Raw genomic sequence first — 453,799 nt, 5'->3', positions numbered from 1 at the left:
CTTTTATGTACTTACGATTCCAGATACTTCTGTGGGGTTTCTCCTGACTTACACTCATAAGTCAGATCAGAATCAGGTTGTCCATGAAAGAAAGTGTGCGCTTCACTATACAATTCTGTCTTACAAAATGTCAATTTTTTCTGCAACCATCAGACTAATAGAAATTTAAAAAGACAGGTGGTAGGTCCACACTGCAGCCTGTGACACTTAAATAGATAGATCAAAGCTAGTTTGAGTAGGGGTCCTGGGTTACCGCATCTAGCTCATGCAGCCATACCGTTAGTGCTAATTGAGCTAGCACAACAGATTAGGGATGTTAGATATTGTGAAACTGAAGAGTCATGTAACCGCACTAAATCTTAGCAATTACATGACTATTTGATAGGCCCCAAGGACTGGCATCCAGCGTGCTGCTGTTCCTATTCTTGGGACGCACCATGCTGCTGCATCTCTGACAGAAGACAGCTTCTCCCAGGCACCAGTTCCCCCCCGATAGATATACCCAAAGAACTATGTAACGGAAGTACAGACACAACAAACTGAAGGGTGTAAGTTAAGCTCAATGGGACCTTAGTTTGGGATCAGCAGTGGCCTCACTAGATCCCCAGTATTACATCGCACAGTAATGGTTTAGTGTTCAGGCATTGAACTCACAACCCAGAGTTTAGCAGGGCAATGCTCAAACCACTGAGCTACTCCTGCCCCTTGGTTGAGATTCTATGAACACTAAACCATCACAGCTGTGCATGCATATTCAAATAGACCCTCCTATTCCTCCAACTCTAAAAATTTCAGATATCACCTTGGGATTGCATCAAGATATATACTTGGGGAAGTAACACAAATTTATGACTGTGGTGAGACCATAGCCCCACCTTTTAGGATAGAAACTGTTTGTCTAGTACCTATAACAATTGGAGGCTCCTATGATGACTTATTAGTTAAAATGTACTTATCTAGTGGATTATGCTATCTGACCTAGTTTTAAAACAGGGAATATGTACATTTAAATAATATGTAAGTCTCATATTAATGAGGAATTTTCTGTTATTTTTTTCAATAGAAAATGCTCCATCTTCAAAAATCAAACTTTTCCACTGCAAAAATCTAAATAAAGTATTTTTTTTACATTGGATTAGCCCCAAATAAAACATCCTTGTTTGTCAAAGCAAAATTAATTTAAGTGCATTCAACATTAATTTGCCTTAGCCAGTGATACTTTGATACCTGATGGGAGCTGTCGTTTGAGTCCCTTACATCTTTGTTCTCCTCCATAGGTTGGACTCCCTGGCCAGATTATATCCTTCAAAACCCAGTCTCCCCTCTGAGTGAAATGATTCAGTGCACCATGAGAGATTTAGCCTGGTGGGGCCTTAAGCCCATAGAAGAGAGTGAAGTACAAGACACAAGCGACCCTGAGGCACTGTAGGAGTTCATGCAGACACAGTTTAACATTAGACTGAGCCAAAACAAAGTTTCCAAAAAATTTTTCATTCAGCCAAACAAAAAGTTGAAATACTTTTGTGTGATGATTTTGGACAAAGATATATTGAGATTTTCCAATGCTTGACCAGCTCTACTGTGAAAAAACAGCCATAAACGATTGCAATGTTCCTTTGTTTCATGTTGCATTGAGGTCACAGTAAAACCTGTCCTGCAGTGCTACATAGCTAGGCCTGCTTTATAAAAGCCAAGTCAGAGGCTTTACCAGATGATGAATGAAGTTTTTAATCCAAATAACTTGCATTAAACATGAACTAAAGAGGATTGCTCTCAGGGATTACAAAATGGTGGATTACACATGCCACCATTTTTCAATACTCTTGGCAACCCTAATGTTGCTATGATGGTTATCACAGGTGGCCATCTGAAAAAGCACTTCCTAGCCACGCTGCAAAGTGTGTCCCTAAGTACTAGTCCATTCCCCTCAACCCCAAGGAATCCAGACCAGATTCCCCCTCCTCTCCACCCTCAGTCAAAAACGGACCTCCTGCACTCACATTGGGATTCTACACCAACCATTTGCCCTTCCTAGTTAAGAGCTATTTCCTTCCAGATGCTTTTAGCCTCTAAGGCAAAAGGACCTTGCTTACTGCTAAGTTTAAAGGGAAAATAGACATTCTAAAAAGCCATAGCTGCATTTTGTAGAATCCAAACAGCGCCCTACTAAACATTGCATAAGAACGGCCATACTGAGTCAGACCAAATGGCCGTCTACTGTCCTGCAACAGTGGCCAGTGCCCCAGAAGCAATGAAAAGAACAGGTGATCAAATGATCTGTCGTCCACTTGCAGTTTCTGGCAAATAGGAGCTAGAGACCCCATCCTAGCCAAAAACAATTGAGGGACCTATCCTCCATGAACAGGGCTTGACAAACGGCGGCGAAAGCCGCTCACCAGCCCCGCACTGTGCATGCGCCAGAGCTCCATTGCACATGCGCGCGCTGCCAGTAAATGGGGCGCGCAGCTGAAATCTACTCGCCACGGGCAAATAGATTCCATAGTTTGTCGAGCCCTGTCCATGAATGCATCTAGTTCTTTTCTGAACCCTATTATGCCTTCACAACATCCTCGGACAGAGTTCCCCAGGTTGACTGTGTACTGTGTGAAGAAATACTTCCTTGTATTTGTTTTAAACCTGCAAACTATTAATTTCATTTGGTGACCCCTAATTCTTGTGTTAGGGGAAGGAGTAAATAAAACTTCCCCATTTACTTTCTCCACACCAGCCATGATTTTATAGACCTCCATCATATTTCATCTTAGTCATTTCTTTTTCCAACTGAAAAGCCCAAGTCTTCTTAATCTCTCCTCATATGGAAACTGTTCCATACCCTAATCAGTTTGTCCTTTTGACACCTTTTCGTATTCCAATACAACTTTTTTGAGATGGGGTCCCCCTGCTTTACCCTGTGTGGTTAACAGCCTGAGCAACAGTGTTCTTTCTCCATGGTCCAGGGCCAGCCTGTCTCTAGAATAATGGCAATGATCCACACAGGTAAATCTTCCAGCAGCTGGTTATGATGCTTGCAGGCCACAATAGCCACTAGCTATTTAAAACAGGGCCCCTTCTCTTCAGTTAAATAAACTGACTTTAATTTTCATCTTTAAACAGCAGCAGCTGGTTACCCCAAGCACACAAGGGGAAAACACTGTCCCTTTGTGAAGGTCGACAGTTTTCCACTGAAGCACCAGTGGAAGGAATATCAACACATTGAAAATCAGGTCCAGCATTTAAACAATAATGAAAAGATGAAGCAGAGAGGTAAGGACAAGGATAGGTAAAAAAGAGAGGATAAAGGAAAAGGGAGGCCTCAGCAAAGAACATATGTCGCATCCAGTCAAAGGGACATCTCTCTCTCTGTGCAAACCTGCAGAAGCAGCTACAAGGAAACATACACAGCTTTGCTTAAAGAGGATTACCGGAAAGCATATTGCAGCAGATTAATGGCCTCTCACAGGAAAGGAAGGGGCTCAAGCCTTGCAAAGGGCTAATGAATGAGTTCCTTAGTTGTGAAGTATTGTTTAACGTTTCTAATAGTTTGTTCAGAAAGTGAGCAGCTTCATTATTTACTTCTATTCCTGTCAAAGGGAAGAGAGACATAAAGATAAGAAGTTTACGATTAACGGGAATGTTTGCTGTAGCTTCAAAAAAAAGCCATCCCGAAAGCAGCACTCTATTTTTTAAAACTGCTGTAGAGAGACAAAGGACTGGTTGGGGGTTGATTAAGGTTCCTTAAAAGTTCAGCAGAACATAGCTGCAGCTTATTCGTTTTTTTGACTTCGTCTTCTGTGTGTACCTTTAAGAAGTTTGCCATGAGTACCTGCTGCGGAACAATAGATTATGGGGTTCCTATAGAGCTCTTTCACCTTATGAATACTGGCACAAAGAACAATTTGATTATCACCCATACTTTCTCCCCTCCCCCCAGCATAATCATGTTTGTAATCTAAAGGTAAAGTTTGGCCTTTAGAGATTCTGTTCTGGTGTACTTACATCACAAGTGGAAGTAGTTAATGGAAAGACACTAAATTTAATACTTAGTACACACAACCAGATGAGTGTACAGCCAGCAGGTAATTTCAGTTCCACCAGCAGTCTATGGCTGTGTCTAGACTGGCCACTTTTTCCGGAAAAACTTGCCAGCTGTCTACACTGGCCGCTTGAATTTCCGCAAAAGCAATGACAATCTCATGTAAAATTGTCAGTGCTTTTGCGGAAATACTATGCTGCTCCCGTTCGGGCAAAAGTCTTTTTCCGAAAAACTTTTGCACAAAAGGGCCAGTGTGCACAGCAGAGATTCGTTTTTCCGCAAAAAAAGCCCCGATCGCGAAAATGGCGATCTGGGCTTTTTTGCGGAAAAGCGCGTCTAGATTGGCCACGGACGCTTTTGCGCAAAAGCGTCCTGCCAATCTAGACGCGCTTTTCTGAAAATGCTTTTAACGGAAAACTTCTCCGTTAAAAGCATTTCCGGAAAATCATGCCAGTCTAGACATAGCCTATGTGTTTCAGCCTATACCCAGAGCTTCCCTAGGATCCTGTTTGTAACTCGCGAGTGAGTTACAAATGTTATACCATAATGAGAAATGTGCCTTGAGTGAGCAGGATGGTCTAGATACAATACCCTTTATCGGGTGTCACCGATCCATAAAGCCTGAGCGGACACAAAATCTGTCTCCATGCCTGCAGATGAAAAAATGAGTTCCGGATATCCACACTAACATCTGCGGGTGTGGATACCAGCAGATATAAAGCAGATATCTGCAAATGTATAGGGTTCTAGATAAATGATTTGGATTTGATGATCTGTCATGCAAGTTAGATATGGAGCTGAACTCCCCTTAAAGTTCAGAGGAGTATGGGGTCCGGTGTTTCTGGTTCATGGACACATACGCCTTTTGACTTTCACTCAGCAAGGACTGAGAAAATAGTGCTGAATTTAGGGCAGCAAACTGATCTAGGCTCTGTCTGTTCTGAAATGGACAACTCAGTTTCTGGGAACAGTGGCTTCTGGCCTAACCCAATACTAAGTTCCTGGTTGCCATCAGACACAAACTCCAGCCAAGTTTCTGGCTGATGTCATTTTCCCTTGTACAGAGCTTTTTATCAAAGTGGGACAGACGCTGTATCTGTTGTTGATCCAGACCAGTTAGCCCCCTCCTATCTCTGCTTGTATGACTGCCAGCAGAGAGGGATGAGCCTTTTTTAAATTGAATTGAGTTCTACATTAGGGGCTTTAAAGTTAAACCCCTCTTAATATAGTTTCCCTAATAAGAGGGGAGAAAGTTCAAAGTGGTGGGGTTATGAGATAAGTCCTAATGCAGATGAACTGATGCCATGTGCCTCCTAAGTGACCCTAGTAAGGTGGGAAGAAAGTCTAAGAACTGAAGCAATCCTCTTGAAAAGTAAAAGCAAGCATTGCTTGCGTACTAACTCTATTTCTTTAGAGGGGTTTACATATTTTCCAGGAAGGCAACAATCCACTCCCATATTGAAAACTCAAGAGGTAAACAGGACTCTTGAGTTCTATCTTTGCCTGAGATACTTACTGTATGACTGGATAAGTCTTCTGTGCCTTTGTTTACCTATCTGCACAATGGGTAGTCTGCATGCCTACCTCAACAGTGTTGTGAGGCGTAGTTAACTGATTACTTATTATTTATCAGAAGCTGTGAAAATTCAATGTGAAAGAGGATGTGTAAATGCAAATTATTTTATGATGGGAATTTTCTTTGGCTAAACATTACAGTGTTAAATATTATGTTAGTGTTTCACGTTGACTGCCATTGCACTCTTGCTTTTAACATTATACAATTATCCATTTTGGAAGCTCAGTAAACCCAGAGGGGGATTTTGCTATCCATTCATGGAACGTGTCAGACAGCACAGCTGAGCAGTGTGCGTGTCATCGCAAAAGCTGCGAGGAATACTGCTTTCCTCCATTAGTGAACATTGTGTCTAATTCAGGGCTGTCCCAGAGCTGGCTGTATAATTACAAATTGGTCCGTAGTATTTTAAGACCAAATTGGTCCATAGTATTTCAGATCCATATGAGCAAACCTTTGCATTAAAAACATCTGTTCTACTATTCTGTGCACAATTCATTGTAATAGAGAAGACGTTAAAACCAAATCTCTCTATGAAGAGTCGAACCAGCGTAGAGTCAGAACTTAGGGCTTCATTGGAAAGAGAAAAGGAGGAATTCAGGTTCATATTGATTTCAAAATTTAACACTTTGGAAAGTCTTTTCCCTCCCACCATTTGGGCTTTTTGCTACTAAAAAAATAAATAAATAAATAGCATAAATTTCTTCAGTTTAATAATCTTAGTTGTCTCCACCTTCTTAACTCCCTCTCCTAAGTAAGCCTTTCTATTTATTGGCACCACCCACAGACAAGACTATACACCCACAGACAAGACTATACAAGACTATGCCACTGTACTGGTATGTAAAACTCTATCTCTTGAAATAGAAACACAAAATCAAGTCATCCTGACCAGTCCTTTGTCGTGAGAAATCTTCCTGCTATTGCTCTGTCTCTACCCTTCCTTTACTCAAAGACTGAGAAAATAGCTGTCTCCCTCTCATCTGTCTAATCATCTTATCTATTTTTCCTTTCATAAAATATTACGAGAGCTTGTTTGGAGAGCTTTGTTCAAAGCTGCATTGTATCAGAAGCACAGTTAAGTATCTCGACAATATAGGATTGTTCTCCTAATCATTTTGATAGGATTTTAGAAAACAGATGAGTACAGAGGGAGGTCTTTGTTGGAGGGGGGAATGCATACATTTCTCATTAAACTAATGAGCCTCCTGTACTTTTATATTGATTGTCTTTGAGCTAATTGATGTGCTTATCTGCAGATGCAGCACAGGGCAGTGACATTGCACCTTACATGGTTCAACTGTGTTTTGAAGGGACCCACCCCTGTGAGTCAGGTTCAATGTCTAGGCTCAGTCACTCCTTGTTTCTACTCAGAACCAACTGTAATGGCATCCAGTGAGACAGATGCCCTTCCAGTTTAGAATGGAGCAAGACCAATTTATTTTACATAGGCCAGAAATAAAAGGCAAAAGTAAATGCCTGTCACTATCAATGTGGTTTGGATTCATGCCACTTGGTCATTGTATCCTATTAGAAAAATCCCCCAATCCAGGCAATTAGCGCCAAGGTATACATATCTGACGTTCTTCCCAGGTTCCACACACTGAAATTCTGAACATGAGCTAAGTGATTGAGTCCTTATTCCGGTATAGCTCTCACTGGTCTTGGGGTAGACTTCAGGTTCAGGGGCAGTGTATTGTAGGCTACATATAAGGAGCTATCATAGTTCTTAATCTAGGGCAGGCAGAATTTTCTAATGCATGTGTGCACATCTGCCTTAAGCGCCTTACGTTGCAGTGTGTTTTAGCTTCCACATTGCAAAAAATGGCAAACTCCTGACGGAGGCACCTGTTAAATAGATAAGTGACGGGTAAGACTGCAGAGTTCAAAGGGACTCTGTGCTGTACTTTCCCACCTTGTTGTTAACATTGGTTCAGCTCCATCAGTGTTGAGCTTGGGCGCCCTAGCATAGACGAGCTGCTACTTGGAGCACCTGCTTGCAGCAGCTCTGTGATGATGCTCAGAACAGTGGTGGCTGTGGTGGGTTGCATACTGTAGGTCTCCCAAGGGCAGAACCAGTCCTTGCAATGCTGTGAAATGTGTCCCTCATGTGGGCAACCCCTTACAGCCAAATTCAGTGAGAGAGACCAAACGAATGCTCTGTTTAATGTCTCTTTCTCATTAGAAAATAGTTCTCTTAAAGCATTTTCTCTAGTTCCAGAGCCTGAGCCAACTTCATAAGATGTTTACAGCTCATATGATCTTTTCCTCATTCAAAAGAAAAATATTTCACACAAAACAACATATGGTCATGATTATAAATGCCTCCTATTCATCAGTATGGGCTTGGGAAGTTTTTCCATAGATTACACATTTCTTGCTTTTATTCTAAAGAATTTTCTTTGACTGCTTATTTGAAAACCTGAAACTTGGACGCTGACTATAATTTTGGCATCCTTCCAAGAGAAGGACAGTCACAGAAATGTTTTGGAGATACAAATACATCTATCTGCTTTTCTTCTGGAACAGTCTTTTGATGACAGACGGGTTTTTTTTTAAAGAACAATTATTTCTACAGATAAATGGAAGACTTCATCCAGCACCACTGAATCAGTACTAAGAGTCACACAAGAACAAATTCAACACAGGCAGCTTCAATGTAACCTTCCAGACCATTTGTTGTTTTTTTCTGTAACAGACTAACTCGGCTACCTCCTGAAGCTTCCCTTACACTGTCGCTCTAACACAACTCAGTTCTTTTCTGGGAGCATCACTTCTGGACCACTATGCCTACTCATTGTTTTTTCTCTGCGCTGAAATTGCCAATCAAGGTACAATTTGTTGGTGGACTCCTATCCACAAGCTTAATTATTTTAAGGGGTACTGAATGCTTCAGAGGATTATTAGCATATGGTGCCTTTCACCTCCTGATTACTGGTTCAAATCCAGCTTGAGCAGCATGACTGAAAGTCTTTGCCATCTGGTGATTTACTAGTTAATATGGAATAAATCAGTAGCCACAGTCCAATTTATTGTGAACACCTGTTCACATCACAAAAACTACCCATAACAAATCATCATAGTTGGAAATTTTGTTGGCACTCTCAGTAGAGCGGTCAAGGACCAAATGAGCCCCATATGCTGAAATCCTGCCTCTGTTGCATCCCTAACTAGTCTCTCTACATCAGAAATGAGAGAAAAAAAATGAACTTGGCATCCCAGTACCCATGCTTAAAAGTCTCAGAAGGGTGGCCATATTAGTCTGCAACTTAAAAAAAAACCCACCTTACAAAACAACCAATTGTGCTGTACCACCTTAGAGACTAACAAAAAAATTATATATAGATAGTATCATGAACTTCCGTGGGCACAACCCACTTCAGAAAAAGTGGGTTGTGCTCACAAAAGTTCATACTATCTATCTCTATATATTTTTATAATTAGCCTCAGTCTGGGGCTATGTCTACCCCTCTCCCACACAAATACAGTTAAGTGAAGCTTTCAATGCAGATGAGTTGACTCATCTAGAACTATAGACTAAAGCCCAAACGAGGCTTTTACTTGAGCTGACAATCCATCCACTCTACAGTGAGGGCACAGCTAAACAACTCAACTGCTGATAGATGTTCAATGCGCTCACAATTCCCCCATGTGCCTAAGAGGACAGAAATTCTCTCACAAGTCACTGGGAAGGAATCAGTGTGTCTCAGTTTACTGCAGCACAAAGTACCGTGTGATACGTCTTCCAAAGTGATAGTATGCAGGGCAGTGCAGCTGTGTCTGCACTGCGGCTGGAACTAAGCATGCCTTTCAGCCTGGTCAGCAAATTCACATGGGCAGGGCTCAAGCGAATGCCCTAAATTAGCAGTGTGGTCACTGTGGCTCTGGAGAAGACTTCAGCTAACCTCCTGAGGTAAGACTCAGATGGCCCCTCAAGTGACTGTGGAGTTCCCCACCCAGTAACATCCCAACTTCTATTTTTAGAGTGCTAGCCTGAGCGCAGCTGGCACAAAGCTATCTACCCACATGAGGAGGCTCCCTGCTGCATCGTAGACATACCCATTGAGGATCCATTGCCAAGTCCTACCTGAGTTCTGTGGCTGTTCACACACACGCAGGCACCAAATCACCCAAGTTACCTCTGCAATGTAAACAGTCCCTGAGGGAAATGGCCCTACCTCTGTACCATAGAACAAATGGAAAAGTAAGTTGTATTTTATAAAAGCACAACAATATTTATAATCGCTTTTGCTATTGTGAAAGCTTTAATTAAGGTTATACTCGGGCTTCCATTATAATCCCCTTATAAAATACAACTAAGAGACAAATAAAAGTTGGAAAAATCATTCATTATTTCATTTAACTTCTTGCCATATTTGCTTACTGTTCAAAATGCTCAAATGTTGAAAGGGAGGGAGGAAAAGGGGCAGTTGCCCTGGGATCTGGCGATTCAGAGCAGTGTGTGACATACTCTGTGCAGCTCTGAGGGCTGGGGTGACATTGTACTGCCCCAGCCTTGCCCCTTCCATCCGAGGGCCTACCCCTTCCGGTAGCATGGAGTAGGCTCCCCTGTCAGCATGTGGGGGAGAATTTTTTTGTTTTGTTTTAGTCAATTTCTATAAGTCATTCTTAGTCTGTAGATTCCCTGAAAGAAATTCTTCCCCCCTAATTCACATTCTTTTTGCAATGAGGTACTCTGCAGTCATATATATTTCTATGGGACTGGTCATGGACTAAAATACACTTCAGCCTATGTAAGTGTAGCAGAACCTGGCCTTCCACAAGCTGTTCCAAGTGTACATGGTTTGTAATCCCATGGTGTTTCGGACATTACATAGAATCATAGAACATGAGAACTGGAAAGGACCTCAAGAGATCATCAAGTCCAGTCCCCTGCCCTCATGGCAGGACCCAATACCATCTAGACCATCCCTGATAGATGTCTGTCTCACCTGCTTTTAAATATCTTCAGTGATGGAGATTCCACAACCTCCGTAGACAACTTATTTATTCCAGTGTTTAACCACCCTGACAGTTAGGAGGTTTTTCCTAATGTCCAACCTAAACCTCCCTTTCTGCAGTTTAAGCCCGTTGCTTCTTGTCCTATCTTTTAGATACCTGAAAATCGCTATCATGTCCCCTCTCAGTCTTCTCTTTTCCAGACTTTAAACAAGCCCTGTATGGTCCTTCAGCCTATATGTTTTTTTCCTTGAAGACTAGCTAAGGATCAGCTTTCTGGTAGGAACACTTAACCTTACAGGTTCGCAGTCTTGTTTTGTGATAGTCAATTAGAACCATCTGGCTCTGGTAATTAAATCCTTCTAGTAAATGCTTTTGCTACAATTTTCAAGGAAAGCAGCTTCCCAGCTCTACTTCTCACTTTGAAAGGGGGAAAGGGAAAAAGAGTCAATTTTCTATGCTTTGTCTCAAACTTTTCTATGCTTTGTTTCAAACTGCCCATATAGTGGGGAGGATAATTCACTCAGTTATTTAGTTGCTAGAGAAAGACATTTTAACTCAAAAGAGCATACAGTTTTGCTCACTAATAGTTTTGCTTACTAATGACTCCAGAGTAGCTGCATAAAAACTTCCAGACTTGACTCTATCCGCCCCAGAAAAGGGGCGGGTCACACATGAAAAAACAAATTAAGTTATACAGAGAACAAAGACATTGTACACAACATATTTAAATCCCTTCCAACGGCCTGTTGGAGATCCCCTTTAGTGCCACGAGCTTACCGAGTCCCCACAGGGTGCATACACAACAAGGGCCTAGCAGTTGAAAAGACCATAGTACTGGCTTCTGATTGGCACTTAATGAACTCTTACATCAGGGACAGGGAATCGCAGGCCCAGGGGCCAGATGCGGCCCTCAACTTGCCTGGATCCAAGCCCCAAGGCTCAGGACCCTCCCCCCAGCATTGGGGAACCCATGCTGGTGCTCCAGCCCTCCCCCCAGCCACTCCACCACAGGGCTAGAGCACACAAACTCTACTAGCCTAGGAGCCCCTAGGCTCTGGTATGCAAGGAGAATGTGGGGAGTGTCTGTCTCCTTGTGTGCGCCCCCCGACTGATTTTTCTGTGGGTCAGCAGCACCCGGCCCAAAAAAGGTTCCTCACCTTTGACTTACATAGTAGTCCTCATTGTGACTCCATCAAAAGGGGCAGCGTGATCTGCACAAGGCTCAAGTTTAGTCCCCGCCCTCATCTCCCGCCCTCCAAGGGACAACATGACGGTTTTCCCTCCCAACTGTATTTCACTTTTCCCTTTTCCCATTGGAACTACTTGCCTGAATAAGAATGAAGATAATGCATTAATCATCCCATAGCTGCCCTTCAGTGGCAGCAGGGCCTAGAGCTAGTTTCATAGTTTTGAAACGTATTTCCATATGCACTAGCCATTGCTACTCCATTTCTGAGCTACTGAGTTTTGAAAGATAGTCTGAACAGCACCCTGGGGAGCTATTTGGTCTTGGCAACTGTATGTGACCTCCAAGTATCCATGCCCTGTGCTGGAATAGTCATGCTCATGAAAAAGCATTTCAGACAGCCTCCCAACCTCTGTACACATCCCAGTTCATCACCTATGCTAAGACATTACTCGTTAGAAAAACTAAAACAGCTACCAAACCCACCTTTCTTCCCAAACTGCTTGGAGTGAGAAGCTCTGAAAACTGCTCTAATTACTTATGGTTGCAATTCTTAATCCATTCTTAAACAGACTATCAAACATAAATCGGTAAGATAATTAACACTAACGAGGATCTCAGCCTTACTGGAAAGATGTTTGGGTTCTACTCAAAAGCTGATTTCCAAGACTGAAAGCAGATGGATACCAGGTGTTGGGAATCCAGGGTTGTTGTTTTTAATTTTAAATATTCCCAGCATTCTTTGATTGGGGTGACAGAGAACTGTAAAGTAAGTCAAGCCAAACTTAACATCATTTTGGATAATCAGTTTAAATAACTGTCACTTCAGTTATAAAATTAAAGAGGTCATAGCCTTTCCACCATCTGTTTTTCTGACATATAAAACTCCCTTAAATAGTTTGTCTCCAATGTGTTTTTATCATTATATTTCAGTTTTTTCTTATTATCCCGTGTGTGTGCAACAATGGCTCATATCTGATATGAGCACCAAAAAGCCAGACCTGGAATAAGTGAGTCTAGTCTGGTAGTGAAGGGGATGATAACTAAGTCACAGAACCACATCTTTATCTAAAAAACACACAAACATGGCTTAATTGGATGGACACTTTAGAGGAAGAAAATTTGGTGGCTTTAGTGCAATACAGTTTATTAGGAGTTATATTAGGAAATATACATATTTCCCAATGAAATCAGTAGGGCTCAGTGAGGACTAAGAAGCTATATGGGGTTGATTCACTCGGTTTCCTCTTTCTTTGAGTCCCTTCCCTCATCTTTTTGGGGACATCAATTTCCATGTCAGTCACCTTCATGCACCCTCCGTTCTTTCCCTAACATCTTTGTTTGACCTTGGAGTTCCAGATCACATATTTCCCACTTACCACGATGGTCACTCACTCAGCCTCATCTATCCTGATCTCTCCTCTGATACTTCAATTGCACATCTCCTACTCTATGGGTGTGTCTAGACTACAGGGTTTTTATCGACAAAAGTGGCCTTTTGTCAACCAAGCTATACCTGCGTCTACACTTCTGACGAGTTCTGTTGACATAATGTCGACAGAACTCAGCAGTTTCGTCAACAGCGGTAAACCTCATTCTACAAGGAATAATGCCTTTTGTTGACAGAATTCTGTTGACAGAAGGTGTTATTGCATCTACACTGTCCTTTGTGTCTACACTGTTATGTTGACAAAGTGGCTTGCTTTGTCGACAGAACTGGATGTAGTCTAGATTCTCTTTGTTGACAGAAGCTTTGTCGACAGTATCTGTCAACACAGCCTCTGTCAACAAAAGCCTGTAGTCTAGACATACCCTATGGTTGTTACCTCATCTCTTTCAGTGTTGCCCATGTGGACTTTTCTCACCTCTCCACAAGAACTTCAGTGACTGCCAATTCATTAATACACAATACTCTTCAGTCATGCCTGCTAATATATCCTGGGAGGATGTTTGCGCTCTCTCTCTCTCTTCTTCTTTTTTTTTTTTTTTTTTTTTTTTTAGGCAACAGTATTACACCGTTGAGTCATATTTAGCTTATGGTTCGTTATGACCCTCAGATCTCCTTCCGAAATACTCCTTCCTAGAAAGACATTTCCCATTTTGTCAGCGTTCCTTCCTAAATGGAGTACTTTGCATTTGTTCTTATTGAATTTCATCTATTCACTACAGACCATCTCGCCAATTTATCCAGATTAAATTTGCCAGCTCTAGAGAAATGCAGGCAGAGGTGGTAGGGAAGGAATGGAAATAAATTTTTAAAACTTTCCCATGATAAAGTACTGAGAAATACAACGATTCCTCATTTTAGCATATTTTTGAAGTTGATCTTGGTGTTGTACAAATTGTTTTGCCACCCAGTTTAAATCCTTGTTCTTCAAAATAGGGAATAAAGGGCATGCTTGAAGTTAAGGAATCAGATTGTGATTCAAAAGATCTGGACTCTATTTCCAGTTTTTCCATAGGTTTCTTGTGTTATCCTGGACAAGTTAATCGGTTCCTGATTTTTTGGAATTCTGAGTAGGTGCTAGGGATGTTAAAATGCAGCGAGGGAGGGCGGGAGTTGGCTCCACGGGATCTGGTGCATGCAAGGAGCTAGCTTTTAATCCCATTCCCCGCACGTATTGGGAGCTCATGTGTATCTGTAAGTTTGACCAAAGAGCCCAGGCTCATCAGTTAACCAAGTGCATGGTTACACTTTCAACAGCCCTAGTATGTGCAATTCCAAATTAAAATGACTGGGAACTATAAATACTCAACATTCTTGAAAAAGCAGATTTACCCTCTGCGTTCTTCAACTGCTCCATCTATAGTATGGGGATGAGAATAACTATTGAAAAGGAATTAAAATTTGAGAGGCGCTTACACAAGTGCTGTAAAATGACTATATATAAAATATAATGAGTCAATATGATACTCTAAAGTATTAGCGGCGAGGAGTCCTGTGGCACCTTATAGACTAACTGAAGTGTAGGAGCATAAGCTTTCGTGGGCAAAGACCCACTTCGTCAGATGCATGTATTAAAATGTGAAGAGGCAGGGAATATATGAAAAATCTTGTCAGTCCCAGAATACGTATGTTATTTACTCTTATGCTACATTGCTTAGAAAAACACTATAGTGCATGCTTTTCACCTTTGCTGTTCTCTCTTCTGCCCAGACATTTAACCTTGTAATTCTACCTTATTAGCTGTGATCTCAGAGCTTAGTGTCCTGGAGAGGAGGGTCAATAATGATCTTTGGTTTAAACCTGAAGCTCCACCTACTATCCAGTGCTAGCAAATGAGTGGAGCTAGATGGGATACAAGACAAAACTGGCCAATCCTCACTTTAGTTTTCATGTACTCTAAAGACAGACAGCAGAACAGATGGTATGATGTGACATTCCCATATAACTGCTGAGTAGACAAAACTAATCCATTAATCTAAGAGCCTTATTTCTACTCCACGTCTCTGCCTTGTGATCGAGAAATAGACTTTTGCAAGGTTCCCCCTTCTTACAGGAACACTTCTCCAAAAGCCCTGGAAAAGTTTAAGCTTTCCCGTCAGATCAGCCTCTTGATCCCATTTGGCAGACAAGCCTTTGTTAAATATAGACAATCTGAGGGGAAGCAGCCATCTGACAAAGCAAGCGTGAGAGAGAGACATGTGCCTGAAAGGACTGATCTCAATGTCAGTTAATCACCTCCTGACTTTTCAGCAGGACACCGCTGAAGAAGAGATGGGAGTATACTTTCAACAGCATAGAAAATAAATGGGAGATTTGTCTTTACCTCGGCTCCTTGAAAAACAACAGCAACAACAAGAAAAACTCCACTGATACTACAAATATCCCTTCTGTCAAGGAAATATTTTTAAACTAACTTGCCCCCCATTTTTCACACACTTCTGACTTTATTGAAAAATTTAAAATTTCTTTTTTTTTTTACTCCCAAAACATTGACACAAGCCCCACACATCCTGTCAGCCTATCTTTGGCAGACAGGCCCTCGCCAATTATCACAAATGTGTCAAGGCAGATATTTGCATCACTGAAGGTAAGTTCCTTTCCTAGAGAGGATCACCAGTTTAACATCAGGAACACAGTGCTCACGGAAGAAGAAAGCGGGCAATCAGTAGATACAACCCAGACTGAGTGGGCAGACAAAACACATGCACATTAGGTACATGAGTAGTGGATATTGCAGACCCTTCCCCAAACATCCAGGCACAACACTGCCCAAGCTAAACCCCAAGGCTCCCTCCTGCCTTCCATGCTTCCTCTGTGGTCCCACTCACCCTACCTTTTAAATGGACACAAGAGTTTTTTATTGTTGCTTTTACTGTAAGCACTGAACCTGTTACAGAAATCCTCATAAAGGGGAATGCAGTGTATTCTATCTGCTACCCATGATCTATAAACTCGGAAATACTAGACATCCCATCATCTCAGGTGTTGGCACCCTTACAGTAGGATTATCCAACTATGTTGACACTCTCCTCAGACCCTCCACTACCAGCACTTCTAGCGATCTTCAAGACACCACAGATTTCCTGAGGAAAACTGCAGATTTCCTGAAAACACCTTTCTGGCCATCCTGAATGTAGAAACTCTTTACACCAACATGACAAACGAGGAAGGACAAGTTGTCGGGAACACTATCCTTGATCATATCACAGCACACCTGGTGGCTGAGCTCTGTGACTTTGTCCTCACCCACAACTATTTCCAATTTGGGGACAATTTGTACCTTCAAGTCAGCGGCACAGTTACAGGCACTCGCATGGCCCCACAATATGCCAAATCTTTATGGCTGACCTAGAACATTCCCTCAGCTCCTGCTTCCTAGCACCCTTCCTCTACTTATGCTAGATAGATGACATCAGCAAGAGCTGGCTCCTGAGAACCACCCTAGTTTTATATAAAGTCCAGTGCATGTGGAGATATAGAGCAGAAGCATCAAAGCTAGTTACAGCTGTAGCTCCTCCAGACATCCCAAACAATTCAAAATTACTAGGAATGTATTCTCTTTCTTTTATCAGTAATTTACCAAAACTGGTACATTAAGGGACAGATTTTCATCCCCTATGAAAGTAAATTGGAAGTAATTCCACCGCTAATGGGAGAACACTCTGGCCCTAGGACTCCAAACCGAGTGTTCTCTGTCAAAGTATAGACTATGCAGCCATTCTGCAAGAGTGCAACAAAGTTTAGGCCCCTCCCTACAGTGGGAGGTGAAAGTCAAATCCCTCTTCAGAGACAAGGGAAAGTCCCCAGGTGTCTGCCTCAGTCCTTTACTACAGTCTCTGAAGGGATGGCAGACTCCAGGTAACAGTAGCTGCTGAAAGGAATAACCACTGTGAGGTTTTGGGAAGTTGCTTTTTCACCAAAGTACCAGATAAGAGGACCTTGGATTGGACTGAGAGGCACCAGGTGAGTCTTCAGCTTCTTGTAGTGGGGAAATGGAATTGTTTTCCATTTTGTCCTGGAGAGGAGCTGCACTACTTTACATTTCCTCTTTGCTACCCTATAGAAAGGTACTTGTGTTGTAAATTAACCAGCATATCCTCCCCGTTAGGAACTGGCCTATGGAATGGACTAAATCTCTGATGCTGCAACAACCCCTTGCAGAAAGCTGCAGAGGCACAATTTATGACAATGCATTCCCAGACCTGCTTTACATGACAGTGACACTATCAAATCGCACAGAGTAAACATAAAACCTGAAACTCAGGTTTTAAGCATCAAGGTGAAGGATGCACTTTACTTTTAAAATTGTGTGGACAATGAACTGCTTAACAGGCATTTTGTTAACTGGGATTTTCAACACTATTTAGGAGACTTTTTTTCATTTCCCTCTGAAATATCAATTTTGCTGCTCGTAATGACAAACGTGTACAAATAAAAAAAAACCGGATCTGTCGATGAAAGATGACAAAGTGAAAACAAGAACTGCCAGCTTCCCAGTCTGATGCCGTAATTCACATGTGTTAGGAAGAACAACAGTTTAGGGCATCTGTAGTACATACTTCCCACTAGCCTGAGACCTGTTGTTTGTCCATATGTTACTCCTCCTATTAAGCACAATAAGGACCTGCTGATCCTATTTGTGGAGTTGCATGCAATCAAACTAGATTACTATATCTGTGCTGATGAGGCTCAAATGAACATGTAGCCTAGTCCTGGCCAGACAACTGTGGAACATAAGACCCATTTTAGGTAGAGGGAAAAAAGTAAAGCTGAAATACAGCTGCTATTGATCTCAAGGGCCACCGATACTGCTGCTGGTTATAAGAGCTCCACAGGGAAAGCCCAATTGGCAATGCAATGCTGGGATCAGAATTTGGGTCTTAAAAGTCCTACCAGGCTGGGCTAGGAGAGGGATGAATGAGCTGCTAAGAGAACGCCCAGCCGCAATAGCAAGGGGAAGAGCAGCTCACAATGCTTTTGAGTAACCTCATTCTACCTTCTGAGCAACTGTTTGAGCAGCACTAATAGGCTTTGGGGCACTCATATCCAGACCAGTGTGAGTGAAGTGGGGAAAAGAGGGAGCTTAATCAGACTACATTACCAGGTGGAGACAAAGGAGAGGGCTTTACCTAGCCTTGCCTACACTGAATATGTTATAACCCACTTTAAACATACCATAGCCTCACAGCAGCAAAAGAGTTAAACTGGATTGATATTCAAAACTTACTGAATCCAGTTTTCAGGATTGTAGAACAGTTATACAAAACTATACTAGAGCCTGTCATTTAGCTACAATAAATGCATAAAAGCTATAAAGGGTGTTGAATAAATCAATAATAATAAACCCTGATCTAGAGTAGTATACGAAGTACTGGGTCACCCCATTTCAAAAAAGACATTGCAGGCTTAGAGAAGGGTCAGAGAACGATTGGGGTTATGGAAAAACCCTCACATGAAGAGTGTTTATTTTACAAAGGAAATTATTAACAGAAGACATCATAATGTATAAAATAATGAATAGTCTGGAGAAGGCAGATTGAGAGCTGTTGTTCTCACATTGCGACACAAAACAGGGAGCATCTGATGAAATTTAAACAGCAGCAAATTAAAAACTGATAAATGACTAATTAGACAGTAGAACTCCATATCACAAAATTATCACTAAGTCCAGGAATTTGGCAAGAGTCAAAGAGGATCTGGCATTTATATGGAAAAAAGACATTCAGAGTCAACAGGTTGTTGATGGGGGGGAAAAGGAGAAAAACCTCATGGTCTTGCTTTAACTCAATCCCCACCTACCAGGGATTAGAATGCAGCCTTTGGAGGGAGAGCAGATTATGCTCTCCTCCCCTTTCTGCACCCTGTGGGCTACTTCCATCTTTGTTTGAAGCATGTGGTACTGGTATCAGAGACATAACACTGGACTAGAACCACCACATGTCTAATCCAGTTTGGTGATCTCCTACATTCCATCTCTTCAAAGATGGAACCCAACTGAGCACGGGTGCAATTCCAGCTATTTTACTAGATAACATAAGGAATTAAGAACAAATGCTTTTGAAAAAAAAAATCTATATTTTTGGATGAAGGAGGGATGCTCAACAAGCAAGGAAACTCATCCTCAATCCCAATCCTTCTACCTGCTCTAGTGATTTTATTTTCTCACTTGCCCTCCACAGCTCCGCCTACCTAATCGCTCTCCTCACATTACAACGCAATCACATCTCCACATACCCAGAAGTCAGACTCAGTCCCACTTCCCTTTTTATCGGCAAGTTCACTGCATGAACAGGCCACACTCAACCTGCTGTCACCCAGGGCTAACAATTTTCCTGCACCTATTTCTTAGTCTTTACTCAATCCTTGTTCTTCTCGATCACTTCACTGTTTTAGAATAGTTTTATCATGTCCTCTAGCATGATATCTCGTGTTCCCTTAGCTTTTAGCAATGCACTCACTGCTGGCCAACCTCAGGTTTTTTGATAGGTTATGAAACATTTTGCCTCAAACCTACCATAAAATGTCTCTCGCAATAGTCTTCTTCCTCACGCCTCAACCTCCCCACTCAAAACTGCACATCTTGTGTGTTTTACTATAGATATTTAATTCAGCTTAAAATACACATCTAAGAAATAGGAATATGAGCTACTCTATGTGATACGCAGAAGTAGTCCAAGGTGGTCAGGTCCCTCAGAGTGCAGAGTTGCAGTATGTATTCAAGCTTTCTGCAGCTGCCTTTAGCACACATATGTCTTGATAGCAGCATATCACACTAGTGGGGTTATGATTTGCACTCACTGCCCACTCTTTTTGGCTGAATAAGTCTTCTGTAAGTCTGTGAATACCTGAGCCCTGGTCCACACTAGGGAGTTATTTCAAAATAAAGGCTCCCCCCCTTATTTCAAAATAATAAGTGGAGTGTCCACACCACCAAGGGTGTGTCTAGACTACAGGGTTTTTTCGGAAAAAAAAAAAAAAAAAGTGGCCTTTAAAAAAAAAAAACTTCCTGTGCATTTACACTGCTGCTGCATTCTTTTGAAAGTAAATTGAAAGAACGCGGCAGTTTTTTTGACCGCAAAAAACAGGAATAACGCCTTTTTTTGAAAGTGCTCTTTTGAAAAAAGGAGGTTTATAATGCAAACTGTGCTTTTTCAAAAGAGAGCATCCAGACTGCCTGAGTGCTCTCTTTCGAAAAAGCGGCTTGCTTTTTCGAAAGTACTAGTTGTAGTCTAGACGCTCTTTTTCAAAAGAGGCTTTTTTGAAAGTCTCTTTCGAAAAAGCCTCTTTTGATAGAGATTTACAGTCTTGACACAGCCTAAGATGACTGAGTATGGGCATGTTCACAACACAAATCGAAATTTTGTACACTTTGAGCACTTATGTTTCTGTGACCTATCTATGCCTTATACCACCAGAGAGCAGCAGAGGTTCACAACTGCTAGGTATTTTGTAGAACTTCCTCAACAGACAGGCAGTCAGAAAATTAAATACTATGACCGTCAAACTTAAAGAGAATGAATGAAATAGATCAACTGGAGTGCTTGCCCAGCAACTAACGTGTCTACTTTATTCTGAATTCTAAAGCTACCATCCATGTGCTTAGCATTAGTACTTTTTGTATGTTACAGGGTTGGTATGGCAATTCCTATTGAAGTTTGTGCTGCCATTGCCCATATTACACCAGTGAGCCATAGAACTCTGTATCCCATTTGACAATGGCAAGTGCTATCCATTTGAGAGGAAGGTTCAAGAAACCCTACAGTGAACAGTAATATATTCCATAGGGAAGGAGGGTTTGTCCTAACCTCAGTTAGAAGCTGGCCAAAGCCTAAAGATTTCAATCTTTCCTTTCTAGTTAACTAGACGTACCTATGCATGCATGACTTCAATTCTTCTAAGAATTCCATTAAGCTTTTGGCCTTAATGTTAACAGTGAGTTCCATAGGTTAGCGGGGGTGGGTAAAAAAAAACAACACACAGTTTTAAAACTTTCTGACTATGTTGGACTGAAAGGGCTTTAACTTGCACATATGGGGTCAGGCAGGCCCACTTCTTATCCTTCTTTCTACTGCTCATTAATTGTGCGAACTTCTACCTCATCCCATCTTATTTTGTTTTCTTTTAAAACAGGCTTAATGCCCCCACATTCTTCACATGGAGATTTTCCATACTTCCAATAACTTTTCATTCCTCTTTATGCATTTCTACAGTCTTTGAAGCCAGCTAGGGCAGAACACAGAAAGGAGATAAGGTAAAATAAGTAAGCATTTAAGACCCATGTCAAGCTTGCAACTGGTTCTCATTTTCCTGAAGGGGATGTGGAGAGAACTCAGCTTTCAGAAGTTTGGCAAAGGTCATTCTCCTCTCCACTGCTGAATGCTGAATAGAGGTGTTTCATGAGTATTCCACTTTCTGCATTGACTGGCTTCCCTTTTTCTCCTGTCATTCTGGCTCTTCTCCCAGACCTATTGCCTTGGCCCTGAGGAATGATGATATAAATCAATCTCCATCCTTCAAGAGGGTTAAGAGTGGCAGTTGTGACTATATTTATATCTAGTAAGAATGTATAGGGCCCGTTTAAAACTATAGCAGAAAAAGCAGGAGGTGGCCAAAGAAAGCCATAGGTAATGTCACTGTAGTACAACAGTAAGAGAGGTGTAGCCGTGTTAGTCTGATCTTGCTAAAACAAAAGGAAAAACTATGTAGCACTTTAAAGACTAACAAGATGGTTTAATAGGTGATGAGCTTTCGTGGGCCAGATCTACTTCCAATATAATCTGAGGAAGTGGGTCTGGCCCACGAAAGCTCATCATCTATTAAGCCATCTTGTTGGTCTTTAAAGTGCTGCATAGTTTTTCCTTTTGTAGTACAACAGGGAGAGAGAATGACTTATGACTTTAAGGATCCCACTTTTCTTATTTAACTCACTTCTAACACTGAAAAAAGAGTTAATGATTTACTATTGTTGCATGACGTGTTTGTTGGGAAACGGACAAACCATCAAATCTGCTTACATTTGCCACCAGAGAGCCAGGCCAGTTGTTAATCCAATCCACCCTAAATCTGCACTGGAGTTGGCAGGGTCCTACTGAGCTAGCCCATTGCATATTCTGTCTTTTTCTTGAACCTACTTGTATTTGCTAGGGATGCATAGGGCACTGGTTACCAAACTTTTTGGCATCACACCCCCCATTTTTATTTTTGAAAAACCCTCACTGCTCCCCTCCCCCCCAAATAGCAGCAAAACTTGAGGGGGGGGGAGGGGGAAGGCAACTGAACAGGGCAGCAAAACTTGATTGTGGGGTGAGGGGAAGGCTGGGTCGCCTCATGCCCCCCCCCGGAATTTCTTCATGCCCCCCAGTTGGGAACCCATGGCATAAGGTATAACCGAACGTAGTAACACAGTGAGCTGAAAGACCTCTAGTCTATAAGGGCATGTCTATACATGGGAGCATCCACACTATCAAGCCTGTTATTTTGAAATAACTCCTGCTTATGAAGAAGAATAAGATTATTTTGAAATAGTTATTTTGGAAATTATTTCAAAATAAGCTATGTCTACACTAGCAGGTTAAGAGAACAGTTTAGCAAATCAAAGCATAAGGCCAAGCCAAACTTAATATTAGTAGCTAAACACGAGTAACCTCGCATTAGGGACATAAAAAAGTTAACCAATAAGCTTCCCAGTTAACCGAACTGTTTTGTAGTGGTGAGTGACACTATGTAGAAATAGCGTGTATAAGAAACTAAGTTCTGCTGCTGTCTCTTTGCCCTCTAAGCGATGGTAAGCAGGAATCTTTGACGGTAACTTAGAATTGGAACATCACAGTTGTATTCTCAACCCCAACCTGTGGTATGACACTCAGCAATTTAAAAAACTCCTGTGCCTCTGTTTATCCTTTGTGATATGAAGATAATTTGTCTGCCTCAAAGGATATTGTGCAGTTAGTAAAAATCGTAGAACGTAGAATACTAGAACTGGAAGGGACATCCAGAAGTCATCAAGTCCAGTCCCTTGCCCTCACAGAAGGACCAAGTACTATCTGAGCATCCCAGACATGTGTTTATCTAACCTGCTCTTAAATATCTTCAATGATGGAGATTCCACAACCTCCGTAAGCAATTTATTCCAGAGCTTAACCACCATGACAGGCAGTTTTTCCCTTATGTCCAATCTAAACTTCCCTTGCTGCAAGTTAAGCCCACTGATTCTTGTCCTATCATCAGAGGTTAAGGAGAACTATTTTTCTCCTTCCTCCTTGTATCACCCTTTTAGGTACTTGAAAACTGCTATCAAGTCCCCTTCTCAGTCTCCTCTTTTCCAATATAAATGAACCCAATTTTCTTTCAGTCTTTCCTCAAGGGTCATGTTTTCTAGACCTTTAATCATTTTTATTGCTCTTCTCTGCACCTTCTCCAATTTCTCCACATCCTTCCTGAAATACGGTGCCCAGAATGGACACAAAACACCAGCTGAGGCCTAATCAGCACAGAGTAGAGCGGAAGAATGACTTCTCGTGTCTTACTCACAATACTCCTGTTAATGCATCCCAGAATCATGTTTGATTTTTTTTTGCAACAGTATCACACTGTTGACTCATATTTAACTTGTGGTTCGCTATGACCCCTAGATCCCTTTCTACGGTATTCCTTCCTAGACAGTTCCTTCCCATTTTGTATGGGTGAAACTAATCATTCCTCTCTACATGCCCTCTAAATAGAAGATACCTGAAACAAGGAATGGGTAGCAGTAAGAATGAATAAAGTAAGGCTGCATTTTGTTAGTTTCATAGGTACCACTTTGTAATCTAAGTTTAATATTTAAGATAGTCATTCTTTTATTAGCAAAGCTCTCTATAGGGAGAGATTACAGGCAGTATTGAAATTCCTTTTGTAAGTTTAAAGTAAAGATGTTAAGTATCAGGTAATTGACCAATCGAATAGTCAATGCATTTTTGCATTGGCTTTTCGATTAGTTGATAGAGCGCCTCTGCCTTTGAAGTGTGGCAAAAGCCCAGAGCACTTCAAATGCGTAAGCGCCAAAGCGTCAAATGAACCGTGGCATTTCAAAGTAGCAGTGCTGCACAGAGCCCGGGATCAGTGTGGGAGCCCCCAGCTGACCCCGGGCTCCCCGCAGTCCTGCCGCTTTGAAATGCCGCGAGGAGCAGCTGCCACTTTGAAATACCCCTCTCTCCTTCCCCCTCCTTTACTGCCTCTATCTTATAGAGGCAGCAAGGGGGGATGGGAAAGCGACTAGTCAACTATCTGATAAGCAAATGCTTATCGGATCGTTGACTAGTCCTTCACATCCCTAGTTTAAAGAGGAACAAGTCAAAACACAGCAGATTAATAACAAATCAGGTTAAAAAAAAACCTAACAACAAAAGGTTTAACGATGGGGTCACTGAACCACATACCCCTGGCTTTGCAGACTGTTAGCTTCCAAGCCAGAGGTTTCTCTCACTTCATTGTCCAGTTGGGCAGTGGAGCAAATCAGCACTGTGGGGCTAGACTTTCAAGTGCTTTCCACACCCAAGGTTCTGAGCTGTTTTGAGAATTCTGGCCTTAGAAGGCAGCAGACTCTTGAAGGTTTGATATTATATCCAGCAGAAAGCAGCTGTATGCACACACTAGCCCACACGTTATGCATTGCAACCCGGGAATGAAAAGCACTGCACCCTATGACAGAATAGTAACAAACCATACTGATTTTTTTTATTAAGAACATATATTAAGGTTACAAAAGACTGCCAGATGTTTCATTTCAGCTGAACTGGATTCTAATGCTGACAGTCATCGAAAGGATCACAGATAACAGTACATATTTTATTAGTAGATCGTGCATGATTTTAAGGAAGATTTATAGAAAACCCTTCTCACAAAACAGCTGTTAAGCTGATACATAACCACTGAAGAAACTACCCAGAGGCAGCTGTGGCTGACTAACTTTCACAAAGTTGGATGTTTAAGCAATGAACAAGGGTGTTTAAGAGCTAATTAAAGCAGTGTATTTGTAGAACAACCTGACAGGCAGTTGGAATTTGGCTGGCATATTGTACACAATGGAACATCTCAACTTCACTACTGTCCATACAGTTAAACTTCAGATGTAAACACTTTAATGTCATCAGTTGCATACAATCTAAGAGCAAAAGATAAAACTTAATTGCTCCAGAATTCACTTTAACATACTGCATTTCACCTATCTATATATTACTAACCCCTGACATGTCTAATTGCTGCCCAGGATGTTAACTTAAACTGCTGTGAGAAAAATTATACACTTTAAGGCTCCTTTCAGCTAAGACCTTGCAACAAGTGGCAACAGCACCCCATTTAAAATCGGGCATCTCATTTATCCTCAGTGTCTCTATTTTCTTAATGTCATACAGCCCAATCCTGCAGCAGCACCAGAAACTGAATCCAGCTCTTCAAATTATTTTTTTAGAAGGAGAGAGCAATAACAGAACATAGGCGAGGGAAGCAGTGTTATCCAGACTGGACAGCATTTTTGGGTTGACTTGAGGAACCAATGAAGGTTCCAACAGAATCTTCTATATTGTACTTCTGTTCTTTCTTCTCCCTATGTTCTCTAAGGGTCGGCCAGCACAGAGATTTTGTTTTGGCTTAGCTATTTTAGTTAGTTTATAAACAAACCCCCCATACCCTGATGATAAATATATTGGTACCATTCCTAGCATGGGCACATTTATACCAGCAGGAAGGTGCTGAGAAGGGCTGAAGTATTTCACCAAACCAGGAGGGAGCAATGCCATGCCAGAGACTGTTTCAGGGCACAACTAACTGCATAAACTAATTAAATAATAAAAACTAAGTTCTGCTTCTGACCAAAGCAGATTGGGCTTCCCAGAGGCTTTTCTCCTCTCTGACTCTCCTGGTCCTTACCCTGACCCAGGGGTTCCTGAAGAACATAAGAATGGCCATACTGGGTCAGAGCAAAGGTTTATTTAGCTCAGTATTCGGTCTTCTTGCAGTGGCCACTGCCAAGTGCGTCAGAGGAAATGAGCAGAACAAGTCATCATTCAGTGATCCCACCCATTCCCAGCTGCTGACTAACACAGTCTAGGGACACCATTCCTACCCATCCTGGCTAATAGCCATTGATGGAAATATCTCCCATGAATTTATCTAGCTCTTTTTTGAACTCTGTTATAATGTTGACCTTCAGAACATCCTTTGGCAAGGAGCTCCAAAGGTTGACTGTGCATTTTGTTTTGTTTGTTTTAAATCGAGCCTTTATTTCCTATCTTTTAGCCAATTAACTGTCAGGTGCCACCCTACTCTTCTCTAGTTCCAAGTGAGTTCTTGTTGGCCTTTATTCAGACTAAGGCTACATCTACACAACTGCAGGGAAATTGGGAGAGTGGGAGATGGCTCAACCAGTGGTTGATTTAGTGGGTCTAGTGAAGACTAAGGATGTTAAAATGTGGTTAACTGACTACTGGAGTCAATGGAATTTCCGTAGACTAGTTGATAGGCACAGTTGGGGCTCTTGTTCATTTCAAAGGAGGAATGCGGAAGTTCCTCGTATAGCCCGGGGCCAGCGGGAAGTCCCACTGACTCCGGACCACACACGGGTGCCTGCTTTGAAATGCATAAGAGTCCCCAGCGGGGGTTCTTGTGCATTTCAAAGCCATGGAGCCTGGGGTCAGTGGGGGACTCACAGTGCCCCGCTGACTCTGGACTCCATGCCATGCTGCATGCCGCTAGGAGCTGGGATCAGCTGCCCCCTGGCTCTGTGGCTGCCCCTTTAAATATCACAGTAGCGGCATTTTACAGGGGCAGCCCACTGCACAGCTGATCCGCGAATCAGCTGTGCAGTGGCTGCATTGGGGTTTCAAAGTGACAGCGTCACTGAGACGCTGCCACTTTGAAGTACCCCTTCCCCTCCCCCCACTTTGCTGCCTCTAGCTCAGAGGCAGAAAGGGGGGAGGGGAATATCAACTAGTCAAAAGAATATCTGATAAGCAAATGCTTATCGGCTAGTCAACTAGTCTTTAACATCCTGAGTAAAGACCTGACAAATCAACTGCATATCACTCTCCAGTCAACCCTGTTACTCTACCCCAGACAAGAAGAATAACGGATGTTGACAGGAGAGTTTCTCTTCTTGACCCTCCCCGGTATCTCAACCTAAGATACGTTAACTTCAGCTACGTTATTCACAAAGCTGAAATTGCATACCTTAGATTATGTCTATGCTACCACAGAAAGTCAATTTAAGTGCTCTACAGACTATCACTTGACCCTTAACTTCAGAGCCACACCTGGGAAGCAACATCGTCTCAGGTGGGGCTGGGCCCATCTCCCCTTACAGAGGTCAGTCACCTTTTGACAGATGCCTTCCACTCTTATTCCTCTTCCCATACAGAAATAAGTTATACTGGTATAAAGGTACTCTTATAAGAGAATAACTGCCTCCACACCTGGGTTTGGTAGGGATGGAGGCGTATCAATTTAAATTATACCATTATAATGAGGAAGAAAAAAAACCTCAGTATCAAATATTAAAATGTCTTTGCTGCAGGAATACAGACCATACAGAGCTCTAAAAAACTCAGGCATAAAACAATACCAATTATTGGCAAATGGAAATAAAGGTGAAAAGATTTAGTCAGTATCAAACAAGAAATATTTCTTGGTAATCTCAGAAGAATCGTTAGCAAGTCTAGATGATAAGTCTCATCTGACTATAACAACTAGCAAAAATCCACAATTGTATTTGGTACAGGTATTGTGTAAGCTTTTATTATCCATCCATCTTACTTAGACTAGGAAGACTGAAAAATACTAATTCAGATTAAGGGCCTATTTGCTGCCAGATGGTGGATAGTGAATTTTAGTTTTGTGTTGTGTACCTGCTGTTTCAATCAGCCCACATATCCGTCACTGTCATAAAAGATGAAACTGCTTTAAGTATTTTAGGTCAACCTTTTCCTTTATGACTAGAATTTGTGAAGCTCATGAAGTTGCCAAGTCTCTATCTGGTGAGTCTGATTTTTGCTCTTGTGCAATAGGGTAGTGTTTGTATATATTTGGAAAGGTCAAATCAGGACATTGTATATTTTATCTAAACTTATTTAAAAAAGAACAGTCTAGCTAACTTATACTACACCCATTGCAGAAGGATCTGAATGCTATTTAGCAGACAAGCTTTAAAAGCAAAAAAGGAGAAACGCTGATATTACACTCCTCCCTGGCATATGCCATTTGGACGCACTGCTTCCTAACCCATTCTCCCACCCCAGACAACGAGAAAGCTACTGCAGAGAGATTTCCTTAGTCTCAGTCTGAATGTGGTGCAATCCAGCAGAACTCTGATGTTCTATGAGGTACATATCACATTCCCTGCAAATCTCATTCTGTATACTGCGCCTCAAATTAAGTTTCAATGGTCCTGGGATACAAATAACAAAGTGTCTGTATTGAGAACTGGGATAAGATTGAAATCTCTGGCATTGGCATTTAGTGGCCTGTATTTCCCTCTCTAGGTAGGAAATCACTTTTGTAAATGTAGAAAGGTGTAAACTGGAATTTAATTCACATGAAAATTCTTGAGGTGGTGACTTTAGTTGGCAACATTAGAGCTACAGCAACTCACTACCAAAGAGAAAAATATGTGATCAAATTTTGCCTGCACGCGCGCGTACACACACACACACACACACACACACACACACACACACACACACACACAATCAGACCCATGGTACATCTGTCCAGTCTCTTGTTTGAGAGTGGCCTACTCCAGATGCTTAAGAGAAAGATGTAAGAAACTCCAATTAGGCAGATATGGGATCATCAGCTCACAGCACATGTAAGAAGAATTTGGCTCTTAATCTTTAGAAAAAAAAAGGAGGAAAAACATTTAGATCACTGGCAACTCTGTCTCTGGGGTACTATCACCTCACTGAAAATAAACGATAAGGAAAAGTTTATCTTAATTCAAATTCACTGCTCTCTAAGGGTGAGGTCACCGTGCCGTATAATAAAACTCTACTGCATTTTTTTCAGGAAAATAAAGTATAAATGGCTAACTAGAAGAAACTTCTCCATTTACATCAGATAATATGTCTGAAAAATAAACATTATTGCACCAATGCTGCTTATCACTTTATTGATTTGCCATTAGTTACCACAATGGTTCAGTTTAAAAAATAAAAGGATGCCAGGAAAATGCATGTTTAACACTATCTCATGCCCAATGTCTCAGCATCAATGGTTTTGTTTATATTATTTGCAAGTGTCAAACAGCAGGGTTGTCTTTGGAAATTACACAAGGGAAAACATCTGTTAGTGTTGCTGTTCCAATAAGGAATGTGTCCAATCCTGTTCAGATGTCTGCAATTTCAGATCAAGCTCATAAATCCAGTAAGCTCATATAAAAGATATCAAGCCCGTTTTCAATATCGACAACATAAAAACCAACATCTAGGAAGGGTTTTTTTTTTTTAGAAAATATTTATTCCTGCAACAATACCTACACAAATATTTATGATATGGCTAGTATTTAAGGTTGCTAAGAAACCAACACGCCTTCTGAAGTTCTTTGCTATGAAGCCTTTGCCCATACTACACACCTGAAGTTAGGCAGCTAGCATCCTGTGATCCCTGTTTGTCATGTTGACCAACTGCATCCAGTTTTCTTCCTTATGCTCCCTGTCTGCCCAAACCTACTTATCGTCTCCTGTATTGGGCCTGACTGACAATTAAAAGCTGTATCACTAAGGGATGTGATTTTTACTCAGGTAGCTATGCCATTCGAAGCTCTACCATATACTGCTATAACTATGTTCTCATCTTGCTTGCACCAAGATAAGAACTTATATGGACATCAAACTGCTTCCACAAAACCTCATTTTGCTAGTCTAGGTAGAGCCCTGCAAAGCCATGGATGTCTGCTTTATATCCATAGATACCCGCATCTGCGGACAAGGTTGCAGATATTCGCGGTTCATTTTTGCACATAGATGTGGATACAGATTTTGTATCTGTGCTGGCAGAGATGAATGTAAGCAAGTGTGCCCTGGCGCACGGCTCTGACAAGAGCCAGCAGGGAGCTATATAAGAAATTTTAAGTTACTTTCACTGCGGCGGGCGGGGGCTCTATGTGTAGACCTAGTCTACACATTAGAAAACGAGGCTGGCATAATTACTGTAACCCATCTGGCAGGTGGAGCCAGCTGCAACCAGGGCTGGTTTCAATATACAGCAGCTCTGTTTCAGAACTGGTTTGAGCCTCTACCCAGTAACCTGGGGAAATTACGCACCACCCCGGTGCACTTTTCAGAGGCAATGCTTCCCCTCTCGCAATCACACAGTCTGAATGTAGAAAAAGAAACTTTTAAAGAAAGGAGAAAAAAATCCACCCAACATTCATTAGGGAAAATGCCACAAGCAGGATTCATAAACATAAAGGACACCCACCCGAGAGTGCAAGGGGAGGGCTCCTCAGCTTCATGTTTGTGAGTTCTACAACCAAAAATTACTGTGCTCCCTCTGTTTTCTCATCAGACCGCCCTCAAAGTGGCTGTCCTAGTCAGTGAGGAGCCAGAGTTCAGAGGTGCAATTGTGAGGGGATGGTAGCAGCTTGTTTGCTCTGTTATCAGAGAATTTGCTCTGGCCCCCTTCCTAGTTATCTGTGGTTCCCCACTGCCTAACCACCCCACCTGACACCCATCAGATATGTTCCCCTGCGACCTGCCTGTCTGCTGTGACCTCTGTAGGTCACCTCTTAGTGATTTTTAGCTTTCTGCAGGGTGGGCAGAAACACTGCCCCACCACACACGATTTCATCTCTTATGCAGTCTTTAAAATAACAAAAGGCTTCTAATGAAGCTTATTTAGTTTTCTCTTTGAACAGTGGGGAGGAACTAGTTAACCCAGACAGGGGACCCTTAAGAAGAGTCCCTAGCTCCTGGCTGGGACACTCACAGTCCTCACACCTCTCACTTTCAGAGGGGTCTGTTATTTGAGCCCCTGGCTTAATGAGGTCCTTTCATTGAGGGTAACCCCCTCATTTGGGACAGGTTAAGCAGAGTTCTGCCCCCCTTTATGCATACAGTAAAGACAACAGCATTTCACTACCTCTGCCTTCAATGTTAATATGATTTGTAATTCAACACCAGCCAAATGTGATCACTTTAAGCAACATCACTCTATTTCCGAATATATCTTGGTTGATGAGGTGTGCTCCTGTAAATAAAGTTTGCTCCTGAAGTCTCCCCCTCACCCAGCCAGCTGTCAGGGAAAATCTCCTTCAGATCCCAGCTGCACTATTTTGCTCAAGTGTGTGAAAAATTCACTCCCCTGAGCAGTATTGTCAAAAATACTTAAGTCCTTGTGCAGAAGCATTCATCCATCAAACAAGCTATTATCTCTCAGAGAGGTAGGTTACCTACATTGACAGATGAATCCCTCCCGTCACCATAGATAGTATCTATACTGAAGTAGTGCAGCTATACGGTTTTAGATGTAGACATGCCCATAGCTAAACCAGTATAACTATACACCTATCCCGTAGACAAAAGCTTACATATATTTGTACAGTGCCCAGCACAATTCAGTTCAGGTCCATGATAGAAGTTCCTAAGTGCTACTGCAATAGAAAGAAAGAAATATTTTCATCAGGACTTAAGTTGTTGTCCTTAAGAAATCCAACAGTACTAGAATGAATAAATGCTATTCCTTCCTTCCTAGTAGTGTCTACCATGTAGTCAGTACATTCCTATTCAGGGGTGGTCCCTATTTCAAGCTTAATACTTAAAGTATTGATAGTTTACAATTATAGATTCTGTGCAAGCACAAATACATACCCATTAGTCTGAAGTTTCTAAATGAAAAGATTTGGGTTGGAAATATGATTTTTTTAAAACAAAAGTAATTTTTCCATGGACAGCAGGAAAAAAAATTGTGAGATGAAAACCCAATTTTCCACCAAAAACCAGTTTTGATTTAAGATTACTGATCAGCCCTAACTGGAATTTAGATAAGCCACTTATTCCTTAATTCAACCAAGTCTGGTTAAATTATGTTTTTTCATCACAGGCATTTAAACTGAAGTATTGACATATTAGAAGGTGAGCTCAGGAAAACAAATTGTGATAAGGAAGGAAAAAGCATGGGAGATAAAAATCTATTTGTTCCCATGCAATAAATCAGGACAGAGGAGTTTAGAAGCAGAGGAATGAAATGATAGGAAATTTCTCAATCAAAAGTGGTATACTTTTGCATTCTGTTCACAGTGTAATGGGCCTAAAAGTACAAAAGGAAAAAATGTAATAATAGTCTGTAATCATTCCCGAATATCATTTATAAGATTAAGTGCACAAACATATTGGGAATCTAAAAAGTTCAAAAATAAAAACAACCTCCCCCACACGCAATACTGGCAGATAACAAAAGATGCTAATGTCTTTTTGGTTAAACCTGCTCAATAAGAAAAACTTAAGGTAGTCCCAAACCTCTCTGAATAGGATTTAAATACTCTTTGCTTATTAAATAGCACTTTGATCATCAGATTAAGAATATGTCCTTTAAGCTATAGACATACCTATGGACAAACTAAAATGTCACAAATGCTATGTTTTGCATTTAAAAAATGTTCTTGTATGCATAAAGCACCAAAATCAGATACCAGGCCCAACTGTACTAGGCACTGTAAAAAAATATGGGGGGAGACTGTAAACTCTTCAGGGCAGACCCTAATAGATAAAATAGTGGGGAGGGGAGGGAAGATGTACCAAATTCAGAATGACAGTGAATAGGCATCAGGTTAATTCTTTGTAGAGAGAGCGAGTTAATAGAAGCATGGGACTGGCAAAAGAAAAGCCAATACTTGGGGGCGTGACTGAGTGATATGCAATTCTACATTCCACCTAGTGCCCTTTCAAAAAAACAAACAAACAAACAAACCCCACAGTGTCAATATTGGCCTATATGTAAGTATGAACGTGGATTTAATGCTACATGCTAAGTAATGAATGATCCAGACATTGATTACCAAAAATGGCATTACTCCTGAATTTACCAGTACTGTTTTTTTTCTTTGGTATTCTCATGTTAGGTTTTATACCCTGAGAAAAACACACACTGGTGTGAAGTGTAAACAAGTTTTGTTTCCTTTTTAAACAGGTGGCACTTTATAATACATTTTACAAAGGCAATTCCAAAAAAGTATTAACAGCAGCTCAATATGTCATCGCTCCCACGTAATCTAAATATGCGTGTTCTAAAGAAACAGTTGAAAAGATGATACTATTGTAAATTCATGTTTGCTTAATTTATGTGACAGATTATGAAGGAAAAAAAGACTAAAACAATGTTGTGTGTTTATGTTCTGAAGTACTGAGACACAAGGATAAAAGGTTGGATTCTGTAACCAGAGTGTATTTCACACTTGCCTTCGTGTAGTACAGATGTTATTTCTTGGAACTAGCTGTATTGTAGTTCATTGCTATCTTTATCTTTCAAGGACTATGGCAACTCAGCTTCATAGGCACACTTCCAAATGGGGAACCCTCCCTTGCCTCCTCATGAGCATTAAGGGCAGACACAGGAGCCAACTTCAAAATAATCACTTGCTGAGCTGATGGCCAATCCCTTCACTTTTTTGACAGACTGGGACACCTCCCCCCTTTTTCCACAGACAATGGTTTCTGGTTTTCAAGTGGCTTAAGATCTGCCCCTTTCTGTGTAGTACCTTTCAACACCCAGACAGCAGAGCTCTGATGAAATGATGGCAGCAAGAACTTCCACAAACAGTTCCCTGCTGGGACCGTATTAGCAACACCCTTCTGAGAATCACATTTCAGCATTAACCCACTAACATGAGACATTGTACACCTCCCAGGGTGACTGAGTCTGATTCCACAGACAGCTTAAAACACAAATTTGAATCAGTTGCACTTGAGTCATGTTTTCAAGCGTTAGTTTGTAGCTATGACACCTAAAAAATACTTAAAAAAAATAATAAAGTCTTGATTCTGATGCCATCATAGTAGGCTCCAGAAGACAGGGTTCAAGGCCTGAACCTAGACACATCTGTGTTCATTCTAGTTTGAACATACAGAAATACCACCAAAGTGCAAAGGTAAAATCTAAATCTGAATTTACCATAGAGCTCAAAGTTTTACACAGAGAAAGCTTATAAGGTCGGCCCACTTTATATGAATGTGTGTGAGTGTGAGTGTGAGTGTGAGTGTGAGAGAGAGAGAGAGAGAGAGAGAGAGAGGCACAATGGTTGCTCTCCACCAACTAACAATTATTTACATTGGGCTTGATGATTATCAAAAGTGTTTTTATTACATATAAAATGATTTAAGTGGTTAAAGTGAAAATAGTCAGATCAAAGTTAGTAAACTAAAATGAACAAAACACACTTAACTATTTCTAATCCACTAAGAAACTTGTTACATGCAAATTCTTACCCAAGCTTCAAGTCAGAGTTGATCTTTTACTCTTACTTGGGTCTATAGCTTTTCAGAATTCTTCAAGTACCTTCTTAGGGTGTTACAGGCAGTTTCAAAAGCCAGCTGAAGACAAAAGACTGATGGCTTCTCATTGCTTAAATAGACTTTCGCTCAGGGAAGGAACCCTTTGTGTGGCATCCCTAATCCCCATGGAAAAATACCAGTTTCAAGATGCATTCTAGTACCAAGTGGCATGGTCACATGACTTTCTAGGACAAGGGTGGCCACCCCATTTCAGATGAAGAGCCACAACAGCAGTGGAGACAGCAAAGCTGTTGAGAAGAAAAAAAAGCGCCTTTTTTCTCTTTTTTTCTTAACAACTTTTCCCTTGGTATTTGTAGCCCTGCCCTTTTTTTGGGGGGGGGGGGGGCTCGAGCTCTTCACAGGGTCTCCACTGCTACTGTGGCTCACAAAAAAAGCACTTGGAAGGGGTGAGAGGTGCAAGCTCTGGGAGGGAATTTGGGTGCAGGAGGAAGTAGAGAAGAGGATGCTGGCTCAGGAAGGAGGCTCCAGGCTAGAGAGTGTTGGGTCTGCGGGGTGTGTGCAGGAGTGTTATGATGCTGCGGCCAGATGGGGGCTTGGCCCCAATTGAGGGCTTGTTGGCCAGAATTCATTTGTAAATAAAACATTATGTCAAGCACAAAATGTTTCAGCGTTGTCTTTATTTATGAGAGGGTTGGGGTCAGGGGTCACTGACCCACAAAAAAGTCAATCGGGGCCACACAAGTAAGATGCAAAAACACAACTGCTCTAAAACCCCCAAGTCTCACTAATGTGGCCCCAACTGTGCTGGTGGGGGCAGGGGACAGGGTGCTGGGGCAGGGTACTCATGGGGGGGAGGGTCTGGCCAGGAGGAGGGAACAGAGACAGCTGGGGCCGGTACCTGGGGATCCCGGGTCTCAGGAAGTGTGCTGGCTGCTCTTCACCTCCCCACCCCCAGGTACCCCTTCTGCTTTAACCCAATCCCCTTTCCCTTCCCCAGAGCCAGGCACACACTCACAACCCAATTCCCCCCTCCCCCCCGAGCCAGGCACCAGCCCCCTCTCTATACTAATCCCCACCCCCGCTCTGCTTTAACCTAATTCTCGGATTCTGGAGGCCCACGACAGCCACATGCATCTCCCTCCAGGCTCTGGGGTGCTTGCGCTGAGTGGCTGGCATGCCATGCGCATGCCCACCCCAACCTCCTCCCCTCCCCTCCCCCAGAGCCAGACACCTCCCCTCCCCACTCTAACCCAATCCCCCTCCCCCACTAATCTTATGCCCAGGTCCCAGATAGGACATAGTGCACTGGGGGCTGTGAGTGGAATGGCATGGGCCGTGAGCGCACATGTGGCTCACAGCAGCCCAGCTGTGAGAGCGGCTGACTTGAGTGGTTCCGTGTTCCATCAAGAGCTGCAATTTTTTTCTTCACAAGCCGCAGGTTGACCACTCCTGTTCTAGGACCAACCATAGTTTGGGCTTATAAGCATGGCCATTCACAAATCATTGGTTTTAGTACTGAGTCATTAAGTACTGGAGCACCAGAGCAACTTTAGAACTATAATCATATGTGCACTTCATATTTCTAACTTTAGATACCGGAATGATACATGCACAAAAATAAATTATACAGATTCAGCACACTGTAACTTCAAGTTATTCACATTTATATCCAGAAGCCAATTTTCATAAAGCATGGGAAGGGGTGTGTGACAGTTTGTCTCACTTTATAGTAATGAAAAGTTAAACACATATCTGCACTGTTTATTCTACAACTCCTATAGACCCCTTTCCGTTTTTTATTGCTCAGAACATTTAGATGGGGAAAGGATCTTTATTTTTTAAGATCTGAGCTCCTCTTGCTACTTAATCATCATCTCTCTGTGAACTCCCAACAAGGCTGTCTAAAAATAAAGAATAAGATTTCCTAAAAAACAAGATGAGGATTCAGGAACAGGACAAAATTCTGCTCAAATACTGGATGCCTTACCAGTTCTGGTATTTTGCCATTGGCTGGTAGGAATGGGAATTGCCTGTATATATGCAATAGAAAGACTTAAGCTGTAGTTCAAAGTCAAGCTGTTGTCAGTTATCCATATTTTTACATTTTTACAAAGGCATCTTAAAAGTAATCCATGTAACCAACAGTGTGCTTCACAAAAAGGCAGTGCATGTAACTGTGATGGCCATCATCTTGGACTACACAGCTGTTGGCTGAACTGGAGACATAATGTGATTTGCTATGGGTTGAGCGAGAGCCAAGGCTCCATAGCTGGGCTGTACCAGACCTTTATTCTTCCCTTTACAAGGCACAGAAGGAGACTTATAAACATATCTGAAAGTGGGTTACATAACTATGCACAAATCTGCATGTGCAAGATTTATTAATTAATGCTAATTGTTCACGTGCATGTATGATCTGTTCAGTCACACTCAGCTAACATATGCCTACAAACACCCATTTTGGCACAACTTTCCATGAAGGTACGTACATTATCTTAAAAACCCTGTCTGCCTTGGTTTTATGTTTACTAAATTGACAAAAATAAAGTTTCCGATTACTATTTGCCAATACATTTACTGTTGCTTTGTAGACTGCTCTTCCATTTGATGGACTGGGTGTGCCTTCCAGTGACCCCTGTGAGCTATATTAATAGGGCCACCCAAAGCTGAAGAGGGCAGCAGATAATGTAGCAAGGGAAGGCACTGTCTATACATCCGGGCTGCTGGACAGAGCTGGGGCTATGGTGCAGTCACCCCGACCCTCTGGGTGGCCAGGAAGGATCGAGCTTGGGATGGGAGGGGCTTGGCTCCATGTGGGGAGGAAATTTTTTTGGAGGGGTGGGGGGAAGGGACTTGGCTGGGGCTTGCCTTCCCCAGCTGGAACTTCACCCACCGCTCATGCTTCTGATGCTCTGAGCCGGGGGTTTGAGTGATAGGCCAACAATCTATCCTTGTAATGCAACAGTTACTTAAAGACAACGAGGTAGCCATTCTGGGAAACATGGTAGGCAGGCATGGCAAAGCCTTGTTCATTCCCTAAGTAACTTCTGATAGCACAGATTACAGTTTCTGGGGATTGATTTTATTCCAACCTTTGATTAATCATAAAAAAACCCCAACAGATGACAATTTCGCAACTGAAGCTTAAACAATCACTGTGTGAGAGCCAGAAGAAACAGAGATTGATTTTCAAGGTTCTAGGCTGTAATATTCAGAGGCTGGCTTAATAAAAACACCCCAACTTGTAAACGGATCTAGTTTATTACAAAAACCATCAAGAGGGGGAATGCAGTAAATCCCAGGGCGTTGCTAAGTATTTTAACACAAAACCCTCACATTTCACAGAACTTAATGACAAAGAAGAGAGAAAAAGCAGAATGTTTTCCAGAAGTTCCCAGAAGGTTTCAGCTCTGACTAACAAATCAATCACTTCTATTTCCCTAATGCACAGGATCACCACCACAGAAATGGACTGTTTCATTCTGTTGCCATTTCACTGTATCCATGTACCTCAGACAGTAAGATTGTATCAATCAGAAAATGAACTAATCTATTAAAACTTTCAGAAGCAGAAACTAGATAACACATGGATTTGGGGGTTGCAATACAGAGCACCACTGATCCAGATTAACAGCAACCAGGTTGTTATATTGGCTATTCAGTCCCTTATCTGAGACCCTACAGTTTCTTTTTACAGCAGACCTAAGCAGGCAGTGATTCACTTCAGAAATTGCTAACACGAATTGCCCCTTCTGAAACTCTTTCACGGTGGCAGAGGAAAGCATAGGCATAGAGACAGAGGTACCAGTTGTAGAAATGAAAAAAAACCAGTTCAGTTAAGACTGTAGTCACTAACTGAGCAATATAAGTCCGGTTGCATTGTCACCGCTCTATTTTGTAGCACATACAATTCAGTCTTCCCTGCTATAACGCCAACACTTTCTACCACTGCTAAATCTGCAAATTTTAATAAAGATTCTTTCAGACCCAACAAGTAGTGGAGCAGTTGTCTACAGAAATCCGATCAAGACAATGAATCAAAATGGGAAGATAATATAAAGTATTCTATTGTTTTGAAAACAATATTTGCTTAGAACATTCAGGTTCAGTATTTTGGACTTGTAATTTGCCTGTCTGCCTTCAGGTTTTATCTAAATTCTAAATGTCCATTGAAAAGTAAAATCTGAGTTGAATTCATCATATAGTTATCCAGAAGAGTAAAATCATAATCTCAGAGGAAATTAAAAAACAAATTTCCTCTCTCAGTGTGACTAGGGTTGCCAGGTATTCGGTTATGAACCGGACAAGATAAAAAATGAAGTGTGCAGGGTTCTTTCAAAAAAGGGTGGGTTTTTTTTTCAAAAGAACCACATCTAAGCTGTTTTCTTTTTTGAAAAAACTGCTTTGAAAAAGCAATCAGAAGAAAATATACAAATTAGTACCAAATTTGCATATTTCCTTTTGAAAGAAGAATGTAGTCTAGATGTACCCTTAGAGTCAATAGCCTGGCAGTTGCTGCTAACATTAGTATCCCTGTTAACAGAGATGGGCATCTGACAATTCTCACTAAAGAAGGCCTCATGTTTGACTGAACTCCCTGCTAGTGCTTATTACCACCAGCCTTGCCAAAATACTTATTACGGAACTGTTAGAGCAGTGGTTCTTAACCTTACTGCAGCCTGCTCCCCTTTGATTCTCAAAATATGTTCTCACACCCCTTATTAAAAATCGTTGAAGTAGGTCAGTTCTTTAAATCTAAGATATATTATAAAAATCTGGCATGTCTCGCACCCCTAGGGTGTTCGAGAACCACTGTGTTAGAGAAATTAGGATAATTTTGGACTTTTTTATGGGCTCATAGAGGAGCATTTTTCTACATGACACTGACTGTGAATGTAGCTTCTAAGCTTTTGTATGTGAATATTGTAGAGTTTGAGTGACTGTGGTCAGACATAGAAAAATTTGCCTTACTTTTAGTATTTTCAAGAACACAGACATCAGCTACCACAGCAAAAGCAATCCAAATGTATTCTACTATTATGCATATGCTATTTAAATCTAGTACTAGAGTATATCCTACACATTTTGTAAATTTTAAAAGGTTGAGTCCTTATCAGCTCATAAAGAACACTGGTAAATATGCAATGAGTTATCTTTTCAGATAGCTTGTCAGGGACCAGTCTTCTTTGTTTAACATTAGATAACATTGGCCATTAGAAGTCTGCATCTGAAAGAAATGAAAATCCAAAATGTTAGCCATAAGACAATTATTACAATTTTACTATCTACAATGTATAACTGTGCCCGTGTAACAAAGATTCCAACACGTTTACCGACTGTGTGTCAGCATCAATATTTGTAATCTATATAAGATTCCAGAATGTCCATCCTCTCTGTGTCACTCTGAAGTCTAGAATATCTGCTGGATGAACGTAAAGTGATGGACACAGCAACAAGCATGGTTGAAGGCAGGAGTGACGTGTGTGGGAATACTAAGGTTGCCAGGTGTCCAGTTTTGAACCGAACAGTCCACTATTTGAGCTTTCTGGCCGGGAAACATATTTAGAAAATACTGGACATATAAATGTCTGGTATTTTCTAATTAAGTAAGTTTTATTATTATCATGAATATCAGTAAGTAGTTGCGTATGTCTATGCAGTAGAAAGAAGGGGGCTGGGATGGAATCCTCAGGGCTGGACTCGCCCATGGAATCCTCAGGGCTGGACTCTGTCAGGACCGTGCACAGGACAGGCAGGACCCCGGCATCAGCTTCCCACCAGCTGGTTCCCCCCTACTCCTCCCGACCCCCTCGTGGCCAACCCTGCTTCCTGCCATCTGGTTCTTCCCCCCTCCCCCGATCTCCTCTGGCCTGCCCCACTGCACCCCGACCTCCTCCCAGCCAGGCCCCGCTCTGCTGGCCGTTTCCCCCACGACCAGCCCCGATCCCCTCAATCCCCTCCTGGCCAGCCCTGCTTCCTGCCAGCCATCCCTCCCTCCCCCCGTCCCACCCAAACTCCCCTGGCCAACCATGCTCCCCTCTCAGCCGTTCCCCACCCCCATCTGAAATTGCGTGTGTCCGCTATTTTTTTGAAATCATCTGGTAACCCTAGGGGACACAAAGGGTCATATGCCCCCCAATGCCATGGGGGGAGGGAGGGCGAGGAAAGAGAGAGAAGTGAGAGGCCAGGAACCACATACAATTCAAGGCAACTGTCCTGGGCTCTGCAGTTTGGGGAGGCCCTGCAGCGCCCAGGGCAGACTGGGGAACATGGCATGTGCAGAAGGGGTCAGGCCCACCTGCCTGCACTCACTGCTGACAGGAAGCAGCGTGACCCAGCCCCAGCCCACTCTGCTTGGGGAAAGGGATGGAACCAGCCCGCATTCACCAACAGTGGGAAATGGAGCGACATGGCTGGGAGCTGGCAGAGTGGAGGATGCTGGGTCTGGGTCACTCCGCTTCCCGCACCACCAGTGAGTGTGGGGGAGCTTGACCCCTGCTTCCAGCCCCAGACCCCCAACTAATTCCCCATGCTGTGTTGCTCAGGGGAGGGCTCAGAGCAGAGGGGGGGACTTGCAGGGGTGGGTGGAGTATGAGGGGGGGAGACAAGACTGGGCTAGGGGTGGAGCAGGGAGGAGTCATGTAGGGTGAGGGTCACATGGCAGGTCCCGCTATCTCCTCTTTCCTCCCCAGCAGTCCCCACTGGTTGAAGGCTCTTTCTGATTAGAATACAGGTTCTTACACTGTGGTTTGTGGACCACTAGCAATCCAGCAGCTCTATTCAGGTTGGCTGTGGATAGTTCCCTCTACGGTGCACACCTGAGCAGCTGCACATTAGAGAATGAAGTGCTCACCACCAAATTAGTGGCTCATAGGCCTGGCTCCATTTAACAGGTGCCTGGACCTTGGACAAAATGTACATGTAAGATGAGAGGGCAACTAGAGGGCACTGGGTCCAGAAGAACAGGTGGGGGAGGGGGGGAACTGCTCCAGCTGGCAGGGAGAGACAGCTCTCTTTCCCAGCCTCAGCCCCATCCCTGCTGTGGCGGTAAAGAGGCACCTTTACAAAATGATTTTTACCCATGAATGCTCATGCTCAAATAAATCTCTTAAATTGCCACAGTCTCCTCCTTTTCACAGGTATAGGCTAACACGGCTGCCCCTCTGAGACCTTTCTTCAAACAGGTCCACTTCTGGGGTAGAAATCTGAAGCACGGCAGGGAAAGAGAGATGATACAGTATTTTCCTAGAACACTGAAATATGTCTCAATAGGCGTGAGTACTCTTTTGGAGCACCTTGCTCCAAATCCAGTAGGGTTTTTTTTTTTTTTAATTAATTCTCTCAAAGATTGTGATGTAGAAGTAAGGAGTTTGGTCTTGGATACTATTGGGAGAAAAGGCATATTTAGGCCTGACAGAAGTCTGCTGTGAATTTTAACAATCCGTTTTGATAATGTTAACAGCATAAGCAGAACTGGGCACATGTAAGAAATTACAGGGGAAACATGTTTGATTACATTTGAAATACACTCTCCCTCGGAGGCAGGCAGATGTTGGGGAACTGTTCAGAGGAAGCAGGAGTCCAACACTTATAGATACCCTCTGATGTGTCAGAGGAAGCTAGGCAGCCTCCTACTCCCTCTTCCTACGCCCTTAAGTGTGGAAGTATTTAGGTTAAACAAAAGGGCATTTAAAAAACAAACCCTTTTGTGTGTAGTTTGTGTTGGTCTTACTGGTAAGATTAAAAGTATACTTTGATTTGAGAAGGCTGCTTGGTCACTGCAGGGGTACCAAAAGCAGAAAATAGCAAAGGGGTCACCCCCTTCCTCCAAAATGTTTAACATAAGCATAGAAGCCGTGGAGAGGTGCAGCAGGCACTGTGCTTTGTGGCAGGGGAGGTGATAATGTGATTGGCTCTCTTGCTGGGAAGCTTCCCAGTGTTGGACTGAGGTGGGCCCCTTGATCCTTCCTCACCATGGGGCCCTGCCTCTGATCCTCCTCTTCACCTCCTGAGACCCCATCTTCTGGCCAGAATGGGAGCTGGATCCAGGCCACAGTAAAAGCCTTCAGGGAGCCTGGACCTCTGAACCTCCACCTGCCCTGGGTAGAGGGCCACAGTGCCCGAGAGCATTCCCCAGCCCATGTCCTTGCCTCCCTGAGATACACAGCCCAGGGTAGTTGGAGGGTCTGGGGCTCTTCTCAGTGGCCCAGGTGGGATCCTTTGACAGCTCCTGCCACTGCCTGGTTTTGGTTTCTGGCCTGGAGAGGGGATGGGGCCTTAGGGGAAGAATAGGAGCTGGGGGTGGACTCATGATCCTAGCACCAGCGGCCCCCCTCCACTTCCACATTGAGATTTTGGCATTCCTGGATCAATTTCTGCTCACCAGCTCCCGAAAAGGATGAAGGACAGAACCTGGCTAGGACTCTGGCTAAGAGTGGGGGAAATCACATGATTCCTCCCTGAGAAAGGAGAAGGCATGAAACCCGTGATGGAGCATTCCATATACTTTATGAAAATGTGCTTATGATACAAATATGTTATGTGCTTTATCCAAAATGGCTCAGGTAAGGTTAAAACGAGTCTTGTGCCATCTTAAAAGAATAACAGATTTATTTGGGCATAGGCTTTCATGGGTAAAAAGCACTTCGTCAGATGCTTGGCGTGATAGTTTGTTGTCCTTTCTTCCCTTCTGCGTGGTAGTACAGTATGCATTGTAAATGGCTTGTCTTATTTTGTAAAGTCCAGTCATGTGGAAGTTTGCGTGGAAGGTTATTTTTTTTTATGAAAAAAGTCTCAATTTTTGAGAGCTCATTCTTGATGTCCTATTTGCTATACAGGATACTGATTAGGTGGTTCCTTAGTTTCTTGGAGAATATGGCACAATCTCTCACTACAGTTTGCGTAGTATGTTGACTGTAATGGATTTTTCACCCTCAGGCCATTGGGTATGACGTCCATCTGTACCTTTAAAAAAAAAAAAGAGAGAGAAAGAGGAGTCCTGTAGCACCTTAAAGACACAGATTTATTTGGGCATAAGCTTTCCTGGGTAAAAACCACTCAGCTTAGATTGCCACTCACTGCTTGACTCTTCTTCAGGGCAGGGAAAGGAGCTCAAAGTGTCACTACTAAATACAAGATATGAATAGACTGTTTAGCAGAAGCAGCTAAGACATATTTAAAAAGACCATTGAAGGTGAAATGGCCTGTTGGCACCTCTCCAGTCAATGAGAGAGAGGAAAGAAACGGCGGGTGAGGTGGGATCAGCTGTGGAGAGGATGTTAGCAGGCTGCAGATTGTTGTAATGAGCCATGAAAGCAATGCCTCTATATTCAGTTCATTATTTTTAGTGTCTGGCAAATGTCTCTCACACATTCTCTCTCTCTCTCTCTCTCTCTCTCTCTCTCTCTCTCTCTCACACACACACACACACATACACACACACACACAAAAAGTCCAATAAAAGATATTACCTTCCCCGCCTAGATTCTCTAATATCCTGGGACCAACATGGCTACAATATTGCTGCATAAAAAAGTAACAGTGAAAGTTTACGGCATGTAGTTGCAGCTACTATAAATTAGCTGTATAGTTAACTGCCATGTATCCTGTTTTCAGCTAAGAGACAACTCAAGACATGATGGCTGACTAAAGCAGACTGTACTCCCATGCATACAAAAACGGGGGAAAAAAGTTACAAGATGACAATCTTGAAAAATATTTTACCATGTAATTGAAGGCCATTCTAATAAGTCTGTGCACTCACAGATGTGTGTTTGCGCTGACATTTCCTGACAACCATGCACAATCATCTTTTAACAGCACAAGCAAGCATATGCTCTGAAGCCCCCACAGGGACCTATTATTTGTTTAGAAAATTACACCTGCGCTTGATACTGAATTCCATAGGGATATTAGATGTTGATTAATTGAATAATGGTGAAACTGTATAAAATTTTAGCACTCCCAGCCCCATTCCCAGGGAGCCCCCCGTCACTCCTCCCTTCTGCCTTTGATACAGAGGCAGCAGGCAGGAGTCGGTCTGCTCAGGGAGATGGTTTTTAAATTGCTTCCCCTTGCGGACTGGATCTTGCCAGCCACCCCACACAGCTGCCTCTGACAGAGGTTACTGCCACAGCGCTGGGTGGCAGTAGCCCCTGTTGACAGGGGGCTCCAGCTCCCTGTGGACAGAGGCTGTCCGGCAACCCACAGAGCAGTATTTGTCTGCGGCAAGCCTGGGCCCACTGTGGAGAAAAGCTGTTCTGTGTCAGCCTCTCCTGTCCCCCACCCTGCGCTGCTCCCTCTGTATTAGTTGGGGGGAGGGGCAGGTGGCTCTATGGAGCCATCATGCATATCAGCTCTCACCTGTTCCCCCCACTAGTGCCTCTGATAAAGAGGCAGCAGTGGTGTGTGGCGGGAGGCGGGAGGGCGGGTGAGAACCAGCTCCACTGGAGTTGATACATTTAGGCAGCCAGCTTTAAAGCTGGCTTCTCATGTGTACATGCTCCCACCTGCCCTCCTCACCCTCCATGCTGCTGCCTCTGTATCAGAGGCAGCAGGGCAGGGAGTGGGGGCAGGCAGCTTTGCAGGATCTGGTGCCCTCCCCCTTGCTGCTTCTGTATCAGAGGCAGCAGGGGGAGGCGAGAGGGGGAAATACATGCAGGCAATAGGATTAACCGATAAGCCTAGGCTTATCGGTTAATCATTTAGTTAGCTACATGTTGACATCCCTAGCATTCCATACATATTTACAAATTCTCCAGACTTCAAATATAGATTTGAACGTTCGAGGTCTCTGCAAATTGTTGACAATACTTTACAGCATTATATACAATGAATGTTTAATGGAGCTTGTGGCAGACTTCACCAGGTCCGGGTAATTTGGTGGGGGTTTGGCTTGGGACCTTCCAAAAGGAGCAGGGCTTCCAGCAGAAGGAGCGGGGTTAGAGTGCTCTTTGGATTGTGCTGCGCCTCCTCCTGACAGCCCTCAGTGCACTCCATTTCTAGCCACCCACAATTTAAAGGGCCTGGAGCCTGCTAGTCTCCAAGAAAGGTCTTATCTGTTACCAACTTCAGATGGCTTTCAAAGAAAGCTTTAAAGAGTTACCATTGTATAAGGTTTACTGGTTTAAATATTCACAGCCACTTATGAGAGAGTTAAAGCTACCATGCTCCTATATCTGGGTACTGTATTATTCAAATATAAGTTTCTGATACAGACTATAATGTAATGGGAGGAAAAAAGTGGAGGAACAGCAACAGGATCATATAAGTTTCTGAATCTACAATGGCATTCCTGATAGTAGAATAAATCCATCATATTTTGCACCCCAAAAGTACTGCATAACTGCAAACCTTCACTAGAGCTCATTTGTTTTGATTGTTTGTTTTGCCTGACATTTAGTATCAAGAACTACAATTAAGTGGGGGGACACCACAATGTGCTGCTTTTGTTTAGTATCATACCAGCTGGGATGTTCATTTACTGTAAAACAGTTTTCCAAATAGTATTGGGATGGCCAATTTTCCTCTCTTATTTATAAATGCTTTATAGTCCAATTTTATACAAGCCGTTGATTGCTAAACCATTTTTGGAATACAGACATGGGGAAATTCATCAACTGGCTGCAGGGCATTTAGTTCAGCTTTCATTTCCTGAGAAACTAATTATGTGTCATTGTAGAGAATTACAGATCTAGGTACTATAGAGTTCAACATTCTATGAATGTGCACTTGTCCATTAGAAATATTATAATTATCCTGTTAAACATTTATACAGGGTGAGAATTCCATGCTTTGTAGACCCAAAATATTTCTCAAGTCTTTTACTCAACTACTTGCAAAGTACATGCAATCCTTTGCCAAGGTTTGGGTCACTGTACAAAAATGAACCAACGCTATTAAGTCAAATGAACATTTGCAGGTTTACTCACAAGGCATCAGACTGGCATCCTATAATTGATCTGTGACCTCCATACACACGCATATTAACACAGTCTATTAAGTTTCAAGTAAAGCAGAATGGAGACTCGCACTAAAATCCTTCAGGTTCATGACCAAGTTTCTGCTGCTGGAGCCAACCTACAATATTTATTAGTTATAAATCTGTACGTCAGTCACTAGTGGGAGAGCTAAGTTTTTGAGCAGATCTTATTCAGTCTTGTAGATGACTGTGGTATATATAAAAGCAAGAACCCTAGAATGCTGCTACGCAGGAATCCAATAGAATCACAATTTACACAAAACAAAAATTATAAACAGATGAGACAGTTAACTCGCTTTTCTTGAACTTGAAGACCACATCGCCAGAATTCTTCTGATTGGGGGGCCAGTAATAGACCCCTATCAGGAAGTTGAAGTGGATCAGGCTAACAAAATCATCCCAAAGACAAGATTTGGTGGTGATGGGGGGGAGGGGACTTCAGCTACCCAGACATTTGGGAAAATAATACAGTAGGGCACAGATTATCCAACAAATTCTTGGCATATACTAGAGACCAACTTTTATTTCAGAAGGTGAAGAAAGCTACTGGGGGAAAGCTGTTCTAGATTTGATTTTGACAAATAGGGAGAAACGGGTTGAGAATTTGAAAGTGGAGAGCGGCTTGGGTTAAAGTGATCATTAAATGATAACAGTTTATGATTCTAAGGAATGGTGGGAGGAAGAACATCTATTGTCTTTATTTTGCTTTCAAGAAGGCAGACTTTAGGAAACGCAGGGAGCTGGAAGGTAACATCCGATAGGAAGCAAGCCTAAGGGGAAAATACTTCAAGAGAGATGGCAGTTTTTCAGAGAGACACTATTATGGGCACAAAAGGAAAATGATCTGACTGCATAGGAAAGATAGTGAATATGGTAAAGGACCACCCTGTCTTAACTAGGAGATCTAAAAATCAAAAGTGAGTCCTTCAAAAAGTAGAAACCAGGTCAAATTACAAAGAATGATGTAGTGAGCAGGGGTGGCCGCTCACTGACCCCCGAGGGGTCCTCTCTGAGCCCAGGTGGGCTGAGCTGGGTCCTGCCCCTTTAACTCCTCAGAAGCCAAGGGGCAGGTCAGCTAGGAGAAAAACCCAGCCCAGGAGCTCAGTAAGGCCTCAGCCACAGGAGCAAGTGGAGGCCTGCCCTGAGCTCCCAAGCCAGAAGGGCCCTGAGGACTGTACAGAGGCTGAGGACTGGCCCACACCGCTGGTCTCCTCCTCTAAAGAGGAGACCTTCTTTACCCTGCCAGAGGGTGCAGACTACAACGACCCTGAGAACCGGCCGCCCATGTGAGGCCAGGTAGATGCCAAGCGGGACTCAGGAAGTGGCCCACAGGAAGCCAACAACTGTCAGGATGATCTTATAAAACTTTAGAGTGTGTCAGCATGTTGCAAGCCAGATCCCCGCTGACCGCAGTGGCAGCCAGGGCTGCCACTGCTAGGGCCTGGGATGGGACGTGGTGAAGTATGGAGGGCCTGTGTCTCCCCTGCCACCCCACATGCCAGGTAGCAGTCTGCCCCCTCCCCTCTTTTGCCTAGGGAACTGCGTTTGGTGTGCTGTCCTGCCCTGAACCAGGGCCTAGGCTTACCAGCTGTTGAACTATTATTTATTTGCTGGGCCCATCCTGTACTCCAGGACAGGGGCTTAAAGGGGACCACTGGGCATTTATTTACAGGTGTAGCACAGGTCTGGGGCCCAGGACTAAGACAGCCATCCTAGAGACGAATATAAACAAATAACACAAGTATATAGGGGCAAAATTGGAAAAGCCCAGGCACAAAATGAGGTCAAACTTGCTAAAGACAAAGGTTAACAAAGAAAATATTCTCCAAATACAGAAGAAGGAGGAAGACAAAGGATGGGGTAGAACCATTACTCAATGAAGAGGAAAAAAAATGCTAACAGAAAATGTGGAAATGGTAAAAGTGTTTAATGACTTCTGAGGTAGGATCAGAGGCTAAGCTAAGAAGTTACAAATTACTTGACAAATTAAATGTCTTCAAGTTACCAGGGCCTAATGAAATGTATTTTAGAATACTCAAAGAGCTGACTGAGGAAATAATCTGAGCTAATTATATTAGTTTCAGAGGGGTAGACATGTTTCAGAGGGATAGTCATCTACATTTTTTGTTAGTCTCTAAGGTGCTGTAGGACTATTTGTTGTTTATTATATTAATCTCTCTAAAATGTCATGGAAGATGGGAGAGAGTCCAGAAGTCTGAGAATGGTACTATATTTGTCCTATCTATAAAAAGGGAAAGAACAACCCATGGTATTACAAACTAATCAACAACTTTTCTACCAGAAAAGATAATGGAGCAAGTAATTAAGCAATCAGTTTATAAACATCTGTAATATAATAAGGTGATAAGTAACCATCAGCATGAATTTGTCAAGAACAAATAGTGTCAAAGTTCTGTTCCATATTTTCAACAATGATTTAGATAACGATAAAGAGAGTACACTTATAAAATTTGCATATGATACCAAGCTGGAGGATTTGAAAGTGCTTTGGATGATAAGATTAAATGTCAACATGATCTTGACTATCAGGAGAAATGGTCTAATGTGAATAGGATTAAATTCAGTAAGGACAAATATAAAGTTTTCCACTTAGGAAGAAACAATCATGTTTACAGGGACATCAGACTAGTAAGCCTGTTATATTTCGAAATAACAGGTGAGCTCAAAAAATGGAGACTAGCTATTTTGGGATACCTCCGGTATCCTGAAATAGCACGACGTTGCTTGAATGTGTCACCTTCACTCTCCAGTTGAAGCTGTCATAACCAAACCCACAAAAATGTTGTTTTATTACTTACACTACTACAGCAACCAAGAGCACATTTCTGTGTGCAGAAGCCATGTGTCGGATAGTTTCTTAATAAAAATTTATGTGCCACAGAGCTCTCTATTCTCTACTACCCAGACGGGAGTTCTTTTCCTGCCAATTCTCTCCCTTCCCACTTACCTGCCATTAGTCTCCTGCTCAGAAGATATACATTCCCAAGCCACATACAGATGACAACAATTGAGTGGGTTCCATCAGGATTTTCCAGTAGTGTTTGGCAACTACAAATATAGTTTTGTGCAGGAATGATTAAATTGTCCACACAGGTTGTTCTATTGTTCCCACTTTCAGTGCCTGACTTACAGTAAAGTCTTGGTTATCCGACTTTCACTATCCGACCTTCCGTTTTATCCGACGGTGCAGCCTGTCATGTGACGGCACGGGACTCCAGAGACACTTCATACCACAATGGCATGCAGCGTGGGCTCGGCAACCCTACCTCCCCACCCCACGCCTGGGGCAGCTCACGCCCGTGCTGTGGATTCACCTGGCGCTCAGGTATGCTGGGCCCGTGTCCCGCTCGGGGCCCAATCCTGGCCTTCCCGCCGCATTAGCAGCTCCGCTTTTAGGAGCGGGCCTGGAACTGGCTGGAGCAAGCAGGGAGTCCGGGCCGAGACAGGAAGGGGGGGCTGGTGAGGGGAGGCAGGAGCGCCGGGGCCTTGGGCTCATCCGGGCGGCCTGGGGGAGGAAGAGGAAGAGGGAGCCTGGAGGGAGGGGGGAGGGAGGGAGCTGCCCCCCCGTGGAGCAAGCCCGACTCCTGGCTGGAGCAAGCAGGGAGTCTGGGCGGAGGCGGGAAGGGGAGGGGAGGGGGGTGTGTCATGAGGGGAGGCAGGCGCGCCAGGGCCTTGGGTATGTCCGGGCGGCCCAGGGGAGGAGGGAGGAAGAAGAAGGGGGAGGACGTGGCATCTGGAATCCGCCTGGGAGGGGGCAGCGCATGCACCAACTGCCCCCGAGACAAAGAGCGTAGCCCACTTGGGAGGTTCCCCCCCAGCTGCTGCTGCTGTCCCTATTATTTGACATTTCCGATTATCCGACCATCCTCCCGTCCCATTTAGGTTGGATAACCAAGACTTTACTGTACTTGGAAAAGGCATACGTTGAATGCAATAGGTACTGAGGAACAGTAATTAATTTGTTGATTTACCCAATGCATTGACATGATTTTTTTACAAGTTATGGTTGGCATCTTAGCTGCAGGCTCTGCTTGGTAGGGGGAGGAAGCAACTCTGCACTCACAATGACAGTGCAGGGAAGCTCTGTCTCCTGCACTGCTTGCATGCTCCACCCTCTTGCTCCCATTGGCTGGGAATCCCAGACAATGGAAGAGGCAGGGGGCGGTGCCTACCCACACATGCAGGCACAGAGCCACTTGCATCCCACCAGGAGCTGCACCAGATAGGCACCCTCTCGCCACTGCCCCCTCCTGCCCAGACACCACCCTCTGCCTGTTCCTGCACCTCCCCCTCCTGCCCAAAGCCTGCACTCTCACACCCAGCCCCTCCTTCCAACACACTGAATCCCGCATTTTTGGCCCCACCCAGAGCCTCCCCCCCAGCAAGAAAATCTATTACCCTGGGCACCCAGAAAAGTTAATCCAGCCCTAAGCCTTGATGCCCCCCACACAGGGCTAGAGTGCGAGAAGAAGCCTGGCACCCCAAATTGCATAAGTGAGGCGAGTGTCTCTTTTCCCCTCTCTGCTTATTAGACAGGTGTCACATTCATGAGGGCTTTTGCTTTTTGTTTCTTGCGTGTGGCACCCGACTCAGTGGCCCGCCCTATGCCAAAAAAGGTTCTCCACTCTTGATCTAAACATTTGCAATGCTGATGACATACAAAATAGTATCACATATTGGCTCATGTGTACAGTGCTGCAACCCTATTTCATTAAAAAAACCCTGATGAAATACAATTTTTAAGCCATGTTTGTCATAGCCACTGCTTTTGTTTTGCCCGAATTAAAGTAATGTCTCTTGATGAAATGGAACCTCCAATGTTGAATTAATTCTATTAAACATTACAAACATGATCATTTAGCTATCTTCATTTTGTTAGGTTTTACATACTATATTGCTTAATCAAATCATTTAAAAATAATCCTCTAGTCTTTATTCCGGCTAAGGGACAGAAATTCAAAGAACAGTGAGAAACATCTTGGTGATAATGGATGAATGAAAGATTTTTAACCAGCCTGTGTTTTATAATAGATCTTAGAATCTATGTTTGAGAGTTTCTGGCCAAGTAGGTTTTGGGATACAGGCTGGACTCAAAAGTCTTTAAGTAAGTCTTTCTTTCTTCTCAGATCCCAACTGCCTCCAGACGCATGCAGTCAAGAAGTTAAGGAGAGGGGGTGGGGAAGAAAGAAAGACAAACCTTACAACTCTTCAAGTAGCCTTCATCTTTCTGTTTTGTACTCTAGATCTGATGAAGCTTTAAGACCTCTGACAATAATATAACATTATGCTGGGAATACTGCATTGTTCCATTGAACTGATCACGTGAAAAGGAAGCTATTAAATGAATAGCATTATGCTGAGGATAGTAGACAAATTAATTATATGGTGATTGAGTTTAAGCAAATGGGCCACATTCTGCTTCATTACATCCATGTATTTTCCATGGACTTAATTGGAAGTTATGTTGTATGATGTTATTGAATACAAATGATATAAATTAGGGACGTTAATAGCCTAGCCATGTAACTGATTAAAATTCCACTGGTTAAATGTTTAACTGGGGAACAAGGGGTGTTGCAACACCTCCACATTTTACATAGGGCCTTGGCTTCCAGCTCCACTGCCCAGCCTTGGACTGAGGCCACTGCCCAGTAAATGTACTGAGGCCACCAAAACATTTTCCTTTTGAAAGGTAAAGACACGATATGGTACAGTAAGCAAATGTCTAGAGCAGAGGTTCTCAAACTTCATTGCACAATGACCACCTTTTGACAATAAAAATTACGACACTAGGAGGGGTGGGACCAAAGCCTAAGACTGCCATGGTCCTGCTGCCCCAGGTGGTGAGGCCAAAACCAAAGACTGAGACCCACCACATTATGCAGGGACACCTAACCTGAAGTTCAACTCAAGCCTCACTGCCCAGGGCTGAATTGTCTTGGCTTTGTCCCTGGGACCCAGGTTCCCTCTAAGCTGGATGGTAACATGACCCCACAGATGCTTAATGAGCCCAGTCCTTGGGCTCAGGGTTGCAACACATGGAGCTGCCTGGATGGAGAAAGGGCACTTCTCCCTAAGCTACAGCAGTAACTCCCTGCTGAGGGCAGAGCAACGAGTCTCTCCCAATGAGTAGGAATGCCCTGGCTGAGCAGGGTTCATTAAGCTGTTGCAGGACTGTGCTGTCATGCAACTTAGAGCGAACATTGCCCAGGAAGTCTAAGCCAGCCCTGGTGACCTCATCTAAACAGGGTCATCACCCACAGTTTGAGAACCGCTGTACTATTATGATGATCTGAGTACCGGTTGGACTTCACTGGCACGGCACCCTCGGGACTTCACCGGCCCCAAATGAGAGTGTTTGCTAGACCAGGAAGGTCATTGGGGGCCCCTCTGCCACCCAACTTAGTTGGACTCCTGGCCAGGGCTGCCAGCTCTATTGTTGCCAGCCTGGCAGGGCTCCCAGCTCCTGTCCCTCTTGCCACCTGATTGCTAGAGTTCTCTGGTCCGGGAACATCTGTGGTCTTGCTGGGCCACTGATCTTACCAGACCACAGAGTTCTAATTTTGAGAGGTTTCACATGTCACAGGAATGCCCATCTCTGGTTAGTACAGCTGAGCCTGCCTCCTAGATTACAAGAAGGGATCTAATAAAATCTCAGAATATAATTCAAACATATATGATTTTTTTTTTTACTTTCTTCAAATACTTTATCCCCATGTGGATAATAGAAAAATGATTGTAAAATGTTATGAGAGAGGCAAATCTTTCCTAAGGCATTTGACAGGAATCCTTGATGGCTTCAATAAATGGAAAGGTGGTCAAGTGCTATAATTACTTCAATCCAAAATTTCAGTATCTCTCAAATCAACTACAGTATTTTACTGTTCAGTAGTACAGCCCTGGTGAAAACCAAAGTGTGCACATTTAAGCAGCCACCTGAACTACTGGGGTCACCTTAAAATGTAATGTGTTGGGAGGAATAAGCTTTACTCCATGTAGAACTTTAAATATAGCATGAAGCACACATTTCAGAAACTAAGATGAAGTCCAGTAGTGTAGCTGCCATAATGAAACAGGGGACGAACCATAACATTTATTTAGTAGTAAGTTATTAAATCATTGTTACAAGGTATATAGTATTAATATTCACATTTTACATACAGATGGAAGAACTGAGGAACAGCAAGTATAAATTACATACACAAAACAGCAGGGCTGACAGCCACTGTGGGCCCTGGGGCAAGGTGTGTGTGGGCTCCTTCACGCCATACCCCCAGAAGGGTCTGGGCTAAGGGCAGTCAGCCCTTAACATCACCCAGACTGTGGCGTGATCCCTGCAGCCCTCAGAGCTGCACAGAGCAGCATTCCCACAGCAATTCAAAAGGGCCCACAAGGGAGCTCGAGGTCAATTGCCCTATTTCTAGGTCAATTGCCCTATTTGCCCTCCCTCATCAGCGAGGGATATTAAAGATTAACTGGTTAAATGGTGGGTGATAGAGCAGCTCCCCACTGGCCTCAGGCAGAGACTACTTTAGGGGGGGGCTTCTCCTCCTCTCCAGCTTGCTCACCCTTTAATTGGTTAATCAATTAAACCAGTAAACCAATTAAACATGATTTTACATCCCTACCGTTGGTGGACCTGGCCCAAAACCATAGAAAGGTGACACAAAAATCCAGGTCTCCCACTGCCTTCTCTGGTGCTTTTGCCCACAAGATGGAAAAATAATTTATCAAAATGCAGCTGTAAAATGACATTTGGTTAGGTACTTTGTGTCTGAAAGCATATGCCATTTATGCAAGGTATTAAGCCACACAAAAACTGGTCTGAATCTGCTAGCTTGATCAAACATGAAATTTTAGCAGAGTTCATTTGGTATCTTGCTGTGTTCTTAGAATAGTTAAATCTACCTTATTATATTTTGGTATGGTTTTTAGAACTATGTGCACACATTTGGGCATCCAGTTGGTTTTGTGCAGGCAGAAGTAGATTCAAAAATGGGCAGACACAAAGCTGGCCATTTGTGCATATAATTAATCTGTTCCCTAGGTGTGTATTTGCAAGTAAAAGACATTACTGCACATAGCTTTTCTTAAAACTGTAAATCAAAAGTGTAACAGATCAAGTATGTCCAGCTGTGCAACAGATGCTAGCTATTCACTGATCTACAAAACCACAATATTGACTTTATTAGCTGTAACATTTGATAGTTTATTCACTATGCATGGGTGGAATGAATTATTTGCAGTTTGTAGATTTGTGTGTGTTTTTAGTATTGCCACTCCTTAAATTCTATAATAAGAATTGGCAGACTGAAGGCAACTCTGTAGCCTCCACTAAAACTTAGGTTTCAAGGTATCACCAAAACAACTGGTATCAAAAAGGCTACTCTATGCAGATCTCCTCTGACAGCAGTCTCTCTGCTATAACATGATAAAAACAAGTCACCGGTTTGTTTCAGGCCAAATCCACAAGGCAAATACACAGAGAAGGACTGGAACTTACTTCATTTACAAGTTTAATTCTTATGCAAATAGTATGAACAAGGACATCAGTTGGCTCACACACTACCTTCCACACCCTATGACTTAAACTATCAACCAAACAATGGAGGTGCTAATTGTTGTTATCATCCTCTTGCAACTATTTGAACCATCTACTCACTCTCTCTCTCTATTTTTTCCCCTCCTTCCCCCCCCTTTTTTTCTCTCCTCCCCTTATTTATTCTTGGATCTCGACTTCTAATACACCTGTCATCTGAAGAAGGGGCTTGCGCCCAGGGCCGGCTTTAGGCCGATTCGACCGATTCCCCGCGCCCTGAACCCAGAAGTGTGCCAGGTGCCATGGGCGATGAGTTACTATTTAGAGTCGGGGTCCTGCTCCAGCAATATTTGGAGCTGGGTTTCTCCCCCGGCTCTGCCTAGAGTGGGCCCTGCCCCCACCTGCCGGCCCCCCCGCGCGTCCTCCTTGTGCCCATGAAAGCTCATGATACCATCTACATGTTTTGTTAGTATTTAAGGTGCTACTAGACTATTAGTTGTTTTTTACATTTTTCACGATAAAAAAAAAAAAAAAACAGTCCTAGGAAAAATAGCTCTTTGCTGCTGCTATGTGTATCCATGTCAAAACTGAAAATGTTTGGTAGGCAAAGCAAACCCTAGCCCTCTTCAAGTAAGTTGTTTTATGCCACCCCTGAAGACAGCTTATGAAACTGAGTGCCACTCTTCCAAATGGTTTGTACAAAGACAACTATAATGATGATGCAGTGCTAAATACAGACCACTGCTAGGGAAAGTGAAAGAGGAGCAGGCACAAAAGAAGTTAAATTCTGAACACATTTTCAGAGAAACAACGGAGAGATTTCAATTACTATTCTTAAAATTCCAACAACACCTTTTAATGGAGAAGAAGTGTTAACTTTACTTAGATTTCTTGAAGAGAATGGACATTTCCCAAGAATACTGGTTGAAATTCTTCCCAACTCCAGCATTAATCTCTTCAGCATGGCAACTTTCACATGCATTCCTTTTTGAAGATTACATTACAGTAAGGTTACGACAAAAGCCAGGAAATTCAACATTTCAGTTTTATACCAGATAATCCAAGGCTTTCTGTACAAAAGCTGAACCCACTGATCCGAGGCCTTTTAAATATCTCATCAACATAGAAGAGGGCCCCTAATTTGTGTCTGCATTTGTTCTGACAAAAATAATTCCCAATGAGATTATTCCGAGAAGGAAGACCACTTGGCTTGCCAACCTTCACCATTACAACTATTTATAGCTTTATCTTAAGAGGCCCTTGGTTTGTACTGCAGCTTGTAACTTTAAGTTAACAACTGTACTGGGCTATCTTCACAGACTGTCAGTGGAGTTTATAAATTGCAAACACGAATTGCTGCAGAGAAATACAAGACTTTTATCTTCCCTCCTCAGCAGCCAAGTAAAGCCTTGACAGGACCACAAGATTGGTTACAGCAATATTTTAATTTCCTTGCCTTTTTTTTTAAATCTTTTGCCTAGTAACAATAATTTTATTGGAAAGAAGAAAAGATTTTTCCTCACAAAGAAAATTACACCAAACTAATTTTTAGAGAGGAAGGTTTTAAAATAAATACATACCCTTTGAAATATACAATGCACAACATAATTTACTGTGTTGTGGCACTTACTTTTCCCACAGCATATGTATTATTCGGAATAATCTTACTCCAGGTTGAACCTCCCTGGACCAGCACCCTCAGGACCTGAGCTGTCCCAAACCAGGGAGTTTGCCAGACCAGAGGAGGTCAATGCTCCCTTGTCTGCCCTGCTCCTGGGCTGCTCTCTTGGGGCTCCTTGCCCTCCTGCAGGCCCCACTAATGCTGACCCAGCATGGGCTCCCCACCCTGATGCCAGCACACTGCCCCCAAGGTGCCTGGCCAGGACTGCTTGGCTGCTGTTGGCCCTGCTGCCTCTGGGGGTTTCCTGGTAGGGGCGACGTGGCCACTCGGCCCTGCTGCTAGGGCCAGCCCTGCTGCTGCTGGAGATTCCCTGAGTTTCCCCTGATGGGGATGCCCACCATTGCCATCCCCAATTTCAGAAGGGGGATTCCCCACTGGGGCTGCCCAGTCACCCTGGCCTCACTGCCACTGGGCTTTTCTGGAGTTCCCAGCCATGGCCATCCAGCCACTGCCAGCCTTGCTGCCTCCAGCCAGCAATCCCATTACAGCTGGGGGTTCCCTGACTAGGGCAGTGGGTTCTTGGTCCCTGCCTAGCCTCATTGATACTGGGAGCTGCCCCCTGACCCAGCTACTGCTGTCCCAGTTGGAGCTCTCTCCCCCCTTCCTCCATGTTCTCTCATCTGGCTTCTGCTCCCACCTCGGGTCTCTTTGATCCAGCAGCATCCGTGGCCCTGCCGGACCATGGATGTTGCTGGACCTGAGAGTCCCGGATTTGGGAGGTTCAACCTGTACATATTTTAGAAATTTGTGTATCTATGTGAGAGTCCATTTGTTCAAGAACTCCTCCTAAACAGTAAGATCTAGGACCACCATACTTGATATGTATCTTCTTCTTATCATAATTTAAATCAAGATAAGGTTTTGGTTGTGCCAGGAGAACGGCACATGCATGGAATTCAATTGTTTCACGTCAAAAGGGAAGGGTGTGATAGCAGGGACAATCATACTCGCAAATGACCACAGGAGGACAGCAAGCACCCCAACCCTGGGAGCAGCCGCTGGCTGGCAGCACGGTCCTTGCCACTGCAACCTGCTTCAGGAAGCAGCTGTTGGCCACTGCGCATCCCCCACCCCTCTTTGCTGTACCCAGGTGACAGTCCCACACCACACTGGGGCTACCCCCAGGAAGCAGCCACCAAGTGTGCCAGATGGCTCCCTGCCCTCAGGGAGAAGCTAGAGAGTGGCCTGCTTGAGCCCCACCCCCATTCCCTTCTGAGACTCTGGTAGGTGGCCTGTGAGGGTCCCATCCCCGGGGAGAAGCTGGTGGAGGGCCAATATGCTGACACTCTCCCCCACCCCAGGCAGAAACTGGTGGCTGCTTCTCCCCATCCCCTAAACCCTCCACTGCCTTACCCAAGCCCCCCCTACACCTCCCAACCCCTGCCCTCACCCCAAGCCTCTCCTCACCCCTGCGACCTTAACTCTTGCCCCCCTCACACTTCCAACCCCCTGCCCTGAATGACCTGAGCCATACCAGGTAAGTCTTTTAGTTTGATTTTTAAAAGTCCAGTTTTATGTATCTAATGAGTTTGTTTCCCTTCTAGTAGGAGCGGTTACAATCTACTAAATAAATAGACAGCACCATTTATATATTGGGTCATCTATTTTCAGTGACTCTTTTAGGGCGTATCTCCATTTTAACATAATTAAAACACATTTGAGCTAGGTATATTAGCGTTTTAGGGTTAGAAGCTGACAAATCTTGACTTGTACAAGAGCATTTGAGGCTCAAAATGAAACTTGAAATGCACAGGCAAAACAGAGGCTTCCCATCCCTACTAGGTACTCAGAAAGACACTCCTCTTATCCTGTTCTGTGAAAGCTCCCCATCTATCACTATCCCCCTTTGCTTTCTTATTTCTCTTCCTAGTCTACTTCTAAATTCTTCTTCTAACTCATTTCCTTTTGAAAAACATTCACCATTTTTTCGCCTTTCCCCAGTATCCAATACCAGTTTTTCCTCAACCTTTTTTAATAAGTAACCCTTTAAAAAAAAAAAAAAAAACCTAAAGTACCCCTAGTACCTACAGTTTTCAGAGACAATTTTTTTTTCTACCATTGCAACTCATTTGTTTAAACAACTTAATCATAGCCAGGTGGGCAATTAAAGTTTTGGGTGTAAAAAGTACAAAAATAATAAAGCGCTGTAAAATTTAAAACAAAAATTCAGTTTCCTCCAAATTTCAGTTGTGTTGGCATTCCCCCCCCCCGACTTCTCTCAAGTACCCCTAAGGGTACTCGTACCACTGGTTGAAAAACACTGTCCTATATTATGTTTGCTCATGCACCCACTTCCTTCTACTACTTACTTTCAATACTGTTCTGTTTTCCCCACACTCACAGGCTCCTGTCCAGCCCATTAGACACTAAGCAATAAACAACAGCTCAACTACCACCTGGCTTCAATCACAATGTAAATAATGGGAGTTTGCAGTTATGTTCAGTAGGGGTAGGCAAGACTACAGAAAAGAGCAATCATTTAGCTTCCGTACCCTGGAAATGGCAGCCAGTGTGCATAAGAGACAATCCAAAAGTTTGAATACATGAATCAAGAAATCTTAAGAAGCAATAAAGCACAAAAACTGGCAACATTGCTAACATCTTTCTTATTTTCCATGTAGGCTTAAAATATATTATAACACGTCCCTTAGCAATTTTCCAATCCCCAGTATACAAGGAGAAGGGAAAAAAAGTTATTTTCCTTATCTCCCATTTCTGCCATACAAGGTACAAAAGCAGATCATCACCACCTTAGGTGAATTTCACTTCACCCCAGGACTGTACAAGGCATATAAATATTAAAAAATACTTCAGGGCAAATAGAACAACAGAAGTTACTTACTAAGTTACCACAAACTTCAGCAACACTTTCCTGGTAAAAACTACCAGCTCTCCTTACTACCTAGGTGCTACTGTTTCCTCAAAACATATTGTTCCCCCTACATGCCTTTCTGCAGCTGGCTCCTTTAATCTGTTAGAACCAGCATACAGCTGCAATCCTACAGCAGCCATGTTGTAAGTGCTTGTTCTCTAGCCTGCTGGTGAGTGTTCTACACCTTTTGGGTTTGTTACTAGTTCTTTTCTCGTTCTTGGAGGGAATTATATATGTTCACCTTTAATGTGTGCACTGAGTAGCTCACAAAGAGAGGGGTGGAAATGCTGAATTACTGTAACATACATATATTTCTAATGTGGGTTTTTTTGGTTCGTTTGTTAAAGCAGTTTTTCAGCAGACTATTCAGTAACAAAGCTGCATGAGGGCTTGGTCTGGGAATGTCCAGGGTGCTAATATAACCCACTGGAACACCCTGTTTGGCAAAGGAGGTGCTACTGGAGTGGTGCCTTCATGTCCTAGGCAATGCAGGGCTATGCATTGAATTTAGTTATTTTCAGTTTCTGGAAATACAGGACTAGCTCCTGCACTCTGCTATAGCTCCTCTGTGTTAGACGTCTGTGTTGCCTTTCTTTTAAAAAGAAGGCTCTAAAGGGACCCAACATTTTGGGGATTATATAAAGGCTAAAGGCCTAAAGGAAAAGCTTCTAATGAGGGACAGCAAGGGGGGAGATTGTGGACATGGAGAAGAAGGACTGGTTTTGGACTCCAAGCAGAGGCAGCCCAGCCCCTCTTTCATGCAGGCAAGAGTCTGGGGGTGGGGAGTTTGCAGCAGCAGTTGAGAGGTGTTTTCTCAGTGTGGAGTTTAGCACTGTCTGCTTGCTGGGGGGAGCGTTCATGGGGAAATGAAGCAGCCAGAGCTGTCATCTGAGTGTGGGCGTGGAGAAGAACATGAAGAGAGGTTGGATCTGATGGCAAGGGGGAGGGCAGGAACCTTCTAGGAAGGGGGGGGGCTGAGACCCTTGAGGCTGTTTTAAATGGCTGGCCATTCCCTCTAGGCCCTAGGTGACCAGGGTGGGGAGCAAGAAAGTTTGGTTGGGGCACGTGCAAAGTCTCTCTCCCCTCCCCCCCTCACGTGCCTGTGGCTCTGAGCAGCCTGAGGCTGTTGCAGGAGGGCGCCTGTCTCTGTGACTGTGTTGGGCTGCTGGTCAGGAGCCACCAAGGTAAGTGACTCCTGGCTAGAGCCTGTCTTCAGCCCTCCCTCTTCTCAGGTCACGACCCAAATCCTCTGCACATAAAACTTGTCCTGGATCACAGTTCCCTTCCAGACTCTTCCCCCTGCTATGCCTCTCCCTCAGGTCAAAATTCACTCCTGCACCCCAATCAGCTCACAACTTCCTCCTTCTCTCAGATTCCCCTCTCAGGCCCCACAGCTTCTCCTGCTCTCCCAGATCCCCTAGTCTGAGCTCCCTTCTGCACCCAACCTCTGTTCCAAGCCCCACATCCCATCCATAGAAAAATGCTGTCCTTGACCACTTTCCAAAATCTTGGGAGTGCCCCCCCCCCAAAAAAAAATTGCCTACCCCTGTTCTAGAAGAAGTGGAAAGGCCATCTGTGCTGATCTCTGCATGCCCCTTGAGGAGAACAGACGCTCTGAACTTTGGCTGTTATTTCTAGTGATGCCCACTTGTGAGTGCTGAGCCTTTTGTTGTGGGTGGTAGGATAGTTTTTAATAACTTCCTGCCCTCTGGCTTGCCCTTGTCCAGAATGGCTGCTGGCTTCCATTGCTGTCAATGGGACTGGCCTCCTGAGGCCTTAAGGAACATGCCAGCTGCATTCATGCAAAGGGTGGAGGTGACAGCGAGGCAGCCTCTGCAAAGATGTCTGCCATATCCTGTTGTTTTAATGGGGCTGAAGTTGGGCTGTTCTTGTGGAGATAGTGGTGCCTTAGTTGCCATAACAGGAGCAGGGGAAACATGGGGAGGTCTATAGAAAATGGGCCAAAATGAACAGGAAGGGAGAATGTGATAGGCAGGGAGCTGGGGCGAAATAGTTGGCAAGTGAATGTTAGGCAGATGCCTAGTCTAGTTGATGAGGGGGGTGGGGTGGGCTAGAGAGAGCATGAGTGGTAAATCCTCATGCAACGGGTGAGGACAGAAAGAGTCCCCTTCACTTGGCAAACATATTTAAGTTTTCAAACTGAGCTGGTTATACAGATTGGGGGTGGGCCTTCTCCCTAAAAGCTGAAACAAATCAAAACGCTGGAGAAAAACAATGAGGTCTCTCTCTAAAAAAAAAAAAAATCCCCTTTATTTTTCCACTCCTGGTTTTTGAATGGTTGGGATTGTGCCATTCTCTGCTTTGTATGTTTAACCTTCACTAAAAATAGCTATTTTAAAATAATCTGTGTGTTTCTGGCCTCAGTCTCTATAGAATAAAATTTCAAACTGGAAAGAGATTTAAGTTTTATGTTGTGAACACTTAAAAAAAAAAAAAAAGGTAGCTGATGGCACACTATTAATCAAAGCAATTATAATTAACCATTGGAACTATAAGAAAACACAGAGCCAGCATGAATAAGAGTGCTAATATTTGAAATCTTTTAGAGAAACAGGTTGTTTACTTAAAGTTAATATGTTTTGAGCAAATACCTTTCATTTAACTTAAACAAAAACAGCAAATGACAGAAACTTGAGTCTGTTTATGTGGAATTTGTGGTTGAATTTATACACTGCCTTTGTATCACATGAATGTTTTTGTTGCATTGGTTTTCCTGGCCTTGCTATTGCGAAGATGGAAAGCTGTTCATTAGGGTAACAGCATTAGTAGTGTTTTTACAGAGCTGTAGCTAGACTGTGGTGGAAAAGAGAACAGTTCTTGGGGACCCGACATTCATGCCCACTTCAGTGGATCAAAGGCAAAGATTTTGATGGAAGGTTTGTCAATGTACAGAAAGTCCTTGTTTTCCCCATAGCCAAGGTATTTTAAACATCTGATTGTTGAAAAATGTTTCTTATAAGATTGTGTTGCTTGTACTCTAGAGACATCACTTCTCTAGTAATACTACTACTCTGGAATCAGGAGGAAAAAGCTCCTGATTTTATTAGCATGTGTTCAGACTAAGATATCAATGACTAACTGCACAAGTAAACTTATAGCTGGATTGTGAGTAGAGTTCTGAAATAAATCAGAATATAACTCTCCAAGCAAGATATCGAATGACAGCGCACACAATCAATGTGACTAGGGAGAAAACATTTTTATATAATTAGGACAATTCCCTACCTGTGCCTATACTAAAGGCAGAAACAGTTACTAATTGGCTTCTGAGAGCTGTCTATTTATTAATGTGGATGAGGTCTGTCGATCAGTGAGTATCTCCACAAATTCTCCAAATTGGAAATCGAGATGAATTGCACAGGGAACACAGAAGCCCCGTGTTAGAACTGGTTAGAAGTTTGCAATTTTTAAAATCTGAAGTCTTTCAGGGTATTTTGAGGGACTTTTTAACTCTCTAAACATGGGTTAGGCCCTTTTTTTGAGGAGCATATGAAACAATTAAAGATATAAATAAAAGTTTTCAGTATTTAATGCAGGGGTGGGGAACCTCAGGCCTGGGGCTGGCACCTGGGGCTCACGACCCACCCCCTCCCCATTGGGGAGCCTGTGCTGGTGCTACAGGCCTCCAATTGCTCCATCATGGGGCTGGAGCACACAATCTACTAGGCTGGAACCCTCTGGTTTGCGAGGGGAATGTGAGGAGTGTCTTTCTGTTGGGCACCACATCAGTGAAGGTTTTTTGTGTGGCCCTGGATCCAAAAAAGATTCCTCACCCCTAATTTAATGAAAGAGTAGAAACTAGATGGAGGCCAAACTCTTGAGTTGTAGACTGGAAATTCAGCATATCATAAAAGGATATATTTTACTCTTGGAAGGATCGAAAGATGGAGAACAAAAAAATAATACAGCTATATTGCTCTTCTGCTTATTGTAATGGCCCAGGTAAATGGATAGTTCATATAGGGTGTAAAACTGAAAACTGGCTTTAAGTTGTAAAATGATCTGCAAGGAATTGCAAATTTAATGCCCAAAGTGGGAAAGCTAAGGATATTATTTCACTGTTGAGGAAACTTTTTAATGGTAGTATTTTACTCAGTTTTTTTTTTTTTTTTTTTGGAGGAACTTCCTCTCTTCCCCAAAACATACACACTCTGGTGTATTAGGGCTCATGATAAGTAATTGAGCTTCGTTAAGAAAAATGCACTATGAATGCAGGATCCAGGTTCAAATGGAATTGGAGATATTGCTCACTAGAATACCAAGCGTGAATCAGTGCTCGTTTTGTGGCTTTTGGACAAGTCCATTGTTCATACTGGATTCTCTTTTTGGAGAAATGTTTGAGTTAAAATGTAAGATTTACTTCAGTTCAATTCTGACACCCCCCCCCCCCCTTTTTTTTGGTCTCCCAGTTCCAGACTTTTGTGCAATGTTGTCTAGGGCAACATGAGCTAAGGTGCCTCTTGTTCCATGTAGTTTTTCTTACTGTAGGGCTGAAGTCTATTGCACTTAACTTAAGGTCTCTTAGGGTGTGCATATACTGTGCCGGGTGGGGGAGAACTTTTGCTGACTCTGTTCCAGTTCTGGTATCTGTAATAAAGGATCAGGGTAGTTTCTACTTCTGTTCTCATTTTCTTGTATCTATAAATAAAGATATGGCCACTTGTTTTATTAACTGCTTATTAGGAGATGAATACTTGAGTTATTTGTGTTGCCTTACATACAGATTTCCTGTGATGACATATTAGATGAATTATACAAGAATTTATGTGAATAAATTTTTAATGTGGAAAAGATGTTTTCCACCCACTAGAATTTTTTTACAATTTTGTTTACAATTAACAGTAAGAAAGCCTTTAAAATAATTTCAGGATACTTTTGTACCACAATTAATTGTTAATTGACCAAACTAATCAGCATAAAGCTGATTGAAACATATTTACATAACTTGTAACAAATTTTTTTAATAATCAAATGTTTCTATTCAAATTTTAAGAAAGCAATTTCTCAGCTGGTATTCCAATAATGAAACTTTTGGCTGACATCACCCACTAAATCTCTTCCTAATCCTTTTCATTACTGTACTGTCTGTAGAGGTTCTCAAACTGAGAGTCGGGACCCCAAAGTTGGTCTTGACCCCATTGAGTTGCCAGGACTGGTGTTAGACTTGCTCGGGCCACAGGCAAGGAATCACAGTGCAATGAAGTTTGAGAACCCCTGCCGTAGCATATTGTCTGTTAAAACTGATATATCTGCTATCAAGGGAGTGAACTGTAGGTCAATGGATTCAGTGAGATAAGAGCATTGTCACAATTTTAGGTAATTCTTGAACAAAGGTATTGTAAATTTGTGTGGGAGGGATGGATTATCTGCATTAGTTCCATTTCTTTATATCTCTAAGGTCCACTAGACCGAGAGAAATCCTACTCCTGCTTAAAATTAAAAAACCTAGATGCTTCACTGGAATTGAGTTCAAAGTACAATTCAAGGGGCATAATAAATCCAGTTAATTCACAATTACGATCAACAAGTGTTTAGAAAATCGTGATTGGGCCATTGCCTCCTTGACACAAGTGCAAAGTAGGTATAAATGCTCCTAAACTGCTACCAAAGTGGTAAAATCCTGTGTTCCGCTGACACTGGTGTGAAAGACTACACAAGGTGCCTGTACGAGGTGCAAAGCTAAGGAATAAATAGGCCTGCTATCTCCTAGCTATTCTGATTTTGATGCTTTCTGCCTGGAACTGAAATTTTGATATAGCTGTTAAATGAATGGTAATTCACGGAGTGTTCGGAGGTTTGTTTCTTTAGAATTCAGAGATAATAAATTAGAAGTGGTCACTAGAACTACAGCAGTACAAGAAGGCCTGTTCCTTATCTGAAGTGACTGTTATAAAATAAATTAATCTAGGCCAGGAGTTCTCATACTTCATTGCTTTGCAATCCCCCTCTAACAACAACATTACCACATGACCTTTAGGAGGAGAGGCCAGTGCTCAAGGCAGAGCCCTGTCACCCCAGGCCGGGGTGGGGGGGGATGGGGGGGAGGGCAGGAAAAAGTCAAAGTATAAGGGTTTCAGCCTTGCGTGGGGTCTTACCCTGAGCCCTGCCCCAGAGATTTTAAGCCAAAGCCAAGAACCCTGCTACCCAGGCTTTGGCTTCAGCCCCAGGCCATGGTGCTCTGGCTTTGGTCCTGGCTCCATCAAACCTAACGCCAGCCCTGACCACCCCTCTAAAATTGAATCATGACCCACATTGGGGTCCTGACCCACAGCTTGAGAACCACTGATCCGGAAAGAGCACCTCAATTGTCACCATAAGAGGAACAATATAAACAGTCCTTTTAAATTACTTGACAACTGTTAACATTAAAAACCTTAAACATTTCAATATGAATACTTAACTCCAAAACTAGGCTAGCCACTCATATCGCCCAGTTTTATCTGCATTGCCTCTGATAGCAAGCCTTCTTTTAGGCAACATTCATGGAATTCAATCTTAGCAGTTTCTCAGTCCCTGATACTCTCCTGCCAGATATATAGGAACTTGTTCAGTTGTACATTATATGTTGTTTATTAGAAAGCTAGTGTTCACAGTTTAAAGTGTGGGGATGGGCACATCAAATGTTAGGTGTAGATGTTTCAATAAACCTCTATTTTTCAAGACTAGACACTGATGGTAGTCTTCACGTTAGGGACCCTAAAAATGAGAACATGCACAGTGGATGGGGTTTCTCATAAAACTCATTTCTTAAATTCTTAACAGAATAGGAAGGATCTTGTTGCAGCTAAGGCACCAAGAGTGGTGAGTATATTATTAACTCTGTTGCAAGCTTTTGTATGCCTTTGAGCTGGTGCCTTAATTTCCTATTTTGTTAAAAGAGGAGAGAACTAATTTCTACTTTACAAAATTATGTGTGAAGTGAGTTCGGAGCGTCTCTGCTATTTAATTACCATATTTTATAATTAGATTATTACAGGGTATTTTTCTGCATGACTTTGACCCCAAACAAAGTGACACTTGTTGATTTTTATATGGGTTTTTGGTTTGCATTTTTGGTTTTTCATGAATTATAATCTTGGAAGTCCTGTATAATCTCAGAGAATCAAAACTGTGTTAATTTTAGCCAGGATTTACAGAGAAAGCCAGTCTAGTGGACTCAGTTCTCATAATATAGGCAAATGATTGCATGATTTTGTTTTGATCTCATTACATTGAGATAAAAATGAAAAGAATTCCTTAATTAGAAAATAAAAACAAAACTTTCAGGAAAGAATCATATAGTAGTATAAAATGTGAGACTATGGCAGAACTTTCCACCCTTAGGGCTGTGGAGTAAAACTTGAGAGCTGGGGAAATAATGATGTTTTAGTGCAGTGGCACTATTGAAAATTTGAAAAAAAAAATGGTTTGAACATATTTCCCTTGAATAACATGCCTCTCTTACAGCCATTACAGTGTTTTGTGCAGTCATGTGTGACGTGAGACACCTTAGTTTAAATCCCTGTTCTGTAGCAGGGATTTTAATCCAGGTCCATTCCTCCGTCACCTCCAGTGAGTGCTCTAATCACTAGGCAATTGATTTTTCATGCTGGGTCTCCCTCAGTTGCTTCTGCTAAAGTTGTGAATGGTACCTATATTATTTACTACTGGTGTTCAGCGGCTCCAGTCAGCACTGCTGACTGGGTCATTGATTGTCCTGTTGGGGATGGTGGGTTCCCTGCTAGCCTCCATATTGTGCAGCTCCTGGGAAGTAGCAAGGATGTTCCCTCTGGCTTCTACATGGAGAAGCAGCCGGAGGGCTCTGCATGCTACCCCCTCCTGCTGCCCCTGCCCTAAGCACCGCTGAAACTTCTATTGGCCAGGAACCATGGCCAATTGAAGCTGCGGGGGCAGAGCCTACAGAAGGGGCAGCATGCAGAATTGCCAGGCTGCGCCTCCACATAGGAGCTGGGGGAGGGGGATGTGCCACTGTTTCTGGAGGCAGCTTGAAATAAGTGCTACCTGGAGCCTGCATCCCAGTCCCCTTACCTCAGACCTGATCCTCCTCCCACATTCTGAACCTGTCAGGCCCAGCCCAGAGCATCCACCTGCATCCCAAACTATGGATGTGAAAGAGTAACTTGGGAGCAGTCCACTGCCCATGGCCAGCCGTGGGCAGAGAGTTGCTTCAACTCTGCCAGGCTCCTGTGTGGGGCTGGTTCCTGGCAGACCTGTGTGGGGCTAGCAGAGCCTCCTCACCTGCCCCTTCCCCGGCTGGAGTGTCCTGCCTGCTACAGGCCCCCCCGCTGGGCTTAAGTGTACCCCCCACCCTTTAACTGGTTAAACATTCCATTCAACCAGCTAACCAGTTAAACAGGATTTTACATCCCTCTCCCAAAACACTCATTTCTAGCTCCATCCAGACACTGAATCCCCAGCCTGTACCTCTTCCCACAGCCGAACCTCCTGCCTCACCTTGGAGCCCCCTTTCATAGTCCATACTTCTCAGCTCTATCCCCCAGCTTGGAGCCTCCTCCCATATCCCCAGCTGGAGCCCTCACCTCATCCGACAACTCAACTCCCTGAGACATCCAGGTGAAAAAGAGTGAGTGAGTTGAGAGTGGGAAGATTGAGTGATGGAGTGAATGGAGTCTGGGACCTTGTAGAAGAGAGAGTGCATGGCTGGGGCCTCAGAGTATGGGTAGGGTAGGGGGTAGAGGAAGGGTGTCTGTTTTGTGTGAGAGGAAAGTTGGCAACCCTAATAGACTGTGAGCTTTTGTTACTTCAGAAAGGCCAGATTTTTCTCTTGAGCTCTCTATAAACCTTCCATTGACATCTGTGGAAAACTCTCTATATTATAGACAGTGTGGAGCCGTAAATTTCTATTTCAGGCCACAGATCATAATTTAACATGGATTTTGTTCCTCATCACCAGGTGAGTTTGACATCCCTGATAAAGATTGTTATAGTGTACTCAAAGACTTAGTTGGATTTGTCTGGGTCCTGCCTGGAGTGGGGTGGAGCCGCACCTCTGGCTTCCGGCTTCTCCCTGGAACTGTCCCAGAGGGCGGGAGGAGAGGTCATGCAGGCATCCTGTGAGCACTCACTGGGGCAGGCCTGGGTGTTGGGTGCTGCCGGCCAGCGGCTTCTTGCTCATGTGCTTTCTGCTCCCCCCCCCCCATGGTCATTCCAGAGCATAATTGTTCCTCCTGCCAGACCCAAACAGCTGAATTCGAGGCATGTCCCATTGTGACTTTGCTTTAAGTTAGGAAAAGTAGAAGCCAAATTTGGTGGTCCCAGCTCATATTGTCAGGAGTTCTTGAACAAATGGATTAATGGATGGACAGATGGACACACATTTCTAAAATATATAGACAGACAACGCTCATTAGATAATGCAACTCTGTTACCAACTGTGATGGGATGTACCAAATCCGTACTGCCCTGGGAGGGGTTAACCAGGCCTGCTGGGCTGAGAAGGCCCCTCCCCCACAGTCCTGCTGGGCATGCTCCAGCTGCAGACCTAGTATAAAGGCCAGAGGAGCAGTTCAGTTGGGGCTGACCACAGGAGGGGAAGGAGCTCCTGCCAGAACTCAGGAATAGCCACCCCCGCTGGCCGAGCAGCTGCTGCCATCGCAGGTGGGGAATACGCCAACCGGTAGGCTGTGGTAGGAAGTAGCCCAGGGTGGGGAGCTGGACGCCTCCCAGCAAGCTCAGCATGTTTCAAGTGTACTCCTTGCTGAGCTAGTGATGGGATACGCCTGCCACTGAGAGGGTCCTGGGCTGGGGCCTGGTGGAGAGGGAGGGCCCAGGTCTCCTTACCCCCACCTCTCTTGACCCCCAGATTGGGGACAAACCTAACAGTAGAATTGGCCACTGGGCCTTACTGCCCCATAGACGGGGGGCGCCATAGATTTGGCTGCTAGGCCTTACCGAGTGAGGGCCCTACAGCCTATGCCACCAGGTCATAATGCCCAACCAATAGAGGCTACAACTGGGGACAGACTATGAGGTGAGGCACCCAGCCCGGTAGCCCAGGAGGGATGGGCTGCGCGCACGCTGTGACACCAACTGAAACTCACGTTTGCCAGTTAAAATAAATGTTCCTTGCTGTCCTTCTGCACTGTGTACATAGCTGCAGCATTGTCTTATTCAGTGCTTTCCTAACCAACCATAGACCAACATACTGCAAATTAAAGCGTGTGGGAGGCTATGAAGCAACCAGTTCCCTAATAAAATGACTCCTTTTATATTCCATTGCTTATAAACAAAGACTTATACCAAGCTGTTGATGTCCAGAGAAGACTCGCTAAACATAAATATTAGACTGTTTATAGCATGGTAGTGTTTGCATAAAATCAGCTAATTAAAGTTTTTAAGTTTCTGTTCAACCATATGTTAAGAGAATAGTAAGTTATAATAATAAATCTGGGTCTCTGTGGAAATTTAGGGACCTCAGCTTGTAAAGGGAAAATAAGTCTGTGAAATACTAGGGTTTTCAGTCGAAAAAGATGTCAACAATGATCGTGACTTCACAGCTATATTAGTAATTAAAATATTATTTACTTCTGAACCAAAACTTCCACTTACTCATTGGATTTGTGTTACAGGCTGGCAGAGATCTTGGATCAAAAAGAAAATATGATAGTGCGTGGTTCTTAGCTTTGCTGCTCAGATTCACAAGCAGTCAGTTTTGCTTGTTTTAGATAGAAGTGTGAGTTCACCAATTATGGTATATTCCATTTAATACCACAGCAGGCAATAAGTTTCAGTATCCACTGACCTGTGTATTATTAACCAAAGACAGCATTTGTTTTACTCTGAACCTCAAATTTAAATGGATATAAATGTTGTTTTCTTTGAAAACATGGTGAGGGATGTTAAGTGAATCCCAAAGTGATTTCATTTTAATTGAGCTGGCAAAATATAAAAAGAATATTTGCCAGCCAAGAGAAGCATTTCATGCTCGTCTGCAAGAGACTCTAAATGATAGATATGAGGCATCTGATACAGATTTCACATGGGTTTAATTGAACAGCTGATCATGCATTAACTGTACTTCTGCACCTTCCATTCTGGCCACTTTCTAATTTAGCATCACAGTTGCCCCAAATCCTTCACCTTGGAATGATACAGTATGGACAAGCTCTTGAGCAGCTGTCTCTGTGGTGCCAGGGGAATATTCTGAAATGTTGCCAGTAGCAGGTTAGAGACAGTCCTGGAGCCCTGGTAGTAAGGAGCGCAGAATGAGTGAGTGTTGAAAGTAGTTTCTTTAGCTCCTTTAAATACCTTTCCATATTTTACATTTTCTTGATTTTTGATTTTTTTTGTATGTGAAAGGAAGCAGATTGCGAGCTCTGGACACTCAAATGGTTTATATTCAGCCCAGTATTTCCAGCTAAGGAACAGTCTAGGCTTCCAACCACTGCCTAGTATTAACCTTATTATTTTTACTTTTTTTATGGGACTTACTGATAGCCACAGTTAGTGGCTGACGACACGAGCATAAGCATTGCATGGGAAGGAGAGGATGGAGGCCATACGTAGACACAAGCGCTAGAAGCATGTGCTCGCGTACTTGGCTCTTTGAATCCCTTGGTGAGATCAGAATATCATTTTTTTTAAACAAGAAAAAGTTTAATGGTACAAGTAGAAGCTTGAAAATGTGGCCTTGAATGTCATCCATGCATTGATGCCTGCCTGGGATAGCAGACTGCTTCCTATGAAGGGTAAAAGCTGTCCACATCTACTGCAGACTGAGGCCCCACTGTCCTAAGGTGCTCCAGTCCCTACCCCTGTGGAGCCTCTGGAATGGCATCCTACAATTATTGGAGTGGGAATAGTAGCTGTTGCCACTGATAAAGGACAAGGGAAGTAGGTTCCCCTTCTCCTCAGAGCAGCTGGGGATAATGCTGCAGTTTACAGGCAGTCCCCGGGTTACGTACAAGATAGGGACTGTAGGTTTGTTCTTAAGTTGAATCTGTATGTAAGTCGGAACTGGCGTCAGCCGCTGCTGAAACTGATCAGTTTCAATCACGGCTGAATCTGGATGCCAGTTCTGACTTACATACAGATTCAACTTAAGAAACCCAGGCGTCCCCAAGTCAGCTGCTGCTGAAACTGATCAGCGGCTGATTTCAGGAAGCCTGGGGCAGAGCAGCTGGGGTGCTCCTGGGTTGCTTCAGTAGCACGGCTCCTCGGCGCTACTGGAGCAACCCAGCAGCACCCCAGATGCTCTGCCCCAGGCGTCCTGATTCAGCCACTGCTGAAACTGACCAGCAGCGGCTGAATCAGGACGCCTGGGGCAGAGCAGCTGGGGCGCTGCCGGATTGGTCCGGAGCGGCGCTGCGGGACCAACCCGGCAGCCCCCAGCTGCTCTACCCCAGGGGTAGGCAAGAAAAGCCTGGTCTGCTGGGGGGGGGGGCACTAGCTGCACACCTCCCCCCCCAGCAGACCAGGGAGACGGGGGTGGCGGGACCGCCCAAGTCCTTCACGGCTTTGCTCCATCTCCCTGGTCTGTTGACCTGGGAGACGCGGAGCAAAGCCGCAGAGCACGCGCCGCAGGACAGTCCAAGCGCGCCGCGGCTGTCCCACTGCTGGCGTGCTCCGAGGCTTTGCTCCCCGTCTCCCTGCAGACTAGGGAGACGGGGAGCAGCTTTTCTCGCCCCGGAAGACGGGGGCGGCGGACCGCGGCGCATCTGGGCGTCCTGCCGCTCCCGTCCTCCGGGGCGAGAAAAGCCCCGTTCGTAACTGCGGATCTGATATAAGTCGGATCCACGTAACTCGGGGACTGCCTGTACTTTGAATATTGTGTTTAGGAAGCATTTTTCAGTGGGGTGGGGAACCCCACCCTCAGCAGCATCTGGTTTCTAAGGGAATTTGTGGAGAGGGGCTCTTCTTTCTCAAGTTGATCTAAGGAAGTGGAGTCTGGGAGCAACAGCCATGTCCAGGCTGAGCTGGGCTGGAGAGGCTTTGAAGCTGTCTGCAGTCTCCTCCTTCTTGTAGGCACCAAATGACTGATCATTAGAGCTCAAGTTGAACATCTGTGAAACTGTCTGGCACACGCTGAAAGGGAAGAATGTGGTGGGACTGAATGAAAAAGATGTACAAGGCTTTCATGACAGAGGAAGAATGGGAGTGGAAAAGGGTGTGTAAACAAGATTCAAAGTAAAGTTTAGGCAGCCATTTGCTATTCACATAGAAAAAGAAATCTTACCACTCTTACCTCCTTTGAGCCCTAGACAGGAGACCCCAGCAGAATACTCTGGCCATTGGAGGTTGCTTCACAGTGCCATTCCATCTCCGCACCATTGAGATGCGCTCATGAGAAACCCACACAAAGGGAGCTCTGGGGCAGCAACATGAAAAGCCCTACATCAGTGGTCCCCGACCTTTTGGGGCTGCCGGGCGCCCAGGGGTGGGGTGCTCACACACCATGTGTCTGGGGGCAGGGCTGCACAAGCCCTGTGTGCCCGGGACTGGAACCGGCTTGTGCCGTGACCCTGGGGGAGGGGCCGGCACCGCGCTTGTGCTGTGACCCCAGGGGAGGGGCCGCCTATGCACCGGGGGCCAGCACTGCGCTTGTGCCGCGTGCCCGGGGCAGGGGCCGCCCATGTCCCACGGGGCAGGGGACAGCACTGCGCATGGGCCACGCGCCTGGGGGTGGGGCCAGCCCAGACTGTTTGGCAGGTGCACATAAATGGCCCAGCGACCTCTGCCCTACATAGTTCTCTGCTGAGGCGCTCCATCACAGCTGTTACTGGGAGGAAAAAACAGTCTCCTGGTGTTTCACTTGCAGTTCCCTGCATGCTTTCCTTTCCTGCTGCTTCATTTTCATCTCCTCCAATAGTGTCTTCCTCCACTCCATTTACTCCTTAAGCATGCCTGCTCTTGTTCGTTTTTGTCTGTCTGTCTTTCTCCTTTCATTGATTGGTGCCTGGAGTAGCTGGGGCAGGAAACCTATTAGTTTCCCAAAGGGTTTCTGAACTAAACATGTCATAAGAGTTAAGTCCACTGGATTCACTGTAGTTTCTGTAGTAATGAATTTGGCCTCCAGAGAGGATTGGAATATGCTGTAGTTTAACATTAGTGAGGACTATGGGAGCGCATCTCACTTTTTGCCACCCTTGGGATTCTGTTAGACTTATTTATATTGCATACCCTAACTTAATCCTGACTAATGCCTTTTTGTCTGAAGAGTATTGCAAGATGTAGGGTGAGTTAAATCAAACTGAGACTCTTGTAAGGTTTGTTCTGCTTTTCAAACGTAAATAATATTTTTAGAAAGAGCAACAAACAGGTATGTCCTTTTCACTGCAATACTGTTAGCACTGGGCTCAAACTTGCTTTAAAAATTACTCTCGGCAGAGCTCAAAAGTTTCATCGAGACAGTTGTGTGCAAACAGACTTGAGAACAGATTCTATTATACAGGTTTAAATATAGTAGAGGTGACCATCTGCTTTCCTATGCTTTCATGACTGTTAAATACATCAAATCTGGTGTTTAGGTATCTGTTCAATTCATTATATAACTCTTTACGTTGTTTGCTTCAGTGGACATTTTTGAAATAGAAGCAAACCTCTTAGTGTGCTCAGTGGTAAATGGGGCTTCCAAAGGGTCACAAGGAAGATTGTTTAACTGATGATTTTTTGTTGCAGAGGTCTCTGCCAATTAAATGGATTCCATTATTTTCAGAATGGGTCTTCATTCTACACATTATCTTTTGATATATACAATTTAATCATGATATAGTTTTTCAGTGCTGTGTCCCCTTTTGAATAGCTCACCTCAAAAGCCCTTTATTTTCTATCACTTTCCTTTCTTCCTAGGGTTTTTGTTTAACTTTTTCTGAACCTATAAAATTAGCCAAGTACCTGGTCTTTAAGAAGGAATGTAGGACTTCCAATAAAATGTTATATAAAAACTTTCCATACATATTATCTGGGTTTTCCTGTGGTCCCATGAGTGTTTCTTTCTGGGAACTGTTAAACATCTACTCTTAGGCTGTTAAACATTTATAAAAGATAAAGTAAATAAGCTCCAGCTTCGGCCTCTTTCATACATTAAAATAATAAAAATAAATTACAGTCGTTTCAGAGTTGTATGTACAGTGAACTAGTGAATTTTGCCTTGTGGTGGCTTTTGAGAAATCTTGTCACATTGTGTGTCACTCACCACCAGAATGGCACCTCCTGTTACCTGGCTTGTGGATTAGCTTGATTCTGATGCCCACATCCACAGTCTGCATGTTGCATTCAATCTCCATTTTCTACCTACAGCCTCTCTCACCATGTCAGGATCCACAGCATCTGTGCCACTGTTTGTGTTCCCCCATTCTGAAGGAGTTGAGCTGCTAGTCCGGCCACTTCTCAAGTAATGAGTGGGTGGGGGGTCCCAGCCAAATGGATTCTCCAAACCTTGCTGTATTTCTTTGGCTCTCCTATTGCTGCATGTCCCTAGGTCACTTTCTTTATGGCCACGGTCCCTTCCTCAGTCTCAGCAGCCCACCCAGAGCTCCTCTTCTCCCCATGTTCCTGTTCTGTCAAAGGTGCTGTAAGGTTGAAGCATATTCCAGACCCAGCTCCAAGAAGCTACTGACCCTGCTCTGTCCTTCATATGGGATTTTCAGTGTCTTAGCAAAGTAGGGAGTACTTTTCGTATCTACATTTGATCCCAGACAGAGACAGCAGTAGTGACTGTACCATTGATGGATTTGTAAAGTCGAACTTGATTTATATTTTTTCTATCATGCAATGTTGTACTAACTAAAGTGCTTTAATGTTCTTCGTTGAGTGCTTGCTCATGTCTATTCCATATTAGGTGTCTATGCTTGCCATGTGCACCAGTGCCAGAAGTTTTTTTTCCTCCACAGTATTCATAGGCGTCCACCTCTGGCACCCTCTGAAAGGTGCCTGCATGGCACAATATAAAGAGTGCCACTGGCTTGCCCCCTACATACTCACTTCCTTCTTCCCAACAGTCACAGTGCTGGAATGTCCATTGTTCTCCATTACAGCACCTGTGATTGAATTGTATATAGTTAGTAGTTGAATTAGTTACTCTTAGCAGTAGTTTAAAATCTTAGTGAGACCTGACTGGAACTTGGCTGCAGAATGGGGTGTGCCCTGGTCCCCAGGGTTTAAGCTCTGTGATTGTTGCAAATGGTCTATACTCATCAGTGATCCTCACAGTAGCTGCCTTAGTTGTTTGGGTTAAAGGCTCATAAGTGACAGGTGTGGTGATGTGCAAGTCCCTCATACCCTGGACTAAAAAGGAGTGTGATATTTAGCTGAAAGTGCTCCCAATGCTGTCAGCACTTCATCCAGTACCAGATCAAAAGTCCAACACAGCACCTAGCATTGTGATGTCAGTGCCAAGTGCCCCGGTAGTGCCAGCCATGATCCAGCACCAATTCCAGGCCAAGAATCTGGAAGTAGGAGGAGGAACTCCAGTTCCCTGCAAAGGAAGCGACTGGGTTTGGGAGTAAGCCAGGAAGCACACCAGGCAGCTCAATGCTTCCTTTGGGACATTAGTTCCTAGCTCAAGTTGAGTGGTACAGTCTATTCCATACCTTGCCTGTGAGTCCAGATAGTGATGAAGTCCTCCATGAGCTTCAGCTGTCATAGATGCCAGAAGCTCTGCAGGCCGTCCAGGAGATTTTGGAGTAAACCCATCTTGGGACTTCCACATAGATCTCTGCCTCAGTGGCATGTCCCACCACCACTCACCCCTTCCCCCAATCCTGTTCCCTTGGTTTTATGACTGATCTCTTTTGTGCATTTGGGGAGAGCATGTTGTTATATTCTGGGTTTCCACTGTCTCATTTTCATTCCACATTTTTCTTCCTTTGTGGCTCTTTCCACTTGACTGGAATGTGTGCTTTTATTTGATAATTACCGTTTGTTTGTTAATAACATCCATTTACAATTTAGGTTTTTATTTGGATTCTAAGTTTTTCTTGTAAACAGTCTGTTAAAGTTAAAATTCCTTAGTTTTGTTGAACCAGCTATGTATATTGGGGTGTGTGTGGTCTGCAAACGCAATTATGCTTCCAGCACAATTTTTTAGGCTGGCTAACTGTTCTTTACAGAAGTTAGATTATTTTCAGCTGTAATGACAAGAATCCCATGTCCTTAGCAATATTTCACAAGAAATTATGTCCTTTTCTTTCCATGTAAGGAGGTTCTTAATATCTCCTGTTGTCTTCGTTGTCCACCTGATGCAGCTTTCTTAGTCAGTACCATCCAAATGTTTCTCTTTTGGGCCTTTGTTCCTTATCTCTGATTGAAAACAAATCTCTGCAGATTCTTCAGTAATGGATGTTTTGTGCTTATTAAGTTAGATCTTGCTGAATTAAATGATTCATACTAGTTTCTTGTTTGTCTTTGTGCATCAGACTGAGTGTCAAATGTTAAGAAATTACAGTTCACCTTTTTGTTTTCCAGTCCCTGAAGCGTGCTCAGTGTGATCCGCATTTTGTGTGTGTTAACCCTGTTGCTTTTAAAGTTCTACAGCAGAGGTCATAGCGGTACAAGGTAGCCTGCTAGTGATTCATTTATATGCAGTGAAGCTGAGAAATCAGTCACTCCAACCATGGGCACTTGGTGAAGATTCCACATGGTGAGGCAGTAGCTTCCCTTCTCAGGCTCCTCCCCCTTCCCAATCCAGGCCCCACCCCGTTCCCCACTGTCAACCTCCTCTCTTTCCTGTGTCCCTACTGACTGCGTGCTTGTCCGCTTCCAGTCAAATCCCTGAACCCAAACAGGTTATTTTTGAAAAAGCCCTCCACTTTTCTGCAGTTTTTTTCTCAACAAAATGGAGCATGTTTTGTACCGTGTACCAGAGAAGCAGAATGTACCTAATTGAAAGCACTAAATTTGGGAATTAGAAATGTCAGTCACACTGGAAGTCTGTGACAGGAAGCCCATTAAGAAAACCCCAGATCTTCACATTTCTCGCAGAGGGGAGAACAGGTCACTGGCTGCATTGAGATGTGGAGGTCACCCTGAAACCCCAGCTTCCCCCAGTACAGGAACTCAGCTGAATCTGAGGCTGCACCTGAATCTGACACCGGGTAAGGGCTGGCCTTGCCCCTCGGGAGAGGCCTGAGGCCGGCTTTTGTAGCTGGTGCCCCAGGTGGGCGGCGCAATAGGCGCCCCTGCCTGCACGGTCGCCAGTGGCCATGACGTCATCATCAGGTGCCCGGGCTAGCGGCGCTCTAAGCAACTGCCTAGTTTGCTTAGGCTCACGGGCCGCCCCTGTTGCCCCTCTGTGCCAGACGTACCAGGTGTGGCTGGGCAGGGTCAGCCCAGCATGAGCCAAGTGTGGAGGGGGTTATTGTGGGGAGATCTGAGTGTGGGCGGCTCAGCGGGAGAGCTGGATGCACAGGGACTTGTTGAGGGTACTGAGTGTAGGGGAATGGGACTCAGGTTGAGCTCAATGGAGGAATTGGGGGAGGTGTGGGTTGGTGTGGGGTCCAGGTGCTGGGGAAGTGGGACTCGATAGGGTAGGGAGGCCAGGTGCAGCTTGGTGGGAGTCTGAGTGTGAGGGGCTTGTTGGATGAGTCCAGGTGTAGGCAAACAGGCAGACTTGTCAGGGTGAGGGTTAGATGGGCCTCCTTAACTAGGGAGCTCCAGCTGCTGCTTAGGGGATGCTGCATGCCAGACTCCTGCTCCCCCCAATTCCTTATCCCCTTTCCTTCTCCATCTCCCCCTCCTCACTCCCCATTCCTTCCCCACTGCCTCTTCCCTCCTCATCCCCCCTCCCTTCCCTCAGTTCTCCCAAGCCCGCCCACCCACTCAACTCCACAGTGGGGCACAGGAAACATGTGAGGAAGGGGACCAGGCAGCTATCTCTGCAGGGCTGGAAAATCCCCACCGCCACCATTCCACACACTAACAAAGGAGAGGGGAACTCGGGGAAGAGTGTGTTGGGAGGAGGACTGTGGGGAGAAGAGTCCCCAGCAGAGGGCTCAGTAGCAACTAGCCTGGGAAAATGAAACCAAAGCCACCCCCTCTCCACACGCTAACAAGTGGGGGGGGAGCCAGCCAAGCAGGGAAAGTACAAAGAAGGAGGGGGGAGTAAGAAAGGAGAGAGCGAGCTCACTTTGACCACCTTGGACCAAGGTGCATGGAGGGGGACTGGATGGGGTGAGGGGCCAAGCAGAAAGGGAGCTGAGGAGGGGAAGAAATGGGCAAGCAGCAACAACACAGTTAGCTGGGTGAGGTGGTCTCTGCAGAGCAGGGCTGGCACTTCTCTTGGGAGATGGTGTGCTGGAGAGATCTGTGCCTGTAATTGGAGCCTTGTGTATCATGCAGGTCTAGGGGCAGGCTGCTGAGGCGGTTCCTTTCTACTCTGTCTTCTCTGTAGCCCTCGCCCTGCCTGTACCATATTAACAATATTCCACTAGGGTTGCCAGATGGTTTCAACAAAAATACCAGATACACTTGACATGACATCACAATCTACATTCCATCTTATTTAGAAAATACCGGACATTTCTATTTTCTCATTTCTATTTTCTCAATTCGTTTCCCAAACAGAAAGCTCAAAATACTGGACTGTCTGGTTCAAAATCAGACACCTGGCAACCCTGTATTCCACAGCAACCCCACATGCAAGTTGGAGGCAGAGAAGGGAGGGCTGGGGCGAGCACAGCCCCAGGGTTGGGTGGGCAGAGCCTCTCTTTGACTTACAAACCAGATGCCCATGACTCCAATTTATAAAACTTGCTGACAAATTTAATAAAATACTCCACTTACCTCTGAAAATTCTCTGGTATATATATTGCTTTTGCCTTGTCCTATTTGTCTTTAGTACCATATAGGGTCATGATCTAATGTCTTGTCCATATGGCAGTTTTTGCTGGATACTAACTTATTTTTAAGATTAGTTTCAGAGAATCATTTCAGGCTGTATGGTTTGGCTGACACTGTGGCTAGGAAGAAATAAGAGTTTATTTTATTTAAAAAAGTTATTGAAGATTATCCATGCTCCAACAAAAATTAATGGAAATTGCTTTCCTTATAAGATGAGCATCTTTAAGTATGATAGCACCCTATCTCAGTGTTGCTCAACCTTTTTGATACCAGGGACTAGCTCTCTGCCTTCCTAAATTGTCAGGGAGATCTCCGAGAGCAGTGCCAATCTACAGACCTGTCACTGAGAAACATTACAGGATGAACCTCACTCGTCCGGGACTCCCTGGTCTGCCAACACCAGAGAGCTCTATCCACAGTGGTTGAAAGCAGCTGGGAGCTGATCTGGTCCTGCCTGTGGCAGCCTGTGGAGCAGTGACCTGGGAGTAGAGAGCCTCTAGAGCAGGGGTGGCCAACTATAGTGGATATAGCGCAAAATAGTGGATATAGCACAAAGAGCCGAGGGAAAGAAGTTGTTGAGCACAAAAAAAACCCCAAAAAACTGCTGCCCCAAGCAGTCGTGTGTGGCCCAAGCAGGCTTCCGTTGGCCACAGCGTCAGATCTCACTATCCCAAGGCAGCACCCTAACCAGACAAGGAAAAAAGGTCAGAGCAGGGGAATGCAGGTGCGGGAGTAGCAATTTTTCCTTTGAAGAGCTGCAGGTTGGCCACCCTGCCCTAGAACAGCAGTCAGCTGTTCCTGTGGTTCCCCAACCTTGCCCCCACATGGTGGCAGCTGCTGTGGGAGGCGTGGGGCCAGGGAAGCCTGTGAGTAGCTGCTATGCGTGCTGGGCTGGGGCAGGGAGCAGAGCCCTGGGAGTGGGCTGGGGGGAGCAGAGCCCTGGGAGTGGGCTGGGGGCAGTAGGCCTAGACAGGTGGTCAGGCCTCTGGGTTCTCCTGGGGCATCAGCCAAGAGGGGAATCGCAGGAGGGTCTGGACGCTTGACCTCTCCTGGTCCTTCAAATTCTCTTGTTCAGGGCCACTCCGGTCCCGAGGGTGCTGGACCAGAGAGGTATCTTTTATATTATTGCTTACTATTTCTAATTTTTATAAACATTGTTGTGTGAATTTGGGTCTTATCTGGTTTACGAATGGCTGCCAGAGCCTTGGGAAATCTTAGGTTTGTTTCCTGATTATTCTTACATGTGTCTCTTAGCTTTAAATGAGAAATCCATTCTTTTATTAGCTAGAATTATCTTTACAATGTTTTGGAGAAATTGTCTTGAATCAGTATTCCTGATAGAAACATTTGTGCGCTTCAGGGAATTAAAAAAACTAGATCTCCAGGCTGGGATTTTCTAAAATTCTCTTGGTATAACTTTTTCCCATTTAAAGTCTCTGTGGGTATGAAATTAAGCCAGTTCATATAAAAATTCATATGCAGAGTCAAGAACATAATATTCTTTTTCATTAATAATCTTAGAGATCTATTTTGTTATCGAATTCTTTCTTTTTCAAGGTTTTTAGCACACACAATGGGAAAAATAAGAAATAGTGATAATTTTCTTCCTGTTTCTGCTGATTGACTGAAGAAGGGAATTTCATTTATGATGACATAATTACTGGGAGTTCAACCCCAGTGCGGATTAGCATAGGTTGATTATGTCTGTGTGGAAAGTTGGCAAGAAAATATCTGTTCTGAGAAACTGTGAACTTGTCTTTGGTGAGGAAACAGATCTGGATTGTAGACTTTGTTCCAGCAGGCAGAATAAAAAGGACCCCTGTCTTTTATGTGTCTTTGTCTGATGACCATTTTTCATATGCCTCACCTGCAGTATCATTATTGCTGTAGCTCCACATCATGTGTTGGCTATTGGAATCCCCAACATACGTAGCTCAGTGATGGGGGTGAAGGTGTGTCCTGTATTTCAAAGATTATATACATTAACTGCCATTATCTTGGGGATTCTTATTGAGATAGTGAAGGCTCTTGGTGGTGGTGCACATGGAATCAATCATGTCATAATTCATGATGTCTTGCTTGATGTATGTGTTTTGAATAATGAGGGAGGCAATGAGATTATAGCCTACAATACAGCATGATTCTTGGATGACATTTACATGGAAAAAACTTTAGAGACTTAAATTAAAAAGAAAACGAATCATGAGCTTTCCGAAGAAGTGGATTGTGCCCACGAAAGCTCCTGATACTAGTGCTAGCTGCAGGCCAAGACAAATGACAAGCCTCTGTTTCTCATTAAAACATTTTTTTTCCAGATGAAAGCCAATTCAATGAAAAGGAACAAAATAGTTTTTTTTAAACATCAGAATTCATACCTGTGTTCAGAAAAATCTTATATTTAAAAAATAATTCCATTGGCAACTATGTGGTGGGTTCTCATCATGCCTATACATCCAGACTGGATGATGGATGCTGCAGGACCAGAGAGTCCCAGTGGAGGGCCAGCAGCACGGACTCCTGTGGGGCTGCCAGGGCAATGGGCTGCCAGCAGTGAGCTGGCAGCAGGGCTGCCTAGTGGGACGGGAAGCCGTGGTGTGCAGTGTGTGGCTGCCTTGTGGGTCCGGAGCCAAAGTGCATGGTTGCTTGGTGAGGCTGAGAGCTGAGAAATGGAGAGAGGGCTGCCCAGTGGATCCCAGAGCTACAGTGCATGGCTGCCCAGTGGGTTCTGGAGCCACAGCAGTGATGGTTGCCCAAGGGGCAGCAGGGCAGTGGGGACAGCAGGAGGTGAGGAGCCAGCTGGGGGACCAGTCTCAAGGGTCCAGAGATGACCTCTCCTGGTCTGGAAAAATCCCTCATCCGGGAACGGCCAGGTGTCAAGGGTGCTGGACCAGGGAGGTCCAACCTGTATTGTAGAGCCATGTATTATTATGCTTCTTTGACCCTGCCTCTTGCACTGCTGGTGATCTATATTTGCCAGGCTCATTTTTGCCATACCTAGGTACTCAGCCTATTCAAACAGCACCCTTTTATAAAAAATAAAAGGATAGAAAAATATGTTCACTGTTAGATGTGTAACTTCTTTTCCACACTTCCACAATTCTGTTAGGCCCAGGGTAGGCAATATTCAGTCCTGGGCAAGTGATAAGATATCTAACAATCAACCAGGGCAAAAATTGGAAATCTTCCATTATTGATAAGACTAGCAGGTGAGGCCCATCATTGACTGGGCAAAGTCATTTTGCATAGATTACACCTACAGGAAAGTTCTAGAAATTAAATATATGTAGTAGAACCTTTTTTTATTCATGTGCTTGCACAGGGGAAGTAAAGAATAGTTTTAAATTTGTAGGGTTTCAACTTCAAACATTATTAATTTTATTGAATAATCACCACACATAGTAATTGAATCAAAAGCTTCCATTACTCTTTACATAACTAATTTGAATTATTTAGCGATTTGTAACAGTAAAAATTTTCTTTTCACTAAAATGACAGTTGAATAGGTGATTTCGTTTTTAGTTGTTAGCAAATATTTTTATGAACTCTACTCTGGGTGAGAAGTTTATTATGATTATTCCAGTGTAAAAAGTAGTGCATTCAGCGCATTTAAGTGGCAGGACTGTTTATGCAAAATTTGGTATCTGTAGGTAATCATGAAGTATGACACTGTGCAAAATAAACAAACTAACTCTTCAAAACATATAGTAGTAAAATCAAGAGGCTGGATCTAGAACTCTCGATTAATCAGTTAATACACCTGATTAGAAAAACTCATGAAAAAATAATCATGAGTAGAGTTTGAGTTTTAATTGCACTGCTAATAGAATCCCAAATGAAATGTATTAAGTCTTTTGGATGTTTTTTCTACACTTTTAAAAATAAAGATTTGAGTTAAAATTCAGACTATGAAGAGTACAGTGCTCACTTTATTACTATTATTATTACAAATATTTAGACTGTAAAAATAATCAAAGAAATGGCATTTTTCAGTTCACCTCATACAAGTATTGTAGTGCAATCTCTTTCCATGAAAGCATACTTGACAAATGTGGGGTAATTTTTTTAATATGCTGCACTCAAAAACCAAAACAATGTAAAACTTTAGAGCCTACAAGTCCGCTCAGTCCCAGGCCAGGACTTGGAGGAGAGCTAAAATGATTGTCCCATATTTAGAAGAGTCAACAAGTTGCTTAGTTCATTAAATGGTTAAAATATATTTACATAGTGAAATTTTTTTAATACACATAATCTTGGTCTGATTCAAAATGATTTCCATATGTGACTTATTTCTGGCATGCCATACTGTCATGAATCTCCAATTACTATGGTTTATACAGCTAAGAACTTGTGATACATTTTTTTTCTTTTAACAGGAGAGCAGTTTTCTTTTGTAAACACTCTTACTGTATGAAATAATTCAGCAATAGAGAGAACTTGCTGTCTCAAGTATCCCTTTTTATTGTTGTTAGTCTATTGTCATTCTTGTCATCAAAACATATGCTTTTTATTTAATGTTATGGCTAAAAGTATATGCTTTGCTGTTTGTGTATGGAAATAATACACTTTTCCCAATCATAAAACTTGTGCCTCTTCTAGAAGACTGTTTGTTCTTCGGAATTTTATTGTTATACTAAAGACATAGCTGCGTGAAACTTCCATAAAACATGTCATCTTTGTTAAACTTGTTTTCAACTACCGACCCCCTAAATATACTATGATGTGTCCTTGTGTCTAGATCTAGTTGAGAATTTTTTGATGAGATTTTTCCCAGCAAAATGTTGAATGATCAAAACTGAAACTGTTCACAAGAAAAAGGCTGTTCATATCAATTCTTGACTAAAAAAAGTTTTGAAATTATCAAAACATCCGTTATTAGTGCATATTATGCACATTCACGCCCCCCCTCCAGTTTACACCGTGTGCAGCCATATTGATGCCAGTAGAGTGTTAGCACAGAATTTTGCATCATGTACTTGACCTGTCTATTCTTTCCCACCTTCTTCTTCCATCTGGAATTCGCTTTCCTGAGATAGATGGATGAATTTATCAATAATGTGGAAGCATATGTACTTCACCTCAAACACATCAGCATTGTTAGTGGTATTTCAAGCCAAAATACATCAAGTACATATGCAACAAGAAATGATCAAAAAGAATCTCTGTCCTATAGTGGTTGTAGTAATTGCCTGATTATTTAGAGGATTGGTACAGAAATTCCCTAAAATTCTGTGTATTTGCATGTATTAATGCTTGAGTACAATATAGAATACAAACTTATTATCAAATTTAGAGCTATATGCAAAAATCTGATTTTAAAAACAAAATCTGATAGCTCAATTTCAAAAAAGAGGAAAAAAGTCAGCGGAACAGTTAGTTTTTAGACAATCTTATTGAACATGTAAACTTAAATATATTCCTTGAAGCAGTGATTAAAATGTTGGCTGTGTGTCTGTGAGGAAGGCACAGTCTGCTTTACCTCTCCCATCCTGTATTCTCTTTTTTGGTGCAGAGGAATGTCCTCTTTGTAACCCAAATGAACAGTGACTGTGTCCTGATAATCCCCACCTCCATCCCTATCATCCCTAGATGTATTTAAAGTGGAGGAGCTACAAAAGGTTTCTTTTCTGTGTCTAAATCCCAGTAATCAGTACCTTTTGCTATTACAGAGTAAGGCTGAAGTTGACATCTCATTTGTGTAGCTAGCTTGGTGTGTTGCAGTTCTTTGAGTTCCTTGGTCATCTCTTTTTGTCTTTGAAAAGGTTACAAACACAGCAGAAAGTTGCAATCAAAGATTGATGTTCTACTTTTCCAGTTCACTTTCCCTCCCTTGTTTTAAAGAACACTTTGTCTGGCTTTGACGTGAGTATACCATAGGGAAATTTTAAAGAGTTTGAAGTGTCCAGACTCTTCGCAAAAAAGACAGTCTTCTCTGCACATTCTGGATTCCTGGATAACATTATGCTCTTGGTGGATCTATACTGCAGGGCAGAAAAGATCTACTTCTCAGCATCTCAATTCCCACCATCTCAGCACTGTTACAAGCCATAGTGTAAAAGAACCAGGGCTCAAAAATGGAAGAAGTCTGCACCCCAGTCTGTTGCTTCTCATGCCACCTCTTCTAAGCACTTTTGATGGGGGTGATGGAGGACCTGAACAATTATATCTTGCAATGTCAGTTACCATCTCCACACCTGTCATGCCCCTTCAGAAGTCGCTTGGCCCTGTTTCAGGGCAATTGTATCACTTCTGATGGATGAGTCCTGGGGATTATTTTGAAGAGTTATGCCAGTGGTCTCTAACCTTTTGGGGCTGCTGCGCATGTGCTGCGCACCTGGGGTGGGGGCACCGCGTGTGCGCTGGGCCCCCAGGGCACAAGAATGGCTCGGGCTGGCCCATGTCACTAGGCAGGCGCACATAAATGCCCCAGCAGATGTCATGGCACCCATGGGCACCGCGTTGAGGACCAATGAGTTCTGCCATTCAATTGATATCCTTTCTCTTGGTCCTGCCATGAGGGCAGGGGACTGGATGCGATGACCTCTCAAGGTTCCTTCCAGTTCTAGTGTTCTGTGTTTCATTTTAACCTTCCTTCCCTGTCCCCTTTCAGGAACCCTTCTTATGAGAACCTACTTCATCAGGAAACGTATAATTTGTTATGCCATTTGAACCAGTCCTGGTGTAACTCAGGAGTAAGGGGGCTTACTCCCATTTTTTTTCCTGATCTTCAAAGTCAAGGGAGATTAGAGTCCCATTCTAGATCTAAGAGCATTGCACAAATATGGGAAAGCACAGATGTTCAAGAATCCATGGCAAGTTGCCCTCTGGTGTATATGTGTCTTCATGGACACGTACGTGAGAGACAGTCAGTTTCTAATAGCCATCTCCACAGGTAGGCACGTAGGAGAAGTAGTGGCTCCACTGTCTCTGCATTTTCCATATGACTCGAGATCAATCTTTTTTCCTGTTGTTTTCCCCAAAACCACTTTGTGATCAGCATATTCAGAGTGTTAGAAGAATACTAGCATTCTACTTGGAGAGGACTAAGGATGTCTGGAAAGCCCCTAAACGCTTCCTCTCCTCCATAGAAAGATCGTAAAGCTCTGTAATATTGGCTCAAAGACTATCCAAATGGGTCTCTGGATTCATTAATCACTATTATCAAGAGCACAGTGTGCTTCTGTCCAGAGTCTATCTCTCGTATATCCATGAGTTCATTTCTACCCTCTGTCACATTCCTTAAGATATTCTTATCTCCGTAATCTGTAGAATAGTGACTTGGGCCTCTTCCCACACACTCACAGTACGGAGTGTGACCCCTGGAGATTCAGCACTGAACACCATCTTCGACTCCATAGTATTCTATCTAGAAACAGATTCCACCCCGAAGTTCCAGCCTCCAGTGGTGGATATTGCTTGGGAGTCACCTACGATGGAGCGGCCATAGGGACGCTATTTGAAGAGGTGGAGGAAGTTACTTATCTTGTGCAGTAACAATGATTCTTTGAGATGTGCATTTCTATGGGTGCTCCACAGCCTACGCTCTTCTCTACTTTGTAGTTCTGTATAGGGCTCTGTGGCGGAGAAGGAAGAGGGGCTTTCACCCATACAGTGCTAGATATCCTCAAGGCAGACCATGAGGGAAGGAAAGCACATGCAGGGGCTCAACGGGCACTCTACCAAAAATGTTTGATTAGAGGCATGGGGGCACACATTCACTTATAGTGGAGCACCCATAGGGACACACATCTGGAAGAACCATCGTTACTGCACAGGTGAGTATCTGCCTTTTTCTTTGTAAGTGGAGTATGTTGCATTTGTCCTTATTGAATTTCATCCTTTTTACTTCAGACATTTCTCCAGTTTGTCCAGATCATTTTGAATGTTAAAAGCTATTGCCCACAACACTTGCAGCCCCTTCCAGCTAGATATCATCTGCATATTTTATAAGTGTACTCTCCATGCCAGGATCTAAATCACTGATAAAGAAATTGAATAGACTACACCCAGAACTGATCCCTATGTGACTTCACGCGATATGACCCTCCAGCTTTACTGTAAAGCACTGATACTCTCTCAATAGTTACCCAAAAAGTTATGCACCCACTTTATTGTAGCACCATCTAGTTTGTATTTCCCTAGTTTGTTTATGAGAAGGACATGTGAGACTGTATCAGAAGCCTTGCAAAAGTCAATATATCACAACTACAACTTCCCCCTTATTCACAAGGCCTGTTAACCTCAAATAATGATATTAAATTGGTTTTACACAATTTGTTTTTGATCAATCCATGCTGACTGTTGCTTATCACCTTATTATCTTTTGGGTGTTTGCAAATTGCTTAATTATTTGCTTCATTATCTTTCTGGTACTGAAGTTAAAGCTGACTGGTCTATAATTCCATGGTTTGTCCTTATTCCCTATTTTATGGATTGGTACTATATTTACCATTTTTCTGTCTTCTGTAACCTCACCCATCTTCCATGACTTTTCAAAGATGATATCTAATGAAGTGTTAGCATGGCACGAATACAGTAGTTTAATTTCTTGGATTTCCAGCTGATCTAAAAATGCATATCCATTATAAGGAAAATTAATATGTTGTATTTCAGTTTGTAGGCCTGTTGCAATACCTATTTTTTTTCCTCAGATGCTTAAGTATTTCCAATTTGGGATGGAACTTTTCATATGTCCCAAAATAGATTTAAAAAGATCTAAATCCTTTTACTCGCTTCAGTGAAGGTTGAGGGCAGGAGTTGGGAAAAGTAATGGTAAGCATGCAATAAGGTTCAAAATATAGGGTGGATGGAGTTCCCATTGGGATTAGAGTTTTAACTAATTGGGATTGCAGGGGAAATGGTTTCAATGTAAGGTTATTAGCCATTGACCATCTTGTACTCCACTTATGGGTGCTGGGCATGAGGCATGCATTGCACTTGCAATTGGGAATGTGTGGGCTTTTAGGATTTGGCTGCTGTCTTGGGCCATGATGTTTCCTGTGCACTTAAACTATCGTAATGCTATCATAGGAGCAGTTAAGGTGAACGAATCAGATGCCTATTCAACATGCATCATAGAGGTTGGCTCAGACATAGTCCTCCAAGAGGGGTATGTGCTTTAAATTGAAGTTTGAAGAACAGTGCCAGTGTCACCTTAAAAGGCTTTTTTGGTTAATTTTGGTAAGGGATGTTAAACTTTGTACGTCAAAGTTAGCATAAATATAATTCAGGTTGGTTGTGACAACATGCCACAAATTCATTACCATTTGGCCTTCTCAGTAGTTGATTGTCTCAGCCTTTTTTCTCCCCACACCCAAGATGGCTGTTTGTATCGAGTACACTATTAGTTGATAAGGAGCACTGCCGCAGCTCTGCAGTTTAAATGTAATAGGAGTCAGATGCGCAGGCAGCCTGGCTTCTACTACATTTAAACGGCAGAGCTGCAGCAGGGCTAGGTTCCAGATCTGGCATGAGTCGGGACTGCTGAGTCCCAGTTCGTGGTGGGTCCCAGACCTACCTGCCACAGCTCTGCCTTTTAAATGTAATAAGAGCTGCCCAGCTTTTACTACATTTAAAAATCACAGACAGAGCGGGGTAGGTCTGGGACTCATGCCAGGTCCTGGACTGCTGGTCCTCTGCCTCCCCTGCTCCCCACCTGGCACCGTGGGGACAGTGCTGGGGGGAACTGGCTTTTAAGATGGCTCCCCCCACCACTAGCTCCTGCTTCCCCCCCCTCAATTTGGAGCAGCACCAGCTCCTGCTTCCTCCTCCTCCTCCCCCCAACTTGGAGCAGCAAGTGGGGGGAGCTAGTAGTTGATTACTCTTTTACATCCCTGCTCTGTAGTGGTGCTGATTCTGCTGTACCTGGTCTGTTACTAGAGGAATTCAGTTTCAGTCCAATGTCCATCCAGGTACTTTTCACTAGTAACTAAAATTACCTTAAGTGCATCCTTAGAGATTGATTGGCTGATCTTCAGTGTTGTAGATTGACCCTGGATCATAATAAAGCAACATAGCCTGCATAACTGGCTAAGCGGATCTAACATTTTGATGTAATTGTTCTTTACCATAGAAATCCAGGCAATAGTTTTCAGAAATTTAAGTTAAGGTGTTTGTTTTTAATACTAAAAAAAATTAACTTAGGTTACTGTGCACCATCCCATCCCTCTTTCACTTATCACGGGTTTCTGTTGATGATTAAATTAACACCTTGTCTTTCTTGGTAACTTTTAAGTGGATTCTCTCTATCTAGCTTCAGGTTTTTATTAAGCAGCAATTTTCTCATGCCTAAACCTACTGGGCTTTTATACAATAAATTGCACTGTGGTATGTTCTTTGGTACTTACAATAGTAGTTACTTCTCTGAATAGCCTTCATATATATACTGTCCTATTTATTTAGCGTCCTAACAAGCCAGCACATGCATGCAGAATAGATTAAAGATTTTCCAAGCTTATTGTATTGTTTGAAAGTTTCCAACAGATAAACAAAGCTTCTGCAACTGTTTTATCTTCCCCAAATTTTTCGATCACATGTTTATTTCATCAGTCACCTTGCAGACTGGGCTCTAATCCTTAGTTGCTGCCCACTGGCAAACTTTTCCATCATTGTGTATACTTGAAAACTATAGTACTGCATACACCAGTCACAGACAAGTGAGTTATGATGCTGTTATGATGCTGTAATTCCTTCAAGGGCATCCTTTATACATCATAAAACACAGGAGTAAAGTCTTTCTCCATCAATGCCCTGCCCCTCCCCAGGAAGAACTATATCTTTTAAATGATATGTCCTGGGGGGGTTTTATATACTGTCTCGGATCTAACTCCTAGAGGGGTACCCTGCCAGTCAGAAATACAGGTCCTTTTCTATACATGCTGGATGCTCTCATAGTCAGTTTGCTCTTATAACTGACATCTGTAGTATTACAGATTTATACTATAGATTTTCTGTGCAAACAATGTTTAAGTCCAGTGTCCAGAATTTCTCTTTTGTTGGGCAGTGATGTCCCCAAAATATTCAGCTTAAAATCTGACGTTCAGAAAACTTGCGATCTGCAAATGTTTGTTCTGCACAAAAAGAACATTATAAAGCATCTCACTAGATAAAATAAATATCCCAATATGCAGCCTAGGAACTGGACTGAACAAACATCCTGGGAACAAACATGAGCACTTTCTATCAAGTGAGGAGCCAGCCTGTCCAGCCATCCCCCAAAAAAGAGAGCTACATTCTTAAGTGATGTAAACTAATCTCTTGATACTTAGCGGACTGTAATGCCTGCTGTGCAGTGAGATTGTGACTCAAGTGGAAGATGTATTGGGCTGGTTAAGCAGTCTAACAAATGGGAAAATATAAATAACTGTAAACTTTCATAGCTAGTAACTAATGCAGCAAAGGAAGAGATTCATCATGAAACAATGCAAATATATCATCTTGTCTCTTAAAAAAAATTACTAGATTTTTAAAACTTCACCTGGCCTGCAAGGAGAATTACATTTAATAAGTCAGACTGAGTCACCAGCGGAGCTCAATAAGAACTGAGGCTTCCTAATGTAACCATTTGACTAAACTCTTCTGAAGGTCACTGATGGGGTCGCTATCAGTTTTCCTAACCCAACTGAGGGTTCTGTTCATGCCACAAGTCAGAAGCTGTGGTTATTTTGTTTGTTTTGTAGATGTAAAGAACTGATTTCCATCAGAAGTGGAATATCTCTCCATAATCCACTGTAAAATGACATAATGCACTTTGAGTTCATTTTTCCCAACATAATGTGATCATCTTCCTCAAAGGCTGAGTTCTCCACACCAACAGAAACAAGGATTTTTGAGGGTCCCTCCTCCCCATAAGCCTGCCTGGGGAAGATGTAACAGGGCGGAAAAGGGTTCAGAAAGCATAAAAGCCTCAGGAACAGGAATTTGAGGAAATAAGTCATTGTGTTTTATGTAGAAGTAAACTATCATCAGAACCTGGATCTGGATGAGATTGGAACTACCCTCGGCTTGCCTCAAGCTGAGTAAGCGAGTGGGAAAGCCTCCAAATACAACAGCCTGGGTAGGTCTGCATTGAATTTAAAGGGGAAAAAGGAAATTATGAAACTTCATCTTTGGAAAGTCCACAATCTCTGCCAAAAGGTTCTTCCCGTCCCCACCTGGATGTAATACAGCAATACAATTATGCTGTCAGTGCTTAATCTCTGGATATGTGAGTTGGGATTTCCCAGCCCCAAGGCCCTTTCCAGCAAAGGGTCTCAACCCACATATACAACCTGGAAATTGTAATAGAGAAATGTAGCTCTTTACTGGCAATCTTGGTGAAAAGATTAGTCAAGTTGCCCACCCAAGATTTGCAGAAAACATGCTGAGGTACTAAAGAAAAGCAGGTTATAATGTTACTGCATTTATCGAGAGGATAGCAAGTTGTAATTTGTTCAATAAAATATCAGCAATTACACTTTACTAAACACGGGGAATAAGACAAATTAATTGTCTTCAAACATTTACCCTGTATCCATACAATATATTGTATAGTGTGGCAAAGTTCTGACCATGCCCTGTGGGTCGCACACTTCTGACGGACAATGTGTGCCTCAGAGACTTGCTGTGACTCTCCGCACAACCTGTTCTTTTTCTAGAGGCAAGGAGTCAGAGACTATTGAGCCATATTCATGATAGGCTAGTCCACTGTTGGGGTGAACCCCCCCATAGTCCTGGTCTCCCCCCTCAGAGGCAAACTAGTGGTGTGGGGAGGGCTGGGGGGAAGCTGGGCCTGCCCACTACTCTGAGTTCCATCTCAGGGTCCCTAAGGCAGTGGCAGCAGGATTATTTTTAGTCTCAATGAAGCAGCTTTTTTTCCCTGGGCCACTTCTCCAACAATCGCTTCCAATACCTTTCCTCTGGTACCTAAGCAAGACAGTTCTCCAGCAATGCACTTCCTCCTCCCAGTCCTTCCCTCTTTTCTGTCCCTCTTCCTTCCCAGGGCATGGGGGAAGCTTTTGAAGTGGCTCCACAGGCTTTAATTAGCTGCAAGTTTCAGTTTAGCCTGCTTCTTCAGGCAAGCTATTAACTCACCTTAGGTGTCTGCCTGCCTTCATTATGTGGCAGCAGTCTCTGGGATTTATTCAGGGAAGAGAAAACTATCCACAGCCCTGCATCTCTGACCTCCATTAAAGGGAAGTAGCCAGCTGGCCTGGGTCTCTTACAATAGCTACTTATGAATTATAGAGTTTAAGAAGGATAGAAACCTGAGCCATGTTGGAATGAAAAAACAATGTTTATGTAAATGTTTTGGGAAATCCCATTTTGCTGACTGATATAGTCATGCATGAATGCACCGATTGTAAATAGAATTATTCGTCCATATAGATAGATACCTGCTTGGGCTGTGTGCACAATGCAATTTTGTGGACAAACATCTGAAAAAAATTATATATAAATGAAGGGTCATATGCTCCTGGCTTATGCAGCCTTTTTGTGCTTTAACTTACTAGCTGAGATTTTTTCCTACTGCTATAAATTCCAGCATTAGTAGACTACTATACCACTCTTTCTTTTCTGGGCCATAATGGGGTGCGGGAGGGGACACGACAAGGAATCCATGTGGTTAGAGTTCAAGTTCTTACTGACAGACAGCTTTGTTGTCTCTTTCCTCCTGGTATGATTTAGAACAGCTTCTAGAATCAGGGAACTGTTACCAGGTGACAGCCATGTACAGTGATGGAGGGAGTGGGCCAACATGCCTGAAACTTGTATAACGATGTGAAATTAATTGTATGTCTGCTTCATATCAAACTCTCTTGTAAGTTAAGCACTGGTCACTGACATGACTTAACCTGTTATCTTCTTTCTTATAGACCTGCTGAGCCACGTAGGGAGTGAACAAGCCCTTAGTACTCCATGAAGCAGCCACTCAGAATCAAAGAATGGGTCTCATGCTGGTCGTAATACAGACATTTCCCATGTCCTTTCGTGAGCGCCTTTTTTTGCCTGAAATTTAACCCTCAACAAAGTTATGGTGAGTAGCATTTCAAATACTGTGGTTTGGTTTTCACTAAGTTCTAGGCAATATCTGTGTGAAAACGGACTTGAAAATGAGAGACTAGCTTCAAAATTAATTCCAGTGTTGGAGTGTCTATACTGTAAACATAGGCAGGGCTGGCCTGAGGGGAATGCACAGCCTGGGGCAACCAACCAGAGAAGCCATGTGCAGCAGGTTGGGAGAGGGCAGCGGTGTGGAGCAGAGCAGGTTAACAGGCTGCTCTGGCTCCTGCTGCCCATGCGGGGGGGAACCTCTGTTGCAACTGCACCAAGCCCTCTTAATTCCCCCAGCCGTCCTATCCATAGGACAGTTGGGGCAGCTGCCACAGGACCCCCAAAAGTGAGCTCATTGTTCTGGGAAGAGTATGCAGGCTGTGAACAATGTATTTTAATCAGGGATTGGTGAATCAGTATAGATTAAAACAAGAACTGACTAAAATCAAACCAAAACCTTTTTTTCCCCTAGGATTGAATTTTTTTTTCTGCATGCCTCTGAAGTGATTTTCAAGCCAGTATTAAAAGCAGATGCATTTGATTATAAACATCTGTTTACAAGGCATGTTTATTGATGTTCGTGATGCATCCTTTCATTCAAGCTTTGAAATGTAGAAAAAGTGTGTGGGTTTTGGGGTTTTGTTGGTTTTTTTTTTAATGATAGGGATGTGTTTGTGTCTTTGTAAGTACATCCTGTGGGCACTGGCTCTGCACCTAAGAAATTAGTCAAGTCAGGGAAGTTCATCCAGTAAATATTGTCTGCATTGTTCCAAATGAAGTGACCATAGCTAACAGAGCATTTCACAAGCTTTGGCAGCCTATAAGCATTCATGTTGTAACGCTTGTGTGGTAGTCATCTGGTGACTCCCTACATTATTAAGAAAATGGAAAAATTGGTTTTACTGAGATAATCTTCGTATTAAAATGCCAAAGTTCTTTAGACGCATGAAGACTTGCATAATCCTGTGAGAATGGTAAAAGCGGGGGCTCTTGTGCATGTCAAAGCACAACGCAGCATGGAGCCCGGGGTCAGATTCAGAAAAAGGCAACAACTTTAAATAATAAATAGGCCTTGGGGGAAAGGTCTATTCTCACTTACAGACAATCCCCCCTCCCCACCCTGAAATGTATTCTTTCCAATAACCACGCTACACAGCTACATCATAAACATCCAGGAACCCATCCCTACAATCAACCAGGGTGCCAACTCTGCCCGCATATCTGTACAAGGGAACTCATTACTGGAGCCAACCACATAAGCCACCAAATCAGAGGCTCATTCAACTGCACATCCAGTAATTAAATCTTTGCCATTAAATGCCAGCAATGCCCCACTGCAATATATTTTGGACAAACTGGACAGTCCCTACATGAAAGAATTAATGGACACAAATCAGATATCTCTAAAGGGAACATACAAAAGCCTGTGGGGGCACACTTTCATCTCCCTGGGCATGCATTAACAGATCTTCAAGTGGCTATTTTGTCTCAAACCAATTACAGGAGCCAAATACACATGGAAGGACTGGAGCTTCAGCTCATTCCCAAATTCAATTCTCTCACATCTGGATTAAACAAAGATACTGGATGGTTAGGTCATGACTTACCTATCAAACAATGAGGGTGACAATGGTTCTTTGTCTCTGAAGAATCTCATGATACCATCTATATGTTTAATCAGTCTTTAAGTGTTTACTGATTCCTTGTTGTATGCTAATGGTTCTTATCTGCCCCCTTTGAGTATCTAGTATTTAGGTACCTATAGACTCAGCTTTCCCTTGATATATTTTTTACCCACTGCCTTTTCTTGTTTCCTTCCCCCTCCCTCCCAATTTTCCCTTCCCTCCTCCCCCATCTCCCTTATTTATTTTGGTCCTATACATCCAACAATCCAGTCATCTGAAGAAGTGGGCTATGCCCACAAAAGCTCATTATACCATCTACATGTTTTGTTAGTCTATAAAGTGCTACCAGACTGTTTGTTGTTTTTTCAGTTTACCTGCACAGACTAACTCGGCTACCCCCTGAAGCTTTTAAATAATATCAAATCAAATCAAATAAAGTTAATTCTACAAAATTTTCAGTAGCTATGAAGGAAATGAGATGTCTGCCAAACAATGGGAATTTCAAATCTGTTCAGTCTGAAGTGTGAGTTATATTAAGTTTCCTGATAATGTGACTCAAAATCCTACAACTGAAAACACATTAAGTTTCTTCACTTTCAACATCAAACAAGCTATAGTTATGACTAAAGGGAGATGCTCCAGCTATTGCTCTCCTGAGCAGTTGTTTGCTTGATATGTGTGTTTGTTTACTGCCCGCATACATCTGCCTGCCTCCATACACACCCACCCACACTACTTCATCTCTCCCTCTCTCTCACGCACACATACACACCTTCATTCATTGACTTTTGTGCTGGGGATTGCAGGCCAAAAACAGAACCTCAATAAATCCTGCCACTGCTCCAAAGAGATTAAGAGGTTACTCTTACCTGGCCAGCACATCAAAAAAGGGTGGGGTTCATAATTGATTCTTGGTCATAATGCCAACCTTTAAAAAGTCTTTTCCCATTAATAGAGTAGATTTTGTGATCAATTTGGAAATATTCTTTCAGTTCCCCTGTTTAGATAATGAGAATAAAGATCCAGTGTAAAATGTTTATGTATTTTTTTTAAAATCACAGTAAAAAGTTATTTAATTTACATTACAACAGTATGTGCAATCTGAAAATTGCAGAGCTATGCAAGTGCCAGAGAACCTGAAGGCACTATTTTTGAATACTGACTAGATAGCCAAAAGTGAAACTGACTAGTTTAATTTCATTGTCAGAACTAGAGCTGGTCATACACTAGAAGGGAGGAAGGAATCAGGAATACCTAATAAAAAGCAGGGCTTTGGATCATTTGAACCATATTCAATTCCTTTAATATTCATACTCTGTGTAAAGTTCCAAAACTGATCTGTGAGAATTGACTGAATGTTTTTTACTCAGCCAAATCTCTGGATGATGAATATTGTATTTCAAAAACCATGAAATTCTTCATTTAATAAATAACAGACTGCCATTTATTTGCTTGTGTTAATCTTAAAATATTTTTGAATACTGACTAGATAGCCAAAAAAAAAAAAAATCCACAAATCCTTTATTTAGCCAATATGTATTGTTTATATTAAGTAAATATGATGTAACCAATCTAATCCAAGCTAAGAAATATGAAAAACACAAATAGTGAAAGCTGCTAGAATGTAAACAAACCATTATAATAATCAGAAAACAAAAGTGAAGCAATTTAGTTTAATAATGTGGTTTTTTACCCTGCTAGTGTCCCTTAACCACATTTTCCAGATTTAAGAAAAGTTAGATCAGTTTACTACAAGAAATTAGTAACTTTTCATCACCATAAATGTCTATTTTTTTTAAACCACATTGCAAGCGATTCCATTTTTTTAGTGTAAGCTTTTTATGCTGATCATACTTTTCGTTTAGACATTTAGAGAGACATGCTTTCCTCTATTGTATGAACAGAGAAGAATCATTCTGTAGATGTAGCCTCGGGAAGGATGGCTATGCCTCAACCTCAGATTGTATAGCACTCCTTAAGAAAACAGAGTGGTATTTTTGTAAGGGTATTTACATGCCAGATAGGCTAAACAATCACGTCCCTTTGTGCTTTGGCCACCATTTAAAGGACATGCTTCCATGCTGATGACGTTCATTAAAACATGTCAATTAAATTTATGAATAAAATCTTTGGGAGCAATAGTATGGCTTCTGTTCTGTTTTGTTATACCCACATTCTGCTATATATTCTATGTTAGAGCAGTCTCGATGGTGACCCAGCATATGTTGTTTTAAGAACACTTTCACTGCAGATTTGACAAAATGCAGAGAAGGTACCAATGTGAGATTTCTATAGATAAATGAAGCACTCGACCCAGGTTGAAGAATCTGAAGTGGCTTCCAAAATCTCAGAGGGATGAGGCATGGAGCATGCTTTCAGAAGTCTTAAAAGTGCAACATTCTGATGTGGAAACTAGAGAACCTGAATCACCAAAAAAAGAAAATCAACCTTCTGCAGGTGGCATCTAACTCAGATGATGAAATTGAGCATGTGTTGATCTGTACTGCTTTTTTATCAAGCAGAACCCACCATCAATTGTAATCGTGATTGAGGCATGAATGGACATATCAATCTTTAGCACATCTGGCACATGAATATCTTGCAACATCAACTACAACACCGGCATGTGAATACCCATTCTCACTTTTAGGTGACATTGTAAGCAATCAGCATTGTCTCCTACAAATTGTAACCAAACTTCTTTGAGCAATTAGCTAAACCAGAAGAAGGACTGAGTGAACTTGTATGCTCTATAATTGTACATTGTTTTATTTTTGAATGCAGCTTTTTTGTATACAATTCTGCATTTGTAAGTTCAACTTTCATGGTAAAATGATTGCATTATAGTATTTGTAATGAAAGAGATGAAAAATATGATTTCTTTTGTTTTTTGCAATGCGAAAGTTTGTAATAAATACACAGTGAGCACTCTACACTTTGTATCCTGTGTAATTGAAATCAATATATTTGAAAATGTAGAAAATAGCTAAACATTTAAATAAATGGCATTCTATTATTGTTTAATAGTGATTAATTTTTATCATTAATCTTATTAGAAATCTTACCTCTCTAAGAGTGTACAAATTGAACTACGGATGTAAGCTACTAGTTGACTATCTGATAAGCTTTCTCCTTATCAGATAGTCAACTAGTCCCTTGACTAGGTGGGGGAGTAGGAGCCAGTGCTGGGGGGGGAGAGCCAACTTAAAAGCCAGATCCTTCCAGTACCATCTCCGCAGGGGGTGCGCAGGGAAGGCAGAGGGTAGCGGGGACCGGGTGCAAGCCAGGGATCAGCTGATTCCCAGCTTGCACCCAGTCCTAGATGCTGCACCTCTGTTTTTTAAATGTATTAAGAGCCATTATAATACATTTAAAAATCAGAAGCTGTGGGTGTGGGTGTGGGTGTAGTGTGGTGTGGTGTGGTGTGGGAGGGACACCCGGCATGAGCTGGGAATCAGCTGGCTCGGCTTGTACTGGGTCTCCCATGCTACTTTTCAGCCTTTTAAATGTATTAAGAGCCTGTAAATGGCACTTGCATATTAATCAGGATGTTACATAAATTGTGAGTAGGACTGACATAGTTGATACTGTAGTCTTGTAAAATATAGTGTCAGACTGGATGAGCTATGTTGTCTTTTTTGTGTGGCCTTACTCGCAGTCTTTCTAATGAAAAAATAGCCAGGTGTGAAGGTTAATCGTATAACAGACATGCAGAATAAGTAAATATGTAACAAAATCATAGCCGTTATTTTGTTACAGAATCTTGAACTTGTAACATGCTCCATGATTTGTTATAGCTGCCACAGATCTGGTTGTCATTGAAGCCAGGTTGCAATGCCACTCACAGACACAGAAAAATGGAACTGGAGCATTAACAAACTGTTGCAATTTTTAAACCAAAAGTATCACAATTATCCTATAATCTTAAAAATAAGGTATTGAAAATTTTAAAAGGTATCCTTAATGGACTATGGCCTCTTTCCCCTCCTCATTTGTGGGTTTCCTAATTACTGGTAAAGTTATGAAATATAATATCCAAACAGTGATATTAATTGTATGGAGTTTTTTTCCCAGAAGAAAGAACAATGGAAAAGAGCTACTTAAACTTCCACCTGTTAAGTTTTAGATATTTCTAAAACATTAAAGATCAAGTTTATGTTAACATTTTAAAATGGGGGGGGGAGGGAAAAGGGGGAAAGCAGGCAAGAAAATTGCAGTAATTAGGGACTTTCCTGCTCAAATTTACAGAATATTTTTTGCAAACCGCTGCCGATAATCCACATTTTCTTGCTGTATTTTATTTGCAAATTTCTTTCTTCTGAAATGGCTTTCCCTCCCCCAGTCTCCTTTCTGCATGCTCTCCAAAAGAGGCCACTTACATTGGTAGTAATAGGAGACAGGGAACTTCCATTGGAGGCTCTGCAGAAAGCTATGCTCAGTTTTGAGGGTAGTAGAGGATGGCAGAGTTGCACAGATATGAAGGATAGCATTTTTTCTCTGATCCTCAAAAACTCCAAGATCCAGTTTTCACAGTTCTAGTCAACCGTTGTTACTTGGGTTACATGCTTTCTAATCTGGTCTATTATCATATACCTCTCAGGATTAAAAAAACTCTGTCCGCTCCAAGCAGAGGGCAGATTGAAAACAATTTATTAATGCATGTTCTGTTTTTTACTATTGTTTTGATTATTGTTACTAAGCACTTCAGAAGGAAGGAATAGTGCTATTCTCAAGGCAGTTTTTTATTTCTGATTTGGAAATGGTCTGCCTACTTCAATGCAGAATGGCACTGAAAGTTCAAATTTATTTTTTTGGAGTTAGATCCGAAATGAATTTGGCCATAAATATTTCATTTATATGATTTATCTCTTGCAGAATTTGTCGTTTTAAATATTGTAATTTGTATACTAATAAAGCTGTCTTTTTCTGCTGATATTTGTGTTTTAGTTTGCTTTCTTGAGCTTTCTATAGCCAATGTTGATGCCTGCCAAAGTTTGAAACCCGTGGGAGGGGAAAAACAGGCACAACTTTTGCTTCAACAAAAATATATTGAAGGGGTGGGATTATTTGCCCGAGTGCTTTTGGAATAGAGTAGGACAATAGTTAAAAGGTACTGTATTTCCTAAACAGGAACAGCTGGCATATCTGAGAATATTATACCTATTTCCATGCCAGACAGCCACCATTTCTTCCTGCTCCCTTTTTGATCATCGTAGTTCCCAGTAAAAAGAAAGCAAGATCTCATGTGCTTAAGCATATCTGAAGGATTTCTATTCATTGGCATCAGAGTTTGCATGGAAAGCTGCTGTTTTTACAAAAGTTTGGAGTTTCATTTTCTTGACTGCCAGGACAATGAGGAGACTCAAACCTAAATTTGGTGTCTTTGTCATTTTAAGTTGGGGACATGCAACTGGAAGTTTGGTAAAGTTTAATATATATAGGGGAGTCTCAGTTTTGGAGACTTCTGGAGAATTTCTTGCAATCTTGAGAAGTCTTTGATCTGACATAAGTGATGCATCTAACTATGAACCTTGTGATATTTTACTAAACCTTAAAATTTCTATCATGCAAGCTTTGTGCAGGCACTATAGCCTGTTTGTACTCAGACTTCGGGGAGCCTGTTAGAAGCAACATACATTGACTGTCCTCATGGAGACTCATTCAAGATTTTTAATTTCAAGTATATAATTGCTCATTGTATATAGAACAACATTACTTTAGCTGCCTTTGAGGATTGGGGATAGGAGTCTCGTTTTAAGAAGCTAGTAACCCAAACACAGGCTTAAACTGGATTAACAAATGGAAGAGTATGGCATTGGTGTTGAGAGGAGTGTCACTCAAAATGTGTTTTTTTTTTTTAACAGTTTATATGAGACTGTGATTAGAATATAATAACTGCAGCTCTGGGGAGCATCTAGTCACAGCAATAAACTGTGTTAGTGGTACAGGAAATTGAAAACAGCTACAAATGCATGTTTTTTAATGCTGTTACGGAACAATTTATGACAATAGGGCAATAAGTTCGTACAGTAAGGTATGAGAGAGCAAAATATTGGTGAAAGTGAGCTCTTATTTGAATGGGTTTTAAGAACTCACAGTTCCCTTGCAACAATGTTTTTCAAGGTCAGGAAGTTGTGCATGAAATCCTTGCGAAAGTATGTGAATGAATAAAGCACACATCATATTTCATAAAAATGTGTTAATTCAACGTAATACCACAGATAAGATCACAACTAGGAAAGAAAGGTAGAAGTTAAAGTTTAAACACAAACATTAACGTGGCTGAATTAAACATCTTGGTATACGAAGATGGGAAGATGCCTGTTTAATGTTAGCATATTAACGATTTCAAATTGCCAAACTTCTTTTTCTCTGAGGTAAATAGGGAAGGTAAGAAGGGTGAACAGCTACCATTGATGCAACTGTTTGGATAGAGGCTGTTTTCTTCAGTGCTTTTTAAAATGGCAGGACCACATTAACAACCATAACTCTGCAGTAAAGAAAGACAACATAACGTTTACAAGAAAAGCTTACATTTTATGTACTGTTTTAGATGGCAGCTTGTAGTGGCCGCCCATTGATCCCGAGGGGGAGGCGCCCCTCCCAGAGCTTTGGTGGGCAGCACCTGGCCTTGACGACCCACCTGACTGGAAGCCAGGAAGTGGGGCCAGGGATATAAAAGGCAGGCCAGAGAGGCCAGTGCGAGGCCAGCAACGGAAGGAGCCCGAAGCCTCCCCTGTGCATCCAGAGAGAGAGCTGGACCCAAGAGTGGTGGAGGACTGGCCTGGGCCACTGGGGACCCTACTAGACAGTGACCTGGAGGGACTGCTTGCCTGGCCAGGGGTTCCAGACCTACAAGGACCAGAAGACCTGCACCAGGCTCAGGTATCACCGGAAGGAGAGAAGGGGAGAAGCCCAGGGGTGACTGACCACTGTGTGGCTGAGCCAGAACCAGGGCAGCGCATTTCAGAGCAGATCCCTGCTGACCCAACAGTAGGCGGTTCTGCTGCTATTAGAGCTCTGGGCTGGGACGCGGTGAAGGGGGTGGGCCTGCATCCCTCCTGCAACCCTACTCTTGGGTGGCAGTCTCCCCCCTCAGCTGTTACTCCACAGCAGCCTGCACCTGCTGGACCCCCGAACAAGGGCCTGGCTTTGGAACTGCTTATTTACCTGCTGCCATGCCCTGAGCAAGAGAGTGGCTTTTGGGACTCTGTCGCCCCACTCCGAACTGAAGGTTGGGGCTCAAAACTGGTTGCTGCCCACCCTGAGCAGGGACCCGGGCTCTGGACTGTTCCTTGACTTGCCACCAGCTCTGAAGAGCTGAACACACAGACTGATTCCCCCGAGAGGCTAAGCAGAGGGCAGTGGGGCGGAATGGCTGCCCACTGACCCCGAGGGGGATGTGCCCCTCCCCAAGACCTACAGGCTTACACAGCTAAATTTGCAGAATCCGTGATCTGTAGTATGTAACCATTTCATGAAATCTTCAAAATCTCATTATTAACAGTATCCCAAAAGTAATTTCTGTGTCTTCAAGTGGTGTCTCTGTGGATGCGCCATTCTAGGTGTTGGTGTGTTCCAGCGTAGGGATCTGAGGTTTTTTCAGCAATGCCTGGTTTGGGCTACACATGTATAGCATTAATGTCTAATGCCCGACCCGCCCATCAGTTTCTTCTCTATTGTCTTTGGGTATAGACAGAGTTCTACAGCAGTGCTCATGTCTCTGAAAAACAAAACAATAAATTGTAAATTTTGAATAGTTGTTAATTTATGCTTAGATAATTAGTCTACCCCGCTTTTTTTTTTCTAATAAAAAAAAATCCTTTTGTTTTTTTCCTCCTTTTCTCTCATTTAACTTCATGGCTACAGCTAGGAATAAATTTCATTATTTTTATTCCATACAGGGTAGATACTCCTGGGCTGTTACCTGGACCTCAGAAAACACTTATGCAAAATATTGTGATCGCTTATGGCCCTATTCCCAACACAGCAGTCAGCCTAGCTCTGCTTTCTTCCACTCAGGACACAATGGGGGTCCGAATCCCATCTTCCCTATTGGACTCAGTTCGGGGTTTACCTTGAGTAGCGTGCTCACAGGGACACCACTCGAAGAAGTTACTCACTTTGTGCAGTAATGATGATTCTTTGAGATGTTCCTTATGGGTACTCCACTAGCCACCCTCCTCCCTTCTACTTTGGATTATTGACTCTAGGGGAGAGAAGGAACGAAAGGGGGCTGTGCATGATATATTATGTGCTAACGCATTGAGACATCTACTGCACATGTGCAATCCAACTGAGCACTTCTGTAATAATCTTCAGCTGCAGGACACAGTGACACCTAGAGCAGAGCGACCCCCAGGGGGACACATCTCAAAGAACCATCGTTACTGAACAAGGTGAGTACTACTTTGCTTGTGAGGAAGAGCAGAAAAAAACAGCATTAGTGTCACAAATAGGTAAGTTTTTCTTGCTGGCTGAGCATATCCAGAAACCACTTAGGTTTGCTTTTTTTTTTGTAATGACTTGTTCGGAGTTTAGCATTATATCTGATCAGAAAATGGGAACATTTTTCATTAACATTTTTGTATAAATGTGAATTTGGAAAATGTCAACCAGATAGGAACAAAAACAGATTTTTTGTCTTTTTTTTTCTCAAATTTTCAAGTGTAAATCTTAATTTTTTTTGGTGTTTCCCTTTTCTAAAAAGTGTGGTTAAAATTTTTTAATGAGGAAAAGTGTTTGTCTTCACACATCCATGCTGAAATAAGTCTAAAGTCTTGGGAAAAATTGCTAACATTATTATTACTGATGTTTATTAGGATAGTGTGTGACGGCATCCAAGAATGAGGCCCTACTTTGGTAGACATTGTGCAGAGTAGTCACATGGTCCCTATCCTGACGATCTTACAATTTGTATAGGCGAAGCAGTCACAGGATGGAGGAAGGAATATAACACACATGGAATGAAAATGTTATGACAGCAAATGTCATGTTAATTCCACAGTATTTGGGTGGAGGGTGGGTTAGAAGGGGATAAACTAACTGGAAAGCAAAGAATAAGGTGATGAAGGCAGGACGGGGGAAGAGAGAGGGAAAGCAATTGATTAGCACAAGGTAACAAATGTCCAGTCAGAACTGTAGCAGATTCTCCAAGAGCCCTTGTATTTGTTGCTTCTGCACTTTATCTTCAGCTTGTACATGTAGGATGGAATTTGACCCTTCAAGCCTGGGAGTTCTCTGTCCTTGCCTCATGGGTTTTATGACTTTTTTAACACCAACTGTCTATTTATAGCTTCTAAGCTAGTTTGAGATTTTTCAAGTTACTCCTGCTGCCTTTTCTGTTTGTATTACTAGTTTAGATTACGTTGCTTTCTCTATAGCTGTGGCGAGGGTTAAATCTGTGTTCTGCTGTGAAAGATTGTTAACTCAATAACCAATATGTGTCTCTGATATTGTCATGTTTTGCATCCCCCAAATTGGAGTTTTTAGCCAAAGTATCCAGAACTCTTATACAACATGTAACATTTTCCTCTAGTTTTTTAATTTTCTTGTGAAAACATGCTTTTTTATAAGCCACATTTCTCTGTACAAAGTATGAAAAGGTGTGGGTATGTTTGATGCACAGTCCTCTTTGTGCCTGATTTTAGTAAAATCAAAGGATTTAAAGATCCACTGTACTAGTTTCCCCATAGCAAAAATGAATGAAGATACCTATGTATCTCCAGTTTCGGTGTGGCACTTGTTTGCAACTTAGAACTTGCAAAATACTGCTTCTAGTCTGTCTATTGTGTAGGTTTGTCAAAGCTGAAGTTCTCTGAGGCATAGTGGCATGTTGATGTGAACCTGCAACCTTTATGGCTTTATTCTTTCTGTTAGCAAACTTTGTTGCTGTTTTCCTTCAGTTTCAGTTTTCCTCTGGTGCCAATCCCTTTCCTAACACCATGTCCTGGTCCTTGTTCTAGATATTGATTGGTTACAGAGCTTGCATCTGAGCAAGATGCACTCCAGAGATATTCATCGTAAGATCCTTTAATGGCAGTATGACTGAGATTCATATACATAAAGTATTCAACACACCAGTCCCCAACTGGCTGAAGAATATAATAGAGTTTAACATTCCATTACACCAAGAGATAGCCATGAAATAAGAGGCAATAGTAGCTTTGATGTTGAACTGGACAATAGCAAGAAGTCTCTTGGCCCAGCATTTCTTTCTTTCTGCCTCATTTCTTATCTCTGCTCCCCCATATTTCCATTCAATAAGGCCTGAGAGTTGTTCAGTGTACACAGTCAAAATCTATCCTCGAATCACTACTAAAGTTAAGTAAGCTTTTTTCCTTGGTGGGAGGAATTTGTATTGGTGTGACACGAAGAGTGTTCAGTTTATACTTAGCATTTCTTACTGATATAGTGGATAGTTTTTGTAGGCTAAGATATGTCTCAGCTGGCCATTTCTCAGAAGTGGAGCTGCTTCCATTGCCTTTGACAGGATTGGTCTGCTTCCAAAACTGCATAGAGCAGAAACACTTCCTGTGTCATGAATCAAATAATTTTCATGATATTTCATCAACAGTGAGTTTAGAGCTTTTGAATGTAGACTGTAATTGTTTGTTACTGCAATGGATCCATCAGACAAGTAATGATTAAAGAGATTGTGAATGACTCTTTTTTGTGTGGGGGTGGGGGATGTTTTAGCACAATGGACTGGAAATAATTCTTGAGCCAAAAACCCCTGACGTTTTTAAGGCAGTTTGGAAGGAGGTCTAGGTTTGCTAATAAACTTGTTGCTTGGACTCTACTACATGCCTCTAATGTATTTTCTAATGATGTACTTGTCGGCTTGAAACTGTCATTGATATATTATGCATTTGTCCACAAAAGTCCTGAACTTTACTGAAGTTTTAGCTCCGATTTTTCTCAACTGCCTTAATCTTTGATACTGTTTTTCTTTCACATTCACTTCAGAGTTAACAAAACAAGTTTTAAAATAAAGAAATCATAGTTATGTTAAAAAACCTAGAAATCGCAGAACTAACAGCACACATCAAGTGGATTCAATGCTGGTGGACAGGCCTCAAAATATAATTACAAATGATCAGTGTTTCTAGTGGGTGTGTTTCTAGTGAGCTCCTACAGGGAGTTGACTCTGTTCTCCTTAACATTTTTATCAATGATCTGGAAAACAACATAAAATTATCACTGTTAAGTTTGCAGATGACACAAAACTTGAAGGAGTGGTAAATATTTGAAAGAGCAAGTTGTTGAGACAGAGTGACTTGTATCTCTTGGTAACCTGGCTGCAAGTAACAATATGTGCTTTAATTTGGCTAGATATAGTGTTAGTCCTCTAGGAAAAAAGAAAAGTAGGCCATACCTACAGGATGGGGAACTCTATCCTGCGAAGGTGTCTGAAAAAAGACTTGGGAACATGGTGGATAATCGGCTGTGTGAGAGCTCCGTGTAATGATGTGGATAAAAGGATTAATGTGGTCCATTGTTGTATAAACAAGGAATGTTGAGTAGGAGTAGAAAGATTGAATTACTTTGGCAGTTGGTGCTGGTTTGACCACTTCTGCAATAGCATGTCCAGAGTTTACGAAGGGTATTTATAAATTGAAGAGGGTTCAAAGAACAGCCAAAAAAGTGGTCCAGGGATTGGAAAACATGCCTTATAGTAATAGTTTAACAAAAATAAAGTTAGGGGGAAACATTGAGAATGGGGCCTATGGCCTAGTAGACATAGGTATAGCAAGATAAGTGACTGGAAATAGAAGCTAGACCAATTCGAACAGGAAATAAAAAGGAAATTTTCAACAGGGAGTAATTAACCATAGGAACAAATTACCACCGGTTGTGTTTAAACTGGCATTTTTAAAATCAAGAATAGGCATTTTTTTCTAGAAGATATACTTTAGTTTAAACAGTTCAATTCAGGGAAATTTTACCACCTGTGTTATTCAGGACGTCAAACTACATGGTCCATGGTCCCTACTGGGTTTGGTAAGCTATTGGACGGGGGTGGGGAGGGGGAGTTGGAATCATCTCACTCAATAATACAATCACTGCAATTATAAGCTATTTATTATAAAGTGTAACATAATGGCTGATGTAATAGCGGGTGTGTATAAACAAAATGCTTCTTTCCTTGGCTAATGTTCTAGTAATGCTTTCTTGTCTTTACAATTTGGATTTATAAATATTTCTGTAGCTTCTTCTTTATATAACTTCTCCACTGGTTCACATAGCAGCCTAGATGATATGCGGATGTATACTTACACAGATTCATGTATGTTAATGTATAAGTTACTAACCTAGTGTAGCATTTTAAGATCTGCTCAGTTCACTTAGTGGGATATTCAGTCATTGAAAAATTTATTGTCGCATTGTTTGTACAAGTCTGCTGTGAAAAGTCCTTGTAATAAGAACAACCAAAAAATTGATTGCCATGGTTTTGCCAGTTTTTCCTTTTGGGATATATTATTGAGGATTACAGTGCTACTGATCATTTTATTTTTATTTTTTAGGGCACTTGAGTCCAGAGGGAACTGTCTAAGGGTCTTCCTCTTTTTTCCTTTGGCTTGGGATCTTATGCATGATTTATACTATCCTTAGACAAATCACTAGACTGATTTATGCTACTTGCTCTCACAACTTGAAGCACACAGAATTTAAGTGCTGGAGTGATTAAGGTCTCCTGAGAGTGCTAAATGTAACACTAAGAAATATCCACAGTAACACTCCATTGAGATCAACGCAGTTTTTCGCATGGTTGCTCAATATGCATTCCGCAGCAGATGGGTGTACTCACCTTATGCACAAGGCTGGAAATTTTCCCCCTAGCAGTTCCCATAAGGCAGCACCTCTAATGACCCCTGGGGTGGTGCCTACATGGCACCGTATAAGGGGTACTGTGCACTCCTGTAGTGGTCAATTGTGGAAGAACTTTGTACGCGTTAGTTTAGGGGTGGTGAAGCCTGCATTATTTTCCCCCATTCCCTTTTCCCTATATCTGATGAACCAGAAGCAAGTCTTTGGGAAGATACGCCGTTTAAGATAAGCATTGTTGCCAGTATAGCAAGAACAAGTATGAGATAAGGGTAAAGGGCAAGAACGCATAAACAATTCTGTTTACCCTAACGTACTAATCACGTAAACAGGGCCAGAGAACAAGTAGAACTAGATCAGAACCAGATAGATAACTAACAGTTAAGCCCTACGTCAGCATGTAATGAGTAACCCCTGGAAATTTCCAAACTGCCAAACAAGGTAGGAAAACTGTATTTAAGGCTGCCTCAGAGCCTAGCAAATTGGACCTCACTGATGGGCTTTGGGTACCGGCACCTCAGAAGCTGAGACAACCTCCCACTTCGTCCACAGCCTACCCGGGGTCCCAGGGTTGCAGGAAGGGACGTAAGATATGCCGCTTCTTTGTTATATTGTTCTTCCATTTTTGGGGCACGGCTGTTAGCTGTCAGGAAATAAACTGTTTGTGTTTGACAGATACCTGTGTGGTGTGTTTTGTACTTTGAGAACCTAGTGTTGGACCTGAGACTTACTCTGGATGGCTACATTTGGCGCAGTGAACAGGGTTCTCTCGGTACAAACTGCTCAGCATGTGGAAGAAAGGGAAGCAGATGGGCAAGGGAGGTAGTAGGGCAGAGCACCGTATTCCAGGCTGGCCGTGCACATCAGCCTGGGCTTCAGTATCTCAAACTTGGTATGACGTAACGCCTGCCGTGCCGTTTGAGGGGGAGCTAGCTGATGGGGTCATTCCCGCTAGTATCCAAAAGGGGCTGGAGGCATTGGACGTCCACAAGAAGGATAAGGGAGTACGTCAGGCCGGATGGCTGTTTCTCAATGCGCTCCGCAGTGTGTGTGAGGAAAAGGAGGGGTTACAGCGAGAGGTGGCACAGCTTCAGGAGGAACTGGACAGGGTTAAAGCTCTGTCTGGAATACAGCGAGCCTCCTTAGAGCATGCACAGAAGCAGACAGCAGAGATGGGTCAGAATCTACAAGTTATGGATGTTTGCTATGCCAATCAGAAGTATAAGTACAACCGGGACCACCAGCCTTCGCAGGCGAAGGTTTGTGTGCTCCGTTCCACTGATTGGGACCCCACCACATGGGATGGGGATATTTGGGATTCGGGGGGCGGGGAGGGACAGGGAGACCCGAGGCAATATGTTCCCCTGACCATTTATCATGCAGGACAGACCTCACATAAAGTAACTGTTCCTTTTTGCTACCAGTGATGGTACAGTGGATCTGCTTCACTCTAGCTACCCACTGTATCCTTCTCCTCTTTCAGACTGCTTCTTGTTCATGTACATAGTTTCCTATTGTAGTAGTCCTTAGTAGATTAAATCCCTTCAATACTTTTGCCCATATTCAAATCTTTCAATACCTGGAAATGGCCTCTACTGATGAGTGACTTACAGAGGAGTTGCTTGCACTGCCTGAGTGATGTTCAGATTTGTGCAAGATTTGCAAATCCTTTAAACTGTGGACTTAAAAAAAAGAGTGGGACATTCAGCTTCTTGCCTTCATTATGGAGTCAGCCGTTTCTCTTTCACTGGCGCACCAACCTGACTTGATAACAAGCACTGAAGCCTCGGTGCATAGTGCCCCTGTGGCACCCATCTACGAGCCGGTATCGAGCCAAGAGGACAGTGCAGGGTTGTTCACCTCCGCCCCATAAATACAGGGATAAGTTTGTGGGTGAGCATAGACCCTCTTTAGGCAGCTTTCAGTTCCCCTCGGGCTTGTGAGCCCCAGCTGACTGGAGCAGCTCAGCTTTCTGTGCCTACCTTGCCAGACATGAACAGGAGCCTTAACCATATTCAGGTGCCCTCCAGGCCGGATGCCCTGTAGGCATCACATGAGATGCTGAACATTTGTGCCAGCCACCCAGACCTTCACGTCCCCCCTGATATGGGACAAGCCTGCACTCGGTCCCACTAAGTCCCTGTCCTGATGTCCCCAGACTCTGTCAAGAAAAGGATCCAGGTGCCATTCCCCAGCACGTGACCACCAGGAGCTGGACTGCGACAAGCTGACCCCATTAACCACTCTCCGTTGGTTCAGTTGGGAGCTCAGACACAGAGGCTCACACGATGGCGCTCTGGTACGGGAGCACAGACTTTCAGAGGCAGGCATCCCCAGCCAGGATCAGGGATGCTAGTACCAAAGATGGCTGAATCTGTGGTATTGCCCAAGCACCAGTTGATGCAAATGGCACAGTTCTTCATAGGAGGGTTGATCCCCTCGATCGTTGTCCCAGGCGGGCACATAGAGGGGGCGGTCCCACTCTGCCCCGCTGTCTGCGGCACTGCTGTTGCAATGCATGGTCTCCATGGGCTGCCCCTGTCCCCAGCATCATCCTCACAGGCTCTGGCTGGGAATGGCCTTCTTTAGGCTCCCATCCAGCAGTGCAACAGAACACTCAAGCTCGCAGGCTGCTTGCATGCCATGGTGGCCTGCATGCACTGCCCCCCCAAATATGTATTGCCATTGGCCTATGGTAAGCTCCTGCTGGCCAGGGCCAGAGCCTATATCTGCCTTCCCCTTTTGCATCTCAAGCCCCTACACTAGGTCAGAAGTCCCACAGGACTCAAACTCCCTCTTAGACCATACATCCTCTCCTGCACACCAGTCCCTGCTCAGAGTTCTCTCCTGCACCCAAAGTCCATCCCAGACCCCTCCCTCCCATTAATAGAAAAATACAGCCTGTCACCACTTATCGAAATTCTTGGAGTGTCCCCCCTTCAAAAATGATTGCCCACCTCTGGATTAGTAGCCGTGAAGGTTAAATTCTCTTTAAGGTAGGCAACAGAGAAATGACATCTTGGGTGAACTTGAGAAACTTATAATTAGCCAGGCATGGGCAATAATTTTTATAGGAGAGTCACTTAATGAATTTTGGTACATGGTCATGGGCTGGCTCCACCCCCTGGAAGGGGGGTGGGGCCTTGGGCTGAAGGGAAGGGGCTGAGTGACTAGTCTTCCCTCAGAGTTGTCTGTGGTCAGAGGCTTTGAAGTAAAAACACAGGCTTGTGGATCCTGGCCCAGGTTACTGCGTTGCCTGGCAGCTGCTCAGGGTTGTTGTAGCTATTTGAACGACTTACAGCTCCATCCCTTCCTGGGCTAGCATCGTGACCGGGAGCCCTTTAAATAGCCACAGCAACCTCAGGTGGCTCCCGGCAATGGGGTAGTGACGGAGCCAGGAGCTGCAAGCGCTATAAATAGCAGCAATTTAAAAGGCTTGCGGTTCCAGCCCCTGCTGGGGTAGCATTGTGACCAGGAGCAGGGAGGCATTTAAATAGGATCCCACTGCCTGGAAATTTCATGGCCCAGACAGCAAGATATAACTAGAAAGTGGCCAGATGCTGGCTGCGGGCTGGATGGCCCAGCCGTATAATAAACAGTATCCTGTGCAGAGATTAACATGTTATGTCCATAATGAACACTAAAGGTATGTCTATACAGCAAAGTTATTTCAAAATAATAGCCGTTATTTTGAAATAACTTCTCTAGCGTCTATACAAGCCAGCCGCTATTTCAAAATTAATTCGAAATAGTGGAGGGCTTATTTTGAATTTGGTAAACCTCATTCCATGAGGAATAAGACCAATTTCAAATTTCTATTTCGAAATAAGTGCTGTATATAGGGGGTCGCCAGCCTTTCCCAGGGTGCCCTGGTGGCCACTCTGGCCACAATCAGGAAAACTCCTCTCCTCCCCACCCTCCCCGGAGCCCTTAAAGGTGTAGAGTCTCTTGGTTACAGTGCCTGTGCCAGCTCCGGGCCTGCCAGCCCAGAGCCAGCAGTCGCTGCCCCTGACCCAGTTGCTTCAATATGAGTAAGATAGCCAGTGCCAGCCCGCCCTCCACCTCTCCCAGGAACCTGCCAGGGGCCGGAAAAGGCGGGCACCTTCCTGGTCCAGTGCAGAGATCATAGACCTGATTGAGGTTTGGGGGGAATCCTCCAGTGTCCATGATCTCCGTACTAGATGGAGGAACGTGGCCATCTACAGACGGATGGCTGTCAGCCTGGCCACCAAAGGCCACATGTGAAGCCAGGAGCAGGTGCTCTTGAAAATAAAGGAGCTGCGGCAGGTGCAGACCCAGATCCCTGTCCCTATTTTGATGCCCTGGACTGCATCCTGGGGGGCTGGATGGTCCGTGCCCCGCAGGTAGTCATCGACCCTGGGACAGAGGGCCCTGGCCATGAGACCGAGGAGGAGGAGGAGAAGGAGGACGGCCAGGAGCCTGGAGGGAGTGTGCCGTGCACCCAGGATGCCCGAGCTATCCTAGCAAGCCTGTTGCCAGTGTCATATGAGGCCGGGGGAGGCAACGACATGTGAGTGCCGTCGCTGTCCCCCCATGCGGTGGGGGGGGGGGGGGAGGGAAGGAGGGAGACCATGGATCATGCAGCAACATGTGCCATGCCACCGCTGGGCATGTGGCCCAGCTGGCTCCCATACAAGGGCCTTGGCCTCTTACCCACTCGCGTGTATATATGAAGGCACATGACATACTTCTGACCCCGGGGTGGGACACTGTACGATGCCCTCCCTCCACAAGTGACATCTCCCCCCACACTATATTGAGCACAGGGGCATGGGTGCAGTCCCGGGCCAGCTCCAACTCCCAGGGATAGCAGGACATGCTGAACATGGCCTGTGTGCAAGCACATTGGCTCTGATAGTGCGGAGACCTGCTGTCCTCGCCTTGCAGAGGTGGGCTGAGCTTCACCCACTGTGTCCCCATGGATAACTGACCACTTCTCTTGTTTCTCCATAGCTGCAGCAGCTGCGAGTGCAGGGCGCACCACTCCGTCCAGGGCATTCTCCCACACCCGGGCCAGCAGGATGATCTGTAACCAGGAGGAGTACCAGCGGCAGCATCTGGGAGTCCTGCAAGGCCAGTACCGCACCCTGGACTACTGGGTGAATGAAGACCTGCAGCTGCGGTGGGAGAGCTGGTGGGAGCTGCTTGACCAGGGCCGTGCCATATCTGACCACCTGCAGACCCTGCTGCAGAGATTGCTGGCTCCTGCTGCTCCAGCCCATGCTGCCGCCCCAGCTACCGCTCCTCCTCCCACTCCTGCTCCCCCTCCTGCTTCTTCCTCGCTCCCCCCCGGGGATGCCAAGACCCCCGCACCCGCAGTACTGGGAGACAGGTGGGACAGCAAGACCCCCCAGCCCTGAGCTTCTCCTCCCTCTTCCTTCCTTCGCCTCCCCCTTCCAGCTCCCTCTTCCCAGGTTTCCCCTTCCCCCTCCCACCCTCTCGCTTCCCCTTTCCCACCCTCATTTTCCCCCACCCCAGTTTTGTTCAATAAAGAGAGTTTGTTTTTGTAAACATGTGTGTCTTTATTACATAAGGAAGGGGGGTTAGGGAGGGGTCAGTGAAAGGATGTGAGGGTGAAATGAGGCACAAGCCCCCAGTGGGGCACACCTGGGAGACTTTAGTCCTCTTCTGTGTGGAAGCTCTCCCGATGGGCCTCCCGGCTGGCAGCCGTGCGGTGCTGCGTGTACAGGCCAGCCAAGTGGTCCTCCCGCACTAGACGGTCCTCCTGCACTAGATGGTCCTCTGCCATCTAGCCTGGCAGGAAAGCCTCTCCCTTCCTCCCGCACAAATTATGTAGCCCATAACACGCTGCCACCACATGTGGAACATTCCGCTCGGAGAGGTCCAGGTGGGTTAAGAGGCATCTAAAACAGGACTTCAACCAGCCGAATGCCCCCTCCACCACAATTTGGGCCCTGCTGAGCTTGGCATTAAAGGCCTGTTGGGAGGGGTTGAGGTGTCCCGTGTAGGGCTTCATCATCCAGGGTTGTAGTGGGTAGGCCGCATCCCCCATCAGGCACAAAGGCATGTCCACATCCCTGACCCTGATGTAGTGGTCGGGGAAGAAAGTCCCGGCATGCAGCCTTTGGCACATAGAGGAGTTGTGGTAAACCCGCGCATTGTGTGCTTTGCTGGACCAGCCCACATTAATGTCCATGAAGTGGGCCGGTGGTCAGACACAGCCTGCAGGATGATGAAGTATCCCTTCCGGTTTATGTACAGGGAGGCCTGATGTTCCGGGGCACCGATGGAGATGTGCATCCCATCGATTGCCCCCCCCACAGTTGGGGAAGCCCAGGGTGCCAAACCCCTCGATCACCGAGTCCACATCAGTGAGGCGGATGACTCTGCGGAGCAGCACTCTGTTGATGGCCTTGACCACCTGCAGAGGGACACACAAAACCAAGAGTCACTGGGGTGCCATGGTGGCTGAGAGTGCTCCTTCCCCGCCACTGCCCTGGGCCCCCACTCTCCAGGAGCAACCCCCCTGCAATCCTGTCTACCGCGGGCAGTCCGTAGTGCAGGTGGGACAGAACAAACCCTCCCGGGGAGGGGGACTTGCACCACCTCCCCCTCTTTTCCCTAGGTCAGCCCATCCCCTCCTTGCACCCCCCTCCTGGCACAATGGCCGGAGATTGCTATACCTGCATGAGCACTGCTCCAACGCGGGATCTCCCCACGCTGACCTGGTTCCCCACGGATGGGAAGCTATCCAGCGCAGAGAGCTTCCAGAGGGCTATGGCCACATGCTTCTGGAGGGGAATGGCGGGTTTATTTGCATGTCCTGTCGCTGCAGTGCAGGGGTGAGCCACTCAGAGCTCCATGAAGGTGTCCTCTTTCATCCTAAAGTTCTGGTTCCATTGTTGTTCTCCCCAGCGCTCCAGGACGATGTGGTCCCACCGGTTGCTGCTGGTGTCCAGACGCCAGATGCGGTGGGACATGCTGGCATCCAGGAGCTGCAGCTGCTCCTTCACGTACCCCAGGAGGGTCCGGATGACAGCGTGGGGGTTGGGCTGCAGCAGATGCTGTGAGGCGGGCTGCAGAAAGCGCAGACAGGCTTGCAGCAACACATCCAAAAGAAGCTCCACAGTGCCCAGGGGCAGCTCTGGCTCCATGCTGCAGAGTGCTGTGGTATCCCAAGTGAGGGCAATCAGAGCACGCAGAGAAAAGGTAGGCAAGCAAGCAGGGAAACCTGACAGCTGGCTGTCCAGGGGGGTCCCTTTAAGCCCAGGCCTCAGATAGCCGCAGGCAGCAGCCACACAGAGTAACTCCTGACCTGATGCCCTGCTGGAACCGGTTTCAGCTGGCCTTAAATGCTATTCAGCGTCCAATCAGTGTGGACACGCTATTTTGAAATAGCAAAATGCTATTTGGAAATGAATTTTGTGTGTAGACGCGTTGTTTTGAAATAACTATTTTGAAATAACGCTGTAGTGTAGACGCACCTTAAGGGATAATATTATTGATATGTGAACATTTACCCATTAAGGGCCATCCTCCACAATTAACAGCTCTCAGAGCACTGTATAATTATTCTGGACTGTATAATGGGTTGTGCTTTCACACAGCCAACTTTCCCTAGTTAACTGTTGTGTATGTTTTAAACCTTAGTCCAGTTGTTCTATATGTTTTAAGCCCCCCCAAATAGCCAGTTATGATTAGTTGCAGTGGCTGATTTTGGTACCATTCACGATACCTACATTTTGCCTTCCAGTCTGTTAGTTCCTCTGTAGCTAGCTGGAGCTCTTCTGGAAGGCAATTCTGCTGAATGTGTGAAGTTTGCTTCTTGTTCATATTTTCTTTTGATGCAGAAAAATATGATTTTTTTACTATGGTGATAGATTGAGTAAGAGCTGGCAGCTTCATTTGTTTTGAATGCTAGAAAAAGCTTTTTGGACCATAGAGATTGAATACTATTTGGTATGATCTTGATACTGTGTCAGTTTTTTGGCTGGTTTCTTAGCAAGCTCTTCTTGAGAATCCCTCCAGTCCTCATTCTCTGTTTCACCTCATCTTCCCCTGTCCATTCACATTACAGCAAATACCTCCAGTTTCTTTGTTGTCACATTGCTTCAAGAATTCTTATCTGTTCGTATCCAGATACTGCTCCCAAATGGCTAGCCAAACATTGTACACTCTGTCTTGTGATGCTGAAATTAATCTCTTCTGATCAAAAGACTTTAAAGCTGTTTTCTGCAAAATTTGTGCCTTACACTGTCGTTTTCAGTCAAAAGCAGCTAGCATCTGTGGAGAGAGCATAATCCATGCACAAGGAATTTCCATTTCATGTTTCATTTGTCCATCATTTTGTGAAAAAAATAGCTTTTTTTAAGTTTTTGCAAATATTGGCTGTAGAATATCAGCAGCTACCCTCTCCCCTTCTCCCTTTCTGTCATACACTGACACTTTTCCTCTTATTTTTGGCCACCCCCAAGTCCATTTCTTCAGCACATGTTCTTTTTCTCCTTTCACTTAGGCTGTGTCTACACTATGGACCTTAGAGTGGCACGGCTGCTGTGCTGTTGTTTTCTTGTGTAACCACTCTGCTGGTGGGGGAGAGCTTTCCTACTAGCATAATTAAACCACCTTCCATGAGTGAGCGACATTAGCTATGTAGGCAGGAGAGCCTCTCCTGCTGACATAGCACTGTCCACTCCAGCACTTTTGTTAGTGAAACTTACGTTGGTCAAGGTGGGTTTTTATCAAACCCCTGACCAAGAAAAGTGTTGACCCATAAATGTGCTAATGTAGGACAAGTTTAAGTCAGTGTGGATGACTGAGTCTTGACTCAGGATATTGAGTTGAAGGTAAAACACCTTGAGAGGTGTTTAATTCCCTTTAATCTTTATTGTTTGCATTTCTTTTACACAGTTTCTTTCTGTGTCATTTTGTCTTTTGCTGATGTCAGCTCTGACTTTAACACCAACTTGAAATGTCTACAGTGACTAGCTTGTTGGAGGCAGCTACAAATACAGTTCATGAACTGACCTGTAATACGTGGTCAGTAGAACTTCTCTTTTGGGCTGTTGTGCCTGTATAGAAGTTTGTTATAATTTCCTAAAGTGATTAAAATAGTCCTGTTTGTCTGGATTGTTAGTTGTCATATTGGGGGCTTCATATATCTGCTATGTGACTCCTAAGACTCCATAGTGTTCTGGTTGCAGGCATTAAAAACTTCCATACCCTTTTAACATGAGAGAGAACCACTTTTGGAATTAAGTCTGAGAGGTAATTTCTTGCCTGATTTGATGGGTCAGTTTAAAACGGTTTTATTGACCATATTCTGACTCTCTCTGTCCCAGAGACCAGACAAATCCCATCTAGATATTTAGAGTTCTCTCTGTTCCTGGACTGCCATCAATATGTGTGAGTTGGCTAGGCAAGCATGAATTACATCAGCTGAAAAATAGTCAACAAGGAAAGTCATCAGTGTAACTGTAAATGTCATGCAGCCTTCATGCTAGCCTGTTATGAAGGGTACACATACAGCTAACTCTTTTGAGAGAGAGAGAGAGAGAGAGAGAGAGAGAGAGAGAGACTGACTGACTGACTGACTGACTGACTGACTAATTATATATCATCTTTCGCTTCAGCAGCCCCTAATCCTGGGTTTCAACAATAAATAACATTTCAGAGGATTTGCTGAAAGGGAGCTGGAGTTGAGGTGGTTGTAGTCCTCTTTCAAGTATTCACATCAGCAAGAGTCATTTTCCTCTTGTTGCTCCTAAAGGCATAGAATTATCCCCCATTAGGATATGCTTGCAACAAAGCAAGTTTGTGTCCCATTTGCTGAGATGTATTTGGTCAACCACTGCTGTATGGATCTCCCTGTGAGTATTTTTTTTTAAACACTGGAGTTTCCTATGAAACACCCAGAGGATTAGATTGTGTTGCCTCTGAAGAGACCAGTTTGTCCAACAATTGAAGTAATGACACATAAATGTGGGACATTAGTAAGAAAATATTGATCGTCGTTGGCTACTCCTTAGCATTTTCCTCACCTGGTGATCTGGATATAAAATGAAATACAGGTTAATTCAAATGTTCCTTTTGCTTCCTTGTTGCTTAGTATCTATGGGGGTCTGATTGTGCACACCATTACTCCTCATTGCAGGATATTTAAATCCCGGGCTTCATTTGCAAGTTCGAATGACTACATTAGCCACCCTAGTCCGAAATAGGGTGGCTCGTGTAGACATAGCCTAAGTGAAGTTCATTCAGTTTCAATCAGTGAGATAATTAAAACCAATATAATATTTCTAAGCCATAAGTCCTGTTCATACTGAGCTGTGATCCAACTAAGTCATGATAGTCTCCTAGGTTACACCCACCAACTTCTATTTAGAATTGCATCTTTGCTGCCATATTTTATTTTTGCAGCAATAAACCTGGTAAGAAGGATAAGGCATTCTGTCACCTCTTGTATGATGGGTGACAAATTGATAATTCTTGGCCCTGGATGAGTTACAAATGTCTGTTCCTAGAAGATGACTAGCCTGGAAGTGGTAAACTATTGTTTCTGGAAAATTTCACAGTTGGTGTTTGCTATTTCTCAATATGCTGTTAGCAGACTGTGAAAAGCTTAGTGTTAGACTGCAGGCTACTTCTATTTGTAATAAAGCTGAGCATAGCCAATCCACTCTTCTGTCATCATAAATACTAGAATGGGAGAAAGGGCTGGGGAAAGTAGCTATAGCTGGCTCTTTTTATTGCATTATAATCTCTTCTTCCATCTCTAGTTATGTTTTCACATACTTACAAGTGTTTCTCTGTACATTCAATAGAAGAATGGAGACAATCTTGTTCTCTCATTGTAGTATCTAGTAAGGATAAGAGCAATTATTTCTGGATAGTCTATTGCTTTTACCAGTATCTATGGAGAAAGGCAGATATATAGGGTGATCTTTGATAAATTAAGGAAGTTAAGAAAGGAATGTAATTTTTCTTCATTCCAGCTTTTTAAGCCTTTTCCCCCTCCAAGAGGTACTTTTTCTCTTCTATATCTGCTTCAGCAGTTCAGTTCAGGATTAGATTTGGAACAAATATGAGTATCTAGAGACTTCTTCTACCACGTTGTCTTTCAAAACATATAGAAAAGAATAAAGGTGCCACTGAGCAAAACACCATCTAATGTCTTATTTTAGGATAAATAAATAAATAAATAAAATAAAACAGTGCATGGTCCTGTAGCACCTTAGGTTAGCATCTATACAGAAATTCTGTTATTTTGAAATAAATTAAAATAACGGACAGCTTATTTTGACTTCTGTAAACCTCATTCCACGAGGAATAACACTTATTCCGAAATAGCAGCAATGGCATGTCCATTCTACTGCTATTCTGAAATAGCTATTTTGAAATAGCTCCTCCCCAGGGCCATTCAAAGTAGTTACTCCTCAGTTCCGCCTGGGGCTTTAAATCAAGGTAGCACATCCGTATTAGGGAAGCCTGCGTCAGATAATTTTGAGGCTTCTCTGTAGTGTAGATAGGCTATTTAGAAATAAGGTATTGTGGAGTATTTCTTCCAGAATAGCTTATTTTGAAATAGATGTGTAGTTTAGACGTACCCTTAGAGACTAACCAGAGATTACAGATGGTATTGTGAGCTTTCATGAAAACAACCCACTTCTTTGATCCAAAGAAGTGGGTTGTGCCCACAAAAGTTCACGATACCATCTATAATCTCTGGTTAGTCACTAAGGGTGTTATCTAGACTACAGGGTTTTTTCGAAAAAAGTGGCCTTTTTTTGAAGAAACTTCACCTGCATCTAGACAGCAGTGGCGTTCTTTTGAAAGTAAATAGAAAGAATGTGGCAGTTTTTTCGATCGCGGTAAACCTCATTTTATAAGGAATAATGCTTTTTTTTCAAAAGTGCTCTTTCGAAAAAAGGCGTTATTGAATGCTAACTGCTTTTTCGAAAGAGAGTGTCTGGACTTTCAAAAAAGCGGCTCGCTTTTTCAAAAAATCTGCTTGCAGTCTAGATGCTCTTTTTCGAAACAGGCTTTTTCGAAAGATTCTTTTGAAAAAGCCTCTTTCGAAAGATGCTTGTAGTCTAGACATAGCCTAAGGTGCTACAGGACCATTTGCTGATTTAAAAAAAAAATTAGTTACAGTTTAACACGGCTACCCCTCTGAGTTATTTTAAGGTAGCAGTACTTATGAAAGTGTATTCTGAGTGCTGAAGACAGAGAGCCCCAACCTGCAAAAATTAGATTCACATTTCAAACATGGCAAAATTAGAGGAATTTTATTCCAGGATCGTGAATTGTTCTGATATACTGTAACAGACTCAGGCTAGAGGAGAGTAGTCCATTTGGATTCCAGGAGGTGAGCAGTTATTAGCCCACCCACATCTAAAGGTCCTCCCCCAAGCCTTTGGGAGGATCCACAGAGCCCAGAACACCAAATGATTACTGGAGACAAATAAAGAGAAAACAGGGATGGGTGTGGAAGTGATAGGGTGAAAACGAGGGATCCGGATGGGGACACTGAACATCCCTGAGCAACCCCAGAGAGCACTCACTGCCGCTCGAAGGTCTCAAGAGAGCCAGCAGATGCCACCCAGTGGAACTCTGCCTAGATGTATGAATGGATGCATGAGCGGAAATAGGTTTCACAGTCTGCAGGTCCTCGAGGAGAGTAGTGGAGAGGAAATATATTAGCCCCAGGTTAAATTGTCCTCGGTTCCCAGGATAGAATAACAGTGCCGATCCAGAACTGGAAGGAACCTGATAGAATCAGAGCAATTGATTAAAACACCTGTAACGAATTAAGAGATGTCTAGACTCAAGGGAGACATACTCATTAGAACACCTGGAGGTGAATTAAGAACCAGTTGAATTGGTTTAAAAAGACTTCCCTTTCATTTGCTCAATGTGTGGGGAAGGAGCTGATGAATGAGAGCGTCTAGAAGAAGAAAGTATATGCAGATTCCAGGAGGAAGAATTTCCAGTAAGGAAGGTGCTGTGAGATTTACAGGATCTTTCGAGAAAACCTGCCGTTTTTGAAAGAACCATGTCTAGACTGCGGTTTTATTTTCGAAATGGCGCTTTTTTGAAAAAGCGCCATTATGCATTTATGCAAATGAAGTGAGGGATCTCAGTTCTGTACCTTGTATGGGGGAGACCAGGAGATCTGGCCCACCAAGACAGGATGGTGAGAAGCTCCAAAGAACAAGATGGCAAGCATGAGTGGTTTTGTCAGCACACAGGGAAGCAGCCCCCAACTGGTCTTCTGTGACTGTACCCCATCACACAGAATTTAATCAATTGAAGAGTATTCTCAAAAATGTTTTATGGTTCTTTGGGACAGTGTAAATGTTCTGGCCTACTGGAGTTGGCCATGCAATACACCCACATATAACAGAAATATGATTTGGAAGCTAAATATAGGGAAATCCAGGCTCATATAATGCACAACAGTATATTCAGGAATATGGCCCTAGTTTGTTCCCAGGGCTCAGACCTCAAAACCGCTCTGATGCCTTCCCAATCTGTGCAGCTCTGGAAGTCATTACTTCTACAAAGAATAATTTATTTCTAGCTTGCTAGAGGTGGTATTAGTTGGTTCAGAGTCTGGTAAAATGGGCAAAGCTTGTGACTGAGTGAATCAAAATCTTTAAATGGCTTTACATTGACTTTTGTTGTAAACTTTCAGATGAGAATGGGAAAATCAAATATCTAATTTATTGTAAGCTTTGGCAGAATTTTCCTTCCTCCTGTGTTGTGAAGTGTACATACTCTGCAATGGTTGCCCACTTGCCTGTTGCCCTCCTTCTCAGAAGTGATTGTGTTTCATTGATATATTACTTGCTAGTAAAGCATTTTGGAGTCTTGAGATCAAAGGGCTGTAAATGTAAGGGTTTGGTATTAATTGTCACATCTTTAATAAACATTGGATTTTACATGTAAGAACATGATTATATCTTTTATGTATACCATCTGAAACATTAGACTTTCATCCTTTCTCTCTAATGGTGAACAGATGGGTATGCAAGTTTTATGTGTTCTCAACCCTGAGAATTGAGATATTAATATAGTATATAAATCACCAGAATATGTGTGCTCATTCCTCTGGTGCTGATAGCCTAGGAATTGTAGGTAAATACTCAGATTGCTTAGAGAATTATCTCCAGAAAAATATTGCTAATCTTGGCAAATATGAATTTTATTAACTTGAGATTGAAATGCGCCTTGAAATACATGGATTAGTTGTTTGTGGAATTAAAGTGGAAGAATGACTTGCATTACTTTATATATCACAGTAATAGTTCTATGCCTATTGTATGAGACAGGTGGTTTTTTTTTTTCCTTTTCAAAATGTAATTAAGCCACACTGCCAGCAAACAGTTTTTACTTTGACTCACAGTATTAGACTCTGTGTCGGAGAAGGCAAAGTAGAGGAACACCATGCAACAATGTGGCTAAAAGGGTATATAATGTGGCATTGTATCCCCATTCACAGCTGCCACTGAGCAGCCACAGTGAGAACCAGCCAATGGAAATTTTATTGGCAGAATGATTCCAGCAGAAATAGAAAGGAGCCAAGAGAAAAGATGCTGTTGCTTTCCAACCAAATTTCTGCCATCAATCAGCATAGCTGGAAGTAAGCAGGTCTTCCCAAGAGTTTTTGGTTCCCTCTCCACCTCAAACACCTCTCACCAGAAAGAATGGTTTTCTTGATTTCAAAAATAAGGTTTGCTTGAGTAAAGATTAATTAAAAATTGAGTAGAGACTTCAAAATTTGGCCTAGTTACAAGGATCTAGTAATGTCCAGATCATTTTGTGCAAGTTTGTCCTTCCTATGTACTTCATGAAGAACAACACAAATGCTGATATTGCAAGATAAACATTCTATCCCTTCATTTATAACAAAAAAATATACACAGGGAAATTCCAAAATGTACATCCATATCTGGCTATATTCCAGACTGCATTTCCAGGTCCATCCCATTCTAGCAGCTCTCAGGTTTTGCAAATGCTACAAGCCCTTGCAAACTTGCACTTTTGGCCATATATGTATTGATTTCATGGTTTCTTCAAGACATTCAAATTCTAAAGAGGTTCAAGACACCCAGCGCTGACACTATTCATCCTATTTCACAAAGCAGGAGTCTGCTTTATATATAAAACTGGAAGCTGACATTACTGGCTACTTTTCTACATAAACCAAGGATTGAACAGACTTGAGCACTGAACTCTTTTCTAGAGATAATGCCGTCCATCTTGAGTGAAACATAATGGCAGACAGTAAGGAGAAGCTTGCTTTACTATTTGTGGTAATGTTCCAGTCCGTTGGTAAAATGGAGTCTCTAGACCTGTTAACCTGGCATGATTTTTGAGTATTAGATTTACAATAGACATGACATGATCTTCAAAGAAATATCACCAAATACTTAAAGATTCTTGGGTGAAAGTAGGGATGTGAATGGGTACCAGGACATGTTTACCGGGTAATGATTGATCAGCGCCTGGAAGCATCCCCAATGCTGGGGCTAGAAGCTGCCAGTGGCGGCAGCCCAGTCCCCGCATGAGGCTGGAAGCAGGAATCCCACAGGCTGGGAGATGCTCCAGCTGTGCTGGAGCCATCCCCTGCCCGGGATCCTGCTTAGTCGGTTAACCAGTTATATATTAGGTTAACTCTAGATGAAAGGTACTTCAAAATACAAACTATGTATTATCTTTTATTTAATTACTAGATTATCTAGATTCACTGCACATGTAATATTAAACAAAATACTTTTGCTCTGCAGATAACATCATGCTTTGCCCTGAATGTATACATTCTGGAGCTTTTGTGCACAATTATTTGATAAGACCAGTTTTAGTGCAGAGATTGGGATATTGGACATTTAATTTTTATAAGTTACTTTTGCACTTGTTAATTTTAATGAAATCCTTTTGTTTTGCCTCAAGCAAACTTTGTATGAACTATTATTTTAAGCACATGCATAGTGTAAAACATTTGTGTTTGTCCCTCGAGTAAAGAGACGATGGTAATTAAAACTGAAAGTCATGAGCTGTTACAGTCAAAAATATTTCATCTACTGCATTTTTGGGGGATAGTGTAACTTTTGACTTTTGGACATAATCTTATTCTCATTCAAGTGAAGGGGGCACTTCATATTGTGTTCCAGCTGCTTATATTGTATATACAGTAGTGATTGGTGGCTCTGCTTCAAAATTATTTATAGCATTTTGAACTACTAAAGCCCACTGATCTTGATTCTTCTCCATTATAGCCCATTATCTGAATTCCGTGGAAGATATTTTATAGGCCAAAGTGACTCATAATGGAAGACAACATACATGAATTACTTCTCTCTTGTCCCTGTGCACATTCATCATATCTTGTCATCGTGGCCAAGGAAATAATTTTCTTTATGGAAGAACCTTAGTTAGGTTAAGACTCACGTCTTTACAGAGAATAAGCACTCTTTATAAAACAAAAAACAACCAACAACAAAACCTGTTTCTTTCCACGTCTGCTGTGAGAGCTCCTCATTGCACTTGATAAATGTGAACAATATGTTTTATTTGTAATTTTACTCCAGCCTCTCTCAGTGCTGTCCCTGGCTGAGTGTCAGAACCTTTGAGTGGGGGACAAAGAATGTTTGTGGTTTAACCCTGCACCTGCTATCCCTAGACGGTGCCAGATTACATTTTGTGCAGTACCACTAACTTCAGTGAGGCATCATGAAATGTATGTCAGCTTTGAATTTTACTATACAATGTCTTTATTTAAAGACGCTGAACTGACATCTCTGAAGACTGTTTTTCTGTTTATTCAGCAAATATGTAAGGCACATGCACATTTTTCTACATTGCCCCATCAGCATGCCTCTTTTCTGACACAGAGGATCAGGAGAGAGGAGAGAGCAGTTCAGCCTCCCTTCCCTTCTTCAGTTCTGTCCTTGGTGATTGTGCTTGAGACTGCATATTGAAACAAAAAAATTGCAGTTAGTTGCCATTGTGTGTATGTTTGCTCATTGGAAATTGGACTTGAGATGCTTTCCACATACATCACTGAATAGTTATCAGAGGGCAACTATCTTTAGTCACTATCAACTTGAGTTGCAGTCTTACTTGGTGACTTTGAATGGATCTGTTTCATTAGTAGACTTCTGACCCAACTGGCTCTTTGCCCTCCCCATTTGTCTTCCAAACCTAATCTTAAAGAGATATATTGAATTAATAAGGGTGCATGCAGGAGTCCCAACAGGTATTTAAATATGAAATACGTTGCAACACTGAACATCTAAGTGTGGTTTATGTGTTTTACATAAAGTGACATCTTATGCATCACATGTTTTTAATCTGTGTGTGGCCAAAAACAACGTTTTGTGAAAAAAATGAATTTCTGAGTTGCAGCATGCTCAGAACAAAATGAAAACCAAATGTGTATGTAAAATTTTTGGGAAAATTTTGTTTGTGCAACTTACTGATCTATGCACAAAAACTGTTGCAACAGATGTCATTGGCATTAACAGTTCTCCTGCTTGTGATTCTAGGAAGGTTAATAGGTTTTATCTGGCTGACAGTGCAATGTAATCTTGAATATGCATAATCTTTTGGAATATTAGGGAACAGAAGAGTCTGCACTGACTAAAAATATCTTGAGAATGCCCTCTAGTGTTAAACTAGTTTTGAAAGCTACATTTAGTGAGGGAAAACTGTTGGGTGTTAGGAAATAATAACAATCAAAAGTCAAATAATAAGAGAGTTACAAAAATAAGACACAGAAAAATGTATTACAAATCACTGTTAATACGAAGAAATTGAAAGTTGTGATATTGAAGTAGCTGGTTCAGATGAATTAAGCCTCATAAAATTTTTGACTAGGAACTGTTTGGTACTGTGCTTGAATCCAGAGATTGGGCTGCAATGGGAAAGAAAAGGAAAGTGAGCCATTCCCTACATAATGAATAGGTCCTATGAATATAATTGAAGAAAAGTTTGACTACATTGGTTATGTAGTATGGTATAATGTATCACAGAAAATTGTGCAGAAATCTGTCACTTGGCAAATATCAGAGGATATGTCTACACAGCAAAGTTATTTCAAAATAACAGCCATTATTTCAAAATAACTACTAGCGCCTACGCAAGCCAACCGCTATTTTGAAATTAATTTGAAATAGCGGAGGGCTTATTTCAAATTTGGTAAACCACATTCCACGAGGAATAGCGCGTATTGTGAAATTGCTATTTCGAAATAATCGCAGTGTAGACTGGAAATGGGGGCTATTTCGAAAGGGGGCTCCCAGCCCTTCCCAGGGTGCCCTGCTGGCCACTCTGGCCCCAACCAGGGAAACTCCTCTCCTCCCCCTCACCCCAGAGCCCTTAAAGGGATAGAGTCTGGCCACAGTGTCTGTGCCAGCTCCAGGCCTGCCAGCCCAGAGCCAGTATTCGCTGCCCCTGACCCAGTGGCCCCAGCATGAGCCAGGCAGCCAGTGCCAGCCAGCCCTCCACCGCTCTTCGGGCCCAGTCCCTGAGCTCCCAGGAGCCTGCCAGTGGCTGAAGAACGTGAGCGCCTTCCAGATCCAGTGCGGAAATCATGGATCTGATTGAGGTTTGGGGGGAATCCTCCAACATCCATGATCTCTGCACTAGACAGAGGAACGTGGCCGTCTATAGGTGGATGGCTGCCAGCGTGGCCACCAAAGGCCACATCTGAACCCAGGAGCAGGTTTGGATGAAAATTAAGGAGCTGCGGCAGGCCTATGCCAGGGCCACAGGGGGCAACTCCCAACCAGGGACAGACCCAGAGAGCTGCCCCTATTTTGACGCCCTGGACCGCATCCTGGGGGGTGGGATGGTCTGTGCTCCTGAGGTGGTCATCGACCCTGGGGCAGAGGGCCCTGACCAGAGCACGGAGGAGGAGGAGGGCCAGGAGCCTCAGGAGCCTGGTTGGAGTGCGCCGTGCAGCCACGACCCCTGAGCCGTCCCAGCGGATCTGTTGCCAGTGTCATCTGGAGAGGCAACAACATGTAAGTGCCATCACTGTCCCCTTATGCGGGAGAGGGAGACCAGGAACCGCACACATGGGCCTTGCCGACCACGGATCACTCAGCAACCTCTGCACGTGCGAGCATGTGCCATGCCACCCCTGGGCACGTGACCCCAGCTGGCTGCCACACAGGGGCCTTGGCCTGTTAGCCACATGCGTGTGTGAAGAGACATGACATGCTCCTGACTCCGGGGTGGGACACAGCAGGACTCCTTCCCTCCACAAGCCCCCTCTACACAGAGGCAGGGGACATCTCCTCCCCTCCCCGCCTCTCCCCCCACACTATATACTGCACTGGGGCATGGATGCAGTCCTGGGGCAGCTCCCACACCCTGCAATAGCAGGACATCCTGAACTTGGCCTCTGTGCAAGCACATCGGCTCTGATGGTGTGGAGAACTGTCGTCCTTGCCTTGCAGAGGGGAACTGGGCTTCACCCACTGTGTCCCCAAGGATAACTGACCACTTCTCTTGTTTCTCCACAGCTGCAGCAGCTGCAAGTGCAGGGCGCATCACACCTCCTGGGACATCATCCCGCACCCGAGGACTCCGCAGCCCCACCCGTGCAGTGGAGGGGTACCAGCAGGAGCACCTGGGGGCACTGCGAGCCCTGCACTACACCCTCAACTACTGGGTGCAGGAAGATCTGCAGCTCCGGTGGGAGCAGCTTGTCCAGGGCTGTGCCGTCTGCGAGCACCTGTAGACTATGGTGCAGAGTGTGCTGCCTGCTGCCTCTCCAGCCCCTGCTGCCTCCCCAGCTACCGCTCCTCCTCCCACTCCTTCTCCCCCTCCCACTACTTTCTCTCCACCCTCCCTACACGACCAGGGATGCCACGGCTCCCGCACCCACGGTTCTGGGAGACAGTTGGGCTGGCGAGACCCCCAACCCTGAGCTTCTCCTCCCCCTTCCTCCCCTTGCCTCCCCCTGCCATCTCCCTCCTTCCAGGTTTCCCTCTCCCCTCTCCCACCCTCCTTCGTCCCCTCTCCCACCTTCTTTCCCTAGTCTCACCTCAGTTTTATTCCTCCCCCCAACCCCAGTTTTGTTCAATTAAGAGACTTTGTTGTAATGAACACATGTCTTTTATTGTACAGCAGGAAGGGGGGTTAGGAAGGGGTAAGTGGAAGGATGTGAGGGAGGAATGAGCCACAAGCCCCAGTGGGGCACACCAGGGAGACTGTTACTGCCTGCAGATTGCGCTGCCAGGCTCACAGCAACATATCCAGAAGCACCAGAGTGCCCAGGGGCGGCCCCGGTTCCATGCTGCAGAGTGCTGTGGTGTCCTGAGTGAGGGCAACCAGTGCATGTAGAGAAAATATGCTTTGCTGTCCCTCAGTGAGGTAAGCAAGCAAGCAGGGAAACCTGAGAACTGGCTATCCGGGGGGGGGAGGGTCCCTTTAAGCACAGGCCTCAGATAGCCTCAGGCAGCAGCCACACAAGGTAACTCCTGACCTGATGCCCTGCCAGAACCAGTTCTGGCTGGCCTTAAATGCGATTCAGCATCCAATCAGTGTGGACGTGCTATTTCGAAATAGCAAAATGCTATTTTGAATTGCATTTTGTGTCTCGACATGTTATTTTGAAATAATGCTGTAGTGTAGACATACCCAGAGTTATCAATCATTAGAGATCCATCATTGAAGTGTGGTGTTGCTGCTGCTATAAACTAAAGACAGGCATCCCTTCTTCTTTGCAACATAAAAAACCCTCATTATTACCTGCCATGTTGCAATCTACCATCAAACAGAAAGCAGAAGTGTTGTATCCTTTCTTTGTGTGGTAATAAATGCCAGACATCTTATCTGAAGTTGCTTCTGTAGACTCAATGCTTTGTACTCTATGCTCCTTGCTCCTGCCTATTCCTCAATTCTGTATAATCACTAAATCAGCTAAGTTTGCTGAAAGTCAATAAGCAGTTTGATGGAAAGAGTTCTGGAGAGGATATGTGCTTGGAAGGAGTTCTGCAGTACAGACCCTGAAGGAACTTATGAGGAGTGACTTTGTCATTCTCCTTCAACTAATTATCTGAAATACCAGGACGAAACCAGCCTTCATCTCAGGCACTGGTCACCCCTATAACAATGTTCAGGACTTATTATACATGTTCAAGATAATTGCATGCCTTATCAGCTTGACCCTTAAGAGCTGAATGAAAAGTGGTTTGTTTGTCACTGTAATGATTCAGCAGTGAAGGAGAAGCCTGCAGAGACTGAGCCCTCCAACAAAATATACAGAGTATTTTGGGAACTTCAAAAATCATTTCAGTGCAATCCCATGTTGCTGTACCATGGAATGGTATGAGCATGCTGCTAATTAGTGCTCTTCAAAAGGAAATGTCTCTCACTCAGCATGTAGTCAGCCTATGGAATGCACTGCAGCGGAAGTTCATTGAATAAAGTGGTAGATGTGGATGAAAAAGGTTATAGCAATAGCAGATTATTAGCTATACATACTTTTTGCCAACAAAATACTTCCACCCCCTATGAGCAGCTTTGCATTGTCTTCAGGAGAGCATGCCTGCTGACAAAGAGCTGTTCACACTGCGACTTACCATAGCAAACCTTTTGTTAGGTGTGGGGGGGAGGGGAAAGGAGGCTTTATTAAGCACCTATGAATGACAAAAGTTTTGTTTTCAAGAGCCAGTGTAGATGAGGACTTAAAAATAAGTAAAGGGGGAGAGGAGAATTATGAAAAGCTCACAGAAGGAGTGGATTAAGGGGTTTTTTGTTTTTTTTAGTACTACATCTGATTCAGTGCTTTTTTGGCATTTCTCTTTTCCTGAAGGCTTTCAGAAGATCCTGTGACAGATTTACAAGAAAGATAAGTAGTCCAATAACTGAGTCACCCACAAGAGAAAGATGATTATAATTAACATTTATATAGTGCATTTTATCCCAACAGTTCCCAAGGCTCTGTACAAACAGACATAGCACCACTGAAGTGCAGCCATCTTGGGGGAGACAGCAGAAGCCAATTGGTATACTGCCTTCTTAAGGGAAGAAAAATTCTAGCAAAGAAATGGGAAGAAAGCCCTACTCTTAGAAAATATCAAGAGATTGTCAACATTGACACAGAAAAGACAGAATCTCATTTTATATATCCATTTACAACCCCCCCTTCCTGCCTCAAACATTATGAAACAACTGTACATAAGTACGTAATTATGTGGGTTAGGCCTCAACTGGAGTATTGTGTCCAGTTCTGGAAAGATGTGGTGCAATATGTGGCACAATTAGAGAAGGTCCAGAGAAGAGCAACAAAAATGATTAAAGGTCTAGATCATAGGTCTAGACCTATGGGGCAAGACTGAAAGAATTGAGTTTGTTTAGTCTGGAAAAAGAAGACTGAGAGGGGACATAACAGCTTTCACATACTTAAAAGGCTGTTACAAAGAAGAGGGAGAGAAAAATTATTTTCCTTAATCTTCGATGATAGGACAAGAAGCGATGGGCTTAAATTGCGGCAAGAGAGGCTTAGTTTGGACACTAGGAAAAACTTTCTAACTGTCAGGGTGGTTAAACACTGGAATAAATTGCCAAGGGAGGTTGTGGAATCTCCATCACTGGAGATTTTTAAAAGCTGGTTAGACAGACATCTGCCAGGGATGATCTAGATGAGGGATCGGCAACTTTTCTGAAGTGGCGTGCCAAGGTTTAACCCTCCTTCCCTGGTCCACGCTCTCCTGAGCAGCGGGGGAGGAGCGGCTCTCTCCACTACGTGCCCCGATTGGTCTCCTGCCATGAGCTCCTCTCTGGTTTTTCTTGTGGGGAGGGGAGGAGCAGTGCGCATGCACTTCCCCACAAGCTGGATCTGGCAAAGAGCCTTGGGGCTTCCCCTCCACCCCCGCAGGAAGCTGGCGCAGGCTCCAATCTTGCGGGGCGACGAAATGCTGGATCACCAGCATGGGTTCCCTGTTGTGTGTGTGGAGGGGGAAGAATGAGGGGAATCTGTTCATTGCGCATGCCACTGAAAATAATCTTGCGTGCCACTTATGGCGCGCATGCTGTATGTTGCCAACCCCTGATCTAGATGGTGCTTGGCCCTACCATGAATGAAGGGGACTGGACATGACCTCTTAAGGTCTATTTTAGTTGTAGACTTCTATAATTCTATATCGAATTACTCCCTTTTATCTAACTCAGAATAATGAAGAGCTGAGTCAGCTGCTAGAATATGGTTTGCTGGAATATTGAAGGATGATGGATAAATTAGTTTAGATCAGGGGTGGTCCCTTGCTCTGGCACTGACTCTGGGGCTGCAGCTACAGGTGCCAGTTTTCCAAAGCTCAACTCCTGGCTCCACCTTCTCCTCCAAGAATATTGCACTCTCATTCCTTCCCTCCCCCACAGAGCCTCCTGAGTGCCATGAAAAGAGCTGATTGCAGTGGGCAGGAGGCGCGGGGAAGGAAGAGGAGGCAGTAATCAATGGGGCTGATGGTGGGCAAAAAATACTAGAGACGGGAAAGGAGGCACCTGAAGGGAACTGACAAATTACTATAGCTCTTTGGCAATGTCTGTTGGTACACTGCGGCTCCTTTTCAGGCTAAGGTTGGCCACACCTGGTTTAGATAATATGAAAACCATCTTGAACTTTAGCCTAACTCTCAACAATAATCTTTATGTACATTTAAAAAAGTTTAATGCTTCCCAGATTGCCCATTACTTATGTAAGTAAGTGAACTTTTAAGTACTTAATTGTCAACTCCGTCTAGGGCTTAAGACTGGGAGTTAGGGGAACTTCAGTTAACTCATAATATGAGTTTGACTTTTCTCATGTGGAATACTTATCCTACCTTTTTAATGCACTGTCTAATAGTATCCGAATGCCAAATCTTACCTTAACCTTCTTGCTTCTCGTATGTTAGTAAGATGAAGCATGTAGTTTGTGGAGTTGAAAGCAAATCTAAGGCACTTTAGTTTCATTATTGTTCCACATGAATTGATAGATAGTCCAGTTCTTTTATTTCTGTGAATTGAATCGTGCTGATTCTGCTGAAATATATAGCCATAGAGATACATGTTGTCTGCAGAACACAGAGCTGCATGTTTAACTTCCCATCACTGCTGTAAACAGTGGCCAATAACATGTACAGATTTGTGTGAAAGAAAGGGAAAGGCAGAGGGTGTTTTGGTGACAAAAATGTTTCCTGCAAAAGGAAGATACAAAATCATACAAAGTATGTGCTAAATGGGTAATGCTTACCGCTTCTGGTTAACCAGTAACTGGCGGGGACTTAAGCAGCTCTCCACCTTCCCCAGGCAAGGGACTGCTCCAGCCCCACAGGGGGCCTGCAATAGTCTGCAGAGAGCTCGGATACCCCAAAGAGCAGATTTGTCCACGGGGAGTCTGGGCCCATTGCAGACAGTGGCTGCTCAGGCAGGGACTAGGAACCGGGAGCATGTAGCTCCCCAGCTCCATGGGATAGGGGGCTGCTCGTGCTTGGCTGGAGTGGTTCCCAATCCAGATCCTGCATTAGTCGGTTATCCAGTTTAATATTAGTTAAACCTAATGCTTCAACTAACTGATTTTACTGTTTAAGCTAACTGATTAACTGGGATTTTACATCCCTAGAATGGACAGCTTAGACACACAGGACCGTATCAGAGGAACTGTAGTATGTCAGAGAAAACCTAAGTGAGTGTATCTTTTTACCTTATGATCCACAGCATGTATGTTATACCTACTTGGCCTCCTTTTAGACACTTGCATGTAGTTACTAAACTGTAACAGCATCTATTATAAGCACTTCTACAGAAGACAAGGAGGAAATGAAACAGGAGCCAGCTAATCAGAGTGACTAGCTGCAGGAATGATCAGAGGGAGAAGGCAGTATGGCCAAGAAGAAGTCCAGATAGCTGAGCAGCAGGTACAAAAGAGAAGGGAACCAAGTGATGGAGAAATGTGCAGGGATTGAGGAGTAGGGGAAGAGGAGTTGGCAGCAGAGAAGCATGTGAGGAGCAGAAGATTAAATGAAGAGCAAGAATATAATTATTTTTTCTGTGAAAGGATAAAACACATTGCATTAGATAATTACAGTATATAATGTTTTAATATTGGTTTTCTTATAATAAATCACTACAATTGGCCAGTGGAGTGTCATGAGTGTGAAAAGGAGGACAGACTGCAAGGCAAATTGATGCTGTCTACCCCTGTTTCTGCAGCATTATAGAGAGCACATTGCAAAATTTAATATTAGTAGTAGCTTCCCTTAAGATACTAACCATCACCTAAAAGGCCTTTGGTCCCCTTTTATAACAGTTTAAATTAGAATGTGTTTCAGAGAGGATTTTCCCATAATTATATATTTAGATTTAAAAAAGTAAAAGGCAAGATACTGCTGAGCATCCGGTTCTGTTTTCTCTGCTTACAGTGCATTACTACAACTAAAGATCTGGATTGAAGTTTCAAGAATTCTCTGCTATTAACAATACGGTTTTCCCCCTTTCATGTTTAATCCCTCAAAACAACATTTGTATACTTTATTCCAGTAATCAGATGAGCGGCTGCATATAGGAGTGGTATCAGTGCTGCTCTTTTGTGGATTATTTTACCAACCGGTGTTGAGAAATGCCCAGTCCACAACTCTGAAGCCAACGTGTATCACCGTTGTGTCTCACCCACATTTCATCTGCTGCAGGCATCTGTTCTTAATGTTCATACTTCTTCTGAAAGATGCTCCAGCCTCCAGGATCTGAATTTTCCCGAAGTGCACAGTGTGAGAGTGTTTGCATCCAGGTATTTTAGTTTGGCTCTATCTGTAATAGTAACTTCCAGTTTGCTACTTTATCTGAACTGTAGTGTGATGGGACTGAGGAAAGAGTTCCTCATGTCAGGTTAAAAACGAATGTACCTCACTAGGCTTTAAAGTAAACATCCAGATTAGGAAATCATTTATGGGATGCTAAAGTAGCCTCCAGGGAGAAATTGAGAATTTTAATTTCCTTTTGTTTGACCTTAGGGCCTTTTTTGTTAGATTCCTCGTTTCTGAAATCTCCTTTTTGAAATCCTCCCTCAGCCCTCACCCCTACCCCCTATCCAATTTGTTAACGATTAGAGCAAATTCTGCTCTTATTTATACCTGTTTAAAACTGTAATAAATCCACTGATTTCCATGGAGTTAACTTCTGATTTTCACTGGCATAAATTATAGCAGAATTTGGCCTTTACCTACTGTTTTATCTCCTCTCCCACAGGAATTTAGCTTCCTCTTAGCTTCAGCTTTGCAGCTTGCTTGTAACTCTCAAGCTTGCATTAAAGCAAAAATGTAAAATGTTTTTATAGCGGACAAAGTAAAATAAACAAATGGGCAGTGGCATTTAGTCTTACAGACAGATCCTTTATAAATACTGGATGTCAAATTCTGCTCAATTAAGTCCATATTTATTCGGATCAAAAGTGACAGCAGGATCTGTCCCAAAATCATGCTAAATTATTAAAGATCTTAAGGTCAAAAATGTTGAAATCCATAAGATAATATAATTTTCTGGATAATGTAGAACTTTAATTTTACATTTGCAGTTCCACCTTTTTGGACAAAGCAGTGTAATAATATGTCTCCCAGTCTAGCTTTCCAGGGCAGTTTTAATGGAATTTTGACATCTGTGTGATTTCTTTGCCTGAAATATAAGTGATTACATGTTGATCTATTGTATGCCTGAGAGGCTGAAAGAACCTATAACAAAAACCAGAAGTCTATTGCAGTTGGAGTCTGATAATATCATTTTAATGCTAATTTTCCTTTTCCGGTAGGAGGGTGTGATGTCATCTTCTCCCCTCCCACTGTAAACTAAGCTGCTGTCAAAGTTTGCTGCTTCTGCCACTGAAAGAACAGTTCACTTAACTGCAGCTGCAGTACCTTGTTCTGTGCTACCCATCAGCATCATTCACGGTGCAAGTTTGGGTTTATAACCATGATATCAAGACTGGTCTTTCTTCTTTTCTGTGGACATATTGCACTAAACCTGGGAAATGCTCAGAAATTGCCAAGAGGCAAGTAGCTATGAAAACTTTGTGTTTTTTTGGAAAATGTCTGTTTTTGCAATACAAATTTGCTTTCAGAATGTAAGGAAGGATTAAAGACATCTGAAAGATAAATGTAAGAGAAGAGCAGCCTGCAGGGCAAAATCCAGGTACAAGAGAGAGTTGTGTAAAACCCTTAAACTAAACTGAAGCAAAGACATGAACATATCCATTGTAGCTTGTGAATCCAGTAAGAATTGCCTTGCAACAAGGAGAACTAATTCTAGTGCTTGTATGATGGTTTAGATAATATTGTGTAAGTTTGTGGTAAGATCGTCAAGGAAATGGGGTTGAGTGTACCCCAAGTTGTTGGCAGGGGATTTCATTCCTGTTTTGGAATAAATGTTCTATGCTTTTCAATTATATCCATCCTTATTAGTGTTGTACTTCACCTCTACAGTATGCATTCTTTCAAGAGAAAAATGGGATTTAATAAGAGACTGTATTTCAAAACTATGCACTCCACATGAAAAAAAAACCCAGGTCATGTGAATATTTGTTTAAATATTCCCTCTGCTGGAGTTTAGAAGTAATCTTGCAAAATTGGAAGAGACCCTTTCTTTTCCCTTGTTAATTAGATTTGTGTAATATTGGCATTTGTGAGTATTTTATTGCTGCAAGAAGAAAGATGATGTGTGAGATTAAAATACCATTTCTAAATCTAGATTATGAAGTACTTTTTAGCATCTTGGCACTAAAGCAGCACTTCACTTTACTAGTTCATGTGCTGCATGTACAGCCCTCCGCTTTGTAGAAATGCCTATATAAGTCCAGTCTGTGCTTTGTAGTTACATTTTATATCTGCAGACTGCTGCACTCAGCATCGTTTGCAGAAGAAGTTGTACCTCTTTTATAATTTAGTTGTTTAGAGCCATGTTGTGCCACAAAGTGGCGTCCTTGAGGATATTCTGGAGTATGACATACCTTAGATGGGGGAGTAAAAAGGGTGTTCAGAGGAGAGAAAGACTCAATGCTTATCCCAAAATAAAGACATCTTATTAGTTTTCTGATTAGAAGTTTCCTCTGAAAATGTCTTGCTTTTTGGAGCCCTCAAACACCCTGGAATTCAAGAGAGATTTTTGCAAGTGTGTTTCTACAGAATAATAGTGAAGCAACAAATGGATTGTGTTTTCTCCTTGCTGATATAAAAGTACAGCTAGCTACAAATAGATTTTTAAGCCATTAGTTCCTGAACATACATGCACACACAGAATCCACCCCTTCTGTGTAAGTTGACACTAGAACTTTTGTATCCTTACAATAGTAAAAAATAATTACCCTCAGCAGACATAGTGTGTTAGCATACCAAGGCTAAACAGTATTTACAAGTATGTACTGTCTGCTTTTGGAGGATGGAGATTTTCCAATATCCACATTATGCAGACAGTATTATTTAACTTTCTGCTCATTTTGATAGGATGATAACCATGATAGTGTTTAAAGTTCTGGCAAAACTCAAAGAGTCATTTTTCTTGCTACACTCATAGGATGTAATCTCTGGACTTGTAATAAAGTAAAAGACACAGTTGCACTTGTCATTCGCATTGAAGCTGCAGGTGGAAATGCCAGGTTCATGTTGTTTAACTGGCTTTTGAAAGGGTTCCCCTTTGCAAATGTACATCAGTTTCTGACCCTTGCAGTTATCTTTTCAGAGGATTATTTTTGTTGTATTGGACACATTGTACATTGGTTCCTGGGTTGTTTTCTCTGGGGATACAAAGAGAGATATTTGTTACATAGTTCTGGTCAAGCAGAAATGCTATTTGTTTCCATAAATGAGCAGTCTGATTATTAGATTTTAAGCTCTTATAAAGTAACAGAAGTGTGGAAGAATTCTCTTTCTTTATTAGGGTGATTCACTCTGTCTCGTAACAACAATCCATGATGTTCAAATGAAAACTTTCTCCTGTGTTGTTCAGTCAGTCACAAAGAGCGCACTTATGTGACACTCCAGAGATGCTCCTACTGTAGAGTATAGTAGAATCAGTTTCATATTACCTGAGAGATGCTCCAAACAAATTCATTATCTCATAATGGGGTAGATTCACAGTATAAATCTTTTAATCCCAATTTTTGAGTCTACTCTCCAGGAGATGAAATATACTGATCCCTGGCCTCATGCAGTGGGATTTCCTTTCAGTGGTCCAAGAAGGAAAGACAATCTTGCCTCTTGCAGCTGCAGGGAAGGCAGCCAACAAAACCTTTGGATGTCAGTGGTTTGCAGAGCCATGGAAAGACTGTCATGTTCAAATATGCCTTTTGTGAAGTTGGATCACATCATAGCTCCTTCTTCAAGGATGCTTATCTGCTGCTACCCCATTGGCATGTGTCAGACTAAAATGATGAGAAGTGTCTGAGACTGCCAGACATTTTGCCATTCTGGAGTTGTCCTGCTAACAAACACTCACTTTAAGTATTTCATCTCCAAAAGTTAGTGCAGTGTTGGAGGAATGCCTTGAAAACCTACATAATTACATACAAAAACAGGACATCAAAAGAACTTCAAGTTTGTAGAGTCAAGAACTCAAAAGTAAAGAAATACCAGGGGAAAAGTTGTCACAAGTTGTCACATTAATTCTGCCTTTGTGTGCACATGCACTAGAACAGTGACTCTCAAACTTTCCAGACTCCTGTATCCCTTCCAGAAGTCTGATTTATCTTGTTTTCCCCAAAAGTTTCACCTCACTTAAAAAATACTAGCTTGCAAAATCAGACATAAAAATAATTAAAAAATGGCATTGCATACTATTACTTGAAAAATGCTTATTTTCATTGTTACTAAATAATTTTAAAATAAATTAATTTGAATATAAATGTATTATCCTTACATTTCAGCGTACATTTCAGTTTAAAGAACAGTATAAAGAAGTCATTGTATGCAATTTAGTTTGTACTTCACTACTGCTTTTTATGTAGTCGGTTGTACAATTGGGCAAATATATAGTGGAGTTAATGTAAGGGATGTTAGCAAGTAGTCAGTTACTCAGATTGAGTGGAATACTCAACTACTCACTTTCTTTCCCAGCTCTTGCTGCCTCTCAGAGGAAGCAGGGGGGGGTGGGGGGGACAGGAGCCTGTGCAGGGGGCAGGGGAGAAGGAGGAGAGGGGAAGCTGCTGCAAAGCAGCCTCTGCCTGCGGTGGGCCAAGGCTTGCAATGGGTAGAGACTGCTCCAGAAGCAGCTGCTGTATGCAGGGGTCCCAGTGGGGAACTCAGCCTTTTTTAGACAGGGCTGCTGCCGTCAAGCAGCCCCTGTTCACAGCAGCTGGGGCTGGCTGTGGTCAGGGACTGCTTTGGCCCTGGGCAGTCCTGGCCGTCATGAATAGTGGCTGCTGGACTCAGCCCAAGCCAAGACCAAACAGTCCCATCTTGTGTTGGTCTGGGACGCTGCGCCTCTGCTTTTTAAATGTAGTAAGAACTCTTACTACATTTAAAATGCAGAGCAGGTGGCTCCCGGAGCTGGCGTGAGGAAAGACTGCTCGGTCCTGGCTCCAGCTAGCCCCGAGAGCTACCCCCACTTCAGCTCTTCAGAGTGGCCCCTTATTGACTAATTGTGTTGATAAAATTGTACTGACTACAGGCAGTCCCCGGGTTACGTACAAGATAGGGACTGTAGGTTTGTTCTTAAGTTGAATCTGTATGTAAGTCGGAACTGGCGTCCAGATTCAGCCGCTGCTGAAACTGATCAGTTTCAACAGCGGCTGAATCTGGACGCCAGTTCTGACTTACATACAGATTCAACTTAAGAACCCCAGGCATCCCCAAGTCAGCTGCTGCTAAAACTGATCAGCGGCTGATTCCAGGAAGCCCGGGGCAGGGGCTTCCTGTAGTCAGCCACTGGTCAGTTTCAGCAGTGAATGACTTGGGGACGCCTGGGGCAGAGCAGCTGGGGTGCTGCTGGGTTGGTCCAGTAGCACCGCCTCTCCTCGGCGCTACTGGACCAACCCAGAAGCACTCAAGCTGCTCTGCCCCAGGCGTCCTGATTCAGCCGCTGCTGAAACTGACCAGCAGTGGCTGAATCAGGACGCCTGGGGCAGAGCAGCTGGGGTGCTGTCAGGTTGGTCCAGTAGCGCCCAGAGCGGCTCTACGGGACCAACCGGCAGCGCCCCAGCTGCTGTACCACAGGCGTCCGGAGCAAAGCCGAGGAGCACGGGGGCAGCGGGATAGCCCAGACGTGTCTGGGCTGTCCGCTGCCCGCGTGTCCTGCCGCTTTGCTCCCCGTCCCCCTGGTCTGCAGACCAGGGAGACGGGGAGCAAAGCAGAGCAAATCCGCGGAGCCCGAGGGCAACGGACAGCCCAGACGCGTCTGGGCTGTCCGCTGCCTGCGTGCTCCGCCCCTTTGCTTCCTCTCCCTGGTCTGTCCGTTGAAATAATTCACTTTATAGCAGTTCCAAAGTGTTGTTTAAAAGTATTGTTTTAGCTTTCTGTGAACAGCACAGATGTGCATAGAAATAAAATCTCTTGAGCACCTTAGATGCTGTGTTTAACAAACAATGCCAACCGTCTGTTGGCTTGCAGACTGCAAAGGAAGGCAGTCTGGTTAGAATCTGAAACTATTTAGTCGGAGAAATTCAGGTCAGCCTTTCCTTATCCTTTTACTTTCCCAGATGACTGGCTAGTTTACAGTAAAGACAAAACTGGCATTCAATGACCATCATTCTTATTCTTTTTCCTTCTTCTATTTCCTATAATTTCACTTTCTCTGGCTGTTTCCATTTATCTTCCTATGTTTTTTTTAAATTAGAGATGAAAGGAATTGAAGATTACTCAGTTTTATAAACTAAAATGACCTTACGGTTGCATTACACCAGAGCAACACAAAATTTGCTTTGGGTTTCTGAGCTTCCGGCTGCAGGGTATACATCTGCATTCCTGATGCTTTAATTGTAATCACTTCTGGCCTGTTTCACCTTCCTTGTTAGTGCCATGTACAGAAGAACAGGGTAACAGATAGACTTAATACTCACTTACTCAGAAGGTTCACAGACTTATTGAGGGCACCTGGATTGGTAAGTTTCTATGCATGTTCCTGTCTGCAGAGGGAGCTAATAGGGAAAGTATAGTGGTACTGCAATAGAAAAGGGTATGCAGATGTTACGCTTAAAAACATGGCAGTTACCTCAGATAACCTCAGTGTTTGCAATGTTGGAAATATTTGTTGTAACTGATGAAGACTATTCTGGGTATATTAAGGGCATATACTGAAGTAACCTTATTTATTTTTACAAGGCAGCTTTTGGAGAGTGATCAGTGTATTTACTGTACCTTTCCCAACTTCTTACAGTCAACTTTTAAAAAGTGCATGAGGTTAGTTTTACCCACTCTAAATTTGTTGGCCGTGTTATGTTTTGTAATACTTGCTCCTAACCAGAGATGAATCCTTAGAATGTATTTGTTTAATTGTGTCAAACAGTTAAGAACAATGAACATTTATTATGGTGTATTCAGTCGTCGTTGAAACAGAATTGCCAAATGTTAGTCTCAAAACTTTCATTGGGCTTCCCCTAACAGCATTCTTTTGATAGCTGCAGGATTAAAGGCCAGAAATTATAATGGAGAAAAATATCCTCCTGAAATGTATTTATTTGAACAAATAATGAAAATACCATATCCAAGTACTGCAATAATCTTAACCAAATGGGTTAATTTCCCATATATTACGTAAGTACTTTCAAGAGACTGCTTTTAAAAACAGATTCTTTAAGCGTCAAAACCCATTCAGAGGCAGTTCAAATTAGTCACTTTTTAACGTGTTAAATAAACTTGTATGAAATAGTTTCCCTATGTTAATGCTACAGAAATGGCACTATTGTTTGTTCTGGAAGAAATCCCAGTAGGATCCTTTATTCCAAAAAAAAAAAAAGTATAAATAAATTGCTAAGAATTTGGGCCAGCCTGGGGCCCACTGTGGACATCAGCTGCTTAATGGCAGCAGCCTCTGCTCGCTGGGGATCCGCGCTCCCCGTGGACAGAGGCTGCTCCACATTGTGTAGAGCAGCCTGTCCGTGGAGAATTTGGAACCCCCACAAACCGGAGGTAGAATCAGAGGCAGAAGCTCAGGGTGGCAGGTAGCTGGTCTGTGAGGGAAGCTGGTTTTTAAACTGGTTCCCCATCTCTGATAGGGAGGCAAGCGCAGGATGACAGGGTCTCCCCAGGAGTGGGGCTGGCAGCCATTGCGCTCCCATTGGCTGTTGTCCCCACCCCCGGGACTATCATATAGTCATGTAACTGATAATATTTTATGTGGTTACACGACTATTCAATTACACGATATCTAACATCCCTAATTCCCATCCAGAAACATGATGTGGTCTTCTGTTCACACGTTCATGGTGCCATTGCACCATTACTAAGCAGGTCAGAGATGACACTGTGTTCAGCAGAAGTGTATTGCTATCTGTATATCTGTGAACTCCTACCTACCTCTGTTGGTACTGCTTTGGAATCACCTAATATGAAATGGACATGAGCCAGCACTCAAAGAAGAAAAGACAGATAACTTTTTCTGTAACTGGTGTTATTCAAGATGCATTCCTCGTGTCTATTCCATGTTCCACCCTCCTTCCCCACTGTTGGAGTTTCCAGCAAGAAGGAACTGAGGCTTTGGGGAGCTAGCCAGTGCCCCTTATTCCACAATTACCGGTACATGTTGTGAACACACACACACCTAATGTGGAATGGACATAAGCAGTACATCTTGAAAAATACTAGTTTCAGGAAAAAGTAACTGTCTTCTTTTTGCAGTGTCCTTAAACCTATTCAAGAGAAGCATATGTCTGAAAAATAAAGCAAGAAATTGTAACATTCTCCCATCACTGCCCTAATTCAGAAATTATAACATTGCCTTGCGAGTCTGTAAATGGCAACAATTTAAAAAAACATTTTCTGTATGAGTTCACACAATATTTTGGGAACTACTCCAAGTGTAAAGGTTTGGCAATGGATTTGGGGAATACAGGGTTTTTTGTTTTGTTTGTTTTTAAACTTGCTTAAGGAAAAATCTTCTCTGTCCAGTTCTCTTCAGAGTAATATATTTATTATTCATACAATTTTTCCTTTCTATGATATTGAGCATGGAAATTGTTTGGATAACAGATAATTGTGGTTAGGTACGGTTTGTTTGTTTTTTAAAGAAAACCTCCAAGAAAGCTATACCTATTTGAAGCAATTGAATGTGTTCTGGCAGGATTGATTCACTCCTTACTGAAATTCAAGTCTAAACAAGGAAAAAAGATACATTTAGACGCCATACAGATAAACAAGATGTGAACATGCAGAAAAATACTTCACATCAAATCTTTGTTTTTTATTAATCAGTTTAGTTCTTCTTTGAGTGATTACATATATACATTGAACTCTTAGGGCAGGTCTACTGTATGCGGTTAAGTCAATTAAGATACATAATTCCAGCTACATGAATAACACCATGCTGAGTCACTGGGAGAAACCCTTTCTTCATCTTACCTTACTCATCTCATTTCAGTGGAGTACAAGAGTCAAGGGGAGAATGATCTGCAGTTGATTTAGTGGGTCCCACTAGACCCACTAAGTCAACCATTGGGGATTGTTCACCACAGCCTTGATCTACCAGTAATGGAGACAAGACCTCAGTGTCTGTGTGCCCAGTGCATGGCCATTGAAAACTTTTTCCTCTCAGTAGTACTCATTGGATGGCTCAAGCATCCTCTGCTGCTGCATGCCATAAAGGAGAGAGCTTCTCCCTAGCCCCTCTCAGTTCATTCTTACTGCTTATGATGGTTGATAGAATCATAGTTCATTGTCAGAAGAGGTTTCAGTAAAAACAACCAGGAGTCTGATGACAACTTAAAAACTAACAAATGTTCTAGGGATGTAATAGTGTATCTGATTAACAGATAAGCAAAAGCTTATTGGTTAATACTATAAACTCCCCCCGGCCAGTAAATTTGTTAGCAGGTTGGTCAGCAGCCTACCCTTGCTGCAGCTCTGCATTTAAAGTGTTTTAGGAGCTAGGTTGGCTGGCCGCCTGGCTCAGTCCTGGTTTGCATTAGATCTGGGATCTACCCCTACTGCAGCTCTGCATTCCAAGTGTATTAGGAACCAGGCGGGCAGGTAGCCCGTCTCAATTCTGGCTCCAGCCGGGTCCAGAAGCTCAGATTCCTACCCCTGGACAGGGACTGCTGCCACCCCGCATCAGAGGCTGCAGCGCTAGGTGACAGGCAGCCAGTCCATGAGGGGAGCTGGTTTTTAAACTGACTCTCCTCCTTCAACAGGTCTCGCCTGGCACCTCACACTGCTGCCTCTGATACAGAGGCAGAAGCACAGAGTTGTAGGGGGGCTCCTCAGGTGTGGGGTTAGAGTGCACAGGCTGCTGGCCCCACTCCTGGGGACTATAGAATAGTCAAGTAACCAGAAAGAATGAACCAATATTTAACATCCCTAAGGTATTAGAGCTTATGCTTTCGTGAGATACAGATCACTTCTTCAGATCTCATGAAAGCTCATGCCCTAATAAATTTGTTAGTCTTTAAGGTACCACCTGATTCCTTGATGTTATTACCAGTACAGTTTTCTCTCAGCTTTGTATATGATTCTTACTACTCTTACTAGTATAGTTATTATGGTTAAGTTCTAGTTGTAATTAAATAAAAGCTTTTTGAATTTATTTTCCCTGTATCTTGGGGTTCTGGTGCTGAGACATCTGTCATTGGACTTTAAGCCAAGAGTGCTTCTTGCTCCAAGCCTATGTTGTAAGTGACCCACAAAGTAGTTGTTCAAAGTGCCTGGATGAAGCACTAGTGAAAGACTAGTGCCAGATTTGCTGGAAATTCAAGCCTAGAAAAAAGAGAGAGAGAGAAGCAAGGTGGAAATTCCTGTCAGTGGAGGAGGCACACAGGCCATCATTGGAGCGGTCCTGGCTTGCTTCGGTGCTGCAGCTTCAGTGAGAAGCATGCCTTGAGTATTATCAGACTCCTGACACCAGTCTCCCTCGCCCGTACTGAGGAACCATTAGAAGACCCCTAAAGAGACTCTGGCCATAGGAAGAACTGTCTTCCAAATCTGATGAGAGGTGAGAAGGAGTTGAGTGCATGTGAAATATCAGTACTCCGTTGTCTCTGGTATTGAAAAGGGGAACCATTGAGCCTAGTGCTAGAAGTGGAACTATCAACTTAATCAGCATCACAAGTAGCTATGATCTCAGTGCCAACTACCCCAGAGGAGTTTGCACTAGCAAGGAATTTGCCTTGTCTCTCAGTGCCAGTGTCTCTGTCCGTGCAGGAATTTGATTTCCCAGAATTGTTGCCCTGTCTGACGCCAGCTCCAGCAGTACAACAGTACCACAGTTGACTACTTCCCAAACAGTCTGCCATCCATACTCAAGGGTGGGGGTAGGCAGGAATCAGTAATGATGGTAATGCTCACCAGGTGTTTGGCTGCAATACTTGGCACTGACTGGATCAGCTCCTCCATGGTCAGAGGAAGGGGAATCTTCATTATCAGACTTGGAAGTGGGATTTTATGTCTCACAAACCTGAAGCAGGACCTGCTGGTCTCCCATAAATTATCCTGCCTACTATCGTAACCCAACAATGGGAGCAGCCATAGAATTGTGTCCAGCCCCATATCAGTGGTCTTTTTGGAACCCAAGGTATTTTTCCCCCCAGTTTCCAGATCTTCCCCTCACTGTGCCTTCTCTGTGCTCTCATGTAGATGGGGGTGGGGGTGGAAGGGAGGAGAGAGGAAGGAGTGTAGAGCTACTCTGTTTCCAGTTTCTAGTATAAAAGTCCAAGTCCATATGGCGCCAGCCAATAATTCAATGGATGAGGTATTCCCACACCCACGGCCTGGGTATTCCCACACCCATCCTAATCCAATATCCACGAATATGGGGATATGGAGTGTCACAGGAGACGGACAGAGACGCTGACAGGGCTACGGACGGACAGTGAGGAACCTGAGCTCCCCTCGGAGCAAGGTTTATAAGCTCTCTGAGGCGGGAAAATCATAACAGGGAGCTGGGTGCAGAATATGGGGGTCGTGTGCAGTAGGTGATGGGGCAGAGTGCATAGATTGGGTGCACAGCAAAGAGGGTTGAGTGCAGAGCGTAGTGGTGTGTGCGCCTTTGGTGGAAAGTAGTGCAGAGGCTGTGTGGTGGTGTGTACCTAATTGATTTTGGCGGGAACTGAGCTTCTGAGGTAAAACCTCAAAATGGAACCCAGACAGACTCCATCTTGTAACGTATTCAGTAATTGCTCAAACCACAGTAACAATAGAATGTTTGACTTTCCTGGCAGACCCTCTGGGCAGATTGTTGACAAGGCTCTTGTCATGAGTGGTCTCTTCTTGCAGCTGTGTCCTGGTACATTGTTCATCAGTGAACCTATTTGCAACAAGGACTAACAGAAAGTGTGAGCAGTTCTGCTCTCAAAAAGGTCATGACTCAGGTTCCCTAGCAGATGCATTTTTGCTCCTGTGGTCTGTCAGACTCCTCTATGCTTTCCTCCCAATCCTCTTCATTTGTATGGTACTGCATTAGATCAGATTGATCAAGGAAAAAGAGTGTTTACATACCTTGGATGTCAAAGAACCCTGGAGGAGTTCTACCTGGACAGGACCAGGTACTTCTGCAATTCCTCACAACTGTTCAGAGTTTTGGAAGACAGAATAAAAGGACAATCAGGCTCCACTCAAATAATCTCTTCTTGGATAGCACACTTTATATACACATGTTATGACCTGGCTAATGTTACCCTACTGAGCAGAGTCACAGCTCATTTAATGAGGTCACAGCTTAAGCGTTTCTGGCACTTGTTCCAATTGTAGACATCTGAAAAGCAACCTGGTCCTCAGTCCACACATTTGCTTCCCATTGTGCGGTTGCTCATGATTCCAAAGATGATGCTAGAGTTGGACAAATTGTACTCCAATGTTTATTTAAATAGACTCTGATTCCACTTCTTGTTTTCATGGCTTGTCAGTCACCAACAGTGGAATGCACAGGTACTATTTCTTGAAGTAAAACAGTTACAAACCTGCTCAGTTGTTGTTCAAGATATATCGAATGTGTCCATTCAATGACTTGCCCTCCTGCCCTTCTGCATTAGAACTATGGCAAGAAAGAACTGACAGGGGCTGCTCTTCCCTTTATATCCGCATGTGGTGGCATGACGCAGCAGAGGGCATTGGAGGTGTTCAGTGAATACAGCTGATGGAAAATGTGTCCAACAGCTGCATGCTGAGCACCTAGACACCCAGGGTGTAAAGGACATTTGCAGTGCCTCTAAAAATCTCAGAGGAGGTAGTTGTGTTAGTCTGTGTCTGCAAAAACAATGAGAAGTCCTGTGGCACCGTAGAGACTAACAGATTTCTGTCTTGTCTGACCTACGCCATGTAACTGAGCACCTTAGTAAATGTCTGAAGGCTTGCAATGAATGAGGATTTCACAGAACAGGGAAGTTGCATCTATATTCCTTTGTTGTAGTCCACTCTAATTTCCAGGCTCCGCGGCTGTCACCTTTCTTGAGTAGAGACCCATGAATCTTTGTCTCTCCCATCTGGGATTTTTCCAGACTGTACGGTTCCCGGCTTACATTGGGAGTTCCCCATCAAGTTAGACTGCCTAAGCAAGCCTCACAGCCTATAACCAGCTTTCTCTTCACAGCCTATAAATAGCTAACAGACAGCTTTTTCTAAGCAAACATGTCTGTTCGGAAGGTGAAAGCATTACAAAGAAAAGGTATTAAAACCAGGGCTGGATTAAGGGGGAGGGGGCTAGCCTCGCAGCTGCACTCCTTAGAGCTGCCATCAGGCACTGTGCGCCCGGGGCGCAGGAATGGCTTGAGCCGGCCCTGATTAAAACAATCATAGACAAGTACGACTGGAAGGGACCTTGAAGGTCATCTAGTCCAGTCCCCTGCACTCATGCAGGACTAAATATTATCTAGATCATACTTGACAGGTATTTGTCTAATCTGTTTTTAAAAACTTCCAATGACTGGGATCCCACAACTTCTCCAAGTAAGTTGTTCCAATGTTTTAAGTATCCTTCTAGTCAGGAAGTCTTTTCTAATGTCTAACCTAAATCTCCCTTGCTGCAATTTAAACTCATTACTTCTTGTCCTGTTCTCCTTATCCACTGAGAACAATTTATCACTTTCCTTTTTATAACAGCCTTTTATGTACTTGAAGACTGTTACTTTGTTCCCTTCCCATCAATTTTATTTTCTCCAGACTAAATAAACCAAGTTTTTTCAATATTCCCTCCTACATTATGTTTCTGGACTTTTAATCATGCTCTCCTCTGGACTTTCTCCACTTTGTCTACTTCTTTCCTGTAGTTTAGTGTCCAGAATATGACACAGTACTCAAGTTAGGCCTGATCATTGCTGATTAGAGTGGAACAGTTATTTCTTGGCTTGCTTACAGCACTGCTGCTAATGCAATACAGAATAGTTGTTTGCTTCTCTTGTAACAGTCTTACATTGTTGACTCCTATTTGGATTGTGATACCCTGTGATTCCAGATCCTTTCCTGCAAGATTCCGTCCTAGGCAGTCTTTTTATCCATTTTGCATTTGTCAGTTGAGTATTACTTCCTAAATGTAGTACTTTGCATTTGTCCTTATTGAACTTAATCCTATTTTTTAGACCATTTAGCCATTTTGTCAAGACCATTTTGAATTCTAATCCTGTCCTTCAAAGCGCTTGCAACTCTTGCAGTTTGGTATCATCTACAAACTTTCTAAGTATACTCTCTGGGGCATTATCCAAATAATTTATGAAAATATTGAATAGAACCAGACCCAGAACAGATCCCTGTGGAACCTACACACATTCTTATAATGTGCTAATAAGCTTACAAGAGATCCTTCAAAATCCCAGTGCTCTTACTTACAGGTGATCAGTCTTTCAGACCCCACCAAGGAGGTTATGTTTCCTGTGCTCAAAAGTTCATAACAGTGGTTACCTCAGAACAAACCCACCTGGGAATTTTGAGTTTGCTTCTTTATACAATATGGACCTCTGATCTTGTCCTCACATACAAGTTAATCAGTAGACAGAAGTCCCCTCCTCAGCTTGAAGTTTCAAAAGGCTGAGTTCTTGTATAACCAGAGGGAGGATATCTGCAGACACTTCACCCCATAGAATCCTTGGGAAACCTATTCAGTATTTCAAGTTGATTCTTGTTTGGCACATTGTTTCAAATAGTACTTTAAAATGTACGACAATTACCAAGGTTTACATACACAGTCCCACAATAATACATAAGCATTTGCATTTTTAATACAATGAACTCTAAAATACTTAAACTTTTAGTAAGGTTATTGACCTGACAATTTCCTGCAATCTCAGAGGCAAAGGAGGCAAAATTCTCAGGTTCAAAAAGAGAGAGTGATGGTAATTTAGAGCTATCTTCTGGATGGTCTGGCAAAGATAATATTGTCCCAGTGGCAAAGAGAGCTCTTTCACCATTGGTCCAGCAGAGTTTTCAATTTAAAAGAGTTAATTTTGACTTCAGTGGAGTAGGATTGAGTCTTCAATGAAATCACACACAAGAGCAAAAGCTTTGAACAGCCCTATGTTTAGTGTAGTAGGACTACTACTACCATTCCACTTAGGGTATATCTACACTGTGCAGCTTTTAGCGACAAGGCTGTACCACTAAAAGTTGCTAAATGTCAGCTGATGTGAATGCTGTTTATCAGTGCTTATAGTGACAAAATACTTACACTCCCTACATGTGGGTTTCAGTTTGTTAGCAGAAGAGTGCTCCTGTTGACAAAGCAGTAGTCATACTTTCATTTGTTGAGGCAAAACTTTTGTGGTTCATGGGAGAGGGAGGTGAGGCACCCATGAATGACAAAGTTTTTGTTAATCAAATACAAGTGTGGATATACCTTTAGAAAGTTCCATAGAAACAGGAAGTTCAAGGTTTGAGGGCAAACCACAGAATTGTGTGGACATGTTCATTGCAGATACAATTTACAAGCAAATCAAAGAATAAATACTAATTCATACATATAATTTTGAAGCTTTACTGTTACGCTTGATTTCTCTTACATAACAGTTAAGTTCCTGGTTGAAGAATATTTGCTTTTTGGTTGAACATTAAAATACCTGTACTGTATGCAAAATACACAAGAAAAATGACTTCATATCCCAGAATAGAAAGGTTATCAGCTTTTCTTCCCCCCCCCAAACCAATTCAGGTTGTGTATATGTGGGAAGGGATACATTTCTAATATATTCTTGCTGTGGTGAAGTTTTCAATACCTACTTCTCTATATTGAATATTTTCCTTTCAAGAGTACAAAACAACGGAGTCTATGTCTAGACTACAAAGATAAATCAGATAAATCTTTTTCCGATTTACTTCCAAAAGAGGTTTTTCCAAAATTTGGCCCATCTACACAGGGCCACATTTTGGGAAAAAAACCCTCTTTCGGAACATCCCTTCTTCCTCTCAGTTGTGAGGTTTACAGGGATGCTGACAGAACACATGCACTTTTCTGACATTTTTTTCGGAAAAGTGGACACGTTCTTGGACGTTGCAGAGCTTTTCTGGGAGGTATCCCAGAAAAGCTCTGCAGTCTAGATATACCCTGAAAAAGAATCAGACAAAAGCAGGTAAACTTAAACTTTGGAAAATGGGGTAGAAATAGAGGAGTTTCTTTCAAAAAATGGAGGTGTTACCTCAATATTTCTTTCCCTCTCGATTATGGGGGAGGAAAGAGCAGGTGGTGTAGTGAAAGGAATTACAAATTGGTGTAAACTCAGTCTAGCTTGCCACTCTCTCTTGTTACAAAAGGAAGTTCAGGGAGAAATAGATAACAAGGAAGCACCACCAGAGTTTTACGCTTAAATTCACAAGAGACATTTTTTCAGTAGCGAGGTTAAAACAAAATACAAGTGCATATTGTTAGCTAGACAGTGCCCTCTTCATTTTAAACATTTTGATTTTTACATAGTTTTATATATGTGTAACCCTTCTGCCGGGTAGGCCTGGCAGTAACCAGGGCTGTGTTCGATATCTTGGGGTCCTTCTCACATAGAACTGGCTCGAGCCCCCACCCAGTAATCTGGGAAATTCACACCCTCCTGGGTGCCTCTGAGGCGCAATGCTTCCCCACTCGCAAGCACTGAGTCTGAGTGTAGGAAAGAAACATTTAATGAGACAGAGAGAGAAGTCATACGGCATTAACTTGGGGAAAACACCACAAACAGAGTTCATAACCCAAACATGAGCCAAGCCCCCCTCCAGCCAAGAATCACCCGAAGTCCAAAGAGTCCGACACCACAAAAGTCTCTGTCCCTGGTCCGTGCCTCCCAGAGTCCCAAAGTTCACCCACAGGGTTTCACCTCCCAACCTGGGTAGAAATAGGGGTGGGGGGACAGATAGGGGGCACCTTATACGAAACTCCACCATGCTCCACCAGCTGTCTCATCCCACGCCACTGGATGCTCCGCTGGGCGCATGCCACCACTCCTTGCCTGCTGCCGCCGCTAGTTACCACTCCTCACCTGCTGCTGCTCCACACCACGCCACTGCCGGTTGCCACTCCTCACCTGCCGCTGCTCCATGCCACGCCACCTGCCACCACTCTGCTGGTCGCCGCCACTTCACTGGCTGCAATAGGTCTGGCCCTCAACCAAACCAGTGATTTCAACTCTTTAGCCACCAGCTGGGCTGGCCAAGGAATTTAGCTTCCACTGGACTAGCAAAAGAAAAGGCTCCTCAGGGAGTCTGCCTTAGGTCTGTCCTTAAAACAAAGGGGGAAAGGGGCAGGTTGGGTCAGTCTCACAGCTCACACCTGGCAGGTGTGAAACAGGCTGACTCAAGTCCTTTAACCCTTCCCCCCAGCTCAGTTCACTCAAGTCTGGAAGGGGGGAGGCTTGTTCCTCCAAGACCTCTTACCACGATTGTGGTGTGTCTCCTGCAAGCACTGGTGGCATGTTTTACAGTTCCCACATTTAGAGGTTGCATGATTAGTGACCCCCACAACAGTTCCAAATTATTTACAATTCTCCACATTCCATTCCAACACTGACCCTCCATCAGCCCTGGCTGAATGGGATTTACATAACCACACCTTGGATTCTCTTCTGAGCTGTATTTACATATCAACAGTTAACAGTTAATTACCTTGCAGAGCTAAACAACTGTAGTGGGCACACTCACCTCTCCTTTTAGCTGGCTGATAGCAAGCAGCAGTTCACCCCCTGCTTACATATGTAATATGTACAATTGGTTTTAGAAAATGCCTTCTCTGTAATGCATGCAACTCTGCTTTATACCAAGTATATCATTGCATGTTTTGGATTTTCTTTCATATATATACTTAAAATATCATGGCTGCAAAATGTCCATAGTACGGTAAATTAACATCCTTGTCAAAATGTGGAAGTGGACATTACCGAACAATACTTGCTTGTATATGTACAGTATGATGGGGGCTAATTTGGCTACGACAAATCAGAAAAGGGATCTTGGAGTTATCGTGGACGGTTCTCTGAAAACTTCCACGCAGTGTGCAGCGGCGGTCAAAAAGGCAAATAGGATGCTAGGAATTATTAGGAAAGGGATAGAAAATAAGACACAGAATATCTTACTGCCTCTGTAAAAAAAAACTATGGTACGCCCACATCTTGAATACTGTGTACAGATGTGGTCTCCTCACCTCAAAAAAGATATTTTGGCCTTGGAAAGGGTTCAGAAAAGGGCAACTAAAATGATTAGGGGTTTGGAACGGGTCCCATATGAGGAGAGGTTAAAGCGACTGGGACTTTTCAGTTTAGAAAAGAGGAGACTGAGGGGGGATATGATAGAGGTATATAAAATCATGAGTGGTGTGGAGAGGGCCAATAAAAAAAAGTTATTTATTAGTTCCCTAAATAGAAGAACTAAAGGACACCAAATGAAATTAATGGGTAGCAGGTTTAAAATGAATAAAAGAAAGTTCTTCTTCACACAGTGTGTAGTCAATCTGTGGAACTCCTTGCCAGAGAAGGCTGTGAAGGCTAGGACTATAATAGAGTTTAAAGAGAAGCTAGATAATTTCATGGAGGTTAGGTCCATAAAAGGCTATTAGCCAGGGGATAAAATGGCGTCCTTGGCCTCTGTTTTTCAGAGGCTGGAGAGAGATGGCAGGAGACAAATCGCTTGATCATTGTCTTCGGTCCACCCTCTCTGGGGCACCTGGTGCTGGCCACTGTCGGTAGACAGGATACTGGGCTAGAAGGACCTTTGGTCTGACCCAGTACGGCCGTTCTTATGTTCTTATCCATTAATCATAGGCTAATATTCATCGATAGAGCCGTGCAAATCTGCAGATATCCACTATAGATCTGCGGGTATCTGCAGCTGTGGAGGTGGATGCAGTTATCCGTGGCTCATTTTTGTGCATGCAGGCGCAGATACAAATTTTGTATCTAGAACTCTGTAAATTTGTGGATATCCACTTTATATCCGCAGGTATCCATGGCTGTGGAGATCCGTAGCTTATTTCTGCAGATACAGATGCAGATACAAATTTTGTACAGGGATCTACATATTGAAAGCTTTTAAGTCTTCCTCCAGTCACTTCCTAGGACTGTAGCTTATAATATTGTAGGTATGGGCTCTGCAAGGTCAGAGAGAATGTAAAGCAGTACAGAAAAGGACAAAGAGCTCACCCATCATTGTTTTTAGACCTGCTGCTTTTGTAGGAGGCCAGGTCATCTGAGTTCTGGGATTCATCTTCTCTGATGATGCAAGCTAGGGTAAATATGTCCAGCTGTGAGAATCCTAGGCACTTGGAGCCAGAACTGAAAGAGCTTAGCTGGATCCAACTTGCATAATGTACACGTGCGAGTTTGTTCAACTAGAGAGTTAAAGCTTAAGCAACATCACTTATTATGGATGCTGTGTTGGAAATGTTGAGCAAACAAAAATGAAATGAAAATATTTCTTTGTAAGTGATTAGGCCTCATGCTCATCTGGGAATCCTGGGATCATATATATGGGATGAATGTTTGCATTCTAAATTGGAAGGGAAATCATAGCTGAAAGATTGACTGATGGTCCCCAGAGATTGTAGGGAATAGATTACAACCCTCAAATAGGGTATCGTAACATTTCAGTTGCAGAATATTGAAATATAATTAACTAAGTAAAATTAAATCACTGTTTGCCAGAAACTGCTCTTACTGAAGTCCAACTAGCATGTGATATAAAGTAAGACTTCAGCACTTTTAAACATATTCCTGAGATTTAATTGCTTTATCAGATGGCTAGGGAATCTATTCTAAAACTACAATGCAGTATATTACAAACATCAATGGCAGTTATATTTTCAAAGCCCTAAATCATCACATTGTTAAAAGTCCTGTATTGTGTTTCAGATGTAATGAAGAGAGTCTGAATGGAAAATTCAGGTTTTTAGTGTGGCTTAACATGTTTGTTTCATTGTTAGGGAGACAAATCATGACATCAGATGAGGGATAATTATATCTGTCTAATCTCGTTTTATCTATAGTATTGTTAAAGTGCTTATGACATTAATATCTAGGATCTGGGGAAATTAGGAACCAACTACTCTGCATAGATATGTACTTAGGTAAAAAGAAAGAAAAGAAATACGGTATTGAAATTGCTATGGCTGGCTGCATCTTTTGACTGCTTTCTGGTGTCTGTGAGAGGCCTCTTGCCTTCATCCATTTTAAGACAGAATCTCACAATTCTTCCACTCTTATACCAGAACTTGGGCACACTAATCTGTGGGTTCCTAATGCTTATCACCCCATCTTGGTTTGGGTGACTGCTTGGACCTTCCCTTGGGAAACTGACTACTGAGAATGATGAGTAGCCTTAAGAATATTTTTATTGAGCAAATGGAACAAAGCATCAGCGAGAAATTAGTTTATATGTAAATATTTGTTTTACTAATGAATTTACAATCCAGGAAGATTTAGGTTCATCAGATACCTCGGTGGTATTTGTCTCCCTGTCTGGCTCTCTTTGACTGTCCCCTTGAGAGAGTCTATGTTCATATTATCAACCACGTCTCTTTGCTGTCTTGGGTTCTTTCACAAGTGTAGACAGATCCTAGACACATACTCTCCCCCCACCCTTGTTCAAATCATTTTTGAGGCTAAAGCCCTTGAGGCTGCTCGTTCTGTCGTTGTATCTTAACAAACTCTAAATGGAAGCTGTTAGGTGACTGTACTGTTAGAAATGACCTTTTACTTCCATCCTGGAGATCACATAGGTCTCCTCTTCAGTAGCATTTAAGCGAAGCAATTAATGCAGAAAATACCACACCGTTGACAGGTTAAGACACCGTATTAATAATTACAAAAGACCACCCTCACCTTTCTCAGACGTATGTACTGCATACAGTGTGTTTTCTAACTTTGTCCAGGAGTCATTAGGTTTTTGCTGGCAGCCAAACATTAACATAATAGCAATTCAGCATTCTCAACTAATGGTCCTGAACAATACATGTTACAGCAATTTTACTGATCTATTTTAGGTCATTGTATTTATTAGATTATATCTTATTTCACCAATAGATGTTCATGGAGTGCCTACATGAATAGATATTTGTGGATTGCACTATTGAATTTATTGAATAATTGGAATACTGGGATTCCCAGAAATTTGCTATACTAGTTAATCTGAGGGAAGTAGTATAATGGTTTTGTGGGAGTCCAGCATTTTGAAACGTCAGACATTTGTTAGGAGATTCAGATTTAGGAGTAGTATATAGATTGTAACTCTTCTCCTATGAGCAGGCATGCATAGTGGAAGTATTGGGTGGGGAAAGACAAGTAGAGCTTCAGAAGAAAAAGTGATTACATTTGACTGTATGATTACATCTACAGGCCAATGCAGAGCTGAATTTATTCTCTGGAGGAGAATATTCATCAGGGATGAGTGTTGTAACAAAGAAGAGTTTGGCTGTGAGACTTGGGCATAGGGATGAGACTTCTAAGTGTTTATAGAGGAGACAACAACTAGAGTGGTGGTAAAACTGGGACCCTCATGCTAGTTTAGCTTTTAGGGGAGAGTGATACATATTGGTGTCACATTTAGCCCCCTCTGCCAGCAGGAAAGGAGCCAGGCAGGTTTGCAGAAATACAGGATCTGGGGCAAGCAGGCCCCCATCCCCTTGTCTCCAGATAAGTCAGAAGGGCAGTGCACCAGATGCAAGGTTATTGCTGAGTCCCTTTAGCAGGGCTACTCAACACGCAGCCTGTGGGCCATATGCGGCCCATGGCCCATTTGTTTGCTGCCCACAGTGTTTAGGTTTACGCAGGGCTCAACGTTCACATGGGAGAATCCTTGGAACATGGCCTCCATTGGGAACACACTCCACAATGGCGAGTCAATATAATGGTCTTCTGTTAATATTTGTTTTAGTAGTTAAATTCCTGGACTGTAATTGCTCATTAAAAGTGTTGTCATATGGGTGGAAATCGGGTCAATATTGCATTTTATTAATATCCGCAGAACTGACTTATATGGAGCCTGAGTGTTGTGTAGTCTTGCCTTAATCTTTGTATTCCTGCCTGTCAGTATGAAGGAATCCATTTGCATATATTTACATATATATTTGCATGTATATGCAACCACACTTAAGTTGTGACCTTCGGCATGTGCTATGAGTATCATTGTGGCCCCTGGGGCTTCCAAAGTTGAGTAGCCCTGACCTATAGACTCCACCAGCAACCACAGCTCTACAGAGCTCAGCCACCCTTCCTCCTCCTCTTCCACTTTCCCATGGGTCATAGATGGAGGACACTGCATGCTGCCAAGGCCAGAGTGTGTGGTGAGTAGCTCTGCCACTGCTGCCACCTCTGTAACAGACTCTGCTCTACCCCAGGGGCATCCTGACTCTCATTACAGGCTGCGTCTTTTGAGTCTTATTTACGTATCTGGCCCATGTGGAACCCAAGCATTGGAGAAGGTCCTTTTTTCCCCCTCAACGGAATTTTTTCCCTGGTGGGGTTTTTTTTTTTTTTTGAGGTGGGGGTGTTCAGTATTTTTGGTTAAACCATCTGGCAACCCTAAGAGCACAAAAGTGAGGTCCAGAAACTTCTGAGTTTGAATCCTTGTTTTCTTCATCCTTGTTTTTCTTCAGTGTGAATGTTAGTTACTGGACTTATCTGTAGAGCCCTGCGCGGATACCAAATTGGTATCCCCATCCATATGTGCTTTTGCGGATATGGATACCAATGGATAGACAGCAGGTGTCTATGGATTTGCAGGGCTGTACTTATCTGAAGGGAGCATTGTAAGGCATAATGGGGCAATATTTAAAAAGAACCTTACCAAATGGAAGTGATACGAAAATTTGGCTTCAGAAATTGCTTTGGTGACCCTAAAAGTGGGTGAGAGAGATGAGATCATAAGTACAGGCAGTCCCCGGGTTACGTACAAGATAGGGACTGTAGGTTTGTTCTTAAGTTGAATCTGTATGTAAGTCGGAACTGGCGTCCAGATTCAGCCGCTGCTGAAACTGATCAGTTTCAACAGCGGCTGAATCTGGACGCCAGTTCTGACTTACATACAGATTCAACTTAATAACCCCAGGCATCCCCAAGTCAGCTGCTGCTGAAACTGATCAGCGGCTGATTCCAGGAAGCCCGGGGCAGGAGCTTCCTGTAGTCAGCCACTGGTCAGTTTCAGCAGCGGCTGACTTGGGGACGCCTGGGGCAGAGCAGCTGGGGTGCTGCTGGGTTGGTCCAGTAGCGCCGCCGCTCCTCGGCGCTACTGGACCAACCGGGCAGCACCCAAGCTGCTCTGCCCCAGGCGTCCTGCTTCAGCCGCTGCTGAATCTGACCAGCAGTGGCTGAATCAGGACGCCTGGGGCAGAACAGCTGGGGTGCTGCCCGGTTGGTCCAGTAGCGCCTAGAGCGGCGCTACGGGACCAACTGGCAGCACCCCAGCTGCTGTACCACAGGTGTCTGGAGCAAAGCCACGGAGCACGGGGGCAGCGGGACAGCCCAGACGCGTCTGGGCTGTCAGCTGGCCGGGCGCTCTGGGGCTTGGCTCTGCTTTGCCCCCCCCCATCCCCCTGGTCTGCAGACCAGGGGGGCGGGGGGGGGCGGGGGGCAAAGCAGAGCCAAGCAGAGCCAAGCCGCGGAGCGCGCGATCAGCTGACAGCCCAGACGCTCTGGACTGTCAGCTGGCCGGGCGCTCCGCGGCTTGGCTCTGCTTTGCCCCCCCCCCCCGCTGGTCTGCAGACCAGGGGGACGGGGCGGGGGGGCAAAGCAGAGCCAAGCCTCGGAGCGCGTGGGCAGCGGACAGCCCTGTCCGCTGCCCACGTGTTCCGCCGCTTTGCTTCCTCTCCCTGGTCTGCTGGAGCCCAGGGAGAGGAACCCCGTTCGTAACTGCGGATCCGACGTAAGTTGGATCCGCTTAACTCGGGGACTGCCTGTACGCGGTAGGTCAGCCTGTGGGCTGGGCCCAGCTGGCTGAGAGCACCCCTCCCCCATGGCCTTCCCAGGCATGCTCCTTGGTGAGCAGCACTATAAAAGGCTCTGAGACAGCTCAGTCTGGGAGGACCACTGAAGGGGAAGGACCTGCAGAGCCAGAGGACCCCAGGCAGCCTGAGCCGCCACCGCCACTACAACACCAGCAGCAACCACTGCTGCCACAGCAACAGCCTTGGACCTGGAGTAGAGGGAGAGGAACAGTTGTGGAGAAACGCAAGGCGGTAAGAAGCAGCCTTGTGTGGGGAATGGTGAACCTCAAGTGCTCGGGAGATTGAGGGGAGAAATCCCCTTGCTGAGTAAGCAATGGACTGAGTCACTGCCAACAGGGCCCTGGGCTGGGACCTGGTGGAGTGGGAGGGCCCAGATCCCCCTATCCTCACTCTTTGCAGCGCTCTGGAGCCAAGGAAGGCCCAAAAGCCTAAGGACTAGACCGCAGGGCCATATCTACCCCAAGAGGAAAGCCTTATAAAGACTGTGCTGCAGGGCCGTATTTACCCCAGAAGTGGTGCCTTATAAAGATTGAGCCGCAGGGCCAGTTTGACGTTGACAGAGAGGCCTCAGTTATGGAGGCGCTGGCCTTTGGGCTGTGTGGGCTTTAACAAGCGGACTCGCAGGGGACTTTAACAGGGAGACCCCATCTAAGGGGGCCACAGCCCTCGACAGATTTCCATACAGATTTACAGCAGGTGAAATTCTTGCAAACTGAATGCACAACCCTTCACTCCCTCATCTGCAGAGGAAGTAATGAAAAGCAGATAGCTATAAAAGTTTGGTTAAGAGTAAGTGTATCTTAAGCTTTTAATAAAATGTGTAAGGAAGACATTCATACCAAGAAAACAGATGACAGATTCTCCTATTTTATACTGTATTTTCATTGAAATCAGCGGGATTACTTCAGATTTACACTAGTGTAATTAAGGAGGATGTTACACACTGGAAGAAAGCAGCCCCAAGAATCTTGGAACAGTACAGAAAATAAACTGATTTTAGGTAGAAAAAGTGACTAAGGCTGAATTTAGTTACAAATGCAAATTGAAGATTTCATGCAAGTTTTCAGATGCTCCTAACTGTATCAAACTTTAACTATTCATGCTGAAATCTTGCAATCTTGGTACTTGGCGTAAGCTGAAAAATTGCAACAAACGGTTCAGTTGTTTCAAGAACGATATTAGGGGATTTTGGCTCCACGTAGAATTATAAAATGCTAGAATTGGAAGGGACCTCAAGAGGTCATCATGTCCAGTCCCCTACCCTCATGGCATGACCAAGCACCACCTAAATCATCCCTGATAGATGTCTATCTAACCTGCTCTTAAATATCTCCAGTGATGGAGATTCTACAACCTCCCTAAGCAGTTTATTTCAGTGTTTAACCACCCTGACAGTCAGGAAAAACTTCCTAACTAATGTCCAGCCTAAACCTCCCCTATTGCAATGTAAACCCATTGTTTCTTGTCCTATCATCAGAGGTCAAGGAGCACAATTTTTCTCCCTCCTCCTTGTAACACTCTTTTAGGTACTTCAAAACTGCTCTCATGTCCCTTCTCAGTCTTCTCTTTTCAAAACTAAACAAACCCAATTCTTTCAGTCTTCCCTCATAGCTCATGTTCTCTAGACTTTTAATCATTCTTGTTGCTCTTTTCTGGACCTTCTCCAGTTTCTCCATATCTTTCTTGAAATGTGGTGTCCAGAAATGGGCACAATACTCCAACTGAGGCCTAATCTGCACAGAGTAGAGCACAATTATCACTTCTCGTGTCATGTTCACAACACTCCTGTTAATGCATCCCAGCATCATGTTTGTTTGTTTTTTGCAACAGTGTCACACTATTTACTCATATTTAGCTTGTGGTCCATTATGACACCTAAATCCCTTTCAGCAGTACTCCTTCCTAAACAGTTGCTTCCCATTCTGTATGTGTGAAACGGATTGTTCCTTCCTAAATGGAGTACTTTGCATTTGTCTTTATTAAACTTCATCCTATTTACCTCAGACAATGTCTCCAGTTTGTCCACATTATTTTGAATTATGATGCTGTCTTACAAAGCACTTGCAACCCCCACCAGCTTCATGTCTTCTGCAAACTTAATAATCATACTCTCTATGTCAATATCTAAAATGGTTGAAGATACTGAACAGAACTGGTTCTAAAACAGAGCCCTGCGGAACTACACTTGTTATGCCCTTCCAGCAGGACTGTGAACTATTAATAACTACTCTCTGAGAATGGTAGGTTGCATGTATAATTTGCATAAGTTGCAAATACCATCATCCTGCTATTCTACTTCTGACGAGGTGGGTCTTTGCCCACGAAAGCTTATGCTCCAATAAATCTGTTAGTTTATAAGATGCCACAGATTGTCCAAAACGCTGTGTTAAGGGAAAGAGCATCTCTAATCACCTAAATTAAGATTTACCTGAATGTTTGTTTTATTAAAATCCAAATGAATTGCAAACTGATTTATTACACAGTGGCTGTATATCTTACTCTGTCAGTTTTCCTACTTTGAATCTCAGGATAAATCTGCTCTGCAGGTGGGATCATGTTTCCCAGCATGGATATTCAGATGCAAGCTTGAGCTAGCACACTAAAAATAGCTGTGTGTGTGTATTGTGGCACAAGCGATGGCTGAGGGGGTCAGATGGGCTTGGATTTGAGCTGCAAACTGCAGCTCTTAGCACAGGTTACAGGTGGGCGTTACCACCTGCACTGACATGTCTTCACTGCTCTTATTAGCAATGCTCTCTAGATTAAAGCTAGCTTGCATTTGCCTATGCAGGCTGCAGTTACACTGCAATATAAACATGTCTTCTGAGACAGCCAGGAAATAGAACATGTGCAGAAAGTTGGCAGCCATGGGACAGGAAATTGTATAAAGGAGGAGGTTATTACAGGTATGAAGGAGCTGCAGAGTTGTGTGTGTTCAGACACACATAGCAGCCATACTCGCAAACAGAAACGAAGTTGATTTTCAGCTAAGGTTGTGGCAGGACATAGTACATCCACCCAAACCCTTTAAAACATCAAAATTAAAAGGGAAAGAATAAATACGGTCTTTTTCACCTCCCTGTTGTGTACAGAACTACAGAAAACACACTTCAGAACTCCATAAGGCTCCAATAGACACCTAAAAGTACTATGTAGCACAAGTTTAATAAACTAGCATTGTACCACAAAACCTTAACAGTGACTAAATAAGTTTTATATCCGTTATCGCAGCAGATTGTCACATCAGTCTATCATGCATTCCATACTTCTGGGAAGTTCCTTTGTCTTATCTCTGCTGAGGACTCTGTTAAGCTGTTATGTTGGTTAAAATGGGGCCCAGCCAGTGCCACCTCCCTGTCCCCCACAAGAATTCTCCAGATCTTAAACCAGGAGTGGGCAGTAAGTGGCCTGTAGGCTGGATGCAGTTCCAGGATTAGGCCACAGCTTCTCACGGCTCCCATTGGCCAGGAACAGCAAATCAGGTGTGCGAGTAGCCATACCTGTAGACACTCAGGTCAGTAAAGCATCTTGCAGTCCACCAGCAGCTAACCCTGGTGAACTGTGTCTGGCCTGTGGGCCTACTTCTACCCTAAACTGTGTGAGGGAAGACCCCACTTTCTGGAGGTATTAGAATCCATGTGATTTTTTTTTTCCCCTCTGCCCCCAGCCACATGACCTTTCGGAAAGAAAATGCCTTTTGGAGCCAGCCAGAGATTGAAGATGGCACGGCAGCTTCAGAGAACAATTCAAGCATACAGACATGCACTTGTGTTCTCTGCAGTTGTCACTTTGAACATGCTCTCCCCTGTGCAGACTGGCTGTTTGCTCTAATTTCTCCTACCCCTCCTTCGCTGTCTCTAACCCTTCCTGCCCCTCCCTTCCTTTCTTTCCATCTAGCTAATCCCTTCCTAACATAATCCCATGGAAAGGAATTAAAAAAGAAAAGAAATGAGACTAGCATGACATTTGCAGCCATCAATCTTGTTCATTCTGTTTGTATTTATATCCCTCCCTTTGTCCTGTCTATTTAGATTGTGAAGTTTTTGAGTCAGGAATGATCTCTAATCATATGTTTGTGCAGTATCTAACACAATGGGAACCTCCTCTTTGTAGTCTCTAGAGTACTGTAATAATAAACATGATGATTAGTTTTGGTTTGAATGACTGGAAAGACAGTTTTCAAGGTGCAGGTTACGGTAAACCTATATAATTAGCAGGTTGGGGAAAAGCAACTGAGGTGCAGGTTATAAATATGTGCAGTAGTCAGAAAAGTATCATTTCAGAAAATCGTGAAAAGGTTTCTCTTCCTTCTGCTTTTATTTTTCCACCACCTTCTCACTCTCTCAAATATAATAATTAATGACAAGAGTGATTATTATTTAATCCATCTTTCAGATGAAATCTAAAACAGATAATGTGAGCATTATAAAATCCCATTGGTATTTTTGTAAAAGTAAAGGTGTTAACCTCAAAGCCCTGGCTGAATTTTACTCTAAGCAATTGTAATCTCCCTACTGTAATCTTCCTGTTGTAATCATCAGATTATGAACTGTTGTTCAGTGGAGTTAACGCTTAAATAAGTGAGAGAGTTGCACAATTTAGAATCTACATGAGATCAGACTAATACTTTTGATCTTTTTAATCACTTGAGCTTGAAGGAGTGTACATTTTATTAGCTGTTTGTCACTCACAAGGTTTAACAACTAAGGAGTGTTACGCTGGTGTTATGGTTTTAAGTTTTAAAATCTTCCAAAATCTGCCCGTAGATACACTTATGTGATCCCATTAACTTTATTTCAGTTTGCATACTGATGGCAGTATTGATTGTGCTGGAGTTGTGCAGTGGTAAATTAGAACTGAATGAAGATCCCATTGACTATAAACGCTGAGACTTTTTTTTAAAGAGCCAGTTCAGTGTTGCATGCAAAAGTTGACTGCATTTCATTGGTCTGAAGTTTTAGAATGTCAGTTTAAGTTACGTAATCTTGAAACAGCCATGGTTAGAAACAAACAATTTATCCTTCTTCGTAAAAAAGTGGCTACATACAATATGTTTTTAATCCTGTATATAAGATATGTAGTGTAATATATATTGAAGTTCACCATAGCTCATAATTAGGGCCTTACAAAATTCATGGCAATTAAAAAAAGTCATAGACCTGAAATCAAAATACAGGGAGCCATTGCATAGGACGTCTCTCCATTTTGAGCAATCCTGGGTGAGGGTTTTCCAAGTGTCAATGTCAGTGTTGCTCTTCTTTAAGTTCTCCTTTAGCAAGTCCTTATAACTCTTCTTTTGTCCTCCCATGTTACAGTACCCTTCTTTCAGTTGAGAAAACAGGACCTGTTTGGTCAGGCTTCTGAACAACATGACCAGGCCAGTGAAGTTGCTGACTTGTGATCATTGCCTTAATACTGGAGGTCTTTTTCCTCTTCCAGAACACTTGTGCCTATCTTCCCATTTGATCTTCAGGATATTGCGGAAGCAGCTTAGGTGATACCTCTCAAAGGACTTTGAAGCGAAAGCTGTAGGTTGTTCAGGTTTCATATACAATAGTGTTGGGAGAATGACGGCTTTGTGGACAAGACATTTGGTGTCTGTTCAAATCTCGTGATCTTCAAAAGTCCTGTGCTGTAAACGAGCAAAGGCTGCACTGGCACAGCTCAGATGATGTTGCGTTTCTACATCAATATCTGTCTTGGATGAAAGATAATTTCCAAGGCAGAGAAAATGATTAACAGTTTTCAGTGCCTGTCCATTGATTTTAATAGTTGGGTTGTATGGTACCATTTAGTACACAAAAGATCATTGGTTAGTTATTGATACCTAAATTCATTAAATGAGCTGGGCACCCTGGTAAGTTAACTTTACTTTTTATTTTCTTTAGCTTTCAGCGTCAGTGCTGTAAAGACATTTAAGGCCAACTATACACTATAGCTGAACAAATGTAGCTGGAGTCAACGTACCTTAAGCCAAGCTTCAGCGCCATCCTTACAGAAGGAGGTTGATGGGAGAAACACTCCCATCGACTTCACATACACCTCACAAGGGGTATGTCTAGAATACATGGCTCTGTCGACGGAGCCATGTAGATGAGTTTACTAGACATAGGAAAATGAAGCGGTGATTTCAGAAATCGCCACTTCATTTACATCAAAATGGCCACTTCACTGTGCCAATCAGCTGTTTGGCGGCACAGCGGGGTGGTCTGGACGTGCCGCGGTCGACAAGGGAAGCCTTTGTCAACCGCTCTGGTAAACCTCATTTTATGAGGCATACCAGAGCGGTCGACAAAGGCTTCCCTAGTTGACCATGGCGCATCCAGACCACCCCGCTGTGCCGCCAAACAGCTGATCGGCACAGTGCAGTGGCCATTTTGATGTAAATGAAGCACTGATTTCTGAAATCGCCGCTTCATTTTCCTATGTCTAGTAATCTCATCTACATGGCTCCGTCGACGGAGCCATGTAGTCTAGACATACCTGAGGAGTAGGAGTTCCAGTGTCGACAGGGGCACCCTCAGCATTTGATTTAGTAGATCTTTACTAGACCTACTAAATCAAATGCCAAAAGATCAACTGCCACAGCATCAATCATCTCCATAGTCTAGATGTGAGAATAATACAGATGAGATTCAAGGAGAGCTGTGAATAGATAGAAAGTGGAGAAATCTCCTTAGATGTGATATGAACTTTATCTTTCTCCAGTGGTCCTCCTCTCCCCCTCCAACTCTCCTTTTTTCAGCTATAGTCTTAGGAGTTCTAAAGACAGAACAGCTATTTCTCTTTTTAAAAAAATGTCCTGCATGGGCTAATGAGCCTGCAATGGCCTATTTTTGGAAATGGGGAAGGTAAAAAAAGCAGCCTGTAATTACGGCCCAGTAAAATAGTTTCCATATTTCTTCAGTATTGTTAGGTGGCAGCAGTAACATTTTTCCAATGAGAGGTCAGCTATTTGATGTCATAGGGTGGTGGAAAGATACCAAAATAGTGTCATCCATTTAAAACTAAAGACAGCCAACTCTGCTTAATTGGGACCTGGAACTAGTTTCAGATAATGTCCATGGAACTGATACAACTTGGTAGCAGTGCCTTGAATTGACTGATGTTTAATGAGGGTAATGTGAGTATAAATTTCACCTCACACGCTTTCCCACTGTTACCTGATGCCTAACCAATTGCTAAATAGCTGTGAAGACTAAAATTTGGTCTCAAAATACTTCTCCTTTTTTCTTACTTCAAGAGGCTGTAGTGGATTAGCAGTTCCCCTCTCTCTGCAAAAAGTGGAGAGTAGCATCCCCCTTCCTCTTTGGCTAGTGCTGCTAGAAATATGGAGCCTCCCACTTATCACCTGTGGTGAGAACTCCCTGTTGTCCTGGACATGCAGGGGGAAAACCCAAGATACAAGGGATATAACTTCATTGACTTCACTCTCTTAGAAACTCTCCAGCAACAACTAATACCATGCAGGTCGTGATTCCTTCCTTCATCCTTTCTACCTAGTGGAGAGTGGCTGGCAGTTACTCAGCTATTCCCAAATGTAACTGGGACCTCAGTGACCTCCCCCCATATGAAGATGAAGAGGCTGGGGAAAGGAGATTGTTTCTTGTCACTACCAGGCATTAGGGGCTCTAGCTCATTGCCCACCCTGTCAGGAGAAGTGTTCTCCTACATCTGCTTCTAATTGAATTTTTTTTAGGAAACTGGACTCCTATGGAATATGTATCTGCCATGAGCCTGGTTGTGTGATGGTTCACAGGCTCAGCTTATATAACCTCCCTGGTACATTGCAGGATGCAATCCATACCAGTGAGTGGCAGTGTCACTACCCGCCCTGCAAGTTTGGGTGTCTCCTAATGTTTTTCTGTTGTAGCTTCCAATCTGGATTGTTCACAATCAGTGAAACCGCATGCAGGTCAGACCTCAAGTATCTGTGTATAGCTATAGGCCTGACCCTCCAGCAACTCTGACCCTAGCAGCCAGTCATCCACACCGGCCACACTCTGGCTTCCAGTATCCTTTGCTACTACTTGCAGGATGGCCCCAGAACCATCCCAGCCCTTACTTTCCAACAGAATGCGTGTTCTGCAATGTCTTCCCTTCTCCTGGACACTGTTAAGCAATAACAGACAATAACCGAATACCATTTATTTAAATATTTTTTCAATATTTTCTACATTTTAAAATATATTGGTATCAGCTTCAACACAAGACCCAAAATGTACAATACTCACTTTATATTTATTTTATTACAAATATTTGTGCTGTAAAAACAGAAGAAATAGTACTTTTCTAGTCACCTCGTACAAGTACTGTAGTGCAATCTTTTTTGTCATAAAAATTGAACTTACAAATGTAAGTGCAGCTAGTCACTCAGGCAAACAAGTTTGTTCACATTTGCAGGAGATAATGTTGCCCACTTCTTGTCTACAGTGTCACCCGAGAGTGAGACTAGGCATTCATATGATACTGTTGTAGCCAGCAGCGCAAGATATTTGCGTCAGATATCCTAAAGATTCATAACTGCTTTCGTGCTTCAACCACCATTTCAGAGGATGTGTATCCATTCTGATGAGGGGTTCTGTTTATAAACAGTGCAAAGCAGGGCAGACCAATGCATGTTCATTTCTCTCTTCTGAGTCAGATGCCACCAGCATAATGCTGATTTTCTTTTTTAATTATTTAAATTCTTTCCACTTCAGAGTGTTGCTCATTTAAGATTTCTGAAAGCATGTTCCGCACCTTGTTCCTCTCAGATTTTAGAAGGCACTTCAGATTCTTAAACCTTGGGTCAAGTGCTGCAGTGCTCTTTAGAAATTTCACACGGGGACTTGTTTGTGTTCTGTCAGAGGCAGTAGCTTTTTTTGTGCTCTTTGATACAGAGGCAACAACACAGAATGGGGGGCAGGTGGCTCCCTGGGCACCAGTGTGTGCCAGGAAGCTGGCTTTTAAGCTGGGAATCTGCATGTTACCGAGAAGGCTAACTAATGAACCCAGGATCATCAGGTAACCATCTACAGTTACATGATCTCATCCCTAAATAATACATTATTTTAATGAGTGTCATCAGCGTGTCCTTTGGAATATTGGCCAAAGTATGAGGGGGCATGAAAATGTTTAGCATATCTGGCATGTAAATATTTTGCAATGCTGGCTACAAAATTGCCATGTGAAGGCCTCTGCTTTCATTTTCAGATGACATAAATAAGAAAATAGCAACATTATTTTCCATAAATGTAAACAAAGTTGTTTGTTTTAGTGATTGGACTGATCAAGAAGTAGAACTAAGTGGATTTGTTGGCTCTAAAATTTTACATTGTTTTGATCTTGAATGCAGTTATGTAACCAAAAAAATCTCCATTTGTAAGTTGCACTTTCATGCTGAAGAGATTGCATTAATGTACTTGCATGAGGTGAATTGAGAAATACCGTTTCTTCTTTGCATCATTTTTACAGTGAAAATATTTTAATGAAAATAGAAAGTGAGCACTGTACTCTGTGTTGTAATTGAAATCAATACACTTGAAAATGTAGAAAAAATAAAATACTGAATACATTTAAATGGGTATTCTATTGCCTAATAGTGTGATTAATCATGATGATTTTTTAATAGCAATTAATTTTGAGTTAATTGCATGAGTTCTCTGTGTATAATCAACAGCCCTGGCAAGAAGCACCTTTTTTGTTTGCTTTTTTTTCATCTTAAACTGTTTTGGGTTATGCAGTAAAGTCATTACAATATTAGCAATCCTACTATCACTTCTCAAATGGTGTTGAAATGGCCACTCTGATAGCTCCATACTGTTACATATGCCCATCAGACTCACCTAAGCATTATTCCATTGATATTTTCAGAGCATAGGGTATTGAATTATGGTTATGTTTTCTGAAGTAGATTCTTGCCATCAAAACAAACAGGAAAGCTAGTCTGAAGTGTTGAAATAGAAGAGATTTTATTCTATGCTGTTACATCAGGTTCAAAATTCCTCTAAGTTGCTCTTAGTGTCATCTCAGAGAAGTTCTAGGAAAGGAGTGAACACAACTTACATTTATAAACCATTATACGTGATTGTTTCATCCTGAAAAGTCTCTTGGTGAGGGAGGAAGTGGAGAAAACAGAGAAAGGGAGACCTATGAACAGGAACGGAGGGAGTGATGAGAGGCAGCTGGCTTCTTGACTCATAGCAAATGACAGCATTGGTTGTTATCTTATTAAAAACTAATTAGCTGAATTCATCAATAGAGTTTGACTTTGAGAGGAACTTGTTACTTTTGGCTTGACTGTATTAACCCTCTTTCTCCCCCCCCCTTTTTTTGTACAAAATAATCCAAAGTGACAAAATGTGTGCCAGTCTACAGCAAAATAAGTACTGTGCAGGCCCACTTAAAGGGGGCAGCTGCCCAGGGCCTGGTGCTTTAAAAGGGCCTGGGGATCCTAGGTAGTGGCCAGAGCCCTGAGTCATTTAAATCTCCACCAGAGCCCCAAGCAGCATGTGCTAGCCTGAAGAGCTGCCTGGGAGAGGCAAGCCCCCAGCTTGTCTCTTCCACCTGAGGCCCCAACTCTTTTGGGGGTCCAGAGCAACGTCCCTTCACTTTGCCCAGGGCCTAAACCAAATCACTTAACGTTTAGGTCACTTTTTGCTTTCCTACCATATGAGAGAGTTCAACTTAGGTGAAAACCTAATATTTCTATTAACTCTTGAAATAACAGGCCTGAATTTTTCCAGTGTGTCATATATCATTGATAATGTGTGAGAAAAATAAGTTTCACCAATGGAAAAACCTGCATTTTCTACTGATAAGAGCTTCAAATATCATAGGAAAGTAAAAGTTCTGTAGACAGGAATTCTAATGTTAGTTATAGTGTTCATGTGCCTGGTTCACAAGACAAACTCACAAATGTTGTAGAAATTGAGATCAATGGGAATTTTTGTCTGAATAGAAACTGCATGATGAGGTTGGATGTCAAGTGGTGTGTATGGAAAAGCTGACTTTTTCCTCTTCAACTCAAGCGAGCCTTTGGAGGGGGGAAGCCATGACTTCTACAAAGATTCCATTCAGAGTGTAGCAAGAAAAATTTATAAGTGGTATGGAGTTTGTAGATATTAGGCATTTCTAATTAGGTAGTAAATATATAAAGGACTGTGAAGGAGAAAAAACAGAAGAGATTAAATATTTTTGAAGGAGGGCAGCAAAGATGATTAGGAGGCTAGAGCACATGACCTACAAAGAGAGGCTGACAGATTTTGTCTTGCTTAATCTGCAAAAGAGAACAGTGAGAGGGGATTTGATAGCGGCCTTTAACTACCTAGAGCAGTGGTCCCCAACCTTTTTGTGGCCAATAGCACGTTCATGTTGTCAGAAGAGTGTGGTGGGTGCCAACAATTTTTCAAGGCTTATTTTGTATTTGTACATTAAATAATACGAAAAACATCATATTTAATATTACATAATATATGAATCCATAAGATAAAAAAGGTAATTTTACATGTAAAAGGTATTAAATTATTCGGCAATTATTCAGCCCCCCCTTTAGAGAAAAAATAGAAAAAAGGCATCAAATGCGCAAATTGAAGTATTTGCATAAAATTTTCATATTAAATGTGAATTGGGTAAATTTGATAGAAACTTAATTTAGTTGGATAATTTTTATTTTAATTATATTGTAATTCATTTTTAAACAAAATTCTGCATTAATAAAAAGGGGGGATGTCCAAATGTTGAGCAAAAAAAAAGCATGCTCCCACCCCCCCAAAAATCATGGCACCTTTCAATCTCACACTCCCCATCCCCACCATGTCCCCACCATCTGCTGCTATATCTCCTCTCCTTGCTCCATCAGCTCCCCGGTGCCTGCTGCCCCCCAACTTCTCACCCTCCTCTGCTGTCCTGACTCCTGCCCTTCTCACTGCCCTCAGCCGTCCTGAGACCTGCCCCCCTCCATCCTCCCTTCTCTCCCCCTTGTGCCCACTCCTCCAGTAGCCCCACTCTGATCATGTGAGCTACTCCCTCTCCTAACACCTCCCTCTACACACCTGCCCTGCCTCTCTCCTCTGGTTCTGGTCCCTCCCCTGCAGGTGTCTGCCCTTCTGCTTCACCCCCAGAATCCCCTGGCACCTGCACCTTCCCTTACTTCTGCACCCTCCTGGTGCCTCCCCCTTCCCTCACTGCCCCTACCCCTTTTGCCCTCTTTTTCCCTGATGCCCAACCCCTCACCACCTTCTGCCCCTGTTCCCCTCATGCCCCTCTATGCCCTCACACATGATTTGCTCCATCCCTGCCTTCCTCATGCCCACCCCTTCTTTCAAGCCTTCTCCCAGCACCTCCCCCTCCCCCCTCTAACTTCCAATGCCCTTACCCTCTCCTCTCCCAGCATCACCCTGTCCCCCCTACCACTGACACCTCCCCTCCAGCCCTTTTCCTCATTGTCTCCACTTGGCCCCCTGGCATTTGTTTCTACTCCACCCTGTCCCTTGGTGCCTTCCCCTTTCTTCTCCTGAACTGCCTCCTTCCCCTCAGCACAAGCTCCTTCCTCTCACACCCCTTCCCCCTATTTTTCCTGCACTCCCATGTTCTGCCTTCCAGTTTGAGTCTGTGATCGGGCCTGGCCCCAGCTGCTTCCATGACCCCAGACCACATGCTGGGTCTGGAGCTGGGCTGTGCTGTTTTAAAATTTAAAGTCCCAGGCTGTGACATCACGGCACGCCAGGCGTTTCCCCTCTCAGCTGTTGCATGGGTGTTTAAACACACCTCACATGCGCTCCCTCGGATGTCTTGCGAACCTGGCGTCTCCCTTCTAAGCTGTTGCGCGGCGGCATATGCTCTCTCCAGCAGTCAGCGCGGGCGCACATAAATGCCCCGGCTGGCGCCATGGCACCTGTGGGCACCGCGATGCAGACCCCTGACCTAGAGGGAGGTTCCAAAGAGGGTGGAGAAAGGCTGTTCTCAGTAGTGACCAATGGCAGAATGATGAGCAATGGTCTCAAGTTGCAGTGGGAGAGGTTTAGGGTGGATATTAAGAAAAACTATATTACTAGGAGAATGGTGAAGCACTGGTTGGAATGGGTTACCTAGGGAGGTGGTGGAATCTCCACCCCTAGAGGTTTTTAAGTCCTGGCTTGTCAAAGCCCTGGCTGGGATGATTTAGCTGGGTTTGGTCCTGCTTTGGGCCAGGGGTTGGACTTGATGACCTCCTGAGGTCTCTTCCAGCCTTATGAGTCTATGAAAGCAAAGAGGGAGTTCATTTTTGATCCTGGCATGTTTGACAGTAAGTTGGAACCAAATGATTGAGCAGGCTTAGACTAGAACTTTTTGCAAGATACACCTGTGTAAACATGTAATGAATAATTTGTGTTCTGCATGATGACAGTTCATATTTGCTGAGGAATGTTAGCTTTACACACTGACTTTTTTCTTCACTGATTTCATTTTCCAAACACTGCTTCAGGGGACTTTAATTGTGAATGAGAAAAGCAAGCACAGAACCTTCAGGTGATCAGCTTTAGCAGGTTGTTTAACATGATGTTTATAAGAAATGGCATATTTTAATTGGTAATGAAGGGTTTTCTCTTTTTGGTCCCAAAATTTATCCCTCAATTTGCTGACATACAACTTGTGTGTGTTTCGTGCCTCTATATTATAAAGAGAGATTTATATCTATATTAATGTTGAGTGAGAGAATTACAGCTCCCTTTTTAATGTTGCTTGTTTATCTTTCTGCATAGAAACAAACCTATTTTTAAATATGCCATTTTAAACTGTGGTTAATTCAACCAGCCAACATTCCTTCCTGTTTAGGATAGGTTGGGTGCAGCAGACAGCACAGCTAACTCAATAAATAAAATAATGCTCTTTGTTAGGTGATACTATTGAAATCCTGGCTGATTGAACATATGGCATGAGATTTGGAAAGTGCACACACCAGTGCAAACTCTTTGAATATTATGAGTGAGACCATGCACAAAAATAGATTGTCCTAATGTGGTATGCTCCATTTGCTCAGAGCTTTGGGAGGCAGTACTTGGTACCCCCTAAAAATGGTAAAATAAGCTAAACTTCTAAGAGGAATTCTGGTGATGTGGCTGACTTTGTTGTAATAAAGCACAGCTGTCTTCACCCTCAGTTTTGTAGTTCAGAGTCTTTTATTCTCTGGGTGGAAACAACAAAAGCAGGAGTGTGGTTGTCCCCGAAGTGTCTGCTATCACAATGCTGAGAGAGGGACACAGCTGAGAATGCCAGTTTAGGACAGACTACTGAGAAAAGGCAGACACACCCCACACTGGAGCTTATTCTGTAACTAGCCAATTAGCCCGTCATAAAACGGGATTTTCAGGTCTCTCCTCCAAGTTGGTCTTCTCTCCTGAGCCTCCGGTCTCTCTCTCCGTCTCTCTCTCTCTCTCTCTCTCTCTCCTCCTCCTACTGCCTCCCCTCCCCTTTTCAGCTCTCCTCCGCCTCCTACCTCTCTCTCTGTCTCCCCCTTTCTCTTCTTCTCCCCCCTCCTGCCTCTCACTTAGGGGACCGTGGAGCCCAAACGGTCATTTGCGCCACTTGCTCCCATGCGGCGGCCCGGCTGAGCGGCGCAGAAGTCAGCCAAGTGCCAAGGCGGGAGGCGAAGGGGGGCAGGGCGGTGATGTGCATGGCCAGAGGGTGGGGCCTGGAGCCACTGTCACGCTGCATGTCACCGTCCCGCCCCACCCCTTCCTCTCCCGCCATGGTGCTCTGCTGACTTTTGCACCGCTTAGCTGGGCCACCGCGGGGGAACAAGCGGAGCAAGTGGCAATTTGGACCCCACACTCTCCATGCAGCATGGGCCGCCCAGAGAGAACAGCCAGCATTTCAACGTTACAAACTCACAGACATTGGGCTACTATATATATGATTTGTGATTATGCAGCCAGTAACAAAAGAAAGCTATTGTAGCAACATGCTGTGGTTAATAAGAAGCTAAAACACAGTCCCCTTACTCATTCCAGCTCCTGGCTTGCCCCTGAGACAACTGGACTTGTAATAAGTTTCTCCTAATTTCAAAGGATAAACACATACCCAGGTCAAATTATGCTTTCAGGATCTCATCAAACTTTATGCTGCATCCTGTTCCTTTAGTAACTAAGGTTTATTAACTTTTCAAAAAGAAAAGCATCATCAAATAGTTAAAAGGAACCTTATACATGACAATTTGATTTCAGAGTCTTACACTCAGGGTCAGAGCAGTGCAGATAAGTCTGCTAGATTTCAACAAGGCTCTCTGGAACACCCAAACAGTCTGGGACATCATCCTTGTTCACAGCTTCCTTGTTAGAAACCATAGTCCAGAGACCAGAGAAGAGAAGCAGTGATGTCACAGCTTACAATTTATAGCTCATCTCTCATGCCTGAAAAGTTACTGATCGCTTTGGGGTCTAGGATCACATGGGCAGGGAAATCTACTTGTAAAAATGGAGTCTAAGGTCTCATGGTCTCTTAAGTCATGTAAATTATGTTGCTTAAGTGAAAAAAGCCATGCCCATGAACAACATAACTGGTGCATGCACTTTCCAAATCTCATGCCATATGTTCCATCAGCCAGGATTTCAATAGTATCACCTAACAAAGTGCATTATTTTATTTATTGATTTAGCTGTGCCGTCTGCTGCACACAAGCTATCCTAAACAGGAAGGAATGTTAACACCTCTAAGTCAAAACGAGAGGGAGAGAAAAAGAAACATTCCAGAATAGCCAGTAATTCAGTTGTTGAAGCATTTACTAGTCTGTAGTCTTGCAACTGTAGCATACTTGAAACCATAACAGTTTCTCTGAGTCTTCAGTGAAACAAAGGACCAGAGAAAACGTGAACATATTAATCTGCAAAGTTATATATTTTTTCAAAATAAGATTGATAAGTTTCAGTCTGCAGATGATTGCTGGTGTCTTATGTTTGGCACATAATCCAGAATTTGTTGCTATTAGTGCCAAGATATAGTTACTAATGAATTTATTGTCAGCCACATCTTGCAGCATTCTCTTGAGGAAAAGAGAATGCTTCTTTTGAGGCAGCTTTAACAGTGCAAACATCTCGGTTTGGATCCTGGCAGACAAAGGCAAGATAGTTAATTTAAATTCCACTAACCCCATCACCCAAATTCTTTCTTTCCCATTTGTAGAACCAAACAAAATCAATACTTTTTTGAAGGCTCAGAATTGTTACTTATTCCCCGTATTTTTCATTTCATCATTGTTTTTTCCCCCCCAGTTCCTTGAGAGAGCTAGTGCATAGTTGTTGGAGATTTTTGCTTTATCAGTATCCATAAGGCTGACCATGGTGCCCCCCTGGAGTGGCATTCCCATGCAGCCATATATTAGGTGCTACCAGTTCTGTACCCTCTCAGTTCCTTGTTACTGCCCATGGTGGTTACCTGGATTGTCTTCCCATAGGTAGAAAGAGCTAGTGGTGTCTTTTCATCTTCAATGGACTTTGCTCCATAGGGCCTCTGTAGATAGTTTGCTGATAGTGTTAGTAATTAGTTGTTAAGAATAGTCAGAAGAAATTAGAGTCCTGGTTGGGACTTTGCCTGAGGCAGACTTAGCTTCAAGTCCTGTTTGGTATACTGATGCCTGTCAGTGATCTACAGGACAGTTGTCTCAAGTGTCTGGGAGAGATCCACAGGACGGACGGACGGACAAGTGTCATATTTGTAAATACTTTCATCCTTGTACTCAGAGCAGAATATCCACTTGAGGGCACTCCTGATGGAAACAGGAAGCATCCTGTGCCAGAACCACCATCACTGGACCCCGTGCAGAGTGGATTGGCTTCAGTAGGAAACGTGCCACTGGCACCAGGCTCTGCCTGGCACTGCTCTTCCCCTCACCGGTGCTCAGCAAGGGGCAAAAGAAGCAGGGCCAAAGAACCCAAAGACCTATGGGCAAAGAACCTATATCAGACCGTGTGCCTGCCTCAGGCCTCCAAGGGGTTACCACTGGGACCTGTCTCCCCATTCTGGGCAGCTATAAGGACTCCAAGCCTGCAGTGTGGCCTTCGGTGCCTGCAGTGGTTCTGTTGCCTAGAGACAGAGCCAGCCAGCCCTCTAAGTGCCACACCAGGGGACTGAGGTGGCTCCAGCTCTAGCTCCAAAGACCAAGACCATAGGGTATAGCAGGTAGACTAGCAGAACTCCCTTTGTCACTGGACAGCTTTGTTGCGACCTTGGTCCCTGGTACTGTGGCCCAACTCATTGGCCAGAAGGTCTAGGTACCCAACAGAGTCCCTGCCAACCAGACATATGGGTCTTCTGAGTTGAGGCACCATTGCCTGTACCACTGATACAGGCCACAGGTTGTTATCCAAGTGTTAGTCACCCTATCTTCAGCGATTTCTTCAATGTCAATCACAGTCCAGCAGCGATTGTTTGGGATCTTGGCGTTTATCTTGTTTTCCTCGGTACCGATTCTCAGGCAGGCAGTGCTACTCGCCCCATCGTTTGCCCACCAGGGGCAGCAGACATACCCAGGCCTCAACAGCCCCACTGGAGGGGCAGCTTCAGGGTCAGACTGGGACTTCAGCCTGTCATTGAGAAGTAGAGACTCTTCCCTTGTGCAAGAGACTATGGCAGCGCCAGCCCTGGTTCCAACATAACAGAGACAGCAATCTCCCTCCTCAGTGGCAGTACTGAAACCCATGGTGGATGCCTGTGTTGCTGGTCCAGTACTCCCAGCCTTTCCAAGCTACATTGGATAAACTGGCCACAGCATCTGTGGTACTGCAGTCAGAACACAGTGCAGTAAGTTGCTGTGTGGTGCCAAGGGTGGGATTGGAGTGGACGGTGGCACTGGAACTTGCTTTTGCAGCCAGCGGCGAGGGGAGCAGTGGTGTGTGGTGAACAAAGGCTGTATTTCTGTGAGCTGGCTGGGCCCTGCCTTGGTCTGCACTGAGTCGAAAAAGAGCATTGATCCCAGCAGTAGCTGCCTTTCAGTGGAAATCCGTTTGAATACTGTATAGCTCTTACCACATACAAGTGTTGAATTGCTTAATAGTTCATGTTATAAAGCTTTATCATATTTGATCGTAGAAGGTACAAGCAATCAACAAGTCCAAAAAAAGTATCTTCTCATTTAAAATAGTATAATGCTATAGTGAATATGAAATTGAGAGCAAGAAAATATTTGTTTAAATGAATTTGAATAACATTTTTTCTCTTTTCTAATATTTTTGCTCACATTCTTGGTTGATCAATCCAGTCCATAATGGGGTACAGAGTTAGAGTTATAAAGTTGCTAACTCAGTCAAAAGCTGCTGTTATATCTCTTGCTTCTCTACGGTTCCTTCATTAGGCAGCAAACTCTAAGAAAATGGCTCCAGTTTGCTTTTAACATTGAAATTACACTGCACCCAACTTGGGGTATCAGTGCACTTTTGAAAATGTGCTCCATTTGTGAAACTAATCAAATGGCTCAGTTCTATAAATTGTTCCTTATTTCTTTACAGATGTGAACTAGTGATGGAATAACATGAAAGCTGCTTGAGTAGTTAATAATAATTATACCTGGCATTTTTGTGACACTCTTGCGCTGAGAAATCAGATTAAGACAAAGAACTCTGGTACGAAATCACCAGGGATGTTCAAATGGAAAAAGAACTGGACCTCTCTTACAGCTGAATATCAATTATTTAGTAGTGAGAGCTTTAAGAATGGGAGAGGGCAGGGCTAAGAAGGGAACAGGGAGTGGGCTTCAGGATCCTGGCTGCCTTCAAGGAACTACCCATTCCGTGAATTATCCAAAGGAAGAAATCCTGTGTGTCAGATAGTGTCGTCTTCCCCACTCCCCCCCGCGGCCTCCTAGAATTTGCCACGGGGCGCCCCAAAGTTTGAGGCTTCTTGGTCCAAGTGACTATTGCATATTTGATTGTAATAGTGATTTTCAAAGTTTAAATTTATGAGCATCAATTAGAAACATTTACGGATAAGCATTTCAAGAGTTATATTCCTTGCTTGCTCTTGGCTCTTGCTGCCTATTCCTGGCTGCTTATTTCTTTCAGGTGGTGTCCTCGGGCTGTTTTGAGACTGTACACTCTTTCCAAAGTATTAACACTCAATTAATTGTTCCTTTAACTAAGTTGTTTTTATTGGACTGTCCTTTTCAAGGCCCTAACCTTGTGGATGGGGAATTCTCTCCCAAAATGTTTTCCAATATCACATGTGGAGATGTTTTCTTTTATTATAGGATATTAGCTAAGATACTCATTTCACTGTATTGTTAGCCACTGATCATCTTCCATTGAAGTTAATATTTGCATTTCAACAGGGGTGATTGTGTTGTTGTTGGTTTTTTTTTTGGTAAGTGGGGTCAGAAGATTTATATTTCACAGGTAGCAATGGCTCTGAGATCCCTTCTTTAGTGATGGCCTTAATGCAAACACTGAGGGACAGATTTTTACTAATACATACCAAAAGCTAATGCAAGTGAGGAAAAGGTCAGAGTATTCCTCCAAAACCTAGGGTTGCACTGGGATTTTAAACTTAATTTGCCAGAAGCTGGTGAGGTATTGCATTTTAGTCCGCAACTGACATGGCCATTTTGCTCCTCAAAAGATTACGCTAGTCCCACGCATTCAACCGGTCTGCTAGGTCTTATTGCCAGGTAGAGCTGTCCCATCCATACATGGCTGCCTCAACTGTCTTATGGACAGGATAGTCTTCCATGTTAGCTGTGGGGTCTAGGGCAGCCCAGGGGATTATCTGGGGGATGTGCAATGGGGCTGTCACTGCTGGGTTGTTCTGCTTCACGTGGCAGTGGGAAGCAGAGAGCCTCAGCCCACTCCATCCCCAAGTCCTGCATCACTCAGGGGAGCAGGCTGGGACAGGGGTGTTCCACTTCCTACCACCTTGGTGAAGTGGGGCAACCTGGTGGGATGATGGGCAGTGGAACAGAGTAGGCTGCTGGGTCACACTACTCCCAGCGGCTGCCACCACCACAGAGAGTGTGTGTGTGGGGGGGCGGGTTGACCCCTGCTGCTGCCCCATGCCACGGTAATCCCTGGATTGTGTTTCTAAGGGGGGCAAGAGGGCCAGGGAAGAGGCAGGGCAGGAGTGAAGCAGGGGTGGGGCTTTAGTGGGAGGAGTGCAGTGGGGGGCATGGGGACATAGCAGGGGTGGGAAGATGTGGGAGGGTTGCCCAGGGTCCCCCTAGGAAAAGCTTTGGCAGCAGGGAATACTTGGAGAACCACTCCAACACTGCCAGTTGGGTATCTCTTACCTGGGAGAGACTTCTGTGGCTGGCTGGCTTTCACTCCCTCTGTCTTTTCCCCCCTACGGGAAGTAGGTTCTGTGTGGTAAATATTCAGTGTCTCCACGGAGTCCATTGACTCGCATTCTCTGGGTTTTCTTGTGTGGGCTAAAAACGCTGTAGTTTGTTCTCTTTGTGGTTTATTTTTATAATGGGTATGAAGAAAAGTGAAAATGGTAATAGTGCTATTAAGTGGAAGTTAAGTCAGGTTTGAACTAATTATTCAGTGTTGATGAAGAAAAACTGAGCTTTTAGTGTGGCAGAGATGAAATGGGAATATAGCAACAAGCTGAATCACAGTTCTGCTCTTAACTAACATCTGGTGGTGGAATATTATTAGGTCTTCCTGACTTGAGATGCAGTGGAAATGAAACAGTTGGAATATGTACAAGTGATAAAATAATCACACAGTAATTCCATGTTCTTGTTTTGGCAGTTGTTGGTCATTAAATATGGAGGTCACTCAGAAAAGTAAAAAAAAAAAAAAAAGGACGAGTGGTCCTGTAGCCCCTTAGAAACTAGCAAAAAAAATTATCACGCTCTTTCAAGGGCACAGCCCACTTCTTCAGATGATGAGTGAAGAGGGTTGCACCCGCAAAAGCTCATACCACCATCTATATATTTTTTAAAAACAACAAATGGTCTGGTAGCACTTTGTAGACTAGCAAAACATGTACATGGTATCATGAGCTTTCATGGGCACAGCCCACTTCTTCATATTACCGGAGTTTTGCGTTTAAGATTTGCAGACCCAAAATAAATAGGACAGAAGGCAGGGGAGGAGGAAAAAAAAGGAGAGAGTGGGAGACAGGGAGAAGAGGGTCCTTTTTTTCCCCTCTTTCTCCCTCCCTCCCTTTTTATTTTGGGTCTTCAGACTAACTGCGCTACCCCCTGAAACTTCTATATTTTTTTTGTTAGTCTCTACGGGACTATAAGACCACTTGTTTTTTTTAAGTTACAGACTAACATGGCTACACCTTTGCGCCTCAGAAAAGTCAGTTGGTTGTGGGTGTGAACTTGAATAAACTTCCACTTGGCCAGTATTCAGCTTCAATTTATATCCAGGACATTTCAGGATTCCACCCATGTAAACTTCAGTTGACAATGTTTGAGTCCCTTTGCCACATAAACTACACCATAGGTCTCTTTGTCTTTGATAGAATTCCTGCCATTCACGTAGAGACATGAAATAAATATCACTTCTGAAACTGAACTACAAGTGATGGTACAAATATTTTGTGGTTAGTTTAGGTAGAAGAAAAGGAAGGCTGGTGCAAATGAATACTCCTAGCTGTTTTGAGATCACCATTATTCTCTGAGTTTATAGTGTGATCTTGGGTAATATGGGAGAATATGTAGCACGATTTGAATGTGCAGGTTGCACTGCTAAGATCTGGGATTCTCTGGTCTAGCAACATCCATGGTCTGGGGTGTGGCTCAGCTGGGCTGTGGCTGAGGGGGCAGGGTGAGCCATGAAGTTCAAGAGAGTGCAGGGTGGAGGGCAGCAGCAAGGGGCCTGAAATGACCTCCCTGGTCCAGAAAAGTCCCTAATCTGGGTTCAGTCAGTTCCCAAGGGTGCTGGATGAGGGAGGTCCAACCTGTACTTGTTTCTGTACATTTTGAAAAAAAAAAAACCCCAGGTTCTCTGACTTTGATCTTTTTGCTGTATTCAGCAGGATCACATATTGGTTACGTAGTGGTCAATACAAAGTAAATGCAAGGGGGAAAAAATCAGATTTGGATAGGGAAAAAAGGCAGTAAGATGAAATTGAGGTACTTTGTCATTAAATAATAAGTAAATACTTAACACAATGTTATCAACCTGTTTTTAGTCTGTGCAATGGTCACTTTACTCTCCTCAATTGAAGGTGTGTGGTGCTAAGCTAGGCCATACTGGAAGCCGAAAGATTGAAGTGATGATTGAGTACAGTATATTTTGGCTCAGATTCAAAACTGAAGAAAGCCTAGTTGATTGTGCTAGTTTATTTTAAGGCTTTCTTTCCACAGTGATTCCAAGGGGTTGACTTGGTTAGTAAAGCACATACCCTGTCACGTGGTAGTAGCAGAAAGGCCTTTGTGACTTATATGATGCATTCAGTCCTGTTTAATTAGCTCGAGGAATGATTATGTGAATGCTCACCACATAGGGTGATATTACAGAGAATGGTAAAGTTGGCTCTGTGTTAGTGTTATGCTTGAATGGTAAATAGTTCTAATAATGTGAGACTGATTTAGTGTGGCTGGACTTAATTACTCAGTCCAGTGATTGACCATAGAAAACCTCTATTCTGATAGTAATGACATTGTCAGTTAATGCCATAGATCATGAATTATAGCAAAGCACTACGTCTAAAGCAAAAGCACAATTATTTTCAGCCGTTCCTTCTAGAAAGCCCTGCTAAACCAGCATCTTTCAGCTGTGAATTTTTGTGATGCTCCCGCTTCTTGCTAACCCAACAAGAAAAGCATGGATTTCTCAAGAGAAACTTGCTGGGCTTCTAGGTTTACCAGTTGGTATCCACCCCTGGCCTTTAACTCTGTAGAGTTTCTACTTTATGAATTTTACCAAAACTCTTAAACTAAAACAGAATGAAGAAAAGATATTACCAGAGATTAGTGATTATTAATAATACTATGCTAAAAATCAAATATTCCTTCAAATCAGAATCAAATCAAGCAAATTACTTTCAATATTGCTTTGGAATTCAATTATCAAAGAATACGAAACTATATAATTAATCTTTATATAAATTCTAAAGAGGAGTTTGTGTTGCCCATTAAAGTATAAATCCCAGTCTCAGAATTTCACCAAAATCAAGTACATTTATCATTCGTGTCTGATTATTATCTAATGTCTGAACCACAACACCAGAGCTAATTATAAAGATTACCTGTTAAACTTCAGTTTCTGCATGAAGGATAATTCTTTTTCCTCCCACATGCAGATTTTCACAGAATGTTCTTATTTATAAAAAATTGCAGGTGACAATCTGAGTCTCCAAACACAAAACACACTTTGTTTAATGTCTTTTATGAAACGGTATTTACAGTTGTTTAAACATGAGGAACCTCTTTTTCTAGTAACTTGTACATGGGGTCTTTTTAGCGCTCAGACATTCATAGAAGCACACAGCAACAATTTCACACCTTATATAAATAAATAAATAAAAAGGCTGGACATCTCCAAGCTGCTAAACTGAGACCAAAAGAAAAAAATGGGGATGAAGAATATAATACTTGAGGAGAAGCAGATGCAGTATGTGTGATCATGTTGCCAAGGGTGGTCTGGCATGTTCTTCAGAATGGCATCCTTTGCATGATATTGGACAAAATCATGGTTGGTTTTTCCTCAGTATTGGAAGGAGAACAAAGGCAGCTAAGGGTGCATCTGCACTGCAGGGCTTAACTCAAAATAAACTACGCAAATTGAGCTATGTCAATTGTGTATCTTAGTTCGACGTAGCTTATTTTGAAATAGGGAGCGTCTACACAGCACTTATTTCGAACTCTTCCGCTGACTTCCATTGCTCCTCGTACAATAAGAATTACAGAAGTCAGAGTAAGAAATCTACCAGTATTTCAACATTATTTTGAAATAACTGCTGCTGTGTAGACATGGACTAATGTTATTTCGGAATAGTGCTAGTATTTCAAAATAGCATTGAATTGTAGATGTACTCTTGTTGATTTGAAAGTCCTTTGGGTGGTGCTTTCATTTTATGTGTAATATACCTTTAAATTTATGAAAAATCTGCCTGATTTCAGAGGGTGCACTCATTTTGTTTTTAGAGAAGCTGTCACCTGCACAAAGATGATGCGCACTGTGCTCTCTCAAGGAGGCTTTGTTGGGATCTGTATTTTCTCCAGAATCTAAAATGCATCATTCAGGCTAAAAGCACATGGTTGTTCTTTCAGGGAAAGGAGAAGACAGTGTTGTAAACTCTTGCAATATTATAGCAAGTCTAGCCACATTTGAGTTTTTGAAGGTGTTTCCCTTATCTCTTCCTCCCCCTAGAGGAAACTGATTTCATGAGCATCTCTGCTGTCATTTTTTTGAGGTAAGTTTTTTGCCCCCAGGGTGGCTGATAATCTTTGAAAATGTACCACGTATACTGCCTAAGGGCTGAGAAACCAAAAGGGAAATAAACATCTAAAATGTATTTTTATGTCATTGTCATAACTTTGAGAGAGGGACCTAACTCTTTTTTTTTTTTACCATGGGGGTTGGAATTACTGGAAATATAACACTCATAGCAGTGAAGTGTCACCTGAAATGGTAAGTACTGAGAACTGAAACACTTCCTCCACTATATTCCACCATGATAGAAAATACTGATCCTCTACAGGTTGGACCTCCCTAGTCCAGCACCCTTGGGACCCTGAGCAGTCCCAAACCATGGAGTTTTGTTGGACCAGGGGAGGTCAGTGCTCCCCTGCTAGCTGCTGCTCTGCTCCTGGGTTCCTCTCACAATTCTGGGGCGCCTAAGTTTGGGGCTCCCCACCCTGCCACTGGACCCACTAACTTAGGCCCAGCCAGGGCTCCCTGCCCTGCTGCTAGTCCCGCTGCCACTGAGGGTTTCCTGGCATGTGCTGCCAGGGATGCCGTAGCTGCTGGACTGCCACTGTCCTGCTGCTTTTAGGGATTCCCTACCTGGGACTGGGGCCGCTGCTACTAGGGGTTCCCGCCACCTCACTGCTGCTGGGGGTTCAACAGCATTCCCCAGCCGCTGGCTGGCCCGGCCACTGGTGTCCCCAGCTATGGTAGGACTCTTAGCTGGCTCTCACTCCCAGCCTCCAGGGCTCTTACATCCAACAACATCTGTCAGACCATAGAGTCCTGGATTTGGGCATTTCAACCTGTATATATTTGAGAGAGTTTGTGTCTGTCTCTGCCTGTTCAAGAACTTCACCTAAATGGTAACAGCTAGGACCTCCAAATTCAGTATATACTCTGTTTTATCATAACTTAAAGCAAGGGAAACATATTGTTGTGCCAGGACAATGGGATTGCTTCTCATGAAACCTTACAGAAAAGACAGAATCATCAGTCAGGTGAAAAAAGCTGGCTGGGGGTGTGGCCTCCTCGTCTGGGACTGCCCCAACCCTGAGCCTCTCACCCCCCCATGCACTCTTTAGGGAGGGTGAGAGGGCTGAAACTCCGCCCCTCCCCCCGATTTGTATGGGATCGTTGATGGCTACTCTCTGTCAGGGAGTGAAAGCAGAGTACACAGTTTGTTGGCTGGGGGAGTGCAGAGTGCAGATGAACCTGCATCTGCCCTAGGTGGGGGACAAGTACCTCTCCCCGGGCTGTACCCATTAGAGCATCAGTGGCCATGGAGAGGCACTTCTCACCTGGTCCCAAGCTACTGTGGTGAGAGAGGCTGGGGGCAGACAGGAAACTAAATCCCTCATGCCCACTCTCCAAAGCAGTGATTTAAATGAAGCATTGTACAGTTTCATTATTTTCCATAAAACAAAAATTGAGTTAAGGACTCGAGCAATGCTAGGTAAATCTTTTAGTAGTCTATAAAATTGCTTGTTCGGTTATGAAGGTCATAATTTTATGACGACAAAAGGATGTTCTGTGCTGCTGCAAGTTAAATTGTTGTATATGGATATTCAAGGTGTTTCTCATTTTCTGTTCTGTTGGAAAGAATAAAAATAAGGGTTTAAAAAAAATCTTGGTATTTTGGCCAATATGCACATTTGTTCTTGTGTCCAGGCCTAATTCTGACTAGAAAAATACATTCTGTTAACAACAACAGCAACAAAAACCCAGAACAACTGACTATAATTTCCACTGGGCATGGTTATTATTTTCCGTAATAAGTTGTTTAGTGTTGCAGTGCATTGTTAAAGCAATACAGTAAACTTAAATTCACGCTTATGTACCACTTCTCTCTGACATTTTTTCAGCTATGCTTGTTACAAGTGATAGGTAGGATTATTGAAATTAAAGGATTTTGTTCTAATTTACTTGATGCATTTCACAATTCTTGGTTGTGGGGCATTTATGGTGCAGCTTGGAGCCTTCCAGCCTGGGTAGACAGATTTGGCTAGGCCTAGTTGAACTAGCATGCCGAAAATAGCAGTATGGCCACTGCAGCATAGATGACAGCATAGTCTAGCCACTTGAGTACAAACCTGGGGTCAAGTGGGCTTATATTCAGGCACTAACCCATTTGTCCACAGCCAGATATGCACATACCTGTCTATCCAGACTGGGAGGCATGTTCCAGGTGCTGTGTAGACAAAACCCCAATGTTGTTTGTTCAAGCCTTTCAAACAGCAGCAAAGGAAAGAGAGCGTTTTAAAAAATGTGAGCATAAAACCCCCCAAAAGTTGTCATGGGGCTCTGAGGCAAGTTAAATGACGTTTAGTTCACTTTTTTAAATGAACCAGATGTCAAGGAGACTGCCCCCTTTAAACAGCTGTTGAGCTGCCTTCTGTTGTTCTGTTAGTGAATGAGACAATAACTCCTAGCTTTTTTCTTTCTTCCCCATTTAAAGGACAAAACCTGAAAGTCCAGATCAACACAACTGATGATACCATTTGCATGAAGTACCTTCGGCTAATTCCCAACACCAAACTCCACGGCTTCATCTTGGGCTATGGAAGCAGCTTCTTTTCTAACCAGTATATCCCCCTACCTTCAGAAGGAAAGTCCTATGTAACAGAAGTTGGTAAGGCATTATGGTTTTGACTGCTACTTTTGGTCAGTGGATAGGGTATTGGAATTAAAAGAATGGGAATCTATTTGTTGTTTTGGGAAGATGTGGTGAGGTGTGTGTGTGGGGGGGGGGGCGGGAGGGGTTGTTCTTGGTTTTTTGTTTTGTTTTAGGGATTTTTGCAAAATTTTCAGGTGACAGAGGAATCGGGAGATCATTTAAGAAAAAAAACAGTATTTCTGGTTCCCGAAAATTTGACGTGTGTTGGTTATTTGGTTTACATATTTTTTTCAACTGTTAAGATTGTTTTTTCTGACATTGGCCATATGCATGCTGTGTGCTGCACCACGGGATGCAAAAATATCTCCCCTAAAACCACCATCTGAGGGAATACTGCAAAAGAGAAACCCTAAGAACAGCTATCTTAGGAGTGAACTTGAAAATCAAGTTTTATATTTGTAAATACACCACTATTATACATTGCAATATTTACTTTCATTGTAAATAAAGTTCAAACCTCAGGAAGTGGCCTAAGTTTGAACAATAAGCCATGTGTGTGTAAACGTATTAAGATTGGGAGTCTAGTCATTAAAAGAGTCATCTAAAGTTAAATATGCAACTTTGCTTATTAGTAAATTGTTCATTCATAACTAAAGATGGGACTGAACCATACAATTCTGATGTAAAAATGAGTTTTACCAATTTTAGGCAGATTTGGTGTTCAGATTTACAGCCATTTGTTACTTGTTAATCATATGTTGTTCAGGGCTGTGGGACTAAAGGTGGCTTACAATGTAAAAAGTGATACTGTATCTTGGAAAACAATGAGTAGTTTTAAGGCACCTTAGAGACTAACAGAAATATATAACAGTAGCTTTTGTGAGCAAGACCCACTTGATCAGATGAACTGGAGTGGAAATGACAGAAAATATATACAACAGCAAAAAACACAAACAAAAAAACCTGTCAGTTGAAGGACTGGTGCTAATGAGGCTAATTAAGTGCCCTGGAAGTGTCTTATTCTTAGCTTTTGGTGTAAAAATGCAGTTGTTAAAGGCAGGGGAGACTGGCTTTATAATGCAATATCCAGTTAATGTCTTTGTTCAAGCCCAGGGCAAAAGTGTCAAATTTATAGATGAATATCAATTCCGCACTCTATTTCTTGGCTTCAATTGTCTGATTTTTAACATTCATATAATCAAGCGGTATTATGTTAGTGGCAATATGCTCTTCCAAATTATATTTATAATTGTAATAATTCATAATTTCAACACACACAGAATCTTAATTTTCCTGTAGGCCCCACACCTTCAATGGAGTAAACTGTGTGATGGATGGCAATTATCCTATTTATTTGGGAACTGCTTTAAGACCTATAAGCATTGTCTCTTGTTCCATGGCCTCAGTGCACTGAGATGTGGGTGTTATTGTCACTGAAGTTGGGCAACAGGAAATCAAACAATTCTATTTTTAACAGCACAGGTCGCCAACAGTGTATCTAGGCATGTTGCAAATTCTCAATCACTTGGAGTATTTAAACCAGAAATGGGCGGCTTTTCCAAAAGATTTGTTTTAGTTCGTTTGATCACTTGTGTTTATGCAGATCAGACTAAGTCAAGTATGCCCTACCTGTTCCCAGAATGGGAATGAAGGAGAGAATAGCTCTGGCTGCTCTAGTGTATGCATTGTTGGCCTAGGAGAGTATGCTGACTAATGTTGCCCCCCTCGCAGGGTTAACTGGTTAAGCACTTTAACTGGTTCTCCTTTGAGTGGTGTTCATGTGGGTGCTCCACTCAGGTGTTAGTGTGTCCTTGCACCAGAGATCAGAGATTTTTAGCTTAGCAGTGCCTTCTCATCTGAAGCATGTGCAGTCGCCATCTCATGCTGTTTTCATCTGTTAGCTACATGCATGGCGCGGATCCCCTCAGATCTTTTCTACCAACCTCAGCAGAAGATGGAGTCTCGGAGCAGTGCTTTTCTGACTGGAAAAAAAGAGAAAAATTAGTTTGTTAGTATTTTTAGGAGTCTGAATAGTTCTTAGGTGTAAGCTAGTACTAGTTCATTTAAAAAAAAAAAAGTTCCTCCCCGTTTTTTCTTCTTTTTTCACCCAAGTGCGTTGTACTCCAGTTTTTTCATCATTCCAGGGTCCCCCAGTTTTAAGAAGTGTGGCTCTTGAAGAGACTGTATGCCATGTTTCTGACTGCACACCTTCTGAATAAAATCTCGGTGCGAGGGCCATGTGGCGCAGAAATGCCTGCATTGCCAAAATATGCTTCTCACCTGTTATTGGCCAAAGCGGACATACCACCTCCACAGGTACCGATGGATATGGCAGCACTGAACAGCTTTCTGACGCCGAGCGTCTGATGACACCTACCACACACCAACACCAGAGGCAAAGGCGAGATCACAGAAAAAGATGTTTTTGCCCACCCGATCACCAGGCATTTCCTGACGGGTTTATGTAAGACATGTCCGCACTTACGTCCACTTGTGCCACCTTGGGATTTGAACCTCATATTGGGCACACTTGAGACCTCCCTTTGAACAATTGGCAACTGCAGCTTCACAACACCGGCCTTGAAAATGGTCTTCATTGTTGCAGTCACATCTGCAAAGTTTGTAGGTGAAATTGCAGCTCTTGTGGTGGAACCCCATATGATATATTCACCAAGGACAACATTATCCTCAGGCCCCATGCAAAACTTCTGCCAAAAGTTCTCAGAATTTTATATTAATGAACCCATTTATTTACCTACCTATTGTCCTAAACCACACAATTTACCCAGGGAAGTGATATTACATAACTAGGATGCAAGACATGCTGTTGCATTCTGTATAGATATGTCCAAACAATTCAGAAGGTCAAACAGACTTTTTATTTCTATGCCCAGTCCCCACAGGGGAACAGCTGTCTTCGCACAAGGTTATTTTGAAGTGAATAGCAAACTGTATAAATACATATTACAGACTCTGAAATGACTCCACCTCAGAGTGTGCACTCCACACGAGCGATGGCCACATTGACTTCTTTTCTGCAAAATGTGCCCCTTGTTGACATCTGCAAGGCAGCCAAATGGTCCCCATGTAATTCCTTTGCACAGCATTATGTATTGTAGCAAGGACCAATACCTGCCTTCTCTCTGGGTGACATAGTCCTTGCCTCCTCTCATATATGCCTCCAAAGCCCACCTTCACAGGCAGCGAATACTGCTCTCTAGACACCGGAGTGAAGCAGTCACAGGAACACCACTCAAAGGAGAAGAGGAAGTTACTCACCTTTTGCAGTATGGTTCTTTGAGATGTGTGTCCCTGTGAGTGTTCCACTACCCTCCCTTCCTCCCCTCTATTTATTTAAGAGTCAGTTATAGGATTTCTGGAAGAAAAGGAACAGGGGAACCCATGCCATGCCTGCAGCTAATGGATGACAACATTGCGAGATGGTGACTGAGCATGCACGGCATGGGAGGCACTGCTAGACTAGAAATCTCCAATGGCAGGTGCAAGGGCACACTGACACCTGAGTGGAACACCCATAGGGACACACATTTCGAAGAACCATCGTTCTGCACAAGGTGAGTAACTTCCTCCTAACGACCTAACCAGGATTTTACATCCCTACCCTGGACTAGGTGATTATACTAATCCTTTCTGTCCTTGAAGTCTGCCTCATTACTATATCAGAATACTTGAATGGTTATGGGAAAAAGGTACAACTGTACTGATATTCTTAAAGTACCCCTACTTCTGTGATTCTGGGTGCTTGCAGCGATTTCATAATACAACTGTAGAACAAAAATGAAACAGAGGGTGTTCCTTTGTTATGGGAGAGGAATGTAATGATTTGTTTAAAAGTAAACAGATGGGGGGGGGGACGACCTGGATTTCAAAAGGTGTGAAGTCCTTTCCTCTCAGGGACACTACAGCAAAAGCTTGACTGCTATAAAGGTGAGAATCAAACTCCTGAGGTCTTTTTTTCTGATTCTGTCACTGATTTTCTGGAAAGACACTTAAATTATATGACTTCAGTGGAGTTGGGTAACAAGTCTGAATTAGACTCTTTGTATAATGTCTGCAAATAATGCCTTCTGTAATTAAATTTCAGGCATGCTGAGGCTTAACTGATGTTTGTAAAGTACTGAGGTCCTTGGGTGGGGAAAAAAAAGCAATGTAGCCTTCTGTAGGTCTCCTAACGTGTTTCCATTGAATATTATTGTTGCTACACAGTGCTGTGTAAAATCATATGAACTCATGGAGTCTGTGGTAAACGTGGACTTCAGCTGTGACATATTGCATTTAGTAATGTATTTTGAATAGTTTTAATGTGTAAGACTAGTAGCTTCTTGTGAGATGAAGCTCTGAGTTATGCAGTATATCAGAGTATCCAGCAGTATCCTAGAATTCCACAGAAGCCATTGTTTTTACACAAGCAAAATCCTGCTCCGGTGAATTTTTTTTTTTTTTTTAAGATAAAACCTATGACATTTATAGCCTGGAATGTAATGTGCTATTCTGTCTGTGTGTGTGTGTGTGTGTGTGTGTGTGTGTCTCTCTCTCTCTCTCTCTCTCTCTCTCTCTCTCTCTCTCTCTCTCTCTCTCTCTCGATATATATAAAAATAGAGAGAGAGAGCACCAAGTCAGTGACCTTCTCTGTGTCACTGTCTTGTTATGCCGAAGTATTGGGGAGGACCTTTTGTTTAAAAAAAAAACAAAACAAAGAGAGCCCATATACATTTCTTACAAGTTCAAGCTATGTACACTGTAATATAATCTGGTGAGACTTCTTAATTGCAGTGCAACACTTAAAAGTTAAGAGGAATAAATATAATGGTATGAAAAGAACAATATGCTGTAATTTTAAACACTAGCTTCTGTGACTTTAGGCAAACATCTTTCTTACAAACAGCAAGAAAGAAACCAGCTGCAAAATTTGCTATAGGCAATTAGTGTACTCTGCAGATTCTGCGTGTTTATCTGATTGCATTTAAAGATAACATTTGCTGTAATTGTGTTAACTCGGGCATTTCAGGTTAAAGAGATGGTTATTTTACATAACCCTATTTACCTAGTTATTTTACAGTCCTACAGGGCTGATTTTTTTTTAAATGAAAAATATCTTCTGTATTGTAAATTCCCACATAAGTATATAGCATTACCTGAAGGGTAGATCCTAAGCTGTATTTATCTCACAACTCAGTACAACTTGAATGGAAGGTAGGAGAGAAAAAAGACAAGATGGCTGCAAACAGCCCCTTGATCCTTAGCCTAACTGCTGCCAAAAGTTAGGGCAGCAGCAGGTCTGCACCTCTGCTGACTGAACAGGTCTTCTGTGGACGGTTCTGCCAGTTGGACAGTGGACCCAGAACACTTCATATGTGGAAAGTGGGCAGAGCAGATGGCAGGGGCTGTAAGTAAGAGAGCAGATGCCAGTACCGCTGGGCCTGCAGGCATTGAACCATTAATAGGAACTAAAAAGCTTGAGCTTCTCAGTTAACTGGCTAAATCTTATGCTCCTATTTAAAGCAATGTTTTGAGAAGCACTTTGGGCTTGTGGTTTTAATTTTAAATATTTTTTTTATTTAATAACATCTACAATACCTATTACCGTTGTGTTAGCAGCATCCAATATGTTAACCTTTAGTTCAGTTTTACACAAAACAGTTCAATACAAAGCAGTTTTTGGATGCCTTTGCTTTAGGCTGTCCTTCCCTCCTGGCTAACAAGCAAATGCAATAACCTTTAGTGTAGGGCAATAATACCTTAACTAGACTTTTAGTAATTAGGTAAGGTGTTGTAATGGCCTTAATTTTCTTAAATTCAGTTTCATAATACCTGAGTGAACTTCTCTGGACTTGGCTGCTGAAAGGTGATTAAGATTTGCCAATTATTACTGATTTTTTTTTTAAGAAACCAATGTCTTTACATATTTTTTTTGTAGTTTTACTTTGTGCTTTAAACTTGTTTATACTTATAACTAAATTTTGTGTCGCATGCATTTTTTTTCAATGTGTCTTTACAACCTATGGATGTTTTTCTGTTTCTTGACCTTTACTCTTATGCAACATTTGCATTTTTAAATACAGTTTAAATACTAGTTAATTGTTTTGTCTAATGTGGTATGTTTAAACATTTCAAAATAGACAACAATTCTAGCACCAAGACAAAAAAAAACAGAAGACGGCACAAAACATAATCTTCATCATGACCGTAAATTTGTGGTATTTTGATTTGCACCTCAGTACTAGGTTTGTTTGTTTTTGAAATTCTGAAAGACAAGAAGAAATTGTTTTTTATGCCCTGGGTGGGCAGATTATTGCTTAAAATACTCATTTTCTTTTACAAATTTCCTTACTGATTGCAGGCAAAACATATGGCTGGAATTCTGCAACATTCTCCAGGGCATATAATCAGTTGTTGACAGTATTTCATATTCAGTTTGTTAATATCTATGTCCTCTTGAGCTTTTGTTTTGGTTTCCCAATGCCAGTTCCTTGAACTAGCTGATTATATATATTGTTGTTTTATTGTAGGTTTCATATTATCCATTACAACTGAACTCCTTTAACTAAACATGGGCTTCATTAAAATGGAATGGTTTTTTTAAACTTACACTTTGAATTTTAAGACACTTGCTAGAGTTTTGCAGTGACATTGGCATGTATAATAAAAGTCATAGCGTAGCAGGTAAGATAATGAAGAAAATAAATATTGGCCTGTGTTATTAGGATGTGGCAGTGATTTATTCAGTGGCAGGAACCTGATTAGTTTACAGTGACTCTTACATGCTGCCTTGTAGTCTTTGCAAGGTTTAAACAGTACTATGTTGTAGAGATATATAGCAGAACAAATAGTACTTCGATGTCAGAAATGTCTGTTAAATGAACTATGGGAAATTGCTTGAGTTCAGATAATGATAATTTACTGCCGTGAGTGACTATACCAAGATAGGTGAATGTGCGTGCTATTAAACTGACAAAAGCGGCGAGGAGTCCTGTGGCACCTTATAGACTAACTGAAGTGTAGGAGCATAAGCTTTCGTGGGCAAAGACCCACTTCGTCAGATGCATGTAGTGGAAATTTCCAGAGGCAGGTATAAATATGCAGGCCAGGATCAGGCTGGAGATGACGAGGTGGATCCAATCAAGGAGGATGAGGCCCACTTCTAGCAGCTGATCTGGAGGTGTGTATTCCAAGAGAGCAGAAGCTGATACTTGACTATTAAACTGAGTGAGGGAAACCAGTACTGAATATAGTATAGTATACTAACATAAAATGTCCCAAAGTCTAGTGCTTCGTGCATTTAGTATTGGGACCTTCATCTTTTTTTTCCTTATACCAACAATGAAATCTCAATGTGTGGCCTTGGTGATTTACTTTTCTGCCTGCTTCATGTTCAGCAGTGGGCATTCTGAGTTGAGCAAACCGCTCCACCATCAAGTAAGAGCATCTACAATGGCATGACAAGTGGTTGGCGTTGTCTTGCACAGCCAAGGTTTTTTTGTAGTTTGCTAAACAGGAACAGTTATCAATATGAGATCCGCTGTACTAAGACAGAATCAGGCATGGGATTATTTGGACATTCATTCTTATTTCTAATTCTAGATTGGTCTATGTGGGAACAAGTCATTTGAGTTCTTCAGGTGTCTTTTATAAATAAGAACCTGCAGAAAGTGAGGCAGTTCAGTTAGTTACCAGCATCTCTTTTGCAGCCCTCCTGATCACCAGGTCTTGGAAAAGGATTCAGTCTTTAATAGACTATGCCACGTGAAAGCAAAATTTACCAGGACACTGTTGCTGTGACTATTGTTTATTATTAAGTAACTGAACATGGGGGCTATGATGATAAATGTTAAGCAGTCAATGGGTGGTTTCTATCAGTATCTCTTTTAATTATTTATAAGTTGTACTATAATAGAGCATAGAGGCACAAGGAGAGATCAGGGCTCCATTGCGCTTGGCACTGGATAGTGCCTCTGCTAAAGAGCCTACAATCTATACAGATGAGAGAGACAGAGCTTGGCAGAGAAGTAGTTTTACAGCTAGGAAACTAAGGCTCACACAAAAAAATTGAGTGCCTTGCTAAAAGCCACACAGGAAGCCTATTACAGAGCTGGCACTAAGCGTAAATCTGTAGCAGATCTGCAAACTGAACTTGGATAAATTCTGATGCTTCATGGAGATTGTAGGGAAACTGCAGAGTTGTTGAAATGAAAGAGAACATGAAAAGAATGGGCAGTAAGACTGAAATCTTGTCTTGTATTGTTTGCTGGTTCCTAACATAAAGGTAATGAAGCCCTTAGCTGTTTGAAAACACATTTATTATCGGCCATGTCTGCAACCAAATTTTTTCATTTAGGGACTTGAAAACTTGTGACAATTTGATAGTGGCAGAAGACATCGTGTAAATGGAGCTGATTGATTGAAATTTCTGAAATTAGGTTTTTGACAAAATAGTTATGTTTTATATTTCTTCAAACAGCTTCATAGTGATTCAGTTTTTCAAATGTCAACAGTAAAAATTCAAACAAATGTTCACACCTTTTTTTTTCCTTTTTAGCTAGCACTAGCTGTAAGTATGGAACTCTGAGGTCATTGGCCAAAAAGATTGAATATATTTCTCAAGAAAAAAATGGGATTTATCAAAATGTCATCATGCATCCAGATTCACAAGTTACTTTATGACTGTTCACATAAATTAAACAAATCTGTGGGGGGAGGGGAGGAGGGTTCAGCTAAAGCTTCGAGAAACATCAGAAGGAAAAAAACACCCATAGTTTGGTGCAAGAATCAGTCTACAATCTAACTGCCTTCCACACGTGCCCCAAATTTCTTTTCCATGTCAGGTGAGAGGGTGAGGGAGGTCCACTGGTAAGTAAGGTCTCAGACTTCGGGGGCGGGTGCATTATGGAGCGAGCTAATGAAATGGTGAATGTAGGTCTCCTGTTAAATAGAGGAAGGGTGCTCCCACCAGAGTTACAATAAATGGAGAGACATTCCAAGCACCTGCTGACTGGAGACTTGGCAGCATTATATATAACAGCCCAGAGCTGTTAAGTTCTTACATTTGTACAGAATGTTCTTTGTTTGGACAAGCCATCTAATTATCCCAGTTTTATTCTGTTCAGGCTGAAGGACTAGGCATAATCCTGCCAAGCATTTTCCTCTTCATGCCAGTATTCATTTACTAGAAGAGCTCGCAAAAAACATTTTTGAAAAGTGAATATTTGTTTGAATTTTAAAAATTAATTCATTTTGGCTGCATTAATGCCTCTCTTGTACTTATTTGTTTGTGAACAATTGAGAGATTAAATTTCATTGGAAAAAATTCACAGAAGACAAATTTCAATCACACACATGAGATTTGTAGAAATTAAATTTTAAATTCATGTTGAGAAGTATTTCAGGACTTACAAGCTTTCTCTAACCGAATAGCAGAAACAACATCCTGTAATTTAATTGATCAAACTGAAAACAACAGAGCTTGAATTTTGAATATTTGCAGTCAATGCAAATGTTGATCTTATTACAGATATTCCATGACCAAAAGTGGCAAAAATATTATTTCTTATGAATTATTTGCTCATTTCTTTATAGTAGCATGTTAAATATTGAGAGTTTCTAGTGAAAACTGAATATTTGTGTTTAACATTTGATCCAGGCTTTAGTTCACTAAGGGAATGAGTCATTGAATAAAATCATAAAACCATAGGGTTAGAATGGACTGTAATCCCTTGGAAAGAAGAAGGATTTGTTGTGTCTAAGTCTGTGGTTTTCAACCTGTGACCCAACAGTGTCCCCTGTGGATCTGCAGACTATGTCTAAGAGAACCATGAAAGAATTGAATTCTATGTTGTTAGCATGGAAAATGCCATACGTGGATGTGAAGAATGACTAAGAAAACAATACTAAATATGACCAAGAGAGTGATATTGTTTGTGTTGCATTTCATAGACTTAAATTCCAACATCTATCTACGTGATCTCTTTGACAGCAGGCAGCTTCTGTTTACTATGCTGGATTTAAACCCAAGTTTTGCCTTAGCACAAGGACAGTGTTTTTTTTGTCTTATAGCGTTGTGTTCTCTGTTCTCAGAATGTTCTATAGAGTTTGAAAGTCCGAGCTGAAGCCTCCTTGAGCCACACAACTCTGCCCCTTCTTTTGTCCCTCCCTGCTTTCCCCCCCCCATTCCACTAGGGGTACATCTAAACTATATTCCTCTTTCGAAAGAGGGATGTAAATTAGACATATTGAAATTGAAAATGAAGCCGGGATTTGAATTTCCCGCACTTCATTTGTATAATCGTATCACGGCTTTTTTTGAAAAACGCTATTTTGAAAGTGAAACCGTGGTCTAGAAGCGGTTCTTTCAAAAAGAAAAGCCTTTTCTGAAAGATCCTGTACTCCTCAAAAAACAAGGTTTCTAGACCGCGGTTTCACTTTCGAAATAGCATTTTTCAAAAAAAAGGCATGACGCAATTATGCAAATGAAGTATGGGAAAGTCAAATCCCGGCTTCATTTGCAATTTCAATATGTCTAATTTACATCCTTCTTTCGAAAGAGGGAAGTAGTCTAGTGATAGCCTAGATGTGGCAGTATCAAGAGAAAGGGCAAGCCTGGTGTCCCTTCCCCAATGCCGGAAGGATGATAGTTCTGGTTCTGGAGGGAGGAGTAGTTGTAGAGTAAGGGACCAGATGGCTCCATTTTGTTTCCCCTCCAAGTACGTCTCAGAAGGAGAAGATATCCAACTTTTCTCCTTTTGGTTCTACTCTGTTAGTAATTGTGAGTATTTCCAGAGAGAAAGGATCACTTTCAGGACAATACTTTACTTGCAGAATTGTAGGGATTGTAGAAAAAGGAGCCTTTGGGAAACCCAATTCATCACCTTAACTTCAGTCCTCAAACTGGGTTTTCAAAATACAGAGATTGGATAACCCCTTAACAGTAATAAAGATTATATTGTAGTGATGTTCTGGTCCCATAGTAGCTGTGCCAGAGACTAGCCTTGAGGGATGTTACCGTGGGGCAAGCTGGTGCACTACAGATTCATACCCTGGCTTGCTGCATAGTAACTTCCTGTGCAGACAAGCCCTTAGATATAACCCATTTTCTCTGAGCCTGAATCTATTTGATTCTGGCAGGTAGTAGCTGGTTCATTAATGTCTTGTATAATTTTTCAAGCTATTTTTAATTGTCTCTCTATTATTTAGTATTTTGGCTATTTAATAAACATGTTCCATTTTCAAGGGAAATGTTTTCCTGAGATCAGAAATCTGTTGTTGCATCCAAGCTGAGGTCTAGTCCTTATATATTCCTGGAAAAGGTCATATGCTCTTACTCTGTAATTTCCCAGTTATTGACAATGATCTCACTTTATAGTACAGCTCACAGAATTACAGCCCTGTTTTAGAAGGGAGATTTTGTTTTTCCTCTGTCAGAGTTTGGCTGTTTCATCAGAGCCAAGGCTTTAATCCCATCTCTGGTCCTAGTGAACAGGCGTGAACCCAGACTTAGTCCATAGTTTCCCAGAAGAATTTAACTATGAAAAATATGTTAGTGCTAGAATGTATTATGACACTTTTTTGAACTTTACTTCCATATGTGTGTTTTTGACCCTGGTCATCTTATGGATTTGCAGAGCAACTTCAGTCTGAATTTGGGAGTGTTTGTGCAAACACGTGGTAACTTCTGTGCTGTTAACAGCTTTGGCCATTGGGACAGTTTGTGTATAAACAGAGTCAGGGTGATTATAACATTTTGGATTCTTAAAAGAGACCGCCTTAATAGAATCATAGGATGGGAAGGGACCTTGAGAGGTTTTCTAGTTCAGTCCCCTGCACTCCAAGCAGGAATTACTATTATCTAGACAGGGATGGGCAAACTATTCGGCCAAAGAGTCATATCAGGGTTCAGAAATTATGGAGAGCCAGATAGGGAAGGCTAGAGAAGATGATGCCTCCCCAAACAGCCAGCCCCCACACTCTATCTGACCTCTGTGCTCACTGACTGTCCCCCAGGATCTCCCACCCCCTATCAAACCACCCCTATTCTCTGCCCCTCCGGACCCCACGCCCTTTATCCAACCTCCCTGCTCCCTAACCGCCTCCTGTGCCCCCTGCTCCCAATACCCCCACTCCTTATCCCCTGGGAATCCACTGCATCCTCTCTCTACTCTGCAATGTAAACCCAGTATGAGTTGAATTTGGGTTAGCAGTTACTAACTTTATTAATGTAGGGCTTGGGCATCTATATTAATTTGTAGCCACAGGCATCAACTCCATGGGTGCGCCAACGCTCAAAAAAATTAGTGGGTTCTCACTATCCACAAGCCATAATTTTGTACCTGATATCTGCTCACAGGGCATGCCCTAACCCCAGATAGAACTTGAAGACTCAAAAATTATTTCTAATCATCGGTGGAGTAGACACAACTGAATAATGTAGCTGTCCTTAATGTACATCAAGAGTATACCAAGGAACTAATGTAAATAAGATTGCTGACAGTTACCCAGAAAGCAATAGTGAGATGTAATGTATTTAAACTGGATGCTAGTTTCTTGTCAACCAAGACTGGGCATTGTCTCAACGACCTGACTACATGTATATTATTTCAAAGAGACTTTAACACCGGACTACAAAGGGAAATCTCAGAACTGTCATTCATGCTTAAATTTGGAATAGAAATGTAGCCGTGTTAGTTTGGTCTAGCTGAAACAAAAAACAGAACTATGTAGCACTTTAAAGACTAACAAGATGGTTTATTAGGTGATGAGCTTTCATGGGACAGACCCACTTCCTCAGATCAAATAGTGGAAGAAAATTGGCATGACCATATCTACCAAAGGATACAATCAAAAAAATGAACACATATGAAAAGGACAAATCAAATTTCAGAACAGAGGAGATATGAGGAGGGAAGGTAAATGTCTGTGAGCTAATGATATTAGAGGTGATAATTGGGGAAGCTATCTTTGTAATGGGTAAGATAATTAGTTTCTTTGTTGAGACCTAGGTGTAAAGTGTCAAATTTAAGCATGAATGACAGTTCAGAGGATTCTCTTTCAAGTCTGGTGTTAAAATGTCTTTGAAGCAGGATGCAGGTAGTTAAGTCCTTGAGACAATGCCCTTTTTGGTTGAAATGGCAAGAAACTGTTTTTTCTTTGTGATCCAGTCTAATATCTGTTTTGTGTGCATTGATTCTTTGGCGAAGTGTCTGAGACGTTTGTCCAATGTACATAGCAGACGGACACTTTAGGCACATGATGGCATAAACATGTGGCATAAATAAACGCAGGAATATGTGTTCTTGATTTTATAACTGAATTGGTTAGGTCCAATAATGGTATCACCAGAGTGAATATGTGGACAAAGCTGGCAACGGGGTTTGTTTCAAGGGAAAGTTCCAGGGTTGGTATTAGGGTGGTATGTCCTGTGGTTGTTGGTAAGAATCGTCTTGAGGTTAGGTGCTTGTCTATAGGAGAAGTGGGTCTGGCTCATGAAAGCTCATCGCCTAATAAACCATCCTGTTAATCTTTAAAGTTCTACATAGTCCTGTTTTTTGTTTCATGCTTAAATTTGACACTTTACAAATGGGCCTTAACAAAGATAGCTTCCCCAATTATCACTCCTAATATCATTAGCCCATAGACACTAATCTCCCCCTCTCCCTCCCATTCTAAAATCTGATTTGTCAATTTTATGTGTTCACTTTTTTTTTAATTGTATCCCTTTGGTATATATGGTCATGCCAATTTTCTTCCACAATTTGATCTGAGGAAGTGGGTCTGGCCCATGAAAGCTCATCACCTAATAAACCATCTTTTTAGTTTTTAAAGTGCTGCATATTCCTGTCTTTTGTTTGTACACTGCATTAAGTGGTTCAATCATTTGGCTACCCAGCCAGGGAGCTTATTTCAGGGGCATAGAAAATATGAAGTTTGAACAGAGGAGAGAAAGGGGCTGTCAGACACCCCCAAGGGCTTTCAGAGAAGTGAGGACACAGGAAGGGATATTTTTGCATGCAGGTTTTGTTGGTTTTGATGGATTTGTATGTCTCAGCTTTCTTCTAGGAATAAAGTGTTCGTGTGTTTAAGAACAACGAGTAGATCTGTGGCACCTTAGAGACTAACAAAAATATATTGTACCATTAGCTTTTGTGAGTAAAACTCATTCCATCTGATGAGCACAGATGTGTTTAAGAGGTTACTTTGTAACTCTTCAGAATTCATTGCTGCAACTGTTAGATGTCCCTGAGGAGTAAATGTAATTGGGGAGACGAAACTATTGGGGATATTTGGGGATTCGGCACTGAACTTTTGGGGCTAGGGCAGTTGGACTGCAACATCCCACTTCCCAGAGGGGGGAACTAGTCTGGACATCTGTACCACAGGACTGAATTTGAGGATACGTGTACACAACAGCTAAACACTTGTGACTGTCCTGTGCCAGCCAACTCTGACTCAGGGAGCTTGGGCTGTGGGGCTATTTCATTCCTGTGTAGGCTTCCTGTGAGGTGAGAGAGTTCCAGAGTCTGGACTCCAGCCTGAGCTTGTATGTCTACATAGCTGTGAAACTGCCCAGCAGCACTGACCCCTGTGAGCATGAGTCAGCTGACACCAGCCAGCCACATATAGACCTAGCCTGAGAGCCCTGGACCAGAAACAGTGCCTGCATGCTATCCAGGCTCAGTGGGACTAGCAGCATGCCGGGTCCTACTGTTTAGATCCAAACAAAGCAGTCTGCAGAATGTCCATCGAGGGGAGTGTTCCCGGGTAAGTGACAGTATGCTTATCAGCAATATAGAAGCCAACAATTTATCTGTGTGAAAACTCAAAAGCTTTCACACTCAAATGGGAGAAACATTAAATTACAGCATAAGATTAGGAGTCAAGAACTCTGATGTCTAATCCTGAATCTGCAATAGACTCACTGTGTGAAATTGAGCAAGTCATCCTTCCTTTCTACATTTCTGATTCTCCATCTGTAAAATGGGATAATATTTCGCTATCTTATAGGAATATTGAAGGCTAAGTTTATCGATTTAAGTGTGTGGCTTATTAGACAGCTTTCATCAAATAGCTGAAAAACGATAAGGCATCTAGACCTGATGGAATTCCTGCTGAAATATTGAATGAAGGGAGAGAAAAATGGGCTCATGAACTTGCATCTTAATTCTCAAGATTTGGAATTCAAACGAAATCCCAGCTAACTTTATGGCTGTCATGATGATCATGACCATCTTCAAGAAAGGTCACAGATGGGATTGTAGAAAGCATCAAGGAATCACCATATTATCCACTTCTGGAAAGATTCTTTCTAGAATCCTCCTCAACTTGCTGCTCCCCTTGTCCAAGAAAATCCTCCCAGAATCACAGTGTGAATTTGGATTACCTCAAGGTGCCATCAACATGATCTTCACTGCCTGCCAACTTTAGGAAAAGTGCCACGAACAACATCAGTCTCTTTACATGGCCTTGATCAACCTCATGAAAGCATTTGACTCTCAATTGTGAGGCAGTGTGGAGAATTCTCCTGTGAATTTGAATACCCACCAAAATAGACAGAGGTAGCAAAGGTGGGAGGGAGGACTACTTGAAAGAGGCAGCACCACACAGCTGGGCGGCACTGTCACTTTGACACCCCAAGGTGGCGTTTCAAAGGGGCAGCCATGGAGCCTGGGGTAAGCTGGGGACTCCCCAGCTGATCCTGGGCTCTGTGTGGCATTACTCCAGAAGCTGAGGTTCCACTGCCACCGGGAGCCCAGGATCACCTGGGCTCCTCAGCTGCCCCTTTAAAGCGCTGCTGTGGAGATAGGTGTCAGCTGGAGATTGCCGAGTTGATCCTGGGCTCTTCCCCAGCTGACCCCGAGTTCCGCTGCCTCTCAGAGCCCAGGATTTGCTGGGGACTCCCCAGCTGACCCCGGGCTCCAGGGTTGCCCCTTTAAAATGCCACCTCTGCACGCGTTTCAAAGGGGAGCCCAGGGTCAGCCGGTGATTCCCAGCTGATTTTGGGCTTCGCGCAGCATTTTCCTAGAACCTCAGGGTCAGCTAGGGAGTCCCCAGCTGATCCTGGGTTCTGGGGAAACGCTGCACAGAGCCCGGGATCAATAGAGGAGTCCCCAGCTGACCCCAGGCTCCACTGTCTCTTTGAAATATGCGGAGGCGATGTTTCTAAGGGGTAGCCTCTGCACAGCTGATCTCCGGCTCAGCTGTGAGTTGGGTGCCCCTTTGAAACGCCACCTCTGTGCATTTCAAAGGGGTACTGGAGCCTGGGGTTGGCTGGGGAATACCCAGTTGATCCCAGGCTCTGCGTTGTGATGCTACTTTTAAGTGCTGCAGTAGCAGTTCAAAGGGGCAGAGCAGCATTAACGTTAATGTGTTAATTCTAGACTGCGTTAATCACAGGAGTTAATGCATGTCAATTGACAGCCCTAATTTTTATTTCTGTTCTCATATGCCAAAACCTAGGTCACGTACAGTCAACACCTCTAGGTTCTTGAAAAATACCATCAATGCTGTCTTCGTAGCCCTTCAGAGCAAGTGAGATGACTGATACACCAATATCAGTGTTCTATTCCGAGCCAGAGCATCCAACATTGACACCATGATCCTCTGCCACCTTTGTTGGGCTACTCATATTCTTCAAATGCAAAAAAATCAATTCCTAAAACGGATAATGTTCTCACAACAGACCCATGGTCAACAGTTCAGGTGTGGGCTATAAAAGCACTTCCAGCACACCCATCAAGACACCCAACATGAATTTGTCAGTATTGCTCATCGTCATGGGAAACCCCATCGCTTGATTGACCAAATTAGAAAAGACTTTGTGGAAAGGAGGCTAGTATTTTGAGATCTAAGCAAAAAAACAGGAAACAGGGAAATGGGAAGGGAGGAAAGAATGTACTACAGCCCAATTTAATAATCTAGATCTGCCCCTTTGACTGGGAACTGTCTGCCCAATATCTGGCAGATAAGATCTGTAGATCCTGGATTGGATCCACCTGTGATAAATGGCTATCATTTTATTGGATGAGTCATCATCGTTGAACTTTGAGGGAATGCTGACGACAAAACTTATATACTATTCTGATTAGCTCTTTACACATTCATACAAAAAATTAATTAAAATAAACAATATATGATAATAAATAATATACTGATTAGGCCTCAGTTGAAGTATTGTGTCCAGTCCTGGTCACTACAGTTCAAGAAAGATTTGGAGAAGGCCCAGAGAAGAGCAACAAAAATGATTAAAGGTCTAGAAAACATGACCTGTGAGGGAAGACTGAAAGAATTGGGTTTGTTTAGTTTTGAAAAGAGAAGACTGAAGGGACATGATAGCAGTTTAAGTATCTAAAAAGGTGTTACAAGGAGGATGGAGAAAAATGGTTTTCCTTGGCCTCTGAGGATAGGACAAGAAGCAATGGGCTTAAATTGCAGCAAGGGAGGTTTAGGTTGGATGTTAGAAAAACTTCCCAAGTGTCAGGGTGGTGAAACACTGGAATAAATTGCCTAGGGAGGTTGTGGAATCTCCATCACTGGAGATATTTAAGAGCAAGTTGGATCGACATCTATTAGTAACATATTCAGTAAAATGTTTGGGTCTGCTTCATAACCTCTCCCAAGTATATTTCTGTATTGTAATACATTTTGTGAGCTCAGGTTAAACCTGGATTTTAGTGTTGCGTCTGGACTGCAACATGAACTTTACTGTCTGATTTAAATTGTTCTAGTTTCATAATCACTGATCTTGATAAGAATGAACATAATAAAATTTAGTTTAGTAGTTTTGGCTTTAATGTCTGACAACTGATTCAGTGTACCAAAAAATCCTCTTATTTTTTAAAAGTGCTTCCTTTTATATAGTGTTATCAGGGAAATGGTGAGGTCATTGGAAAATGAGGAAGTGCTCTATTTTTCACATGTAGAGTCCTTGCCAACCTCCATGAAGGGTCAATGAACAACGCCCAACATAGCACATTTTTTCTGAGAACAGATTTCAGATATAGAACAAAAACACATTATTAAACCAACAACTGTTTATAAACATTATGTTGTGATCTTTGGTGTATAAAGTGAAGGTGGGTGGAAGAAGCTTATGCTTTTTGAATAAACCCTTCATTATGGTAACCCACATCTGTTATGTGATGCTCTCATCTAATCAGCAATTTAAACAGGTTTTTGTCTGCTCAGTATTTGGGCGGGGGACCCCCCAGGATTAATCCAGGCTGCTTCAGGAAATAGCCGGGGAAAACTGGCAGCTCTAATCAGCCTAGATAATATATTTCAGACAGCCAATAGGCCTTTTATTAATAAAAATATGTGACATGTGTTGCATTCCAAGAAGCAATATTTGCTCTTCATGAGCCAATGCACTGTAAGGCAAGACTTAAAAAGAAGTTCATGATTGTTAAAAGTTCCAAGGCACTTTGTTCAAGAAGAGAGGGCAATGTGATCTCACACTTACTTGAATATCCAGTAGAGGATTGAGTTGGTAGAACAAGAAAACCAAGTCATTATTTTCAAGGTTTTTGGTGCCCTTTACATCCAGTTTTTAGGCACCTCTACAAAAGTAGCTTGGTTTTCATTAATCTCCGCCACAGCTTCCAAGAAAGTTTTGAAAATCATGTCATTCATTTACGTCTTGAAATATGATTGTAGTCCTATTAGGCACACAAGTTGCAAACTCTTGGTCCAAGGGAATATTTTATTATATAATCTGTATTGAATTGACCAGAGTCCTGGGGCTCAGACCTGCTATTCTTTGTCTTGCTCAGACAGTAACTATGTGATCTTAAGCGAAGTCAGTGAGCTAATATCTTGTATTGGATGAAGCTCTATTAGTGAGAGAAACAAACTTTCAACCTACACAGAACTTTCAGGTCTGGGAAAAGGAACTCTTCATACATTTTTTGAGCCTGAAAAAGAGCTTGTAAGAACTCTATGTAGCTTGCAAGCTTGTCTCTCTCACCAACAGATGTTGGTCCAATAAAAGATACTGCCTCATCCACCTTGTCTTTCTGATAACCTGAGATCAACATGGCTACAACAACACTGCATGTTCTCAGGCAAGTAATTTAAGTGCCCACTAATTGTGGACACCCATTTTTGGTTGCCCAACTTAAGAAATCCATGGGCTGATTTTCAAAAGTGCTAAACCCTTAATTCTAGTTGATTTCAGTGGGAGCTACAGGTGGAAAATCTTGGCACTTAATATCTGGAACCGGGCACCAAAAAATAGTCTTTTGAAAATGTAAGGCCTTAATCTCTCTTGGTTTACCCACCTGTAAAATTTCATATTAATAATATCTATCTTGCAGGCCTGTTGTGTTTAATGAACTAATGGTTTAAACAGCTTTGGGATTCTTAAGTAAAATCAGTGCCATAATTTTTCTTATAATAATTTGCAAACATCAAAAATGGTTTGTTTCAAATTGTGGAATGAATTAAATTTTGCATCAGTTTCAGTTTATTTTCATTACATCATTGATTATGATTGATGTTTTGAATATGCTGAAAATGTGCATCTGTTAATTCAAATGAATTTAAATTTTATCTTCTTAAATTAGATTCAGATTCCTAATGCAGATAGTGCTAAACCAAATTAACTTTACTGTGTTCATTTTATTTTAATTAAGATACAGTGGGGTTATTAATAAACAAAAGTGATTATATTAAGTATAAAGGTAAGATTTCAGTGGTCATAAAAACACAGAACAAAGTAGGTTACTAAGCAAAATAAAACAGAACACACAAGGTAAGCTTAATACATTAGAGAAACTAGTTACATGTATCAGAGAGGTAGCCATGTTAGTCTGTTTCAGCAAAATCAAGGGATCCTGTGGCACCTTAAAGACTAACAGATTTATCAGGGCATACACTTGTGTGGGCTGCAGCTCACCTTGTCAGATGCATGAAGTGGAAGCTTCAGTATGGCAGGAATTTCTATATACATACATGGATGGGAGTGTTACGTTACTATGAGCAAGATCAGTGTTAATGAGATGAAGGCCACTTCCACACATACAAGAACATGGATGCTGCAGCGGTCGATCTTCCAGTGTTTTGATTTCACGGTTCTAGTAAAGACCAAAGTAAACTGAATGCTGCGGGTACCCTGGCAGCATCTGTACTCTGTGCTGTTGCGAGGAATAAGCAAAGTCAACAGAACTGTTTCTCCCATTGACCTCCCCGCTGTAGGATCAGTGCTGAAGTTTAGCTTAAGGTATGTCAACTCCAGCTATATTATTTATGTATCTGGAATTGCATATGTAAGCCGATCTTCCCTAGAAGTATAGACCTGGCCTGATTCAGTCAGGGTGGATATGGAACCACTTCCAACAATTGATAAGAACAAGAAACTACCTAAAGGGGGAAATAACTTTTTGTAATGATATAGCCAGTCCCTATTCAGACCAACCGTGATGTTGTCAGGTTTGCATATGAATTCAAGTTCAGCAGTTTCACACTCCAGTTTGTTTTTAAAGGGTTTTTTCTGTTCAAGAATGGTAACTTTTAAGTCTGTTTCTTTGTGTCCAGGGAGATGGAAGTTCTCATCTGCTGTTTTTTTGAATGTTACCATTCTTGAAGTCTCGTTTGTATCCATTTATTCTTTTGTGTAGAGATATCCCAATTTGTCCAATGTACATGGCAGAGGGGCGTTGTATTTGGATTCCATCACCTAGTTCCCTACTTCCTCTCTGTTTTGTAATGTCTCATCTTAGATTGTAATTTTTTTAAATTTAGGGGTGTGTCTTGTTTTTATAAACATCTCTGATAGTACCTAGAATGCTTCTGGATTATCAGTGAATAAAGTAGAAGGTAAATTTGGCCATAGCCTGAAAAAAATACAAAAAATGTTGAATATTAATTAATATTCCACTATTCACCAGGAATAACTTATCATTTAAAAAAAAAACAAATTGTCAATTTAAACTGATTACCTAATTGTTATTTCCAGATGCTGAGCCAAGGTACTTGATTACAGTACGAGCTGCACCCGTTCGAAATCACAGGAAAACCTGCTCAGGTACTGTAATATTACCACATTTTTCCTATGTACAGTCAAATGAAGACAGAATAATGTTTTTATTTAGTTTATTTGAAAGAACCAGTTTTTTCAATGTAGATGGTGAAATCCCCAATTGTGTGATGAAAACAAAAAGGTGGGCATGTACATCTAGGCCAGGGTTTCTTGAACTTTTTAAGACCAAGGAACACCAAGCATTTTTTTTTGTTGAGCCAAAAAAAAAAAAAAAGGGTCAGGGGGGAAGTTATTGAGAAACAAAAAAGGTTTCCTGCCCCTTTAAGGGTGGCGATTTTGAATTGTTGTTCTCCGAGGCACACCTCCAACTGTCTCGTGGGAACACAGTTTAAGAAACACTGAGTTGTTCTAATTAAGAAACCTAGATGCAGTTCTTGGAGGTCCTTTATAATAAGTTCTCGTTACAAAAACTGAGATTTAACCTATTTAATTTCTTTTCCCTAAAATATGGGAATCAAAAATGCAAATGAAAAGATATCCTAGCTTGTGGAATTTAGATACATAATTTTAAACAAAGGCATCTGTCTTTAAATGTACTGCTTTATAATATTTGTATTTCTTGAACTTGAGTTGGACAGATTTAATATTTTATAATTTCCTGAAAATGCCTGTTAAGTATCTTCCTTATAAATTTTAATGCACTTCATTGATAAAGGTAAGAGTCTGTATATATATTATTAGAGTGTCACCAACATCACTAATACACATTGCTGAAGGGAAAGGAAAGCATTCTGGATAAAGCTTTTTCTGGTAATAAGAAGGTCTAAATTCTGTTTCTGACCTCTGCTACAGATTTCCTATGTGACCTTAACGAGTCACTTCAGTGTTTAGTACTTTCATTCTTTATTTTAATGTGAAGATAACACTTTTTCACAGGGGTCTGGTGGAAAATAATTGATTAATGTTTTTAAAGTTCTTGAGATGTTCAGGTGGAATTTGTTTAATCATTATATTTTGAGGGAGGGAGACTACTGTCTTTGCCTGGGCATTTGCAGGCATGAAGCAATATTTTTTCTCCATTAGATGTATGTAGAAAATATTTGGTAACAGATTGCTCTACTTGATAAAAAGCTATTAAATGCCATTTAAAAAATAAGCTGCCTAAAATCATAGCTCAGTACTATTAATTTTAATAGCTGCTTCTGTCATGGGGAATTTTAATTGGATCATTCCCATTAGAGATGGACCTAAACCAAACTCACTAATCAAACACTAAGTATAAATAATTTTGGATCTTGATCTAAAATTTGTAGCTGACCTACTTTTTTATAATGGGCTAGGCCACAACACAGATGCAAGCAGTCTTGATGTGTGGGAATACTCTGTTTTGAAACTTGCATTGTCTCATTCTTAACCTTATAACAACATAACTTAAAATAACACTACCCCACTAAACAATGTCACAATCAAATGTCTTTTATCTAGGGTGGCGTGAACTAATTTTGATAAAATAACAACCTTGACCTTCGAGCCTTGTTGCTTGTTTTCTTGTTGAAAAAGCTTTGTTTATTTGACAAACCAAATTAGAGACATTTCCTGCTCTTAAATGACAAACAGAAAGGACAAAATCTATTGGATGACAGTGAGGAAAGGTGGAGTTAATGTATACATTTTTCCCCTTTCCCTGCTCTTGGAGTGATATGAATTAGTGCTTGTGGAACTCATGGAAGAAGTGAATCTTTATGATGATCATATCATCTCATGCATTTGTGATGCTGCATACCAGCCTTCATCTCCAATGATGGTGTGATTAGGTGAAGCTAGTCTGCCACTTATAAAGCCAGAGTCCAACTTTACAGAGCTCAAAGAGAAATTATAATTACTTAGAAATTTAAAGGTTGAGTTTGAGATTTAGAAACCTCTTAGAATGATTTAAAATTATTTTTCTATTAATAAAAATTTCTCCATTTCAAATTATAGCAAGGCTGCTCTTTAATAAATAAAAACTTCAGAGGGGTAGCCCCAGCAGGGGCTCTTGTACATTTCAAAGGAGGAATGCGCAAGTGCCTATCGACTAGTTGACTAGTCAATGGAAGTTCCGTCAACTAGTCAATTAATCGCATTTTATCATCCTTAGTACAGAGTGGAGCAGACTAGGGTTCCTGGTTCCTCTCACTCCAGCAGGCTCCAGTGCAGTGGTAGGCAACCTGCAGCCCAGTGGGGCTCCACCTGCGGCCCATGGACCACCTGTCTGTCCCTTCTCCCCACACAACACTTGCATACTGGGGCACTGGAGTACCACACTTCCTACACTCTTCCCCCCCATATACATTTGAAGCACGTAAATTGCCTAATTCGCACTCCAGCCCTGCTCCTCTCCTCCCTCCCAGAGCTTAACCAGCTGTGAACAGCTCATTCATGGTGTTCTAGCTCTGGGAGGGAGGGGGAGAAGCAGAGAAGAAGCACAAATCAAGCAATTTGTGCACTTTAAAAAATCTGGGAAGTAGAGGGAAGAGGCCTAGGAAGTGCAGGGCTCCACTACCCCAGTGTGGGGGAAGGAGGAAAACGGGGATTGTGTGTGGGGGGGGGGAGCAGGTAGAACCCCAGTGGGCCACGGGTTGCCCACTCATGTGGGCCACTCCCTATTTTTTGGTTGCCCATCGATGCTCCAGAATGTTTAAAATACATGAACTGTGTGGCTGGTCAGGTGCCTGGGCTAGTGCAAGCAGCAGCGGGGGAGAGTATGAAGGTAGAACAGAGGTAGTACGCAGCAGTCATGGAAGAGAGGAAGGAAAGAGCAGCAGGCTGCTGCAGGAGTGGGGTTGCACTGTATTTCCTCATCCCTCCCTGAGCAGCGGGGACTTCCTGCATGTTTTCCCTTGGTGCTGGCCTGGCCACTCATCTGGCTGTAGGCTCCTCTTCCTCTGGTGACCTCATTGTGCACCCCCAGAGGGGAATGCTCCACAGATTGGCTCTAGAGGGAGGTTTGCACCACTGTGTTCAGAGCAAAGCTACATGGGAGCTTTTATGTAAGAGATGAGCAGTTAAGTTATTTGAATGGTGAGAGACAGACATCACCAGACAGAGACACTCTCAAGACCTGCCACCAATTTTCGGTGAAATAAGTTTTTGAAAGGTTTTGTTTTATTTCAGTCCTGGTGAAAAGTACTCTGTCCACATTAAATCATGACCAGTTATGCCACTGGGCAAAACTCATTATTATGAATGCTCCATGTACAGAAGATATGGAGAACTATATTCAATTGAAAATAGAATATTTTTCATTACTAAAGAGAAGTGAGGATGGAAAAAGGGCTGCATTCTCTTTCACTCTACCTTCCATTTGAATTTAGTCTCAACCAGACACAAATATCTCCCACCAACTAGAGAAGAACTAAGCAGAAGTAGAATTGTCTTTTCTTTTATAGGTAAGACCAAGACTCAAAAGCCGCTCCAACTGGTGGTTGGCACTTTGACCCCAAACTCTGTCTTCCTGTCCTGGGGGATCCTAGTCAATCCGCAACATGACTGGACTGCGACGAGTAGCTGTGCTAGTGACAGGTAATACACGAAAAAACAGGTTAAGTGATAATAATGCAATGCTTTGTTAACATTTAAAGGAAGGGTGTGAAGGTAAGTGGCTGACCAAATTCTACCAAGGGCATCGAGTCACTGAAGCAAAGGTTCTCTTATATATTTGTGAAACACCAATTAGCAAGCATTTACTTGCCTAAAGTTCTAATTAAGGCAGGAGCTTATATGCCAAAGTGCTGATCTTGTGATTTCACTATAGGTCATTTGTGTTGTAGAGTCACAGGGCCTGTGTCTTATCTCAGGCCAGGTCTACGCTACAGTGGTAAATCAGTCTAAGTTATGCTACTTTAGTCATGTGAATAATGTACCACTTACCAGAGTGTCTACATTGTAATGTGTTGATAGAAGATGTATCCCTAATGACTTACCTTACTCTTCTCAGGGAGTTGGAGTACGGAAATTGATGGGAGAGCACTCTGCCATTGATTTAGCATGTCTTCACTACACCTGTTAATCAATGCTGCTTCATCGATTGCAGCAGCACCAATTTAGTTCAGTAGTGAAGACCTAGCCTTGGTTTAGCTCAGGGGTAACTCTACTGAAGACAATAGAAATATGCTAGTCAGGTGAGTAAAATTAGTCTTCAGGTAAAGCCAGGGTTGTGCATAAGGAATTTAAATTTCACTGCTTTTGGAAGGATACATTAACCCCCCCACACACATATACCCTATCTCAGGACAGTGGGCATGTCCAGCAGCAAGGAGGCAGCGGCTTCTGCTAGCAGTGGCAATGTCTGAATCCCTGAAGCCTGGGGAAGGAGGACAGAGCAGGGGAGCTGTCTGCCAGCTAAGCTCTTCCATCCTGCATGTCTATAGCTGTTGCTTTTCCTTCCTGCCTCTGGAATCCCAGCTCTGCTGCCTGGTGTGCAGAGCACTAGCTGAGATGAGCCAGCAGTAGAGGCAAAGGCAATGTGTAAGATGCCAGCAGTAGGGAAGGAGAAGCAGCGGGCTGCAGCTGTGGGCATGAGGGAAGGAGGAGCTCAACCAGCTGCACTGCTGCTTCCTTCCTCCCCAGGCTGAAGGGACACTTGAGATTGGTGAAGGGGAGGGACTTCTTGCTTCCTCTTATGTATGCCCATGATTTGAAGCACTGAATAAAGAAAGAAGAAATAAGGCCTTTTGGTAATTAGACATGATTTTTGTTTCCTGTATCTCCTCTTGTGAATTTTATTTTAATTTATATCGTAGTATATGTAGAAGCTATTGAGCAAAAAAAAAAAAAATGAAACAAAACAAAAAAAACCCTCACCATTCCTTATGAAATTAAGTGCCAGCTACTTAAGTGAGAGTCAGTAGAAAGTCCTGGCATGTTCACTAGGTAGACTGTCTAGAGAGGTCACACGGTAAAGTTTTGGCAGCTGAATCTGCCATAAAGTTTTAGGCAATGCTCAGCAAATGAACGAAGTTCATTAATTAATTTTGTTGTAGGTATTAAAAGGTATACTTCTTTCCAGTTCTCTCTTCCTGGACTCCTTTTATAACCTCCCACTTGTGACAGAGGGACCGATTCTGCCCACATTTGCACCTCAAATTCATTGCCACTTCTTGTGCTTGGAAGTTTCTTCTTGTGCTTTGGAATTAATAGTTACCAGATAACTTCCTTATCCTCCTTGATAAGGTGGCTCCATGGAACTGGCATGCCTGGGAAGCAAGTGGGGAAGAGAATGTGTATAGTCATTTGGATTAAGCCTAGGCTTATTGGTTAATTGTTTAAATGGCTCTACGCTAGCATCCCTATAGCTGTCTAACTTAAGACCCAGTCAGCCTTTCAGTGAAGTGAATACTAAAACTCGTTGATGTCAATTTCCTGGACCTTTGATCCATGGCTGTAGAACCAATGGGATTTTCTCATTACTTTCAGTAGGCTTTGGATCAGGCCTGTGGGATAGGAAGTTCCTTGGGGAGGGAACCATTTCTTTCTACATATTGTTAAAGAGCCTTGCATATTTATAGTATAAAACCTGCAATTGTAAATTACTGGAATGTAAAAAATAATCTTATTAAATATAAACAATTTGTATTTCATTTTATTCAGATCACGTTGCATGCTTTATATATCTCAGCCCACAATTTAGGGGAAAAATAAAGAATGGCATCTCAGTGTGGGTTTAATGTTGCCTTTTTTAATCCCAGAGGACAAATCCTTTCACTTCGCTAGTCACCTCCAATACTGGCTGATTTAACAAATGATTCTGTCTTTTGTCCACATTTAAATTTTGTGACACATTTTTTGTCCAGTTTTACATTCTCACTATGTGCCTGGGCAGCAACTACAGCCATAGTACTAACTGCAACCAGAGACAGAAAGCTGCTTTAGTTACAAGAAATTAGGAAGAACAAGGCACTTGGATCCCTGTACCCTTTGGTCCACATCTTTCTCCAAGTGACTATTTTTTTTGGCTCCTCAGTCCCAGACATTAAACATCTTGTTTCCAGTAGGTCTTAGAGCTAGTCACTTTCTATCCTCTCACCATTTACTGGCGTGAAACTATATTTACATCTATTTCTATTCAATATAAGAGGTCCTGCTACTTCTGTTGGACACTGCAAAAGCTGATTTGTAACACATCCAGTCTACATATGGTGGCATTCCGGGTTCATAATTGATTTCAGATCTGGGATTTTAGGACCCTGTAAAGGTGGAGAGTCTGAACCAGAGTCAAGCCAGGAGCCAGGGTTTGAGCCCTACTGCTTTAAAATCTGCAGCTCTTACCCTCCACAAATTGAAATCCTGGCAGTCCTGTGAAAGTATCCCATCATCTCATAGGCCAACTTTCTTTGTCTTCTCTATTTCAAGAATCTCCCATCAATCCCAAGGAATACAAAAGTAACTTCCATTGGTATAATGCAGCAACTTGGCGAGTCAGCATTTAACTCTTCCGTTATCTTCTCACTGCCAAAGTGCAAAAACGCTGTCAGAAAGTCTTTGGTGTTTACAGTAGAGACTGACCAAGCCTTTTGCAAAGTATGCTGCTTCATGGTCATGGAGCACAATGGGATTTTGATAAACTTCTGGTGCAAGGCCAGCAAAACAGTGGACTTTGGCAAGAGTATCGGGGACTGCTGTTTCTATCAGCAAATAGCAAAGAAGTTGGCAGCATTACAAATATACTGGAGCAGTTACAGGAGCAAATTAAGCATCACAGGATTGAGTACAGAAAAGCCAGAGAGCAGAATTGCACTTCTGGCAGCTTGCTAGCATCATGTCTTCTCTATGAGGAGTTTGACCTGGTCTGGAGCTCTGCTCCTAGCCTGGAGCCAGTGATAGTACCTGATGATCTGGTAGCCAGCAACAAGTGCAGACAGAGGCCAGCTAAGTGACTTGCTGAAACCAGTCGTACAGGAGACTCTGCCATAGTATCCGCTGCAGCAGCATATCCTTCAACCATACTCCAAGGAGCTGTTGATTACTTCAGTTGTATACATTGCAGAGTTCCCACCAGCAGTTTGAAATAATGCCTCCCTGTGCCTGCTGGGCTCTGCATGAACAGTTGTATCCTCCAAAGTGTGGTTTCTATATTTCTTTCATTGTGATTAATCAGGTAGTGGCCAGGGAGCTTCTGTGGTCTGAAGCATTCGTCTTTCAACTTAGTAAACTTTAATTTGGAAAAGTAACATTGTCTGTGCTTGAAGTCGCATGAGGATTTTTTCAGTGCTCTTGCACTGAGGTGTGTGAGATAGTAAGCTTCTGTGTCTTATCCTAGTCCAACCCCTCAACGAGTAAAGGTTGTAGTACCTTCGCAGCCTGTCCACTGATCTACAAGCCTGGCCCGACATACTTTCATGGGCCATTCTAAGGGTTACCCAGACAAATGGATTTTGGGACACTGCCATCAAATGGCCTGTCTGTTCTCTGTTATCTCCCCCTACCCCCAGCCAATTCCTGCTGAGTTACAAGTTTCCAGGTTTCTTAAGGAAACATTAAAGGACACAGATATAACCTTCCAGTAAAGCGATTGACACAGTCAGTATTTTTTTCCAAAACCAAATCTTTTTTATTACTGTAACTAGTAATTGTAACTAAAATTGAGTTTTCTCAAATCCTAAACAAAACAAAGTGGCCGGTGTATAAATAAATCACTGAAAGCAGATCTTAAATTTGCTTTTAAGTTTTACATGAGATACCATTTAAAAACACACGCACAGTTCAAGCGTACATATTAAATATGTATGTTAAACTATACAACACTAAAAATTGTATATTAAAAGCTAGTAAGCTTACTTTATAAATGTGTTGGTATCCCTTTAAAATCACTGTTGCTTTATAGATTCTTTGGTATTTTTCTTTTATCACTCTTACTGTTCTGCTCCTGGTCAGCCAGCTTTGTTCCACTCTCGTTTTCATCTCGATCTGTGCAGCAGTTTTTCTGACTTATTTCCAGCAGTTTTCCTTTGTCTTTCCTCATTGGTATCCAATTCTGTCATCTGCTCCTGATTCAATCCCTCATTCTCTCACTGACTCAGAGTTCAACTCTGAACAAGACTGTCCCTGGAGTGGGGGTGAGGAGGAGTGTGAGGTCTGGGGCGACACCACCTAGGCACTGGGTCGGGGGCACCCCTGCAGACTCCACCTCACCTCTGTTCTATTGCACTGCCCTCCCAGCCCTTTGTGCCTCACTTCTCCACGGCGGTGGTTGGGACACTCCACTTCCTAATGAGTGGAGCAGGCCAGGAGAGAGCGGTGGGTTGGAGCAGGCTGCTGCACTGTTCCAGCTCCAGCTGCCGTGGTGAGTGCAGGGGGTGAGGCAATTGCTGCTTCCCGCCCCCTGCTAGGCCCATCCATAGGACAGTTGAGATGGCTGCTGTGGGACACCCCTCCAAAGTGTGGGGTCTGGGTCAGCCACCCTGAACCATTCCATGAACAGGATGGCTCTCACTCTGAAACTGCCTGCTCGCAGCTGGTCTTTTATGCTGCATTGTGGCTCTTTCCTGTTATACCTAATTCTGTTCTTAGAAGCAACTAGCTCACTCTCACATGCCCAGTAGGTCAGATTATGAACTGGAAGCTGCCAGACAACTCACCAAGACCACATTCTACAGGCTTCTTTCCTCTGATCCAACTGAGAATATCAAAAGAAATGACACCATCTGTTCATTACATTGCCTGCTACCATTAGAGACCAAGTCTATATAAATACATCCGCAGAGCCCCGACCAGGAGCATTCTATCTCCTACCCAAGGTTCATAAAGTTGGAAATCCCATCACCTCAGGCATTGACTCCCTTACAGCAGGATTATCCGTCTATGTGGACTCTCTCCTCAGACCCCATGCTACCAGCACTTCTAGCTGTGAGACACCACTGACTTCCTGAGGAAACTACAGAGCATCTGTAGTCTTCTTGAAAACACCATCCTGGCAACCATGGATGTTGAAACTCTTTAAACCAACATGCCAAATGAGGAAGGACTACAAGCTGTCAGAAATACTATCCCCAATGATGCCACAGCACACCTGGTGGCAGAACTCTGTGACTTTGTCCTCACCCACAACCATTTCCAATTTGGGGACAATTTATATCTTCAGTCAGCAGTATATAGGCACCCACATGGCTCCATAATATGCCAGCATTTTTATGGTTGACCTCGAATGTTTCCTCAGCTCTCGTCCCCTAGCACTCTTCCTCTACTTAAACCGCACTAATGATATCTTCTTCATCATATGGACCCATGCAAAGGAGGCCCTTGAAGAATTCTACAGGGATTTCGACAATTTTCACCCCCACTATCAACCTTAGACTGGGTCAGTCCAAAAAAGAGATCTCCTTCCTTGACACTATAATACAAATAAATGATGGTCATATAAACACCACCTTATGCTGGAAACCTACTGACTGCCAGTCTTACCTACATGCCTCTAGCTTCCATCCAGGACACATCACATGTCCATTGTCTACAGCCATGCCCCTAAGATACAACTGGATCTGCTCCAGTCCCACGGACAAACACCTACAAGATCTTTATCAAGCATTCTTAAAACTTAAGTACCCACCTGGGGAAGTGAGGAAACAGACTGACAGAGCCAGACAAGTAGCAGGAAGTCAACTCCTTCAAGATAGGCCCAACAAGAAAAATAACAGAAGACCTCTGGTCATTGCCTACAGCCCCCAGCTTAAACCCCCAGCGCATCATTAACAATTTACAGCCTATCCTGGAAGATGGTCCCTCACTTTCACAGGTCTTAGGAGACAGGCCAATCCTCACCTATAGACAAGCCCCCCAACCTGAAGCAAAGCCTATCCAGCAGCCACACATCACACCTCAGATACGCTCAAGCAGGAACCCACGCCTGCGACAAGCCCCATTGCCAAAACTGTCCACATATCTATACAAGCGACACCATTAGAGGATGTACAACTGCACATCTTCTAATATGAGATATGCCATCAAATGCCAGCAATGTGTCTCTGCCATGTATATTGGCCAAATGGAACAGTCTCTGCGACAAAGGATAAATAGACACAAATCAGATATCTGAAATTGTAACAAACGTAAACCTGTAGGGGCAGGCCCAGCCAAAGAGTTTGTGGGGCCCAAGGTGGCATGCTGACAGCAGGGCCCAGCCCAGCTGGTGGATGCGAGCAGGTGGCGCCAGGCAGCATGGAGCCTTGAAGGTACAGAGCCAAAGGCAACTGCCTTGCTCACCTCGCCCTGTGGCCAGGCCTGTGTAGGGGAACATTTTAACCTGTCTGGTCATTCAATCATGGGTTTAAAGGCAGAGATTCTTCTACAAAGGAATTTCACTTACTAATTACAGAGAGCGTCTGAAGAACTGGAATTCATCTAGAAATTTGACACTGTTACCCTTGGCTTGAATAAAGACGTTAACTGGTTGGCCCATTACAAAGCCAATTTCTCTTGCCTTCAGCATCCACAATTTTAGCATCAAAAGCTATGAATGGAACACATCCAGCCCACTTAATTAGCCTCATTAGCTCTTCCTACAATTGACGGTACTACTACTGCTGTATCTATAGCTATATATACATTATATATAAAACTAACAAAAATATATAGAATCATTAGCTTTTGAATTCTATTTATTGTTGCTAGTTTTCCAAAAGGCATGTCCTCCATGTTGCTGTCTCCTGTAGCTGTGAGGACATAGACCAAAATATTTCCTGGCAGAATGTGTTAGCGGGTTGTTCAAACTTCCTCAATATGCAGGGTGGACAGCCAGGTTTCCCCACAGAGCACCATGGTCAAAGGGCTAAAAGCAGCCACATATCTAGAGAGAGAGAGATGTAGAGTCCAGGATATAGTTGGTTTGACTTGGGTCTGTGTGCTGCAGTGTGGACACAAGAGCCTCATGTTTGAGCCCATATTAGAAAATTCTTAACCATAGGGTTAATAATCTGTGTAGATTAACCACTTAAGCCTTTGGTTCATTAACCCAGGGTCAGTTGGATCAAGTCCCATTAACCCTAGGCTTACACTGAAGTGTAGATAAAACCCATATCTCCCAAAAATTGCGGTCTTGTAATTGACTGCTTAGCTGAAGTCGGACCATACTCATAGGTTCCATTTACTTTGTCCTGCATTTTTAGCATAATATTGCTCCTGAAGGGACATTGGCTCTCAAGACTGATATACCCAAATTATGATCTACCAGTTTTCTTAGAAGTCTCAGTAGCCCTATTAGTTGGTAACTTTGTAACTACTCATCATTTTTCACAGAGTACTTGTTTGAAAAATCCATGGGTTTTGTTATGTAGAAGGAGGAAAGAAGAAGTCAAGATATATCTTTCTCCCTCTACGAAACCTTTCATAAATGGCAACAAATAAATAATCTTGAGCCGCTTAATAAAAACAAATGTATTGCACAACATTTACAAATAGACCTGTATATACATTTAAAGCAAAGAAACAGTTTTCTGCTCCAGTTTTCAAATCAGATGTCATATAGAGCAGAGGATTAAAAAGAGATTAAAGCCAGACTACAGCCTTGACATTATCCTTTTATTTGGCTTTAATGGATATAGCGATTCATTTTTTTTATACTAGGCACTGTGCTCTCCACATGACCTTAATACACAATATATGTTTCTATAGTTCCAAGTAGAGATCAAATTCATCTGTATGTAGTATAGCATTCTCCAGTACATAACTAAAATTGCCGTCCTGTGAGAGAACTTACAAGGTTTAAGATCTCACAGCTATAAAATGTTAAAGCAAAATGTGTTAAGATGTCACGTTCACATAGAACAACTATGATAGATATAAGGTGACTCTCACATTGCCCAGGTGCAGGGCTAGCAAAGCATAATCTCCTTAAGAAAAAAAGCATTTGCAATTACAGCTTTTGGGAAAATGTTCATTTGAATGGTTTTCCAACTAGAAATGCCCTTTCTGCAAAACTGAAATTTTCCACACCCAAAAAATTAAATTTTACTGAAAAAAAAATCCGTGTTCTGTCAAGAAAAATCCAAATGATGGCTCCCTGACCATCAAGAAGAGTCCACTTTCTCGTAGTGTAATTAACAGAAGCTTTTCTAGAAAGCTGCATCCCGTCCTCCCCTCTTCTCCCTCCATCACACACATACCAGCTTTGGGAGCCGGTGACGCAAAAAAGCCCTGTCTGACTCTTGGGACTGGAGTGCTGGTGGTGGTGAAGTAACTTGCTTTTTAAAATGTTTTTGATAGTCTTCACCATGGCGCATTCAAGCTAATACCAGATTTTGAAACACATAAAGCTAATCATCTGTGAAGTGTTAAGATTTCTGTACAATGGTTAACATTTGGGATTGTTGCCTGCAATGTACATTAAATGTAATTTCTTAGCAAGAGATGTGTATTAGTGTTCACGTCAGGGGTTTACATTTCTATCTTTGAATGTTCTGAAACAGAGTCAGTGTTCTTACTCTGAGATTTTACCATCTGACAGGTGTCCAAATGGACATGAGGCTGTTATACAAATGTTGCATAACGTAAGCTAGTTGCTTTGGAACCGACTTCTGGACACATCACTTACACTAGAGATGGAAAACATATGGGGAAGCATGAGTACATTGGCTAAGTCCATCCATTGTGTAGCTCTGTAACCTTCAGTGGAATTTGGCTCAGTAAGTAGATGGCATGCCGGAGTATTGAGTGAGTAGGTGCTTTATTTTCAGGGACACTGTTGACTTTATTATCATTATTTTATTACTTCCAGTCAAATTTCCATTAATGTTCTGCAGATACATGATGATAATCATAAGCCAAATGACTACGTATTTGTAAACTCTGTATCCATGTCAACAAAAGCTTTATCTGTGCCAGTTCTTAGTACTATTTTCAAATTAGCAGACTTACCCGGTGCTGCCCGGGTCTGGCAAAGCGGGGAGGGGATGGCCGGACACTAGGTAGAGGGCCCATCTCAGGGATGGGGCAGAAGCCTTGGGTTTGGGGTAGGGGGAGTCAGTTTGGGGTTGGGGTGGGGGACCCTTTGCACAGGTGTAAATAGCTCCACAGTTTGAGGCAAAGGAGGTTTTGTCCTATTTGCGTGTGTGGACGGGGAAAAAGGAGTTTTTTCAGAAGAAGAGGAAAAAGGAAAAAACACAGGTGCCCTGGTGGCCACTCCGTCCATAGTAATCACTGCTTAAATGTAAGATAGCGTCCATTCAGTGTGGACGTTATCTTTCAAAAAAGCAGATCGCTTTTTCGATGCGCTTTTGTGTGTGGATGCTCTCTTTCGGAAGAAGTTTTTTTGGAAAATCTCTTCCAAAAAAAAAAAGGGGGTTCTTCTGAAAGAAGCCTGCAGTCTAGACATAACCTAGGAATTATGTGCATTTTTCATTGGGCAGAATATCATCCTGCTGTTGGGAATTTTAATAATAATTGCTTCATGGATTTTTAAACATCTGTATAGAGGAAGACCACTTTGAGTAACTTCAGTTATTAAATCAAGATGGGATTTTTTTTCAAAAGATACATTCTAGTTCAAAAGGAATTATTTTGGGGAGGATGTTATGTCCTGTTTTATATTGGAGGTCAGATTAGATGTTCACAATGGTCCCTTTTGGCCTTGGAAACCACAAACCTGAGTTAAGATGCTGCTGCTTACTCCTCATCTGTGTGTTTTTTCCTTTACCCTGCACATTTTGTTATTGAGCTCTGTGCATCAATTAGCTGTCAACTGACCATGACAATACTTCTTCGAAAGATGTCACTGTGGGTGCTCCCAGGGCCTTTGATTGGAGATTTTGACACCACTACCTACACAGGCTGCGCGCATGCACTGCCTGCCTCACAAGCTGTCATTGGTTGAATAGTGCATACGTGGCACAGATCCGCTCAGTTCCTTCTCTGCCGTCCCCAGCTAGAGAGGGAGTGCAGCAGTCCCACTATCCTTCCTCTCGCACATGGTTTACAGGCAGTCCCCGGGTTACGTACAGGATAGGGACTGTAGGTTTGTTCTTAAGTTGAATTTGTATGTAAGTCGGAACTGGTACATATTGTGGGGGAAACTCTAGCCAAACATTTCTCTAGAGCTCAGTTTTATTCTCCCACACCTCACTTCCCTCAGTCCTTTATTCTCAAGCTGAGGTGTCTGCTGAGAAAAGCCGCTCCGCGTCTCCCTGGTCTGCTGGGGGGAAGCAGCTAGTGCGGGGTTGCCTCACCCCGTTTGTAAGTAGGGATCCGATGTAAGTTGAATCCATGTAACCCAGGGACTGCCTGTATATGCATTTTTACTTGTTACTTCTTTCTTTTCTTAACCTGGATTTGTTTTTCTTCAATTATTTAAAAACCAAAAAAATCCAAACCTCTGTTGATCTCAGCTCACCGCTATGCCTGGCTCCCCAGGATAAAAGTGGTGGTCCTCGTGTTGAGAAGCCATCCCCATTTCAGCTGGCCATACACACAACGCATACACCGTTCGGGGGAGTCCCATGTACTTCAAAAATGTGTGCACTGCAATAAACTTAAAGCAAGGACCCACAAAGGCAGTGAGCTGAGGTTAAAGCTTCTGCTCCTCAAGGACTCCCTCAGACCGGCATCTGACCCCTTTCTTGGACTCTGATTTATCTCTAGGTCTAATATCGCAGTATGGATGGCCTCTGCCCTGGCTTTGTTATATTAGGCCCATGAAATTAAATTAACCAGGATATAATTACTTTAGACTTTTGCAATGGATTAAAGAACAATTTGAATAGTTTTCCAAAGGTGCCTTTCTTCCTGTTATCTTCCTCCCACCGTTGTTCATACACAATGTATGCATTGAAGCTCCTTAATCAAATAAAAGAGACAGATTTGAATTTTTTTCTTATGTTTAGTGATTTCTAAATGATTCTTTGTCATGTAGGAAAAATATTTTAATATGTCCTTAAGTTCCTTCTGAAGTCATTTTTCAAGTGAAGAAAAATACCACTGGACAGAATGTATGTCTTTCCTGTTGATGAAAATGTTAGACAGATGAGGAAATTAAACTTATTTATTTTATGCTATGTCTAACAAGTTTCAGCAGTACTTCAGTTATGATGCTGCCAAATATCTTTGCATTCCCTCACAAACCTTGGCAGTAACATAGTATGTGTATTAAGCATGGGATGCTGAGGCAAACTATGGAAGTTTTGTTCCATATTCTTAATAGTTGATGTTATGGTGACTCATTAACTTTACAGTCATCATTTTTGAAGATGGTGGATGTGGTTGGGGGTGAGTCAGGCAAATACTACTGGTCCATGTTATTAATTTTAAAGTCCCTCCTACATTCCTCCCTAAATACTAGATTTTAGACTACAGAAGGTAATGCCTCAGTTTTCCTATTTGTAAAAGTGTGCAATAAAAATATTGAGCTTTACATTAAAACTCTTGAATTCTTGTATGAAAAAATGTAAGCCTAAATCTTGATTTACTGCACTTTATCTTTCTTAGAAATATGTAGGACCAGATTCTCTGCTGCTCTCAGCATTTTCTTGTGCAGGAGAGAGGGATTGCAAAGAGTTGTTTATGCCTCCTTAATTCCAGGGATCAGTAGTGCTCTGGGCTGTGTTAGAGAGCACCACAGAGGATGAATACTGTGGCAAGCAAAGGGGTTGGTCCAAAAGAGGAGAATAGTTACATACATAAAGGTCACGTCTACACTAAGAGAGAAAATTGACCTAAGATTCACAACCCCAACTACGTGAATAGCCTAGCTGAAGATTATGTATCTTAGGTCAATTTTTTTGCGGTGTTCCACTGCGAGAGGTTGACAGGAGAAACTCTCCTGTTGACATTCCCTTATTCCTTGTGACCCATTCGAGTACCAGAGTTGATGGAGGTGTGATCAGCAGTCAATTTAGCAGGTCTTGTCTAGACCCTCTAAATTGATCTCTAGGAGCTTGATCTCCACAGTGATGATCTCCCGGTAAGTGTAGACAAGCCCAAACACTCTTGCTACACTCACTCCCACTCCCAACACACCTCCCTCTGCTGGTAGCTGCAAGGTGAGGAGGGTGTTTACATAGAAACTGGCTAAAATGATTCTGCCCCAGCTGGGAAGATAGTGGCTTTCCTAGCATCTTGTGCTATTTTGGTAACTCCAAGGGTCTGGAAAGAACAAGAAAATTGGTCTTTTATATATAAAATATTTCAGGTATTTTGCAAGAATTTTCATACTACTTTGTCTAGAAACCCTCAACTGAAACTTTCTCATATCCCAAATTCATTCATTTATTCTCTCTTTCTTTGTGTCTGTCTGTCTTTGAAAGAGGGGAAAACATTCTTTTAAGAGAACATTCTTTTGAATGGGTTTCCTCATTGTGAAGAAAATTTCTTTCATTCCTTTTGAACAGATTTTATACAGTTCGCTACAGGGAAAAGGATAAAAACAAGAAATGGGGTTTTCAGCTTTGTCCAACTACAGAGACAGTGGTGGATAATCTGAAGCCCAACACACTATATGAATTTGGAGTGAAAGACAACACAGAAGATGGGATTTGGAGCAAGATTTTCAATCACAAAACCATTCTGTCTAGTAAGTACTTAGCAGTATTTCCTTGTATTACAAATACTTGATTTGTCAACAAACTTTCTTTTATTCTTTTAAAGTAATCTGTTACAGATCAGTTTCTTGGCATGTTGGGTAGTCAGTCATGTGAATAAATCTATAGCAATTTTTCTTAGGAATCTGTAAAACTTGAAATACTACTTAAAAACCTGTTGTCTGCCTAATTGAAACATTTTCAATTCAAGCTCTCAACTACAGAACAAGTTGCAAGTCAGCATAATTGGAACCATGATGAAACTGGTGCACTTTTAAGTATTGTCCATGCATGGCTGCACTGTTGATTGGAGCCAATCTTCCTTCAGTTGCCATTAATGGAAATTTCACTGTTTATTTCAGCATGAGCAAGAACAGGCTCCTAGTCTGAATATTTTCACACCTCTTTATACTTACTGATTTCTAATTGGTTGGGCAGGGACTGTGGTTTTGTTCTGTGTTTGTACAGTACCTAATACAACCAGGTCCTGGTCTGTGACTGGCGCTCTTAGGCACTATCACATTACAAATTGTAGTAGTAATAGTAATAATAAAGTTGAATTCTAATTCACAAGTAGTTCTCCCTTTACTGAAGCTTCCTTTCAGTGCTCTGGTGAAAACTTACTGCAATTTGACCAAGTCAAGAGACATTGCAAAGTGCATTTACATATATGACCTAATGTGCTTTAGACAGATTCTCACAGAGAGAACAAATTTTCTGATGAAAAAACAGCAAGTCAGTAAATGGAGGCAGCAGTTCAATATTTATTTTGATTCCCTTTCTTTAATGTGTGGCAACAAGACTTGGTGCACACCATGTAAATTCTGAACACAGAGGAGATTTTTTTTATAGTTCTTCATGGCTTTTATAGCTTTTTAATGGCTCTCATTACTGTAATGTTTAACCTTTACAAAAATTAACTAATTTATCTGCGCCATACCACTGTAAAGTAGAGAGATAGTGTTATGGCTGTTTTATAATGAACAGCTGTAAATAGTAATGATTCTCTGTTGACCTAGGCAGAAGTTGAGCTGCCAACCTAGGACTTTTATTCCAAATCTTATTTTACTGAACTATGCAAATTCCCAACAAAAAACAAATCTGTGAAAAGTTGATGGTCCTGTAAGTTTCAAAATACATTTTTATTTTTAATGAAATAAATCTTAATTGATGAGTAATTGCACAGCTGATTATATGAACATCTGTGGCACAATAGTTTTCATTTTATACTGAAAAAGAAAGTAAGTCAAAATCTGCACTCAAATGTTTTATGCAAAAATTTGTTTAAATAAAAACCACAGGTTTGCTTTGCAAACTTTTACAGCCTCCTTTAATTCACTTTTCACAAACATTATATAAGGATGGGCAAGCATAAAAACATCTTGGCACGCCCATGGCTTTCCATGTCCAGCAGACACCCAAGGATACCATTGCAGAGATCCTATGAGACATGGCCAGGATCGACTCCTCCCTACTGGTGCTATGGCAGAAGATCCCCTATATTTTGTTTGTCCTAATGAGGTCTGCCATGGTGAAAGTAGCTTCCATCAAGGTGGACAATGCCATCAGTCAGTTAGTGAAAAAGTGGATGTTTATTCCCCAGGAGGCAAGCAGTGTCCCTCCAATGGTTGATCTGTGCAATACTGCCATGATTAGTCATGCCCTATGCCTTCTGATGTGCTCTGACAATATGAATAGTAAGCAGGATGCCATCAATCTGCAAATTGCTAGGACCCCTTCCAACCAAGGATGTCGCCACCTACCTAGGTGCCTCCCTGGAAGGTGAATTTGGCAGTGACAAGAGACTTTGCTTCACCCTGGACTCATGCCCGCAACATGATGCAACTAGAGAAGCATATCAGCTGCTGCTGCACGTAGTGTAAGGAAAACCAGGAGCTTGGAGTCCTAGTGCCACAGGTGAAGAACACAGAGTCCACCATCATCATTCCAGAAGCTGGAGCCAGGCTGGAGAGGACCCTGAAGCATGCCACTTGCTGCCAGTATGTGGAAAACCTGGAACAGAAGCCCAAAGAGGGAAAGGCATTTGAGGTGATGTGCAAGTACCAGCAACTACTTCCTCCCCGGGAGCAGCTTCATTCAGTTTGCTGACTGGCCATTCATCTACTGGGCCGGTTGAACTGCATCCCTCTGAACAGAGCCCTCTGAAACGAGAATCAGGACAAGTAACGCAGGGAATGTAGCTATGTCAACGAGACATTACCCTACATCATGTGTAGCTGGTAGCCCCACTCAATAGCCTGGCAGCTGTGATACAATGCCATCCAAAATTGACTGGTCAGAGCCATCCTGCCGTCTCTGGGGAAGGTTGCCATGAACTCCACCATCCCTGGAATAGATAGCCAATTTCAAGTGGAGGTTGTCACCTCCAAAGAGGACGGCAAGATGATCATCATGGTCCCAGTGCCCTTTGAGGACAGGACCTCAGTCTTCCATGGGGCCAATCTCAAAAGCTGGAGAAATACACCACTCTGGCCTACATCTTGAGAACTAGTGGCTATGCAGTTTAAACACATGCCCTGAGTATCAGGGCCCTGGGCACATCGGACCCCAATAACAAGTGAATGATAAGAGAATGTATAATCAGCAAACACTACACTCTGCTGATGTGGCAACTTGTGGTGTCAGATGCCATTGGGTGGTCAAGACCATTTATCTGGAACATGTTGACAATACCAGGAGGGATGATCTGGAGTGTGAACGAGAAGCTCGATTGGGAAAGTAACTCATATACTTTCCTAATGGATTGTGTTTTCTAAAGGACAATCTGCCCTAAATTCTCAGCCACTGAGGGATAATCTTTACTTATTCACTCATTGATATAATTGCTTTCCAAAACCAACTCTGTGTAACTTTTAATGAATAATATACTTGAATTATTGTTACATTTATTCACCTAAATTTGGGTTATTGCTGATTATGTATTTTATGACTTTTGAAACAAACTCTGCACTTCTGGATAACCCAAGCACTATACCCAGATGTACAGACGAATCTTAAGAGAGACAATGGTACCAAGAGCCTGTGACAGTAAGACTGTGGGTACCACAAGAGAAGCAGGATTGATGAGTCTCCTACCAAAATGTCTTGGTCACCAATGTAAAAGAATGTTCCAGAAACCTTAGGTTCCAGTGGGAAGACTGTTGAGGTTCTCAGTGATTATTATGAGATTGTCCAAGACTCCTAAAAGATATCCTAAAAATAACTCTTCCACTAAGCTGGATTTAGTACTGAAGAATTCATCAGCATTTGGTGGTCATATCCATTTTAGAAGACATTCCATGTCAAAGAATTCTGCACCATCAGACTCTTCTGTGGCTTCATAAAATATACTAGTATCCTGTATCACTACATTGGTACCGCCTGAGTCAGAGTATGGGCTTTTGAACTGTTTGGTTCTTACAACACTGGATAGATAGATTCTAGATAGATTTCTATTTTGTTACCAACAACAGCCTTTGTAGAATTTTGTTCTGCTCTCACTCATGTACCATGAATACTGCAAAAGTTCAATTATTCAAGGGATCTTTTTGTGTTAGATGAACTGGAGTCTCCATTACTTATCAGTACCATACTGTTATCCACACTGAGATCTTTTGGGTCCCTGACTCCACATTTTTCATTTAGACTTCCTGCTCCACTGACATAGACCATCAAGGGTGAACAGTTATAACCTCCTTTGGAATATGTTGAGGATGATTCTTCTGACACTCAAAACTCAGTTCAGGGATCTCCTGTTTACTCAGCCGCTACTTTCTAACCGCAATAAAGGTTGTTGGGAGCAGATGATCTCAACCCGTTTACTTGGTGTTACCAACGATGAATGTCTCCTAAGTCTTATAGGCCCCCACAGTGGCCTTATTTGGATTGCTGAGCCCTATATCACCAACAACTCTCAAGGATACTAAGCCTCTCTTGGAGGGAGCATCCATTCTTCTCATCCTTCACTACCACCTGAAAAAATGTGATCCATTAGAGGAAGTCTTTGAGGACCAGGAAGCAAGAGCTGACAGGTAACTCCTCACACACGCACACATCTCTTCCTCTTCACCAAATGAGGTTGAAAGGCCTCCACCTCCTTCAATGCCAGATGATTTTAGTCAGTTTCAGGAGCTGATGAAACACATCACTGATTCTCTTCAGATTAGTTTGGAAGAGGTGTGGGATATTCATCATAAGCTCCTGGATGTTTTATAAACTTTGCCTTCTGCATATGTGGCCCTTACTGTGAATGAGGTTTTACTACAGATTTCTAAGACTATCTGGCAGACTGTAGATGTAACATCCCTACTTGAAGCATGCCAACAAAAATAATTTGCTCCAGCCTATACGTTTTTATTTTCACATCTGACACAGAAATCCTTTGTCATGGAAGTGGTTAAAGAGCACAGTAGAAAACACTGTAAGAAGTCTTTCCCTTACAACAAGGACAAAAAGCAACTGATCTCTTTGGACACAAGAGTTATTCTTCAGCAATATTGCGATTCAGAATCACTAACCACCAAGTGCCGACCTCATAATATATATGTATGAATTACAATAAACTCAACAGCTATGCGAAGGAATGATCAGAGTTGCATCATAAGCAATTTAAGGATATCATAAATAAGGTAGTTTCTTAGTGAAAACATCATTGCCGGACTCTTGGAATGCAACTGATACTGCAACCTAGTCCATTTGCCCTACAATCATGATGCAATGAGCATCTTGGCTCCAGTTGGCTGACTTCCCTAGAGAAGTGTAGAGTATTATCAGGGACCATCTTTTGATGGTGTCAATGTGCTCTCTAAGTCTACTGACTAGTCATGTCACTCTTTGAAGGATTTGAGGCCCACACTTAGATTTATATACCTGCAACTAAAAGAAAATCTAGTGGAACTCAGATCCCTCAGAGATCTTAACTGATTCATTTCTCTGTTTTCATGGGATCTACTGAAACAACCACACAAGAGTCCTAGGTAGAAGAAGCAGCAGCTATAGACTCCAACAGCTACCTGATCTCAGACACCTTTTTCTTCCAAATGCTACTTATGATGGCTTTGTCACCTACTCTACAGGAATCTACAGCTGCATTATTCCACTCTCTTCCCCCCACTTCTGATATTGTCTTTCCAATTTCCAACATGCATGAGAGAGAATAACATCTGACAAATGGGATTTTGGCAGGCATAACATCCTATCCCTCCTTTCTATTCCCTTTTTCGAGGACCTAGCGTGTGATCAGTTTCTGAGACAGGAAGTCACTTATTTTTATATGCTAAGGGGTGATGCAGTTCCAGTTCAGTGTAGGGGAAAAGATTTTTATTCCAAATATTTTGTGGTCCGTAGTAAGAATTGGGGATGGAAACCAATATTAGATCTCAGGTGTCTAAACAACTGCAGGAAACTACAGAAATTAAGGATGGTGACAACAGCATCCATAATTCTTTAGATTCTGAAGTTCCGTTTGCAACTCTCCACCATTAGCAAATGTATCCTATGTCTGAGTTCACCTTTCTGACAACAGGTTTTTTTTGTTTTACAGTTACCCATGATCACAGTACCATGTGCTCCTATCAGCTTCTGTGCTAAAGGGTGTTCTTGGTAATTATTGTGGTTGTGGCTGCCCACTTACGTTAATTTAGAATAATTGTCTTCTCTTACCTTGATTTTTGCTTACTCAGGGCTGTCTTACCAATAGGTTTTATTGGCAACAACAAGGTCTCTGTTTGATAGTATAGATTTTTGTCTCCACCTTGAGAAGTCCACTTTGACCTCAAGTCAATGGATAGAGTATGTAGGAGCTTCTCGGAGTGCCAGGGCTTACTTAACTATCAACAGACTTGTGAACCTAAAAAAATCGTATTTCAGTAATTCATGTACATCCTCAAACCTTAGCGGTAAATTGTCTCCAGCGATTAGGATGTGTGTCAGCTTGTACTTTTATAGCCCTATGTAATCGCTCACATAATAACCCACATGATCCTCCGCACAGTTTTTAGTAATTACAAGTATATTCGCGCCCACCTGGTGTAACCTGGGGGACCTCCCCCTGATCTACTTGCACTACAGCGTGACACACGGCCGGCTCAGCTCCCCAGCTGCAGAAGGGGAACCTGGGCCCACCCTCTCTCCAGATCCCTCCCCAGGGCCCTAAGGACGGAGAATCCTCCCCGTCTCAGTTGGTGGGGTGTTTCCCCTAAACGCACCAAATCTCGGGTGTCCAATCAGCCCTACCCAGGGTCACTTTCTCCTGACCGGCCTCCTGCTGGCACTCACCTGTCTGCCTGACAGGTTTCTTTCTCCCCCCTTCTCCTTCCCCTCTTCCTCCTTTATCCTCAGCCCCACCCATTGCGCCAGCGTCCCTCCCTCCCCCTGCGGGGCTTGCTGGAGTGTCTGCCGGCGTAGGTCCTGTGGCCTCCCCCCTCCCCCGGACCCTCCTCTGCTTCCGGGGGGGCATGATGATGCCCTCGCCCTGTTGCTAGCCCCTGACGTCACTCCAAGGTGCCAGCTCGGCCTCCGGCGCCTGCGCCATGTTCGCGGCTTGTGCTCCGCATTCCTGGCCACGCTGCTGTCTCCCCTTTCCAGGTTGGAGTGCATGGCAGCCCTGCACCGTCACACCCAATATACAAGGTTATATCTCTAGTGCTTCCGGGGATGGCACAGGACAGTTTCTATAATGAATATATAGTCTAGACAAGCAATTTTCTGTTTCTTGCTGGTTCTGGATTGTGGGTGGAAGGACTCCTCCAAAATCTGTGAGGGAGTCTCGTTCATTCAACATACTCTCCCACTATTGTTGTAACATCAGATCCATCCCTTTTGGTTTGGGGAACACATCTAGGATCACACACCTTTCCAGGCAAATTTCTCCTCAAGAGCAACTACTTCACATCAACCTTCTAGTATTGAGAGCAGTCAGAAATGATGGTACTTGGTTCCTTCTACTGATCAAAGCTAAATTTGTCAAGATCGTGACCTTGATAACATGGCCTGGGTCTTCTACATTAATTGTCAGGGAAGGACACACTCTTCTTCACTTTGTGATGAAGCAATACAATTCTGAAATTGGAGCAGAGCCAGCCAAAGAGTCATCTCATCATCTTACCTCCTGGGTAAACAGAATACCACAACCAATGACATCAGTAGGCACTTCTCCCAGAATTACAAAGGGGAGTTGACCTCACATGTCTTCAACTGCATATTTCTAACCTGGGAGGGTTCCAGAAATGGATCTCTCTGCCACTGCTATCAACCAAAAGATGAAAAATATTGCTTAAAAGGGGAATTCTAGACTCAATTCCTTATTTCGTGGGTCAAGGTCCATCTTTATGCATACCCACCAAGACCATTGCTCTTGAAAGTACCGAATAAGATCAAGGAGGACAAAGGCAAGACCATTCTGTTTGCACTGGCTTGGTTGAGACAGATTTGGTGTATGTAATTCAACTCACTTCCTGTCCACCACTGACACTGCTGATCAATTGCTGCCTTGTTGCCCCTGAGGCCAGTCAGACACCAACTCAAACTGAAATTTCTATAGTTCCAAGTGTTTCTTAGGAGGTTCTTAATAATAGAGATTTCCTGTTCAATAGGTATTGTTCTATAGCAGAAAAGCATTTATACCAAGCACTCACCTTCCAATGGAAGAGATTTCACCATTGTTGCACCTGTCGACAAGTTTCTCCTGTTCTCTCTCCATTTTCTACCATTCTATACTACTACCTGAAGGAATTTAAACAATCAAGTCTTGTTACTAATTCTTCCAAGATTCCTTTGTCTGCCATAGCAGCCTTTTATTCATCTGTGGATGGTGTTTAAATTTTTGCTCACCCAAAATATCAAGGTTTCTCAAAAGACAGAGAGAAATCTTTTCCCACAGATTAGGAAACCTTCTCCAATAAGGCTCTTGACTTTTATCCTTAATTGCATTATAAAACGCCCTTTTAGCCCTTAAGATACATGTTTGTTGTTTCACTTATCCACGAAAATGATTTTCTTGATGGCCATCACTTCTTCCCAAAGGTTAGGGAACTAGGGAGATTTAATGGCAGATCACTTCCATGCTTTTATTATGGAAAAAGTTTCACTATGACCGTATCCTAAATTTTTATTTTTAACGTCTTCTGACTTTCAGATTAAGCTATTTTTTCCCCACAGCCACATCACACAAGATATTCAAGCTGTCTTAGATGTTTTCAATGTCCAGAGAGCATTACTCTTCTATCTGGACACATCCAAACCACTCAGCTAGTCTCTCCAGAATCTGTTGAGTTGTGGAAAAATCCAAATGATCTACAATCTCTCCACTAAGATTCTTGGAGTGGATCTGTTGATGTGTGTATTATCTAGTGTTACGAGTCTGTCAGCATTCAGCCTCCTTCTAGACTGCTAGACCATTCTGCAAGATGTCAGTCTACTTCTATGACATTACTCAAGGATGTCCCAATCTCTGAAATTTGCATAGCTCCTCTTCTTCTCTGCTTCTGAGCATAGTTTCTGACTCATGCACCCAGAGGAGCTCATGTACCCACAGAGCAACCCTGGCGCTTACCAGGGCTGCTGCTCTGGCAGCCCTGGGATTGGTCACCAATCAACTGTTCAGCCGCTGGCCTTGCATCATGATCAGCTATTGAGTAGGACTACCCTTCATCAGCTGTTGAACTGGAGACCCCTACCACTCATCCTTCACTGCCCAAAGGCAGGAGAGGGCAGAAGGGAATGAATAGCAGGTGAGAGGTGCTGAGGTGTTTGGGGGTGGGGAGGAGCGAGCCTTGAGGGAGGGTCAGAGCAAGTGCCTCTGCTTCTGAGTTTCCTTTGCCAGACTTTGTGGTAGAGAAGAAACCTAGAGCAGCTTGCCCCGATAGCTCTAAATATCCACAATATGGGGCATGAGGATGCATAGAGTGTAGGTGTGGGCCGAATGGGCACTGCCACTGAAAAATCTTTGCTCAAGGACATATGGGGTGTGCGTGCACCTTAAGTAGAACACCCATATAGACCCACATCTTGAAGAACTCTGGTTTATTGCATAAGATGAGTAACTTCTTCTGTATATCGATTGTCCTTTGGCTTCTAATTGTGCGTGTAAAAATAAAATAAATGAAAACACTCCAGTAAACGTCAAACTAAGAATCTATTTTGCTGTAAATACTTTCTGCTTTTAGTGGAGAAACAAGGAGTTCTTAATCCCTTCAGTGGGTCACAAGGTGGTTACATGGAGGTCTTGAACTGTCAGCTCCAGGGGGCTGATAACCCCGAACTCTCATTAAATTATATACCCAACCCTATTTTTTAAAATTTATACGGGTGGGTCATATTCAAAGGCTTGCTGTGTAAAAAGGGTCACCAATACAAAAAGTTTGAAAACCACTGACCTAAACTGTCCCTGACAGGTATTAGTCTAACTTGCTCTCAGAAGACTCCAATGAGTGAGATTTTACAACTTCCCTAGGACATTTATTCCAGTGCTTAGCCACCTTGACAGGAATTTTTTTTCTAATGTTCAACTTGACCCACCACTAACCTTGCTGCAATGTAAACCCATTGTTTCTTGTCCTAGCCTCAGAGCTTATAGGGAAACAGTTTTCTCCCTTGTCCTTGTAATAATCTTTTTTGTGCTTGAAAACAGTTATCATGTCTTTTCTCAGTTTTCTCTTCACCAGACTAAACAAGCCTAGTTTTTTTTCAGTCCTCCCTAATAGACAATGTGTGCTTGTGTCACTTGGGTGTCTATCCTGGAGAGGTTCAAATACCACCCAGCTGATTAGCAGAGTGCCTTCAGCCAGCATAATTTGTTGCTTCTGATGGTGCACATCAACACATGCCTCAGTGCACATAATAAAATTTATTCCACATATACATGGAAAAATATAGGGAATATTGCTCATAGGTCATGTTTTTCTAGACTTTTAAAATTTTTTGTTGCTTTTTTTTTCTGTGCTTTATTCAATTTGTGCACATCTTTCCTGAAATGTGGCACTGAGAAGTAGACATAGTTGAGGCCTAATGTGTGTAGATTAGAGCGGAAGGATTAATGTTCATGTCTTGCTTACAACACTCCTGCTAATACACCCCAGAATGATGTTCACTTTTTTTCCCAGTGGTGTTATACTGTTCAACTTTCACTGTTCATGCTCAGCATCTCTGGGGAGCAGGCCTAATTTATATTGCTATGCATATTTGAAATTGTTTTCTATGTTTTGTCGCTTTGGGGTTCAATACTGAATACATACATTATCCCATGTAACTATTCTCAGTGTAGGCCCATTAGCGTCAAAGGGATTATATATAGGATTGAAGATGTGGGCAGTAGATACTGTTTAGGGGAATAGGGACTTGGAACTTAAGGGCCACATTTTTAATGGAATTTAAGTGCCTACTGGGATAATGAAAGCATCTAGGTGCCTGACACACTTTGTTTTCAATAGGGTTTAAGCATCTTGATGGTTTTGAAAATCCCTGTAGGTTCCCAAATACCATTGAAAATCTGGCTCTGAGAGCCTAAGGAAAAGGGATTACTTCTCCTCTACATTTACAATAGCAGAATAGTGTCAGCCAGAAACCAATAAATAACACTTAAAATACTTAGAGATAGCAGATTCTAACAGCTCACCTTGCCCTTTTCCCTCCTTCCTCCCTTCTAGCATCCATCCTACCACAATCATGCCTAATTACAACACTTTGTTTTCCCCATTTACAATATAGGAAGAAGTGTTCAAGATAAATTTTAAAACACAGTTGCTGAAAGAGTGAAATAAGCTATGGCAGATTGGCAGAAGGAACAATTTTTGCTCCCTTCATAGCCATTGAAAAATAATCTTGAAGAAATCTTATTATTTTGCTTTGCCTTGAAGAATAATAATAGTTCTGTCTGTTTATTTCTTTCCTGTTGCATCAGATAAAAACAAAGGAAATGGACATCTCCAGAATACCTACAAGTTCATACCTAATAGTCAAACACAGGTATGCAAAAAAGAATATAGTATTTTCAATGTCAGCCTGATGTTTTGCAATGTCAAATTTTTCTTCTCTAGTAGGTGCTGTAAATGAGATGAGAAGAATGTAGCAGCAGGATTGTAATACAGGAAAATCATTACATCTTCTTTTTCAGAAGCTGAAATCTAAAATTCAAACATATGTTTGTGAGCATTGACATCTTGGGCTTACAGCACCCTGATTTAAAAGGAACAAAGTGGTGATAGTTTTAGTATGTGAATTCTAGACTCTGGAATTTGCTTACTCTTTGGTCCAACAGTGCCTACATATGCAGACCTGCAAGATCTTCCTACATTTTCTTGTGTTTTTCCTATTGTGGTGCTAATGGGTATAACTGAGACATGTGGGGAAGGATTTGTTTTGTGATGAGTTGTGAGGGGCTTTTTGGGGGGCAATCGTTTGATTGGCTATTGAACCTATCTGTCCTATATGTGTAATAAGTATTGTAAGGTGCTTAGAGTTTTACAGTGTGATCCTGTAAACATTCACATAAGTTGATACCGAACACGTAAGTTGATACAGAATTGAATTCAACTGATTCGTAAAGTTACACGTGTAATGGTTACAGGATCAAAGTAGCTGGGAAAGACTCATAGCTTTCTCAGATAGTTAGGAAATCCATAATATCTTCACTGATGGCTAGATACAGGAGTGTTAAAATTTTTCTATACTATACTACACCAGGCAGTTCGGTTTAAGGTACACAATTCCAGCTATGCAAAATGCGAAGCTGGAGTCGGCTTATTTTAAGCCAAGCCCTGGCAGCATCCACACAGCGAGAGGCTGATGGGAGTGTTTGCTCCCATCAGCTTCCCTTCTCATGGAAGGAGGATTACTGGACTCTGGTGCGGGCTGCCCTCAGCATTTGATTTACAGGTCTATACTAGACCTGCTATATTGAACTCTAGAAGGTTTACCTCCGGAGCATCGATCTTCTTGTAAGTATAGACACATCCTTAGTGTATTTGCAGAATTTTCACATGAATCAAAATCAAAAGGTTTTTTTCATATATATTTTATTTGGCTTCCATGAAAGCAGTCAGCAAATGTGAATGGCACATGTTGGTTCATATTCATATAAACCCATTCTTTAAAAGTATGAATTGACTGCAACAAAGACAGAGAAGACATAAAACAAAGTAGGAAATGAGTCATTCAAAACTGCTATAATACCTGTAAATAAACAATGTTGAGCAATTCCCTGTCTTTTATGACATTCTATGGTATCCTCTGATTTACAAACACTTTTAAAGGACTTTTTTTAGTTCTCTGTAGAGAATGTCATCCTTTCAACAATCATGAGTCTGTGAACAAAAAAGTATCCTGTCAATAAAAAACATATTAGACAATGGAATAAAAGCTTCCCAAGAAAAATGGTAGAAGACCCCATTACGTCACTCATTTAGCAAAACACACTATAGAGCACCTGATTGAATACAGTAATCATAAGGCTTAATCTCACAGGTCTTTTCCATCTCTGTGGTTATTATTTTTATCAGAGGAGGGAAGAAGTTATAGATCAGGCCTGCACAACATATGGCCCGAGGTCTGCATGCGGCCCGCAGGGGTTCACTGTGCGCCCCGTGCCGACTACGGGAGGTGAGACCCCATCCGATCTGCCTGCCGGGCGGAGTGCCACTGGGGAGGGGGAAGTGCCAGTGCGAGGAGGTAGGATGCCAGCAGATGCCAGGATGCTGGCGTGACGTGGCGTTGTGACATCACAGCCGGCGACCGCTGGATTTAAAAGGGCTCCAGCAGTCCCGCAAATTGGAAGGAAGAAGCCAGGTAGGGAAGGGGCTTGGGCTGAGGGAAGCAGGTCAGGAGAAAGGGGAAGGCACCAAGGGGCAAGGTGCAGGAGAGACAAATGCCAGGGGCCAAGTGGAGACACATGGTGTAAGGGTTTTTTTTGGTGGGGGGTTCCTGACAGAAATTTTTAGTCCGCGTGTTTGGTATTTTTTGAGAGGGCATCCCTACTTGCGGCCCACAGCTGTTTTCTTTGGAGTAATATGGTCCTCGCCGCTTTCCGAGTTGTGCAGGCCTGTTATAGATCGTAAATTGTTTCTTTGAATGTAATCTTAAATACCTTGTTTCTTAAATCTCCTTAAATATCCTTCCTTATCCATTCTCTTTGAATCCTTAGGGAAAGACTTAGGCCATTCATTAAGGAAAGCAGGCAGTTTATCTGTAGCATCTTGCATTATGAGGATGTCTGGCAATCACTGGAATAAAAGTTTTAGAATAGTAATCTAAAGCTCGTAGGCCAGATCTTTGAATGCAGCAGAGCAGCCCTTGGTACAGCTGAGGGTGATATGCTGGGGAGAGGACCATCTCTATATTCCCCAGGCTGAACAAGGTATATCCTCTAGTGTCAAGACTAATCTAATGGAATACCTGGTAGTTCATGCCCAATTAAGTTATTGTAGCTTCTGGGAATAACCAGGGTGAAGTTAAACTTTGGTCGTTCCCTCTTTCCCCTGACCAAGCCCTCCACTCTTAGATCTTAGACACATTATGTTGGCTCCAAGCTACCCAGGGATTCACCTTCTCCAAGAGGAATTTTGAGATGACTGATTAAGCTGGCTTTCCTGATGTTTTGTGCTGCCTGAGCAAGGAGAGAATGGGAGCTAGCGAGTCCTCTTTTTGCCAGCTTTCTGGGGCTTAGACACTGACCACCCTACTGTGAGAGAGACTACTGATTTGTAATGAAAATATTCAATCCTGATGCACACAAACTATCATTCCCAGTCTACTGATACAAAACACAACAGGATGATAATCAGCTATCAATTACATCACTCCCACATTTACGTTGTTCAGTTTCCACAGCAGAGAAACATTCATACTAATTAGGTGGGGTTTGTTTTAATGATGCTATCGCACAATTTCTTCAAAGCCATATTGGCAATAAGTTAGGCCAAATGTTGTTTTTATTTTGTCTCTTTTTGGAGGATTTCTGACTGCTCTCCATAACGAGTGCCTTTCTAAAGCTTTATTATTGCATCTCATGTGCATCAATGCTGTCATTGTGTACAGTCATTCTGCCCTTTTAACAGCATTGCAACAAAACAGCTTTTGTTTCTTTTGGCAGGTTGACCCAGCAAGACTGGCTAAGTTTTAGGGTTGGGTGAGGAATAGTTACAGGGAAGAAAATAAATAATAATCCTAGAGGCAATCATGTCTTTTCCCCTTCATTAACAAGGGGCAGGGAATGGGAAGGAGAAGGAAACGGGAGAGAGGAAGAACACTGTAGAAAAATAACTTCTTCTAGTTGATTAAAACCCAGCAGTTATATAATGTCAAGCTGCGAGGTGGAGTCCCTCTTGATTCTCTATCCAACAGGGACACTTCAGTCACTTATTTATCTCCAAAGGAAAACATCACTGTTTTCTTAAGTCTTGTCCAGTCAAATTGAATCCCGTACTGCAATAAGGAAAGTAAAAATGTCTAATGTCTCACATTTTAAAATAATATGTAAACTACATGTGTCTTTGGGATAGAGGAACACCGGAAAGAAGTAAAGATCTGCTGCCAAATGCTGTACTGCTATATAAACTCTTTTATATCTTGGACAAAACCAGATAAGGCTAGAAATCAAGAGACTTGTCTTCTGGCAGTGGCTGCTTCACTGACTTTTTGTATAACTTTGAACAAATCACTTTTATTTATTTCTTATCTCTCTCCATACTTACAAATACTTTCATCGTTGTAGTATCTGAGTGCCTATAATTTCTGTTTATTTTGTGTCTGTAAAATTAGGATAATTATACTTGCTCTACTCTGAGTGAGTGCCATTTAGCTAATGTTTATGAAGTGGTTTGATAATGTAAATATCTGTATAATTGCTATGAAACTTAAATACCATGGTGAAAAGTGCTTTTAGAAATGGTTAAGGTAAAAGGTGCATCAATATTTGTCAACTTGAAATAAAAGTTTGCTATCTTAGGGCACGTCTACTAAAGCCAAAATAAGCTACGCAACTTGAGCTATGTCAATTGCGTAGCGTAAGTTGAAATAGCTTATTTTGGCTTTTGGCTTCCTCTTTTAGTTGATTAAAACCCAGCAGTTATATAATGTCAAGCTGCGAGGAAGCTTAGCATAGCAGGAAGTCCTCTCTCTGCTGGAAGAAGAGCATAGCAGGAAGTTGGAGAAAGCACTCTTCCTCCATCTTCCCTTACTCCTCGTACAAAAGTAAGTGTCACAGGAGTTGGAGTAAGAACTCCTCCAGCTGACCATTATTTCAACATTATATCGAAATAACTGCGTGTAGTGTAGATATAGACTATATTATTTTGGAATAACGTCATATACTCAGATACATGTGTGCATGTGCATATATGTGCACACATAGAGTTTGTTATGGCAGGCATCACCTGATGGAACTGTTACAGATAGTTCTCCAAGTTCTCTTTCTGAGCATGTGACCAAACGTTCCGTTTTGGGAAAACATCCCGTGTTGTTAGTTGTTGTTCAAAGTCCTGTATAGAAGCATTGGTCCTTACAGATGGGATCTGCAAGAGGCAGGAGATTTAGCTCCCTGTCTTGGACTTTGACTAGAGTCAGGTCATGAGCAGAGTTGCTCTTTGAGAAATGGGTATTGATGTTCCTCTAAAAAACTGGATATTCTGTTTGCTGTGTGTGAACAGCTGAGACAATAGTCCTGAAATCTGTGTAAACAAACAAGTTACGCATAAAGTACACCCAGACGTCAGGACACTGGTTTCCCCTACATAGAAAAGCTGACTTGTGAGGACCTGGACATCTGTTACTATTCAGCAGAGAGAGGATGCTCATGTCAGGATGAGATAGTAGTAATGGAAGAAGGGACAATAATAGAGTTGATATAATTCCAGCACTATTATCCCACCAGGATTTTAGCCCTCATAATTCAGGAAGTAATGTTCTTCATGGGAGAGCTGATTAAATGAAAAAGCCAATGGGATGGGATCCAGACGTTAGAAGAAGCAGGGCCCAAAGATATGCTATTAGAAGAATTATAGATACTGTAGCAGATGAAAGGCCAGGCATTAGATAGCAATGGTGCTGGTGGGAAACCTTGCTCACTAGGAATGGGATTATACTGAGCATTAAACAAAATAAATCATTTGAGTTCCTCACTAATGACTACATGGATGGCAGGATTAAGAGGCAGGGCTCCTTTCCCAAGCTTCATGGTGTGGCTTTGCCCACACTCCATCACCGGCTTTGTCATGGCTCCCTGGCTGCCTCCCAGGCCTCAGACGCGCTGAGGCTGGGACCACATGCTGCCTGCCTTCCCCATGCTCTCGGGTTGGGACCTCGTGCTGCCCACCTTCTCCATTCTCCATGGATGGGGAGAGGCTCATGCAGGGGCTGAAGACCTGTCCCTGTAGTGGGGGGGGAGGGAGGGCAGGGAAGTGACTTTCAGGGGAAGGGGGGAGTTGGCTCCTGCAGGTGGCATGGCCTTGGGTGAAAGAGGCAGGGCTGGAGGTTGCCTGCCCACCCCACTTAGGTTCACCCACTGCACATGAATGACCATGATGTTGACTTCCCCTGAATCCACCCCAGTTTGGTACTGAATTACTGAATCAAAATTGTTCTTGGGTGTTGGCTGTTTGGTGGCCATGCTAATATGAATATGGTGGCCTCAGCTCACTTTCCAGAGGATAGATGCCCTCAGCACAAAAAATACCACCTAATTTGGTACAGGTTTAGATCCTTGTTTCATTTTTTTAAATTCATTTCTAACTCTTTAAAATATGCTTATAGCAGCTATCTGTTTGGGTCAAAATTAAAACAAAAGAAGACAAGTACATGTTAGACCTCCCTGGTCCAGCTCCCTCGGGACCTGTCCAACCCTGGATGAGGGAGTTTTCCGGACCGGAGAGTGCCTGGAGGAACAGGCTGCCAGCCTCTCCACTGGATTCCTCTCCCTAGCTACCTGCCATTGCTGTCCTGGCCCCCTGACTGTGGCCCCATAAGCTCCAGCAGCAGCTCTGTGGGCGTTCATGGTCCCGCCAGCTGCAAGCTTTGCATCCCCAACGGCTGTGAGTCCCAGACCACAGAGTTTCAACCTTTAGCCATTTTTTTCAGCTAAAGGCTTTTACATGATTGGCATTTGCATATGGTAGGGATGTGAAAGTGTAATCGTGTACACGGTTAACTGATGAGCCTAGTCTCATCGCTTAACCTTCTTGGTTACATGCAGGCTCTTGGTATGCCTGGGGAACCATCTTCCCCCTCCCTCCCCACACTGCTACCTCTGTATCAGAGGCAGCAACATGTGGAGGAAGGTGAGAGCTGATATGTGCAGGGAGCCAGCTTAAAAGCTGGCTCACCACACACACCAACTCCCAGGGAGTCCTCTCCCTCCCCCCGCATGTAACTGTGTAACCACTGAAGTCAGTTCTTTCTTACCACCTGTGGTGTTTTGTCAAAGCACTTGTCCCTTGCATAACAAGGGTTAACAGTTTTCGTTTCTTTTGACTTCAAGCTTTAGGGCCTTGTAAGTAGTTTGTTAATAATAATTAAAGTTAAGTAGTTGATCAGTGTAGTTAGAAGTTAGATCCAATGGGGACCTCACCCCAGGTGGGGCATGCCCAGTTACTGAAGTTTAAGCCCTACTTGGATGCCCTGGGCCTACACTTATTAGTGATCCCATAGCAGCTGCCTGAAGGCTTGTGGGAATCACATATGAAAGACAAGTGTTGCATTTACAAAACTTGCAACTCAGGACCCAGCAGGTCTGTTTGCGAACTGCACCTAGGGCTTTCTTGTGCTTCATACGATACATTTCCTCTCCCTCGTGTCCCGCCCCGATACAAACTGACAGGACTAGGACCTGTAGAGGGTGGGGAACCCCTATGGAACAGTGTTTATTCCACGTTAATTCCGCGGCCTATCGAGGACATCAGTTGGTGGCTCCTTCATGGAGCCGTGAGCACAGGCATGAACCTGGCGTGGTTCACCCCCATCCCAGACTCCTACCTCTTTTGCGGTGTGAGGGAAAACCTGGCGCATGCATACCTAGAATGCACCAAGTTGCAGCCCCTATTCCGGCTCCTCCAGAACCTCATATTGAGGTTCTGGCTGCACTTTTCCCTTCACCTTTTTATTTATATGTACCCCATCTGTGGCCCCACAAAGTCATAAGACCTGCTTGTCAACCTCCTCCTGGCCCTGGCAAAAATTACAATCTATAACACCAGGAGGAGGATGCTAGACAAGGGGGTTCTCTGTGACTGTGGGGCCTGCTTCCATTCCTCCTTAGTGTCACATATCCGGGCAGAGTTCCTCTGGGCAGCGTCCACTGGCTCCATCGACAGCTTTGAGGAGCAGTGGGTGCTGTTTGGGGTTCTTTGCTCAGTGTCCCCATCTGGTTCCCTCATTTTAAACCTGTGACCAGCACCCCTTGACCTGTTTTGTTATTATTTGTCCCCTGACATTAGTTGGGTCCTGGGTCTAGTCATCCCTTCCGCAACACTGGGGGAGGAGCTTTGAGAAGTGGGTGGGCTGATGCCTGCCCACTGCTAGGGCTTCAAATAGGAACTCGGGATCCAGACAGAGCACGGCATCCGTCTGAGGGCCCTCCTCATGCAGGCTGCACTCTACCTGGCTTCAAAACCTTCCTAACTGGATTGTATCCTTAATGCCTTAGTGTGTAGCACACCTTTGGTGCCAGGCTCCGCTCTCCCTGTGGGAGCCCAAAAAGAAGTTCAAGAATCATGGCTCCCTAGCACTGGCAAGAAAGACCATGGGGGATATGGCAAAGGACCTTATTAGGGTTTCTGCTCTCACTGGAGCAGTATTGACATGCTTCCTCATTTGGGTTCTCTAGCCCCCAAAGAGATCTGCCAGCAACTCCTGGGAGCAATAGGGGACCCAGACACCAGACAGGGCTGATACCTTCCAAGTTTCTCCCAGGACCGAGAACATAGCAGCCTCTGTCAGTGCCACCAGTACCGTGTGTGCCACAGGAAACAGCAAAGGCTCTCTACAAGGGCAAGACAGCCATCAGGACCCTTAGAGGGCAGTTGAGTACTGCTGATCCCCAGCGCTGAGGCAGAGCTCTCTGATTTCATGCCGCAGACCTTTGGCTTCGTAGCCCAGATCCTCTGCAACATGCCCAAGGTCACCGGCACTGTGATCACAGTATCCACCCCCTTGATATGGGTTGTCTAGTGGGAGGCAACAGTCCTCACATTGCCAGCTTTATTCGCCCTTCTGCCTATTTGTCGTCTTGGCACAGATCCCTATCTCCTGCACCGTGGGAATGATCTCTGTTGTGGTACAGGTCCCCCAGACTCCAGCATTGGTCCTCTCATTCAAAGTGCTGGTCCCCCAGCATAGTGGTTAGGCATTGATGGCTCCCCTGTGATCACTGGAAAGGGATTATTTTGGGAATTCAGCCCCTCACCAAGGCATCACCAGTATGTTTGGGCACCTGAGGCTTTGTTGACCTTTGTGCTGCTGCCTTGGCAACATGGCCAATGGCCAGCACTGTGGTCCTATTGGAGCATGTGGGGCATGCCAATGCCCCATTTACATCATTTGTCAGCTGCTGCATCAGAGCAATAGTTGGAAGTGTTGGTGGTAGGGGATTGGTGTGTGAAGTGCACTTAGAGGTCAGAGGAAAGGAGTAAGTGCCCACCCCAAAACCCTGTTCCCCCACAGGGCGTGATGCTAAGGAGCCTCCCTTGGTGCTACAGTCATTGTCCTCATTCCTAGACGAGGTGATGTCAGGGCTCTCAAGTGCCAGCCTGCCAGACAATTGTAAAGAGCACCAGGCCCTCCTTGCTTCAATGGGTGGCCGAGAACTTTGGTCTAGAAATAGAAGTGACGACCAAAAAGCACAAGCAGTGGCACACCAGTTCAGCCACCAAAAATATAAAGTCCAAGAAGCTGAACCTTTTTTGAAGGAACATTTATTCAACAGTTCATTGGGGTAGTACTTGACTCCATGCAAGCCAGAGCATTCCTTCCAAAAGTGCGTTTTCAGGCCATGTCAGACCTGATCTCCCATGTGACTAATCACGCTTACTATGGCTCACACTGCCTGTGGTGGTGGGATCCCATGGCTGTATGTACATACATGGTCAGTCATTCTGAGCTCTATAACTGGCCTCTGCAAGCATGGCTGGCGTCAATCTACATCCACACATAGACTGGATCAGTAGGGGGCTGGATCATATCCATTCATCTCTGGATTGGTGGTTGGCTCCCGAGTCAGTATTGAAGGGAATTTCCTTCACAGTCCAGGCCACATCACTGATCCTGGTCTTCAGTTCTTTGGAGCTGTGCTCGGAGCCCACCTGAGCAATCACAGCATACAAAACCACTGCCTATGAGACAACTCTGGCCCTCCATATCAACATCAGGGAACTGAAATTGTTTGCCTGGCCTGCCAGGCTATCTTGCCCCACCTGAAAAATGCTGATCCTGATGGAGAATACCACCACACTGTACTGCATCACTAGGAAGGTTGGAGCCAGGTCATTGGCTCTTTGCCAAGAAGCTCTCTGCCTTTGGAACTTTTGTGTGCAGTATGCTGTTCATCTGGTAGCTGCACATCTGTCCAGGACCAGGAATGTGTTAGCAGATTACCATAGCAGGACCTTCTTGTCTTGCCATGAGTGGGTGCTCTGCTCGGAGGTAGTCAGTGTGATCTTCCAGAGGTGGAGGACTCCCCAGGGGACTTCTTAATTGTGTCCTGTCAGAACAAGAAATACCACATTTTTCTCTTCTATCCGAAGAAAGGACATGGGGCTCCCTGACAGGTACTGTTCTGCTCCCATGGTCTGGCCCGGGTCTATGCCTTCCCACTAGTGCCATTGATGCACAGACCCCTTATGAAGATCAGACAGGACACGGTGAAGGTCCCCACATGGCTTTGACAGCATTGGTTCGGCACACTCCTGGATCTTTTGGTAGCAACCTTGCTTCCTCTAGCATCCTACTCCCTTTACCCCTCCGGAAGAGTTTCTTTCCTGGTCAGTGCTACACAAAAAATCTAGAGCCATGTGCAGACAAAAAAAAAAGTGGTATTCACATCCATGGATAACCATAGGCATCCATATTCATGGATTTTCAGGGCTCTAGCAGTAACATCTGCCTTTTAGAGTCTCTGAGATCAGGGTGCTAACTTCAAAGCTCACATACATAGTGTTCTACAAAGACAAGGCCCAGCTGTGGCCACACGCAGCATTCCTGTTCAAGGGAGTTTCATAATTTCGTTTCGGCCAAGACATACACTCACTGGTCTTCTTTCTAAAGACTCATAAATCAGAAGAGGAGTGCAAATTGCATGCCCTCAGAAGGGCACTTGTATTCGACATTGACAGGACTAAGCCATTTCTCAAGTCAACACAATTGTTTGTTTTTGGTTGTGGGCAGGAAGAAAGGCTGTGCTTTGTCTGCTAGGAAGATTTCATCCCAGATCACAGCCTGCTTCCATTACTGATATAACCTGGTGAAGTTACCTCCACTGGTAACCATGACTGCCCATTCAATAGGGCACCATCTACATTTAAAAACAGAGATGGAGATCTGAGTGCATTGGTGACAAAGCCAAAATATCTTGGCTTTCTCCCAGAGCAAAGATACAAATACACTGAGTGGTAATAGTGACAGGATAGAATACCATAGAACCGCTTGTTTTAAAGCCTTGCAATGCATCTTTCTAATGTTCACATCGTCTTAATCTTCTCCATATTAAGACTTACGTAATGTGCATTTTAATCCTATGGCTTGACTTGCCAATATAATGGGCACATCACTCAAATTCTTTTCCAGGGGGAATCTAATTTCATGCACCAACACTTCACTTGACTTGGAAATCTCTTACACATTATAGTTTGGATCTTTTTTCATCTTCTCTGCATGCCTGTGGTTATAAGTTTTCCTTGAATTAATGGCCCTCTATATTGCTCCAGATCTGTGATCTCTGATGTTCTCGTTCATCTTTTCAACATCATGCTTGAAGACATGTATTTTAGTATATTTATATACACAGCCAAAGTATGTTGATATTGAGACTATAAATAGGAAGTCAGTATATAATCATAGAGCTGGAAAACACCTCGGAAGGTAATCAAGTCCAACCCCCTGTCCAAAGCAGGACCAACCCCATCTAAATCATCCCACCCAGGGCTTTGTCAAACTGGGACTTAAAAACCTTTAGGGATGGAGATTCCACCACCTCCCTAGGTAACCCATTCCAGTGCATTACCACCGTCCTAGTGAAATAGTTTTTTCCTAATATCCAATCTAGGCCTCCCCCACTGCAACTTGAGGCCATTGATCCTTGTTCTGCCATCTGTCATTCCTGAGAACAGCCTCTCTCTGTACTCTTTGGAACCCCCATCAGTATTTACAATAAAGGTTAATATTACTTTTAGCAATTATATTTGATCATTGTTTTCTGCTGGGCATATAATCTGATTTGATCTTTTGCTTTTTTTAATGGACAATGAGAGCTCTGTATGGCCAAAGTACAAAGAGAATTTGTTGCAGACAAAGGAAAGGCTCGGGACTTTTTTGTAGAAATTATGGAAGTACTTTTACATTGAATTGATTAGGCAGGTTTTCATCCCAACTATGGGCCTGATTTAGAAAACCTAGTACAGGGGAGGTATAAATCATATTTCTCATGGTACCAACTGAGCTTGTGTTACAGAAGGGGGGATCAATACAATCAGGTAACATTCTGAATCTGCATTCTGTGCAGCTCTGGTCAGAGTCCCTTTCCAATGCATTTCCTGGGATTCTCCTCTGCTATATAAGTGAAGTTGCAGCCACATTGTCTTGTTGCAACCTTGTCCCAGATGGATTTATCCACATACTGACGTCTCCATTAATGTAAATAGGCAAAAATGCATAAATTCTCGGTGAGTCTGATCCAAAGTCCACAAAAATATACAGATTTACTACTACCATTAGGAATAGTCTTTTTTTAAATATATTGTTTCTTGATATTTCTGTACTGTTGGCAGTACTTTTGCTTGGTTTCTTTCCAGTCATTGTACTATTGAAATGTTGGCTCTAGTACCTACATGAGCCAAAGGATGGTCAGGACTTAACTTATTTCATGGACAACTGCTGTTTTCTCCATTCTGAGAAATGCAGAGCTAGATCATGTGCTGAAGGATGCTTGTACTGAACAATATCAGGCTATTCTATTGTTTTTTTTAAGTTTTGCTTAAAAAAAAAAAAGAACATACATCATTTTTCTGTAATTAGAATCAGCAGATAAAATTGTGCAATCCACTTGAATTAGGTTTTTCTATACAGTGAAGTGCTGTTTATTTTAGAATAACATTTGATGGCCTGAAATTGGTAGCGAAGGCTGAGCAAAAACCTAGAGTAGAAAAATGTGGTACATAATGAGATCTCATGTGATCTCATGAAAATTTGACCAGATAAAACCATGTCGTTTTTTTTAAAAACCTGCATAATATTTTATTTGTTACCATAAATGTACTTTTGTATGAAATAGATTAGATGAGTGATATATATTATATATTTGAGGAAATTGTCTGTTTGATCAAGAACTCCTCCTAAACGGGAAGAGCTAGGACAATCACATTCGGTATCCATACCATATTTTATCATAACTTTTAAAGCACCATAAGGGTTTGGTTGTACCAGGAAAATGGGATATGCCCGGAATGGGATTGTGTTCCATAAAATCAAAAAGGAAAAAGAATCACCAAATCAAGTACAGTCCTCAAATGTTGAAGAGACAACCAAGATGAGCCAGGAAAATAGGATGAACATGGAATAGGCTTGCTTCTCAATAAGCCTTTCAGAAAACAGAACGCTGATAAATTTGGAGTAGTATTTTGTTTTGGAAAAGCTAAATCAGTGCTTATGGTTTGAAAACTAGAAAAGAGTGTTATTGAAACCCAGATTGACTACAGCCCTTTTTTGTTAAAACATAGCAAATGATAAAAGTTTATAGGGATGAGGAAAAATACACTTGATAGAATTCCTATTTTTAAATGTACTAAAAAATTAGGCACAAATTTTAATCATCCCTCTTTAAAAGATATCGGACATAAAAAATAACAATAAAAATAACACTATTGAAAAATACTATAATTTAAATAAAATATTGTACATTTTCCTTATATTTTCCAAAAAGCCCAAAACTCTTAATTGAGTTAAGGACCTGAGCAACACTGGGTAAATCTGCTAGTTATGAAATATAGAATAAACTGCTCAGACTTAACTGAAAGAGGATTATATTTTATAGTTACAGTTAGTATTTCTCTATTGCTGGCAGTACTTGTACCTGATTCCTTTCCAGTCATTGTACTATTGAAATGTTGGCTCCAGTACCAGCATGAGCTGAAGGATGCTCAGGGCTTACTTAAGTCATGGAGAACTGCTATTTTCTCTACTTTGAGAAATGCAGGGCCAGTTCATGTGTGAAGATGTTTATTTTCATGGTCCTCAAAATATCAGTAACAGATTAGTATGTGGAGGAAAACTTTCTCAATCAAAGACAAGGGTAGGGCAAAAATGTTAATGTTTGCAATACAGATATAAAAAGACTATAGATTCCTTTCAATTTGTAGTCCTCTTGTGACTGGCCTATCATCAAGATAAATCTGTTGTCCAAATTAAGGTGATGCCTTTAGTAAAGACCACAAATGCTAACTCTCATAAAATGCCTGTTACCTCCATATTTTACATTAGATGAGAAATGAACATTTGATTTGGTTTTAAAAACCATCAAATAGTCTTGGTTTATTAGAGTGATTTGTTAAATATTTCAATAACCTTGGTCTGAGTTGAGAGTTAGTAACAAAACACACAACTGGATGATTATTGTTGTTTTGTAGGTTTTATTTGTAATGACTTTGCATTGTTTCATTGTCCCGGTTTCTCTAGTTTTTCAGTAGTCCACAGAACAAGCTGGAGAGATTCAGCTCAAAGAGAACAGAGGTTAGAGGATCTTAACAGTAAGATATTCTGTATTTATACAGCAAAACAACTAGTTGTAGCCAAATGAAAAGGATCAAAATGCTTTATAACAGTTATTGCCAATAAAAATATAGTGTAACCTTCAGTGATTGGGGCTGGAGCCAGGTCCACTGTTAAGTTGGGACAAGTAGGACCCTGGATTGAAGCCTTATATTTTGATCACGAAGAAAAATGCAATTACTATTATGGCACAGCTCCTAATACTTACATTATTTTTTCTGTTTATAGTTCATACCAGGAGATGGTACAAAACGCGTCCCTATTACAAGAATCAAACAAGGTAACTTGTGTGTTTTTCATGTTTAATGCTTGTTTCTTTTGCCTTTGAGCATAGATATTTCATGAAAAAGTACAAAATGAATGAAAACAGAACACACTTGTTATGATTAATATGCAAAGTCCAGTGAAATTTTCCTTCTCATCAAAATCAATGGAAATTTGGAAAATTGTGAATTTTTATTACAAGAGAAATTAAATTATGCTCTCTTCATTTTTAAATGGTGCTATTTTGTTACATCATACACAACTACTTCATTGAATCAGCAGCTTACCACCAATTCTAGTTTTTGCTAGTATCCATCCTTAAGGTTACATTTGGACCATATTGATAAGGGTATCTGGGTTTTCCATTCTCTCTGCCTTATACCACCTAGTAGCCAGGTATGAAAAGAAACCATGTGTGACATGAATTAAAAATGTACTACATAGTGAAATATTTACAGTGTAGAATCATGCACTGATCAGTTCTTCATAAACTTCAAATTGTAGTCCATCCGGCAACACCGAATCTTGGGTTTTCTCCATTTGTTGCTCTCTTTTCTTCCTTTATGCAGGCATCTTCTGCGTATTTTGAAAATTAGATGTTGCTAAAGCTTTATGTTTCTAATAGGGCTGTCAATAGACATGCGTTAATGCCTGTGATTAACGCAGTCCGGGATTAACATGTTAAATTTTTTAGTGCATTTATCACAGGTGTTAATGCTGCACTGCCGCTCTGAAGTGCTGCTGCGGCACTTCAAAGGGGCAGCACAATGCAGAGCCTGGGATCACCTGGGGAGTCCCCTAGATGACCCTGGGCTCCACTGCCCCTTTGAAATGCGCGAGGTGGCATTTCAAAGGAGTAGCCACTCACTACTGAGCAGAGGATCGAAAGGGCAGTGGAGCCTGAGGTCAGCTTGGGACTCCCCAGCTGATCCTAGGTTCCGCGCAACTTTTCCCCAGAACCCGGGATCAGCTGGTAACTCCCCAGCTGACCCCGGGTTCTGCTGCCGTGGGAAGCCCAGTATAAAGCTTGGGAGCTCCCAGTTGACCCCGGGTTCTGCTGCTGCGTAGAGCTTAGGATCAGCTGGGCAGTCCCCAGTTGACCTCAGTCTTCACTGCAGCTACCCCTTTGAAATGCCAGAGACGGCATTTTAAAGGGACAGCTGTGGAGCCCAGGGTCAGCTGGGGACTCCCAGATGATCCTGGGCTCCCTGTGGCAGTGGAACCCAGGGTCAGCTGGGCACTCCAGCTGACCCCGGGCTTCTAATGTGTTGCCACTTTGAGATGCCGGGACAGCGTTTCCAAAGGGCAGTGCAACACGGATCCTGGGATCAGCTGGGCACTCCAGCTGATCTTGGGCTCAGTCTTGCGCTGCCCCTTTGATGCGCTACTGCGGCACTTCAAAGGGGCAGCGCTGCATGAAGCCCGGGCACAGCTGGAGACTCTAGCTGGGGATTCAGCCGTGGCAGCATTTCAAAAGGGAGGCGCACGCGATTAATCACTATTACATTTTTTAATCGCTTGACAGCCCTAGTTTCTAATCATTATTTTACATCTTACAGTGAAGAATTTGTTGAGCTGGATAAAATCTGTGTGCTGTACTCAAACTGCAAAGCCCTCTCCTTCCTGGCATCCATGCCAATCTGACTACTTTTTGCCTCTGTGTATATAGTGTGCTCATAACATGCCCTTCATGAATCCAGCCGCAGACAATGGTGTTCTAAAATGTTGTCTGTAGCCTTCTTCATACTGAATGTAGATGTCTAGTCGTTGGAGACAGCAGGTACCCAGAAATCAATATCCTATTTTCATTTAAATAGCTTTAGTTAGTTAAAGATGAGCATTTCATGCTAGAGCCTATAGTCGCCACAGACGATAGGCTACAATCTGCAATTTAGGTACAGCCTCCAGGCCTTTGATGAGTTGTGAGTGATGGTCACAGAAAAATTTACATACCTCATGTATTCTGTGTTCTTGCATAGCACTGTAATAAAATCTACAATCAGTGTGTCATATGCACTTAGCTACATTCTCTGACCTCTACACTGCTTGAGACATAGAGGCCAAAGGACAGTGTTAACAGATATAGAGCCATAGAAGAAATAGCCAAATCTGAGTCAATGTTGTATTAAGTTTCTATGTTATGAAGAAACTTGACGACTTATGAAGCTTATTAATATGAATCTTATTATTCACCTAGAAGTGCAAGTACAGTGATGACAGTTTTTATAATATTTCTTGAACAAACAATTCACTAAACCCAGTTATTAGCCCTTCCGTGTGGAGGGAGAGGAGTGTACCCAGGCGGAAGGGGGCAGAGTTCTCAGTTAGTAGTGTTAGATGACTAAATTTTAGAATGAGTTGGGGCAACTCAGCAAATATTTTTAACATCCAGCTCAAGAACAGGGAATGTTTTGGAACTTTTAAAAAATGCAGATGTTTTCAGTGTGCTTTAGACTGCAACGAAGATGCAGGGAAGGCTTTTAGGAGAGACATGAAAGTAGCAGATAAAAGCTTGTCTTTGTATGGGTAGCGCTGTCTTCCATCAGGACTTCAATGAAAAGTCTCAGCAGAAACTGATAAACAGCCATCTCTGGTCTAAGTGGAAGAGACAATATATTGGCCTCTGGAAATATATTTACCAAGAAAATGCTATGCCTGCACAACTGCATTTATAGAAAAATGAGAAAGAGAGTCCCCTCTTCCACTCCTTGGCTATATTTTTACAAAACATAATTATTGCATAGTCAGTTTGTGCACCTTTGAAACAGTGGCATATACAATTTTATATTAGGCTTTCTGTGACAAACATCTTATCTACTTTGATGTACTGGAAGTTCCTGCACCTGGAGATGACTTGTAAGAAATTTTAAGATGGAGAATTTGAATAGAAAGTATGGTGCTATCTTTTTAGTGGTGTCACCTGCATGGATTTTGAAATATTGTAGTATAATGAGTCTTCATCACTTTGTCTTCAGTCCTCTTAGAAGTCTTTGGTATCAGGGGTTTTATAGATTAGTAAACCCCTTATATGGTGTGCTTATGACAAACATGAAATATTCCTTGTTTAAATTAGTTTTCTGTGAGTACTAAAATATTTAACTTTACCTGCATGGTTTCTAAATTGGGAAGGATTTAGAAAAAGTAATATGTTCCATATGACTTTTTCCAAATAGTTTATATTTCTAATATATATTCCTGGAGAAGAAGTTGTTTTCAGAGATGGCTTCTTGCACTTGTTTTCCAGATGTTTAAATAATATCTCCCGTTTATTTCAGAGAAATAAAAATCCCATATGTCCATAAAATAGAGTAGACTGTGGAGTGGATGTGATTTATTTTATTAATTAGTAGCATGTGTGAATAGACTTAAACCAACATGCTCACCATACTTTGGGATTTGAAGCATGTGAAATGCATCTTTAAGGGACCAGCTCTTGGGAATTTTAAAACGCAAATTTCCATAGAAACAGAAATACAGGAGCTTATTTAATATGTTCTGAAAATGACTGCCTTTACATTTAAGCCAGGAGCTCCCCTACTCAGAGAAATGTTAAACACACCAATATATAAAGAGGGTAACACATGGACTAAGTAAAAATCTCAGATTTATTTTGACAAACCAGCCATAGGTCACTTGGCCCTTTTCGTTTTCAGAACACTTCATAAACAGAGCCTCATTTTGCATTCCTAGCACATTTAAACTCAGTGGAAGTTTTGAGTTGCTAGTTTGGGCATCTGATGAATCCTCATAAAGTCATGTAAAGAGATAAATTAATATTATTGTCCCCATTTTACAGATGGGTGCAATTTTAAGCCTAAGGTCACAGATGTGAGTCAGTATGAGAACCAAGTTTAGAGCATAGTTGTTTTTGGCTCCCATTCCTGCATTCAGATCATTGGAGGACATATGCATGCCATGTGCTCAAAATTTAGCTCTTGATTTTAGTTATTACATGAAGTCCTTGCTCTAGGTTCAATTGTGCCCATAAGAGTTTGAGTTTGGGATGAAGTGGAATTGCACTGCCCTAGTTGAAGCTCAGTAACATGTTCTTATGTGATATTTAAGCAATCATGTTCCAGGAAGCATTGTTGCACAGGCTATATCTAAACATATGGTAGCATTTAGACCATAGGCACAATGCACATAGCCACACATCACAGTGAGAGGCATGAGGCACCCAGCAGAACATTGCTCTGTACTCCGGCCAGCTCTGGGAGCCTGTGTGTGTGTGTTGTGTTGTGTTGTGTTGTGTTGTGGTGTGTTGTCTAAGTGGTGCTGGGGGCTGGCTGCCTCAGCCTTGCCCCTTCCACAAAAGGCCCTGCCCCTTCTGGGCTTGTGAAGCTGGGCCCCCACCCACACTGGCCAGAGACCCCTCCACCCCCAATCCTGTCGGCTCCCCTGGCCAGAGCCTTTCTTCTTTGCTGGAGTCTTTTGGAAACCTTCCCTTAGAGAGGTTTGAGATAATGTAAGAAAATATGAAACTGATAAGTCAGAGTTATGAATCAGAATAAAGAGGCATTCAGAATGTTCAGAGTCCTCTTGTGTATGTTTTTGTTTCCTGACTTAAAATTTGAAAATTTCTCTGATTAAGGGACTGTTGCTATTTCCACAGTAATTCAAAACATCACACATCGGATACTGCCTAAAGCCACAGACAGGCCATCGTTGGCAGGAGCAATACTAGGTAACTAAGACATTCTTTACTTCTCTGTTAAGAGAATATATGCAGAGTCCCCTCCAGGTGTGCATTAGATCAGGGTTTCCAGCCACTGGTGAAAATACCTGTACTGATACTTAAGGCTTTTGTGAATGATGATCCCCCACTCTGCTGGGTTACTGAGAGCTGTACTGAGCCCCAGTGCATCACAGCTTCCTTCATTCCAATCAATTGTCTGGCCTGATGGCTCTTAATACATTAAAAAGGTTAAAGCACAGCAGGAGGAACGCAGCAGGAGCGGGGAATCATCTGTCCTGGCTCATGCTGAGTCCCCTCTGCTGGTCTTTAGCCTTTTAAATATATTAAGAGCTCATCGACTCTTAATACATTTAAAAAAGAGAGGCGCGTCTGGGACTGGGCTCGAGCTGGGAATCAGCTGATTCCTAGCTCACGCCTGGTCTCCGCTATTTCCCTGCCCCCCATGGAGACAGTGCTGGGGGAAATCATCTTTTAAGCTGGCTCCCCCCAACACCAGCTCCTGCTCCCCCCCTTGCTGTCTCTGATAGGTGCAGAGGCAGCAAGGGTGGGGGAAGCGACTAGCTGACTAATCATTTACATCCCTAGTGGTAAGATGATATCAACTTACTAGAGTAAACACATACTATTGTCTGAAAAAATTGGAAATCTTTCTGCTTAAAATATCTGGAGACAAGTTTGTCCCCAGTGTAACACCACTGAACACAGGAATGGATTAGACCCAGGGTGTGTGGGGAAACCTTACGTGGCATGAAATTTGTTTAGCCTAGCTTACAATTGATGAGCATTATTAACTTTATTCCTCATTAGCCACAAGACTGCCATCCAATCAAGATACGTTCAGTTAGAATACACATATTGTGGTGCTGAATATACTACGTCCATACACTCTAGCATGTAATTGGTTTCTGTAGCCAATGAAACTAGGACAGTGGCAATGCAGAGACTGGGGTGAAGGAGTAGCAGCAAATGGTATTAATTATTAGACATTTACAAAACGGAGATTTTTTTCCCTCTGGGTAAAATGAGTCATGCTTAATTTTCATTGACTCAGAGTATTGCATGGACATCTCTGAGGGCAGGTTATAGCTCACTTTGTATTGAATGATAGCTCACTTACCTTTTCGTGTAGTGCATCTTATCATTCCAGGTCTGAATGAAACACCACCGAAGTTCCCTAAAACACTGGGCATGTTTGAAACACCAAAGAAAAAATTGAGTAAGTAGAATTATTTTATTAGGTTCATATGATCTCTGACCATTATGAGTAGAAATGTATTTTAATGTGAGAATATGCCTTTAAGCAAAGCCTCTTTTTTTCTATTGTTTTGAATATTTGTTTAGTCACATGGGTAAGTAGGTATCCAGTCTTGCAAAGCTTTGAACACCAGATAGTAAGAAAAAGCATCTTAAAAATAATGCATGTTTCAGAGAGCTAGTCACATGCGTGTGTGGTAAAGGCAAGTTCAGTCATTCCCTAAAGTATTTGACTTCATGTATGTGTTCACTTTGTATTGTCTGGCAAACTACAGCAGGGTTAAAAATGTATGGTCACAGAAGCAAAGCAGATATGATTCTGGTATTTACTGTCTAACTTCTGCCTTTTAGTTATGAATGAAACACAAATGTGGCCTGCTGAATCCAAAACACCAAAAGTGCAAGAAATCTCCCCACAGTCCTTCCCAGGTAATTACAGATCTGTTTTGGGTGTTCACAAATGCAGTGTGTGATAGGTTCAGTAACAGAGACCCCCTTTGAACTGTCACCAAGTATGCTGAAATATCACTTAGCCTGCCAAACTGCCCTCTGGAGCACTCCACCTCCGTGTTCTGCTAGGCCAGAAGTTCTGATCTCCCACAGCCAACAGCCCCCCTCTCGATAACAGAGCAACACAGATGCTGAACCAACTCAGCTAGAGGAACTGGTCAGCATCCAGATACAGTCTCGATGTGGACCAAAACACACACAAATCCATCTTACGCCGCATAAAAAGTTTTACACAAAGAAAGTGCATAAGTTTGCTCTCTTTATCAATGAATGAGAGAGATGCAAAGCTGTTGCCCTCCCCTCCCCCATAATTATTTACACTGGATTTGATTTACACTGGATTTGATAATAAACAAAAGCATTATATTAAATATGAAAAGTAGGATTTGCGTGATTGCAAGTGTAAACAGATGAATCAAAGTTACTAAGCCAAAATAAACAACACATGCTAGCTAATCCTAATACATTAAGAGAAATTGCTACAGATCATAATCCTCACCCCACTCGTTATCTGAGATGCAATTCTTCACAACCCAGAGCTGATTTTTCTCAGTCTTGAGTCTAATAGCCATTTCTGTATTCTGTGGGATGGTGTTTCAAAGGTCACCTGAAGACAAAAGACTGATTCCTTTTCATTCCTTAAATAGACTTTCCTCAGGGTGGGAATCCTTTGTTTTATCCCTCCAATCCTTTGAAAAAATACTAGATTCAAGATGGTTTCCAGCAGCAAGTGGCATGATTACATGTCTTTGTAGGACCCACCACAATTTGGGCTTACAGGAAAAGCAAAGACATTTACAGATCATTAAGTACCACTAATGGCTTCTATTAGAAGACCTATATTAATACATCAGATTTCCACTTAATATTTCTAACTTCATATACAAGAATGATACATGCACAGTAATAGAATATACACATTTTGCACATTGTAACTAAAAATGTCACATGATGCCTAAAGCATTGTCAGTGTTATGCATATTCATTAAGTATGCAGAGACATGACAACCTTTCCTAAGATAGAATCACATACAAATTAAAAGCAGCCTTTATTTTTCTTGAGGGCTGCAGTTGAAATCAGCTATGTTCATTACAGTATCTAGATCAGTTTAGTGACACAGTCAAGTCAACTTTGCCCCACAATTAAATTTTGTGAAAGCAAACGTATAACAAAATTAAAACCCAGTTTCCTGGATTCTTTTTCATAGTACAAAAGTAAGGGTGCTATGTATGGAGCGGTAGGGGGCAGTAACCCCCCCCCCCCACACACAAAAAAAAATTGGAACCCCTGGATTTCATACTTGAGGTCTGCTTAAAGCTACATGCCCTGGCCCCAGAGACAGTTCTTAAATGTAACAGAGTTTGAGCTGCGTGCAGCTTTGCCTTTGGGGCAGGGAGTTTGTTATAAAAAGAGGGAGGCACAGTGATTTAAGAATAACTAATGGCTGGGCATTCAAGTCATTGAAGGATCGTTAGATCATCATGGAAACATTGCCTGGTACGCCACTTAAAAAAGATAGGGTGGGAGGAAAGAGTAGGAATGAGTGTTGTGCTGCTGGCATTTGTATTTGGATCACTGCTGTGAAACTTACAAATGTTGTTCTTTGGATAGTGTCCCTGTGGGTGCTCCACTCTAAGTGTCGGGCTCGTCCCGGCGCCGCAAGTGGGAGACTCGTCAGCCATGGTTCAGCCAGACTGCGCATGCGTGGTGGCGGCGTGTGCTCTTCGCACCATTTGTGAGTCTGCGCGCAGTCTGGCGCCTGCCAGTTCCTCCTCAGACCCCATTGAGTTACATAGCGACCGCGCTGTTTATAAGCGCGGGTCGCGTTTGTAACTCGGGGACCCCTTTATGACCGCTCCATGAGAGCTTTGGTCATAAATGCGAACAGATGTAACTCGACCGTTTGCAACTCGGGGACCGGCTGTAGTCATTTACTAACTCTTAGTTTACTTAAAAAAAAAAAAATCTCCGACGTCCTGGTTTTAAGAAATGTATGGCATGCCACGACACAATGCCGGCATCGGACGGACACTCAACCTACATAAAGTGCTTGGGCGAGGGTCATATCCCTCAGAAATGCCCGCACTGTACTAAGCTGACGGCTCAGGCCAGGCATGACCGCGAGTTGTGATTTAAAATGCTCTTATTCAGTAAGGCATTTCAGCCTACTGATACCGGGCTGCTCAGACCGCCAACGTCCTCAGGAGCACCATCGGGCAAGAAGTCACCCCTCCAACACTCATCCTCCTCTCGGAGAAGTGTGTGATAAGCCTGGTACTTCAGGATGGACCGTAGTCCGACATGTTGAAAGGCACAAAACAAGACGCAGCATATCAGAGCTGAGTCCGACCCTTCATAGGGAATCAGCTCTGGTACCGGCCACAGTTACACAGCCTCACTCCACCCTGGCACTGACAAAACAAAAGCTGGCGTCACTGACCACTAAGGCACCATCGGCGCCGATCTCGGCACCGACACCTGCAGTCACAGCGGCATGGAGCCCGATAGCCCCGGGCACTACGGCACCATCCACGAGTGGCTCATCTACAGCAAGCTTGGCACCAATCGTCACGACGGCACCGAGTACAGTGGCACCGGGCTCACTTGAATTATCGGCACTGCACACAACAGCGCTGCCCCTATTCCATCGTCGGCACCGGTACAGCATGCACCACAGCCCGGCGGACACCCTTCCCTGGTGCCAGGGAAAGCCAAACACAAATCCAGAAGGATAATAATGCCTTCTCTAAGGCTGGAACCAGCTGTCTTCTCCTCACAACTGCGGTCACCAGCCTCTGTTTTCTCAGTGCCACTACAGCATGACAGGCAGATCTCGATCTCCTAGATCACCCACACGATCTTTGTGCTCCAGATACTGCTACAGGGCTAGAAGAAGATGCTCTCTGGACTATTCCCCAAGAGGGTATTACCATGACTGATACCATTGACATTGAGACTACCGCTACTGGCACCACTGTTCTTCAAACCATTCTTCTTCAAGTTCTCTGCAACACTACCGACAGCGATCACATAGTAGTGTTAGGTTACCAACACCTCCTCAACCCCCTATCAGACCACCTACACCTTCCAGAGATGTTCCTCTGCCAGCATGACACCCAGCCAAGTAGAACCACCGGCATCTGAGCATACGCCGTCCCAAGTGCAGTCTCTGACTGACCAATCTTCTTCCTCACCGGACGATGCAGATTTTCCTATTGACTTTTTTCCCACAGATGACATTTGTCAAGTCCATGACCTCTTTAAGAGAGTAGCGGAGTTGCAAGAAGTGCAACTGAGTGAGGTTCAGCAGAAACGACACCGCTTCCTGAAAAATCTTCAACCATCACAAAAATCCAAAATGGCATTGCCATTAGACGACGCAATTCTAGAAATCGCAAATGAGATTTGGCAGACACCAGCTTCCTCTCAGGCCAAACATAAAGAGAGCGGACAAGAAATATTTCGTTCCCTCAGTAAGGCCATTCTGATGTTCTTATATAGAGCTGAAATTTATCTTCCCCCTTGCTGTAATGCACTAGACTTCACTCCCCTTCCAGATCTGAGAGAGAGCCCAGGAGTCCTGATGGGATCTGTCTCTCTCCACAGAGTTAGTAACAGAGTAAGAATATACATGAAAATTTTAACCCTAACCAGTGTCCCTTAAGTGACTTGCCACAAGATGTCAGAATACGTTAATGTTATAGCTGAATGCGTCTAATATTTATTTAATTTTCTTTCTTTTATATAGGAATTAGATACAGGGCTCCTGTCAGCTAACTGCTAAGTTGTCTGCCAAAAAAAGTAGAATTTTCCAGTCCTATAGTAGCCCCTAGATAGAGATGATGTGGGGTGGGGAGAAGGGTGAATGAGATTGGTGGGAGGAGAGTACCCCATTTAGTGTTCGGCTTGTACTAAGCGTGCTTAATAACACTGCTCACGCCTCCCCCCCCATACTCTCATTCTCAACTCCTCCCCCCATCATAGCATGCACAGGTTATCATTTTCCCCCCTCCCCCCACCAAAATCTGAACTGGTGCCCCTGTACAGGAGTTTGCCCCACACAACATATTGTATGTTAAACTTGTCTCTTCAAGTTGTTTATTACTTGCTATAGAACCGTGGTCCCCAACACAGTGCCCGCGGGCGCCATGGCGCCCGCGGGGGCATTTGTCTGCGCCCGCCAAGTGCTCAGGGCTGGCCTGGCCCCGGGCACGTGGTGAAATATCATTGGGTATGTCTACACATCACAGTTATTTCGAACACATCACAGTTATTTCAAAATAACAGCTGTTATTTCGAATTAACTTTACTAGCGTCTACACAACCAAAGCACTATTTTGAAATAAACTCGAAATAATGAAGCACTTATTTCAAATTTGGTAAACCTCATTCTACAAGGAATAACACCAAATTCGAAATAGCTAATTCGAAAAAAGTGCCGTGTAGACACTTATTTTTAATTAGGGGGCCTCCAGCCTTCCCAGGGTGCCCTGGTGGCCACTCCAGCCTCAACCAAGAACACTCCTCACCCTCCTCCCCTCCCCGGAGCCCTTAAAGGGATTGACTCTGGCCACAGTGCTTGTGCCAGCTCCAAGCCTGCCATCCCAGAGCCAGCAATCACTGCCCCTGACCCAGTGGCCCCAAAACATGAGCCAGCAAGCCACTGGCAGCCAGCCCTCCACTGCTCCCCAGGAGCAGACTGCCAGTTCCCAGGAGCCTGACAGGGCCCGGAGAAGGCAGGTGCCTTCCTTGTCCAGGGTGGAGGTCAGGGTGGGCCTTACTCAGGTTTGGGGGGGATGCCCCCAACGTCCATAATCTCTGCACTAGATGGAGGAACACGGTCGTCTATGGCAGGATAGCTGCCAGCCTGGCCACCTAAGGTCACATGCGAACCCAAGAGCAGATTCGCATGAAAATCAAATTGGTCCGGTGAGACTCCCAACCCTGAGCCCTGAGCTTCCCCTCCCCCTTCTTCTCCTTGCTTCCCCCTTCCAGCTTCCTCTTCCCAGGTTTCCCCCTCCCCTCTCCCATCCTCTCTCTTCCACTCTCCCGCCTTCTTTCTCTAGTCTCAGCAGAGTTTCATCCCCTTCCCCCGTTTTGTTAAATAAAGAGAGTTTGTGTTTATGAAAATATGTGTATTTTATTTGACATCAGGAAGGAGGTCGGGGGGGAGGGGGAAGGTAAGTGGAAGAACATGAGGGAGGAATGAGGCACAAGCCCCAGTGGGACAGACCAAGGAGGCTCTTAGTGCTCCTCAGGGTGGAAGCTCTCCTGCAGGGCCTTCTGGATACTGACAGCCCCCCAGTGGACCTCCCGGATGGTAGCCTGCAGAAAGTGCAGCCAGGCTCGCAGCAACACGTTCATGGGACGCACCAGAGTGTCCAGGGGCAGCTCCGGCTCCATAGTGCAGAGTGCTGTGGTGTCCCGAGTGAGGGTAACCAGTGCACACAGAGACACAAATGCTTTGCTGTCCCTCATAGAGGTAGGCAAGCAAGCAGGGAAAGCTGAGAACCGGCTCTTCGGGGGGGGGGGGGGGAGGGAGGGGTCCCTTTAAGCACAAGCCTCAGATAGCCTCAGGCAGCAGCCATGCAAATAAACTCCTGACCTGATTCCCTGCAGGACCTGGTTCTGGCCAGCCTTCGATGCAATTCAGTGTCCATTCAGTGTGGATGCTCTGTTTCGAAAACACTATTTCAAAATGCATTTTGTGTGTAGACGTGTTATTTCGAAATAACACTGTAGTGTAGACATACCCATTATTGTTATTACTAACAATCACCTGATAATTTCTATTTAAAGTAATTCAAACTATGTAGCATTAAAATTGTGTTATGTATCTGACAGTAGCAAATTCAGTCCTGCTTGTATACCAGAGCACATTGAAGAAGCACCACTTTACAACTGATCAGATGTGCTCAGTTTTCGTTATTTTTTTAAAGATCTCTAACTTTATTCCCATAAAGACATTGCATTTCTATTCACCATTTAAAATTCCTGGCCCCGTGAATGTCTTGAAGGTAGAGCAGACAGTTTATTGAAGTTGAAAAAGTTATTTATTTGGTGGGACTTCTAATAAATAATTTCTGTAGCAGTATGTTGAATATTGTGGACAATAAATTCCTTGGGCTATCTACAGCTTAAGTCAGTCCAGTATTGAGATTCAAAACTGAGTGGTTCACCAGATTTTTGCACTCTTGGAGAGTATAGAGGGAATAAAAGAAATGTAGAATGTAGTAATGCAGCAAAAACGCATAAGGATTGCCAACTCTCTTCTGGATGAAATTATCATCATCTTTTAGTCACTAAAAGCATTTGCAGACTTCTTATTCTACAACCTCCAGGTAAGACTATTGCCAAAATTCCAGTCTGAAGTGGGACAGACAAGTCTGCCTTTCAGTTGTTCTTTATATTTATCCTAAAGTACTTGAAGGAATAGTAGGGCACTTTTGCACATAGGCATTAACCATAGCTGTTTAGAGTACAGAGACTGAGCACTTAATTTCTAACTAGAGATGGATGGGTTATTTTTAAAATTTTCAAAATAATTAATTTTTACTATTTCCCTTTTTGTATTCACTTTTCACAGATATTTTAGTAATTGAGTTCAATAGCCAGAGTGATTACGGAAATAATTTATACATGTATATTGCAAATATATAGATAAAATTTACTTTCTCAAATACATAAATATTTATTAGATCTGGAGACTTGGTCATGAGACTTGTATGCATCCAACCAGGGAACAGGAGGAAAAAGAAGTGGCTTGTGTGTCCCATCAATCGCAGACATAGAGTACGGAATATCAGCTACACTTTTGTGAATAATCTAGACTCATAATTATACAGGCAGTCCCCGACTTACGCGGATCCGACTTATGTCGGATCCGCAGTTACGAACGGGGCTGCCCCAGAGTACACGGACTGCCGTCCTGCCGCCCGTGTACTCTGGGGCTTTGCTCTGCATCTCCCTGGTCTGCAGACCAGGAAGACGCAGAGCAAAGCCGCAGAGGGGCTCGGGCAGCGGGGCAGCCCCGCTGCCCGAGCCCCCCCCCCCCTGGCGCGGCTTTGCAAAGCGCGGGGAAGCCGGCGGCGGGGCAGTCCAGGTGCGCCTGGGGTGCCTCGCTGCCCGAGCCCCCCCCCCCCCGCGGCTTTGCAAAGCCGCAGGGGGGGGGTTCGGGCAGCGAGGCACCCCAGGCGCGCCTGGACTGCCCCGCCGCCGGCTTCCCCGCGCTTTGCAAACCCGTGGGGGGGGGAGGGGTTCGGGCAGCGGGGCACCTCAGGCGCGCCTGGGCTGCTCCACTGCCGGCGTCCTCAGAGGCACTCCCCGTCTCCCTGGTCTGCTGGAGACCAGCAGACCAGGGAGACAGGGAGCAAAGCCGCGGAGGACCCAGGCGGCGGGACCGTGCAGCATCTCGGTCCGCCGCCCGAGTCTTCCTGGTCTGCTGGGGTGGGGGGGGGGGGCGCAGCTAGTCGCCCCCCCCCCCCCAGCAGACTAGGCTTTTCTCCAGACGCCTGTGGCAGAGCAGCTGGGGTGCTGCCGGTTGGTCCCGCAGCGCCGCTCTGGGCGCTACTGGTGCAACCCAGCAGCACCCCAGCTGCTCTGGTCCTGATTCAGCCGCTGCTGGTAAGTTTCAGCAGCGGCTGAATCAGGACACCTGGGGCAGAGCAGATGGGGTGCTGCTGGGTTGCTCCAGTAGTGCCAAGGAGCGGCGCTACTGGAGCAACCCAGCAGCACCCCAGCTGCTCTGCCCCAGGCGTCCCCAAGTCAGCTTCTGCTGAAACTGACCAGCGCTGACTACAGGAAGCCTGAGGCAGAGTTGCTCTGCCCCAGGCTTCCTGGAATCAGCTGCTGATCAGTTTCAGCAGCAGCTGACTTGGGGACGCTTGGGGTTCTTAAGTTGATTCTGTATGTAAGTCAGAACTGGCGGTCAGTTTCAGCAGCGGCTGAATCTAGACGCCAGTTCCGACTTACATACAGATTCAACTTAAGAACAAACCTACAGTCCCTATCTTGTACGTAACCCGGGGACTGCCTGTAGAAATAATTTGGTAAATAATTATGAATGATGCAGTCAGGAATAACTGGCCCATATGAAAAACAATCAATGAACAGAAAAGAAGTGAAACAGTCTCAAATTATTTGTCACAAATGCTTGCCCATTTCTGCTTTTCAGTGACATGATATTTTTCACTTTGTTTAATGTCATCATTCTTATTACTGGAATACTTCAAAATAATCAGTTACATTGGTAATTTTTGAACAGGTGAGCTTTCTGGGATGTATATTTTGTGCCAACGATTGTGGGCATTAGAGGAGAAAATCCTTATCTACATCTTTTTTTCATGTGCACATCTCATTATCTAACATCGTCTCATTGATAAACCATTTCCACATGTCCTTCCCAAATAAATGAGATCTACAACAACTTCCTATCTGATGAAGAGCCCTTCTTACAACAGTGTCATATACCGCTAGTTTAATAATTTGGTGGGAAGGGAGGGGGCTTCAAAAATATTACGACTTTCTGTATATTCACTTTTTGAGTAAAAGTGTTAAAGACCAACCATCTTTTTGTGTAGTTCCTAAGCCTTCTGATGATATCCATCTTCAGTATTACATCATGATAAATATATTGCACTATTCTTTATTCAACCTTTCCTAATGATTCGAAGAATAAATCTCTGTCTCTCTCAAAACAACTTCAGCTGCATCCACTTCAATTCCTTGACTTTAAATCAAATCCTATGCATGGCTTTTGTGCATATCTTAAATAAGCAGATAGGCATGCAGCTCACATATATGCCAATTCTTCATTTTCTCTGTTCATTTTTCCCTTTATACATTCAGCAGTTGTGTACGCTTATGTTCTGTACAGTAGTGCCACTCAGAAAAAAAATCATAATTTGCAAGCAAATACCACAGAATTATCAGTTATTTCCTAATTTTGAAATAGAGGGATAATGTGGCGTTTCAAATACAATTGTATGTTAACTCTTGGCAAATACTGACTGTATATTAATTTTTTTCCAAATAAAGACATAGTTACACTTTCTATTATTATAATATTTACTAAAATATTTTTTATATTTTCATATGTTCACCTTCAGAGATATTTCAATGTTTTTAATTTGTGCAGTGATCGTTCCATTCAGATTAGGTGTCTGTTATTGGCCAGCCTGGTATTTGTGGCATGTGCCCAGTTTAAAAAACAAACAAACAAACAAAAAAAAACACAGAAAATGTCCGGTATTTTCTGTTTTTCTCGGACTGAAGGCCGCTTGGAACATTCTTTCTCCATCGTGTATTTTTGTGTGTGTGGTTTTTTTGTTTGTTTTGCTCATCCAATTTTTTCCCCACCGTGTGCGGTATTTTTTGTGAAACTATCTGGCAACCCTATTTCAGATATTTTTTGAATTCAGAACACTAGCACCACAGTCATGTAGTTCTGCCCTTTGTTTCTGTCATTGTTTCTGTTAATGTATACTTCACTAAGTTGCCAGCATTCTAATTTGAAAACATCCTTTGAAGTCACATGCCAATGTTTGTGTGGCATTTCTGCCTAGCCACATTTAACATTTACTTGAAGTACTGTGCATTCAAGCAAGAATTTCGGTTTTGATTCCCACGTGTCAACAATTTTTAAAATATCTAAATATTGTTTGTGTATTCCCTGTGAAGGTCAAACTAACAGTGATACATTTCTGCTTTCATCAATGTTTAAAAGCTGTTGCATGATAGAACATTGCTACAATACTCTCTTAAAGCATGTTATACACATAGGAAACTAATTTGTTGAGTAAAGTAGGTCAAAATTAAAATGTTAAGTAATCCTTTATATAGTTCCTTGACCATGCAAACTAGTGAGTGTCCACAAAATAGTCATAAGAATACAATTCAAGAAATCATCTTATCACCTTCAGTGTTAGTCTCCCATTGATGCTTGCTTTACATATAGACTGTGTGTATTTGCACATATGTATTAAAAATGAGATGCTGCCTTTTCCCAACATTGTACAGCATGCCATGTGCTAACTGCTGTTGTCTACCTCAGAGGTGATTATATTTATATTTACTTTTATGGACTTGTTATCCCATATTGCCAACAGAGGCTCTGGGGGACAGACCCATAGTCTCCTATAGACAACCGCCTAACCTCGGGATGATTCTTACCAACAACCACAGGACATACCACACTAATACCAACCCTGGAACTTTCCCTTGCAACAAACCCCGTTGCCAACTTTGTCCACATATTTACTCTGGTGATACCATCACTGGACCTAACCACGTCAGTTACAAGATCAAGAACACATATTCATCCTGTTCATCCAGAAATATAATTTATGCCATCATATGCCAACAGTGTCCTTCTGCTGTGTATATTAGACAAACTTCTCAGACACTTTGCCAAAGAATTAATGCCCACAAATCAGACATCAAACACCTTCACAAAGATAAACCAGTTTCTATTCATTTCAACCAACCTGAGCATAGTCTTAACAATCTTACTACATGTATTTTACTTCAAAGAGACTTTAACACCAGACTACAAAGGGAAACCTCAGAACTGTCATTCATGCTTAAATTTGACACTTTACAAATGGGCCTTAACAAGATGCTAATTGTTACCCATTACAAAGATAACTTCCCCAATTATCACGCCTAGTATCGTTATCTCATAGATATTATCCTTTCCCCTCACCCCTCTTCTGTTCTAAATCTGATTTGTCAGTTTTATAATGTGTTCACTTTTTTCATTTTTTTTCATTGTATTCCTTTGGTGTATATGGTCATGCCAATTCTCTTCCAGAATTTGATCTGAGGAAGTGGGTCTGGCCCACGAAAGCTCATCACCTAATAAACCATCTTGTTAGTCTTTAAAGTGCTGCATAGTCCTGTCTTTTGTTTCAGCAAGATCAGACTAACACGGCTACATCTCTATTAGTGTTTTTACAAGCTATGGAAACATGTACAGTGAAGATAAGATACATCAAATATCTTTTAAGCTACATTTATAATGAACAAATGAAGGGTGAGGGATGAGATATAACAGTAAGCTAGATAACTGGTTGTATAGTTGAGTGCACATTTTGTTAGCGCCTTGATTTTTGTTTGTATTTTTGTTCCAATTTTACTAATCAAAACTGTTAATGCTATTCTGCCAGAAGGGCTATATTTGTTGTTGTTGCTTTTGTCAGCCACACATCCCATAATTTTCTCATCAGAAATGTGATGGTGAGACTTTTTGTGATGTGATCTCTTCCATACCTCATTTCTCAGCATTTTCCACTTCGGAATTTTTTTCTCTTAACACAACAACCCAAATTTCGTAATGCTGTCTTATGTCTTACCCTCCCCCCTTTTAAATTCTGATGTTAATTTTTTAAAACAACTAATACATTCTTATCTTTTGTAAGTTCCAAATGAACTCCACTTGAAGTCAACATGAAGCTTTTCATGGACTTCAGTGGGAGGTGGATTGGGCTAACACTTACCAGAATCCTTGCATTTGTTTTAGGACTTGGAGGAATTATCTTTGAATGACAGTACAAATTATGTATCAATTCTGTGAGTTTACAGAGTAGTATGCTGACAATTTATCAAAGTGAATATACTGTTTAATATGAATACATTTCTTTAAGGCTCCTTTCCCAATAAATTTTCTTGGTTTAATTACCAACAAAACACCTTCAGCATAGTGAAAATAATAAGGAGAATAACAATAATACTTTGCTCCGATATGGCATTTTTCATGCAAATTATTTTCTGAAGCTTGTAAAGTGGTAACTAAGACTTGCAATGTCTTGAGGTGGGTAAATATTTTAACACTATTTTACAGATAATAAAACTGAGCCACAGAATAGTTTAGCTGCGTGCCTGTGTTTCACAGTGAGTTGGCACAAGTTGCTGGACATAAATCTCCCTGCTCTGACCAGTAAACACACTCCCTTGTTGTTGAATGGCTTTTGTCTCAAAGAGGAATTCTAGCAAAGGGGGTATACCTATACAACAACTATGGATTAAGTAAAACATTATGTACATTTATTCAAATAAATGATATCTACTGTTATTTCAGTCCATCGTACTCTCTTGTACTTATTATAAAAATGCATTTAAATCTTGGTAATAGCTTGCTTAATCATGTAGTGAGTTTCTTTAGAGCCACCACTATAATTCCATTTCAAGTTTTATTATCCAGGAATGTGGTAACAAGTAAATACTTTAAATCTTAAACCAATTCTTGCCACCTTGTGTGCCATAAAATTAAGTAGCCTCATCTCACTCAGTTATGTTAAGTATTTTTTTTTTTTTGTAGCTACCATTGAATCATTTCAGGAGAGCATTAAACCTACTGTACCTGCTGCCTCAGAAAAATCAGACACATCTTCAGGTAAAAGCATCTTTTTCTCTGTTCATTTTAACCCAGGGGTGTCCAAACTTTTTTCAAAGAGGGCCAGATTTGATGAAGTAAACATGCGTGAGGGCCGACCATTTTGCCTGACATTCTTTGAACCATTAAAATTAAATGCAAATTAACTATTTTATGCAAAGTTTATTGCAAACGGCAAACGACATAACACCAACTATACATGTTGTGTCCAAATATATTTATAACTGATTTAGACCAACTGACATTAACTGAGATTTTACAATGTATTCATCTCAATTGAAAAAAAAACTTGCCTACACTAATGTGAAGGGTGAAACTGAGATCTGGACTGCAGTACATAGGCTAGGTCTGGTTCAAAGGCAGTGGTTTTGATGCGCAAAATGTCACGCAGGTGAGAGTCACTTAGTCTTGTCCTCACGCGGTTCTTGTTACAGTTCATAGCAGAGAATGTCTTCTCACACATATATGTTGAGCCAAACAAGCTCAGCATTTTCTTAGCCAATGTTCGAATCTCTTGAAACCGGCTCTTATCCAGTTGGCGGTAAAAGTTCACAAGAGAGAGCTGTTGGTGACGACTGCGTAACTCGCTGTCACAATGCAGCTCAATGAGCTCGAGCTGCAGCTGATCTGGAGCATCATCGGGGTCAACAGAGAATGGAGAGGAGAAAAGGCTGATCTCCTTTTCAATAGCTGCAAAGTCCTGAAAGCGCCGTTTAAACTCCCCAGCCAGAGATGCAATGTCTGCTGCATACCTGCTCGTTTGCGCACTGATATTGTCCTGTGGAAAACTGTTCATTATTTCCTGCAACGCTGAAAAATGTATGGTATTGGGCTGTGTTTGTGACAACTGCCTTATGAAAAGTTGCAGCTTTGTCCCAAAGGCTTTGAGGTGTGAATAAAGCTGGTTCACCGCTGCATCTTTCCCCTGAAGACTCGTGTTCAGTACATTCAGATGCTTTGTTATGTCAACTAGAAACCCCAAATCAGCCAGCCAAATAGGATCAGATAGTTCTCGCATTCGTTGTCCCTTTGTTTCCAAGAATTCTCCGATTTCCTTTCTGAGAGAGTAGAAACGCTGCAGTGCAGACCCCCGACTGAGCCATCTTACATCGTTGTGATATAAAACATCTTCGTATTCAGCCTGGATGTCCAGTAGAAACTGTTTAAACTGGCGGTGGCACAGGGCTTTAGAGCGAATAAAATTAATAGTCTTTAGCACCGGTTTCATAACATGATCATATTTGAGATGTTTAGCACAGAGAACTTGCTGATGAATGATACAATGGAGTTTAATAGCTTTGCCTCCTTCTTCGATCACCTTGTTACAGATTAGGGTTGATAATCCACTTCGTTCACCAACCATGGCAGGTGCCCCATCAGTAATAATCCCAGTAACTTTGTTCCAAGGCAGTTTCATGTCATCTATGGCGGAACTAACAGAAACAAATAAATCTTTTCCTCTTGTTTGGTCCGTAAGGCTCTGGAGGTCAAGTAGCTCTTCAGTCACATTCATTTCATCGTCCACCCCTCTCATAAAAATCAGCAACTGAGCTGTGTCAGATAGGTCCGTGCTTTCATCACAGGCTATTGAAAAGAAGTCAAAATCCACTCCTTTGGATGTCAACTGTCTCTTAATATCTGATGAAATCTCCTCAATTCTCCGTGCTACAGTGTTACGAGCCAGGCAAATGTTGGCAAACTCTTGCTTCTTCTCGGGACAGATATTCTCAACCATTTTCATAACGCATTCTTTGATAAAGTCACCCTCAGCAAAAGATTTGCAATTTTTAGCAATTAACGTTGCCACCTCATAGCTCGCCCTTGTGGCATTTTCATTTGACTCACGGGCTCTTATGAAAAATTTCTGTTGTGACATTAAAACAGCTTCAAGTTGCTTCAACTTTTCACTGCGGTCGTGCCTTGTAAGCTTATCGTATGTGCTATGTCTCGACTGGTAGTGTCTCTTGACATTAAATTCCTTATAAACAGCCACAGTCTCTTGGCATATCAGACAAACACAGTGATTCTCTATTTCAGTGAAGAAATATTCCACTTTCCACCTGTCCTGGAAGCGGCGGCCCTCACTGTCAACTTTCCTTCTCTTATTTACAGTCGCCATTTTTTAAAATTGACCAGAAGGGGAAGGGATCATGTGAGCGCAGTGCCAGAGGTTTAATACACTGCCCAAGTAATACACTGCACTAATACACTGCCCAACAAGAATTCTCTTACCTTTGTGGCTGTTTGTGGCGAAGTCTCTAATGATGAGCTCCACGTGCCTGAGCCCGCCAGGAAGCTGACAGTGCGCAGGGCCAATCGCAGATACTGAGCTTGAGCAGCTGCGGAGTCCGTCCCTGATCTCAGCAGCTGCGGAGTCCGTCCCTGCACTCTCAGCCCCAAGGTAGAGGGCTTGCAGGGTCAGAGGTGGGTGGAGAGCGCAGGGCACGCTGGCCTCACGGCGGCCCGGGGGCAGGGCAAACACGTAGCCAAGCGGGGGAGCAGGGCTGTGGACGTGCCCTACATGGTGGACTTTAGGACCGCAGCGGCCGCCATGGACGGCGGCAGAGCGGCCGGAAGCGGCGTCAGTCAGAGGAGTGCCGGGGAGCCAGGAGAGGGGGAGGAAGCGGGGGCTGTCCTTGCACTCTCAGCCCCAAAGCGGAGTGCAGGGGCAGGGTTTGGGACCGTGGCAGCGGCGGCGGCGGCGCCCCGAAGCGGCGCGCTGAGCGCGCCAGTTAGAAAAAGCACCGGGGAGCCGGGAGAAGCGGGGGACCGTATTAAATCCGACCGCGGGCCGGACTTTGGACATGCCTGTTTTAACCCTTGCATTTGCTGCTCTCTGAGCCCCTTTTATTACAAAAATGACTAGTGTTCCTCCCCAGAGTCTCTGCTGAAGGCACGAAAAAAACATCAAATAGCCTGTTTTGTTTTATTCTAATTGTGGACAGACCTGAAATACTTTAGCTTATGATATATATTGTTCATCAAACTTGTCTGCCATCTTCACACATCTTATGAAAAGGAAAAACAGTGTACCCCTTTAAAAATAGCCCACATTTATGAATAATGGAGTGTGTTTTGTTCTTTTTTATATAATTCACATTGAACCATGCAACTTGCTAACCTTCAAAGTACTTCAGAAAAGCATGGTGGTTCTTTCTTTTAAAATTGTCTTTCTGTCCCTCTTAGTTAGTGGCTTTTTGTCCCAAGCTTTCAGAAACTTAATTTGCTTGATCTGGTTTCTCTGTAAGGAGCTAGACTATCTTTCACTTGTGTCAGTTGCAACACTTCTGCTGATTTCTGTGGAAGCTGAAGCAGCATGTGTTGTAATATGTGGTTTTGTGGCATTGATTTCCATTTCGTAGCAAAAAATATTGAAACATAGTTTTTATAATGGCTCCATAACTGCTTGGGACTCAGCTTTTAAACCTGGCTAGTCAGTTTTGGCTTGAAGCCTGTTTAGTGTGTTGTGGACAAAGTGTAGTGATTTATTGAAAGAAAAAAATAATTCTTTTTTCTCATAGATTACAATGAAAGTGAACTGGAATCCACGAAACCTAACATAGCACCTACGCCTGAATTATCATTGAACACACTAGGTAAATATTACGTTTATAGCTCTTTGTGGAGTGAGAATTACCAAAGACTGCCCCAGTGAAATCTCTCTTCTGTTCACAGATGTGGAATTTAAAAAGAGCTTCTTGTCATCCACACATTTTATAGGCATACTTTCTACTCCATTCTCCAAGTCGTTAATTAAAATATGAAATAGTATCAGACGCAGGACTGTCTTCTGGGGGTACGTCTACACCACAGAGGAGGATTGAAGCTGACGCTGTTTATCTTCCAGGGTTTGAATTAGCGGTCTAGTTAAGACAGCTAATTTGAACTGATAGGGGCGCTCTTGTTGATGCCCGTAGCCATGCTTTCATGAGGAGTAAGGGAAGTTGAAGGGAGAGTGTTCTTCCTTCAACTTCCTGCTGTGTAGACAGCACCAAAATCTGAGTTAAGCTACTTCAACTTCAGCTATGGAATTAATGTTGCTGAAGTTGCGTATCTTAATTCAGCTTTGCCTTGTAGTATAGACATACCCTTGGTAACTTCACTACACACTCCTTGCTAGTTTGACAACAAACTCATTGATTATGGTCATTCAACTGTTGTACACCCACCTTATAGTAATTACACCTAAGGTTATTTCACTACTGCAGTGTTGGGCAACATGTAACCCTGGGGTCACCATGCAGCTCATCAGGATAAGCCACTGGTGGGCTGCCAGACAGGTTGTTTACCTAGCAGCTGCAGGTATAGATGCTCTCAGCTCCCATTGTCCATGGTTCACCAGTGCTTGCAGACCTCAAGGTAAACAACCTCTCTGGAAGTCGGTCATCGGCTTACCTTGACAAAGTAGCGTGAGGCCTGCAGAGAATTGCCATACTGTGTTTATGAGGACAACATGTGGGTTTGTGGCAAAAGCCTCATTAGATCAAGATCCATCACATCAGCTGTTTCCTTTACTATTCACTAGTAAATACTATTCAGTGGTTCCAAGATTGCTTCAGCTCGCTCCTTAAGTACCATAGGATGAATTTCATTAGGCCCTGCAAGTTTGAATACTTGGAATTTATTTCAGATATTTTAACTTGTTCTTTTCCTGTTGTGGCTTGTCTTCCTTAGCCATGCTGTTAATATGAATTGTGTTGAGCCTCTGGTCATGCTCTTTCTTAACCATTTAAGTGAAGACAGAAGCAAAATAAGGATTAATCCCCTCTGCTTTCTTGATATCATCAATTATTAGCTCTTCTTCCTCACTAAGCAGAGGGCCAACACTTTCCTTGTTCTTTCTTTTGCTCCTAATGTATTTAAAGAACTACTTGTTATTGTTATTTATGCCCTCTTGTTAGGTTAAAGCACATGAGTTACATCTTTCTGATTTTGCACCATAGCAGCGCTGACAGCTACCACACACAAGGCCTTGGTCAGAAGGTGCAGAGCTGAGGGCAGTCAGCCCTTAGCAAAGCCTAGCCTTCAGCATGTCCCCCTTCCCTCCCAATCCCCAGAGCCACATGGAGAGGTGCTCTGGCAGCAGTTCAAAGGAGCCCATGGAGTAGTGGCAACGGTAGTGCTAGGAGCTCTGGGCCCCAGAGCAATTGACCCCTTTGCTTCCACCTTCTCCTCCCAGCCTCTCCTATCAGTAAGCCTGTGCCACAGTATTTCCAGCAGAGATAAGGAAGAATTGTTACCATTGTACAAGGTACTGGGGAGACTTCATCTGGAATTGTGTGCAGTTCTAGTCCCCCATGTTTAAGAAACATGGAACAGGTGCATAGAAAGGCTACTAGGATGATCACAGGAATGTAGAAAAAGCATTACAAGAGAAGATTTAAGGAGCTTGGCTTCTCTAGCTTAATAAAATGAAGGCTGAGAGGAGATTTGATTATTCTTTAGAAATACATCAGAGTAATAATTTAAATAAACTCCTTACCTCACTGCTATTTAAGTGCCAGTGTTGGTCCAAGAACAAATGGATATAAATTGGCCATTAGCATATTTAGTCTTAAAATTAAATGAACGTTTCTTACCTTCAGAGGAGCAAAGTTCAGGAACAGGCTTGCAAGAGGAGAAGTGGGGGCCAAAAATCCAAAATCCTATCCATGTTGAATTTCACTTGTACAATCAAAGTTAAGGGTTTTAATGATAGTGAAGCTGTTCTACTGGAGAAGATGTTCTAATCCTAAAGCATAGATTGTTGGCTTCCTCAAAGCACACATGCATGCACACACACACAGGTTATGGACATTGACTAAACAAAAGATTACAAGGATTTCTTAAAAGTTTATAGGCTTACAATAGGTAAGCAGTCATGGGATAAGAGGAAAAGTCCTCTTTTGGATCAATATCTGGTTAAAACATAGGAAATAAAGGATAGAAATAAATGGTCGGTTTTCAGAATGGAGAGTGGTAAGTAGCAATGTCCCCAGAGATTTGTCCTAGGATCAGTCCTGTTTAGCATATTCAGAATTGACCTGGGAAAGGGGGATAAACCGGTGGTAAAATTCCCAAACAATACAAAATTACTCACGATAGTTAAGTCTAAAGCTGATTACAAAGAGTTGCAAAAGGGCCTCACAAATCTGAGTGACTTGGCAACAAAATAGCAGATGAAATTCAATGTCGATATATACAAAGTAATGCATATTGGAAAAGATAATCACAACTATACATACAAAATGATGGGGTCTAAGTTAACTGTTACAACACGCTCAAGAAAGTCAGGAACCATTAGGAAAGGGATAGGTAACTAGACAGAAAATATCACAATGCAACTATATAAATCTTGGGTATGCTCTGATCTTTAATACTGTATGCAAATCTGGATGGTCCATCGTAAAATAAATGGAATAAATACAGAATTGAAATTGGAAAAGGTACAGAGAGGAATAACTAAAGCAGTGTTCCTTAAACTATGTTCTACGGAAAACTGGTGTTCCGTGAACAACTCGCAGGTGTGCCGCGACCTCTTCTTTGTTTTTGTTACTTCTTTGTTTTTGTTACTTCTTTGTTTTTGTCTTTTTTGGTCTGACAACAATTTATTTTTTTGAAGAAAACTTTCATAAGTGTTCCGCATAAAAAAATATTATTGTTTGGTGTTCCATGGTCTCAAAAAGTTTAAGAAACACTGAACTAAAAGGTGAATCTATGTATCACCCTAAACTCGAAATGAGATACGCAATTTGTACTATGCAAATTACGTATTTTATTTTTATTCTATTTCAAAATAGCTTATTTTGAAATGTGGTACATCTACATAGCACCACATTTCAAAATAATGCACTATTTAGACCTCTCTTAACCATCCCTTAAGGGATGTCTCGAAATAGTGCATTATTTCAAAATACTTTGAAATAAAAGGAGGCTTGTGAAGACACGGGGTAGCTATTTCGGGATACCAGAGTTTAGACGTACCCAAAATTATTAAGTTTGGGATAGCTTCTGTATGAGAGATTAAAGACAGGAACTTTTCAGCTTGAAAAACGAGATGACTAAAGGAGGAAAAGATAGAGGTCTATAATATGTTGACTGGCATGGAGAAAGTGAATAAGGAAATCTTATTTACTCCTTCACATAACAAAAGAAATAGGGGTAACCCAATTAAATTAATAGGTGTCAGGTTAAAAGCCAACAAAAAGAAGTACTTCTTCACACTATGCATGCTCAGTCTGTGGAATTATTTGCCAGAAATGTTTGTAAAGGGCAAGACTATAACAGGGTTAAAAAAAGTTAGATAAGTTCATGGAAGATAGGTCCATTAATGGCCATTAGCCAGGATAGACAGGGATGCAAAACCCTGCTCTTAATTGTCCCTTGTTTCTGTGTGCTGGGAGCTCAGAGTGGAAGAAAGCAAAAGGGATGGACTACATGATGATGAACTGTTCTGTTCATTCTGTCTGATGCCCCTGGCCTTGACCACTGTCAGAAGATAGGAAATTGGACCAGATGGATCATTGGCAGCCTGGCCATTCTTATGCTCTTGATTCAAAATTAAGCCTAGATTTTTTTTTTCCAGCTCACAGTGAAACTGAGAGTGGCCTTGAAGAAACAAATTCAACTCCTAAACCTGAACTGGCACAAACTCAAAACATACTGGGTAATTAATTTGACTTCTTAGCTTCAATATATAGTATTTGCTGCTTTTTTCCACTCCAGAATTCTCCTACCTTTTACAACAACACTTCAGAAGTGAGCAGTTCCACAGAAAATCTTGTCAATTTACATATACAGCTACTAATTTATATATATTGCAGATTATATGTAGTACAGAAATCTATCCAGGCCTTGCTACGGCTACTGTGGGTAGTGTTTTCTTGATAGGTATACCAGTTATTCTAATTTTTAAAGTAATATTCTGTCCTGTCCTTTACTGAATTCCAAGTTGTCTGTATGTCTCTCGATGTCTGTAACCAGCTGTAGCGCTAGTAATATTGCCTTAGAGATACAAAGAAACATCAAGTTTCTTGGTTTTCTCTCAAGACAATTCTTCAGCGAAATTCTCCTTGGTAATGCATTGCTTATAACATGGAAACAAATGTTCATTATAAATCACAGGTATTGCAACAGGATTATGCATAGTAAGGGTCATTAAAATAATAAATTCATCTCACTAGATTCCTTCAGAAAAAGAATATCACATTGTATTTACAATTTGAGGTGCTATGCTACTGACATCTCTGCAGAATGTCATGTGCTCAATTTTTGGTGAAAAATTGCCTGAAAAATTAACAAACACACTTGTAAAATATCAGATTTTTGAGGTGAAAGCAATGTGCATCTACATAGGTAAAGTTAGGAATGATCTTTAGGCTCCTGTTGTTAAAACAGCAGTTATATAAGTTTTGTGTTATATAATAAAACCAATTTAAGTGTATAAAATACTCAAAACATAAAAAATCAAGGCAGATTCAATCTGATGGCATCAAATTTTCATTTAAAATAAAACAGTCATATGTGTGATTAGTTATGACTCACTATGGGTTAATAATGGCATGCAGTCATTATTTTCTTCCTTTAGAAGAAATGTCTCCTATACAAAATCCTGATCAAAAACTTTTGTGTTGCAAAAATGTGTTTTCTCCATTAACAATTACTCTGATTTTCATTTTATTGTTAGGAGCAGCATCCACAGTCTTCTTGCTGTAAAAATTCTGCATTAAGAAATGTCATAATGTTAAATTCACTGCCTTTATTATACACACAAATCTATGAAAAATTATGAAAAAAGTCCAGAGATTTTTTTTTGAAAATTTGGTCCCTAGTTACTTAAAAATTAGTCCTCCTCTTCCAGAGAGGGATGCAGATATGAATAGACATGGGATGAAATATGCAACTCTGTACTTAGTAGGTATATAAATGAGTAATAAAGGAAAGTGTTTTATTGAATTCACCAGCACCGGAATGTAATGACAAAGTGTCTTTTTGTTTCTCTTTCCATTACACCATACAAAGACAACCAGAAGTATTAACAAACATTTTTTTCCAGATTTCTACTGACTCACATAAATGTTGTACTTTCTCTTTTTCCCCTTTTCCCCTTGCAGTTCCAAACAAGCTTCCAGAATTTCAAACACAAAAACATCTCCCTCACTTCAGAAGCTCAGGGGAATATGTTGTGTATGATTTTTGTTTTGGTTTGTTTTGAATTTATTTTAATCCCATTTTTTTCCTTTCCAGTTTCTTTGGCAAGGTTAACTATATTTGGCTGCACTGCTTTAGAGGATGCTAGTATGAGAACTAAATCACAATTGTCTTTGCTTACTTACCAAGCAGATAAACTTTCACTGTTGGATATTTATTTCTGTCTTCCTTGGCCACATGATTCTTCATGATGTTTCAGGACATAGCTGAGGGTATTCATGTTCCAAGGTCCTTTCTGTGTTTCCACAATGTTTCTTTCTGTTATTTATGAAATTGTATCTAAGATATCAGCTGCTTCTTATATTGCTGGCTTCAGGCATGCACCTACTGGGTGTGCTGGAATAGTTCTGTGTCATGTTTTCCCAATTACCTGTAGCAAATAAAGACCTGATTATTTATTTTACCATAGCTTCTAATGAAATGCAGATTATTTCTTCTGGATTCAAAATATCTGATGCTCCAAAAATACGACAGACAAAACCCGGTAATTCCCTTATTTCTAAAGTTGAGAGCTTTGAGACTAATCTTATTTGAGTCATGTTTGTTGGTATTATGCCCAGGTGGGACTTGTGGTTTTAATTTCTCAGCTGCAATAATGTAGTTGTATGATTTATAATGCTAGAGCCATGAGATATTTCTAATGAAAAATTATTACTCTATATACGTCTTGTTTTGATTTTAATGACACCACACTTAAAATGTTTTACTTACAAATGCTGTTAGAAAAAATTTAAAAATATAGAGAACATCTTCAGCTGGTATAAACTGACATGGTTCTATTAAGTTAGTCTCTAGTTGGGCATCTAGAGTCACTGGTTACTTTTTTGAACCTTACACCACAGCACTTATGTCAGTGGTGGGTAACTCTCGGCCCAAGGGCTGTTGCATCCCATTGGGGTTCTATGTGAGGTCCGTGTGACATTTTGTTTACTGTTACCCACATGTGTGGTTGCCAGATTCCACTCGTTTTCATCCATGTAGTTGTTTTCCTATTGGTATTACAAAAGTGACCTGCACTTAAATCAAGGGCATGTGAAGTGATGTGTGTGCTAATTGCACACAACATTGTGAGAACCGTGTGCTCCCTCTGCAGCCAATCAAAGCGCTGCTGTGGTTCAATTGGCACACCCCACAAATTTTAGGTACGCAAGAGTAGTTAGCAACGCTACCCTATCCCGGGAGACCATCTTGGTTACAACAAGAAGCAGCTTGTTGAGATGAAGGAGGGCCACTCATGCGACCCTCTCACTAGCCTAAGTTGCCCCTCACTGGTCTAGACAAGACATTGAAGTCAGTGTTAAAGAGAGAGGATATTCAGTAAAGAGCATAGTTTGTTGAAATATAGTGACTTACATCAACATTATTACAGATAATATTACTAATTATAATATAATCTCGCACCTGCTTTCCAGAAATAAAAGTTAAAAGATGGAATAGTGAGTTTGGTAAAGCTGGTATTTCATGCACATAATTTGTTTCAGGTTAGCTCTAAATTGTACTGTTTAGGTTTTCCAATGAGACTACATAGTATGGAATGTGATTTAATTATGCTGGTTAGGGCCCTGATTTTAGGAAGGAGATCCACATGGGCAGAATCTAATTGAGCACATCCACACAGCAGTAGAAGACCTGACGCATAGCTATGGCTAGCCCAGGTCAGCTGACTTGGGCTCAGGCTGCAGGGTTATAAAAATAGCAATGTAGACATTCAAGCTCGAACTGGAGCCCCGGGCTCTGAAACCCTGATTGTGGAGAGGGACTGAGAGGGTGGTCTGCATCTCAAGCCCAAATGTCTATGCTGCAATTTTTAGCCCCACAGCCCAAGCCCTGGGAGCTCAAGTCAGCTGATGCAGGCTTGGAGTCTTGGTACCACAGGTTTTTCATTTCAGAGTTAGGTGCTGGAACTAGAGGTGCTGCAGGGCTTACAGCTTGGTTCAATGGTTCTTAGCGTCCCCACTATACAGCACCCCTGAGAGTAGACATACCAGATGAAGTTAGTGCCATTCTATTTGGTTGGTAAGGGCTTTTCCCCTGCATAATGTGCAGGAATAGGGCTTGGATATTTTTATTTTCATTCACGATGCTATGTTTCAGTTTATGGAATTTGAATACCAAGGTCCCTTAGCCTAGATATTTCAAGCCTTGAGCATGCTTTTTAAAAAGTTACATTTTGGAAAGTGGGTTTTATATTAATTGCATCAAGAAACTGTCAGATCTCACATAAGATCACCAATAGAGTCAAATGTAGTTTCTGTAAATATATTTTTAGTTGTGATTTATCTATTTTTCTCTACTTTCTCTCAGAATGTTTTTCTTACTTAGGGAATGTCTACACTACATGGCTCCATCGACAGAGCCATGTAGTGTAGACATACTCTTATTTTTGTATCTGTATTATGCCACAGAGAGGCATCTTTTTAATTTGGAAACTTTGTGGACGGACAGTTTACTTTGAATTTGAACCCTTATTAAAAAGGGTTTCTTTATATACCTGCTGCATTTTAATGGGATGCTTTTGGGAGATATCACATAGCTCTTACTGTATGTAAATACAGTTAATGAAAAGCCTGCTGCCAACACCTGTGAATCATGTGGCATTTGTATGCACAATATCCAAGATCAGTATTCCCCTCTGTCGCTCAGGGTGGCAACATAGAATTATATCTGCTGACAAAAAAAGTCTGAATTTGATTGAAAATAAATGTAGAATCAGGCAGCTATTATGTGAAACAAAATTTAGTTCATTCGATTTTATTCAGATTTTAACATATGTTTATCATCCTCATTAAAAATGTGCTCAAATTACAATATTTTAATTTTGTCATAAATGCCAGTAGGTCAAGAGAGTTCAGATCTGAAGTTTCAGTGTGGCCTCTTCTGCAAAACTTATGCATATGTTATGTGCTGTAGGAAAAACTTAAAGCAAAGGTTCCTATATATAAAAGAAGATAATATTAATAGGTATAAGGGAGTGTTACAGGCATAATTTCTGGAAAGACCTATACTTTCTAAAACAAAAAAGCACTAATTTTATCCTGGTCAAAACAGGGGATTTGTTTGTAATAAAAATACCAGTGCAAAACTTGCAACATTTAATTTACAATATTTATGTACCTTCCATCAGCAATGCAGATTCTCCCTTCACTTACCCTCTTGTCACTCAAACAAACACACTTCAGACTACCTTTAAATAAAAGCAATATAAAATATTTTTATGGATGTTATAATCTTGTTGCACAATAGTAAACATTAGAAGACATATTTAAGTCCCTTCCACAATCATTTAGTTCACTGTTTCTGCTGCTGTTCCAATTAATCCTGCCTCATGGCACTTTCCCCGTAGTATTTAATTGCAATATCAAAAGGACAGTTTATCAACAAACCTAAAAGTGCTATAAGAACACAATCTGTTGAATATGATTGATTTTATTGTACTTGTGTCTGCTCTAAAGTGGAGGATAAAACTACTTAAATGTTTAGAACGCAAACTACATGAATGCCCATCAGCTGGTTGCCATCATTTCAGCAAGGGAATACAGGTTGCACCTCCCTTGTCTGGCACCCTTGGGTCCTAATTGGTCCCGAATGAGAGGCTTTGCCGGACCAGAGCGGCACAGCCAGAGTTCTGCAGCTGGGGCTAGAGCTCTGCAGCCACTTGGCTCCTTGGCCCCAGCAGGGGCTGTGACCGGAGATCCATGGCTCCCGCTGGAGTCACAGTTTCCTGGCTGTGGCTGGCATTCCACGATCACCGTTGGGGTTGTAGCTCCCTGGCCATGGCCAGAGCTCCTTGGCTGCTGGGGCTAGAACTCCCTGCCATGCTGCGCTTCCTTTCACTGGGCAGGTAGCTGAGTTGCTGGTCCCCACGACTGCGCTCCTGCCCTACTGCCAGACCTCCTTGTTTCTGGGCTCTGTGGTCCAAGAATATCCATGATTGTGCTGGACCATGGATGATGTTGAACCACTGAGTCCCGCTAAGGGAGGTACAACCTGTATAATTTAAAAATATCCTCAAACCAAATACAGAAAGGTTTTTTTTTCTGTTTTAAAGTTATACGTTGGTACTATTTGTGCAAAACTGCTTACCCCAATATCTCAGGATTGTTTTCATGTTTGTTCTTAGCGACCACGAAACCAGCCCTGAAATCTTCTTTTCCTTTCATGGAAACCCCAGAGACAGTAATGGGTAAATAGTATATGATTGTTATTTTCCATCATCGTGGCATATCTTTTGTCTGCTAAGAATAGTCTTAAGATTTGCTCAAACACCGTGGCTTCAAAACCCATATGCAAAACTTTTTGTTTGATCCTGCTGTATCAATCATTTCCTCATAATCATCCATCTGTGAAGCATTTTCTGAACTGATTTAATGACTGGCTGCTAAAAGGACATTGTCACCAACTTCATTGTTCATGTTACACAATCATCTCACAGCTGACTTTCAGCCCATCCACCATCTTGCTTGCCCCTGTATTGGCATCATCTTGAAATGTGCAACTTGGCTGTAGCTGAGTTCCATGCTGTCTCTTCAGCTCTGAAACCCCCAAACATTTTAAATTCAGATTCTCTTTTCAGTTTCTGATGAAACACAGATTGTTTCTTCAAGACCCAAACCATCTGACATCCCAGAAAAGCTACCAACCAAATCTGGTAATTATATTTCTTGTAAAATTAATCCTTGTGGCAGGTAAATACAGTTTACAAGAGACAGCTCTGTGGTTTTAATCAATGGGTTAGTTTAATTTACCCTGTATGACTTCCCTTGGGAACAAGAATACTTGTGATCAGTATGGGTATGTCTCTGCTAGAGAGGAATATCAAAGCTGCCTCTGTCCATCTTCCAGGGTTCAAATTAGCAGGTCTCTTTAAGACAGCTAATTTGAACTGAGAGGGACACTCTTATTGATACTGTAATCCTGCTTTCACAAGAAGCTGAAGGGAGAGTGTTCTCCCTTCAACTTCCGGCAGTGTAGACAGCACCAAAAGCCAAGTTAAGCTACTTTGACTTTGTCCCATAGTTAGACCTACCCTATGTTCTGCATGAAGTAGCATACTTATTTACAACAATTTCCATGACACCTTTAGAATCGTGAATCATTATGATGAAATTTCTTGTATACCTGTATTAGATTCGCAGGACTATCCAGTACTATTTTAAGTACATTACTGTTGGCTATTATGTACAAGTGGAAATAACAAAGTATTACATTGTATAGTCCTAGTAGGGTTGCTAACTTTCTACTCACACAGAAGTGAACACCCTGCCTGGCCCTTCCTCTGAAGTCCCACTTCTGCCCCACCCCTTCTCCAAGACCTTTCTCACTCCATCTCCTCTCCCTCCCTCACTCATTCTTCTCACCCTCTCTATTCCCTTTTTATCAGGCTGGCTTAGGGGGTTGGGGTGAGATCTATGGCTGGGGGTGAGAGATGTGGGGTGGGCCCAGGGATGAAGAGTTTGGGGTGCGGGAAGGGGCTTCAGGCTGAGGGTTGGAGCTGAGAGCATTTGGAGTATGGGAGGGGGTTGTAGGCTGAGGCAGAGTGTTGGGGTGTAGGAGGGGGAGTACAGACTCTGAGTTGGGGGTACAAGTTCCTGGGCAGGTCCAGAAATGAGGGATTTTGGATCTGGGAGGTGTGGTGTAGGGGGGTGTTAGGGTTTTGGCTGGAGGTGCAGACTTTTCAGTGGAGTTGGGGATGAGGGATTGGGGTGTAGGAGGGTGCTGCTGGCTGTGGCTGAGCGGATGGAGGGGGAGAGGGGATCAGTGCTGAGATGGGGTTGGGACACAGCAGAGGACTCAGGGATGTTGGGGGTCTGGGTAGTGCTTACCTCAAACAGCTTCTGGAAGCAGCAGCATGTCACTCCTATGTGGAAGTGCAGCAAGGCAGCTCTGTCTGTTGCCCCAGCTGCAAGCACTGTCCCCCAGCTGCAGGCGCCTCCCGTTAGCTGCAGTTTCATAGCAGCGGGCACTGCAGAGCTGGCACATGGGCTGGCACTTAGGAGCTAGTGGAGGGACATGGCGCTGCTTACAGGGCCCATGCAGAGCCATGGCATGTCCAGGAAACCTGCCTGAGCCCTACTGGATGGTCAATTGAACTTTGAACAGCCTGGTTGGCAGTGTTGACGAAAGCAGCCATGGTCCCTTTTCAGCCAGGTATTCTGGTCCTAAATTTTAGCACCTTAAAATTTGACTAGGGTAACAATGGATATCTAAAGTAAACATCTAAATCCATGTTTCAGCAATTGCATTTGCATTCAAGTGTCCTGATTTAAAGACATGCTAAGTATCAACAAATACCACTGAAGTTGCTACAGTCACTTAGCACTTACGAAAATCAGGCAACTTTTTAAGGCATCTCAATGTAGATCCACAGCTTAATGTTAATTCCCCAGGTTTGAAAACTGTGCTCAGAGTGGTCAATTACCTTACTCCAATAGCAGGCTTCTATTTTTCATAGATAACTCATGTCCTGTTTCTGCTGTGTAAGTGATTTGATAGTTGAAGTGCTATGTAAACGAATACAATGTAGAATACAGAGTGAGGGCTTGACTCTAAATTACCTTGTGTAACCATCTTTTTCTGTGCCACATGAGTGCAGAGGGATTAAAACACTAGCACATTTGCATATTGCATATCTGTGATCAGCAGAGTAAATGACTGCACAGAGTGCAAATAAGGGATGTAAATCCTATTTAATTAGCTAACCTTTATGGGTGATGCTTACCAATTAACAGTTAACTGGTTACCTGTTAACATCCCTGGTGCAGATTAGTGGAGCATTAAATGTAAAGGCTTTATTTGAAAATAGATCTATCACAGTTGATGCCACATAACCTGTAAAGTCAGCTGTAATGTCACCAATTATGGCTTCCTTAGTTCCCAAGCTATTGCGTTTAGGGAAAAAAAGTGTAATCTGCAATTCTGACCTATTCATTACTGTACATAATGTTTAACATACAGTCTTTTAAAAATATGTAGCAACACAAAATCACGATTAAATGAAGACATTTGTGACCGGTGCAATATAATCTGACAGTCTCAAATAGATTCATTTTTTTTCTTACAGTAACTATTCAAACAACTATGAAAACAGTCACACCTGAAGCTAGTAAAGCAGAAGCTGGTAAATGTTATTTTCTCAGTGTCTAGTATCATGTGTTTTAGATTTCTGTACCACAGAATTCAGTTCCATTCCCTTTCATATTGTCAAAGCTTTATTATTTACACTTCTTCTATTTCCCTTTTGGACACATTATGAAACTCCTTAATCGGTTGTCCATTCCAGAACACATTGTGCCCATGCTTATGGTTCTGACTCTGCATGTCTGTTGTCTTGTCCCTGTGTGAACAGAATAGTCTGTTTCTTCTTATAGCAGATAATTCCATGGAACCTTTGAGGCAGTTTCAAATTTAGACTGCACTGTGGAATGTTGCAACTTCAAATTTAAAATGTAAAAGAAGACTTAGCCCTAGCCCAACTGCTTTTTCACTATATGTTGATGACATGATTTCCTGCTTGATAAAGCATTCTGTTAACGTTCTTGGAACTTGTAATCTTGTTTTTCTCTCAGCCCAGTGTCAAATGCAGTTTTTTCCTTCAAGACCCAAAACTTCAGAAAAGGCACTAACCAAAACTGTTAATCACAGTCTCTAAAAGCTCACGATCTTTTATTAAGTAATCTTCTGCTGCCCACGCTCTCTCTTGATTTTAATGCACCAAATGAATGACAGGCCTGTATGGGCTTGTGTGTGTGTGCGAAGGGTGCAAAAGCACCCCCTTATTATTCCTCAAGTAAGCATGCTCCATCCGGCCAGGGAGTAGCGCGTTGTTCCTGCCTCCCAAGTCTCCCTCCCCCATGCTCTGGCCGGCCAGGGAAAGGCTGGGGCTTATTTCTCTGCTTACTTGGGGGACCACAGGGAGTGCATTCACACCCTTGTGGTCCACATTTACAAAAAAAGCAATCCCCCTCAGAAATTCCTGCATGCGGGCCTGCTATCTAGGTTGTATGGGTTTTTAAACAGAATTCTACTCCTAGAACACCTCTAGGAATGTGGATGGTTGGTAAGGAGCTGGACATAAAGGGCCTCAGGGTTTGTTACTACAAGATGCACAGCTCTTCTCCTCCTTCCCCTCCCTCCAGGGACAAAAAAAACCTAATGGTGCAGTGAGAGTTATGGGCACTCATCACTTTTTTGTATCTAAGGTTTTATGTCATGCTTATTACCATATAATCTGACCAGTTTCCAGGATTGAGCCCCATTCAACATTTTGAGAAGGTAATGCATGACTTTTAAACAAGGAATTACCATTTTATTAATTTATTATTCATTTGGAAATCACCCATCATTGAGAACAATCATTTCTAAATGTAAAATAGACACATGTCTAACTTTAAAGGCTTAGAGGCTCAGTATTGAACTGAGTATGCTGACAGAATAGCACAAGCTTCTAATTCCTACTGCTTGTTCTGCTTGGCAGAGACTCATACACATGCTCTTTTTTTACACTGGATCATACATTTTATACCATGTATGACAGCGAGGAAAGGCGAGAATATGGAGCTGTGATCCTGCTGGCATTTATCTTTTTAAATAAATCATGGATGGCCAAATATAAAAATGTTTGCGTATTTTGAGGGAGTTGAACAAATGACAAAAAATAAATTGATATCAATGCCTAATTTGGATCTTGGTATCAGATGGTTTGATATTGGAAGATAGTAGTCAGCATTTGCAATTGTTTCAATCATCTAGCCTAGTAAGTTCTGATTCCTGTTGTTGTTGTTGTTGTTTTTGTAGACTGCACATGTTGATTTGCATTTTCAAACCAGAACCACCGTTGATGACTACTGCATTAAAGCACCTTATCACTATCTTTTTCCTCAAAAAAGGGATGTTTAGCTACTATTTTTAATAATCTCATGTAGTAAAAAACTGATCACTGAGCTCATAAATTAATGATCAGACATTACTATCAAATATTGAATCTTTAAGCCTCCCCTAAACATTGTTGAGCTCCTCCACCCTGTGGGCCTACTCCACTTCTATGTAACTCCAGTTTTATGCCTTTGTAATTCCATGCAGTTACATCAGTGTAAAACTGTAGTAAAGCAATGGTTAATCAGGATCCAAATGTATTATGGCACTTTGAAAATGCAGTTTAAACAGAAACTTAACTATGGTGTTGTTAACACCATATACTTGCTTATTATCTTTGATAACCAACATCATTATTTTGCAGTTGACCTTGTGTGAATGGAATGGAAACTTATTATAGTTTTCCCCATTCATGCTTTTGGCTTTGTTATATAGAGAGGTTTTTGTGGATAACGAATATTTGTTGACTAATAAATAGTTTAAAGATGTCAAGTTTTACACATGTAGCCTGTGTGTGGTATGCACTAGGTGTTTGTTTTAGTTAGTCCAGCCCACCCAGCTACAAAAATTCTCTGCATGGATGAAAAGTAGGAATTAATGTCAATGTTGCAGGATTTTAAAATGAGTGTAAACATGTAATTTGTGCTGTTGTAGCCACGTTAATCCTCTGACATGAGGAAGCCAAAGTGGGTGAGTTAATTTTGGACCCATTTATGTTGATGAAAGAGACTAGCATATGAGCTACTCAGAACTTTCTTTGGGTAAAAAGTATAGGGAGTTGCTGGCACTGTATTTAAAGGTAACATGGATTACAAACTTGCCTAGATAGAGAAACACCCAGCCAACTATATTCTGAGAGGAAGATTTTTCTGGCAGTAGTTCATCTGGTTGTAGTTCTCACCTTTATTATAGGTCCCATTCCATTCACACAGTCGTTTCTGCCTTTACTCTGGAGGACCACATCTTCGATTCTATGTCTGATATAGACAGAGGATTGGGCTAAAAGAAATCTGATGAGGTTCAACAAGGACAAGTGTAGAGTCCTGCACTTGGGATGGAAGAATCACAAGCATTGTTACAGGCTGGGGACCAACTGATTAAGTAGCGGTTCAGCAGACAAGGACCTGGGGGTTACAGTGGATGAGAAGCTGGATATGAGTCAACAGTGTGCCCTTGTAGCCAAGAAGGCTAATGGCATATTAAGGTGCATTAGAAGGAGCATTGCCAGCAGACCTAGAGAAGTGATTATTCTTCTTTACTCTGCACTGGTGAGACCACATCTGGAGTACTGCATCCCTTTCTGGGCCCCCCTCTACAGAAGGAATGTGGACGCATTGGAGAGGGTTCAGCAGAGGGCAACCAAAATGATTAGGGGGCTGGAGAACATGACCTACGAGGAGAGGCTGAGGGATTTGGGCTTATTTAGGGATTCTGCAGAAGCGAAGAGTGAGGGGGGATTTGACAGCAGTCTTCAACTTCCTGAAGGAAGGTTCCAAAGAGGATGGAGAGAGGCTGTTCTCAGTAGTGATGGATGGCAGAACAAAGAGCAATGGTCTCAAATTACAAGTGGGGGAGGTCTAGGTTGGATATTAGGAAAAACTATTGCACCAGGAGGGTACTGGAATGGGTTATCTAAGAAGGTGGTGGAATCTTCATCCGCAGAGGTTTTTAAGTCTCGGCTTGACAAAGCCCTAGCTGGGATGATGTAGTTGGGAGTGGTCCTGCTTTGGGTAGGTGTCTGGATTTGATGACCTCCTGAGGTCTCTTCCAGCCCTATGATTCTATGATAAAGGCTAACTGCAAAGATGTTCTGGTTTTGCTGGAGTTTATAAAGTATATAAAGAAAGCCTGAATGTTTGTTTTTCCCCCAAAAGGGGATTTTCCCTGCTTATTTTAGAATTAGAAATTAAGTTCTTTAAAACTCTCTTCCTCCTCTCCCTCTGGAAAACTGTATGGATTGCAGGAGAATTATTCTAATTTTTTTTTGTCACCAGCACCCTGAAAATGAGCCCTGAATAAATAATTTGTTTTTTTACTAAAACTACTTAACTTAAACTCTTGGCAAATGCTGAGGAAGAAAACTCATTTTGTTAAAGATTGAACACTTCTGACTATTCACGTAGTTTTTGTCCCCTCAGGAATCCTCAGGCAAAACCAGGGAAGGCAAGACTTGATATTCCTGATATTTGTAAGATAATAACAAGCAGAAAAATTGTTTGCCCATTATGATGGGGGAGGGAATGTTACAGGCCTCAAAAGGTGCATCTACACAGCACTTATTTCAAAATAAATTACTATTTTGAAACGTCCCTTACTCCTTGTGGGATGAGGTTTGCAGAGGCATCGGAATAGTGAGCCTGTTACATTTTGAAATAACGGGCATACTCAAAAAATGTGGAATAGCTATTTCAGGATAACTCCGGTATCTCAGAATAGTGCTGCAGTGTCTTACGTAATAAAGGGAATAGACTAGGTTGATTTATCTTTCTTTGTTGATGACATTTAAAACTTTGTCAAAGAACATATTAACTTTGTAGAAGAAAGGGATAATTGTTCAGCATAAATTAATATCACAAATACATTTAGGTACCAGAGAATATAACATTGGGAAATATTGATTTTCGTCAACTCTTGCATACATGCCCATTTATGGTTCGGCTCTAACAACTTTTCATATATTTCATAGTACTACAATACTGTGCCAACAGAGCTGCTAGTTAATCTTCATTGCACCTCTGTCAAGTAGTTATTTCCATTTTAGAAATGAGAAAAATAATGCAGAATAGCTTGTTCTCAGGGCCACAGAGAAGCATATGATCAAATACATCACTGAAGGATCAGACCTAACATAAATCATCCTCCCATGTATAAATGTATGATTGCGCTCTTCAGCAATTTTCTAGGGGTACATTTTTAGAGTGATTCCATTAAGAATCAGAACTGCCAGTCCTACGCGTAGCTCACTATGCAGCAAGTCATTCTAAGCCTGTTACTTAAGTTGTCCGCAAAGTTTAATCTCCTTTCATCCTCCCTGTCATCTTTTATCTATATTTTGGTCTTTCTAGTTGTCAATAATATATTTTTTTTACATCTTTGGTGATATTTTTACTATGATTTCAGCAATCACCATCATTTGCATCGTATGTTCATGCATGACTGGGAAAATAAATATAGTTCTTTATTAAATCATTCTTATACAGCAATGTAGGTTTCAGCTGTTGTCAGTTTTCAGTCCCTAATACTCACGAATAGCATAGAAACAGTCTTCAATTTTAAGTGATGATGATACTATTTCATAATGGTTCTCTGTGTTATTAATTTATGAACCAGTTTTTTGTTTTGTTTTCCAGTTTCATATGACTTTCCTCCTGTTGCTACCACTCCCCAAACAGCTGAAATTTCGGAAATATTTGATCTAGACTCTGGTAAATTATAGTTACATGATTTCTGAAGCTTGACATTTTATACAAAAAGGGTTGTTATTGTCTCCATTTTGAAGGTTTCAACTGGTTACTCAGTTCTGCCTGATTTCAGTGAGATTTCACATTCCATGTTGTTCCCCAAGTTCAGCAAATGAATCTTGCTATTTCTGTGCTGGGGCAATGCAGATTTTAGGCAGAAACACTGGTAAGGCATTTTGCCTGTGTAGTCTGGTATTTATCAAAGGGCACGGTCAGGAAAGGAAAGCAGGTTGGCGTTAGGATCATTTGGGATCATAGGATCACTTTTCTTAGGGACAAGGTATCAGATAAACAAGGTTATTGGTGGAAAAAAAATGTGGAGTTAGTATGTTGCCACCTCTTGGGAAGTCTACATTGGCAATTGAGTGACAAAGCTTTTGTCTTTCACAGGTACATAACACACGCGCCCCCAAATGAAAAAAAGCTTTGCCTCTGCAAGTACTAGTATAAACTGTTTTTGTCAGCAGGAGTGCTCTCCCTTCACCAGCACTCAAATAATTTTAAAAAAGTTGATGAGGTATTATTGTTTACCTTGGAAGGACTATGTCTTTATTGGGCAATTAGTTTTCTGAGTGTGTGTCTAGACTACAGGGTTTTTTCAAAAAAAGTAGCCTTTTTTCGAAAAAACTTCACCTGCAGACTTCTAGACTGCAGCCACGTTCTTTCGAAAGCAAATCGAAAGAACACAGTGGGTTTGTTGACTGCAGTAAACCTCATTTTACGAGGAATAACGCCTTTTTTCAAAAGTACTCTTTTAAAAAAAGCATTCTTGAATGCAAACGGAGCTTTTTTGAAAGAGAGCATCCAGACTGCCTGGGTGCTCTTTCGAAAAATCGGCTCACTTTTTCAAAAGAAGTGGTTGCAGTGTAGACACTCTCTTTCAAAAGAGGCTTTTTCGAAAGATTCTGTTGAAAAAGCCTCTTTTGAAAGAGGCTTGTAGTCTAGAAGTAGCGTGAGGGTATGTCTACACTACCAAGTTTTGTCAACAAAACTTATGTTGACAGCATGGGTGGTGGGTGAAGGTAGAGCTGGGGGGGGCAAGCCCCTAGCCCTGACCCTTCTGTGGGGGTCCCAACCCTCACAGGAGCCAAGCCTCCTCCCCTCCCATCACAGGGAGGCAGGGCAGCTCCCCACACCTCCCACCACTACAGGGAGAGGGATGGGCAGTGCACACCTCAGCCTCCCTGGTCCCAGGAACACGGGAGGGTAGGTTGTATGTGGCCCTATCCTCCCTGGCCCAGGAGCACGGGAGCACAGCTTCCTGGCCAGGAGCACAGGGGAGGGCAGGTGCTCAGGGGCAGCAACATTCCACCTGCAGTAAGCATTCTGGCGGTGAAGTGCGGGTGGAGCCAGGTGGACAGTTTAGGAAGGCAAAGCCTTCCCCGTCTATGATACCGGCTGTCCATGGTTGACTCCCAAAAGTCAGCAAAACAAAAATCACCAGATGGTGTTCACACTTGCTCCCTCTGTCCACAGATCATGTCCACACTGGGGACATCATCATTCACAGAGTGAGCTATGCATTGTGAGTATGTATCCCACAGTGCCGTCTTGTGGGAAGGCAGAGCTGGTCTCTGTGCATGTAGGGATTCCCCCTAAGTTCTCCCACTGCCTCTTCTGCTGCTGGGAGCAGCATCATGAATAGCTCTGTGAGCTCTCAGTGCTGAAAAATGTCATAGCAGCACAGACCTGCCCGCTACAGCAGCTGTGTTCCTAGTGCAGGGAAGAACAGGAATATTCTAATGATTTGCTCTTAGTTCCCCAAACGGAGCAGCTCACTCTGCTGTCAGACACTTTCCAGAGTTTTGAAAAGAGAGGGGTGCATGCCGGCAGGGCAGCAAACATCAAAGCAGAGCAGAGCCAACAGGCATGCATTATGGAACACTGTCAGAAACCAGTTCCATGGACAAAACAGAGTCTACATTGGCTCTTTGTGGACAATAAAGGGAGGGGGGAAAAAAAGTCTCTTATGGCATGGAAGTGTTTTGTTGCCAAAACTGGGTATTTTTTCCTGACAAAAGTCCCATTGTAGTGTGCATGCTCTCACTGTTTTGTTACCAAAAGGCAGGTTTTGACGACAAAACTTTGTAGTGTAGACTAAACCTTAGGTAGAACTTGCACATGCAAAGCAGGACACCTCACTCCACACATTTCTCCCTTTGGGGAGAAGATGAGAAGACAAACGAGATAGATGTATGGTCAGGTTGCTTAATGCACTGCTGGAAGGTAGATGAATACTGTAGTGAGGAGCACAGTAGAAAAGCGTGAATAGAACAGAACGAAAGCTTGAAGGAAAAGCATTGGTCATAACCGTATCATGAACTATTACTTGTTTTATTATGAACTTCCTTGCTGTATTGCCTCTGGGCTCTTCAGCATCCCGCAGTATCTTAAATGTTCAGTTTTTTTGTTAGATTATAATATAAACATGCTGCTTGTGATCACTGATTTTAAACTTAATTCATACCAGGAACACAAGTCCAGCATGGAAGAAGAGCCACTTGCACATAGAAAACTACCAGTGCTCAGTAATCTTGTGAAGTACTTACTTTGTGGCACCTACAATTGGATATTTCAGTGCTTACTGTGGAAAGTCTAAACCTTATTCCAGCTTTTTATGCAAAGGTGCAGCATAAGGAACCAGTCTGTTGTTTTAGATATAGTTGAAGGCAAGTGTGTGCATGCAGTTGCACATGTCTTTGCTGAACCTATTTGTAAAGAATTAGAGCATGTACTGGGGTAAGGACATTTTTGTAAACCTTTATTAAAGGACTTCCTTACTGGGTGCAAAAGGCCCTTGAATCTGTGTATATTACAGCTACATCATTGCTAAGCCCTTGTAAAGGAATGTGATGTATTTTCACCCACACCCATTACACCGTATGAGGCTGCAGCTCAGATTTGTTTCCTTTTTTTTTTCCCCCTTGCAGTTACAAATAGCGCTGACCTGGAGACATCTGAGCCTCTAATTTCCAGAATACCTCATTTGCTAGGAACAATGGGTAATAATGACACATCCTATTTTTTTTAATTAAACACTTTGGTTTTGTTGTCACAACTAATTCTGGGATCCTTTCTTTGTTTTAGTCATCTGCCATAACAATAAGTCATGCTGATTGTCATCAATACATCTCGTAGCTATACCTACCACTTTTTTTTAAAGGAACCAACATCCAGTCTTTATTTCACCACTAAGCTTGTCACCAGTCGTGGATTTTTGTTTCTCAATGTCAAGAGAAGTTATTGGCTGTTCTTGTTTGTTTATGAATGTTCATGTAACTGATCAAACCAGATGAATCATCAATAGAGCGGAGTAAATAATTTGCAATGATTTATTTATGTGGTGAATTAATTATTTTCTTTCTTTTTCTGGTGGCAGAATATCCATGAACAGGTCACACTTAACTGAAAATTGTTCAACCTTTTTTTTTTTCCTTTTTTTTTTTCTGGTTACTTTTTAACTTTTTGGACTGCTCACAAACATTTTGCTGTGAATATGCACTATTCAGAGAGTCTGAGTTATATAATTTGTTACGTAAGTTTCAGGGTATTGTTTCTTTTCCATGAACATTTGGCTTAGTAAAACTCTTATCTCAGAAGGTTCACAGAAAGCAAAGCACTAAAGAGGTGTGAATTAAAGCAAATATTTGCAGATTTTTTTTTTGCAATATTTGCTCAGTTCTAATGACATATACCTTATTACTGTTGTTCCTTGAATACTTTAGGCTCATGGAGTCCTAGCTGACTGTATCAGAAGCTTTTTTGTCTTTGTACTTTCCAGGTTGCATAAAGACATGAAATGAACCATCTGAGTAAATATTAGCCTACACTTCATTCTGGGTGTTTCCATTTGAACTGCAAATTTCTCCCCTTCAGCTCCCATTCCATATTAGCACTGCTGTATTGTTAGTGTAAAATAAGCTCATACATTCAATTGGCTGAACCATTGATTTATAAATGAGTACCTCGGATAATAAAAATATAAATTTTAAAAAATAAACATGATTACTCATTTCTTTTTTTAGCTTTAGATGATATTCAACCTGTTGTTTCAAGTCCCACAACATCTGATGAGCCTGATATAACAGATACCAGACCAGGTACAATAAATTATTACACAGATTTTACAATTCAATGGCTCTCAGTCAGATATAAACTCAACTGAAATAAATGGAAGTGTTATAATTGATTTCGGTGGACTTAGAGCTGTACTTTCAGCAAACATCCAAATTGTATTGCTGTTGAGAAATTGTCATTAACTTGTTTTATCTCACAGCTGTGTTGTGTGTGGCAACTCATACTGGTCAGTTTTCCTGTCAGTATATTGAAAGATATACTGCATGGATGACACTGTGACACAAATATAAAAAGTACTATAGTACTCTGCAATAACTGTCTAAAACATTCTGTTAATGTTGCATTGTAGATGATAAAGTTGAAGACAGTGCTGTATAACTGTTATAATTTTATACGAAGGAAAAGCATATTCTAGCCACTGTTGTTAGTTAACTAATTTAAACAGCTGATTCTCCAGAACTGAGACAATAGTTGGATCAGTTGTCAGCTTTCTGAGCCAAATATAATCTGTCAGTATTTGAATAATTAGCAATACAACATGTCCTTTTTATTATATTCCTTTGTTTTACTCTGTCATCTTACTCAAGTCACATCTATACTTACCCGTGGATCAACACTTCAGAGATCGATCTTCTGGCATTCGAGTTGGCGGGTCTAGTAAGGACCTGCTAAATCAAATGCTGAGAGTGCCCCCATGAGCACTGGTACATCTACTCCTCACAAGGAGTAAGGGAAGTTGACGGGAGCATTTCTTTGGTGACCTCCTGAAGTGAGGATAGCATATAAGTTCGAATCAAAGTATGTCAACTCCAGCTGTGCAATTTTGATTCAAACTTATCCCCTACTGTAGACCCGGGCTAAGTGATGCAACATAACTAAAAAAACAAGGACCTAATATTTGATGCCTGATGATGATTCAGAAAATTTAGTCCAAATTTACTGCTGTGACTGCAGGAAGGAATTAAATTAATATAAAAAATCTCTGCACTCACACACAGGTACTATGATTTATGATTACCGTAACTGTGTGATTCAAAAAGCTGAGCTCATTTCTAACACATACTAAACTGGTGGTAAACAGAAAATAATGTTCAAGAATCAGTGGAATACTTAAGTTTTTCTTGTACAGCAAATTTGTTTTTCTCATGAAGCAACTTTTTTCTTCCATAAGCTCTTTGCTCTCTTATAACTGTCAACATTTCTTCCAGCAGCAACAAGTGAGCCCACTGTGGAATCTTTCTCACCTAAAACTTCTAGTGCTCTTGAATGGCCAAGGGAAACATTGGGTAATGTTGTTGTTTGTCACAGTGAACGGTCACACTGTGCTCTTTAGTGAACATCCCATCCCATGTGAATGCATTTCTTCCATAAGATCATTTCATGCAGTGAATCATTAACCTTTATCCTACTTCTAGATTCTTGTTTTTTCTGTGTCACCAAACACTCTTAACACCTTTTGCTTCACTTCTCTATAGGACTGTAGTTGATGCTAGTGATATAAAGCAGTAAAACTGTCAACTGTGAAACTTGCATGGAGAACTCCATCATCCTTTTATTATGTGTCTTCCTCATGTGTATGATTTTATTTTGAAAGCTGTAGCCATCTTTGAAACATTGACTTGATTTCTGATTAATACACAACTCCATCCCTGACCCCCTTTTGAATGTTGATGTCCTCAGCTGGCTTTCACATTCCATACTGAATTATGTCTTATTCACTGCAAACTTGCGGCATGTGGAGGTTTATTTAATAATTCCTGAAGTACTTAGTTATAAACCAAACTCTTTCTTTCAGCTCCAAATGAAATACCACTTATTCCTTCTAAATTGAAGCCATATCCTCTTCCAGAAGTACAGCATGTGAAACCTGGTAATTAAGTAGTCCATTTACATAATTCATACATCAGGGAAGATACTTTTTAAAAAAATCCTGTAGTGTTGTTTACAAAGGCAGCAGACTGTATACAGACATCTGATCCATACAGATCATTGTTTCATTTTCTGATTCAGATAAAGTGACCTAAAGAACAGAAAGACACAAGATCATCAGATTATTGAGCAGGAGTAACTAATGTTGTCAATTTCATAGGTTACTTAAAAAAAATCTGGAAATACTTTTTGCATGTGATTACACAATATCCATATAGTAATATTGTTTCCATATTTTAGTGCATGTGTCACTGTTTACAGGTATGAGGTACATACAACACATCACTAGTCCCAGCATAGTGTTGGTGCCTAGTATATTCTACTCCTGTGCGGTCATTTCACTTCCAGGATGTCATAGAGAAGGAGCTTCCTTTCAGTGAAAATAGCTATGATTGACAGAAGGAAAGTCCCTAACAAGGTCCATAGCTGTGGGCTGGATCTTGCTGGATGACCATGATGACATAAACCAAGTCATGTGATGCTTCCCCTCCTCTCCCCACCTTTATTTTTGCTCCTTTGATCAGAAACAGATGGATCCCAGCCACAGTCATGATCAAAAGAGAGGAGTGCCCCCTTCACAATCCAAAGACTGGTGATCCTAGGTTACCAGATGTTCAACAATTCAGTCTATGTGCTGTTATTTTGTATACTTGATGTTATACTGAAAAAGGAATGTAGGAAATGTTACATGATCTCCTTTAAGCCTCATACATCTTTAACTTATTATTGGTGTTCTTATTGTACTATTCAATTGTGCTTGGATTCTTTTTTGTTTTATAGCACAAAAGCCACTGCTTTTAGGACAGAGTACGCCCAAAGCTTCAAAGACTATTGAATGGTCAAAGACAACGCTAGGTAACCATTTTTACAGTAGATGTGTGTCTCTCTATTTCTCTTCAATCCATCATTAGAATTCCATCACTGAAGATACCATCACTGCTAATCATGCCAACTTCATTCTGTTTCTGGATCTATTGTGTTTATACAGGAGAATTGTCAGGAAAGAAGTATTATATACATGGTCCTGAACTCACATTCATGAGCTTAGTTTTTTTTCTAAAATGAATTTGTCCACAACATTTTTTTATCAATGTTATTGGAAAGATAAAGTATCTGCCTTTGAATATACTCAGTAGGAGGCATACATGCATCTCTGTAAGCAGAATTTGCCCCTCATTCATTGTTTGAGAGTGATTGAGATCACAAACAAAAATACAACCACGCACTCTCCCCCGAGTGTACATAAAAAAAAAAAAACTATTGAAAGGCTAAGTTCAAAGCTGGTAAAGAGGCTTTCTCAAAGCAAAGTTTTTTGACTTTTTTCACATTAAAAACACCTGACATTCTCTCTAACGAGATGTTTGTGACACTAGAAATATTCATTAGTCCTGTTTCTAGGTATCTGTCATATAGTCTTTGGGCTTGAAAACCTCTTCTCAGTCATTTCACATATATTTATTCATAGGAGTGCATTTCTTTTCTGCTTATGCCATTAAAGCTCTTTCTCCTGAAACAAACATGGAAGCAGCTCTATTATCCTATTTTATAAAAATAGGCAAACTGAATGTTCATATCTTTGAGGTACTGATTGGGCACTTTCAAATTCCACAGATTTCACCTCCCAGGATGAAGCCTTAGGCTTGTAATCAGACTCGCTAACTACAGTTTCAACACCTGCAATTACAGAAAGACAGCTTGAGGGTTTGCAGAATTGCTTAGTCTTATCAATATTTCCTGCTCTCCCACAATCAATGCTGAATTTTTTATAAATGAAATCCAGGGGCTGCAGTTGTGAGTTAATCTTGCTGAAATTCGTTTACAAATTTGACACTGTTACCCTAGACTTGAATAAACATATTAACTGGCTAATACACTACAAAGGCAATCACTCCTGCCTTTGACAGTTGCATTTTCACATCTAAAGCTATGAAAGGGACACATCTAGCCTACTAAATTATCTTCATTAATTGTAGCTTAATTATCTACAAATGACAGGTAACTTCTTTTTATGTTATATATATTTTGGATGCTGTTATTTCCTCTCCAGCTCATCTGATGAAGTAGGTTTTACCCATGAAAGCTCATGATCCTATATGTTAGTCTCTAAGGTGTCACAGGACTACATGTTTTTAAAGTTACAGACTCACATGGCTACCCCTCTGATACTTTTGCATGTTACTCATTTCATGGCTTTCTACTTCTGCCAGAATCATTGTCATCTTGAATAGCTGAGAGTTCTAAGAATTCATGTTACCTTTTCAAACCTCATCTATATTTTATATTTTAGACTTGTTTTGCAAAATTCAAATTCCTAAATTGCCCAGAATAATTTTTAATGTGCAAATAAAACAGAATTAGATATTTTAATTATTTATCAATCATTATAGTAAAGGTCAAATTAATAATTTTTGTGCATGGGCAAGTACATTTTCCTGACAACTTTGCGAGACCTTATTTAAAGCAATGATTTTGTTTCCAGAAGCCATTTTGAAGTATCATTGCTTCATCACAGCGTGATTCCATTTCTAAAGAAAAGAATTAGAAAAAAAAATCTATAATCCAATCTGTTTCTTTCAGCTCCCTGGGAAACAAAGTTTGTTACTTCTACACCTAAACCTTCTGCCAGACCAAAAATGCCACAAAGTAAACCTGGTAATTACTTTCCATGCCAAGCATTATAGTAATTTATTACTTTTGCAATGCAATGTATTTTGTTTTAAAAGCCTTCTATGTGAAATTGAGCAGATTTTGCTCTCAGGAGGATTATGCAAAGTGTGGGTTTGCATCTCTAGAGTTAGATTTGGAATGTTAATTTGGAAAAATTAAAAAAAAAATTGAAGCAAAACTTAGCTCGAATCACCGAGAAGCACAGGGTGTGGGGTTGGAACTAAGCTTTTACATGGTTTCCACCTGAAATCATAACTTGGCCCATGTTTATTCAACAGGACTCAGATTTGCCTGTAAGTTTAAAAGTCCTTTAATCAAAGGTCTCTTGCTTTGCTTTTGAGAAAAATCTGTCCCATTTCATCTGTTTCCCTAGGATGAGTACAGATTCAGTGATAGTTAGCTCATGATGCGGCTCATCTAAAATTGTAGAACTGTGAGGGGTGAAAGTCAGGCCAGTGGATACAAAATGAAGGCAGTCCAACTGCACTATGTTTTTACACCATGGTTTAATTGAACCTGTGATGTAGGTCAAATGAAAGAAAATATCTCACACATTCAGACTTGTCTGGAGTTGCATGAATAAAGATAAAGCCATAGAAACATGTACATGGTTTATAATGAAGTCATAAAGCTAAAATGATAAATAATTTTATAGTGCAAAAATATATTATTTAAACAGTTTTGTCAGAGACCAAGCAACATTATTATAATTATCTCCAGACTCCCTGCAAAGTATTATGTTGAAATCTTGCTAGTTAAAAAATTACCCACTTCATGACAAATAGTTCTCATTAAAGTTTGTTATAACTTAGGGTATTTAAGTCTTGGAATTGCATCAATTATTATGGGCCAACTTTTGAAAACATGTTTGCTATAACTACAACTCCTTAGTAAGGTTTTTGCACTGCTCAAAGTTAACTGTTTTATTACTAAGACAATTTTGTCAATATCCCTTCTAGAGATGCTGCTATCTTCCATATATGTATCTCTGAATTCTTTCTTTTTCATCAGCAGAAAAATCAATTCATTTGGAGAGCAATACACCTAAATTTTCTATTCCTCTTGAACTGCCAAGGACAACACTAGGTAATGATGTTTCCACAGTGCATGATCAATTCATTTTTCCATTTAACTACAGAGAAATCGGTAAGGTTGTGTGTTTGTGCAAGTGTATCTATTCTGTCATCTCTCTGTTACTAGTCCCCCAGATGAGTCCAGATGGAATCCTGAGAATAGCTATCTATTTATCACTGAACTTTGAATGATTTGCCCTATCTTCTCTTCTCTATATAGATTATTGTGAATTCTGCATTTATTCCATAGGGTTACTCTTATTCAGGTGTGAATACTATTCAATGTCAGAGGATTACAATCTGGCCGTTAGCCAGGAGGTATGATGACAAGGAGTCACGTTTCCATTTGCATCCCGGTGTCACTAAAAACTGACCCAAAATTAGGTCTGGTGAAACAGCAATGATTGTCGTCTTTTCTTGAAGTCCAAACACTTCTATTCAAGATGGCTCAAATTAATGTAGACTCTCTGCAGACTGGCACTGACTTACCAAAGAACCAGGTCAAGTTAATGCATACATCCCTGAAAACTATTTCTGGTAAGGTTGCGCTGGTAAGATAGTTTGAAAATATAATAAAGAAATCAGATTTCAATGGAAACCAAAGATTTCTGCAGCAATGATTTTCTATTTTCTAACCAGCTCTACAAGCCGTTGAAGATGTGCAACTTCATTCTTCCGTATGGAAACAATCTTTTTGTGAGCACCCAAGTTTTTGTGTGTTCCATGTAGACTTAGGCATGTACAAACTGTCTCTTGTGTCTTTCTGGTACAAATACTGTGTTCTCCCAAGACTTTTCTGCATTCCCACATGTGGGATTTGGCAGCCCTCACATCGAGTTGTGGACCTGCCTTGAAGAGTTATGTTGATCGGGAGGCAGTAGTTGAGATCTCAGTCAAGAGTTACATCAGCCCTTTGCTCTATAGAAGGGAATGTGATTGACCAGCTACCTCAATTCCCCCCCCCCCAAGAGCAGAGAGCAAATGGAATCATCTTCATGCCCTGAGACTAGATCTTTCCTTTGTCTTATTATTGTCTTCTGATTAGTGTACATTACTACACATGTCCCATAACTTGTCATGGGAGTTTTATAGGGACTGCACAGAGCCCTGTAAGGGATTTAAGTATTTCACCTCTTTGCCAATGATCATACAGGTTTAACTTCTGTGGATCATGACTCTGGACCAGAGCACCCCAGCCACAGAGGTGGCCAGAGGCAGGCAGGCAGGCAGCCTGGAGGGTCAGTTGCCTGCGGGTAGGGAGCCCAGCTAGTAGCCAGCAGTCAGAGCAGGGCTAGGTGGGGAGCTCCTGCTAGCCAGGGGCATGGAAGCCCCTGCCAGCTGGGGGCAGGGAAGCCCCTGTGTCCAGAGGGCGGAAGCACCACTCATCAGGAGCAGGGAGCCCCGCTGGTGGGAGTGGAGCCCTGCCAGCAGCTGGGGGCAGTGCTCTGGCCAGGCTGGTGGCTAGGAGGGGAGTTCCGGTAGAGCCTGAGCCCTGATATCCTTTGGTTCAGCAAATTCCCTCCTTCAGGACCACTCGGGTCCTGAGAGTGCTGGGCCATGGAAGTCCAACCTATACCAGAGATCCTACAGCCTGATACTAAATTGGTCCCATTGAGAGCACCAATACCAGCTTCTGCTGAGCTCCTCTTACATGGTACCGAGGATACACTTTGTCTCCGTCTCCAGCCTCAGCATTACCTTTGATCACAACAACAAAATCACCATGAGGCCTCAACACAGCTTCATGCCAAAGATGGTCTCACATTACCAGCTATCTCAATGTATTTTTCTCCCTGTGTTCTTCCTCAGGTCCCATTGGGATCATGTCTCCATAATCAAAACATTAAAAGGATATTCTGGTTTTACATGAACTAGCCTGAGCTGTTCAGAAGTTCTGCTATATAGTTTTTGGCCTGGGGGAGAGGTGTCAGGCAGAAGCTTCTTACCAAATTCAGTGCTTCACTCTGGGATTAGAATGCTTGAAACCAGGTGTCCATTGTTTAAAGAACCATGATAGCCAACAAGGCATCCATGATGTGACCTAGATAAGTTCCACTTGTGAAGATTTACAAAGTAGCATTGCTTTTTGATGTCCAGTTTGAGAGAGCAAATTACAGACAGTTTCTATCTAAGAACCTGCCCATCACCATCATGTTTGCTGGTCTGCTAGAAGTGGGAATATGCAGAGGCCATCATTGGAAAAAGAGAGGTTTACTTTACAGTAATTTTTGTTCTTTGAAAATTACCCGCATGTAGTCACGCTACCCAACCACCTGCCCTTCTATGTCAGAGCTCAGTATAACATCAGGTCTATGGTTTGAGAAAAGGAAGTGAGGTATTTGGCTGGATGAATGCACTTCCTTATATATAGAGTAGGGTGATGCCATCATGCTCACTTGAGCTATCACATGAACATGCAACCCAATGGACATGGTTTTCCAAGGCAGTTCTCTAGCTCAGTGCCAGGGTCCCACATCCCACTGTTATGAATGTACAAATGTGACTCTCAAAGAGCCTCTGGAATTTCCACTACATGCAACTGATGAAGTGGATCTTTGCCCATCAAAGCTTATGCTCCAATAAATGTGTGAGTCTATAAAGTGTCACAGAACTTCTCATTGTTTTCTCAAAGAGCAGGCATTACTGGTAAATACTCTCTTCTTTCCTCCAAACTTTGGGCTTACAATCTCCCTTCTTTCTTCTTTTCAGCACCCAGTAAGACAAAACTAATTCCTTCCAAACCTAAAGTCTCTCTCCATCCAGAAGAACCCAAGTCAAAACCGGGTAATAACAATATGTTCTTCTATTGTCGTTTTGTTCCAGGTTGATGGCTGACTTTTTTTTTAACACTGTAGAAATCTATTAGCATGATAGGCAGTCTCCTGCGCTAACAGGAGCATACCATTGCCTTAAGTGGGCCCAGGATCAGCCCTGTGTCATTTTTCTCTGTTCCAGGTTTAACATGATCATTGTTTTGTAACCAATTAAGTCAAACTTTGTTTACTGATGTATTTTACAGGTGCTCACTTTATTGCAACATTATTATCATTTAGTAGAATATTCTCCTTTCTCTTATAAAACATCCCACAAAGTTTGGAACTGAATTTTGCCTTTTACCATATTACTTGCCATTTGCATATTTGAATTCCCTAAATAGTTATTTTTTTCTTGAATAAAACAGAGTTTAAATTTTCATTAAGACTGAAAAGAAGGTCTGAGGAAAAAAATCAGAAAAAGTAGCAAGAGACATTCCCTTTAAATTGATGTTAAATATGATCAGATGCACTGGTGGAGCAGGAGACAAGTGGGCTGGGTTGTGGGGAGCTCTCTCCATGCTGCAGAGCCCAGCTCCACGTTAGCTCACTGTGTATCCCAATGCTAGTGAATGCATGGGCTGGAACAGTGGTGAGATGGATAAGAGGAGAGGGTTGGGCTAGTGACTCTAGGATGGCTGCTGCAAAGTGATGCAACTTAAATTCAGGCTCCTGTGCTGAAGGATTCCTCTCCAGGAACCCCAATGCCAAGTCTGGCTATTCAGGATTGGTGAGGTGGAAGGAGGGTTTAGTCCACCATGTTTTAATATAGTTTGTCACCAACATATTTCTTATGGCTGGCTTCAGATTTTCAGAACTAAACTAATAGAAGGGAAGCAAAACAATCATGATAGCTGTAATATAAATACTAAAAAGGGCCTCAAAGAGAAAAGTTTGGTTTTGCTTATACCATCAGTGTCTTGTGGTACTTGCCATCCTGCTCCATTTGAAGAAATGTTTGACAGTGAGTGATACATCCCTGTTGCATTATAGCCGTGGTTCCCAAATATACCAGGATATTATGCTTTAACACATAATGCAGTTCAGTAATTCCAGTTTGCAAATCTATTGAGGTACAAGCTCCCCTGGAAGGGGGTCTCTCACATTTGAACAATAAATACATGGACATCAGCAATGGATGAAAACCTCCCCAAAAGTGTCAGGGTTAAAGTTGAGACATCTTGTGGAGTATCTGTCCCATAATCTTGATATCCAAATGCATATAACAGGCACTGGGAAATAGTTTTAAAAGATGTAGATCCACCTTCATTTCTCTCAAGATAATGTCCTTTACTCCAGCAGCAACCAGGAAACCCATTGCAGTGCCTGTCACTAGTAAGATTTCTTCTGTTACCGCTACTACTGAGACTCTTGAACATCCGAAATCTACAATGGGTAATGATGATAATCTTCTTCTTGTCAGCTCTTTCATTTTCCTTTTCATCACAGGAATTTTTCATCTTCTGAAAGACATTTTGTGTCTCTTTATTCATAACTAATGACTGAATTTCACTCTGTTTTTAGATACACGTTGGTTTGGTGTTGCCATCTGTCCTGTACTGTTCACCTTTCCTTTTGCTTTTTGTTGTAGGAAATTGGTTTAATTTTCTTAAGCTATGACTTGGGAAATTACCACGAAGAAATCCATTTCTGTACTACCTCTGCTCGTGATGTGTCTGAGAGCTTTTTTTTTCTTGTATTTGTGAAGTGTGTGAAATTATTCCCATTTAAATCAGTGGCAGAAATCATATTGCAGTAATACTGAGTCCTAAATGACTAATAAAAACAGTCCTCAATACCTCAAATTAGGCAACAGTGTCATCTCATTATGAGTAATGAACAAATTAAGTGCAAGAGTCATAAAATCTGATACCCTTTACCCAAGGCGTTGATGTCTTCAGTCAATGAAAGGAAAATTCATTCATGTTATTCATTAAAGATTAAATTCAGTGTTGTACAAAAGATATACCTCTCAAGTTCCACTAAAGTTTTCATGCTAAGGTTTGGTACGTGAGTTGTATACAGACCTGGTGCAGGAACTCTGGACAGAATGTGTTTTCCTAGTGGAAGCACAATCATCTCCTAGTCCATATCATTGATTTTGTTTGTGTGTAGGCCAGTAATAGACCCTGAAGAAGATAAAAATGTGTCTGAATCAATTTAGATCCAGATTTCAAAGACCGGAAAGTTTTCAGGTGTTCTGGGCTCATTTTTAATTTTTTTCTGTTGACATCTAGTTATGAAATTCCAGCCCATTTCTGGGTTTGGATTCAAAACCTCCCAAGACTTGAGGGGTTGGGGGGGGGGATGCATTCAGACCTGTATAAAAAGGGCGTACAGCTATGATATTTGGTTTGGGCTGTGGATTTGGTTTCCGAATTTCAGTTCAGACTTATTGCTATTCTATTTTATTTCAGTTTAACAAATTAAACCTCTTGCAGGAATTAAACAGAGTTGATATTGAGGTTTATTTCCCAAGGAATAATGCTGTCATAATTTCAAGGCACTATACTTTATAATGTCCCAAGTGCCACTTATGGCAGCATTTGTGGCAAGATAAGAGTGATATTCTTTGGGGGTAGATAATATTTACTGTTTTATGTTTTAAGGCATTTTACAAACATTAACTAAGATCCATGTTCTTATCCTGAGGAGTTAGCTGCAGGAGTTAGCTGCAGGCAGTAGATCCCAGGCAGTAGATTCTGTACAATCTAACCCTATGTTACATCAATGAAATTTATTCTAGCCTTTATGATTTTGAAGAAAATATTGGAAAAATTATGAGAACATAAAACCAATGCTGTGTTGTCTTCCTGAAGTCCTGATTATATTAGAAATATTTAAAGTGTAGCCATGATGGTGCAGACTGCCAGCGTAAATATGTTGCACTAGAGCAGGATGCATTTTAAATTGAAACAGCATATAACTGCTTCAGTGTGTCTATATTTGTATAGGTATCCCCAGTATAGACAGGTCCTTATTCTGTAGACACCGTGAAACAATAACTCTGGGAGGTGCGGACTACCCAGATTGCCTCCCTAGGCAGTCGCTGGAACTTGAATATGACTACCTAAATGGCTACTTTAGCTATTTCACTTGATATTCATTTAGTAGATGCATCCAACTGATGTATTCATCCCACAGTCACACACTGCCTCTCGTGCCTGCACTGCTACCAAAAGCCCTAGCTGCAGGGTGACCATATGTCTTGTTATGGCCAAGACGGTCCCTTTTTTAAGCCCGGTCCTGGCCATCCTGACTTTTCCCCCCAAAAGGTGGACATTTGTGCCATTTACTCTTCCTGATTTAATTGGTTGGCAAGAGAAAATGGAACCAATGCCCCTTTTGTGCCAAAAAAAGTGGGGTGTGGAGATGCCAACCTCACGACAGTGGGGAGGCAGGGCTGGGGAGGAGGAAGTAGTACTTCAGAATTGCAGCATACAAGGCCCCTGTGACAGGTTTCCAGCCATCAAGCAACAGCCTTTTGAGGGGGGCCATATGCCTACCCCTCTCAGCAGGATTCCAAAAACGGGTAACTGCCTGGCGCAGGGAGAGGGGGAAGAATTCCAGTAAAAGCATTGAGGATCCCTCTAGCAAACACCTGTGGTTGTCCCGTTTTCTCTTGCGTAGAATGATCATATTTCCCAGATTGCTACCTTACTCAGTTTCTGTGACGTACCTAGGTATTGTTAGTAGAAATATCTTTAGAGTATCAAAACTGAAACAGTGTAGACTGAATAAAATTGAATTTAATCTCAAAATAAATAAATTGGTGATTTCTGTATTGACTGTATTTGTCTCTTTCATATTGACTTCATGAAACCCCACAATTCTGTAATTTAAAAGAACTTCCTGCAAAATTTCTTTTCTGCCACACCAGAGTGCTGCAGAATCCAGGAACTTTGCCACAAAAAGGAGGTTGAGCTTGCCACAAGGGAAAAACACTTTGGTAAAGAGAGTGCTGATTGGTTGGTGGCAAGATTAGTTTATAATTGAAATGGAAATTCCTTATTTTGGCTAAGGTCTAGTAATCCTGCAATTTTTTTTAAGCTACTCTAAAATTTTAACTGCAATACTCCCCCCCCCCCCCTTTTTTTGAACGTGTGTTAATTACAGCCTGATTTTGGAATCTTTTAAGTTTTATTGCTCTAGTGTAGGGTTTGAGTCTATGCTTTCTGTGGTCTGAATAATGATGCATGCAGTAATAATGTGTGAACTGGGATTTTTTTCTTTCAGTTTCATATGAACCCCAACACATTCCTTCCAAACCTAAAGCATCTGCCAGTGCCATACCAGAAATGCCACATAGTAAACCTGGTATAGTAACTATTTTTCTGTAATTTACTACTTGAACATGGATCAGCCTCTGAGCCAAACTCAGCGGTGCTCCAGCAAAGAAGTTAACTTGCATTTGGAGCACATGTGAAATGCAAACTGTGTACATGAGTTTGTTTTGAGACCTTTAGTGGCTGCCCAAACATATTAAAGTTTTAAAAGGTTTATATATGTCAGGTTAATATCTGATTCTTTTGAAGAAGAAATTATTGCAGTTATAAAGATTTCAGAAGCCTACTTCTATTAAAAACTAGAACTCTTACACAGCTTTGCCTGGGTCCTACAGGGCAGTGTGGAGGGTTCAGGAGTCAGGGCAGGGCCTTGGGATTGTGTGGGGAGACAGGGCAGGAGGCTAAGAGTGTGGGGGAGTGAGAGTGAGGGTTAGGGGGTGAGGAGGGGCTCAGGGTGAGGTATCCCATACAGCACGGCTTTCTCTCTCAGCACCCCAGGTCGGCAGGGCCTTTTCTCTCCCCCCAGTCCTCCAGACCACCAGGGGTCTTCTGTCTCCTTCTGGCCTTCAAGGGCTTTTTTTTCCTCCCCTACTCCAGTGCTACAGCCAAGAGCCAGGGAATTTTGGGTCGGGGGGGGCTACTCATCCAGTCTGGTGGCGGGCAAGATGGCAGAGTCTCAGCCCTGCTGGCCACTCTCTTGGTGGTCGGGCTGCCCCAATAGCCACTCTGTATATAACTCTCCCTCTCCTCACTGCTCCTAGTGGCCCCTCTTAGTATCGCATCCCTCCTTTCTCTGTCCCATTCCCAGCACTTCCCATTTCCTTGGCACAACCAAACCCTGACCTTGCTTTAAGTTACGATACGAGGAAGCTGCCTACCGAATTTGATGGTCCTAGCTCTTATTGTTTAGGAGGAGTTATTGAAGAAAAAGACTCATAGACAGACATTTCTAAAACAAATAGATAGATATATTATACACATTTAAAATATATATGAAAGACAGCAAGCCTTCAAATGTAGTTTCTACAATGGGAATTCTACACACCTTATAAACAGCGTTACTCCTTTTTCAAATTTAGGCTTCTAACTAGCTTTCTGTATGTTGCAAAATTTGCTACAGAAACTAAGATTCTGTGTTTTTTTTTAAACAAATAATGATTCTAGGAAAGAAAAGCCTGAATGTAATTAGTTGGAGACGTAATTGAGCTTTTATTGAATGTATTACTCTTAACAGAAGTTTTAGTATGAATTTATACGTATGTATGTGTGTGTACAGGCAGTCCCCGGGTTACGTACAAGATAGGGACTGTAGGTTTGTTCTTAAGTTGAATTTGTATGTAAGTCGGAACTGGTACATATTGTAGGGGAAACTCTAGCCAAACATTTCTCCAGAGCTCAGTTTTATTCTCCCACACCTCACTTCCCTCAGTCCTTTATTCTCAAGCTGAGGTGTCTGCTGAGAAAAGCTGCTCCGCGTCTCCCTGGTCTGCTGGGGGGGAGGGGGGTGCTAGCTCCGCGTCTCCCTGGTCTGCTGGGGGGAAGCAGCTAGTGCGGGGTTGCCTCACCCCGTTTGTAAGTAGGGATCTGATGTAAGTCGGATCCATGTAACACGGGGACTGCCTGTATTTAAAATAACCATAAATTCTCACACCCAGACAAAGAGGGGCTGGTGTCTTTTGCACTACATCTTTGCAATATCAAATCTTATTGGGAATATTCTTCTTTTAAAATATTACCTATCTTAATGTAAATTATATTCAAGGAAGTACATTAATCTGTTTTTAAGTAACCACTCTCAGCTCTTTATAACCATTATCAGCACAGTGCTTATATATGTATTTAAGTCTATTGCTGAAGTGCTTTGCTGACTCAGGTTCTAATTGTCTTCATTTAAATTCACTCTTTTTTCTACAGCAAAAAGTCCTATCACTCCGGAAGCAACACATAAAATTTCTTCTAATGACCTTGAGTGGCCCAGGGCAACATTGGGTAACCATTTTTTTGTTTTGTTTGGTTTGGGTTTTTTATTTTATTTTATGATAGCTATCTTGCTTTTGGCTTCCAATTTAGAAATTATAATTTTGCTTCAAAAGATCATCTTATCCCAACTCTTTGATAGTTTCTGTTAGCAAGGAGCTTAGCTGCTACTTTTTTCTCAAGCCCTATAAGCTTCAGTTAAACCTACAGTCACAATATTTTAGGTGCTGAGTTTTTTTATATTAATTAAAAATCAAAAGTTGCTTCTTCACTGTAGGCATATTGTGTTTTGGGGATAAACACATTCTTATACCCTAATGCTTAAATGCTGATAGCTATAAACCAAGTTTTTGTTTCAGAATCCAGTGAAATACATTTCACATCTTTGAAGCCCAAATCATCTGCTGAACCTAAAATGCCTCAATATAAACCTGGTAAATACCTTTATTTTTGAAATTTTGTACATTGAGGCTCATTATTACCCTAGTTAATTGCAAAACACAGCTGTATTGACTCAGGAGAATGTACTTTTCTTCTTACAGTATGCCTTACACAGAAATTGCATATAAAGATGCCGGTTTTACAATATAGGATCTATGTAAGGAGGACAACATTTTTTGGTCAATCTTGTGCTTAGTGGAAAGAAAGAAACTTGGATCCATCTTGGAAATATTGTGCACCAGGAATAGGGATGAATTAATTGTATTTTAATAGCTTCAGGGGTTAGCAGAGTTAGCCTGTGTTGTTTTTTAAGTTTATTTTGTATTTTAATGTTAGTGTTTTTGAACCCACTTGAATTTTGTAGGTTCGTATTTTCTTAATTTAAAAAATTGCTTCTTCAGAGGTGATATCTAAACCAAAATTTCTTTGTATTTGTAAAGAACTTTTTTTTGTTTAACCTTTAAGGCTTGCTGGGAAGTTTGAACAGTGAAATCACAACAAAGAATGGCAAATAATTGTCAGATTTAGTATCTAGACATTGGTTACTAGAAAAAAATAGCGCTCTGTAAAGTTTGAATTCCCATTTTTTTAGTTCTCAGGAAAATTATTACCAAAATAGACGACATAGAAATTCCAATTTCACTCAAAAGGTTTAATTTTGAACATAGATTATAATTATATGTATGACAATAAAGTATTTTCACTATGGGACCTTTCAGAAGATCATGTAAGGAAAATGGATAAAACTTTCTTTTAAAACCTAAATTCTGCCTTCAGATACACACATCCTTCTCTTACTACTGTCACTGGCTTATCTGAGGGCAGAATTTTGCTGCTAACTTACAGTTCCCATCATCTCAGGGCTCTATTAAACAAACTTGCACTTTTGGGAGTAATACTCAGGCTCATCAATATAGCCATTGAAGTCAACTCCTGTGATTAAGAGTTTTCTCCACGAACACATGTCTCACCCCCTGCAGTGTCACCAGGGCTGTCCTTAGGATATATGGTGCCCTACACGGGATTATTAAACTGGTGCCCCTATGCCTAGGTTTGTCGAGCAAAAAAAAAAAAAAAGGAACCCACTAATACATTAAAATCACATTCCTCCCCGAGACCTCACTCCTTTGAGGCCCCATCCTCTCTGTTCCCCTCCTCTCCATCACTTGCTATCCTCAGCCATTATACGCTCTCACTTGGTTGAGAAAGGAGGTGCAGGCTGTGGGGTGGGAATGAGGGATTTGGGTGTGGGAAGGGGTGAGAAGTACAAGCTTTGGGAGGGAATTTGGATGCAGGAGAAGGGGATGCTGGCTCGGGGAGGGGGCTCCAGGCTGGGGAGTGTTGGGCTCAGGTGGAAGGTTGGGGTGCTGAGCAAGCCACAAGCTTGTGGATGTGAGGGTGCAGGAGTTTGTGTTGGATGTGTGCGGGGCTCAGGACAAGAAGGTTGTGAGTATGATGGGTCAGGATATACATTTGCCATGTGTGGATGGTGCAGGAATGTTGTGGCAGAAGACTGAGGATGTGGGGATGCAGGAGTTTGGGGATGTAAGAGGCTCAGGACAGGGGGTTCCAGTGTATGATAGGCTCAGATTTGGGGTCAGGTGGTGCAGGAGTGTTATGATGCTGCAGTGAGATGGGGATTTGGCCCCAATTGGAGGCATGTTGGCCAGGCTTCATTTTTAAATAAAATATTATGTCAAACTGAAAAGGTTTTAGCATTGTCTTTATATAGGAGAGGGGCAGGGAACCTGTTTTGAGTCAAGGGTCACTGACCCACAGAAAAGTCAGTTGGGGCCACACAAGTGAGAAGCCAAAAAACAAAAACAAACCCCAAGCCTCACTAATGCAGTCTCAAGGATGCTGGCAGGGTGCTGGAGCCAGGGACAGGGTGGTGCTGGGTGCTGGGGACAGGGTACTTGTGGAGAGTCTTGCCAGGGGACAGGGGCAGCTGGGACCAGTACCTGGCAATCCTGCAGCACCTCTGGGAACTGTGCGACTGCACTCCCCCTCCCCAAACAGCCGGCATGCGAGCTGCCTGAGCAGCAGGGGCTGTTGCGCCCCAGCAACTTACCTCCACGATGCCATCCTGTGAGGAGGGGGGAGGGTGCGGGGAGTCCCAGGAAAGTGAAGCTCTGCCCCCCCGGGAGGAGTTGTCAGCACAGCATTGTCACCCTTGTAAGCCCCGTAACCTCTTCCAGTTCCTTCCCTGAGCTCTGTACCCTCTACTTCCTGCCCGGACTCCTGCTCCCCCACCTCCCTATCCTGAGCCCCCCCATCAGACCCTGTGCCCTGAATCCACCCCTCCTGCTCTCACTCTATCACCTTCTGCCCTTAGCTGCCCCCACAAACCTTCCAGCCCGATGCCCCCACATCTTAACCCCTACCCCTTACCAAGAGTCCCCCATATCTCTGCCCTGACTCCAGCCCTGTAATCTTATACTCCAACCCTAACGCCCCGTACCAAACCCTGTGCCCTCAACCTCCCACCTCCTGCCTTCCCAGCGGGCCAATTCTCCCCCATTTCCCCGCCTGATTTTCCCCAGCCAGCCCCCCTGCACCGCCCCCCCAGCTCTGCTTCCCGCCGGCCCGTTCCTCTTCCTGATTTCCCCCGGCCAGCTCTGCTTCCCACCCCCCACCAGCCTTGTGGCCCCCCAGCTTTTCTTCCTGACCACCCACGATCAAGTGTCCAGTTTTTTTGGGGGGTGGGGGGTCTACTTGGTAATCCTACCAGAACTGGCAGCAGCATCCATGTGCTAGGGGGAGGGAAGGTTGGGTGAGGTGCTGGAGGGGAGGGGAGGGGAGGGGAGGGGAGGGGAGGGGAGGGGAGGGGCTGGTTGTGTGCTGACTGGGGCAGGGGCGGACTGGCCCAGCGGGCTGTCTGCCAAAGGGCCAGCTGGTGGCAGATACGCGGGGTGCTGGCACGCCTCAGCCTGAGCCCGGCACCGACACTTTAAATTCCCTGGTGCTGGCCAGGGCACTGTGTTTCCGCTCAAACCAGCTGAGAGGGAAGACGCCAGGGCTTCTCTCCTCTCAACTGTTCCATGGTGTGTTTAAACACGCCGCACAAGCGCTCCCTGGCCGGCACCGGGGAATTTAAAGTGCCGGTGCCAGCACCCCGCGTATCTGCCGCCAGCCGGCCCTTCGGCAGACATCCCGCTGGGCCAGTCTGCCCTTGCCCCAGTCAGCACACAGCCAGCCCCTTCCCTCCCCTCCAGCACCTCACCCAACCCTCCCTCCCCCTAGCACCTCACCCAACCCAGCCCTGCCGGAGAGAAGGGGGAAGAGAGGGGTGCTCCGTGGGGGAGGGGGAAAGGGGGGATACTCCATGGGGGGAGGGAAGAAGAAAGGATACTGCCACAGAGCCGCCCAGCCAGCCTGCCTCACCTTATGCTAGGGGAGAGAGTCACACAGGTAAGTTCCTTCCCCCATCCCTACTCTCTCCCTTTCCCAGAGACCCCAACAGCCAATCCCTTCCCTCGGACTGTGCTGCAGGCAGTGCAATGGGCTCTCTCTAGGACCCAGCAGCCCTGCTGTTGCCTGATCACTGCTTCCCGTTTCTCCTGGCAGAGTGGTGCCCCAGAACTACTGTGGTGCCCTACGCAACTGAGTACTCTGTGTATGCCTAAGCCAGCCCTGAGTGTCACAGTCATTGCTGAATAAAATATATGCCAACTTAACTGAGTTTTTGCTGTTCACAACATTGCAGGTATCACTTCTTATACTTTGAACGTGATGCCAGAGTCAGGTTGTGATTCCTTAAGAGTGTTAGAAATGTAGGGTTTTTGTTTTTGTTTTTTTCAGCTCCAACCGAAACACAGTTCATTCCTTCTAAACCTAACACATCCCCAGAGCCAGAACTACTACATTCTAAACCTGGTAATTACCTGTTCATGCAACTGGTTCTAACAAAACTCCTTTGATCTGATGTGTTTCCTTTACTTTGCTATCAGGTGTTTGTTACACACTCTTGTCATCCGTTACTTGAAGGTTGTAAATATTTCAAGGTTGGTTAAATTTGCCAAAGGTTGAAAGGAATTACTTATTGCTCCTGTGATATAAGTAGTAATAACAGGTTGTAAATGGAGCCAATTGAATAATTCAAAGGAAATAATCAGTAGCAATTTATTTTCTTTTACTTTATTCGTTCAAAATTAGCCACTTTTTTGCAGTAACTTTTCCTTTTCTGTGGATTGATTGATAAATTTGCTAGGAATACTTTATACTCAGTTTTTGGAATTTAAGTTGGTTTGATTAGTGATTGGTAACATATCTCCAGGTGTTTGATGGGACGACTGTTACTTTTGGGCTATGTCTAGACTATAGGGTTTTTGTGGGGTTACCCTGCTGTGTCCAAGGAACGCGTTTGCTCTTCTCCTTTTTTTCACAGAAGAGCAAATATGCTCTTTTGGGGAGCCCTGTATACCTCGTTTCATAAGGCATAAGAGCTCCACTGAAAGAGTAGGCTTTTCCACCATTTGGCCCCATCTAGATGCGGCCAAATGGTGGAAAAGCCTCTTCCAAAAAAAAAAGAGGAAAAAGCTATGCAAAATGTGGAGTGCATTTTGTGTAGCTTTTTCTGCAAAAATGTTGCAATCTAGACCTAGCCTTGTAGTTTGCAGTTCAGTAAAGCTTTGTAAACACATTCTTAACTTCAAGCACATGATTAGCCCCTGATTGAGGATTGAAACTCTTAAGGACATAGGTAGTAGATTAGCAGAATGGAGAAATTTTACAAGCATTACCTTTCCAAGCCACAAAACTTTGCCAAAGGCTTGCTTCCCAAATAAAATAAAATTAGTCTTGTGTAAGACACATTAGTCATGTGCAGTGGGTGTGGGTGTTGGAGCATGGCAACATTGTAATTCCTTGTTCAATCACACAATGTATTACCGTTATACCACTTCATCTGAATGTGCAAACCGAACCCTTGTTGCTGTGAAATTCCATGCTGCGAGATACAATATTTTGACTGTTTGCCAAAAAGGCTACATAAGCACAGCTAAAGTGATTTGTTTTATTTTTTGCTATATTCTTCCTGCAGCAGAGAGAGAGGGAAAATTTAGGGTGAATATCAGGAAATTTTTGCTAAAAATGAGATGTATTAGGTAGTAGAATAGTTTAACAAAGAAGGTGGAGGATGCACGATTGCTTCAGACTTTTAAAAGTAGACTAGATAATGCACTGCAGGGAAGAGTGCTGTATTCCTGCAAGAAGAAATGCATGACCTCTTAGATCTCTTTTATCTCTGATTTTATGACTCTGGTTTTTTTTACTATCTCAAAATTGAGAATTCATCCAGCTTATGGTATTTCTTTATGGTAATGGTGTCTTCACAATTAATTGACCACAATTTCTAAAAATCAGAGCAAGATATCCAAGGGTAATTTGATAATCCACGGCATTAGCACAGACCACATTAGCAAAATATTTTATTTATTGCTTACATAGGAAGTATCTTTAAAGGGGGAAAGGGTGTTCCATGCTTAGATTCTCATGCTTTTACTGTTGTTTTGTTTCTGATGCAGTCCTGGAACCTATTACACTTAGAATTGAACCACCAAAGTCAACAATAGGTAAAGAAATTTGTTTAGTGCCCAGTCATGTTTGTTTTTTCTTCTCTTCACAGAAAGTCACATTGTAGTTTTCATCTCATGTCACCAGTTTCTTTCTTTAAAATTCCTCTTTTTTTTCCCCCTAGCTAAGTCTGTTGTTTGTCACTAAAGGCTCTTTAGGAATTTTTGTTTATTACAGAGGTATATTAATTCCTTTTTAAGGCACTCAGGCTGTCTGTTTTGAAACATCTTATCCTCCAAATCTCTTTCAGCTGGGATTCAAAATGATCAGGAATCCCACTTCACTGCTTGGATAAATCTAGACACACTCATCATGTTGTGTTTTTCTTCAAACTCCTTTGTACACCTAACTTTATCTTCTCTGTTACCCATTACAGGCTTGTGACGTGCCATGTCTCTGTCTTACACCTGGCATTAGACACTGATTTTTGGGTAATAATTTGTAACTCCGGTTCTCTCTTTCAGCTCCAAAAGAGACAAGACGTGTTCCTTTGAAGCCTAAACCATCACCAAAGCCTCATGTGCCACAGACAAAACCTGGTAAATTATTTTCTCTGTCCTGTTGAAGTTTATCTCTAAGCAGCTGTTTAAGTAATTTGAAATACCCTGAACATCAGACACAATGCAACTCTGCTACAATATGTTGAGTGTTTTCTTTGCTAGCCATTTACGGCAATAGCAGAAACTGATTAGCTTTCAGTCATCATCCAACAGCATAACAATACCTGTGTTTAGACACATGGATGAGATTTAGAATTATTCATGTTCTGTAGTGTTTTTGATTCTGTGTTACATAAAATGAAATTTAAAAAATGCATTAGTTCTGTGTGAGAGATTCATTTGTATATTTCTTGAAACTCTGCTATGCACTTTTAGAAAAGATATTGCATAGCTTTTAATGTATTTATTGCTATTGTATGTTGTCTTATCACTCTTTCCTTTTAAGAACTAGTAAATTACCAGACATATAACTAATATTTGTTTAACTGGATTCACAATATCAGTACACTGTCATCCAGTATTCCAAGACACTTTTTCAGTACTTATACAAACAGCTAGTTAATTTGATTTAAATTGGGATACTGTAAAGTGGTTAATATACTGTGGTATCCAAAATACCACTCTGTTTTGGTCCACTAGTAATTTTCTGTTGACACTATTCTGTTCATACTGTTGGGTAAACATGGATGATTGTGTGATACATTATCACTCTCAAAAACAATAGTCACCAACTAGATATGGTCTCTTGGTATGAAAACTCTGACTCTTGCTACCAAGTTATTTTAAAAATCATTGCACTTGTTTGCAAAAGACTGGCTGGAAACTCAAGTTTAAAACAACCCTCCTGATAAATTAGATACATAAGTTAGTACTGTATATTTTTTCCTTGTGGCCATTTTTCTGTTATTCGTATGTCAATCTGTCTTCCTATATTGATACCGAAAAATGCTATCTACCATCACAAAATTGAGATGTTTGTATTGTCCTGTGTATCTATTTTTAAAATAATTTTCACTTCTTAATTTATCTTAATTCCTACAAATGTCAATAAGGTACTGAAAGTTATTTCTTAACTGACCTCTATCCATTTCAGCATTATTTTCTGATTTTCCTCGGATTGTCTGCAAAGATATCAAGTGTGGCCTTTGATGTTTGCATTGCAAAATACCCAAATAATCACACCGTTTAATAACATGGTACTCACAAGCAAGGAGCTCTCCCACTTCAATTTTATATATGAGTGTCATACAAAAGACAGTTGTCCGGAAAGTGCTTCACACCACAGGCTACAATTTCCAAGTGTTTGATTGTAATAAGTTTCTGACATCTTTTTTTAAAGACCACTAAAAAAGATGTCTAGGAAAATTTAGCCCACATTTAAGGACTCAGTTCTGTCTTTAGGGGTACGTCTACACTGTAAGCTTCCTTCAAAAGAGAGCATCCCCACCTCAAAACCGGATTGAAAAAGCGATCTGCTTTTTCGAAAGAAAGCGTCCAGACTGTATGGACACTCTCTTGAAAGAAAGACCTGATTTCTATTCACAGAATGGCCACCAGGACACTTGTGCTTTTTAGATTGCCTCTTCTTTTGAAAAAGTCCCTGTTCTGCATCCACACATGCCTTTTTTCAAAAGAGCTCTTTTGGAAAAGGCGTTCTTCCTCGTAATTTGAGGTTTACTAATGTTGGAAAAAAACCTGCGTTCTTTTGGTTTAATTTAGAAAGAACGCAATTGCAGTGTGGACGCAGGTGAAGGTTGGGTTTTTTTGTTTTGTTTTGTGGGGGTTTTTTTCCCCGTAAAAAGGGCTTTTTTTTCAAAAAAACAATGTAGTCTAGACATACCTTAGCTGTTTAGATTTGTTAGAGTAGCAGTTCTCAAACTGTGGGTTAAGACCTCAGAGGGAGTCAGGAGCTCATTTTAATGTAGTCACCAGTGCTGGTGTTAAACTTGCTGGGGCTCAGGGCTGAAGCCAAGTCCAAGTCCCACTCCCTAAGACTGAAACCTCAGAGGGAGTCAGGAGTGTTCCCTCTAAGTTTTTCCATCCGTGAGAAGAGTGAGTTTTGTCACGTGCATCGATATTGAGGTCATGTGCGCTTGTGCAGATGTGTGCCACCATAGCACCCACCAGTTACTAACAAAAATCCCCCCCCCCCATTCTCTCTGTCTCTCTGTCTCTCTCATGTTATGGAAGAAGAAGGACTACTAAAACAAGTGCTAATTAACACGCTGCATGACTCTAAATGTTGATTTTATATTAAATCAAGACAGACAATTAATACTGCAAAATTTTCAGTAGCCATTTGTTATCTTATTAAAAAGGTGTCTGCTCTTGTCTTTGTCAGGGAAGTAGAATTGAAGGCACTGGGGCCTAAGCTGGCAGAGATTGGGTTGGACTGTTGAGATGTTTTACGTTGTTTTCAACTACTGGCTAAATGCTATTTAATGGGCTCACTTCTGAATACTTGCTGTATACATATTGCTCCCTATTACTCAAGAAACAGGATTTTTTTTTCATAGTTCAGTTCCATTTACATTTCTCTAATCTTTCAGACAATTTGCTTTGCCATTCACCATTTGCTGTGATTCAGCTCTGTGGAAAGATTGAGGAATGAAATGCTTCTGAATATTTTATTCATTAATTTTTATTTTCTCACCTAAGCAATATCTGAATAACATGGATAGACAGCAAGCTTCAGCATTTTAGCAGCAAGCTATCAAAGTCTCATTCTCGGATCTGAATTTCTATTTCTGTTGGTACTCTGTTTGCTTCCTGCCTTGTATCTGAACAGCAGACAAGCAGCTGGAGTTGCCTGGGGGGGGGGGGGGGGGGGGGAAGGAAGGCGGAGAGGGGACAGGGATCTGCTCCCATTTTTATTCAGAAGCACTGGCAGCACAACACATAGGGCTGCTGGGGAAGGGAAGAGGGCAGAGGAGACAGGGAGCTGCCATTGGCTTTTATTCAAAAGCAGCACAGGGGAAATAGGGGAGGTGTGCTTCTTCTCTTTGCAGGCACACTCACTGAAGGCAGCCCAGCTGCTGGGGCTGGCCAAGAAGGAGTCAGTGCTGCTTTTACAGGCACAATGATGGCAGTTGGATCTGCTGGAGAAAGTTGGACTCTGAGTCAACTCTCCCTCAGCCTCCTGACCTGCCCCCGCAGGCTTCCCTCACTCCTATTCCCCCCATCAAGCCCACCAGTTTACCTTTTTCTACCCTCTCCATCTACAGGGTCAGGACTCAGGAGGAGGTAGCTAATTAGTGTAAGCATGCTGAGCGACTCCACTAATGAGGTGGACAGTCTTAATTTCTTCCTGTGCGGCTGCTCAGACACGCATTTTACAGGAAACTATACCCATCAGCAGAGCAGCAGGGTTTGGGCTTTAGCTTTAATGCCCCGGCCTGGGGAGATGGAGCTCCAGCTTCAGTCCCCCTACTCGGGGTTGTGTCGTAATTTTTTGTTGTCAGAAGGGGATCTAGGTCCAATGAAGGTTTAGAAATCCTGTGTTAGAGCATAATGGTTCTTTATTAGTGTCGGCAGACCAATGAAAGCACAATTGTTATTTAACTATAAAGTTTACTTTAAATATATTTATTCTTTTTTTATTTTTATTTTTATTTTTTTTTGTTTTTGATCAGCCCTGGAATCAACTACCTTTAGAACTGAACAGCCAAAGACACCATTAGGTAATGATGTTAACTGTGGGGGGAGTCATATTTGGTTTTCCTTCCATTAGAGATGTAGGCATGGTAGGGCCTTGTTCTATGGGCCCATCTGTCATCACTTATCATCAGTCTTCTTTGTCTAGGTATCTTTGTCATTTTCATATCCATCTTTGCATATTTCTCTTTATAGGAAAATAGTTTAATTTAAGTTGTTGGCTCTTTAGAGCACCTAGAAGTACTCTAACTTTCTAAAGCCATGTTTCTTTGTCTTTTCAATTTCTCTAATTCCCCCCCCCCCCTTTTTTTTTCCTGGGCACAAACTTAATGAGTATTCCCACCTGTTGTTTAGTTGATCTTGATACAGCTACTGCCCAACATTTCTTTGAAATTCCTTTGCACACCTGACTTTCATTCATCTCCATTACTCACATAAGTATTTCTGCTTCTCCAGTGGACCCCACAGACACCTTATATCTGTGTTCAGGTGTACATGGTGTAAGGTTCATGTTTCTGGGCAGTGATTTTAATACTCAGGTTCTTCTTCGAGGAGTGTCCCTGGGGGAACTCCACTCTAGGTGTCTTGGCACTCCTACGCTTTTAATGGGAACTTTTTAGCAACAGTATTCCCCCCTGGATGCCGACACACACACACGGCACCGTAGCAAATGTGCCAATGCGTGTGTGTTGTCAACCATCCCTCGCTTCCTTCTGAGCCACTCCCGGCTTGGTCGGAACCCAGCAGCGCTCTGTGTTTAATTCTTAGATAGTGTTAGTTGTTAGTAGTTAGCAATTCGATAGTGTTGTATTCTTAGTGTTATGGTTCTTCCCCCCCTTTTAAGTGTTAGTGATGTTTATGTGTTTTTTTTCTCTTGTTAGTAGTGTAGTTAGGTTTAGAGTAGTGATGGCAGGCTCCCCGAGATTTAAGCGGTGCCTGACATGCAGAATGATCATTCCCATCTCGGATGGGCACATCCAATGCATCCTTCTCCTAAGAGCTGTCACCACTGTAAAAAACTCTCTTCTAGATCTCTGAAGGCAAGGGAGTTGCAGCTGAAACTCCTTACTATGGAGAAGAGGGAGAGGCCGGCTTCAGAACTGGCATCTCAAGCCTCTCTACCTTGCCAAGAGCAGCTTTTGACCAGGGCTCGTCAGCACTAAGGGGATCCTCCAGGCAAGAAAATGCCTAAGAGGAAACATGCCTCACCCTTGGCAGACAATCCATCCAAGAGGCTATTCCCTTAGCAAAAGCCTTCTTCCAAAGTACAGGCTTCGGGGGATCCACAGGCACCAGGGCCATCCAGTATGGATAAACCCTCAGGGGCAGTGCCCTTTAAAGATGCACGCCCTGTGGTCTCAGCACAAAAGCCAAAGAAGACTGCCCTGCACTGTTGGTACCGCCACAGTCGGTACCCAGACCACCACAGCAGACCGCAGATAAGGGCTGATGGGAACCGCTGGTGCAGACTCTGATGAAGATGGCTCTGGCACTGCATACTGAAGTTTCCCCAGTACCAACCTGTCTAAGGCCTGGGTCAACTTGGTACTGCAATGAATCCAGCCCTCACTAAATCAGGAACTGGCAGTTTTGTCAGTACTGGGGCCTCCTGGTTGCACCTCTCAGGATTCCCTAGAGAGGTACAGAACTCTGTTGAGGACTTCCCCTTTGAGGAGCAGAAGGTTTTTTTGCACCACAGATTTTTGCTCAAGGACTCATGAATTACATTAAAGACATTGAGCATGTATGTCCCTCAACCCAAAAAGAAGTTGAACCGCCTATACACGTCACAAGGCAGGACACCATCCCAGAGGAGCTCTGACCTCAGACGCCGGCAGAGGCAACAGAAACATAAGCAGCCTCAAGAACAGCCCATCATGTCTCAGTCCTCAAATGGCAGGCAGAAATGTTCAACATCTGGTCAAGGGTACTGTTTCTACCAGCCAATCTGTACCGGTTCAGCCTTCAACCGTTCTACCATGCATGGGCCATTATTACAGCAGATAGATGGGCCTAGGAAATAATAGCAAAAAGCCTCACAATTCCCTTCCTTATCTTTCCACCAACCCAACCTCCATCCCTGGGAAAAGGAAACTTGATGGTGTCCCTCAACCTACAGGATGCATATTTCCATATAGTAGTTTGCACTTTGCACAGAAAATTCCTCAGGTTTACACTAAACGATCAATACTATCCATATTGAGTCCTATCCTTTGGCCTGTCTTCAGCACTCAGAGTTTTCTCCAAGATCCTCAATGTGGCAGTGGCCAATCTCAGGAAAGCAGGAATAGTAATTTTCCCTTGCCTAGACGATTGCTTGTTACTGGCTTTTATGGAACAAAAGGCCATGGACTGCACCACACAGACTATTCAGCCCTCTGGGCACACCGGTAAACACTCAAAAGTTGCACCTTATCCAATCTCAGGAGCTAAAGTTCATAGGCGCAACATTGGGTTGCATACAAGCACAGGTGAGGGTACCAACACAAAGATTCCACTCGTAAGGACAATCCAACAGTATCTGCCAGACAGTGCCTACAGCTACTTGGACATATGTATGCAATAACCTACATAATCCCTTATGCCAGACTGCACATGCAGTGCCTGCAGCTGAGGCTTCACACGTGCTTCCAACCTCACAAGCAGCTTTTACACAAACTTTTGAGTCCCACAAAGTCAAGGATGGTGGTTGCAGCTCAGCAATCTCTGCTGCAGAGTCCCTTTCCAAAAGGCGCCATTCACATAACTATAGTTGCTTCCCTAGAGAGCTGGGCTGCCCACACCAATGTCTACATCATCCAAGGAAGGTGGAAACGTACAGAATCAGCCTTACACATCAATGTCCTAGAGCTCCACGTAGTAAGGAGAGCATGTGAGTACTTTCTTCCCCTAATTCAGGGCAAGTCAGTTAGAGTTCTCACAGACAATACCTCTTGCACATTTTCCATAAACTATCAAGGTGGGGCCAGGTCATATTACCTCTGCAAAGAAGCTGTGTCCTTGTGGCACTGGTGCATTCACCATCAAGTCGCTATATCAGCCATATAGCTCCCAGGCAAGCAAACTGCTACCGCAGATTACTTAAGCTGAATATTTCATCAGAAATACAAGTGGGAGATACATCCCCAAGCTGTTCCTACCATCTTTCAGAAGTGGGGCTTTGTGGGATTAGATTTATTCTATTCCCACAAAGTGCTCCAGGTATTGCTCCAGAGCGGGACTAGGCAAGAGTTCCATGGGAGATGCCATGATGATTAGCTGGTCTCACAATCTGTTATATGTCTTCCTGCCCCTTCCCCTTCTCACCAAAGTCATACAAAAAATAAAACAGGAGGACTAGAGTCATTCTGATAGCAACCTCATGGCCCAGGCAGACCTAGTTCCCTTACCTGTTTCACCTGTCAGCTGCTCCTCCGATTCCTCTTCCACAGTGGCCAGGCATATCCTCTCAGGACCTGGGTCACCATCTGTGACGGCGCGTTGGGGGTCCCCCGTCTCCTGCACCCCGAAATGGCACAAACAGACTGCACTAGCCGGTGGAATAGAGGAAGTTTATTGCCTCTCCAGGATACAGCACAGCACAGATGTAATCTGGTCACAGAGCTGGGCTAGGATGCCTCAGGCCCCCTTGAGTTGTGGGGAGACTGGGCCCCTAAACTCCAGCTCCTCTCCCTAGGCTGTCTCCTCCATGCTCACAGACCGCCAGCCACCAACCAACCACTTCCAGCCCTGCCCCCCAGCCAGGGCAGCATTCCACCTTCCTTTGTTCCTCTCCATGGGGGGTGTCTGGCCACTGGTTCAACAAGTTTGGCATTACCTTGGCCTAGTGAGGCTTTCCCTGCTGGGTCTTGCTCCAGACAGCAGGGGTCACCACAGCCCAGCAAGTACCCCTACTACGTTACAGTTCTCCCCCCTCCGAGAGCGAACTGAGCAGGGTCACTCCGCTCGTGACCTAGGGAAGTTTGGGTCCTCTGCGTGGGAAGCCGCCCTGGGGACATGGGTGCTCCCCTTGACTCGGGCCGGCCGTGGCGAGGACCCACATGAGCTGGCTTCCCTCTGTCCACTCGCCGCCCCACTCCAGGGCGACCGGCACAGGCCTGTCTTTGGGGGTCACTCCCACCCTTCCACTGGCCTTGATCCCTGGCCATGGTCTCTCGGGCTGGGGCCATGAGCCCAGTGAGCCTTCTCTGGACAGCCAGGGCGGCTTCCACCCCCGATGCTCCATCCAGGGAGGACTTCCCCTCCCATAACTCTCTCAGCAAACCCAGAGGGTCCTCTATCTGGGGTAGAGACCCCCAAGCCGCTTTCCTACTGTCTTGGGCCTTCCCGCCCCTCTGGCAGGAGTCACAGGACCGGCAGTACCGCTGCACGGCTGTAAAGATTCCCGGCCAATAGAAGTGCTGGAGCAGCCTCAGCCGGGTGCTCCGGATCCCCCGGTGGCCCCCAACGGGGACATCGTGGGCCAAATACAGCAGCTTGAGGCGATACTTTCGGGGGACGAACAGCTGCCGTTGGACCCCCCATGCCCTCGCCTTCCTGGGGGGAAGCCATTCCCGGAACAGGAGTCCACGCTCTCGCAGGAATCTCTCCTGGCCACCTCTCCCCCGGGGCTGAGCTGCACGGAGGCCAGCCTGGTCCCTCAGCCTCTGCAAGGAGGGGTCTGCCTGCACCTCAGCCTGGAATTCAGCTGCTAAGGCAGGGATCGGGACCTGTTCCCCACCTTTGCCTAGGGCCGGAGTCCCAGCCTGGCTGGACCCCGTGTCCACTGGGATGGGACCCTGAGGACGCTGCCCGGAGTCCTTCCCTGGACCCAGGTTGTCAGCCCCCCGCTGGCTCTGGCTCCAGGTAGTGACTAGAGCCCGCTGGGATTCATGGGGCCACTCCTCTAGGTCATTCCCCATCAGCACCTCGGTGGGCAAGTGCGGGTGCACCCCCACTTCCTTGAGGCCCTCCTTGGCCCCCCATTTCAGATGCACCCTGGCTACAGGCACCTTAAACGGGGACCCGTCTATGCCCTTCAGGGTCAGCTGCGCGTGGGGTAGTATCCGCTCTGGGGCCACTATGTCGGATCGGGCCAGAGTCACCTCCGCCCCCGTGTCCCAGAAGCCCGTCACCTTCCTACCATCCACCTCCAGGGGTATGAGGCACTCGCTCCGCAGGGGCCGTCCTGCCCCCACCCGGTACACAGAGAAATCCGCCTCCTGAGAATCAGACCTCCCAGGGGAGGTGCACTGAGCATCCTTCCCCTCTCTCTGAGCTGAGGTTTGCCAGCCAGCCCCTGCCTCTGGGGCAGCCTGCCCTTCCTCCCGCCCCAGCCAGTTAACCCTGGAAAGTCCCCGGTCCTGGGACCTGGTGCACTGAGCCCTCTTGTGGCCTTTTTGCCCACAGCGCTGGCAAGTTAGGCTTTGGGCTGTCTCTGTCCAGGGCCTGGCTGGTTCTCTGGGGGAATGATGACTGGTCCTGGTCTCTGGGGCTCGCCTCGGAGGTGTCTCTCTCCGTTGCTCAGCCAAGATCCGGTCTCTGCGCGGTTCCCTCTCTCTCCGGGACTCCGGTTCACACCCGGACCGGCTCTCCGTGAACTCATCCGCCAGCCTCCCGGCCTCCTGGGGGTTCTCTGGTCTCCGGTCCTTGAGCCACAGCCTCAGTTTGGGTGTGCACGCTTCATAGAACTGCTCCATCATGACCAGCTTGAGCAGCTCCTCTGCGGTCTGGGCTCCGACTCCAGACACCCACTTGCGGCAGTATTGCGCCAGGCGGGAGGCCAGGTCCACATAGGTCTCCCGTGGTCCTTTCTGTACCCCCCGGAACGTCTTCCTGTACATCTCGGGGGTCAGCCCGAACTTGTGCAGCAGGGCCTCCTTGACTCGGTTGTAATCCCCTGGCTGTAGGTCCTCCAGCTGACTGAGCACTCCGGCCGCCTCCTGGCTCAGTGCGGGGATGAGCTCCTGTAGCCAGTCAGCTGGGGGAACCCGTTGCAGTCCACAGGCCCTCTCAAAGGCACTGAGGAACCCGTCTATGTCGCCCACGTCCTTCAATTGGGCCACCACGAGCCTCTCCAAGCGTCTGGCAGTCCTGGGACCCTGGGGCCCATCCACTCTTGGTGCAGCCGGGGCCCCGCAGGTTCTCCGCTCTGCCATGGCCAGCTCATGCTGCCGCTGCCTCTCTCGGTCCTGGCGTTCCTTCTCTCGATCTTGGCGCTCCCTCTCTCGGTCCTCTACTTCCAATTCCTTGATCCGCAGCTGGATCTCCAGCCGCCGCAGCTCCGCTGGGCTGGCCCCTGCCCTAGATAGGCTACGGCTTGCAGGCCTCCCGGGAGACGCTCTCTCATCTCTCCGTTGGGTTCCAGCGCTCCTCCCCCTCTCTGAGCCTGACACACTCTCAGGGGGTGTCTGGCTGCTTCCCCTGGGGACAAGATCCTGGCCCTGTGGCTGCTCATTCTCTTCCAGCTGGGCAATCAGCTGGGCCTTGGTTGCTTTCTGCACAGGCAAGCCCCTCTCTCTGCACAGCCCCACCAGCTCTGCCTTCAAGAGTCGGGCGTAGGCCATCTGCCCGCTGGGCCCCTCGGTGCAGACTCACCAGTCTAGTGTTGCAGCGCCCCACGATTCCCAGGAACCGCTTCGCTCTGTCTCCAGCACGCCTGGCTCCAGGACTCTTGCTTCTACAGCGCCTTGTCGCTCACCGCTGGAAGCTCCATCCACAGGGTGCAGTGCATCCCGCTCCTGACACCAGTGTGACGGCGCGTTGGGGGTCCCCCGTCTCCTGCACCCCGAAATGGCACAAACAGACTGCACCAGCTGGTGGAATAGAGGAAGTTTATTGCCTCTCCAGGATACAGCACAGCACAGATGTAATCTGGTCACAGAGCTGGGCTAGGATGCCTCAGGCCCCCTTGAGTTGGGGGGAGACTGGGCCCCTAAACTCCAGCTCCTCTTCCTAGGCTGTCTCCTCCATGCTCACAGACCGCCAGCCACCAACCAACCACTTCCAGCCATGGCCCCCAGCCAGGGCAGCATTCCACCTTCCTTTGTTCCTCTCCATGGGGGGTGTCTGGCCACTGGTTCAACAAGTTTGGCATTACCTTGGCCTAGTGAGGCTTTCCCTGCTGGGTCTTGCTCCAGACAGCAGGGGTCACCACAGCCCAGCAAGTACCCCCACTACGTCACACCATCTTCATCCTAATGTCCACAAACTCCAACCCAACACTTGGCTCCTCCATGGGTGATTACACAAGACATTACTTGTTTGGAAGAAGTTTGTACTCTAATCACGAACTGTGCTAAAGAAAGTACAAGGAAGACCTGTTTGCAGAAATGGCACCGTTTCTCTAAGTGGGCCACCCACAGAGCACTTCAGTCTCGTATGACACAGCTGCTGACAGTCTTGAAATATTCTCTCTCCTTGAAGAAACAGAATCGATAAAGGTCCACTTTGCATCTATTTCTAGTGAGCATGGTAATGTAGACAGTCACACTATTTTTTTCTCATCCGACCACCAAAAAATTCTTGAAGGGTCTCAACAATGTTTTCCCCTCAATAAAGCCATAGTTCCATCTTGGGATTTCAGCCCATGGCAACATAAACACTGTCATATCTTTCCATGAAAGTTGACTTTCTGCTCACCATTACAACAGCCTGAAGGATCAGCGAATTGGCCACTCTCATGGCCAGTCGGCCATTTACAATTTTTCACAAAGACAAAGTGGTGCTAAGACCACACCTGAAATTTCTACCAAAGACAGTTTCACAGTTCCACCTCAACGAACCTATATACTTACCTGTTTTCCACCAGAGGCCTCATCCTGATGCCAGTGCCACCTAGCTCAACTTGGATGTACCGCAAGTGATTGCTTTTTACATAGACAGAATAAAACAATGTAGATGTTCTTCCAGATGGTTCATTTCTATAGCGGATAGCTCCAAAGGGCAGGCAATTTCAAAACTTTCAAAGTGGATAACAAATGGTATTAAAATTAGTTATGACATCCGTAAGGTGTCACTATTGACTCAGTTGTGCCCACCAGGGCATCTACCTCCACAGCCTTCCTCCACAATATGCCCATTATGGACATTTGTAGGGCATAACTTTACGAAACTACACATAACTTTACGAAACTATGAAATAGATAGCTACATTGCACAAGGTGCTTGTTTGGGACAGCAGTCCTCTGCCATTCAGCAGTCAGGTCCAAAGCCCCTCCTTCCAGATACTCAGGGCACTGCTCTGTAGTCACCTACAGTGGAATGCCCACAGGGACAGTCCTTGAAGAAGAAAAGAGAGGTTACTCACCTTGTGCAGTAACTGATGTTCTTCAAGATGGGTGTCCCTGTGGGCACTCCACGACTCTCCCTCTTCCCTTCTGCTTTGGAGTTGGGACATTTCTCTGCGATAGAGAAGGAACTGAGGGATGGTTGACTGCACATGTGCGTTGGCACGTTTGCTACAGCGTGAGCGGTGCCGCACATGCATGTTGGCACCTGGGGGAATACTGCTGCTAAAAAGTTCTAATTAAAAGTGCAGGAGTGCCAAGGCACCTACAGTGGCATGCCCACAGAGACGCCCATGTCGAAGAACACTAGTTACTGCACAAGGGGAGTAACCTCTCTTTTTTATTTCAGCTCCAAAAGAGGTACGACGTGTTCCTTCCAAGCCAAAAATATCGCCAAGTCCAGACGTGCCACAAGCCAAACCAGGTAAATACATCAGTGTTTTGTATCTCATATTGAGGTGTGTCTTTTATAGAGCCTGCTATATTTTATTTATCTTGATGTATACCTTGAACCATTTCTTAAAGATGATAATTCTGTATTATAACTGGTTGCATGCAGAAGTGGCCTCTCTTGCAATCCAGACACTTATACTCTGTTCAACTGTAAAACTTTTGGTCACACTGCATCTATCTAAAGATTTTATATTGTAACCCATCTCTGTAATATCTGACATCTTCCACATGTGATTTAATTAGCAACAGAAAGACTTTGGAAAACTTTGTGGAGTCTGGGTCTTCTCCTTTTTGGAATTACTTCTTTTGTTTGCTCGTGGTTTCTTTGTATGGAGGTGTTTTGTGAGACAGGCGGATGAATAGAAGGAGGAGTCAGGGTAGAGTATCTTGGTGGAATCGTTTCTCATAGAGGCGGGTTTTACAATGTTTCCTGAAGATGAGACTCATGGTTTTCTTTCTTTTTCAGCCAGGGTAACTTTTGCTTCATTGTTCTTATTTCAAATGATACTTTCCAGCTGATATTACATGGAGATTTGGTTATGTTGCTCAGAGTTTTGTTATCATGGATATAGTACTTCCTGTAATGTAATCTAGAGGGTTTGTAATCCAAATGTAAAGAAGCCAGCACACAAAGATAATTCTGAAAAGCCATAGTCTGGGATTGGCTACAAAGTCTCCAGATATATATTGAGGTCCTGAATTGTTCTGTAGGTATCGCCTTGTATGGGAAGTAGTTCTGAGTGCACACTCCCAGTGGATCCTCCAGTAGGCATTAAGACTCAAGGAGGAATGGAAGAGTAGGCAGTACGCCACCTACTGCACTGCAGTATGTGCTCCTCTCATGGTCCTACCTCCTTTCCATCTCTCCTTGTCTGGGAATGAAAAATGCCACTGAAGGTGGTAGTTTCATGTAGTCTTCATGCTCTGTAACCTCTGTGGGGAGAGGGTTCAATTAGAGCTTTCTACAAATGGTACAAGGTATATCTCAACATATAGAAATAACCTTCCCTTACTGTTCTTGTATCCAAGGTAACAGAGAAGAAATGTTTCATGTTTAATGCTTTGATGTGCTTCAGTCAAAGTACATAGGGATCATAGCACATATCTATTGTGAGTAAGTGGTTGGAACGGTATAAAAGGATGCAAAGTAAGAGATCACTTTGTTGAATGTTAGTTATATGCTGTCTAGTTCAGCAATACTCAAACCTTAGTGGCTCAGGTGTAAAATTACCAATCAAAATCACCCAAGAATTCATTGTTTCATTTAAACAGTATGTCAAAGGAAATAAAGTATGTGTGTTCTCACAGAAAATAAGTTAATAACTTAGTGCAAGCTGATAACTTAATTATTTAATCTCATAGCATAGTAAAAGCATCCAACTTGGCTAATAACTAAGGTTGGTTAATAATTAAATTATACAGTGTTTTAATAGCATGCGCTGTAAAGAGAGATGCATTAAAGAAACACTTGTGGCTCCTGTACCTCAGTCTGTGTGTCATGGTCTATTTGAACGTGCAAAGGTCGAACTGAGCCCTTACTAGGTTAGAAGTGAGATTGAGTTCAGATTCACTATGGAGCTGTCTGTTTTTAAAAAAAAAATATTTCCTGCAAAAAAGGCAAGATTTATTTTAATTTAATGATTCGCATGATTAATTTTGTGAGTGTTGGTTTTTATTTATCAGTTTAAAGCAGCACTGGAACCAAATACATTTAGAATTGAACAACCAAAATCAACATTTCTTTATTGGATTCCTACATTTGATTTTGCGTCTCAATGTAACAGTCAAAATTAAGATATTGACTTTCTAAAGATTGCTTCGCATCATCATTTTTCACCTTGCCTGGTCTGCACATGATGTGAAACTGGGCTCTTACCTACTTTGTTTTCTTCACAGCAGTATAGTCTCACTGGATGAAATTAATCTCTGTGAAAGTGTCTGTAAATGTTCTGTCTATAATGTTCTCTGGACTTTAACGCTCAAAAATAAATGACTTAAGTGAGCCTGAGGTACGGTGGAGACCTGGGGCACTTTACCTATTAGTCATAAGGCAGTGAATCAGTCTAACTCACCTTCAAGCAGCTCAATCATCTTGCAATCATGTTGGGTTTTTTTTTAACTACCCTTCTTGCTAATTTTAATGCTATGTTCCAACAGAACTAGGCATTTCATCCATGCTTTCCCACACAATAGTTCCTCTTCTCTTCAGATTCTTTGTGCCATTTGTCTTTTATCTGTTCATTAAATACATGCACACCTTTATGTCCTCATTGCAAGTTCGGAGGTACTCCATGACTATCTATACAGGCTTGTGTTTTGACTGATGTCAGATGGTGATGCTTGGGAGTATTTTATCAATATATATAACCCAGCTGTTTTCTTTCAGCTCCAAAAGAGACACAGCGTGTGCCTTCCAAACCTAAAACATCACCCATTCCTGATACACCACCAACCAAAGCTGGTAATTGTATCTTAATTTTGTATTTCAGTATAGCGATGTTTATGCTTTTGCAGCTTTCCTACCATGAATTGTTGGCACGCACATTTATGGCAATGGCAGAAGTGTGTTAGTATAACAATACTCTGCTCCGCGGCTGTCATGGAGCAAGATTGAGCTATCTGATACGTACACGTATTAATCTTACTATATGTTTTAGAAATGTATCTGTCTGTCTGTCCATCCTTCTGTGAGTCTCTTTGTTCAAGAACTCCTTCTAAACAGTAAGAGCTAGGACCACCGAATTCAGTATGCAGCTTCCTCTTATAACTTAAAGCAAGGCCAGTGTTTGTGTCAGGATAATGGGATGTGCATGGAGAGCAATTGTTTCTCATCAGATGGAAAGGAGAGGGATGTGATAGCAGATGAATGACAGCAACCCAGGGGGACAGTTATATCTCAGAATGACCAAAGGGGGGCAGCAAACACCCCAGCCCTAGGCAGTAGTCTCTGGCAGACAGCACGGTTCCCGCAACCCCGGCCTGCCCAGGGAGCAGTTACCAGCCACTACATGGTCCCCGCTGTCCTGGGCCACCCCTCAGCGACTCTGCTGCATGGCTGAGTGGCCCAGGGGAAAAACATCTGGGCAGCCTGCATGCCCCCCGCCCACATCCCCTGCCCAGGCATGCCCCAGGGAACAGCTGCTGGTCACCATGTGATCCCTGCCACCTCCATGGAGAAGCTACCAATCCCCTCTTCCATCCTCCACTCCCTGCTCTGGGCCAGCCCTGGATCTGAGCAACTCCACATGAGTCTTGTAGTGAAATACACAGTCATTTATCTTTTTTTACACTGTTCTACTCAGGGTTTTTCTTTACTATGCCCTTATGCAACAGAAAACCTTTGTTTTAATTTCCATAGGTTAGAAGAAAGGTTGTTCATCTCCTGACTGACATCTGTAGTTTTGAGGGGTTTGTTTATCTGGTGTCAAAAGATAAAGGTTCCAAACAATCCCTCCACTTTGCTCTTGTATGTTGCCTTCCATCTGAAAGTGAATGGTGAAGATATTCCCATCTCTGCTCTTCCTGTTGCTTATCAGGCAATATTTTTATGCCTTGCTGAGTTAAGAGGGCAAAATTCTTAGAAAATGCAATACACGAGGGCAGCAGCAACAACAGGAAATGGCAGAGACTGAGGATTTGTGTACAAGATATGTCAGTACACAGTAGGGGGGTGTGATATCGAAAGTGTGTTAATGTGTAGCACATTAACTGGTTCACGTAGAGTGTAGATTCTGCTGGTGTACATCAATCGGTGGTGTTGATTTCTAACAGATGTGAGATACTTAATAAGCACAGGGAACCTTTAGTATGTACCAGTAGGGTCTACACAGACCACTTAATGCACAACGCTTTAGAATGCTTTGTAAGTTCTCTCCCTGCTGGAGTGCACAGCATCCCAGCTAAATAAGCCCTGAATCTTCAGCTGCACAAGAGTTCAGTTGGCGCTGCTGAGGCAGGGAGGACTCATTCCATTGCCCCACTCTGCAGAGCAGGCAGGGGTCACTTCAGCCTTTGACCTCTTCTAGGACCTATGCTGCATTGTAATGACAGACTATCAGCCATTACCAGAGCTGTTGGAATGATTTTCTGAAAGATATTTCAATTTTCCTTTGGAAAATCTAAATGAAAGCTCCCCCGCTCCCTGGCAACACACCTGATTTAATGTATAATTTTGTTCATCCTTTCAGCTGCGAAAGAGATTCGACGTATCACGTCTAGACCCAAAACATTAGCCAGCCCAGAGGTACCACCAACAAAACCTGGTAATTACGTAATTGTTTTGTACTCTTTAATTTCAAGGTTTTGTTTTTAGCCATTGTACTTCAGTTGAATGTTTAACTAACATGCTAACATGTTGTTATACTAGCATAGCAGGTATCTACTTCTCTGCCATCAGCCTGCGAGCACCTGTATCTCACATTTGACACCTGCAGATGGAAAGTACAGAGGGTCAATGACTATTTTCATTTTGTATCCGTTATATTATAAAAATGTGTATATATACTCTACCAGAGCTAAGAGACCCAACTGCTGCTCAGCCTTAGTATAGGCCTGAGCCACCCAAACAGTTTGCTCTCCCAACCTGTACCAGGACCTGGGCCTATTGACTGTTTGTTCAGCCTGAACACAGGCCCAGGTGCCTGGACTATTTTTGACCACCTGTTCGGCCAGGGGATAGGCCCAAGTACCTGGACTGGTGGTTGCAATGCCCTGAAGCAGGGTCTGGGACAGACTGTTAACCTGTTCTGCTTGCTTGCAGTAAGACAGGTTGGTCTCTCTCTGAGCCTGGACAGGATCGGGACTCTGGCCTGATCCAGTACAGGGTGAAGAACACAGGCAGCGTCCGCCGTCAGACATAAGGGGTTTTGGAAACGAGTAGTTGCGGACACTTCGAGGCATGACAACGATGAACATGGAACATCTTATTAAGTATCTCACAGAGACCCAATAACAGCAGCCACAGCTATTTGGTGAAATAGTTGGGAGACCTGTAGCAGCAGCAGCTGCTCAAACAGCTGATGCAATAGGAAATCCCTGCCACCCCATCACCAATCCTTCTCTATAATAGTGTAGCCAGTTAAACGATCAACCAATATGCAGCTGCTTATTGGTTCACACTATTGACTACACACGACTTTCCCCTCTGTGGCTCTGCATTTAAAGTATTTTGAGAGCCAGTGCACAGGAATGCTGGCTCAGTCCCATTTCACGCCGTCTCCCAGTAGCTACCCCCACTGTGGCTCTGCGTTTAAAAGAGCTTGAGAGCTGGCAGGCAAGGAGACAGGCTCAGTCCCAGCTCACACCTGGCCCCTGCAGCCAGCCCTGCTACAGCACGAGCCAAGACTAAGTCAGTGTGCCTGCCCACCAGCTTAGCCTCCCTTGTTCTTTTATGCTCACCACCTATGGAGTTACGCTTGCATATCATGAAGAGAAGAGGTTGGGTTACAGTAGCTATCCACTCTGAAACACGTGGAAAATCTCAGTCGTTCTGCTACCATGTCTCTGTGTTAATAAATTCTTGTCTTAATCTTTGTTGAGCTTGACTCCAAACAGGATAAGGAAGTCTGTCCCTTGCTTGCTTGATCATATTTCAAATGCCTTCATTTCTCTTTTAAAGGGCTGGGCACATAGGACTTTCAGTCTTCTTCACTGTCCCCATAAACATTTTGTTTCCTTGTTGCAGGCAGAAGGCATATGGTATCTTCAGCTTTACACCTGATATTAGACTTTTATCCCTGGAGAACTTAAACATTTATAAGAGGTTCTTTTTTTCAGTTCCAAAAGAAATTCAGCGAATTCCTTCCAAACTCAAAACATCAGCCAGCCCAGATGTGCCACACACCAAACCTGGTAAATTATTTTGCATTTCATTGTGCTTTGGTTCATGTTTTTAGCAACTCTTCTTAGCAATGGACTATTGGGAAAAAATATGGCAACAGCAGAAATGCTGCAACATTTTAAAACTGCAGTCTCCATTTTACTCCCGTTAAGTAGTGAGTCTGATCAAATCAAGCAGTTGGTTTTGATGTACTATAGAGGGCTCACTGTGCGACCGTGAGAGCTGGTATCAATCCCTGTATTTAAGATGCCTAACAGGTTTCATCATAAAAATATTCTTGTAATTTTATTGTTTGCAGGATGCCTTGGAATTTGGCGGAGAAAAAGACCTTAGATTAGGGACGTGATGTCTCTCTGGTCTCGTCAGGTTCAGTTGAGACATAAATTCTTAACAATCATCAGTTTTCGCTGGCTAGTTCCATTCTCAGGAAATTTTGGCAGCACGCCAAAACAAACTAAACAAACAATTCATAGTATCCAATTTATACCACTGCCCAAGTACCACCGGTACCACACCACTTTGGGAACATCTGTAGCCTGCCAAAACAGCGGTAGCGGTGGGGTATGTGTTTTTATCGAGAGCTAAGCCAGGCTTGCAGCACACTGTAGGGCCAGCACAGGACTCCTGAATTCTTTGTATCTCCCACGTTGAGGTATAACTTAAGGCAAGAGCTGCCCCAACTCCTGGACAAGGGTGGCCAGGAAACAGGGAAAACCGAGGCAAGCCAGGTTCCCTTCAGACACCCCTGGAACCAATATATGGTGCCTATGTGAGCCATTCCACCCTCTTTGGGTAAGCAGCCATTTCTGGATGCCAGCTAATGTAGTTAATCCTGTAGTTCAAATGATAGAAATCTGTGCTGAAGATTCAGAGATTGAATCGTGCTGCTGATGGCATCATGGTAGGTTGTCACAGTTGCACATAACAAAATTTGTTTTTACCTTTTTCTTCTTGGAAACTTAGGAAATTACACAAGTCAAAATTAATTTTTTTGTTTGGAAATTCCCTGTAGGAAAACCAAATTTTTACTTTGAAAATGTTCACAGTAAAATTAATTCTGTTTTCACAAACTTATGGTTTTGGTGGGAGAACTTTCTTCGTGAAAAATGTTGGTCCCTCTGGATTTAAACACTCCCAATCAGAAACTGTTGTAACAACTATAGCCAAGCAAAGTCTATTATTAACAATACCATGAGAAAATTAGCTTTTGGGGAAATCTGGATCTGTCTGAATATTGCTGCCTATATAAGTCCATCTTTATTTTCTACAAGCATAGATATATCTATAAAGAGAGCCTACCATTGAGATATTTCATATAAATGAGAAACAGCATATCTGAATGTAGAATATAGTGCCCCCATGTTTAAATGTTTTTCTCTCTTCAAACAATCTCAAAACTCATTTAAATGAAACCTTAAAGAGCATCTACTTACGTCTTGTAAATCTCTGATTGCAAATGCTTGCTGCTATTTTAAAATTCATGGGCCAGGTCCTCATGTGGTATAAACTGAGTCTCTTCATCTCTCTCAAGCTTTATCCACATTTTTTTCTAGCAGGAATCATTCCATCCATCCAAGAGCCAGTCACTGCTACAGCTCCTTACTCTCTTGAACGAGCGAAGGCAACTCTCGGTAATAATATTTATTCAATAGGTTGTCACTCTGTTTTGTTCTTTTTCATTCTTATCAAAGGAGAAATTCCCAAGAGAAACTCATCTTATATCATTAAATGTAATCATCAAACTTTGCTTCTAGATGCATGCTTGTCCTTTGGCACTGAGCGCACAGTGTTGTTTGCTGTTCCCTCACATGAACTTTGTTTATTTTTGCAGCATCAGCAGCATCCTTTAGCCCAATTTGAAGTTTTGCATTCATAATAGATGGAGCAAATAAATCCACATACAGTAAACTTCCGATAATCCGGCACCTTTAGGACCCAGGGGGTGCTGGATTATCAGATATGCCGGACTATCAGAAGGGGGGGGCTATGAGGGGTCTGGAGTGGGGTGGGAGGGGATGCCACCCCAGACCCCTCATAGCCCCCCCTTACGATAGTCTGGCTCTGCCCCAGGCGTCCCTGATTCAGCCGCTGCTGGTCAGTTTCAGCAGCAGCTGAATCGGGGAAGCCTACAATAGAGCAGCTGGGGTGCAGCCGGGTTGGTCCCGCAGCGTCGAGGGGCAGCGCTACAGCACCAACCCAGCACTCCAGCTGCTCTTGGGGATGCCTGGGACAGAGCAGCTGGGGTACTGCCCGGTTGGTCCCGTAGCGCTGCCCCTCGGGGCTGCGGGACCAACCCGGCAGCACCCCAGCTGCTCTTTGGGTCGCCTGGGGCAGAGCATCTGGAGTGCTGCCGGATTGGTCCCACAGCGCCAAAGGACGGCGCTGCGGGACCAACCCGGCAGGACCCCAGCTGCTCTTCCCCAGGGGTCCCTGAGTCAGCCGCTGCTGAAACAGATCAGCGGCTGATTCCAGGAAGCCCGGGGCAGAGCAGCTGATCTGTTTCTGCAGCGGCTGAATCGGGGACCCCTGGGGAAGAGCAGCTGGGGTCCTGCCGGGTTGGTCCCGCAGCCCCGAGGGGCAGCGCTACGGGACCAACCGGGCAGTACCCTAGCTGCTCTGTCCCAGGCATCCCCAAGAGCAGCTGGAGTGCTGGGTTGGTGCTGTAGCGCTGTAGATAAATGCAAAATAATGCACATTGGAACACATGCCAACGGTACATATAAAACGATGGAGTCTAGATTATCTATTACCACTTATCTCGTAGTAGAGATGGTAGGCTTTGTAGTTGCAAAGAGTTATTTCTTTCAGATTTAGTCCAATATTCATATCTATGGTGATCCAGATTGAACTAGAGATCTGAGATTAAAGGATCAGGTTCCAAGAGTCTTTCATACAATTTTCTAACAGCTTCTTGACCATGTAGTTTTGGGTGAACAATAGGCTTTTGGAGTAACCTTCTATTTTCTAAGCATCACTGATAATTAAGTATATGGATTAGCACAAAGTAATTATCCATTGACCAGTTCATGTACAGTTTACCACAAACTTTAAAGAGACCTAAAGACAATGATATTATTCCATCCAAGATTTATCTAAACATTAATATACCTTTTTAATCTGATTCAGTGGCTATATTAATAGATAGCCACATAAATAGACAATTCCTAACATCTGACAAGATACAAGTAAACACCTCTTGTACGGCTTCTAGTTCTCGAACAACACAGGTTTGGAGCTTTAACAAGGATTGGCCCTAATAACCATTTACATACTTTCTAAAGGTTGAATTTGGGTCAATTAGTGGATGAGCTGCTTAAAATTTCTGGTCATGTGTCACAATTAAAAAAAATTCCAGGTGCCTACGAACTTTAGAGAATCTTTTTCTTCAGTAAGGGTACATCTACACAGCAACATTATTTCGAAATAACTAGCATTCGTCTACACAGCAGGGTGTAACTCAAAATAAGCTATGCAAATTGCGCTATGTCAATTGCGTAGCTTATTCCGAAATAGCTTATTTCAAAATTGAGAGCGTCTACACATCACTTATTTCAAAATAGAGCACTTTTCCTCCGACTTCCCTTACTCCTCGTACAATGAGGGTTACAGGAGTTGGAGTAAGAAGTCCCTTATTTTGACATTATTTCAAAATAACTGCCTGCTGTAGACGTGGACTAAGTTATTTTGAAATAATGTTGCTGAGTAGACGTACCATTAGTATGAATTTTCTAGGAGAAAACTTGTAACTCTTCAAAATATACAATATAGCCTTTCAAAATATTTTTCTCTGTTCTATAATATATTATGGAAATCCAGGAGCATTATTCTTTCATGAGATCATCCTGCCAGTCACTGTGTTCTTTGTCTCTCTCCTCAATTCTGCAGTGGGAAAAAGGATGGATCTTAGACAGCTATGTCTGACTATTGGGCTAAACCCTCCTTTTGAAGTAAATAATCTCTTAAATCCAATTTCCAGCTGCTCAAGAAGACTTTGGGAAAGGAACAGGAGAATGATCATTTTGCAGAGGAAACTCTGGGGAAGAACTCTTCTGATATCTCAATGGATTTTTAATTAATAGAATTTGGTGAAGAAAGCAGGGTTTACATGTGAGGTTTAATTAAATTTCCACCATTTTTAATATTATTTTATAGAAAATATTTTTCATTATCTACAGATTTGTAATAACTATAGAACAAAAAAAATCACCATTTTGTAACAGAGGATGATTGTGATAGTGCCTCATAAAAAACACTTCATCAAGTTGGGTAAACCGAGGTAGTTATCCTCTAGTGACATTTTTTAAAATGTTCACAAGCATGAATTTTTATGTTAAAGTGATCATGTGAAAAGTTTCAGGAGAGTGGCTTGTTGCTTTTTCTCGGGCTTTCTGTGCATAATGTTAAACTTGCCTAGATTTTTTTAAATTAAAATTTAATGATAGCAAAATGTGGAGCAAGTTTGCAAAAAGGTTACACAATTGTTTGACACAGTTTTTGTATGAGTGTTACCCAACTCTGTTAACAAGGACATTACTTTATAGTATTTAACTCAGTTTCTTTTCCTTGCTAATTTTTAAGATTAATGCTATCACCTAATTTGTTGAGATCCATATCTTTTCCAGTAAGAAGAAAATTGACTCATAGGACAGGCAAGCGTTGCCTGAAATGTAGTATCAGATATACAGAAACATATCCAGATATGTAACGCTATTCATTGTCTCTCATAAGTTCAGGTTTTTAAGACATTAAAAGGTAGCGTATTTATTGAAATATTTCTTGCACCTATACTTGATTTTGAGCTTTTTACATAATTTGTGTAAGACAACTGAAATAAAACTGCAGGATTCCAACCATGACTATAGACCGTACAAAAATCATAATGGACCGCCTAGTATCTCTTCCTAACTCCAAACATCTGGGCTCTGCTTCAGAGATAGGCCTAGGCCTATTGTGACAATACGGTAGTCCCTGTCCATTGCATTTCAAAGTCTTCCACACTAATGAGGATCACAATCCTCACCAATGCCAACAAAAATATTATTAGCCATACATGTTAAGCATATTCCTGATAATATACTAGTTCAATTGAGAATATGCCACATGGTAAGAGTTCTCAATTAAAAGGTACAAAGAACAACTTAGAATTAAAATGATGAGGTCTAAATTAGCTGTTACCGTTCAAGAAGGAGATTATGGAGTCATGAATAGTTCTCTGAAAACATCCACTCAATGTGTAGTGGCAGTCAAAAAAAGCAAACAGCATGTTGGGAATCATTAAGAAAAGGATAGATAATAAGACAGAAAATATCATTGCCTATATTTAAATCCACACATCTTGAATACTGCATGTAGATGTGGTCGCTCCTTCTCAAAAAAGCATACATTGGAATTGGAAAGGGTTCAGAAAAGGACAACAAAATGATTAGTGGTATAGAACAACTTCCATATGAGGAGTGGTTAATAAGACTTGGACTTTTCAGCTTAGAAAAAAAGAAGACTAAGTTTGGATATTATAAAAGAGCTATAAAATCATGACTGCTGTAAGGAAAGTAAATAGGGAAGTATTATTTACTCCTCATAACACAAGAAGTAGGAGTCACCAAATGAAATTAATAAGCAGCAGATTTAAAACAAAAGAAGTATTTCTTCACACAGCACTCCGTCAACCTGAGGAACTCGTTGCCAAAGAATGTTGTGAAGGCCAAGACTGTAACAGGGTTCGAAAAGAACTAGATACATTCAGGGAGTATAAATCCATCAGTATATAGGAGCAAGGATGGACAGGGTGGGTGTCCCTAGCTCAGTGGTCCCCAGTGTGATGCCTGCGGACGCCATAGTGCCTGCCGGGCCATTTCTGTGTGCCCACCGAATGATCGGGGCCAGCCCCGCCTCCGGGCGCACGGCACAGGGGCGGCGTTGGCCCCGGGCATGCAGCACATGGGCTATTCCAGCCCCGGGCACGCAGCGTATGGGCGTCCCCGCCCCACGTGGCACAGGAGCAGCACCAGCACCAGGCGCGCGCCACATGGGTGCTGCCGGCTCCTGGGCGCGCAGCACATGGGTGGCCCCGCCCCCAGGTGTGCGGTGCATGGGCTGTGCCGGGCGCACAGCGTATGGGCGTCCCCGCCCCTGGGCATGCGGCAGAGGAATGGTGCCGGCCCCAAGCACGCGGCGCATAGGCGCTCCTGGCTCTTGGGTGTGCGGCATAGGAGTGATGCCGGCCCCGGGCACTCAGCACATGGGCTGCTCCGGTCCCAGGCGTGTGGCATATGGGCAGCCCCACCCCTGAGCGTGTGGTACAGGAGCAGCGCCGGCCTTGGGAGTCCGGCACATGGGTGGCACTAGCACCGGGCACACGGCACATGTGTGTCCCCGCCCCTGGGCGCCCGGCAGCCCCGAAAGGTTGGGGACCACTGCCCTAGCTTCTGGTTCCCATAAGCTGGGAATGATTATCTGTTTTGTTCATTCCCTCTGGGGCATCTGGAATCGGAAGACAGGATACTGAGATGATGAAGCTTTCATCTGACCCAATATGGCTGTTCCTATGTTCTTGTAAATACCTTTTTGTGCTGGAATCGGAAAGCTGATTCATAGACACAGTTTGGTGTGGGACGGACTAACAGGAAAATAACATAGTGTCGAATTCTATCCTCAGGCATTCACATTCAGGAGAAATTAGCTTTTATCGGGTTAGCTTAGGCAGCCCCTTTATGTTATGTGCTGTGCATCATTTTGTCAGTAACTTTATCTGTTTCATCCAAAGGTGGATGTTCTCGTGACACTAGGAATGCCACCCACTTCATACATAGCAATTAACATTGAAACAAAATGCAGCGTATTTTTTCTTTTTTGGGAGCATTCATACCAAGTAATTTTCAGATTTGCTCTTACACAATTTGCATCACAGGCCATTGGATGCATATTTCCTTGTAAGCTACAATCACAGTGTGGTTCCTTAAAAAAATTGCAATTAGAATTTTGATTTGTTTATTTTTATTTCACCTTCCAGTGAAAAACAATGCATTCCTACTAAACTAAAAACATCCATGAAGCTAGGAATGTCACAAACCAAACCTGCTAATTGAGCCATTTTTGTAATTCTATACATTTCACTAAATCATTTGTTTAGTGAAATCTCTGTTTTGCATTTCAGAAGAATTGAGGCAATTTCTTCTTAGTTACTCCTTGCAGTTCTACTCAGTTTAGTCACTGGATTTGCACTGGAGTAAACAATGGAAAAGTGAACACCTTTGCATGTGAAAACAAAAAATACTTCAAAGCTGACAGATTTATAGTCCCAAAAAGGGACTATAATGTCCCATCCCACTATTAGTTGATCACAAAGGATTTCAAGAAATGGCAAATGATTGTCATATTTTCAGTGCTGGAAGATTTGGTTTGGGTTATTTTGTTTTGTTTTTTAAGTTTAAATGGCTGCAGGCATTATACCCTTTTTAATTTCTAGTAATTTCTCCTCTCTTTGTTTTACTCTTCCCAGACGTGGATAATTATAATGACCTCTTTTGCAGAGTATTTTATGATTTACCAATTGAAAGTGCCATAGAAAGCTAAGAAGTAGTATTATATTAAAACAAAAACAATTTTAAAATGTGTATTTTGACAGCACAAATATAAAGCAAGAAGAATTTATTCAGTTTGTTTCTCTCAACAGTCAGTACAGTTACACTGTCATTTGTAATTTGATCATTTGAGTGGGGTGAGGGTCAAGGGTATTAATTTGAATGACACAAAGGCTTACCTATTTCCATTACAGTATTTTTGTTTTATCATGTATGTATAAAATCAAAATTTATCAGTTCTTTTTCATTTTAGCTTCTAAGTATATTTGCATTTTTTCCTCAACAGCAGTACGTCAAACATCCCCACTACCACTTGTAACAAAACCTTCAGTTACTTCCAAGACAAAAGCAACAATGGGTATAGAAGTTTCCTTACTGAAGTTGTTATATGGTATTTTTCCCTTTTCACCAAAGACAACCGCTCTGGAAACTTATTTAATGATATGGCATTTCATACTCTTTCATTCTCCTTCTACATTTATCCACATCCTTTGCCACATGAGATTTCATAGCTCTGTCTTAGAAATGGTCTCTACTACTACTATAAAGTCTGCTAGGAAGCACCATTAACCTATTATTTCTTATCTATCTGTCAAAACAGAGTGGTCCCATTTTTTAAGAATACTGTATAAGAATTTTGTCCATTTTTATATTAAATCATCCCACTCTAATTTTCCTCTTTTTGAGCAGTCATTTTATTTCAGCTTCCAGAAAACCATGAAATTGTTATTCTCTTTACTTCAGGCTTGTACTTTCTGTGGACTAAACATGGCATTGGACTATGATTCCTGAAGAATACAACAATAATCTTGCTCCTTTCTTTCAGCTCCAAAGGAAATACGACTCATTCCATCCAAACCCAAAGCATCTGTCCGGCCAGAAGCACCGCAGACTAAACCTGGTAAATGCATTATTTCTGCAATTCAGTATAAAGACTTTACAACCTTTACAGATGTTATTGTGGTACTACCTTAGTTACACATCCTGACATTGGTCAGTGCCTTGATGTTATGATAGTCACGGCATCTTGAAAGATATTAAGATCATTTTGTTTCATTGAGTTCACAATAGTGAATTGATAAAGAGGAGAACATTGAAAGGGCTAGCAGAATTTGAATCTCAGTTTGTGGAAAGCCATTTGGCCATGGTTTTTTCATGCTGAATTTAAGTAATAGCCATGGATTGTTTTTTAACCCATAGAACGCCTTGATGTGCCTTGGATACACATGCATTTCTATAGCAGCTGTAACTATAGCATTAAAGCTATTCTCTTCTTATGGAAATTGTGAGAAAGGGAACCATGATTTGGTAAGTGTCAGGGAGATAGCCGAGTTAGTCTGTTTCAGCAAAAACAACAAAGAATGCAGTGACACTTTAAAGCCTCACAAATGTATTAGGGTGTTGGGGCATAAGCCACCATGAACTACAGTTCACTTCAGCTTTCCTCCACTTTTCAAACATCCTCTGAACTCAGGTCTAAGAATCAGCCAATATTCAGTTGTAGTTGGATTATAAAATAAGGTTAACTTTTAAGGCGAGTAATGACAGGAACAAGAGGAGCTCTTAATTTTTCAAAAGTGGTAGCTGGAAACCTAATCTTTGACTTTGTCAATTATATTTGCTCTTGAAGTAGACATAGTAATTTTTAATCATTTCCTTTTTCTCGATCCTCTGACACTGGGAGGGAAGATAGTAATAACTCTATTCTTTAGAGAATTGTACAATTTTGTTCTGCTTCACAAAAATTGAAACAGATAATAAAAGAGATTAACTTTTTAAAAGATGATTTTGAGAAACATTGTACAAGTAACCAAGTCATTCTTATGCAAGAATCAATTGACTAGAGCTATCAGTGGATGCTAGGGTTAGCATGACTGCAAAGAAATGTGCATATCAGAAGAGAATGGTGAGAAAATGTAAATATATCAACAAATAGTAAAAGTATTTTTACTATATATGTGCATTATTTTAATTAAGTACTTGGAAAATGAACTTTCTGCATCTGGCAATTGTTTAATTAGAATCTTAATTTATTTTGTAAAAGAAAAGCCTGTTCTTTGTTCCCAACCTCACATACCACCAAGTTAATTTTGCTGCTTCTGCATATGTTGTAGTAAGATTAGGGACTGAAACAAAAGTCCATGTAGCACAGGCCTGGTTTGAGGCAAAGCTAAACTGGGAGCGAGAGGCAGGCTTCTGCTCACAGAACTTGGCACGAACATGGCTGAAAGTGTAAAATAGTAATTGGCAATAGGCCTAGGTGTAGGACAGTATTTGGGACTAGGCACTGACTGTAGAACAGTAATTGGTACTGGTCACAAGTTGAAAGCACATTCCAAAAGGATGGTACCACCAACTTTTTAAAAAAGACCTTGGTACCCACATTTCCCACAGGTGCCAACCCAGGCTCAGGAAAGGGTCTAAACTGACAGCATGATGGACAGAGATGTTCTAATTGAACCATGAGGTGCAGGGTGATGAGTGGTATCTAAGTCGCGTCAGAGGATGGCAGCCTGACACGTCAGAAGTGATGTGAAACTTGTTTGTAGCTGAATATATACACAGGTGTGTTGGGCGGGTGAAAGTCTTTGTCCAGACCTCCCACTGACTAAGCTGAGCCCAATGTTATGGGTACATGGTGCTGTGTCTAGACTATTAGGGTGTGTCTAGACTGCATGGCTCCGTCGACGGAGCCATGTAGATGAGGCAGGACGACAAAGGGAAACGAGGCTTACGGGATCTGCTGACAAAAGGTTCTGGGGTCGGCAGATCCCCATCTAGACTGCCGTGCTATGCTGACAAACAGCTGATTGGCACAGCACGGAGGCCATTTTGATTTAAATGAAGCGGCAATTATTTAAATAGCCACTTCATTTCCCTTTGTTGTCCTGCCTCATCTACATGGCTCCGTCGACGAAGCCATGTAGTCTGGACACACCCTTACTGTACTTCACTTAACAATAAACTTGGCTGGGCACCTTCGATCCTCATCTGATATATGGTCTTTGGGAGCTCTCTCGGAGTCTGCTGTGTTGACTAATTGTGCAAGTGAACACGGCACACATCATTGAGTATACACATACAGCCTTCTGGTTATCATCACTGATGGAGCAGGAGACCTATCAGGACACCACACCAGTAAATCCTGACTTACTACATGTGCCACTGATATTTTATTTTCTGTTGCTCCAAAAACAATGTGCCTGAGATAAGTTAACCTTGTGACAATTCATGTTGTTGATGGATCCAAAATGACACTGAGTAATGAAATTTTCTTGGCAGTTTTTGTCATTATCTTTTCCCTTATGCTTTTGAAAGATGACTGAAGATATTATTTTATCAACAGCAAAGCTTTCCATATTTCTCTCCCTTTGGTTGCAGGGGGGTCATGCTCTAGGGCTCACACATAATACTGCTTCTGATTTTCCAGTCAGTTTGTTTGCTGTTCTTCCTAGGAACAAACTTCTCATGCACAAGCCTAGACTGTCATCTGCAAAGCTTTACCCTGATCCCCTAATCTTCTGTTGCCTGTCTTATTAATGCTTTGTGTTCTCGTCTCAACAATTACATTTTCAATTAAAGCATAACTTAGAGCCAGGTTTCTGGGGCTGAACCTTTTCATTTCTGGACTACACAAACAGAGTTTTAATCCTCCTCCTCCTTGAATTTAATTTGTAGGATGTGATTTTGAGACGTGATGTCCATTTAATCAGATCTGATGTTTTCACTTTCAGTTCCAAATGAAACATACCCGATTTCATTCAAGCCCCAAACTGCTCTAACTACAGAAAATCCACAGTTGAAAACTGGTAATTTATTTGTTTGTTTTTTTTTCTTAATTCAGTGCGTAGGGATTGTTAACAGTCTCAGAAGTAGATGATGCACTTTGCACTTTAATGTTTAACTGTGTATACATTATTACCTAGAAACTTATATTACAGGTACATTTTGGTTTTGGTCAGGAGCCCAAATATCATACTCTGTGTTTTTGGGGGTTGGGCATTCAGAGATTGAGCCAAATTCTGCCCTGGAGTGCAGACATACTGCTCTTATTGAGGGGAAAAAATGGTGCATTCATATCCATGAGCAAGATTGGGTTTGGTACATTCACAGAATGTGCAAATCTCACTTAGTTCTGTGTGTATCCCACTATGGTGCACATCTGCCGGAGACCAAAAGGTTTTTGTTAGCAATTTCTGATGTTTGCCGCCTGCGCCCTCCTCCTCCTCATGCTCCAGAATTCCAAGACTGATGAAGACGGGTTGTTGACACATTCTAGAACCTCCCACATAAGATCCTCGTCCTTCTGCAGAACACAAGACCCAACAAGTTGGTGGCACTCCCCAGTCATGACTCCATCTTAGGACCCTCTAAGGTAGTCTAGCCCACCCCTGCTGCATGTCCCCTACTCCAATGAGGATAGAAAATAAGTACTTTGTATCAGTCTAGGGATCAGAAATTTTATTCACACACATTGCACCAAATTCCTTCATAGTCCAAGCAGTCACTGAAAGATCCAGGCAATATCAACCAAAATCCACTCCTTTTGATAAGGAAGCTAAATTTTTTAACCTATTAGGAAGGAAAGTTTTACTTCAACCAGTCTGCAGTTCTGCATAAGAAATTGCCAGGCTTTAATATCTAAATACCGTGTTGTGAATTACTCTAAGTTTATAGAATTTACTAATATGCTCCTGCAGTAGGCTAAAGTGGAATTCCAGGTACTCATTGAGGAAGTTAAATTCATTATCTGATCATTCCTTCAAGCATCTGATGATGCAAAAAAATCAGTTTCCCAAGTGATGGCAGTGGGTATATATTCAGAGGGACCATAAACCTCCATGGGAATGACAGAAAATGCAGTAGAGCAAGCAAACATCCCCCCTGTTGCTCCTTTCAACTCCAACAACCCTGCTAAGAAACACGTATGATGCGACCTTCAAGAGCTGCAAATCATTCCAGATCTCCTCCTAAAAGTCTTATGCACTATTGTCAGCCATCTAGCTTGTCTCTCCCAAGCTTAGCAGATGATCAAGACTAACAGATGGGTTCTTGACATTATTCATACTGGCTACAGCACACAGTTCCTCTTCCTCCCCCATCAAAAGCCCTTCTCCACCTTCTTCAGGGCGTACTCTTACAAGATCTTGCTCATTAAAGAAGTAGAATGTCACCTTCACCAGGGTACCATACCACAGGCATCCCTCATTACTGGGCAAAGAGTATTTACTCGAAATACTTCCTCGGGTCCCAAAAAATGGAGGATGAAGACTCAGATCTCAAACAGTTCAGTGCCTTTATCTGCAGATTGAAGTTCAAGATGGTCACCTGGCTTCAGAACCTTCAAGTCCAGTCAGAAACATCTCTCCTGTGTTGAAGTCTCAGTCTGGTCCTGTGTTGAAGTCTCAGTCTGGCATTAACAAGGCTTTGTTTCATTTGAATCCCAGGCCTTGACCCACTTCCATGAGGTGGTTGCCATTACCTCAGCTAGAAGTTTAGGTGAGCTGGGGGTCCTTATGGCTGATCTGCTCTACACAGTCTTCCAAAATAGCAATGATTCTTTAAGACTTGAGCCTGTATTTATTCCTAAAATAATCTTGGATTTCCATCTCAATCAAACAATTCATTCACCTGTCTTCTTCCCAGAATCACATGATACCAGTGAGGACATGACACTTCATTCTCTAGATGTCCATGAGGTTTTGGCATTCTACCTGCACCGAAGAACATTTTTAGAATCTCTACCCAAAGACTTTCAAAAATATCAGGCTGCCATCTGCTGCATTGTGAGTTACCAGCTATCCCCCGCTCCTCAGAGAACATGTGACTAGGGCCAAGGGTGCTTGGATATCCTCATTTTGTGATGTTTCTCTCACTGAAATCTGTAAAGCAGCAACATGGTCCATACATTTATGAAAGACATGTCCTGTTGCAAGTTTCTACAGCTAATGCATCTTCCAGCACAGCAATCTTCAAATCATTGGTACCATAGAAGTCCTCTGCACCTCCTCCCTCATACTTGATATCCATCATCCACAGTGGACTACACATAGGGACTATCACTTGAATAAGAAAGGAAATTACTAGTAATTAGGATCTGGAGTGCTTCCAAGGTATGTTGTCCTTATAGGTATTCCACTATCTGCCCTCCTTCCCCTCTGCTTTGGTTCCTTTACACATGATTTATAGTAGCGAAGGAGCTGGAGATGCAGTCAGTCTGCATCACCTCTTACGTGAGGAGATAATGGGCACAGACAAAAATCTTCTGGTGTCTCAAACATGGAGCATGTTCCACAGTGGAGTGCAAATAGGGGATACACGACTTTAAGAACTCCAGTTATTGTACAAGGTAAGTAACATTTCTCAGTTGTGTGATACTTGTCATTAGAAGTCTTTGGGATAGAGTGAATAATTAACATTAGCCAGATTAATCATGACTTCCACCTTTTCCCTGACCATACAGCCGTGCATGGGCACAGTTCCTATGGACATCAGTGGGAGTTACATGTGTAGAAGGGTGAAGAAGGGAAGCACTATTTTGGAATAACAGCCGTTACTCTGAAATAACAATGCGAGCATCTAAATAGCAATTCCGTTATTTTGAAATAAATTCAAAATAATGGATGGCGTATTCCAGCTTCTGTAAACCTCATTCCATGAGGAATAACGCCTCTTCCGAAATTGCTATTTCAAAATAGCTCCTCCCCAGGGCCATTCAAAGTAATTCCTCCCTGGTGCGTCCTGGGGCTCTAAATCAAGGTAGTGTCTCCACATTAGGGGAGCCTTCCTTGTACTAATTTCAAGGCTTCCCTCTAGTGTAGACACGCTATTTTGAAATAAGCTATTTCAGAGTATTTCTTCTGGAATAGCTTATTTTGAAATAAGTGTGCCGTGTAGATGTACCCTAAGTGCCACCTTAATGATTGATGAGAAGATATAAAAAAAATCTATCCACAAAAAGATAGCTGAGTGCATCTTTCAGACAATGAATACACGAACTTTCAGAAGCCAAATTTCAGAATTTCACCTCATTCCACATTTTTAGTCAAGTTAAATGAAATTTGCAGAGAATGTTGCTATTTAAAAAAAACAGATTTAAGAAAAAAACTCTATTTTCCCTAAATCTTGTGGAGGAATAATCTTTAAATGATTTCCTCCCATGGAACACTTGCTTTAAATATATTTTAGTTTTGTAAAATCAGATTTACTGTCTGCCTCACAGTGATCATATGAAGTTTAATGCATTCATGTTACTAACTTGTATGTGTTTCTTAGATGAGTAGTGTTACAGAAAAACAAAGTATTAAACTCAGCCATCTTTCGGATAAGATATTTAATCTAGGACTATAACTTTTTCCAAGTTGAGCAATGACAGTCTGTCTGCTTAAACATTTCCTGTATAGTTTCATATGAAAAAGATATTACTTTTCATTTATACTCTTTAAAAGCTGTTATACAAAGTGTTGCTAGCACTGAATAGCTACTAGGTTCAGCAGCTAAAAGACAAACTATGCTTATGGTACAAAGAATTGTAGAGCCTTTTAGACTGTATTTGGGGTATAAGGTGATGGTGATTAACTTGGCTGTTACTGACTTCTGTTTTACATTTACAGTTTCCTATGTGGTTCGTACAGAAACCATTAAACCTAAAATATCAAAACCATTTGGCAAAACAGAAGCAACACTGGGTAATGGCCAACACTTCACATTTTTAAACATGATGCTATCACTGCATTTCACCAGTCCATGCTGTCTTTGCTATGAATTACTTCATTTTGCTTGCAGATATTTTCTCTTGAGCAATGCTGAAAACTTTCACACCTTTATCTGGAATACTTGACTATGGTTTTTTGGTTTTGTTTTTTTTACAGACACTAATAAAAATTTCTTTAGACTACAGACACGCTGCAGAACTGTCTCTGTATCCATAATCATTTGTGTAACTGAGTGCAAAATAATTCATGTCTTCTCCTTTTAAAACTTAAGCATGAATGTAGCCAGATAGACTCTGGCTACAGTTAACATCTGACTGCTAAATGAACTAGCACAAGCTTCAGTGTGCAGCTAAAGTAATATGTTGAAAATTACAGAATTTGCACATGCACTAACAGTGCCTGTCTCCCTTGATTGTTGTTATTCCCCACAAACAGCATTTAAACTTCAGATTGTTTCTTTCAGCACCGCATAAAGTTCATCTCACTCCTGCAAGACCCAAGATATCTGATAAGCCACAGACCAGACCTGGTAATTAAATGTTCATTAAAAATGTCCTTAATTAATCAGCTTTGCTTATGTTTGGCTTTATCTTTTAAGTATTGCCGTGAAGTAGTTGGTATTTGCAGTTGAGTGGGTCTATTTATGTAGTCTTTCCATTGCTAATTTGACTGATTTTTATTTAGAAATTGTTTATAATCAGATAAACTTTCAAAAAGGTGGTTTCTATTTTTTTTTCCATTTGAAGATGTTTCATTTTCCCAACGTATATAGAGGCTGCTGACACAGATAATGCAGAACATAATGTAGAAAGTTCCCTTACAGTTCTGCTTAATTAACAGTAGTAACCTGGGCCCCCGTGTTCTCTCATAAATTTAGTTTACTTTTCATGTCAGACACCCAATTTCCACAGTGCATTGTGCTAACTTCTGTCATCTATCGAGCCATATTTACTGATTCTGACACAGGGTTTGCCACTGAAGTAAATGTGGAGTTGTGCATAAGAATGTATCGTGCAATATGGTCCACTGAAATTTCTGCAGCATCCTCGAGTCAATTCAAAGAGCAAAATTTTTATTTAATTAAATATGTAAATGAGTAATATCAACAGTTCCTTATTTCTTCTTTGATTCTTGTTGATAAATTTAATACAAATCTCAGTTTTAAAAAAATGAAATTATCCTACAATTTTGATTTTCAATGTGCTCCACAATTTTGTGAGGGCAGTTGGAATTCGCTCACGTAATTGTTGTTATTTTTTTTTAAATGAGAGCCTGCATTCTACCATCAAGTCCTGCAACTGGTGGATTCTGCAGCCATTCTGTAAATGTGGAATGAAAGAGTATAAAACTATCCCCCGTTGGTAGTTTCAGTTTTTAAAAAATGTATGCATATGTTCACATGAAATGATTTTTGAAGACACAATTTGTGCACAAAAAATAGCATGTTTTTAAATCAAATGCATGAGCTACAATACCACTATTGCCTCATTTACTCTGTAACTAATGGGCAATTCAATTTGCAGTGGCCTTGTTTTTAATTAAAAACTGAGCAATTTAGTTTTAAATTGTCTCTGCAGTACTAAACAAAACGACACCAGGACCTGGTAGAACAAAAACTGCTGGAGTGGTGAGATGGGGCGGTACGCCAACAGGTAATGCATAAATATATGCTTTCTCTGTAATATTTTTTGAATGTATCTATAAAAAAAACGGAGTGTACTTGTTCAGTCCTTCTAGCTTTCTCTGAATTCATGTTTGACCAAGTTTTACTTAGTTATGGAAGTGAATTCTCTCACTGAAATACTGTAATTCACTTAGGGCTCGTCTACATTGGGCCCTTTTCCGGAAGGGGCATGTTAATTTCAGAGGTCGTAATAGGGAAATCCGCGAGGGATTTAAATATCCCCCGCGGCATTTAAATAAAAATGTCCGCTGCTTTTTTCCGGCTTTTAGAAAAGCCGGAAAAGAGCGTCTACATTGGCCCCGATCCTCCGGAAAAAAAGCCCTTTTCCGGAGGATCTTATTCCTACTTTGAAGGGCTTTTTTTCCGGAGGATCGGGGCCAGTGGACGCTCTTTTCCGGCTTTTCTAAAAGCCGGAAAAAAGCGGCGGACATTTTTATTTAAATGCCGCGGGGGATATTTAAATCCCCCGCGGATTTCCCTATTACGACCTCTGAAATTAACATGCCCCTTCCGGAAAAGGGGCCAATGTAGACGTAGCCTTACTGTTTTCTGATCGTGTGATGATGCTTAGTTTGTGCATACCGTGACTGAGCATCACTACAAAAAGCATATATATTCCCTACGGTTTTCTATATGGCCCATTTATAGCTTCATTTGAGCTAATTGGATATTAACAAGAACACTGTATAATTGCAGTCATGGGGTTTGCTGAAGTATCATTCAATAGAGTGGCTGTAATTGACTGATTGCAGTAGCTAGAAAGAGACTATTAGCTTGTCACTAAGTAGCTGTGCTGCAGAGTAAACTCTTCATCTTTTAAATGAACACGTCTGTGGACTATTTGGAAAGGGATCTGGCTGTGATGGTGAATGTTAACCAAGATGTTTCTTTCTACCTTTCCAGCACTTAATTATACTTATCACTAGAAATTTTGTTCCTAATGGCCAACCTAAACTTCTCTCGCTGCAGTATAAGTCCATTTTTACTTGTACTACAGAGAACAGTTGATCACCATCCTCTTTAGAAGAGTCCTTCACATATTTGAAGACTGTTGTCAGGGGCTTAATCTTCTTTTCTCAAAGCTAACCATGCCTAGTTTTTTAACCTTTCCTAACAGATGATATTTTCTAAACCTCTTATCATGTATGTTCTTTTCTGGAATCTCTCCAATTTCTCCATATCTTTCTTAGTGTGATGCTCAAAACTGGACACAGCACCGCAACCCAGGCCTACAATTGCCAAGTAGAACAGGATGGTTATCTCCCACATCTTGCATAGGAATGCCAAAATAAGCCTTTTTCGCAACTGCCTCACATTGCAAAGTCTGGGAATATCTGTTTCTTAAAAGCATGACTGGTCAGCCAACTTTCAGCACCAGATGATGTTGTGGCATACCGCTAGGACTGAGTGAATTCAGAAATTCCATGGGATATTGAATGGCTTCATTTACATCCACAACTGTGTTAATTGAGTTGTAGCATACAGTTTCTCCACCACGGGTGAAGCAGTGTGGTGGGGGGGGAGTGGGGCGGAGGGAATCCCCAGGCCCTGGGTGGAGCGGCATGGCGGGGGGAGAGAGTCCCCAGGTGGTGAAAAAGGGAATTCCCATACTCCAGGTGAAGCGGTGAGGGCAGAGGGAGAAATCACTAGGCCCCCTGTAGGAGCCTCACAGTAGGTTTCGGGGGGAATCTCATTGGTGAGTGTATCGCATCACGTCCTTCCTCTCTTGGCACCTCCCTTTCCATGTTGTGGAAAACAGCCCCATTCTTGCTGCTTCCCATATTCCTGGCACAACCAAACCCTGACCTTGCTTTAAGTTAGGATAAGAGGAAGCTGCCTACCGAATTTGGTGGTCCTAGCTGTTACCATTTAGGAGGAGTTCTTGTACAAACAGACACATGGACGGACAGACGGACATTTTATTTCTAAAATATATATAGAGAGAGATGTAGGCCTCAATAATTATTCTAGTAGTGCTAATCAGTGCCTAAATGTTTAATAAATGCAGTGTCTTATAGAATACTTAAGTAGTATGTTATCAATTTAGACATTTCATAGTTTTTCTCCCCTGAGCAAAAGTGCAGTTACTAAAGAACCCTGGCTGGTCTGTCATTCTCATATCAGCTGGGTTCTTTCTCCTTTCTCGCTGGTAGTGTTCTTGGACTGTGCTCCAGTTCTTCATCATTTGTCGGTGGCATCAGTGCCAAGACAGGCTGCCCCATGCAGAATGTGCTTGGCAGCTGCAGGCTCCAGATGCTGGGCCGTGGAATGTGTTTTTCCAGCAGCAGCATATGAGACTGTGGCTGGCGTCCTGGCTGGCTTTTTTCAGCCTTTTGGCTGGTTGCATTCTTGGCTCTGGTGCCAGGTGTTAAACTGATTGGGAATGGGACACAGGCAGCATCTTTCTGAATAGCTTTTCTTTTTAATTCTCTTCTTACTGTGAGGCAACATTTTCTATAATTTTCTTTTAATTTGATTCCCTGCTTATTTGTCTTAACTAACAAAGCTTGTGTCACAATAGGAAATGTGGTTTTCTTAATGTCTCAGAGATTGACTTGATCTTGACAATTTAAAGCGTCACACAATGTTCTAGCACGGTATTTTTGTTGTTCTCAACTACTCTCCTATAAAGTAACTTTCTCCTTTTGCAGGGACTGAACAGGCTGTTTCTGTCACAATAGCCACCCACTGTATGTGCTACCCTCTTTAAAGCTACAGCTGTGTGCTCAGGCTTGCAGGACTCAAAATGTTTCGATAGCTGGGTTTGTTGTTTTATAAACTCCCCCCACTGCACGTGCTGGCAATAGCCATTTATGTTGTGGAAATGAAGTTGAAATTTGGTCTTCTCATATTCAGGCCCACCAATGGGGTGGGGAGGTGAAGGGCTGGGTATGCAAAGGAGATAGCTGCTCTGGGGCATGGTGATTTAAAAGGGCCTGAGGCTCCTAGTCATCACTACTGCTACCTCTAGCGGCAGCGGCTGGACCCTGGGCCATTTAAATTGCTGCTGCAGCGCGGCATGAAGGACTGGCTGGGGGAGGCTAATTTCCAGCTCTGCCCCTTCTGCTAAGGCTCCACCCTTTCCATGGGGCCCAGAGCCAGGCCTCTGCAGCCCCAGCAAAATATGTCCTCAGCCCGGTTGGCGGTATTTCTACTACTTGTGGGGTGTGGGGCAGTAGATATTGTGTTATTCCAGGCTATATTGAGTGTTTCCAGGAAGCATGATTAAAGTCAAGAGAGAAATATAAACACACATGCAAATGCCATCAGCCACACACATCCCTATTCAAAAGTTTGGGTGGGAGAAATTCTCATGATAAACTGTTACACTAGATTGACAGCTATCATGACAAAGAGCATATTGTTGGGTAGTCCAAATAGCACTAAATCCTCGAAGTATGAAGAAAACCACACTTACTTGCAAATTTGAACTGCATTTAATCAGGCAACAGGGAAAAACAGAACCACCATGCTGCTATTATGGCTGTGTCAGCCTTTCTCCTGGAAACCTTGGGTTTATTTTTCCATACTGCCTAATTAACTACCATTTAAATTGTCATGTAAGATTGACTTGTTTTCTTCAAGATGGCCTAATTTAATTCTGTTTGACAAAAACATGGAACTGTGTCAGAATGCCTGCACATTGTATTGAGTTAGTAGCTCTGGGGTGGTATAGTAAACTAGCACTCTCATGTTCCAGATACTTGCAGTGGAACACAAAACCCAGATCTGGATTTTTAACTTCCTGAAGTTCAAGTCAGTTGGATTCATGGTTTTGGTTTGAGCCATTTTCGTTTATGGATCAGTCTAAATGGCAGTGTGACTCAGAACACACCTGATTTAACCCTTGGAGAACTGAAATGGGGAAGGGTCATTCTTAATGACACTGACACACTGAGGATGAGTTTATTGGTCTTCACCTAACTCTCCTGGCAGCTGTTCTTTTCTCTCCTCAAAATAAAGAGGCTCTTCCTGCAGTCCCCCATGAAGTACTGCAAAACTGTTCTCCTCAAGTATCTCCACGCTTTCTCCAAGACTTCCTCCATGCCAGTTCCTTCAGCTCCTTCAAAAAAGTGCTTAAGTAATGTATAGACCTTGTGTCAGCCTTCTGCATAGGGATGAATTTCATCCTCAAGTAGTTTCTAAGTAAAGATTGGACAGTGGAGAAACTTGCAGTGAATTTTGCTGAGACTAGATTTATTATTACTGCTTTCATTGATACCAAACAACATAGACATTAGCAGAAGATGTTTATAATCATATAAATTCTTGAGAATGAGTGTTCTGAAGAAGAGGGGGGGTTTTTAAGCCAGAAAGCATAGATTTGTTTCAAATACAATGTATTGCATTAAATAAAAGGTATTGCATTCTCTGTCTTACATGCATATAAAATAGCAGAAAAATCTTGTTGAAGGGGAAGTAGCAGTGAGAAGGGAGCAAATGAATGTGTGAGAATTTACGCAAGTTACTGTATTTTTGTGCCTCAGGCACCCCATTAGCAAAACTGGTATATTAATGTTCACCCGGTTTTGTAAAAGTTTTAAATGCATTTCAAAGACTGGGATTGCACATCTTAGAGAAGAGATATGACTAAGCATGAGACATGACAAATGTCTGAATAGTCCCAAATGATGAGAAAGTTAATAAGGAAATGCTGTTTTCCCCTTCAAATAACTCAAGAATGAGTTGTCACCCAATTATATTAATAGGCAACAGATTCAAAACAAACAGAAGGAAGTATTTCTTCATGAAATGTACAGATAACCTATGGAACTCCTTGCCAGGGTAATGTTGTAAAGGATAAAAGTATAACTGGGTTCAAAAAATAATTGGATATGTTCACGGAGGATAGATCCATCAATCACTATTAGTCATGTTTGTCTAAGAGACAACCCTTTGCTCTGAGTGGCACTGAGCCTCTGATTGACAGATCCAGGGATTGGACAAAAGGAGAGAGATCACTTGATGATTGCCCTATTCTGTCCATTCCTTCTGAAACATCTGGCATTGGCCACTATCAGAAGACAGGATATTGGAGTAGCTTGGGGTGGGCAAAAGGGCCTCCATGGGCTAGATGCAGCCCACCAAGTGGGTGGATCCGGCCCGCAGAGACCCTGCTGCTCCCCTGCCCCCAGGCCGTGCGCTGCTTGCAGGGTAGGGGCGGAGCGGAGAAAGCTTTGGGCGCTCCCCTACCCCCAGGCCCTAATTGGTCTGGGGGTTGGGTGAGCATGCAAAGCCTCCTCCCGCCCTGCCAGGAGCACATGACGCTTCTTGCAGGGTGAGGGGGGAAGAGGCTTCGTGCGCTCTCCTACCACGTGCTCCTCGCAGGCCTGATTGGCCTGGGCAGGGGCAGATGACGATTTTGCGGGGCCCAGGGCAGCACAATTTCATGGGGCCCCACCCTTTGACACGGCGCATGCGCTGTGGTGCCACCGTGCATATGCGGCACTTCTTGAAGCCCGGGGCCGCCCCACTCACCCTGCCCTATATCCGCCCCTGGGCCTCGGGGTAGGGGAGCGTGCCAAGCCTCTTCTAGGGCATGGATGCCTAGTGGGGAGAGAGGGCAAAGGGGCTCCCCCAGACCAATCATGGTCTTGGGATAGGGTAGCTCTTCCCCTTCCTGTTTAGGCCCCGCTCCTTCCGGGGTGTCCCCGGAGCAACTTCAAAAAATTTTTAAGTGGTCCCCAGGCAAAAATTATTGCCCACCCCTGGGGTAACTGGACCTTTGATCTAACCCAATATGGCCATTCTTATGTTCTCTAGTAAGACAGCCAGATCCATGTTTGGTAAAAATTAGTTTAGTTCCCCTGACATCAATTAACCACCCTCATTTCTTCTAAATTGAGTGCCCTCTGGCCCTCGCTCCCATAGCTGGACCTGATCTCTCAGGATTTCGGCAGGCTTCGCTATTCAAACGTCTGGTCTCTGCATCTCGTGGCATGGAAGCTCCATCTCAGCTTTCCGTTCGGGGTTCTGGGATAAGAGGGTCTTTGCAGACCCTATGGGGCACAGTTTCTGTAAGGAGTTGGATAGGGTATATCCTCATGTGCGTCAGCCCCTACCCCGTGGGACCTTAACTTGGTGCTTAGGTTGATGGCTCCCCCCTTCGAGCTGTTAGCAATGTGTTTGCTGTTGCACCACTCCTGGAAGGTGTCCTTCTTTGTGGCCATTACCTCCACTAGGCAGGTTTCAGAACTGCGAGCCTTAACTGTAGACGCTCCCCTTGTACAGTCTGTTTTAAAGATAAAGTCAGATTTGACCCCACCCCATGTTTTTACTTAAAGTGATGTCTCATTTCCATGTCAATCAGGATTTATTTTTACCTGTTTTTTTACCTGAAACCTCACACGTTGGGAACAGAGCAGGCTCTCTTCACACCTTAGACCGGGGTGGGCACCGGAAGGGAGGAGCCTAAACCGAAGGGGCAGGGCCATGATGTTTCTGGGCTACCATGATTGGTCTGGGGAGGGGAAGCCCCTTTGTCCCCCCTTCCCACTAAGCACCCATGCCCCAGCAGGGCGGGAAAAGGCTCTGCACGCTCCTCCACCCCCAGGCCAATCAGGGCCTGTGGCTGGGGGCGCTGCGCGAAGCTTCCTTCGCCCTGTCCCTGCGCCTTGTGTGAGCGTACAGCACTTTGAAGTGCCGTACACGCCTCGCAGGGCGGGCGGAGGGCTGAGGAAACTTCGCATGCTCTTCCCGCCCCCAAGCCAGTCAGGGCACCTCGAAGAACAGCTGGGAGTCTATAAAAAGCTAAAAGGAAAGAGACCAGTGGAGGGGCTAGCCTGTGGATATTCCAGAGCCAGAAGGCCTGTGTTGGAGGACTGAAAATGGCTGAGGGCTGTGACCAGTATGGGAACTAACTTCATGACCTTCCTGAGGTGGGGAACCCCAGAGGCAGGACGTCGAATAGAGGGGAGTTCCTGTGTTTGGGTAGAAGACTCATGAGACTAGTCACTCTCAAATGGATGGCTGGGAGGATGAGGTCCTAGACACGGGCAGAAAAGAACCGGGATCAAAGTTCTGGTGGATTCGTTTGGTGGGTTATCTGAAGTGATGCTGAGAAAGTGGGGAATGGAAAACACTTTGAATTTCACTCTAGCTAGGAACTGGAAGAATGGTTTTCCCATGACGATTCTACAGAATATTATGTGTGCCATGCATAAATTACACCCACAGGTGAGACTTTGAACTGGACAGTGAGAGAGACTGTGCTCTTTTTAAGTTAGAACTGAGGGAGAACTGAGGCAGGTGGGTTTGTTGTACCACAACCTATATCTGGTGTGGCTGCTTTGACAGGGCTCATCTGTAATGACCACTGATGACTTTGGCATCATTTTGTCTTGAGCTTGTTATCATATATTCATGACTGTACCTGTCCTGGGTACTATGACACTACAGTGTCTGCACAAGGCAGCTGCCATAAGATTGCGTAAAAGACTAATTGGAACCAGTCTGCTGCTTTAATCAGAAAATTTCTCGGGATTACAGTTTTAAGGTTAGATACTATTTCCACTGAAGCTGGTCAGAGTTTGGCCAGGACTAGGTTCATAAATGGTATTCAATGATCAAGAAGTTACTTTAAAAAAATTGATATATACCCTTGGAGTAGTGCAGCCAACACTTAAATAATCTTAATGATAACTATTAAACCCATAAAATCATTGGTTGTAATGTCATGGTCAGGTTGGAATTGAATTTGAAATTGATAAATTGATAAGCATTTGACTTGTTTACATTTTCAGATAGTGTGCTATATTAATTTAGTTGATGTGTTTGAAATGTTATCCAAATTAAGTTTAATAAGTACACAATGTTCTTAGTCATTTGAAAAATAAATTGCAACAAAACTTGTGATTGATTGATTGATTGATTTTTTAATTTAACATACTGACCACAGAGAGAAGAACTATACAGAATGGTTTTTCCACAAGTGTGACAAAATTGCAGTGATTTCCTTCCTCTCATTTTACCAAAGTTAGTCATTGTACAACATGTGGATATGTAAATGCACTTCATTTGTTAAGAGATGGCATATTAAAATTAGTCTAGCTGTGCCTTTAATGTTAGTATGTAAAGCTGTTATATTGTACCAAAAAGAATTATGTTGATTTTTGTAATGCCACTCAACTTGGGCTTTTTTAAAAAACTCTGTTTACATTACTTGTAAGTAGAACAGTCTTTTATATACAAATGGAATTTTACCCACATTTTGCTTTCAATAGTCTAAATATGGTCTGTGTTTGGTTTGATGCATCTCCAGTGATTCCATATTGGGGGTAAACAAATAGATTCTTCTAGGAGGAAAAAAGAGCTAGCCCTCTAAAACAGTCCATACATGTATTTTACGCACTGGAAAAGGAAACAAGCTTTCTCTGTTATTTTGGGCACTAGCCCTTCTTGACTAACCATGGAATCTCATTGCTGTTACTCAGCCCTTGCTCTTATTGCCCCTTACTACAGTTTATTGCCTCCTTCATTGTTCTGTGTCTAAAATTAAATTTCCATCTCTTTGAGGCCAAAGACAATATCTTCTTCCTTGTACTAGAAGGTGGCTAGCAGCCTGGTACACTTCAAATGAATATAACAACAATGAACAATCGGTGTATGTTACGAGACTCGTATTTGTTTTAGCTAGAGTTTGTAAATGAGTTATACGTACTGCATATTCTTTGTCATATATACATTTACTCTCTTTTCTTTTATTTCACATGTAATAAAGAAGTAGTCCGGGATTCTACTAAATTTCTGATGGGCTCAAACGTATCACTGGAATCCAATGTTACAAGGAAAAAGATAGATTCTGGTAAGATTAATTATGAAGACCATGTCACAGTCACTCAGAAATGGGGGGTATTGATAAAATTGCCTTTTTAGATGTCAGTGAAACAAAACAAAACACATCTCTACTGCAGAAGATAAAAAAGGATGGCTCAGTTTTCCTCAGAAAAGTATGTCCTAATGGCTCAGGAAACTGGTGATAGAGTAAAGAAATTTACATTTCCAGATCATCAGTTCATGTCCAGTCCAGGCTGCTTGTGAACAAATGTTGTTGCCATCTGCTGGCGGTTTGGCAAGCGATGTAGTGACCAATTCTTAATGGTCAAGCGGCCAAGTTACAAAACCACCGTCAGAATTGGCACTGGTTGGCACTTTTGTTGGATGTTCCAGGAGAAACCTGCAGATGGGGTTAGTGTAAATGAGACTAAATTACCATCTAATCCGTAAGGACACACACTACAGGCTAAGCTTGAGGACAGTTAGGAAGGCAGTGTGAGGAACCTGCGCTTCCTCTGTTCTGTGCCAGTTTTGTGGACAAAGAGAGGATCCCATGGATATTCTAATTTTGTAAAGCCTTCATGTTATCAAAATAAAAAAATCACTCTGTGCTTTAATGAAGTTTTTGTGGACCACCCAACAAATTACTCATGAAAGAAATATATATGTGGTATCTTTCTGTCTTGGTTATAAAAAAGCATAGCAACTGTTGCATTGGCATTTCTGTTCACTAACATTTAATCTGAGAAAAAATTAGCATCTCTGTGAAGTTGTGCATTCATTTGCTTTTATGCTCTTACTGATGTTTTTGAAAGGGCTTTACCTTTTGAATCCTGTATGGTGAAAACTTGAAAGAATATGTACAAAGAAATGCCTCCTAAATTAATTATAAACTGTGGAGGTTTCTGTAATCCCTACCTAGAATACTGGCAGTTAATTTACTTGGGTAAAAAAAAAAGAGAAGAAAGTCTTACTGTTGAGATTTGGCATTTCAGTCCCTTAAAGTTTATCCAGTCTAAAAATTGTACTTCATGGGGATTAACTGTTATTAGCTGCATCCAAGCATTAAGGTGAAGCCAAAGATGGCTATGAATTGTAGTTTACTAGTTCACTTTTTCTCAACTTAGGTAAGTGGTATATATACCCTTCTGGGATTTGAAGAGTTTAAAATGACACATTATACATATGAGTTTTGAAGGAAATCTACATCTGTTCTTATTCACTTGGTACATTATATATTTAATGGCAAGACTTTAGAGTTCTGGAGTAAACCAATACCTTGAATTGTAGTCAAAATGGACTGTGGACTATACTGCTGTTTTGTCATTTTCCTAAATAAGAGTGGACTGTAATATATATTTTTTTTAAGATCAGTGCTGTTCATGAGGTCTACCTACATTCAGATTCAAAGATAAATCAGAACTTGGAATAAGGTAGCATAAACCTGGCTTCATTTTTAACACACTTTATTTAATCATTTAAATTTCTGAAAAAAATTAAGCATATCCAAAAATCTAGGAGCCCTGCCACTGATGCCCTTAAATAAGGTGTAGGCAAAATACATTGAAATATGCAGGTTGTTTTGAGCTTGTTACTCTTGTTACATTCTTTGAGCAGTTAAGCACCCTCAGTTTTCATGGAGGTGAATGAGAGTTGAAAAAATGGAGAAAAAATGAGCCCTTAAAAGTTTTCATGAAACTGATTCCATTACAAATGTCAGGTATATGAGATATTTCCTACAATTATATTATTTGTAATTGATTATATATCTGATCACTGTGTCCAAAGTAAATAAAATATGTTGATTTGGTGGTGTTATGGAAATAACAGAAACTATTCAAGAACATTGCAGGGTGGATGTGTTTTTGTAGTTCATGTTGTTTTTCCAGACGACATTGCAGTAGGCTCAATACCATGCATAAATTCCATTGAGAAGTAATATGTTGTACCTTTACATAGCTTCTGGACACTACCAAAGGTTTTTATAATATGTAGAATATACGGCAGATACTACTGGAAAATATTTGCTAGTTTTCATCATACAATTACCTCAGGCAGGCCTGCTGACAGGGTGCAATTGCCCTGGCAATTTAAAGGGCCTGCTGCTCTAGGCCTTTTAAAATCACCGCTGGAGCGCACTCCAGGCAGTGTTAAAGGCGGGGGGATACCATGCTCCATGCGATGTTGAGAGGGGGTTGTACTCAGCTCCACCCCTTCCAGTAGTACAGAGCTGGGTCCCCTCACTCTTTGCCCAAGAGCCCGTGGTGGTTCCACTTACCTCAGATATTCCTCATTCTAATCTTAGGAAAAAGGGCATTAATTGTAGATACCACTGCATTTCATCCTGTCAGGGATTTAAAAATGAAAATAAAAGCCTCAAATAACGATTCTTAAAATGCTACGGTCTCCAAATATAACCTAATTTTAAATCAAGTGGGTACAAGATTACCTCCAGTCTCACTTTTTCACCTCATTTGGGGGATATTTCCATTATGATTCACGAGTGGGTGTTCAAGTCCAAAATGGAAGAAGAATAAAGTCAAAGTGGAGAATCTGTCTATCCAACTTAGACATTTCTAAATATCACCCCAAATGAACTCGGAATTCATTTTCCACTCCCCTTACTACATTTATAAATCTGTGTATGCTTCTTATGATCTGACGTACTACGTGCAGCCAGTATTACATTAACAGCCAACTGTGTTGTTGACATTGGCAGCATTATGAGCATTATCTTATTCTTGAACAATTCCTTGTGTGAGATGCATGAAGTCTTCTTTTTAATGTAAATCATGCACATCTCTAACTTTATGAACTCTCTTTAATAAAAGAAAAAAAGAAAAAAGAGCAGACATGTTTCAACATGGATTATAGAAGAAAACTCACACTTTTTATTTAAATTTTATTTCTCCTGTTTTCCGAGGTATTGGTGAAAACAATGGCCAGTTGTGATTCACATTTACACTGTCTTTTTTAAAGCTACTTCTTCAAAACATACTGTGTGCTATAAACGCTTTTGTGATCTTCTGGGGAAAAAAACCCCACTCTTCTCACTGGGCATTGAGAGAGCTTTTCCTCTATGCATGATGCACATTAGAATGATCAGTTCAGAGGTAGTAATATCTGATTGATCTGGTTAGGTTCTATGTCCAGTTTTGCCATTTTTATAAGTAAGACCAGCAAGCTGTTTTGTCTGAAATAGTCATCATCTGTAATTGAAGAACCTGAATCTTCTATGGGTTATTTTATTATTTAAAAAAAAATGGATATGTCACTGCAAACTTAAACAGCAGTTTACATACATAGCTGTTTCCTCCCCCTAGGAATGTTGTATTTTGAGGTATACACGGTACTATACATTTCTTTGTATAGTTTCTAGCACAACACAGCCGTTGGACACAACAATAATAAAAGTGTGGGAGTGACTTCTCATCAGTAGTATCCAAAATGAGCTAAAAGTCTTGTTTCAGCATTGTAGCAAGACGTGTTCACAGTGCAGTAAAACCTCAGAGTTGCGAACAGACCACTCAACCACACACCTTATTTTATTTGAAAGGGGAAATAAATAATCAGGCAGCAACAAGAAGAAAAACTGCAAATGCGGCACAAAATTGTATTAAAAATAAAGGGAAAGCAGCATATTTTTTCTGCATAGTAAAGTTTCAAAGCTGTATTAAATCACTATTCAACTGCAAGCTTTTTTAAAAAAAATGTAACATTTTGTTCTGTTATAAACAACCTCCAATTCCAAGATGTTCATAACTCCTGATGTTCTATGGTACAAACTGCCTTCACTATTGCCACTCTTGTCAGTAGGATTAGTAGAAAAAACAAGGACAGAATGAGAGAGGCAGATTTTCCAGTTTGTTAACCCCTGTAAGAGAGATCTTCAGATAAAAATTGAAACATATTGGACATTGAGTTTAGGGAAGTTTGGACTACCCAGGCTGTGCCTCTTTCATAACTAATTTACATCTTCCTTCAATGTTGTTAAAAATAAAATAATCACTTAGTGTTTTGGATGATACTTCCAGTGTCACTGTAGCTAGCTTTGTCATAAACAGAAATGTAAGGCAGTGAAAAAATACAGCATTCATAAGATTTAGGAATAGGACACTTTTACAAAATTCCAAATAGTCTCAGGTATGTAACCTGTCAAAGAAAATAGAGGTTCAAATGGACTGTCTTGACTGCCTTCCTTTGATGAGGGCTTGGTCTGCAGGCATGCACTTTTCTTACAGAGAATTTAGGATTCAGTATATAACTCCATTTCTTTCCCTTTTCTTGTTAGCATGTGCCATAACATTTTGTTTAGGAAGTCAAAATGTAGCTGTTAGGCCTGTTTCTCTTTCTGATTACATGGCTTGTGATTACACAGCTAACAGTACTGCCTTGTGACTTTATACAGTAGCTATACCACCTGACAGTCGGCATCCTCCCGTAGCTCCTGCGAGGCCTACACAGGTGCGAAGAAAACCTTTGCCTCCAAACACAGTGACTGGTAAACCAGGAAGTCCAGGTATATATCAGCCTTTTCAGTTTTCATGGTTTTGATTGTTATGATATGCTGAATAGCTTTAACTGCCATTGATATCCAGGGGAATTCAGCACACTCAGAACTTCACAGGATCAAGTCCTTTTTTTAGGCAAGTTCTGCAAAGTTCCCACTTACATTTCCTTGGATATCTATTTTGTGCACACACAGGGTATATCTGATAAAGTACAGGCAGAATATGACTTGCACCTAAGTTATCCTTCTGAGATGAATATGTCTAATACTCTTTTGCCTAAACACATAAGATCATTTCCTTCCTACCAGATTTCTGTATAATCTGTCCTACTGATGCAACTGAAAGCATAATGGAGTGATGAAAGTTATGTCAGTATTTCCCTTTAAAAGAGCTTTAGTAGATCTTTTTGGGTACATCTACACTGCAACACTATTTTGGGATATCTTCATAGCAAGCCCACTATTTCAGGCTCACTATTCTGACATCCCTATAAACCTCATTCTACGAGGAGTAAGGGGTCTTTTGGAATAGTGGGTTATTTTGAAATTTGGTGCTGTGTAGACAGTGCCAAATGACTAAATAGTGTTGAAAAAAGATATACATTTTGCTTGGCTCAAATTGTGTATCTTGTTTTGAGTTACAGTGCAGTGTAGATGCACCCTTTTTGACCAGTAATAGCATTTACAGTTATCTCATGCACGCTTCAGCTAGAAGTAATCAAATGTCATGCCACAAGACACATCAGTAACTGATTATTTGTAAGAAGCAGGAAGGAAAAAATGTTGTCCAACATATGCAGCATTACAGAATTTTCAGGGGAATTTACCTGTAAATAATTAGGGTTGAGGTTTGCAAAGCAGTTAATTGGATTTAACCGTGTATTTTATATTTAAAATTAATGAAAAATGTGTGCCTAAATCCCATACACTGCTTTGAAAATTGCAGCTCATCTATTTACTATTACTAGAGGCAGGAAATCAGAACTATAAAGACTAATTTTATCTGTTTTAATATGATGAATACATCTTGTAATTTCAGTATTCCTGGGTTTACATAGTATATTTCAATGCCTACAATAAAATATATAAAGCAGACAAAATAGGAAAATCCTGAAGTACTTCCTAATAAAACTGTACTTCATGGTTTATTCTTCTAAAAGATTACTAGTACGATGCATTATGTAGACAGTTTTGAGCCTACATCCAGTAAATGTATTGCAAATTCACTAATTCTGTTTAGCCCAAACTGCAGAATTACTTCTGTTAAACTGTATCATATACTACAAATATTTGTGTGGTCTATTTATTAAAATAAATCCATTACTATGGACAACATTAGATTTAGTTCTATGGGTTTGGGATTTAGTGCAAAATTGTGTTAACTGAAAACCTTGGTATAAGTCAGTTGACAAATAAAAGAAAGAAATTAAGAATGGCTCTAGCTATATAGCCTTCATTATTATTTTTAGATTATGATATAGATAGATCTATAGCTATAGTTTTCTCTCTCTCTCTCTCTTTATATCTATCTATCGATCGATCGTCTTTTGGGTGGATTTAACCATTGATTAGAGTGAGAGGCAGCTGGGTCTAACTAGAGGCAGGCAAATGTGATTCAAATGTATCCCAGTCAGATCTTCTAATTACACCCCAATCCTGACCTGTGTGAGTTCTGGAGTAAAGATTACGAGTTGTGTAAATTGATGTGCATTCAGCACTCTGTTCAGCAGATGAAACTCACTTTGTTGAGACATTAACCCATTTGCCCCAAGTCTCCAGTATTGAAATGTTGGTGTTGCATCAAAGTATTTATATAACCTATTTCTTGTCTAATCACATGTATTAATAAATGAACATTAAATGTTCTGGGCCCTCCCCCCGCCCCAATTGACATGGTAATAATTCCGGATGTTAGCTAAGACAAATATTAGCTGATTAACATATATTTTAATTTTGGTTATACTTAAAACAGGTTGGGGCGATTTCATCCTTGGTGTTATTCCATTGATTTAATGGACTCATATCTGAGATTGGGTGCAGATTCAGCTCATTGTTACACTTGTGCCGTGGTCCCCAGACTGTGGGTTGTGTCCCCATGAGGCACATTGCTGGGGTGCATGGTAGGGCCCAGGTCAGGTATGGAGCACCATCCAGCCCCCCTCTATTTCCAACACAGTTCTACCCCCAGATGCAGCTCTGCTCTCCCCCTTGCTCCAGCTCTGCTCTGCCCTCATTCCCTCTCTCCCTCCAGCCCAACTTCCTCTATTGAGGAATGCTGCAGACCTGAAGGGGAGCATAGATAGATTCCATTACTGGCAAGGGGGTCATGACAGGAAAAGTTGGGGTGCCACCTCTTTTTATTTTGTCCTCTTTGATGTTTTGTGTATTTCCAAGGCACATAGGCAAGTACAATCCCCACATACAGCAGGAACTGCATTTTTTCTTCACCACTGCAGCAGTGGTACAGCTACTTTGTTTTTCTCACCTCTCTGTATGACCACACAAAGGGCAATCACTCTGTAGTCCTATTGGTGAGATGACTTTGCAGTAGAGCCAGCTGTATTGTGCTGCTAGCTAAATACTTCAGCTCATTGTATGGCAGATGAGAAGCAGAAATCCTAGTGCTTAAAGTAGACACTTCGTGTCTCCTCAACAATGGCTGTGCCAAAAATCTACTCCTTGTGTCCACACTTGCAGTATGATGATGGTATTAATAATGGCTTTACCAGATATAGAAATGCTTATGTCATAAAGCACATGAAAAATTGACCCAGTGTGTCTTACACTTTGAATGTTATTTGGTGCTACTTTTTCTCAGTTAAATCTTTAATTCATCTGCCAATGTTTCCTATTTTCATCCTCTGTATTCCCACAATTTAGAGGCCAGTTTTACATATTAGCCAGTAAGAGTCATAGAATCCTGGATGTTAAAGATGGAATAAACTAGTTAGATCATCCAGTCCATCTCTCAGGGCCAGGATTTTCTTCTATCATACATTTCCTAATGTTTTGTCCAATTTAGTTTTAAATGACCCGAATTATGGAGCTTCCACTAATCCTTCTGAGAAACTATTCCACAGCCTTAATTTATCTCATGATCAGGAAACATTTGCCTCCTGATACAGTTTGCATTGATTTTTCCCTTTCATAATTTTGTCCAATGTTTCTTTCTTCTACCACTGCTAGAAATTATTTATTAACAGTTACATATATATTACACACACACACACACACACAATATTATGGGATGAATTATTGCTTAGCCATTCAAAATATCCGAAAAGGTAGTAAGAGATTTCTATAAACATCCTGAAATTTGATGGGAAGAATTAAAGTCTTATAGGAAATTCCCTTTTTGTCCTTACATCTGTTTGAAGGACTCTTTGTAGTGTAGATGGGAAGTAGTGTTCTTGTGTATCATTCAGAGCTGGGCAAATAACAAATATGTTGCAATTCAGAAAAATAAAAAATAAATTTTATTTCAGATGAAAATTTTTTTTTTTAATTTTTGGCAAGCTGAAAAGTCAAAGTAATTTTTTTTTAGTTGAATGAAAAGTTAGGTTTCTATTTAAAGCATTTAACTGTGTGTTTATAAAATTAAAGACATTTTTGAAGTGGAAAGTCATTTTTCACCAAAAAAAATTAAATGTTTTGTTTGGAGGAATTTGCTTTTACTGAAAACTTGACAAATTTTCTGACACAAATTTGCAGAAACGTTTCAAAGTTAGCAAATTGTATTTATCAGCAAAAAATGTTTTGTGTGGGGAAAAATATTAACTATCCCTTGTGAGACCAAGCCGAGACCAAGGATGGATTATATAGTATTTGAGCTCTTGAGGTTTGCCAGGCAATATTGTTTCAAAAAATATCTTCCCTTTTTCAAATGTACTTTTGGTCTTCCACTTTCCTTTTTGAAAAAAAATAGAAATCGTTTCACATAAACCATCCGCCTCTTCAAAGGTTTCATTATTTAGTTGATTCCATGGGAGAATAAAAACAATAGCTAATGATCTAAAATAATTTAAAATGGCAAATAAATTAGCCATTTGTTTTCAATGGAGAATAATAGGATTACCCTGCCTTCTCAGGATGGATATTGCTGCTTATAATAAAAGATCTGTCCAGCCCAGAATAAAACCATCTACTCACTTTCTGTGCTCAAATTGGGGTACAAATTGTTAGGCAGAACTAATGAAACTTGTGCTGTTTGTCTTGAATGCCTTTAGAGCTGCTCTGTGGAAATACTGTAACAAACTTTTTAGGGATCCAATAGCTGGCTGTGTAATTTCAGCTGTAGTTAGGGCAACCCTTGCTGTCTCACTTTGTTTATATCCATTATCCTTGTTCATACTCTGGACTTGGTAATGTGCCCACCATGTTTAGTATGCAAGTGAAAGGAACTTAAAAATAGTATTACAGTGAAGGACCCCAAGTCTCAGTTACTGAATTTAGCTCTCTCATTATGTGCCTTGTGAAGGGTGAAAACCATCAGCACCAACCTAGAAACAGAGAATTATAGATGGGAGGGGGAAAAGTTTATTGGATAATTTTGTCCCTTTGCCAGTTACTGTAGGATTGTTCCCTGTAGTATATTCAACTAACTATATTCAATTTGTATCTGCTTGTATCCCTCAGAAATATCAAAGATTGAGTGTCTTAGTATTTTCTTTATATATTGGAGGCATAGACTGTATTATTTCAGCTGTAGTCAGGGCTTGTCCAATCTTTTTTGAGTCCAACCGGAAAATGATGTACTTGTGCTGAGCCCCACTTTTCTGAGTAAGTAATTATCAAAAATTTGAGTTGTGCTCAAAAGGAAACAAGATCACTTCTTCCACATAGGAATTTCATCAACATCACGAGCTTCAGCTTCTTCCACGACTTCTGCAGTGAGACCTACTGGCCCAACCAAATCTCTAAAGACAGAAAAACCAAGAAAGAAGCCAACAGTTTCTGCTTCTCCAGAGGAACCTGGTAAGCATGTTGATAGCAATTTAGTTTCTTTGTTTGTTTTTTTCTTAAGTTGAGGGAGCTCCTGTATTAAAGTTCCCTGCAGTTCAGTTACCTGGTTGGATCAGTCATTTCAATTTTTCTTGCGTCTTTTCCCCAAACACTTGTGCTTATTTTAGCTATTTAATATCTGGCCCCGTGGGCTGGTTCTGATTCTGATCTCACACTACTTCTGCTCTGGTGCAACTCCATTGAATTCAACTGACTTGCTCCTGATTCGCATCTGTGTGAGATCAGAATAAGATCCATTGTCTTCCTAGACATCTGCACGTGTCTCGTATACTTTTCATACTTATGGCGATGCTGTTTGAATTGTGTTGAGTCAGATATAGCCTTCTTTCCTGATAATTTCACTATATGTAACGCTACATATTCATGTCAAGCTGTTACTCATCTGTGATCTACATAGTGGTGGTATTGTTGTAAATACCTGCCTTTTTATTCTGATAACCCAGCCCCCTTGCATATAAGAATTCATATGAGATGGGTTCAAATCTCTAGACCTGGATTTTAAACTCCTCTGGCTTTGGAAAAGTTGTGGTTGATATGTTGTAGAGTGAGTAGCAAGGTGCAAAATTTGGATTAGAAGTCATATGCTGAATGATTCCAAAGTTCAGATGTTTTGGGATTTGTCATTAAATCTATCCTTCTACCAAATTGTAGCTGCAGTGTATGTGGGCATGGCTGAGCTGTGGTAAAGATTGTTTAGTGTACTTCTTTCACTCGCTGTAACAGAAAGGTTCTTGCCTCTTTGCAGTGATGGTGAATGCTTTATGGCCCAGGCTGCTAACAAAAGCAGGTTTCATGCTAGATTTGTAAGAATGCATGCTGTGAATTTACATTGTGTACAACCAATCAGGTCTTTTCCCAAAAGCAGATAATTGAGTTGGCAGGATTAAACTTGTTCTGGCTAGAAGATCATAGCTTGAGTTACTATTGGAAAATTGTAATTTCTGTTCCTTATTTGGTATGCTTTTTTATAATAATGAGAAGCCACCAGATTCAAACGTATGATAGTCTTTCTTGGAGACCTTTAAAAATAAATGAAAATAGGAATCTAAATAAGTGTTGCTTCACTTGGAGAGTTGCATAAAGTACAAGAGGTTGAACCTTTCTAGTCAGTCACCCTCAGAACCTGACTGCTGCTGAAACAGAATTTTCCAGACCATGGGAGGTCAATATTGTCTAGCAGTATTACCAACGCTTCCACAGTTTACTGGGCTCTTAGAAGACATTTAGGGGTAAATTGAGCTAAATAGCAGCACAGAACACTGAGAGCCATGACTGGTAGCTGTAAACAAAATTTTTGGGACCATGACAAACTTGACCATAGCCATGATAAGAGGATATCTGGCTAACTAAAATCATGCCGGACCATGGATGTTTCCAGATCAGAGAGTGCCGGACTAGAGAGGTTCAATCTGTAGTGTAGTTTGAAATAGTTTAGAGAGCTGAGATTAAAACGAGACACATGCAAAGTATTTTTCTTAATTTTATATAATGTATTATAAAATATGTATTCAAATCTCTTGAGATTTATTAGGCTAAAATACTTCTTCGAAAGATTTCCTACATCTAACTGCAATGGTGCCATAGACATTGATGGAAGCAAGGTTCACGTCTGCAGAATTTGGCCCATTGTGTTTGCCATAATTAATATTTTGCACGTGCTTCCACTGGCTTCTGGCATACTTTAACATAGCTTTTATTGACTTTAATGGGAGTTGCTTGCTGCGAAGACAGATTTAGCCCATGTTCTCCATTTTGATTGTGGAAGTTCCACTTAATCAGTGTAATAGTCTAACATGCTCTCAGAGCCTAAGTTAGACCCTGAGTTAAGGGTGCTGAGTCAATGCAGTGCAAAAAGAAACTTGGTAGGAGCTTTAAAGAAGAGTGTGAATATTTTGAATGGCCTGGATCCAACAGCAACGATGAGCTTAGCCATCTGGATAATGATTATCCTTGTTTTGGCTAAGATAGGACTTTATTTTCCATCACAGCCAAATTCAGGTGATTACTAGAATAAAGCAAAAATGACAGCAAGCATGCACCCTTGAGAGGATTTAAGCAGCTCATGTAGAATGGCAGAAGAAATATGAGGTGTTGTCATTTTAATATTACAACTTCATGCTTTTCTAAGAGTTTCATTGTGATTATGTCTTCATCAGTTAATACAACTGTCTTCAGCTCAAGTCCTACATCCGAGACTGATGTTCAGGGCCAACCACGGTTCAAAGGTATGACTGTGATGACAGCAATCTTTGTGAGCTTTCATGTATCTCCCCATACTTGCGTTACAGTATATATCTGTAGAAAGGTTTGATCAGTAGAGTGCCTCCTCGTGATCAGAAATGGCATAGCAGTTCTATCCTAGTCTGGCATTCCCTGCCAACAGCCACTGTAATTTTCTGGTGGTCTATCTTTTCCTGTGATGTGGCCCTTCAACCAGGTGATGATTTAAGTCCATTCCTCCTAAGGTAACAGAGAATAGTCCAGAAATGTATCAGGTCTTCAGCCCTGACTCTGGTCCCATTGTTGTTACTCCCTTTTCTCAGAACTTTCCATTGTCACTTTCCCCTTCTCTGACCTAATGTCTGCTCAGCAGTGGCTGGTAAGGGAACCTGGGCCCTTCCACTAGACCACCTTCTAGCTCAGGGACGCCATCAGCAAGGAGTGCTTCATCCAACTCCTTGCTGTTGTTTCCTTGGATTTCCCAGCCTTTCCCAGGCCTTCATCCCCACAACTCTCTGGGCTCACTCTTCTTTCAGGGCTGGAATCCCCCTAACGAAAATCCAAAAGTAAAAGCAGAAAGTTACACACCATCTTCGCCTCCTCAGGCTCTCGCCACTGTGTGATCCCTGGCCAGGTCTACAATGTGATTTTATCTGTAAAGTGGTATCTTTCAGGGATGTGAAAAATCCACCTCTGTGAGATGTAGCTATACCAACTTGACCCCTGGGGTAGAGCACATAGGTTGGTGGAAAGAATTCTTCTGTCAGCGTGGCTGCTGCCTCTTGGGAGGTGGATTATCTATTCCATCAGGAGAATCCCTCCCATCAGCGCAAGTCATGTCCACACTGAAGCAGTACAACTGTGCTGCCATAATGTTCTGAGTATAGACAAGCCAGCAGAGAATAACTAAGGAGTACCTGCCTCTTTTCTTGCTATCCTTTTCTACCACAGTTTCCTATTTTTATACTAATCCCCATCTCTTCCCCATCAACATGTGGGACTGACCTGTCTTCCAGGTAGAGCCAAGTACCATAATTGAGCTCTCTAGTGCCAGTTAACACTCATCATACCACTGTGGGGTACACAACCTATTGCAATAATCTGTTTAGTTGTTTCTTCCAAATTTCTGATTTTTTTTTCAGTTACATTTTGATAACAGGACTTTAAATCATTCTTGACTGCATTTTATCTCAATTTCCCTGCATCTCATACCACACCCGCCAGCTCCTACACTGGAAGATGGGAAACAAATCTTCTAGAAACCATTTCACCTCTGGCCAACCATTGTGCTAATGCATGCTGTTCATACTCTACTGAAATCATAATGGAGTGTCCTAATATACTTTGCAAGCCGACCCATGCAGGCTTTGTCTGTTTATTACCACTGTGCCTCAAGTTGTGCTTTACCCTATGGATTGCTCACCCGACCAAATATTATAGGGTGGTTAACCCCTTCTTACAGCTAAACCCCACTGTTGCCAGTGGACCTGACCATAAAGTCTACATTGGGCAAGAAAATACATCAGTCACTGTTGTAATTGTCTTTTAAACAAATCATGCATTTCTTTCAAACAGAGAGACACTGTTGAGTATTAAAAAGAAACTTGAAGCATGAGAGTGCAGAATTACTGAAATAGCTCCCACGTACACAGAGGAAGAATTTACCCTCCCCAGACCAATCCTGCCTCTTTCTTGTCTATGCACAGAAATTGTTGAATGGGCAATTAAAGCTACATTAGTACTCTGTGTCTCTGACCTAATAAAACTTTCCATTTTAAGGCTAATACATTCTTTATCACTTTCATTAATCTTGTTTTATAATGTCACTACAGAAGCAAAACTCTTGCCTTTTAAAGGCTTGATCTTGCACTATTTAAGTCTATGGAAATTTCCCCTTGACTTCAGTAATTGCAGGATCATACAGTTAAAAAATGGAAGACCCTGCATTAAATTTAGTACCTATTTTGCAGAAAGTAGACAATGATTGTTATGTCTTATTGGAGCAGCTGGAGCAGCAAATAGGATCATAGGACCATAAAAATGTAGGGCTGGAAGGGACCTTGAGAGCTCATCAAATCCAAACCAGTGTGCTGAGGCAGAACCAAGTAAAGCTAGACAAGTGTTTATCTCACCTGTTCTTTAAAACCTCCAAAATTGGTGATTTCTTTAACTTCCCTTGGTAACTTATGTCAATGCTTAACTAACTCAGAGAAAGAAAGTCGTTCCTAATGTCTAACCTAATCTCCCTTGTTACAGATAAGCCAATTGAAACTTCTCCTGCCTTCAGTGGATAAGGAGAACAGTTGATCACTGTCCCCTTTGTAACATCCTTTGATGTGAAGACTCTTCCCAGCTCCTCCCTCAGTTTTCTTTTCTGGAGACTAAACATAGCCAGTTTTAACTTGCCTCATAGGTCAGGGTTTTTTTAATGTTCTATCATTTTTCACCTGGGGTTCAATTTTTGTCCACGTGGTACCTAGACCTGGACACAGAACTCCACCTGAGGCCTCACCAGTGCCACATAGAACAAGACAGTTCTCTCCCATGCATCACACATGACCTCCCAAAATTATATCAGCTTCTTTCAGAGCTGCATCACATATTAAATTTGTGATCCACTATGCTCAACAGATCCCTTTTGGCAGTATTGCTGCCTATTTAATTACTCCCTGTTTTGTAACTGTGTATTTGTTTTCTCTTTCTTAAATGTAGTACTTTGCCCTTCTTTTTATTGAATTTCATCTTGGTGATTTCAGAGCTGTTCTCCAATTTGTCAAGGTTGTTTTGAATTTTAAAACCAATGTGCCTGCAACGCCTCCCATCTTGATGTCATCCACAGATTTTATAAGCATACATACACTCCGCTGCCTTAAGCCACTAGATACAACCCAGGACAGACCTCTGTAGATCACTAGATACAATCTCCCAGTTTGATAGAAAACCATTATTAGCTACTCTCTGAGTGTGTTTTTTCAATCTGTTATACACCTACCTCAGCCGTACCCAACCCACAGCTCTTCTCCCCCGCCCCCCCCCCCGGGTGTGGCTTGTAAAGCCGCCCCCGTGCACCTGAAAATGGCCCTCTCCTTCCCCAGGTCCCTGTGGTCACCAGGGCAGGGGCACCATCTGGCGCGGCCATTAAAGATGGAATTTTAAAGATGGCACCAGCCGGCTGGATCCACTGACATCCTGGCTCTTTGCCCAGAATGGGTTGGCCACCCTGACCTAGCTCATAGTAATTTCATATAGACCATATGTCCCCAGTTTTCTTATGAGTGCTGTGGGATTGCGTTAAAAGTCTCACTAAAGTCAAGATGTATCATGTCTACAACTTCTCTTATTTCTCACCATCCTCTAATACATTAACCCTGTCAGAGAAAGAGGTTAGATGTGTGTGGCAAGATTTATTCTTGGCAGATCCTTGTTGGATCAGGGCTCTATTCTACTAGGCACTGTAAAAACAGGTAATCAAAGTCAGTCCTTGTCCCAGTTTGTTATGGAAACTAATTCACTGGCTCAGAATAATTAGCTGTGCCTGCAGTCTGTTGATTCCTACATGACACTGTCCCTGCAGTGTTGAGTGTCCACTGCCACCATCACTAGTGCAAGTGAGAGACGGGTGAAATGAGCACAGGCTCTGGATGTATAAAAATCACACCAACATGTTGGTGTTGGGATATTTATTATTCTGTGTCTCACATGTGGGCCTTATAAAGGTTAATTACAAAAAATAAGAAAATAGTTAAAACATACACACAGAATACAGTGCGCACACAGCTGTCGGTTGACCATAAGAGAATGCTTCTGTTCTTCAGCACCCGTGTTAGATTTTGGACATGATTTGCGAGGCAGGAATTCTTGTTTAGACACTTACATAAGTTATGCCTTATTTTAAGTGTATCTCTGTTCTGCTGTCCTACCTAATACTAACTGGTGATGGCTTTTCTCCTAGCTCCTTACGTTGTGTACATGCCAAAAGGTGACAATGAGCCATGTTCTATCACAAGCACCTTGGAACATTTCCCAGAAGAGGAGGCCAGCAACAAGGAAGATGCTACTAATCCTCCACAAAATCCTCCTTCCAACCTGACTGTGGTGACAGTTGAGGGCTGTCCTTCCTTTGTTGTACTGAACTGGACAAAACCGGAAAATGACACTGTTACTGGTTAGTCTAATTTCAGTTGTGATCATCTACTAATTCACTATATAACACTGTATGCTCATTTGTACTATAGTTAAATGTTTGTTGTTTATGTCCATAGATAAAAGCATCATTAGACAAAGTGAGCCTGATTCTTCATTGCTTAGCTTCTTGTGTAACTGCTGACATTTGGAGAAGGTGAGTGTAAAATACTATCAAATCAGAACTGTGGAGTTCTGTACACTCACTGTGCACTGATGTGAGTGACTACACAAGATGCAGGACAATGTAGAATCAGGCTATACAGTGTGTCTCCCCATTATTTATTTCTGGCTCCTCCGTACCCTGTTGGTAAGTGGATTCTTTACTGTCTCCTAGAATCTAATAATGGTTATTCCACTGTTTGACGACAAACGGGGAAAAAAGCAAGTTCAGCGTTATTATTTAAAATTTGTATATAGCACAATATTGCAGTTGTGCATAGCATAGCATTTTTACAGCGAAAATACAAACATGTTTCCCGCTTTCAGGAGTTTGCAGTCTAAAAACCTGATCCAGCAAAAGCTTGTGACTAGCTAGAAAAGTCAGTGTGTTTCTACATGCAGTAATATGCTTCATACCCTAGAGTAGATAGTTGTAGGAGCATCAGGCCCTAAAATAGTTATCTCTTTCTTTTGCAAGTATGTCAGATTTTTAGATTTAAAATAGTGATGATAGCTGAGCATGCATGTTAATCTTCTCATAAAAAAATCCCATAACAGGTGACCTTACATATTTTTACAGATCTGTATAAATTAGAAGCAAATTCAGTCTTTTCTTTCAAGAGCAACATATGTAAATACATATAATATGGTTTTCTCTACTATGGATGGGGGGAGGACTGTCTATTCTAAGACTTTGTAATGCAGGATGTGTCCATTTTTATAATCATTCCTCATCCCACATTGCATCCCCTTTCCACATCGAGTTTGTCTGGTTTTGGTTTTAATATCTCCTCATAAGTAACAGTTACAACATTTAAGAGGAAACTCTTTCCAAAGCAATTACAAAGGATTCAATTGAAAGTATGTGAATGTGGTTTACCCATGTATTGCATGAATGAAAACAAGTCTCTGACATCTTCTAAGAAACTCCTGTATTCATATCCTTTCTTTTTCAATTCTTTATTTGAAGAGTTGGAACACCCAGAAATGGCAATGGCCACACAGCCCTTGGCATGCTTACTATGGTTTTGCCCGGAGAAAATTCCTTTTAGAATCTTTAGGAAGAGTCCCACAACATCCTGTCTTTTTTCCATGTAATCATCACTACAATGATAGTTTGTCTATTACAGTTTTCCACAGCTTCTTTTTTTCCCCCCCAATAGAGATTCATCTTGTAGTCTCCAGGAAAGAGAAGGAAAACATGGCAAAAGCCATATTAATGGCATTAATTATTATTGGGCATCTAAACATTTTTCTGTTTAAAGAAACTCTTGTTTGGATGCTATCCCACTAGATACCTTCGTGTCTAGTGACCAGCCAGGTTTTTTTTATTATTATTATTATTATCAGTATGTTTAATTCTAAGTTCCAAAATTCTTGGACCCAGCAACATTCCTGTCAATTACATAGTTTTGTCTTCCTCGTTTCTATTTATTTAGTGGATCAGACACAATAATTTTTAAATTCGAGTGAAAGCACTGAATTCCATTTTTAAACATCATACAGCATCACTTTATATTGGCAGCAGCTTAATATTTATTATTGACTAAGACATGCTTAATTTAAGTTTTCTGAGCTTTTTATTTTCTGACTTTGTCAAGGATTTTCCAAATTGCGTTTCTCTATATTTATATTTATACATACATACATATTTTTCAGAGGTTTTGGATAATTAGTACTTTGAAAACAAAAAAGCAATGTCGTTTGTTGATTCCTTTATTGACGATTATGTCAGCTACCTTTCCACTAACATATTGCGTGAGGACTTCAAAATTGTAGATATTCTTAAGATCAGAATTATATTTCAATGATGAAAAGATTGACAAACAGTAAACAAAACTGCGATGAGAGTTACCTCCTAAATTACTTGAAGGTTGTCAATGTCAGGCCCTAATCCCTTCGCTGCTGGTACTCAGCTAGAGCATCTACATTGTAGTGGTAGCAGAAATAGTGTGAGGTCCCATTTTCCAGATGCACATAAAGAAAGAAAAGATGCAAAAAAATGTCATTTCATTAGTAGCTTAATTTTATCTCAGAATATCCAGCAGTAACTCATACAGTGCAGGTTGTAATCTCTTTCTTAATCATGTCCATATGGTGGAGGGCAGCTGTCATACCACCTGTCTTCCACAGCTGGTCCCCAGTCATTTCGGGGACTCCACCAACCTTACTTTGTATGAGGGGACTGGGGAAATGGGACTGTCTCCCTTCTATTTCAGACATACTGGAAGCCCAACCCCAATTCTCCAGCTTCTCTAGAAGATGCCTTCTCCTAAATCCACTTTAATTCCAGTTTATCAGAGAGCCAAGACCTCCTGTGGAACAAATACTTGCACTATATACGTGCTAAATGGGGATAGTTTAACCATGCCACCTGACCTTCCTCACCATTTCTCTGAGCTGCTGTGGTGAAGGCAAAAACCTCATCCCAACCATTCTAGCAGAGAGAGAAAAAAATTCTTCTCGGTTCCCAAAAACGATGACCAGAATAAATCCCCTAGCAGATGGAAAAAATCCTGTCCTTTGATGACACTAGGGGTGTGAGGGTAGGGGCTACTTATCTGCACAGGATAGAGTACTCAGATTAAGGATTCAGGGAGCTCAAAAACTGCCTCTAGCCTATGTCCCCGCCCCCTAGGCCACATCACTCAGGGCAGGTAGAGGGCCCAGAGCTCCTCCGAGCAGCCCAGGCTCTCTGGGCGGCTGTTGCCACAGCTTCTGGCCTGGCCAAAGGGGGGAATATCAGGGGAGAGAGGGAGCAGCAAGGGACAAGGCTTTGTGACAAGTGGGAAGAGCCTGGTGTCTCAGGCTAGTGTGGACTTGTGTTGCAGAATTTGGGAGAAATGCTGTTCCAGAGTCATTCAACCTGGGACTGGGACTTGAACTCTGCATTTTGGGATTGTCTCACCTACCTCAGGATGGGTGGTCACCCTCTATGCCTGGGTGTGTCAGTAAAAAAGCTGACAGTCTGAGGCCACCTCTTCACTTCCCAGAAGATTCATGCTACAGAAGTAAAAATCTGGAGTTTGATATATTGGGTCTACTAAAGACCAGCCAAATCTAACACTAAGGGTGCCCCTGTCAACGCTGGAACTCCTACTCATTCTAAGGAGTAAGGGAAATCAAGGAGAGCATTTCTCCTGATAACCTCCCACTGGGAGAACAGCACTGAAGCTCAGCTTAAGGAATATTGACTCCAGCTATGTTTTTTACATAGCTGGAACTGCATACCTTTAGCCAGCGTTCAGCTGTAGTGTGGACCTATCCTGAGAGTCAGAGAGAGAAGGCTGAACCTGCAAGGAATTCAGGCTCTTTCTTTCATCTCGAAGATGGGAAATAACCGAGACCAATGTGAGCAATGGCTAGTGAAGTTAAGCTTAAGTAAGGGAATATTTATACAGGTCTTGTTTTAAATCCACCTGAAGTTTTAAAGTCTATGCACTACATAACTTTTGGGTGGAATAAATCATGTTTGTTTTAAAGAAAGTGTTTCAGATTTATAGCTAATGTGTGCTGACCATAAGCTCCCGGAAGGAAACTTGCAAAAGGGGAGTGGGCCTGCTGAGTAGCATTGTTGACAGACAGGTGTGATCTAGACACCAAGTTGGACAATGTCCGGATGGTGGGATGTCATCTCAAAGAGAAGTAGAGGCATGGGTCTCACTTGAAAGGGATGTGCTAAAGGGACAGGAAAAGGGGCTCAGCAAGCTCACCCTACTCAAGGACCATTACACTCACCGCTCCATAAAACTGGATCATTAAACAGAGTTTTTAATGGACTTAGGTTATAAAAAAGGAGTAGTTCATATGGATGCCAGTGTGATGGATGATAACATAATCAGGGAAGTCCTCATAACAGGAAATCAGACAAGAAAAAAAGAGAGGAGTGAAAAATTTAGAGGAATTAGAATTTTATTAAAGGAAAAATTATGTTTCTTTTAACTTTTCAGAGTATAAGGTAGTATCAACTGAAAATGGAGCACCTACCGGAAAGGAGATGTCCATTCTAACTACAAACCAAACCCACTCTACAGTTGAAAATCTGAAACCTAACACAAGGTAATGCACTACAAGAACTTCCCAAATTAATCCAGCTAAATTAGACTGTCTGTCATATCCCAGGTTAAGAAAAAGACACAAAAGTATAAGAACAAAATGAGTGTGTTCTAATTCTGCTGGGAAGCAGACTTTAAAAAAATAGTTAACCGAGAAAGTAATCTCATGCCCGAGATGTCGCAGATGGCCCAGACTGTAAGGGCTGGGTATATGAAAAGGTGACACATTCTGCATCCTGGCAGAAAGATCCACAGTTCAGTTTTTACAGGTCTACTGTCTCTTATGAAAATAACAGTCCCGTAGAATTTAATAGGGATAAAATCAATTAAATTAAGTAGAACTCATGAGTATTAGACTTCAGTAATGTGGTAATATTTCCATATTTTTAACCATCCTGTACAATTCAGGTTTCAAATAATATAAAGGGTTGGATTAAAATGTCCTATGGGAGTGTCTCATCAAAAACTGCACATGTGACTTCCTTTTTAAATGAATAATTGTAATTAGAATGGTGGATTATTTTCAAGCATGTATAGTTGTATAAAATGTGTACAGATGTGAATTTGTTATACCAGTATTAAAACATAGCTACCAATATTCATGTTTCACTCAAGAATTAATGAATTTCCAAATGTTTTGAAGTTGAGTGGAGCATGAATCTTTTCCATACTGAGGAATAATCACATCATGCTTGATGTGCCTCAATGTATCTATCTTCAAAGTGAATAGACTTAAGCCATGTCTGCACCACATGGCTTAATCAGTACCACTGCAGTTAATGCAGCAGTGTCAGTTTAATGGGTTTGGTGAAGATGCACTAAGTTAGTGGGAAAATTTTCCGCTCTCCCATTGATGTCAATAAGCCACCTCAACAAGAAGTGGAAGCTATGTTGACAAGAAAGTGTCTCTCATTGACATAGCATAGTGTGGATGCTACTGTAAGAAGAGCTAATTTTCATTGACTTAAGTAACAATTACTTATGTAACTTGTAACTAGCAGTAATGCAGACCAGGCTTTAGAAGGGCTGTAAAGGTAAAAGAGAGAGAGTGTCTCATTGCAGTCCAAATACATGTACAGGCAGTCCCCGACTTACGTGGATCTGACTTACGTCGGATCCCTAGATACGAACGGGGTGAGGCAACTCCCGCACATGCGCAGCAGCATTCCCGGGGCTCGCTCACCTGGGTCCTAGGATCCTCCTCCTCCTCGGGCCGGCTCCGACTGGGGTCCCGCAGAGCTGCCGGGCAGAGGAAAAGTGCCTCCCCACGCCCGCTGCCCCCCCCCACCCACCCCCCCGCCAGCAACAGGCTGCCCCCTCCCCTGAGCAACAGGCTGCCGAACAGACAAAAGCAGCCTCTCTGCCCCTCCTCCCCTCTATACATGCCGGGCTCCCGGAGCGCAGCAGCGTCCCCGGGGCTCGCTCACCTGGGTCCTAGAATCCACCTTCTCCTCCTCTTCGGCCGGCTCCAACTGGCCTCTGCCTGCAGCAGCTGGCCACAGGGACAGGGATCCCGCAGAGCTGCCGGGCAGAGGAAAAGTGCCTCCCCATGCCCGCTGCCCCCCCCCCCGCGGCCTCGCATCCTGCATGCCTCCCCCCTCCCCCCCTGCCAGCAACAGGCTGCCCCCTCCCCTGAGCAACAGGCTGCCTAACAGCAGACAAAAGCAGCCTCTCCGCCCCTCCTCCCCCTATACATGCTGGGCTCCCTGGGCAAACAAAGACTCCACCAAAACAAACAAAGTGCTGGCCTCATTGTGTTAGCAAAAAAAGGACCCTCCTCCTAGAACCCTGGGTGGTGTGTGGAAATAAAGCTATTAGCTCAAAGCATGGTGCAGAGCTGTTTGGTATTTGATGAGTTACTCCTTTAGTCCTGAGTTTGTCACAGGGACAGAAATAGATGTGAAATCTTCTGAACAGGGGAACAGACAGCAAAACAAACATTAGAGGGGAGTTAACCTTTCCCTATGCTATCCAAAACTAAAAAAAATGTTTGGCTAGAGTTTCCCCTACAATATGTACCAGTTCCGACTTACATACAAATTCAACTTAAGAACAAACCTACAGTCCCTATCTTGTACTTAACCCGGGGACTGCCTGTAGTATGTTCTCCCAACTCTCTGCTACTGAGTGAAAGTCCGTTTTTCCCATGCTAAATGCGAATACAAAAGGATTATATTTGTCAGCATACATACGTGAGCATACATCTCCCCCCATCTGAGATTCTTTACAACCATTTTAGTCATGATAATTTATGTCAGTATTAGGGTTAGGTAAGAATTATAGACGCAACAGCAGCCATTTTGTCCTGCCTGTCATTGGCTATTAAATAGTGCTTTAGTTAATAAAGCAGTTTCCTTGTTTCATGAAGCTGTGACGGTCAGTATATCTGCTGTAATTGAACAAGAAAAAAAAACAATTCATATTCATATTTTCCTTTAGGAAATTTATACAGCCTAATATTATTAGTATTTATCAATTGCCTGAGGCTGTATAGATATGACGTGAAGGAAATCTTTGCTACAAAATACTTAGTTTTAAAGAAGGTGATGGCAGTATTGGGAGCTGGGTGACTTGGTTTCTCTTATTAGCTCTGCAGTTGACCAGTTATGACTTTTCATTCTCTGTCCCTTTGTTTCCTTTCCCACTCTGTGTATCTTCCCTGTTTTGATTGTGTAAACTCTTCAGGGCAGAGCCTGTCTCCTTTTAGGGGCTAACATACCTAGCACAACAGGACCCCATTCTGAGTTAGAGTCTCTTTAAGTGCTATTGTAATGCATGTAAATACATAATAAATTCACTAGGAAGTCCAACCAAAAGAGTAGCTTACAGTAATTCCTTGTAGAAGGAGTTGCTCACTTCTTGTGGGCATCATAGAAGGATCGAGTATTTAAGAGAGATTTGAAGGGAAAGAGAGTAGTGGTTTGTGAACTGAGATTTCAAGCACAAGGAATGGCAGGACATGATTCACAGAGACGGGAATGTGAGAAGGACAGAATTCCGTGTGTGTCTCTGACAGTGTCACCAAGGGCTAAGAACACTGTACCTTGCAACAGTCTTTATTTATCATGGCAGAGGGGACAGAAGTTGAGGATGACTGCATGTCAACACTCAACTAAAAATCTGGTCTGTTAAGGAATAGCGATGTTGGACTGCTAAAGGACTTCTGTCCATCTGTTGGAAGGAGTTAAAATAGGACATTTATAGTCCATCCCCTCTGTAACCACTATACCTTAACATGGTCGCAACATGGTTTCCAATTGAACACTAGGAAGATATTTTTGAAGAATTGTATTGTAACTGTACCATAAAGTAAAGTTATGAACTTCCTTCAGGTGGGTAGTTTAGCTGTGCATAAAGCGAGGACTTCATGTGCAGCCTGGTTTGTTTGGGATGGTTCTGTAAAGAGAAATCATGTCTTACTAATCTATTAGAGTTCTTTTAAGGGGTTAACAAACATGCAGACAAGGGGGATCCCATAGATATAGTATACTTAGATTTTCAGAAAGCCTTTGACAAGGTCCCTCACCAAAGCCTCCTGTGTAAATTACATGGCCATGGGATAAGAGGGAAGGTCCTTTCTTGAATTGAGAACTGGTTAAAAGACAGGAAACAAAGGGTAGGAATAAATGGTAAATTTTCAGAATGGAGAGGGGTAACTAGTGGTGTCCCCCAAGGGTCAGTCCTGGGACCAATCCTTTTCAACTTATTCATAAATGATCTGGAGAAAGGGGTAAAGTTTGTGGATGATACCAAACTGTTTAGGATAGTCAAGACAGAAGCAGACTGTGAGGGACTCCAAAAAGATCTCACCAAACTGAGTGACTGGGCAACAAAATGGCAAATGAAATTTAATGTGGATAAGTGTAAAGTAATGCACATCGAGAAAAATAACCCCAACTATGTGTACAGTATGATGGGGGCTAATTTGGCTACAACAAATCAGGAAAGAGATCTTGGAGTTATCGTGGACAGTTCTCTGAAAACTTCCACGCAGTGTGCAGCAGCGGTCAAAAAGGCAAATAGGATGCTAGGAATTATTAAGAAAGGGATAGAAAATAAGACACAGAATACCTTACTGCCCCTGTATAAAACTATGGTACGCCCACATCTTGAATACTGTGTACAGATATGGTCTCCTCACCTCAAAAAAGATATTTTGGCCTTGGAAAGGGTTCAGAAAAGGGCAACTAAAATGATTAGGGGTTTGGAACGGGTCCCATATGAGGAGAGGTTAAAGCGACTGGGACTTTTCAGTTTAGAAAAGAGGAGACTGAGGGGGGATATGATAGAGGTATATAAAATCATGAGTGGTGTGGATAGGGCGGATAAAGAAAAGTTATTTATTAGTTCCCTAAATAGAAGAACTAGAGGACACCAAATGAATTTAATGGGTAGCAGGTTTAAAACTAATAAAAGAAAGTTCTTCTTCACACAGCGTGTAGTCAACCTGTGGAACTCCTTGCCAGAGGAGGCTGTGAAGGCTAGGACTATAACAGAGTTTAAAGAGAAGCTAGATAATTTCATGGAGGTTAGGTCCATAAAAGGCTATTAGCCAGGGGATAGAATTGGTGTCCCTGGCCTCTGTTTGTCAGAGGCTGGCGAGGGATGGCAGGAGACAAATCGCTTGATCATTGTCTTCGGTCCACCCTCTCTGGGGCACTTGGTGCTGGCCACTGTCGGCATACAGGATACTGGGCTAGATGGACCTTTGGTCTGACCCAGTACGGCCATTCTTATGTTCTTAATGAAGACAAAAATGTGTCTTATTGGTTGGTGTACCTTGCTAACTACCATGTTTAAATATAGTGGTTGCTAGCACCCGTTCCTTTGACTGAGCCTCTTGTGACAAATCTGAAGCTTTGAAGATCATGTTATAATGCATCTGTTTCTTTTGCCTCAGGAATGCTGCTGTTTCTATTGGCTATTTTCACGATAACTCCAAGATCTGTTTCTATTGGCTATTTTCTCCTCTGGACATGCCTAGCACTATAAACTTCAGAAACAAAATATTTACTGTACAGGCAGTCCCTGGGTTACGTACAAGATAGGGACTGTAGGTTTGTTCTTAAGTTGAATCTGTATGTAAGTCGGAACTGGCGTCAGCCGCTGCTGAAACTAATCAGTTTCAACAGCGGCTGAATCTGGACGCCAGTTCTGACTTACATACGGATTCAACTTAAGAAACCCAGGCATCCCCAAGTCAGCTGCTGCTGAAACTGATCAGCGGCTGATTCCAGGAAGCCTGGGGCAGAGCAACTCTGCCTCGGGTTCCTGTAGTCAGCCCCTGGTCAGTTTCAGCAGCGGCTGACTTGGGGACGCCTGGGGCAGAGCAGCTGGAGTGCTGCTGGGTTGCTCCAGTAGCGCCGCTCCTCGGCGCTACTGGAGCAACCCAGCAGCACCCCAGCTGCTCTGCCCCAGGCGTCCTGATTCAGCCACTGCTGAAACTGACCAGCAGCGGCTGAATCAGGACGCCTGGGGCAGAGCAGCTGGGGTGCTGCCGGGTTGGTACAGTAGCGCCGAGGAGCGGCGCTGCGGGACCAACCCGGCAGCGCCCCAGCTGCTCTACCCCAGGCGTAGGCAAGAAAAGCCTGGTCTGCTGGGGGAGGGAGGAGGGGCACTAGCTGCACCCCCCCCCAGCAGACCAGGGAGACGCGGGTGGCAGGACCGCCCGCGTCCTCCACGGCTTTGCTCCGTCTCCCTGGTCTGCAGGGAGACGGGGAGCAAAGCCTTGGAGCACGCCCACAGCGGGACAGCCCAGGCGCGCCCGGGCTGTCCCGCTGCGGGCGTGCTCCGTGGCTTTGCTCCTGTCCCCCTGGTCTGCTGGGGGAGTCCAGCAAAGCCGCTGGACCCCCCCAGCAGACCAGGGACACTCGAGCAAAGCCGCCGCCTGGGCGACTTTGCTCGTTTGCCCGGGAGCAAAGCCACCCAGGCGGCGGCTTTGCTCGGGTGTCCCTGGTCTGCTGGGGGGGTCCAGCGGCTTTGCTGGATCCCCCCAGCAGACCAGGGAGACCGGGAGAAGCTTTTCTCGCCCCGGAGGACACGGGTGGCGACCCGCTGCCCGTGAGCTCCGGGGCGAGAAAAGCCCCGTACGTAAGTCGGATCCGCGTAAGTCGGGGACTGCCTGTAATTCAGTTGACAACTGAATAGTTCTAGTTACTTCATTCATCCAATGATTAGTGTAAGAACCTCAATCAAACTGCAGCATCTTTTGCTTGCCTCATATTCAATTTTGTTGTTTGGTGTGACTTCAGACTACAGGTTGAACCTCTCTAGTGTGGCATTCTCTGGTCCGGCAACATCCATGGTCTGGCATGATTGCAGTTAGCTGGACAACCAGTTATCATAGGTGTGGCCAAGTGTCCCACGGTCCCATAAAGATTGTTTACAGACACTAGTCCTGGTTCTTAGTGTCCTGTGCTCTTATTTAGGTCTTTTACCTCCAAATGTCTTCTAACAGCCCAATAAGCAGCGGAAGTGATGGTAATGCTGCTAGACTATATTGACTTCCCATGGTTTGGCATATTCTCTGGTGCAGCACCGGTCAAGTCCCAAGGGTGCCGGACTAGAGAGTTTCAACCTGTAGAGCAAGGCATCCAGACTCAATTAAATGAGAGCATAACAATCTGCTTGAAATGTATTTTACTGCATCAAAGGCACTCCCTTTAAATCAGTGGTCACCAACAAGTAGATTGGGATCTACTGGTAGATCTTGGAGCCACTGACAGGTTTGGCTATCAAGCGAGGGCATTCCAGCTACCAGTGCACCTACTGCCATGCTTCTTCTGCCTTGGAGTACCCCCTAGAAACCTCCTGCTTGCACTGCAGGGTGGGGGAGATGGAGAAAGCAAAGCGGGTCCTCCAAAAAGGGGTGGGGAATGAGGCAGGGCCAGGGTATTTGCTTTGAAGTAGATCCTGGGTTGCACTTAACTTAAAGTGATCTTGTGCTTAAAAAGGTTGGCGACCACTGCTTTAAATAAATATATGGCACTGTCAAGTTGCTCAACAGCCTGCATGAAATGTACTGATGTTATTTTTTTTAATTCCATTTTATTGGATCACCCAGAAATGTCATGTTTGCTCAAGACATAGACGTTTTGTCTGTTCCATTTTCTCATAGTCAGACAGGCCTGACAGTTGGCACTTGTCACTGGCCAATTGAAAAACTTTTCCCTAGATGTTGAGTGCCTTGGCCTGTGTACCTGGAGAACTGTCAAAAAGGATGTTTGCAGAATTTCAGCATAAGGGGAAATTAACATACCATAGGATGCTGGTAAAAGTACAAGTAATCTGAAAGGGCAAACCATAATATTCAGTGTTTAATGGTTAAGCTTTTTCAAAACGGCTACATGTTGGCTCACAGGAGAAACTAGCTAGATGCCTGACCCCTCATTTAAAATAGTACATGTTGACTACAGATCTGCTGTCTGCTTCTTCGCATAAACACTTTGCCTTTCTAGAACAGTTTTCATCTAAGGATTTCAAAGCACCCAAAAATCATGGAGTCTGCCCTGTGAGTCTGATAAATCTGCCCATTCTATTGATTACCCCCTAGGGCATCCTAGTGACAGAATTCTTTCTCTTGTTGCATCAGTTTCTTTTCTGCCCATGTGCTTCTATGGTAGTTTGTGTAATAGTTACATAAACACAATTATTAATTATTCTGAACATTATATTGACTCATCTTTTGTAATTACTCTCTACTCCTCTTGTTTCACAACAGCTCTCTTTTTAGACTCATCTGAATCCGCCTTTTTCTGAGACGCTTATCTACAAAATCAAACATAAAGTTTCCAAACATGGATGGCTCTGATCCAAGCTCTTTCCCCCACACTATAGGTATACACACAGAAGTTTTTTCCTAATGTTTTCTTTCTCCAGCTCCATGGGCTTTCACTCTCAAGTGCTGTCTATATTTTAATATCTGAACTCATCCTTCCATCCACTTGAACTCATTCTGGGCCAAATTGTGATGTCTTACTCAATTTCTACTCCTTTTTACCCTCAATCAAAATTATCAGGATTTGATACCTCATCACTATTATGCTGATTATGCTTGTGGATAATTTCATATCTTATAAATTTTCACTTTGTCCTTTTTTCACAAATGAAAGCGAAGATTTCTTTTGTAGTGGTGTGTCTGGAAAAAAAAACTTAACTCACATGCTAGTGTCACAGTTTGGCACTTCTGAGCAGAGAAAAGTACCACTATGAGCAGTATAATTAGTTTACTCATTTGCCCTCAGAGGCTATGTCTAGACTGCAGGCTTCTTTCAGAAGAAGCTCTTTTTGGAAGAGATCTTCCAAAAAAATGTCTTCTGAAAGAGAGTGTCTACACACAAAAGCGCATCGAAAAACCATTTTATTTTTTGAAAGATAGTGTCCACACTGAATAGATGCTATCTTGCATTTAAGCTTTGATTACTATGGACGGAGTGGCCACTAGGGCACCTGTGCTTTTTCTTCTTCCTTCTTTCTTCCCGCTCCTCCTCCTCCCCTCCCCCCCATCCACACACACCTTTTTCCAAAAGAGCTCTTTGAGAAAAAGGCTTCTTCCTTGTAGAAAGTTGGCCGTCAGCCTTCAGTGCCACCTGGAACCTCAGTGCCTTCCCCCTCCTGCACTGCCTGGAGCATGTTATATGGTGCCCCCACCTCCGCAGGCAACCCTAAGTGCTGCCCAGAGGGCAGTGGCAGCACTTGGGTGGCGATTTAAAGGGATGGGAACTCCAAACACCATCACTGGGGCCAAGGGCAATTGCTCCCTTTGCCTCCCTCTGTTGGCAGCCTGGATGGAAGTGTTGCCATTTTCCCTGTGGCAATGCTTTCTGAAATAGCTTCTGACTCCTAAGAAATAGTCTTTCTTTCTATCTCAGCCTAAATGCCTGAAGAAGAGTCGCATTGAAAGGGCCTTGTGCCTGGAGAATCCAGGTGGGATGCAGGCAATGGCTTTGGCAAATAGTGTATTGAATGTTGTTTTAGTTCTGCTGACAGTCGCATTTATATATTAAGTGTACACACTTGTAAGTAAAAACCAGCAGTGTCAGAAGGTAAGAGGACATCACAGGCACTTTCTCTGTCTGAAAATGCTGGGGTGGCAGGCCAAGCGACAATGCTAAATTGAAAAGCTCTGTTTAATTCCACCTTTTCAGTTCTGTGATCTTACATTTTTCTCCTTTTGTATGATTTGGAAAAGGATGGCATTTCCTTTGCTTGCCAAAATTTCATGTGGGATAACAATTTCCTATGGAAAAAATAGCCCATACAGTAATTTAAATAAATAGAAATGTAATCTGCACAAGTACTTTTATTGTCCTCTGTGGTTTGGATTATTTTCTGAGGCCTATTCTTTCCAGAACCTATGGAATGACATTCCAGTGTAGGCTGAAGTAAAAATGTGCTCTAAGTTGCTTTTTTTGCGGGTTAGTTGAGGAGTTTTTGGCAATGAAATATAGGCTATAGATTCTAATGAACATGAACACTGGCCACCCCTCCCCATAATTAATGTATAATTAGCTATTATAGAGATTTTCTTCTTAGCTTGCTAAACTCTAGCCCATGTTGTCTCCTAATCTTTGTCATTTTTTCCTTGGGTTTGTAGGGCTGCCAATTTTCTAATTGCACAAAACTGAACACCCTTGCCCTGACCCTCACTCACTCCATTCCCCTTCTCTTGCTCGCTCTTTTTCACCCTCATTCGCTTTCACTGGGCTGGAGCAGAGGTTAGGGTGTAGAGGGAGTGATAGCTGCAGCTGCAGGAGTGGGCTCAGGGGAGGGCTTGGGTAGAGGGTTGGTGTGTACGGGTTTCAATTTCCACAGGGAGTGTGGGTGAGGGATGGGATACCACGCTGGGGCAGGGCGTTGGGCTGCAGGAGGAGGCTCGTGGAGTGAGGTCCTGGTGGCACTTAATGTGGCTCCCAGATCCCTGCAGCTCCTAAGCACATTGGTGGCCAGGGATCCTCCATGCACTGTCCCCACACCCACAAGCGCTGTTTCCACAGCTCCTGTTGGTCATGGTTCCCAGCCAGTGGGAGCTGCAGGGGCAGCGCATGAAGCTTCCCTGCACAAATAGGCCTCCAGGGGCTGGCGGATGCTTCCGGGAGCTGTATGGATCCAGGCCCGTGGCAGGACCCTGAGCGGCAGCAGAGTCTCCAAGGCCAGGGGCCTGGACCGTGGAGACAGTTGGCTGCAGAGCTCCTGGGGCCAATGAGCGGCAGGACTGGGACGGGGGGTGGGCTGTAGAGTGAAGCCCGAAGGGCCACTGGGGTGAGGCTGCCTAGAAGCTGGGACCTGGGGGTGCCATAGCTTATGGCAACTTGGCAGCAGGATGGGCCCCTGAGTGTGAGGAAGCCATGTACAAAACCTGGGGATGCACCATCCACATCCCTACTTCCCATGCCTATGGCCCTAGGTCCCCCTACATTGCCAACCAGAGATGCCAGGGCCCTTTTATGACTGAGTGCCTGGCAAGCCTACCCAGATGGCTTGTGTAGAAATGGATACGGTAGCTGTCCAGCACTTGATCATTTTTACATCATTTTATTTATATGTACAGAGTAGAGTAGTGATTTTTCAGCTCTTGTACCTGCAGCCTTTAAAAATGGACACATGGATTTGTAGACATTTAGGAAAACGTCACCTGAGCTCTTTAGAGTATAGTTTGACACCTCTGCCCCACTGCTTATCTTGGCTGATCATTTTCCCTCTCCTTACTATTGTGCAATCTGCTGTTAATTGGGAAGTTGCTCTCCAACACCCCAAAGGTGTCTCCTGGTCATTGTGCTGCTGCCCATAGTGGTGTTGCTTCCTGGCTGCAAGACAGCAGGGAGAGGAGGCAGAGATGCTTCCTGTGTGGATACTTTTTTTTGAAATGCCTGTCACATAGCTAGGAAATGGAGACATTTGGGTTTCCTGTAAAATGTTTACAACTTCTGTTCCAGTTATTTAAGTGACTTGTAGAATTAATGGGCCCTATTATTTAAACTGACACTCCCTTATTATGCATGTAACTATTCTCTCAGGTGTCATTCACAGTAGTAATGGTCTGGTCTTGATTATCGTATATTCACCTAAAAATTCAAGCTGACAAAACCCAGCATTTCAGGTGCCTGGCTAAACCCAGAGTCCTAGTTATTAATTACCTAGCTCAATGACACCCATAAATCTTAATCACAAAACAATCCCTGTCTCTCCAAATCCTCACTCAGGAATACTGATAGACGTATTGTTAGTCGCTGCTGTAGAAATAGCCCTGATATGATATTCGCTTTCCTTCAGCAACGCCTGCACCATGAGGTCAGAAAGACCTCGACCCCCTGTCCGTGGCTGTTGTGTCCCACCTAGTCTTACTCCATTGAGTCAGCTTTATGGAGAGCTTGGAATTTCTGGATCAGGCTTCCTAGGCGGATCTCTTGACTCTAGCTCTGTTTATTGAGCACAGCTCCCAGCCTAGCCAGAGTCCACAGTCTGTCCATTCAAAGTGACTTTCTCCAGATTATAGCTTGCACAATACATATGTCTATTCAGTAATGAGCATTTCTCCTTCAAAAAATCAGAACACAAACTCCAAAAAATGCAACACAACAAACTATATTAACTAACCTGTAGTTTCTCCTGCTCCTGGCTTGCTTGTATCCAGCCCCTGAGGCTCGAAGCTCCCCCTTGTCCCCACCTCCCCCACACACAGCAGGGAACTGGCATCAGCTCTCCAACCCTGTGGCCCTACCCCCATGGTGGGAGCAGGAGTCTCGTAGGCCAGTCAGGCAAGCCCAGAGCTGGATCCAACCCACAGGCTCTGTCTGGCAGGAGAAGGCAGTGGCTCCTCAGACTGCTGAACCCTCTCTCCCTTCCCCTCGCTGGGGGAAACAGCAGAGCAGCAAAGCACTGCCTGGAGGCTTTCCCACCACCACTCCAAATGACTGTAATCACAGTCAATAGGAATAGCAGGGGACAGTGCCTGAGAGCAGCAGGGGACTGGGAGCCATGTGCATCCCTAGGCAGCTGCACCAGGTAAGCGCCCCTCCTGCACCTCTTCCCACCCAGACCCCACACCCCTACTTTGCTCCTAAATCCTCCCACCACCCAGACTCTACACCTTCACTCATCTCCTGTACCCTGCCTCCCACCCAACTGTCCCACTCTACCACCCACCAATCCCCAACCCAATTCTGCACCCTCCCTCCCTCCCAGACCTCACTCCCCAAGCTGTCTTCCCAGCAGCTCGCTCCCACACACTGACCCCTTCGTTTTTGGGCTTCATTCCAGAACCTGAGGTAGGAGGGGCACAAAATGTACTAGCCTGGGAAGGTCACCAACGAGGAATTATATAGGAAGATACAGCCAAAAGAGAACCTACTGCAGAAGGTTATACAGCGGAAGTTACAGCTATTCGGACATATCTGCAGAATGAACAACGAACGAAAAGTTAAGACCCTGGCATTCAGCATAATGGATGATCCTAATAGGAGAGGCAGACCCCACAGAGAATGGGTAGATCAGCATTTCCCAAAGTGTGGTCTGTGGCCCACTACCAGTCCTTAGAGAGAAAAAAAATACCGGTACTTAGAAAAATTATCGTGCACAATCCTATTAATTTGTGTGATGGGGTAGCAGCACCCTGCACTGCCAGGCGCGGTGGTGCGGCCCTCTTGGGAGAGTGCCCACCGCTGTGGCGTCTCTGCCGGGCATGCTCTCGGGCTACGGGGCTAGATCCAGCAGGCACTAGGACCCAGGGAGGAGGTCGGGCGCTGTGCGCACCGACGCACAACACCCAGCGCCGGATGCAGCCGGGGAAGCCAGAGCCAGCCAATAAAGCAGACTGGATTGGGGCCAGGAGGGGGGCAGAACAACCCGCTGGACAGGTAGCGCCAGTGACACAATATATTTGCATATTCATCATTGCTTAATGAATATGCAAATGTGCAAATAAATGTTACCGGTCCTCCAAAAGCTCGTGAATGGGTTTACTGGTCCCCAGTAGCAAAAAGATTGGGAACCACTGGGGTAGATGATATAGTAGATTGGTGCAGAGTTAGTTTACAGAAACTAAGCCACTCCGCACTGGACAGGGAAAGATGGAAGGAAATAGTGAGGGAGGCATCGAACACCAACAGGTGTTGAGCCCATGGTTGTTGTTGATGATGATGATGATGCTCTCCCTCCTAGGCTCTGGTGTGTGCATGGAATATGAAGAGTGTCTTTCAGTGAGATGGGGTTGTTTTTGTTTTTTGTTTCTCACTTTTGTGCAGCCATCAACTGATTTTTCTATGGGTCAGCAGTCCCCGACCCAAAAAAAGGTTCCCCACCCCTGTTCTCAGCCCTGTAGTTGTAGAAATGTCTAGGACATAGGGGCTCTAGTATTACAAATAATTTGTTTATGCCAATTAAACTTTCTGTTTCTGCATTAGTTTAGTCAAAAAAAAATCTGGTGCTCTATTGCCATTTGAGCTAAGAATTATTTTATCTTGTCTGCTCAATCTGCAAAATGTAAAAAAAAAAGTGTTCTACAAATCAAATCTCTCTCTCTTACATGTTGTGTGTGTGTGTGTGTGTGTGTGTGTGTGTGTGTGTGTGTGTAAATAAAAGTTTTTCCTGCCAGGCAACAGAACAACATCATCACACTCTCATGCTCTCTGGACGTTATCATGCTCTCACGCTCTCTGGCCTCAAAAGCCGCCAGAGAGAAAGGGAGTTGGTGAGCGTAGTGAGCACAGCATGCAGCCCACTAGTATGAATAAAGTATTTATCACCTACATATCATAATCTAAAATTGGCCACATACCGTGTTTTTCTGTTGTTGGGATCAATGTGATTGATAATTCCATTAATAAAATATCTCATGCTGTTGGCTTAAGTAGCAAACCATGATGTATTACGTAACAAGCAAAAAATATATGATTTGGCCTTCATGGAGAATTTTCATGGACTTGATCCATTGAATAATAACACAGATATAAATAAATACAGTTTTATATAATAATCCAAGCTTTCTTGAAACATGGATAGGTTTGAGTTATTATCAAGCTGCTGCACTGTAAATCAAGGGAGAGACTTTTTTGCAGCTTTTACATTATAACCTTGGATTGATGATGCACCTTACTAAACCATTCTTCACTTTGTCCACATAATTCTCTCATAACATAGCCATTTCCTTTAATCTAAAAAGCATAAATCAGAGGGATTTATCTATATACAGCATTGTACTAGTTACAGAACCCAGAGCTGATCAGAATGTTTCAAAGGGCCCTGTGATGTTCTTGTCCCATGAGGCTGGCTGGGTTCGTTTTCCTGCTCCAGACACTGCAATCTCTGGGATCCCATTGCCACTCAGCTTTGACCCAGCTGTCACGAAGACAGGAGCCCGGGAAGGCTGAATGTGAGTGAGTAGCCCTGCAACCTCCTCAGCCAGGTCACAGCTCCACTCACACACATTTGGTAGAGTCGGGGGCGAAGGGGCAAACCTGAGTGTCGCTGCAATCCCAGAGGCTGCAATGCCCAGAGCCAAGCCCAATGGGCCCCACAGCACAGATGCTGTGGGAGCCACCACTGTAGAGTGAATACCAGGCAGGACCCAACCCGAATCACCTCCGGGCATATTTACTGGGTCTCAACAGGCCTTAAACATTTACAAATAGATCCTGATCCCAAAAACATTGAGAACAACTGGTTTAAGCCACTCTTAAAAGGTAATAAGAATCTACATCAGTGTTTGCACCAATCTGGCCGTGTGTACAAGGTTTTTAGCATGTCTAAACTGTTCTTCCAGATTCCATTTGTAAGGAAGCCACAATTGAATGTGCATAGAGCTGCACACTCATCCTTCCCTGGGATTACTGTTCCTCCCAGAGACAGAAACGCCCACACATACTGTGGCGTGCAGCTTGTGCATGGCTGTCAGTCCTCTCCCTTCCCTTATCCTTTTTGGAGCACCTTGTGTCTTGCCTCCACATTCGTTCAGGGCTAGGGAGGTGACAATGCCCCCTGCTCCTCTGAACACAAGGACTGCAACTCTACCTGGCTTTTATATGAACTATGCGATGAGACAATAGGCTGTAGTGTCCTTTGTCCCCCTTTATGCACCTACTAAAAAGGCCGTGCAAATCTAGTCCCTAATAATGAAATATGACAATAGGCATGGAAGCACCACAGAGAATCTCTCCCTCTGCTATATTCATCCTGATTTTATTTTTATTTTTAAAAAGACTCACTTACATATTTTGCTGATGATCTTATAAGTTCTTTTGTGCCACTTTTAACATGCCTCTGACTCAGGCCATATATCCACAACGACAATAGTCATCAAACATGCCAGACTGCGCATGTGATGCCTACAATGCTGGGTCAGCAAGGACAGCATATATTCTGCACAGACACAGTATGAACAAGTGTCTCATGATGTCAAACAAGTTACAAAATATTCTACATGGGTGGATTCAAACACACAATGTTTCTATTGAAGTTTTCTTCACACAGATCAACCTCCTCACCCACTTCTCTTGGTGATAAGATGGATGCCTCATTGCTAAGTTGAGTGACACACCTGTATGACCGCATAACTCAAAGCTGCTGAACCGCCGTTGGAATCAACATAGCACATACATTCACTGGAGCTATGGGCAGTCTGAAATGCATGCTCACAGGTCCTACTCTTGATCAGTGACAAGGCTACAAAAGTGCTGAAAGAAAATGTTGTTTGTATGTGTTCCATAAATCACCAAGGAAGGGCACGGTCCCACTCCTTATGCACAGCGATGTCACTATGGAATTTGTGTCCCCACTGCAGCATCGACATTTCAGCCTCCCCCCACCAGGATGCCAAAGCACCATGGCAAAAGCACTGAGGAGAAAATTTTCCCAGGATCACAAGTGGGAAATGAACACCTGTGTACTGTAAAATCTGTTCCCATACTGGGGATTCCCAACTATAGACTTCTTTGCTGTAGGCGCCAACTTTCAAAAGAGCAGAGGGGTGTTCGACCTCTCGCTCTCCTCCTGCCTCCACTTCTACCCCTTTTCCAAAGATCCCACCTCTTTCCAGCCCCACCTCTGCCCTCCTAGTTCTACCCTTTCTTCTAAGTGCCCTATGACCTCACTCTTCCCCTTTCCCCTCAGAACCTCCTGAACACAACAAAACAGCAGATCGCAGGGGAAAGGAGGGTGCTGAGGGGAGAAGGGGAACTTATGGAAAGCTGCCAATGGGTGCTCAGCACCTATCAATTTCCCAGTGGGTGCTCCACCCCAGAGCATCTTTGGTGTAGGCACCAGTATTCCCTGTAAGCTGTGCACTTGGATGGAAAATATTAAAGGGAGCATTGGTGGGCACCTATGTTCTTTGCAACAAACAAGAATGCCCAAGTGAACATGCTTCTGGTCCAGAGCGGGATCAGGACTCCGATCTCTCAGCAGTGCTTCTGTTCTTGAAGAGGATATATATCTACTGTCCGCTTTTCCTCCAGTCTCTTTCTTAGCCAGGGGCATGCACAAGACCAACAGCTCCAGAGACATCTTCAGAGCCCCTATGTGGCCCAAAAAAACCCATAGTTTCCCTACCCCTGAAGATGGCTGTGGGCCCATCACACACATTTCCACTTCTATCTCATCTCCTGTCTCAGGATATAGGCCGTTACCTGAAACTAGCAAGTAGTAGAACTGAAACTGGTAAGGCATCATCTGAAGGCATGGCTGCTCCATGGTTCTGTGACACTGAAATGACCTGTTGAGAAGGGGTAATGGACATTCTTTTAAATAGCAAAAGGCCTACTGCATAATATAACTACTTTCACAAATGGAAGAGTCCATACATAGTGCCAGAAAAGGCCAACAATGTCAACAACCTCTCTTTTACCGATGGTATGGGATTACATACCAGAAGTCAAGAAATTGGGTCTCTGAATGCATTCCATTAGAGAACACCTCGCAGCAAGTGTGGCATTCCACCACAGTCGTTCATCTTTGCCATCCTACTGCTAAATGTTTTCTCAAGGGCATTCTTAACTTCCACCCAGAAATACAAGCCCTAACTCCAACATGGGACCTCAGTCTGGGACTCTGGTGCTTTATGGGGTCATTAGTGATGTGCTCCGTTTTCCACTTGTCAATGAAGGTGGCCTTCCTTGTTGCTATCACATCTACCCACTGAGTGGGAGAACAGGTGGCCTTCTGGCATGACCCCCAAACACAATATTTTCCAAAAATAGTTATCTTACAACCACATCCCAAGCTCCTACCTAAATAGTTGGATCATTCCATTTGTATCAACCCAGCCATTCCTCATAATTTTTTCCCAAAACCTCATGGGAACAAACCAGAAGCAATGTTGCATACCCTGGCCAGCTGAAGGATGCTAGCTTTTTACATCAGTCTTAAGGGAGATGCTCTATCCAAACAAAGGCTGTCAACATGGATCTCTAGCTGCATTGACTTTTGCTGCTGCCATCAAAAGATACAACCTGCACCAGGAACCCAGACTCGCTTCTCCATTGCACTCTCTACATTTATAACCTTCTTTAACAGTGTGCCTATTATGGACCTTTGCAAAGCAGTAGTCTGGGCATCAGCCCATACATTCACACAGCACTATGCCATAGAGTGACCCTTGGCTTCAGATGCTCTACTTAGACTAACACTCTCCTTTACTGTACTTTAGAGTTTTCACGTTAGAGACTTTGTGGTAGAGAAGGAACTGGGGCATTGATCACACGGAACTATGTAATCACCAGTGGTGGCATAAAATAGGGGACAGCGTATGCGTAACACGAGCAGATGCTGACTACTAAAAATTTCTGATAATAAACACAGGGGTGCAGATTGACCTAACAGGGAGTACTTACAGGGGCAGCCATCTCAAAGAATCTCAGTTACTGCACAGTGTGAATAATCATTTCTTTTCATCTTGGTGGGGTCACAAACAGCTGTCATGGAGCTGTGACCACCCTCTGGCCCATCCCATGATGTCAAATGGGAGCGGGAGCCGCTACAGGAAAGGTTGAGAAGAACAGATCCCGGAAACCTGAATTTTAAAAGGTGCATGGAGGAAGGGTGGTGGGGAAGAATAATGAGAGGTCACAAACAGCTCAGATTAAAAAAATTTTCTAAAAACAATTACCTTTACTTTTTATAAAATTAAAAAAACCCTCCTCCAGGTACATTTTTACCATTTAAACATCATGTAGCTTATTCAGAGTTGCCTAAAAGCAGGTTGGATACCCACAGTGATGAGCATGGAATACATATTTAAATTAGATTAGGTAAGCTTTTTAAATAAAAATAACAAACCATAGTTATGCTAATAAATGTAGATTCCTCATTTACAAAATATTTCCCCACCATGGGAACGCTTGCAAGTATTTCTGTTTTTGAGAAGATTTACAAAAATTGAGGCGATTGTTAGTTTTAAGCATTACATTTGGTTAAAATAAAAATTATTCTACCAATAGCTGTGGGAGACTGCCCTTTGGTATTTGGACACACAGAACTTACCGAGGCTAATCAGCATGCTGCTCAGGTCTTCAGAGACCAAGAAACAGTTGGAAATTTCACAGTTCAGATGAAACTATTCAGACTCTTTGTGTGGGCTTATAAATGAAGTGTTGGCAACCCAAGTATGGGAATAGTGGCTTTTTTGTTTTTAATTTTGTCTCTTCTGATCATTGATCTTTTGGAAACTTGCTGCTTGGAAAGCAGCCTTTTGTTGCTCTATTTCATAGTGCTGCGATAAATTCACCAAGCACTCCCTTCCAGTAATAAGTGATTATTTATGAATCCACAGTAATGTTTAATAGTGTAAGTAATGGCCCAAAATATCATTCAAGGTAGAAAATAACCTAAATACCTCTCATCATTTTGAAAATGTGTCCACTGTTTTGTGGTGTCTGCTCATTTAAAATATACTCCGTTACCTATTACTTACTTATGTCAGTGTTTCTCAGCTTTACTCCTTTCACAACCTGCAAGCCAGGGGCCATTTCTTGCTGTGACCCCAGAATAAATCCTCTCAGCTCTACTGTCATACAAATAATAACATTGAGGAAACAAGTAAATGAGTGTATTACCATACACTCCCCACACAGCCTAACTCTTGGAAAGCTGCTGCTGGAAAATGAACTACAAAGGATTTTGAATGTTAGAGACTTTGAGGAGATGACTTCTATATCTTCTGTTTTTTCTCAACTACATTCCTTACAATCATTTAAAATGAAACCAACCAAACAAGAGGAGCTGTATGTGTCTCAAAGGCTTCAGTGAGTGAGGAAGCATTCTCCTTTCCATGCCAGGCACAATATAACAATCCTCATTTCAACTGACATTAAGAGTGCTGGTTGATCTCTCTCTCAGTGCTTGTCTCATGGCTATGCTTTCAGTTTAAAGCACTGCCTTAGTGTCAGTTGAAACAAAGCAGAAGACAGCACTTTAAACTGAAAGTGTGACCATGACACAGACACTGGGAGAGAGATCACCCAGTACCCTATAAACTACCTCTGCTAGGGGAGTAGCTAATGGTCTCCCAGCGCTGTAATCTGGTACACACTGGCACTTTACAAAACTGTAACTTTCTATGCTTGAGAGGGAGGGATATTTTTTCACACCTGAGCCAGAATGTTACAGCACCGTGAAATGCCAGTGTTGGCCGTAGACTGAAACAGGAATAGAAAGAAGTAAAAAGACACAAACAGGAGCCTTTGTATAGCAACATCAGAATATCATGCAACTTTCCATTGCTCTGAGGCAGGCAGATCACCATGGGCTGTATGTTGTAGAGATATTACAGTTGTTAATGCAGGCAGGTGATGGTATCTTATTATAGGCTGATTCTGAGTGGTGCTTAGGTCAGTGCTTGGCTGCATGGGAGTTAGGAAAAAACAGCATGCACTGCCATTAATATTTTTACACATATTGCTAGCTCCGTACCTCAGTGTGCATCTGTGTAGAAGAGATGGGAATTTGGGAAACAGAACTGAGTGGAGTGGTCATTTGTGGCTCTGCTGTGTATGTCATGTATAGGAGTCACTTGGCATCAGGCAGCAGTCCCGAGCCGTAGTGCTGTAAGAAAATGGGGATACTCTGGTCACTTCTCCTTGCAGCACAGCAACAGAACCGAAAGACCACAAAAGGCAGGGTTCCTGAGCATGTGAAAGAGAGAAAGAATGAGAAGTGGGGCTCTCCTCAGGCAGTAATACCTGCCCTTGTGTTATCCAATCACACAGTTTTGTGAGAGCCCTTTGTAACTCTTTGCAGTCAGCTTTGGATTTAACAATTTTGAGTAATTTTGTAGTATCTGCACATTTTGCCACCTCACTATTTACCCTTTTTTCAAGAACATTTATAAGTTTAACAGCAGTGATCCAAATTCAAATCCCAGCAGCACAACACTCATTTCTATTGCCCCCCCCCCCCCCCAACCTTTTAAGTACCCGGCAATGTTTTCATGATGCTCTCACAATCCTTAATTACTTGAAGGACCAGTCTTTTGTTATTCTTAATCACTTGCCTCCCTCTTTTTATAACAAACTCCCTGCCCCAAAGGCAAAGCTGCAAGCAGCTTAAACTCTGTTGCATTTAAGAACTGCCTCTGGAACCACTGCATGAAGTTTTAAGCAGACCTCAAGTATCATATGCAGGGGTTCATACTTTCAGGGGGAAACAGTCCCTCGCTCTCCCTAAATGGTGCCCTTGGCCTCTCCCCAGTCAGGAAGCTCTCTGCAGAGCTGCCCTATGCATCTGGGTGGGACTCATTAAGCGGCTGCCCTGCTGCACAGCTTTCAGGGAACTTAGGTCAGTGTTTTCCTAGGATTGTCCCCTTTATGATGGACCTGTTCTGGGATGGTGCTTGGTGCACTCTGCCAGCTGTTTGATTTTATGGGCTCAGGATCAGCCCACATCTCTCTGGCTTTTGTGTCCCAGAGGTGGCAACCCGACTTCCAATATAGGCCGAGGGCAGGGGGAGAGGAGGCACGACGAATTCAGAAATATTGGTATTTAGGACTACACCAAAAATATTGCTGTGGAGAAGGATAGGGAAGAGAGATCCCCACGTGGGTACGTTGTTGTTATTTAGAGGACGATATACAGCGCTGAGGTGCATTCAGTCAGTTGGATCTTTCGGTTGGCTGAACATTCCAGCCCGCCTCCTGGAGGACGTACATTACACGCAGCAACAGCCCAATCCCCTACACTGCTCCCCCAGCAGCATTAAAAACAGGAGCAGGTTCCAATGGAGCATTAAAACAAACATTAAGGATCTGCATGCACACTTGCCATGCATAGGCCGAAGGGTCTTCTGGTATTAGGAGCAGGGTGTCTTAATGTTTTTAGAGTACGATGTTTTGATTCTTTATGCTTGTCCAGGAAACGAATAACATCAGCGATGGTATCTGCATGGGTGGTTTCCAAGAATACAAATGTGTTTGTTTCCAATTTTATTCTCCAGTTATGAATTCCAAGTGAAAGCCATAAACCCTAGCGGTGAAGGTCCACCCAGCGATAAGGTCCAATTTGATACTGAATCAGGTAAGAGCTTCAATAGGTGTATTAGTTTATCAGTGAAAACCATGAAAATGCCTTCAGCCAAAAATATGAGGTAAGCTTGCCCCTGGGGTGTTTTTGATTATGGATGCAGTGCAGCCTAATAGATAGGGCCTCAGATTGAGGAAACCGGGGGGAGGAGGGGTTCAGTTCTGTCACTGACCTGATAGGTGGCCTTGGGCATTTCACCTCACTCTGTGTCTCTGTTACCTCATATGTAAATGACATATTCCCATACTCCTTTATGGATGCAAAACCAGTTGTGGTTTTAACTATGGAATGTGTACAAAGGCTTTTGCTGAATCCAGGGGATATTTTTTTGGGGGTCCGGTGAGTAGGATTTGCGTATGTGTGCATATTATTAATGGGCAGTGTGGCATCTTAAATGCAAAGCATCATTATAATGAATGTTTGTGTTTTTATCCCTATTTCAGATATCTTTGCACATAATCCAAAACACATAACAGATTTGCACACTGGGCACACTTTTGCAATTTTACTTTATTCCCTGTGCTTTTTCCATTGTCTGCAATATTGTTACTATTTTATTACTTTTATGTGACCCTAATGCCTCAGGGCTTACCTGCGATGATAATCCCATTGCGGTAGGCGGTGTATGTGCATGTAAATAAATTGCAAGAGAGAGAGTGTCACTCCCCTATGAGGCTACGCACTAAATAAACAGGACACACTTGTTGCAGGAAGAGAAATGAAAGCACAAACAGATTAAGTGACTTGCCCAGAATCATCCAGCAGGACAGTGGCAGAGCTCAGAATAGACTCCAGATCCCTGCTTCCTAATTCAAGGTTTTACTCATCTGATTGATGCTTAGTGGAATTAAGTCATTTATTCTTTAAAATTAAGGTTTCTCCTTTGAGTGTTTGCTCATATCCATTCAACCTAGGGGTGTGGGCCTGCCACATACACAGGTGCCAGCAGTTTTTCCCTAAGCAGCACCCGTAGGGTCAGGGTCTCTAGCACACCCATGGAGTAGTGCACCCACGTCATGCTATATGAGGCACCCCCAGCCCCTCCCTCCTCAGTTCCTTCTTACCGCCACTGATGGTGCTTGGAACAGAGTGCTTCAGCCTCGGCTGTGGCAAATACTCCCTTTGCATTGAGATTCCCCATTAACGAACTGTGAGGTACCTGTAAACTGTTAATCCTCAACCCATTGAAAAAACTCCACATGGGGGGACGGGGCATGCCCCACTCCCCTGACTTCAGCGCCTGTGCCAGGTGCCACAGGACTATGGCAGTCAGCAGTCCGCATGCTGACTGCTTGAGTTTCCCAGGGGGAGGGACCCATTTTGGACAAATGTCGCATTTGCCGGTCCTTCTGTCCCAGAACTATTAAAGAGCACAGTATCTGTCTTAAGGTGCTCTTAATGGAGTCCACGCTTGTCCCAGAAGATCAGGAGCCAGAACTGGCACTGAGTGACGGTGCCTCGGTGCACAGCGCACTGCCGGCCTCGACGGCTCGGCACTAGTCATCACGTGCAATCCCGGCTCAGCCTGCTAGGAAGCTGGGTAAGTCCCCTCGCAAAGATAAGGGGAAGAAGAGTGACCAGCCAGTGGCTAGGCCAGAGAAGCCTCAAAAGGCAACGAGCCCAGTGTCCGGGTCACCTTCATTAGTGCTGGAGGTCTGTCTGCCCTCCACGGTGGAGGCCTTTCAGGCCGCGCAGGACATCAGTGCCATGCCGGTACCTCCACTGACACCGACTGGGCTCTGGAACTGAGGTAGGCCAATCTCCTGGCACAGTCCAATCTCGCTCTCTCTGGTGTCCGAGAGGAGAGCGCTCTGAAGGCCCCTTAGGTCTGAACATGAGAAATGGGCACAACGTGCAGTCTTCTGTGTTTCTTGGACGATTGGCTCGTCAAAGGCCCATCAAGGCAAAAGGTTCAACGCAACATGCATTTCCTCCTAGACACGTGCCACCAGCTGGCCTGCTCATAAACGAGAAAAAGTCTCTCTTGGGACCTACCCAGGAAATAGAGTTTATAGGAGCGGTTCTGGACTCTACTACCACCAGAACATCCTCCCTCAAGAGAAGTTCGAGGCTCTTTTAGCCCTCATTCAACAACTCGCAGTTGTCCCCATGACCACAGCGCGAGTGTGTCTGCAGATCCTGGGACATATTGTGGCTTGCATGTACGTCGTGCCCCTGGCCAGACTCACAATGAGGCCCCTCCTACAGTGGTTGGCTTTGATGTACGTACCGGTACAACACTCATTGGAAAGGCAGGTCCTGTCTGCCCTAGCCTGGTGGACGAGCCCAGACCAGGTTATGACAGACATTCCATTCCATCTTCAGCCCCACTTGAGGGAGCAGGTAGCCAACACTTCGGACTGCGGTTGGGGAGCCCACATGGGGACCCTTCGCACCCGAGGCATGTAGACCCCTCAAGAGAGATCACTCTACATTAAACGTAAAAGAGCTAAGAGCGACCGGGAATGTGTGCGAGGTGTTTCTCCCTCACCTCATAAGCAGGATGGTGCACATCCTCACAGACAACACCGCCACCATGTACTACATAAACTGACAAGGAGAAGCCCCATCTCCAGAGCTCTGCAGAGAGGCTATAGGGCCCTAGGAGTTTTGCGTCCTTTATGACATCATGCTGAAAGACTGCCACCTCCCGGGGTTTGGAACATGATCGCAGATCGTCTCAGCAGAGAGTTCTCCTTTAACCATGAGGGAGCTCTCCACCCTCCTCCCTCTTCGAAGACTGGGGCTCTCCCCTAGTGGACCTCTTGGCAGACCTCTTGAGAGACAACGCAAAGTGCAGCTGGTTCTGCTCCTGATTTGGCCTCCAGTAGGGGTTTCTTCCAGATGCATTCCTGCACCAGTGGTCAGAAGGTCTCCTCTACTCCTTCCCTCCGTTTCCCTCATTGGCAAGGTCCTCCAGAAGGCCGAGAGGGACAAGGCAACAGTGATCCTCACCAGCACTGGTTCAGGGCACTGATGACCTTGATGTTCTGCTGCCCAGATGGCTGCTGCTGAGGCCAGACTAGCTCTCCCAAGACCAGGCCCTGTTTGAGCCCCTAGCCACATGCCCACGGTCACTGCTCTCCTTCAAAGTAGCCTTCCTGATTGCCATCACTTTGGCTAGACAGAGTCCCTAGCCCTGATGTCAGAACTGCCATATACCCGGTTCTTCAAGGATAAGGTCCAGCAGTGGCCTCATCTGGCTGTTCTCCCCAAGGTGGTGTCCACCTTCCACGTGGACCAGGACATTTTTCTGATAGTCTTCTCCCAAGCTTTATGTGTACCGTGCTCTGGATGTGCGCAGGGTGCTGGCTTTTTTTACCTGGAGAGTACATGTGTCTTTTGCAGTGCTATGCAGCTGTTTTTGGCCTTTGCGGAACGCGGGAGGAGTTCCCCCATCTCCTCCCAGCAACTGTTCAAACGGATCACTTTCCCCATCCGCATGTGCTACAACTTGGCAGGGGCCCAGCCACTGGAGTTGATTAGGGTCCACTCCTCCAGAGCTCAGGCTTCCTCACATGCTTACCTTGCGCATGGCCCAATCCAGGACATTTGTCGGGCAGCAACATGGTCGTCAGTGCACACACTGTTGTCTCATTATGCCATCACGCAGCAGACCAAGGAGGATGCTGCATTTGGCAGGGGTGTACTGCAGTCTGCATTCTCATAACTCCTACCCACCTCCACAGACACTGCTTCCAGTCACCTATGTTGAATGGACATGAGCAAGCACTCGAAGAAAAGACAGTTACCTGTTCAATAACTGGTCTTTTTTCGAGATGTGTTGCTCACGTCCATTCAACTTCCCACCCTCTCTCCCCTCTGTCAGAGTTCTGGCAAGAAGGAACCTCTGAGGTAGGGAGGCCCCCTATGTAGCATGATGTGTGTGTGTCACTCCAGGGGGTGCTGGGGAACCCAGCTGAGGGAACTGCTGGGAAAAACGTCCGACACCAGTGCATGTGGCAGGCACACACACACTTATGGACATGAGCAACACATCTCGAAGAAGACCAGTTGGTATAGCACCCTCAGAAATGTATCTAGCTAGCCAATGCATCTGCAAACTAGAGCGTTACTTGCAGCTCTGTCGTGTGTTTCAAATAATACATTAAGCAAAAGCCCCACCTGACTTGGCTATGGGGAACAAAAAGACCAGATCCAGCTTCATTTGAAGCCAGTTACAAAATAGCCACTAACTGCAACAGAAGATACTTTTATTTTCAAAGTTGGCTGCCTATTGTGGATAGGACGCTGAACTACCAGGCACTTATTGTGTACCATGCCTCTTTAAAGGGACACTATCAGGTTTAACATTTTAAGTCAAATCCTTCAGTGTTTGCTCACTGAAATTAATAGGAATTTTGACTATTAGGAGTAAAAGATAAGTGGAAACTAAATAAGGAATTTGATATATGTCCCACATATTTTAAGAAAAGTTTATACCCTCTTATGTTACTAATGTATCTTAGATTATTACATTTGAAAGAACCGTTATATTTCAATGCAATTTCATGATTTCTTATGTTTATTATTTCCCCTTCACGCAATCAGTCAATGGAAATTAACTGGTCAGTTTCATATTTTCCTAATCAGTTTCCACACATTCTCTATTTGTCATTCTCATGCACTAACCTAAGGCTGAGACATTGGGCAGCAAGCACTACAAAGGAATCCTTTTTTAAAAGTTAAATTGTTGGCACTAAAATTTTTTAAAAAACTCCATGGAAATATTTTTCTTGATAAGTTTTGTAATTTTGTTTTGTTTTACAAAGCCCAATTTTACTGTTAAATGAACCATTCATAACCTTTTTAAAAAGTTCAGCGATGCAGCAATTCCAAATAGTTACATAAGCAGTTTATTTCTTTAATATACACAAAAATGTAGTGAACTCAACTTCCAAGCATTGTTGCTATTTTACAGTTTATAGTTTGTCAACTAAAGAAAATCACTTTCTAGTGTGCTTCTGTTGAAATATCTAGAGAGGATTTTTTTACAATGTCTGATTACATGTTTGTTTTTCTCCTCAGCGGACCCAAGAGTGAGTGAGCCAATTTCAAGTAAGCCCATCATGTATAGCGTGCTCTAATCAGAACATTTTTCTGAAATAAGATAACGTACTACTTTATGACAAGAGGGTTGTGCTGTCCAAGTTACACATATCATGGAACAGAACAGCTTTCACACATGATTTCACTTCTTCCAGCTATATCACTTGTAAGGAATTTCTGCCAGTCTAAATGTTTACCTGAGCACAGCACAATCAACGTGATGTGGTATTCCTGTGGCAGCTTGGATGGCTTGAAACCAATGTCCACAAGTGAGCTATGGACAGCTCGTATTTTCTCAGCCCTGCTATTAAATCAATATAAAGTTCTGTAAAAAGAATAAACTATTTCTCACTTAGTAAGTGACTTAACAGAATGTAAGTCAAAGTCTGCTATTTATCTATCATTGTGCTGAAATGTGTGCCATGAAAAATAGCTTTGAAAAGCTTTGACAGAGTTCCTCCTAAAGCTGGAGGTAAGACTCCTGTTGACTTGAAGTGGGAGTTGGGTCAGGCTCTAGAAGAGAAGACAACACCCATTTCAGCTGAAGGGATTGTTAATGCATTTAGTACTGCGAACTCTCTTCCATTCCACAGGGTAGGCCATCTCATCTTGTTTATTGTGTAGTATTCTACAAGTTTCCAGTGTCTCTGTTTAGAAGAGCAGTGCAATCACAAATCCCCCCCTCCCCCACTACTGTATGTACCCCCTTTTATAAGTTGTAACTGTATCGCAGTAGACAGTATTTGGCTCCCTGACACAGCAATGCACACTGCACATTTAGGCTGTTCTAATTCAGATTTTAGCTGAGTTAGAGCAGCCTAAATATGGCATAACTGTTTCCTTCAATGGAGTTATTCCAGATTTAACTTCTTGTGGGGAGAAGTTATTTAGCTGGCTCCATCCGGAGCAGAATGCTGTTCTCTTCCCAAAGTGAAGTCTGCAGTCAAAGGAGGCCTAACCCCTTAAATATTCTAGAAAAAGGGTGGAGGTATTAGGTGGAATGAGAGAGACTGGCTAGGAAGTGTCTACAAAAAGGCTGGCAGTTTGAGACATTCAGAGAGAGGGGAAGGACTAAAAGCAGGATAGGCTGTTCCTCCCTTTCAGAGCTGGTGAATAACTCAAAGCTACCTGAGTGGTGGGTGGAAAGGTTAAGCTTAGGTAAGGAAATATGCTTGTAGGTCTTGGTTACTTTATAACCTTATTTTCTAAGCACTGTGTACCTTCTGGGCAAAATAAATGTTTTGTTTGCAGAAGCTGTTTATCACTGTAAAAAGTACACTGTCAGGGTCTCCCAAAGAGAAACCCTGGCAGGGGCCAACCAATTGGACTTGCTGAATTATTCATGGTTGGTACCTAGAAGGTTGTAACCCAAATGCTGGCTGAGGGGGCACGTGTGTAAATCCAAACCAGGAGAGGTGGAGGCCTGACCTCTGTGGGAGTTCTCTCCAAGAGACCCTGAGAAGGGAGAGCTGTGCAGTTGGCCAGGGTCTGACACAGTACCTGTATATATGCACGTTTTGCTGCTTATTCTCATAAAAATGTCCTTCAAAATGCAGGTGATGTTCCAAGTGGCATCCTATTGTATTTGAGTCTCTGAACCTCTTTGAGTATGTTTGTCATGTCCAGTTTTATGGCGGTATCATTAATTCCTACCTTTCTTCTTCTGCAGTGGGAAAAGATGCCATCTGGACTGAAATCCCATTCAATTCCAATGCCTATTCAGAATGCAAAGGGAAACAGTACGTCAAAAGGACCTGGTACAAGAAGTTTGTAGGTGTGCAACTGTGCAACTCCCTGAGATATAAGATTTACCTCAGTGATTCACTTACAGGTAAGGGAAACCAAAGACAGTGTTAATGTATTTTTATAACTATGACCTAAGTAACACAGCCATCTAGGTCTTTCATATCCACGGGCCTAGAATGAATGGTTTTAAAGGATGATCAGGTATTCATATACTTCTTGCCTTGGATCATCTATAATCTGTATTTCCAAGATTCACACGTTACTATTTATAGTACCTGTTTTATGGACCTAAAACAGTTACGGGCACTTGACAGTACATGTATAAAAACAAGGGCCCGCTTCTGCCCTGAAGAGCTTACATGCTGTGATGTCAGTCTTGAATCAAAAACCTGTGCCTGCACAGTTCTTCGTGCATGGTTGGGACCTACTATGAGATGCAGTCTGACAAGAAACATAGACAGGTGGCTCCTGAAGTTGTGAGGTAATTTTTATTGTCAGAAGAGGGTCATGATGCAATTAAGTTTAAGAACCCTTGTCATGGCTCCTTCCCCACTCTGGCATGATAAATGCAGAAGTGGGGGCCAGCAAAAGTCCCCCAAAATCTTATCTATCAGGCTGTGGTATAAAACCTCCCCCCAAAATTGTAACAGCCTAGATTTTGGGGATAAAATCTCCGCTGCCACCACCCAAATATGCTAAAAAAATCAGGGGGAGACTAGTTGGGAAATCTCACCCCTAAAGTACAAACCAGGACACAAAAATGAATCAATACCAGGTTAATAAAATAAAAGAGAAAGAACTTTGTATTATCACCACAATATTCCTGTAGCAAGCATAATGACTAGATGGAAAAGTAACAAAATAATATACTCATGGAGAAACTCCATGGGCCTAGAACTTAACTACAAAAGAAAGCCAAAACATCAGATCCCACTTCCTAAACCATAAAACAATAAAACCTAACAGATTTATCTAAACTTTACCCTACTTACAGAAAGTAAAGAATTGTTTCTTGGAGAGAGAGACATGTCTGTCTCCCTCAGTAGCTGGAGGGAACTCTCCCAGAAAGAAGGGAAAAACCAAAAATTCCTTTGTCCCAGTTTGAAATTCCTACTTACATTCCCATTGGCCACTCCACCTGGCTAGGTGTAGTTAACCCTCTAGTCTCCAGGCTGCCGGCCATCTCTCATGATCATGACAACCCCTGACTAGATGATCACAATGTTTCTTTCTGGGCTTAAAGCCCACAAAATAACAAAACTGCCAGTGAGGCAAAGCATATTGTAAAACTGCTTTGTGGAAATAGTAGTGTTCGTTAGGGATGTGATAATGTACACATTGAAATGGTTAATCTATGAGCCTGGCCTCATCAGTTAACTTTCACAGTTACACACAATGTCCTGCCACGCTGCAGCCCGGGGTGTGTGTGGGGTGGGGGGTTGGAACAGAGAGGAGCTGTGCGGGGGAGCAGGCGAGAGCTGGCTTCCCATGTGTACCGGCTCCCACAGAGTCTCCTCCCCCCGTGTGTAAATGTGTAAGCACTGAAAATGTCAGAGGTTACACATTTTAAGAAAAACACCATGCTTTTTAAACATCCCTAGTGCTAATCTAGCAGGACTTGTCGCACAGTCCTAAAGCAGATGAATTAACACTACACTGAAACTACGCTGTTTCAGCCTCAGAACAAATATTTAATATAGCAATAGCCCATTTTCTTATTTCCACTTGCTTTTTGTTGTTGCTGCTCTTGCTGAAAAAATGGTGATTTAACTTGGCAGAATAATGATGGAAGCTGCCAGATTGTATTCATTACACTTACAGGGTATGTTTCTCTCACTTGTATTGTTTAACCAACACCAGATCAACTGTCACAATATTTGAATGGACTGGAATGTTTATCCAATACAAATAACATTGTGTTGTATTTTTCACCATTCTTTCACATGGCACAGGCTTCTGTACTGTAGTGGAAACATTTCCAGTTCTAGACTAAATTCAGCCATGAAAGTCAGTAGAACTCCACTGAATTCAGTGGAACTATGCCCACCTCTGGAAAGAGCCAAATTGAATGGGTAGTGTCTAGCAAAGAGAGGAACCATATTTTGTTACTGTAGATAAGGGCCACAAAGTCCTGATTTCCATCTGGAAGTGTGTAAAAGAACCGATCGAGGCTTAGTTATATTAAGAAATTTAGCTGATCTTTAAAATTTTTGGTAAAGTCCTGATAGCAAAATATGAGCAAACCTTTGGGGTCAGTCCAATTCTTCTTGGGGGAGAAGCCAGAAGGTGGCCTGCACAGGCCCTGGGGAGAAGGCAGCAGGCGGACTGTGTGGACCACCCCTCCCACCATCTCCACTACAATGCAAGGGTGAAGCAACTGGTCATCCCTCCCGAACCTCCCCCCACCTACTGCTCTGACTCCTGCACTCCCCATCCCCCTTCCCTGAGCCCCTTCTCTCCCCCCCCCAAACCCTGATTCCTGGATTCCTCACACCCCCACCCTCCTGTCCTGAGACCACTACCTTGCCAAGCCCCTGCCTTAACTCCTGCACCCCCCACACTCTCAGTTCCCTGCCCTGAAGGACCTGAGCAATGCCAGGTACATCTTTTAGTATCAACTATGTATTTTAGAGAGTTTGTTTGATCAAGAGCTCCTCCTAAATGGTAAGACCTAGGTCCACCAAATTTGGTATTTAGCTTCCTCTTATCACTTAAATCTTAAAGCAACATGAGGGGTTTGGTTGTGCCTGGAATGGGATTATTTGTCAAACAGAAAAGATAGAGTCATCAAATCAAGTACAGTGTACAAAATTGACATAACTGAGCGAATGTTGAAAGAGACTGAACCAAGATGAGCCCAAAAAATAGGATGAACCTGCAATAGAACTGCTTCTCAATAAACCTTACAGAAAATAGATAAAATGGAGAAATGTGGGGTAGTGCTCCATTTTGGCACAGCTAGAAGAATGCTTAAAAGTTTGAAAACTAAAAGAAAATATTGTTGGAAACCAAAATGACTATAGCCCTTTTTAAAAAAAAAAAAAAAAAAACAGCCAATTATGATAATTTATAGGAATGAAGGAAAAACACCAACTTGACAGAATTCCCATTTTAAAAAATATACTAAAAAATGAAATGGAAAAATGTTAACAACCCCCTCTAAGAAATCCAAAGTAAACATTAATAAAAAATAACACAGTATATTTGAAAAATACAAGTGTTTAAAGAAAGCATGTACGTTTCCCTTTTAGTTAAAAAAAACCTTAGTTTTCATAGGATACCAATGGGAAATAAACAAGCTTATTTCTGCAGCTACACTAACATGAGCAATAACAATGATACCTGGTGTCAGCCCTGATTCAGCAAAGCACTGAAAAGACCATGGCTACGTCTAAACTGGCATGATTTTCCGAAAATGCTTTTAACAGAAACGTTTTCCGTTAAAAGCATTTTCGGAAAAGCACGTCTAGATTGGCAGGATGCTTTTCCGCAAAAGTACTTTTTGCGGAAAAGCGTCCGTGGCCAATCTAGATGCGGTTTTCCGCAAAAAAGCCCCGATTGCCATTTTCGCACTGTGCTGTCTACACTGGCCCTTTTGCGCAAAAGTCTTTCGGAAAAAGACTTTTGCCCGAACGGAAGCAGCATAGTATTTCCGGAAAAGCACTAACGATCTTACATGAGATCATCAGTGCTTTTCCGGAAATTCAAGCAGCCAGTGTAGACAGCTGGCAAGTTTTTCCACAAAAGCAGATGATTTTGCGGAAAAACTTGCCAGTCTAGACAAATATGTTTAAGTGTTCTGCTTGATCAGAAACAGGTAGGATCCTATGGATCCTACCAGAGAAATCTTTGATTGACGCAACTCTAAATATAACAAACTATTAACTAGCAGCTGCTCTGTGGTTAGCACCTCTAGCATGTTCCTGTTCTAGACCAAGGGTTCCCAACTTTTTGACAAGGGGGCCAGTAAATCCATTCACGAACTTTTGGAGGACCGGTAACATTCATTTGCATATTCATTAAGCAAATGATGAATATTCAAATAAGTTGTTTCTGGTCCTCCCAAAGCCCCCAGTGCCAGCATTAACAAAGCTTTTGATACAGTCACCCACAGTATTCTTGCCAGCAAGTTAAGGGAATATGGATTGGACAAATGGGCTGTAAGATGGATAAGAAAGCTGGCTAGATCAGGGTTTCCCAAACTTTTTAATTTAGTTGGAACCCGTTTTTTTTTTCAGTACTGTCTTTTGCAGTCCAAAAATATAAACGCATATAAAAAAAAGCATGAAAAATGAATACATTTTCAGTGTTTCACCCGGCTGCATCCTCCACCCAGCCTGGGCCAGGGCTTGGGGGACCCGGTGCTGCATGAGCACTTGAGGATGCGGGAGCAGGAGCAGATTGGGGGTAGGGTATGTGGCTAGGAGGGTAGGAGTGCAGTGAAGCGTAGGATTACCAGGTGTCCGGTTTTGTACAGGACAGTCCGGTATTTGAAAGTTTTGTCCAGGAAAGAAATTGAGAAATTACCAGACATAAAATGTCTGGTTATTTTCTAATTAGATAAATTTTATTATAATTAGGTATATCAGTCCGTAGCGGCGAACTGTCTGGCTGGTAGATGTGCTCACGCTGCCTGAGTGTGTCTACCTGCCAGGCAGTTCACAACTACTCGAGGGAGGGTATGTTGGGGGGGGGGGCAAAATGGAATCCTGGCCAAACTCACTCGTCTTCCATGGTCTGCATGTGCCCAGGTCAGTCCCGCTCCCTCCCTTCTCTTCCCAATCTCCCCAGTCCAGCCCTGCTGCCCCCGTCCAGCTCTGCTTCCGGCAGCCGGTTCCCCGCACCTCCACCAATCTCCCCCGGTCAACCCCGCTCCCCCAACCAGCCCCGCTGCCCCCGTCCAGCCCTGCTTCCGGCAGCTGATTCTCCCGTCGTCCTCTTCCTGATCTCCCCTGGCCGGCCGGCCCCCCCCGGCTCCTGGCCAGCCCTGGTTCCGCTGCCGCCTGCCCTCTCCAATCTCTGCCGCCAGACAGCCCCGCTACGCCCAACCCTGCTTCTGCCAGCTGCCCACCCAGATCTCTATGAGACAGTCCTGCTGCCCACCCACCCACTTGCGTACCTGGATCTCCATGGGACAGCACCCGCCGCCCCCGGCCCTGCTTTCGCTGCCCACCTGCCCGGATCTCCGCAGGACAGTCCTGCCGCCCCCAGCCCTGCTTTCGCCGGCTGCCTGCCCGGATCTCCACAGGACAGCCGTGCTGCCCCCAGCCCTGCTTTCGCTGGCTACCTGCCCACCCGGATCTCCATCGGACATCCCCAGTGCCCCAATCCTGCTTCCCGGCAGCCAGTTCCCTCCTCTCCCACCTCCTTCCAGCCTGCCCCACTCTGCTCCCCTCCCATCAGCCATGCTGAGGCTGGGTGTACTGGGCCGTGGCCCATAGTTCTAGACCTTTTTCAGTGTTCAACAGAGATGTCTTGCACGGTTGAAGTGGTGGCTCGGCTCCTTGGGGATTCAGAAAGCCTTTGACAAGGTCCCTCACCAAAGGCTCTTGTGTAAATTCCATGGCCATGGGATAAGAGGGAAGGTCCTTTCTTGGATTGAGAACTGGCTAAAAGACAGGAAACAAAGGGTAGGAATAAATGGTAAATTTTCAGATTGGAGAGGGGTAACTAGTGGTGTACCCTAAGGGTCAGTCCTGGGACCAATCCTTTTCAACTCATTCATAAATGATCTGGAGAAAGGGGTAAGCAGTGAGGTAGTAAAGTTTGCAGATGATACAAAACTGTTTAGGATAGTCAAGACAGAAGCAGACTGTGAGGGACTCCAAGACCAAACTGAGTGATTGGGCAACAAGAATGGCAAATGAAATTTAATGTGGATAAGTGTAAACTAATGCACATTGGGAAAAATAACCCCAACTATACGTACAGTATGATGGGGGCTAATTTGGCTACAATAAATCAGGAAAGAGATCTTGGCGTTATCGTGGACAGTTCTCTGAAAACTTCCACGCAGTGTGCAGCGGCGGTTAAAAAGGCAAATAGGATGCTAGGAATTATTAAGAAAGGGATAGAAAATAAGACCCAGAATATCTTACTGCCCCTGTATAAAACTATGGTACGCCCACATCTTGAATACTGTGTACAGATGTGGTCTCCTCACCTCAAAAAAGATATTTTGGCCTTGGAAAGGGTTCAGAAAAGGGCAACTAAAATGATTAGGGGTTTGGAACGGGTCCCATATGAGGAGAGGTTAAAGCGACTGGGACTTTTCAGTTTAGAAAAGAGGAGACTGAGGGGGGATATGATAGAGGTATATAAAATCATGAGTGGTGTGGAGAGGGCGGATAAAGAAAAGTTATTTATTAGTTCCCATAATAGAAGAACTAGAGGACACCAAATGAAATTAATGGGGAGCAGGTTTAAACTAATAAAAGAAAAGTTCTTCTTCACACAGCGTGTAATCAACCTGTGGAACTCCTTGCCAGAGGAGGCTGTGAAGACTAGGACTATAATAGAGTTTAAAGAGAAGCTAGATAATTTCATGGAGGTTAGGTCCATAAAAGGCTATTAGCCAGGGGATAGAATTGGTGTCCTTGGCCTCTGTTTGTCAGAGGCTGGAGAGGGATGGCAGGAGACAAATCGCTTGATCATTGTATTCGGTCCACCCTCTCTGGGGCACCTGGTGCTAGCCACTGTTGGCAGACAGGATACTGAGCTTGAAGGACCTTTGGTCTGACCCAGTACGGCTGTTCTTATGTTCTTATGTAAATAACACTTAATATCCAATAAAAAGCCCACACAACTCACGACTGTATTTTTATATTAAACACGTGGACAGATGCACAGAGCCATGAAGGCAAAAATATCAAAAAGGGAAATAGAAGTCTAATAATAGCAAGCTAATGGAGTACATTTCCAACACATAAACCTTAGTTGTTTATTATAAAGAAAACAGAACCAAAATATGAATATTTGAGCAACTGAGCATCTCATCTCCTCAGATAAAGCTTTTTATGGCTTGTGGTGACTAGGTGATCCTTCCCAGACGTAAATAGCTTTGAAAGAGACTAAATGGGACGGATCATTGAGGGAGGAATGATGCATACTCCTCCCCTCAAAATCTTAGGACTCAGTCTAGACTCACTAATGGTGCTCCCCTGCGGTCACACCCTCCCTTTCTGTTTGATGCAGCCAAACCTTGATCTTGCTTTAAGTTACGATAAGAGGAAGCTGCATACTAAATTTGGTGGTCCCAGTTCAGGCCTGGGTAAAATACGGCCTGTGGGCTGAATCCGGCCCCAACCAAACCACCAGATCCAGCCTGCAGAGGGTGTGGGGAGCCTGAGGCATGCTTCCTGCTTGCTGTGCACCACCCCCATGCCACTCAGAAAAGCAGCTGTGTGGCTGTTTCTCTTTCAAAACTGAGAGCCTGGAGGGGAAACTTCAGGCTCTGTTCCTGCCCTCCTGGCCAGAAATAACAGCCACGAAGCCCCATATCTCCTCCCCTCCAACTCATAGTTATTCACACAAGCACATGGCCTTGTGCAGGGGCAGAGCAGCCTCCCTGTCTGCCTGAGAGACATGCTTGGCTGATGGCTGGGAGTCACTCAGGTAAGTCTCCTGGCCAGAGCCTGCCTCTGCCATCCCAGTCCCTCCCTTCCTCAACCCTCTGCCCCCTCTACTCCACCTCTACACATACCCCACACCTTCTGATACCCTCCCCTGCATCCATATATACAGTGGTCAGAAACCTGCAGCCCCTTATTTGTCCACTCAGCTACTTCTCTGAATTAAAGTTACTTTTAAGTCATCTCATGAGTCAGTCCAGTGTCCCAGGTCACAACTGCCTTCTTCATCCACTCTCCCTCCTGTACCCCAGTTTCTTATCCTAAACTCCCTTCTGCACCCAACCTCCATCTCACCCCCTGCACTTCCTGCATTAATATCATGGAAGAGCGTGGCCCTCAACCACTTTCCAAAACCTTAGAGTGCAACTCCCATCAAAAGTTATTGCCCCCTCTGTCCTAGTTCTTACCATTAGGAGGAGTTTTTGAACAGACAGACTCACAGATGGAGGGACAGAGAGATGGAAATTTCTGCTTTTACCAAAAGAAAATGTTTCCCTTTTCATTAACTGGCATTACCATTTAGGTATTTACACAATGCTGTAAAAGCAGAGTTAGATCTCAACTGAGATAGCATCAGACTTCACAATGAATGCTGGAATTCAACTCAGAACCTGATTACTTACAAAGGAACTAACAAAAGTTTTGCTGTTGTTGCTCAAAGGGTTTTTATCATGATACTTTCTGTTTTCAGGTAAATTTTACAGCATAGGAGATCAGAGGGGACATGGAGAAGATCATTGTCAATTTGTGGACTCATTTTTAGATGGAAGGACAGGGCAGCAAGTTTCTTCAGACCAGCTACCCATGGAAGATGGTAAGTTCTGAAGAGCATTGTTGCAATAAAACTTTCAAAATCTCTCCTGCTAATGGCTTAATGGCCAACACCAGTCCGAGTTAGTGCCAAAGTTAGTTCTCTGCCCAGTAGATCCAAACTATCCTTCATGCTTGACAAGATTCTACTCCAACTCAGAACCCAAAACCATTGAGGACTAGCCAAGCCTAAAGATCTTACGCAACCTGGGAGTCAGATGACTTTCAACCCTTTATCATGGAAAGGAAAGCTCTTTGCCCTAGACGGACAGATGCATTATCTGAGCTTTATACAAATATTATAAACTGGCATTGTCAAGTCAGTAATAAGCTCTGAAATGCCAGATACCAGTACCTGCTAAGCTTTCAAACATGACAAAGAGAATTAATGTTTGCTTTCAAGCAGAGTTTTAACAGTTCATACCTCAGCTGCTAAATCTTCAGCAAGATCATATTTACAGAAGTTTTCACAAGACAAGTTCAGTGTGCATTTCACTTGAAGTTGCTATGTTAAAGCTAACTGAAATTTTTCCCAATGTTAACATAACTACAGGAGTCACTTACTGGCTAGTCTTTTCCAAAAGTCAATTTCAGCAGATGTTCCAGCGTACCCAGGAAATAGTTGGTGACTTGTAGTAGACAGTGAGGCAGGCTTTGGACAACGGTCCCCTCTTTTTGTGTACTAAAGTGGAAGCAGCATTTATTCAGGGACACACGTCTGGTCTGCACTTAACGTGTACATCAGTCAGTGACATGTAACAATGTGCATGTACTTCCTTGCCAATCATTTCCCTAATTAGGAAACCAGAAACTTGCCCACAGGTGGTCAGTCCCACCTCTAATTTTTGCTTAGCTAGTTGGGTTCCGTCCCCTCCACCCCAATTAAATTATGGAGTTTTTCTCCCTGAAGTACAGTAGAGGTAAGAAACACAGGCTGCAACTTTTTCCAGCATAGCAAACCCTGGATGTCACTGTATGTTGTGAGGGCTTCATAGATCCAAAAGGCGGAAGGTATAAGACTTTCCCCTCATCTTCCACTGACACCAGGGAGAGAGAATGCTCCACTTCCTGCCCACTCTCCATGTGTGTTCTGGATAGGGAGCGCTCCAGAGAAGGCACCCTCAACCTTCTCAGGTATGGCTACAGCTACACTATGAACTTTTTCAGGAAGAGGGAATGCAAATTGAGTGCTCATTTGCATATTCTCTCCTGATCGTTTTATGCACAAGATCCCTTCTTCCTCAATAAGTCCAAATTAGTGGTTAGTACTAATAAAAAAGTAAAATAGAATCCAATTAGAGTTAGTACTCAATGAGGAAGTTTTTTTTTGCACAGAAAGGTGCTGTTTACACAGCGCTTTTTTGTGCAAAAACTTATTCGGCAAAAAGGATCAGAAGAGAATATGCAAATGAGTGCTCTATTTGCATTTCCTCTTCCAGAAAAAGTTTATAGTGTAGCTGTAGCCTTTGAGAAGGATTGTTTCCCCTTCCTCTGCCCCAGCTTGTCCAGAATGGATTGTTGTGTAGCAAAGGGAGGACAGTGTCCAGCAGCACCCAATGTCTTGAAATTCAGTAAACAGTACTCTGGCATTTGGAAAGGTGTGAATGTAACCCCTGAGCTTCTGAAATACACCCTGTGAAAGGTAGTCTTTTTCTCCCCCCTCTAAATCTTTCCTCATTGTTTATTAGGCTTTTTCAGAGCAGTTCGTCAGGAACCTGTCAAGTTTGGAAAAATAGGTGGTTCGACCCATATTAACTATGTCCATTGGTATGAGTGTGGAACGTCAATACCTGGTAAATGGTAGTTGCTATATGAACTCGAAAATGAACAAAGGCCTACCACTACCATGCCCTTCTCCCAAACAAGTTCAGCGATGGAAACATTTATGGTCTTCCTGTCTTCCATGTTTAGTCATGTATAAAGTTTATAAACTTATGACAATACTGCATTAACTGTGTTTAATAGCATAGGCTGCTTACTATAGTTACTCCATTTTTACCAGAAAGCACAAGGAAAAGGATAAGGTCTGGGGAAGCTGGCTCCCTATATTCTGGCTAATAAGGTACAGTTTATATGGTATTTTAAAAGATACAATTTGTATATTATTTATCACATTGTTGTAATAAATGTTTTGAGGGAGAGTAATGGCTAAGTTGATCAAGAAACTGCAGTATACATTTAACTTTAGATATTCACTCTGTTATTGAAGTAGTGTCATATGCTGCTTATCAAGGTAATTCTGTAAGTCTCCAATTTCTCCATACACTTAAATTATTAAATTAGAATGTTCTGGGACTGACTTCTGTACTTTATAAATACCCAGATTGAAGAGCTTTTCCCCTTGTATCTAAACAATTTGTGTTCTTGCCAAAATTAAAAGAAAACGTGTTATATTTCAATGCTTTAGTGCACCAAAAAAGCAATTGTAAGCTTTTAAAGAAATGCAAGCATAGTTTCTTGGTGACAGTCAGACTTGCACATCCATATTAAAATTGCCTGTTCACATGGTTAAAATTAGTCTATCCCTGTAAATACAGTTGCTACTTAAACAGTATCCAGTTAGCATTAGTACTCTTCCATGTTGAGTTGATGGATGGTGTTTTTACTTAATCAGGCTTTTCAAGAGTGCCTGAGCAACAGAAGTCAAATCTGCACCTCTTGCAGTGGGTTTTCTGAAATTTTGATAAACTACTTTGCAGGCCAAATGTATATAGCACCACAGAATTTAGAGTAAGATAATGAGGTGTGGGAGGATATGCTCAAAATACCAGTTTATTTAACAATCAAGTTTCCTCTATTTCAAAATTGTTAGCATGGGAAAAGCAGTTAGTTTTGAATGTGAGTTGTTCCATTAAAAACCTGTCCCCTCTCTACAGACTAGATTCTGTACTTCCCTGAACATTTATGAACTAAAGAGATTTTTTTGAGCAGGGTGTTTATTCATTGTATTAGAAAAGGTATGAACAGGAACACCAAATAAATGTCATTTGTAGAAAATGCCTTAAAGTACATTGCAGGTACACTGTACTCGAATAAAATATTTTTTAACCATGTCAAGTTTTTGTATATTGGTTGGCTTTCCACTTTGGCGCTACCTTTCACTTACCATTGTGTGTCTCAGAAGACTGCCTGTTCAGTATGTTATATATGATCATAAAAGGATACATTACAATCTCCCCTACCAAAGTGGAAGATGAGAATATTTGTAAACAGGTTTGCACAGCTCTTTACACTGTTTTTCCTTGTAACTGAAGGTTTTGTTACAGGTACTGATTTAGGTTTTCTGGCTGGCAAAAAAAGTTTGTAGCACATTTTTTTAAATTCCTTGTTTGGCTGGGAAACATTAAACACCAAGAAATTCCTATCAAGTCAAAGCTTCCACTGAATGATGGATTAAAGCCACTGGGTATGTGCCTTAATGCAGTGTATTTACTCAATGTGAGCTGTACTAATGCAACAAAAAACATGATTTGGTAGTCTAACAAAAGCATCCAATGATGATAGTCCTGAATACATCATTAAATCCCAATCTGCATTTGTAATGTTTAACCCATGTGTGTGTGTGCTAGTTATATATACATAGACTCTGAACTAAAACCTGACAGGTATACATTATATACAAACAAATGTGCTTGTGTCATCTCATCAAGAGTGCTTAATAATTAAAAAACAAGTACTGAACTCAATATTTTTATTAGCATTCGGTGTGAATGTTACAATTTATACATAATACCTAGTTTTAATTCCAGAATGGGTCTAATTTAGTACATCATGGTATTAGTAAAAACAAGCCAGATAAAGTGGGCTAAATTTCCAACTATCATTTTAATTTCCTTCAGACAGGTCAAGCTAGAATGTCAATCACCTTACAAACATTTAGGAAGTGTTTCCAAAACCCGAAAATCTAAGTAGGAAGCTGATATAGTTTAAAGCAGGAAATAAGAATCATTTGGTCTTTTGTTCCAGCAACAGTGAAAGAATGCTCAGCCTTATCATTTTGGAACATCAATACCAATTTTAAATATTGGACTCTGTTGGGATGTAGTAGTTAATAGCTGCTTGTATTTACCTGTGTCATTTAGCAGCTGAGCTTCCTTATCGGTAGCCAGGTCCTGGCTGAGTATAGCCCTGACCAAAGGGAGGACGGTTGCGTGCATAAGGGTTAGGCCCACTTGGAGGGGGAGTCATAGTACTTCCAGGAGGTGGCGTAAAACCTGGCCTGGGCTGATACGTGCCCGCCTGGCTTGGAGCCATTCCAGCTTGAGAAGCAGGGGTCACATTATAATTAGCAGGCTGGGAGGCTTGTGTAGTATAGTTCTGTGGTGGGTAGGCGCTTGCCTGGTACTGCTGAGGAGGCTGAGCAGGCAGTTGCTGAGCAGGAAAACCAGGAGCTGGAGCCTGTGATGCCTGCTGACTGTATCCTTGAAATTGCTGTCCCTGTGGAGGAGCAGCCTGCTGGCTATAGCCTGCTAGAAGACAAAAACAACAAAGCAACAGATTTAGTAAATAGAGACTTAAGTGATAGCTAATAAGCACAACCAACAATCCATAGGTCTAATATGCACCAGACAGTGTACACAGCTGGATGATATGAACTGCAGTTTTTCTTGTCCTTCACACACACATGAACTGACTTTAGTGTGCTAAAATGGAACATTTTCTAGTAACAGGAAAAATTTTAATTCAGAGCAAAATACAGCTTTTGCATTGAGGCTGAAAAATAACTGATTCTGTTCTAGCCTGATAATTACCACCAGGGTTTCTATTTGAGAAACAAGGAGGAAATGGAATATTGACGCTTCATTTTTCCCTTATGAAGGGATGGAAAGGTCTCAAATGTACACTGAAAAAGGAAGTTTCATTTGGGACAGGAGCTTTAACTTTCTTTCACTAAGTAGATCATAAGTCAATTCAGTTCAAGTATTCTGCACTGACAGCTCAATCATGGTCAACTGTTTTGTTTAGTTCACAACTTTTAGTATTTATTAGTCAGCGATATAATTCAAGGATTACATCCCTAAACAAATGTGAAAACTTTGCAGAACAGCACTTTAGGTTATAGCTGCTGCTGGCATCAGTTTAACATGTCTCAAATGTGATTTGTTTGTGTAAAAGCAGCTTCGAAGGTAATTTCTCCAGAGATATAAACAACAAAAATCCTGATAGCTACTTTTCTATCAAGAAACACACCTGCAGCTACTTGCAATGAAACCTCTCCATTGACTGGAATCCTGTCAGCATTAAACACCAAATACATAAGAAAAATTAAAAACACACAGCCCTGAAGATAGAAAATAAGGACTGAAGAATGCATTGAAGTAAACTTTGAACTCACCTTGAGATTAGCCTAAAAATTTACTCATGAAATAAACCTCTCAAAAGTTCCATTTTCATTTGCATGCCCTAAAGTCAGCACTATGCTAAGCCCACCTGCCAGAAGAGGAGAGTGGAAACTATAATCCCCTGTTAGGGGAACTGCTGCTAGAAAGGAAGCAGAAGGAATTCCAAATCCCTTTTGAAGGTGGTGAGGGTCAAGGAATGAAAACTACAAAGGGAAAGTATAGATCTACCTGGTCTCCCATTTGTAAAGAGTTTTCATTACAAATTAATCCAAGCATAAAGATAATTTTCTTTCAAAAAATAGTGTGTTGTAATTTGAGGTTTCCAGATTTGTAGTTTCACTTTCAGAAAACTGACATATGAGAAATTAGAACTCCCACAATATGCCAAACCTTCATACAAAGTCTTCCAGCAGAATACTAAGTCTGCTATGGTATTCCTATTAGGAATGAGTGAAATTAAAAGAACAATTCAAATCTCAAGACAGACCTTCCTACTTCTATTGAAATTAGGTTTCAGGTGGTCTGACACCGTCTTCAAATTATGACACTTACAGCAGGGAGTCTGCATAGAGCATCAGCCACAGCTTAGAGTGCTGAGAGGAGGAAAAAGGACTGAGAACAACTACGTTTGAAGTTTCCAGGGCTTTTACCCAAATGAAGTTTCAAAGCTTAGCTTAATCAGTTATGCAAAGGGTAAACAGTCTATCTTAAAAACATATTAAACTCTTCACAATCATTCACTTAGCTAGACAAGTTATTGAAGGAGCAATAGCTTCATACATATAAAGAATTCTGTGCCTTGTGTACTATGTTCAGCAAAGATCTGCTGCTTGTTTTGTTTTGATTTTTTGAGTGAAAAGATTGTGTGTGTGATTCAACACTAAGGACATCAACACTGTGAATGTACATCGTACCAACTTCAGTTTAAAATTGGCAGATGTTCATATTTGATATGTCTACTGACCTTATGAAACTTTTCATAGGGTTACAGGATCAGAGCAGTATTAAAGACCTTTATTAATTTATTACTATCGCAGTAACTAAATAGCTAAATAAACTGATCACTAGGATCAATTGTTAGTAATTCAAAGTTCCCTTTTCCCATGTCTTTGAAATGAAAGTAAACCTAATATTCTTTCGTTTTGGAGCTGTAGAAGCCTAGCTTTTCACCCCCCTCGGTCATTTAGTACAATGTCACAATGAGAAGTTTCATATATTCTGCTGAGAGCTATGGAAAATGAAACAGCTAAGTTTAAATACTATTGTTTTCTACAATTTAAAAATCAATCCCAGAAACTAGTTTCTTCTGGGTGATAATTTACACGTGGTTTGAACACTGGAGTGTAGACTTTCTTCTGTATTTACCTAATCTAATGGAAAAGCCTCAGGTTGGATACTATATTTGATTTGTAAGGTACTGAAAAGTAGAGACATTTCCTTTTACATTTTATTGGGTTGGGCAGCATCACTTCCTAGAATGGAAGGCTTCAACCCCCTCACCCTCACAGAATTAAACATTGCCTTTAGACAGCTTAACTCCTTATGATTTTCTTTCTATTTGTTTGCCTTTGTAACAAGGCATTTTGTTGGATAACTATGAAAAGTCCTCTAGTTAAGAATAGAGTAGCACCAAATAATAGTAAGTTACACATCAGCGTAAACTTTACATTTCTACAATTATTGCTAGAACAGAAATACTGACAAATTAAGGGCAAAGTGAAGGCTGCTGAATGCCCTCAAATTCCACAAAAGTCAAGAGAAGTTAACAATCCTCAGCACCATGCCTTGCCACCTAAACGCAGAAGAACTGGAATTGATATTTTTGCACTAAGAACAATTTAAAGATCATATCTGGCAGCTACACAGCAATTTGAGAACAGCAGCAACTGCTTACCTGGATACTGCATCCCATATTGCTGCTGAGGCTGAACCTGTGGCTGCTGAGCAGGATAACTGCCCTGTTGGTACTGTTGATACATCTGGCCTAGGAATTAAACACACACTTTTTTTTAATAAAGAAACACAGAACCTGAGACCCAATATCTGATGTCAAATTAAACTTTTAAAAGTCAAGATCCTAGTGTGGCCATATAATTACTGAAGCTATATAAACATTCCACTATGATCAGTCTGAAAGCAAAGCGTACTGAATACAAAGTTAAGTGTAGCACAGCACAAATGAAAAAAAATATAAGCATTCTATAGTTTAACAGCCCTGCATTTGTTATAGATTTTCTGAAATTCAGAGGCAGCTGTTTCATTTTACTTGACACTAAAACGTGGCATATTGCATTCTATTTGTATAGCACCTATCAGCCTGAAAAATCCTGAAGTGATTTACAAACTTATGATCTATTGCCACAAGATTCACTTTACCTACCACTAAAATGCTAGTACATTTGCATCAATCGTTGATTTAAATGAATCTCAGTTAAATTAATGAAATGTTTTTCCAATAAGAAATTAAGGAATGACCAAAAATCAGTAATTCCCAACTTATTCATAAGTTTCAATACACAAGTGCATATAGAAACCAAACTGCAATGTTTTCCAACATAAAAAAAAAATACTGCAGGCAGAGAATTACCATAATTTCTGGCAAAGAATCCTAATATTTGATGTACAAGAATGACAACTACTTCAATATTCAAATACAGAGGATGTGAAAATGTTGACTGATTAAACCAATGTAAATAAATGTGAAAGAACAATTTAGAGAACAATGGAAGTGGTATTTTAAATTGGAACAATGTTTCAAATCAGTCTGCAACTGAAGCATTTAGTGCCCTATTGTAGAAAACAAACAAGGAAAACATTCTTACTATGTGGAGTTGGAAAGAAACTAAACAATATCTCCCCACTAAAACTCACTCAATTTATGAAAGTAGAAAGTATTCAAAACTTTCACTCATGAATCTAACATTTATATTAGAAATAAATATTAGCAATAAAATGACCACTGTGGGCAAGGTTCCTTATTTGTATATCAAGGAATAAAGCAACAGTGCACAAATATTTGTGATGACCAAAGTGCAAAACCTATGATTTCTTTCCAGTAATCAAACTAACTAGAATTCTATTTTAAATATAAAATTGTGAGAAAATAAAATCACCTCAATTCAATGAGAATGGAAAATTCTGGAGAGGCAAGAAAGGACCTGGAATTTTCTATTTTAACTCTTATGCATATAATGAAATATAAATAGGTCTGTAAAAAAAATGCTAGAAAAGAATAGTCTAACACACACAAACCTTTGTGTTTGTTGGCATCATTTATCAAAATGGAAGCAATGTGTGGGTCCACAGGCTTCTAACCAGACTACATTGTTTTAAAAGGTTTCTCACTCTCAGTATTGTGCTATAAAGAATTTTGCTCATACTAATAGTGTGAAATAAGCGTGTGGGTTTTTTTAAATGTTCAGTGACTTTTAGTGGGAAAACCAAGGATTTGTGGTGAAGTTTTCGTCATCTCTTCTGCCTCTTTCCAACAGAGTAATTTTTCACTCATTTGACATTGACAAATGACTCAACGGTTCCAGACCTATGTTAGCAATTTAAACCATTTACCTTTTTTTAAATCTTTAATATATTTTAACAGTCAACATGTAAAAACTCACACCTTGTTTTTGTCAATTTGAATTCCTTTCCTAAGAACTGCTGACAAAAAGAGTTCTTAGAAACAGAGTTACAAGGCTTACTTTTCAATTATGTTTTCTGGCTGCCAACATAGACCTAAAATCACTAGTGTCCAAAAGCATATACAGCACGTCTCAGGAGCCAAACAAATTAAATAGGGAACACACTAAGTGTTCAATGTAATTCACAGAATTATTTTACTTCAAGTGCTAAAGAATGTATATACAAACCAACTACTCAATCAGAATTTTCAAACAAAATGGATGAGGCTGTTACTTATTAATATTAAGCTAATATTAACACACTGTTGTGTAGCTGACAGACTCAGTAACAGCATATATTAATATATTTTGTTATACTGTTTCCAATCAACACATTTTGTAATTATGAGGACTTGGCTCCTATCAGCCAATTTTGAGTTTACTGATGTCTCCTTGGTTTTATGGGTGCCTTATATATATCAGTCCTAAAATCTTTGTTAGCCACATGATATTGGGTTACTCTTAGTCACATTTTTTTGGTGTTCACTACACTCCACCTGCTCAACACTGATCTATAGATCGCAATATACAGTATAGAAATCAAAAGAAGGCTGCAATTTTGCCTCAGATAAGTAAAACACAAAAATCAAATTAGAAATACTAGAGAAAGATCTTTAAGCTACATCTTAAAATAAAGTTAAGGGAGCACAGCAGGTCTTTCCTAGAATACAATTCCATCTAAAAGGCTGACATGCATGTTAGGAGTGTCTGTTTTTACAAGTGACAATAAAGAACTTGAATATAATGGAGATTTCAAGCACCCATATATTAAGAAGTCAAATCACACACTATGGGTAAGAGCTTAGGATACCAAAAAGTCTGGATCTTAAACAGAATTTTTAAAGTAACACGTAAGTAAGGCCCTGAAAGAAAGTGAGCACAAAAACAACTACAATCATAATGTCGACATGATTCCAAACCTGTTTTGGAAGAATTACCGGTAAGTCACTATGCTGGCCATTCAAATTTATCTGCCACACATTATATGTTGTATATATTAGAGCATTAATAGCTGCGCTGGCCTGGATTTCTGGACAGGAGAGTAAATTTGTCTGTCTTCTAAGAAACATGAACTAAAAGACTTAATTAGTAAGCAGAGTATAACTGCTTACTTTATAGTATGCAGGCCAACATTTTAACTGATTTACCCCATCGTTCCTCTAAAACTAAATGACATCAATTACAACTTGACACACACAGCACTCCAAGTGACATGTACACACTAAATTTTCAAGCAGTTCTAATGTGAAGCTTGACAACTGGAATGGCTAACGTTCCTGTCAGTTTTTATGATGACATTTGCATCTGCACTACAATTTTACTACTACTACTACTACAAGTAATTACTTTAGCAATGTTTCTTTTTCCCCTGTTATTTTTCAATACCATCTGGCTTTTAAGACAAAGCTACAGCACCATCTACTGTTTTAATACTGAATCTTTATAAAAACATTCTGAGAACGGAAATGGTGGCCTTAAGAGTCTTAGGGTACAACTACACTGCATGCTCATTGCAAAATAAGCTATTCCAGAACAGTTATTCTGAAATAGCACGTCTACATTAGGGAAGTCTGCCTCAGACTAATTTTGAGGCTTCCCTGCAGTGCAGACATGCTATCTCGATTTAGAGCCCCAGAAGGCACTGGGAAGGAATAACTTAGAATGGCCCTGGTGAAGGGCTACTTCAAAATAGCAGCTGTGAAGCATCTACACACACCTTATTTCAAAATAGCTATTTCAGAAAAGGCGTTATTCCTCGTAAAATGAGGTTTACAGATTTTGGAATAAGCCATACATTATTTCAAAATTATTTTGAAATAATGGAATGGCTGTGTAGATGCTCACATTGTTACTTTGAAATAACCCTAGTTAACTCGAAATAATGGTGCAGTTTAGATGCACCCTTATATTCCTTGTAAGATTCCTAGTGATATACAGCATTAAACATACAATTTGAAGTTCCAATGTAATCTTTTAATGAAAAAAATGACACTACTCAATTATTGAACTTTGACTGCAATTTTCATGAGGTAAGTCAAAGAGAAAGTACCGCCCACCTTCCATCTGACCAGTTTGTGGCTGAGTTCCTGCATATGCCGGCTGCTGCGGCTGAACCCCAGGGGGATGGGCTGCAGAAGAGGAGGAAGCAATGCTATCAGGTGTTCCTGAGCGTTCTTCTACAGGGGCACTAGGTGGTCCTAAAGAAGCAAGAGACTACAGTAAGCATGGGAAAAGAACAAGCAAAAAAAAGCTTTATCATTTTAAACTTGATAGATGAACAAGAGACATTAGTGAAATGATTAAGTACTTTCCAGTTTTACACAGCTTTACATTTGAAGAGTTTAAACTATTTTACGGAACAGTAAATGAAGTCTCAATTTAAAAACCAGTCTATTTGGAAAATATCTGCTGGGGTTACTTACCATTATTTTCTAAAGCAAATAAGTATTTGACAGAGTTTTTGTTCTCAATATTCTAAAGACTCATTTGGGTTTCTGTTTAGGATATGGCAGGTTTCTGTTTGACCATAATTACCGAAAAGTAGTCATTGGAATGCTAATGAATAGTTTGAAGTTGCTAAGACTAGGTAGATTCGGGATATTTTAAGTCTGTAAAAAGTTCTGGAATATCCAACTGAAAAAACAACAACATATATTTAATGTACATTTTGACCCAAAGCCTGCAAATTAATGCTGCATTCCTACCAACCCAATGATCTATATCTAGCTCACAAATACTTATCTCTTGAGCAACCTTGTAACCTTAAAGTGATTTATGTTTTATGTAAGTTTAGTAACAAATCTGACACTGCAACACATTTACAGATTAGACTGCATTTTTCCAGAACATAGTATACTTTTTATGCCTACAATATCAAAAATTTAGTATATTGTTTTAACATAGTACATTATCAATAAACTTGACTTTTTTTATAATTGCAACTTGTATGTATGTTTATTTAAGTTATTTTAGATTTTTATTTAAATGTTTATAGTTGCATGAAATTACAGGAAGGTCAGATAATTTAATGGCAGTAGACAGCTTCAAAAAGTGTAAGCTTTATAAACAATTAAATAAACTCACTGTCACATGTCAAAATATACAAAATAAGTATCCTTAATCAACAAGTCTTTTTTAAGCTATTCATTCCCAGTTGTATTTGTAACAAGCGTAATTCAGAAAGTTTAAATTACTAGATTTTTACTCTAATAAGTACTCAAGCAACATTTTTCTTACTTTATTTTTTACTGGTGTGTGTGCATACAATTAAATCGTTTTTTACTGATATTTACCAATAAAAACCCTAATCCCTCCAAACCTAATTATGAACCCAATATTTTAATGCAATTCTTATATTAAAAACTTATAAAATGTATCCTCACCAGGAGCAATAAGCAGTAATGTTCAACACTATAGGTACTTGCTCCTGACAGAAAAAAATAGGCTTGTACAAGACACTCCCATTGGCCAAAAACAGCAGAAACAAGTATCCAGAAAATAGCAAAAGCTGATGTTTTCCAGATATGAGTATGCAACAGATTTGTGTTTTTGAATTACTATAATGCAACTAACAACTGTACGGAAATAGTAACATTTTTATGATTATTTTAAAAATCAAATATTAGTTATTGTATGGAAGGAGTGAGGAACCTTTTTTCAGTTGGGGGCCACTGACCCAAAGAAAAATCAATTAGGGATTGCAAAAAAGTGAGAAGCAAAAAAGCAAAAACACAACCCATCTCACTCACATGAGGCTCTAGGGAGGGGCCAAAAATGAAGGGTTTAGTATTTGGGAGGGGGCTGTTTGAAAGTGGGTTTGAGGTGTGGGGTCTGGGTTAGTGGGTCTGGGAGGATGGTACAGTGCAGGGTCGGGGTAGGAGGGGGTACCTGAGAAATCCTTGGGACCAAATCCAGGTAAGCAGAGGGCCAGGTTCTCCACCCTTGTTATATAGAATACTGCCAATAGTGTTGATATGAAGGTCTGGTTTTAACAATATCTGTTATCTCTTGTTTCTAACAAATAATCGCGTTCTCTGCCATCTGCACATGAATATGGTCAGTATTTCCACTATTCTTTCTTTGGCCAGAAGGAATCTTAAAAAAAGATTTGTGCTGAGGAACTTCATTAATCCAGTCATCTGAAGAAGTGGGCTGTGCCCACGAAAGCTCATACCATCTACATGGTTTGTTAGTCTATTAAGTGCTACCAGACTATTTGTTGTTTTTCAAGTTTATCATGCACAGACTAACTCGGCTACCCCCTGAAGTTCTAAAATGGAAGCTTATAGGAAATTAGGGGTTTAGGTTGGCAATTTTTTCGCATAAGAAGAGTGGGATTCCAATTTTACTTCATAGCAAGTTACAGTTTATAAGAGATTGACAAAGGCTTTATTGCCACTAATATAAAAATGGGAGATTACACTATTTTGATTTTAGAGGCAACACATTAAATACAATAGATGTCTGAGCCAACAAAATAATAAATTTCAAAATTAAGAAACCTCCCACTAGTAAATCACTGCAACTCAGTGTAGGTGGCAGCCCTTACACGATTAAGCCACAAGGCTGTCACTTGGTTCTCAATCTGTTGTATTCCAAATAGACTGATACAGGATTATCCAAAGTGCTGAAATTCCTGCATAAAGTATCTTTACAGCTATAAAATCTAAGTACAGAAAACAAACCCTGTAGACTGACAGCCTAATTTCACACATCAATGCTCGTGTGTTGACCTTAATTTTGTTTAAGGGATTTAAGATGATATTAATATGTTTTCTTTTCAGGAATACCTGTCTGGAATGTTTGAATCAGCTGGTGATGAGTATGTAGTCAGTGTTTAGTCCTATCTAGTCCTATCTTACCTTTGCATAGATATTGTACTAGCTCTGCAAGTATTATTGTCAAGACTTAATTTAGTAACAATACTTTGATTAACAATACTTAGTACTGTAAATACTTGCTTCTTTTGTTATATCCTTTAAACAGAATTTAGAATCATTATAAATGTTTATTTTAAATAGCAATGGAGAGTTAGTTTGTTTGAATTTCTGACCAGTATTTGCCACTCTAACAAACATGTGAAACTCAAAGTCAAGTTGACTCAAAGGTTTGTTTGGTTTATTGATGTTACTTAGGTGAGAGATTTAAACAAAAACACAAAGGCCTAACTTGCATAAGCAGGTGCAAATCCCTAGATTTAATTCAGCTGTGCCCACTTATTTAAGCAGGCTCAAAAACTTTACATTAATAGTAAGCTGATAGTTTTAGTTTAAGTTACTATAAGATATTTTTGCTCTCCACATATCTAAAAACAATGCAATATAAATGTGTTACATATATTCATCAGAAATGGTAAGCCAATTCAATCCAGGCAGTTAAAAACTACCACATTATGGGATTCTGTAAAAACAAAGTACTGAATAGAAATAGTAACCTAACACATTCAAACCACAAAGTAATTTAATAACAAGACTGAAGTTTTAACTGCCAACAATAAAAATCTGTTGCGCTTATTTTCAATAAAATATATATCCTTACCAGACACCTGATCATCTGTCAGCCCAAATGCTGACATGACATTTTTGTTGATTTCATCTTGATTTTTTAATGGATCAAAAGCAGACATACTTGCTGCTATAACTTGAGTAGAAGGCTTGACAGAAGAGTCAGTAGCAGCAGGTTTTTCTTCATTACCATCCACAGCGTCTAAAAACATAGCAAGAGATCTGTACATAGCAAGAGAGCTGTTTGTCACATCCACCAATTACAAATTTCTGGAAAAGGCTTATAAATTTGAAGTACCATTTTGTAACAAGGAAACAGAGGGAAATGTTCCATGGCAGCTCATATATATAAAACTTAAAGTAAATTTTAAAAGCTGCACTCAACTTGTAACTCTCGTCAGAATAACTGGAGAATTAAGATTTTCTACATACCCACTGCAGAGGTCAATAGGAAAAGGTTCAGTCTTAACTCACTTCTGAAGCAGAATTGCATAGTACACAAACTGATTTAAACTGTAAGCTCATTGGGGCAGGGCCCTTTTTTGTTCTATTTGTGTAGCCCCAAGCATAATGGGTTCCTGGTTCAAGACTGGGACTCCTAGACTGAATAGTATTACAAATACTAAAAAAATACCCTGAGAACTACAGCCTTATTCTATTTATAATCATACTCCCTGGGCTCTAATCTGGCAACTACAGTCTTAAATCAGACTTATCTGTTAGTTCTAGATCTAAGGCACAAGAAATTGTAAGAAAATCACACGTATAATTACAAAAGCATCTATCTTTTAGTAGATTAAAATTGCCAATAAAATCATAAAAGTAGCAGCATATATCATTCCAAAAAAGGATGTGTGCCATGCAGGAACTATAACTACGGAAATACTCCCATCCTTCTAGACGGTGTTAGAACCTGTCAGCCCTCACATGGATTGCTTGTCAATACAAGAGAGGTTCCTGTTGGAGTTTCCCATCAGAAGCTCAATTTGCCTATTCTAGATGCCCTCTTTTTAGATCTCGATTCTGTCTACACCTACATTATGTACTTGTACATGCTGTCATTGTCCCTCATGTGCTCTCCCTGATCTATGTCTCCTGGAGACAAGGAGGGACCCCAAATTTGATGGGCTATACACATTGATGTATCGCCTTCTAGTCAAGGCATGTGTTATGAACACATTTTAGCTATTACAGCACTTTTACAATTATATTTAATTTCCCCATATCTGCTTCCACAGTATTAGTAGTTTCTGCCTCTTTTCTCAAAATCTTAGGGCATTACATCATTTTAAGTCACCCCTTTCTTATATCCAAGGCCTAAAATAGCTAAGCTAAATCTTGCAGGCTTCAGCCTTCAGTTTCTTTGTACCTTCAGCTTGTCTGACCTATCACTTAATTCCTCTAAATGTTACTTACTTTTATAAGTTGCTTAAGTACATTTTTATAATTCTGTGCATTAATCTTAACATATCACAAGTACATATCAAGTACCTTGATTAACCATAACACGAAACAATAAATGAACACAAAAAATAAAAAATAAAATCATTGGCTACAGAGCCCAAGACTTCTTCCTAAACATGAAGCAAGTGCCTGCTTTTCTAAATTGTCCCAGCATAGGACAGCTAGCACAGAGGAAGGTGCCCAATAGAGGGGGAAAACAGGTAACTTAAGTGTTTGGTGTTACTGTATCTTTTATTATTTTAAGTACTCAAAATAGGGTACAGTTTTGTGCTTATCAAAACGAAACTGCACTAACCCCAGAAAATCCATGTCAGATACCTTGTTGCTATTACTCAAAATGGAGCAACCACTTAAGCTCAAATCCTTTTCAGTTTATGCTTCAAAAAATCAACTGCTCCCAACTGGTTATTAATCCCCATAAAAGACCATGCACCCTGACAATTACTACTGAAGTATCAGTATTTGTTTTCTTTCATTTTAAGAAACATCACATCTTTTAGGCACAATAAATATATTACTACTTACCCAACTCACAGGGGTGTTTAAATTACCTAAATAATCTCTCTCTATATATAATTTTTTTCCCTGCTGCCAGGCAGGAGCCACACAGCTTCCCCTCTCTGGAAATCTGGGAGGGGGAAGACTGGAAGCCGCCCACCCTCCCCGCTTCTTTGGGGGAAGGAGGAGCAGCGCACCCTCCCTGCTGCTCTGGAGGGCAGAGCAGGGGCCAGGAGCCATGTGCCCTCCCCTCCCCCTACTCCCAGTTCCGTTTCACAACACCTCGGCCGAGAACTGTTCACTCATACCCCCTGCGCCAAGCTGAGGCTCCACACCACTACTCACTCACCCCTTCCACCGAGACTCCAACCTGCTCCTACTCCCACCCCTGCTCTTGCACCCTCCCCCCAGCCAGACACTCTGCTCCCAGCCCATTCCTGCACCCTTTCCCTGGCCAGACACCTAACCCCAAGAGAGGGAAGAGCTGGTGGGCATAGCAAGCAGGGGGAGCAGACCCCTAGTTACTTTGGAAGATAACAGTATCTTCAAATAACCAGTTAGGAAATAGTCAATATTTCTTAACTTGGTACAATACTCCTCCTAGTTAAAAGACTAAGACGAGTACAATAAGTAAGTAACCTTAAGAGAACTGACAGTGTAAGCTTCCAAAACAGGAGCTGAAAAGCAGTCTTCAGACTGACAGAATTAGTAGGCAAGACTCTTTCTTGCAATAAGTAGAAGCACAGTTTGACAACAGAATTGCCCTACCTACCATTTTCAGGTAGGCTAGTAGAAAGCCCTGGTTCAGCAGGTGGTTCTAAACAATCCAACAAGCGATTCACTTTGTTGCGAAGTTCAATCAGCTCTCGACGGAGATATTTCACTTGATTGGATTCTAGAGGTCTTGGCTGCCCATTAACTATAAAACAGTAATTAAAGAAATGAACTGAGTGAACTTAGTAACATTTATTTATGCAGGCACAGGTAAAACAGCATTCATACACAGCAGCATTTTTAGATATTGTTCTTTATATCTGACATCTGTCTCTTTGCAGGAGGCAGTTTAAAACTCAAGTGTATTGTAGGCACTGTAGGCATTTCTACATTGTAAGTTATAAATGGAAACAGACTGAATTCCTACAATCCAAAATGCACATTTACCATAACTCAATTTAGCATCTTATTGCACATTATCAGAGCTGTATGGAGAAGTAAGGATGTTAACTAATGGGCAATTCACTAGTCGAGTAGTCGATGGAATTCCCATTGACTAGTTGATAGGCACTTCCATATTCCTCCTTTGAATTATACAAGAGCCCCCGCTGGGGGTCTTGTACATTTCAAAGGAGGAATATGGAACTCCTCTTGCAGCCCAGGGCCAGAGGGAAGTCCCGCTGACTCCGGGCTCCATGAGGGCGCTTACCCTTTGAAATGCACAAAAGCCCACAGCATATTTCAAAGTGGAAGTAGCCTCATGGAGCCCAGAGTCAGCTGGACTTCCTGCTGGACCCTCGCTGCACGTGGTGTGCCAGCTTTGAAATGTACAAGAGTCCCCCAGCAGGAGCTCCACATAGCATTTCAGCGCTGAAGTGCCCTCATGGAGCCTGGGCTCAGTGAAGGACTCCCAGCTGACCAAGCTCCGTGCGGCATTTCCACAGAACCCGGAATCCCCAGCTGATCCCAGGCTCCCATGCATTTCAAAGTAGCAGCGCCGCATGGAGCCTGGAATCAGCTGGGGACTCCCCAGCTGACTCCAGGTTCCGCGGAAATACCACAGGGAGCCCCGGGTCATTTAGGGAGTCCCCAGCTGACCCTGGGCTCCACGCAGCTCTGCAGCTTTGAAACACCATGGCAGCGTTTCAAATGGGCAGCACTACACAAAGCCTGGGATCAGCTGTGCAGTGCTGCCCCTTTGAAACACCACCACAGCATTTCAAAGTGGGACTGCCATCTCCTCTCCCCCCCTATGCTGCCTCTATCTGATAGAGGCAACGGGGGGGGGGGGGGGGGGGGAATTGACTAGTTGACTGGACTACCCAATTAAGCAAATGCTTATCGGATACTCAACTAGTCCTTAACATCCTTATGGAAAAGTTTGTATGCATCAGCCTGGAAGATGCTTCAGTCAACCAAGAATTTATTCTTTCAGTTACCAATTTTTTCCTGATCTTTTAGTTTCAGCAATTTAAGTGTTAATTGTAAATAGCAGGTTAAAAAAAAGGTTAGTTTTGTTTAAGTTGTCAGTGTCCCTTAAAATAGTCAGGAACAGCTTAAGAAATTCAAATAAACATATGCTAATGTTTGTGCAAAACCAGCTGTGATGAGAGCCTAAATAAGAATGGGTTGCTTAACAATCTTCAAAATGTACTTTTTGAACAAGAAAACTTTCCACTACAACTATCCTATGGTTTTTCCATCCACTTACTGTAGGTTTACACAGGCATTAAAAAAGCTCTGGCTGGCCTGGGTGAACTTACTTGGGCTCATGCTCCAGGACCTAATAATTGCTGCATACAAACTCAGGCTGCAGTCAGAGCCTTAGAACTCTGTGAGGGTAAAGGGTCCCAGAGCTTGGGCTCCCATCCAAGCCCAAGACCCACAAGCTCCAGTCAGCCATTCCATGCCAGCTCTAACTGTGATGCAGGTCTTTTATCCCTGTGTAAATATACCCTCTGGATTCAAACTCCTTACATGTGCTTGCCAGTTCCACTTGTTTTTCCTTGTTAATTTAACCTTAAACCATCATTGGAGAAGCAGAAAGGACGTCTATATGCACTGGCAGCACCTATATGCAATGCCAGTACTGGAGTAGTTGCTCTGAGGAGCATCATTCATTTGCCACTGTACTTCCTAAGTGCGTGCATGGCACAGTAACAATTAGTGATGTGAGGTGAATATATTCTCCAAAAGATTATTTCCCGAGAATTTTTGAGAATTTTCTAATTTTTCATTTCCTCCTGAAATAATATATTGTATTAAACTTTTAGAACACCCTGAATGTTAAAGAGCTTTCTTGATCATTCGAGATAGTTTGAGAACGTTATAGAACGTTGCAGAATGTTATGGAACTTTCTAGAACATTCATGAGTCAGGAATTCTGACTGTTATGGAACTTTCTGGAAGCATCACAAAAAGTATATGAAGAGGCAATAACAGATTTATTCTCTTTTGTGAAAGGTGTAATTGTGTTTTCATCAGTATGAAAAGAAGAACTAAGCCTAAAAATGATGTGTGGGATTATTTCCTTCATAAAACAGTTAAAGGCAAAGTGTTATATGAATGCAAGTGCTGCATACATCAGAAGTACGACAAGAATGAGAAAGCATGTTTCCAATTGTTTGAAGACTCCTGCTTATATCAAGGAAAAGGCAACACAATTCTCAGAGTCCAGAAGCAGATCATCTCAACCATCAACTGCATCAACATCTGTAGAACACTGTGATAGTGATAGTGAATTTACATCACCACGTTCTACATCTAGTTCAGCCCAGGTGTCTCACTCTAAGTCGCAACTTTGATTCTATGAATGAAACTGAAAACAAAGTGTTGGGTGAATTTTTTGCACAAGCTATATTCTCATCGGGATCGCCTCTTTCACTGGTTGAAAACGAAGATTGGATTACTTTCATGCAAAAACTGAGAGCATCTTACAAGATGCCATCCAGGTACACACTTTCTAACAAACTTTTGAAAGCTGAATATCAACGTGTTGATGCTCTTATAAAAACAAAAATTGCTGAAGCCTCTTCTCTTGCACTGCAGTGTGATGCTTGGAGCAACCGAAGAGATGAATCTGTTATAAATTTTATTATATCAACACCCCAAACCAGTGTTTTACAAGACAGTGGCAACCGATGTTGAACGCCATTCTGCTGAGTATATGGCATTCCGTATGGAAGAAATATGACAGACATAAGCAGTGAAAAATTTGGTGCCATTGTCACTGATAATGCTGCAGCAATGGTGAAATCCTTATCAATGCTTAACAAAAAATACAATCACATTGCTATGTACACTTGTGCTGCTCATACACTAAATTTGCTAATTGGTGACATCAGTAACTTAAAATCTGTTCAAGAAACTGAAGCTACCTGTAAAACTATTGTGAAGGAAATTAAATCGCAAGTTTTACGTGCTCATTTTACTGCATTTCAAAAAGAGAAAAATCAAACTTGTGCACTTAAATTGCCAGTTAAAACTAGGTGGGGTTCCATTTCATATTGTTTGAAAATCTTATTGAAATAAAAAAATGTCTTAAAATGCCTTGCTGTTGCCTTGCATGAAGATTTACAGACTAAAACTGAGAAAACATACCAGGAATTCAATCCTGGGTGAAGATGTATTTTGGGTACAGGTCCAAAAACTGCATGCACTGATAAATTCTGTTGTTAAATGGATTACGCTGCTTGAAGCTGACCAGCCAAAAATGAGCAAAGTTCCTGAATGTTTCAGAGAATAAAGTGATCATTTTGATAGGCTACTTCCCAAAAGTCTACTTACCAAACAAGAAAAACAGGATGTGATGAAAAGCTTTGGAAAAAGAAGAGATATGGCTCTAAAAGACATTCACTATGCTGCAAATATTCTAGATCCAAAATTCAGTGGTGAGTGCCTTACTAGAAATGAACAAGTACAAGGAACTGAATTCATCGATAAATTAGTCACAAGAATGTATGGCACTGATCACTCAGCAAAAGTCATTGCAGAGCTTCCAGAGTATTGTGCTAAAGAAGGTTTTTTTGGAAAATCATACGTAACAAAATCAGCTGGCTCAGTAGATGCAGTAACATGGTGGAAAGGTATTTGCTATGGATCAAAATTAGGGAAAGCAGCAATCAACATATTGAATATGCCACCAACAACGGCAGCAACTGAAAGAAGTTTCAGTACTTACAGTATCATTCATAATGCAAAAAGAAACAAGTTAACACAAGAAAAGGCAGGCAAGCTAACATTCATAGCCCATAATATAAAGCTTCTTAAAAACCCAAATGATGCTTTGTTGAAATCCCCAAGAGAAAAAAGGGGACAGAACCAGAGAAATGAGGAAGAAGAAATTGATGATGCTGAAGAGAAAGAAGAAGTCGAAGAAGAGGATATATATGAGGAGAAGGAGGAAGAGATAGGAATATATAGGTCAGATTCAGAAAGTGCAGATTTTGATTAGACTTGTATTGAATCCAGAAAGTTAAAAATATTTGTATCCTGCAACAGAAGATTTGTAATAAAAGTTATAGTAATTTAAACCTCTGTATTTTTTTCTTTACTTTCCCAAATTTTAATTTTAATAATTGGAAACTTTCATGATTCTTGAAGTTTTATTAGAGAAAGACATTATTATAAATAGTAAAATTCTTTTTAAACTATTTAACAAGTATTTAAGAGAAAATTCTCAAAAATTCTCACATTGGAGAATATTCTCTGAAAGTTTATTCCCGAGAATTTAACATCAGTAGTAACAATCACCACAAATCAAAGTGGAACAGACATCCACTCTTTCTGCTCCTTAATATAAGGACAGAATGCACAAAGCCAGCATCATAATAGCGCAGAGGACTCTTTAGGTCTCTTGACAGAAGGGTGCTTACTATTGTATGAGCACTATATATCAAGCCTACTTATTGCCTAAAAAGTGGCCATTGGCTCAAAGAGAGAGTTCCTTAAAAGGGACAGAGGCAACTTGAAATCTATTGAATTTTTAAAACAATAAAATGACTTGACTTAATCTTCTGCATAATGCCTATCAGAAGCCCTCTTTCTGTAGTTTTAGAATCACATTTTCTTGCTTTTCTCTCCTATCTTGCTGTGTGGAAGACCCACGCCAATCAGGGAAAGTGAATGGTTGTGTGGGGAAACAACAAAATTCCCTGAACAATCCCCTGCAAAATGAATTAAATAAAGCTACAAAAATATTTTGCCTCCTAACTTGCAATTTCTGTAAGCTTAAACATCTCTTACAATAGTAGGGAGAGCTATTTCAGGCAGCAAGACAATTTTTAAACGTATGGCATCCTTTTAATTATAAACATCCTTCATTGAAGGAAATGTCACCAGCATACATAAAGCTACGGGTGGACTCTTGTGCCCAAAGAAGAGAGCCTACTTCCCTAATTTAAAAAAAAAGTGACATAAAACATATGTACTTACCAAATAATGTCAGTTTAAGTATCCTACTGCACTGAATTGCAAAGGAAAGATCTGAGCTATCAAAAATTGTTATAAGATCTCCATCTGTAAAGAATTTTAAAAAATAGTTAATATTGAACAGTAACATGAAAAGGCCCAACACCCATTTAGAGTAAGATGCTTACTTCCTACAAATTATAACCATAAATTTGTTAAATTTGGTTTTCAAGCAACTAGAAAAAAAAAAGAGATAGTTATGTGTAATATTACAAGCATGTTATACAACAAATTATGGACTAATGTAAAATCTTAAAATGGACAGAGTTAATACATTTTTTTCTAAATAACCCCATCCTTTAAGTCTTAATGAGATGACCAAAGGTAATCTATAAATTGCTATTTAAAGCAGATTTGGAAAAATATTCCTTTCAAATGAAACCAAATCAACTGAAGAAATCACAAGAGCAGTCACATTTAAAGTAACGTTTTTAATAAAGCTCAGATTAAAAACACAGAATAAAACTTACAAGATGAGACTGCTTTTGGGAAAGAAAGGAATATTTTAATGATACATTGTTTTTCATCCAAAGATCTGGAAATGCTTTACAAGTACATTAAACCTCACAGGATCTCTGTTTACTGATAAGGCAACTGAGGGACTAAGACGATAAATGACATTCAGGATTACAATGCAAGGGAGAGCTAGGAATAGAGTGCAGTCCTAACTCAAGTCCCCTATCCTAATCATGCTTCCTTCCCAAAGAACTACTTGGAGGCCATTAGCACCCTGTTCTACATTTTTGGATAATGTTCTAAAAATGCAGATAGCTTTACAGCACAAACAACAAGGGTGAAAAATAATAATAATGCTCTTAAATGTCATTAACCTTTCGATATGCACTCTGAGTAAAGATCTGATTGAAAGCTGATAAAGGTACTACAGTACTAATTAGTGTCACAATCATAAGGCAGAATGACAGGCTCTCAACAGATCATCAAGCCCCCAGTCCTCTATGCTGAGGCAGGGCCAAGAAAGCCATCCCTGGCAAATGTTTGTCCAACTTGTTCTTTAAAACCTCCAACGATAAGGTTCCACAACCACTGTGATTGCTTCCAAAGATCTTAATATTATACTCCTACCACAAGGACAACTGACATATTTCTGACACTATGTAAGGGTTGTTCTATCATACTGGCTCCCAACCTTTTTGATACCAGGGACCAGCAAACCCATTCACAAGCTTTTGGTGCACTGGTAACATCTGCATATTCATTATGCAAATGCTGGAAATGCAAACATGCAAATAAAACATTACCAGTCTGCCAAAAGCCCAGCCCCCACAGCCAGCCACCAACCCCAGAGGCCCCTGCACTCAACCCTCCTGTCCCAGCCTCCTGCCCTCAAAGCCCCCCAGTGCCAGTCCCCCTCTCCCCGCCCTTTAGAATTTCCTACCACCAGACTACCCCGGTACCAACCTCCCTACTCCGGTACCAACCTCCTGGGTACCAACCCAGTGCCAGCCCCCAATTAGTCCCAAATCCAGAGCCTCCCAGTGCCAGAACTGCCTCCACAGCCCGCCCCACTACTAGCTCAGCCTCCATATCCCAGCCAAGTACTAGACCCGTCCCTGCAGCCCAACAGTGCCTGCCCTGCCCCGCTCACCTAGCTTTGTGCTGCTGTCCGCATTGCGGCAGCTCTAGGGGTCGGGGCACACTGATGTTTTATCAGTCTTTAAGTGTTTCCTGACTCTGTTGTTTGCTAATTAATGGTTCTTATCTGCCCCCTTTGACTATCTAGTCTTTAGGTGCTTATAGACTCGGCTTTACCTTGATTTATTTTTTACCCACTGCGCCTTTTCCTATTCCTCCCCCCGACTCCCAATTTTCCCTTCTTCCACCACCTTCTCCCATCTCCCCTATTTATTTTGGTCCCAGACATCCAACACTCCAGTCATCTGATAAAGTGGGCTGTGCCCATGAAAGCTCATGATACCATTTACATGTTTTATTAGTCTATAAAGTGCTACCAGACCATTTGCTGTTTTTTCAGTTTGCCTGTACCTAACTTGGCTTCCCCTGAAGCTTCAGCGTCTAAGGAAGTCCTGGGCAAAATACGACCAGATCCTGCCCACGGAGGCAACAGAGAGCCCCCAACTTGATTTTTCTGTGGATCAGTGGCCCCCAACACAAAAAAGGTTCCCCACCCCTATTGTAAAGGCATAGTATTAGGAATAGGGTGAGGTAAGAAGAAAAAAAATGCCCTTGAATGAAATGATTGGATTTTCTTAATTATGTAACAGTATTTTTTTTTTTTTAAGTTAAACTGAAACAAAAAAAATCAATTGATCTCTTACTATAAGGAGCCATTTTTAAAGGACGTAGAATACTTAGGATTCTTGATTTTGTGTTGGATTATCCTCACCACCCCAATTCGGAGAGAACTGCATAACTAGAATTCTACTGACCACTTATCTCTTCAGCATTCTTACTGTGTTCCAAAGGATTCTAGACTATTTCATTACTGCCAGCACGCACAGACACAAGAGAAAAGAAAGCAGAAGGGAAGCCACGTTTGCTTAGATCTATAAAAAAAACCTTCCAATCTCCTCCCAGTGGTCTCTCCATGATGAAGGCAGAGAAGTACAAGTCTACATGAAGAATAGTGATAGAGATGCAGCCGTGTTAGTCTGGTGTAGCTGAAACAATAAAACACCACTTGTCATCACCTACAGTCCTCAACTTAAACCCGTCCAATGCATTATCAATAAACTACAACCTATACTGGAACAGGATACTACACTCCGAGAGGCTCTGAGAGACAGACCCATAGTCTCCTATAGACTACCACCTAACCTCAGGATTATTCTTACCAACAACCACAGGACGTATCACACTAACATCAACCCTGGAACTTTCCCTTGCAACAAACCCCGGTGCCAGCTTTGTCAACATATTTACTCTGCTGACACCATTATTGGACCTAACCATGCCAGTTACAAGATCAAGATCAAAATGGCAAATGAAATTTAATGTGGATAAGTGTAAAGTAATGCACATCGGGAAAAATAACCCCAACTATACGTATAGTATGATGGGGGCTAATTTGGCTACAACAAATCAGGAAAGAGATCTTGGAGTTATCGTTGACAGTTCTCTGAAAATTTCCATGCAGTGTGCAGCGGTGGTCAAAAAGGCAAATAGGATGCTAGGAATTATTAAGAAAGGGATAGAAAATAAGACCCAGAATATCTCACTGCCCCTGTATAAAACTATGGTACGCCCACATCTTGAATACTGTGTACAGATGTGGTCTCCTCACCTCAAAAAAGATATTTTGGCCTTTGAAAGGGTTCAGAAAAGGGCAACTAAAATGATTAGGGGTTTGGAACAGGTCCCATATGAGGAGAGGTTAAAGCGACTGGGACTTTTCAGTTTAGAGAAGAAGAGACTGAGGGGGGATAGGATAGAGGTATATAAAATCATGAGTGGTGTGGAGAGGGCTGATAAAGAAAAGTTATTTATTAGTTCCCATAATAGAAGAACTAGAGGACACCAAATGAAATTAATGGGTAGCAGGTTTTAAACTAATAAAAGAAAGTTCTTCTTTACACAGCATGTAGTCAACCTGTGGATCTCCTTGTCAGAGGAGGCTGTGAAGGGTAGGACTATAATAGAGTTTAAAAAGAAGCTAGATAATTTCATGGAGTTTAGGTCCATAAAAGGCTATTAGCCAGGGGATAAAATGGTGTCCTTGGCCTTTGTTTGTCAGGGGCTGGAGAGGGATGGCAGGAGACAAATCACTTGATAATTGTCTTCGGTCCACCCTCTCTGGGGCACCTGGTGCTGGCCACTGTCAGCAGACAGAATACTGGGCTAGATGGACCTTTGGTCTGACCCAGTACGGCCGTTCTTATAAGAACACAAATTCCTGTTCATCCAGAAATATAATTTATGCCATCATGTGCCTAAAGTGTCCGTCTGCTGTGTACATTATACAAACGTCTCAGACACTTTGCCAAAGAATCAATGCACACAAAACAGACATAAGACTCTCAGAGAGAAAGCTATTGCCTGCCATTTCAGCCAGACTGATCATTCACTTAATGACCTTAAAACATGCATATTGCTTCAAAGAGACTAACTCCAGACTTCAAGGAGAAGCTTCAGAATTGTCATTTAATCTTAAATTTGACACTTTATGTATGGGTTTAAACAAAGACTAATTATCTCACCCATTACAAAGATAGCTTCCCCAATTATCACCCCTCATGTCATTACCTCACAGAAACTTTTCCTATTATCACCCCTATGTCACTACCTCACAGAAACTTACCTTCCCCCCATACCTCCACTCTGTTCTAAAATTTGATTTGTCAATTTCACATGCGTTCACTTTTTTTTTGATTGTATCACTTTGGTATTTATGGTTGTGCCGACGTTCTTCCACATATTGATCTGAGGAAGTGGGTATGGCCCACGAAAGCTCATCACCTAATAAACCATCTTGTTAGTCTTTAAAGTGCTACATAGTCCTGTTTTTTGTTTCAACAGGACTCATCACTCTTTCAATAAGTAGAACAGGAAGAAATGAGGCAGGTATCTGAAGAGCTCACAAGCCCCAGCTCCTTTCCGAGGAGAGGAGAGAAGCGGGGGACAAAGAGGCTCAAGCTATTTCTTTCTTTCATGCATTGGGTGGAAAGGAGAAGAACCACAAGGTCAAAAAGGAAAGGAATTTCAGGAGTACCCTGAAAAGAGTTTGGGAAAACCTAATTTTTGTTGTAGCAGAATGCAGCCCAGAATTCGTTAAGGGAATGTTACCTGAAGATATTAACAGAGGAAGGGAAGAGACCAGAAATCTTTTTTTTTATTCATTTCCTAATTCAAAGACTCTAATGTCAGGAGGGATCATTAGATCATGTAGCCTCTACATCACAGGCCATTTAATTTCACCCAAATACCTTGTACTGAGTACAATAACTTCAGTTTGCCTGAAGGATATCTTCCACAAAGGCAGTCAGTTTTGATCTGAAGACATCAAGAGACTGAGAATCAAGTTCTTCCCTTGGTAGTTTGTTCCAGTGGTTAACCATCTCCACTGTTAAAAAATTGTGTCTAATTTCTAATTTGGGTTTGTCTGGCTTCAGCTTCCTGTCATGAGTTCTAATTATGCCTTTCTCTGCTATATATGCACAGGCGTGACTAAACTACCCTTTTCTGGTTACTCTTTGTGGATTGGCCACGGTCATATCCATTAAAAAATATAACTTAAAATATAATAAATTATAAAGTATGAAATAAGTTAAAAACCTTCATATATAAAAGGACAGGTGAAAATGTAGATAGAGATAATGACAACCAATAATCCAAGGTAAAAAAGAAAAAAGTTAAGTACATATAAATATATCAGAATATTCAGAATGGAGCTCCAGGATCACTACTTGTCACTGAACACAGCCACCATATTGGTAATGGCATGAGTCCACAGAAGTTTGCCTTACTCAATTCCAAGGAATTCATTCAGTTCATCATTACTTTGGCTCCGTTTGCCTCAAGCCCCAATTACAAGGCCAAAAATGTGGACATTTCTACTCCCAGTTAATTCTTTAATATCCTTCTCCAAATCAGAGTAATAGGTCACCTTTTCCCTGTTGGCCCTGCAGTTTCTCCTCCAACAAAAACAATACTGGGCTTATACAAATAGCCATTTTTATCCCTTAAATCGGGTTCCACTATCACCTTCCATCCTAACTTACCTATTTTATCAATAACCGCAGCTACTACCCTATTATGTCTTTTTAACCAAGCATCATTCATTTTAAAAGATTACCCAAATACACATGGGATTCTTTTCCCGTAACCTTCCCACACCATCTACACTAGGGATGTGAATGGTTAATCAGTAAGCCTCATCCTTACCAGGTACCAATTCTAGTTCAACAGTGGGGACTGCAGCAGCTCCCTGACCACTCCAGGCAGGAGACTATTCCAGCTCTGCAGGGCCTGTCAGGCATACTCTAAACAACCAGACTTGGTCTGCAGCGAGGGTGCTGTTCCATCCCAGCATAGGCGGAAGGGGGGGAGGGAAGGGGGGAGATGCTGCAGCCCAACAAAGCTGGAGCAACTCCCCAACCTGCCCTCCCTTTAATTAGTTAACTGGTTAAACACTGCCTTTAACCAGTTAACTGGGATTTTACATCCCTAATCTACATGTAGCCAGCATTTCATTTCTCCCTCTAGCTAGCGTTTCTCTGGTAGAGAAAAAATTAGCTCTTAATTGTAGTGCAGCGATAAAGGAAAGGTATTAACCATATTCGATTTAATAAAAAAATATTACTAATTGGGTCATTTGTAAAATTCTTAATCCCAATTCCCTGGCATATGAAGGTGCACCACTTTACAAATTCCACCTCCCTCTACTTTTGAGTTCAGGATAACTGCATAACCTCAACTAAATTTCCCCTTGCATATTTTTATTTATTTATATATAGATGCGCGCGCGCACACACACACACACACACACACACACACACACACACAGAGTTTTTTGGTGGCAATACGGCCCGGAACAGCATACCGTCACCTATTTTCCCAGCACACAGTAAAGGAATGGCATTTCCCCCCCCACACGTACTGGCTCCTGTTTTCCTGGCGCCACTCATCTCCTGACAGAAGCCTGCTCAGTACGTGAGGCAGTTTTTTCCCCCCTGGCTCCTACATCACTTTGGCTCTTAAAGGGGCCACAACCACATTTCGACTTCCAACACTTTTGGGGGGGGGGGGGGGGGAAGAGGCACGCTCAACGCTCAACTTTCCTCCCCCCCCTCAACAAGTTTCTTACAAAAAAAGCCACTCGCTCAGACATTTGGACGGACGGACGAGCACGCACGCACACGCACACACACACCCCCAACCATCATGAGAAGCAATGGGCCTTCTTTACTTCTGAATTAACAGTCCCTTCTAGTTGTGCACTGAGGGAGATGTAAAACTGATATAAAATTAAAGGACCCCTTAGTACCTGGTATTTTCTTCTAAGTGAAAATATACACTGTAGTTAAAGAGTCATCTGTCTTTTTGATAATCTAAATGAGGGGTGGGGAATCTTTTTTGGGTAAATTCACTGGCCCATAGAAAAATTGGCCTGGTACCACATGCAAAAAGGAAGAAAAAAAAAGCCAACCAAAAAACCCACAAACCCAAAAATCCCATCCTGACAGACATATCCCCCAACTGACAGGCAGGAAAAAAAGAAGACACTCACCTCAGTCATGCAACATTACTCCCACATCATTATGAAAACATTTTGAGTCATGCCTACTACCAATCCCAACAAGTCCCCACTAGAAACTACCCAACCCAATGAAAATTCCCCACTGACAATTACTTTTTGATCTGTCAGCCAGTTCTTAAATCTATGTGAGGGCCAGAGGAAACCCTGTTCCAACCAGAGATGTAAAATAGCCAGCTACCAAATTGACCCACCAAAATGACCACAGATAGCTCTTCATCGACCCTATTACTCTATCCCAGACAAAAATAGTGTAGAGTTTCTTCCATCACTACACCCTCTCCACCAGTGTAGAGCCCACAGAAAAAAACAACAACTTAAGGTACACTGACTCCAGCTACGTTATTCCCATAGCTGGGGTTGCACAGCTTAAGTCAACTTTCTGTTATAGTGTAGATGTAGCCAGAGATTACAGGAGGTTAGAGCCATGGTTCTTTTTTGTAACCTTCTAATCCTTCAGGAAATGCTTTTACACACTGGAATAATCTCATAATGTAAATGTATACATCTCAAGGGCAGAAACATCCAGAAACAATTTTAAAAAATATTTTTATGACAGTTTGTAGTCTCACAAAAACACTATAATACTAATAATATGCAAACCTTACCTTCATCCTTATACTTTATTGTGACTTCATCATTACTCAGAAGTTTTCCTCTGAAAACTCTCTGCATCATCAGCACTAGCTCATCATAGGTGATGTCCTCATTATGAATTGGAATTCTCCTAATATCCTCCCCCAGTTGAGCTTTAATAATCAGCTTCCCACTTAAATCTAGTTGTCCATTCATGATGGATTCTGGATTGCCTATAATCTGTTAACAAAAAACATTAACACGACATCTTTTAGAAAATGATTTGTTTCACAACCACCATAGCCCGACACAGTACTTGTAACTTCCTGGATTTCAGAAACATTATGAGACTATTCTCTAGGGCAGCTTTCTTGGACACATCTCTACCAAATTAACAATTGAGAGAACATAGTTTATCAGGCATTTCACAACTCTTCATGTACAAAATGAAGATTTACAAAATGAGATATTCAAAAAGTTATCCTCTCTGTTTTAAGCCAAATTTTAAAGTTCTGAGATGGAAATATGGGGTTTTTACTTCCTGTAAAGTTTAAGAACAAAAAAATCTGTTCAATATTTAGCTGTTACCATGTTAAAACATATGCGTTCGAGTAGATATATTTACTGGGGATGTAAATACGCCTTAAAAATTAATGGATTAAACAATACCATTTTAATAGTTTAACCAGGGTCCCACTGTTCCATGGGTCTCCTCCAGCCAGCAGGGGTCCTGACGGCCAGGCCACAACAGGAGGAATTATACCCCCAACCCAGGCCTTCAGTTAACTAGTTACTAGGGATGTGATCGTGAAGGTTAACTGATGAGCCCAGGATCATCGGTTAACCATTTACACGCCTACACTGTTACACACAAACCCACCCATCCACTCAGCCTGCCTTTTATACAGCCAGATTTGATACAGAGGCAGCAGCACACGGAGGGGGGAGGGAGGGAACAGAGGGGTGGAGGTGGGAATAAACAGCTCCATGGGAACTAGTACACGCAGGGAGCCGGTTTAAAAATTCAGGGGTTATTCTCATTTTAACATCCCTACCAGTTACCAGATAAGTATGCCAGTAATGCTAATGCTTACCAGGTAACATTTTACATTCCTAGTATTTACATTTACAATATTTTAAGAATGGCATTTGAGAGAGGCGTGTATTTCATGGAGGTGAGTAACAGTGCAAAAGCACTGCCTTGATACATTAAAAAAGCATGTGATCATCTCTCTAGCTATTTCTATGAGACCTCTATTTCTATCTCACAGTCACAAGCAAAGCAGATAAAATGCAAAGCCCCAGTACTTCAAATTGTTTTGGAGGTTGAGATGCTTTGATGAAATAAGAGTTTGGGAGGAAGATCAAATTGGGACAGGTGTGTCTGAATGCAAGGGAAAAAAAGAGGAAATGAGAAAGCTACCAGCTGAGAGATCCTACTTAAGCTTTCCTGCAAAACCAGATCTCTAATGCATGTGTCACATTTTAGGATGCAACCATAAACTGAGTAAACTACAAACCCATTTTTCACAGTACACTTTTTTAAATGAGCAAAAAAATAACTCATTTAAGGTATTTTTAAATTTCAGTTTTATTTCAGCCTTTTTTACACTCCCAAATTTGTTGAGTTAAATTCGTGTAGAGTGCTTTCTAATGCAGTTCTGAAGCTTATAACTATTCCTATATTAGAGCAATTTTCAAACTAGAAGTCATAATTTCGATGAAAGTCTTTATAAATTTCAATAAAAATATATAGCTTGAAATTACTACTTATCCTGAAACACCAAACTTGAGAAATGTATCAGAAATCCTAGCAAGAAATGTTAACTCCCAAAAAGTATACATTAGGTAAAGTTTTGTTTGCCAAAAATATTTCATTATTCCAGTGTACATAATAATATTTCTGAGGACAGAGGTACAAAGGAAGCCTGAGAATGTGGGCTGGGGAAAAACATTATTTTTTTCCCCGGATTCCTACTGGGAACACAAGGCTCTGGAGTGAGAGGAAATAAGAGGGATTTCTTCATTATCCTGATAACATCAGAGGAGCTCAGAATTTAGGAAGCCTTATATTTCAACTCCCCTACTGCCAAAGTGGAAGGCAGACAGAGCATACAGAAGAAAGGAAGATGACAATGGCTTGGGTCTTCTCGAATCTTCTCAATTTCCTCTGGAAAAAATCTTCGTATGCACATGCAAGAGACCAGACACACGCTTTTTTTTTTTTAAGGACATATTTCAGAAACTTGCTCAAGTTGATCAATTTTAAAAGTTTTCAAGCTGAAGAACATCTCTTTCAGCTTCACAGAATAAAGCCTTGAATATGCTACATCTTGATGCTTCTCCACACATTTAGCCCAGTGTTTTAACGTTTGATAAGAAACCAAATTGTACTGTGTTGCTACAATATAAGTGAGAATATTACAGCCTTGCTCAGGACTGGTAGTGTTCTGTGTTTTCATTTGAATCTAATAGGTTCTCCTGTTTAAAATGAACAAAAGCTTTGGTCCAACTGATGTACTTACTAGATGTCAGCTTACACAAAAAGAAAAGCAAACAATCAGCTATATTACGAAAGTCACTTTGATAGTTCAGAAAAGAGGACAGGAATTAGACAGGTACAGTGAGTGAGTTAATATATTAGAGTGCCTTTCAGGTCAGATTTGGGATATAATGGCTGAGTAAAATACTGAAGCTTGTACTATTGCTATGGCATTGTTCAGTTTTTTGGACAGAGGAATTTCGACTCCAGAGCTTGTGAGATGTTATTAGTTATTGGCAGGGCTCGCCAAGCAGCAGCGAGCCCCACTCGCCAGCCGCGCGGTTCGGCATGCTGCGCATGCGCTTACCACGCTGCGTGACTGTGCCAGCTTGTAATCTACTCGCCACAGGCGAGTAGACTACACTAATTGTCGAGCTCTGGTTATGGGAAAGGAGCATTATGAAAACTGTTTTTATAACATATCTTCTATAGCACCTCTAGATCTTCCTTTATTTTCTTGCCACCAATATCTTTTTGTAGTAATAAATTCTTACAGATTTGCTAGACTGTTTTTCAGGCTTCCCACTTTACTTCCAGATGGTGTTCAGATGTCCCGCCATGCACTGCCAGAAGTGATGCTGATCAATGGTATATTACAAATAGGACATGAGATCTGCATCAGAAAGCCAAGAAAGGTTAACTTATTGCGAGTCTTCACAGCAGCTACATACTTTTCATATCATGGCATGTTATAGGGATGAAATAATTTACTTTAACAACTTCTATTTAAACTCTGAGTAACATACATTGTTTAAACATCTGTTCTAGTAACCTCTATTTTCTCAGCATCCCAAAATTTACTTTAAAAAATTAAGTTTACATTTTAGATTGGTTTTGCTATACAGGCAGTCCCCGGGTTACGTACAAGATAGGGACTGTAGGTTTGTTCTTAAGTTGAATCTGTATGTAAGTCGGAACTGGCGTCCAGATTCAGCCGCTGCTGAAACTGACTGCCAGTTCTGACTTACATACAGAATCAACTTAAGAACCCCAGGCATCCCCAAGTCAGCTGCTGCTGAAACTAATCAGCAGCTGATTCCAGGAAGCCCGGGGCAGAGCAACTCTGCCTCGGGCTTCCTGTAGTCAGCGCTGGTCAGTTTCAGCAGAAGCTGACTTGGGGACTCCTGGGGCAGAGCAGCTGGGGTGCTGCTGGGTTGCTCCAGTAGCGCCGCTCCTTGGCGCTACTGGACCAACCCAGCAGCATCCCATCTGCTCTGCCCCAGGCGTCCTGATTCAGCCGCTGCTGAAACTGACCAGAAGTTGACTCCAGGAAGCCTGGGGCAGAGCAGCTGGGGTGCTGCCGGATTGGTCCAGTAGCGCCCAGAGCAGCGCTGCAGGACCAACCGGCAGCGCCCCAGCTGCTCTGCCACAGGCGTCTGGAGAAAAGCCTAGTCTGCTGGGGGGGAGGGGCGTACTAGCTGCCCCCCACCCCCACCCCAGCAGACCAGGAAGACGCGGCGGCGGACCGAGACGCACCGCGGTCCCGCCACCTGGGTCCTCTGCGGCTTTGCTCCCAGTCTCCCTGGTCTGCCAGGGAAATGGGGAGCAAAGCCTCTGAGGACGCCAGCAGCGAGGCAGCCCAGGCGCGCCTGGGCTGCTCCGCTTCCGGCTTCCCTGAGGCTTTGCAAAGCCCCGGGGGGGGGGGGGGGGTGGCGCCTCGGGCAGCAAGGCAGCCCAGGCGCGGCTGCTCCGCTGCTGGCTTCCCCGAGGCTTTGCAAAGCCGTGGGGGGGGCTCGGGCAAAGCCTCAATGCCCGAGCCCCCCTGCGGCTTTGCAAAGCCTCGGGGAAGCCGGCAGCGGAGCAGCCCAGGCACGCCTGGGCTGCCTCGCTGCCCGAGCCCCTCCGCGGCTTTACTCCACGTCTTCCTGGTCTGCAGACCAGGGAGACGCGGAGAAAGCCCCGGAGTACACGGGCGGCAGGACCACGAGGTCCCGCAGTCCGTGTCCTCCGGGGGAGCCCCGTGCGTAACTGCGGATCCGACATAAGTCGGATCCGCGTAAGTCGAGGACTGCCTGTTTTACAGCCCAGACCTCAACTTCCTGATTTGAGGCTGAAGGTGCTCTGACATTAAGTGAAAGTTCTTAGAACAGGAATGCTCTGGAGTGGAGAATCAAACTGGACAAGAAGCGGCAGTTGTGATCAGAGAGCCACACCAACTGAAAGGCAGACTGCTCTTCAGGAGCTGACCCCAGGTTCTGTGCGGTGCTGCCCCTTTGAAATGCCACAGCAGCGTTTCAAAGGGGCAGCGCCACACAGAGCCTAGAATCAGCTTTGGGCACTGCCCCTTTGAAGCCCCACTATGGCATTTCAAAGCGTCAGCGCTGCACAGAGGCTGTACCCCAGCATTTCAAAGTGCATGGAGCCTTGGGTCAGCTGGGAGTTCCTAGCTGACCCCAGTTCCATGTGGCATTTCAAAGCGGCAGCACCGCATGGAGCGGCAGCACCACATTCTCACCCCCCACTGACCCCAGGCTCCATTCAGGCGCTTTCGCTTTGAAATGCACAAGAGCCCCCACTGGGGACTCTTGTACATTTCAAAGCTGGCACTCTGCATGTCGAGGGCCAGCAGGAAGTCCCGCTAACTCTGGGCTCCATGTTGGTGCTTCCGCTTTGAAATGCACAAGAGCCCAGGGAGTACACTACATACATAAATGTGCATGTATACACACATCAAAATGTCTCAAATTATGTTTTTGTGCATTTCAAAGCAGAAGCGCCCTTGTGGAGCCCTGAGTCAGCCCTGGGCTGCATGCAGAGTTCCAACTTTGAAATGCACAAGAGCCCCTGCTGGGAGGAATGTGGAAGTGCCTATCGACTAGTCGATGGAAATTCTATTGACTACTCGACTAGTAAATTAATCAATATTTAACATCCCTAATGAGAACCACACTTCAACCTTATTAATAACCATTACAACTCTACAGCGTTGAATCTCAGGCTTAAAAGTAGCTTCTGGATGCATGGGGTGTACCACTACAAATACTGTTAGGGAATATTAATTACCGTAAACATGCTTACATAAGCACATTAGCTTATTTGGTAAGATTACCCATGGAAATCCATTTCATATGTCTCTCACATAAAGAGAACAAGAAAAATTTTTAACAGCACTTGGCTGTCCAACTGTTCACCAGCCTGCATGAGTTCATTATACAGGATTTAAAATAAACATCTTGAGGACTGCATCTGTTTGCAGTTTTCCTTTGAAATAACTTTCAAGTGAAGATACCCAAAGGAGGAATGTCAATATAATTCTGGTAGTGACAAACCGTTCTGTACTTTGTCTTTAAAAAAAAAAAACAAGCTCTCTTAAAATTACCACATTTGAATAAGGTAATTTCTCACTTTTTTTTATATTTCTCCATAATTTCTTACTATATTTGTTATAGCCCATCTTCTATTTGCATCTGATGCTTAAATCCATGCTAAATTTGTGACCTCACAATCATTTCTATAGCAAACCAATGTCATAATCCTCTGAATTGCCTGCAAATTCATATAGCAGGAGCAGAGAAACAATAAACTCTGCTAAACAAAGCTTTAAAAGAAAAAAACCCACTCTTTAGTTCAAATGGGACAAGTTTCTCTGACAAGACAGTAAGTGAGGCAGCAGCAGAGCAAAATGAATATAGGACTGTCTGCATATGAAATTTAATCCATAATAAGGTGGGAGGTAAAAACAATTAATTACTGCCTATTAATTACATGTATGGACATTCATATTATGCTGTAAGGGTATGTTTACACTAGGGATGTGAATGGTTAACCGGAAAGCCTCATCCTTAACGGGTGAGGCTTACTGGTTCACCACTGTGGGCCGGAGCAGCTCCCCAGCCCAGTCAGAGCAGCCCCTAACCCCAGCAGGGGAGGAGGCAGCACTCCTGTCTGCTCTCCCCCTCCACCCCTCTTCACCCCCTTCTTTAACTGGTTAACTAGCTAAGCATGATTAACCGGTTAACCAATTAAACAGGGTTTACTGCAGTGGCCCATCTATGGCACTGCAGGTGTGCCACTGGAGCACTGTAGTAACATAGATGCTTCCTACATCAACAGGAGGGATTTGGGGGGGGTGGGAGGGAGTGATATAGTTAAGTCACTTTTCTGAGAGGCACAGGATCCCCAGAAGGGGGCAGGATGACCTGTGTCCCACAAAAGTGACTTTTTGGGTGGGGGCATCCTTAAGTGAGGTAGTTGGAGCAGCTCATTGTTAAGTGTAAACCAAGCCCCTCCGAGCGCCCGACCCTGAGGAGCGAGAACTAATGAGTGAACCCAGCGCGGAATACAGCGCCCTCAAGCCACAACACCAGCCCCCACTCTTGGCGTCAACGCGTCTCGGCGGGGTAGCCGGTCACCATTCAAACAACGGGCAGCCCCGGGGCCGCTCACGGACTAAGATGTGTTCGGGCAGGAGCTCACCCGGGCAAACACCCCGCGGCGCCAGCTGCATCTGCTGCGGGGGGGGGGGGAGGGGGGGAATTGCCCCCCACCCTGCGCTGATGCCCACACAGGTCTGCCGGCCTTGGAGGCGTGAATGGGGAACCCTCGCTACGCCCGTGTAGACAAGCCCGAGAAACCGGCTCCGCGCCACAGCCCCCCCCCCCCCCGGCTCCGCACAAGGGCAACGGACCAGACGCGCGTGAACGGCAGAGATTGGTTCTTTTTGGGGGGGGCGCTGCCTCCTCTGACCCCCCCCCCGCTCCCAGCAGCAGCGGCCCCGGCGTTGGGGGGGGGCGGTACCACCCGGCCCTGAGGCGCGGGGGGGTGGTGCTGGGGGGAGGGGGCATTTTCAGCCCGGGCGACGAGGCCCCGCTCACCTGCTCCGGCTCCTCCTCAGCGGGCCGCGGCTCCGGCCCCGCCCGATCGCCGACGCTGCCGCTGCCCGTACGTGGCAGGGGCGAAGAGCTGGATGGGCTGGTGGTGTCACTGCCGGGCCGCCGCGCAGGCGCACTCGCCCCGACGGAGGCCAATGGCTGAGGGAGCGAGACGCGGAACCGTGTCGGGAGTAGAAGGGGGTGGGGGGAAGGGCAAACGGAGGAGCCCGCGCGCGCGCACTCAGTGAACCTACTGGGGTCCATTCAGCGCGGCGCCGGCCTTTAGCTTTACGCATGCGCCGACACGGCGACAGCTAGGGCAGCCGCGCGCGCACTCAGTGAACCTACTGGGGTCCATTCAGCGCGGCGCCGGCCTTCAGCTTGACGCATGCGCCGACACGGCGACAGCTAGGGCAGCCACGCGCGCGCGTGCCTAGTGAGAGACCTTAAGCAGAGCGACCCACCCACGCCGGGTTGTGCGCGTGCGCCGTGGAACACAGGCAGAAAGCGTCAGGCTTGAGCAGCTGAGTGGTCGGGCTCAGCCAATTGTAGGGGGGGCGGCAGCGCAGCCTGATCTGGGGAAACTTAAAAAAACAACAGCACCTTAGAGACTAACAAAACGTGTAGATGGTATCGTGAGCTTCCGTGGGCACAGCCCACTTCATCAGATAACTGGAGTATTAGAAGTCCAGTTCCAAAATAAATAGGGGCTGGGGAGGGGGAGAAGGAAAGGGGAAAATAGTGAATTAGAGTGTTCAGGTAACAAGAATTTGCTAGAGAAGGTGCAAATTGTTCTTAAGTACCCATTGTTTGGTTGGTTAAGTCATTGGGATATGGAAGGTAGTGTGCTAGCCAGGGAATTCATACCTTTGTGATGGGTCCCAAACTTGTAAATGAAGTTAAGTTCCAAGGCTTCCCTGTGTATTTGATTTGTGGAACTGGCCTGAAATAATATGGTGACTTTGAGATCCATTCATGAGTGCCCAGGCAGGTTAAAGTGTTCGCCAGCAAATGTCCATGTGTTGCCTTTTCAGATATCTTGATTTGTGTCCATTAATTCTTTCCTGTAAAGACTGTCCAGTTTGGCTAAAATACATGGCAGCGGGGCATTGTTGGCATTTGATGGCATAGATCACATTAGTGGCTGTGCAGTTAAATGAGCCCCTGATGTAATGGCTGATATGGTTGGGTCCTATGATGAAATCGCTTGTGTAGATATATGGGCAGAGTTGGCAACCGGGGCTAATTGCAGGGGTGGGTTCCTATGTGATTATGCTTATGATGGTGTGATGCATGTTTACTGGAAAGAATTTGAGGTTTGGGGTTGTCTGCAGGTGAGGATTGGCCTTTTCTCCAAGGCCTGTGAGAGTGAGGGGATCATTTTCCAGGATAGGTTGAAGATTGTTAATAATACATTGGAGGGGTTTAAGTTGAGGGCTGTAGGTGATGACAAGTGGAATTCTGTTGTTTTCTCTTCTTGGCCTGTCTTGAAGTAGTTCATGTCTGGGTATTCTCCTGGCTCTGTCAATTTGTTTTTTCACTTCTCCAGATGGGTATTTCAGTTTTAAGAATGCTCTATCTAGATCCTGTAGGTATTTGTCTCTGTCTGTGGGATTGGAGCAAATCTGGTTGTATTTTAGGGCTTCGCTGTAAACAATAGATTGAGAAATGTGTCTTGGATGGAAACTAGAGGCATGAAGATAAGTGTAGCAATCAGTAGGTTTCTGGTATAAGATGGTGGAAATGTGTCCGTCGTGTAATTATACTGTAGTGTCAAGGAAGTGGATCTTGTGTAGACTGATCCAGGCTAGAGGGCAAGAGCTGGGGAAACAAATCGGAAGTAGTTGTGGGTGAGGACAAAGTCGCGGAGTTCTGTAACCAGGTGTGCAGTGGAGTCAGCAGGGATGGTGTTCCCGATAGCCTGTAATCCATCTTCATGTGGAATATTGGCTGATTGCTTGAGTCACAGTGGTGTGGAGAGGTTTGTACAAACATGTCTCCAAGTTGTCTGGTGAAGTGTGTTTTACCCACAAAAACTCATGTGACCACAAAAGCTCATGATACTATCTACATGTTTTGTTAGTCTTTAAGGTGCTGCTAGACTATTCATTTTTTTAAGTTACCAACTAACACAGCTACCCCTCTGAAGCTATATATTTTTGTATCTAAGGTG

At 42.5% G+C, this 453,799-nt stretch overlaps 2 protein-coding genes across 42 annotated transcripts; one reads left to right on the top strand and one right to left on the bottom strand.

The window, feature by feature from the left end:
* The first annotated feature begins 93,446 nt into the window (after positions 1–93,446).
* Positions 93,447–416,851, top strand: ABI3BP (ABI family member 3 binding protein). 38 transcript variants are annotated; one of them, XM_075907457.1, is made up of 55 exons: positions 93,447–93,599; positions 184,330–184,503; positions 205,448–205,516; positions 208,900–209,032; positions 221,821–222,002; positions 232,907–232,971; positions 247,195–247,246; positions 251,843–251,914; positions 253,056–253,142; positions 253,532–253,609; positions 266,008–266,082; positions 269,604–269,678; positions 273,647–273,727; positions 275,681–275,755; positions 279,392–279,454; positions 279,845–279,919; positions 282,332–282,388; positions 287,493–287,567; positions 290,534–290,605; positions 291,629–291,703; positions 292,889–292,966; positions 293,476–293,550; positions 294,390–294,464; positions 296,187–296,261; positions 297,288–297,362; positions 300,059–300,133; positions 301,462–301,557; positions 304,399–304,479; positions 306,363–306,437; positions 306,785–306,859; positions 310,668–310,742; positions 312,392–312,439; positions 312,905–312,979; positions 316,573–316,620; positions 325,211–325,285; positions 327,701–327,775; positions 329,502–329,576; positions 331,090–331,164; positions 332,707–332,784; positions 339,560–339,634; positions 342,468–342,542; positions 346,347–346,421; positions 346,912–346,977; positions 348,026–348,100; positions 356,852–356,935; positions 361,316–361,426; positions 366,260–366,391; positions 368,596–368,664; positions 372,612–372,824; positions 376,954–377,062; positions 398,477–398,556; positions 403,591–403,620; positions 405,281–405,442; positions 413,680–413,802; positions 415,487–416,851. In XM_075907457.1, the coding sequence occupies exons 2-55, from the start codon at positions 184,377–184,379 to the stop codon at positions 415,600–415,602; spliced, it is 4,587 nt and encodes a 1,528-aa protein (XP_075763572.1). In that variant the 5' UTR covers positions 93,447–93,599; positions 184,330–184,376; the 3' UTR covers positions 415,603–416,851. The 38 variants fall into 38 exon arrangements, with proteins under 38 accessions (XP_075763572.1, XP_075763477.1, XP_075763486.1 ...); XM_075907362.1 differs by lacking the exon at positions 93,447–93,599 and adding an exon at positions 134,898–135,085 and having other exon boundaries at positions 292,892–292,966; XM_075907371.1 differs by lacking the exon at positions 93,447–93,599 and adding an exon at positions 134,898–135,085 and having other exon boundaries at positions 297,291–297,362.
* A 624-nt stretch (positions 416,852–417,475) lies between these two features.
* TFG (trafficking from ER to golgi regulator) lies at positions 417,476–452,019 on the bottom strand. 4 transcript variants are annotated; one of them, XM_075907627.1, is made up of 9 exons: positions 451,630–451,776; positions 447,310–447,428; positions 444,306–444,513; positions 436,431–436,514; positions 431,056–431,202; positions 428,356–428,523; positions 424,875–425,015; positions 421,035–421,124; positions 417,476–418,267 (listed from the first exon to the last, which is right to left on the bottom strand). In XM_075907627.1, exons 3-9 carry the CDS (start codon positions 444,487–444,489, stop codon positions 417,894–417,896), a joined length of 1,188 nt encoding a protein of 395 aa, XP_075763742.1. In that variant the 5' UTR covers positions 444,490–444,513; positions 447,310–447,428; positions 451,630–451,776; the 3' UTR covers positions 417,476–417,893. The 4 variants fall into 4 exon arrangements, with proteins under 4 accessions (XP_075763742.1, XP_075763723.1, XP_075763734.1 ...); XM_075907608.1 differs by lacking the exon at positions 447,310–447,428 and having other exon boundaries at positions 417,476–418,264; positions 451,630–452,019; XM_075907619.1 differs by lacking the exon at positions 447,310–447,428 and having other exon boundaries at positions 428,446–428,523; positions 451,630–452,019.
* Positions 452,020–453,799: the final 1,780 nt, after the last annotated feature.

The sequence above is a fragment of the Pelodiscus sinensis genome, chromosome 1, assembly GCF_049634645.1.
Source record: "Pelodiscus sinensis isolate JC-2024 chromosome 1, ASM4963464v1, whole genome shotgun sequence".
NCBI classification, from domain to species: domain Eukaryota; kingdom Metazoa; phylum Chordata; order Testudines; family Trionychidae; genus Pelodiscus; species Pelodiscus sinensis.
Note: the sequence above shows the minus strand (reverse complement) of the source record. Positions and strands in the feature narration are given on the sequence as shown.

Coding starts and splice junctions, on each gene's coding strand:
- ABI3BP (XM_075907347.1), top strand. CDS start 135,007: ATGATATCAAGACTGGTCTTTCTTCTTTTCTGTGGACATATTGCACTA. Junction 205,517..208,899: donor TCACAGGAAAACCTGCTCAG/GTACTGTAATAT, acceptor TTTCTTTTATAG/GTAAGACCAAGACTCAAAAG. Junction 331,165..332,706: donor TGTGCCACACACCAAACCTG/GTAAATTATTTT, acceptor ATTTTTTTCTAG/CAGGAATCATTCCATCCATC.
- TFG (XM_075907597.1), bottom strand. CDS start 451,890: ATGGACCCCAGTAGGTTCACTGAGTGCGCGCGCGCGGGCTCCTCCGTT. Junction 431,203..436,430: donor ACTTAAACTGACATTATTTG/GTAAGTACATAT, acceptor ACTGTTTTATAG/TTAATGGGCAGCCAAGACCT. Junction 418,268..421,034: donor ATATGGGATGCAGTATCCAG/GTAAGCAGTTGC, acceptor TTTGTCTTCTAG/CAGGCTATAGCCAGCAGGCT.